The following is a 576,716-nucleotide window of genomic DNA, read 5'->3' as shown; positions in this document are numbered from 1 at the left end:
TCAGAGATATTTTGCAATTCATGGCTGACCCATGCTGACCCTTTCTTTAATTAAACCTTCCACTTGTGAATGAATCATTTCTTCCATTAATTAAAGTAGGATACACTTATGTCTCTGTAAAGTACGTGTCAAAAGAAAGCATTCCACCTAAAATATATACAGGAGGCGCTGACCACCGTGGAGAGTCATCCATCATAATCTGCTAAAAAGATCAGCTCTGGAATTAGAACTAGCACAATCATCTTTTATGCCCTCCAAAATACAAGTTGCAGCTTCTCACCCAATCTGTCAGCTCCTGTGTTAATATAGGGAGTAAAGCATAGTGTGAAGCCGTAAGAGGACCGTTTATTTTGGAGGGCAGGGCAGGCGGCCCCAGCGCTCCGCTAATGCCATCATCTCTAATAACTGCTTGGAGCCTGTGCTCTCTGGAGACTTGTCTTTTGATTGTTAGAGCTGGAAGGCAGCGGAATCTCACTGTTGTGAGGCTCAACAATTGCTCCTGCAATTCCTCCGAAAGCCAAGAGGATGACTGAGAAATCTGACGGCGCTGTTTAGGTGGACAAAGCAAGTTCGTGTTCCCACTCACCCCCGCCGTCTCCTTCTGGAAGAAGTGGGCTGCAGAAATCGATTTGCAGTCTTTAGCTCCAGGAAACAGTGAGCCCATGCAGCCAAGCCACTGTTCAAAATATTTTGCCTCAGAGGAAACTCTGCACTCTCCAAACTCCAAAGACGTCGATGAGGTACACAACCATGTTTAAAAATCACCACTGGGGATTCTCCAGGCAAGATAAAAGGAAAGAGGGATAAAGCACTGAGTAACTCAAAGTGCCTCAGGTCCTCTAAAAACAAGTTTTAAATATCCCGCAGGATTTCAAATGCAGCAATTTTTGAGAAAGCGCGACATTGTAAAGCCTGTTCTCTCGGTGAAGTGTCAGGCTCCATAGGAGTAGGAATGATAAACACTCTTCCTGCATATTTAGGAGGCTGTTTCAGAAGACGCCAAGTGATTGCTAAAACAGTCGTGCAATTCAGTTTGTTTTAGTACCACAGTTTTCTGTCCAATACTAATTGCTCTTTTATTTTTCCTTCAATTAATCCTGTAAGGCGGGTGCAAAAATGTAGGAATGGTAAGTACACTTGCCATCATTGGGGCTATTTCCAATGGTGAAAGGAAGGCCTGGCAAGGTGAAGTGACTTGTCCAAGGCCAAGGGCAGGTTCATGGCAGAGCCAGGGCTCCCAACTATGTCTCCTCTGTCATAGTCCTGGGCTCTTTCCCCTGTGTTTCTATTGAGGACTGAGTCAAGGGTGATTTATTCCTCAGCACAGTGCTAGGTACAGTGCCTGTGGATTGATTTATGTGTTGATTTTCATAGAGTAAGAGATTTGAGATTACTTGACAAATCTCTCAAGTACTCAGGAAAAAAGAAATCAATAGTTTTTCTTTGACTTCAAGTCCAAGTTATTTGGAGTGTTTCTGAGGTACTTTCCTCCTGCCTTCACTACTTCTCTGATACCCACTGGCTTGTCTCCTGGGTCAAGATATATCAGACTGAAAAGAGGAGGTATATGAGAGATTTAACAATTAGTGGAAATGGACCATAACACTGGAGAATTAATTGTTCACATGGTATAGAGTAGTGATTAAGAACATTGACTCTGGGGGGCTTCTCTCGTGGCGCAGTGGTTGAGAGTCCGCCTGCCGATGCAGGGGACACAGGTTCGTGCCCCGGTCCGGGAAGATCCCACATGCCACGGAGTGGCTGGGCCTGTGAGCCATGGCCACTGAACCTGCGCATCCGGAGCCTGTGCTCCGCAACGGGAGAGGCTACAACGGTGAGAGGCCCGCATACCACAAAAAAAAAAAAAAAAAAAGAACATTGACTCTGGAGTCAAGTTGCCCTGGGTTCAAATGCTAGCTTTGACATTTAGAAGATGTGTAGTCTAAGATCACTGATTGTGGGCTTTTTAAATCCCAGGGCCTCAGTTTTCTCCTCTGTAAAATGGAAATTTAGTACCTACTTTACAGGATTGACTCAAGGATAAATTTTAAAATCTGGCTCCCTTTATATGTGTGATTTAATGACATATTCAAACAGTAACATTAGAACAAGAGCTATGAAAAAGACCATTAAATTTGCTTTATATTGATTGAATCCTAATACTAGGTCATTTTTGAGAGAAGAGCATCCTTGTGCTATTTGATGATGTTATTTCCTCTCTCTCGGCCCCCACTCCACACCACCCTAGTTTAAATGCCCAGGTCCCTTGTCTGCATAATTGCAATAGCCTCCTCTCTGCTGCTTGCCTCTTTCTCTTTTTATCTCCAATCTAGTTCTTCTTGAGTAACCATTTAAAGACACATATTTGGCCATATCATGCTCTAACTTAAAAGCCTTCAGGGATCCCTATGGCTTACACAGTAAAGCAGTACAGACTGGTCCCAATCCCCTATTGTAACTCATTCCTACCAGCATCATCCCCACACCCCATGTTCTAACCAAACAGGACTACTCACTGTTCCCTCAACACCCCATGTACTAATACACCTCTGTGCCTTTGCTCATGATGTGCTCTTGGCCTGAAATCATCTTTTCCCGCTTCATCACCTACTAAATTCCTGGTCATCCACCAAACCCCAGCTACAATTTCACCTCTTCAACTAAGCCTTTCCTTACTCCACTCCCCTCCTGGCAAAATTAATTACTCCTTGCTTTGTGTTCGATGCCACTTTGTTCTTATCTCACAAATAGCATTTACTGCATTAAATTATATTTTGTTGTATATGTGTCTGTTCCCAGCGAAACCTGGATTAGCAAACATTCAAAACCATTCCCTCCTTCCAAACCCATGACTCTTTTCCCCACTAAGACCAAGTGCTGCCTAGAATTTTTTTTAACTAGTGCTCTGAGCAGCCCCTCTAAATCCCTGAGTTGACACCAGAGTGAAACATATTTGCAACCTGTAGCTAAAGTATGATGGACATGAGTACAGGACCATGTCTGTTTATCTCTCTACCTCTAGTACCTAGTGCAATGCCTAGTACTTAATAAATGTTTGTTAAGTACATGAAGGCAAGGAACCACAACAATGTACTATTTATTAGATGTGAACTCTTAGGAACAATTCTGGGTGCTGAGAGTGTACAGTCAGACCTAGATTGTTAATACTTGACACCACACTTCATATCCTAGACTCGGGGACATGGAAATGTAAATTCTGTCTGTAAAAGGAGCTCAGATTTGGGAAATTGTTACAAAGTAATTCAAAACTCTTTTATACACACAGATACGCTTGCTTGGTAGACAATGTACCTTTTTAATATCATATGAACTTATCAGCCATGAGGTAGAATACTTATCTTCTTCATCCTTCTTCACCAAATATTCCAAATAAGTCTTTATATGTAGTTTTATAATGTAAGTTAACAGGAAAGTAAGATTTATTTTATAGAAATTATAATAATTATTATTGTTAATAATAGCAAACATTTACTGGCTCCTCAGTATGTACCAGGCACTGTCTTAGCTGCTTGATATGTATTAGGTCATCTGATCTACACAACAGGGCTATGAGTTTGGTGATTATCTTCATTTTGCAGATGAGAAAATAGAGTCTCAGAGAGGTTAAGTCAATTGCCTGACATTTCACATCTAGTAAATAACAGAAGTGAGGTTCAAAACAAGATGTGCCAAATTTCAGAAACCATACCTTAACCGTCATGTTATATCTCATGAGAACCCACACTGCATCTTGTATTAGTCAGCTTTTTCACAATAATGCTGACTAACAATCACCTCAAAACTCAGTGGCTTAAAACAACAAGCATTTATTCTCATGCTCAAAGGTCTGCAAATCAACTGTGATTCAGCTGAGTTAGGCTGAGCTCAGGTGGAAGGGTCTGTGAATTTAGCTTATATCTGCTCCATATTTTTTATTTTGGACTCCAGAAAGTAGTTACCCAGGGTATCTCACGGCAGGTGACCAGTGCACAAGATTGAAGCTAAATTGAGGAAAGCACAATGTTTTTCATGTCCACAAACATTTCAGTGGCCACAGCAACCCAACGGCAATGGGGGAGGAAAGTGAAGGCCCATGATGGAATGTTGAAGGGAGTAAATATTTACTACTAATAATACCAAGTATCACACGGTATCTTTGTTTTTTAAAAAGGTCTTGGCTACTTAATCTTTTGCAGTTAGGCAGGTATTTCATTTTTGCCTCTGAGCAATGACACAAAATTCAAAAGCTGCTGCTGAAGGCTTCAGCCCTTCTAGTCCTTATGTAGTTGCATGTGAGTACTAAAATGCTGACTATTGAACTCTTTAGAATGGCACCATTGTTGGCAGATTGAAAATCCACACTTTTCTTCACCTGAGTCTTTGCCAAGTTCTTAAAGGTGTTTATATATTTTTTAAAACCTTCCAATAAATCTTTGATTTCCTCAAGAGCAATGTATTTTCAGAAACTTAGAAGTTCTTGTGAACAGCTCTTATAAAGGCTCAGAATAAGGTCACAGAGTTTCAGAGTAGCCTTAGAGGGCACTCAGTTCAACTTTCTCATTTTACAGATGAGGAAACAGTTTCAGTTTCAAACTTCCAATTATTGCATACTGTGAGCTGCATTTTTTTTCTCATGTAAGGAAAGCAATGAGAAAAAACTCTGGGGCAACCTTTACACGTCATGCTGCAATTGTAATTCTGTAACGGGGACCTCCATTCAGTTTATTTTATGAGAACCCTCATGAGTTTGCTCACTATATCACTACAACCAACTTCCCTGATTGCCTATGAAAAACAAAAATCCAGTCTTTCCCTTTCTCTTTATAATCTTGGGGACCTTCTGCTTTGAGAGCCAGCAGAATAAGCTGAAAGACCCCTGGTCACCTGCTCCAGTGTCCTGAAGACGAGAGCTGTTTTCCACAAGGGAGAGAGACAGAGAGGCACCACGCCCAGTTTTCCAGGAAGGGAATTATGACTATCTTTCCAGGCCAAACACTTTCAATATTTAACTAATATTCTCTGCTATTAAACCAGTACATTTAGAAGGGAGAGTATGCTGGGGTGAGGATGGGAGTGAAGATTAGAAAACTCTAAGGTGAAAAGTACAATTGATTAAATAAGTATTGATGGAATGAATACATGCTATGGGCCAGATCTGGTGCTAGGGACTAGGGTGATGATGTAAACAAGACAGAAAAAAATCCTGTGTTCAGGATGCTTCCAGTCTAGCTTGGACATGTGACTAAAGTGCTATCAAAGCAAAAGTATAGGGTATCATGGGAGGGTATAATGCAGGATTTAGCTGAGTGCATGTAAGGAGGGGCTGAGACACAGTCAGATAAGGTGTCCCTGGGTAAATGATGTTTCCCCAACAGAGTCTTTAGGGGGCTGAGGTCAAGAGCCTTCCAGAAAGAGTATAGAGCATGTGCAAAGGCCTAACAGAACTGAGAAATAGCTAAGGAAGCCACAGCTTAGCTGGGGAGGGGAGACTAATATGAGATTAATATAAGCCCCCCAAGCTGTTGGGTGGGGACTTATATGACAAAAATAGAGTACAGAACTTTATTCTAAGGGTAAAGAGAAGACATTAAAAGTAATGTAAAGATATTAAAGTAGGGGAATGACATGACAATAGGATATTCATTTTAAAAAGGAACACTTTGGCTGTAGTGTCAAGAATAAATTGGAGACTGGGGGAAAGAGAGAATTGGGGAATGTAAGAAAATTACATGGAGAATAAAATAAGAATCTGGAGCTGATTCCAAATACTCAGCCCAGGTTGGCTCTAGATGACCTAGACTGAAGAGTTGGGCTGAATGTGTACTCGTGTGTGTACGTGTGCATGTTTGTAGATCACACAGAGCATGATGAAGCTCCTCTCTTCTCCCCAAACTCACCCACAACTTCTAGATAGCTCAGGAATTGGATCACTCATTTGGAGTTTGAAACTGTCTCCAGAACATGCTGGTGAAAGGACAAGAATGGCTTTAGAGTTAAAGCTGGCAAACTGGACACATATACTTAGCTCCCTTTCTTCCTGAAACCCACCAACACACAGCAATGAAGATGGAAAAGGCAAAAACAGCAAAACCTATGAAGGACTGGTGACTGAGCTAGCAGACAAGGTGGACAAAGCCGCCTGCAAAGCCTCTTGTGGGGAGACCCCCAGAGGGACTTGGGGACAGAGAGCAAGGGCAGGAACTGGTGCTCCTGGGATCTCTGGAAGTGAGAGTAAAGGTGGGGCTGGAGCAGGAGGGTTGGCAGAAAGGGTGTAGAAGCAGGTAGTTTCCCTTGCCTCCATTCCCACTCTCCCCATGTCATGCAGTCACTTGACTCTTCCTCAGCAGTAAATGACAGCAGAGATTTATTTCCCAGAGACAGTAAACAGGGGGTTTCTGAACTGGGGATTCAGGGAGAGTCGAGGTATGGGAGATCACTGTGCTGAAAACAGAGGGATTCAAGGAATATCGATGGGCTGACTGAATATTTGGACTCCAGCCTTCTTCCCCCACTCCACTTCCAGAGCACAGCAGCCAGACATATATTCTGTAAGAAGGGGATTGAAGAGTCTTCTCTGGACACCTGACCAGTCCAGGAGAAAAGGCCCACATGGAGGGTTCCCTAGGAAACAGTCTAGTCATATAACCCCCCAGTGCCAAGTTGGGGAAGCTCTGGGAGAGATCTCAAGAAAATGTAGTCAATAATTACTAATGTGTTTTTACACAACTGGGGCAGAATTTGGATTTGATTAGGGATAAGGTCATTAAAACCCAAGCAAGGGAAAAAACAAGTCAATTATTCACTCTAGGTGGAAAAAATGTGCAGGAAAGGAAAAATATTTTTGATATCCTACACAAATTAGTTGCCTACAGCATTTACACAGTCATGGTGATGGAAACATTAGATATTGATCTAACTGAGTTACAACATCACTATATTGGTCAGATGGAACACTACGTACGTGTGTGTGTGTGTGTGTGTGTGTGTGTGTGTGTGTGACCTATAGAGAGCTAAGTCCCCATCTTGTATGTCGGGAAGCCAATAGATAACATCTATAATTAAAATATTATGTAGCAACATAAATCTGTTATTTGGAAGCTTATAGTTAAATATTAACAGAATCAGAAAAGTTGAAAGAGATTGTCTTTGGAGAGTGCAATGGAGGTGGGAAGCATTGCATGGCTTCTTAACTCCTATTTTTCATAATAAGCCATATAAAAATAGTTGACTCCTTCATATATGTATATGTATAATGTTAATGAAAATAAACATTAAATTTAAAGAGGAAGGCTTCCCTGGTGGCACAGTTGTTAAGAATCTGCCTGCCAATGCAGGGGACATGGGTTCAAGCCCCGGTCCGGGAAGATCCCACATGCCGCAGAGCAACTAAGCCCGTGTGCCACAACTACTGAGCCTGTGCTCTAGAGCCCGTGAGCCACAACTACTGAAGCCCATGTGCCTAGAGCCCGTGCTCCGCAACAAGAGAAGCCACCGCAGTGAGAAGCCCGTGCACCTCAACGAAGAGTAGCCCTTGCTCGCTGCAACTAGAGAAAGCCTGCACGCAGCAATGAAAACCCAACACAGCCAAAAATAAAATTAATTAATTAAGTAAATTTAAAATATAAAATAAAGAGGAAAAGAAAAAAGTAGTTATGCTAATATATCCCATTATTGGCTTTTGTTTTTTTTTGGTACTCCCTTCTGGTTTTGACCACAGTACCAAGTACACATAGCTGTTGCTTTACCTTGTGTTATGGGTTGAACTGGGTCCCCCAAATGATGCAGAAGACCTAACGTAAACTACTTCAGAATGAGCCCTTATTTGGAGATAGGGTCTTAACAGAGGTAACAAAGTTAAAGTAAGGTCATTAGGGTAGCCCTAATCTAAAATGACTGGTGTTCCTATAAAATGAGGAAATTTGGACACAGAGACAGACGCACACACAGGGAGAATGCCATGTGAAGTTGAAGGTGGAGATCTGGGTGATGTATCTACAAGCCAAGGAACACCAAAGGTTGCCCTCAGAAGCTAGAGAAGAGGCATGGAACAGAGTTTCCCTCACAGCCCTCTGCAGGAGCCAACCCTGCTGACACCTTGATATTGTACTTCTAGCCTCCAGAACTGTGAGACAACACAGCTCTGTTGTCTAAGCCACCCAATCTGTGGTACTGTGTTATGGGAGCCCTAGGAACTAACACACATAGCATGCTATAACTCATTTCTGTGGACTCAATAAAGGGAGGGACTATGCTTCTGAATCTTCCACTGAAAGGAGGAGAAAAGGAAGGGAGGAAAGAAAAGAGGGAGGAAAGGAAGAAGAAGAGATGGGCCAAAATGTGCCTAGATCAGCCTTGACTCCAGCCAGAAAATCTGCATTTGAGCAAGAGAGGTTATACTTCTGTCTCTAACATTTTTGTAACTGGAACATACATATGTATAATATTTGTAGCTGAAAAATAAATAAATACAAACATACACACATACCAAAGAAAAATGGAAAAGAAAATGTTTCTCCTCAATTCTTCAAAATCTCCAAATGGGAGAATAACTAACTGGTAATGTTGAGATGAATAAAGTACATTGAGGTCAATAAAGGGTTAATAGATTGTATTTTAATTTGTTGATTTTTCCTAACAAAGTAAGATAATTGCATTGGGGTAGACTGGGCTCTGCCTTACTTCTCCCTTGGAACTCACAGAGCCAGGGAGACATGGACCCAGGGCCGTTCTTCCTGTACATACTTGGGAACATTGAGAAAACTTTTCAAAGATTGGCCCTTGATGGATGTAGGTAAGAAGGTAACAGCTACCACTTCCACCTAGCTGTCCAGCTCCAATACGCGATATGTAAACCGCATGCAGCCTCTCTGTGGTTTACAAGGTTCAAAGTTATTAACTAAAATCAATTGAAATAAAAAGGGTCACATTTGCCGTGGTACACAATTTACTCCTCCAGACGACTTTGGCTTGCACTGCCGGACACACACACACACACACACACACACACACACACACACTCAGTAACCCTGGGGGAGAGCAGAGGCAGCTGCAGAAGCCCAAAACCTCCCCAGTCCTAATTAAACCCTCCAAGTTTCCAGGCAACACAGCCAAGGAAAAAATCATTTCCAAGCTGAAGACCCTCAGCCCCCGCCCCAGCAAAGGAAACGGTCGTTTGGTTTAATCAGCCCACATGCACATTCTCTCTCCACAGGTTGCCAAGACTGGGCCTGTACTTAGCAGAGGTATTTGTGTAATCAAAGCTTCTGGAACTTTCCCTGCCAAGGCTACCAATGTGAATAGGCTCCTGAGGTAAAAATGTTCCCCCTGCTGGGGACGGTGCCCTTGAAGTCTACATCAAAATCAAGCCAGGGTCACAGCTGTTGCGGCACCCCACAGTGGAAAACTTGCAAGAAATCCTAGCCTGCACTACTGCTTTGCCTCATGTCTAGCGGAAACAGGCCCCAGTTGCAGGGGAGGGAAGGAGGGAGAGGAGAAAGGGAATACGTTTTCAAAAAGCCAACCCCTCTAAGTAGTACCCGGGGGTGGGAAGACAAAGCCGCTGTGGAACCTTGTCCCTTCACCAAGGCAACCTCACCCCACTACCCTCGCCCCTCCTCTTCTGTGAGCTGGGGGTCCCGCAGGTTGGCCGAGAGCCACTAGGTGGCAACAGATTAACTCTTCAAATGCCAGAGTGGGCTCAGAGAAGTCAGGAGTTGGGTGGAAAACTTTGCACCTGGTCACTTTTCAGAGGAAAGGAAAAACAAATGGCTTTTTTCTGTCCTTAAAGACCCTTGGCTTGCAGTGTTGATATCGGAGGAAATCCTGTGAGAAGAAGACTGCTTCCGGGTCACCCATTCATAGGGTGGCTTGAGACATGGGGAGATACCATCGTGTGTGCTCCAGGTTTCACGTCAGTGAGAACAGACTAAAAGACCCTTTGAGAAACTTATGCTCACGTTCGATCCACTTCAACAAATACTAACTACAGTAAGAAATGGGTGCATGGCATTTTCCACGGACAGCGCTAATGGACGAGGCCCCTGCCCTTGGGGTTTGTGGGGATGACAAGCGCTACATGAATGGTGTCTTTTTTAACTGAAGTTGATGTACAATATTATATAAGTTACAGGTGTACAATATAGTGATTCACAATTTTTAAAGGTTATATTCCATTTATAGTTATTATAAAAGATTGGCTATGCTCCTTGTATTGTACAATATATCCTTGTAGCTTATTTTATTTTTTATTTTTTAAATAAATTTATTTATTTATTTATTTATTGCTGCGTTGGGTCTTCGTTGCTGTGCACGGGCTTTCTCTAGTTGCAGTGAGCGGGGGCTACTCTACGTTGCCGTGCGCGGGCTTCTCATTGCGGTGGCTTCTCTTGTGGAGCACAGGCTCTCGGTGCGTGGCCTTCACTAGTTGCAGCTTGCGGGCTCAGTAGTTGCGGCTCACGGGCTCTAGAGCGCAGGTTCAGTAGTTGTGGCGACGGGCTTAGTTGCTCTGCGGCATGTGGGATCTTCCCGGACCAGGGCTCGAACCCATGTCCCCTGTGTTGGCAGGCGTATTCTTAACCACTGCGCCACCAGGGAAGCCCTGTAGCTTATTTTATACCTAATAATTTGTACCTCTTACTCCCCTACCCCTATATAGCACCCCCTTTCCCTCTCCCCACTGGTAACCACTAGTTTGTTCTCTATATGTGTGTCTGCTTCTTTTTTTGTTGTATCATGAATAATATTCTTTTTTTTTATATAGCTTTAAGTTTTACTCATTTTTTTTTATTATTAGTTTCTGCTTTATAACAAAGTGAATCAGTCATACATATACATCTGTTCCTTCCCTCTTGCGTCTCCCATGAATAACATTCTTATAGTTAGCCACCTTTGAGGAGTAAAGGAGAGGAGACTCAAATTTTCTATGAGTAAAAAGGAAAGACAAGTAAGTTCCAGAAAATAGGCTCATGGAGATCATTTTACATCAAGCTTCTCTGATATGGGAAGGCTTACGTTTCTAGGGTGAGCGAGGCCTAAAATATGGGAGCCACCACAGAGAAACTTTGCCAGCAGAGGCTAAAAATGCTTGCTGTTCAGATGACAAGAAAAACAAATCATTCCCCTGGGTATTCTAGCCTCTGCAAAGCATCCCCCCATTCTGCCTATTAAACTTCTGCCACAAATATAAAAATACTGTGGTGTTGATTGGAGTATAGGGCCAGAAAGGTGAAATTGATTTACTTTAGAAAAGGGAGAGGGAGCTACCAGCCTCGGGAGGAATAAATTCAGAAAGGCGGGACGGGAGCTGGGGGAGAGAAGACAAGTGCTCTTGTCGCTGGGTTTAAGAGAGTTTGGAGGGATACCGGGCGAAGGAGGAAAGAATTGGGAGGAGGGAGCCATAAATGTGTGATATATACGACAAGAGAGAGATGGTAAAGGCAATTTTAAGATGTTTTGCTGTACATTGGGGATTCTCTTTGATATGTTTCAACAGAACCCAGTAAAGATTAAAATTACCTTGCGATTATTTTTATTTCTTGGGCTGGAAGGCCATCGATGACAGAGCAAGCAACTTTGGTGGCAACACTCCCTTCCCTTCCCGCCTGTCTAGGTGGTAGGACAGTGTCCAGATTGTAAATTCTTTCAGGAAAAGCCATTCCAGGATCTCTGATAGGTTATACAAAGCATAAGTATTTGTTATGCTAATTCTAATATGCAATTTCTCATTCTTGAATGGGCAGCCTCAGAGTTTCACTTTTGCTCTACACGTTCACCAGAAAGACAGGAAGCACCACAGTAAGACAACTCTCTGATTATCAAGTGACTTTGGATGATGATGTCATGTGGTTTTCTTTAATCATCACCATACTTATACTGAGTACACGGCAGGACTAATAGGTGTTGGGTGGAATAGGGGCTCAGAATGGCCCACTAGCCTCAGTTCTTATTTGGGACAAGAGCTGTTGTGTGTTGGAGAATTTTAAATGAGTTTGTCCCGAGGTCCTGATCCTACTTTCATTTTTTCTCTCTGCCAGATTCCCTGTATCTCTAACCACTCCTTTACCACCCAACCATGTCTAGTCTGCTAAGCAAATTCCTATCCTAAAAGGAAGCTTTTGGAAATGTCCTGGGCTCTGTGAAACCTGCCCTGAGCACTCACCACACCCTCTGTACATAAGTCACCCCCTGGTACTGCAATATTGCTTTCATATCTACCTTCCTAGCTAGAGTGAAGCCATGAATGATCTCTATATCTCCAGTGCCCAGAGCACTGCCCAGCACACAGCTGATGCTTGACAAACATTGGACCAAGACCTGTCCCATATCCTATCATTCCACGCTGAGAAAGCCCAGCTTTTGAAAAGCCATCATTTTCCAAGCACTTCACCTAGAACTCAAATGGCAGTAAGTGCTAGGAAATTCGACCGATTATTCATCCCTCTAATTATAATGTGTATTTCTCAATCTTCAATTGGAAGTCCCAGAACAAAGTTTACTCAGATGTACAGAAAGTGGAGGAAAATGCCCCAATAAGTCGACCTTCTGATCATCAGAGCTCTAGGAATATGGTTCTCAAAGTCTTTAGCGATAGAAATTTTTGTGTCTATACTTCTGTTTCTGACATGAAACTCTTACTCTTTTTAAAAATACAAAAGTATTCCAGGCTCATGAAAGAACAATTGCCAAATAGAGAAAAGCAGAAAACAACAAAACAGTTTTCAATCAATTTCACTATGTAAATAGTAAGTCTGTAACATTTTGGAGTATGAATTACTCTCTTACTTATGGATTTTAATAAAAACCAGAGGACAGCTCATGCTGTCTGCTAAAATTAGAGCCAGATTCTACAGAACATACATAGGTGGATTTCATAGTTGGTTCCTGTGTGCACAGGTGAGGAAGCGCCTGCCTATAGGCACACCCTGGTAAGCAGCTCTGGGTAGGGGGAGATGAGTTAATGGAAAGAGAGAATTAGCACGGTTGGGTGCCTTTGCTTGATCTTATGGAGTTTGTCTGTTGCCAACCACTTTTCTGTTCTCTTCAAATCCCCTGGAGTCATGACAAGCCTCAGGCTTCCGGCTCCCATCTGTGCAATTACTGGTCAGCCCTCTCAGGCTGCAGTGATGGACATGAGGTCCTTAGTAAAACTCCGAGGGCCTCACCAACAGCCCCATGACCTTCACCACTGGTTTCCTTGACTGAACTTGCCTTGAGCTGTCCTACTTGAACTCTAGCCTCCCTTATGACACTCTTCCTTGGACTCTTAGTGGCAACCTCAGCACCATCACTTGTTACTGTAATGGGACAAACAACTCCCTAGAATGGAAAGATCATGGCAGCAAGATGACACCTCGTTGAAGTTAATAAAGAGATAGAGGCAGCTTTCAGGCTGAGCAGAGCGGACCATCAGGATGTCCTTATTTGTATGGAATGACCAGCCCCGAGAAAAGCGTACCCTGACTTCTCAGCATTGGAATGGATCTTTACATGTGTATATATATATATATATATATATATATATATATTTGTTTTATTTAATGTAAAAAGTATTTCTGGTCCCAGAGGGATGAATCACTGCTGTAACTGAACAAGGCTTACCTGGACTCTGCCAGGCACTGTGCTAATTGCTGAAGACATAAAGACACATACGACAGTCCAGCTAGGGAGAGAACCATGCAGCTGTGTAGAGGGAAAGGATTTTAATATTTATGGAATGCTTCCTCTGTGCTGGCCATTGTGCTAGGTGTTTTGTAAAATTAACACATTTAATATCAGCAAAGTGTAAATTAGATGGTCTTTTCATTTTATGGAAGGAGAGGAACCGAGGCTCAGGGAGCTATTTACTGCCCTAACTCACACAGCTGGAACTTTTCATAAAAACTCAAAATCGACCTCCCAGTCAATTTGATGGAGCAGAGGGGAGCAGCATTTCAGCGTGCATGGGTGGGGATTGGGAGCATGACCTCTGTGCCATCTGCCTTGCCTTGCTTTCTGCATCAGCCAGGGCCAGGAGCCACACCATCCCAGGCTTACCTCCTCCTTCCCTGAAGATGCAAAGGACAGAACGGTGGAATGAACTGGATGTGTAGATTCAGTGGGTCTTGTGTTCCTACCAGTGGTGTGGCCTCAGGTTCGTGTCTTGATATTTTTGAGCTCTGGTTCCTCACTCATATAATGGCACAACGGCAACCTTACAGGGTTAAGATTATGAGTCTTGAGTTATGAAAAGTGGCTCACACTGCACATGGAGCATTTCAACGCTCAGTAAACATTAGCTCTTGTGCCTTCACAGCTTTACCAGCATAGACCTATATGGTCAGCTCCTGTACTCTGTCCTAAAATACTCTCTATCTGTTCCGTGTGTGTTAATCTTTGTCCCCCCAACCCATTCTCCTCCCCTACTAGTTGGCCTTAAATTCTTTGAGGGAAAATACCATGTCACATGTAAACAATTATCATAGTGTGTGACCAATAGCAAACATGAAAAAACAAAAAACAATACCCAATATTTGATTGATCGAATCTGTCTTGCTGACACCACATTCTGACCACCAGGTGATGGGTTAGTAGCAGATAACTAGAGCCAGCTCATACTGACTGTGAAAGCCATGTTAAACTTTCAGGAAATTTGTGAGCCAGTTGTTAAACTGTGGGTAGCTTAAAATTTGCTGCGGTAGGAGTATTTACACCACAGAAATTGGTAAATCCTATAAAGCAGGGCTTTGCTTCATCCCCACACCCAAACATACACAGAGAGCCAGAACGCACAAGGTTTTCTGACAGTCTAATTTCTGGTGCCTCATCATTTTCAAGAAACTTCCAGATGATACTTAGCTTGATCTCACCAAAGCAGAAATGTGCAGAGTATTTAAAGACTCCCTATATTAATAGGATTTCTGATTTTAGAATTGGAAATTTAAAGAACTCACTTATTTTGATATCCCTCCAGTGTAGAAGTATCTTCTTTAACATTCCTGATGAATGCCATAGGAACCCAGTCTCTCCCCATGGAGAGCTCCAAAAATTCTTCACAATGGTCTGTTCCTACCTTTCCTGTAACTTCCACTAATTGTTCTGGGATCTACCTGTGTTTTGTAGCAAAGCAGAATGTCCACACTCTCCAAGTGATAGCAATGAACACAGCTCTCATGTCACAGCCACCATGATTCCTCTTTGTCAGTCTTCATGTAGGGCCTTCATTTTCTCATTGTTAAGACTGTCCATCCCCCACCATTGTAGTTATCCAAGAACTGAACAAAATATTCTGGATTTAGCCAATTAAGTACAATAAAGTGAGACTACTACTTCCTGTGATATTTTTCCAAAAGTATAGTTCACATTTAGTTAAAAAAATTAATTCTTATCATTAATTAATTATTTTCAAGCCAGGCCACCTTAGTGCTGTATCTACACAATTCATTTTATGAGCTAAGCACTTTACATTTATGGTGGTTGTATGCCATATTCCCATTACTGACGCATTCTCTTTTGAGTATTGATTTTGTTAACCATCATATTAATTCAATTAATTTTTAGTTTTGTGACCTCCCCTATAGACCTTCCTATAGGTAAATTTTAAAGACTAAATACAAATATTCAACCAGTTGTGGTTTTACCCAATTACTATTATCCAACACAACTGTCTGAAATTTGTCTGCAGGGATGTCATGAGAAGTTTTGTCTAACAGTTTGCTGAAATCAGGCATGTTTATATAATTCCCTAGATTTGTCAGTGCAACCATTTCATCAAAAATGGTAGTGAATTTGATGTGGTATGCCTTGTTTTTAGTGAACTCAGCTGGTTTCTTGTACTCATCTACTTGTTTTCTAATTCGCTTGTAAATGTTGTATTTAATAATTGATTCTAGAATTTTGTACTGAGAAAAAGCTTACCAGTCAGTAGTTTCCAATAGCCACCTTTCCCTCTTTGTTGAGATTCAGGATGACATTTTCTTAATACTTCTTTTGACATCTCTCCTGTTCACTTTGATGTCACATGGATTCCAAGTCATGGGACTCTTTTTTTTTTTTTGCGGTACGTGGGCCTCTCACTGTTGTGGCCTCTCCTGTTGCGGAGCACAGGCTCCGGACGCGCAGGCTCAGCAGCCATGGCTCACGGGTCTAGCTGCTCCGCAGCATGTGGGATCTTCCTGGACCGGGGCACGAACCCGTGTCCCCTGCATCGGCAGGCGGACTCTCAACCACTGCACCACCAGGGAAGACCCAGTCATGGGACTCTTGCAAGTCCAGAGTCATACCCTGTTAAATCATTTGTCTGGTCCTTCAGTGCACTGTTGTCTAATAGAAACATGATGCAAAACACACAGATGAACCATTTGCGTAATTAAAAAATTTCTAATAGCCACATTAAATAACTAACAAGAAACAGGTAAAATTAATTTTAACCTTATATCTCCAAATTATTATCATTTCAAAAGATAATCTATGTAAAAATTATTGAGATATTTTACATTTTTTATGCTAAGTCTTCCAAATCTAGAGTGTGGTTTATACTTACAGTAAACCTTAATACATATATACCAGCCACATTTCAAGAGCTTAAAAGGCACATGTAGGCACATGAATCGGGCAGGGATAGACTTCTACTCATTTCAAGTGTCTGGACATTATTGTTGTTATTATTAGTCTTATGATGAATTATTCTTATTATTCTTATGATTCTTATTCTTTTTATCTTGTACATCATTCCCATTTTCGTGATATTTATTCTTTCTTTTTCAGCAAGAAGGGCTCACGCACAGTCAAGAAGGCAAGAGCTAAATAGAGGTGGAACAGCCTCACTTTCTCTTTGTCTGTTGATATTAATGAGGGTACCTTTTACAGTTAAACACCATAAAGAAAGCTCGTTAACGGCAGCAACATGCCCTAGCACACAATTCTCCCTAGAACCACAAAATGGGTATGTTACAGAGGCCTGGGAGCTAATTCTCTCCAGATGTGTGCAAAGCAAGCCAGACCAAAAGGTGGAAACTGGAATTACTAAACACTTAATAAGGAGCTGATGGAACCAAGGCCCCAGGGTTGGCTCAGCAATAGTGAAACACAGAGACCCTGTTTGTTCAGAGGAACTTCAAAGCCCCCTATAAACTCCCAGGAAAGGTGAGAGGCAAAAACACTACAGAGGATTCTACAGCATTCTTGCAAAGTCAAACTGGAGTCTAACTTGAGATTCTTCCCCTGGTGCTTAAGAAGAAGACTTAGGGGCAGGTCTGGTGAGCAGATGTTTGACTTCGGTTGATGCCCATTCTTACAGTATGTGCATGGAGGATATAGACCTTTCTCCAGTGAGGCCAAAGGGGACAAAACAATTAAACATTTAGTTTAAAAAATAAATCAGAAAGAGCAAATGCCTTCTCTGGACTAAGTATTACTCTATACCCAAACCATAAGATTGCTAATGAGACATAGCAGATCCAAATAAAGTTGGTTATATTTATCTTTGTTTTTTCTTCCTTCCCTCACTTTAATAGTGGGACAAAGAACATGGAGTTTTGGCTAAGATCATAATTAAAAAGGAGGAAAAAAGATCAAATAATCCAGTGTGATATGAGTTGAAAATCTGATCACTTTGGTCACCAGTTACCTGGCAGGAGAAAGGCTTCTAGGATCCAATCCTGTAGCTGTTTTGGTTTGTTTGTTTGTCTGTTGTTTCCATTGCTAATCGCCGTGACCTGTCAGGTATGTGCTGTTTGCCTTTCATATCTTTCTTTGGGATTCAAAGAAATAATGAAACAATGCCAGCTTAAAAACAAGACAAGAAAAGTGATCAAAAGTGACCCCAATGCCTCAGCAAAATAGGTGCCATAGAGGAAGGAAGAGAAAAACCCTCATTAAAATGTTACTAAAAGAGAGAAAAACAGACAGTTCTGGTGTTGTTAGAAACTGAGGCAAAATCCCATCTTCTCCTTGGAGAATCAGAACAAAAAGTGTCCCCAACCCCCTTTTTTTTTCATATGATAGAATTATGTCCATTGCACTCACAACATAATGATGAGTCAAATGCATAGTCTCTTTGGACTGAGACCTAGGTTGGATTCCCAGGTCAGCCACTTACTAGATGTATAACATTTTCAGTTTCTTAACCTGTCTTGGGTTTCAGTTTCCTCATCTATAAACAGGGCAGGAAAATAGTACCTCCTTCTTAGGATAGTTCTGAGGATTAGCAGAGGCAGTGTATGTACAATGCTGACGTTTTATAACCCACTCCTTGGCACAAGGTGAGAGATAACTAATGATACCCAAGATGATAGTCTGTTTATTATTTACCATCCCATCTTCCATTCACCTCTCTTCCTGCAGGAATATGTCCTTTTGGTATTCACAGCCTTTGGTAGATTGCATTATTTTCAGGGAGATCCTTCTGCTTCTTACCTCCAAAGGGTGGTTCATCAGGGTTGTTCCTTGTGCTAATTCTCTTCATAAAGAAAAGGAGCAGTCTCAACTGAGTCACATACTTGGTGAATTCCTTAACTCTGAGCATTTGCTGGAAGTGTGGCTCTCAGAAATGGTTTTCCGAGATGGATCATTGGCTAAGGAGCTATGTGTCACCCCGTGCCCAGGCTGCCCTCAGTTTCCCTTCCTAGGACTTCTGTGTATATGACCAATCACCATAATAAAGCATTTCATAAAGTCATGATTTGACAAGAAAAAGATAAATGCAAACACTACACAAACACTGGGAGGAGAAACATCTGGATGTCCACTGCTTGTTTCCTGTTGCGAGAGTTTGGGAACTTGGGGATTTTAACCGTTGGACAGGGCTAATTTTGGAAATGACTTCACATTTCTACAAAAAGGAAAAGCATACATTTATTACACTTTACTCATCAGATGAGGGAAGTTGGTGGTCAACATCCCAGGCCTCTCTGAGAACAAAGGGGATTGAATTGGAAACGGAGAGAGGGTTTTCCTTCCCTTCTCACCCTCTCACTTCTAGTGTACCCCTTCTCCTTGTCATGACTTTGGGCTCCTTACTTTCTAACTTTCCTTCTTATATTCAGTTTCCTCTTAGGCTCCAGAAGTCTTAACTTTGAATTCTGGCTTTACCACTGAGAGATCTCTTACTCTAAGCCTCAGTTTCCTCTTTTGAAAATAAAATGAATCATAATAGTAATAGTAATCATAGCAGTAATAAGTATTTACCCTCCAATTTCACAGGATTGTGTAGATCAAGTCCCTTCCTCCTCCACCCAGTTCCCAAAACATTTGATGTTCTTTCTTGATTCTATATCTTTTAATAGAGGTTTCCCTTTTCTCTCCCTAGAAAACTATGACTCACCCTTTTAGACCCAGCCTGAATACTACTGATGCTGTGAGAGATTGTCTCCCTCTCACAGGTATTAAAAATAACATTTCAGGGGCTTCCCTGGTGGCGCAGTGGTTGAGAGTCCGCCTGCCGATGCAGGGGACACGGGTTCATGCCCCGGTCCGGGAAGATCCCACATGCCATAGAGCGGCTGGGCCCGTGAGCCATGGCCGCTGAGCCTGCGCATCTGGATCCTGTGCTCCGCAACGGGAGAGGCCACAACAGTGAGAGGCCCACGTACCGCAAAAAACAAGAACAAAAACAAAAAACATTTCAGAGCACATTTCGTAACAAGGGAAATTTTGCAATGCATCTTTAAGTAAGAAAAAGGAAGTTATAAAATATATGATCCAAATTTGGTAAAATATTATATTATATATATTTAAATTTATTTAACAGGATGTTAAATGGGGCTCCTCTTGTCATGGACTTTGGGCTACAGCTGCAAAGCTGAAAGAACCCTCACATTCTAAAATGGAGATGCTAGGTACATATGCAGACGTTATTAAAAGGTATACCGGAGGGCTTCCCTGGTGGCGCAGTGGTTGGGAGTCTGCCTGCCGATGCAGGGGACGCGGGTGCGTGCCCCGCTCTGGGGGGATCCCACGTGCCGCAGAGCGGCTGGGCCCGTGAGCCATGGCCACTGGGCCTGCGCGTCCGGAGCCTGTGCTCCGCAGTGGGAGAGGCCACAGCGGTGAGAGGCCTGCGTATCGCAAAAAAAAAAAAAAAAAAGGTAGACCGGATAGCCTTGCAATACCCCACCACCTATATAAGAAAGGGGAAGAAACTCAAATTCAGTTTGCTTAAGTAGGAACTTCTTACTAATGAGTTGTTGGTTGCATATGAACTGTTGTGTCATCACTCCTCCGTTCCCCATGAGTTACTCACTTCTCAGGTCAGATGAGACTAGCTCTAAGAGAACCACTCCAAGAAATCAGGGATGCCTACAAGAAGGGGAACCTGGCTTCTCACTCCTCTCTGGATGCTGGCTGAGTTATAGACAGTCTCAGGCCCATGAAGGTACTGCCTCCCAAGCAGAGGAGAGTGAGAAAATTCTTGGGATTTTGACACATGATCCCTCCCCTATAGGTGGGGGCGTATGTGAGCCCAGCATGGCTTGTCTGAGCACCCTGAAGGTGTGAGCCAGAGGAGCAGTTGGCAACAGCAGGGTAAGGAGAAAAAGCCACAGAGGAGCAGCGACGCCACTATTCAACATGGGAAGGATGTCTGAGTTTTCCACAGGCCCAGAGAATGTTTTGAAGGTAACTGGATTTAAAGTTCCTTGAAGGTCATCCCAGCAGAAAATGGCAGTAAGGTGATTGCAAAAGCTGAGAGTGGAGGAGGGCAAGATATCAGCTGGATTGTGTGTCACTCACATGAATGTCAGGGGCTGCACAGTGTGTAGGTCCTCAGGGTGCCTCCAAGTAATCCACAGGCAACTGGCCAAAGACCAGGGTATGGAAGCCTCTAGAGACAGGCAGGAGTAGCTGAGGGAGACATAAAACATTAACATCAGCACTAGGAAAGGATGTTTCTCTCTCTTCTTCCTCTTCCCCTCTCTTTTACCCCAAATCTGGAGATCCAGTATAAGTGAGGAGAATACACCCAGACATACACTTCTCATTTGCCGCTGAAGATTCCTGCCCATGACTCAGGCCTATGTTGAGGGTTGCAAATCAGGGGATGTTGGGAAAAACAGAAATTTTAAATTGGGAGTGAGACTGAAACTTTGGTTGAGGCTCAATGAAACTTGATGTTATAACTGAAAGTGACATTTTCCTTCTGGATCCATTTTGCTCTCAAGATCCCATGCTTGTTGATGGGTGAAGAAAACTTCAGACTTGCCAGTGAAAGGTAATACAGCCTTTCCTCAACTACCCAGAGAGGAGTCTGTACAGCATTGTCTTGGGTCCTCATTGTAACTTAAAGGGAAACATTCACAAAGTTTAGAACGCTTGATGTCCCACAAATGAAGGAAGAGGATATCCTCAAATTCCAAGCAGCAGGAACCCACTTAGGTGGTACCAACCTTGACTTCCAAATGGAACAATACATCTCTTAAAGGAAAAGTGATGGCATCTACATTATAGATCTGAAGGAGACCTGGGAGAAGCTTCTGCAGATGGCTTGTGCCATTGTTACCATTTAAAAACTGACTGATCAGTGTCATATCTTCCAGGAACACTGGCCAGAGGGCTGTGCTGAAGTTTGCTGCTGTCACTGGAGCCACTCCTATTGCCGTCCGCTTCACTCCTGGAACCTTCACTAACCAGATCCAGGCAGCCTTCCAGGGGCCGCGTCTTCTGGGGGTTACTGATCCCAGGGCTGACTACCAGCCTCTCACAGAGGTGTTGTATGTTAACCCACCTACCACTGCTCCCTGTAACACAGACTCTCCTCTGCGCCCTGTGGACACTGCCATCCTTGCAGCAACAAGGGAGTTCACTCAGTGGGTCTGAGGTGGTGGATCCTGGCCCAGGAAGTTCTGCACATGCGTGGTACCATCCTGTGTGCACACCCTGGGGGGGTCACGCCTGATCTCTGCTTCTACAGAGGTGCTGGAGAGACTGAAAGGAAGAGCAGGCCATGCTGAGAAGGCCATGGCCAAGGAGGAGCATCAGGGTGAATGGACTGCTGCAGCTCCCAAGTTCACTGTATTCTACCCGTGGTTGCAGACGGGTCTGAAGGCGCAGGTGCCTCTTTGTGCCTGCCCAGAAGTTCCTGCACAAGACGGGAGCCCTCAGCCCGCCACTGAGGACTGGTCTGCAGCTCCCACTGCTCAGGCCACTGAAAGAGTAGGAACAACCACTGAGTGGTCTTAAGCTGTTCTTCTCCAGGCTTTAAACAGAATGGAAATAAGATTAGCAGAAAACAGTTTGTTAAAAAAGAAAAGAAAAGATAAAAGAAAGGTAATGTAGTCTCTGAGTTTAAAACTGTCCCAGGTAAATATTCTGTGGATTCTGCTATTAAAACTATCGGGGGCTTCCCTGGTGGCGCAGTGGTTGAGAGTCCGCCTGCCAAGGCAGGGGACACGGGTTCGTGCCCCGGTCCGGGAGGATCCCACATGCCGCGGAGCGGCTAGGCCCATGAGCCATGGCCGCTGAGCCTGCGCGTCCGGAGCCTGTGCTCCGCAACGGAGAGGCCACAACAGTGAGAGGCCCGCGTACCACAAAAGAAAAAAAAAAAAAAGACTATCGGGACCACATTTTCCTTCTCAAGGTGTTTCCCCTCTTCCTCTTTATTTCTGTGATGGTGTCTAAGTTTAGGCAGAAGTTTACACATCCTCTTCACAGTGGGAAGGGAAATCTCTAATCTATGTACCAGGTCCTCATTTTACAGATAAGAAAAGGAAGGTCAAGTAGCCAGTTAAGGGCACATAGCTGGTGAGGGGCACAGCTCCCTCTGTAGGTAAGCAGAGGTTGACATACACAAGTGCAAGAGCACCTGGTGGATGGATTAGGCAACTGACATGTCGTATTAGAAAAATGAGAAGCGTGCTAGCCAGGTTGGGTGGCCATGGTGCCAGATCTTGGCACACTTATCAGGACACTCTCAGACTCATCAAAAACACATCAGCCTAACACATTGGAGTCATTTCTATTTTTCTGAAAGATAGACATGGTCTAGTAAAGGACATAGGACTTCACATGGTTCAAACTATGGTTGGTACTATTTGTTCCATGCACTTATTCCTCATTCCTCTGTTAATATGTATTTTGTGTGTTTTACATATAAGGTAAAATTCTAGGCACTGAGCATAAAGGAAAACAAGACAGATAGCCCCTGCACTTACAGAGCTTTTATTCTAAAAAGGAAGGAAGAGCATAAAAACTAATTGCACAACATATGCCTTATTACAATTTTTGATAAGTGCTCTGATAGAGAAATTTAGCATCCCATGAGACCATAAAATAGGATATGACCTATTTGGTGGGTCAGGGAGTCTTTTCTTTTTTTTTTTTTTTTTTTTTTTTTTTTTTTGTGGTACGCGGGCCTCTCACTGTTGTGGCCTCTCCCGTTGCGGAGCACAGGCTCCGGATGCGCAGGCTCAGCAGCCATGGCTCACGGGCCCAGCCGCTCCGCGGCATATGGGATCCTCCCAGACCGGGGCACGAACCCGTATCCCCTGCATCGGCAGGCGGACTCTCAACCACTGCGCCACCAGGGAGGCCCGGGAGTCTTTTCTTGAGGGAATGACCTTTGAGCTAAGCCAGAAAAGATGAATAGAAGGTAGCCAAGGGGAAGGAAACTGTTCTAAGAATGTTCCAGACTACATGTGTGCTATTCATATTGGGACAGAGTGTGGCTCAGCCACAGACTTGAGAAAGAGCTGGGGTCACTGGACAGTGATAAGGTCAGTTGTAAAGATTGTAGATTAAGTAGGTATTGGATCCTGTCCATGGCCCACCAGGCAGTGCATGCAGGAATAATCTTACTGGGAGTTTACTGGGAGGACCCGGGGAATGGAAGAAATAGCCAAAATATAGCTGTATCATTTCCACCATGCTTTCAATATGATGTGACAGAAAATTCACCTAATAGTACTTAAAACTGAGGTTAGCAAGCTTTTTCTGTTAAGGGCCAGCTAGTAAATAGTTTAGGCTTTGCAGGCCATGCTGTCTCTGTTGTAACCACTCAACTCTGCAGGTACAGCACGAAAGTAGCCAAAGACAATACATGAACTCTGGAGCATGGCTGTGTTCCAATAAAGCTTTATTTATTGGCTCATGGGCTGTAATTTGTGAATATCTGGCATGATATAGGATACTTAAGTTTCACTTAGCAAGAGGTCTAGTAGTGGTGGGAGGTTTTAGGGTCGATTCAGCAACATCACGAGGTAACAGAGCTGGAGAATCATGTGCTTCCCTATGCTCATGTAAAGAATAAAACCAGACTGTAGGTTTTTTTGTTTGTTTGTTTGTTTTTAAATGCCAGTTTATTAAATTAATAGTCAAGGGGTCACAGATCCTTGAAGAAATTCACTGAGACGTGTCTTTTTCTTTTTTTTTTTTTTTTTGCGGTACGCGGGCCTCTCACTGTTGTGGCCTCTCCCGTTGCAGAGCACAGGCTCCGGACGCGCAGGCCCAGCAGCCATGACTCACGGGCCCAGCCGCTCCGCGGTATGTGGGATCTTCCCGGACCGGAGCACGAACCCGTGTCCCCTGCATCGGCAGGCGGACTCTCAACCACTGCGCCACCAGGGAAGCCCACTGAGACCTTTCTTGAAAGAGAGAAGTCAGGGGTTTTTAAGAGCTAAATGATAAGGAGCGGTTCATGGTGGTTAGGCTAACTAAGGATAGAAGCTAGTGCTCTGGACAGAGCAGAGTAAATCCATTAGCTGTCCAGGATTCGTCAATATCAGTGGCGATATTCATTGGTCAGCAAAGGGTCTTCAGTTTTGTCCAGTAGGGATCTGATTCCTGGGGTCCTTCAAAGTTCACTGTCCTTTATCAGGTTCTGCTGTTTAGAAAAATTTGTGATAAAAACACATCAGTTTTGATCTCTCCTAGGCAAATGTTGCTTTAAGTGGGAATTTTACCTTTTACATTAGTTTCCAGATGGCTGCTGAAATTCCAAGCATCACTTGTTTAAAGGACAGCATCTCATCAGCAGGGAGAGCAGGGTCAGAGGAGCTCTTGCTCACAGCACTCCCTCTTACATCAGGGAAGAAATCTTTCCCAGAAGCCTCCTACTCACTACTGCAGTCTTACTCCTATGTCTCATTGTCTAAAACTAGGTCCCATGTGCACCTCTATACCTATCACTGACAAAGAGACCCTGGGCTTCCTGTCTGATACCTGAGCAGTGCTGGGCATCTGTTCACAGGGAGAAAGGACTTAGATAGTTATTGGGAAGGCCACCAACTCTGTCCCTCAACAACCATTTCTGGCCTTCCTTCTTGTTAACAGAAAATGCAGAGACAATGGGAGACCGTTGGTACTGAAGAAGCTGTCTAATAGAGAAATCTAAAACAGTTCCACAAGAAAATTTAGGAGGCTCTTTAGAGTACAGTCCCTAGTAAGAGGTTGAGTGTTCTGAACGACCTTCAATAACCTTGGCTGCTAAAGAGAATTATGATATCTTATCTGTTTGGAGATTAGGATTTTGCTCCTAGATACACACAGAACCAATCTAAGGAAAAAGCTTGAGGACAGGAAACTCCAGTTTACCTATAAGGCAAGCATACTTACAGTTTAAATAATCAGCCATAGGTTATTGGATTTCTTCTCTCTGTTTATACTCTACTTTTATGAGAAACTGGCAAAGTATATATACACATGCCAACATTAGGGATTTAGTAAGAAAAGCCATTTCCAGGGTATGTTATAATTAAAGTCATACTAATTCAGTCCAATCCTTAAACACCTACTCCACCCCGCTCTGTACTGTGGGATAATGATATAATTATAACCCTGAGGCATTGCAGGACATGGGAGAAAGAATGAACCCTTCAAGTCTTTATGTTAATTGTATGTTACTGTTGTCTAATTATTTGTCAGGAGAAGGCGAGGAAGAGTGATGATAAAAGCATAAAAGTTTTTGCAGCTCACAGACTCCGGCTCCCAGCTCTGCCACTTAGTAACTGCCTGCCACAGTTTCCTCATCTCTATTGCTAGGAGTTTTTTTGGCATCCTCAAGGGAAGTTTTAGTGCATAGAATGATTAATCAGAGGCTTAGTTTGGTTTTTTAAATTAATTTTTTAAATTAAAGTTACAAATTGAAAACTCGAATTCTTCTTTAAGCTTTTAAGTTCGGCTTCAAATCTTATTAATCCATTTATAAGGCTAGTAAACTTTTTTTTTGAATTTTATCTTATTTATTTATTTAGAATTTTATTTATTTTTTATACAGCAGGGTTTTTTAGTTATCTATTTGATACATATTGATGTATACATGTCAATCCCAGTCTCCCAATTCATCCCACCACCACCCTCCCCCCACTTTCCCGCCTTTGTGCCCATACGTTCGTTCTCTACATTTGTGTCTCTATTTCTGCCTTGCAAACCAGTACATCTATACCATTTTTCTAGAGTCCACATATATGCGTTAATATATGATATTTGTTTCTCTCTTTCTGACTTACTTCACTCTGTATGACAGACTCAAGGTCCATGCACGTCTCCACAAATGATCCGATTTAATTCCTTTTTATGGCTGAGTAATATTCCATTGTATACATGTGCCACATCTTCTTTATCCATTCATCTGTCGATGGGCATTTAAGCTGCTTCCATGACCTGACTATTGTAAATAGTGCTGCAATGAACATTGGGGTGCATGTGTCTTTTTGAATTATGGTTTTTTCTAGGTATATGCCTAGTAGTGGGATTGCTGGGTCATATGGTAATTCTATTTTTAGTTTTTTAAGGAACCTCCATACTTTTCTCCAGAGTGACTGTATCAATTTACATTCCCACCAACACTGCAAGAGGGTTCCCTTTTCTCCACACCCTCTCCAGCATTTGTTATTTGAAGATTTTCTGATGCTGCCCATTCTGACCCATGTGAGGTGATACCTTATTGTAGTTTTGATCTGCATTTCTCTAATAATTAGTGATGTTGAGCAGCTTTTCATGTGCCTCTTGGCCATCTGTATATCTTCTTTGAAGAAATGTCTATTTAGGTTTTCTGCCCATTTTTTGATTGGGTTGTTTGTTTTTTTAATACTGAGCTGCATGAGCTGTTTATATATTTTGGAGATTAATCTTTTGTCCACTGATTCATAGGCAAGCATTTTCTCCCATTCCGAGGGTTGTGTTTTCGTCTTGTTTATAGCTTCCTTTGATGTGCAAAAGCCTTTAAGTTTCATTAGGTCCCATTTGTTTATTTTTGTTTTTATTTCCATTTCTCTAGGAGGCGGGTCAAAAAAGACCTTGCTGTGATTTATGTCAAGGAGTGTTCTTCCTATGTTTTCCTCTAAGAGTTTTATAGTGTCCAGTCTTACATTTAGGTCTTTAATCCATTTTGAGTTTATTTTTGTGTATGGTGTTAGGGAGTGTTTTAATTTCATTCTTTTACATGCAGCTGTCCAGTTTTCCCAGCACCACTTATTGAAGATGCTGTCTTTTCTCCATTGTATATGCTTGCCTCCTTTGTCATAGATTAGTTGACCATATGTGCGTGGGTTTATCTCTAGGCTTTCTATCCTGTTCCATTGATCTATATTTCTGTTTTTGTGCCAGTGCCATATTGTCTTGATTACTGTAGCTTTGTAGTATAGTCTGAAGTCAGGGAGTCTGATTCCTCCAGCTTCGTTTTTTTCCCTCAAGACTGCTTTGGTTATTTGGGATCTTTTGTGTCTCCATACAAATTTTAAGATTTTTTGTTCTGGTTCTATAAAAAATGCCATTGGTAATTTGATAGGGATTGCATTGAATCTGTAGATTGCTTTGGGTGGTATAGTCATTTTCACAGTATTGATTCTTCCAATCCAAGAACATGGTATACCTCTCCATCTGTTTGTATCATCTTTGATTTCTTTCATCAGTGCCTTATAGTTTTCTGAGTACAGGTCTTTTACCTTCTTATGTAGGTTTATTCCTAGGTATTTTATTCTTTTTGTTGCAATGGTGAATGGGGTTGTTTCCTTAATTTCTCTTTCTGATCTTTCGTTGTTAATGTATAGGAGTGCAAGAGATTTCTGTGCAATAATTTTGTATCCTGCAACTTTACCAAATTCATTGATTAGCACAGTAGTTTTCTGGTGGCATCTTTAGGATTATCTATGTATAGTATCATGTCATCTGCAGACAGTCACAGTTTTACTTCTACTTTTCCAATTTGTTTTCCTATTATTTCTTTTTCTTCTCTGATTGCTGTGGCTAGGACTTCCAAAACTATGTTGAATAATAGTGGCGAGAGTGGACATCCTTGTCTTGTTCCTGATCTAAGAGGAAATGCTTTCAGTTTTTCACCATTGAGAATGATGTTTGCTGTGGGTTTGTCATATATGGCCTTTATTATGTTGAGGTAGATTCCCTCTATGCCCACTTTCTGGAGAGTTTTTCTCATAAATGGGTGTTAACTTTTGTCAGGAGATTTTCTGCATCTATTGAGGTGATCATTTGGTTTTTATTCTCAGTTTGTTAATATGGTATATCACAATGATTGATAGGCATAATTTGAAGAATCCTTGCATCTCTGGGATAATTCCCACTTGATCATGGTGTATGATCTTTTTAATGTGTTGTTGGATTCTGTTTGCTAGTATTTGGTTGAGGGTTTTTGCGTGTATAGTCATCAGTGATATTGGTCTGTAATTTTGTGTGTGTGTGTGATATCTTTGTCTGGTTTTGGTATCAGGGTGATGGTGGCCTTGTAGAATGAGTTTGGGAGTGTTCCTTCCTCTGCAATTTTTTGGAATAGTTTGAGAAGGATGGGTGTTAGCTCTTCTCTAAATGTTTGATAGAATTCACCTCTGAAGCCATCTGGTCCTGGACTTTTGTTTGTTGGAAGATTTTTTTTTTAAAGGAATTTTGCCCTTTTTTTTTTATGGCTGTGTTGACTCTTCGTTTCTGTGCGAGGGCTTTCTCTAGTTGTGGCAAGTGGGGGCCACTCCTCATCGCGGTGTGAGGGCCTCTCACTATCGTGTCCTCTCTTGTTGCGGAGCACAGGCTCCAGACACGCAGGCTCAGTAATTGTGGCTCACGGGGCTAGCTGCTCCGCGGCATGTGGGATCCTCCCAGACCAGGGCTCGAACCCGTGTCCCCTGCATTAGCAGGCAGACTCTCAACCACTGCACCACCAGGGAAGCCCATTGTTTGTTGAAAGGTTTTTAACCACAGTTTCAATTTCATTACTTGTGATTGGTCTGTTCATAGTTTCTATTTCTTCCTGGTTCAGTCTTGGAAGTTTATACCTTTCCAAGAAGTTGTCCATTTCTTCCAGGTTGTCCATTTTATTGGAATAGAGTTGCTTGTAGTGGTCTCTTATGATGCTTTGTATTTCTGTGGTGTCCATTGTAACATCTCCTTTTTCATTTCTAATTTTATTGATGTGAATCCTCTCCCTCTTTTTCTTGATGAGTCTGGCTAAATGTTTATCAATTTTGTTTATCGTCTCAAAGAACCGGCTTTTAGTTTTCTTGATCTTTGGTATTGTCTTCTTTGTTTCTATTTCATTTATTTCTGCTTTGATCTGTATGATTTCTTTCCTTCTACTAACTTCGGATTTTGTTTGTTCTTTTTTCTGTAGTTCCTTTAGGTGTAAGGTTGGATTGTTTATTTGAGATTTTTCTTGTTTCTTGAGGTAAGATTGTATTGCTATAAACTTCCCTCTTAGAAATGCTTTTGCTGCATCCCATAGGTTTTGGGTTGTTAGGTTTTTATTGTCATTTGTTTCTAGGTATTTTTTGATTTCCTCTTTGATTTCTTCAGTGATCTCTTGGTTATTTCATAACATGGTGTTTAGCCTCATATGTTTGTGTTTTTACATTTTTTTCCCTGTAGTTTATTTCTAATCTCATAACGTTGTGATTGGAAAAGATGCTTGATATGATTTCAATTTCCTTAAATTTATGAAGGCTTGATTTGTGACCCAAGATGTGATCTATCCTGGTGAATGTTCCTTGTGCACTTGAGAAGAAAGTGTAATCTGCTGTTTTCAGATGGAATGACCTATAAATATCCATTAAATCTGTCTGGTCTCTTGTGTCATTTAAAGCTTGTGTTTCCTGACTAATTTTCTATCTGGATGATCTGTCCATTGGTGTAAGTGAGGTGTTAAAGTCCCCCACTATTATTAGGTTACTGTCAATTTCCTCTTTAACAGCTGTTAGCATTTGCCTTATGTATTGAGGTGCTCCTGTGTTGGGTGCAAATATATTTATAATTGTTATATCTTCTTCTTGGATTGGTCCCTTCATCATTATGTGTGTCCTTCTTTGTCTCCTGTACCACTCTTTATTTTAACGTCTATTTTATCTGATATGTGTATTGCTAATCCAGCTTTCTTTTGATTTCCATTTGCATGGAGTATCTTTTTCCATCCCCTCACTTTCAGTTTGTATGTGTCCCTAGGTCTGAAGTGGGTCTCTTGTAGACAGCATATGTATGGGTCTTATTTTTATATCCATTCAGTGAGCCTGTGTCTTTTGGTTGGAGCATTAATCCATTCACATTGAAGGTATTATCAATATGTATGTTCCTATTACCATTTCCTTAATTGTCTTGACTTTGTTTTTGTAGGTCATTTTCCTCTCTTGTGTTTCCCACTTAGTAGGTCCTTTTCTTCTCTTGTGTTTCCCACTTAGAGAAGTTCCTTTAGCATTTATTGTAGAGCTGGTCTGGTGGTGCTGAATTCTCTTAGCTTTTGCTTGTCTGTAAAGCTTTTGATTTCTCCATCAAATCTGAATGAGATCCTTGCCGGGTAGAGTAATCTTGGTTGTAGGGTCTTCCCTTTCATGACTTTAAATATTTTGTGCCACTCCCTTCTGGCTTACAGAGCTTCTGCTGAGAAATCAGCTGTTAACGTATGGGAGTTACCTTGTATGTTATTTGTCATTTTTTCCTTGTTGCTTTTAATAATTTTTCTTTGTCTTTAATTTTTGTCAATTTGATTACTATATGTAATCAAACATGTAAACATGTAAACCCATGTTTCTCCTTGGGTTTATCCTGCCTGGGATTCTCTGTGCTTCCTGGACTTGGGTGGCTATTTCCATGTTAGGGAAGTTTTTGATGATAATCTCTTCGAATATTTTCTTGGGTCCTTTCTCTCTCTCTTCTCCTCCTGGGACCCCTATAACGCAAATGTTGGTGTGTTTAATGTTTTCCCAGAGGTCTCTTAGGCTGTGTTCACTTCTTTACACTCTTTTTTCTTTATTCTGTTCTGTGGCAGTGAATTCCACCATTCTTTTTTCCAGGTCACTTATCCCTTCTTCTGCTTAAGTTATTCTGCTGTTGATTGCTTCTAGTGTATTTTTCATTTCAGTTATTGTATTGTTCACCTCTGTTTGTTTGTTCTTTAATTCTTCTGGGTGTTTGTTCTTTAATTCTTCTAGGTCTTTGTTAAACATTTCTTGCATCTTCTCGATCTTTGCCTCCATTCTTTTTCCGAGGTCCTGGATCATCTTCACTATCATTATTCTGAATTCTTTTCCTGGAAGATATCCTATCTCCACTTCATTTAGTTGTTTTTCTGGGGTTTTATCTTGTTCCTTCTTCTGGTACATAGTCCTCTGCCTTTTCATTTTGTCTATCTTTCTGTGAATCTAGTTTTCATTCCACAGGCTTCAGGATTGTAGTTCTTTTTGCTTCTGCTGCCTGCTCTCTGGTGGATGAGGATTTCTAAGAGGCTTGTGCAAGCTTCCTGATGGGAGGGACTGTTGGTGGGTAGAGCTGGGTGTTGCTCTGGTGGGCAGAGCTCAGTAAAGCTTTAATCCACTTGTCTGCTGATGTGTGAGACTAGGTTCCCTCCCTGTTGGTTGTTTGGCCTGAGGCAACCCAGCACTGGAGCCTACAGGCTCTTTGGTGGGGTTTATGGTGGACTCTGGGAGGGCTCACACCAAGTAGTACTTCCGAGAACTTCTGCTGCCAGTGTCTTTGTCCCCGTGGTGAGCCACAGCCACCCCTCCGCCTCTGTAGGAGACCCTCCAACACTAGCAGTTGTGCCTGGTTCAGCCTCCTATGGGGTCACTGCTCCTTCCCCCTGGGTTCTGATGCACACACTACTTTGTGTGTGCCTTCCAAGAGTGCAGTCTCTGTTTCCCCCAGTCCTGTTGCAGTCCTGCAATCAAATCCCGCTAGCCTTCACAGTCTGATTCTCTGTGAATTCTTCCTCCCATTGCAGGGCCCCAGGTTGGGAAGCCTGATGTGGGGCTCAGAACCTTCATTCCAGTGAGTGGACTTCTGTGGTATAATTGTTCTTCAGTTTGCGAGTCACCCAACCAGTCACCCAACATGTCTTTGGATGTGGGGTATCTTTTTTGGTGAGTTCCAGTGTATTACTGTCAATGATTGTTCAGCAGTTAGTTGTGATTCTGGTGCTCTACCAAGAGGGAGTGAGACAAGGCTGGTAAGTTTTAACAATCACCTTTGAGGAAGCCTATGACTAGCATTTGACTTTCATTTAGAAACTTGGTTAATTAAATGTCTTCAAATATTTTAAAGTTCATTTATAGGTTTAATGTATTTCATCCCTTTCTTAAGGATTTCAATTGTCTGACAACAAATAAAATTTCCTTAATTTAAAAAAAAACTTAAGTCTAATAAATTAAACTTAGAAATGTGGGTAACTGTAGCTCTCAGATATTCTAATACAGTACATAAACTTAGTGAGGCTTCAAATGAAAATTGCAAGTTTAATCAGGTATTCAATTACATAATGCAAGTTGGATTCACAAGTCTGTCACTCTGTTTGGCCAAAGTCATGTAAACATTAGAAATATGTAAAACTTGCATAGATTCCTCAGACTTAAAGATTAATATTTAACAATTCTCTATTTGTTTAGACAAATATCATCAAAAGTCACTGAGGTTACTTTCAACCGAGAGACCTGGAGCTTCAGCTACCTGGACTGACTCCTCCCACATCTCACTTAGAAAACCAGTGTATCTCCCCGTGTCATACGTGGGTTGCCTTTCTGAGTTTGCTTGTTTGTCACCAAAGACTCCAGAGTTCAGCCAGGATGCTGACTAGATTCCTGTTGACTCTGCTTGGATGTGCTGAACTTTATTCATAGTTGCAGATCAATTTCAAGAAGTGGCTATTTGTGTCGCTCTTGTTCCTACAGTCAATTTATACACATTTCTATGTGTATGCTCTAGGAAGCCTGTAACTCTTGCCCAGGTCAGTCTCTTGGTTCGATTTTGCATTTCTTTGGCACAACCTTAATATCTGTAAGTACCTTCCTGTTTCTTCCAGGTTCCTAGAGTCACATAACCCTTGTTATTGATATTGAATATATGCATTGTGTATTGGATATTGAAATGATAACTGATTGAGTTTCAACTATCTCTTATTGCTTCACTTGTGGTCACAATATGTGAGGTCAGCCTATTAACAATCTATACATTTGGAATTATAAAATCCACCTTACAGGGTTGTTGTAAATTAACATTAATTAATGTTAAGCACCTACTCCAGTGATGGTACATTGTAGGCATTCAGTCAGCCATGGCCACTACTACTGTTTTCACAATTCATTGATCCTAATGTATTTTCTAATAACTAACCCTGCTCATTTCCTCAACGGCCAACTTAAATTCCATCATTAATTATGACACCATTGCACCCTTGCATAAATCCTCAGCTGTCTTGCCCCTTTGTTTCCTCATCAGACTGCTATGGCAAACCACCACCCTGTGTAAACCCATCTCTTTACCTACCCACACAGCTGAAAGTGACCCAAGAAAACCACACTAACATGTTCATTGGTCTCCCTTGAATTCTTGTTTACTCACTTTAATGCTGCCTGGCAGTCACAGTCTATTTTCTGAATCCATTCACTTTTTCACTCTCCTCAACCACCATTTTATACCTTCTCATTTCTCCTTAAATTGCCACCCTTACTCTGAGCTCATGAGCTTGTTTCCAATGTCACTAAGAAAACACAGGCACTCAGAGGATAACTTCCACATGCTCTCATCTCCATATGCAACCACCTCTCTGCATCTGTGGATATTTCTCCCAGATGAACTCCTAGCAAAAGCCATCCCCTCTGTGCACTAGATCTCATCTCCTCTTGTCTATGTGGGAACACTGCTCCTGCAATCTCCCCTCTCTCTCTAGCATTATCAATCTTTTCCTCTATAGTAGATCTTTTTCATTTGCCTACACAATTGCTGTTAGCTCTCTCATCTGTTTCCCAATCTTCTTTTGACTCCACTTCTTGTCCAGTAAAGTTCCATTTTTTTTTTTTTTACTTCCTTTTCAAAATTCCTTGAAGGAGTTGTCTCCATTCCTTTCCTTCCATTATCTCTTGAGCATAGTCCAATCAGGCACATCACTCCAGGCAAACTGTTTTTATCAAGGTTACAAATGACCACTATTTTCTAAATCCCATGCTCAATTCTCAGACCTCATCTCATTTGACCTATCTGTAGAATTTGACATGCTGAACGTCTTTCTTCAACACACTTTCTTGTTGCTGTTTTTCTTACCCATTAGCAGCTCCTTCTCAGCCTGCTTTGCTGTTTCTCCTCATCTCCCTGATCTCTTAGCATTCAGTTAAGAAGCTCAATCCTTGGACTTGCCTTTCTCTCCACTCTTTTCCCCTTGGTGCTATCATCCAGCCTCATGATTTTAAATACTATCTATACACCAGTGGACCCCAGATTTATGTTTCCATCATGGACCTGTCTACTCAACATCTCTACTTGGGAGTCTAAAGAGCATCCCAAACTTAACATTGTCCAAAATTGAGGTCCTGTGCTTTCCCCAACAAACTTACCACAGTCTTCTCCATTTCAGGAAATAGCAATCTAGCCTTCCATTTACTTATGGCAAAGACCTTGGAGTCATCCTTGACTCCATTCTTTTTCTTCCAACCTGTATCTGATCCACCAGCAAATTATATCAGCTTTATATAAAAAATATATCCAGAATCCAACCATTTCTTACCACCTTCACAGTTACTACAGTGAGTCAAGCAACTCTCTTCTCTCACCTAGATTTAAAGCAAAAGCCTCCTTACTGTTCTCCCTGCTGCTATCTTACTCCCACTTCAATTTATCCCCAACAACCAAGTAGAATGTTTTAAAAAATTTTAAGTCAGATCATGTTATTCCTTTTCTAATGACTGACATTTCACTTATAGAAAAAATTAAAGTCTTTACAATGGTACACAAGACCCAACATGATCTGGAGGTCCATCATTTCTCAGATTGCATCTTCTATTGCTGTATTTCCACACTCATTTGACTCTAAAATGCTAAGCGTATTCCTACTTTGAGGCATTTGCACTATTACCCATGCTGGGAGTGCTCCTCCCTAAATATTCACACTTCTTACTCCCCAACTTCCTTCAGGTCTTTAATCAATTGTCATTGTATCAGATAGGTTGGGCTAGGTTATGCTTCAGTAACAAGCACCCCTGAAACTCAGCAGCTTAAAACAAGTCATAATGCATGTCCCTTTTGGGGTGGCTGGGCTCTGCCCCATGTTATCCTCACTCCAGGTCCCAAGATGAGGGAACAGCACTTTTGGACCATTGCTGTGGCCCAGAGAAAGGAAACACATGAAGAATCATATACTAGCTCTTAAAGCTTATATGCCAACATAGCACAAATCTCTTCTACTCATATTTTATCAGCCAAAGCAAGTGACTGGGCATCTCTAATTCCAAAGTAGCAAGGAAATATAATCTATCATGTGCCCAGAAGAAGAACCAGAAATATTGATCAACAGGACTATGATATTAATGGTTATCAGTCATCATCTAACTGAGACCTTCCCTGGCCACATATGAAAAGTTGCAATTCTTCCTGACCTCCTCCCAATTTCCCTAGTCCCCTTAATTACTTTATTTATCTCTTTAGCATCTATCACTACCTACACATAAGATATATATTACATGATTATCTTGTTTGTTTTATATCATCCTCCATCAGAATGTAAACTCCAAGGGAAAAGAGAGTTTTGCTGTTTTATTCAATGTTGTGTTCCCAGTGCCTACAATAGTAACTGCATATAGAGGCTTTAAATTAAAAGCCTCTATACATAACAAGAAGGATACAATTAGCGATCCATGTAAAATATACTCTTATTTTTCAGTTGCTAAGCCTTGGAATTTGGCTTACACCAGGGTTGGTAATATTCATTTATTCAACAAATTCAAGTATATACTTAACTTATTCAAGGTTCTGTGCATCAAGAAGAATATCCCCATTTTCATACATACCAGATCCATGGGAAGCACTTATTACCTTTCTCATTGTACACTACTTCTGCCAATGGAGGAGAAGGGGCAGCTTGACTTTCATGGAGACAAAAATCATAAGCTTCCTTTTTTCAGCTAAGATCTGGCTGATATCACATTTTCTTGTTCAGAAATACAAGAAAGTCTCATAAGTGACAAGCATACTTACTAATTTCTCCTTCCTGACCCATTTGCGTTTCATCATATGTGCAGGCCCTCCAGCAAGCAACACTTATTCCAATAATGAAGCTCCCAGCATCTTAATTTGAAAAGCCTTCATCAGCTTGAGTTTAGCCTCTGTGCCTGATGGTCTTCTTTAATGAATCAAATAATGCATTGCTCACTTGTAATTAAATAATACCTTAAAAGACTCTGTCTTCTTCAAAAGGCTCATGTGGAATTCATCTTCATAGGGATGATTACACTCAGCACCTAGGGTAGACACTGGGGTGAGGGCTATGGATATTCACCAGGTCCTTGAAGGCAAATCATGAAAGAACTTAGTAGAGAAGCAAAAAAAAAAAAGGTCTTAGTAGAAAATGAAGTTAAGACGTAAATATCAAATCCAAGGCTAGCTTGCTTCCCCACTTAGAGATATTACTGCTGAGTCCACTAGTCCATTATTTCCACCAAGTTTTAGTTTGTTTGTTTTTGTTTTTATGTTTTTGCAAAGACCATATCTAGTTATGCAAAATATTTGAGGGAGTAATAAGTGCATTTGCATATGATGTACATAGAATTTGCATAGAATTACACACCATCTTCAGGAAAATTCAGAGTTAAAATAAAGTTAGTAATATTTTTCCTTATTGTGCTTTCCTTAGTTTCTGTGCCTCAGTCTTCCTGGCTCTCCACTCCCTATAGGAAAAAAATGCAGTGTTTCCTGCCTGGCACCCAATCTATCACCTGCCATCACCTGACATCTCTTTTCCTGTTCTCTACATTATCTTAGGCACCAGGCCCACAAAACTACTCACTGTTTCCTAACATGGCATGAGAAATTACTATCTGTTGACTGTCCATTAGCCACTTTTTCACTTTCTTCCTTCCTAACAGAGCCATGGTTTTCTTCCTTCTGGCATTTGTGTACCGTATACTACAGGGGCCCTCACAAAGCTCCAGGGTATAAGTTTTTGATTAGTTTAAGCTGACCTGGCAGATCCATCCCTTGGCAAGTGACTCGTTTAGGCATGCGTACATGATGCAATCCTGGCCAGTGAGGTGTACAGTAAAGGGAAGCCTGTTAGGGGATTTCTTGGAAAGTTTCCTGAGTCTTAAAAGAGGACACCAAAAAAGAGCCTCACCTCTCTTTTGCTTCTAGACATGGCGACAGAAGGAGGTGATGCCTAGAACAGCTTCAGCATCATATAACCATGAAAGCAGGTAACACACATGAGATGGCAGAGTAGAAAGATGGAAACTGAGATCTTGAAGAGGTCATTGTGCCCCTGGTTTAAGCAATCATAATACAATCATAATTATGACTTAAGTCTCGGACACTATTATGAGCAATTTACACATGTTCACTCATTTAATCCACACAACTATCTTATGCAGTGGGTGTTTTTATTGTTTCTATTTTACAATTGAGCAAACAGAACCAGGGAGGGGTTAATTTGCCAAGGTCACTTTCCTTATTTATTTGTTTGCTTTTTCATTTTTTTATTATACAAAATTTAAAGAGTATATTAAAGTAGAGAACAGCATAATGAATCCCCAGGTACCCATCCATCACCCAGTTTAAACAATTAGCAACTCATGACCAGTCTTGACTCATCTATGCCCCTGTCCACTTTTCCTCTGCCCCACATTATTTTGAAGCAAATCCCAGACCTCATATCATTTCATTCTGGATTACATCATGTGTGACAGAAACTAAAAGCTGCTTTTATTGGGTCTTCTGTTACAGCTAAAACTAGTCTCTAACTATTAATAACTTTCTTATCATAAAATTTGAAAATATAGATAAGCTGAAGGCAAAATATAAAAAATCATCTACAATATGATCACCTGGTAATAACAACTAGTAATTTAGTATACTTCCTTTCAGTACTTTGTATAAGTTTGTTTTGAAAGTGAAATTGTATTTTTTCTATTTATTATCACCTAAGCATTTTCCATCCTCATCTCAGCCCCCATGATCTTTGGGTGCTGGGCTCCCTCTATCCTTCTTTCTTCTAGGAACTTGAAAAAGTGTTTCCTTTGCTCTTTGTACAACACCTCCACCATGGTACTTTAACAACATGAGGGAATTGTCTATTTACCTGTGTTCCTGACTAGTCCAGGGCACGCTGAGCACAGGGACCATTTATAAGATTTTTTTTAAGTATCTGATGCCTATATTGTTATCAGACAAAAGTAATTATTGGAAGGATGTTGTTGAACATGGTGGTGCCTGTATTATGCAGTGTCTACTCCATAAGGATCCAGTGGAGAAGCTTTCCTCTCATCCCAGGGGTAGGTAAAACCATGTTGCTTCTGAAAAACAGATGTGCTTTCTTTAGTGGATGCCATGAACAGTTGCAATATTAGTTTGTGTCTTCATTTTTGCTTTGGTCACTAGATAGCTCAGAGCTGACGTTGTGGCTTTCAAAGCACTAGCTCTGTCACTAATTTTATTTTATTTTATTTTCCCTTCACCAAGAATTACTTATATGTGAAATAATCACATGATATCATGACAGGACCATTTTTGACACATTAATTCATGACTTTTCTTTTCTTCCTTCTTCTCTGAAAGTAGCATGCAAGTTCTGTGCTTTCTTGCTTTACAGGTGGTAAAATTATGGTTGACTTCCCTTTCTGGATTCATTTAGAAAAGTCTAAAATCTTTAAGGAGGATGAGCTAAGTGTCCTGCAGGAAGAGAAAGGGCTTTTGAGGGAAACTTGGAAAGAGGAGGATTTCGTCCAGAAGCCAAAGTGATTCTCATAGTCTTTGGATCTGTGGCCTTAGAGAGAGCAGAGGGAAGCAGAGCTCACAAAAGTGGCAAGGCGCCAGGTGGGAAGGGTGGCCGGCCCACCTACCCAGTAGGAGTGGGCTTGGATTAGATATTAAGTTTGACATATAGAAAACAAAGAAATACAATACTTTTTATATACCTGACTTTGCAGACTGGGATTCATATTCACTAACTGTACTTGTGAATTTGTGAAAGTCATCCCATATCCTTTGTGGAATGAGACATTGTACAAACAAACAAATAGAGAAGAAAACCAACATTATCGTGGAAAGAATGTGAGCTTTGGAGGCAGACCTGTCATTATTCTACTTCAGGCTGTTAATTTTTTCCCTTGGATTTCTCTAATCACCTCCCAACTGTTCTAGCAGCACCCAATCTTGCCTGCTACAATACCTCCTTCACCCAGCCATCAGAGTTGTCTTTTGCAAATGCAGATCCATTTGGGTCACTCCGCTCCTTAAAGCTCTACATTAGATCCCATTTGTCTTCAGGATAAAGTTGGAGTCTACAGGGCCTTCATCATTTGCTTCTTGCCTACCTCCATAGCCTCATCTTCTAAAAACACCCCCCATTCTGACCCAAACTTGACTCTCATGCAATAGTGTCCTACTTGCTATTCTGCAAATGCACTATCTCCCTTTCTTTCCTGGTTTTTGCACACGCTCTTCTTGTTGCTCATAATGCCTTTGCATTGATGAACACCTGCTCTTTCAGAACTCTTCCCAGGCATTGCTGTCAGCCTTCTCCAGCTCTGCCCTCTCCACATGAGTTAGATGTGTCTCTGCTATGTGTTCCCAGAACATCTTAAGGTTACACCTATGTCACTTACCACAGTGATTTTGAACTACATGTGTCACACTAAGAATGTGGAAACTTGTCTACAATTGGGGTTCCAGTATCTACAGATATGTTTGATGCATGGTAAAATGAGACCAGGAAGACATTGCAGGGAGGGGTGTTGGGAGTCTAGAGGAAATGAGGAAGAAGTCTGGTGCCATGGTCCACATTTGGCAATAGAACCTGAAGGCAGTGGTTTGGAGTACAACATGAGGATGTACTCATACATGCCTGAGGCAAAGACTGCTAAACTCTGCCCTGACATCCATTCTCTTTGGGTTTTTTTTAGTAATAAAAAACCCTCCAAAGTTTCAGGTGGTCACATGGCTACCCAGCCAAAGATTACATTCTCCCAGCCTCCCTTGCAACTAGATATGGTCATGTGACTAAAGTCAGGCCAATAGTTTGGAAGTGTAAATGATGTATGGAAACTACCAGTCATCACTTTAAGGACAAAGTTGCTTAGTCTGATTTCCTCTTTCCCCCTCCTGCACGCTGAAATGTAGATATAGATGAAGAAACCTGGATTCCTGAATGACTCAGTGGGGCGAACAGCCCACCCAGGCTAGAGAGCTCACCTAGCTAAATTTTGTTTTATGAGAATATAACAAACTTCTGCTGAGTTTAGTTAAGGTGACCATATAAGTCTTAAGCTGTCTTCCAGGTATTCCATCCAGAAAAATGTGGGATTTACCAATGAGAAGGGGAACTCAGGGTGGAGGGAGGATTATAAGAAATGATACCAGGGTGCATCTCCCACAGGAGGCACTGTGCAGTGTGAGGCCCTTGCAGGATCCCATTAAGAACTTAAAGTGTTGAGTCCAATGGGAGACCCAGCATTTAGGCTTCTGCTGTGCCTGGGTGTTGACTGCCAAGGGAAGAAGGATCAAAGAGCACCACTTAAATAGAAGAATTTTGCTTCCCTCTTCCCCACTCTTCTTTAAGGGCTAAAAACACTAGAGAAGACAGCAGAGAAAGGAAGAAACGTGAAAGAGAAAAGCACACTCCCGTCCATGGTAGACAATGAGTCTCCTGAGTTGGGAGGAAGATGATTAAGTTGGATATGATTTTGAAGGTTTAAGTTGGATCAATTGTATTATATTGTATTTTTTTAAATATCTGAAAATGAGCATAAAGTTTTTCCTAAAATGTCATTTAGGGAAGAGAGAGTGAGATTCAACAGCTCCTTTTAGGGGCAGTCACTGGAACAAATAGTATTTTTCATGTTTGTGCTCTACTGAGTTTAGAACATTCAACACACTGGTTATAAAATGGAAAACAAAACAAAAATAGGTAGAATTATGACTCTAGCCATCCTCCCACCCTGATTTGGCTGTGGCATTCCTCCTTATGAAAAGAACAGTATATGAAAAGGGGAAGGAGAGAGGGGTGAAGTGGTCAGAGAGAGAGATGAATCCCTGGGATCTAGACCTAGGAGCCCCAGTGACATTAGAGGCCAAGGGCAGATCAGCATTACCATGTTGAGGGCACTCAGCAAAACACTGCAGGGCATTAGGGGGTAAATGCTTCTCCATCGTTCCTGAAGTTTTCTTCTTTGTGGAATGAACTCAGTGAAAGTCACACTCTCAGCCGCTCACTGTCCCTTTTTCACTCCCTCCCAGGACAGTTGGAAAAGCTTAACTGATTAGTAAGAAAAAAGTGGCCTAGGCAGATGAACTCTTCCCTTACTCCTTCTAAGAGTAAGCTGCCCCAAGGGCCATAATTCTAGTCTACCTCTCCATGCCCCAAATGGCATAGGCAACTTACCCACCATGGGGAAAGAATTAGCATTTGGGGCCCTCTCAATTCAACCCCTAGGGCATCAATATGCTTGAGCAGAAAAACGGCACACTCTAGACAACAGAAACAACAGCCAGAAGACAGGGAAGGGAGAGATGACCAGAAAGCAGCTCAGACTGTACGTGAGACATTCCAACCCCATGTTGGAACTCCCAGAGAGATGCAAAAGAAAAAAAAAAAAAAAGGCTATGAATAAGCCATATGGCAGATGAAGACTGGTAATAGAGCAGATTTAGGGGCAAACCTTTAAAGTGACTTAACCCTGGTTCCATCAGCTATGACAATGAAGGGGAGATTTGGGCTGCAATAATCTACTAATACTTGAAGACCCCTTGATAAGTAAGTAATACTATTTCAAGTGTTTTATAGAACTTAGGGGATAAGCAATCTAACACCTAATAAGTTTATAGTCTAATACAATTTACTGAAATGTCAACTTTTCTTCCTGCCACAGAAGGAGACAAACCCACATTTTCCTCAGAGGCTTCCACTCAAATTCTTTCCAGTTTTACCCCTCCTTGTTTTATTGATTCTGCAGGTTGGTGGAGAAGGTGTGAGATTAGACTAGTTTAAAGGAACCAACCAATAAGATCCAACTGACCCACTCAAATCCCATTGAAGGACTAAGATCTTTAGGATGCAGGGTTGTGAAGATGCTCAAATCAAATCAATTAAAAAAAAAAACAAAAACCAGAGATGTAGATACGCTTCACCATTCCTAACTGATTTTTTTTTTTTTTTTTTTTTGCTGTAGGAGAAAATTCTGAATTCAGCAAAATTCTTGTCCTAAATAAGTGTTTCATAATGATATTCATACAAGTTCTTGTTACAACTCAGCTGACGAGGCCCCGAGTGGTTGTGGTTGAGTTATATTTGCCATTTTGTGGGCTACATGTTTGTAAATCAGCCAGATCATTTTCTTATTGGGGTTATTTGGGGGTTTTGGGGTGGTGCAACGAGGTCCCTCCTTTTTACTCCTTTGGTTCTTCATTAGTCATTTTGTGTGCAATAAGTATGAAGAGGCCAGATCATGTATTTGCTTGGGGAACATCAGCAGACTTTCAAAGCATGTGCTGTTGTAGATGACTCAAGGTGTTGAAAACCATTTTTCTTAAACTTGCTGTAGTTCTGAGAGAAGCTCTCAGAAGTAAAAAATCAGGGTAGGTTGGCATGAAGGAAAGACAACTGCTTTTGGTGGCAGGAAGCTCTATGCTCTGCAATTACTTGCTATAACACTAGGTGAGTCCCTTTAGCTGTCTGAGTCTCAGCTTTCCCATCTGCAAAATAGGATAGGAATACTTCAACTATGAGATTAATGCTAGCCTTGGTGGCACTGCATATGTAAAGACCTAATCCACATTAGGTACTCAAAGATGGTGACACAGTGACTTTGGTATCAGTGACAAATAATAGAAAATCCAGAATGATTTGCTAAATAAAGGCAAGAGGAAATGAGCATTTCAGAAAAATGTATAGTTTTGAAAATGTGCTGTTAGTCAAGTAGGGACATCAGGAAGGAATGAATTGAACAAAAGCAGAGACTTTTCACTTTGTGCTGCCTACCACAGTGATTTACAAAGACCAAATAGACATGGCCCTTTCCTTGAGGCTCACTCCCCCTTGTTAGAGATCTGAGTGCTAGACATGTGTAAACCTCTGAAACAGTAAGTTAATAGAGGTCAGCCAGTACCAAAATCATTGCCTGCCATATAGTTGATACTCCATAAATATTTGTCAAGTGAATGAATAGAGTCTCTCTCTCTCTAACCAAATAATAGATTGTGTGGCTTCAAAACTTTCAGAATAGAGGAGTAAGGAAAACAAATCACTGGTGAAAATGATAAAAGAAGCATGTAAAGTCTCTGAAAATTGTCCTAAGGGCATACAGCAAAGGGAGAAAGATTCATTCAAAAAATCTACTAAATCTTGGTAAGAACAGTGAGAGTCTATGACATCTGAGCCAGAAGCCACTTTTTTACCCCTCTCTATAGCTGCTTCATGTTATAGAAGCTCTGCTCCAGCCATGTGCAGCCACAAAGACAGGGGTCCCCTCTCCCTCCAGCCCCCAGTTTGGAGCTAGTTTCCCACAGGGAAGGGCAGGCTGCCGTTTCTTATCTTCTGTGGCCCCATGTTCCAGAAGATCTATTCTGGGCAAGCATGGCTAAAAGGATGGCGTTTCCCTTCCTCACCCAGCTCTAATGTGTAGGATGGAAGCTCTCCTCCAGTGCAGAGGCTGAGAACACTGGAGCCCTATCACCCCCATCCCAACTCGTTTGGAGGGTGGAGGTTCCATGCCAGGAGGAGAAAGCCAAGAAGATCAGGGGCTACCACCTCATCCAGTGCTCACTCATAGAGCGAGGGTGTCACTTTAATATAAATAAGTATCTGTCCCCAGCTCTGCTGCAGTGGCATAGGGGTTCTGCTCAGGGCAAAGGCGGGTCATAAGGACTGAAGAATGCCACAGCTCTGCCTGAGGGATTGACTTCATTTGGAACAGTGTGGAGCACCCCATACCTAAAGCAGTGGTAAAACCAATGGGGATCTTGGTGGAGAGCAATAAAAAGGAGGCTGGTAGCTCCACTGTACAAGAACAATGGCAGAACAGAAGTGTAGTAGAAGCAAGCAGAGAAAGACAGCTAAGAGGAGCGGCTCCTGGGATCACAGTCAATTGTGTAGTCAGGACGGATGCATGCATGTACTAGGCTGCACCGTCCAGAAACAATCAGAGTGGGATGTGGGGTGGACTTGAAAGTATCTCTCAAGTTGTACGCAGAGCTATTAACCTAGGGCAGAAGCTGCACTAGTACAAAGGGCTTAAACACAGCCTCTGACCCAGTGGTGACTGAGCAATAAGCTACTCTGACTCAGGGGTAACTCCTAAAAAGCCAGGTTTAAAAATAAAAATCACATGTATCCGTGGCCATCTGGAAGCCTGTGTGAACGCCCAAGGCTGTACCTCTCAGAAGGGATAAGAGAGGGAGCATCCACACTACAGTGCCTCACAGGATATGGGGCAAAAAAAGAGAAAACTCCCTGAATTGTGATAGAAACCTCCAAACTACATACACATTCATTGTTAAAGGGTAAACATCTACCTACTTACAGGGGTTAAGCACAACCTTTCACCAACAAGTGGTTCATGCCAACCCAAGGGTGACCCCTAGGAAGTCAAGATAAAAGAAAAAAATGGAGAAAGGTCTGAGCAGGGGTTTCAGAGGCTGCATATGGCAGTAGAATTAGACTTTGTCAAGTTTGTGCAGCCAAGTCATGAAACAAACAAACAGGCAAACAACAACAACCAGGGTGGGGGAGGGGTTAATATTGAGTTGTTACAACATATTATCTAAAATGTCTAGTCTCCAATAAAAATTACGTAACATGCAAAGGAACAGGGGAAAAAACAGGCAATAGAAACTGCCTTTGTATGAGCCCATACGGTAGGCCTAGCTGACAAAGTCTTCAAAGCTGCTATTATGAAAACTCTTAGAAGAAAATATAGAGGCAAATCTTCATGGAACTGGGTTGGGCAATAGTTTCTTAAATATGACATGAAAAGCACAAGCAACAAAAGAATAAATAGATAAATTGGATTACATCAAACTTAGAAAATTTTGGCTGCAAACAGCACTCACAAAAGTGAAAAGATGGTGCTCAGAATGGGAGAAAATATTTGCATATCATATATCTGATAAGGGGCCTGTATCTAGAAAGTACAAAGAACTCTTTCAACTCAGTAATAAAAAGACAAATAACCCAATCTTAAAATGGACACAGGATTTGACTAGACATTTCTCCAAAGAAAACATTCAGATGGCCAAAAAGCACATGAAAAGATGCTCAGTGTCATTAATTATGAGAGAAATGCAAATCAAAACTACAATGATTATCACCTCACACCGGTCAGAATGGCCATCATCAAAACAATCTACAAACAATAAATGCTGGAGAGGGTGTGGAGAAAAGGGAACCCTCCCACACTGTTGGTGGGAATGTCAATTGGTACAAACATTATGGAGAACTCTATGGAGGTTCCTTAAACAAACTAAATATAGAACTACCATATGATCCAGCAATCCCACTCCTAGGCATATATCTAGAGAAAACCATAATTCGAAAAGATACATGCACCCCAATGTTCATTGCAGCACTATTTACAATAGCCAAGACAAGGAAGCAACCTAAATGTTCATCAACAAAGGATTGGATAAAGAAGATGTGGTACATATATACAATGGAATATTACTCAGCCATAAAAATGAATGAAATAATGCCATTTGCAGTGACATGGATGGACTTAGAGATTGTCATACTGAGCGAAGTAAGTCAGACAGAGAAAGACAAATATATGATATTGCTTATATGTGGAATCTAAAAATTGGTACAAATGAACTTATTTACAAAACAGAAATAGAGTCACAGATGTTGAAAACAAACTTATGGTTACCAGGGGAGAAAGGATGGGAGGGATAAATTGGGAGGTTAAGATGGTTATATACACACAACTATATATGAAATAGATAACTAATAAGGACCTACTGTATAGCACAAAGAACTCTACTCAATACTCTGTAATGACCTACATGGGAAAAGAGGGAAAAGAATCTGAAAACGAGTGGATATATGTATATGTATAACTGATTCACTTTGCTGTACACCTGAAACTAACACAACATTGCAAATCAACTCCAATAAAAATCATGCTCCAACAAAAATTATTTTAAAAAAAAAGAATAATAGATTGTGTGTTACTACATAAATTTCTTCATTGCCCAGGGAAGAAATAATAGAGACCAAGGGTAGTATGGAATAACTCAGAGAAGAAATCAGTGCTGAGTTAAGTCTTACAGATGTATATTTTTATCTGTGTTGAGGAGTCAAGCTATATAAACGTGAATCTTCATGTAGAGAAGTGTTCCCTCTTAGGATGAAGAGTGAGTTTTATCTGATAAGCAATGGACAGCTATAGGATATCTGTATACAAAGGAGTGAGGTGGCTGCATTGTTTTTAGGAATGCTATTCTGGCAAGATGAATTGGAGAGAGAAGCTGGAAGTCAGGGATCAGATAGAAGCCTGCTAAAGGTGATGAAGCCTGAATTAGGCTGGTTGATGTTGGAAAGGAGAGGAAAATATGGACAGGAGATAAGATGTTAATACCTAGTGAACTATAAAGTGAGCCACATGAAAACATATATATATATATATATTTTTTTTTTAATTTCTTCTTGGACATAGACTATCATGGGTTTTGGTAGTTTTGGGTTCCCTGATCTCAAAAAAATCATGAGATTTCCACTGTCAGTCATATGACAGGCTAGATGGTTTTCCTGATGAAAACAACTAAATCTTCTAGATTAAAAAAATCTTTTAAATCTACTTGAAAGCTTCTAAGGGCTGGTAGAGTAGGAGGAAATTATACAGCCACATTCTGAGAGGATCCCAGAACTGAAAGTGATGCTCAGAGAAAGCTTTTGTCCTGAGGGCATTTGCTGAATATTTTGCGCTTGAGCTTTGTTTTCCCCTCTATGTGTGGCACAGAGAATAGAAGACAAAGCCCAGGGTCTTCTCTAGGTGGGGATTCTAAGAGAAGATACTTCCCACAAAAATTGGACCCTTCAAATTGCCAAACCCTCAGTGTAAGTGTGACCCAGAACTAAACTTTCACACCCTCTGACTCCTGGTGACTGCATGGGGTATTGCCTGTGTTCTGACAGAATAGTGGGGAGAAGTCCCTGAGGGCATTGTGACCACAAGCTAGTTCATGCTTGGGTTCACGTTTGTATTCACATTGTGAGAGATCTAAAAATGTCAAGCTGTGAATTAACTTTAAAGTTGTACCAGATGGTAGTTGTTTCCAGCTCCCTGGTAGAAAGAGACACAAATTCTCTCTGAGGAATGTACTTCTGTCCTAGGTTTCAAGGAATCCCCACAAATAGTATTCCAAGGAAAATGAGCAGTTCAAAGTAAAATCAATAAGCACAAAAAGAAGGCACCAAAACCAAGAACTAGCAGGAACAACTGACAGTAGAGACAGACAAGCAAAGACCTCAGGTATTATATTATCAGACATGGAAGAACCAATCTTCTGTTTAAAAGAATAAAAGATAAACTTTCAAATGTCTATAAGAAAGAGGTAATTGTAAAAATAACTTATTATATTTGGAAAATAATGAAGTACAACTTCCAGAATTAAAAAATAATTACAATTTAAAAATTCACAGGTTAAACAACAGATCAGACATAGCTGAAGAGAAAATTAGTAATACGAAAAATAGAATTTTTCCAGGATTGGTTCAAGATGGCAGAGTAGAAGGACGTGTGAGAGCACTGGAATCACAACTGACTGCTGAACAATCATCAACAGGAAGACACTGGAACTCATCAAAAAAGATACCCCACATCCAAAGACAAAGGAGAAGCCTCAATGAGATGGTAGGAGGGGCGCAATCACAATAAAATCAAATCCCATAACGGCTGGGTGGGTGACTCACAAACTGGAGAACACTTATACCACAGAAGTCCACCCACTGGAGTGAAGGTTCTGAGCTCTATGTCAAGCTTCCCAACATGGGGGTCCAGAAACGGGAGCAGGAGATCTTAGAAAATCAGACTTTGAAATCTACCGGGACTTGATTGCAGGACTTTGACAGGACTAGGGGAAACAGAGACTACACTCTTGGAGGGCACACACAAAATAGTGTGCACATCAGGACACAGGGGAAGGAGCAGTGACCCCATAGGAGACTGAACCAGACACAACTGCTAGTGTTGGAGGGTCTCCTGCATAGGCAGGGGGTGGCTGTGGCTCACCGTGAGGACAAGGACACTGGCAGCAGAAGTTCTCGGACATACTCCATGGCGTGAGCCCTCCCAGAGTCCACCATTAGCCCCACCATAGAGCCGGGTAGGCTCCAGTGCTGGGTCACCTCAGGCCAAACAACCAACAGGGAGGGAACCTAGCCCTACCCATCAGCAGACAAGTGGATTAAAGTTTTACTGAGCACTTCCCACCAGAGCAACACCCAGCTCTACCCACCAACAGTCCCTCCCACCAGGAAGCTTGCACAAGCCTCTTAGAAAGCCTCATGCACCGGCGGGCAGACAGCAGAAGCAAGAACTACAATCATGAAGCCTGTGGAACAAAAACCACAATCACAGAAAGATAGACAAGATGAAAAGGCAGAGGGCTATGTACCAGAAGAAGGAACAAGATAAAACCCCAGAAAAACAACTAAATGAAGTGGAGATAGGAAACCTTCCAGGAAAAGAATTCAGAATAATGATAGTGAAGATGATCCAGGACCTTGGAAAAAGAATGGAGGCAAAGATCGAGAAGATGTAAGAAATGTTTAACAAAGACCTAGAAGAATTAAAGGACAAACACCTAGAAGAATTAAAGAGCAAACAAACAGAGATGAACAATACAAAAACTGAGGTGAGAAATACACTAGAAGGAATCAATAGCAGAATAACTTAGGCAGAAGAACGGATAAGTGACTTGGAAGACAGAATGGTGGAATTTACTGCCACAGAACAGAATAAAGAAAAAACAATGAAAAGAAATGAAGACAACATAAGAGGCCACTGGGACAACATTAAATGCAACAACATTCACACTATAGGGGTCCCAGAAGGAGAAGAGAGAGAGAAAGAACCAGAGAAAATATTTGAAGAGATTATAGTTGAAAACTACCCTAACATGGGAAAGGGAATAGTCACCCAAGTCCAGGGAGTGCAGAGAGTCCCAGGCCGGATAAACGCAAGGAGAAACGCACCGAGACACATGGTAATCAAATTGACAAAAATTAAAGACAAAGAAAAATTATTAAAAGCAACAAGGAAAAAATGACAAATAACATACAAGGGAACTCCCATAACGTTAACAGCTGATTTCTCAGCAGAAAATCTACAAGCCAGAAGGGGGTGGCATGATATACTTAAAGCTGATGAAAGGGAAGAACTTAAAACCAAGATTACTCTACCCAGCAAGGATCTCATTCAGATTCTATGGAGAAATCAAAAGCTTTGCAGACAAGCAAAAGCTAAGAGAATTCAGCACCACCAAACCATCTCTACAACAAATGCTAAAGGAACTTCTCTAAGTAGGAAACACAAGAGAAGAAAATGACCTACAAAAAACCCCATAACGATTAACAAAATGGTAATAGGAACATACATATCAATAATTACCTTAAACGTGAATGGATTAAATGCTCCAACCAAAAGACACAGGGTTGCTGAATGGATACAAAAACAAGACCTATATATATTCTGTCTACAAGAGACCCACTTCAGACCTATGGACACATACAAACTGAAAGTGAGGGGATGGAAAAAGATATTCCATGCAAATGGAAATCAAAAGAAAGCTGGAGTAGCAATACTCATATCAGATAAAATAGACTTTAAAATAAAGAATGTTACAGGAGACAAGGAAGGACACTACATAATGATCAAGGGATTAATCCAAGAAGAAGATATAACAATTATAAATATATATGCACCCAACATAGGTGCAACTCAATACATAAGGCAGCTGCTAACAGCTATAAAAGAAGAAATTGACAGTAACACAAAAATACTGGGGGACTTTAACACCTCACTTATGCCAGTGGACAGATCATCCAGACAGAAAATTAATAAGGAAACACAAGCTTTAAATGACACAATAAACCAGATAGATTTAATTGATATTTATAGGACATTCCATCTCAAAAACAGCAGATTACACTTTCTTCTCAAGTGTGCAAGGAACATTCTCCAGAACAGATCACATCTTGTGTCACAAATCAAGCCTCAGTGAATTTAAGAAAATTGAAATCATATCAAGCATCTTTTCTGACCACAACACTATGAGATTAGATATCAATTACAGGGAAAAAACGTAAAAACACAAACACATGGAGGCTAAACAATATGTTACTAAATAACCAAGAGATCACTGAAGAAATCAAAGTGGACATCAAAAAATACCTAGAGACAAATGACAATGAAAACACAATGATCCAAAGCCTATGGGATGCAGCAAAAGCAGTTCTAGGAGGGAAGTTTATAACAATACAAGCCTACCTCAAGAAACAAGAAAAATCTCAAATAAACAATCTAACTTTACACCTAAAGGAACTAGAGAAAGAAGAACAAACAAAACCCAAAGTTAGTAGAAGGAAAGGAATCATAAAGATCAGAGCAGAAATAAATGAAATAGAAACAAAAAAAAAACAATAACAAAGTTCAATGAAACTAAAAGTTGGTTCTTTGAGAAGATAAGCAAAATTGATAAACCATTAGCCAGACTCATCAAGAAAAAGAGGGAGAGGACTCAAATCAATAAAATTAGAAATGAAAAAGGAGAAGTTACAATGGACACTGCAGAAATACAAAGCATCCTAAGAGAATACTACAAGCAGCTCTATGCCAATAAAATGGACAACCTGGAAGAAATGGACAAATTATTAGAAAGGTATAATCTTCCAGGAGTGAACCAGGAAGAAACAGAAAATATGAACAGACCAATCACAACTAACGAAATTGAAACTGTGATTTAAAATCTTCCAACAAACAAAAGTCCAGAACCAGATTGCTTCAGAGGTGAATTCTATCAAACATTTAGAGAAGAGCTAACACCTATCCTTCTCAAACTCTTCCAAACAATTGCAGAGGAAGGAACACTCCCAAACTCATTCTACAAGGCCACCATCACCCTGATACCAAAACCAGACAAAGAGACTGCAAAAAAAGAAAATTACAGACCAATATCACTGGTGAATATAGATGCAAAAATCCTCAACAAAATACTAGCAAGCGGAATCCAACAACATATTAAAAGGATCATACACCATGATCCAGTGGGATTTAGCCCAGAAATGCAAGGATTCTTCAATATACACAAATCAATGAATGTGATACACCATATTAACAAATTGAAGAATAAAAACCATATCATAATCTCAAAAGATGCAGAAAAATTGTTTGACAAAATTCAACACCCATTTATGATAAAAACTCTCCAGAAAGTGGGCATAGAGGGAATCTACCTCAACATAATAAAGGCCATATATGACAAACACACAGCAAACATCATTCTTAATGGTGAAAAACTGAAAGCATTTCCTCTAAGATCAGGAACAAGGCAAGGATGTCCACTCTCACCACATTTATTCAACATAGTTTTGGAAGTCCTAGCCACAGCAATCAGAGAAGAAAAATAAATAAAAGGAATACAAATTGGAAAAGAAGAAGTAACACTGTCACTGCTTGCAGATGACATGATACTATACGTAGGTAATCCTAAAGATGCCACCAGAAAAGTACTAGAGCTCATCAATGAATTTGGTAAAGTTGTAGGATACAAAATTAGTGCACAGAAATCTCTTGCATTCCTATACACTAATGATGAAAAATCTGAAAGAGAAATTAAGAAAACACTCCCATTTACCATTGCAACAAAAAGAATAAAATACCTAGGAATAAATCTACCTATGGAGACAAAAACCTGTATGCAGAAAACTATAAGACACTAATGAAGGTAATTAAAGTTGATACAAACAGTTGGAGAGATATACCATGTTCTTGGATTAGAAGAATCAACATTGTGATTACTACCCAAAGCAATCTACATATTCAATGGAATCCCTATCAAACTACCAATGGCATTTTTTACAGAACTAGAACAAAAAATCTTAAAATGTGTATGGAGAGACAAAAGACCCCGAATAGCCAAAGCAGTCTGGAGGGAAAAAAACGGACCTGGAGGAATCAGACTCCCTGATTTCAGACTATACTACAAAGCTACAGTAATCAAGACAATATGGTACTGGCACAAAAACAAAAATATAGATCAATGGAACAGGATAGAAAGCCCAGGGATAAACCCATGCACCTATGGTCAACTAATCTATGACAAAGGAGGCAAGCATATACAATGGAGAAAAGACAGTCTCTTCAATAAGTGGTGCTGGGAAAACTGGACAGCTACATGTAAAAGAATGAAATTAGAACACTCCCTAACACCATACACAAAAATAAACTCAAAATGGATTAGAGACCTAAATGTAAGACTGGGCACTATAAAACTCTTAGAGGAAAACATTGGAAGAACACTCTTTGACATAAATCACAGCAAGATCTCTTTTGATCCACCTCCTAGAGTAATGGAAATAAAAACAAAAATAAAGAAATGGAACCTAATGAAACTTAAAAGTTTTTGCAAAGCAAAGGAAACTACAAACAAGCCAAAAAGACAACCTTCAGAATGGGAGAAAATATTTGCAAATGAATCAATGGACAAAGGATTAATGTCCAAATATATAAACAGCTCATGCAGTTCAATATTAAAAAAACAAACAACCCAATCAAAAAATGCGCAGAAAATCTAAATAGACATTTCTCCAAAGAGGACATACAGGTGGCCAAGAAGCACATGAAAAGCTGCTTAACATCACTAATTATTAGAGAAATGCAAATCAAAACTGCAATGAGGTATCACCTTACACCAGTTAGAATGGGCATCACCAGAAAATCTACAAACAACAAATACTGGAGAGGGTGTGGAGAAATGGGAACCCTCTTGCACTGTTGGTGGGAATGTAAATTGATACAGCCACTCTGGAGAAAAGTATGGAGCTTCCTTAAAAAACTAAAAATAGAATTACCATATGACCCAGCAATCCCACTACTGGGCATGTACCCCGAGAAAACCATAATTCAAAATAAGCCATGTTGCACAATGTTCATTGCAGCACTATTTACAATAACCAGGACATGGAAGCAACCTAAATGTCCATCGACAGATGAATGGATAAAGAAGTTGTGGTACATATATACAATGGGATATTACTCAGCCATAAAAAGGAACGAAATTTGGTTATTGGTAGAGATGTGGATGGATCTAGAGACTGTCATACAGAGTGAAGTAAGTCAGAAAGAGAAAAGCAATTATCATATATTAACACATATATGTGGAACCTAGAAAAATGGTACAGATGAACCAGTTTGCATGGCAGAAATAGAGACACAGATGTAGAGAACGAACATATGGACACCAAGTGAGCAATGTGGTGGAGGTGGGAGTGATGGTGGGATGAATTGGGAGATTGGGATTGACATGTATACACTGATGTGTATAAAATGGATGACTAATAAGAACCTGCTGTATAAAAAAATAAATAAAATTCAAAAAAATAGAATATTTCCAGAATAACATCCAGAGAGTCATAGAAGAGGAACGTTAGATTGGATTTACTATGTAAGAACTGGGAATCTACCACCTGTAGATCCTCAAGAGGGCCTAAAGGGCACTCCTTTCCCTAAGGTTATTAGATATTCAATGGAGAAGGGGGCTCTGGCATCTTTGAGAATTTGCAGTTCAGGGTTGACACAGGTGGGTGGGGAAGATTTACCATGGAACTGGGCTGCTGAGTCTCAGGGGAGATGACAGAATTCAAAAATGAACAAGGCCAAGTGCCAGCTCTTAAGGATCAGAGGAAAGGTGCAGTTAAATTTCTATAACAGGCAGCAAGACCAAAGTAGTAATCAGGTTCCTTGACCCACAGAGATCTGTGGTGATGGTGTATAGCTCATGCTGTTCCTAGCAGAAAAACAAATGGACAAACGTCAAGGTCTTTCTTGTTTTGTAAAATTTAAATTAAGTAAGTAAATAAATAACATGAGAGTTGATAAGCAGAAGGCTAATGTTAGTTGTGATAATGGAAAATCATGTTTCTTCATCCAGTTTTCAATCTCAATTCATAGGCCTGGAGCCCCTTAATTAGAGAGATTGGATCTGCTTGAGGCAGGACTTACAAAGCCGTTGTAAGCATATACGATAAATATCGTCCAATCCTTCCCCAAAGTTACATGCATCATTTGCCAGGAAGTGCTGGCATTATGTAGTGGGAGTTGGAACTTCCCTGGTGGTGCAGTTGTTAAGAATCTGCCTGCCAATGCAGGAGACACCGGTTCAACCCCTGGTCCGCGAAGATGCCACATGCTGCAGGGCAACTAAGCCTGTGCGCCACAACTACTGAGCCTGCACTCTAGAACCCCCATGCCACAACTACTGAAGGCCGTGCGCCTAGAGCCCATGCTCCACAGAAAGAGAAGCCACCGCAATGAGAAGCCCGTGCACCACATGGAAGGGTAGCCCCTGCTTGCTGCAACTAGAGAAAGCCCATGAGCAGCAATGAAAACCCAACGCAGCCAAAAATAAAAATAACTTTATAAAAAAAAGAAGTAGTGGGAGTGGGAGGTGGGGGATAGACAGATTTTTGAGGACTGTAAGATATGGAGCCTGAGCTGATACTGATACTAGAGTACCCCAGATGTCATCATGGCTCTCTGTATAGAGTGAGACTTATGGAAGCCAGGAGGTAAATGGAGTACTACCAAGGCTGCCTCATTTTGGGTCCAATGCACTTGAGGATCCACCCTTCAGTTATTTATCTGGTCCCTGAGTGTATAATTGAGATAGACGTGCTTAACAGCTGCAGATCCTTCATTGGTTTCATTGGTTCATTTCCACTGAAATATAGAATAAGGCCATACGGCAGGACGTACCAAGTAGAAGCCCTTTAACTCGCCTCCTCACCTTATGGTATTGCAGAAATTAGTTCTATCCTCAAAGGACTTAAATGTTGCAAGGATGATGGTCTCCATCACATCCCTGTTTAAGTTACCTGTCTCATCTTTGAAAAAAAACAAAAAGATGGATCCAGGTAGGTGATAATGAATTACTGTAAGTTTAACCAGGTATTAGCCCCAATTGCAGCTTCTTTGTTGAATTTGTATGTTTACTGGAGTAGATCATCACTGTTTCTGCACTTGGTATATGGTTATTGATCTGGCAAATGTCCTCTTCCAGATTCCCATCAGTAGAAAGTTTCCAAAGCAACCGGCCGTCACATGGCAACCCTGCAGCACACATGCACATCACCCAAGGGCCATGGTGACTCTCCTGATCTCTCTGTCATAATATTTTCTGCAGGGACATCATTCTAATTGGACCTGGTAAGCGAGTTTCCTAGATGCTCTAGTAAGGCATGTGAAGGGTAGAGGGTGAGCATATGGTCTCTAATCACTCTCTCTCTATATATATATGTCTTCTTTGTTCTTCTCCATCTTTACAAGTTGGCATCCTCTGCTTCTACATGCACATATAGCCAACTATGGCTACTTCCCAGCATCACAGTTACATGTCCTTGTTCAAGTGGCCAGTACAGGCTAATTAGATTCTCTAAGACCCAGTTACAAATCCTTGGGAGAGAGAACTAGCTTGGCTGAGTTGTTTGATGGCATGCTGCTGGCCATAGCTGATTGGACCAGGAATTAACAATTGACTCGTGTTGGACAAAGAAGAGTCTCTCTTCTGGAAATCTGGAACTCAGACTTAGCCCATCCATTTCTGTTGATCGCTGTTGGTCACTTTGAATGAAGATGTGTAACTTAGGACTGTGGGAAGGTGAGGTCATGCGGTAGAAACAGGGCTTTTCAGACGTCATCTAGAGAACAGGCAAGCAATTATTATCCCAGCCAGAGCAAATACCTCAGCAATTGTTCATCTACTTAAAATACATTACATTTGTTGTGAGGATTTAAAGTTACATATATAACATAAATGCTGGAACACTCTCACTACAAATTATTTCCTTTAGTCCTCTTGATTTTATTAAGATACCCACAGACTTTGCAGTCAGACAAAATTCGGTTCAAATCCTGACTGCCACAGAATAGTTGTTTTGAAGTTTAAATGCTAAAATATGTTTGGAAGTGCCACTATATTTTCTAACACATAGTAGGCACTCATGTGTGTAGTAGGTTGAATCTTAGGCTACAGATTAAGGAAGCAAGAAATAACACACATCTTTATTTTATTAAGTCAACTTAAATAAAACTCTGAGCTCCCATCCCTTTTATGTTGGAAGGAAATTCAGACTCAGTCATGAACCTTCCGGTCTGTGGACAAGTTCTTGGAGTTTTCTGTGAGGCCAGAGACTCCTCTGGTCACTGCTGAGATGGTCATTGTTCCCTCCCAGGGGTTCAGGTTCAGGTGCTCTGCTTGGAACAGAGGAAACCCAGGTGAAACGGGGTCACTGCCCCCAACCTCCAGGTTCCCCAAAAGCTCCACACAGCAGCTTTAATCCCCTCTCTGGCCACAGTAAGACAGCTGGGAATTTGCTAATCTTTTATGCCTTTTCCCATCTCTGCACACCCTCTTCTCTTGCCTTCCAAGTCTCTTCCTTCCTCCTCCAGATTGCCCCCTCCCCAAATAATAAGACCAAAGAGTCAAATGCTAACAACAACAGATGCAACTTTTGCTTTTTGCCCTATAAAACTCCAAATATCCACAGCAACACAAAAATTAACATCTCAAGGAAGTATCCTATCAGGGATGTTAGTTTTCTTTCTGCCTCCCCAATGTAGGAAGAAGAGATTTAACTCCTAGCTAACTGGACTTTTTGACTGACCAATGCCCCATGACACTGTAATGTGCCAGGTGACACAATTTTTACCATACAATGGAATTTGTTACACAAGGCATGGCAGGGGCCTTGGTGGTACAAAAAACCGTGCTACCTGGGAAAGCAGCAAGCTTTCCAGGGCCTGCTTGTAGGAATCACGCAGAGGGATGGAGTGCTAGACCTGGAGGGTTGCCACTCAGTGTGTCTGAGGAGGGGTGCTGGATGAGAGGTCCAAGGTCGCATGTGGATGGAGCTAAATATCAGGCCTGAAAGATGAAGTAGGCGAGGCTGCAAAAAATTAAGGCAGATGCGAAGAGGACAACTTATTTATTATTTGTGCCAAGGGTTGTGTGGGGCGTATGCATGGCTAAAGCCTGGAAGTAGGCCAGGAGCAGTTCAGTGTGGTGGTTTTGAGCATGCAGCCTGGGTTCAAAACTCATCTCCACTATTTACTAGCTGTGTGACTTTACACGTTATTAAATTCCTCTGTGCCTTACTTTTCTCATCTGTCAAAAATGGTGGCACCTATTTCATAGAGTTGACATGCTTAAATGAGAAAATGTACATAAACATGTATTACACTGAGCACATATGCTCAATATAATAACAGTAATTAACATTTATGGGCATGCACAATATTCCAGGAGATACACTATATACAAGAAACTCAAGAATTACATACTAACGGGACTTCCCTGGTGGCACAGTGGTTAAGAATCTGCCTGCCAATGCAGGGGACATGGGTTCGAGCCCTGGTCCGGGAAGATCCCACATACCATGGAGCAACTAAGCCCGTGCGCCACAACTACTGAGCCTGCACTCTAGAGCCCACAAGCCACAACTACTGAAGTCCACATGCCTAGAGCCCGTGCTCTGCAACAAGAGAAGCCACCGCAATGAGGAGCCCGTGCACCACAACGAAGAGTAGCCCCTGCTCGCCGCAACTAGAGAAAGCCCATGCGTAGCAATGAAGACCCAACCAGCCAAAAATAAATAAATTAATTAATTAAAAAAAAAAGAAAAAAAAGAATTACATACTATTATTAATTCCCCCATTTTATAGAAGAGGAAAATGAGGATCAGAGAAGTTAAGTAACTTGCCCAAGGTCACATAGCTAGTAAGTGCCTGAGCCAGGAGTCAAATCCAGGCTGTTTGACTGCAGAGTTAGCACTCTTAACCACCGTTTTCTGGTGGCTGTTGTTGTTACTGTAATTTGGTAGTGACTTCTTACTTAGTGTACAGGCAAACCTAAGGGTTGATGTGGCCTCTAGAGGGCCACATATAAAACGGCACCAGATTTACCCTCCATCCAAGCTGTGGCGTCACAGAAGAGGCCAGTAAGCCTGGCATTCATTGCAAGGCACTCTGCACCAGGTGGGTGTTGACAAATTTTGAGTGATCTCTCTTTGATCTAAAGGCCATTCTTATTTATTATTGGATTTCCAGTTGCTCCTAATAGGCCCTCCCTTAATTCCTAAGGCCCAACCTTAGGAAGAGTTGCAGACTTTTCCAAGAGGCCCATGTGGCCGTGCTTTAGCATCTCAGAACGTAGAGGCTCAAGAGTGCATTGTTAAGGGCATGGACTTTGCAGCAGACAACCTGGTTTTGAGCCTGATTCTCCCATGCTATGGTGTGAGGATTAAGTGAGATCATACAGGTAAAACTAGTAGTAGGTACTAAAGATGAGAGCTATTACTATTCTTAACAATTCCAGCTTCATCTCCTGCCCATCAAACTTGGTTATTCTAGCATTTTGATTTTCTATTCCAGTGCATTGTGCCCTGTTGTCGCCTCTCTGGTCAACCCCTGTGGACTGAAGTTTTATTGGGATTTTGCCCTTGGATGCTGTCCTTAGGGTGTCCCTGGGCTTCACACTCAGTAAGCAATGGGCCAGTTCCAACCTCCCCATGGCCTCGGACAGTGAGGGTGAGCCACGCGTTACCTCCTAGTGGTGGCGGCAGGTCTGAAATGAGATCTGCATGAGGGAAACTCCTTCTTCTCTCCAAAAAGCACTCCCTTGTGAAAAGAGAGGGAGCTCCTCTTTGAGGTCCCTGGGGCTGTGATGGCATCAACCATCTCAGTTTGAGGTTTGCATCAACAAAGAATGGGTGGTGGGAATGGAAGCAAATCAGGAGACAGGCCAAAGCAAAACAGGACCAACAGGATGCCCAGCCCTTCTTGGGAACGTCTCTGAGGGCAGTGATCTCTCAGGGCCAGACCACCAGGAACAAAACATAGAGGAAACTGGTGAGCGGCAGGTCTCTGACGTTGTGTGATTCTGTCAGTTCAGATGTGGTGATAAGCTCAGGGAGAAACACCTGGCTTCCCTGTGGGCAGAGGTTGTACCTTAGGAGGGGATAGACAGGCATGGGGATTGACAAGTGGAAATGGACAGGGATGGGGGGCATTAGTTAGGCTGAAAGACAATTCTAATGAGTTTGGCTATTTTTGCTTTTCAGGTAATAGCAGACTAGAAGTAAAAGAAGCAAAAGAAAGAAAATAAGAGAGAGGAAGGAAGGAAGAAAGGAAGGAAGGAAGGAAGGAAGGTAGGAAGGAAGGAAGGAAAGGGGGAGGGGAGGGAGGGGAAGGAGGGAGGGAGGAAGGAAGGAAGGAGAGAGCTGAAGGACAGAGGTAGAAACCCTGAAAGTAACACAAATAACATCTTACATCTAAATAGTGAGGAACTTAGAAAAACAAAAGTTCATTCATTCAACAAATGTTTCTGAGCACCTATTATGTGCCAGCCTCTACTCTAGGTTTCTAGGAAATATCAGTGAATAAATCAGTTACAGACCTCTGTCCTCTGGGGCTTCCCTGGTGGAGCAGTAGATAAGAATCTGCCTGCCAATGCAGGGGACACATGTTCGTTCCCTGGTCCGGGAAGATCCCACATGCCACGGAGCAATTAAGCCCGTGCACCACAACTACTGAGCCTGCGCTCTAGAGCCTGCGAGCCACAACTGCTGAGCCCACGTGCCTAGACCCCATGCGCTGCAACAAGAGAAGCCACCACAATGAGAAGCCCGCTCACCACAACGAAGAATAGCCCCCACTCGCCACAACCAGAGAAAGCCCATGTGCAGCAACGAAGACCCAACGCAGCCAAAAATAAATAAATAAATAACAAGTTAAAAAAATTTTTTTAAACTATATAAAAAAAAAGATCTCTGTCCTCAAAAAGCTTATATTCAAGCAATTTTCTAGTTCCTGCAGAAAATCTATGGGTGCATTTAGAATACTGGCATAAACCTTAGAGGTTTTGGTAGTTACTTCAGCCTTGATTATATCATAGCTCATTCACCAAAGTAATAATGATAATAATGAATAACTATTCTGTGTATCCCACGTGCCAGGCTCTGCACAATTGCTTTCTGTACTTTAGCTTTTTCAACCCTCACCGAAACCCGAGTATTCTTTTTTTCCTTGAGTCTGCCACTGTGGCCAAGTAGCATGGTGTGCTCTGATTGGTCAGGTCTGCTGCCTCTGATTGCTCACCGTCCCCCTGCTCTTACCTCAGTCTCCTCACCTCCTTCGGGCTGAAACATATGTCATCTCATCGGTCCCATCAGAGTCATTTGGATTGGGCAGGAAAATGAATGGGATGAGGATTGGTTCACCAAGGGAATGACACTGGACAAACAAACATCTACCTACCAACTTAAGTAATAGGCCACTCTAGAAAGGCAATGGCTTTAGCATTCAAAGTCCAAAATGCAGGAATGGTGTGGCAGGACAAAGCAGAAATAGTACTATTATTAACCCTATTTTAAATGAGAAAGCCAAGGCACAGAGAAAGGAGGTAACTTGCTCCGATTCACACACCTAATAAATAGTTTGACTCCAGAGCCCATGCCTTAATCTCTGCACTCTCTGGCAAAGCCACAAAGGCAATTCTAGTTATCATAATTCACATATTCTAAGAAGCCCATCTTTCCCATTTTAACATGTCTGCAATTTGGATGTGTCATATAATAGATGTGATAAGAATATGTAGTATCCGTTTAATTGGCAGCATTTTCTCTTCCTTAGTGGAACATAAAATAATAGTGCATCTCACAAAAATGTCATGTTAGAGTTGAGGAAGCACTGTATTCTTTCAACAAATATTGATACTGTTCCCACTCTGTGCCTAACAGCTGTGCTAGGCTCACCATGCAGTGCAGTAAGAAAGAGTGATTCAGAGAACTAATGATTACCCACAATGCAACGTGATGTGTGCTGTGAAAGAGTCATGCACAGGAGGGCATGGGATTGCAGAAGGGGGCACTGGCCAGAAGGAGGGGTCAAGGAAGCCTTCCCAGAGGGATGGAATACAAGTGGTTGGGGAAGGAGTTGAGTACAGTGGGGACAAAAGTGGCTCCATCTTGATAGAATATAAAATATGAGGCAGAGAGTAGTTCAAGATGAGGTTTGGGGGCTTCCCTGGTGGCGCAGTGGTTGAGAGTCTGCCTGCCGACGCAGGGGACACGGGTTTGTGCCCTGGTCCGGGAAGATCCCACATACTGCGGAGCGGCTGGGCCCGTGAGCCATGGCCGCTGAGCCTGCGCGTCCAGAGCCTGTGCTCCACAACGGGAGAGGCCACAACAGTGAGAGACCCGCGTACCGCAAAAAAAAAATAAAGATGAGGTTTGGGGTGTTCAGCACCGTTTGATATAATGGTATGTGACTCAGCTGGACCATGAATGTCCACGCGTGTCATGAGGTATACACTGCGGGCAATGAGGATCCACTTGAGGGACTGTGAGTAGGCCACGGCCAGATTCCACTTTGGAAAGTTCTTCTGAGAGCTGGGTGCCTGATGGTCTAACCAGAAGGCCGATTCAGGGGCCATGGCAGTCATAACAGAAGGGCAGTGTTGAGGGCTTGAACTCCGGGAGTCAGTGTTGGAATGCAGATGAGGAGGTAGCGTTGAAAAAGTGTTTAGAGATAAAACTGGAAAGGCTTGGTGATAGGATTTGGGGGGTGAGGGAGAGAGAAGAGTCAGGGATAATGTCTCAGTTCTGGGCTTGGACAACTGGCTGGGTGGTGATGCTACTAATTATGGCTAGGAGTAAAGGAGAAAGAATGGGTTTAGGGAGAAAGAGATGTGTATGATCATGCACCTGCTGAGCGTGAGGGTTCTGTTAGATAAGGAGGTGGCATTTGTGACTCGGTGGAGTGTTCATGTTTGAAGACAGAGTTAGCAGTCAGTAACATTGTGATTTAAAACTGTGGGTTCTGGGCTTCCCTGGTGGTGCAGTGGTTGAGAGTCCGCCTGCCGATGCAGGAGACACGGGTTCATGCCCCAGTCCGGGAAGATCCCACATACCGCAGAGCGGCTGGGCCCGTGAGCCATGGCCGCTGAGCCTGCACATCCAGAGCCTGTGCTCCGCAATGGGAGAGGCCACAGCAGTGAGAGGCCCGAGCACCGCAAAAAAACCCCAAAAAGAAACAAAAAAAAAACTGTGGGTTCCAATGAACTTATTTATGAAACAAAAATAGACCCACAGACATAGAAAACAAACTTATGGTTACCAAAGGGGAAGGGGGTATAAATTAGGAGTTTGGGATTAACATATACACAGTACTATATATAAAATAGATAACCAACAAGGACCTACCGTGGAGCACAGGGAACTCTACTCAGTAGTTTGTAATAACCTATAAGGGAAAAGAATCTGAAAAAGAATATATATATATATATATGACAATCACTTAGCTGTACACCTGAAACTAACATAACATTATAAATCAACTATAATTCAATAAAAAAAAAACCTGCGAGCTCCTTAGGGGCAGGGACTCTTTTTCTGTTTTCCACCTATTTTTAGTGCCTAGCATGGGAACTGGCACATAATCAATGTTCAATAAACATTTGTTATCAAGTAAGTATAATAATTATAATAATCTATGTGTTGTCTATGAGAGTGTGTGTGAATGTGGGTCTGTCTGTTAATGTGTGGTTACAGTGCTCTTTACATGTTAGCCACTGTTCTAAGATCTTTACAGGCATTAACTCTCATTTACTTCTTAAAATAATATATGAGGTATGGACTATTGTTACCCCCACTTTAAAGATTAGGAAACTGAGGCACAGAGAGGCTAACCAACCTGCCCAAATTTCCAGTGCTAGGAAGTGGTAGAGCTGGAAGTTAAAGCTAGATAGTCTGGCTTCTCTATGCTTTTGGTACAGTGTTTTTGTTTTTGTTTTTAGATAAGATTTCTCTTCTTTTAGCAATTGGTAAAGAGAAAAGTTTCAGCACACAAAATGTTAAGTTCCATTTATTTGGAAATTTTATCTATTTACTTGGCAAACGCACATTCATATGACAAGATTCAGCCTAAACATCACTATATGAAACTTTTCTTGGCCCCCACGACTTTTCCCAAAGTTAAGCTTGCCTTCCTCTGGACCCCTGGTATTCTCAGGATGCAGCTATTAAAGTATTTACCACATTGTGTTGAATCTATTTTATTTTAACTTGAATCCTTCCTGAGGATGGAGACTTCGCATTAAGTGCTTCTATTTTTTCAGATAGCTAACATCATGCACGGCACGTGGTTAAGTACACAATGGATGTTGGCTAATTGGAGGAATAAATGAATGAATGAAGAATACAAATTGTCCTTCCTTTACTAACATTTGACAAAAAGATGTTACTGTAGACAACAGACTTTCTGTTCTCTCTGAGCTTCTTCCAGTACAGCTGCAAGAACACTCACATAAGGTACATCTTCCTACAAGGAAGAACCTTGTATTAAGATGTGTTGGCCACAGGTCATTCTGTCAAATCCCCCTCCTCTAGCAGAAGCAGGGCCTAGTGTCTCAATGCCTCCTGAGCACAGCAGATTCTGGAGAGAAATCCTGAGGGTACCCTCCTGTGACTCCTGTAGAGGAACATTCCACGTGACTCTCCAAAAGTTGGAGCACAACGCGGATACCAGATTCAGGCTTCCTGCACCCATGCCAATGTTGGAAATCCCCTGGGAATTCCTTTAATGTTCAGGATTTCAGTTCCTTCTTTCTGACGTAATGGGATCTAGGCATGCTCAGAACATCCCCTTCAACCCCTGTTTTCTAAAGACCTATTTATATTAGTCCTTGCTATGTATTTATTTAGGAATAAAATCAACATTTGGAATCATCGCAGCACATGGTTAACATTTGCCATAAGGGGTGCGGTATCCATTTCTCCATCATGTGGCAAAAGTGCAGCAGCTGTAATATCTCATTACAGGGCTTCATTTTATTTAATGACAAAAAATAGTATTGCTCTACTTAACAAAATTATCCTCATCCCCCCACCACCACCCAAAACCTGATCTGTGGTTTCAATGCCTCTTGCCGTAATAGCTTTAGATGGTTTGCATGTGATATTAGTTAGCTCCAGAATCTGCTTTCAATTCAGTTGCTTCAGATTGTATTTTCACTGTGAGCCATTAGTCACCAAATGTTGACAAGCATTTGTAAGGATGCCATCTCCCCCTTTGTTTATATGCAAGTGCAGCAACCAAAATGATTTATTTATGCTTTAATTAAAATTTGTGGAGAGACCAGTGATTTTTAGCAGTAACTTTTCTAATTTGTGGGTTCCAGAAAGAAAAACAATCAATAATCTGATACCATTTGTGCTTTTATAGTTACCCCAAGCATTTATAATGCAGACCTGCCACTCACCTGCAGTCTTACTCTGAGGCAAGTGATCCTCGCCACATAAATCTTCCCTAGAGGCCAAGAGGGTCTATATTTCAGAGTCACTTCCCCTCTGTGTCAGCTCTAAGTGAGATGTTACAGGCTTTCCATTCTCATGGCTTTCATGGCAAGGCACAGGGCTAAAATTAATACTGAAATAAATTGATAGACTGTAAGTTTTAAAATACCTGGCCTGATCTGTAGCCAGTCCTTAGAAGTTTAATAATTTAAGACCATTGATTTTGGTTCCTGCATATCACTCTCCACATTGAAAAGGTACCCCACAGGGTCTTTGAAAAGAACACACCCCAAAAGCCAAGCTTTTGTGGGAACTTAATATATTTGACTTTGCAGGTGCATAAATCTCCACGAAATTGCACCAAGTTAATGTATTTACTGATGCACACAATTTAATAACTACTTTGTAAAAGTCTGAATAAAGATAGATAAGACAGGTAGATACGGGGAAATAATGAGCAAATGTTCCAATGTATATTAACAAGGTGAGTTCATTGTCTTCACAAGGCGATAAGCCTAACTGGAAAAGAGTTAATTAATTTTCAAGGTGTTTGGGATGGTTTTAATTGCTATTTTTCAAAGTCTGGGAAAATGAACTGTTTTCACGTTTTCTGCCAAACTCAAATTATCCTCTCCTTTGCAGGCAGGGCTGGGGATGTGGGGAGAGTGATGACAAGTTTGGTGGGAAGAGAGATGCTCGGTTTTGCTCACCATTTTGGCCCCTGAGATAAAGGCAGAAGTAACAAGGAGAAGCTTGTTTTAGCTCAGAAAGTCCTCCTAAGAAGGATACCACCTGAGTTTCTGCAGCTTCCCTTGTTTCAGAATAAGTGTTTGCCAAGGTCCCTACAAACACACACACTCACGTGTTTGACTTTTCCCCTTTCTCTCATCCCCACCCCATTCTCTAATTTTTGCAATTCAGCTCCAGGAACATTGAAGTCAAGTTTTCCTTGCAGCATGTTGGAAACATCTGGCCATGCTATCAAGGAGACCCCCACCCCTGCTCACCTTTGGAGGACAGAGTTTGTGTCCTTTGCTAGAGGCAGATTTCTTCATTCCTGAAGATAATAGTTCATTTCGTGGGAACTATCTAATTCATATATACATATACATCATTTTAAGCAGCAGAACCCTGCCTTTGGATGAAATATTACACAGAAATCCATTTTATAAATCAGGTAAGTGTGAAATGACTGCTGTAGTTGAAATGGAGGTTTAAAAATAGATGATAAGGGAGAGGAGGCTGTGCTGCCACCCACCTTACCTCCCAACGTGGTCCATGGGCATCTCTACAGAACTCCTGAGACTACTTAGCACAGAGGGGGGAAAAATCACTGAACTAACACTACCTCTGTATCAGTCACAGTATCAATATCTGTTAATGAAAGGGAGCAACAAATGAAAAAGCCAACCAGACACATCTTCATATGGCCAGCCTCCTTCATAACAGGGCTCCCCTGCTCTCTGGGCCACCCCTCCCTTCTATTTGAGATACACTAAATGTCTTTCAATTCCTGGAGCACAAATAATTCTCTCCACCGCTAGGCCTTTGAACATATTCTTTACTCCGCTTGGAATACATCATATGTATCACCTACACATCTTACCATCAACTGCTTACTCTGACTAACCCTTAACTTAGAGCTCTTGTCCAATATGAAGCCTTTTCTGACTCTCTTATACTAGGTTGAGTATCCTAGGGTATGCTCTCCTATAATATCAAGTCCTTTCCCAGTCAGCACATCACACTCTGGATTTATAGTCTTGTCTATTTTCTCTCTTGTCCGCAAACACAGATGCAAAATCCCCAAATGAAATATAGCAAAACCAAGATGAGTTCATTCCAGTAAATATGTTAATAAAACCCTATACTCATTTATGATAACAAATGAACAAAAAACTTAGCATATTAGAAGTCAGAACATCCTCAGTCCATCAAAGTTTTTTTTAAAAAACCTAAAACAACCTAAAGGAGGTATACTTACAGGTGAAATATTAACAGCGTCTTCCTGAAAATCAGAATAAAATGCCTGCTATCAGCAACTTTATTCAACATCATACAGAAAGTCCTCCTAAGTGCATTAAAACAAGAGGATAAGAGGATAAGTATTGTGAAGGAAAAAAACTGTCATTATTCACAGACAACCTGATTGTGTCCATAGAAAGTCCAAAAGAATCTAAGATAAAACTAATTACGAAATTAATTTAGTAGTTCTCTGGATACAAAGTCAATATACAAATATTCGTAGGCATTTTATATAGCAGCAACAACAAATCAAAAAGCCATATTTCTAAAAGATAACGTGTATACTATTTATGAACACATATAAAGAAAGAAATGCAACACCACTATACCATAAAACAAATTTAGAGAAATCAAAGAAGAAAAAATATATATAGGGGTATACCACGTTCCTGGATTGAAAGAATCAGTATCACATTTATATGTCAATTCTCTCCAACATGATCCAGAAATCCAATGCAACCTTATTCAGGACCCCAGAAAGGTGTTTTTGAAAATTGACAGCTGATTCTAAAATTTATACAAAAATGTAAATGACCAAAAATAGTTAAAACAATTTTGAAGAACAAAGTTTGAGGACTTATACTACTATATATCAAAACTTACAATCACTTGTTTAAAGTGCACTTGAAAAGAATGTGTTTTCTGTAATTGTTGATTGTAATGTTCTATATATATCCATTGGATTAACTTTTTCACTCATGTAATTTATTTCTTTTTTATCTTTTTTGATTTTTAAAAATATTTATTTATTTATTTATTTTTGGCTGCCTTGAGTCTTCATGGCTGCGCGTGGGCTTTCTTTAGTTGTGGCGAGCGGGGGCTACTCTTCCTTGGGGTGCACAGGCTTCTCATTGTGGTGGCTTCTCTTGTTGCAGAGCACGGGCTGTAGGGTGTGCAGGCTTCAGTAGTTGTGGCACATGGGCTCAGTAGTTGTGGTGCACGGGCTTAGTTGCTCCACAGCATGTGGGATCTTTCCGGACCAGGGCTCGAGCCCATGTCCCCTACATTGGCAGGCAGATTTTTAACCACTGTGCCACCAGGGAAGCCCTATCTTTTTAAAATTTTATTTATGGTCTGCCTATTCTATCATTACTCAGACTGTTAAAATCTCCCACTATGAAAACAGTATGGAGGTTTCTCAAAAAACTAAAAATAAAACTACCTTATGACCCAGCAATTCCACTCCTGGATATATATCTTAGAGAAACAAAAACACTAATTTGAAAAGATACATGCACCCCAGTGTTCATAGCATTATTTATAACTGCCAAGATATGGAAGCAACCTAAGTGTCCATCAACAGATGAATGGATAAAGAAGATGTGGCATATGTGTATATATATATATATATATATATATATATATATATACACACATACATACATATATATATATCTTTGTATATATGTATAATACTACTCAGCCATAAAAAAGAAGGAAATTTTGCCATTTGCAACAACATGGGTGGACTTGGAGTGTATTATGCTAAGTGAACAAGTCAGACAGAGAAAGACAAATACTGTATGATATCACTTAAATGTGGAATCGAAAAATTCAACCAACTAGTGAATATAACAAACAAGAAACAGATTCACAGATATAGAGAACAAATGAGTGGTTACCAGAGAGAAGGATGGAGGAAGGGGCAATATTGGGGTAGGGGATTAAGAGGTACAAACTATTATAAAATAAACTTCAAGGTTATATTGCACAGCACAGGGGAACATTATGCTAAGTGAAAGAAGCCAGACACAAAAGGCCACGTATTCTATGATTCTTTTTATATAAAGAAATATCCAGAAACGGCAACTCCATAGAAAGCAGAAGTTGCCAGGGGCTTGGCAGGGAGGGGATGGGGGAGTGAATGCTAATGAGTCTTTGTTTCTATTGCGGGAGATAAAAATGTTCTAAAATTAGGTAGTGGTGATGGTTGTACAATTCTGTGAATATACCTAAAACCACTGAAATGTATACTTTATAAGAATGAATTTTATGATATGCAAATTATATCTCAATAAATCTTTTATTTAAAATATATCCCTCTATGATTCTACATTTGTCTATTTCTTCTTTTTTGGTCAAGCTTTGCTTTGTATATGCTGAACTTAAGTTATTAGGAATAAAAACTCTGTCTTCATGGCAGAATGACCCTTTTATTATTATGAAATATCACTCTTCATCTCCAGTAATATTTCTTGCCTTAAAACCTATGTTGTTTGATACATATCTACACCCTGATGTATGATGTACATCTACACCCTATTTATTTATTTATTTAAATTTTTATTTATTTTCTTAATTTATTTTTGGCTGTGTTGGGTCTTTGTTGCTGCATGGAGGCTTTCTCTAGTTGTGGCGAGCAGAGAATACTCTTCGTTGCAGTGCACGGGCTTCTCATTGTGGTGACTTCTCTTGTTGAGTGGCACAGGCTCTATAGTGCAGGCTCAGTAGTTGTGGCACACAGGCTTAGTTGTTCCATGGTATGTGGATCTTCCCGGACCAGGGCTTGAATTCATGTGCCCTGCATTGGCAGACGGATTTTTAACCACTGCACCACCAGGGAAGCCCCTATTTTTGTTAGCTTTGTGCTGTATTTCTTTTTTCACACTTTCATTTTCAATTCTTCTATATGCTTATATTTACGATGTACCTCTTGTAAGCACCATACAGTATTTTCTTTGTTTGTTTTACTTTGTCTTTTAATTGGGATTTTGTTTGATTTATCCAGTCTTTGTATTTTAGTTAGAATTTTTAGTCCATTTAAATTTAATAAATTACTAATTTATTTGGGTTGAAATCTACCATCATCCTATTTGGTCTTGATTCGTTCCACCTTTTCTATGTTCCTTTTTCTCTCCTGTCTTTTCTTCTTTGGGTTAAGATTTTTTTATTGTTTTATTCTCCCCTCTATTAACTTGTTTTTTATACATTCCTTTACTATTATTTTAATGTTTATCCTAGGGATTACAACATGCATACTTGACTTTTTAAATCTAACAGCATATCTGTAATACTGTGATAAAATATATTATATATTATATATTGTTACATATAACATTATATATAATACAAGAAATGCAAGAAACTTAGAACACCTTCACTCCATTTAATACCCTCCCAAATTTGTGCTTTGTTGTCATGTATTTTAACTCTCTGAGTGTTTTATACATTGTTTCTCTAAAATTTACCTTTTTTATTCCTTTTCTTTCCTTCCTGCCTCTCCATGCTTCTGTGAGGGATCATTTTCCTTCTGCTAAGAGCGTCTTTAGCATTTTCTTTAGTGTGCATCTGCTGTCTAAAAATGTCTTTATTTTGCCTTCATTTTTGAAATACATTTTTGATTCTAGATTACCAATTATAGTTTCTATTCTAATATATTTTATTTTAAAAAGCTGTATGTAACTTATTACATTGATTTAACAAACTACTGCATTGAAGTGGTTTAAAGGTCACCACAAACCATTGCAAACCTGTAAATGGAAAAACTCTGCTACAGAATGTGCCCCCTGACCATCCAGCTATTTCAAGCCATCCTGAGAAGTAAAGTGGTTCCCATAGTGAAGAATCTCCAACAAGCTTGCCAAAACACTAACCACTTTTACAGAGAAGACCTTTGGAAGAGTCATTCAGCCTTCAGCTTCCCAGACTCCACGGCTGGATCTGAGCCAACCTTGAGAATTACAAGAAAGTTTCTACCCTTATCGGGAACCAGAAATCAGATTGCTCATGCTGCCACTCTAAGCACAGAATCGAAAAGATGCATACTTAGGAAATAACTTGTAAAGTCATTGACCAACCTTTGCGCTCAGAACTTGAGTAGAACCAGCTAGAGGCAGGCTGAGGCGACCATAAAATTCTAGGATTCACTCACACTTTAAGCATTTGTTGAGTGTCTACTCTGTGCCAGGCGCTCAGGATAAAAAGATAAGGTATTAATCTCCATAACTGATGGGGCGCCCATCAAAGCACCTGGGATGACCCTATCAGACCTTTTTTTCCTCCCTAAGCACTTTAGGTGAACACTACCCACTTTGCCTCCACACCTCTCCTGTTCTGCCAAAGTCCACCAATAACCCAGGTCACCTTCTGCGTGAACCCATGTGTTTTAGTCACTATAATGCTCTCAGTCAGGTCATAGTCAAGCCTTGGAGTATTAGGAGCCATTCTTCCAGTCATTCCCTAAATACTAATTGTGTGTCTATTACATGTCAGGTACTGTTCTAGGTTCAGGAGATGCAGACCCTACAGTTATAGAACCTTGTGGAGTAAGGATGACAAATAACAAATAAACAAGCAGATATGTCAGATAGTGGTAAGGCTATGAGTAAGGGCAACAGGAAAGAAATCAAATATGATGGGGATATCTTAGAGAGTGTGGTCAGTGGAGTCTTCTCCAAGGAGGTGAGATCTGGGCAAAGCTCTCAGTGAAGTGAAAAAATGAGTCATGAAAAAACTTAATGGATAAGCACTTCCTGACAGAGGAATAGCTAATAAAAGATCTCTCAGTTGGAGCATGCTTGGCCCATTCAGGGAAGAGCAAAGAGGCCAGCATGGCTGGAGCACAGAGAGCAGGGGGAGGGCTAATAGGAGATGAGGTCAGGCAGGTGATCAGGAGCCAAGCATGGTGTCAGGTGTCAATTCCAGTTCTTTTTTTTTTTCGGTACGCGGGCCTCTCACTGTTGTGGCCTCTCCTGTTGCGGAGCACAGGCTCCAGATGCGCAGGCTCAGCGGCCATGGCTCACGAGCCCAGCCGCTCTGCGGCATGTGGGATCTTCCCAGACCGGGGCACGAACCCGTGTCCCCTGCATTGGCAGGCGGACTCTCAACCACTGCGCCACCAGGGAAGCCCTCAATTCCAGGTCTTTAAGGGGACTTGAGTATATGGATTATTCATTTAATGATTGCGAATAAATGCTTTTCTTTTAATATGACTAACATATAGTTTTATTTCTCCAGTTTTTAAATCATTAGTTTAAAAGTCTGAACCTAAATTTAGTTCAAACTACAGCCCTAGGAAGAGCATGACTGTGGGGTTGGCTTCCCTTTTAGACCTATCTGTAAAATGAGGATAAATGACATCATATACAAAACAAAATCATTCAGCGCAGTGCCTGACACTCAGATGACACTCACATTTTTGTGTCCTTAGAGCACAAGACAGGGGAAGGGTGGGAGAGAAGACTCCTTGGAGGGAGCAGGATTAGTTCACACAGGACACTGGCTACCACTAAACAGAGTAGGTTTCATCCTGTTGGGGAGGCCTCTTTAAAGGGTTTTGGGAAGCGGGGTGAGAATGAGATTACTCAGAAGAGGGTGGATTTGGGAGGATGGAGGCTGTGGTAGGGGAGGTTATAGGAGGGCAGGAGACAGCAGAACCAGTAAGAAGGCGGCTGCTGTAATCAAGGTGAGAGACGGGGAGAGTCTGAACTTGCTCACTGCAGGAAGGGCGGGGTAGGAGGTAGGGGGAAATGAATTTAAGAGATTCCCACAGCTCCCAAAGCTGTTCATGCATCGGTGCCATTGAGAGAGCGTCCTCCTCTGTCTAAATTGCTCGGCTTCTTCTGCACCTTCTCTCCTCATCCTCATCTTAAGAATCTTCAGCTCAGGGAAGCCCTCCCTTGCCCCAAGGCTGGCTTTAGACACCCTTCCTTATGTTCCTTCTATAGCTCTCTGACCCCCCTGGAAAGATGCTTTTCTTGTTTCGCTCCCCACCTCCCTTCCTGGGAGAACAGCAAGGACCCCCTTTCCTTTGTACCTTCAGCACCCTTAGGGATGCTCAGTCAATCTTTGTTTTTCACATTCAGCCTGGCATTGTGATTTCCAAACAGAAGTTGGTGAAGCCTGGGAATGCTCCTGTTTTCATTAAGAACCAAGTCACCCCTTATAATTACAAGGTCCCAGATTTTAAGGCCAACCTACGTTCTTTTCATTTCAGAACAGCGTGTGCCCTATAACAAGAATATGTCCCACTGCTCAGACTTCTTATTACAGGATTAAGGTTTCTAAGGAGAAGTTGGCTTTGGTACCCAGTAACCAGGTTACTGTTGTTTGGCCTCCATCCTTGAAAACTTGTAATTTATTGATTCTGATATTTATTTTGTATCCCATCACAAGATGTGCAGATAACAGAGGCAGGCCTGAGATTAAGAATTAAGACTGGAGAATGATCCTAATAATTAAACCAGCTCCTTGGGTAGCACACTGCCCATTTACTCTGGGAGTCTATTGTATATAAATATTCTTTAACAAATTACATCCCTGTCAGGCCAGGACTCCCCAAACAGGAGTGCCTCTCAGGTTGTTCCAAGAAGACAATTACTTACAGCAAAGCCAGTGAGCGGGAAGGAGACAGTATATCAAACCTGCAACAAAGAAAAATGTGAAGGCCAGCAAAGAGGAGCCCCGTCAGCAGAGCTGGCGTGGCTGTTCCCTTTCATTAGAGATGCATGGCTCTCTGCTCGAGTTCCGGCATTCTGGGAGCAAGATGGACTGGGGAAGTGGCAAAAAGAGGATTCTCACGTGGGAGAGATAGTAGACACAACACCCACAGGCCTTGGAATCAGAAAGATCAGTATTAATACCATTGCCACTGATGATACTAACATCGACAATAGCAATAATAATAGCAAACACTTACGCAAGGCTTACTGTTTGTTAGGCACTGTTCTAAACATTTTACGTATATTAACTCAAGTAATCCTCACAGCAGCCCAATGAGACAGGTACAATTATTACCCTCATTTTACAGAGGGGGAAAATGAGGCATAAAGAGATCAAGGAACTTGCCCAAGGTGACGTAAGTCTTAGTCAGTGGTGGCGGTGGAAATCATACCCAGGCAGCCTGGCTCCAAAGTCAAGTTTCTTACCTACTCTGCTTTATCAGCTCTTCACCTTGGGTGATTCATGTAGAACAGCGGTCCTCAACATTTTTGCCCCCAGGGACCAGTTTCGTGGAAGACGATTTGTCCACGGACAGCAGTGGGGTGGGTGGGGAATGCTTCAGGTGGTAACGTGAGCGATGGGGAGCGGCAGATGAAGCTTTGCTGGCTCGCCCCTGCTCACCTCCTGCTGAGGTGCAGCCCAGTTCCTAATGCGTTGCGGACCAGTAGCGGTCTGCAGCCTGGGGGTTGGGGACCCCCGACATAGGGCCCGTGAGTTAAAGTTATCTCTGCTGTTAACTGGTACTCACATGGCAGGGTTATTTTGAGAGATCGGATAGTAGGCACTCAATTAATAGTAAATAAGAATTAGAAAATAGTGTAGTGAAAAGAATCCTGGACTGAAATATCTTAAAACAGTTTTGGATTGTAAGTAACAGACTCTGACTGACTCGCCTAGGCCAAAATGGAATTTATTGAAGGGATACAGGATATCTTACATTGAGCCTCCAGGAAACAGTCTGTTGGAGATTTCTCTACAGTGTTCGCAGTAACAAAACCCATGAGGGAGTGAGGAAGGCAGGTTTGGGCAGAGGGAGAAGTTAACTGTGATCCCACAGGGATGGCCTTTCAGAATTGTCACAAGGGAGGCCCTGCCAGGGAGGGAGCATAACCTTGGGTGAGGTGACAGAGCAGAGGGCAATTCTTGGGATGCGACTTATCCGTGGCCATCAGCAAGCCACACTTCCAGTCCTGGGAGGAGATCTGGGCAGTGCACCAAAGCATCCCCTACAGGCAGTAATGTACAGAATTGAAGTAAAACTAACAGCCAGGCTTGAGAAAGGAAGTGGGTAGACTGCACTGGGCAAGCAAGGCAGCAGGAACAAATGGAGAGTCTTTCTGTAGTCACAACGTCACTTTCCTTGTTCCTTTCTTTCTTTCTTTCTTTTTTGAATAATTTTACTGGATCTTTTTTTTTAATTTCAGTGAGGCATAGTTGATTTACAATGTTGTGTTAATTTCTGCTGTACAGCAAAGTGACTCGGTTATACATATATATTCTTTTTCATATTCTTTTCCATTATGGTTTAACACAGGATAGTTTTTTAACTATTTTATTTTGGAGTATAGTTGATTAACAATGTTGTGATAGTTTCAGGTGTACAGCAAAGTGATTCAGTTATACATATACATGTATCTATTCTTTTTCAAATTCTTCTCCCATTTAGGTTGTTACATAATACTGAGCAGCGTTCCCTGTGCTATACAGTAGATCCTTGTTTATCACAAGATATTGACTATAGTTCCCTGTGCTATACAGTAAGACCTTGTTGTTTATGCATCCTATATATAGTAGCTTGCATCTGCTAATCCCAAGATCCCAGCTAGTTCCTTTCACTTAATGTTCAAATTCCAGGCAGAGAGTACCCAGATGGGTCTACTGGGTTGCACGACACGTGTTGGCTAGGAAGGGTAGAGACTTTGATCAAAAGTTCTATCAGGTTCCTCCCATCAAGAGATGGGGACTGTTTTTCTACCCCTTGAATCTGTGCTGACTTTGTCACTTGCTTTGACGAATAAGATGCATTGGAAGTGATGATGTCTCACCAGTTCTGAACCTAACAGGTCTTGAGGACTTCTACTCTCTCATAGAATCCTGCTCAGCTGCCATGTGAATAGGCTTGGACTAGTCTGCTGGAGGATGACACTCCATGTGGAGCAGGGATGAGCCATCTCAACTAAAGCCCATATAGGCCTGCTAGTTCCTAGCTGACTTTGCATCCAACTGTGCGTGTGTGAGTGACCCCAGTCAAGACCACAGGAGCCCAGCCCCCAATTCTGATCCACAGAACAATGAGCTAAATATGTGGTCATTGCCACTAAGTTTTGGAGTGGTTGGTTACTTAGCAAATGCTAATTGATACATACTTCTAATATACTATGTGTCCATCACCCAATTACCAGATTATGAGCGCTTGCCCATGGGGATTATGTGAGCTTTCTTCCAGCTCAGGTTTGGTCATTCAGATTGGTACCTCCCTTCCTGTACATCGGCTTTTCCTTCACTGAAGGCAAGGGTGCAGAAGTGTGGAGGCAGTTAGTCTCAGGTTCCTTTTGCCACATTCAAATCCAAACCAGCAGTTCACTCCTCAAATGAGGCCTGTGATCCTAAATGAGCTGGTATGTATGTGTGCATGTGGTTTTTTAGTTAGTTAACTTGTTAGTTGACTTTTTTTAGTTTTTCAGGTTTAGTAACAATATTTCAGGTCTCGCAACTTTTATTGAAATCACATTATGTACCATGCATTTGTTCTATCAGCTGCTTCATGCATATAATCTTATGATTACCCCCATGTTCCAAAGGCTCATAGAAGGTATATAACTTTCCCAAGGCCATAGAGCTGGTGGCAGAACCAGAACCAGCACCAAGGGTTTCAAAGTTTAATTTATATATTCTTTGTCCTGTTATGGTCAACCAACCAAGCCAGGGGTCTCTGCCTGGGCTGTGTGACCACTCCTATAGAAAGATGTGCTTTTTGAGTCCACCAGGTAGAATCAACAGATACCTAAAATGAAACAGAATTGATCTTCATCCCAAATTTGGGATATACATTGTTATGTAACAGTAACACCATAACTTGTGTTTAATACTGTGTGTAGTTGAGTAGTTTCATTGTTTTTGTGGAGACCTATGCTTTGTATTTTAGCATGTCCCCAAATGTTATACATACTGTTTTATTTGGATAATACAGCCCTGAAGGGATACAGGTTTCCTGAACCCTGCTCCTGAATTCAGGGGTAATATTTAGCTGGCATGAACCAGAATAGCTGTACTGATTGTCAAACACTGGAATAATTCCATAGTTGACAGAACACGCTTACCCTGAGCCTTCAGAATATCTACCTACCCCTCCCTGACTCAGCTATCCTGTACCCTCACCTGAGACCTCCCCCACCCCACCTCCCCAAGATCCAGCAACTAAAGGATGCACATGTGGCCCCGTGCGGCCTCCAGTACTCAGCCCGAGCAATGCTGTGGGGCACCCAGTGCTGGGCCTCAACCCCAAGTACTGATATTTCCCTAACATTACTCATGTCCACTCAATAAACTTGGCACTTTAGAAAGATGTCTGATAGGACTACATCTGAGGATGCACTGGAGATGGCAAAGACTGATGGAATGGAAATTCTGTATTCTGGAACTTTCTCCATCCTTTACCAGGACGCTCCAAATCTAACTGACTCATGTCCTATCCACTTAGGGCTCATGCTCTGCTTGCCATGGGGATAGGACCCATCCCCTGCAGAACACTAGTGTCCTGAAATGTTCCTTTCTGAATAAAAAGGTTCTGTGATCATCTGAGCTGGTGAATGCCACCTGCTATATCCTCGTTTTGGAGCTTCACATACTACATAGTAAAGGCTCTGAGAAGACTTGTGATAAAGAAAGCTACTTTGTTTAATCCAGCCTTTCCTAACCATGAAACCCCCTTTACCCCCCATTAGACCTATTAAATTTCTACTTTCCCACATGAGAGACTGGGCATGTACAAAAGCCTCAGTGAGGGAGGATGAGGATGAGGGATGAGGGGAAGGAAGGGAAGATGGAAAATGCTGCTGACTGTGTACTTGTAAACCAGATAGGGTCAGAGGTAATGCAGGGAGGTGGAGATAGGAGAGCAGAGAGTGCAGGCGAGCACACCACTGGCCCTGCTGCTCCATGGCCACCACGCCCTCTGAATCCTGGGCAAGCGCAGAGAAGGGGGCTACAGCAACTGGGACTCCGCCCAGGATATCTGGAAAACCGCTGGGCTGATTCCAATCTGCTGGTTGAGAGCTGGGTTCTCTTTCCAGCTTTGTAATTTTCCAGCTGTGTAACTTTGAGCGTGTTATTTAAATTCCCTGGACCTCTCTTTCTTCAGTTCTAAAGATGAAATTAGACTAATGCATGTAAATGATTTCCAACCTGAAGGTGCATGGGAGTCACCTGGAGGACTTGTTAAAACACAGAGTGCTGGCTCCCACCCCCAGGGTTTGACTCAGTAGGTCTGGAGTGGGCTTATGGATTCAGGCTCCTGACTAATTTCCAGGTAAGGCTGCTGCTGCAAAGTGTGGTGGGGACCACACTTTGAGTAGCAATGGATATAAGTTAAAAGTGCTACGTAATTTGTAAAGTATATCTTTATTAGTTTAAATAAATGTATCCATTCTGTGTAATTTAAGTTAACTCATCCGTTCTGTGTAAAGTAAGGATGTGTTTGGGATAAGGTTGATCTATTACCACCTTTGTGTTCTTGGGAGCAAATGTTTTTGTGTCTGTGCCAGAGGGTGATTTCCATGATAGAAGTCTCAGGAAAGCATCTGGGGACCCAGCAGCCTCTGTCACATTGCATGGGCAGGCATCTGCTCTGGATACAGGGTGTCAGTCCCACAGACATCTCCCTGAGGGTGCAGAGTCATTTGTCACCTCCAGGGGAGTCACTGACTAGTACACCTCCTTGGTTACTCACTGTATTCTGTAGAACTCTTGTCCCTTAAGACACCCTGTGGTAAAATCTTTTCTGTGATTATATCCCCTTGGGTGTGTTCTATTTCCTCTTTAAGCTTCACAGTACTCATTAATGCTTAAAGGCTCTGAGAAGTACTGCAGGAAAGAAGCCTGTTCAACTATGATTGTGTAGTCTAAACCTGCACAGTCCAATACAGTTGCCACTGGCACATGCAGGTATTTAAATTTAAATTAATTAAATTTACATAAAATTTAAAATTCAGTTCCTCGGTCCCAACAGCTACAATTCAAGTATTCGCTGGCCACATGTGGCTGGGTTCTACCATATAAACAACGCAGACATAGCATATTTCCTTTGCTGTAGAAAGTTCTATTAGACCCATACACAGGACTTCAAAACCCAGATTCATCCTTTACCAGCTGTGTGAATTTACACAAGTTCCTTAAACTTTTAGTGCCTTAGTTTCCTCATTTATAAAATGGGCCAAATAAATGGTATATACCTCAAAGGGTTGTTGTGAGAATTAAACAAGTTAATATATGTAAAGCACCTAGAACAGTGTCTAGCACATAGCAAGCCCTCAATAAATAGTGCCTATTATAATTTGTTTAACTGATTGTTCTTAAATGGATTTTTACTTGGAACCCATTATCTATGTAATACTATTCACTTCATGGAACACATTGGAAATGTGTATATTATGGAACATACTGGAAAACACTGGAGAATATTGTCTCATATTTCAAAGCAGGTTTCAAGAAATCAGGGAGGTTCTTTACACTGTAGTTCTGAATATAGTCACGAGAAATCCCTAGGAGGATGAACAGGGCTGTCTAAGAGCTAGCTGAAACTCTTTAGACTGCAAGAAACTGAGCTCACTTGAAACTGACTTCAAATAAAAAAGGCATTTTTGGAAGGATTTACTGGGATCTCTTGGAATTCAAAGCAAAGCTGAACAACTAGGTCTTAGGCTGTGGGGGAACCATGGCAACTCCAGGATTGTAACAGCAGGACTTGAAAGCCTTCTGTTCTAGAGTTCTTCCAATGACCGTTCTTAGTCCAATTCCAGGTTCTGTCTTCCAGGCATATTTTCTGTAGAGAGAGAATCTTACAGGCCCAGCTAGGGTCAGTCACCAGCTCTGGCCCAGTCAACGATGGCTGAGGAGGCTCACATGATAGAAACGTGACTCCTTCTATGTGATGGGGAGGAGGGCAGTTCTCAGAGAAAGGATGTCATCAAGCAACTCAGAGACGTGACTTGCCCAAGGTCTCCCAGCTATCCCTGACACTAAAAGCCCTCACTCTTTCTTGCTAGGCAACACTCCCTACACTTCCACACTTCCATTGTGGAAGACTCACAACTGGATTTCATCTTGGTCTTCAGGCAGCATAATCCACAATCAGCCGGTCTTTTATTGCTTGACAAAATGCTCATCCCCCTTTGGCATATGAAGCAAAGCCACAGAGATCGGAAAGAGCATAAGCAGACCAGAAAGATAATAATAACCTTACACAATGTTTCATGATTTATAGACCTTCAAAGTACGACATACGCATTATCAGAACCTCACATGGACTCAGAAGGGGAGTGGGAGGGGAGTTGTGACTCCCATTTTACAGATGGAGAAGTTAAGGCTCGGAAAGGATAAGTTCATTGGTAGAGAGACCCAAGTGTACTAATGTGCCTCATCTCTCGCTCCCCTCCCCCTCTCAAGGAACATCTCAATGATCCTGTGATGTAGGCATGATGGAAATGATTATCCCCTTTCCTGCTGTGATGGCATTTTTGAGCAGGATAGCCCAACCTCCTTATTTCATAGATGAGAAATAGAAGATTAGAGAGAAGGTGCTCTCCGAGTCACCATTGACCTACTTCTGTTCCTCCTTTGGGAGAAAAAGTTTGCTAGAAGATGTATGTCTAAAGCTGTCATGGGCAGTTGGGTAAGTTCACTTGGATATTTATTGGATAACAGCTCTGTGCTGGGCACAGGGGACATAATACCACCCACCCTCTCCTCTCCACTAGTCTCCCCTTGCTCACACCATTAGCCTCCGCTGTACCTCAGACAGCATGGGCACAAGTACACAGTAAGGCCTTTGCTTGAGTTCTTCTCTCTGTCTGGAAGGCTTTCCCCACATACGTGCTGGGCTCACTCCCTCAACTTCTGTGTCTCTGCTCAGATTACTTTTTCCCAGTGAGACCTACTCTGAACCTACTCAGACCACCTTATTTCTTATAGCAACCTGGACCCCCTCCCCTTAGCTCTCCTGAACCCCCTATCCTGCCTGACTGTCCAACTGAACCCTCTTAGCATATCTCCTGTGCTCTATGATGCTAAGAGAGACTGTTCTTTCTGAATCTTTACTTGAATTACTACCCTTTCTCATCTTAACTTAGATAAGAGCCAGTCATGGAGAAAGGGGTGAGCATGTGGCAGCCCCCAAGAAAGGAGGCAGCAGTGGAAAATAAAATGGAGCATCCTGTCGCATACGCTGCTCCTTGAGGCTATAGGAAGCCTGGCATATTGGAAGAGTTCCACATGGCCAGAGCATGGAGCACAAAGGACAAAGGGGAAGGGACAGGCTTAGAGTGGGGAGCTCATCAAGTACCTTATAAACCTTGCTAGGAAACGTAGACTCATCCTGAGAAGACCGAGTGTCACTGAAGGGTGTTAGCTGCAGAAGGGAATGATTAGATCTGTGCTATGGAGAATATGTTTAGATACAGGAACGTCTGCAAAATAGGGGCTCAGGGAGACCCATTAGGAGACTGGTGAGAAATGATGGTGGGTGGCAGTGGATTCATAGAGAAATAGACAGATTCAAGAGCTACAAGATAGATAGAACAGACAAGACTGGGGCTGATTGGTTGTTGATGGTGAAGGAGTGAACGAATAAGGATGACACTCAGAATAAGAATGGGCAACTGATACATGGTGGTGACATTAACAGAGGCAGGGAACACAGAAGGACAAGCATGTGAGCCAGGAGAGGGTGATGAGCTAGGTTTTAGGACTGAGGGTCAGAGGGACATTCAAATGGAAATGTCCAGGAGGCAACTGGATAGGCTCGAAGTCCCAAGGGATTGGCTTCTCCACACTTTGTCATGGAGGGGCAGGGAAGAGTCAGAGGGGTTACAGTGGTTCTCAACTGGGGGAGGCATTGCCCCCCACCCCCTGGGAGATGTGACAACATCTGGAGACATTTTTATTGTGGGGAGGGTCCAGTGGCTCCAGTGGATAAAGGACAGGGATGCTACTAAACGCCTACAATGCACAGGACAGTTTTCCACAATAAGGAATTATCTGGCCCAAAATGTCAGTGGTGATGAGGTTGAGAAACCCTGGATCAGGAGTAGCTGAGCACCGTGTTGGAAGCAGCATAGTTGTTACCAAGGGTACAAGCTGGAGTCTGAGAGTCAAGGTTTAAGCCCTGGCTCATACTACTCACTAGCCACATAACCATTGGAGTGTTACTTAAACTTCCGAAGCCTCAGTTTCCTCATTTATAAAATGAGCCTGGTAATATCTCAGGTGAAAAGGAGCACGATGCTTGGCTCATGGAGAGCACTTAATTCATAGCAACTGTACTGCTTGCGGGCAGGACCAGGATCCATCTATTCAATGAATGAATGTTGAGCGCCTGTTATGTGCTGGACATTGTGCCCAGAGCAGGGGTACAATGACGATAAAGTGCAGTCCTTGCCTTCATGGTTTCGACACCAAACACCACACACACACGCACACACACACACACCCATCCCAACTTCTATCAGAAAAAACAGTAGCCCCTCCCCGAATCCTTCTCATGGATCCAGTTGGCAAACAGCATTGTCCAAAAGTATCTCCTCATCTCTCTCTGCCAGTCGAGCGTTTTTCTTCAGGAAAGAGAGGATGTTGTTGGTGTTTGAGCCACAGACTTAGCCCAGAGAAGGAAGAAGGGATTTCCTTCTGTGCTCTCACCTTTGTCCCATCCTCAGAGCTCCCATGAGTATCCCAAGTTGGCACCCATATTCTCTCCTGCGGGCTCTGCTGGTTTGGGGGCGCTTGCTCAGTTTTGAGCCTTCATGTGTGAAACTCAAAGGGGAAAGGAGCCTCTGACTTCTCCCTGCTAGAGGGAGACAGAGCTTTCCTTTCCACATGTGATCCCATGGCCACAGAGCCCATAAACCCTAGAAGAGCCAGATCTCAGGACCCACTGCAACTTTTAGTGAGAGCAGGAGAAGAGGGACTAGAAACTGACATTAACTGAGCATCTACTAGCTGGGTGACATCGGGAAAATTACTTAACCTCTCAGAGTCTGAGAGACTTTATCTCAAAAAATGATAATACCTGCCTTCTAGGGTTCTCATAAGATTAAATGGACACCTATGCCAGTGTCTGGAACATGGAATGTGCTCATTTATTCATTCAACAAATATTTATTGAATTTCTTCTCTGTATCAGGCACTGTTCTAGTCAATGGGGATTAACAGTGAATAAACCGGACTAAAACCTCTCCCCTCATGAAGTTTATGTTTTATTGCTTAAGAATTGTGGCTATTTATTATTATTTGTTAGGCATTATACTACACTTTATCTAACCACCTATCTTTCTATACACATATATGTATATACATGAATATATTTATATTTATATCCAGCTAGTTATAATTGTTCCCTTTTATTTATTTTATTAAAAAGTTTATTGAAGTATAATTGATTTACAATGTTGTGTTAGTTTCAGGTGTACAGCAAAGTGATATACATATGTATGTATATATTCTTTTTCAGATTCTTTTCCCTTATAAGTTATTACAAAATACTGAGTAGAGTTCCCTGTGCTACACAGTTGGTTATCTATTTTATATATAGTAGTGTGTATATGATAATCCCAAACTTCTAATTTATCCCTCTCCCATTCTCTTTTATTTAAATAAAGAAACTGAGATTCAGAGGAATAAAGTAAATTGTTCACTTTCAAAGAATTGGAAAGCAAGAGACCTAGAACTGAAATCCAGGTGAGTCTGCCTCTAAAAAGTTGCTCTTTCAACTATGCTATAGTCAAAGATGCAATCAGACGCACCAAAACCTCAGAAAGTGGCAGCAACCATTTCAGGAGGGCATGTTCCTTTTCCTTTTCATGTCAACAGCTCTTGCTGCATAAACCCCCTTTAAAAGTAATAATAGAGACCCTGATTTTGAGCGCTACGATGAGCACTACAGACCCTACCGTGTACGCCATAATTAATGGAGATGCCAACGGCCAACTAACCAGAAAAACTCCAGCATCGTAAATCTGTCCCCTGGCTTCTCACGAGAACTGATGGATGAGGAATTCAGCTTAAATACTTAACAATCAATAATTCAAATACCTATCCAACCATTTGCAAGTTGGCATGTTTATAAATATAAGGGTTACACTTGCATCTTACATGAAACGTACCTCGGGTTGAATGGAGGGGCTAAAAAAGCCCCGTGTTTTATGGGGAAGAATCTGGGGGAGGAGATAGAATTATCCTCCCAGTCTTGGCTCCACTTGAATCTATGAAACTTCCAGCTACTATCATGTACCTTTGTGTCATGCCCTCACCTTGCTGGTAAGCAAATCAACCACAGATAATGTGTTGGAAGGCCCAGTGGTGCAGCTGGAATGAGATGCCAGAGCCTGATCTCCTTTCCATCAGCAGCTCAGGGATGAAACCTAACACACAGCCGACAGGACAATGAATTATTCACTTTGAGCTTCCGCAATCTCTCTGTCAGTCGAATGGGTCATCTCTGTGGCTGTAATTCAACCTGCTTCCTCCTTCCCCACTTCCCAACAGACAACCAGGAATGAGGCCCAGCTCTGGGAAGACATTCTAGCCCAGTGGCCAGGGGCTGTGAGCTGTGTGTATCTGGATGCTGGATAGAAGTATTGCTATTTGAATTTAACTGTTTTGAACGAATAAAGCCGAAGTCAGCATTGACAGCTGTGATTTATCTGTACTTCACAATTATTGAATTTAGATGCTGCATCCACTTGGTGATTTATTAAACTGCTCTCCCCTCCAAGGGAGAATCAAAGCGCCTCCTTTGGCCCTAATGGATAGACACTTTGTAGGCGCTTAGGGAAGCCATTGCTGATGAGACTTACTACCTAAAAGAGAACCCTGGCTCATGGTGTCTCTGCACGGAAATAAGCTCCATTATTTGCGTTTCCTTCACAGTCGATAGCTTATCCTTTCCAGAGAGGGGTGGGACTATTGGCAAACGCCTCTGATGCTGTAGGGGTGGAAGTGTCAGGTCTGAACAATGAGCTGCATCATCCCGCCTGTGTGGGACCTCCCACTGAGTTTCCTCAGGCTGAAGAGAGACCCACAGCTCTGGTCACTGGCTGCCTACATCCCTTGTTCACAGGTTCTACCTCCCCGTGGCTGTCCCTCAAAACAATTCCAGTCAGGACCTTGACCGTTATCCCCTTCTCAAAACAATGCAGATTCTGAAACCCACCCGTGGGAATGGAGAGGAGAGAGGAGCCATGAAATGAATCTAGGCCTGGAACGCCCACCGCCCTCATGATTGGGAAGGGCTGTGGCATCTCTGTGCCACCTGTCATGGACAATTCCAAGTGGCGGATGGCCTGTTAGTGAAATGAATCCCGGGCAGCAGCATATCCAGTGTGGAATTTTGCCTTTAGTCTGGAAAAACAAAACTAGCCGACGGGGAAGAAAAAGACAGAGCAATGAAAGCCAAGTTCTCCCTTCCAGAGCCACCAGTTATATAGGCGTGTCTTAGATTCAGGCTTCCAGGGCTACAGGGGAATGGATGAGGTAGAGGCCAGTTATATTTGAAAGAAGACAAAGGAAAAGCAAAGCTGATCTAAGACAATGATTCATGAATGTCAGAAAGCATGATACATATAATTACTGGAAACTTCTATAAAAGACACAGGAATAGGGCTTCCCTGGTGGCACAGTGGTTGAGAATCTGCCTGCTAATGCAGGGGACACGGGTTCGGGCCCTGGTCTGGGAGGATCCCACATGCCGCGGAGCAACTAGACCTGTGAGTCACAACTACTGAGCCTGCGCTCCACAACAAGAGAGGCCACGATAGTGATAGGCCCGTGCACCGCGATGAAGAGTGGCCCCCACTTGCCACAACTAGAGAAAGCCCTCGCACAGAAACGAAGACCCAACACAGCAAAAAAATAAATAAATCAATAAACTCCTACCCCCAACATCTAAAAAAAAAAAAAGACAGGAATAGTAACGCACATGTGAACAGTTTGTGATCATTGTAAAGCATATTCACAATCATGTTTATGGAGTGGGGCAGTACTGATCAGAAAGAGAATCAGGAGAAGGACTCCATTACAGGAGGAGGGAAAGACATAAAACTGAGTTATTAGAATCAAAGTAGGGAATTCCCTGGCGGTCCAGTGGTTAGGACCCCTCGCTTCCCCTCCTGGGGCCCGGGTTTGATCCCTGGTTGAGGAACTAAGATCCTGCAAGCCGCACAGCACGGCCAAAAAAAAAAAAAGAAACAGTAAGTTATGAATACATTTAGGAGAAAGTGGACTAGTCAGGAAAACCTTATGGAGAACATCTGGGGTACCGCAGACCTGTGGTTTCTCTCCCTGACAGAAGGAGTCAGTATGGATCATAAATCTTACCGCGGCATAACCAAGTTTTCGGTCTTTTCTTTTTTACCCATCGGTGTTGATGCCTAGAAGGAGCCTCAGGCAGAATTTCCTTCTCACCTGTGTACCTTGGCTTGGGTTGAGAGCAATTGTAATGGCTGCCCTTATTCTTGCTCAGGAAACTTGGGCCTGCTTGGAACAGAGTGACTGAAGTAAAGCAAGAAGCCAAGCTTTTCATCTGAGGCTCATAATCATTCCGGTAAGTAAATATTATTGGTTCTATCTTTAAAACAAGCCAACAAAGACAAAGAGTGGTTAGTACCCATCTCAAAGTCACACATTCACATTGTTTTGTACAGAGCAGAGATTTTAGTCCATGTGTTTCAATCTCTCCCCCGCCCCCAGCTCTTTTCCTGTTTTCTACAAAGAAGAGAATCAGAAGCTGGGGGGAAGAGAAGGCCATGTAGGTGGGACCTGGGGCTCCTGCTTCTAAATTAACCAGAATATTCTCCTCTCTTTCACACACGATGGTTCCAAGTACAGTCTTAGAGAAAAGTCCTTGTGCTTCCCAAATACATTTAAAGACCACTGTAATAGACAAGGTAATTTTCCTTTTGCTGATGACTGGCTATGAAGATGAAACAAAAAATCTGCATGCTGTCTGAAGACCTAGTTCTTATATATTAGCCATTTGTCACATAAATAATGCCTTTCTCTAACCCAATAGTAACATAAACTGGAACATCAGATTCAAACAGACTACTGAACCTCGTATATAGTAAGGTTTCAGAAATATTGATTAAACTGAATTGAAAGTCTCAAATACACTGGCAGCTGTCATTCATGGGTGAAGCCCCTACTTGCTTTTCTTGGGGTCAGCAAAGGCCAGACACTTCTCTGGAATTCAGTATGAGGCGAGAGGAGGCCAGATGTAGCTTGTTCCTTCTTGAAGGATAGAAACTTTTCAGCATTTTGGCAATTATTATTGAGAAACCACCCAGAGAGAAGGTAGTTTTAAACACAATTAGGATTCTGTCTTAAGGAGAAATCAGAAACTGCCCATTTAACGCTAACGTTTGACCTACTGTGAAACAGAAGAGGGAGAAGCTATTACAAATTTGCTAATACCATCAAAACTTATAAAGTGATAAAACGAGGCTACATGAAGAAAAGGCAGTCACCCCAAGCATGAGGCAGGCTAATAGCTGTGAATATATAAAAGAGCAGAGAATTATTCTGAAAACCAGTGAAATAGATAGGGCTGTTTGATGGCCACTCTGCACAATGACCCAAGGACACTCCTGATTCTTGACCGGTTGGAATGATCTCCAAAGCGGGACACATACCCCAGGAAACTAGCACGATGATTGGAACTGCTATTTGCATTTATTTTTGTTTCATCTATTAAAAATGACTATTTTTGTGTGATTTTTATGATATCCACGCATTAGTACAGAAGTACACAAATAATAATAATAATAATCTTAAATAAACATATAGCTATCTCTACTACCCAAACTCTTGCTATCAGAATGCTAGAGCCAAATCAATTCAGATGAATTTTAGGATAAATTTTTTGCTATCCAAACTCTTACTACGTGCTATTGGAAACTCAGCGGCCAAATTGATTTGGATAAACTGGTATTCCTCACTATTCAAATACTGTATTCCAACTTAAGAACTGATATATTTGGATCGTTGAAGGATGGTTCACTCTCCTTGGAGGATAGTGAATCATGGAGGTGCCAAGGGTGTTTTGGGTTTTTATTTATTTTTTTATTATATTCTATTTTTTGGCCACGTCACATGGCATGTGGGATCTTAGTTCCTCAACCAGGGATCAAACCCACGCCCCCTGCAGTGGAAGCGTGGAGTGTTAACCACCGGACCACCAGGGAAGACCCTTGTTTTTTAACTAAGATGCACTGTGAATGGAATTTAGGAGACCGGCACTGCAGGCGGCCACATTGATAGGTCTGACGTTGAGTCACAGCCAGGAGGGGCTTGCAAGACCCTGGGTCATCTAACGGCCCCGGACCAAACAAAATGCTTCTTTCGTGCTCCCGTCTAGAGCGAAGTTGCATCTTTCTTGAGAATTAAATTCTGATATGTGTATAAGGTGGAAATTTCATGTCATCAAAATTTCCTTTGAAAATCCCTTAGGAAAATAGTATTTTGGAGGTTGACGTACCATCTCTTAGTAAGTCCACGGTGGTCAGTTTTTTATTCCATTTGGGGAAAAAAAATCACCATTTCATAACTGAACCCTCATGAAGATATTGGGTTGCACTTTGAGGCCATGTGGTGCCAGAAATTCATATCTTTAAATATTTGAATCAAACTCAGTGCAGCAACACATTTTATGAGAGGCCATGGGGAAGACAGATCCCCTGAGAAAAAGCCAATTCCAGTGTCCCCTTTTTATGCTCCCCCCGGCCAAACATGTTGAGTGGGATGAGAGTAGATTCCCCCTTGACTACTGAAGCAGAAGTCACGTGAGTGGGGTGATGGTTGCCTAACTCTGTGTATATACTTGAAACAATTGAATTGTACACTTTAAGTGGGTGAATTGCATGGTGTGTAACATGTCTCAGTAATGCTGTTATCAAAACAAAAAAAGCAATCAAAAGCATATAGCCCTAGGCACTCATTTCTAAAAAAATAAATTTCCAAAAGATGAAACCAGTACCATTCCCAGATCCAGGTTCTTCTGGGCCCTACACTTTAGAGATCCCTGTCTTTGGCTCTCCTATAGCTGTGCCCTCCCCACAGACGGAATGTCCATGGGGCTAAGAGAACACACCCACCAAGATTCCTCCCTACCCCTTATAGGCTATGCTACTGGTACTAGGCGCCCTGGAATTCCTGCCCAAATGGTCCAATCTGCTTTCATGGCTCGTAGAGGCTCTTCACCTGTCCATCTCCCAATGGTGATGGCAGGCTTTGTCACAGGTATACATACTCCTAATTTTGAGAGGGTAAACTAGGGGCTGCTGTTTGCATTTGGGTGGGCATGTAGACAGAGCTTGGACATTCAGGTTGGGCTTTCCAGGCACATGCACAAGACTCCTCACAGCACAGCACTGAAGTGGGGGTAAGAAAAGAAAAGGGTTAGCCTTGATTCAGGGACCCTTTCTCTTACTCCTGGACCCTCATATGTTGGAACATACCAGCCATGATGGAACAAGGCCCAAAATCAGAATAAGCATCAACCTACCTTACTTTTTCCAATATAAGTACATTTCCTCTTTCTCAGAAATCCCCAAACAGTGATGGCTAACATGTATTAAATGTTAGGCTCTTTTTTCATGCATTTAACATGCATTATCTCACTTATTTCTTAACAATGAGGTGGGTGCTGTTATCACCCCAACTTCCCTAATGAGAATGCTGAAGGCTTGCAAGAGGTTAAGAAAATAGTTGAGTCAGAATTTCGTAACAGGACAATCTGACAAAATCCCACCGAGCCATTCTGCCTCCCTAGGAATGCCTGGCTCATAGATAAGAGTGTGTGAGCAAGAAGCAGTCCTTTTTTTTTTAGCTTCTAACAATTCTGAGAATGATACAAAAGGAAAAAAATATGTATATCTTCCAACAGAATAGTTGACCAAGTTCCTTTCATTTGAACAAGATCGGATAGCACAGAACACACATAAGTATTGTAATACGAATCACATTTGCAGAGGACATTTTCATTTTTCTCTGCAGTATGAAGCCATGGGTTGCCAGTTATTCCTTCTAAGATTAATCTTTCTGCATCAGAGATATGGAGATTAATGGTTCAGGGCATGATGACTTATGCACACATGAATATGATTTTCTACATGTTACTAAGAAATTGGTTCACAAAGCATTGCTTCCCTCTGAAATCTCAGTGCCATAATTACTTGAAACTTATTGGTCTGTTCGGGGGTGGTTTTCTCAAGGTTGCAAACAGGACCGCCACATTTACCAGCCCAAACTGGTTTTAGAAGAGCTGACTCAATTCCAGCATGGACACAATTAAAAACAGTTTATAATAAATGAATATTTGTGAGCATGTCCCATTATTAGGTGGCACCCCCATTCTACAGATGGGGAAACTAAGTCTCAGAGAAGTTGCATAAATTGTCTAAAGTGGTAGGTAAGGATCAGAAATCAAATTGGTCCCCTGATGGCACTTGGCTTGTTGGAGTCTGGCCTTTCTACAAGTACAAGGGACTGTCATTTTCACAGTGATGTGACTCTTGTATTAACCTAGAGAGTGGTATAAGAATAGGGCCATTTTGGCAGATGCTTCCCCAGCCTCAATTTCTCCATCTTCTCCTGGAAATAGCACACAGATCTTGGTGCAGAGAGCAGTTCTTTCTTGGGCTGAGCTCCCCTCTCTGGAGGGAATGACTTCCACCTCATTTTCAGAGGGGGCTCTGATTGGCTTAAATAGTTTGGCTCCTCTCACTCTGATCCACGAGGATCTTCAGGATGGGCATGGGACCAAGTTTGCCTGGTGAGACGTGAGGAGACAGCTGCTGGGACTTCCAGGAAGGAAGTTTCCTTTTCCATCCACAGTAACAACTGGAAGAGACCAGTCTTCCTCCTTTGGGGCATGCAGTGTATGAAGGAGAGGCCTGAAAACACGGCTGTCATTCTTGCTACCACAGGAGAGGCAACCAGGGGAAGCGGGGGAGGGAAGGGGAGCTGACGCAGAGAAGAGGGCAAAGTGGAGGAACAGCAGAGAAATGGAGACAGAGCCATGATAGTGTGACTTTTAGATCATCTCACACCTTGACGTGTCAGTTGTGCTTAAGTTTGATTGAGCTGATATAGTGGGGACTAGCTTCACTTTGTATATGAGAAACTGAGGCTCAGAGAGGTTGAATAACTTCTCAGGTCCCCATAGCTAGAAAGAGCTGTGTCTAGGACTGAAATACATGTTCCTTTACCTCAAGTCCTTTACCTCAAGAAGTTGTAACTTCTTCAGTGTTTTAAAAGATGTTCTCCCCAAACTTGGGTCAAGCTATACTTTTTCCTCTTTACCCGGGAAAAATAAGCAGACACCCACTCCATAGAAGATTTACGGAGAAAAGGCCAGAAGACACTGAAAAGAACAATAAAGCCATTGTAACAGAAAGAGCTGTACCAAAGCCAACAGAACCAACAGAATTGGAAATAGCCAATCTTGGGCATTCAGAACAAGGTCTATTAAAAATGTTGATTGATTTATTAGAAACCAGGGAGGCCATTTTAAGTTTTTATAATTAGTAGGGACCTCAAAATAGTCCCATTAGAGATGCAAGAGGGAAGAGATATGGGGACATATGTATATGTATAACTGATTCACTTTGTTATAAAGCAGAAATGAACACACCATTGTAAAGCAATTATACTCCAATAAAGATGTTAAAAAAAAATAGTCCCATTAAGATGCCAAAATGATGAACCTAGGGGCAGGACAGGAGTAAAGACACAGATGTAGAGAATGGACTTGAGGATACGGGGAGGGGGAAGGGTAAGCTGGAATGAAGTGAGAGAGTGGCATGGACATATATACACTACCAAATGTAAAATAGATAGCTAGTGGGAAGCAGCCGCATAGCACAGGGAGATCAGCTCAGTGCCTTGTGTCCACCTAGGGGGGTGGGATAGGGAGGGTGGGAAGGAGACGCAAGAGGGAGGGGATATGGGGATATATGTGTACGTATAGCTGATTCACTTTGTTATAAAGCAGAAACTTACACAATGTAAAGCAATTATACTCCAATAAAGATGTTAAAAGAAAAGATGCCAAAATCCATAGAATAAATGTAAAAATAAATTAAAGCATAAAATACTAACTTTAGAAAAGACCTTAGACATCATTTTATCCTACCTCCCACTAAACTAATGGAGAAGTTCCTTTTACTACATTCCTAACAGATGGTCATCCTACCTCTGTTTGAATACCTCCATTGATGGAGAGCTCACTATTTCATAAGGCAACCAATCTGATTTTAAATTACAGTGTACTCTGATTTAATTAATGAAAAAATCAAAAATACAGATAGGCAAAACCAGTACGGTTGCAGGATAGTTTATATTAAGTTATTTATTATATTTTAACTTTTTGTTTGTTTGTTTTTGTTTCTCAGTATTTCCTGTTATCTTATAAATCTTACCTTGATTTGGCAAACAGCTTGTGTGTTCTGTGTTTTCTGCCTTGGAAGAGGGATGGTCAAGCCGAGAACAAAGGAAAGTCAGGGCATAAGTAAAAGATTTAAGGATTTAGATGTAAAGCCAGACTATCCCACCTTCAGAACAAAACAACATCAACAACAAAAACAAAATTCTCCAGACTGGAGAAGGTAAGAAATTCACAGGAGAAACACAGAGAAGTTAGACAGAGGGGGTGTTGCATCCCACCCTCCACCTTAGGTCAAGCTCAGAGTGAGAGGAGACAGCAGAAATTCCAGACAGGATTGAGGAAGTCAAGAGCCCTCTTTCCTTCTCTGAGGAGAGTCTGTGAAAGGGGAAAATACCCCAGAGGAGAAACAGCCACGTGGGTTGTCTAGAGAAATAGCTCTGCTATGGTCCCACAGACTTCCCCATAGCACAGCATGGTAAGGGGTGGAGGGAGGTTTCCCAAGCACAGAGAGAGATGCTGCCCAGAACTCTTGCCAGTGGAAGGAGGAGGGTTCCATGGTGACCTCTGTGGGCTCATGACACAAGACCACATAGAAGTGGCAACATCTCACTGAGCAGATGGAGGTGAATAATGACCAAGGGTCAGGCTCCCCATACCCCTCTGCCAACATTATGAGCTATATAACACCCTTGAAAAGAAACACCATCCCGTGATACCGGTCATTTGTCTTTTTTTTTTTTTTTTTTTTTGGCTTCTCAAAACCAAACCCCTATCTGGGTTTTGGTGAACACTTCCTTAACGGGAAGCGTTCCCTCTCTCTACCACCCCCTCCCCTGCTAGAGTGAGGGCATGTGACCTATGGTCACTAATTTAATGCTTCTACCCAAAAGTTTGACTCTTGAGTGAGTGAAGCAAAGACAAAGGGATGATGAGACCAGCCACAGGATGGCTCTGTTTGTTACTGGTTGTAGCTGCATCCTGGCCAGTTTTTCCTGCTGCCTAGCCTTGCTTGGTTCCTGACAATTTTCCAAACCCATGAGCTACCCAATACCTTCCAATGAATTTTGTTATGAAAGTTAGTCAGACTCTGTTTCTGTTCTTGCAGTTTCCCAGCACAGAGATTTATACAGAGGAGTATGCAGCAGGCTCTTCAAATCAGAAGGGCTTTAAGGTAGAAATCTGGGATTGATTTTATTGTCTCAGTGGGGAGTTGATGACCATGATCATCTTTTTAGGATTCAGAGATAAGAACCTGGAAGCCCATGGTTCATGGCAGCAAAACATCTTAATTATCACCTGTGGTCATTTGTACAAAGGGTTCATGAGAAGCAAGGTTTCAAGACCATTATTCCAGGACAGTATACAAGAAAGGAGGAGTTCAAGGACTGCAGGATAGAGTGGCTGCTTCTGCTGGCCGTGGTTAGTTTATTAAGAGAGAACAAGTTTAAATACCCCAAATTCTCCATTTAAAACATTTATTAACATGCAGCAACTTACTATGGCAGTGCTATTGATAAATGAATGTCCAACCTCTAAAAGCCACATAGCTGAGAGACTGGAAAACAAATTAAAACATGGGATCTGAGGTTTGTCAAATTACATCAGCTGAGTTCTCAGCCTTGTCTTGCCTCTCAGGAGAAAGTTAAGGCATGGATAGGATAAGACTTGGAATGAGGGTATATGAACAACTCAGAGAACTCACTGACTCTCCCATGCTATCCAAAGCGGCCCTTCTCCTTTGACTGTTGACTCTTTTTCATTTTTGCTCAAAGATACTAGAACTTCCTTACTGCAAAGAGTTACACTGATGGAAGGACTATTTTTATGATCTGCCTTACAGCAACCCTCCCTTGTCTTGAGGATCAGAGCTTGAATACCCATGGGGAAGGTGGGGAGTAAAAAGTCAAACCTGAAAGTAGAAGGCATATAACAAGTAACTTGCCAAACTTTGCTAATTTACACCTTCAAGGATCTGGGGAATATGTGTGGGAATGAATTCTGTAGGCTCTTGACTAAGGACAGAAGAACATAATTTTAGACCAAATTGAAGTCATTGACGTGGATGCACTTAGCAGAGACTCCAGATTTTGTGGCAAGTTCGAACAGCTGGGAGTAGATACCGTTGTTTGTTCAGTTGGTTGACAGAAATCTGGACTCAATGGTGGCCAACACTAAACAGAGTTGAGATGTCATAAATTCCTTGATATCAAGTAAAGGAAAGAATCCAAAGACTTTGAGAGATAGAAATGCTGGAGTGAATTTATCCTGTGTAACTTATCCTTTCACTCCCTAACTATGTCTCCCAGGAGAACACAGAGGACATCCCCTTTGCCAAAGTCTTGAGAAATACCTCAATGAGGGGAACACCAGCGTCTTTGCTGTAGCCACTGCTATCCGGAGGCTGGGGCTACTGATGGGAGCCACAGTTCGCATGGGGTCCCAGGATTCAGCGGGGGTGGAAGGAAGCCAGGGCAGCAGAGGCTGCATAGTAGCTTTTCAATAGCAGAGGTGGAAGCTGAAGGGAGAATCCTTCCTGTCCCCTCCCTGGGGATATGTGACTTTAATGAAGCCAATGAGATTTGGCTCTGAATCTTTTATCAGACGTTTCTTTTGCAAATATTTTCTCCCAGTCTGTGCCCTGCTTTCTCATTCTTTTGACATTGTCTTTTGCAGAGCAGAAGCTTTTCATTTTAATGAAGTCCAGCTTATCAATTATTTCTTTCATGGATCGTGCTTTTGGTGTTATATCTAAAATGTCATCACCAATGTCAAGGTCATCTAGGTTTTCTCCTACGTTATCTTCTAGAAGTTTTACAGTTTTTTTTTTTTTTTTTTTTTTTTTTTCTGTGGTATGTGGGCCTCTAACTGTTGTGGCCTTTCCCGTTGCGGAGCACAGGCTCCGGACGCGCAGGCTCAGCGGCCATAGCTCACGGGCCCAGCAGCTCCGCGGCACGTGGGATCCTCCCAGACCGGGGCACGAACCCGCGTCCCCTGCATCGGCAGGCGGACTCTCAACCTCTGCGCCACCAGGGAAGCCCGAGAAGTTTTACAGTTTTGCGTTTTACATTTAGGTTTATGATTCACTTTGTGTTAATTTTTGTGAAGTGTGAAAGGTCTGTGTAGAGATTCACTTTTTTTGCATGTGGATATCCAGCTGTTCCAACACCATTTGCTGAAAAAAACAATCTTTGCTCCATTGTCTTGCCTTTGCTCCTTTGTCAAATGTCAGTTGACTACATTTATGTGGGTCTATGTCTAGGCTCTCTTTTCTGTTCCATTGATCTATTTGTCTGTTCTTTCACCAGTATCACACTGTCTCGATTACTGTAACTTTGTAGGAAGTCTTGAAGTCCAGTAGTATCAATCCTTCAACTTTGTTCTTCTCCTTCAATACACAGAGCTCAAAATCTCAAGCAAGTAAAACAAAAATGACAGATGGTGAGACGGTATTGGGGGACCTTAGCATAAACACCCAACTACTCAACCCCACTTAATGTGACTTTTGATATTTCACAAAGCTCAATATGATCAAACCCTTAGTTATCCCTCCAGTTTCATCTTGCTCTTCTCCCTACCCATCCACTAGGCTTCCACCACATTGGCCTTGTTCAAGTTCCTTAAACTTATCTAGATTTCCCTCTCCTCACAGCTTTCACACACAGTGTTTCCTCTGCTTAAAATAGTCTTCCAGGGCTTCCCTGGTGGCGCAGTGGTTGAGAGCCCACCTGCCGATGCAGGGGACACGGGTTCGTGACCCGGTCCGGGAAGATCCCACGTGCCGCGGAGCGGCTGGGCCCGTGAGCCATGGCCGCTGAGCCTGCGCGTCCGGAGCCTGTGCTTCGCAAAGGGAGAGGCCACAACAGCGAGAGGCTCGCGTACCGCAAAAAAAAAAAAAAAAAAAAAAAAAAAGTCTTCCAGCTCTGGCCTGGCTAATCCCACGCATCCTTCAGGTTTCAGGTAAATTAGCCCTTTATTATTAGGTCTTTCCTATATTATACTCTTCTCTTTATTTTCCTCTATAGCTCTTATCAGAATGTTAGTTACATGTTAGTTTGTGTATATTTTCTGTGATGTCTCTCTGTTCATGATCCTCTAGGTTTCATGAGGGGAGGAGTCATTTCGGCTTCGTTCCTTGCTGTGTTTACAGCTGCTGACTTCTGGACAGTGGGCCTAACAGAGAGATGGTGCTCAAAAATTATTTGCGAAATGGATGCTGTATGCTGTTCTGATTATTTTTCCTCACTTGTATAATGGGAAGATCTTTTCACGTCAATAAACACCAATCTACAAGATCATTTGCAATGGCACCATAGTATTCTACAATAAGGGTGGTGATGATGATGATGATGATGATAATAGCGATCTTTATTTGATCACTACTATCTGCCAGACCCTGTTGTAAGGGTTGCACATATTTTAACTCCTTTAATCTTCCCCAAACCCTACGGTAGACATTTGTATTATTCTTATTTTACAAATGTGGAAACTGAAGCACAGAATATTTAAGTAACCTTCCTCAGCATCTCATAGTATCCTGTGCAGCCTGGATTTGAACCCAAGTATTTTGACTCCAGACCCCCCTGTGCTCTTAATCTCCCCCCCCAACCCCGTACCGCACAGCATGTGGGATCTTAGTTTCCTAACCAGGGATAGAAACCACACTCCCTGCAGTGGAAGCCCAGAGTCTTAACCACTGGTCCCCTTGTGCTCTTAATCTTGATGTTATATTGCACAGAAAATTCTATTTCATTTTACCAAAGACTTTACTGTGGTCCATTTAAGTTTTTTCAAACTTTGGGTCATTGAAAATACTGGAATTAATTCCCAGTATCTTTGTACAATTATCCAATCATATTTGAAAATATTTTGCCAAATTCCCCACCAGACTGAACATTTTTCCATCAACAGAGTAAGAACGCTCTTGCTCACATCCTTTGATCTTTTTAGAAACTTAATGGGAGAAATATGTCTACCCAGTTCAGCAAATAAAAACACAGGATGACCAGTTAAATTTGAATTTCAGATAAATAACAAATACATTTTTAGTATAAGTTGTCCCAGGAAATACTTGAGACACATGCTACTTAGTATAAGTATATCCCATGTAACATCTGGGACATAACTTGCAGTAAAAAATTATTCATTGCTTATCTGAAACTGAAATTTTACTACAAATTCCAGTTTAACTGGGTGACCTGTGGCACCACGTATTTATGAAGCAATAGCTAACTGCTGGATACTTTGACAATAAAAAGAAACATATAGTTCCCAATATCAGCTAGTGCACTGTCCAGTGAGGGAGAAACACATAGTTAAATCTAACACAAGGTAGGGAAGACAGTGACAGAGACAGGGGTGTCCACGAGGGACATTTAATACCAGACAGGGGAGGTAGAGAAGTAGTCCTAAGAGACTCTTAAAGGATGAATAGAATTTAGTTGCCCTCAGAGGTGGTGGAGTATTTCAGGCAAACGGGAGTGTATAATCAAAAGCAAAAAGCAGTCTGGCTATGTCGGTGACCACAAGCAATTGATGTAGCTGTAGACCAAGTGGGAAGTACGGCATGAGGAGAAATGAGCTTGGGGATTGAAGTAGGAGCTGAATCATGAATGTGGCTCGTCATATAAGCCATGTTACTGATTAGAACAAGATTTGAAGCAGGACAATGATGGGGACATCCTCTCTGCTGTCCAGATAAGCTGCCATTGTTTTGAAGTCCCATTTCTGGTCCTAGCTCCTCCAGGAACCAACTGCCACTTGATGGCCTGGGGGCCTCTCCTCGGGGCTTCTCTGGGAACAAACATTGACCACATTGTGTCATAAATGCCTGTTCACTGTCTTCCCCCAAGGGACTTCCTGAGGGTAGGAATCATTTCTTTGGTACTCTGTACTGCAGCTTCCAATTACACATTGCTTTTCCTGAATCCTAAATATTTGCACCTGTGGGTACTGCATCCATGATCTCCCACTGGACCATATTTTCTCTGCTTCAAGATTGTACTCGACCTCCAGATGGACTTCCAGGCCCTAACCATACTGTCAGGAGCTTCCTTAGTGCTGAGAGCCCTCAGTTAGTCCCAAGGCCTGGAAATGAACTTCCTTTTCCAGATCGTTATCACGGTCCCCCACCAGTCTTCCAGCAGCTGGATGACTTCCACTTTAGGAAACTTTCAATGAGAATGACCTCTGTCAATGACTTCCTTCAGCAGAGTCTCAGGTAGCAGACAGTGCCCTTCTGGTCACCCCAAGGATACACTCTTTGGGATGTCCCATGGTCACAACTTCGGCTCTCTATCATCCCCTCATCTTCCTTCCAGAGGCTCCTCTTCTCGCAGACCGTGAGGTTTCTCAGTTTCTTGGGGGGTACTCTTCTGTCATTCCCATGTGACAGGTATATACTGGTCCATATGCTTGGATGCTGACTTTGTTATGGCCCCCACCCCCAGCAAGGATAACCCTGCTCTAGCTTCGTCCCTCAGCAGATCCAAGCCCTACATGGCACTTGAGTGGGTTCCACTCTCAGTGCCCTGCTTGCCTCCTGGATAGCTCTGGCAGTGACATCCTGCCTTGGCTTCTGTGTCTCTCCAAGGTTGTGAGTTTCTATGGTTTAATTACAAGAACTTTGAGTCTGAAAAGCCTGGCTTGGAATCCCAGCCTGGTTGACTTTCATTTTATTATTTAATTTAACCTGCTCAAGAATCCCATGAGGACTGTGTTATTATCTTTTGTTGACAGGCAAAAGAATAAGAAAACCAAAAAACCTGTGGGCACAGAAATGTTAAATGATTTTCTCAAGATTACCAATCTAGCAAGTGGGGTACCTGGGATTCAAACTTGGCTTCTGTGATGTCAAAACTCACGTTCTGCCTGTCGCATGGTCTCCAGGCAAGCACAATGCACAGGCTCAGGGCAAGTCACTTCAGTTTTGTGAGTTCCAACTTCCTTCTGTCTAAAACAGAGTTAATAATAGGTTAATAAGAGCCACCTCTCAAGATGGTTGTAGAGATTAAATGGAATTATGTAAATTAGGCACCTAGCCCAGAGCCTGACAACAAATGTGCAAGAAATATCTCCTTCCCGCCTTGCTATGTCCGTCTGGGTAGATTTTCCCATTGTCTTAGCAAGGGGCAGCTCTGAGGAAATAACAGTTGTGTCAGCCGCATCAGCCTGGGAGGAGCTGCTTTGCAGAAGCGCAGGTGCATGAAAGCTCTTTTCCCCAGTTATCAGGATGAAATTGGCAGAGTCAGAACAAGCACCCAGGAAACACCTCCTCACAGATCAGGAAGCATCTCATCCAGCAGGATGGCCTGAGATCTCCCCTGGGACCTGCCCCTGGCACCTGGGAAGCCAAGTATCTACCAATCTGTGACATCCCAAAAGAAGGTATCAGCTAACGGGCTCAGTAAGGATTTGGGAGAAATACTCTCTTGGATAAAGCTACTTTTTGGTATTTCTTATCTCCCCACCCCATCTGAGCATGTCCATGGCCCTGCTCTGAGTTACAAGGACATAAATTTCCATCACAAATTTATTGCCATCATTTATCAGCTCCTGTTGCTCAATGGACAAGTAGTTAATTTTAAAATGAAGTGGGGCTGTTTTCATTAATCCCCTTGCACGAACTACCCATCAAAACACTCAGAGACAATTAATACCATGTTGCTGAATACTGAGCAGATAAATATCTCTAGTCTTGGCTTGTCTCTGGGAGATAGAAGACATTAGACTCATCTTCTGTTGTAATAATATTCTCTCATTCTCTTCCTCTCCATAGCATCAGAAACATTTACATCTAACAATGAGATTAAATAGCCATACCAGCCCATAACCTGAATTTAAAGGGCTGTTGGTTCACAACATCTAAGTAATGCCTTCAGGATATAGTGGTAATGACAATAGACCTAAAAAGAAGATGGAACATTTCTGAGGACGATGCATCTCCAATATCAAAGCCTTCTGTCCTCAAAGGATTTCTGGATGGCAAATGCCTTGCCTCTGATGGGGGCTGAAGTCCAGGTTGGTTAGCAGCCTGAGCAGCGGGTGGAAGTTGGAGCCCACATTCCCACAGGCTCAAAACCTACATAGAAAGAATAGTCTAGATTTTGACAACTCTGGAGCCACATCCGGGCTTCATGGCTTGTGGTCGTTTGTTATTTTACTAAGGCATGATTTTACACCTCACATGGAGGCTGCTGTCAGAGTGATTTTCTCACTTTGGAGGAAGCCTACTAACCCTCCCTGCCCCCAGCACCACATCCAACCGTTTTTGTCCTTAACCATTCACTTGCAGGTCTACTGTGTGCTAAACGCTGTCTTAGGCCCCGGGGACGCAGCACAGGATCTCGATCTGCAGGGAGCGTGTTCATATCAGCTTTACTATTTTCTACCTGCCAGCGTCATTTACACAACTCTTAAGAGGTAATAAAAAATTCGTTTCTTTGTGGAAAATAGCCCTGAAAAGAAATCCAGGTGCTGCATTAAAAAAACTTTTTTTGTTGTTTTTCCCCCCATCTTGCTTAAATAAAACGTTCACTGTGGCAAAAATTAGAAACTATAAGTAAGAAAAAGAGAATAATTAGCCCCCTGAATCCCGCCACCCAGAGATCACCACAGTTAAGCTCTGCCTCCTGCACACATGGGCTCTCGTTTCTTTTTTAAATATATCCATCGCTTTTTAAAAAAAAGCGTGATCATTCTTTGTGTGATTGCCCCTCATCCCATGTTAATAAACACACTTCTATAACTAATGGCTGCATACACTCTCAAGGTTATTTTTTTTTTTTTTTTTTTTTTTTTGTGGTACGCGGGCCTCTCACTGTTGTGGCCTCTCCCGTTGCGGAGCACAGGCTCCGGACGCGCAGGCTCAGCGGCCATGGCTCACGGGCCCAGCCGCTCCGCAGCATGTGGGATCTTCCCGGACCGGGTCACGAACCCGTGTCCCCTGCATCGGCAGGCGGACTCTCAACCACTGAGCTACTAGGGAAGCCCTCAAGGTTACATTTTAAGAGCATACACCAGATTGCTTACCTAGCCCTCCGTGTTTGGATACTGAGGTTGTTTTCTGCCCTTTTAAAATGATAAACAACACTGTAGTTTCTTTTGTCTACCCATTAGTATTACTAGATTCTGGTGCACATCCCTAATTATTTCCTGAAGATAAATGCGTTGAAGTGGAATTTCTAGGTCAATTCACATGCACATTTTTGAAGTTCTTGACATATGTGGCCAAACTGTCCACAAAATGGCTCCAGTTTAAGCTCCCAGACATTTGCTTCCTCTGTCAGGTGAAGACTCACCAGCTTCTCACAGTCAGATTATAGAGACACAGATTGCACCTGCTCCACCCTCTTGCTTCCCTCTGTTTACTGGGGCAGGTCCTCCCTTCTCCTGCCCAGGGCTCCCTTTCCCCTGAGCTCTACATCCCAGCCCTCCCCTGGCCTCAGCACTTTTCCTCTCCCAACTGTCCTTTCTTCCTCTGTGAGCTCTTTCCACATGAAAAATGTTGTCACTTGCATAGTAAAAGAAAAACATTTCCTTGAACCAGATCTGCTACCACTGAATTGTGCCCACCCACATTCCTATGTTGAAGACGCAACCCTCAGTACCTGACTGCATATGCAGACAAGGCCTTTGAAGAGGTGATTGAGTTAGCACAAGGCCTTTGAGGTGGACCATAAGCCAGTCTGACAGGTGTCCTTCTAAGAAGAGAAAATTTGAATGCACAATGAGATGTGTGTGTGCAGAGGGAAGGCCACGTGAGGATCCAGTGAGAAGGCAGCCAGGAGAGAGGCGTCCAAAGAAACCAAACCTGCTGACACCTTGATCTTGGACTTCGAGCCTCCAGAACTATGAGAAAATAAATTTCCGTTGTTTAAGCCCCCCAGTCTGTGGTGTTTGTTAATAGCAGCCAGAGCAAAGCCATGCAACCTCCTTACAGAAAACCTTTTCTACGGCTGTCCTTAAACAGACTTACCCTTCATTCTCTTGCTCTATCTCGCCACACAGCCCATGGCAATCTGGCTTCTGTCCGCACTTCAAGAGACAGCCGCCACCAAGGTTACAAACAACCTCCACAGTACCAACCCAGCCGACGCCCTGCCTAGCACAGACAGGCACTGGGTTTGTGTAGAAGGAGTTGCTGTTTCTGTTGTAATCACTTGAGTAAGAGGTGCAGCTCAGTCTGGCAATTTAGAGAACAGGGTAATAAATATGCCCATATTAGTTCTCCACAAAATGCATATTGGCATTTTTCAAGATATAGGTGGAAGAGACATACATACACACAATAGACTTACTTGGAAAATAGAATAGTTGTGCCCTCTATAGACTTTTTGGAAGATACCTTGATCAATTTCTTCCAGGTCCTTTTTTTTTTTTTTTCTTTTCTCTATACAGAGGTTGTTTGATTGCTATAGTCTGTGACATATTCTTGGTAGGCTTATTTTTATCCATCCTTCTCCCGTTTAGGGAACATTATAACTGTGCCTCCTCCAGCTATATTCAGGTTATTTAAAAGGAGGATGTAGCTCACTGATCTTCCTGATTCTCCCTTCAGTTTCAAAAAGTCAGGTTTGGGGCTGTTTCTTGTGGTGCTGTGGCCACCATGAGGATTAAAAGTAAGTAGGTTAAGAAGCAGTCCCCTGGACTGGGAGCCTGGTGTGTCCCTGCCACTGCCGCCCCCAGATGTCCAGGTGTGTGACCGAAGGCTCTTCAGGAGTTGGCAATGATGCCAAATGCCACTGAGAAAGAAGGGTGAGTCAGGCAACAGCTCTTGCAGCAAGCACCTGGCATGCGCGAGGGCTTTGGTTGCAGTGGGGATGTTTCTGTCATCAGCTGAATGGCTGTTTTCCTCTGGAAGGGGGGACTTTAGGGTATCTTTCACAGATCCAGAGAGACACAGCTTTGGGCATTTGAAAGCAGATTTATGGTCTCAGGCACCAAGACTGTCTGACTTGCTCCAGCAGATGAAGCTGTTGATAATGAAAGAGGCGGGAATTTCGATCATACTTTAGGGCGTGGGTTATTCATATCACATCCCCATGGGCACGCAGGGCCAGCGCAGGAGGGTGGGTGGTAGGAGGTGCAGGGACTATCCTAACCAGTCCATCAACAAAACCTCCAGAGAATCAGACCCCAGAAGGAAGAGGCAGTCTGGACCCAGATGGCACCAACCTCCTCTTCTCTGAAGCCCAACATCACTCCTTCCTCTGAGGCTTCCCAGGTGGCTCCTTAGAGGCCCAGCTCTCCCTTTTCCAACACATCCTGCCCACTGTGCAGGCTCACCTGCTCTTCCATGGTGTCTGGAGCCTGACCAAATTCCTCCCTTGGCTTCCTGCCATTTGACAGCCAATAGTTCAACAGCTTGTTTGTGCAGTAGCTTTTCTGTATCCGGCACTGAGGACCCAGAAACGTTTCCCACCCTGAGTCTAGAGGGAAAGACAGATACACAAAGTGGAAAAATGCCAATATTAATGGGGGGAGAAAAAACACAGAGTGCTGTGGGGTTCAAGGCCACAAAGACAGTCTTTAAACCCAACAAATATGCCAGATTCTCAAATTTCAATCCTACCTTTTTTTAATCCTGTGCTTCAAACATTTAACAACCTACCTCCTTCTTGACATCAATGTTTCACGTGCATATGTGGCTTAAAATTGAGCTCTTAGGGCTTCCCTGGTGGTGCAGTGGTTGAGAGTCTGCCTGCTGATGCAGGGGACATGAGTCTGTGCCCCGGTCTGGGAAGAATCCACAGGCCGCGGAGCGGCTAGGCCCGTGAGCCATGGCCGCTGAGCCTGCGCATCCGGAGCCTGTGCTCCGCAATGGGAGAGGTCACAACAGTGAGAGGCCCGCGTATCGCAAAAAAAAAAAAAAAAAAAAAAAAAAAAATTGAGCTCTTAATCTTTCACACACCCTGAACTAGCACCGACACTGGTACTGGCATTGAGGCCCCCGATGCCTACCAGCAGGCTACCTGAGGTTCATTAGGTGCTGCCACTTTGTTCTCAGTTTCTGCTGTCTTTCTAGAACCTGAAGATTTCTCTTTCTTCCTTGCAAGCTCAGCCATACAATGAACTTTTAAAAATTGCATATTGTCCAGTATCTTTAGTTGTAAGGTAATTTAATTGTAAAGTAAGTTGTAATTTCAAGGTAGCCTGGTCTGCCTGAAATGTCTTCATTATGGTAATTTTTTTTAAATTGTGAAATATAACACAAATACAGTTAAGTGCACAAAATAAAAATCTATAGCTCAATGATTTATCATAAACAAACCTTCTCCTTTATTCTGTTGATATGATGAATTACTTTTATTTTTGAATGCTAAGTTAACCTTGCATTACTGAAATAAAACTAAACCCATTGTGTTATAGGTCTTTTTACTATAAAGCTGGATTCAGTGTTAACATTTTGTTTAGGAATTTTGCATCTATGTTCGTGAAAGAGATTGGTCTGTAATTTTTCATTCCCTTAATATCCTTGTCAAGTTTTGGTATCAAGGTAAAATAGAGGGGTCTCTCTTTTTCTCTTCTCTAAAAGAATTATGAACTATTAACATCATTTCTTCCTTTTAAGAGTTTGGTAGAAGTCACTGTTGGGAGATTTAGGTCCTGGAGTTTTCTTCTTGGTGGGTAGGTTTTTAATTTCTTTCATCTTCATAGGACAGCTTAGATTTTCTATTTTGTCTAGTGTCAGGATTTTAAAGAAATTTGTCCAATTATCCATTTGGCCCATATTTTCTAGTCTGTTGGGATAAAACTATTTCACAAACTTCTCTTACTATATTATTTTTAATAATTACCTTATCTATAGTTATATCCCCCTTTTCATTCCTGACATTGCTTATTTGTGCATTTAAACTCCTCTTTTATGGGTCATTTTCCTAGAATATTCACTCTTATTGTTTGTTTCAAAGTACCAATTTATGGCTTTGTTGACCTCTGTTGTATGTTTCCTTCATCTTTCATTATTTTTTTCCTATTTATCTTTCCCTTCTTTCTACTTTCTTTGGGCATAATTTAGTGATCTTTTAAAAAATTATTGGGACTTCCTTGGCAGTCCAGTGGTGAAGACACCATGCTTCCACTTAATGGGGCACAGATTCCATCTCTGGTCAGGGAACAATGATCCCACATGCCATGTGGTGAGGCCAAAAAATAAATACATAAGTAAATAAAATAAAATTAAAAATTAAAAAACAAATAATTCTTAAGTTGGATCCTTAGTGCATTGATTTCATCCTTTTTTTATTTGCTAAGATATGCATCCAAAGGTATAAAATGTTATATAAGTATGATTTAGCTAAATCTCTTACATTTTAAGAAGTGTATTTTTATTTACATATAGTAAAATTTACTGTTCTTTGTTGATGAAGTGCCTGTTCAAATCTTTGGCCTATTTCTAGTTGGATTGTTTTATTACTATTTGAAAGTTCTTTATATATACTGGACTCAAGTTCCTTATTAGACCATATGCTTTGAAAATATTTCCCCCAGTCTGTGGCTTTTCTTTTCTTTCTCTTAACAGTATATTTTGACAAGCAAAAGATTTTAATTTTTTTTTTTTTGTGGAAAAGAAAACCTTTAATTTCAATGCCATGAAATCAAATAGTTTTTATTTTTAACTCCAAAGCATTTTCAAGAAAGTTCCTGCAATAAGTTTCTGGCATTTTTGAGAAATTGATACACAGACTTCTGTTTTGCTAGTATTGTATGTGTGTGCATGTGTGTATAGGTGTGTTTTGCATTACAAATTTTCCTCCAGCACATCAAGAAGACTAATATATTATTTTTTAATGGATTATGCTTTTGCTGTTGTACCTAAGAACTCTTGCAAAATTCAAGGTCACAAAGATTTTCTAGTCTATTTTTTTCTAGAGGTTTTATAAATTTACATTATACATTTAGTTTTATGCTTCATTCTCAGTTAAATTTTGTACAAAGTGTGAAGTATACATCGAGGTTCTCCCTCCTCCCCTTTTTTTCGCATGTGGATGTCCAATTTTCTAGCACCATGTGTTGAAAAACACTATACTTTCTTCATTGGGTTGCCTTTGCCTTTGTCAAGAATCAGTTCACTACATTCGTGTGAATCTACTTCTGGACTCTGTTCGGTTCCATTGATCTATGTATCTATTCTTTTGCCACTACTGTGCTGTCTTGATTACTGCAGCTTTATAGTAAGTTTTGAAATCAGTGTGAAACCTCCTATTTGGACCTCCCTCTCTTTCAGAATTGTTTTGCCTATTCTAGTCATTTTGCCTTCCCATAAAACATTTGAAATCAGACAGTTGATATCTACCAAAAAATTGTGCTGGGATTTTTATTGAGGTTGCATTCACTCTACAGATCAATTTGGAGAGAATTGGCATTTTAACACTGAGTCTTCCAAGCCAAGAACGTGGTGAATTCATTTACTTAGGTCTTATCTAATTTCTTTCATCAGTGTTTTATAGTTTTCAGCATACAGATCCTGAACATATTTTATTAGATTTGTACCTAAGTACTTTGGAGGGAATGCTGTTGTAAATGATGCTTTAAAAACTGAATGCCAATTGTTCATTACTATCATATAAAAATATAATTGATTTTTGCATATTGATTTTTGCATATTTTTTTTCAATAGCAACAGTGAGTTTATACATGAAGAACAAGTGAGGCAGAGGTAAAGGCAAAAGCAGTGTCAGTCTGTCTGAGTGTAGGCAATGGTGCTTTGATTATGCCCATACAAACACTTCAGTCCCTTTTAGTTATCCCCAACTCAGCTCTTAAACCGTAGATTTTTGCTGCAGAGAACTCAGATGTGATGCAGTTGCTCCAGTAACTGTTTTGACAGTACTGCATGTCAATACTGGGAATGGTTTCTAATCAATTTAATCTGCACACGGAACTTTAGTAGAACAAGAAATTTATTACTCCCACTCAGTAGTTCCTGGGGGCTTTGATGTTAAGTCATAAACAATTCGAGAAATTCCATTCCATAATTCGAGTATTCCATTGTATCCATTCCTCTGTTGATGGACACTTACATTGCTTCTGTACCTTGGCAATTATAAGTAATGCTGCTATGTACATTGGGGTGCATGTATCTTTTTAAATTAGAGTTATTGGTTTGTTTTTTTTTTTGAAATATACTAGGAGTGGAATTGTTGGGTTGTATGGTAGTTCTCTTTTTAGTTTTTTTGAGAAACCTCCATACTGTTTTCCACAGTGGCTGCTTCAATTTACATTGCCACCAACAGTGCACAAGGGTTCCTTTTTCTCCACATCCTCACCAACACTTGTTATTTGTGTTCTTTTGTGTGTGTGTGTGTGTGTGTGTTATGCGGGCTTCTCACTGTTGTGGCCTCTCCCGTTGTGGAGCACAGGCTCCGGACATGCAGGCCCAGCGGCCATGGCTCACAGGCCCAGCCACTCTGCGGCATGTGGGATCATCCCGGACCGGGGCATGAACTCGTGTCCCCTGCATCGGCAGGCAGACTCTCAACCACTGTGCCACCAGGGAAGCCCCGTGTGTTCTTTTTGATGATAGCCATTCTGACAGATGTGTGGTGATATCTCATTTTGGGTATGATTTGCTTTTCCCTGATGATTAGTGACGTTGAGCATCTTTTCTTCTTTTTGGACACCTTCTTAAATTTTGCACCCTAGCAAGTGCCTGACTTGCCATGTCCAAGCCCTGGCCCTTGGTTCACTCTACCTCATCTGGGAGCCAGAGTTCTGGAGTCCTGTTTGTCAGAAGAGCAGAATAAGGAGATGAGGCAGTACCCATGTCAGGAATCTTATACCTCCACACACCTGGTCTCCAGTCATGACCTTTTCTCCTCACCTTAGCTGACAGGGACTCTGAGCTACAGGGCTTAGTAGGAAAGAACAATTGGATGGCTGGTCCTTCCTGCCACCTAAATCATGTGGAACCACATCTCTATGGCAATGCCGGCAGTATTTTCATTGGTCTAAACAAAATAACATTGGTAAATGCCTGGCCCACAGCTCTCAATTTTGGTAGCAGTTGTTATTATCTTTATTATTTTGGGGGACAATTTACTCAGATATTGTTTGTAATTTGTCCTTGCTGCTACAGGAAAATCAAAACAATTAGATTATTTTTCTTCTCCCATCCCAAGAAGGGAGTCAGCCTCCATGTTCCAGGTCAAGGCTCCCTTGATTCATGGTGACTAACAGCTGTGGAGGGTCTGCAGTTTCCCAGTCCTCATTTGGGTGTGTAAAAAAGAAATGTAACTCTGTTTCCTTTGTGATTCTTGGCTTCTAAGCTGTTTTTTGGCCAGCAACTCAATCTAGACACTTTGGGGTAAATTCAGGCCAATCAGCGATTTCTGTCAAGTTTAGAATGATTAGGTCCACTTCCAGTTCAAAACCATTTCCAGTTTCTCCCCTCTCCCTCTCTGGAGTTGGCTCCAATGTCAGGGGCACTGAGGCGACCACAGCTGGGCAGCAGTGGGTAAAGGGAGGCATAACACTCCAGTCTCTCCTGCATCTTGTTCTCATGTTGCCAGAGATGCTACTGTCCCCATGGTCTCCTCTCTTGTCACAGACAATGCCTGGGGGTTGCTCTGTCTAGGGGCACCTTTAGCTGTTGGGAAGTCCCCAGTGTGAGCGATTCACATGGAGGATGCCTCTTCCTCTCTCACTCCCGGGAGCCTGTTCGCAGGCATTTCTGTTGTGCATCCTTTGGCCTCACCAGGTGGCCTCTTGTGGATGGCACCCAGGCCCACACTCCCAATGTCCATGTCTTCATCAGGGCAACATAGGGTTGCCACTCTCAAACTGTGCCCCCCCTTCACTCAGGACTTTCTTGTATTTATTTCCCAGCCTCCCCTCCCCACCTTTCAAAACAAATGGGGACGCCAAATGGGCAAACTCTCAATGCTACTTCTCTTTCTTCTAAAACTCTTTCTACCTTTCCCTTTCTAGAGCTTATATATCATTTTCTCCCTGGACAAGGGAAGAAAACGGTTGATCTCTTCAGAAAATTCATGAATTTGGGCAAGGGCAGCTGTACTCCTTGAGTTTTATGTGTAAGAGACCAGGTCTTGGCTTCAGTCATGGGCTCTGTTCATAGCAATCAATTCACTTCCAGCTTAATTTACGGCTGTCTCTTTTTGAGGGGGAGGGGTGACAAACAACGGGTGGCCCCAGGGAGCAGAATGGAGCGTGTGTCATGAATATTTCTGTGGCATCTATGTTCAGATGCAGAGATTTTATTTTATTATCTTTCATTCAAATGAGATGATACTTTCAAAAGAACCCCTTAGCACAGTTATTGGCTCTTGGTTGCCATGAATGCAGACCAACTTATAGAGATACCAGCCTGAGGTTTGCTCTCATGATTATAGTAGATCCAGAAATAAGGATGGTATTTTTGCTTCTTCCATCCCAAGAGGCTAGCAGAGACTCCATGTTCTGAGTTCCCTTGCCTCAGAGAGACATTACCATTTTTTATGTTTCAAGGTCAAGGAACAGGTACCCAGGAAAAAACCCTCCACTGAACTAATTTACTGGGAATACAGCCTCAATAAGATGGTTTAAGGCAGGAAGTTGAGGAAGTAGAAGACGCCAAAGTGACCTTTGTATAGAACCTGAGAAAGCAGGAGTAGAGAATGTTCTGTGACACTTGGGTCATGTGGGCAGAACCATTCAGAGGGAGGAATGTTGCCTGCGGTGCAGAGGGGGTTGGACTCTGAGCATCACAGCCTGAAGCCTCAGCTCAAGAGTCCCAGGCCCAGTGTGGCCTGGAGGCACCATTTTCTGAAGGGAAAACCGGGGCTTGGCCAATTAATCTCGGGAGAAGCGAGCCAGATACCTCTCGGGGCAGGAGACACTTTCTTGTATTTTCTGGGTCATTAGATGGCAGGGAGTGGGGGTGAGGATCCTGATGACTTCTTTCCCCTGGGCAGAGGCAAATTCAGGCACACCATCTCTGCTCCATTTCTCTCAGCCCTTAAAATCCAACTGTCAACCTTTAATATGATCTTCCTTTGTTTAAAAAGGACTTTTATCACCCTGTGAGAACCACTCCCCCTTTTACAAATAAGGAGTACTGAGATTCAGAGATGCGATGGTTCAGATGAATCAGGGTGTCAAAGTGTCAGAGGAGAAACTCAAACCCAGGCCTGCTGCACCAGGCATCAATGCATTACCTCTCAGCTCCGGACTCCACCCTGAGTCCAGATCCTGTGTATTTTCCATCCCTGGAGACCATGAGGCTCAGGTCCCCCACGGGGGCAGTGAGCCACAGAGTGTGACTCTCTGACTTCCTCTTGCTGTGCCATTGGCAGATACCTGGATTTCTGTGCCATGCTTGAGGAATCACCCAGACCTAACTTCACGGGAGCTTTTGTAGGACTGATCCATTGAGAGGACAAGACTGCTCTCACCTTGTGTAATGGATGTGGTTGTGTGTCCTCACGAGTGACACCTGAGTGGGGGTCACACTCCCCACTCAGCCCACTGTAAATGGTGCTCGGGGTAACCAATCGTTCCCTTGACAAGGTTTGTACTGACCACCCACTCTCAAAGGACAAGAATTGTTTAAAAACTTAGCACGCTCAAGTGGTGCTAAAATTATTCATATTTCTCTTTGATTATTTTGAAAGAGCTTAAGGGTTGTAAGGCACCTACAAGTCCTAATTATGAGCACCTTTCAGGTATACATATTCCACAGTATTAGTTGCTGGCACTTCTCTTCGTCTAAATAGACTTCACACCCCTTTTAGGGTTCAGAGGTGAGGCTTGTGGTTCACAATTGCTAGCTGGGTGATTTTCCTCTTTCTGTGACATAATTTCTTCACTTTTTAAGTGGACTAATAGCATCTACTTTGTCGGGTTACTGGGAGGATTAGTGATTAAGTGGGATGACCCAGTGACACAAGCCAAGCCCCTACTCTCCTGCTGACTCAGGTTCCAGGCTGGGCATCTAACTGATGTAGGAATGAGTAAGGGCCCATATATCCATCATTTATGCTTTTGTGGGAATGAGACAAAGGCCCTGTGTACGTATGTTCACCAGTCTAGGAATGAGAGTAAACACAATGTGCTGGACTGGAGAACACTTTAAAGATCTAGATAAATGGTTTAAAATATGTAATTGGGATTTTAAAAATCAGGTTTTTGGGAAGAACATTTTGAAAACTTTATTTTTTTTTAGTTATTTATTTTTTTTTTGCGGTACACAGGCCTCTCACTGTTGTGGCCTCTCCCGTTGTGGAGCACAGGCTCCGGACGCGCAGGCTCAGCGGCCGTGGCTCACGGGCCCAGCCGCTCCGCGGCATGTGGGATCTTCCTGGACCAGGGCACGAACCCATGTCCCCTGCATCGGCAGGCGGACTCTCAACCACTGCGCCGCCAGGGAAGCCCTTGAAAACTTTTGAAATAAATTTTGAAAAAAAATTCATTTGCAATCAGTGGTTTGTGGGCATTGAGGTTTATCAGATCCTGGTTGTATTGTTGCTCCTGGTTCCTGCCTGGCTCAGTTCAAGCCCAGTTCAAGCCCAGTTGGGTGGAGATTGTAGGGAAGAAGCAGAGGCCTGAAGAACTGTCTATACAGCAGCGCCTGTTGTCAGGGATGGTAACTACCCACAAACCAGCACCCTCCAGAATTCAGGGTGAGGAAAACATGTAGAGGATAAATGGCCAAGGAGACAAGTAAATCAAAGGAGAAGAATTCCCCATCTCTCCTGTCAGGAACCCAGTCAGCCATCTTCAGTGGAGGTTTGGGCTCCATCTTTCCCGCTGTCCCCTGACAAACCTTTTAGAACTCATTATTCTAAGTGGTCGTTACAGCGTAGCGTTCTCTTAGAACGACTTGAGACCAGCATGGGCAGCATATCTGCTTTCATTGATCTGCACTTCAGAGTTACAGGAAGGGAAAGATGATTTAGTGCCTATTTTCAAAGCATGAAGGATCTTTTGTTCAGCTCTTGCCAAGGAGCAGACAAAGGAAGCGGGCTTCACCTGTAACAGGAGGGGTTCGTGTCAGACAGAAGGGAGATTTATCAGGCCGGGAGGATGGAGACACTCGAGTGAGTTATGGTATCTCCTTACCTGGAGATCTTCAAAGTAAGATATACTTCTCTCTGACAGGAGCAGTCGGGGTTGATGGTGGGGGGCAGGATTCCTTGCTGGAGGCAGGGAAATGGTCTTTAGTGACCTTTGAAGGTTGAGTCCAGCCTTCTGAGGCTAGGATAAACTAAGATGGGAAAATTTATGGTTTTGACATCCATCTTGTGAATAAATCTGAGCCTCTGCTGGAGTTTAGGAGAAAGAAGACTCCGGAAGCCTGCTCTGGCTTGACCACTCTATCAGTCCGGATTCCAGCAAGAAGCAGACGGCATATTCAACGCAAGATCATTTGAGAGAGGTTAATAAAGAAGCTATTGACAAAGGTTTGGGTAATAAGTAGAGAAATTACAAAGGACAGAGCAGTGCCCTCTTACCACCTCCTGCCGAAAGGGGTGAGGAGAGGAAGCCGTTATCAGAGCCCAAAAGGAGAAATGAGGGCCATTTTGAGAAGGACTGTGACCTTCTGTTAAGGAATGCCACTGGCCAGCGGGGACCTGGGGAGAGAGCCAGGGAAATAAATGCCCTGACATCACTGTCCTCCCCCCACCCCATCCATCTGCTCTCTGGGCTTCCAACTGGCTGATCCCTGAAGACCTGAGGTTGAGGAGGCCCACTGATGAGGTCGCACAGTCTGCCTCCTGAGCAGACAGTACTTGGAGAGGGGTGAAGGGTAGACCAGGAGGGGCAAGGACAGCTGCCCCTTGCACATCCATTGCTGGTCCTGTCACACAACAAAGTGTCTTTTACGTGCCAAGCAGTGTTTTAGACACTAGGAAGAGGGCAGTGGACCAGACATATCTGGAACTAACTGCGATTTAGAAGTGTACCCCACCCCTAAGTCCCTGTATGCACTTTAAGGTCACACCCAGGCAGCTGTTAATATAAGGAAAGTTACTGAAACTCTGTGCCTCAACATCCTCATCTGTAAAATGGGAATAACAGTTGCGTCCCCTTCATGGGGTTGGGTTATATGTGTGAGCGCATGTAAAGCCCTTGGAAAGATGTATGATATGAAGTAAGGGCTCACCCGGTACCTGTTGCTGTTCTTACTATTGTTATGCTATTGCTGTTTATACCTTTTACCCAGTGTCTTGAACTCCTTCTCATCCTTGAATTCCTTCATTGTGCATCTCCTCCCTGGGCTCCCTCTCCATTCTCCCTCTCCGTTCTCCCTCTCCCTTGGGCATACCTGACCCCAGATTACCTGGCACATGATGCCTCCCTGGTTCTTACAAGGCCAAGGTGCAATTATTTGGTTTGCATGTCTATTTCCTCTGCTAGACTCTGTGTTCCTCTGGGATGAACTCAGATACATGTCCTTCTCCAGCCCCAATTTCTGGCACAGGAGAGGAACTCAATAATGGTGGTCGAGTTTGTTTTGAATGACTTTGCACAACGAGATTTTTGTAGTTTTAGGAACCAGAGTGTGGCCCAGGCCAGTGTTCAGAATCCAGGATGGTAGAAGTGAAGGTAGCAGATGAGCTAGATGAAGCGATCTCAGGGCTCTAAGAATCCAGCTCCACTGCCCCATAGAACCTGATTGGAAGCCCCTTCTCCCTGCCCTGGGACTGACTTCTATCCCAGGGCCATACATTCACAAGGGAAGAGGATGCCCACTGAACAGGGCGGTAAGACAGAAAGAGTTTTATCTGAGTTTTCAACCAGAATTATTCACTTTGTTCTTAAGGTGGCAAGCTGGCTTTTTTTTTTTTTTTCTTTCTTTTTTGTCAGCAGTGGGTAGCAAATGAGACCGAATTCTTTGCCATTGAGGTAGACTCTCCTTTGCCTTCACTGTCCCTGTCAGAGAAAAAAATCAGTTAGGGATGAAGTTGGTGGAGAACAGTTCCTGGGGCACCTTTTACTTTGCCCCAGTTATTTTGGCCACAGCTTCCAGAGTCAAGGCACAAACACAAGGAGAGTTCCTTGATCCATCCCATAACAGTGTATGAGGCAGCCTTGGGATTGAATCTCATTGGGTCAACTTCCAAGATCAAGAATATGCTTCCAATTTAGTGGTGAAACATGTTTATGCCACCGGGATGCAATCCACAAAATGGAGACTGTGAAAAACTCTTTAGGACAAATGGCCCAGTTTCTTCAGTAAATAATTGCAAGGAAAAGAAAAGAGAAGAAGGGGACCTTTCTCTTTAAATATTTAAGATACATACAACCACTTAGTGTAGGGACTTTATTTGGATCCTTATTTGGACAAATTATTTTAAAAATCATAAGACAGGGCTTCCCTGGTGGTGCAGTGGTTGAGAGTCCGCCTGCCGTTGCAGGGGACATGGGTTCGTGCCCCGGTCTGGGAAGATCCCACATGCCGCAGAGTGGCTGGGTCCATGAGCCATGGCCGCTGAGCCTGCATGTCCGGAGCCTGTGCTCCATAACGGGAGAGGCCACAAGAGTGAGAGGCCCACGTACCGCAAAAAAAAATAAAATAAAAAAATAAATAATAAAAAATCATAAGACACTTGGGAGTATTTGAACACTGGTTATTTGATATTAAGGAATTATTATTAATATTTTGAGGTGTGAAAATTGTATTGTGAATACCTTTTATAGAAGTCTGTTTTATTAGAGGTGTATTCTGAAATATTTATGGATGAAATATATGATACATGAGATTTGCTTCAAAATAATCTGGGGGTGGTCAAGAAGTGGATGGAGTATAGAGGGCATAGGAATTAATTGTAAGAGATGAATAGCAGGTACATGGGAGTTCATTAATCAATTCTGTCTATGTTGTACATAATGGTATTCTTCCATAATAGAAGAAATTTTATATGTGATAGAAATAAATGTACTGTTTGCTGTTTACCAGGCTCCCTGAAATGAACTTGAAATTCAAACTGAATGTGCCAGATTGCAGCACTATTTACAATAGCCAGGACATGGTAACAACCTAAATGTCCAACAGCAGATGAATGGATAAAGAAGATGTGGCATATATATGCAATGGAATATTACTCAGCCATAAAAATAAATGAAATAGAGTTATTTGTAGTGAGGTGGATGGACCTAGAGTCTGTCATACAGAGTGAAGTAAGCCAGAAAGAGAAAAACAAATATCGTATATTAATGCATATGTGTGGAATCAAGAAAAATAGTACAGATGAACCTATTTGTAGGACAGGAATAGAGACATAGACGTAGAGAATGGACATGTGGACATAGGGTTGGGGGGAAGAGGAGGGTGAGATCAACTGGGAGATTAGGATGGACATATATACACTACCATGTGTAAAATAGGTAGCTAGTGGGAATATGCTATAAAGCACAGGAAGTTCAGCTCGGTGCTCTGTGATGACCTAGATGGGTGGGATGGCTGGGGGCATGGTGGTGGGAGGGAGGTCCAAGAGGGAGGGGATATAGGTATACACATAGCTGATTCACTTCACTGTACAGCAGAAGCTAACACAACATTGTAAAGCAATGTTACCCCAATTAAAAAAAAAAAAAAGAAAGTGAATATAGAATGGCCTTATATGTTTCAGAGATAAATGGAAGATTGTTCATTCCTCATAGGTCAAGGGAAGCACTATTTCTCCCCAGAAGCCGGTAAGACCGCTACACGTTAGCCATTTTTTAAAAACAAAGAACCAGAACTTGAAGGGTTAAAAAGATGCCTAGCACCACTTCTCCAGACCAACTCCCCCGCCTGATGAGAATGGATTTCCCTGGCCATTCACACTGTTGAGGGAAATAGAAACCAGAGCCAGGTGGGCCTAGACTCTAGCTGGGTTCTATTCAATGTAGCCTAGTGCCTGATGCTTGGAACTGTGCTTCTCCACACCTTCTCATCCATAGTCATTGACCCATTTGGGCCTTTCTCTCAACTGAGACTCAGGGAGAGGTGTAGTCACTTGTTTAATATCATATGGCCCACAAATGATGAAAGTGGGACTCACACCAAAGTCCTCTAGTTTCAAGCCCAGGCTTCTAGACACTACACAATATTGCCCTCCCAGTGTCAGGGTTCCTCTCCTTAGGATGCACCAACCCCAGGCTTCAAATAATAATAGTTGTTATGTGGTCGGTACTGTACTGGATGCTCTTATGTATTAATTCATTTAAGCCTCTTAAATGATCTCATAAGGTAGATACTATCCTTATGCCCATTTTACAGGCAGGAAAACAGAGGGCCTTAGTGTTGCAGAACTAATAAAATGAGAAACTGAGATTTAAACCTAAGTGTGTCTGTCCTCAAACCTTCAATGATACTTTCTATGCTACTTCTTCCTACTTAGTGGAGGCAGATGTTAGATGAAAGTTTTTTCAGAATTTTCACCCAAATAGAGACCTGGAAATGACAAGGAAGAAGACTTATGCCATCAGTGCGCTGAAAGAATGCCTTAGGCCTACATTTTGCAATCACTTATTTTTTTAGTTACAGCATTCACATAGCATTTACAATGGGCCAGGCCACTTCTGGCCATTTTACAAATGTTAACTCATCAGATACAGCAGTCTTGTGAGGTGGTCAGGTATTGTTATTCTTCCCATCTTACCAATGGGGAAACTGAGGCACTCGCCAACACCACAGAGCTAACAAAATACTGAGCCAAGATTCAACCCAGGCAGTCTTGTGCCTGACCCTGTATTTGATCTCGACATTGCCTTCACCCCAAACCCGGTACCTACAAACAATCTGTCCTAGAGTATGTCAGTGAGGGAGCAGTGTTAATGACTTTAACTCCAAGTCTTAACTCCAGATAATAGAGACCAAAGTTCTGCTACTGGCCAGAGTAATAACCGAAAGGTAATAACTGATTCTGTCTAACCTAGACTCTAAGGCATGTATGGGAGAAATTGATCTATTCACCTGAGTCAGAAATATGTTTTGAGGACGGACTATACCTTTTTGAAAGCTGCAATAATGAGAGAAAATATTAAATTTAATGGGATAAATCACGTATAGCACTTAGCACATAAAAGAGGTCAATACACAGTAGCTATTAATACCCTTATTAACCTCTCTGATCTGTTCATTTGTCTTCCATTCCATCACAGGAGCCACAGCCCAGGCGTCCTTTCTCTGGTTGCTGCAGTATGTTCTCGCTGGCCTTCTCCACTCAGCCCACTCCCCACACTGCACCCCCACCCCCCACGCCAACTAATCAGCAGTGGTGTTCTCCAGCTTTCCCTGAGAATGGATTATCCTTCCTGGTCCTGTTGAACCATGTGACTTGCTCTGGCTGATGAAATGTGAGTGCAAGTGGGGTGTGTCAATTCCAGACGGAATTGTTAAAAGCCAGTGTGTGTCCTGCCATGCTCCTTCTCCCCCATGCTGACATCCAGCAACGGTCCAGATGGTAGCCGCTTTTCACCTTGGGTCCTGGAATGAGGAGATCCTATACAGAAGTCCCAGCAACCCTTGACAGACAAGCAAAATAAGATGTAAACCTTTATTGTTTGTGGTAAGCTGTGGCATTTTTGGACATGTTTGTGTCACAGCATAGATCTAGCCTAATCTGACTGATACGTGTTTTATGATGCTCTTAGGGGGTAGGACAAAGATCTCTAATATGCTGGCAAGGCCCTGCAATATTAAGCTTCATCTTGTACCATACTTCCTCTCTTTTTCTCCTCTTCATCCAAACAGGCCTTCTTTCAATCCCCTCCTAGGGCTACTACGGGCTCTTTGTACATGCTGTTGCCTCTGCCCAGAACATTCTCCCTGCTGCCCACCCCTTTGCTTGGTTAATTTCTGTCTTACCAGTCTCAATCGGCTTTCAGAGCAATGTGTACATATCCTTTATAGCACTTAACACAACTACATGCTTACCTTTGCTGCTGTTTGTTTGAATAGTGCTTATTTTGCCTCCTAGGCTGTACACCTCCTAAGAATAGTTGCCCAGTCTTTACTTACTTACTATCCCTAGCCCTTTGCATAGTCTCTGGTACACGATAGGTACTCAAAAAATATTTGTTGAATAAACAATTGAGTCAATATATTGTAGTGATTACAGGATGGAAGTTGGAGCCAGACTTCTTGGATTCAGATCCTACCCTGCCATGTATTTGTTGAATGACTTTGGGTAAATTATTGAATCTCTCTCTGCCTCAATTTCTTCATCTGTAAAACAGGGATTAGAAATAGTAGCGATCCCAGTGTGCTTGTGAGGATTAAATGGATTAAGATATGTATTTATTTACTTATTGTCTTTGGTCTCCAAGCCCACCCTTCCGTATGCTGTTCTGTGGGGCTGGTAGTTTTCTCATGACATTTTCCAGACTCCTTTGCCAGATGGCTCCGGTTAGATCTAGCCAGTGAGAGACCCTGGCAGGAGCCTAGGAGTAGGAAGGAAAGCAAGAAGGGACTTCCTTCTGGGTTCAGTTCCTTCCCACAATGTGACAGCTGCCAAGGATGGAGGCATGATCAGCCCCAGCTCCTTTCAACTCTCCCAGCACCAGTCAGGCTTTACTGCCTCAGAAGTGCTGATACCCTTGGCTGTGAACCCCTCGGCGGTCCCAGCACCAGCTGCCCACGTCCTCTGAGAGGTCTGAGTACGAGCCATGTGGTGCCCCCCACCTTCATGGTGACTGCTCTCAATAAAGATCCAAACATCATCTGTGGGAGGTCCCTCCTTGGAGCTCCTAGGTTCTGGTAACCCGACCTTTCACTTTTGTTTCCCTAACTTCAGGGGTGGTGGCTATACTTGTGTTGGAAAACCTATTAGACCCTTTTCCTGGTTCCTGCCCGGGGACCTAACTGATGCAATATCTAAAGCACTTAGAGCAGTATCAGGCACATAGTAAGCACTATGTGAGTGTGAAGTTTTGCATTTGCCTAAGTAGGTAAAAAAGCCAATATGGCCCATGAGAACCCTGTGAAGGGCACAAGGTGCCTGACATCCATCAAGGATAATGCAAACGCCATGGTGCAGAAAGACCGTCTGTCTTCCGGGGAAGCTCCAATCCACACCCATAACTGTCACTCAAACACTATCACCCAGGTATGATTTAAAGCAAATGATGACACAGCTTCCATAGCATTAGCAATTTTTTATTTTCCTTTTTTGTTGCATAGGAAATGCAGTACTTGCTTCCAGTAATTGTATTGTAATGTGAGAAGGTGGTAGCACTAATGGTTGAATACAAGAGTTAAACTAATCCACACCAGCTCAAAAAACCTGTGGAGATTTAGTTGAATAAGAATGGACGCCCACAGTGATTCTCAACCAATTACAAATTTTCACAGAACACAGTCAAACTAAAAGGGTAACTATGAGAGTCAATACAAGTATACTAGAGGCACAGGGGGCCCGGCTCATAAAAAACAAATGTCAAGCCAACTTATTAACACGGGGGTGTTTAGTGTCACAGCAGCTCTCTCATCACTGGAAGTGTTTAATCCCCTCCCCGCACAATTTGAAATGAAAAAAACCCGAGGTATCTTGAGCAGACAGATTTCTAAGGGTGGTGGGAAAAGTCCCTGGTGAACTTTGTTCTGGTAAAAGGTCAGGGCACTGGGGGAGGGGGTCGTGTATTTGCCTTTGAAAGTCTTCCTAAGGACCTCCTAGAATCTGATAAAGCTCCAGCTCTGGGTCTAGCTAGTACCTCAGTGGTGATGCTACCAAATGCCTTTGCAGTGCAGAAAGGCAGTCGGAGACCAGGGAGAAAGAAAGGGCAGCTCTCTCGAGCCTCTATCCCAACGTAGCCAGTGGCCTTGTGGCCTTCGGTTGAGATGTTTGAAAAAAAAAAGTGCTAAATTATAGACTATTACTAAAAAAAATTAAAAATTAAAAAAAAAGAGTAACACAAATAGAATCAAAAAGGGAAGAAAGCTTGTGTTATTTTAAGAAGCTGAGCATAAAAACAGCAGGAAAAATAGCCCCATTCATTGGACACCATTTGTCCTTGAAACCACCGTGGAGAGACACAAGTTCACAGCGGACACCCTGGGGAGTATTTTCCACCCTGAAGGTGCTCTGGTTGGATTAGAGGTGGCACTTCCACCATATATGCTTGTGGTCCAGACATACTTTGGAAATTGTGTTTTTTTAATTAAATAGCATCAGGAGTCCACAAGTGGAAATTCATGATGCCTGGCACACAGGCAAGGTCCTGACCCCCACATGCTGCTGCCTCCCCGGTTACCATGCTCAAGGGCAGGTGGTCCCCCTTATCTTTCTGAGCATTTCTGGTATCTGCTCCCCATTTCCCCGGCCGCCTAATTTGATTATGTAACCCTTTGGGGCATAAAAGGCAGATCGGTGCTGGCTTAGGAAAAAAAAAATGAGATGAAACATTTCATTTGGGAAGCAAGTCATTTCAAATTTAGACCAAAAAAAAAATTGTTATATTTTAAAAATCCCGTGTTAATAGCCAATTTCTTTTTTTTATGAATCGGGCCCAAAGTTTGTACAGAGTTTTATTTTTGAAGAAAATATTGCAACTGTGCATGAAAGAAACTAAATAGCCACGTGATCTCATAAAGATTTTTTTTTCTTTTTTCTTTTTTTTCTTTTAATATGAGGAAGTCTGGTGTGAAGACGGATCAAGCATGGGTACCTGGCTGAACACTGTCCATTAAGAAAACGCTTCAGGATCAGCAAAGCTTCAGTCGAGGGTGAAGGAAAATGTCCCTCATTTGGAAATGTCCTCAGTGTCTTCAGAGCAGAGTTCTTGAAATTCAAATGGTCGTTTTGAGACAGAAGTCTTGCCAGGGACTGATTTCTGAAATCAAACACCCATGCTTGTCCCCTAGGAAAAAGAAAACAAAAAACAAAAACGAAAACAAAAACACAAGTAATACTGAATTAAGTAAATGTATACCTCCAAAATACTGAAAACAGCCGAAATCAAGAAAAGACAGAATTTGCATTCTCAGTGAAATACCTTTAAACCTAGCTGACAAGAACCAAGTCAGAAAAAAAGACTAACATAATTTTGAGTAATATTCATACAGTTCACTAAGCATTATGGAATAGCATGCATTAATATTGTACGGTTATTTTACATCACCTATACCAGAAGGTCCTGACTGACAGACAGCGAAGGCTACCGGTGTAGAAAAATCTTACTTCAGAAGAGCAATATAATACAGATTTCACAGGCACTACATTTTAATATATCAGGTATTATGCTGGTTTTCTTATAATTCTTTCTGTCCTAAAGCTGGCATTATAACAATGACCAAAAAGGCAAGGATTGAAGTAAACGGAAAGTAGATACCAAAGTTGATATAGTTTTTCTTCAGATAGATTAGTGCATAGTTCTCATGCAGATAAACACTGCTATGCATTTACACTGTTGGAAAGCAGAGTGAATTGAGCCCAAGTTGTCACATTTGTGTAAATCATTTTGTCAGCCTGTAATAGCACCATGTAATGGATTTGCATTAAACATTAAATTGATTTCAGAATTGGTGACACAGTATTCACTACAGTTAAGTGCTATGGAATAGCTTCAATGTTACCTGCTATATATCAAAGCAATTTTCATCCCACTGCTTTTTTATTGGAAAAAATAAAAGGAAAACATACACGACACTAATTAGACGAATGCACAGCCTTGGACGTGGAGAAGGCAGAGCGGGTTTACTGTCAAACAGTAAATACATGCATTGACTTCAGGACGAAATTGGCCTTGGAAGCTGATTTGAATGAAAGCTGTGCTGGGGGGCAGTGCAGCTTTCTGAGACTGTCTTATGTCTTAGGACAGGTCTCGGAGCATGGGTGGTGAGGTGCCACTGAAGCTCTCCGTACATTACCATGCCAGTTGTGTTTTAAATTTGTTCTATGGAGGCCTGCTACCAGGAAAAAAAGAAAGAAAGAAAGAAAGAGAGAAAGAGAATGAGAGAGAGAGAGATCACCACCACTAGGGACAAACAGATATGATGCCAAGTACATTAAATGACATTCTTAGAAACTCCCTCCCCCCAAAAAAAAACAATCACAAGGGAAAAAAATTTTTCTTAATCCAGATTTCATAAATACTTTATGACACTGTAACTACAGAGTTCAAAGCCTATGAGGATAAGGGTTCGAAAAGTGAAAGACAAAGTTTTTGAGATGGGTTTTGCATCTTCTGATGGGCTGCCTGAATACTGTGACTCTGGGAAGTCTGGGTTCCTTTACACTTCACCGGTCAGAGTATGAAGAATATAAGCTTTGGGAAGTGTGCCTTGGCTTGCCTGTAGCCCACGCCTGACTGTGGGGCAGGGAGGAGCTGTCATGCCAGGGTGTGAAGAAACAGAAAAGTTAGTTCAAACCTCAAAGGAAAGAAAAAGACTGTGGGATGGATAGAGTGGCATTGGAAAGAGGTCCTCTGCCCATGAATAATCAGACAAGGAGCGTTTTAGTGGCAAGGGGACGGGCCAGAAAAAAAAAAAGTATACAGAAAAATGATATGATTTAATGTTTGTGCCTCTGACTTCAGTTCCCAAAGAAGAAAATGGAGAGTTATTTGAGGGACTTATCTTTGCCAATATTGTTAATGCCATTTGACGGGAGAGAAAAAATTCAAATGGGTCTCAGAATCAAGGGCTGGGCCTCCAAACACAGATGGCCCTCGGTCTGTCAGTCTACACACCCCAGGTAGCAAAGTCTTCCTCAAAAATCTTCGCTTGACTTTGAGTCTAAAAAGGTTAAACACTCATATTGTTGGTGTTTCTTTTTTCCTGCTTGATCACAACTGAACTACAGTTTCCTGCTGCTTTCTGGACAATGAAACATGAACAAAAATATAACTTAGTGTGTTTAATACTTAACCCCTGTTCGTTATCACCCTAGACTGCCTCCCTAATGTTTTAAAGCCTTTAAAACATTTTTTCCTGCAAATCTGTTCAGAGTTCCCTAATTTTAGCTTCATCAAACTTAATACAACAAAATACCTTCAAAAATACAGCATACCTGTAACGTCCATTTACAATGGTTTTTCAGTAGACCTATACTTCTCAAGCATAGGAATATGCTATACCATTGAGAGAGAAAAAAAATAACTGTATTTAAATACTTACAAAAAAAAATAAAAGGAAACAGGAAAGTTTTAAACTTAAATCCAGTTCCCAAAGGGAAGGGGGGCAGGAAAGAAAGAAAAGCCATTCTATGAACGCTGCCTTTATAATGAACAATCAGAAATTTCACTAGGCTAATTTGACAGAAATTTTTCCTCATTTAAACAACATTACAAAAGTCCTGCATTATAAAATAGGGTAGAATAAATCAGTGTAATCAATAAAACTATACAACAATACAAATTACATATCTTCTGAGTGGGCAGTTAATCTCTCTCTTTGCAGTCATGACTACAACATGCTCACTAAAAACAACTAAAACTGCCCAAACTATTGCTTAGTTTGTTTTGTTTTTAAAAAAGGGTGCAATTTTATTGTATATACAACCAATTTACTGGTAATACCTTGGCTTATCGCAAGGTTCTGACAAAATGTTTGTCTAGGCTTTTTTCCCTTCACTGTGAAGCACTGAAAGCTGCTATTTTTTTTCTTTTTTTTTTTTCTTTTTTCTTTTTTTAGTGCACATATGTCATAATAAAGTAATGCCCAGCTAAGTGCTATAGGGGAAGGCAAAGTATGCTGGCTGGCTAGAGGAAGTGACACCATATACTGACAATCACACCATACAACAGCGCCAAACGACTATTCAACCACTTATCAGACACATATGAAAATCCAAAATGTTTTATTTTATTTTTTTTTCCTTAAATAGAGATAACCAGTAAACAATTTTCAGAACTTGGAAGTTTAAAAACGTGCATATAAAAATGGGCATTATATACTTTGTATTGAATGTGGATTGACTGCAGTCTGCTAAGAAAAATGGGGTGTGGGAGCTGAAGAAAAGGGAAGTTGTCTTTTTTTTTTTTTTAAGGCTTGCTTGTGAAAGGAACAGTTGTAAAAACAAAATTGCTTGAAGCAGGGTCAGCTTAGTGCTTCACAGTTTGACTGCTTCTCTAAGAGGAGCCCTTCCTGCGCACGTGCATTCAAAAATCACAAATAAAGTACAAAGACAGACACCTAAAACACACTGCGTCAAGTGCAGCACCGACTTTGGTCAAATAAAAAAAATAAAAGAAAAATTAATCATAGCTAAGCTTTTCTACACGATATAAGCAGGTATTGCATATTTTCATATATCTGGGGGCGGGGAGGGGAATAAAGGAAGACTCCAAATAAATTGTAAAATGCAGCAACATCCAAAATACTGATATTCTAAGCATCTACAGATCTCAGAATAGCACTGCCACTGACCACAGAGGACAATAAAGACTACTCCTATCTGCGGAACAACTAACTCTCTATTTAGTTCTAGATGTTGAAACTGACAATGGCTGACATAAAAGTCACATTTACAAAAAGTGTCTCCAAATGCTTGACTAGGGAAAAACCCCTTTCAATAGAGGAGCATGTGCAACAATTCCACAAATAATCGCTATCCAGGGCAAGGCACATTGATATGGAATTTTTGTTTTCGTGCAAATTAAGGAAAAAAAACAAAACAAAACAACATTGTTTCGGGGGGGAAAGATGAGGAGCAAAGTGTCTTCCCAAGAATTTCAGTTACTTGATTGTATAGGACAGTAGTAGAACCCTTCTGAAGGGCTGAAAAACATAGTTTAAAGGCAAGTGCCTAGAGTAGGGATTACAATATTGTGTCTTAATGCACTCTACTTTATCCTACATTAGCTATATAAAAATTAGTTACTAACACTAGAACATGCAGAGACTTTCTCTGATCAGCAGGGCTTGCCAACCAGAACGTATATATATGTATAGTATAGGAAACCTTCTTGAAGTTGCATGGGAAGCAAAGGGGTGCTTCGCTGTCTGGTAGAAAAATCACTTGCACTTTTTTTTGTTATTTTTTTGTTTGTTTTTTGTGGTTTTTTTTTTTACATAAGATACAGGACATTTGGGGGGTGCAAACTTTTTTTTTTTCCCTAACAAGTACCCTTGATCTGAATGGGCACCAGCATTTGTGTCAGTATTGGTTTCATTATTATTATTAATATTATTTTCCCATAGCCCAGTTCAGGGGCGCAAAGGTCTTTAAAATTTCTGGACAATCTCTGGAACAATGAAGTGTCTGATAACTGATAAATCCTATGTTGCCTGATACATGTAAAATTTTTCAGAATTGGCATAATCCATTATAGTGACTTCTAGCTTATAAAATTAACAGATACCATGATTTCATTTTAGTTATGTGCTTTGATAACAGAAAATAATTAGCATTTAATGTAGTTAACATATTGTGGTAAAAGCACCATTAGATTTGTTTTTTTGTTTTTTTTTTAAATTTTCCTTCAGTTTTTAAAGGGATACAAGTTTAACAATAAAAAACATAAAAAGCAAAAATAGCTCCCCTTTTTCTTGCAAGGCTGTTTTTTACCCCAATAATTTAGAGTCCTGGGGTGGAAGGACTTGAAAAACAAAAATAGAATTTTCAACAATCTCTATCTTACAAAGATATTTAGCTATCCAATGAAATTGCACTTTACTCAATTCAAAATTCGATTGTTTTGATTGATTCCTGTCAGTTTCTGTCAAAACAGACCATCTTCCCCATTTCCATGTGAATTTGTGTGTCATTGTTGAAATTGTTGAAAAAATGTTTTTTTTTTTTTAATGTTAAGTGCAGCATTTCAAAACTTTTAAAAAACTGAATAGTAGTAGTAGTAGTTTGCCATTTTCGGAATTATTCTGCAACGTGAGTGGATTCACTGTCCTTCCGGGCCACGTTATCTAGTTTACTGCTGACTGCTGAACCAAACCGAACTAAAAGAAAAAATAAAAAAGGAACATAACTGCGTTTTCTTTTTCCAATATGTTACAGAAAAACATTGCCCTTTGACTGTCCCGTAAGTTATATATTGCAGATCTCAGCTACTACAAAAGACTTAGTTCTCCATGTGTCTCCTGACTGCTCAAGGAGGCTCACACCTGTGTGGGTAAATTCATGAAATACTGTGAAACAGCCGGGCTCCGTAAAGAAAGTGTGTCACAACGGGAAGTCAGTGAGCAAGGGTAGACCTTCTCCAGCCACACTGCCTAATGCTCACGCTACCACGGAAAACACTTCAAATGTTACAAAGCCCAACCATTTCCAGCACCATATGAGAAAATTACAACAGTCCCTAAAGTATTAAAAAAAAAAATCCCAAAAGGTTATGGCCTTTGCTGTTGGACCATAATGCTCGCTGTTTCCATGTACAAGTTGATTTGATTCTCCCCTTCCAGTGACAGTGAAGTTGTAACTGCGCTGGGTTGAGGATGCGTCCATGTTACAGAGTTGAGAAGGGGTCAGGTGGTCTGTCTGGTGGATGGTGGGACGCTGCGACTTTTATCCCAGGTACCAGGACTGGAAGACAAAAGGAAAAGTGCAATTAGAGGCACAATTTGGAAAATAACACATTTTAAAAGTCGCCCTTCCAATGGTGAAATCAAGATCTACGTTAGGGACGAAGAGGAGATTCACTGGGAAAAGTAAAGGAATGACAAACAGTAAATCTTGAGACACTGAAACTGATCTCACTCTTCCGAAATTGAAATTCAATGCCTTTGCTGGGGTTTGCCAATGCTTTGAGTGTATCTTACAAAATAAAGTATTTATGTCCACTTGAAATACATATATGGGTTTTGCAGTCTGGAGAGGGCAGCTATAGGATGGCAGGAAGCTTCATCATCTGGTTTTTGATTGAACCCTCCTAGCACAGTGCCTGGAATAGAAGCTTCTCAACAAAGAAGTTGAATGAGTGGAGAATGGGCTAGGGGAGAGGTTTTGCGTCATGATGAGTGTCTTCTCTGATGAATTTCACAACGTCTCCTTTTCAACGAGATGTTATTGCCACATTCTTGTAACAGGCACAGATGATCAGCAGTGATATAAGAGTAAATGGAGGGGCTTCCCTGGTGGCGCAGTGGTTGAGAGTCCGCCTGCCGATGCAGGGGACACGGGTTCGTGCCCCGGTCCGGGAAGATCCCACATGCCGCGGAGCGGCTGGGCCCGTGAGCCATGGCCGTTGAGCCTGCACATCCGGAGCCTGTGCTCCACAACGGGAGAGGCCCGCGTATCGCAAAAAAAAAAAAAAAAAGAGTAAATGGAGCTATAGTAGAAAAAGTGCTGTACCAAGAATCCTGGGTGATTTTGGACAAGTCACAGCATCTCTCTTCTACTCAATTTCCTTAGATGTACATGAGGTAGATTTTATGATGTAAAATGCTCCTCTCAAGCTCAATCTTTCTAAAATGTTTTCAAAAATGACATAAAATAATCAGGTGGTATCAAGATTTCATCCTATTAGCTACCGTGATGTCCAAAGGAAAAAAATGAGGTCACCTGCATAGCCCTCGTTCATGCTTTCGTTCCCTCGACATTTATTTAGACCCTTCCATATACCTGCTGGGCCCAGTTACCTTTTCCTTTCATAAATCCTTAGGTGATTAGCTTTGGGCAATAGTCTGGTGATGCGTCACTCTATATGCTGGCACTTCTTCTATGTTAGCTAAACAAAGTGACCAATTATGGTCTAATATCAGAGTCAGTTTCACAAGTGAAATAAAGTATACAGCTTTTGACAACTTTTCTCCAGAAATACCCTACCAAATTCACCACATTTATCATTATTCACAGAAAAATCATCAACCTCTAGCAAAAGTGAATGCTTCCGAAATCTCTGAGTTGACAGCATCAGAAAGGGTTACATTTGGGTTGATTCAGTCAGATGAAGGCTCATCCATGTCCAAGAGATTCAATTAGGTAAAGGAGGGACTCGTTTGATCCCAGGATAAATGGTGAAGTGATAGCTACATGGAGGTTGGGATAAGATTTCCTGGTCACACAAGCTACCTTTGATCTCCAGAGGACTTGAAAAAAAACCTAAGCCTAAACCGAAAAACTACTCATCCTGTATACTTTTAGATGTTATTCTTTGACCACATGCTTTGAGGAACACAATAAAGCCTCTTGTGTACTGAAAGGAAATCATCCTGGCAAATACACACGGCCTAAATCGAACTGGACAAAAGAAAGAAGGGGGAAGAGAGGCGCGGGGAGGCGGACTCCAAACTGTTATTTCTAGTGGGCCTCCCGGTTAGCTGACGTGGATCCTAGTTAGAGCTGAGTCCCTCTCTAACAAAAGTCTCAAACTTTGGGTGCGGCGAGTAATGCTTACAATTTCTGTTCTCACACTTTCTAAGTCAGTTGTGAAATTCCAGACTTCTTAAATCTGACGCTGTGTCGTAGTTCTTCAAGCAAGCACCTGGGACCCAGTGAGTCAGCAGAGGGAGCAGTTTTCCATACCACAGTTTCTGGACACAACCTTGGTGCACTACAAAAATCTGCAGTGCCTCTACGCTTCTCTTAAAAAGCAAAGCAAAGGAAAAAAAAAGTTTCTTCACACATCTTACTATTCAGTGTGTGCCTTGCCGACAAGGTTACCCCAGAGCAGCTCTGTAATCCTTCACTGAAATAGGCTTTATTGATTGCTCTGGTCTATTGTTCTCTTTTCAAGTCCCCCAAGTTCAAGTTCATCCTGGTGTTACATCATGTCTGGTTGCTAAGAGCAACCAGACAGACCCAGACGTGACTATCATTAGCAAGAAACCCTCCGCTCTCCTCCCACCAACCTTCCAGTGGCTCTGACGTAGCAGGCTCACTGCAAACACATTGAAGTATTTATTCTGCCTAATTTATGACCTACACAGCAAGCAAGACCCCCACTCCAAAAACCAACACTGTTGTATATTTAATTAATCTGTCTTTCTCTGGCACTTGGGAAAGTTAGACAAAGGACTAATTATTGTGTTTCACTCTCCACACTTTTCTTTTGGGGGGTGAATATTTGCATGGGAAAGAAAACTACAGGCCCAGCCTTGGCCACCCACCCCCCCTTTTTCTTTTTGCCCTATTGACATTTCATGAAATACTTTAGCTGCTTAAGGGAATTATAAAAAAAAATGCGATGTGAATGTTACTCCTTCTGAGTTGGTATTCAGTAACACAAATCAACTCATGACATGTTTAAATTTAAATGCTAACCACACACTCTCAGAGTTACTTTAAAGGTTAGTTTTTAATCAATAGAAGTTGCTGACTCCTAGTTTTTGAGCCGCGCACTGCAGCTCTTGGGCTTTTGTCTAACGTTAAAGCTTTCAAACTTTTTTTTTTCCTTGGGATGATTTTAGCAATGATTTGCAGACACAGAAGGCTATTGTGCTCTGACCAGCAACATGTCACCAGAGGAGCGAGTTGCCCTGGGGTGGGGTGTCAATATGGCTCCTGAAGGCCTGGGTTAGGGGTCTTTAAGAACCCGTGAAAAACACTTAATTAACCCTTTCAGGCCCAAACCAAAACCTATTCTCAAACTTTTTCACTCCTATAATTTGACCATTAGTCCTTATTTCAACATTACACTAATCTTCATGATAATTAACCCGGCTACTTGACCAAAGCTTTCCAGAATGGGAAGTCAGCCGGTTAGGGGAACCACACAGGGATTTTTTTTTTTTTTTTTTCTGAATGAGGGCTCTTTGATTAAATAATTTATTTGTAGAGATGGCAGATAAACCATTATAATGCTAAAAAAAATCCATCCATTTCATCGAATGTTCTCATGAGCAGTTTGTAGCTGAAGACCCTCCTAAGTCCATTACGGACGAGCGTGATAGTCGCACGTGTGTAAGCCACTCGACTTCTAAAAACTTCCATGAACTACGAATGACGTCCAATGAACAAGATAATGTTTGGAAAAGCCCATTTTTCTCTTGTGATGTTTTATTATAAAATCTATTATTCAAGCAGTGCAAGTTTCAAAACATCACTTGACGAATAATTCTGGGCATTTTCTTCTTGGAACGTACAAGAAAAATATTAAAGAAATCTGAGATTGTTAAATTGGTGGGGTTGAGGAGAAAATCACTGGGAAAATGTTGCCACATTAAACAAAATTCATTTATGGAGAGTCAAAAAATTGTCTTCAGATATTTACTGACATAAGCTTAGGTTTCATATGGTTTCTGCCTTCATATTTTATAGCCCTTCAATCTAACCTCCTGTATCCAGATGGACTACAAAGGAATCTCTGTCCCTTATCTGCAGTGAGTTCCAATATTACAATACAATATCGGACGATGTTATCTTGATACATTTACATTAAGGAAGTAAACACAGAGCTTTGATCTGTTTTTTTTTTTTTCCTTGCGAACTCTCAGCTATAGTAGTTTTGGAGGTCCATAAATCCACACTCCCACGGGGGCTCGAGTTAAGTAAAATTACTCTGTTACATTCACAATTTCTACAGTTTGGGATGTGCTAAAGGAGGAGGGCAGGGGGCTGGAAGGGGGGAGGTAATTGTCCTCTCTCAGTGTTCAAGGTGAAACATCAAAAGAAATCTGCAGTCCAGGACCAGAGCTCAGCTTTCCTCTTCTCCAGTCAAATGAAGAAGTAATCTCATCAGGTTGGAAAGTGCTGACTAAGGATTTAATAAAGTGCCTGCAGATGTGGCGTCTCTAAGGTATTCAACTCATGTAATGCAAAACAGCTCCACACTGAATGTGCTTATAAAATTTCATTTAACCATTGCAGCGCGACTTTTTTTTTTTTCACCTTTCTCTAAGGAGTTTTATCACACTTCCCGCCCCTTAATTTACAGCTCCATGAAAGTTCGAATCCCATTCTGCCAGGATTCTGGAATACTCACAGTAGTCAGGTTTTATGAACCATAAACAACATCTATCCGGCTGCATCGTAAGCAGGAAGCCTGAAATGGCTCTTGGTAGCTTTGAAAGCAGTCTCTTTCCTTTCCTATGTTGTAGGGAGAGCAATTAGGAAACTGAGGTTACTTTCCAAAATTTGGTCAGGAGGGTGCCTAAGACATGGTTGATGAAGACTCAACTTCTTAGTTAACACCAAACATTCTAATGCAAATAACGACTTTTAAAAAGGCTTTTAATGACACTTTTCATTAAGAGGGCAGGATGTATATTTTAGAAACAAAAGGAAACTGCAAGTCTGTTTGAGATAGCTATATTTCACTTGAACCAAACAAAGGGAGAGGGTGCTAGGGGTGGGGGTGGGGAGGGCGGAACAGACTCTGACGCAGCAGAATCTGTTTTTCAAATTAAAAAGTTAAACAAAAGGCCTCAAGGGCAAAGTTGAACGCTGCGGAAGGAGGTTGTTAATGTGGAATCCAGAACTGGGTGTGACACTTTGCTTTCTTCTCCAGGCAAGGTGGGTTATTTCAGGACATTCACACACAGAAAACAGAAACACACAAATACAGGGAGGCCTCGGCCCCCAGTCCCCACTCCTTCCTACTCCATCAGCCTGGAAGAGGATGCCACCAACCAGTACTGCATGAGTTGCAGTCAACATTTTGACTTCTCTCTTGAGGAGAAGATGCTATCTCTGCCGGGTCACACTAATCCAGTTAGTCATTTTTGGCTTCCTGCTCTTGTTCGATGAGCTCAAGCCCACCGTTTAGCCCAAATGAGTTGTCCTTGGCAAATCAGCCAGAGGTCTGGTAGCCTCCCGTGCCCGCTTCTAATCCAATGGAAATGGACAGGGCCTCGGAGTGCACTCCTGGTTTATCACGTTAGTATACATCATTTGGGAGTACTTCATCACTTACGTAACAAGTACTAGCATCTACTGTGTGCTTGGTATGCTAGGCTCTGGGGATATAATGAGTACCACAATTACGGTACCTGCTCTTAAGGAGTTGCCCTGCAGAAAGAAAGCGCTGGATTTTAGACTTCTATATCCTTCAAGAGACCAGCTACCCTGATCTTCTCACAGTTGGATCTTTAAAAACTTATGTCAGCTGAGAAGGCTGAGTATCCAATATCCGAGGGACCCAGGACCTAGTCCCACTTTTTCCATTGATGAGTTGTGTGACTTCAAGTAAGCAGGACTCTGTCCTCTGGCCCCCAGAGGACTACTGTGGGGCCATTCTGCATTCCATGAGGGGAAAGCAGTTTCTAACACGGGCTCCTTCTGACAAAGGTGACACGCTGTACCCAGGTGTCAGTTATTGGTCTTGCCAGCCACGAGCTTTGATCTCTGCAGCCATTTCTCTTGTGTGATTTTGTTAATTAAAGAAAGCCTGTTTTCAATAACACTAAACCAAGACTTGTTTATTGTACAGGAAACTACTAAAATGTTAATGGGCAGTGACTGGCCCTGCTTACCTTTGCGGCCTTATCTTTTCACTGCTTGTACTCAACCCTTGTGCGGTGTTAACCTTCTTGCAGATCCCCCAAAGCCAAATACTTTCTCTCTGCTGGGCCTTGGCGCAGGGGTCCCCCTCTCCTTGGCTTTGCTAATGCTTGGTAGTCTTTGCTGTCTCAGATTATCAGTCCCTTCTTCCAAGGGGTCTTTCTCCAGGCCTTTAGTCCCGGGGTTTTACCTCTGTCCCAGTCACTGAACTGTCATTACCTATTTTTTTTCCCTCAAGAAAATGAACTGTCTTCTTGCATGTGGCATCTCCAGCGGCTTAATAAATACTGTTGAATAAAGGAAGAAAGGAAGAAATGAGGTATCTCCAAGGCTCCCAAAGCCTGGTGCCGGTTATTCCAACAAGGCATTTAGATGGGTGACTCCTAGCATGGCTGTGCCACATCCATGCTCATGCCTCATGTCCACATCTCCCTAGGTGAAGGTGCTCTCCCCAGGGAGACACAGGTCTCCAGTTCTGATGGAAAAGCTCTTGGGACGGGGCCAACTGCAGCCAACTGCGGCCGGAGCATGTGCACTAGTTTTGTAACATGGACCGCGGCCTACTCACTACGAGCGCAGAGGAGTTGTCCAAACCACCACTCCCTGGAGAGTGACCGTGCTGCTCCTGGCCAAGACCTCCGTTTGGTTCAAACCTCAAGACGGGAAAACACTAATCTTTTTACCCAATAAGCCATCCAGCACCTCCAAACCTTGAGAGTACATACACAATCCAATTATCCCAACGGTCGTTCCAAAGTCTGACTCTTCCACCGTACTCCAACTTGTCCTAGTGTCTGCCTCACCATCAAAGTAAAGTTCTTTTTTCTGGTTTCCCTTTACGTTTTTAATCAAGTAATCTTTTACCTTGTGAAACCAAAGACTTCCGAATTAAAAACTGCACCCTGGCCCACTCACATTTGCTCTGCCGACTTACTGGAGGGCTGAGTGCACAGTGGTGAGAGGTGGGGCACTGGAGTCAGAGTTAACAGAATCCCATCATTTAACTAGTACACCATTAGATGCTAGTTAAGTGATCTTAAGTAAGTTAGTTAGCACCCCTGCGTCTCAGTTTTAGACTCTGTGAAATGGAGATAACAACTTTATCCGTTTTTGTGGGGACCGAATGAGCTAATGCCTGGAAAGAGACAAGTACAGAAAAGCCGAAAGCCAGGGTAGATGGGTTCTCTAACTATAAAGTGTGTACAGGCCTTAAGGTCCACAGGAGACCTACGGGGGACCAGTTCCCTTGGAAAGGCATTGATCAACAAGGTGGCTTTCTCTCATTTAATGATATAATTTCTTAGTTAAAGGTAGCAGTTGCGTCAGTTCCATTTCCCCAGTTGCAGAAGAAAGTTCTTGAGAAAATAAAAATCTGTCTTTAATTGCGGTATTAAAATCAGAGCAGCGAAACCAACTGCACAAAAGGAATTGGCTCAAGTTTATGAAAGGCATTTGGGCCCTTGCCTTGCAAGGCTGAACTGCATGCCTTGGAAGTTGGGGATGAGGGGGAGAAGGGATCCGGGGTCGGGTGGGGGGGGAAGGGGGGAAGCGGGGGAGGGTGTGGAGGGAGGGAGTAGTCAGGCAACCAAGTGGGACAGAAACAATCCTATTTTGGTTTTTGTTAGCGAATGGCATACTACATAGATCAGAGACTTCTTATAAAATACAAACCCCCAGTGTACACAAAGCACAGGAAAATGTGAGGAAAAAAGGGAAAAACGAAAAGCAGCTTAGGGTGTGTTAACGCTGCTATTCTGTCAGCTTAAAGAGTATTTTATGCTTGATCAACAGCTCTTTTTTATTGTGCTTTTCTTTCATTCATTCAGGACATCAAAGCCAGGCACCACCAGTGTACCTGCCCTTCTGGAGCCGCTTGAGAGGGGGTCCTAATGAAGCACGACTCTGGGAGCAGAGACCCCCGTGGACACGGCAGTTCAAAGGGAATATTTCAACAATGATTACATTTTGTAAATCTTTTTATGAAAGAGACAGCTTATTTCCTGCTTTTTCATGAAAAATAGATTATCCATTAAAGTGAGCCCACGCCACGGAAGCTGCTTGAGATCTGAGGTGCAGCGTGGAGATTAGGGGGACAAGGACCCAATGAAATCGTCCAGAGTTCCTATCTATTTGCCTACGATGGCACCGCGTCTGCTCTGGGAGGAGCCCGGACGGTGCGCTGGATGGCTCTGCTGCGGAAAAGGCGGTGACCAGGGTGTTCTGAGGTTGATTTTTCAGCTTGGGCCTTGTGTCTATTATTTGTGCTTTAAGATGTTTTTTTGATTCCACAAAGTCCAGCCAAATATCAGAAGGCATCAGGCAACCCCTTTTATTGCATAAAAGTAAGATGAAAGATTTTAGCTACAGATTCATTAAATGCTGTATTTTAATGCTCTGAAAAGGGACGACCCCTTTTCCGTATGGGAAGTTAGCCATAAAAAAAAAAAGCTGGCTCTGGGCTGAAGATACAATACAGGCTTTATTATTGGCTAATGTCAGGCCCAAAGGCAAAAATAAAGAAGGCAGCCTGGCCCTTTGTAATTTCTGATTTTCAACATTAAATAATCTTTCCCCTAGTCTGTCTTTCTTTTTTCTTTTTTGGCGGCAGGGAGAGTTGAGGGGAACAGGGCAGGAAGAGAGTATGATTTCCTGGGGAGCTATGAAATGAAAAAAATGTATGTTTTCTACACATCAGATTCCAATTTTAATTAAATGCCTGCTGTCTAACAAGTGCAGACGGTCACACTTGGGGCTGGCCCAATGGTGGCCCAGGGAGGTAACCTTTCTGGTTTAAAAAGAGAGGCGTGGGAGTGGAGGTCGGCGCTCAGCCAAGCGTGGCCACATTACAATAATCATGCCACTGGGTGCTTCCCCACTCCTGCTCTTCCCCCAGAGCTGAAAAGCTCTTCCCAAACATGACTCAGGTTCACAGTAAATCTATCATGTAGATTTACTGTTCCGATTGTGCAGGTAGATAAAATCTGGTAAGGAAAAAAAATAACATTGAAGTGAAAAGTTCAGTAATTTCAAAAATTCTCCCAGAGACCTCCTGCAAGAGAACGACAGAAGACCTGCTACTTTGCCAGAAACGAATTCCCAAATGAACCTTTCCAGTCAAGGAGCCCTTTAGGCACTGGATGGAACTTGCCCCCGTGCCCATTCCCACCCCCACGGGTAACCTCTTTGCCAGGCCCCGAGCACAGGTCTTTGCTTCGGACCTTCTCTGTTCCCTGTCCAGGGTCCTTCCTTCTGGCCTTTCCAGTCCCGTTTCCTGCCTCCCTCCACCCACCCCTCCAGCCAGTCTCTCTCTCTCTCTCTCTCTCCCTCTCCACCTGTGTTCGATCCCCCACAAGAATGAGGGCAGACCCCCACTCTCTCAAAGGCTATGCAAAGCAGCAGCCCTCCCCACTCCATTCACTGGATTAAGAGGAAGGAAGAGGGCACACTCAACTGCAACCGCAACTACCCGCCTGGCAGTGGGGACGGAAGCTTGTGTATTGAGCCCAACAAGTGAGGCGCAGAGACGGGATCAGGACAGAGCGCAGAGGAGGTTGTAGCGTCTCGGTTCTCAGATTCTTGAGAGGAGAGGGCGAGAGTACAGTAAGATGCAACTCAGCACCGGACTCTGAGGCAGGGGCCTGGGTTCAAGTCTCAGCTCAGTCACTGGCTGCCCTGGGATTTTGGCTGCTCTGATTACACTACGAAGATCCCGTTCCTACACTTTTACCTTCTGGGAACACCTGCTTTTCAATTGTATTGGTCCAGGAGTCATCTTTTCCTTGTTCGCTGTGTAGATGTGATAGTGGCAGGGATAAAACTGTTCATATCCCTCACTGAGGTTAGAAGGAGCTTGACCATGGAAAAAGTCAGAGACCTAAATTCTAGTCTGTGTGACATCAGGGGTCACAACTTTACTTATCTGCAGAACAGGCCTCAGTATACCAGTTGTTATAATATTATTATATTATGGGGGGGGGGAAATAACAAACATAGAGACAGATCTTTGAAATACTGGCCTAAAATGTAAGCAGCATCATTAAGGGAGGCATTGGTGTGCTCTAGATGTCACCCGATGGGGTGAGGGTTTCATCGGAGCCAACTGCCTTGGATAAAAATGGAATGATTTCCCCAAGTCCAGTCAAAGCTCTTACGTGACATCCCTGAAAGCACAAACTAGGGATCAGTGAACAATGCTTTCCTCCTCCTTCTGAAAATGTGGTAGGATTTAGGGTTTTATGGCAACAAAACTTGTCTTTGTTAAGACGTGACTTGCAAAACAAACCCACATGGGGGAGTTGGCAGTTTCAAATGACAGTACTTTTTTTTTAATGCTGAAACAGCAAATGCTTTTTATGTTCAGATTTTTTTCCTTCTATATTTGTAGATTAAATTTACAACTAAGCAATATTCACTACTACAAACAATTAGACTCTTCCTGAATATTCTTCCAGGGGAGGTGAGTTGGAAGCGTCTCGGTAGGGCCGGGTTGGGGGATTGTGCAAAGGTGAAATCCCACAGCATTAAGGGTCTCTGTCAAAGGTCTTATCAATGATTTGGACATGAACATAACATATGGGATCAGCAGAGCTACTAAGCTTCCCTGTCAGGAATCTATGCTTCTGGGAGAGAGGCAGTATCATTCCAACACAGAAAATTTAATTCATTTTTACCTTTTAGTAATGACTTTAAAGACGGTGATTTCATAAGCAAAGATTCCTGAAGACATATTTAAGAATGTGTCATAAAATCAAGCACGCAAACAAAATCACTTACTTTGTTTTCAGATGAATTCTACTTGGTAGTGCTCTCCTAGTAATTGAGATTTAAGAACAAACTCAGAACTCGTACACACAGTGCCGATTTGGAACAGTTCCATACCTATCACTTTATTATATTTTAATGAAACCAGTTACAGATTGGATGATGGTTATGTGTTCTTTGGCTTTTTAAATACCCTTTTCTCTTGTTAAATCACTCTACGGCTAGGAGATCCCATTGTTCACTTTGCAAGAATGGTGGCCAATTCAAATGACACATATTAACTTTCTTTCTGATTCTGCAATCACAAAAATCTTGCAAAGATGCCACCTTGTGCTATCCTAAAGGCAGTTCAGTTAAAAAAAATTACTCAAAGACTTTCTTTTCTTTTAATGAAGTGAATTGTCTGAGCTGAGATATGGCTTCCTGTTCTACTGCATCAGCTTTCTGTGTTGTTCTCCAGGAACAGGTTTACAAGTTCAAGTTCAGGTTTAAACTAAATAAAACACTCCTCAGGAGTTTATAACTGAGCCTCATTTACATGTGCTCCCTCTGAACTCTACCGGCCTCTGTACACTAGTTTCCAAGGCTTGGGGGAGGAATGTTTTACAGTTGGAATCTGTACTGCTTTCTCAGGCATTTTAGACTCAGAGGCCAGGCAACAGTAAGCTTTAGTTAGTATTAAAAGTTTCCTCAGATCTACTATAAAGTCAAAGAAAGAGGGGAAGAAAGACAAGGCCAGGCCTGGAGAACGGAATCTTCTTAATTTTCCCGATAAGGCTCTCTTGGTAACATTCCATTTAAAAAGATGGATGCATATTCTAGAATTCCATAGTCGTGACTTTAGATTTCTCTGAAATCATTTTCAACTCTTTGTGGAAAGTGGTCAATACATATTTATTCTCTCCAAATTTAAGACTTAGGGTTTGTGTAAACTGGTTTTCTGACTTGAAAAATGCAGTTAAAAAGTGTTATGAAGATAAATGTCCCCAACTCAGAAGGGACTCCTTATTATGTTTATGAAAAAACCTAAGGGATTTTTGAGGTCAAAAAGATCTCAGAGATTTTCCAGCCAACAAAGTTACACTAGAGAGGAAGAAACGGCTATTTTTGGTTTAGAAGCTTGAAGGGTTGAAGTAGGACTTCTGAAATGCTCATAGAAACCAATCTGGAGAGAACTGGTTTCCTGGCTGACTGAGATTAAGACTCAGTCTCCTTGCTAAGCAAGGGTCCTGGAGTTCAGAGAAAGCAGTGATGGTCTTTGTGGACAGAAATGGAAGGAGAGCCGGACAAACAATACCAAGAACTCTTGCCACTCAACTTCTCTGTGAATTTGAGTTTAGCAAGAAAGTGGGTACAGCAATAAGAAACCAATGCTTCAACACCTGAGTGTTACTCTATAGCATCTCGGCCCTGGAGCAGTTTCCTGATAGGTGAGCATACCCGGCATTGCAGGGTGTGGCATTCCCAGTACTCCAGCTTCAGCAGCTGCATCCCTGCACAGTGACAGGTGATAAGTCAGATAAATAGCTCAAAAGAAAGCACTGCTGTGGGGATTCAGAGAAGAAACTACCTGGCTCAGGGAAGATGGACTGAGTCCATTGTGAATCTGGTCTCAGTTTGTGCCTCTGATTAAGAACACCTTCCTAGGCTTCCCTGGCGGCGCAGTGGTTGAGAGTCCGCCAGCCGATGCAGGGGAGACGGGCTCGTGCCCCGGTCCGGGAAGATCCCTACATGCCGCGGAGCGGCTGGGCCCGTGAGCCATGGCTGCTGAGCCTGCGCGTCCAGAGCCTGTGCTCCGCAACGGGAGAGGCCACAACAGTGAGAGGCCCACATACCGCAAAAAAAAAAAAAAAAAAAGAACACCTTCCTAGCACCGTGGTTGTGAGGATGAAGTGAAACATGAAAATATGGAAGTGTTTTGTCTTTTAACTTAAGCTAAACTAAGCTGTTAAACAAAGGTGATGCTTTTTTTATGTATGTGTCTTCCTTTCTGACATGGGGAAGACAGAAACCTCATCTCTATATGCTAGCCCATATAGCTTCTTGGCCTAGTACATAATGGGCAGTCACTTTTCTTGGATAAATACAATAACAGCCTGAGTGTGCTGGCTATATCCTCTTTTCTCTCAATCTCTTGAACTTAGCCTAGCTCAAATGCTAGACACATTAAGGATTTTTAAAAACCAAATTAAATGTGAATATGCGTCCAAATAAAACCCTTTGCTATGAACATAGTAAGTTTCTTCTATTGGATAAAGACATGAATAAAAGTAGAATCCACATAGATGACATTCTGTAGAAATGAACGATAAAATTAGTTTCTTTGGGGGCGGCAGTTAACTTACGACGACTGAATGAAATCAGGACTCACAACCCTAAGAGTTTCTCTGCCTTTGGCCAGGAACGATTGGCCAAGCTGCAGAAAGATAATAATTTGCATATGTGATAGTCTCTACTATACCATTGGTCACTCATTCCCAAATTACTGAGCATCACATGTTCTTTTCTTTGTCTAGTTTTTGCTTCTCTTCTTTCTTACTCATAAATATCTATCCAATTTTGACTCATTCTCCACTATCATTTGAACTTCTGCCTTAAGGGTTGTTGCAGGAAACAAAGTAAACATAACTGCCAATGTCAATTTTTTTTTTTTTTTATTTAAGTAACTGGCAAAATGGTGGATGGGAGGAATTCGATACTCAAATGCTTTGCAGATTTTCCTTAGGATTTAATCTATCCATGCAGATCTTAATTCTTCTGAAGACAAAATAATTTGATAGTTGACCTGATAGTTCAAAAAGTTTTACATTCATCAGTGTGTTGGTAGACTGATGCAGATCTACTGTTATTTCATTCATGCTGAATCTTAGGGCAAAACAGTAGTCTCATCCTTCAGCAATTTTCTTTTAGAAACAGAGGCCACCAATTTGGAAACATGCTCGTTGGATGGAGTTACATGGAAGGCACAGGATGAAGAGGGCAAGCTATTGCCTGGACACAAATTAGGCACTTGGAGAAGCTGCCTTCTCTCTCCTGCTCCGTTAGAGTTATTCAGTGGGTACCATCCCTCATCTTACTATGGAGCTTAATTCTGTGCCTGGTTCTTATTCAAAGCAAGCAGCCAGGAAGGGGTGCAGAGGGACGGTCCAGATTTGACATCACTGTCCCCAGAACTGAGGAACACTAGTGAATTCCATAAGGAGTGTCATTCTGCAGTTCTTGTTTTACAAAGGTCTTTGTGATGCAAGGCCGAGGGGAAGAGCCAAGCAAATAGCGTTCCTGGAAGATGGTGGGGGTGGGTTAAGGGAAAGGATCATGTTTTTAGGAGGCGGGGGTGAAGAGAATTTGGTACATCTTTAGACTTTGACAGGAAAAAATATTTGGGAAGAAGCCAGCAGAGAGATACAGCCTGGCCCTAGCTGAATGGTAATGACGGAACTAATAGCAACATTGAGAGCTATCCAGATACCAGAGAGAACAACTGGCAGATATTAAAATCATTATAAGATGTGAAATTATACCTCTTGCTGCGTCATTATCACTACATTTCATAATATTTGTCTAGAAAAGCACACAAAGCCTATCAGGTTAAATTAATCCTAATGATCAATTTCAGTTTTATTCTAATTAAACAATTTCAATTTAATTAACGTGAGCACAGAAATTAGGCAAAATTACAAATGTAAATGTTGAACTTTAAATCAAAGGTCCTCCCTGCTGCCTGCCTCCTATAGAAGTACCTTAAAATATTTGCCTGTGAAAGTAGATGGGAGTTTTAACCTTTGTCTGCACTGTGAAGGACAGAAGTTAGAAAAATACGCCACCGAAAGCTTCCCCAGAGCACAGACAGAAGCACAGGTTTAAAAACCACCCACGCACACCCACACCCACATGCACACAATACTAGGTGGTAGTGTGTGAGGATAAATTCTGCACGGTGAACTCTGGAAGTATATGCTTTTGTTCCTCAGGATTCCAATGCACTTGGGTCAGTCTAATGGATATTGAACTTCTGTAAAACACCTCTGTAAAACAGAAACTGTGCACCCATATCCTAAGCCACATATTAAACTACCAGTGCCTTCCCTCCCTGGTGTCAGAAACCCTGCCTCTCAGACCTGCTTTGCCTCTGATTGGCTGTGTGGCTTCACAAGTCGTTTCAACTCCCTGAGCTTGGGCCCTTCTTGTTTGGAGGGGCTGTTTGATCAGAAGTATACATACTTTATTCCAAAATGCACTTAAAGTCATATCTGAAAAATGATGGGGTGTGGAGGTGACATTCTTTAAGAAAACTATCGGCTTCAGGATTCTGAATTTCTGTAACTTCCCCAAATACCAGCATCTTAAAATGGATTTGAAAATGGCAAGGGGTACCATGTGTCTGAGTCATCCTATAAACACCTTTAAATAACCTTTCTTCTCCCTTAATAAAAATCCAAAGGAGATGGGATCCAGAGCTCTACAAGTTTGAAGAAGAAAAGGACCTGTAAATGGATTCTTTTCCTACAAAGAAAAGAAAAAGATGGCAAAAATAGGAAACAGAAAAAAAGATAATGAAAAGAAATGCATGTTCATTTTTTTTTTTTTGTATTTAAAAAACTTGTCCTGGTGAATCATACTTAATAACAGGTCTGTAGTGTCACAGCGTCTTGGTCTTAGAAGAATGTTATATGCAGCGTAAGGTTCTATGTTATTTCTCTTATCCATAACATAGCCACAACTTCTTTTCCCACAAATAAGCCTTCGTCCACGAGCCCTCATCATGACTTGTTCACAATTGTATATGAGAATTATGTGACAGCAATCAATCCACTATTATTGTTTGGGGACATTAAAGGAGAACAGCAGGGTAATTTAACCGTATAGTTGATTAGTGTAATAATCATCATTAAATTTAGTAATAATAGTGGGATTTCTCCTTAACTTGGTTAATGATCATGGACAATTCATGTCTTGACTGCCAGTGGTAGAAACGGCTTTTAAAATATTAACTTCTGCCCCTTGGGAATGACACTTAGCCCATCACATTTAATTTTTGACCTTCACTGAACAGCATGATCCTAATCTCTTGATTTTATAATCTTAACTAGGAAACATTAAAATATGGATTGACTCCAGTTGGCAGGAATCTTTATGTTCTTTTCACTAAAAAAGCTATAAATCCAATGGTTGACCTTTCATTTCCAGGTCACAAATGACAACCACTCACTTTTGTCCATTCACATAGGATTTATGTTAGGGTCTACAGGTATAAGCCATAAAAGTTGAACTTTAATGAAATGTCTTTCAAAGATGTGCACTTAACCAAAAACGTCCCACAAAAAATTAGTGGATGGCCTTTTAAAAACATCTATTATATCTTCAGGTTCACTGCTGGCTTCAACTAAATGTATTTTTCACTTGTAGTAAGTTTCTTTTAATAGGAGCATTTTTCTGAGGATATACATTAGGCTTGTGTTTGGGATGATAATAGTACCTTAGTTCCCAATTTAAGTTTCTAAACTGAAAGAAGATTTCTGAAATGTTCTCTTTACCATCACCATGATTCATCTATCTCCAGCTGAAAAATGTTCCTTGTCCTTTTTCACAGAATCAATTGTATTGATGGGAGGTGTTCTGTGTTGTCAATCAGGGAAATGTGATTTGATGGGACCCCAAAGCAGTGAGATGGGGGAAGGAATACCAAACCTGCTCAGGACCACGCCATCTGAGTGAGATCAATGTTTCCCATAATACTTTTCCTGTCATGTAGCACCCTGTCACAATTAAAAATGTAGAAGGAGCTGATTAACTTAAGTAAAGTGCTCTCTGCTGTGTAAACACATAAAGATCTATGAGGCAAAAGTTGGGGGCAGGAAAGAACAAAACGTCATTTTTATTTTTCACGTGGAAACGTTCTCACTTTCCATTCTTCTCTTGTAACAATTACTGTACCAGCCATTCTGATGGAGTCGATAAATTGATTTGGGTCTTGATGCTGCAGCAAAGCAGACTGATCTGAGACACCATTATCTGTATTGAAGAGTGTGTGTGTGTGTGGTGGGGCTGCACTTTGGTGGCAGAGGGCAAAGGGGCAAAGTCAGGAAAGGCACATTGGCATTGTTCTAGATGGGAAATTAAGGCTCTACACGGAGTTTCTGGAATGGAGAGATGCATGCATGTGTGTGCGCATGTGTGTGCATGTTACGTGTGTGCATGCGTGTGTTGGGAATGGATGGAGAAAAAGAAGCCTTCCACTTGGCTAAAGGATGCAGCCTAAGTAATACAGTATGCACCACTTATTTAAGTCCCGGTGGTATTTCAATCACTCACAGCCATCTGCAATTCAATGAGGATCACCACCCCATTAGAGCCAGTCATGTCAGCTGCGTATCTGACAAAATAAACATTCAGAAACTGTGCTCCTAGGTTCATAACTTGTTCTTGCACTGGGATTTTTTTCTTCTCTCCCTCATCCAGCATAAAGTTTAATAGTTTTTTAATATGAAATTATACCATACATAGAAACTCTCCATATACATTCCTCAGTGTATTTTTCCTCACAACCAGAAACTGAAGCTGTTAGCTGAGCTTTAACTTGCTCCTTGGGAGTATGCTAAGTATGTTCTTAATAAATAAATATCATTCCACTAGCTAGTGAGAGAATTAATGGCACAGTTTATGGAAAATGGACATGGGAGGATGGAGGGAGAGACTAGGCAGCCCAGGGGAAAAATTACCAGATTACCTCTGTGGTTCTCACCATATTAACATTTCTATGTCTCTACCGGCAATCACGGGTCCCTGGTCCCAAAGATGAAGGAGATGCATCCTGCCTCACTTCTGGTGCTGACGGAGGTTCCATTCTAAGGAGTGAAAAGGCAGCAGCACACGTCAGCTTTCCCCGTGCCAGCGTGGGGTGCTGGGGGCTTTACATTCTAACCATATTGAATTTTGACAAAACTCTAAGTGGAATGCAGGAATTAATTTATAATTTTATAAATGTGACATCTAAGGGCCAGAAAGGCTAAAAATTACCCCCAAGGTCACTGTAGAAGTCTGCTCAGGCTGCCATAACAAAATACCATAGACTAGGTGGCTTAAAGAACAGAAATTTATCTTCTCACAGTTCTGGAGGCTGGAAGTCCAAGACCAAAGTTCTAACTGATTTGGTACCTGGGGAAGGTCATCTCCCTGGCTTGCAAATGGCTGCCTTCTTGCTGAATCCTCACATGACAGAGAGCATGCTCTCTGGTGTCTTTTCTTTTCTTTTTGTTAGCTGCACTGTGTGTCTTATGGGATCTTAGTTCCCCGACCAGGGATTGAACCTGGGGCCACAGCAGTGAAAGCACTGAGTCCTAACCACTGGACCACCAGGGAATTCCTTGTCTTTTCTTAAAAGACCACTAATCCCATCATAAGGGTCTCACCCTCATCTAAACCTAACTACCTCTCAAAGGCCCCATCTTCAAATACTATCACATTGGGGGTTAGGGCTTCAACATATGAAATTGGGGGGGGTGTTACAATTTAATCCATATGAGTCGTGTACTGAGATAAATCAAAATCAAGTCCATCTGGCTCCAAAGCTTCTATTTTCTCTACTATGTTATACTGCCTTGGAGAGGAGAGTACCTCATGACCATAGGTCTTAATGCTGCTACTACCTGTAAAATCTCAGACCTCATGCATGTTAAACCAAGCTAAGTTAAGGTTTCTTCACATACAGAGATCCCACTGTGCCCTTCACCTGCTTCCCATCTCCCTCAGAATAAAGTCCAAGTGTCTTATCATTGTATAAAGGCATGTATGTATTCAAGACTGGACCCCGTTTAACTTGCCAGCCTCATTACTCAACATTCTCTGTCATTTACCTTACATTAACCAACATATGAAACAGAATTCTCTGAACACACACCACTGTTTCTCTGCATGTGTTGTTCCCCTTGCCTGGAATGGAATTATTTCTGCCTCCTTCCAAACTAGCTCATGTGAAATCTCCTCTAGAATATCTTCCATGAATTCCCTGCTTCTCCCCCGGGTTAATTATCTACTCTCTGCACTACCTGTAGATTATACATCAACTGTTTCCCTTACCATATCTTACTATAATTTGTTTACTTTTCTCCTTAAAAGTCTGTAAGCAATGGATGGCAGGGATTGGATCATATATATCAGTAGTACCCTGGTGTGGTAGGTACCAGGGATATAGTATGTGCTCAGTAAATTCTGGTTTCTTTTTTCTCCTTAAGGACAATCACATGGCTGGTGAGTGGGACAGATGAGCTAGGAATCCAGATATTTTGACCCCCAGTCCAGTGCTCATTTTACTCTACTAAGATGCACTATGGTCAGTTCCCTTACTAGACCTTTCCATTGTATTGTCCTACCATTCCCACCACCCCTGACCCCTGGTGCTACTGCTTCCCCAATACACATACATACACACTTGGCCATAGATCCACGGAAGGGAGATTGTATTTGAGAGGGGCAGAACCTGTGTTCCACGAAGGCTGCCTTAAATTTCCTTGAAGATGCAGCATATCCAGCCTTGGAAGGCAGTGCTGGGCACTTCCCACATCGTTAAGGCAGAGCCGTGTGGGACCAAGGCTGCCCTGTGCTGAGGATGTTTGTGCCTGGGCTGCAGCTCCATTTAGCCCAACACATTCCGATTCTGGGGGTGGGGGGTAGGGGGGTGGGACGGGTGGCAGCATGTGCGGGGAAGGGAGAGTGTGAGGGCGAGGAACACCAGGCCAGGACAGCCTGTCCTAACCGTGTCCCAGCTCCAACCCAGGGATCCAGCTTATCACAAGATCATGTGGTTCATTAGTTAATGTGTAAAGCATTTGGAAAGTGAAAAGCCAATTAGAAGTGCTACGTTACTTTGTCTCTGCTATAAAGGAAGCGATGTGAAGCCTAAGGAAAAATTCTCAGGCAAATATTTTGGGGGAAGCCTGCACTTAATGAACAGGCTCCAATGAAAGGCTATACCCCCAAAACATAGGCCACTGATAAAAGAATGTGTCTTCGTCCTCAGTAAACAAACAGGAAGGTAAACAAGTGGGTGTGGGAAAAGTGGCCAGGAAGAATCATTGAGAACTCACGTGAGATCTTTGAGAATCTCACGTTAGACAATAGGCTCTGGCCTTGGAACTATGTGTATCTGTGGAACCTTCAAGGTCTTAGACTCATTAGAAGGCCTGGGAAAGCCTGTGTCCTAAAGGAACCTCTCCTAATGTGAACAGTCATTATTTATAGTGCAGAAACATTTGGTAAAGCAAATTCTTCCCCGGTATGGGATTTTCACATGCAGGGGCTTTGTGGAAACTGGGAACCCCACCTGTACTGCCTTCTCTCCTCAGAGCATGTAGCAGGGCCAATGCACTCATTTTCCTGTTCTCTGAACTCTGTTGACTCAAGCTCAGCAAAACCAGGCTCTTTTCTTTTGCAAAGGAAGCATCTGGTTCCAAGTCATAAAAGAGAAACCCAGAACCTATTGCTGACTGTTTGATAAGCACCTGGGAGGGCACGTGGAGGGCACTGTTTCCCAGAGTTCCCCTGCAATTACAAAGGCATGTCCTTCAACGCAGCCTTTTCAGAGTCCTCGTTTACCAGAAGAACCTTGACCCGGCCCTATGGGAGCTGGTCTGCAGAAAACTCCAGTACTTCTGCCCAAATCCTGGACTCCAACAGAGGGCTGAAATGAGATGATCACTGTACACTCATACATGCACACAGCATACCTGTCTCCTAGACGCACAGGGAGTGAGTGTGGAGGAAAGGCACTGGAAGGAGACAAGCAGCAAGAGAGGAAAGGAGTCAAGTGCAAGAACAGGAGTTGAAAACAGCATGGAACCTACCAGGGAATGGGAAAAAGGCAGATGGCAGATACTGTTAACAGTCTACCCACTAGCTATTGCCCCTTCTTTCTGCAATTTTGTTTAGGGAGGACAATGTGACCAACCCTGGGTAATGAGTCATGATCATAGCCAATCAAGATAGTTTTGTGTTGGCTTTCCTGGCATCCTTTGCAACTAAAGATTAAAATGTGACCAGTTTTAGTCAATGAGAAATTTGTTAACAGGAAACAGGGAAGGAATAAGGCAGGATCTTTGTTCCCTGATATAAGAGGAATAATGGGGAAGGATATGGGTATGATGCCTGGAGCTGCAGCAGTCATTTTGCAGTCAGAGGCACCTGCTTGTGGATGCTAAGAATGGTAGAGCAGAATGTTAGAAAGAGCAAGGTTCCTGCTGGCAACATGTAGCAGCTGAAACAATGCCAACAACCACTCACTGACAGATCTCTTGCTATGTGAGAAAAGAAAACCTGATTGGCTGAAGCCACACTTAATTGGGTTTTCTTCTATGAGGTAGATACTTTATCACCTTCATTTCACAGATAAGGAAACAGAATTTTAAAGGGTAACATGTCCAAGATCACTCAGATAAATGGCACAGCCAGGACGTGAAACCAAGTCTATTGTACTCTCCGATTCATGAATTTTTCCTTGTTCCCCTAAAGAAATCAGACCATGAGTGTCAAGAGCATTTCCCTAAGAACCCTCCTACGCTGCTGGTGGGAATTAAGTTGGTGCAGCCACTATGGAGAACAGTATGGATGGTGCTCAAAAAACTAAAAATAGAGTTGCCATATGATCCAGCAATCCCATTCCTGGGCATATATCCAGACAAAAATATAATTCAAAAAGATACACACACCTCCTATGTTCATAGCAGCACTATTCACAATAGCCAAGACATGGAAACAACCTAAATGTCCATCGACAGATGAATGGATAAAGAAGATGTACACATATAGAATGGAATACTACTCAGCCATAAAAAAGCATGAAGTAATGCCATTTGCAGCAACATGGATGCAACTAGAGATTATCATACTAAGTGAAGTAAGTCAGAAAGAGAAAGACAAATACCATATGATATCACTTATATGTGGAATCTAAAATATGACACAAAAATGAACTTTTATGAAACAGAAACAGACTCACAGACATAGAGAACAGACTTGGGTTGACAAGGGGGAGGGGAGAGTGAGAAAGAGATGAAGTGGGAGTTTGGGGTTAGCAGATGCAAACTAATATATAGAATGGATAAACAACAAGGTCCTCCTGCATAGCACAGGGAACTATATTCAATATTCTGTGGTAAACCATAATGGAAAAGAATATATATAAAAAAAGAATGCATATATATGTATAAATGAATCACTTTTTGTACAGCAAAAATAAATACAACATTGTAAATCAACTATATTTCAGCTTAAAAACAAAGCGCATTTCCCTCAGTATCCTGAAACTTCCACTGACTGGAAACATCATTATCAAGACACATTTCAGGGCTTCCCTGGTGGCGCAGTGGTTGAGAGTCCACCTGCCGATGCAGGGGACACGGGTTTGTGCCCCCGTCCGGGAAGATCCCACATGCCGCGGAGCGGCTGGGCCCGTGAGCCATGGCCGCTGAGCCTGTGTGTCCGGAGCCTGTGCTCCACAACGGGAGAGGCCACAACAGTGAGAGGCCCGCGTACCGCAAAAAAAAAAAAACATTTCAGGGTTGGAAATTTTGACGGCAGTTCTGCATTTGATACCATGGTTTTCTGACTTCACTGTAAGGCTATCATCAAATTCTGATCTAACTCCTCTCAGCTCTTTACACCCATTCACAGCTTCTTGTTTCAATCTTTCCCCCCGCTTCATTTTCTATCCCACTTTTCCCACAATCCCAAGGGCTAATTAAATAAATACCAGACGTTTGGTCCTTTCTCTTCTTCCACGAAATCTAAAATTTCCTGTGAACTCCCCCTTTTCTCTTCCCCTTCTCCATTGCCACTGATCTCATTTAAATACTGGAAAAGAAGTAAGCATGAAAAGAACCACTATTTATTGTGCACCTACTGTGTGCCAGATCCCATGTAAGCACCTTAATTCTTTCAACGATCATCAATTTGCTTCAACTAAGAAGTTTCCCCAAATCTTTTTGGAGCAAGGCAACAAACAAACAGAAAGGCTAAAACCAAACCAAAATATGCCATTAAACATGATGGGATCTCCGAAGTATTAAAAACTGAGTGAGAAAAAGGAGACCAGTACCTAGAACTGAGGCTCTCACTTGGCTCAGAAGTGAAATTTGTGGCTGAGGACAACTAAAACGCACTGCCCAATTAAAAAAACTTGAAAGACAACGGTTCTGTTTATTGAAAAATGTATTTTAAGCGTGTCTCATAGGCTGTCCGTGAGTCAGCTGCCAAGTGTTTGTGAAGAGAACGTGGTAAGAACTTACAGGCTGGGGTGAGGGCTGGGAAGCTGGGGGAGTCGCTCCTGCCCACAGTAAGAGGGAGCAGATGGCAGGGGTAACATCTCCGTGAGGCGGTGCTGACTATTCAACACCTACGGCTGGAGCAGAGAACATAAGAGAAAAGAATGACCAGGCACTGCCTTTCCCCGCAGATTCTGAGGGGTACACTCATTTGCCACAGTCCTTGCCACCCTCAGAGACATGATTTCCCCTTGGGAAGTCTCCTCTTCCTTGGGGCACAATTTGGCTTAAGAGAAGAAATGGGGTGCAGGGCAAGGATAGATGTACCCAGTTGAATGAGGCTTTTGGAGTACCTTTAGGGCAGATGCTCAGTGGAAGAATCCACGAGATTCTGATCTTGTGGAGGTGTTGTCCTAATTTTGTCCTAACTGGATGGTTACTTTAGATCCAGCGTTTGGTGGGCAGGTTCTGCCCATATCTACACAGTAGCACATGAGGACGCATACAAGTCCTTCCCTGATGGGGCATGCTGAAGGGAGTGTGGGCTCTGGAATCAGAAGCGGGTTTGTGTCCTGGCTCTACGAGCCCCCGGCTATGTGGTTCTGGGGAATTCACTTCCCTCTCTTTAAACCTCAGTTTTAAAATCTGTATAATGGGGATAATAATAACGGCTCTGCCTACTTCAAAGGGTTGCTCTGAAGATCAAATGAGAAAATACTTTGTAATCCAGAAAATACTGTTTAAATATGAGTTTAGTTATCAACTGAACAACAAATGCTATTATTTGTTGAGCATTTAACAGGTGTCAAGCACTTACTTTCTCTACACTAACAGAATTTAAGACTCAAAACAACTGTAGAAGGTAGACAAATACAGTTATCACCATTTTACAGTTAATAAACCAGGCTAGAAAGATTGAATTACAAAGAAAAAAATTTTAAACCTACAAAAAATGAGGTACACATACTACTGCTAAGTGATGAAATAAAGCTCCAACCAAGATCTGAAAGGAAAGCTCACAATCTCAGCTGCTCTGCTATCTGGGCTCTGGGCAGAGGCTGGCTGTTCTCACAGATGCAGACTAATGTCATTAGTAAAGGTCTTTTTCCCAGGCAGGATGAGAGAATGAACTCAGTCTTGATTTCACAGATGCAGGCTAATAGGAAACTGGGGCAGGTCTTCAGAAGAACCAAGTGCAGCGTCGGTCCTATTCCTTGATGTAAGAGGATGAGTCAATCTTAGACCATAAAGAGAAAATGGTCAGTAACCTTTCATTATAAATGGTTAAGGATGAAGATAGTATTCAGGAAAGAGAGCAGTTCTGGAGACAGACTGGTTCAAACCCTGGCTACCTCGTTTGCCATGGGGCAAGTATACTCTTTGAAACTTCAGTTTCCTCATCTGTAAAATAGGGATAACAGCACCAATCTTAGAGGGCTCTGAGGCCTGTAGGGAGTGCAGGCACAGAACCTGGCACGCACTGGAGCTTAATACAGAATGCCCATTTGGCCAATTAACTTTTTTCAAAGTTAGGAGTAAATGGAATTTTATCTGCCATTCCTCTCCAATCCTGGGAGTTTTCAGTTGTATGGGCTTGTAACAAAAATGCTCAGATCCAATGCTAACTAGAAGGGGGAGGATATTTTTTACTTTCCTTTCTCTAACGAAATCTGAGTTTCCTGCCTTTGCAACTATCCAGGCTGCTCCTTGAACTTCTGTGTGGTACCTAACCTCCTACAGACAGACAGCTGGAGTCGGAGCAGGGAATGGCTTCAGCTAACTGCAGTGCAATCTCAAGTGAGCTTGGTGTCCTGGGTGAGAACATTACGCAAGAAGGGCTGTTTCTTGGAAATGAGGGATTGGGCGGGGTAGGGGGGTGGGTCTGGCTGATATGCCAGCAGTGGGAAAGGATTCTAATTTTATCTGCTTGGTCCAGAGAAGACAGAGCTCAGCGTGTCTCTCTACCTAAGATGGGATAAAGCCTTATCGACCAGCTCACGGAAAAAATTAAAAGTACAGAAAAAAGGTAAAATGTATAAGAACCAGAGCCATATCATCAGCCCGAAGTTAGACAAGGAGAGAAAAGCTATCTAGCCTTTTCTGTCCCTTCCACTCTTTGGAAAGTTCTTCTACTCAGCTCTCTGGTCTCAAAGCCTCTTAGGCAAATCCTTGTTGTAACTGGTATCACACTGCATTATTAATGTTGTCATTACTATTATTTTTTACATGTTTCCTCTATTAGAGTTTGAACAACTTGAGGAGAATTGTTATTCCCTGCCTTCTGTAGGTCTTGGGAATATAGTCAGAAATGATGAGTGACGGATGAAAGGGACTTAGGAAGTTTTGCATTTTGCAGATTGCCTGAGCTTTGGTTTCTTAGGCAGAGTTTCAGGAATATGACACACAGAATGGCAACAGATCCAAACGCTCTCCATATCCACCACCTCCCTATGTTCCCTGTGCATCCCCACCAAAGGCAGACAACGGGTGCTGTGCCCATAATTTAGCTCTGCAGGGACCTCTCCAGATCAGCAGGTTTCCAGCACAGTGAAGTGTGTGGTTTGTGCATACATTTGTAAATTTCATGAGGCAGAGGCAGCCACACTACTTGCGAGTCAGGCAACTAAATGATTTATTAAGCAAAGGTTACAGCACCTGTGCCTTTTTGTCAACAAATCAGGCCCATGCCATGCCAAGCGATTCTTCTAATAACCCAAATGGTAATTTGGTTTTAAATAGCATTTCAGATACCACAATTCTGTTGAGGTAGAACAGTGATAGATTTGGGTGGCAGGGAAGAAATGCCTGGTTTTTAGTATGGTTTGCACTGATTTTTCATTTTAAAGAATTAGTCCTCATTGGTGTTCTGCAGGTTAAGCATTTTATTTGAACATTCTGATTAAACTAGAACCTGAAAAAAAATGAGTTCTTTGCTCAGTCCTTCTGTGTGGGAATTGGTATTTCTATTTATTACCTCATGATGAAATATTAACTTTTTTTCTCTAAATAAATGCCTCCTCTTAATGGCTCTCGTTTTCAGGGATCAGATTAAATTATGAGATGCAACTGAAATGGCCATTGGCTTTCTGCTGTTTGAGACGATGCCATGCTCTCTTATATCATTCAGTGGGCGTGCAGGGGACATTAATAGTGTCCAAAGTGAAGTAAATACTCTATGCTCCAGAGACTTTGCTATATGTTAGTATCAACTGTCATGGTGGACAATACTGAAAAATAAGAGATTCGGGGTGGTCACGGTTTCTTAGAACAGATGGGTGTTCTAAAGGCTGTCAGGAGGTGGCTACCCCCCCCCGCCATGTTAATGATGAGCTACAAAATGGAGGAGTATAAGGAAAACAAAAGGCAAATCATGATAGTAGCAGAGGTAGCAGACAAGTGATTCAGAAGAATGGGACAGATAACTTGGCAGGAATGTTCCAACAGAGCCAAAAGCTGGGGTGAGACAGACAATGCAATTGGAAGGCAGTATGAAAGAAAACTAGCTCAAGGCAAGGCTAAAGAGAAGGCAATTCTGTCTCAGTGAAGGGAGGAATTCTCTGGAGGAAAAAAGATAGACTGGAAGGGAAGGAGGAGAAAAAATGGCTTTCAATTATCCATGTTATCTTTCCCTACCAATCATTACAGATGATGAATAGGTGCAATAAAAGCCAATATTCAATTTTTCCAATTTACATGGAAAGAAGGCCATAATATATTGTTACGGGGAAGAAACAGCACGTTACCAAACAGTGTATATAATATGATCTCATTTTTGCAATATATTTGTATGCAGAGAAGCAGTCTGGATGGATTTAGACAGAAATGTTAACAGTAGGACTACAAGTGATTTTTATTATTTTTCCCATCTGTATTTTCCACAATTAACATGTATCACGACTGTAATAAGAAAAAGTCATTATTTTTAAACTTCCTTATGAATCATTTAGATTCAACCCGTATCTGCTGGCTACCCACTATGTGTTGGACATGAGAGCACAAAATGACAGTGGGTTTTTTGATAAACAATTCACTCTTCCTGGCTGTTTTACAGAATTTTAGACTCTCAAGTGGAGAAAGGACCATGAAGAGTTTATCTAATGATTACATTTAAAAAATTGCGGTGAAATACACACAACATAAAATTTACCATCTTAACTATTTTTTTTTTTTTTTTTTTTTTTTTGTGGTACGCGGGCCTCTCACTGCCGTGGCCTCTCCCACCGCGGAGCACAAGCCCCGGACGCGCAGGCCCAGTGGCCATGGCTCATGGGCCCAGCCGCTCTGCAGCATGCAGGACCCTCCCGGACCGGGGCATGAACCCGCGTCCCCCGCATCAGCAGACAGACTCTCAACAACTGCGCCACCAGGGAAGCCCCATTTTAACCATTTTTAAGTGGACAGTTTAGTGATATTCAGGACATTCACACTGTTGTGCAACCATCACTACCACACATCTTCAGAGCTTTTTTCATCTTATAAAACTAACACTCTATACCACCAAACAATAACTCTCTATTCTGCCCTCTCCCCAGCTCTTGGCAACCACCATTCTACTTTTTGTCTCTATGAATCTGACTACACTAGGTACCTCACATAAGTGGAATCGTATAGTATTCGTCCTTTTGGGACTGGCCTATTTCACTTTGCATAATGTCTTCAAAGTTCATCTATATTGTAACATACTGCAGAATTCCCTTTCTTTTTAATTCTGAATAATATGTATGACACCACATTAAAATGGTATATATACAATAAAATGTAGATACCATATTTTGTTTATCCATTTATCTGTCAATGGACATTTGGATTGCTTTTACCTTTTGGCTATTGTGAATAATGCTGCTAAGAACATGGGTGTACAAGTATCTCTTGGAGACCCGGCTTTCGATTCTTTGGGGTATACACTCATGATTAGATTTTAGTGCAATCTCAGATTTAAAACCAGGGAATACGTCAGTGGTATTCCTGAGAGTTGAGCATCAGTCTCTGTTTGAATATCTGCAGGGAAAGGTGCTCACCGACCCATGAGGCAGTACAGCACAGTGGTTTGAGAGCATAGGCCTTGGAGTCAGACAAAACTGGGGATGCATTCTTGCTCTGCTCCTCATCATGTGTGGTCTTGGGAAACTCAACAATCTCTTCAGACCTCAGGTTTCAAATCTATAAAGTGGAGATAATTATACATATCCTATTGGGTAGCTGTCAAGATTCGTTGGATAATGTTCCTAAGGTACTTAGTACATAGAAAATGCTCAATAAATAGAGGCTATGTATAATCAAAGAACTCTTTTTTTTTTTTTTTTTTAAAGAAAGGTCTTATGATAAACTGAAAGCTGCCTACTTCAAATGTCTATTCATTAGTTGGAATTCTATCTGCTGGAAAAAACAGGGACCATATCTAATCTGTCTTCTATAGGTTGATGTTTCAAGTATTTTAAGAGGTTTCTTTGGGGAAAAGGGAGACCATTTTATTTTGTATTTGTTTATGGATTTCTGTGCAGGATACCTCTCCTGCATTTATAAAGCTTAGCTATCTGCTTGGGTGACACTTCAATTTTTACTTCTTTAAAGGCAGAAAAGAAAATATTGTTTTCCCAGAAAACTTTTCCCATAATTCAACTAATACAAATTTCATGCCTTATTAACAAAAATATTTATATAGAAAAATGCAAGTTTGCCTAGGAAATTACTAATCTGCAGGCCATGTTCAAATTATGTCTTAAAAAATTCCTGTAAAAATTCCTCTTCTGATGTCCTCTCAAAAAGATTACCTAAAAATATTATTTTTATGATCTATATCTATATATGCCTACCACTTTAAATGGTTCCAGAAAGTAGTTCCTCCAAAAAAAAAAAAAAAGAGTTAATATATATACCTAAATATTTAAAATACTTAGAGCACATAATTTTTATCTCAGGATATTTTTTTGGGGAAAAAGAGTAACTCCATTAGTGCGGTTTCTCATAAGACAATTGGGGATGGCTTTCTTCTAGCCAAAAGTGGCAGGTGTCACTGTGATAAAAAACATTTAAGCTGTTGTCTCTATGATGCCAAATATTTAACAGAAACCCAAAAAATTCAGTTCCAGATGCCAACACTGGGTCTACATGACATCATTCATACAGATGTGTAGAAAATCTGGATTTTTAAGAATTGAATTTTTGTGGTCAACATCATGAAGACTCAGTTTCTGGGTTAAATAAGGCATTTGTGAAACAAAGCCATGTTGGAATAGAATACGTTTTGATTATAGAGAAACAAATTGAATGGAATGCAGGGTACAGTTTCAGTTCAGTGAATCACAGCTTATATAAAAATACTATATAAAATACAAAACAGGACATTTCCAAACTGCATTTTTGAGGTTCTTAATGAAGTAACCTGAGCCCACTGGTGCTTTGAGAAAAGCAATCATCCAATGTAAAGCTACTGTCTCCAGTTCTCCCCTTCTCATTGACCTTGATCATGTGAGCCAAAAGTACAATAAGAAATGTTCTTCTACTGTAATGCCTTTGAGGTAATTATTCAACTTCAAATTCACCAGTTAAATATTTGAAGGTATGAGAAAATAAGCAATAAACTTGAACAATTTTATGGGGAGTACTGAATAGGCGATGTTAATCCCAGATGCCATGTACCTGCCAGTTTCAGAAGAAACAGCAGAAGTGGGAAATTCAAGAGTTAACCTTCTCCCTCCCCTCCCTCCTTCCCCTCTCCCTCTCCTCCCAGCTGCCTCCTCTGAGGCTGTACTTTCTGTGACCCTGTTTCAGTGTAAGGAAGGCTTCGGATGCAATGCTGTTTAACCCACGCTGTTGACACAGCAATAAACTAAAACCCTTCGCAGAGAAAGCAAACGGACCCAGGAAAGCAAATCTATCTCATTCATAAGCACCTGCTCATAGTGTTACAAACAAAGATGAATAGTTATAAATTAGGCATCTGGAGATTACATACCGAGGCGCATGCACAAAATATCTTGGAGAATTTTTCAAACCCTGTGATGAGAACCTCAAAGAGAAAATTCTTTATGTCAATTCTGATAATATACAGTCATATTCTAATTAGGAGATCAGAGAGTAGATTCTTCCAAAACTTGCATCTAATTCTTTTCCACAAGTCTCTAAGTATCTTTATATATGCTACCTTTGAATTCCGAAAGTCTTTCACTGTTTCTCAATTAACAGCAGCTATTTCAAAACTTTTAAAAGAGATTCTTTCTCCTTGGCCTGTACTAGCACAAAACACAACTATCTATTGAAAAACAAACTCTAGATGTCCTGGCATACTTTTTCAATCACCTACCTCAAAATATGACATTATATTCACATAATCCCCTCCCACCCCACTGGGGCCAGCGAAGCCAGTAACAAACACCTCCTATTTCAGTACCAACACCAGCAACTTAACAGAGCTCAGGAACCCTTTCTTTTCCTTTCTCTTAGGAAGTCTGCCAGGTTCCTGGGGACCCTATAATGAGTACATAAGAGTGACTGGCCCCCCATGCCCAGCATGCACTCTGATGTCGCCGGCAGCCAGAGTATACTTTCCAGGTTCAATAGGGGCCTACTTCTGTCTGCTTGCACGTAGAGAGGCACAGATTCCTAAAAGAGGGAGCACACGCTATCCAGCCTGGGAAAATTTTCTTCCCATAGCAAAAGCAGTTCTGGCACAGAAGCCCTCCTCTCCTACCCCCTCAATACAAGAAGCAAAAATTGCAGGCACTGTTTTCCATGATTTCTAAGAACACATGGAAATGTGGCTGAAGGGCCAGGATGGGTAGGGGTCGGGAGGAAAGGGGACTGAACAGGGGCTGGGAAATGCAGCCTGTTGTGCCGAAAGACGAGTTACAATGCACCTGATGAATAAAACAAGCTGCACCACATACAGAAAAGATGAGAGCGGCCCACCTGTGTCTGTTGAGGGATATTTACAAAGCTTGGATCCCGTGGTCCAACACTGACGAATCGGTTTGCGGGGGAGGTGCTGGGTGTCGAGTAGGCTGTGAAGGGAAGGGACACATGCGTTCAGGAAGCAGCACGAGATTGCACACAGAAACAACACCAAAACACACAGTCTCCGAGCCTACGCGGCTGATTAACAAGGAAATGTGCAAACACTGTAGCTAGCAGAGGGACCTGGCTAGCAAGGGCATTTTAGACAGTCAAAAAGGGAAGGGGTGTTGGCTTCCAAAGACTGTTGGAATAAAACGATGTCAAATTGGTGCTCAGATGAGCTCTTTTCTCCTTCCATCATACGAATTAGAACATGCAGGACATTTGTAAAGTATACTTTCTGAGTTAAACATGAGCTCTGGGGTCAGAAAGAGATATCCTAGTCTTTAAAAGCACAGGAGAAAGAAATTAGGTAGAAAGGGGAGGAAAGTAGTTCATTTTACCACCTTACTTTTCACACTATCACCCTCCTAAAGATCATGAAATGTTCCGGTGCCTCTATCTCTAAATATGGAAGAGGAGTCTTTATAGAAGGGACTGGGTTCTCCAGAAAAGTGGTGGAAAACCATTTAGAGCACACTGTCTTTACAGGCTCAGTGGGGAGTCTAGAATTTTATGATGCACAAAATGCTCTTACAGTACTAACATTTGTAGTCTTCCCACGCTAGAACCCTTCTGTTCAGGCACAAACCATCAAGATCCCGTGTAAACCTGGAACCTCAGGTACCACACTTCAGCCAACTGTCCTTTTCACAGTATATGAACGTTTTGTTGTTGGTTTTTATACTTATATTTAAGAGCTTCACTATAGTTTAGAGAGAAAAAATTCTGTGGTTCTGGTGTTTCATTGGTTCATATATCCAAATGAACATTTTGTTTTCTGGTGTCCTTCAATTCACTTCTTTACCACAAACTCCAAGGATTTATTCACATTCTTTCTTTACTAAAATTTTTAGATAGACTATTACTTAATTTCAAATTTCTTAACAATACTTGTAAAAGGCATAAGTTTTCAGGACTAACACGAGACATGCACCATCTAAAAGATGAAAAGGATTTGCATTTCTTAAAAAACACAGATAATTGAGGGAATAATACCAAATTCCTTTGCCAGATTTTTCCCCCTTGTTGACATCATCTGCTTCTCTTCCTTTGATTTTCTGTTTCACAGAAAACTGCTCAGACTTCTTGTTTCCCTTGTTAAGCACACCTAGAGATAAAATTTCCACCAATCTGGGCCAAGTCCTATTGGTCATTAGAGCTAAGTCACCCACGCAGAGCTGTGATGGTCACGTGGGTATGGTTGTGTTAAATCAGCATGGAACAGAGGAGGAACATAAGCTTCCCCTGATGTCTATTATTAAGAAACTTTTTGTTGTTGTAGTATTTTTGTTTTAGAAGAATTCGTCCAATAACAGCTTTATATAAAATGATCTAAATATATGATACACTGTACTGTCTAGCAACGTGAATCCATTGATTTCTTCCCCAGCCTATCCTATGTCAGATTAACCTGAACAGATTTGAGAAATACCTCTGCATTTAGCCATTCTGTATGTGCCTCTCACTCACTGGTATGGGGGAAATTTGCTTTTTTTAAAAAGCTCAGTAAAATACTCTTTATTAATTGTTTCATTCAGCCTATTGCTCTACTTTGATATGCTTTCAGAAGTCTCAACAGAAAGTTATGTATTGAAAATGATGTACTATAATTAGCTGGTAGTGAATTTACCTGCTTCTAGGGCACAAAGAGGATGTGGGAGAGATAAGGAGGAAGCTAGTAGATAAAATAACCTGTTAAACCTGTTAGCCATTAGGAGGAAAAAAAGTGTTTTTTCACATGTGAATAGGTAGGTAGGTTGAGAAGGAACAAAAAGGCATGAAGAGTAAGCTAAGGTTCTAAGACTAGATGACTGATGACAGATGCTGAACCACGAGGGCTTGGTTTGATGGTCCTAGCGGAGCAGTGTGGGCATGTCAGCCCTGGTCACTGCAGACACACAGCAGGATTTCCTATGACGTTTTTACCATACTGGTGACGTCAGAAACATGCATGCTGATTGATCCTAGGATACATGGTACTTTTTTTTTCTTTTTCTTTTTGGTCTGTGAATATAGTTCTTCGTTGACCATACATAGCACTAAATCTGGAAAAGTCTGTATTACATCCCATTCTCTATTTTGCCATTTTGAAAGTAGGGTTAGCATCCAAATAATTGAGCCACTCAACGTTACCATGAGGCTAACAATTGGCTATTGTCCCTTCTTCAATCATGAGACAAAACATCCCAGAAGGCCTTTAATGCTCTCACAGGCTATTAAAACTTCTCCAAACTTTATTCTGGTTTTTAAAAAAGAGAGCAATGCTGAGAGAGGTGGTAATGTGTTTGCCTTTTTAAGAAAAGGATATTACAACTACAAAAATCTGAGAGTCTCTGAGTTCCATCGAATGGAACAAAAAGTGCCCAGGGAAATTTATTCTATAGAAAGTTGATTCTGGGAAAAATCAAGGACACAGGAAAAACAAGGGAAGGAAGAAAGTCTGACTCATCTTCCATTATTGTAGCTAAAATAGGCAGTGTTCACCTATAACAGGATGTAGTTCCAGAGATGATATGACATAAGTTGAATTTGATTTTCCTAAAGAAACAGTGGAATGAGGGAGTTATCCTGTTAAACAAAAGCCTCAGTTGAAACTTTTTATTAAAACAACCACATATACCATGGTGAATCAATTACACATGCCCAGTTAAGAGCTTTCAACATGAATATAAAATCAAGTAAAGGGGGAGATGTGGTAATGAATTATATACAACTGTGTGTACTATGCTATTATATCACATTCATTATCTTTCTTAATTATAATTTTTGCCTATTTACAGCAGCAATAATCAAATGCTGCTGGAAGAGCTTCAGGACATCATGAAATCCAGAAAATAATTTTCTAGGAAGATTATTGTAGGCATTTTTGAGAATTCTGGAGGGAAGATTCAGGGGCATTTTACGATTTTCTGAAAAAGTCAAAAGGGAAATCAATTTGCTTATATAACCTCATTGTAAAAGTCCTCATGGCAAACATGACTATTAGAAATCAAATTATGATTGCTTGCCTGTTTCTGAAAAAGAAAGCGTTTGCTTTTTTTTTAGTAGCCATTTTACCTACATGAGCAGTATCACCATGGACCATTTTCTTAACATTTTGGAAAAAAACATTCCTATAAGAAGCTTCCACCAGCTCTTACTTGGGCTAATCTGATTGTACTTTTTCTCTTTCTAACATATTTCTTCAGATTACCCAAGACTCTTAGTCTTAGCCACAGGGGTAAATACCAAAATCCCAAATCAGAACTTGATCCCATATCCTTCTGTGTTGCCCACTTACCATATGCATTGCTAATTCTATAATCCTTCACTTAGGCAGTACAAGTTGGGCCTCAGGATGATCAACTAGAAAAACGGTTCATGCAGTTGGGCCTCTGCGGATGCTGGAATCTATCTCTAGGGAGATTGTGGGATGGGCAGGGAGAGTGGCAGAGATCACCCATTAGCCCTGCTCTTTACAACCCTGCAGGTGTTCCCTGGGAGAACAGCCTCTATGTCCTCAGAAATCGATGTAACTGACTGCCTGCAAGCCAAAGAGAATTCCAACTTTTGTTGTTCCCAGGTTGTCTGGTTTTTTGTTTGTTTGTTAGTTTTGTGTTTTTCTGAATAAGAAGGAATAAGGAATGTGTCTGGATAGAGGAATCACGGCATTTCTAGATGAATCAGTTTTGAGTCTGTGACAGCCTTCACCCAACAATCATACCTGACCATGGTGCTAAGAAAGTGGTCAAATTGTTTTGAATAAAAGATGCTTGGAGTTTTCCTGTTTTGGGGAAAAATATGACTGAAAAACAAGATATTAAGATAATAAAATATTTGTATCAATGTCAGTTGATGTTTCTTTAAGATAAAAATGATATCAATAAAACCACTCCAATCTGACAAACTAGAAAATGTGAGTGCATCAGCTTGTTTTGAAAGTAGGCAGCCAGATTCAAGATCTAGTTCAAATTTAGCGACCCTGAAATGCGTGTAATCACTGAAAAACAGAAGAGCGAGAAAATTTAGATAGATTTCTGTGTAGAGCTTGGGTGTGAAAGGAGAGCTGACCTTTGGACGAAGCCCCCTCCAGTGTCCACAGAGCGGCCACCAGGAGGTTGAGTGGCCAGGTGGCCTGGGGCTGAATGGCCTGAGGATAGTGATGGCCAGCTCCTCTGCTGGGGAGAGGGAGGGGGAGGAGGGATGACCTGGTGAGGCACCTTGGCAGGAAAGACAATGTAAGACAGCTAGTGAGCTTTGACATTCTTTGTGTGTGTGAGTGTGTGTGTGTGTATGTGTTAGATATTTGTCTTCTTCTTTTTTTTTTAGTATATGTGCTGCCGAAGCAAGCACAGACATTTGTCTTAAAAAAATTTTTTTTTGAAATATAGTCGACTTACAATGTTGTGTTAGTTTCAAGTTTACAGCAACGTGATTCAGTTATATATATACATATGTACGTGCCTATTCTTTTTAAAATACAGTTCCATTATAGGTTATTACAAGTTATTGAGTAAAATTCCCTGTGCTATGCAGTAGGTCCTTCTTAGTTCTGACATTCTGAATTTACTTCCAGACACAGGAAGCAACAAAGTTCCCCAAACCCTGGCAGACACAAAGTTTGAAGAGAAGTTTGTGATCTGTTTCATCAGAGATTCCAACTATGTAAAAGGAGGGAATACCAATTCTTCATTCCTTTAAACTCTACCAAGTCTAACCACTGTGGTGCATCAAGGAAAGATAGTTTAATATATTCATGTCCTCTCCCTCTCTCTCTTACTCTTTCTCTGTCTCTGTCTCTCTCTCTCATGTGAACACTTCCTCTGTGCCAGGCTCTATGCTAAGTTTTATGGGAGATAAAAAGATAAGCCAGACACATGGTTATCCATGAAATGTTAGAGTCTAGTGGGGAGAGATGAGTACAGAAAGTGAAAATATGAGTGCCTAAAAGTAATATAAATAAAAATCTTTAGGGTGTTAAAGGACAGAAAAGTGACACCTGGCAGGGGAACAGGAAAAGATTTGTAGAGGAGATGGAGATGGCTGTGATGACGGGCTGTAAAAGATGTGTTGGTTGACAAGTTCAGATGGATTGGGGATCACAGAGGAAGCTGCATGAGCAAAGAAACAAGAGTTGGGTAATGGGGATGTCAATCGCCGAGGGGAAGGAGAAAAGATGGGACGTTGTGAATCTCTCTGCCATAAGGTCAGGGAAAATAAACATTTAAGGATCAGAGACTTGAATGTTTGAAAATGGAGGAGAAAAAGTCTATTGAATTTTTCCTTCAAGAGGAAGAAATAATTTATAAAATTATCAAAGATACCAGATTTCCATTCTAAACACCATTAAGACCATTAGGCATCCTAACACTTTAAACCTTTCCCCTCCTATCCCAAAATCAGTATACACTTCACATGTTCCCTTGTGTTCAGAAGCTCCGACATATTCACATGTGCAGATATCCCTTTAAAAATGCTAGTCAAAAATTCAATTTCATTCAGCTAGACTTACTGCCTGCCCAGGAATGTGCTGGTTACTGGACAGGAGCCATCCAAACAAGCTTAGGAATGCAGACTTGAACACATCACTGTGTCTTCAGACTGCAATTTTCTAAATGTTTATCAGTGACACCTGACGGTGCACGAGAACGCATTCAGTTGCAAACTGAAGCAGTGAGATGACTAAATACCTGATTGAAACAGTTTCTGCAATCTTAACGGCACTATCACATGTTACTAGTTTTTAAAAAAAGCCCTGTGAGAAAACTTTCATTTCTAGAAAAAAATGTGGAAACTATTAGAAAATAGATTGGCTAATTTCTAAATGAAGTCCATTACAATTGAACTCATTTGAGAACTTGAACAGCACTATTTCTTGCCAGGTCACAAAAGAAATGCTGGAGGATATTGGAGTTTTTTCCTTCGAAGAAATCTATGAGTATCGACAAGTTTACAGGGCCTGGGTTAGCATTATTAACGTAATTATACAGCCAAGGAAACACAGCCTTTGTTGACACATGAATCCCCAGTATTCAGAGGTTTAGAAATTCCCACGTGAATGAATGGATATTGTAGTTTTCATCCAGATGTTTGGAATCTAGAAGATAACCACACTGAATTTCCATTACTTTGATCACATCTGTGCAGTCAGTTACCTCATTCTATTATCTCTGCAGATCTTTTGTCTCTACAAACAAGCTACCAACAACACAAAAAGACACAGCCCTCAGGGCATGAAATTAAAGCCTACTTATCACTAGTAAATTATTACAGAATAACATACCCACAAGCCTTCTTCCTGAAAAGCTAATGAATTCGAACTTTAATATATTAGCATTACTTAACATGTATGGTAACAATTTGCATGAAATGTTTAATGTGCCAATAGTTCTCAAAAAATCATGAAAAGAATCAATTTAAGCAGATGGCTTTGCTCTGCTGGTCTCTCTACTTGTATTAGAGATCTTCATAGGGGGCAGGGGCTCAAGTGACATCATGATTTGGGGTAAAACGTACAGAAAGGAAGGTATAAGACAATTCATGTGTGCACACAGAGAGAAGGGGATCAGAGCAACTTGTAAACTGGAGGTGCTCTGACGTTATGTTACCAAAATCTGTGTGATAAAGAGGTACTTTACAGTGAGTGTTTCCTGTAAACAACCTATTTATACTGCCTATAATATTCTTTTTCATAATAACTTAAAGGATAGGAATACAGCCTTGTTTCAGTTCATTTAAATTTATTTCTAATGACTAATCCACATTCTATGTCATGTATTTTTACGTGTATGCCCACGTGTTGTGCAACTGATAGAACATATTTATTGATCAGAAGCAACCACGTAGATGGGTAGGCACAGGTGAAAGTAATATTAAAGAGCCACAGGGAATAAACCCTGGATTCAGCTGGGGTTTACTAAGAAAAGAAACGCAGATCAATAGATTAGATCGCTCCCTCTTGAAAGGCTTCTGCAGCCTCTCCAAAGGCAGTGTAACTTTGGAAAACCACTTCTGGGACTATACCCTCAACAAATACTTAAGAGTACATATAAAGATTTATGCTCCAAGATGTTCATTACAGCATTACTTATAAGTGCAACAAACTGGAACCAACTGATGGACTATTGCAGCCATTAAAAATGTTTTAAAATAATAACGACACCATGACATGTTTATAATATGAAATAAAATTAGTTTACAAAACTGTATATATGTGTATATATATATATATATACGCACACACACACATATCATGATCAATTATGTTTAAAATATGCACAGAAAATGACTGGAAAATATGCACAGAAAGTGATTATCTCTAAAGACTGGGATTATGAGTGATTTTAAAACACCTTCCAGTAAGTCTTAATCTTAAATAAAATGAAGACAAACAGAACCTGAAAGCCCCAAATAATATTTTTATTTTTACAGCAGTGCAAGGTAGTTAATAGAAAATGAATTTTAGAATCAGAAAATCCTGGATTGAATCCATTCAGTCTCTTACTAGAAATGTGACCTTGGCAAGCCAGTAACCTCTCTGAGTGTCTCTATATAAAAAGTTCAGCATAGTAAATATTATTTACTCTAATACTCCCAGCTCTTTAAGGCTTCACCCCCTCTGTGAATGTCTAATAGGCGACCGTCTCCACAGGAGCAATCCAGAGAGTGATCCCTAAGGAGAGGCTTAGCCAACAAGATGGGAAATCTCCAGAATCCCAATGTACTTTATATTAAAACAGTTGAAGAAAACTGCTAAACTCATCCAATCAGGGACTACTGATTCCAAAATCTGATTAAGGGCATTACACCCTGAGATATCTGCCTTCCACCAATTAAAAAAAAATACTCAAACCTCTCAAGGGTTAATGTTATATCAGACTCAAATATAATTTGTAAGGGTGTAAGATGGCACAACTTTTCTGAAAAGCAATTTGGAAATGTGTATCAAGAGGAATATTCATACTGTTTGCACTAGTAATTCCAATTCTAGAAATCTAGCCTAATAAAATTATTCAAGTTGGGGACAAAAATATATGTTCGACAATATGCTGGAGTGGAGCATATTCCATAGGTTGGAACAAAAGTTAACGGTCTATGGTAGGAGAATAAGTAAAAATATTTAAAATCACATTTCCTAGCTTTTTATTTTTTTATGAAGTAAGAAAAGGTGTAAAATATTCTTTAAGAAAATAACATAAAAAATATTATATTCAGTAGGCCACAATCATCTTATATAAATATACACATAGACATGCGCTGAAAAATGGGGGAAACCAGACCAAAATGTTAATAGTAGTTGGTTATAGGAGAATATGATTTTTAAAATACTTTTCTGTATTTTTCAAGTTTCCTACATTGCCATTGTTATCTTTATGAAGAAAATCTTAAAACTCATCTGTCATTTCTGTCATATGAAAAAGTAAAAAACTGAGGCAAAAATAAGACCTGAATGGGTTATGATAACCTAAATGAATGTAATCATCTATTGTCTGTTCTCTTTTGTAACTCACTCCTTCTTTACAAAGTTCATTTTTCTCTCTTTTTTCCTGCTCTCATTCCTGTTTTTCATCCAATTCAATGTACCCAAGAGTTTTTATTGGAATAATTTAAAAGTTCTTTGGGACTTCCCTGGCGGTCCACTGGTTGAGACTCCCCGCTTCCAGTGCAGGGGGCACAGGTGTGATCCCTGGTTGGGGAACTAAGACCCCACATGCCACGCAGTGAGGCCAAAAAAGAAAAAAATGTTCTTTATGGCATGTCTTAGGATTTTCAGAGGAAAGGTGTATGATATTATATCTTGAAACACAGTAAGTGTCCTGGTAGAGTAGAAAGCACGGGGCTTTAGAGTCCAACAGACCCCGATTTGAATTCTGGTTCAGTCTCAGTTTTCTCTTTTTAAAAAGAGGGCTAATGAGTCCAATTCTGCAGATTAAAATAACAATCAAGTGCAACTAAGGTAATGCATATGAAAATACCTATCGAAGTGCCTGATTTCCAATAAGTATTTTTCTCTTTCCTTTTCAAATTTAGACATTAAAAACTTGGGTTGTACAAAAAGTAGAAATACTCTGCAAAAAGTATTTATGAAAAATTATGACTTAAGATAGCATGTGTGCATCTGTATCCAATGGGTTCCTAAAGCAGAACTTGTGACCAAATAATAGCTACTGAGAGTGAAAATGCTATCCTTGTACTCAGTTCCATGTTCTCTGTGAGGGAAAAAGAATAGTATTCTTTACCAGAAAGAGCACATATTTTTGCTATCACACTCGAAGTTCAGGTTAGTGCAACTAAAAACTAGATGTATAAAATTTGCCAAGGATTTTATGAACCACCCCCCTTCCCTGCCTCCACTGTGTGAGTTTTGGTCACTACAGTTAGTGGTTGGGGTATAAAGAAGAATTTTAGTTCATTGGACAAATACTTTAAAAATTAAATAAAGCATTATATTTGACATAAAAGGGGATTTAAAACTCAATAATATCTTTCATTTTCGTTGGGCAAGGCACTAAAGAACTACCCCCCAATGAACCAGTTTCCATCCTTCGACACACAGTCAAGTGTGTATATACATCCTCCACTCTATGGTAGTAGGTATTTTATACATACTTTTTCTTAGTGCTCTCCTTTGCTTACTTAATATAACTCAAAGATTATTCCATGAATTCATACAGACCTATCCTTACTTTTAAAAAAAAGATTTATTTATTTACTTATTTTTGGCTGCGTCGGGGTCTTAGTTGCGGCACGCAGGATCTTTGTTGAAGCACGCGGGATCTTTCGTTGCGGCGTGTGGGCTTCTCTCTAGCTGTGGCGTGCGGGTTTCCTCTCTCTAGTCGTGGCGCACAGGCTCCAGGGCGTGTAGGCTCTTTAGTTTGCGGCACGTGGGCTCTCTAGTTGGGATGCGCGAGCTCAGTAGTTGTGGCGCAAGGGCTTAGTTGCCCCGCGGCATGTGGGATCTTAGTTCCCTGACCAGGGATCGAACCGCGTTTCCTACATTGTAAGACGGATTCTTTACCACTGGACCACAAGGGAAGTCCCCCTACCTTTTCTTTTTTTCTTTTTGCGGTACGCGGGCCTCTCACTGCTGTGGCCTCTCCCGTTGCGGAGCACAGGCTCCGGACGCGCAGGCTCAGCGGCCATGGCTCACGGGCCCCGTCGCTCCACGGCATGTGGGATGCTCCCGGACCGGGGCACGAATCAGTGTCCCCTGCATCGGCAGGCGGACTCTCAACCACTGCGCCACCAGGGAAGCCCTCCCTACCCTTATTTTTAAAGGGTTTCTAATGTATATCATATTGGTGGATATGATTGGTGTTACCAATCTTTTATTATAATCACTTGCAATGAACACTTGATGTATATCTTTGCTCATATGTCCAACACAATGCATGGCTTACATTTAAAATTTATACACACACACACACACACACACACATACATATAAAACGAAATTGTCCTCTGAAGAGGTTGAACCAATTTACAGTCCTCTAACAGTATAGGAGAGTGCCTGTTTTCCACACACTTACCAAGATTGTGTCAAGATCCTTTTTGATCTTTGCTAATCTGATAGGTAAAAATACCATTCGAGTTTTAATTTGTATTGCTTTTATGCTACATGAATGAGACATCTTTCAAATGTTTTCCATTTCTCTATGTTTATGTCATTTTGTTGTCTTTCTGTTGGATTGTTGGTCTTTCTCTTACTGACTTTAAAAAACTATTTATATATTACATAATTTAGCCCTCTGCCACAGGTGTTGCAAATATTTTTCCCACTTTATCATTGTCTTTTGACTTTGTCTATGGTGTTTTTTTCCAATGCATACATTTTTAATACCTTTTAGAGTAGAATTTATCAGTTTTCTTTTCATGGATTCTGGTGTTTTTTTTTTTTTTTTGTATTATTTGAAAGGCCTTTCTCACTCCAATATTCCACAAAAAGTTTCTCCTATTTTTTTCTTGGTATTTTAAGGCTTAATATTTCTATGTTATATTTTTTGCACCACCTGGAATTTATTTTGGTGTAAGGAATTTTATTTTTTCTGAACAGCTACTCAGTCATCCCAATATACTTTACTGAATAATCCCTTTCCCTCTTCCAATAAGAAATGTCACTATTATCATATACTAAAGTACTGTAGTTATGTAGGTCTCTTTCTAATTCAGAAGAATATAAAAAATTAAAATATAATGGGGATAGTAGCAGTACTGACAGAAGAATAAAAATCAATGTGGAAATAGATCAAAGTAAAGTAAGTTCCCTGGCACTAAGTGACGTCAGACAATAACTTAAGAGTAGATAAGAAAGAGTAGATAAGAAAGAGGAGGGAGTTCTTTAGAATTGTTCTGTATCCTGTCTGGTGTTGGCTGGAAGAATCTATGATGTTATAAAACTCTTAGAACTGTACACTGAAGAGTGAATTTCATTGAATGTAAATTAAAAAAAAAATTTAAAGACTAAAGGAATAGTGCAGGCATCAGTAATGAAAAACTGTTTTGTGAAAGGAAGCCGCTAACTTTTTTTTTTTTTTTTGTGGTACGCGGGCCTCTCACTGTTGTGGCCTCTCCCGTTGTGGAGCACAGGCTGCGGACGCGCAGGCTCAGCGGCCATGGCTCACGGGCTCCGCGGCATGTGGGATCTTCCCAGACCGGGGCACAAACCCGCGTCCCCTGCATCGGCAGGCGGACTCTCAACCACTGTGCCACCAGGGAAGTCCCCCACCCCTTTTTTTTTTTTTTTAATTCTCTCTTGTCCTTATCCACTGGCTCTTCTCTGAAAGAGGAAATACAGTCCTTAGTCATTTAAAAATTGTGTAAATATGACATATCATTCACTGACTTGCTCTAAATTCAATTACTGATTAAAATTGTGTGTTTTACACATAAAAAAGTGTTGGTGAAAAAGAGAGCTGTCATTATTTGGGTGAAAACTCAGAAAGTAATTCTAAGCATTCAGCAACAGTTCAAGCTCTGGAGAGCACTGGGGAATAAAGAAAATCTGCCTTTAGCAATAGCTCCTGTTTGTCTACCTTTTTTGCTATTTTTGTCTTATCTCCCTCCAGATCTTCTACTCTCCTCCTTTCCCTGCTAACAAAAGTTACTCTCAGCAACAGAAACCAATCTACACTAAAGTATAAATGACCACTAATATCTTCCTCTGTACTATTCCCACAGGGTCTTCACTGCAAACATGGAAACTTTGGGCTCTGGATGCTCAGGCCAAGTGCATGAACTACAGGTTCAAAGTGGCTGGGTGTGAGTCATGATGCTGCTACCCTTGGCTGAGTGACCCTGAGAAAGTTACCTATATCTTCGTGCCTTGTCTTTCTCAATTAGGGTATTTACTTTTTAAAGTACGTACTTCATAGCATTAATGTGAGGATAAAAACAAGATAATACATAAAAAACATTTTTTAAAGTGCTTGACACATTAATAAAAGCTGAATAGTTTGTTCTGTTATTAATTTCAGATGAGAGCAGACAGTTGTGGCTGCTCGGTAACCAAAAATCAAGTCCCATTGCTTTGTAATTTGGCTACAGTAGGAGCTAGTACCAAGCTACCATGGGATTATATAATCTTGGGAAGGTAACCTCCACTCTCGAATCTCAGTTTCCTTGTCTATAAAATCCTGGCCTCACAGGAGTCTTAGGAAGACGGAACGAGATAACATACATGTGTAAAGAGCTTTGCTAACCAAAAAGCATTGAACATATGTTAATTATTACACTAGGAAATTTCAGTCCCCGTCAGATTATTTTCTTTCTGGTTAACAGGTTCAAATTCATTCATATAATGAATATATACAAGATTCATCAGAGATATAAAAATAAAAAAGGGAATTTGTTATTACATGCTTCTAATTTAACAGAATTCTAGTTTTAAAAAATCAAAAGTTCATGGCTAAGGTGTCATGGAGAAAATTGTTTATAAGTCTTTTATGCATTTTTATATTGAGTTTTTGTGTTCGTAATTAATTTAAAAAAGGAAAATATGCATGTTTTATCTTCCATCATAATTCAAAAGTGTTTCTTTCTTTTCATTATAATTCTAGGCTATGATGCCAATCTTCAGTTTCTTTTCTGGAAAAGCCCATTTTTATAGTATGTTCTTGGTGCCAACCTATTATAAAAAAATGGAATCTTACAATGCAATTAAGAAAATGAATAGTGGATTTTGAATTATCATACCACAAACGGACCCAAATGTAGTGAGAGATTTCTCCTATTCTGGAGCTGTTGTCCTCAGGACTCAGGAATATCCATTTGTTTTATTACATGTTTGAAAAGGAGTCCCTCCGCAATTAATGAGATGGTGCATGTGGAAAAACTGAGTACACTGCAAAGAACTGCAGTAGGTAGGATGTTATTATAATTGGTCTCACCAGTAAGATACCTACTAGGCATCTCCAAATATAACTTGGTCAAACCAAACTTCTGATCCCCACCCCTTGCCCGGAACTGCTCTTCCTGCAATTTTTCCCGTCTCAGTTTATGGCAACTCCATCCTTCCAACTGCTCAGGTCAAAAACCTAGGAGTCATTGCTGTTTCTCTAGTGTTTTTTTTTTTTTTTTTTCTTCTCAACCCACATCTAATGTGTCAGTAAATCCTATCAGCTTTACCTTTCAAATACTTCTCACCACCCCTACTGCCCGGATGCTGGTACAGGTCATTAGCAACTCTTGCCTGCATTATTGCAATGGTGTGCCACCTCCCCTCCCCGTGTTAGTTTTCTCCATTGTATTTACTGGTCCCTAAATTACTAGTTTACTTATTCTTTAATTATTGTTTGTCCCCTCCCTCCAGAATGTACGCTCCACAAGGGAAGGGGATTGTCTGCTTTGCTCACTTTTGGATCCCTTGCACCTAGAATAGTGGCTGGCATGTAGAAGACACTCATCATATGAACTGATTTTTAAAAAAAGCCTCTTAACTGGTCTTCCTGCTTGAATTCTTGCCCCCTGAAACCTATTTTCAACAAAGCCTTCAAAGAGTTTCTGTTAAAACCTAGGTAGTATCACTCCTCTGCCCCCCGTCTCACTCAGAGAAAATGCCGAAGTCCTAACAATGGCCTATAAGAACCTCCAACATTTGTAGCCTTCCTCCACCCCCTCTCACCACCCCCATCTCCCAGTCACATCCACATTCATCCACATCACCCCTCAGACCTGGCCTACCCCTACTTTCACTCATTCACTCACTCTGCTCTCACCACACTGGCCTCCAGGTTGTTCCTTAAACATGCGGGCTGGACTGGCTGATCCTCCTGCTCGGAAAGCTCTTCCCTCTACAGTCTCATGGCTCACCCTCTCACCTCTGTCAGACCTTTGTTCAAATCTCCCCTTCTCAGACAGGCCTTCTCCGACCACCCTATTTAAGTTGTATCCCACCCCCACTAATCCCAACCCCTCTGTGCTTCATTTTCCTACGTAGCACTTATGTATCACCACCTTACATCACTCCTACCGATTATACTTATTGTTTTATTTATCGCCTTTCTTCCTTCTGTAAAATGAAAGCTCTGCAAGATCAGGGATTTTTATCTCTTTCATTTCCTGCAGAATCCTAGCATCTAGAACACTGCTGGCACATAGTGGATGGTCAATAACTATTTATTGAATGAAGGAAGGAAGTGATATTCTCTCACTGGGTATCTAAACCCAGTTAATCAGCGGGAATGGAACCCATCCATTGTGAATTACTCTTACCAGTTGTTCTTTCTATTTGTCATGGTATCCTAAAGAGATCAGGCATAGTATATGAATCCTTCTCCAAACGAATCAACAGTATGAATGTTCTCCTTGAGAGACAGCAGAACTTTTATTTCCACCCTCACTACTCTGTTTTTTAAGGCACTGGTAAAGATTTTTCCCATTAAAATATATTTATTTTATAGGCAAACATTTCCCTCCCCAAATCTGCCTTACCCTGTTTTCCTGACCACAGCTGCAAAGTTGCATATTGGTGCCAGAGGCAACTGATTAGTTTAAAAATATATACTCTGCTTTAGGCTGGCATCCATTTGTATTTCATTATTATAAGAGCATATTAAAAATGATGTCTTGGACTTTTAACTGTCTATAGCACAGCACATCTGTCACCCCAGTTCATCCTGACAATCTACCTATGAGAGTGTGTAGAGCAAAGTATTATTCCAACAGACACGGGAGTCCAGGCCCAGAAAGGCTGGTAATATAGGTGATCCTGGGTATGATTTCCTACTTTTATTTTTTAAATCTTTTTTTTATTGCAAGTCACCTTAAACCCCTCAATAGGAAAGGCTGTCCTAGGTTATACAGTTAGTGTTTTTGAAAATGCCTCAGTTTCAGACATACTGTTGGGATACTGAACATCTGTACTTAATACTCTGTTGTGATGTTTCTCCTCGCTAAAGTTGAGCTCTAATAAACTGACAAAGATAAACAGGATCCAACCATCCTGTGGTTTTAATTTCTAAGAAAGCACAGAATTTATGAAATGATACTTTTGCTCTAAATTTTTATCCAGTGGTAATCCAATTTTAGACACCCCCTCCTTCCACCCACAAGCTGGTTTCTGAAGAGAAGTTCTACCTTCTCGCTCAGACTTAAAACACCAGAATGATATTCCTACTAAACAGCTTAGAAGTCACTCACTCCAAAAAAATCTTACCTGAGGCTCCGCATCTGGACCCAAATCCCTCCCAAGTCTCTGTGGCACCTATGTGCGCCTCTGTCCCAGTGTTGTCAGTGTGAGCTACCCGTTTCCCAGCTGTCTCCTGCAATAAATCCCACATTTCTTTAGAGCAGGGATGAATCATCTTTGTATCCCCAGGGGCTAACACAGTCCTTGGCACATGACAGATACTCAATATATGAAGGATGAATAAATGAATGAAAGAAAGTAGTTATCAAAGATGAATGTTAAGGAAGAGGGGCTACATCACTCTCGGTACCTTTTCCCTCCCATACACCTGGGCCTCTCCACTCCCTCACTTATTGTAGTGATTGGAGGTAGACACCGGACGTGACTCGTCCCACCCCTTCCTCTCCTCTTTCCCTTAGGGAGACAGGTGCTGGCAGGAAGCACACAGCCACCTGGACCTCCATCAGCTCTACACAGGAGGGCAGCCCCCTCCCATGGGAAGGCCTGTGGTGGTCCTGCACTGCCAGCGACTGGGTGGGTTTGTTTGTGTTCCAGCATTAGGAAGCACATTCGCCTGTAGCTAAAAAATAAATTTTCTAATAGTAGAGGTTATAGTCTAGTCTTCCATCTGATTTTTTTCCTTGTATTTTATTTATCAGTTAGTTCAGAAATTGGGGCATGGAAGAGGATTTGTTTTGCAGGGGTTCTTAAATCTCTTCCCAATGTGGACTGGTAGGCTTTGAGATTTTTAACTTGAGAGGCTTCTCTTATGCTATAAATTTCCCAGAATATCACTGTCTTAATAATAAAGTAGAAGATGGTCAGGTGATAATTGCTGTGAAACAACATATGACTGTGAATTCAGCAAACCCCAGAAAAGACCAAAAAGGCTAAGATTTATGATGATAAAAACCTTTCTATGCCATCAGTAGAACACTTTGTTTTGTCTACATTCCTAGAATCCTAGGATTCAAAAAGTAAGTTTCAAATTATTATGTAAATATCAAACTTTGGGTCCCCTTTCCTGATATTCTCTTTCCAAAAATCTCTAAACACTGTGCTAATGAACATGCAACCATAACCGTGTCTGCCCAGACCTCCTCCACACTTCTTCCCATCATGTTGAAAGAATGCTTGAGGCTGGGCACAAGAGGACCATGGGTATCTTTGTATACAAGGCATTAGGTCCAATCCATGGAGTGGAGTCCAGGGAATGGACCCAAAGGTATCAACCTGACTGAGGGATTGAGTAGCTTCTACATGTCCTACAGGCATATTTTTTCATTAGCCAAGCCTAGAGGCTTCCACTAGGTAAGAGTTTTGGCAGATAATAAAATGCTCCAATTTATTTGGTGGTAGTGCTTATCGTGGCTGATTTCACATAACCCTGCCAGCTAGGTATTATCACCCACGTTCTACAGATGAGGAAACAAACTGGGGTTGGAAGAGAAACAGAGCTAGCAATGTGAAAGGTGAGGGTTTGAGCCCCTATCCTTTAGACTTCAATAGCTAGCTTCCCAGGGTATTTCCACTCATCCACAGTGCCTCAGAAAAGCCCCATCCCCATTACTAGAAAATGCACTACAGATGCATGAGACATTGATGGTGGAGGTGAGGATATGTCTACACAGAATAAAAAGAACATTAAACAAAGCTTTTTGAGGGTTCTGCCAGTGTCCTGAACATACAGAGAGAAGACGAACAGAAAAGTGGTACCCAGAGGCATGTACAGAGCACAGTTTAAGCACATGGCTGCCAATGTGTAAGTCAACATCCCTAGTGACTAGATCTAAATAGAGTTTGGAGATGATTATTTCTCTGACTCCTTTGAAGATGTTACATGAATACACAATAAGCAGGACAGGCCTATGAGCTTCTGCTTCTCAGAGGCTTCTTTTCTAAGCTGAGCTTCCAAGATGCTTAGAGCAAGCCTAGTTCGCTTCCTATGTCACTGGACACTCAAGAGTTTTCTCCTTTGTTGAAAAGTGTTGAACCACCTCTTACCAAGAGAGGTAAGCCTCCCCAAAACTGGCCCTGGGTTCTCAATCTTTTTGCTATAAAATCAGAATCCACGCACAGGGCCACTCACTACTACATGTGTTATCAAAGTGAATACGTACTGGATAGGCCAAAGCTCATCCATGCCCATGAGAGACTCTAGACATTTTGGATTCAGTGTCACCAAAACTAAATCCAATGAACACAGTGTCAAAAGAGGCTCATTTTTTCTCTTTGGCTCCTTCCCTCCTGTACTCAATACCATTACGTCCCCAGTGCTGAGAAGTCTGAATCATCCTTCACTATATTCATCCAAGTGGCTGTCCAATCTCAAAGCTTATGTCGATAAGACGTTTCTTCTTTTGCTCTCCTCCATTCAACTTCTATAACTGCTGCTCAAGTTCTTGATCTTAACACTTCTTTCGTGGTCTATGCTCATCTTTTCCTCAGTAGATTCCTTGCATTCAGCCTCACCTCCTTGAAGACCTCCTCTCCTTAGGGGCACTGTCACAGCGCCCATTCTTTCCTGTGCTTTGATCTCTCTGTAAAGCTTTAGAGAAGGTGCTCATCACACCCCCGTCAAGGTCAGGTAGTCCATCCATCACTTGGGAACTCTGCCTCCAGCTGTCACTCTTTTGGTCATTGTTTCAGGTACTAAGAGAAGCCAAATTTATGTGTTTAAGCTACTTCTATTCCCTGTCATCTTTAAAATATCAGGAGAGCTGTTCTCCCTCTAATTCATCAAGTAATGAGTCCCATTATTCCAAAAGGTTTTGAAATTCTATATTGTCTGATCACGTGTTTCCATACTGTCCAGAGACAAGCCAAGATTTCTTTTCTCTTTCCTTCCAGTTTCATCTTCCATCTCCTTCCTCTGCCAAGCCTAGCCATGCAACTGCCATGGCTACTGGCTCTGACCTTCTGCCAGGCTCTTATTCTTCACGAACGTTCAATGTACACACCTTTGAATTGGTTACTTTGATCTAAACTTTTTTTCTATTTGATGGATGAGTTGCATTAACCTGGGTACCTCATCAAATGCTTTTCTCTTGGATTGTAAGTTACTGGAAGGCAGGGCTCTACAGAAGCATGAGGAAATTTTTGCTAATAAGAATCCATAAAAGTAGATGCTGTTTGATGATCATGAGGATAGCATTCAAAGCCACTCAAATAATAGGCAAAATTTAATACTTCATATCTTGACTTCAGTCCTTGGCATGTAGTTACACCATTTCATCCACCCAAACACCCAGTCATTTCCACACCTGATGTGGTTGGTAGCACCCTAGAGTGCTATTTGCTCTGATCTGGTCTTGGTTCTGCAAACTCATGCTACAGCCATCGCTGGGGATCGTGCCTTTCACTGAAGCCTATGCAGTGAGGGGCCAGGCATAGGTGTGCATTCATATGTGCAGAGCCTGACCGGCAACCGGCGCCGCATCTCAGCCATACTTACTTGGTGAGGTGGGGGACGCTGCACCTCCTTCCGCTGACGTGGTCGGAGGCTTTGTGTCTGGCACCGGCAGAGGCACAGGCCTGGCCATCGGTGGTGGCGGCGGCGGTGGCAACATGGGGGTGGGGAGGAATGGGTTGTGCACTTTGCCTTGGCTACTCCCGTTGGGCTGTCACGGTGGGAACCAAACAAAACACGCACAGGAGAAAGAAGACACAGATAGAACCATTAGCTGCTTCGGAAAACAAAAGATTCCTTAGGCACCTTTCATGTAAATTACTAAGTATTCTAGCTACTTGAATTCTTCCATAAGAGCATATGGATGAAGAGCTGTGGGTTGTTCTCAAGGCATTCCACAAAAGTACAGTCTTAGGCACACATGCTCCATGCATCCTAAACTTACCTCTTGAACTACTTTGACCTTCTTTGCATCTGATTCTAGAAAATGACCTGCCAACTTTTGCTTGGTATGTTTTGATTCTGTATTAACTGTGACTTTTGTCCTCATTCTCATGATTATTAAATATTGATTTAATATATAAGTGTTTTATAGATTGTGGAATTATTCCATCACGTCTATTTATACAGATATAACAAAGTTTCCTAAACATGCATTTGAGATTTAAAAAATATTTTATTTTCACTCTTCAAAGTTGATATTACATAACATTTAATAAATATGTTAAGTGAACATAAAAAATTTCTTTCACATATTGTATAACATCAGGCACAGAAACTTTAGAATTCAGCTGTCAAAATTCTGCTAAGGAAAAATATCACTTCTAATTTTGATTTAAATTATATAAGCATATGCCATAAGAGTCATATTTATCTGGCTGCCTGATGTTAGAACAACCAAGTAACAGCTCTTTAACAAAAGAAAAGTTTCCTTCTGAAAAAAGCAATAAAATCCATTTATTTTTGAGTTTTTTGAAACAGGCCCGTGAAGGACCTGCCTTAAACCCTATAAAATTTTGATCAAAATGCAAAACTGGTCATTTGACAGTTATATGGGATGATGTCAGGACTATTAAAAAAAAGTCAGACATTTTAAAAGTCAGATGCTTGATGCTGGTGATCACTTCAGTTTTCCATGGCTTCCCAAGTGGCCTTTCTGCCTCTGGTCTTCAGTGACACTATTCAACCAACAGTAACAGCTCCTATTTAGGCTCTAGTCCTGAATCAAAATTCAGTTGCTGTCCCAGGCTTTTAAGTTTAAGCTTAGTAATTCTGCAGAGGAAGTCTCACTGCCTCATCAACATTCACTTATATATTTAGTATTGTTCCTCAAAGACAATCTCATCTGACAGTCAGAATGCTGTGCTTTCTTGCCAACACACTTGCCTGTGTGTCATTTCTGAGTGGGCTAAAAGTCCATAAGTGAATGCTTTAGAATAAGCCAAGCAAATGAATACACAAGCAAAAAGAAAAAAGGGTCCATATTGATTTGTTGTCTAGACAGAAATGTATCTGCTAACACATCACCAGACATTAGTCAAAGCTGCCTGTTCTATCTCAGATATGCAGAATCAGGTATTCTTCGAGGGAAGAAAATCGGTGATAGGGTGGTGTGATATAATATTCTAAATTAGGCAATAATAATTATGGCTCATCTGTGGCTTCATTACAGTTATTAGGAGAAAAGGAAAATCGCATTTGGCTTTATGCTGGTCATTATTTCCAATTCATTGTTATTATTATTGGCCTTGGGATATAGCTATCCATTGCAAACATTTGGTTCTATATTTGAAATAAAATTTGTGATTTAAAAAAATCACTTTTACATTAGGAATACTGTTTCAAATTGTGATTTGGTTTATTTGAGAAACAATGAAAACCTCCATTCGAAACTACTGAATACTATTTAGCTTTATACAAAGATAAGTGGGAAAGATAACTACTTGCAGAAATAACAAACTATAATAAACTACTTCTAGAATCTTGAGTTCAAGTACTGGTCAACTTGATGTAAAGTGTTAGAGGACTATTTTTTTAAAATATCAACTTAGTTGATCTGAAACATCTGTGCCCCCTCCTCCCCCTACCTCTCCCTACCACCCAAAATCATTATTTAAAATTATTTGGTCTTTCTATTTTGTTAACTGCGTGAGCCCTTGGGTTAGTATGCATGAGGTGGAATTATCTGCCCACAGACCTTAGAAGGTTACACAGTTCACCCTTGAGATGATTTATATCCATAAACTTGACAGTTGCGAAGTTAACACAAACACTGTTTTTAAACCCTGGCCAATCCCTCTTAGAGTAAGTTAACTTTCCCACAATCTAGAATAAATATGACATTTGCCTGCAGTCAGTCAACACGACATCAGAGCACAACGTCACATGGTCATAAGGTCTTCCCTTGTTATTTTTATATTCGGTTAATATTTCTAAAGAAATCGAAAAAAAAAAAAAAAAGAAGTTTCCTTACATTGAGGAACCCCACCTGTCCAGCCTGCTGACCAGCATCAGGGCAGACAAGTTGGACAAACTCTTTCAGCGTCTCCTGAGGGTGATAGCGGATGGCTGGGTGGGAGAAGTAAGGCCCAGGCTGCTGGATGATGGGTGATGTTGGAAAATGAAGAGTTGATGGTGTCGCATGTGGACTTGCTGTAGGAAAAGAAAACATCAGAGTTAATAAGAGAAAGACTTGTTTTGCCACAGCTTTTAAACTGGATTCAACTTCCTTTTAATATTTCTTCTCCTGACCCAATTCCTAGTAACTGCTCGGGTGACAGCATTTAACACTGGAGAGGTCTGAAAGATTTTCTTCCTTAAAGCTCTAAGACAAACATGGAGGCTAGATTAGGGTAAAGTTTCAAGCTGTCTTTCTATTTTCAGTGGACATGAGTTATAAAGGCATTAATAATCCTTGGTGAAGCTGAAGATTATTCATTACCTTAAGAGCCTTTTTAATGAAGCAGGCAATAAAAAATGTATTTGGTAGATTAGACCTGATTTAACTGACATTACATATGACAAATTCTAGTTTGCACATATGGATCCCCTTTCATGCTGAGATTTCCATAGACAATAATTCATTGTTAAAGCTCTTATACTCCTTTCAAGGAAATTTCTAGGGACTAATTCAGGATGAAATTTTTTGAAGTCTGTAGTAAATGATCACTTAATGAACCCATGCAATTTGGGTGCCTCACTTTACACAGAAGGTTTATGTTGCCTTTTTCTTGGCCATTTCAAAGCCAAACTCAGAAACGCATAGATGTTAGTTATAGCAGGAGAACCCACAGGCTGAGTAGGTAGGCAGTGACCCCTGCTAAATTGTTGGCCCTCTGCTCATACAAACTGATGAAAGGCTCAGACAACCATCACTCCCTTATATTTGAACCCTGCTGAGTTTCACTGATACAAGAAGAAGATTACATTAGATTTAAAAAACGTATGTGAGGTGCTTAATAATTTTTCCTGGGAAGACTTCTGCCCTTGAAGCGGAAGGGTGATTCGTGAAGCCTGCTGAAGGGTAAGAACAGCACACGGGAAGGGCTGAAGACACTCAAACCAAGTAACGCCAAGATGGCGGCTCTCACTCCCCAGTGAGGGCCAGAAAAACAACTGCCAAGTAAAAGCAGATGAGAGTATTTATTTTTCCTTTACTTTTTGCAGTTTAAATCTTTAAACTCAAGGAGGCCCTGCAAAGAGAAAACAAAGGAATACCCAAATATTTGGAAAGTAAGACTTTCCTAATATTGAGGGTGACTCATAAAATGAAGAGCAACTAAGCGAGACTGGCCACACTTTCTACCACCATCCCATCTGTCAAAAAAGGATGCATCTCTATGGATCCCCGGACACGGGATTTTTGTTCCCTACTGTATCTGTAGGACTGGGGCATTTTCTGACTAATGATTAGAGTGGCTAGGACTCTGAGGTTCAGAATGGCATGTGTAGTTTTTAAAGAGTAGAAATAGGGGTTTGGAGTGGAAACAAGAGTCCAGTCCATACGTTGCAGATGACCTGATGGGATCCTTTCATTCATGCAACCTTTAATCTATCCAAAAATATTCCAAGGCTCCTACTATGGGCTTGGGATACAACACTGAGAAAATACAAAGTTTTGTCTTCAATCATATAATTGAGGGCATCTTGAACATAACCCATTCGAACTAGAATTCTTGTCAGCTTCCACCCCTCATACTGGCTCTTCTCTCTTCTCCATATTAGTAAATAGCTTTTCCATCCATTTAATGATTCACTGTCATATCCCCCGAACAGTGTCTGGCACTCAGTAAATATTTGTTGATGGTACAATGAATGATTGAATATATGAGTGGTACAGAAATTAATAAAGTAACCATACAAATAAATATAAACTTAAAAAAATATTTTTAACCTGGCAAACAGCCAGGGACCTTGTAGAAAAACTGGTAAAACTTAGGGCTTCATACACTGAATGGTAAATCTTGGAATCCATTACCGTCTGAGTTAAAACCTGCAGCTAAAAAGTTAAATGGCTCTGGTCATCTCTTACTTTGCAAATTGTGCTTTAAAGAACCCAAGGAATTTTTTCATCTAATATGGTACGGTCGTCTTTGCTGGTAGCAAGAAACTTTGACCCAGTGCCCTGCATTTGACTGAACAGTTTCTAGTTAGAGATGGAATGTGGCATTTCCCAAATGAGTCTGGGAATGTACTGAGCACAACAAAATGATACACTCAACTTTTACAGCATGTCAAACACAAAGGTGGCAATTCCATTGTCAAGAGCCCCCAGGAAGCAGACCTTAATGATAAAGTGGCAATGCTTCAGGTGCTCAATGGAAAGTGATGAATGATTGTGAGATTATGAAATTGTGGTGGCCAGCAGAGAATGCTGCCCAAGGGGAAAAATTCACTTGAGCAAAGACTAGACAGATAAAAGTTAGAGAAACCTGACAGAGGAAATAATTCAACGGGACCATGGAATCCCTCCCTTAATTGTTAATAAGCATCCTTGCCCTCTTGTTGCTGTTGTTAAATATGTAAAAGAAAATCATTAACAACTTAAATGTAGACCTTAGTTTCTTTATTACATTTTACTAAAAACAATTTATTCACCTTTTTCTTGTGTCATAGAGTTTATTTTAACATAGACCTAAGAACACATGGTACTATATGGAGTTAATTCCACAATGGTTGATTTATAAGGATCAATTAATTCTTAATTAATACCAGGAAATCATTTAGTCTGTAGATTCACATTAGACAACTGCTGAGTTGGCACTGTGAAGGGTCATCCTTCACAACCCCTACTTTCTCATGCCTTGGACATTCTGGTTCAGCCATTAGTCTACTGTGGAACTGGATATAAATCATTCAAGATCCTGAGCTTTAATTTCTTCAAACAGAAAACAGTTGTGTTACAGACATTACAAAGTACTATTAAATACTATTAAATACCCACTATTTCTCCGGATAGCCTGCTAGCAGCACTATTTTCCTGAACAATGAGACTGCATTGGGTTCTTCCATTGCTCTCAAGCTCAGACTTAAGATTTCAGCCATGTCTAAATTTGGTTTTCCTCCTTCCCTATTTCTTGTTTGCTCCCTTTTATCTTGGATTAGATGTTTTTAGTGTGCCTAAGTTTTTGTCCAAGTGGTTGCAAATTATTTTAGAAAGTGTCACTGGGGTTAAATCAGTCAACAAATCATTCAATCAGTAAAATTCATTAAATGTATTTTGAGATGGTCAGCTCAGGCCCTAGAGAAGAGAAAATACCATTGTGAATCTGGCATGGTGCTAATGCAATGCAGAAAAAATGGTATGAGTCCAAATTTTTTTTTTTTTTTTTTTTTGCGGTATGTGGGCCTCTCACTGTTGTGGCCTCTCCCGTTGCGGAGCACAGGCTCCGGACACGCAGGCTCAATGGCCATGGCTCACGGGCCAAGCCGCTCCGCGGCATGTGGGATCCTCCCAGACCGGGGCACGAACCCGTGTCCCCTGCATCGGCAGGCGGACTCTCAACCACTGCGCCACCAGGGAAGCCCGAGTCCAAATTTTTGACTGAGAAAAACATCTCTTATGGATGTGTGTGTGTGAATAGTTGACACAATAAAAAATTATAGCACATTATGTAAATGCATATTTAGATCCTTTAAAATGTGCATTATTTACTTGAGAGTCAATAAAGGCTTTTCTCAAGTGGTTACAGTTTATTGCAATGCATCCATCTGTATCCAGGCTGATGTTAATACAATTTTGTGTATTAAAAGGCACTACAAAATTGGCTGCTTCTGGGGTCGAATACTCTTAGTACCCTAGGCCAGGAGCAGCAGAAAGTGTCAGAAACACTCCATTCTGGATGGATCTCACTACTAGTTTAAACTTTAACCAGAGGCCAAACTAGTTTCAAACAACCGCTTGGGCTTTTCACAAAGAATACCAGTAGGATGGGAAGGAAGGAAATTTGATCAGGTTTCTTTGGCTGGAATGGCCCTGCCTACACATTCTGAACAAAGTAGCCACAATTAAAGAAGCAGAGACCCAGAATTTCCCAAAGCTGTAGGCTCAGTTATTTATTGCAAAATGATCATATTACTGGATACTTAAAAACAAGAAAGCACGTCAGTCAGGTTGGTTTACCTGTTTTCACACCACCCACCCACCACCCCACACAGTGGCCCCGATTATTTAAAGAACTCTCCTGGTTTTAGCTTGAAAGAGAAAAAGTTTACAATTCAATGTGATTGAGTATATATATTTTTAACTTAAAAAAATTCTTCCTTCTTTAAGGCAGAATTGATTAAGACTGGGAAGGAGAAGGTCAAGGTCATTACTATATTACTGTGTATGTTGAGAGACTTATGTGGTCCAACAATTGATTCTTGATCTGAGAGTCTACATAGGGAGGAGGCTTTATGGACACATTTCTAGCTCAAAGAAGATGATACCAGGGAGGCAGGGCCAGACAGGTTTGGAATCTTATATTTCATTTTAAGTCTTAGGAAAGAAAAAGAGATAGAAGAAAGTCACCTCTCTTTACCATTTCCAGCAGTTTTGCCCAAACTCAACCTCCAAGAATTCTAATAACCCTCCTGCATTTTTTCCTCAAACCAAGATTTCACAGTTGAAATATGCTCTTCTATTTAGCCCTGACATTGCCTTAACTCCTTTATTTCTTGTCCATGAACCACTGCAGACTCTCACGGACTGGACAGAGACTTGAATTCTTTTCATCTTAGCTTTTGCTTTCCGGCACCAGCCCTTAGATCCTAGTCTCTCTTTTATAGGAGGCTCCAAAGATAAGCTTTCAAGAGAGCAGTGCAAACAATAAAATCTAATCCTCCTTCAGGTGCAGCGTGCTCTTAAGACAGTGTTACACACAGCCTTCTTCCCTCACAGAATGAATGACCACTCCCAAGCCCTGGCACTTGCGAAACTTCAGTCTTACTGTTAATTGACACTGTCGGTGGCAACAGGTGAGATTCCAAAATGTTCGTTTCACTCTGTTAGCACCATTAGAAGAAAAAGCTACTCATCTGTCTTCAGCAGTAGGATGTTTAGACAAAAATAACCATTTCCATAAAGTACAAGGTGGCATTAAGAACTCCTGAATACTCGTATTTAAAAGTAAAGATTTTAATAAGGCAGGGCTCTAAAAGGAGCAGAAAGTGGAAGAAAAAAATTGTGCTTAAAAAAAAAGCCTTCTATAAGGGCAAATGGAACCTGAGTTGTTTGGGTTGTCAACTACTATGCAGTTTGCTTCTTCAGAAATTCAAAACCACAATATATAACACCATGATAGCCTACCTAAAGCTGAGAAATCTATCTTAAGGGTCCATGGCTATAATGTATAAATCATGCATGAGTCAGACCTGCCATTTATGAAAGCCTAGAAGTTTGGAGTTATGGGATTTATTTCAACAGAGACACAAGGAACGAGGAATTGGCAATGGTTTTCAAGCCTTTGGGAGGTGGAACCTTTTCTAAATAACAAACCTGTGACTCAAGCCAAGGTTTTCAAAACATATAGTACGCATCTTTAACATCACTGAGAGGCATGCAAAAGAACCTGGGTATGTCAAATAAGAGAAATATATGACATTACATGATGACTTGCAAAACACCAGTATTTTTATATTATTGCTACCAAACAAAGTAACTTGCTGTTACAGTAGATTTCCAAGATAAGTGATATATTCTATTCCATTTGAGTTAAGGTACAGGTTCAGGGTAGAGATCAAATTCCAATATCTTTTGGTCTGTTTTTAACCAAAAAAAAAAAAAAAAAAAAAATAGAGAGGGGTGAGGGGCAGGCCAGGGTCTTTTAAAATTTTAATTTAGATCAATTTTAGCTATTGAAAGACCTTTCTTGCTCAAATGCCCTGGTTTACAGTCTAGACCAGGGGTTGGCAAACATTTTGTGTAAAGGCCATAGAGGACACACTTTAGGCTTTGAAGGCCTCATGGATTTTGTTGCAATTACTTGACTCTGCCACTAAACGCAGGAGCAGCCATAGATATTACATAAACAAATCAGTGTAGCCATGTTCCAATACAATTTTATTTTAAAAAACAGGAAGAGGGCTAGATTTGACTGGTGGGCCGTAGTTTGATGGCCCCTGGTATAGACCCACATAATTCCTGTTCACCCTCCAAACACCTGCAACGCTCTGCTTGTGAGTTGTGCACCAGACAATCACTGTTCCTTCCACCTCTTCCCTACCAAACTGCATCCTTGTCCCAGCTGGCCTTTCTGCTGGAGCCTCACCTTTTTTGAAGGCTTCCAAAGCAACCTGCTTGCCATCTGTAACTCCAAGAACTATCCACTGTCCCTCTTTGATTGTCCCTTTTCACCATTATTTAACATGCCTTGTGTATGTGCTGGTTTCCCACATCCATGTGTATATCATGTCAAATTAAACATATGAGTCAGAAAAGTAGTAGATAACCAACAAGGACCTACTGTGTAGCACAGGGAACTATATACTCAATATTTTGTAATAACCTATAAGGGAAAAGAATCTGAAAAAGAATGTATTTATATATATAAATTTTTATATATATGTGTATATATATGTATAACTGAACCACTGTGCTGTATACCTGAAACTAACAGGACACTGTAAATCAACTATACTTTAATAAAAAGAAAAGAAAGGAAAGAGAAGAGAAGACAAGTAGAGTGATATAATATAAGGACCATGGACTTTGGAGTCAGATAGACATGGATTTAAATTTTAGCTCTATCATTCGCCAGCTGTGATTCAAGTTCCCAAGCTTCTCTCAGTTTGCCATCTGTATAATGGGGCTTATACCTCATAGATTTGTTTTGAGGGTTCAATGAGACAATGTATATATAAGGCATATGGAGCAGCTCCTGACCATACGGTTAAGGGATCATCAATAAACAGCTTCTTTTACTTGTAATACTATTATAGGTAAAGATGGGTATGGGGATGAGAAATGACTAAACTGGAATTTGCTCCTATGTGCTAGGCACCTGTTCAAATCGTAGAATACACAGGGGGAAGGGAACAGTGGAGTAAGAGGCACCTGTTGCCTATCTATCTGTCTCTTGGACAAATGAGTGCATACATATTGATAAAAGAGTATGAGCTATCAATATGGATATGACATGAGGGTCTTGAAAAAAGTTCCATCAACAACAAAATGCAAAACCAAAGCAACAGAAACGACCTTGATGTAGAAGTCATAGATTCCATAGAAACAATGATGGTAAAGGCTCTTTCTGGATGAAATACACCTTGAATCCCTAACTTTGCTTAAATCTTAGACTCTGAGACTTAACCTAGAAACTTAGAACTATGGGGCTATCTCCCTCTAGACTCTATTTTTTACTTAGACCTATAATCCTTAAGTGTCCATCCCGACCTCCCCCTTTACCATGTAGACCCCTGCTACCTAAGTACACTTCTGACCTAATCAGATTCTGAGCATGGCCTCGTCATAGCCTCATACAATGGAGATCTCTACCATTGCCCTTAAATGTCCCACTGTGTTAGTTATTGCGAGTTGCTTATCAGAGAGCCAATATATGTTAACTGCTTAAAAAGTTTTTTAGAAGCTCTGGGGTACTTTTTAGGAAAATTTTCTAGTTAGATAAAGAGACTTGGGTTTTAATTGTGTTGCTGTCTCTACCTGGCTTTAAATGTGGGCAACTTCTCTCTCCTCTGGTTCTTTCGTCTGCAAAATGAGGAGTTTGAACTAAACAGCCACTGAAGCTCATCTAGCTTTAAATTTCAATGAAATTCAGTCTCTGGGATTACATTTACAAATAACAATACAATTGATCCATATGTAACAACACTGAAATCTAAAAAATGTGAAACAAGGGAGTATGTGGGGTTTAAAATTTTTTTATTTATTTTAATTTATTTATTTTTGGCTGCGTTGGGTCTTCGTAGCTGCGCACAGGCTTTCTCTAGTTGTGGTGAGCGGGGGCTAGTCTTCGTTGTGGTGCACGGGCTTCTTACTGTGGTGGCTTCTCTTGTTGCAGAGCACGGGCTCTAGGCGCAAGGGCTTCAGTAGTTGTGGCTTGCAGGCTCTAGAGCGCAGGCTCAGTAGTTGTGGCGCACGGGCTTAGTTGCTCCGTGGCACGTGGGATCTTCCCGGACCAGGGATCGAACCCGTGTCCCCTGCATTGGCAGGCGGATTCTTAACCACGGCGCCACTAGAGAAGTCCCGGGAGTATGTGGTTTTTAAAAGAAATTATTTTTTTAAACGTTTCTGGGATATTAGGTTCTAGGGTATATTTGGACTCAGTCTCTAGGAGCCTGTGCCTTTGGGAAGGCTGTGATATTTAGAGTTTTTAAAACCCTGAGGGAGGGCTTCCCTGGTGGCGCAGTGGTTGAGAGTCCGCCTGCCGATGCAGGGGACACAGATTCGTGCCCCGGTCCGGGAAGATCCCACATGCCGCGGAGCGGCTGGGCCCGTGAGCCATGGCCAGTGAGCCTGCGCATCTGGAGCCTGTGCTCCGCAATGGGAGAGGCCACAACGGTGAGAGGCCCTCGTACTGCAAAAAAAACCCCCAAAAAACTCCTGAGGGAATGTGCCAGTTCAAGCTCTGTGAGATAGAGCCTCAGCCTTTGGGTCCTGACAGGACCTCTTCTCTGAATAGATCATACTTGTGCACGAATCCCCTAAGCCGCCATGACGGCTAATGTGCAATGCATTCAAACGCCACAGAACAGCTGTGATTATTAGAGATATGAAGAGTGACTGGTTATTACGCAAAGTTGACAAGACTTCAGTTCCACGAAGGGAGCTTCTACGTAATGTGCAAGCAATACTGCGAGTCAAGAGATGAATGAAAGAAAAACATTTAAGGAAAAAACCACCACCATAGATTGGATGATCACAGAGGTTAACAGAAACAGGCAGAGAATGAATTCTCAAATGACCTGTTGGAAGGGCAGTCCCGAAAAAGAGAATTTCAAAAGTAAGCTCCGTGGAGGTTCTCTAGCCTATGCGAGGCCTACCAAGTCCTGGGACTGGCGCTGTTTGGGAGTCTTTGCTGGCTGACATTTAAAATAAAAAAGGCAAGACCAAGCAGATAAACAAACAAACCCCACAACAAAGCTATGATTGATTCACAGCCTTCCCCCCACTACCCCCGCCCAACCGGCAGGTATACACTGCAGTTCAAGCCCCTGTTTCTGAGCAACATGATTACTAAAGCACAGGTTTCAAAGTATCCTCCTGAATTCACCCTACAGGATTTAGGGATTTATCCTACTGCTGGTAGATTTCTCACAAGGGGAGGAAGTAGGAGAAGAATCGGTCCAGTGTTTGAAGTCAGGGTACCGAAGATTTACCCCAGGCTGGGTATCAACTAGCTCTGTGTCAGCTTCCTATGCACCTTAGTTTCCTCTGCTGCAAAATGGAAATTATATATCTGTATGGTTTTTAGAGCTCAACTATTTTGGGTTTGAAATCATTCACTCCCTATGCGAGTCTAGGAAAAGTTATGTAATTTTTTCAAGCCTGCATTTCCTTGTCTGTGAATTGGATAAAATAGCACTAATTTAAGAGATTTTCCCAAAAATTAGAATTATTTCTAAGTCTAGGTGCCTAGTACATAGTGGGCTCACACCTTTAAAATCAATGTGTTGAGAATATATTTTGTGCCAGACAGCGTGCTTGATTCTGGGCTATTTATTATTCTTAGAGTTGTGTTTTTAGGATAAATTCAGATGTACGAAAAGTAATCAGGATCATGCAGTGCCATGTGGCAACCTGAGATAATTGGGAATCAAGAGTTGAACTGTTCTCAACTGTTTTCATGGCCCTGGAAGTCCCCGGCATGGACTAAGTGTCACTCTTCTAAGACCGGGGTTTGACCTGTCCTCTGTAAGCTCCACCTGCAGCAGGAAGTCACTTGGCTGGTAGGAGAGCCAAGCTCACTGCCCAGCACACAGGACAGCTCTGCTCTTATCTCCAGTACTGGACAGCTCTCAGTTTTGGCTGCCCAGCAGTCTTTCACCCTTTCTTCTGGAAACAGAGCTCTAATGTTTCTTTGGGTAACTATCCTTCCCTCTACCTCAGTCTGTCCTTAGCCTAGACTTTACCCTCCCCCCAGCTCTGTGGGTGGGCATGTAACCCAGGCCACACCAATGAGAAACCCCATTATCTTTTTTTTTTTTAATGTCTGGGAAGACACCTCTGGGCCAGAGGCATGGGGAGCCCCACTCATGGCACCAGGCCTGGCTGCAGGGCCCCCCAGTATTGCTGTTGCTATGAGGGCGGGGGGCAGCGATTGTCCTGTGGAGCCACTGTTCACTTGCGTGGGGGACCCTTCCTTTCTTCCGGGGTGTGCTCAGCTTCTGCAGGTCCTGGATCTTGTCCAGCAGGCCAGAGATGGAGGCCTCAGTGGGTTTGTAACAGTCCACCAGCAGCTCCTTGACCCTGGCAGCTGGGTCTCATCACTCTCCACATCCAGGAGTTCATCCACAGCAATCTCCAGCTCCAGGATCCCCTCTTCCTGGTAGTTCTGGAGGCCAGGGAGCTGCTCCAGGATCCACTCTTCCAGGTTGAGGCGCTTCTGTAGCTCCTCGAGGTCATACTTAGCCGTGACCTTCCGTTGGCACCTTACTGGGCCCTCACCTGCAGCCCCAGGGGGCTCTGAAAGCAGACACTGCCACTGCCCAGCTTGGGGGCCAGGACTGCCAATGCTGTGCCCCCTGCGGGGCGGCTGTCCACCAGGGCAGCTCCCCCCACCCCATTATTTTTTAAACATAAAGATTATTTTAAAAGTGAGCAAATGACCCAAACCAGGCCAATCAGAGCCATAAGCATCCTACTCTTGGGAGTCGGACCGTCCCTAGATCTCTTGTGGAAGAGTTGTTCTCTTTCCCTTGGGATTGTTACATTGGGGATTAAGTCTGGAGCTGCTCATATCATCAGTGCCATGATCTGAGGAGATTTAGTCTAAGAATCAAGTTCACACAGAGGACAGCAGAGCTGAGAAAGATAAAGATATAGATTTCTGAAGGTATTGCCTGAGCATCTGGATCCAGCTCTACCTGAAGCCACAAACCCTCTGACTTTTCGGTTACATGAACCAATCCATTATCTCCTTTTGGGGAGACTGGAGGGGTGATTAAGCAATCTGGCTGGGTTCTTTCACTTGTATGAATATTTCACTTGAAAGGGTGCTTATTAACATGTCTTCTGTTCATTACCGGGTATGCAACAATTCAACAACTCTTATTACAGTATTCAGGAATTTGAGGTTTCAGGAAGATCTAGAGATGTCCCTCAGCAATACCAAGGTTTTCTTAATCTGTATAGTATGCCAATAGAAGGGACCCATACAACCTGACACAAATAAATCCAAATCCCCACAATTACTTTAAATACCTGTGCTATATTATCCCTGCTAATTCCCCTCTCATGAATCTCATCCGAGCAATAATTATTTGTTCTTCTGTTCTACTATGTTGGAGGGGCAGGACTGGCTTGTCTGGTTTGCTCATTAGGGCCTAGCACAGTGCTTGGCAGATGATACATTCTCAAAAATTATTTGCTGAATTGACTCTTGTAAATAACAATGGTGCTTACCTCCCTTTTTTTTTTAAAGATTTTTTTTTGATGTGGACCATTTTTAAAGTCTTTATTGAATTTGTTACAATATTGCTTCTGTTTTATGATTTTTGGTTTTTTGGCCACAAGGCATGTGGGATCTTAGCTCCCTGACCAGGGATCAAACCTGCACCCCTTACATTGGAAGGCAAAGTCCTAGCCACTGGATCACCAGGGAAGTCCCGGTGCTTATCCCTTTAGCAAGAGCCATGCCTGAATGAAGACAAGCCAAAGCAAAGTCTTCACCATGGCTACAGGCTAATCATCATGGAAGGGGGTTCACCTGCCTGATTGGGGAGAACCCCCCCACCCCGTTCTTCTAACCACACAAGAATAATGGGATGGAGTAACCAGGCTGTCTCACTTCCCTGAGGCCCCATCTCTTCTAGGCTATGAGGCTCCTCCCAGTGAAGGGAAACACACACTCCTTCTGGACCCACAGGAGCAGATAAAAGAGAGAACTGGGGATGGGGAGTGAGGAACGAGGGAACTGAGAATCCTTTCAAGAGAACCACACAGAAAGACAGCAAAAAATGATATGGGGATGGGGGGAATCTGAGACAGTTAACATTAAAAAAAAAAATATATATATATATATATATATATTTTTGGCTGCATTGGGTCTTCGTTGCTGTTTTCTCAAGTTGGGGTGAGCAGGGGCTACTCTTCATTGTAGCACAAGGGCTTCTCCTTGCGGTGGCTTCACTTGTTGCAGAGCACGGGCTCGAGGCACGCGGGGTGGCTTCTCTTGTTGCAGAGCATGGGCTCTAGGTGTGTGGGCTTCAGCAGTTGTGGCACACGGGCTCAGTAGTTGTGGTGCACGGGCTTAGTTGCTCCACGGCATGTGGGATCTTCCCGGACCGGGGCTTGAACCCATGTCCCCTGCATTGGCAGGCGGATTCTTAACCACTGCACCACCAGGGAAGTCCCTGAGACAGTTAACATTTAGTAACATACTAATAACATATGTGGCCCTTTCCATATGTCATTTCACTTCCTCCTCCTATTAACACCTTATAGTTTTGTACAGGTGGGAAATTAAGAGACCAGCAGAGGAAGGGTGACTGGCACAAGCTTATGCAGATCCCAAGTGGCTGGCCAGGATTTGCATTCTATTCTGGCTGACTCTACAGCCCATGCTCTTTTCACTGCACTCTGCTGCTCCCATCTGAATTATTTTTCAGAGGTCAAATGGCTTATTTCCTTTCATGATATTTGCCTCATAGGTCCCTTATTACCGTAATACAACCTGGCAACTCTGATGTTCCTCACATGTGTTTTGTGCATAAGAAGAATGAATTGTTTGGGGTTGGGGGAAGCAACTGCCATTTAATACTAAGAAATGGCAAATGTAAGTTTACTGTGGAAATATACATTTAAAAAAACATTCCATACACGTGAGTGGTTAAATACACTAGTTTCAACAATACAAAGGATGCAGCATGAAATGGGTAACTCTCCATGATCCTGCAGCTACATTAACAGGACTGTACATTCCCATTTCGAATATCAGTGCTCACCCCCCTTTGCCTACATGGATGATAAGCTGATACTACATAAACATTGTTAAAGCTACAGTTCCATGCTACAGTAATTCACTTAAATTTAACATGATTTATGGTTCTGTCAATCGGTGAGGTTGAAAACCCTGTGCTGAAGCTTAAATGTGAGCTTCATATTTAAAACAGCAAGTGTGTGTGTGTGTGAGACAGAAGAAAACATTTCATATAGAGAGGATACACAAGTCCAATACTGACTTTTTATTCTACTCTGAAAAAAGAAAAATAAACAATGAATCTAAGCATGGAATCAACATTATATTAAGCTAAACCAGAAAGACCTGCTTGGGATTTATCTGATTATGTGATTTATAGTATAAGTGATACCCACAAGTCTTATCAGTGACATAATTTCAAAGAAACCTTGCTCAGAACCCGCGCCTTCACTGTGGCTGCATGTGTGGATTTGTGGTTGGGGGGCGGGTAGGGGGGTGGAAGAGAGGGAGGGAGAGATGGAGAGATGGAGAGCAGCTTCTTTTGTCCAGATGAGTTTAAATCTGGGTCCACGTGGTTAATCACCAATCACCCTATTCTTCTCTCCGGTGCTCACCCGGGAGGCATTTTGCCTCTTTAAGAGATAAGGAGCCAATTGGTCTTACTGCTCTAACCTGTCCTCCTTGGGACCACATATTAACAGAGTCCACTGCAGAAGAGCTCTCTTTAGAAGTTTGCTGCGGGGATGACAAATTAACCCAGCAGGGTGTCCCACACATCTACCTCAGTACAAATTATTAGTGTAATAGAGCTTTTAGTTATGCATTTATCTAGTAATTATTGAACGGTTACACAAAACCAAGCTGAGCAGCCACGGCCCTTTATGAGGCTCGCTCGGTGGGTGGCCTTACAGTTCATTTAGGATACCAGTTCACTTGCAGACAAATTAGCTAAACAGCCTTCTTTAAATATTTTCCATGTCACAGTGAAACTCTTTACAGTACAATAAAGGTACAGTTTTAATTACATGCTTCCTGACTTTTGTTTAGTTGTAGTTTTAAAACATTTGCTGGCACTGGTCTTTCCTTTGGCTGGGCAGTAATAGTTGGTTGTAAGTATCTGGCTAATGAATTTAATAATTTCCTGAACTGGGACTTAAAGGGCCTTTGCTAAAAAGCTGCTTCTCCTCTTTACCATCCAGTTCCTCCAAAGCCCATCGGCAACGTCTCCCATTAGGCTGGGCGACAGCACTTGAGCTAACCTTGCCCAGTGTTCACAAGCCCTCTTATTCTCTTTTTAGTGCTCCTCAAAGGTGGTACTTGTTAGGTCTGTGATGCCTGCATTTGGAAGTCAATTCTGATTGTTAGAAAGACAATGCAATGTCTTCTCAAATGACATACTCCAGTAATAAATAAACACCTTGCATCTGTTGGCAGATTATTTCAGCGCCTTGTTAGCAACAGGTACTTAATTGCTTCTCATTTTCCTGAGATGATTCAATTGCACTAAAACCAGGAGAGACAAATTAGATTCAGCTCCATTGAAAGGAGCACCAGCGTGTTCCACAACTGAGTTAAGAAGTTTTCCTAAGAGGCAAAGAAGTTTGCCAATATGATACGAGAATGCTAAACGAAACTACCACTTAGGTAGAGGGCCTATGTCAAGGAAGGTGCCATGGTTATGAGAGTGACGAGGCGCCAGGGACTATTCCTTCTTCAGGATCCTTAGTTTGGGCAGACACATTTATAATACCATAGAAAATATTCCATAAAAAGGGGATCTGGGCTTCCCTGGTGGTGCAGTGGTTGAGAGTCCGCCTGCCCATGCAGGGGACACGGGTTCGTGCCCCGGTCTGGGAAGATCCCACATGCCGCGGAGCGGCTGGGCCTGTGAGCCATGGCCACTGAGCCTGCGCGTCCGGAGCCTGTGCTCCGCAACGGGAGAGGCCACAGCAGTGAGAGGCCTGTGTACCGCCAAAAAAAAAAAAAAAGGGGATCAAATCATTTTGAGCTCAGCATTTCTCTTAATGCCCATGGAAGTAGAAGTTCTTAATTAAAACCAAGCAAATGTGTATCGAGCATTTATTCGCCATGCTAGGCATCTCCCTAAATGTTGCCAAATACGCGCACTTGCATATTGTATTATTATCACACGTGGGGGATAGAAAGAACTCCCTGTTATTCCCAAACTTTCTGTTTGCTTTCAATGAAATCCATGTGCTCATTCATTTATTCAACAAATATTTATTGAGTGCTTTCCTAATGCCAGGCACAAGGCTGAGGGATACAGGATATCGGGAGGAAGACTAAAGAATGGTCCCCGTTCTAATGGGCCCTGCCATCTAGTGATAACTGCTGCCTTCCTATGTACCTCTCTTTCCTTCCTCCTCTATTATTGTCTATGAGTCTCTGCTCTTCCAACCTTTCCTGGTGACCTGAACTTCCTGGAAAGTTATCTTAATTCTCATAATTCTCTGCAGTATATTTTTCTTGGCCAAACTGGGAGATGTTAACTTCAGACCCTCAGACGTTTCATCACTAAGAGCAAGATCCCTGTTTGGGCCACGAGGATCATGGACTTAGAGAGGTTTACAGAGCATGTAAACGTCTGAACAGAAACTGGCAGGATTCTTTGAAAGCTGCACAATAAATCTTTGGTTTATATGGCTATTGTTTTAATACATCTTGTGCATGTTTTCAGAATCAGGGCAATTTGATTTCTAAACTCCCTTCACGTGTATGTGTGTGTGTGTGTGTGTATATATATATATATAGATATAGATATATAGATAGATAGATAGATAGATATGTATGTTTTGACCCATAAAGAAGTGGGGCTTTAGCCTTGTGCTCACATTTTGTATGTCTGGATTTCTCAGTACTTAGCTACAGCATGACTGCTGTTGCCTTGCACGCTTACAACTAGGAGGTACTCTGTTTGAGAACAGGGGTAAATCACGCTTGTTTGGACTCGCCCAGTGCCGAATGCCATGGTAGTTCTCTATCAGGTTGCCCCCGACCCTGACAGCACCCGGGAGTCCCCATCACAATAATACAACGGCTGGCTTTCTTGTCTGCCCTCCACCAGGAAGTAAGCATGCTGAGGCCAGAATCCAAGCTTCTCTTTTTCACTCTATTAAGCAAGTAGCAGAGCACCTTGTACACTGTAAGTGCTTGATAAACACTTGCAGAAAAATGAACGGGTCCCCAGACAGTAATGAGAGTCTGCAAGCTAATTTCAATATTAAAAAAAAAAAATGCCAAACTGACCTCAAAAGTTGTCTTTGAAGTGACTCGCACCTACCAGAAACCCTGTGTTTACCAGTAGCAAGGATTCAGGGGCTCATAAAAAATGTCAAGTGATCTGTTTACGGTTGTTATTTAAAAAAAACTCAGTGTGATAACACGGTTATGTCATGCTTATCGAAAGATCTAAATGGCTATGTCATGTTTTTGACTAATAAAAATTGTGAAAACAAACCAATTGTTTAAATAAATGCAGTTGATTTCTCCCAGTGGTAGAGAAAAAGGTAGGAACTGCTGATATGGTGAAAAAGGCACAGCACTGGAGACTAGATTTCTAGTCTTGGCTCTGGCCAGCTCAGATTTCACATTTCTATGAGTAATGGGAACTATGCTGTTGACTGCTAGCCAGCTTATTTCTCCCCTATTTACCTACTTATAAAGCCCCAATTTTATACAGAGCAGCAATATGCTCAGCTAAAAAACCTAGATTTTCCAGCCTCCCTTGCAGCTAGAGGAGATTGTGTGGCATAGTTCTGATCATGCTGTGTAACATTCTATAAAAGGTGGCAGAATGAGCTGGCAGGCACTTTTTGCCCTTGTCGGTTCCCTTCTTTCTGCTTGGAATGCAGATGCATGGAAAGAGGGTAGTGGCTATGCTGTGACCATGAGGTCACAGCATGAGGATGAAAACGACCCATTAAAGCATGGGTAAAAGAAGAAATCTCAGTCTTTTTTTTTTTTTTTTTTTTTTTTTTTTTGTGGTACGCGGGCCTCTCACTGTTGTGGCCTCTCCCGTTGCGGAGCACAGGCTCCGGATGCACAGGCTCAGCAGCCATGGCTCACGGGCCCAGCCGCTCCGCGGTATATGGGATCCTCCCAGACCGGGGCACGAACCCGTATCCCCTGCATCGGCAGGCGGACTCTCAACCACTGCGCCACCAGGGAGGCCCGAAATCTCAGTCTTTGATGGTGCTTTGATGACACCATGACAGTCCTGAATCATGTATTTGTTTCTATATGAGAAAAATACAACCTGCTTAGTCCGACTTTCAGTTACTTACAGCCAAACACATTCTTAGTGGATACAGGGAAAGGATTAAACCAGAAGATTCTCAGAGCACTATTCTGAAATTCTATGGCTCTAGATGAAGCTCAATCAGTGCTTATTTGCGATTACGCTCAACCTCTGCCTCACAACGTGTATAGTGCAGGCCCCTCCCTGCTTCTCAATCCCGAAAGCGCAGAGTTGCCTTACCCAGTGCTAAGCATTTAAATTAAGTATCATTCATTATCTTGTTTTGGAAAATAGCAGACTTTAGGCAGAAACATAAGTTTCAAGAAGACAAACTTTCAAGAAGTTCGAAAATATCTCTGATGAGTACTCCAAATAATTATCCAAAAGAGTTAGGCTCTTTTAAATCATCAGGCAAACCTACAACTCTTAAAAAGGCAAAAGGAAGGGGCTTCCCTGGTGGCGCAATGGTTGAGAGTCCGCCTGCCGATGCAGGGGACGTGGGTTCGTGCCCCGGTCTGGGAAGATCCCACATGCCGCAGAGCGGCTGGGCCCGTGAGCCATGGCCGCTGAGCCTGCGCTTCCGGAGCCTGTGCTCCACAACGGGAGAGGCCACGACAGTGAGAGGCCCGCATACCATTAAAAAAAAAAAAAAAAGGCAAAAGGAAGAAAAAGGATTTTTTTTCTCCATTATCATGAATAAGATAAATTGTCATGATTAAATACTTTATTATGGTTGAAATTTTAAGTACTGGTAAAAGAAAGTCTCTGAAAGCCCAATCGTTCAGCTTGAAGTGCACAATAATTGTAATAATGTATAACAAAACACAAATGACCTTACTGAAACTTAATCTCTTCCCCACTCCCTAGGACACTGCATAACTTTTAACCCCTTCACCTAATTTTAACTACATAGGTGGCAAAGTATTACCCCCATGATACAGATGGCCAAACTGAGGCCACAAGGTTAAATGATTTATCAAAGCCATAAAGAAAGCCAATATCAGAGAAGGGATTCGTTTTAAGAAACCACATGTCTCTACCTTCACAAGGTAAATAGGAAAGTGATTAGAATAGCATAAACTAAGAAAAAACATAGCTTTTAATAGCAAAGCCTTACTTCATAATCTTGCAAAAGCTTTCTTTGGATGAAGGGCCATGGTTCTTCCTCATCTTTAACATTCCTCATAAAGAAGTACTATATAAACTATTATCCTTTGTCACCCTTTGTTCTTCTGAAGCAATGACAATCCGTCAGTGTCAGGGAGGGGATGAATGTCTCTTGTGTACCTTTATGTGCAACTTGAGTACTTTTTATTCATTCAAGCAATATTTGAGCATTGTGTATGAGACACAATGGAGATACCAAAAAGCACACATTAGAGATCCTTCCTTTCAGAGGTTTTGCTCTGGAGGAGGGACAAGACGTGTACATTAACTAACAAAGCAAGACCATGTCGGTGGAGGAAATGTGCAGGCGTGAAAGTCTCCCGGAGTCTGTGGAGTGTGAGATGATGGCGGCCTGGGTGGAGCTGAGCAGGTTTCCGGTAGAAGGTGGTACCCAAGCTGGTCTTAGGATGGGCAATATGTGGACAGGCAAAGGCAGGAGGACAGCCTGAGATTTTCAAACCCTGGATGAAACCGGGTGATTTAATTGTTTGTATGACCTGAGTACACATTCTACTTCCGGGCACTGTGCTATGGACTGCAAATACATGATTTCATCTACTCCTTAGATAATACAATTCTCTTGAGGTTGAGATTAGGATCTTCAATTTATAGATGAGGAGTCCATGGCTCTAAGAAGGAAAGCTATCTGCTAGGTTCTCACAGTTGGTGAAAGTGGTAGAGACAGGATTCAAGTACCAGTCCATTCGACCCCCGAATTTTTGCACTTACCCACTCCCTTCCAGGCTCTATTTTTCTGCCTCAGCTTTACAATCATCAAAGAGAGGTTTCCTTTTTCAAAGGTGGCCACCAAATTTCCAAACATAGATAATTTTTGCAGTGAAAAATGGGGTCATTGTTTTTTCAGTGAGGAGACCTTGCTTTTCTGTAGCTCTGCTAAAATACCACCCTTGGCCTGGGCACTGAGGTACGTTACAAAGCTACTGCTTACTAACTGGTGTTTGTCTAGTCAAGGTAGTCCCCTGAGAAATTTTAAGGAAGGCAGCAGAAGTCTTGCAATCTAGGTGCTATCCAGAGGTGACTATACCATGTAACTCTGAACAAGAGTGTAGTAAACAACCTCCCCAGTGCCCCAGGATCCTGATAAAGGACACACCTTTCTCTTCTTCCTTTTGAAGCTGGATCATCTGTCTGGATTTTCTAATGATTTATCATTTCAGACTGTGGTAACTCCTTATAATAAAAAGAACATGTCCGGTTGAATTCTCCTTTATGTCCAATGTCTCATTTATTCCACACTGGCTCCCTCGGTCAGACTCTCCTCCTTTAAATCCGGCCTCATCTTCCTAAAATATCAACTCTTACTCCCAGATGTGATGTCATTCTAAGCATTAGCTTTCTAACTAGTTCAGAGAAGAATAACCAGGATTATGATACCTGTAGCAAGTATGTCTTAAATAATAAGCACCTGAATACCAACCTTTAAAAAGGTCTTAGCCCAAGAGTGTCTCATGTTAGTCTATCTCAATTCTGTGATGCTGACCACAAAGATGCTGCTGAAGTATTTCATCTCAACTACCCCACTTCCCTTCACCAGACCACTAAGTGGGGCAGGATGCAATAAGAATGGGTACCTGAGTAGATTTCCCAGAAAGGAGAACTGAGGATGCTGGGAACCATCTTGAATTCTGGTGAAAAAAAAAGAATCTTTGGAATTCCATAATTCTTAAATTGAGCATCTTTCTCTTTGCCACATAAACAATTTCATGAGTATGAATAGATCAAAACTCACTGTCCTGTAGGCTAAGACGGTCCCCTCTGGTTCGACCCAGTGTGGGTCATTTTAGCAAATGTGATTGTTTAGCATGAAGAAAGCACCCAATCATGGCACCCACAGTAACTGCTAGAATCATTTCAGTGATTTCTAGAACTATGGTTTTAAGGCAAGACACACAGAAGGCATTCAGTATTTACTGAATAAATGATAACATAGGCACATTGCTTTATGCTCCTCAAAGAGTCTCTAAAAATATTGTTTTATTGTAGTTTCTGTATAAGAATATGAGGTTGGGAGAAAATATTCATTCAGCAGTAGTATTGTTCCCATTTTATTGACGAGGATATTAAAAAATTCAGAAGGTAAGTGGAAAGGGAAAGAGGCAGCTTAACCAACTAACCTGATTGCTGACATTGCTGCTTCCCAATCCTTATCGCCCTGCTGCGCCCATGAGTCTTTTCTTTGCTTGGAATGCCCTCCATTCGTGTAAGCAACTTTTAAGATTTGACTTCAATGTTATGTACACTTTGAAGTCTCTTTATTTGATATAAAGTGATAAGTAACAGTGCATTCCACATCATCTTCTAAATGCTTATTTTCCTGCACTAGATGATATGCTCTATGAGGACAGAAACCACTGATTTCCCAGTGCCTGTATAGTGACAGGTACTCATTAAATTCTTGTTTAATGGATGAAGGAAGCTCCATAGTTCCCTCCCCTGAGGTCCTACAGAACTGTCTGCTTTTTACATTAATTTACCATTTAGAATGTTAACCTGACCATAATAAAGATGAGAAACGTCACATGCCTTATCTCCCTGAGACCAAAAATCTTCTGACTAAAAGGGCTTTGTATTTCTTACTTCGCACCACAGTTTCAATGCTTAAGGAATGTTGACAACGAGGAAAATATCATACTGCCCCATTTAAAGAGACTCATTCTGGGACCACATAATCCCATTCAGATGCAAGGTTTTCAAATTAGGAAAAAATACATATTTAGCTTTTCTGATTGTATCACACACACTCTCACACACAAATGGAATAATTAGGGATCTTGAGAAAGTTCCATCAATGATCACAAGATGTTCAAAGATGGGGCAAGTGAGCATCCATAATTGTGGATAGAGAAACTGCTTCACACAATAGTCAGAATACTTATTTTCTTCAGTGTGATTTCTGCACGTGTGCACTGGCCAGCCCTCTCAACTGCCATATTTCCCTGAGATGCACACAGAGTATTCATAAAGGGATTCAGATTTGTGGCACTCACATTGAGATTAATGCAAGAAACATCAGTTTCCCCAGGCGTATGTCAAAGTAGACAAGAGACCATAACTTTCTAGGATGTTTTATGATACCAGCTGGTAGATCACAAACCTACCTAAACGAAAATCTGATGGGAGAAAGCAAACGTGGTTACAATTATTCGTACTCCTACTGTGGGAGTTTCATAAACAAACTAATAAATATTTTCATCTTGCAATAAGATCAAGTTAAGTGATTTGCTGACATTCTCTTGAGGTTTAAAGCTTGTCTTTAATGTGAAATACAAATCATATTTCTTGTGGACACATTTTAATAATAAACTTAAAAGCACATGAGACAAAAATAATGAAAACATTGCAATGAAAACCAGACAAACTATCTACCACTTCAAAAGAAGGGAATGAAGATGGCTCGTCAACACAGTGATTGCAGACAACCTCAACGTAAAATGCCACATATTGAAATCAGGTTTCAAGGAAAGGGAATCAGCAGGGGTGAGAGAATGAAAATAAGCTATTGCTTGAAAAGAGGTAATTGACTACACAAAAATAAACTACCTAACACACGCACACAAATACACACACATTCGCGTGCATGTGCCCCTTGTACAATTTGTAGGACAGATTTGATTTTGGTTTAATTCAAATTACCTCCCACCTCTTTTCAACATCCCACCAGCAAAGAAACAGGTAAGGATCAGGGTTTGATGCCAAATCTCTTGGGTCCCTACAATTCCAAAGCAGCCCCCGAGGATAAGAAATTGGAACACTTGCTGCCTTTAGGACCACTCTGGGGGAGCCCTCATTGTCTCTCATTTTGCTACTCGGGTCTCATGTCTCTCATTTTGCCACTCTGGTCCCAAGGTCATGATCTAAGCACAATCAAGGGTGTCTGTGGAGCAGCTCACCTCTGGGTCCTGTAATGACAGGTCGGTGATGCTGTGTGAATGCCGTTCCCAGGGAGGAGGTCTGCGAAGGGGAGGGGCTGCTGAAACCAGACTTCTCCGACTTCTTCAGTGTGGTTGGAGATGGCATTCCTGGCAGGAAGGATGGATTGACAAGCACACTTAAATCACGGAACAACAGTTTATGCAACCTAAAAGATTAAACTTAAAAGAATTTAAAAAAGAAATCTACCTGTGAAGGGAAAATTTGTTTTGAATTGGTTTGAATTTGTCATAGGAACAAACAGGTGACAGAACGGTCCCCTGATATCAGCATAGAGTTGATTTCAACTTACTCTCCTAAATCACAGTCCATTTTGGGGTTACTGATCTTCTCTAATTATGGAGCACCACTTCCCCAGTGCTTCCTGAAGTTGTTGTCTGAGCCAGTGGCCTTTCGGACCCTTTGTAAAGAAGGTTATAGAAGCATATGAGGACCTCATATGCAATCATCTTATCTTGCCAGTTACTTTACTTCAGTGTCAAGGCACTCTCTCCACATTTTATACAATTTAGCTGTTTTAACATTTAAAAAACCCTCATCAGTGGTAACTCAGTTGCTCATCCAATGAATAATTTATAATAGAAAAAAAAGAAAAGGTAAAAGTTAAAAAATAAAAGTTAAATGGTTAAATAAGGTATAACAAATGCAAATAACACTGTAAAAGAATAATGACAATGGAAAGATATTTAATGACATGAAATAAAGACATGGAAAGCAATTACAAAATAAGATATTATACAATGATGCCATTTTAAAATGTATTTTTATGTACAGAGAAAGAACTGGAAAGAAATATGCATAAACTATAACAGTAGTTCTCTCTGCATGTTGGATTTGAGTGATTTTCACTGCTTCTTTTTGCTGACTTGTTTTTTCTACGACGAACATATTTTATTTTAAGAAAATAAAGCTTGTTTTTAAAAAAATAGTATTTTTACTATAGTCTAAACTTTTCATAGCATTTCCAGCATAGGAAACGCTTTGGGAAGAAAGTAATGGGAAAATGGTCCCTTGTAATTACTGCATCTGTAATGTTCTCGGCAACTACGCTGACACACACAACTAGAGGCATCTATCAGTTTGGTAGGGTGCCAATTAAAACAATGAAAGCTTGGATATAAAAATAAAGGAAATGACTCCTAGTCTCCACATCACAGGAAAAATTTGGGCTCTTTTAAATTTGCAGCACAAAATTGGTCTGATTTCATGTTTAAAGAACCAAATCTCATTTTACTTATACATATCTACATGTATTATGTTCTGCCTATGACCAGAGAATTATTTGGGTGAACTAGAAAAATAAGTAATAAAAATAATAATGATATTGGCATGTAAATGTTACCGAGTACTTGCTAAGTTCCATGTACTATTCTAAGCACTTTATAGGTATAGATCTGTTTAGAAATTTAGTTAGTTTGTCTAAACATGTCCTTGTTATTTCTAATCACAGATTTCCTTAATGAAATTCTACAAGACAACCTTCAAGTGTGACCACAGATTCTATAAGGAGAGACACGAGGTCTGCTTTGCCTGCCTCTATTTTCAGGCTATCTAACAAAGAGTCTAGAACATATCAAGTGGTCTGAAAAGATATGTAAACTACCTGTACAGGTAGTTTGTGGCTTTACTAAGAGATCTGTGGCTTTACTAATAGATGCCTGGACAGAGCAAAACTTGGGGTTTTGACCCTAAGAAAGAAACAAATTGCAAATCGGCAAGCACATTTGCATAGTCAGACATAAGGACAACATGAAGTGGCGTGTGATTTCACACGAGCTAGACAAATCCAGATCAGATCCATTCTACAGATCAATATGTGTGTGATTTGAATTAGAAACAAGTCACTAAGTGACTTTAGCTATATTTGTTTGCTCGATGAATCAGTAACCAAAGTCATGGCATGCCAATGTCCTAACGTCGTTAGGACGAATTGAGATTTTGGATCAACATTCATTACAAGTAACCTAACCTAAGGTATCATCATGTAATTACATCACAGAGGAGATCAAATTAAAAAATGAAAGGAAAGAAATAAAAAGCTCCCAAATGTAAAGAAATCTCCCAATTCATTCAAAACTCTTCTGTGCAAGGCAATTTTTAGGCTTCCAACCAGTCCACTGATTTAAACTCAGTCAAATGCCTGAATTATGTGTCATGGAACAGAAATAGAATAGAAAATGAAAATGTTAAAACTTTTGAGATGGCAGAATTTTTTTCAGATGATGGAATTGATGATGAAGTGCAGTATCTGAACTAATCTTATTAAAGAAAGCAAATGGCTAGACTCAAGGAAAAGTCATTTCTTTGAAAAGTTCATGTTTTCCAACCCATGCAATTCTAAATACGTCAGAAATGTTGACATGATTTAAACCCACCACTTAACGCTTTTAAAAGGGGAAGTGGAAGTCAAATATAGACAATAAGCATGAAAATGCTTATCAAGTTAGTAAATGGATTCAAAATGATCAAAATTTAAATCCCCTTTGAAAGGGTTAAAGAGAGAAGAAATACTTTCTGCATATAGGAAGAACAAGCCAAACTCTGTATAACCTTCTAAATTTATCACGGTCAAGTAATATGAACCCCAAGGCTGTCATGAATCTCAAAATTACTTTGTGTTTTCAATTTTTAAAGGCTCATATTGAGCATGTTTCCTTATTATTTACTTATATTTTCTCCATATGCATAATGTATGTTTTCGTTAATTTGCTTTGTATACTTAATTGACCAAATGAAGTTTTAAAATGCTAGTCAACTGCTTTATGCTTAAAGCTAGACAACATTAATCCTGGCTTTTATTTTTGAAATCAAATTTGGTTTCTGTACATTACTTTAAAAATAAGCTCTTTGTTAAAATTTCTTTTACCAAATAGCTATGCACAACTGTTACACAATTACTGCAAAGATTGACTGATTGGCTTTCTCTTAATGAGTCAAAATTTTGATTTAAAACTATTTTTTATAAGTATCAGATTTAAAAAAAAAGATTATAAAGTAATGCTACACATTTTTCTGGAACAAACAAAATATTACTTCAAAGTTCCTTTCAATATGTAAAAATAAAGAATTACATAGAATTGGAAGCAGAAATTTACCATAATGTTTTGTTTCAATGGGACATTCCCAGAGACCTTCAAGATGGCGGAAGAGTAATACATGGAGATCACCTTCCTCCCCACAAATACATCAGAAATACATCTACATGTGGAACAACTCCTACAGAACACCTACTGAACGCTGGCAGAAGACCTCAGACTTCCCAAAAGGCAAGAAACTCCCCACATACCTGGGTAGGGCAAAAGAAAAAACAGAGACAAAAGAATAGGGATAGGACCTGCACCAGTGGGAGGGCTGTGAAGGATGAAAGGTTTCCACACATTAGGAAGCCCCTTCACTGGCGGAGATGGGGGGTGGTGGACGGGGGAGCTTCCAAACCACGGAGGAGAGCGCAGCAACAGGGTTGCGGAGGGCAAAGCGGAGAGATTCCCGCACAGAGGGTCAGTGCCGACCAGCACTCACCAGCCCGAGAGGCTTGTCTGCTCACCGGCCGGGATGGGTGGGGGCTGGGAGCTGAGGCTCCGGCTTCTTCAGAGGTCAGATCCCAGGGAGAGGACTGGGGTTGGCTGCGTGAACACACCCTGAAGGGGGCTAGTGCACCACAGCTAGCCGGGAGGGTGTCCAGGAAAAAGTGTGGACCCACCTAAGAGGCAAGAGACCATTGTTTCGGGGTACAGAAGGAGAGGGGATTCAGAGTACCACCTAAACGAGATCCAGAGACGGGCGCGAGCCATGGCTATCAGCGCGGACCCCAGAGACGGGCATGGGATGCTAAGGCTGCTGCTGCAGCCACCAAGAAGCCTCTGTGCAAGCACAGGTCAGTATACACACCTCCCATCCCAGGAGCCTGTGCAGCCCGCCACTGCCAGGGTCCCATGATCCAGGCACAACTTCCCCAGCAGAACACACGGTGCGCCTCAGGCTGGTGCAACGTCACACCGGCCTCTGCTGCCACAGGCTCACCCCGCATCCATACCCCTCCCTCCCCCCGGCCTGAGTGAGCCAGAGCCCCCAAATCAGCTGTTCCTTTAACCCCGTCCTTTCTGGGCGAAGAACAGATGCCCTCAGGCAACCTACATGCAGAGGCAAGTCCAAATCCAAAGCTGAACCCTGGGAGCTGTGCAAACAAAGAAGAGAAAGGGAATCTATCCCAGCAGCCTCAGGAGCAGCGGATTAAAGCTCCTCAATCAACTTGATGTACCCTGCATCTGTGGAATACCTGAATAGACAATCAATCATCCCAAAATTGAGGCGATGGACTTTGGGAGCAATTATAGACTTGGGGTTTGCTTTCAGTATCTAATTTGTTTCTGGTTTTATGTTTATCTTTCTTTAGTATTTAGAGTTTATCATCATTGGCAGATTTGTTTATTGATTTGGTTGCTCTCTTCCATTTTTTTAATATATAGATATATATATTTTTTTCCTTTTTCATTTTTTGCAAGCATGTATGCATATGCTTATTTGTGTGATTTTGTCTGTATAGCTTTGCTTTTACCATTTGCCCTAGGGTTCTGTCTGTCCGGATTTTTTGTTGTTTTTTGTTTTTAGTATAGCTTTTAGTGCTTGTTATCATTGGTGGATTTGTTTTCTGGTTTGGTTGCCCTCTTCTTTCTTTCTTTTTTTATTACTTTAAAATTTTTTATAATTATTTTTTATTTTAATAACTATTTTATTTTATTTTATTTCTTTCTTTTTTTCTCCCTTTTCTTCTGAGCCATATGGCTGACAGGGTCTTGGTGCTCTGGCCGGATGTCAGGCCTCTGCCTCTGAGGTGGGAGAGCCGAGTTTAGGACACTGATCCACCAAAGACCTCCCAGCTCCATGTAATATCAAATGCTGAAAGCTCTCCCAGAGATCTCCATCTCAACACTAAGACCCAGCTCCACTCAATGACCAGCAAGCTACAATGCTGGACATCCTATGCCAAACAACTAGGAAGACAGGAACAAAACCCACCCATTAGCAGAGAGGCTGCCTAAAATCATAATGAGGTCACAGACACCCCAAAACACACCACTAGACATGGTCCTTCCCACCAGAAAGACAAGATCCAGCCTCATCCACCAGAACACAGGCACTAGTCCCCTCCACCAGGAAGCCTACACAACCCACTGAAACAACCTTAGCCACTGGGGGCAGACACTAAAAACAACAGGAATTACGAACCGGCAGCCTGTGAAAGGGAGACCCCAAACACAGTAAGTTAAGAAAAAAGAGAAGACAGAGAAACACACAGCAGATGAAGGAGCAAGGTAAAAACCCATCAGACCAAACAAATAAAGAGGAAATAGGCAGTCTACCTGAAAAAGAATTCAGAGTAATGATAGTAAAGATGATCCAAAATCTTGGAAATAGGATGAAGAAAATACAAGAAACGTTTAACAAGGACCTAGAAGTACTAAAAAGGAAAAAAAAATGATGAACAACACAATAAATGAAATTAAAAATTCTCTGGAAGGAATCAATAGCAGAATAACTGAGGCAGAAGAACAGATAAGTGACCTGGAAGATAAAATACTGGAAATAACTACTGCAGAGCAGAATAAAGAAAAAAGAATGAAGAGAATTGAGGATAGTCTCAGAAGCCTCTGGGACAACATCAAACACACCAACATTCGAATTATAGGGGTCCCCGAAGAAGAAGAGAAAAAGAAAGGGACTGAGAAAATATCTGAAGAGATTATAGTTGAAAACATCCCTAATATGGGAAAGGAAATAGTTAATCAAGTCCAGGAAGCACAGGGAGTCCCATACAGGATAAATCCAAGGAGAAACACGCCAAGACACATATTAATCAAACTATCAAAAATAAAACACAAAGAAAAAATATTAAAAGCAGCTAGGGAAAAACAACAAATAACATAAAAGGGAATCCCCATAAGGTCAACAGCTGATCTTTCAGCACAAACTCTGCAAGCCAGAAGGGAGTGGCAGGACATATTTAAAGTCATGAAAGGGAAGAATCAACAACCAAGATTACTCTACCCAGCAAGGATCTCATTCAGATTCGATGGAGAAATTAAAACCTTTACAGACAAGCAAAAGTTAAGAGAATTCAGCACCAGTAAACCAGATTTACAACAAATGCTAAAGGAACTTCTCTAGGCAGGAAAAACAGAGAAGGAAAAGACCTACAATAACAAACCCAAAACAATTAAGAAAATGGGAATAGGAACATACATATCAATAATTACCTTAAACGTGAGTGGATTAAATGCTCCAACCAAAAGACACAGACTAGCTGAGTGGATACAAAAACAAGACCCGCATATATGTTGCCTACAAGAAACCCACTTCAGACCTAGGGACACATACAGACTGAAAGTGAGGGGATGGAAAAAGATATTCTATGCAAACGGAAATCAGAAGACAGCTGGAGTAACAATGCGCATATCAGACAATACAAACATTAAAATAAAGACTATTACAAGAGACAAAGAGGGACACTACATAATGATCAAGGGATCGATCCATGAAGAAGATATAACAATTGTAAATATTTATGCACCCAACAGAGGAGCACCTCAATACATAAGGCAAATGCTAACAGCCATAAAAGGGGAAATCGACAGTAACACAATCATAGTAGGGGACTTTAACACCCCACTTTCAACAACGGACAGATCATCCAAAATGAAAATAAATAAGGGAACACAAGCTTTAAATGATACATTAAACAAGATGGACTTAATTGATATTTATAGGACATTCCATCCAAAAACAACAGAATACACTTTCTTCTCAAGTGCTCTTGGAACATTCTCCAGTATAGATCATACCTTGGGTCACAAATCAAGCCTTGGTAAATTTAAGAAAGTTGATATCATATCAAGTAGCTTTTCTGACCACAACACTATCAGACTAGATATAAATTATAGGAAAAAATCTGTAAAGAATACAAACACATGGAGGCTAAACAATACACTACTTAATAACGAAGAGATCACTGAAGAAATCAAAGAGGAAATAAAAAAATACCTAGAAACAAATGACAATGAAAACACGACGACCCACAACCTATGGGATGGAGCAAAATCAGTTCTAAGAGGAAAGTTTATAGCAATACAATCCTACCTCAAGAAAAAAGAAACATCTCAAATAAACAACCTAACCTTACACCTAAAGCAATTTGAGAAAGAAAAACAAAAAATCCCTAAGTTAGCAGAAGAAATCATAAAGATCAGATCAGAAATAAATGAAAAAGAAATGAAGGAAACAATAGCAAAGATCAATAAAACTAAAAGCTGGTTCTTTGAGAAGGTAAACAAAATTGATAAACCATTAGCCAGACTCATCAAGAAAAAAAGGGAGAAGACTCAAATCAATAGAGTTAGAAATGAAAAAGGAGAAGTAACAACTGACACTGCAGAAATACAAAGGATCATGAGAGATTACTACAAGCAACTCTATGCTTATTGGACAACCAGGAAGAAATGGACAAAGTCTTAGGAAAGCACAACCTTCTGAGACTGAACCAGGAAGAAATAGAAAATATAAACAGACCAATCACAAGCACTGAAATTGAGACTGTGATTAAAAATATTCCAACAAACAAAAGCCCAGGACCAGATGGCTTCAAAGCCAAATCCTATCAAACATTTAGAGAAGAGCTAACAACTATCCTTCTCAAACTCTTCTAAAATATAGCAGAGGGAGGAACACTCCCAAACTCATTCTACAAGACCACCATCACCCTGATACCAAAACCAGACAAAGATGTCACAAAGAAAGAAAACTACAGGCCAATATCACTGATGAACATAGATGCAAAAATCCTCAACAAAATACTAGCAAACAGAATCCAACAGCACATTAAAAGGATCATACACCATGATCAAGTGGGGTTTATCCCAGGAATGCAAGGATTCTTCAATATATGCAAATCAATCAATGTGATACACCATATTAACAAATTGAAGGATAAAAACCATATGATCATCTCAATAATGCAGAAAAAGCTTTTGACAAAATTTAACACCCATTTATGATAAAAATCCTGCAGAAAGTAGGCATAGAGGGAACTTACCTCAACATAATAAAGGCCATATATGACAAACTCACAGCCAACATCATTCTCAATGGTGAAAAACTGAAACCATTTCCATTAAGGTCAGGAACAAGACAAGGTTGCCCTCTTTCACCAGTATTACTCAACATAGTTTTGGAAGTTTTAGCCACAGCAATCAGAGAAGAAAAACAAATAAAAGGAATCCAAATTGGAAAAGAAGAAGTAAAGCTGTCACTGTTTGCAGATGACATGATACTATATAGAGAGAATCCTAAAGACTCTACCAGAAAACTACTAGAGCTAATCAATGAATTTGGTAAAGTAGCAGGATAGAAAATTAATGCACAGAAATCTCTTGCATTCCTATACACTAATGATGAAAAATGTGAAAGAGAAATTAAGGAAACACTTCCATTTACCACTACAACCAAAAGAATAAAATTCCTAGGAATAAACCTACCTAAGGAGACAAAAGACCTGTATGCAGAAAATTATGACACTGATGAAAGAAATTAAAGATGATACAAACAGATGGAGAGATATACCACGTTCTTGGATTGGAAGAATCAACATTGTGAAAATGACTCTACTACCCAAAGCAATCTACACATTCAATGCAATCCCTGTCAAAATACCAATGGCACTTTTCACAGAGCTAGAACAAAACATTTCATAATTTGTATGGAAACACAAAAGAGCCTGAATAGCCAAAGCAATCTTGAGAAAGAAAAACGGAGCTGGTGGAATCAGGCTCCCTGACTTCAGACTATACTACAAAGCTACAGTAATCAAGACAGTATGGTACTGGCACAAAAACAGAAATATAGATCAGTGGAACAGGATAGAAAGCCCAGAGATAAACCAACATAGCTAGGGTCACCTTATTTTTGATAAAGGAGGCAAGAATATACAATGGAGAAAAGACAGTCTTTTCAATAAGTGGTCCTGGGAAAACTGGACAGCTACATGTAAAAGAATGAAATTAGAACACTCCCTAACACCATACAGAAAAATAAACTCAAGATGGATTAAAGACCTAAATGTAAGGCCAGACACTATAAAACTCTTAGAGGAAAACATAGGCAGAACACTGTGACATAAATCACAGCAAGATCCTTTTTGACCCATGTCCTAGAAAAATGGGAATAAAAACAAAAATAAACAAATGGGACCTCATGAACCTTATAAGCTTTTGCACAGCAAAGGAAACCATAAACAAGATGAAAAGACAACCCTCAGAATGGGAGAAAATATTTGCAAATGAAGCAACTGACAAAGGATTAATCTCCCAAATTTACAAGCAGCTTATTCAGCTCAATATCAAAAAACAAACATCCCAGTCTAAAAATGGGCAGAATGGGCTTCCCTGGTGGCGCAGTGGTTGAGAGTCCGCCTGCCGATGCAGGGGATAGGGGTTCATGCCCCGGTCCGGGAAGATCCCACATGCCGCGGAGCGGCTGGGCCTGTGAGCCATGGCCGCTGAGCCTGCGCGTCCAGAGCCTGTGCTCCGCAACGGGAGAAGCCACAACAGTGAGAGGCCCGCATACCACAAAATAAATAAATAAATAAATAAATAAATAAATAAATAAAAATGGGCAGAAGACCTAAATAGACATTTCTCCAAAGAAGATATACAGATTGCCAACAAACATATGAAAGGATGCTCAACATCACTAATTATTAGAGAAATGCAAATCAAAACTGCAAAGAAGTATCACCGCACAGCAGTCACAATGGCCATCATCAAAAAATCTACAAACAATAAATGCTGGATAGCGTGTGGAGAAAAGGGAACCCTCTTGCACTGCTGGTGGGAATATAAATTGATTCAGCCACTATGAAGAACAGTATGGAGGTTCCTTAAAAAACTAGAAATAGAACTACCATACGATGCAGCAATCCTACTACTGGGCATATACCCAGAGTAAAACATAATTTTAAAAAAGTCATGTACCACTATGTTCATTGCAGCTCTATTTACAATAGCCAGGACATGGAAGCAACCTAAGTGTCCATTGACAGATGAATGGATAAAGAAGATGTGGCACATATATACAATGCAATACTACTCAGCCATAAAAAGAAACGAAATTGAGTTATTTGTAGTGAGGTGGATGGACCCAGAGTCTGTCATACAGAGTGAAGTAAGTCAGAATGAGAAAAACAAACACTGTATGCTACCAGATATATATGGAATCTAAAAAAAAAAAAGGAAAAAAAAATGGTTCTGAAGAAACTAGGGGCAGGACAGGAATGAAGACACAGATGTAGAGAATGGACTTGAGGACACGGCGAGGGGGAAGGGTAAGGTGGGATGAAGTGAGAGGGTGGCATGGACTTATATATACTACCAAATGTAAAATAGATAGCTAGTGGGAAGCAGCCACATAGCACAGGGAGATCAGCTCAGTGCTTTTTGACCACCTAGAGGGGTGGGATAGGGAGGGTGGGAGGGAGACACAAGAGGGAGGAGATATGGGGATGTATGTATATGTGTAGCTGATTCACTTTGTTATAAAGCAGAAACTAACACACCATGGTAAAGAAATTATACTCCAAGAAAGATGTTAAAAAAAAAAGGGACATTCTCTCCTATTGATTGCTATAAAAACCCAATGGTGGTAAATAGAATAGGAGATGAATTTCAAGAAGCTTTTTGGCTAGCCATTGGCTTTCTAACAACTAGACTTTCTGAATTTCTCTCCAATTAGCCATTTTTCTAAGCTATCTGAGTCATTTCAAATAGTGTTCAATGGACAAAGGCAACAAACGTACATGAAATTCTAGTCTTTCAGTTATTCTGTTCCCTGGAGGCAGTTGTGAGTGAAAGTATTGGCCAAATACAGTATTCAAAAAGATTCTGTTAGCTTCATCATTGATATTTGTGGTAGTCAGATTTCTAAGAAGATCCCAAAGTTCGTGGCCCCTTGGTTGCAGACTTTATATAATCCCTTCCCCTTGAATGTGGGTGGTACCTGTGAATAAAATGGATGTCATTCTTGTGATTAGGTTGTTATATTGCCAAGGGGAAAGAACTTTTGTGAATGTAATTAAGGTCCCTAACCAGGTGACTTTGAGTTAGTAAAGGATTATTATGCTGGGTGGGCCTGACTTCATCAGATGAGTCCTTCAAAAGAAGCATCAGGGACTTTCCTGGTGGCACAGTGGTTAAGAATCTGCATGCCAATGCAGGGGACATGGGTTCGAGCCCTGGTCCGGGAAGATCCCACATGCCACGGAGCAACTAAGCCCATGCACCACAACTACTGAGACTGTGCTCTAGAGCCTGTGAACCACAACCACTGAAGCCCGCACTCCTAGAGCCCGTGCTCCGCAACAACAGAAGCCACCGCAATAAGAAGCACACACGCTGCAACAAAGAGTAGCCCCCGCTCACCACAACTAGAGAAAGCCCGTGCACAGCAATGAAGATCAAATACAGCCAAAAATAAATAAATAAATTTATAAAGAAATAAAATTAGACAAAAAAGAGAAGAATTAGAAGTCAGAGAGGGGCTTCCCTGGTGGCACAGTGGTTGAGAGTCCGCCTGCTGATGCAGGGGACATGGGTTCATGCCCCGGTCCGGGAGGATCCCACATGCCGCGGAGCAGCTGGGCCCGTGAGCCGTGGCTGCTGGGCCTGCGCTCCGCAACAGGAGAGGCCACAGCAGTGAGGTGCCCGTGTACCGCAAAAAAAAAAAAAAAAAAAAAAGAAGTCAGAGAGATTCTCTTGCTGGCTTTGAAGTAGTAAGCTGCCGTGTGATAAAAAGGCCTGTGAGAAGGTCACATGGCAAAGAACTATAGGGACCTCGAGGGACTAAGTGGGGCTGTGGCTGACAGACAGCTTTTAAGAAAGCTGGGCTCTATTTACAATAGCCCAGAGATGGAAACAACCTAAGTGTCCATCATCAGATGAATGGATAAAGAAGATGTGGCACATATATACAACGGAATATTACTCAGCCATAAAAAGAAACGAAATTGAGCTATATGTAATGAGGTGGATAGACCTAGAGTCTGTCATACAGAGTGAAGTAAGTCAGAAAGAGAAAGACAAATACTGTATGCTAAGACATATATATGGAATTTAAGAAAAAAAAATGTCATGAAGAACCTAGTGGTAAAACAGGAATAAAGACACAGACCTACTTGAGAATGGACTTGAGGATATGGGGAGGGGGAAGGGTAAGCTAAAAAAAAAAAAAAAAAAAAAGAAAGCTGGGGCCTTAGTCTTAAAGCTACAAGGAACAGAATTCTACCGACAATCGCGAGCATGTGCAAGAAAACACTAAGCTCCAGAAAAGAATGCAACCTGGACAAAATTTTAATTGCAGCCTTGTGAGTCCCTGAGCAAAGAGACCAGTTAAGCTGTGCCCAGACTCTTGACCCATGGAAACCATGAGATAATAAATGTGTGTTGTTTTGTTTTAAGCTAAGTTTGTGGTAATTTGCTATACAGCAATAGCAGACTAACATGATATTCAAATATAAGACTATTGTTCATGCTAGGAATGGGTGTATTAGAGATGCCTACTATACACGAATTAATCTCTAGACATCCAGAAGTTTCCATTATTTTTAGCAAGTCTGTCCTAGCAGTGAGGTATTCCATTAGCCTACACTCACCCAGAGAAAATGGTAAGACACCTTCTTAGGAAAGAGGCTAATAAATAGTGATTTCCAATGGTGTAAACACTTTCTATTTCTTCCTGATTCTTTCAAGAAACATCAATAATAAAATGAGATCAAATGATATGAAAAAATTCAAAATAATTCTTGAGGTCTCCTATAACAAATCAAGGGTTTTTTTTGTGTGGGGGGGTACTTTTTGCTGCAACCTGATGTAACAAAAAGAATATACAGGGGAAAAAATCATAATCAATTTCAACTCGCCCTCTCACCCAAATCATGAGATTTACGAAACACTTTGATCAAGAACTTTACAGTGACAATTGTGAAGCAAACCTTACAGGAATGATAAGAAAGTACAATGCTGTTCTTTGCTTGAGAAAGCTTCTAAAAGGGGATATTTTTTAGGAGTCAAAGGAGCTACAGTATTAATGGGAAGGGGGGAAGAAGGGAGAGATCACAATAAACTATAATTATTCCAGTGACAATGGAACAACATGCTGGATTTTTAAAGAGGAGGTGACAAGTCAGGGTTAGTATTTATTTTGTTAGAGGACTTAGTCAAAAATCCACTGTCCTGTGAAAATGATCCCTGGTTAATGCTACTCAGGACAGCAGGACCTTATCTTCTCTGTTGTAGGAGTTTGCGTGATGCAATTTCAGTTGTCAGAGAAGATTTAACTGGTATATGTTTCTTTCTTCAAAGTATCAAAGTCCAGAACAGAAAGGTTAGGGGACTTCCCTGGCGGTCCAGTGGTTGAGACTCTGTGCTCCCACTGCAGGGGGCATGGGTTTGATCCCTGGTCGGGGAACTAAGATCTCACACGCCTCGCGGCACGGCCAAAAAAAAAAAAAAGAAAGGTTAGTTTCAATACTGTTCATTTATAGTCACAATCTGTTTGGGAGAAACCAGCAAACTCTGCACTTTCATTTTAAAATCCAATATATAAGATGGTTAGAGAGGACCACAAAATGCTGTTTAAGTTCATCTGTTCATGTTTGACTTCAGACATTCTTCTGTTTGCTGTCATGATCGAATTCCCAATGACCTATCTTTATCGCTTTACCAGAACAACTATTATACTAAACCTAAAGGCTGTTGGAAGCCTTCATCCACCTAGGAGCCTCAAGAGAGCCAGGAGGCAGCTAAAGAGATGGTCATCAAATTCCTACATATTGATCATTTCCAAAAAACAGACTGAGAATAATAAAAGCCACAAGTGATGGAGTACCATCATGTAAGTACATGTAAGTACCATGTACTTACAAATCCTTACATTTTCATCTCAGAATGGTAGGTATTACTATCCTCCCTACCTATAACTTTTTAAAGAGGAGAAATGTCACAGAAAGTAGATATCAAGGATGTCAAGCAACTTGCTCGAGATCATACAGCCATTCTTTGCTGTACACCTGTAACTAGCACATCATTGTTAATCAACTATACTCCAAAAAAAAAAAAAGATCATACAGCCATTAAGTGATAATTCCAACCCAGGTCTCTCTGGTTCTAAAGCTTGGATATTTTGTAAAATATCACACTCCCTCATGTAGTTTCCCTTGTATACTATAAAAAGTGTCCTATTTAAGTCAACAAAATATATTCATAGTTGAAGTTTCTAACATGGTTATCCAAAGAAAAAAATCAAAGAAAGTTTATATCAGCTGCAAACGAATATGCGAAAAATAAAAACAACTCTGAAGTACAGTACTAAGGATCACCTTGTCTTACATACCAAAGGTTTTTCTTGGCCTTATTAGTAGGAATCACTATTTTATTAACTATACTCAATGTATTACCAGTAATTCTAACACAGAATCTCCAAAAGAAAAATATCACACAGACTTAGAAGAAGTCTTCTAATAGATAATGACCCAAAGATGTTAAATTGTAGAAGAGTAAATACATTTAATATGTACAATAGGCCGCTTGCCTGTTCAACGAGCGGCTTTCTCTACAGCCTCCTGCGAATGACAGCAGAAGGGATCACAATTTTTCTTTTAAGAATCATTGACATCTTCCAAGCCTAGTCTATATGATAATGCAGAAATACCTCATGTAACCAGGGGTAAAGTCTAACACACAACTACTAAGAATTCAGTAAGTCTTGACATTAAGGGAGGCCTCTGAGCTACTAACATCAGTGTCAAAGTAGGCAACTAAGTGGAGGCATTTTACTCAGAGGAAAGTGCAGTTGTACAGAAACTAAGGGAAGTGTTTCAAGGAAACGGCTGTGATGGATTGCAGTGAAGGCTGTTGAGAGGTCAAGTACAGTGAGAATAAATGAGCACCAGGGGAGTGAGGCACATGGAAGATGGGTTAGAATGGCTTGCAAAAATCAACAGGAAGGGAAGAAGCAGGGACAATGGTTGTAGTCAACTCTCTCATAAAACTAGTCTGTAGAGGGGAGCAGAAAATTAGGGGAGTAGCTTTAGGGAGCTGGAGGGAAGCAAAGCAGACCTTTCTGAAGATGGGAGCCAATAAGGCATGCTGGCCTTCTGATGGGCATGTCTAGCAGATGGGCAGAAGGCTATGCTTTGGCGGGAGGATAATTGAGGGAGCCAAGTCCCGGAGAAGGTGAGAGGTCACAAGATTAGTAGGTGGAGGAGCCAGGATTTGAACCCAGCCAGCCAACACTCTTCCTCCTTTCAGTGTACTGCTCCAGCCAGATGCCTACTTCTGAAGAAAGTTCCCATTATCTATCTATCTTACTGGTATAAACAAGCTGGTTTAAAATAGAGCTTATTAAGGGTATGGAAACATTTTTCTCCAGCCTAAATGACATGCTAACTGCTGTTGTACTGTTCTCTGTACATTTGGGCCTTCAGATTCCCCTATACCTCCAGGTCTAAGTGTGGGGAATGGATACGCCAGTCAGGTCTGTAAGACTAATTTTGCCGGCATAAACTGCAGTGCCATTTCTCAAGCACAGGATGAAAACTGAGGACCAGTACCGTATTTTGCAAGTCACCTACCACCAGCAAATTTACACTCAGACTCATGGCTTCCAGACGCAGAGCACTGCCCCACTCTCTAGCAGCTGCCCCCCAGGCAAGAACTGGACATTCCTAGGACCATTTCAGCTATACCTTATGATGAGATCATCTCCAACCATGATGCTAAACAAAGGCTGTGCTTGGATAGATTAATCCCACAGTTAAAGGACCATTCTGTTGCTGTGGGTATCAACACATGCTGTGTGACAGGAGGAAGTAATTCAAGATACTGTATTCATCTTAGATTTGCGTCCTAATGATAAAATCCATTAGGGTTCATCCTAATGTAATTTATTATGATTAACACACTCAATAATAAAAAAGTAAAACATTCAGACTATTTTGACTTCTAACCTTTTTCAGTGAATAAAAAATGTTTTAAAATCATTTTTATGATGGAGACAATAAAATGAAAGTTACTACAGCTTCTGAGGTTTATCCTTCTTGCTCTATATGCAACTATTTAAAATGAGCTAAAAGGACCCCCCCAAAGAATTACCACATCATAAAGAAGTTCAGGTAATTTAAAAGGCTTGGACACAAGTGATATCTTCAATTTTTAAAAAATGGGAAAATGGAGTAAAAATTATATGGATTATTCAGGAGAAAAGAAATGATGAGTTCTCTAATGTATTCAAATGTTCACTTGTAAGTGAAAATTTAGAACCAGAGAGAGTAAAAAGAATAGACACAAGGAAAATGTCATACAAAAAATCTAGTTCCTATAAACAGAGCTACCATACGACCCAGCAACCCCACTACTGGGCATATACCCTGAGAAAACCATAATTCAAAAAGAGTCATGTACCACAATGTTCATTGCAGCTCTATTTACAATAGTCAGGACATGGAAGCAACCTAAGTGTCCATCAACAAATGAATGGATAAAGAAATGTGGCACATATATACAATGGAATACTACTCAGCTATAAAAGAAATGAAATTGAGTTATTTGTAGTGAGGTGGATGGACCTAGAGACTGTCATACAGAGTGAAGTAAGTCAGAAAGAGAAAAACAAATACCGTATGCTAACAATATATATGGAATCTAAAAAAAAAGGTTCTGAAGAACCTAGGGGCAGGACAGGAATAAAGATGCAGACGTAGAGAATGGACTTGAGGACACGGGGGGGGGGAAGGGTAAGCTGGGACGAAGTGAGAGAGTGGCATAGACATATATACACTACCAAATGTAAAATAGATAGCTAGTGGGAAGCATACGCATAGCACAGGGAGATCAGCTTGGTGCTTTGTGTCCACCTAGAGGGGTGGGATAGGGAGGGTGGGAGGGAGATGCAAGAGGGAGGAGATATGGGGATATATGTATATGTATAGCTGATTCACTTTGTTATAAAGCAGAAACTAACACACCATTGTAAAGCAATTATACTCCAATAAAGATATTTTTTAAAAAATCTAGTTCCTGGGCCAACAATAAAGTCTCATGACTTTTTAGGGGATTTCCTCTCCTTTCAGGGTAAGTACAGACACCCCAGTGTCAGGGCTAAAATTTAAAAATTGCATTTCATGCTCCATATACTTACGAGTTGGAGATTCCCTACCCATCCCATCTTCCCCCTAACCATCTCATCCTTCCGTGTGTTCAGGGAAGGATTGATTTTGGCTCAACATAGCAATCACACACATTCACAGAGGACTGAGAATGAAGAAGAAATTACTGAGAAAACCAAACTATTTTCTTTGCATGAAAAATATAGTACAATATAACATAATGTTTTATTCATTCTGCCTAGATACCCAGATGAAAAGTAAAAAACTCAATCATACATATGTTTGGTTTATATCTGCCCTGTCTGATATGGTAGCTACTAGCCACATGTGTTACTTAAATTTAAATTAATTAAAATTAAATGAATTTTAAAATTCAGTTGCTCAGCATAGCCACATTTCAAGTGCTCAATGGCCATATTTGGCTAGTTGTTACAGTTTTGGACAGTGCATATTTAGAACATTTGCATCATTGCGGAAAGTTCTATTCAACAGCTTTGGTCTATATGCCACCAAATAACATTTTTACCTTTTTGGTCCTGCTGTAGAACAGTAGATAAATCTTACTTTTATATATTTTTTCAGCATGTTTAACCCTCTTTTTTTTTTTTTTTTGCGTTACGCGGGCCTCCCACTGTTGTAGCCTCTCCCGTTGCGGAGCACAGGCTCCGGACGCACAGGCTCAGCGGCCAAGGCTCACAGGCCTAGCCGCTCCACGGCATGTGGGATCCTCCCGGACCGGGGCACGAACCCACGTCCCCTGCATCGGCAGGCGGACTCTCAACCACTGCGCCACCAGGGAAGCCCAACCCTCTTTTAAGTTGCAAAAGCAAAATATATGCACTATACAAATACAGAATTGTATAAAGGGGAAAAAAACAAAAGCTCTTTCCTCTTTATCTTCAACAAGCTGGGGGTAACCCAGTGCTCAAGCTTGGTAAATATCCTTCTAGATACTTTTCTTCACCTACAATATTCATTTAGATGATGTGAAGTTACATGTTCATTAAAATATGTTCACTCTGTCTGTTAAAACATGATTGAAATCTTGGAGTTTAAGGTTCCTACTGGTAGAATTTAATTTGTAAGAGATGCAGTCTGCGATGTTCCATGCTTGGGATATGCCTGCACTGGGAATCTATTAAGTCCTAATGTTCCTTGGATACAAGTAGAGCACCCATCACCTTATTTAAAGTAAAATTTGAAACTGATGGGAACATTTCATAGGGGAAAAAAGCAATATAATTTTAGGTCTCTTCAAATTGCTTGAACTGTGAAATCAAGTAATGAACACTAGAAAAGGTTCTGTCAGCTAGAATCTCAGCTTAGTGTAGTCAGCATTTTGTTGCTAAACCTTATTACGGCAAAGTATTTGATTTTTCATCTCTGCACTCTGTTCATCCCCACAAATAAACTACTTTGACCTCCACCTGTTACTTAGTGAAATCTGCCTCCCATCCTTCAATAACCCTATTCTTTGCCTTCAAAGGCCTTTGAGTCGTTGAGAAAGTGGGGAGGTAGAGTCGTGCAATGAACGGAGCGGATACCACTTTATAACTATGCGGTAGTTCATAGTTCAGGCTAGAAGCCCACAGAGCAAAAGGAAATGGATTTTTTAAAAAGGCAGTGCCTGTGGATGCTGAAAGGGGGCAACACATTTCATCATTTTAACATTAAATTTTTCACTGAGACACGTTCTCTCTCGAGCTCTTGTTTAATGCAGAAAACCTCTGGCTTCTTCCTTATAAGAAAACCTCTCTCTAAAAAAGTCACGCCTTCATTTCAGTGAGATGAGCCAACAGGTCATTTCAAAGCTTCAAAATACTTCAAGTCGGTTTGTTATTCTGACAGTTGGCAAAACAAAATGAACTGCTAACCTCAAATGCAGCTTTGTGGATGCAAAAGGCCCACACTATTATTAAACACTACTAAAACAAACAAAATCAAAAGGAAATAGCTGTGCACAACTACGTGAGTCATTTTTGGAAGTAAAATGACATATTAGAAAAGGGTATTCTTTGTAAAGTTGCACTTCTGATTAATGCTACATTCAACAGAAGAGATGGTGTCTGTCTAATTACGTTGAACACTTAAGAGACGGTGTCTATCTAATTACGTTGAACACTTATCAGAGAGGGATTAGCAGGATGTTTCTTCTCACTGTCATTCTTTGTGACAATGTAATGATAGATCCGTTTACTTAGGAGTGCAATTATTAAAAACTGCACTGTTTTCTTAACTGCCTTCTTATCTTGGAAATATTTTATTAAAAATTACTTATCTGACGTGAAGGATAAATGCTTGGCAAAGCTTTTCATATCAATTAAGTAGATGAGTTAGTTCCATTCAGTCACAGCCTTTGTTGAGTGTCTTATGCAAGTTTGCTGAAACTTGATCACCATAACACTTTTATATGGGAGTTAATGATTCACCCTTTTTTCTCCTTGTCTTATTTGTCCAAATCCTAAAGTTTGGTTTTCACTTAAACTAAAAACTGCTCATGGCCGACATTTTCTCTGGAGTCATGATTTAGCACTTCTCCTTCATATTCACACCTTTTTTTGGAACCCAGCACAAGCATCCAATTTTATACAGACAACTCCCCACGGGCCAGTCAGAATGGGATGCTAGCAACGTACCATCTTTTGCATCTTTTTCTACTAGGATAATTAACTCTATAGAGTGTTTATTAGGAAAAGGTCTTTATGCACTATGAAAACAAAAAAGCAAACCACATTGGACTCTTTAAGTAGGCTGGCTACACCCAAGCCAAAGGACTATCTTCATATGTATCTAAACAGACAAAACTAGGTTCCTCTCCTATTTTTCATCTACTTACCAACCCTCAAATGACAACTGTCACCAACTGAATGTGAAAAACAACGAAATATTCATACTGAATGTAAGTTGCTGAACCTCTCCCACAAGGGAGAGTTTATTTCTCTGGCTTTGGTCAACTTAAGACAACTATCAATTAGTCCAAGGGGCAGATAACGACATTTATAACAAATATATCTCTGCAAAAGTCTCTAAATGTGTGGCTAGGATATAAATTTATGCGACCCAATATAATAATTATGTGTTATAAAGACTTTTTTTAAAACTAAAGGCATGTTAAGGCTTCAGTGCCAATGGACAAACTCATAAAAATATCAAGCACATCAAAAGGAGAAGAGTTACCAGTTAAGTCTTTTGAGGATACGATTTCTTTTCTGAAGAAAAAAAGAAATCACCCACTGGCAAAAAGAACTCTTAAAATTAGAAGCAGGTGTCATTGCTATGAAGTGATAAATATCAAAGAATAGCTGGCCCTGAAAAGTATTCTTATGCATCCTATACTACTTTTAATCCTCGCACATGTATTTTGACATCAGAACATGAAGCGCTGCTTATGTAAGTCCCTAAAGAGTGCTAAAACATGAGAGGTGCTGCACAGCCATTTTGAAAACCATCTCTTTGCTCAGGTTCACGAAATGGCTGAAAGGCAGATGGCGAATTCTAACTGGCATTAAGTCACAAGCAATCATGATATCCTAGAATTCATTCATCTTAGAAGCTAATCACAGTGAAGTAATTTCTGGGTTGGGATAGCTAAAGCTGCAGAATAATCTGGTACTGCAGAGGACACTTCAGATTAGAAATGGATATTGGGTTGCCATTCCTTGAATTCCTAATGACTTGAGTGCAAGGATGCAAATGAAAACTTTACCTCTCATTAGATACAAAGTGGAAAATCCCTAGAGGTTGGCATGTTTCTTCAAAATGAAGGACAATAAGGTGCTTGGACCACAGTAAAATCCGGAAGAGCTGGAGCATCATCTGAATGAACACTCACAGCTGTCTGTGAAGCCCTTCTCCACAGTGGCTGGAGACACTGGACCACAGCACAGAGTCCCTCACTCCAAACAGACCAGAGAACGAGGAACCAAAGTAACCCAGTATTTAAAAATCAAAAGCTTCAGAGGGGGATTTTTAATTGTTACAAAACGGAGATCAGTAATACTTTACTCTGAAGAGGCAAGCTGCATAATTGTATTTAAATTGGTTCAGTTATTTTATCAGGGTTTAATATTTCATCACTTAGAAATAAAGTGACTTTTTTATTCCTGAAGTTTTCTCCTATTTGAGAGACATACTTTGTGATTCAGTGCAGGAAAGAACCCTCTCCATTTTAGTATTTGGTGGGTTGTTCAGGAATCCATCAGGAAACAGTCCCTGATTTACTATGTTGATGTGAGCGTTTCTCGTAATCTTCTAGGATGTAATTCACCCATCATCTCAATATGGGTGCCATGTCTTTGATTAATTGATGAGTTTATGATGTATTTGAAATCCTTGGATGGATAGAGTTGGATAAATAGGCATTATTGTAATCCTCCGCCGAGCAGGAAAGTGACTGGGGTGTGCACAGCCACATGAGAAACTGCTGCACAGCACGGGCGGAAAAGCTATTCCCTCCTGAGACCTGCGTGCACCTGAGGACTTCTTTCCTCCTTTTCTCCCCCATCCCCATAGAAAGCCCCTTAATTCTAGAGTATGAAAAACTGATTTTATTAAAAACACTGGTGGCCAAAATAGAGAGAACTTTATTCCCATATAAACTGACAGTGTCATACTTGATTATTTAACATTTAAATAGAATCATCAGTATGTAGGACCGAGAGAGGGAAGTAAGTCTGCAAATAGTATTATCAGTGATCTGTATCATTTTTACAAATTGAACATATATGTACATATACACATTATATCTATACATATATGCACATATTTGTCACATATATACATATAAATATATAGCTACATATATAAGAATATATACATATAGCTTAGAACAATGTATGGCCCATGGTAAGTGCTCAATAAACACTAGCCCTTTCTAATAAAACACTTATATATTTAAATTTTCAGCAGCATTCCAATGACAAAATACAAGTAAATTTATCTTTTATTGTTAATCAGATTGTGGTATTACTCATGTCTATGAAATATCTACATTGTGTTCATAGAATAGACCAGAGGAATTAGGAACACTTCTTTAAGAAGTATTTTTTCTCTTTATATCAGAGGTTAAAACTACATTCTGTTTGAGTTCTACAAATATTTATTAGTAGTTATTAGATAAATAAAATCTGTTAGACAAAGGAAAATCAACACAGGACATTCTTAGGTAAGTCTGATTATCTGCCTATCTATCTATCTATCTATCTATCTATCTATCTATCTATATCTTTTGTTTCTTCTCTTCCAACTATACTTTCTGGTTACTTTTCCCTTTGGTGAATTTAATCTCAATTCAGAATAATTTTGTTTCCTCTAAGTCAATATTTGCTTAGATTCTGCCCATTTTCACTATCTACAAGTCAGAACACTGCTTTAGGAAGGGGTTGAGTCCATGGGTGCAGAAAGCTGTATCTTTTGCTGGAGTAGGATGGCATTGCCTTGTGCGCTTCCAGAGTGTTTCCTAGCACATCAGCATTCTACCTGCTTCTCAGAGATAAAGAAAGATAAGACTCTGATAGTATGAAAGGGAGGAAGCAGGGACCAGCATTCACTGATGCTCCTTTAATAATGGAATGGCTGATGCATCTGCTTTTTCAGTTACAGCAGAGGATGGTGGTCTAAGCCAACGAATCAACTCCTAACCTATGTGACACTTAGCATACTCGATACCTTGCAGAACTGGGTATTGGTTTAACCAATTACCTATCCTTCCTTCACTGGGCTAGAAGATTTGTCTTACCTATTTTTATATGCCCTCTACCATCTTGCACAGTGCTTTATATATAACAGACGCAGACATGTATACTAGGGTTTCAATTTAATTTCATAGTATCTTAAACTCACATAGCACTTCAGCATTTTGAAAAAGGGATAGCTAATATCTGTATAAAGCTTTATGTTTATAAGTATACTTTACGTTTATTAAAAATACTCCTATGTCCAGTGTCATGCACAGTACCTTTCACACAGCTGGTGCTTAATAAATGGTAGTTCCTGTTTTTATTATAATCTCATCTGATCTTTTCAAAACTGTGAGTTAGGAAGGCCAAGGTGTTTTATAGAACCCAATGTTACATATGAAGAAATGAAAATTCAGAGAAGTCGTTTGCTAAAAATTCCAGGCTTGTTCATGACAGAAGCCAAGAATTGGAGGCTTTTGAATCTTAATTGTACTTTTCTCCTCTTTATAATACATGCTACTTTTCTCTTATTTTCTCCCTCCCCAACAAGCCTATGAAGATTGTTGTGGGGCTTCCCTGGTGGTGCAGTGGTTGAGAGTCCGCCTGCCGATGCAGGGGACACGGGTTCATGCCCTGGTCCGGGAAGATCCCATATGCCACGGAGCGGCTAGGCCCGTGAGCCATGGCCGCTGAGTCTGCACGTCTGGAGCCTGTGCTCCGCAACAGGCAAGGCCACAACAGTGAGAGGCCCGCGTACTGCCAAAAAAAAAAAAAAAAAGATTGTTGTGGCCAGAATAAAATTTGCTTTTTTTTTTTTTTTTTGGCTGCATTGTGTCTTTGTTGCTGTGCACGGGCTTCCTCTAGTTGCAGCGAGCAGGGACTACTCTTCATTGAGGTGCATGTGCTTCTCATTGCGGTGGCTTCTCTTGTTGAGAAGCATGGGCTCCAGGCGTGTGGGCTTCAGTAGTTGTTGCATGTGGGCTCAGTGCTTGTGGCACACAGGCTCTAGAGCACAGGCTCAGTAGTTGTGGCACACGGGCTTAGTTGCTCCGCAGTATGTGGGATCTTCCTGGGTCAGGGATCAAACCCCTGTCCCTGCATTGTCAGGCGGATTCTTAACCACTGCACCATCAGGGAAGTCCCTGAAATTTACTTTAAAGCTCCTCCTTACAATGTGCTAAATAAGGCCACTCAATGAGCCAGCTCTTTGCTACCTAAGACTCAGGGGCTGTACTAAAGACGGTGATAGAACAGGGGAGGGAGGAAGATTTCCCGTGTAAACCTAAGGTATAAGATACATTTTTCCTTCCTTCTTTCTAGCATACTTACACAGCTTCATTTTCAAATATGAAATAAAAAATTTGGCGACTTGGGTAATTTATTTACTCAGATAAGACCAGCTGAAATGCTGCATCTGTTTTCCTGGGAGCTTCTGTATTCACTAAATCGTGCATCTGAGTTCTCTGACGCAAGTCTAACTGTACTCATTCACTCAACAGATGTATGCAGCACTCTGCTTCCTGAGCACTTTGCCCTCCTCAGAGGACAAGATAAGACATGTGCGGTTCCCATCTTATTCTTTATTTAGTTATCCAACAAATCTTGGTTGAATGGTTACCATGTGCCAGGTACTATAACAGGCTTCAGGTATACAATGGTCATTTTTTGGACCATGTTCTACCATATCTACGTATTTGACAAACACACACCCACATATTAGTGTACGTGCACATATGTGAGAAGAGTATTTCTTTTTTTCTAATAGGTAACGTTTTAGACTCCAATTAGAATAGGTTGTTTTAGCGCCCCTTTTTTGGCTTTAAAAAATAGCCTTGATAAAGAAAATTCGGATATTTTTGAAGGGTAGTTAAGGAATGCTCATTTTGTAATATAGCTTTCCTTTCATAACACCGTATTTGGATGAAATTTCTCTGCTAAAAGAGGCTCACTGAAGAGCAGGAACCCTTGTTACTGTAGCGGTGCTCCCTGGTGCACCAGCCTCTAAGAGCAAGTGCCAATACTAAAGAGATAATGGGAGACAACGTTGTCACATAATGATGATTTCCCACTGCTCTATAAATGTAGAAGAAAAGCCAAGACATTGATCCTATGGCAGCGTTCTGTAACAGTGACTCTTCCTATTACAGCAGGAGATTGTGGAAGATTTAATCATTTCCCCTAATACATGCCAGTACAGCTGAGCGTCCATGATCAATGTATTACTGTTACTAGTCTGCTGCCTTTTTATTGGCATCGATAATGGGGCTCTGCCTATGCTTCTCAGCTACAAGTTTATGTTGGCAAACTTCCCCCGCTCCTACAACCAGTGAATGACTGTTGATAGTCAAATTAGGACTAGCAGGGTTGGGAATCCAAGTGAACTTATTATGGAGTACTGAAAACTACAATGAACCAACATAAGTCTGCAAAATCCAATTGTGCTCCTAGCAGTTGTGACACTGAACTCTGGTTCTAAATGTCCTGGGCTGCTGGTTCATGAGATGTTTACCAAATATTCTTCTGCAAATGCCTTTAAAAATGTATTTCCTGACTTAATAATTGTGATAAGAATAGACAGTATGCTATCACAGTGCTTAATTTTAACCTTCAAAAATGAGGACTGCTAAGCCTTTGGGAAGAAATCTATCTCTGAAAGAAGTTTATCTCTGAAAGTTTTTAAGAAAAGGACTACAGCTAAACTTACTACTTACCAAATTTGACTTTAAAACTTTTCACTGAACTGTTTCGAACTTCCAGCATCTTGGCTAAAGTAATGGTGTCTGTTAATAAGGTTTTACAATCACAAAATAATTGAAGGCATGCTAGAGTTCTGAATATCTTCCTACAAGAGAAAAATTAAGGAGTAAGAGGCTCCTGTTTTCAAACACAGAACTAAATTTCACTGAAAAAGTCCTATAACTTCATGTTTTTTCACAATAAAAAATATCTTTAACTGTGCTGAAATTGACTGGTATGTATATCTCAAATGCGGAAAGGGGTGCAACTCAGTAATCCATGAAGCCCACTGAACCCTCGGATGAGTCAATTCTGGGGACACAGACAACCTGAGAAGTTTCACAGGACAGCCACAAAGCTGGCTTGCAAGATATATGTATCTTAGAAAGAAAGGTATATGAAGAACACTTAAATTTATATATATACCAATGATTGAAAGGCTAAGAGACATCATGTCTCACTTTCAAGTGTGTAAGCGTTTCTCATTTGGGTTCCAATGGAAACCCAGTTTCGTTGCCTCCTTTTGAGGACAGTGTCCCTAATTCTAAAGTCAGCTGTCTCCTTTTACTCCAATAGCATTTAATCCAACCACCATGAGCTGGGTAGGGTTTGTCTCTCTCAATAATTCTAATGATACTTCACATGATTAAAGGACATTAATTTTAACAAAGGACTTTGGCATTTGGAACAGAAGTTCAAGTTCATCATTTGATTGCTGTAACTTTGCAACAGAGATGGGGCAGAAACAACAGTGCCCATCTTACAGATGGTGACTGACAATGGAGGAAATCTGGTTTGCCCTTGAAGACAGGGACTTGACGGGGTCATCTTGTAACTACTCAGTACTGTACACAGTCAGCACTTAATAAAGATTCAGTGACTTGGCTCGACTTGAACTATACTGATTAGATGACCAGCTCTTCTTCTCCATGCACTTCAACTGGAGGAAGATGAGGGACGCAGAAGAGAGAAGTTTCTTTCTTGTACTGAGGTACGAATCACTGTGTGAGGGTACCATCTTCTCTGATCTGTCTGAAAATAGGCTAGATTTCTATCTATCTAGAAGAGTGTTAAAGGCATTCCTACTTAAAGTAGGGAGAAAGCTTGGGGGAGCACAACACTGAAAGTTCAGGGTGCCGCTAGACAAGGCAATGGTTGAGTGGTGAGAGCCTACATAAAGGAACAATCAGAGGAGGAGCCTAGATCAGGGCTTTTCAATCCCTAACATGTATAAGTATCACCCAGAGATCTTGCTAAAATTCTGTGGGCCTGGCTAGAGCCTGAGATTCTGTATTTCTAATAAGCTCCCAGGTGATGCTATGTTGCTGGTCCTCAGACCACACTTTGAATAGCAAGATTAGACCCCACGTGATACAGATCTCATAGTGTCTCATATGGGTGTTACTTATGCTTGTATAAAAGAAAATTTCACGTGGAAATCTTAAAATTTTCAGACATAAATCAGGAAGGTTACATAAAACATTCTATAAAGATTCACTGTTGGGATTCTTTTTTTTTTTTTTTTTTTTTTGCGGTACGCGGGCCTCTCACCGCTGTGGCCTCTCCCGTTGCGGAGCACAGGCTCCGGATGCGCAGGCTCAGTGGCCATGGCTCACGGGCCCAGCCGCTCCGCGGCATGTGGGATCTTCCTGGACCGGGGCACGAACCCGTGTCCCCTGCATTGGCAGGCGGACTCTCAACCCCTGCGCCACCAGGGAAGCCCTATTGGGATTCTTGATATAGAGCTTCTGGTAATGAATTATCTTTTTTTTTTAAAAAAAGTATTATCTTAGAAGACAATAAAGTATTATCTTTTAAAGGAATACCCTTTAACGTGAGGGATACTTGTAATAAAATTTGATAACCCTACCACTTGTCAACAGGGCCCATGGTTGAGCCTTAGCAATTGTTTTGCTTACTACTTGCTAATAATTGGATTTGACTGAATAACAGCCTACAGATTGAGAATATAGTAAACATCAATTCTGAGAGAATTACGGGTGGCAAAATCTGCTTTCAGATTTATGGAAAGCACCCAAATTCCCTGCTTTATAGGCTTCATTCATTCACTCAATCAACATTTATTGAGTACCTATTATGTGGCAGACTGTCACGGATGCTGGGGGGTACAGCAGTGGAAAAGACAGACTCAGCCCCACTGCTCAGAGTGTATATTCTAGAGGGAGAACATATGATAACAGGAGATAGTGGTATGAAGAAAGGAAAGCAAGCAGGGTTATGAATTATAGGATGATGCAAGAGAAACAGCAGCTATTTCAGATCACCAGAAGCCTCTCTGATAATGTATTATTTGAACAAAGATCTGAATGCTGAGGATTGTTTGATTTTATGGGCAAAAAATGATAGATATTTCACTTTGTTAACAGTTAATACCGTTTGCTCATATATTATATCCTATGTGTATTTAATAAACCCACATTCCTCCTCTGGCCTGGGTGCATGACAAGGGTTTGGGATAAGGAAAGTGGGGGATTTTTCAGGTCTTTCTGATGAGTAATTTTTAAAATTTTTTATTGTTATGCTTTATATTTAAATACAAGCTCAGGACATGAGACCTTAAAATACAAGCATAAATGTTTAGGTAAAAGAGGTTATTTTGTCTTCTGGGTACAGAAGACAAAACTTATACTCCGAAAACAGATTTAGGTTGAAATTTGGATTCAGGATCCATAGGTTTACTATCTCTGTGGCGCTGGGCAAGTCACCTAATTTTTTATAATTCTCAGTTTCATCTCTACAGAGGCAAGCTCATTCTACTTGCATGATTTAGGGCAATTAAAAAAAAAAACAAAAAACCTGGTACACAGGAGGTACTTAAACAATTTATAACTATAATCATTACCATATATATGAAAGCACCATGTGCAGCGTCTGACCCAGTGTAGGCGCCTGCCTGTTGGTTTCCTTCCTATTTATTTGCATTATCAGTCCCTCTGCAATTTTTCATTTGTACAGATAAACAAGAGTTGATGGTATGTGCACTTTTGCTTGATAGAATTTCATAGGACTCATTTCATCAGTGCATGATTAGCTTCAAAGCTTCAAATCTAACCCAGTTTTGAGATAACTGGGAAATGAAACTAAGTGGAAAGAACAAATGCAGCATTGTAAGAGAAGCACAAGTCAGCTTGAGGTTGTCTGATGTTTTTAAACTAACATCATCTTTAATCTCCTATGCCCCTCTTCCCAGATAATAAGAGCTGTGCACTAAAAGTGCTGAGATAAACTAATGGGGAACAGGATACTACAAAAGACATTTGAAAGAGCCCATGTAATTTACTGCATGTCTGGTTTGTTTTACTTTCCAAAGCCTTCCTGTTGCTCCAGGAAATTTGTCTCTTCTGGCAACCTTCGGCCCTCTTTTGGCCGGGGAGCACTGAAAAAGCATTTGAGGGCAGGTAAACAAGATGCAAAGCTCTCTGAGTGAGGAATAAGTACAGGCCTTGCTTCCTGGGTCACATCTGAGGCATAAACAAAGTATCCTTTAGTACTTGCTTGAGAGAATTATCCCACATGTAGGCAACCACGAGGCTGCTGGTGCCTTCAGATATACATAACGCCAAACACGTTCTGAAGGTAATTTACATGCGTGAATCACTAAAAGCCTCCTACTCAATGAACTGTACCCCTGGGGAAAAGCTATGCAGGCCCGGATCAGTGTGGGAACAACATAAGGGTGTCCTCTGTGCCAAAAAGGGGATTGGGCTGGATGGAAAACCCCCAAAAAAGACCATCTGGCAGCATAAATTATCCATTTAAAATGGCTGGTGTGAGTTAATGACACCAAAGTCACCACGAACATGTACAACATCCTTCAGCTGAGTTTTAATGTCCCATCAGGCCATGTTTCAATTATGACTTTCTATGCTGAATATGGCCAAATGTAAATTTATTCACTGTCTTCCCCCACCCCCTGCACATATACCATGAAACTGCATTTTTCTGTAAAGAAATAGGGATAGAGAATGGAGCATCAGTGCAGGAATACAGTATAATTGTGGGGGATTTCCCTAAAAATATAAATTTTTTTCTTAGAGAACCCCCCTACAAATATACACTCTCTCTCTCTCTCTCTCTCTCTCTCTCTCTCTATATATATATATATATATATATATATACACACACATATATATGTATAGTATATACAGTATATTATACTATATGTACATATATGCTATATACATATAGTATAATATGTAGTATTATTATCATATATCTATATCTGTATCTATATCTATATCTATATATATCTCCTCCCAAAAAGGATTTAGCCATTAAATTTTAGTTATTTAATGACCACAAAGGATATAGGTATTGAGATGTTAAAATTTATGGTCATTTGAATCATGACATGCAGACAAGAATAGAATTACTCTGAATAAAAGAGTCACTAGGTCAAGGCACTCTACATTCAACGTACTCCCACTGCCCCCAGATATGCCCCAAAGGAATCTACCTTGACAGGACAGGCTTATGGTGGAGGAGCTTCATGTACATCGACACAATGAAGCACCTCAGTCTGTATAAAACCACATCAGTATGACCCTCAAGCACAATGTCCCAAACTTATATATTTTGATTCTGATTTTCAGCAAAGCAGGTAAACGGGCCAGGACTTTAATTGACCTTTTAAAAAGAGTTCAAAGAACATTTAGATCTGCAAATTTTTTAATAGCACATAACCTTCTCATTGGCACTATCCTGAGGTCGCGCTGATGATGCATTTGGCAGCCTGGGTGGTCAGCATGTTCATTTAGGCCTGGGTGTATTTCTTAGTTGCTTTCAGCAAATGGGCATGATATCAGTGTGGAGTGAAGCTGATGTGTGGCCTTTGTAGAAGACCCACCACACCTTGAATGTTGTGTTGATAACACTTAGAAAACGGCAGCACCAGAGGCTAATTCCCCATCCTTGCGCCTCCCATGTCACCACATAATGATCTTCTTTTTTTTTCTTTTAAATAAGCTTTATTTTTTTAAAACTCTAGATTTACAGAAAAAATGTGACGACAGTACAGAGAGTTCTCACGTACCCACACCCAGTTTCCCCTGCTACAGACGCTTTGCATTACTATGGTATGTTTATTACAATTAGTGAATCAATATGGATACATTATTTAAGTTCACACCTGATTCCCATCCTTTCAGTTTTTAACCACTGTCCTTTTCCTGTTCCAGGATCCCATCCAGCACCACACACTACATTTTGGGGTCATGCATCTTTGGCCTCTCGAGGCTGTGGTAGTTAGTCAGACGTTCCTTATATTTGATGACCTTGACAGTTTGCAGAGTAGTGGTCAAATATATTGTACAGTGAGTCTCAACTAGTACTTGTCTGATGTCCTTCTCATGGTTAGTCTGGGGTTATACTTTTTTTTTTTTTAATACAGCAGGTTCTTATTAGTTATCTATTTTATACATATTAGTGTATACATGTCAATCCCAATCTGCCAATTCATCCCACCACCACCCCCGCACTGCTTTCCCCCCTTGGTGTCCCTACGTTTGTTCTCTATGTCTGTGTCTCTATTTCTGCCTTGCAAACTGGTTCTTCTATACCATTTTTCTAGATTCCACATATATGCGTTAATATATGATATTTGTTTTTCTCTTTCTGACTTACTTCACTCTGTATGACAGTCTCTAGGCCCATCCACATCTCTACAAATGACCCAATTTCGTTCCTTTTTATGTCTGAGTAATATTCCATTGTATATATGTACCACTTCTTCTTTATCCATTCATCTGTCGATGGGCATTTCTATGACCTGGCTATCATAAATATTGCTGCAATGAACACTGGGGTGCATGTGTCTTTTTGAATTATGGTTTTCTCTGGGTATATGCCCAGTAGTGGGATTGCTGGGTCATACGGTAATTTTATTTTTAGTTTTTTAAGGAACTTCCATACTGTTCTCCATAGTGGCTGTATCAATTTACATTCCCACCAACAGTGCAAGAGGGTTCCCTTTTCTCCACATCCTCTCCAGCATTTGTCGTTTGTAGATTTTCTGATGATGCCCATTCTAACTGGTATGAGGTAAGACCTCACTGTAGTTTTTTTTGTTTTGTTTTAATTAATTAATTTTATTTTTTTAAATTTTGGCTGTGTTGGGTCTTTGTTGCTGTGCATGGGGGTTTCTCTAGTTGCAGTGAGCGGGGGCTACTCTTCATTGCAGTGCATGGGCTTCTCATTGCGGTGGCTTCTCTTGTTGCAGAGCACGGGTTCTAGGCATGCAGGCTCAGTAATTGTGGCACATGGGCTTAGCTGCTCCACAGCATGTGGGATCTTCCTGGACCAGGGCTTGAACCCATGTCCCTTGCATTGGCAGGCAAATTCTTAACAGTTGTGCCACCAGCGAAGCCCCCTCACTGTAGTTTTGATTTATATTTCTCTAATAACCCATGATGTTGAGCAGCTTTTCATGTGCCTTTTGGCCATCTGTATGTCTTATTTGGAGAAATGTCTATTTAGGTCATCTGCCCATTTTTTGATTGGGTTGTTTGTTTTCTTAATATTGAGTTGCATGAGCTGTTTATAGATTTTGGAGATTAATCCTTTGCCCATTGATTCGTTTGCAAATATTTTCTCCCATTCTGAGGGTTGTCTTTTCATCTTGTTTATAGTTTCCTTTGCTATGCAAAAGCTTTTTAAGCTTCATTAGGTCCCATTTGTCTATTTTTGTTTTTATTTCCATTACTCTAGGAGGTGGGTCAAAAAAGATCTTGCTGTGATTTATGTCAAAGAGTGCTCTTCCTATGTTTTCCTCTAAGAGTTTTATAGTCTCTGGTCTTACATTAGGGTCTTTAATCCATTTTGAGTTTATTTTTGTGTATGGTGTTACGGAGTGTTCTAATTTCATTATTTTACATGTAGCTGTCCAGTTTTTCCAGCACCACTTATTGAAGATGCTGTCTTTTCTCCATTGTATATCCTTGCCTCCTTTGTCATAGACTAGTTGACCATATGTGTGTGGGTTTATCTCTGGGTTTTCTCTCCTGTTCCATTGATCTATATTTCTGTTTTTGTGCCAGGACCATATTGCCTTGATTACTGTAGCTTTGTACTATAGCCTGAAGTCAGGGATTTTGATTCCTCCAGCTCCGGTTTTTTTCCCTCAAGATTGCTTTGGCTATTCGGGGTCCTCTGTGTCTCCATACAAATTTTAAGATTTTTTGTTCTAGTTCTGTAAAAATGCCATTAGTAATTTGATAGGAATTGCACTGAATCAGTAGATTGCTTTGGGTAGTATAGTCATTTCCACAATATTGATTCTTCCAATCCAAGAACATGGTATACCTCTGTGTCTGTCTGTGTCATCTTTGATTTCTTTCATCAGTGTCTTATAGTTTTCTGAGCACAGGTCTTTTACCTCCTTAGGTAGGTTTATTCTTTTTGTTGCAATGGTGAATGGGATTGTTTCCTTAATTTCTCTTTCTGACCTTTTGTTGTTAGTGTATAGGAATGCAAGAGATTTCTGTGCATTAATTTTGTATCCTGCAACTTTACCAAATTCATTGATTAGCTCTAGTAGTTTTCTGGTGGCATCTTTAGGATTCTTTATGTATAGTATCATGTCATCTGCAACAGTGACAGTTTTACTTCTTCTTTTCCAATTTGTATTCCTTTTATTTCTTTTCCTTCTCTGATTGCTGTGGCTAGGACTTCCAAAACTACGTTGAATAATAGTGGCGAGAGTGGACATCTTGTCTTGTCCCTGATCTTAGAGGAAATGCTTTCAGTTTTTCACCATTGAGAATGATGTTGGCTCTAGGTTTCTCATATATGGCCTTTACTATGTTGAGGTAGGTACCCACTATGCCCACTTTCTGGAGAGTTTTTATAATAAATGCGTGTTGAATTCTGTCAAAAGCTTTTTCTGCATCTATTGAGATGATCATATCGTTTTTATTCTTCAATTTGTTAATATGGTGTGTCACACTGATTGATTTGCATGTACTGAAGAATCCTTGCATCCCTGGGATAAATCCCACTGGATCATGGTGTATGATCCTTTTAATGTGTTGTTGGATTCTGTTTGCTAGTATTTGGTTGAGGATTTTTGCATCTATATTCATCAGTGGTATTGGTCTGTAATTTTCTTTTTTTGTAGTATCTTTGTTTGGTTTTGGTATCAGGGTGATGGTGGCCTCATGGAAAGAGTTAAGGAGTTTTCTTTCCTCTACATTTTTTTGAAGAGTTTGAGAAGGATGGGTGTTAGCTCTTCTCTAAATGTTTGATAGAATTCACCTGTGAAGCCATCTGGTCCTGGACTTTTGTTTGTTGGAAGATTTTTAATCACAGTTTCAATTTCATTACTTATGATTGGTCTGTTCATGTTTTCTACTTCTTCCTCTTTCAGTCTTGGAAGGTTATAACTTTCTAAGAATTTGTCCATTTCTTCCAGGTTGTTCATTTTATTGGCATAGAGTTGCTTGTAGTAGTCTCTTAGGATGCTTTGTATTTCTGCGGTGTCTGTTGCAACTTCTCCGTTTTCATTTCTAATTTTATTGATGTGAGTCCTCTCCCTCTTTTTCTTGATGAGTCTGGCTTATGGTTTATCAATTTTATTTATCTTCTCAAAGAACCAGCTTTTAGTTTTATTGATCTTTGCTATTTTTTTTGTTTCTATTTCATTTATTTCTCCTCTGATCTTTATGATTTCTTTCCGTCTACTAACTTTGGGTTTTGTTTGTTCTTCTTTTTCTAGTTCCTTTAGGTGTAAGGTTAGATTGTTTATTTGAGATTTTTCTTGTTTCTTGAGGTAGGCTTGTATTGCTATAAACTTCCCTCTTAGAACTGCTTTTGCTACATCCCATAGGTTTTGGATCATCATGTTTTCATTGTCATTTGTCTCTAGGTATTTTTTTATTTCCTCTTTGATTTCTTCAGTGATCTCTTGGTTATTTAGTAACATAGTGTTTAGCCTCCATGTGTTTGTGTTTTTTACATTTTTTCCCCTGTAATTTATTTATTTATTCATTTATTTATTTATTTTTGCGGTATGTGGGCCTCTCACTGTTGGGGCCTCTCCCGTTGTGCAGCACAGGCTCCGGACGTGCAGGCTCAGCGGCCATGGCTCACGGGCCCAGCCGCTCCGCGGCATGTGGGATCCTCCCAGACTGGGGCATGAACCCGTGTCCCCTGCATTGGCAGGCGGACTCTTAACCACTGCACCACCAGGGAAGCACCCCCTGTAATTTATTTTTAATCTCATAGCATTGTGATCAGAAAAGATGCTTGATATGATTTCAATATCCTTAAATTTTCCGAGGCTTGATTTGTGACCCAAAATGTGATCTATCCTAGAGAATGTTCCGTGTGCACTAGAGAAGAAAGTGTAATATGCTGGTTTTGGATGAAATGTCCTATAAATATCAATTAAATCTATCTTGTCTATGTGTCATTTAAAGCTTTTGTTTGCTTATTAATTTTTGTCTGGATGATCTGTCCATTGGCGTAAGTGAGGTGTTAAGAGTCCCCCACTATTATTGTGTTACTGTCAATTTCCTCTGTTATAGCTGTTAGCATTTGCCTTATATAGTGAGGTGCTCCTATGTTGGGTGCATACATATTTATAATTGTTATATCTTCTTCTTGGATTGATCCCTTGATCATTATGTAGCATCCTTCCTTGTGTCTTGTAACATTCTTTATTTTAAAATCTATTTTACCTGCTATGAGTATTGCTACTTCAGCTTTCTTTTGATTTCCATTTGCATGGAGTATCTTTTTCCTTCCCCTCACTTTCAGTCTGTATGTGTCCCTAGGTCTGAAGTGGGTCTCTTGTAGACAGCACATATATGGGTCTTATTTTTGTATCCATTCAGTGAGCCTGGGTCTTTTTGTTGGAGCATTTAATCCATTCACATTTAAGGTAATTATCAATATGTATGTTCCTATTACCATTTTCTTAATTGTTTTGAGTTTGTTTTTGTAGGTCCTTTTCTTCTCTTGTGTTTTCCACTTAGAGAAGTTCCTTTAGCATTTGTTATACAGCTGGTTTGGTGGTGCTGAATTCTTTTAGCTCTTGCTTGTCTGTAAAGCTTTTGATTTCTCTGTCAAATCTGAATGAGATCCTTGCCGGGTAGAGTAATCTTGGTTGTAGGTTCTTCCCTTTCATGCCTTTAAATATATGGTGCCACTCCCTTCTGGCTTGCAGAGTTTCTGCTGAGAAATCAGCTGTTAACCTTATGGGAGTTCCGTTGTATGTTATTTGTCATTTTTTCCTTGTTGCTTTTAATAATTTTTCTTTGTCTTTAATTTTTGTGAATTTGATTACTACATGTCTCAGCGTGTTTCTCCTTGGGTTTATCCTGCCTGGGACTCTCTGCGCTTCCTGGACTTGGGTGGCTATTTTCTTTCCCATGTTAGGGAATTTTCAGTGATAATCTCCTCAAATATTTTCTCGGGTCCTTTCTCTCTCTCTTCTTTTGGGACCCCTATAATGCAAATGTTGGTGTGTTTAATGTTTTCCCAGAGGTGTCTCAGGCTGTGTTCACTTCTTTTCACTCTTTTTACTTTATTCTGTTCTGCAGCAGTGAATTCCACCATTCTGTCTTTCAGGTCACTTATCCTTTCTTCTGCCTCAGTTATTCTGCTATTGATTCCTTCTAGTGTATATTTCATTTCAGTTATTGTATTATTCATCTCTGTTTGTTTGTTCTTTAATTCTTCTAGGTGTTTGTTCCTTAATTCTTTTAGGTCTTGGTTAAATATTTCTTGCGTCTTCTCGATCTTTGCCTCCATTCTTTTTCCAAGGTCCTGGATCATCTTCACTATCATTATTCTGAATTCTTTTTCTGGAAGGTTGCCTATCTCCACTTCATTTAATTGTTTTTCTGGAGTTTTATCTTGTTCTCTGGTACACAGCCCTCTCCCTTTTCATTTTGTCTGTCTTTCTGTGAATGTGGTTTTTGTTCCACAGGCTGCAGGACTGTAGTTCTTCTTGCTTTTGCTGTCTGCCCTCTGATGGATGAGGCTAGCTAAGAGGCTTGTGCAAGCTTCCTGATGGGAGGGGCTGGTGGTGGGTAGAGCTGGGTGTTGCTCTGGTGGGCAGAGCTCAGTAAAACTTTAATCCACTTGACTGCTGATGGGTGGGGCTGGGTTCCCTCCCTGTTGGTTGTTTGGCCTGAGGCAACCCAACACTGGAGCCTACCTGGGCTCTTTGGTGGGCCTAATGACAGACTCTGGGAGGGCTAATACCAAGGAGTACTTCCCAGAACTTCTGCTGCCAATGTCCTTGTCCCCACGGTGAGCCACAGCCACCCCCCACCTCTGCAGGAGACCATCCAACATTAGCAGGTAGGTCCGGTTCAGTCTCCTATAGGGTCACTGCTCCTTCCCCCTGGGTCCTGATGTACACACTACTTTGTGTGTACCCTCCAAGAGTGGAGTCTCTGTTCCCCCCAGTCCTGTCAAAGTCCTGCAGTCAAATCCCGCTAGTCTTCAATGTCTGATTCTCTGGGAATTCCTTCTCCCATTGCCAAACCCCCAGGTTGGGAAGCCTTACGTGGGGCTCAGAACCTTCACTCCAGTGGGTGGACTTCTGTGGCACAACTGTTCTCCAGTTTGTGAGTCATCCACCCAGCGGTTATGGGATTTGATTTTATTGTGATTGCGCCCCTCTGACCATCTCATTGCAGCTTCTCCTTTGTCTTTGGATGTGGGGTATCTTTTTTGGTGAGTTCCAGTGTCTTCCTGTTCATGACTGTTCAGCAGTTAGTTGTGAATCTGCTACTCTCACAAGAGGGAGTGAGTGCACATTCTTTTACTCCGCCATCTTGAACCAATCTCCCCTAAAAATCTTCTTATGTGTCTCTTCCCCACCCCCACTGTGAATTCCTTGAAAGCAGGAGCCATAGCCTTCCCATTCATCCTTGAGTTCCCAGAACCAGGCATAGTTCCTCATTATGAGAAAAGTTCCCAGTGAAGGTGTGAGCGAATGAATGAATGAGTTGGGTGAAAAGATTAGGTAGAAGTAAGGCAAAGTGAAATTTCTGCATTTTAGTAAAGTGAACAAGATAAAGGACTCAGACAGTGGGGCCTGAGGTTTTGTTTTGTTTTTAATTATCATATAGCAAAACTGCCTGAGGGTTCAGGAGTGGAAGGCATACTTTTCTATGAATGTTAACACATGTATAGATTCCTGTCCATCACCACCACAAACAGGATACAGCACAGTTCCATCATCCCCCAAATCTCCCTTGTGCTATTTCCTTTATAGTCACACCCTCTGAGGATTCTCTTTTGATATGTTAGAGAGGAGAGAAAAAATTTAAGATTTGAAGATGAAGGGGTTCAGAGATTTTCTTGGCACTTGTCTGTTTTTGCAGGGAATTACTCTGAGGCACGGGTTGGGGAAATTTTTTCAAACTTACGTACTAGGTGTGATTCATAGACAGGTTATGTATATTACCTCATTTAATTCTCAAGAGCACTGACATAGCTATTATTATTGACAGATTATAAAAATGGGGACAATCAGTTTCAGAGAGGTTAGGTAATTTGCCCATAATCACACAGCCAGCAGGAGCTGGAGTCAGGATTACACTCTGCCTGTCTTTTTCCAAAGCCCACTCTATTCTCTACAGCATTTGACTTTGCATATCGAGGAAGCCAAGAGAAGATTTTCCCTTGACAATGTGGAGGTTAGACACTGAGAAAAGTTTCAAAAAGCTTCTGCTATCAGAATTAGTCACATTACTCAAGACTCCAGAGCCAAGACTGAACTACCCCAGGAGGTTAAACTAGCAGTCATCATTTGCTTAGTCCATGAAAGAGGGACATAAAGATAGCTGTTCCTTTTAAATAAAAAAGAATCATGATGAAATCCAGTAACAGGAAAACATATTTAAAAGTCTCATTTTATAAAGATCCAAGATACAAGCTACCACACAGGGAACCCATTCTACCTTTCTAATGTTATCAACGCAGTTGAAAAAGTTGATAGATTTTTATTTTGATTATTAAAAGATAAAACCAGACCCAAAAGGCAATTAGTATAAAATGAAAGCAAAGGCAAATGGAACGCTGGATTGCAGTGTAGGTGAAAAGATGTAAGAGTAGAAAACCCTACACACCATTCTCAGTCTCTCTTCTCAGTTAAATGGCATCCTTTCACTACCACCCTTTCATAAAAGCAGCAGTCAGGTACAAACACGTGTTCACGTGGAAAAAGTCCACTGCTCTGAGCTTGCTGCGTTCTCTTTATGCCTGGCGTGGGCTCCCACATATCCTGGACTTTACAGGGGTGGCTGCAAGCCCACTGCCCAGCCCACTTACCTGGCTCCACTTCATGCCACCCGCTGGACTGACTTCCGCTCCCCGGGGAGCGCCCTTGGCCTGTGTAAAATGGCTCTTCACCAGGACTGTCCATTTCATCCTCCACAGACTTGAGGCGCTTTGTGGAGCTGAAATAACAAACGGGGACATGTTTAAAAGTCATCCAAAGCACCTTTCTCCTGGACATGGCATCTCTGGTGGAAAGAAAGCCAAGGGAGGAAGCAGTTGGGCAACTCAGTGTAGTTCATGGTGTCTCTTTCGGCTCTTGTTCAGTTTAGTGAGTCACTGGATGTGGAACAAAGTCTTGGGTCTGTGTTGTTCCAAGCGTCTGGGTTTGATTTTTATTGTCACTCGAGTTTCTGCTGCCCCCCACCTCCAGTTCCTTTTTCCTTTGAGGAACGGGTGGCTGGCTCCCGCTCCTGTCTCCACCTGGAAGAGTCAGTAATAAGCTCACATTTGCATCTCCTAGAGCAGTGGCTGGGGCATAGCCATCAGCAATGTCCCTAGACATCAATTCAATCCCTTCTGCCACCCCAGAAAGGAGAAAAATCAGGGCGCATGACCCTTGAAGAAAAGCTCGGATTGCTGTTTGGTTTTTTGCTATGTTTTCTCATCTTCCATTTAGATCTGTTCATTTAAAAAATACTTATTGCACAGTGACAGCAGTCCAGGTACTGATCTAGGCACTAGAGATAAAACAGTGAATAAACAAGATAAAAATAGAAGGAAGGAGTACACTTCCTTGTGTGAATAGGGACATGGAAAAAAGCATGACCCAGTGACTTTTATGCACTTTCTCTACAACAAAATTACCAAAATGAAATTCTATGCCACCAGGGTGGGGATTTTTTAGTTTTGCATAGGTATGGTTGGGGCATTTCCAGAATATATTCCATTTTCTACCAGTTAAAGGACTGAATTTTTTTTCCTCTCAATTTGAGACTTCAGGAGTTAAAAGGTAGTGAAATGCTACATGTTGCTGATGTTGTTCTCATTGTGTTAACTGATTATGTCACTAACATACCAGAATTGGTAGATTTTATACTTGGTGCAAGTGCTTGTTGGGAAATCTCTTCCTCCTGTGTCAGGGTACAGAATTTTTAATATGTGTTCATTCATCAGACACTTATTGTGCACCTCCTGCATGCCAGGTGTTGTGCTAAATGCTGCTATATTGAAATAAATCAGACATAACCCCTGTCTCCATGGGGTTTAGAATCTCGTGGATGAAGACAGAGAGGTAAACAAAATTGTGCAAAGAGAAATACAGGTATGATGATGGAACCACACAGAGGTTATAGTGGGTTCTTTGAAGGAGTTAGGAAAAGTGATACACAGGGAAGGTCGGGAAAGGCTTCCCATAGGAGATGCTTCCTGAACTGTCTGTAAGAGAGTGTCAGGAGATGGGGTAGAAAGGACAGGGCAGAGACAGGCTGTTATTCAGCTGATGCACCCCTCAGGCAGCCATTCTCGATTTTAAAATACTGAAATACTTCTTTACCAGTTGGCAAAGTGCCACTGTCCCATGCCCCATACATTTCCCCCAACCCTGTCATCCCATCTTTGCACTAGAACAGACTCATGATCCCAAACCTAAAGGGTTAAGGTTTGACACATCAGGGGGGCATTCCAGGACTTCACACTGTGGCAGGGCAGGTCTGTCCTAAGTGGTATGCTTGAGTCACACAGGTTATCTGCTATTTTGAACATCACTCCAGGAGGGAGGTGTATATCAGGCAGTAACAACACCATGAGCAGAGTGTGACACATGCAGAGAACTGGCAGGTGTTTGCTATGGCTGAAGTAGCAGGAGGGGCAGAGCAAAAGAAGGGGATAGGGGTGATTGATAGAAGATATTGTATGTCTGGACTTTATCCTATAAGCAATGGAGACTCCCTGAAAAAGTCTAAACAGGGAGTGACATCAGAGTCATCTGTTAGAAAGGTCACTCTGGTAGTTGCACAGATGATGGCTTCTGAAAAGCAAAGGGAAAAGAAGGGGATGGAACCTTCCCCCAGGGAGAGAGTTAAGAGGCTACTGCAGCAACCTGAGTAAAAAAATGCAGAAGGCCCAGTTCAAGGCACGAATTTCTAGTTATTCAATTTGGCATTCCAGGATTCTTAGTCTTTAAGCTCTATTTTCATTAAAGCCAGACCACAGGAAAGCAACATATCTGTAGCATGCTAGCTTAGTACCCAAAGGAAAAACCTTTAATAGCTTATTTAATGTTCTTTGCTTGGCTTTCCTTGAAGTTCAATGAAAAAGAGCCACTCAAAGAACTTTTCTGTATTTTATGTAAAACTGCATCTAATAGAAGTCTTTTATAAAGGATATACACACAAAAATTCCTCCTAATACACAAAACCAGAAAAAAAAATATGGTCTCTTTAAATGAATTTCTACTGTTTCCTTTTATTAGCAAATGCACATTATATAGCCTAGTGTTTCCCCTTCTTGCCTTGGCAACCAGGAATTTCAGGGCTAAACGTAAGGCATAATTCTGGGTTCACGTTCCTGATATAATAATCTCTCCTATCTTTCCACATGGTTTCTGTCCTCTCTATATTTAATACTATCTGTTGTGTTTTTAAATTGAAAGCCACTTGAAATAATTTTGGAAGTTGGAAGAATACAAATTGGAAACAAAATAAATATTTTCCTTATGTTCCTTGGCAAATAAAAGGTAAGACATGCATATTCTGATAAAACTGTGAGATCTGTGGGGAAGGAGACTATCAGGTTTTTTGTTTTTTGTTATCGCTAGTGCCTATCACAGTATCTGACTAATAACAGATGCTCAAAAACTGCTGAATTGGGCTACAGATTTATTTATTTATTTATTTATTTTTGGGCTACAGATTTAGAAACAGTCATATGAGTACTTGTGACAAGGATTCGCCCAAGTGTCATGACTCAGTGAGATCCCACCCAAAAGGCCAACTTCACTGCCCGTCATTCTCCCATTATTAATACTTCTCTGAGTTTCTAAAGCTTTTGATTTCCTTGGTGTCCTCTAATGAAACACAAATACTCATGCAGTTATTAAATCCTAAAGGTGAAAGAATGTGTAGATATTAGCTGACCCCGTAGTTTGAAAGCAAGGACTGTCAAGGGTTGATACAGGATAAATGTTTGGAAGTGGCGACACAGGTTGGAGGAGAGAACAGGATGCAGGAGGGAAGGAAATTAGAAGTGCCAGGAAGGACGAGTGGAGGGCTTCCAAGACAAAGTTTACTGACTTCACAAACTTGACAGTTGATTTATCTCGATGAAGTTCTTTGGGATTAAAAAAGTATACACTATCCCAATTTTTACACTACCCTTCTGTGATTCTGCAGATGTTTACTATGAAGGGGTACAGAACCTACAGTTAATGCTTATCAGTCTTCTTTGTTTTTTAAAATTTAGAAATGAATCAGTCATTAATTTTGGTTTCTTGCTCTTGACTTTCTAACACACTGATTCTACTCTCCCAGAAACATCTGAGGAGCACTGGAAAGGACCAGTAAGATCTCTATATAAGAGGGAGGATAAATACTCTTCCAAGCAGTCTCTCTTGTGTGTGGAATTTGTTTTGTTCCTATCAATTCTACCTAGAAATTAAGGTAAGACTACTACCTTCATTCCAAATATTTGCTTAATTCCTACTACGTACAAAGCCTAGAAGCTTTACCCTGTCCCCACAAAACAGCAAAACACATCTTTCCTGAGTGTTCCTAGTGCCCTGAACTGACAATCTCCATTCATTTGTTAGTCTCTACCTCGAGATTGCAAAGCTCCTGTACTTGACTTTATATCCACAGTGCCTAGGACAATATCCTTGGGACCTAATAAATGTTTGTTGCTGATTTAGAAGACTTAGACACTGTTCTCTAAGGGATTTACAGTCCAGATGGGGAAGCAGGACCTGTACATACCTCAAAGATGATAATAATAATTCAAAATAGTAAATGCTAAGTGTCCAGGAAAAGTAGAGATGCTGGGTATTCCTTTCTGGGGGCTTCCCATTCTACTGTTCCTTACTAAAAGAGTGAGCCTCATTCCTAAGAGGATTCAGTGTGAAAAGAGCATGGTTTTAAATTTTCAACAGACCTGAGTTTGAAGGTAGACTCTGCCATTTACTTGGTCTGTCACCTTGGGCAAGTTACTTAACTTCTCTGAGCTCTAGGCTGACCCACTGTTAAATGGCAACACTGTCTATATTGTAAAATTACTGTGAAAATTAACTCATATCAGGGATGTAAAGCACCTAATACAGTGCCTGCCACAGAGCAGGTGACCGATTAATAGTGGCACAGCATCAACAAATATTGATTGGTTGATGAACTTTTCTATATGTAAATCTGGGGCATTCTTCTGGGCACATTTTCTCACCTGTACACAGATAATTCTGCTGAGTCTATATACTTAAAGAATAATTTTAAAAGAATCATCTTAGGAGAGTCTAATGTGAGCAAAACAAACATATTACCAAGTTATTAACTACTGATGCTGTTTGTAATTAGCACCTTATCAGGGTTAGTTATTTGCAGATTATAGGAACGACACTAGCCTTTTAAACAACATTAATAACCAGGTTTCCACACAGAGAATCACAACAAAAGGCAACAAAACAGCTGGAGAAGTTGAAAGGGTATTTGGGATGTCCATGGTACATACGCAGCACACATATGAAAAACAAATAGCCCATCAACTTTTAAATTAATCACTGACCACAAGTATTTGCAAAGCTCTTTCATGTTCACTGAGTGTAGTTACACCCAGTGTCTCTTCCATCAGCAAACATTCAAAATCCTCAAAATGTATTAACATCCAAATGTGTTCACAATCTCATTCTTTTATTATAAGTGTTTTTTTCGGATTGGAGACTTTTTTTTTCCTGAGGAGCTGATACCCCAGTGAACTGAGGGGGACATTTAAACAGCAAGAAAGATGATGGTAGAATCTGGTGGTTATATTTAAGGAATAACTCTTTCTTTAAGTGTCTTCAAGGTATCAGTAATGACTAAGCTGATTTTTTTTTAAAGTCATGATTAAATATACGGTTAAAATATGGTTAAAAGTCAAGGTAAGAATGAATCTCTACCATGGAAAATTTCTATCATCTGGCTATTGTTTTAAATCCTAAAACTCTGGTACTTGCTTTAGGAGGAATATACCTTTGTCAAACGTTTTTCTGCGAAGTACACAAACATTAAAGATTGTTCTGCACCATTCTTTTCTTTGTTGTCACAGTCCAGTGCTAAAGCCAATTTGTAAAAGAATACTGTGGGTTTAATGCCTAATCCCTTTCCCTCTGGTACAGGTTATCTAGAGACAACAGGATCTTGCAAAATGCTTCATTTTGATTTTGGCTTTGTGACCTCAAGGGGATCAAGAACCCCAGAATTGTTATCTGGTTATGTTTTTTTAGCTTTGCTCTTTTAAAGGTCTCCCGGTGTAACAGTGTTTATGATCTGGCCTCACACTGCTGGGGGACTGCATTTGCTTTTACATCCTCACACCAGGATATCAAATAGGTTGCATCTCACAGGGCAACTCCAGTAGACTGGATTTTGAGACCTGTCGGGGGCTCAGTAGGAAAAGAGCTGGGACTGAGCTGTAATGTCTGTTGTGGGCATGGAGACTGGGACTGATGTCACCAGTGTCAGCTTTCTGCCAAACAAGCCAAAACACACCCCCTTTTCCCTAGTCAAGTCTTGTCCTTAATTTCCTGAGAACCTGCTATGTTCATCATCCATCCTTCCTCCATGCCTTTGCTCATGTCTTCACCCCACCCAGAACACCATTCCTTTACTTTCCATCTCACCAACCCCGACGAGTGCTTACAGTTTATAGCTGAGCACAAGTCACTCCTTTCGGATAAAGCTGTCTTTAACTATTTTCAGCCTATGCCACACAATTTTTCACTGACTTGTGTGTGTGTGTGTCTGTGTGTGTGTGTGTGTGTATACACCTATATGCATGCTGCATACGCATTTGCTTTCTCTCCCCAGTGAGACTGAAAATCCACTGGGGCTGAACCCATTTCTAGTATCTTCTACTACTACAGACACACTGCTAAGTGTCTAGCAGGCCCAGAGTTAAAATCAAGGTATGTAACTATGAATTATGACCTCTTTATGAGCCATCAATCAAATTACCTGGTAGAGGATGTGCTGGGTAAAGACCTCCTCATTGCTCCCGGACTCATGCTGTAGTATGAAGAACTTTCTAAATCTGAGAGAGAAAAATTTGGGCCAGTTCCTGCAGCTATTGGTGCTAGAATTAAAAAAAAAAAAAAAAAAAAAAAAGAAAGAAACATCAGGTAAGTTCTGTAAATAAAAGACCAATGAGAGCATATTTCAGTGTCGCATTTAACACATTTTATTTTTGAATTTATATGGTAAGATCATAAAAAATAATCAGTAATAAACTTGGACCTTAAAAGAATATTGACAATAAAAATCATCTACATCGGAAGCACATTTTTTAAAAATTTTTTTTATAACATACCTTTCATTTTTTCTCTTTTTGTAATGGTAAATTGTCACCAAGGTTGCAACATTCCTGTATGCTTTTAACAAAAATACCTCCACGTTTTGGTCTGAAACTTTTCTTGAATGACCAGACAAAATACTCTCTGGGCTTTTCTAACTTTGTCTGATCCTGATAGCTTCCACTCACCTGTATTTTGGAATTAGTTCTGAACTGCAAATTCATCTTTCTAGGCCACTCATTACCAATTTCTTGCCCTGAGAAATCTGTGATTTCTCCTTACTCCGAATCACCTCAGCACCCTGCATACATCTTTACTTTACTATTTGTCCCACCTTCTAATGTAAGGCAGTGTCCTCAAACTATGGTCCCTGAGCCATAATTTTTGTAGATAAAGTTGTACTGGAATAGCCACACCCCTTCATTTACATACTGTCTCTGCTTCCACACTACAACAGCAGAGACAAGTAGCTGTGACAGAGACCATATGGTTCACACAGCAGAAAATATTTATATAGAAGAATTTGCCGACCTCTGATTTAAGGGACTGTTAAAAATAACTTTGACAACACATGATTTTCAGAGCTGACCCTTGTGGGAGATGTGATTCTCCGTACTTTTTTATGTCCTGGATATCCTGTTTACAGGAGTAGCTTAATAAATATTTTCAAATGAATAAATAACATCTATCAATCTTGGAAAACAATTCTGTGTAAAATCAGTGATGTAACTATATAAGTGCAAATAATCTGTTCTTTTGAAAGATTACACAAGGTGGGAGCAATAGATGCATATATTTCTGTATTGAGGCATTAGTTTGAGAGTTTTAAGCCCATAGAAGTGGATATATAAATAAATTAAATAGAGGCTCATATCCATAAGAAGAAAGGGTAATTAGGAAAATCATGAACCAGGGACTTTCATTCTTTCAGCAAATGATTACTGAGAGTTTGCTATTGCTAAGAATTGTGCTGGGTAAGGAAGGCACTTAAATGAATGACGTGGTCCCTACCCTGAAACAGCTCTAGAGAGTGAGGCTGACAGATTAATTTCGATACAGTCTGATAAGTCCTTTGCTAGAGTTATTCCTAAATTGACATGCCTGCACAGAAGTGCGTATGTAACCCAGCTGAGGGATAAGAGGTTCAAGGGAGTAAAAGGGCCTCAGTAAATGTGATGCCTGGAAAGAATGTTAAAAGGACAAGTAGGATTTACCCAACTGAGAGGAATGGAGGTATTCTAGGCAGAGGGAACAGCATTTATAAAGGTAAGAGAACGGGGCTTCCCTGGTGGCGCAGTGGTTGAGAGTCCGCCTGCAGATGCAGGGGACAGGGGTTCGTGCCCGGGTCTGGGAAGATCCCACATGCCGCGGAGTGGCTGCGCCCCTGAGCCATGGCCGCTGAGCCTGTGCTCCGCAACGGGAGAGGCCGCAACAGTGAGAGGCCCGCGTACCGCGGAAAAAAAAAAAAAGGTAAGAGAACATAAAATGTGACTGGATTTCTGATAACTTGATATGATGTAGTATATAATACATGGGGAAAAGAGGAGAGATTTAAGGTCAGGTCATGAAGGTAGGTAGGTTTCTTTAAGGAACATGAATTTGAGTTCAGTCGATTCCCAAGTTTATAAGCTATTAAAGGACTTATCACACTCCACTATCATTGGGGACTTTTGGGTTTATATTGCTAGTATCTAATACAATCCCGGACACCAGGAGGCAGTCAGTAAGCATTGGTCAAATGGAATTGATTGTTAGTCAAAGGAGAACCAACAAAGTATGCTGTCATCAAATTTGCACTTATAAGCTAGACACACCACCTGTCAGGAGGGTAAGCTTGGAGTGGGGAGGGGTGGCAGTTAAAGAATATAATCAGTAAAACCGTGTAGGCCAGTGGAGTTCATTTAAATAAAAGAAGATGGGGGTGTGGTCTAAATTCAAGGGATAGAAAGGAGCCTGGTGACAGCTGTTTAGGAGTTAGAATTGAGAAAATGTATTGACTTCTTGAGTGTGGTAATAAGGGAAAAGGAGGAGTATGGGATAATTCCCAGGACGGCAGCTTGGGAAACTGGGTGAATTGTGAAGCCATAATAAAACTGTGGAATCAAGAAAAGGCATGAGAGGACACAGCAATTTCTAAAATAAACATTTAGTTGTTTGATTAATAGCAATGGCTAAACCTTAATCGCAACTATCGTTCTATAAAAATAGTCACTGCTAAGAAATAGAAAGCTCTGAAATTCACACATACTTTCTGAAATTCAGACACATTTCTCAATGACAGGCTCTATGGAGGAAGGCCTTTACTTCAAAAACAAATGGTTAGGCTTGACAATAAGTGTAAAGGGAGTTCTAATTAATAATTTTGCTAGTCGTTCCCAAATTTGCTTTTTATATTAAATTTATTTACATAATCTCCTCTTTGATTTCATAATATTTTATGTCTGAAATAGGCCATGGGGTGTGGAGGGGATTGCTCTAATATGGGCATGGTCCACCCATTATCCCTTTTAGCAACATGGCATATAATAGGTGCTTAATGTTTGTGCCTTCATGGAGCTTAGAGATTGGCATCTCTCGTTAACTAAAAAAGAGGATAAGGCTGATCAGTATCATGGGTCTGGATTTAGATTTTCCTCACAAGTTTCAAGATGGGGTTGAGGCTTCCGCCGGATGGAGCGCCGTGGAAACTGCATTACCCCACTCGCTTCCTCTTGGAAGGAAAGACAGAGCAAGATGTGAGTGAGATGGACGTGACTCCACTGAGAGAAGTCTGAGGCCCTCCACCTACTGGTGAACATCAAGCTGCTCTTCCATTTAACACTTTATCTTTTTTTTTTTTTTTTGTGGTACGCAGGCCTCTCACTGTTGTGGCCTCTCCCGTTGCGGAGCGCAGGCTCTGCACGCGCAGGCTCAGCGGCCATGGCTCACAGGTCCAGCCGCCCCGCAGCATGTGGAATCTTCCCGGACCGGGGCACGAACCCATGTCCCCTGCATCGTCAGGTGGACTCTCAACCACTGCGCCACCAGGGAACCCTAACACTTTATCTTGTTCTACCCTGGAAAATATCTTTTACCTTGCATATACTTTTACAATGTCAAGGGAGCCAGAACAGGTAAAGGAAGAAAAATACATGCGTGCATGTGGTGTGTCTACTTCTCAGAGAGAATAAAAAAATAATTAAGCCCACAGAAATGTTCCTTAACTTGCCTGTATATTTACTTCCTGTGATCCATTTAGTACACTGTAGCTATAATCTAAAAAAGAGCATCCAAATTCTGCCTTCTTGAAAAGAGTCTTGTAAGGAAACATCACCCGGTGCTGTCTGTATGTATGTCTGGTATGAATGTCAGCTTATTGGCGTGGATTCTGATTCAGTGATACTGTGACAGCCAAAGAGAAAACCTTATATCTGAGTGTAGAGGTCGCAGTCAAAGTATCCTTTTAGTGGGTTGGGTATTCTCAGTGCCTCTAATCTGAAGAACAGGAAGAGCCTTGACAAGTAACTAAGAACTCAAAAGGTGTACTTTCAGCAGGCTTTTCTGAGTACCTAGGGGGCCATGTTTTGAGAAGCACTTTATTATATCTAACTTAAGCCTCAAAACAATCTTTTCAGGAAAGGTACATTTTCTAGCTGAGGAGAACTAAGCCCTGGAGTGAGGTTAAATCATTTGTCCTGGATCATAGAAAGGCAAGAAAGAGAGAGCCAGGATTAAAATTCAAGGATGTCTGACCTCGAAACCTGTGCTTTTCCTGCTGCACCACCCTGACTTTCATGTACAATATTGGCCTTAAACTTGAGATGCTAAAAGGGTATGTAGTATCTCTGTCCCCACGGGGTTTACAACCTAGCAGAATAATAAAATAATACCTGAATATCTAAGGCAAGGCTGAATGTGTTCAATCTCATAGGGAAAATGAAAAGAATGTGTTAGGAAAGTTCAAAGGAGTAATAGATCCCACTGGCTTGTGGGATCAGAAAAAGGGTTAATTCCAGGAAGGGTGGGTGCTTAAGCTGAGCCTTCAAGGATGGTTGGGATGTAAAGAGGCCCAGAAGGAGATAGGAGAGGGTTTCTAAGCAAAAGAGTGCATACGTTAAGTTTGGAGGTAGGAGGTAAGTGAGTGATCTGTGGAAACCATGACATTTTCTGAGTAGCGGGGTGATAAAATAATTGTTGAATCTGAGGAATGTTAATATAACGACAGCATACAAAATGCACATAAGGGGACCAAGACTCCAGAGGTGGGGAAGTCAGTTGGTAGGTTGATTCGGGAGTCCCAGTGAAAGGGGATGGAGACCTAAACTACAGTGTCAAGGAAGAAAATAGAATTTTCACAATTGGTATCTGTCACCTCTTTCTGGATAGTAAACAGGTATAAAAGACATGTTTCTCATTATACACTATGGAAGGGCATAAACGAGCAAATGATTATACTAGTCTAATAAATATAAAATATCAAAAAGATGTATATAACAAAATGTGCTTCTTAGCTAATGATGGTATTACATCCTTTTTGCAAATTAGGGAAGTAAGTTGTCGAGAGAGGGTTAAATGATTTGTCAGGTGTCTGTCCAGGATGTCATGCTGGGCTTCTGAAGCTAATGACTAACTGCCTGCTGGTGTGGTGCAGAGATTATAGCCACTGCCAATCAAACGTGGGGATGTCAAGGAAGGACTGGACCAACAACAACATTTCCTGTCTGCTCTGTATATTGTGAAACCTGATTTTGCTCCATGTGTACTTGACCATAGGCTTCATCATTCTTTAGTGAACTCATACATAAGATTTTCTACCCAACTAGATTGAGTGCAATTTGAGCTCTGTAAAGATAGACATCCCAGGGCATAGAAAAAGTGCTGGTCAGGGCCTGGGAGAGATCGTTTCGAGTCCAGCTCTGCCAATAACCACCTGCAGAACTTGGTTAAGTCACTTAAACTCTTTGGACCTCATCATTCTAATATTCATTATGATAAAAGTGAAAATTCACCACCACTACCACCAGCACCACCCATCACTGCTACAGCTATCACCATCACAACAAGGACTAACATTTACTAAGCATCACTTTTGGGCAGATACTGGGCTAAGAGTTTTCAGCACCTCATCCTATTGAATCCTTACAACACCACTAGGAAGGACTGAGGTACAAGGAGGTTTAGTAACTTTCCTAGGTCATGAAGTCAGAGGCCTTACACCAGATGGCCTTTGATCCTACAGATCCCACAGCCTCTTTTACGTTTCCAAACAGCTGATGATCAGTAAATACACTTTGAATTAAGAAGAGTAAATAACTACCCTCCCTCTCCATTAGCACCCCCTCTCCCAAACTTTTAGTGCAAAATGACACTTAGAAATCCGTAAATACACATAAATAGTGAGAACTGGCTCCCCAAATCTCTTAAGCGGCACTGCGATTACTCCAGCCTGAAGTACTTGTGGATTTTGTTCCACCGAGGAGTTTTCCCCAAAGGTTAAGGTTGGGCATAGAGTTGCTTGTAGTAATCTCTCATGATCTTTTGTATTTCTGCAGTGTCAGTTGTTACTTCTTCTTTTTCATTTCTAATTCTATTGATTTGAGTCTTCTCCCTTTTTTTCTTGATGAGTTTGGCTAATGGTTTATCAATTTTGTTTATCTTCTCAAAGAACCAGCTTTTAGTTTTATTGATCTTTGCTATCGTTTCCTTCATTTCTTTTTCATTTATTTCTGATCTGATCTGTATGATTTCTTTCCTTCTGCTAACTTTGGGGTTTTTTTGTTCTTCTTTCTCTAATTGCTTTAGGCGCAAAGTTAGGTTGTTTATTCGAGATGTTTCCTGTTTCTTAAGGTAGGATTTTATTGCTATAAACTTCCCTCTTAGAACGGCTTTTGCTGCGTCCCATAGGTTTTGGGTTGTCGTGTCTCCACTGTCATTTGTTTCTCGGTATTTTTTGATTTCCTCTTTGATTTCTTCAGTGATCTCTTGGTTATTTAGTAGTGTATTGTTTAGCCTCCATGTGTTCGTATTTTTTACAGATCTTTTCCTGTAATTGATATCTAGTCTCATAGCGTTGTGGTTGGAAAAGATACTTGATACAATTTCAATTTTCTTAAATATACCAAGGCTTGATTTGTGACCCAAGATATGATCTATCCTGGAGAATGTTCCATGAGCACTTGAGAAAAATGTGTATTCTGTTGTTTTTGGAGGGAATGTTCTATAAATATCAATTAAGTCCATCTTGTTTAATGTATCATTTAAAGCTTTTGTTTCCTTATTTATGGACAACCTGGAAGAAATGGACAAATTCTTAGAAATGCACAACCTGCCAAGATTGAATCAGGAAGAAGTAGAAAATATAAACAGACCAATCACAAGCACTTAAATTGAAACTGTGATTAAAAATCTTCCAACAAACAAAAGCCCAGGACCAGATGGCTTCACAGGTGAATTCTATCAAACATTTAGAGAAGAGCTAACACCTATCCTTCTCAAACTCTTCCAAAATATAGCAGAGAGAGGAACACTCCCAAACTCATTCTACGAGGCCACCATCACCCTGATACCAAAACCAGACAAAAATGTCACAAAGAAAGAAAACTACAGGCCAATATCACTGATGAACATAGATGCAAAAATCCTCAACAAAATACTAGCAAACAGAATTCAACAACACATTAAAAGGATCATACACCATGATCAAGTGGGGTTTATTCCAGGAATGCAAGCATTCTTCAATATATGAAAATCAATCAATGTGATACACCATATTAACAAATTGAAGGATAAAAACCATATGATCAACTCAAAAGATGCAGAGACAGCTTTCGACAAAATTCAACACCCATTTATGATAAAAACCCTGCAGAAAGTAGGCATAGAGGGAACTTACCTCAACATAATAAAGGCCATATATGACAAACCCACAGCCAACATCATCCTAAATGGTGAAAAACTGAAACCAGTTCCACTAAGATCAGGAACAAGACAAGGTTGCCCACTCTCACCACTCTTATTCAACATACTTTTGGAAGTTTTAGCCACAGCAATCAGAGAAGAAAAGGAAATAAAAGGAATCCAAATCGGAAAAGAAGAAGTAAAGCTGTCACTGTTTGCAGATGACATGATACTATAAATAGAGATTCCTAAAGATGCTACCAGAAAACTACTAGAGCTAATCAATGAATTTGGTAAAGTAGCAGGATACAGAATTAATGCACAGAAATCTCTGGCAGTCCTACACACTAATGATGCAAAATCTGAAAATGAAATTAAGAAAACACTCCCATTTACCATTGCAACAAAAAGAATAAAATATCTAGGAATAAACCTACCTGAGGAGACAAAAGACCTGTATGCAGAAAATTATAAGACACTGATGAAAGAAATTAAAGATGATACCAATAGATGGAGAGATATACCATGTTCTTGGATTGGAAGAATCAACATTGTGAAAATGACTATACTACCCAAAGCAATCCACAGATTCAATGCAGTCCCTATCAAACTACCACTGGCATTTTTCACAGAACTAGAACAAAAAAATTTCACAATTTGTATGGAAACACAAAAGACCCCGAATAGCCAAAGCAATCTTGAGAAAGAAAAACAGAGCTGGAGGAATCAGTCTCCCTGACTTCAGACTATACTACAAAGCTACAGTAATCAAGACAGTATGGTACTGGCACAAAAACAGAAAGATAGATCAATGGAACAGGATAGAAAGCCCAGAGATAAACCCATGCACATATGGTCACCATATCTTTGATAAAGGAGGCAGGAATGTACAGTGGAGAAAGGACAGACTCTTCAATAAGTGGTGCTGGGAAAACTGGACAGGGACATGTAAAAGTATGAGATTAGAACAGTCCCTAACACCATACACAAAAATAAGCTCAAAATGGATTAAAGACGTAAATGTAAGGCCAGAAACTATCATACTCTTAGAGGAAAACATAGGCAGAACACTCTTTGACATAAATCACAGCAAGATCCTTTTTGACCCACCTCCTAGAGAAATGGAAATAAAAACAAAAATAAACAAATGGGACCTAATGAAACTTCAAAGCTTTTGCACAGCAAAGGAAACCATAAACAAGACCAAAAGACAACCCTCGGAATGGGAGAAAATATTTGCAAATGAAGCAACTGACAAAGGATCAATCTCCAAAATTTATAAGCAGCTCATGCAGCTCAATAACAAAAAAACAAACATCCCAATCCAAAAATGGGCTGAAGACCTAAATAAACATTTCTCCAAAGAAGATATACAGATGGCCAACAAACACATGAAAGAATGCTCAACATCATTAATCATTAGAGAAATGCAAATGAAAACTACAATGAGATATCATCTCACACTGGTCAGAATGGCCATCATCAAAAAAATCTAGAAACAATAAATGCTGGAGAGGGTGTGGAGAAAAGGGAACACTCTTGCACTGCTGGTGGGAATGTGAACTGGTACAGCCACTATGGAGAACAGTATGGAGGTTCCTTAAAAAAGTACAAATAGAACTACCATATGACCCAGCAATCCCACTACTTGGGCATATACCCTGAGAAAACCATAATTCAAAAAGAGTCATGTACTAAAATGTTCATTGCAGCTCTATTTACAATAGCCAGGAGATGGAAGAAACCTAAGTGTCCATCATCGGATGAATGGATAAAGAGGATGTGGCACATATATACAATGGAATATTACTCAGCCATAAACAGAAATGAAATTGAGTTATTTGTAGTGAGGTGGATGGACCTAGAGTCTGTCATACAGAGTGAAGTAAGTCAGAAAGAGAAAGACAAATACCGTACGCTAACACATATATATGGAATTTAAGAAAAAAAAATGTCATGAAGAACCTAGGGATAAGATGGGAATAAAGACACAGACCTACTAGAGAATGGGCTTGAGGATATGGGGAGGGGGAAGGGTAAGCTATGACAAAGTGAGAGTGGCATGGACATATATACACTACCAAACGTAAAATAGATAGCTAGTTGGAAGCAGCTACATAGCACAGGGAGATCAGCTCGGTGCTTTGTGACCACCTAGAGAGGTGGGATAGGGAGGGTGGAAGGGAGGGAGACGCAAGAGGGAAGGGATATGGGAACATATGTATATGTATAACTGATTCCCTTTGATATAAAGCAGAAACTAACACACCATTGTAAAGCAAGTATACTCCAATAAAGATGTCAACAACAACAACAACAACAACAAAGGTTAATGTTGGGGAATTGTCTTTTAAGATGTTATTCCTAAGTCATTCATCCTCCTCCCCCCGCTCTTCTTTCCTGTCATGAATAGAACGTAGTCTTTGTGTCATTTCTTAATAAACGGTTTGCTATTAAGGAATCATTACAGTAATATGGGCTATTGGAAGAAAGGGGTTACTTTAGTAGCCAACCCTCTTAATGACCTGCTCTTCTGTACACATTAGTAGTTGGATAAGGTTGTGGTTATCGAACTTCTGCCATCCACCAGAGACAATCTGCTCAGGCTTGCATTGCTGGAAAGAGAAGATGATGGAAAAAAAAAAAAAACTCTATCCAAAATTTCAAGCTACTCTGCCTGGGAGATGACAGAGCACTGAGTTCACAACTTGTTCAATGGGAATCAGCGGGGAGCATTAACTAAATGACTAGTGCGGCCAGCCTATGGCTAATGGCACATGTTCTCTGAGAGGCTGCATTCAGTTGAATTCACCAAATATTTATGGAGCACCTTTAATATGCCAGGCTCTGCTCCAGATGCTTGAGATCCATCAGTGGACAAGATATATAAAAACCCTTGCCCTCGTGGGGTTTACATTTTAAAGATTAACCATCATAGCTGGTCTTTCCTCAAATTTGCACGGCAACTAAAGAAGATGGAATATTGGCTAATAGGTATCCCCCCAAAAAGACTATCAGGATTTAGTACTGGATTTCCAACTTGTAAAATAACTATTGAAAAAAAAAAAGAGAGAGAGGTTTATTTCTCTCTAGATTACATACTCTAATGTACTCACTGAGACTTTGGGAACTTGTACTTTAAGACTGTGGGGGGGAAAAAGTCCAACAACAGCACACAGTTCTATGGGCCCAGCACAATTTAGTGTTGTTTTGCATTCTAGGGGCACAGATCTTGTTAAGAAAGTCCATGTCACTGGCACAAAAGGAGTGAACATGGGAAAATACTTGTTCTTTTTTCTATCAAAGGCACAGTTGTAAACGCACAATGCTATGAAAACTCAAGCAAATCTGGAATCATCGTTAAAGGGAATTAACTTGGAAAGTAATTTGTGGCAAGAAAATTCAACTCCTTTGTTATCTTCCTTTTACCGTAATATGCTTCCTGAACACTGCTTATGAGAGAGGGCTCTTAGAAAGAAAAAAGTAAGTATAGTAAAATTAACTCATTTTATCAATTTGTGCTCTCGGCCAGAGTTTCCTGACTGGCTTCGAAGGGCTGTAAAACTGATGAATTTGCATGGAAAAAGAAACCAGTGTAAGTAATTTGTATAAGAGGGAACACGGACATAGCCTGCTATAATTCAGACACCCTGCAGATAGCAGACTGCTGCAGTGTGAGCAGTTATGAGTTAGAAAAATGACCACACGGCAGTCAGTCTGACTTGAATGCAAATCAATCATAAAGGTACTTTCTCTGCAGCTTCTATGCCATGGTCTTCAGCAACTCCTTTGCCAAGCAGATTTCTAGTCTGTAAACCGTGTGCTGATCTCCTTTCCCCACTCTTCCAATTCTGAAAGGTCTGACCCAATGCAGGCTTGGAGTATGTTTTTCCAGAATGGAACATAAAAGAAAGGCACTGAACCAAAGCAAGGGTTTCCCTCTAGGTGAAAATGAACTTCCCTGCTATTATAAGATTGAAGCAATGTTTCATTATGAAATGTAGCATTAGGTGCCAAAAGCAGCTAATACAGAGCACTGTTTTCACACATTCACGTTTTGAGGACACAGGGTAAGGATTATGTAAATCTGTGGTGGCAAAGAAGGTAAATAGAGGAATTTTTATTTCTAAAACAATATTTTCCTTTTACGAAAATAGGAACCATTCACTGATACCCTCTTCCTCCCCACTGTGAGCCATGAAGATGGTGTATCTTTGATAGATAATTACTGTGAGTTCAATTTGTAAATAAAGCATATTCAGGCACTTTATCGCCATAAAGTCCAGTCTTGGATCTCAGTAAACTTACATATCTACTCTATAAAGGAAAGAACTGTCTCCTACTTATTTCTGTATTCTCAGCACACAGTGAAGGATGCTTCATATATTCACATGCAACAAATGTTTACTGAGTTGAACTAAAATTATATGAGCTTGTTAATGAAAAATGGTGAAGAACTAATACTTATCAAGTATTTATTAAGAGCCAGGCAATGGGATAGGTGTTTTACCTGAATTATCTCATTTCATCCCTGCATGGGGACATGGAATATGCACTTGTATTCTTCTCATTTAGAAGTAAAAAGGGAGCTGTGAGGTTAAGTAACATGATCAAGTTCACACAGCGAAACATGTGGCAGAGCAGGGATTTGAACCCAGATATCTCTAGACACCTGTCCAAAGAAACAGAGGGGAAACCCACATTTCTCGTCTCCTTGTCCTTCCTTCACCATTGGTTACTGGGAAGATGAATTCAGTAAGATTTAAATAGAGAAATATTTATCAACTACCACTTAACAGGCAAAACAACTATCTCCTCTTCCTCCTCCTCCCTTCTTTGTTTTTACAGGTCTTTAGAGTGGCAGGCAGTGCTTCACTGGGTGAAGGGCCTGACACCTGGACCTGCAGAGCAACCCACAGCGGGGTGAGCGATGCTGACAGATCTCTTGCATTAGTGGCTTCTGCCTTTGGGACTGAAATTGATTTTCTGCATTTTAGAGTATCATCTCTTCTTAGCTTTTTGGTTGAGGTCAAATGTGGTACCCGTTTAGTATATGATACAGCTTCAGCCATGGGATTAAGTCTTCTCTGACAGGGAATAGATATGATAGCCTAAGAGGTCTTTTCACCACAATGATCTATAAACCAAGGACAGGCTTCTAAACATAAGCCCCTTAACCAAGAGTGCACTGGGACTATCTGACCATTAGCAATTAGGAAACCAAACTATGTCAACAGAGTCCCATCTCAACAACCTACAAATCCAGCTGTCTGCAATACTTCTCAATATTTTCACCAAGAACTGTTTAATTTTTTCTCTCCTCCATCTATTGAAAAATTTTGGGTGCTAATATGTCCTCACACCAATCACATACTGGATTAACTCAATTTCCAGTATTTGACCTAATATGTTGCTTTTCTGAGTCTGAACCCCCTCAATCTCATCCTAGACATGCCTATAGGGTCATCAGCAACAGTCTTTGTAGTCAGTAAGAGTTATACTGAGGGGCTTCCCTGGTGGTGCAGTGGTTGAGAGTCCGCCTGCCAATGCAGGGGACACGGGTTCGTGCCCCAATCCGGGAAGGTCCCACGTGCCGCGGAGCGGCTAGGCCCGTGAGCCATGGCCGCTGAGTCTGCGCCTCCTGAGCCTGTGCTCCGCAAAGGGAGAGGCCACAGCAGTGAAAGGCCCGCGCAAAAAATAAAAAATAAATAAATAAAAATAGAGTTATAGTGAGGACAATATATTCCAGCCAAAATCTCAATAATATTTGCAGTCTTCTTGTGTCAGGGTTTTGGAAAGCCCCCAAATGCCTTTTAGTTCCCCAATGTTACCTACTGGATATGAATATCTACTCTTTAAAAATTGAGGCTTATGAATGCATAAATGAAGATTTACTAAAAACCAACTGGCAGTAATGACCTCCAGCATACTGGAATTTTTACATCCATAATGTAAGAGAGAGCAAAATTTTCAAATACTATAGAACCAAATACTTTGAAAAACTCTGATAAAAATAACCATGGTGTGGCTGGCCACTTAAAAAGTTGTTAACGTGTCAACGTTAGACCGAGAATTTTTAAACATCTTGTTATCCATTCTATACCCTGGAAGAGAAATTCCAAGAATAATGCAGAAACATAGGCTTTGGCTGAAAACGTGTGGAATAAGAATTTTCTGGCTTCCTAAAGCAGATGAATTAGATCTAGTATTGGCATGCTCTTTTTCTATTGGAATTACTAACTCTGAAAGGGTCACTAGAATGGTCCTTGTAATAAATTGATTTTTAGAACATGAATTCTAAAATCAGTGCTTCTTAATTTATACACACACACACTCAGCACATATAGACACACACACACATTTTTAATAAATTTGCTGATAGTGTGGTCAGCTCAAGGATCCACTCTGAGTGAAAGATCGAGGACAGAGGCTTTGTTCAATAATAATCATAGTAGTTACCATTGAGCATCTACTATGTACTAGACTCTTGACACTTTCTCACTTCATCCTTGAAACACTCCTGAAAGTGTTTCTTTTTTCTTTCTTTTTTTTTTTAAACATCTTTATTGGAGTATAGTTTCTCTACAATGGTGTGTTAGTTTCTGCTTTATAACAGAGTGAATCAGCCATACATATACATATATCCCCAGATCTCCTCCCTCTTGCATCTCCCTCCCACCCTCCCTATCCCACCCCTCTAGGTGGTCACAAAGCACCAAGCTGATCTTCCTGTGCTATGGGGCTGCTTCCCACTAGCTATCGATTCTGAAAGGTGTTTCTATTTCCAGCACTCAGACTTAGACCCAGCACACAATTGGTACTTAATAAATCTTTGCTGATTGAATAAATGATGGTGACCTATCAGGAGAACACATCTGAGAGGGGTTAAATGTTGCCCAAAGTCACTTGGTAAGGCCAGATCCCCAAATCTATTATCCTGGACTATTTTATGATAACCATTATGCCATCTTGCATATAGATTTTATATAATATATTATCCAAAGAAAAAATTACCTAGAAAAGATGAGAAATACATGAATATATGAAAAGAGATCTTGATAACAAAATAGTATGTACATCAAGGTGTTATGTGTTTTGCTTCTCCCTGAGTCAAACCTTTACAATAAAAACGTTCATAGTCTGGTAAATTTAGTAGGAGCTTCAGCTAAGAAAAGAAAACAAGAGGCCCTCTAAATCTTGCTATGAGAACTCACTGCCAGCTCTAAGCAGGAAGGCTGTAGGGGTATGAATGTAACAGAAAGGACAAGACCTTCATGCACAGCATTGGCTGATGGGTCTGCTGATGTCATAAGCTTGTTCTTATCATAGCTCTATTTCAGCTGACATGGTGGTCATAACACAGCTGCCAGAGCCCACACCAAACACAAGGTATATGCACATTTCAATTTGTAGGTAAGGGTGGGAACACCTTTTACTTTATGTGGCTCTTTCTCTAGTGGGTGAGGAGAGTAGGACAGAAAAAAAATACCATGTTTGGCCACACATACTGTGAGCCGGGATTCAGAAGAAAGAGTAGTTGACGAAAATTTCTGCTACTGCCAGTTCATTCCATTTGTTGCCAGCTTTACTGTCCAAATATTCACCCCAAATATGTCAAGAAAATTAAAAGAAAAAAAATGATACAACAAAACATCCTTTTGAAGTAATTCAATTTCAGTATTTATTTTGAAAATTTATTGAATTATAGCAGAGGAAACCCACTAAATTAAGCCAGCCAGACTGGTATTTTTCTTCCTAAGAGTATGGCAATATTTATTATTTTATCTCTCCATGAGGGGTTGATTAAAACTAGAAAATAAAACATTTGCAATGTCATAATATATTCAGAATAAGGTGGCTTAGACAGGCCAATGAAAAAATATATAGGGCCAATCAGTATTTTCTATTCCATAATGTAACAGGTTTTCTTGAAAAACTGCATTCTGGAGATAGGCATTATGATTTTTTTAAAGGGACTCCTACTCTTTTGTCTGCTGCACACGATCCCCTTACTCTGGAAGACGTGCCATTGACTTCTGCAGATAGAAAATGTGTGATGTTCATTTTAAAATTACTAGTAGAGCCTGCTATTGACCATCTAATTATGCCGAGTTCCATTTATAAACATAGCTAAACACTAAGTTTATGGAGACTTTTTGTGCTGCTTTAATAGGATATTGATCGAGAGCATAGTTTGAGTGGACTGCCATTGAATTGTGTAATGGCAAACAAGAGGCAAGGTCACAGCCACTGTTCATGCTAGGGCTGCAGTGTATCTTTTATTATAATCTTTTTGTTTCTTCCTTTAATGCTCAAGTCCAAATGGTTTCTTTCGAAAGAAGAGCTTGCATAAGAATATAACCTTATTTTTAAAAATAATTTCCAATGCCATGATCAAAGGTGAACCAACAGGCCACCTATTCAGAAAAGAAAGTTTCAAATCTATTCCACTTTAACAAAGACCTAAAATTTGGCAAATAAATGGCACCCCAGAGGACTGGGACATCCGGAATCCCTTATCCTACACCAATTTCCTCATGAGTCCTTCTTTGCAGGAACGTTTCGTAATTCTCAAGTTTGGGCTTGTCCCTACCAAAGATCTTCGTTTCCTTATTGTACCTGGGAGCCGAGTTAATTCTGTTGTAGTAGCGCCATCACGGCAGGTTAGACTATTGCCAATAGTTCCTACTAAATTGCTGGTCAGAAAATCCAAGGGTGTGGATATGGGCCCCCAGAGACACACAAAGGACCTAGAGATTTAAGAAAGAATTTTACAAATGAACTGCAATTGGGATCTTAATGACAATTCTCGTGTAAGAATACAGAAAGAGTGCACACTTCTAAGGCAGAAAACAGCCACTAGGGTGCCACCTCATGCCAGGCTGAGGCATATGCCTTGCTCCATTCACTCCCACTCTCCATTGACAAACAACTCGGGAATCCTGTAGCCACCCAGCAGCCCAGCTTTGTGGCAGAGCCAGGACGATTCAGCTGCTGGATTTTAATAGATTCTGCAGCAATGCAACAGGAACCCAAAATGAGTCTGGGTAACTGAGAGTGGTTTTCACACCCAAAGACTCTAAGGCTGGCCACAGTGTACTGAGAACCCTGGCTTTTCAAAATTCCAGGGCCATGAAATCATACCCAGCCACGAAGTTTACTTAACCCTTGCAGCCAGCTCGGGTGTACAAACCACTGCTAGAAAATTAGAACCCGTCAGGCCAGAGTCACAATGGCCTGTGTGTATTTGCGGTTTTCCTCTTTCCCAGTGAAGTATTTAAGGTTTCAGAGTCACTCCACCAACTTCAAATAAAAGAGTCAGCACTTTAGAAGGATATGGGCAGAAGTAGTGGATTTTTTTGGGAGGATTTTCTGGGTGCATACCAGGAAGGATATTTGACAGCCTCAAAGCACACACTTTGAGGAAAACACTGGTGCAAAATAAACAAGAGAGGGTGCTGACAGAGAGCTATCTAAGCAGCATCAATTTAGCCACCAGTAGAGTGGGCTCTCTTTGTAGCAACTTCATGGGAAAGAGACCCATCTGAAAATGCTTCTAGAAGGCTTTGTTTGAAAATGCAGCATCATGTAAGAGCCATTTCAACAGATGGTTCCTGTCTCTTTCCTCACAGTCTTATGCTAAAACAACTTTAATGATTCTGAACCTCATCGTTAGCACTTATAAACCCCCTCCCCCAGAGCAGAGAAGACTTCTCTCTCTCTCTGGCAACGTGTCTAGTGGTCTGTATGTCGCCCTCCTTCCCCCGGAACAAAGTAATAAATAACCAGAACTACTTTCAGATGGTCCTAGCACATGGGGGAAAAGGTAGGAGGAGAATGAATATACATTTACTTTTATGCTACAGTACTCTCTTCGCTGCTAAGAGAAACAGAACTCTCCTTTCTTGCCTTTCACAGAGTCTGGATGATGCAAAAAAATGAAAAGGTAGGCAGGCAGGAGGCAAGGGTAAGAGGGGAATTGGTGGGAGACTGCAGCAGGAGGCCCTGATTCCAACAGCCCCGTGCATTTGAGCAGGATGATTTCATGTCAAGCAACTTTGTCGCCTGACCCTCACCTCTGAATGTGCAAGGCTAAGCCAGCAGTTTTCTCTTGAGTTTCTCGGCCATGGCCACCCTGTAGTAACACAATTATAATCAACAAACTTAGCACAGTTATTTCAGTGAATCCTCATGAGGAAATACTGAAATAGCATCTCCCTCCTCTATTAAATTTGAAAGGAGGAAAACTAAAAACAGAAACGAACTGGAAACCTCGGGAATGTCAATATTTGTATTAGCAAATTTAAAAACTGAATTCGAAAGATCCAGAAAGAGGGAAAATTTTCAAGCTAAGGCCACCATTAGTGTGAAATTTCTGGGCCACGTATGTGGTCCCAGGTGTGACTGGGGGGACTGGGTGGGTCTGGGATAGACAGGAGGAAGTTAAGAAGAAATGTGCAGCATAGTGGAAGAAATTCTAAGACACTGAGGCCATTAGAAACATCCAGGTGAAAGGCTAAACTATTAGAAAGAGTAAAAAGATCACTTGTTGGGGGAGTGGGAAAATGAGTAGTTGGAGCACACGTGATTTGTAAGGAAGTGAGACTATCCTGTATGGCACTGTAATAGTGTAATAATATGATACTGTAATAGACTATTCTGTATGATACTGTAAAACATTTGTCAAAACACATAGAATGTACAACACAAAGGATGAACCCTAATGTAAACTACAGACTTGAGTTAATAATAATGTATCAATATCAGCTCACCAATTATAATAAATGTACCACAGTAACGAAAGATGTTAATCATAGAGGAAACTGGGGAGGAAGCGATATTGAAAGTCTATTCATTAAAAAAAATCAAACCTGAAAACAAACCCAGGAAAAAAAATTGTAATTAAGTATTTTACTTGTTTTGGTTTACCTGAAAATCATTTAAACTTTTTTTTTTTGATGCACATATTAACAATTGAAAAGTTTATCAACTCTAATAAGAAATGATAATTTAATAAAAGCACAGAATCTTTGGATTGTTTAGTTCTAGAATGCAGTTATAGGAGAGGTCATGACAAAAATGTCTACAGGCAGCTAGCTGAGTACAGTAAAGTGAAAAGAGCAAGTTTCTTAACTTTGAGCATCACCGACTCCTTCATCTATAAAAAGGGACAATAACAGCAACCATGGGAGGACTGAATGGTGCCTAGCACAATGCCTGGTACTTGGTGTATGCTTGATAAATGCTGGCTACTGTAATTTTTCATATGTTACATTATGCTCCTACCAGGGCTAACATTACGCATTTAATCAACTTACATGCCAGTTAGCTTATTTCTATCTCAAGGTTACAGAATGCACCCCAGCCCCACTTATCTGGAAAAAGTGTCCACTGCACCTCTAGAATGGATGCTCAGCTCTTCTAATGTGGGGAGGTGGGCAGCGCCATAAGGAATGGTTAAGGATTTTGACTCCATCATGTGGTCTGAGTGTTACATCTTTCAGAAAGGTGTGTGGGTGAGGAAACATGAGCTGGGGGGCCCTTCCCTCATCAGACAAGGCAATCTTGAGACACAGACCCTGAACAAACCTGGATTAAAGATCTGCAGGAGGGGGCTGCCCTGGTGGCGCAGTGGTTGAGAGTCCGCCTGCCGATGCAGGGGACGCGGGTTCGTGCCCCGGTCCGGGAAGATCCCACATGCCGCGGAGCGGCTGGGCCCGTGAGTCATGGCCGTTGAGCCTGCGCTCCGTGGCGGGAGGGGCCACAACAGTGAGAGGCCCGCGTTAAAAAAAAAAAAAAAAAAAAAAATATCTGCAGGAGGGAGGGGGCTCTGGATGGCGGTTTGGCCAGAAGCCATGGTTTAGCTGACACAGCCCAGTCCCACTCTTGCCAAACAGTTTCAGTCATGAGGGCATGTGTGAGTGAGTCCTAGAGCAATTACACAGCAGTGTACAGAATCGAAAGGCATTCAAGAGCCAAAGGATGCTCACTACGCCAGGCCGCAGCAACACAGCCCTCTAAACAGGGACAGGAAACAAACCAGGTCCCTCTGTAGATTCAGTGTGTGGTCTGGCCATATCCCCTGGCAATCTTGAAGGCAGGTTGAGAATTCCCTTGGCAACCACATGTGGTAGACTGAATGGAAATCTAGTCAAGTTTGGAACTGATAAGGCTTGGGATAGAAGACCTTAAAGGGACATAGAGACAGTGGAAGAAGGATGAGATTCTGGGGATGGTTCTGAGCAGTGTGGGCCTTCACATACAAACCCCCAGGCCTCAGGACACTGACAGTAATGAAGACTAAATGTACGTATTACAGTAGCAAGGGTAGAATAAAAAAGGTCTTGTGCACCAATCTTAAAAGGGTTTTCTTTTCACTCATTAAGGCTATGATTAGATCCCAGTAAGGGCTCTATGAATGAATGTATGCCCCAGTAATGCCATTAGGACAGTTATACTTTAATACATATACTCTATATTACTATTATTATTAAAATTGCAAGAAAAATGTACGATGATGATCACCTTTTTAAAATCTTAAAAACGTAAAAAAATATACATACAAATGCATTTTTATTTGTCTATGGCAAATAACTGGGTCATCAGCTATGCTAGGGCAGTATATATCCTCCAAGTGAACAAGGCAATCTTCTCTCCAGCTCGCTGGTTGGTACTCTAAGCACACTTCATCATATGGCAGCAACTTCGCCATTCCAAGTCATAACTTGCTGCTCATAATGCTTCATTCTTTAGGGTTCTGACCCCCTACACCAGAACATCCCAGCATTAACCAAGGGTTCCCGACTGTAGAATTCTAACACCCATGGTTACCTTCCTGCTGTTTTCCCTGTCTAGTCTCAGGTTGTAGATTTCTTCAAGATCCTCTGGGCTAGTCTAAGAGTACAGATTCTAGTGCTACACAGACTTAGCTTAACCTTTTACCCACTTGTTTGACTTTGGAAAAATGACTTAACTAGACCCTCGATTTAACTCATTTGTAAAAATGAGAGTAATTTCTTAAGCTCACATGTTTATCGCAAGGATTAATTTTATGTAACATACATGAAAACCTAGCACAGTGCTTGGCGGATAGACTCTCCCTCCACCCTCAGATCCCCTGCCCACACCTTGTATCCCACTTTCTGGATTTTTAAGAAATAAGAACAGACAGAACCTGAGCCTGTGAGATCAGGATGGCTTGGCTTGCTTGACCTGACATCTTGTCATGAGATTGACTTGCTTCCTTGGTCAAGCTTGCAAGACTGTAATACAGTGAATGGAGGGTATGAACTTGAAATAAAAATATTTATTTTTACTCCACCTCATTCCACAAAGAAGTTGATGCAGCCTGAAACCAATTTCAACAATGTAAATTTTATCCACCAGTGGTATTTTGAAGTTGAAGGGGGATAAAAAATAAAATTTTAATATTTAGTATATTTTTCCTTGGTATTGGGACCTAGAACACCATAGTCATTGTAGATACGCTTTTTTTAATGTTAGCCAGAAACTTTTATTTTAATCCATTAAGCACAATAGGCACAATGCCTAAGGCCTATGATCTTTTCAAGGCCTGCAGAGTTGTCTGAAGCGTGATGAAAATTATTATTATTAGTTTTTTGAAGTATAATTGATGTATGACATTATGTTAGTTTCAGGGGTAATATAGGTATGGTTTTAAATAAAAACAAAGAGATGTTTCTGTGGGAAGGCAACAGTGTGTGTGTGTGGGGTGTGTGTGTTTACATGGGGTGGAGGGAGGGAGAGGGAGAATCCTATACTTTCTCCTTGGACTGTCTGGATTATGTCATAGCAAAAATACAATCAATGACCCTTTGATCAATGGAACAGGGTGGTGACAGGTACTCTTAATTCACTGTTGTTGGTGATTATTGACAAGCTGGTAATGATCATGCTGCACGGTGTCACTCATGCTAAGGGCATTAGCATTCTTTAAAGGTCAAAAACAAATTCTTTTAAAACTTAGAATTTCTTAGAAATCCAGGAAGCCTCAATTTTTTTAAAACAGGTTCACACTATAGACTAGGGACTATGTGAGACACTCAGGATTTCAGTTCTTTCCCTTTGTCTCACATTAAAATGATATTAATTTTTCCTGACTTAAATTCTTGGCTGTCAAACAAACTACGTGGCAAAATTCTTCCAGTGGGAGTATGAAAAGGAGATTCTGAAAGGTATTTATGTCTTTAGGAGGCCTAGGCAAAAGGTAAGCACAAACCCAAGGCAAATCTATACCAAATCAAAGCAAAATTATACTTACTCTGTGACACTCTTACTAGCTCAGTCACACTAAAAACCCCTGATGTGACAAAACTGTCCTGGAAGCCCAAATGTCCTGGGGAAACAAAAACAAAAGAAGCGAAGTGTCATAAATAGAAGACATCTGACAAGAGAATTTCAAATATTAGTTTCATTGTGATTAAAAAATGTGAAGTCTAATTTCATATTCTGCTCTAGTTAGAGTCACGTAGGAGGGTATAGTCATTTAGTTACATAGATGGTTTTTTGGTTTGAATCTTTGAATCTGGAGGTTATGGAAAGCTACGACACAACAACTGGGTGATTTTTGAAATGGTTAAAAAAAAAAGTTCAACAGGAAATCTGAAACAAAAGATGATTTAAAATAAATGGTTACCTTGGCTGACCTCTGAGACCTCCACAACTGGGATGAAAACAGCCTACCTAAGAATCAGGTAGGATAGCTAAATTCCCAAACAGTTTTTAAACATTGTTCTCTAAAGAAACATCTGATAGGGATTAGCTATCCATTCCTTCAAACCAAACAAGATTTAAAGATGTTCCCCCTTCATTTCTACAGGCACCATAGCGTGAATCCTCAAGAAGTCAGACTGCAAAAGACAAGCTCCAAATCTTGAAACATAAACACAAATTCTTTTGAGCACAAATAAAACTTTATATTTGTTTTGAGACAAGGGTTTTTTGTGGAGGGGTGGGTTGAACCTTATTTTTTGAGAAAAGATAATAAATTAATTGTTCAAAATGACTTACTCTTTGATTTCTGTATCTGCTTTATTTTTGCTGGATATAATTAATTTCCTTTAAGATATCTGATATTACATCTAATTGTCAACTGCTTATTTTTTATGGAATATACAGGAACATATTTATAAATGGCAAGGAATACATAATTTATGAATGTCATTTCCCTCTCTGCCTCTAAAGTTTTCTGATTCTGAGTCTCACAGGTAGAATCTAGTTGAGGGATCTGTTTATAGGGCTAGTGTAATCTGCTTTAAAATTAGGGTCGAGGAGCCGGAGGAAGATGGCGGAAGAGTAAGACGCGGAGATCACCTTCCTCCCCACAGATACATCAGAAATTCATCTACACGTGGAACAACTCCAACAGAACACCTACTGAACGCTGACAGAAGACCTCAGACCCCCCAAAAGGCAAGAAACTCCCCACATACCTGGGTAGGTCAAAAGAAAAAAAAGAATAAACAGAGACAATAGGATATGGACGGGACCTGCACCAGTGGGAGGGAGCCGTGAAGGAGGGAAGGTTTCTACACACTACAAGCCCCTTCGAGGGCGGAGACTGCAGGTGGCGGAGGGGGAAAGCTTCGGAGTAGCGGAGGAGAGCACAGCAACAGGGGTGTGGAGGGCAAAGCAGAGAGATTTTGGCACAGAGGATCGGTGCCCTCAGGCACACACCAGCCCGAGAGACTTGTCTGCTCGGCCGCCAGGGCGGGCGGGGCTGGGAGCTGAGGCTCGGGTATCGGCTTTCAGTCGGAGCGCAGGGAGAGGTCTGGGGCTGGCGGCAGGAAGAGACCCTGAAGGGGTTAGTGCTAGCCCGGAGGGAGTCCGGGGAAAGGGTCTGGAGCTACCGGAGAGGCAAGAGACTTTTTTCCCTTTTGTTGCCTGGTGCGCGAGGAGAGGGCATTCCCCTCCCTCCCCTCTGCCTGAGTGAGCCAGAGCCCCCGAATCAGCGGCTCCTTTAAACCCGTCCTGTCTGAGCGAAGAACGGACGCCCTCCGGCGACCTACGCGCAGAGGCGGGGCCAGGTCCAAGGCTGAGACCCGGGAGCTGTGAGAGCAGAGACAGGGAAATCTCTCTGTGCAGCCTCCGAGGCAGCGGATTAAAGCTCCACGGTCCATTTGATGTGCCCTGCGTCTGTGGAGTGCATGAATGGACAGCGAATCATCCCAAATTGAGGAAGTGGACCTTGAGGACAAGATTTAAGACTTCCCCCCCCCCTTTTTTTTTTCCTCTTTTTACAACGAATTATCTCAAATTAAGGAGGTGGACTTAGCAAGATTTCAGACTTTTCGCCCTTTTCCTCTTTTTACAACGAATTATCCCAAATCGAGGAGGTGGACTTGGAGAGCAAGATTTTTGATTTTTCCCCCTGCTCTCTTTTTGTGAATGTGTATGTGTAATCTTCTGTGTAAGATTCTCTCTGTATAGCTTTGCTTCCACCATATGTCCCAGGGTTCTTTCGGTCCGTGTTTTTTTTCAATAATTACTTTTTAATTTTAATAACGCTACTATATTTCATACTTTATTCTATTTTACTTTACCTGCTCTTTCTTTTTTTCCTCCCTTCCCTTCCTCCCTCCCTCCCTCCGCTCCTCCTTTCCTTCTTTCTTTTTCTTTCCTCCATCCCTCCCTCCCTCCCTTCTTCTTTCCACTTTCTTTTTCTTTCCTTCCTCCCTCCCTCCCTCCCTCCTGTCTTTCTTTCTTTCTTTCCTTCCTCCCTCCCTCCCTCTCTTCTTCCATTCACTCTTCCTTTTGCTTTCATTCCTCCCTCCCTCCCTCCTTTCTTTCCTTTCTTTCCATCCTTCCCCCCTCCCTCCTTTCTTTCTTTCTTCCTTCCTTCCTTCCTTACTTCCCTTCTTCCTTTCTTTCAATCTCTCTTTCTTTCTTCTACTAATTATTTCTTTCTACTTTTTCTCCCTGTTATTCTGAGCCGGGTGGATGAAAGGCTCTTGGTGCTGCAGCCAGGAGTTAGTGCTGTGCCTCTGAAGTGGGAGAGCCAACTTCAGGACACGGGTCCACAAGAGACCTCCCAGCTCCACATAATATCAAGCAGCAAAAATCTCCCAGGGATCTCCATCTCAACACCAGCACCCAGCTTCAGTCAACGACCAGCAAGCTACAGTGCTGGTCACCCTATGCCAAGCAACTAGCAAGGCAGGAACACAACCCCACCCATTAGCAGAGAGGATACCTAAAAACATAATAAGGCCACAGGCACCCCAAAACACACCACCAGACGTGGACCTGTCCACCAGAAAGACAAGATCGAGCTTCAACCACCAGAACACAGGCATTAGTCCCCCCCACCAGGAAGCCTACACAACCTACTGAAACAACCTTAGCCACGGGGGACAGACACCAAAAACAACGGGAACTACGAATCTGCAGCCTGCAAAAAGGAGACCCCAAACACAGTAACATAAGCAAAATGAGAAAGCAGAAAAACACACAGCAGGTGAAGGAGCAAGATAAAAACCTACCAGACCTAACAAATGAAGAGGTAATAGGCAGTCTACCTGAAAAAGAATTCAGAATAATGATAGTAAAGCTGATCCAAGATTCTATTTCCCAGATCCAAAATCTTGGAAATAGAATAGACAATATGCAAGAAACAGTTAACAAGGACCTAGAAGAACTAAAGATGAATCAAGCATCGATTAAAAACACAATAAATGAAATGAAAAATACTCTAGATGGGATCAATAGCAGAATAACTGAGGCAGAAGAACGGATAAGTGAGGTGGAAGATAAAATAGTGGAAATAACTGATGCAGAGAAAAATAAAGAAAAAAGAATGAAAAGAACAGAGGACAGTCTCAGAGACCTCTGGGACAACATTAAACGCACCAACATTCGAATTATAGGGGTTCCAGAAGAAGAAGAGAAAAAGAAAGGGACTGAGAAAATATTTGAAGAGATTATAGTTGAAAACTTCCCTAATATGGGAAAGGAAATAGTTAATCAAGTCCAGGAGGCACAGAGAGTCCCATACAGAATAAATCCAAGAAGAAATACGCCAAGACACATATTAATCAAACTGTCAAAAATTAAACACAAAGAAATCATATTAAAAGCAGCAAGGGAAAAACAACAAATAACACACAAGGGAATCCCCATCAGGTTAACAGCTGATCTCTCAGCAGAAACTCTACAAGCCAGAAGGGAGTGGCAGGACATAATTAAAGTGATGAAGGAGAGAAACCTGCAACCAAGATTACTCTTCCCAGCAAGGATCTCATTCAGATTTGATGGAGAAATTAAAACGTTTACAGACAAGTGAAAGCTGAGAGAGTTCAGCACCACCAAACCAGCTTTACAACAAATGCTAAAGGAACTTCTCTAGGCAAGAAACACAACAGAAGGACTATACCTACAATAACGAACCCAAAGCCATTAAGGAAATGGGAATAGGAACATACATATCGATAATTACCTTAAATGTAAATGGACTAAATGCTCCCACCAAAAGACACAGAGTGGCTGAATGGATACAAAAACAAGACCCATATATATGCTGTCTACAAGAGACCCACTTCAGACCTAGAGACACATACAGATTGAAAGTAAGGGGATGGAAAAAGATATTCCATGCAAATGGAAATCAAAAGAAAGCTGGAGTAGCAATTCTTATATCAGACAAAATAGACTTTAAAATAAAGACTATTAGAAGAGACAAAGAAGGACACTACATAACGATAAAGGGATCGATCCAAGAAGAAGATATAACAATTGTAAATATTTATGCACCCAACATAGGAGCACCTCAATACATAAGGCAAATACTAACAGCCATAAAAGGGGAAATCGACAGTAACACAATCATAGTAGGGGACTTTAACACCCCACTTTCACCAATGGACAGATCATCCAAAATGAAAATAAATAAGGAAACACAAGCTTTAAATGAAACATTAAACAAGATGGACTTAATTGATATTTATAGGACATTCCACCCAAAAACAACAGAATACACATTTTTCTCAAGTGCTCATGGAACATTCTCCAGGATAGATCATATCTTGGGTCACAAATCAAGCCTTGGTAAATTTAAGAAAATTGAAATTGTATCAAGTATCTTTTCTGACCACAATGCTATGAGACTAGACATCAATTACAGGAAAAGATCGGTAAAAAATACAAACACATGGAGGCTAAACAATACACTACTCAATAATGAAGTGATCACTGAAGAAATCAAAGAGGAAATTAAGAAATACTTAGAAACAAATGACAATGGAGACACGACGACCCAAAACCTATGGGACGCAGCAAAAGCAGTTCTAAGGGGGAAGTTTATAGCAATACAATCCCACCTTAAGAAACAGGAAACATTTCGAGTAAACAACCTGACCCTGCACCTAAAGCAATTAGAGAAAGAAGAACAAAAAACCCCCAAAGTTAGCAGAAGGAAAGAAATCATAAAGATCAGATCAGAAATAAATGAAAAAGAAATGAAGGAAACGATAGCAAAGATCAACCAAACTAAAAGCTGGTTCTTTGAGAAGATAAACAAAATTGACAAACCATTAGCCAGACTCATCAAGAAAAGAAGGGAGAAGACTCAAATCAGTAGAATTAGAAATGAAAAAGGAGAAGTAACAACTGACACTGCAGAAATACAAAAGATCATGAGAGATTACTATAAGCAACTCTATGCCAATAAAATGGACAACCTGGAAGAAATGGACAAATTCTTAGAAATGCACAACCTACCAAGACTGACTCAGGAAGAAATAGAAAATATGAATAGACCAATCACAAGCACTGAAATTGAAACTGTGATTAAAAATCTTCCATCAAACAAAAGCCCAGGACCAGATGGCTTCACAGGCGAATTCTATCAAACATTTAGAGAAGAGCTAACACCCATCCTTCTCAAACTCTTCCAAACAATATCAGAGGAAGGAACACTCCCAAACTCATTCTACGAGGCCACCATCACCTTGATACCAAAACCAGGCAAGGATGTCACAAAGAAAGAAAACTACAGGCCAATATCACTGATGAACATAGATGCAAAAATCCTCAACAAAATACTAGCAAACAGAATCCAACAGCACATTAAAAGGATCATACACCATGATCAAGTGGGGTTTATTCCAGGAATGCAAGGATTCTTCAATATACGCAAATCAATCAATGTGATACACCATATTAACAAGTTGAAGGAGAAAAACCATATGATCATCTCAATAGATGCAGAGAAAGCTTTCGACAAAATTCAACACCCATTTATGATAAAAACCCTGCAGAAAGTAGGCATAGAGGGAACTTTCCTCAACATAATAAAGGCCATATATGACAAACCCACAGCCAACATTGTCCTCAATGGTGAAAAACTGAAACCATTTCCACTAAGATCAGGAACAAGACAAGGCTGCCCACTCTCACCACTCTTATTCAACATAGTTTTGGAAGTTTTAGCCACAGCAATCAGAGAAGAAAAGGAAATAAAAGGAATCCAAATTGGAAAAGAAGAAGTAAAGCTGTCACTGTTTGCAGATGACATGATACTATACATAGAGAATCCTAAAGATGCTACCGAAAAACTACTAGAGCTAATCAATGAATTTGGTAAAGTAGCAGGATACAAAATTAATGCACAGAAATCTCTGGCATTCCTGTACACTAATGATGAAAAATCTGAAAATGAAATCAAGAAAACACTCCCATTTACCATTGCAACAAAAAGAATAAAATATCTAGGAATAAACCTACCTAAGGAGACAAAAGACCTGTATGCAGAAAATTATAAGACACTGATGAAAGAAATTAAAGATGATATAAATAGATGGAGAGATATACCATGCTCCTGGATTGGAAGAATCAATATTGTGAAAATGACTCTACTACCCAAAGCAATCTACAGATTCAATGCAATCCCTATCAAACTACCACTGGCATTTTTCACAGAAGTAGAACAAAAAATTTCAAAATTTGTTTGGAAAAACAAAAGACCCCGAATAGCCAAAGCAATCTTGAGAACGAAAAACGGAGCTGGAGGAATCAGGCTGCCTGACTTCAGACTATACTACAAAGCTACAGTAATTAAGACAGTGTGGTACTGGCATAAAAACAGAAAGATAGATCAGTGGATCAGGATAGAAAGCCCAGAGATAAACCCACGCACATATGGCCAACTTATCTTTGATAAAGGAGGCAGGAATGTACAGTGGAGAAAGGACAGCCTCTTCAATAAGTGGTGCTGGGAAAACTGGACAGGGACATGTAAAAGTATGAGATTAGATCATTCCCTAACACCATACACAAAAATAAGCTCAAAATGGATTAAAGACCTAAATGTAAGGCCAGAAACTATCAAACTCTTAGAGGAAAACATAGGTAGAACACTCTATGACATAAATCACAGCAAGATCCTTTTGGACCCACCTCCTAGAGAAATGGAAATAAAAACAAAGATAAACAAATGGGACCTAATGAAACTTCAAAGCTTTTGCACAGCAAAGGAAACCATAAACAAGACCAAAAGACAACCCTCAGAATGGGAGAAAATATTTGCAAATGAAGCAACTGACAAAGGATTAATCTCCAAAATTTATAAACAGCTCATGCAGCTCAATAGCAAAAAAACAAACAACCCAATCCAAAAATGGGCAGAAGACTTAAATAGGCATTTCTCCAAAGAAGATATACAGACTGCCAGCAAACACATGAAAGAATGCTCAACATCATTAATCATTAGAGAAATGCAAATCAAAACTACAATGAGATATCATCTCACACCAGTCAGAATGGCCATCATCAAGAAATCTAGAAACAATAAATGCTGGAGAGGGTGTGGAGAAAATGGAACACTCTTGCACTGCTGGTGGGAATGTGAATTGGTACAGCCACTATGGAGAACAGTATGGAGGTTCCTTAAAAAACTAAAAATAGAACTACCATATGACCCAGCAATCCCACTACTAGGCATATACCCTGAGAAAACCATAATTCAAAAAGAGACATGTACCAAAATGTTCATTGCAGCTCTATTCACAATAGCCCAGAGCTGGAAACAACCTAAGTGTCCATCATCGGATGAATGGATAAAGAAGATGTGGCACATATATACAATGGAATATTACTCAGCCATAAAAAGAAACGAAACTGAGCTATTTGTAATGAGGTGGATAGACCTAGAGTCTGTCATACAGAGTGAAGTAAGTCAGAAAGAGAAAGACAAATACCGTATGCTAACACATATATATGGAATTTAAAAAAAAAAAAAAATGTCATGAAGAACCTAGGGGTAAAACGGGAATAAAGACAGAGACCTACTTGAGAATGGACTTGAGGATATGGGGAAGGGGAAGGGTAAGCTGTGACAAAGGGAAAGAGAGGCATGGACATATATACACTACCAAACGTAAGGTAGATAGATAGTGGGAAGCAGCCGCAGAGCACAGGGAGATCAGCTCGGTGCTTTGTGACCGCCTGGAGGGTTGGGATGGGGAGGGTGGGAGGGAGGGAGATGCATGAGGGAGGGGATGTGGGAACAGATGTATATGTATGACTGATTCACTTTGTTATAAAGCAGAAATTAATAAAAAAAAAAAGTTACTAAAAAAAAATAAAAAAAAAATAAAATTAGGGTCAAGGAAAAGTAGTTGGCTGAAGGGATTTTTTTTTTAAATAAGTGTTCTTTGAAATAAGAAACATACCTTTAAGAAATGCAATGTAAGAAATTGGACTAGTCTGAATGTACAACAAACAATCCATAAATAAGATTTATGTCATTGATAAAAGCAAGATTTTGCCCACTACTAAAAGGAAGCAAGTTTACCTGTGGCATAGTTTATGCACCAATAAATCTGTTAAATATCATGCACATAAACACATGCAAAAAAAATCACCATGCTTTGTAGAATAATAAATGGACCTACAAATTATTCTTTTTCTTTTGGTTACATTGGGCTTTTGTATAAGAAAGATGTTTTGGCTGAGAATTAAAAGACAATTTTCAGTCAATTTTTATATCAAACAAACAATCTATGATATTTTAGATGAAGCAGCTCTAATTTTTAGAATATGCAATAATCATAACTTGCTTTTTTAAAATAAAATGGCACGATGTGTGGTGATGGATGTTAACTGGACTTTATTGTGGTGATCATTTTGCAATACATACAAATTGAATCATTGTGTTGTACACTTGACACTCATAGAATGTTTATGCCAATTATATCTTAATAAAAAAAGAATCATGTATATGCACCACAATTTTTTTAAAAAGGCAAAATTCATTTGAAGAAGTGCCTAAGAAATTTCACCTCTTAAAACAACCCACACCCAGGTACGTAGTTGACTTCTACTTGGTAAGTGCCTGAGGTGTTGCCTCTTGGGTTAAAAGAACTGAGAAGTAAAAATAAACAAACAAACAAACAAATAAAAAAATATCTCTAACAAAGTCTTGGCAAAACAGCATAATGTCTCTTTCTACTGTGACAACGTTAACATCACATTTATCCCACGGACTATAACAAAGGAAATCCAACCACAACATATGTTAAGTTTGAGTTAAGACCCATATAACAATAGCAAGGAAATTCAGAGCTGAGTGGGAAAATCTGGGTTGATCTCCAGCTCTTGCTCATCTCTGTCTGCGTCACTTGCTTGCGGGCTGATACTTGTTTCAGTTCCAACCTGTGAAATTCCTTATTTTAAGGATGACTTAAAATGAATTTCTGAACAGAGCGAATGTGAACGTACTTTAATCCTGCCACCGGAAAAAGCAACCAATCTATTTTGAAAACTTAGTTTAGTTTAGCATAAGGACTTGGGAGGGGGAAACCTGAGTGTTCATCCATTCAAACCATCATCCTCTCCTGATTGTTCCTTTTCTTTTGTCCACCTCTTAAATGTTGGTGTTCTCCAGCATTTGTACTCATCTCTCCTTACATATATATTCCCTATGTTATTTTCTTTAGTTCCATGATATCAGCTACCAGGCTTGACTGTGATATTTGTGAAACTAGAAAAATGTTTGCTTGCTTCACCACTGTATTTAATACTTGGGACACAGCAGTTAGTAAGTGCATATTTGTTGAATCAGTGCATGAATGAATCTATAGGCCAATGACTCTCAAATCCTTATCTTTTGCCAAGATCTCTCTCCTGGGCTCCAAACCCATAAATCAAAATGTTTATTAGATATTTCTCTCCAGATAGCTCACGGGTATCCTCAGACCCAACATGTCCAAAGCCGAGTTCCTTTTCTTCTCTCCAAAAACCTGTTCTTATTCTTTTGAATTCCCTACTTCAATGAACCGTCCACTGTTCATCTCATTTTCTGTGTTTGGTGTCATCCCTGAATCTTGCCTCTTAAAAATACCCACATCCAACGAATCTCCACTGATTCCATTTCATACTGTTTCTTCACTCCATGTATATCTCCATCTCTCCCTTCCAACTGTGGCCCTGGCTTTTCCTACTTCTCACCAGCATGATGGGAAACAAATAAGAAAAGCTTTAGAAACAGTGGTCAGGGAAGGTCTCTCTTAAGAGCTGACATCTGAAAGATACTAAGGAGGCAGCCCAGAAAAGGAGGAAGAGCTCTTAAGGCAGAGGGACTGGCATGTTCAAAGGCCCTGAGGTAGAAAAGAACAAGGTGTTGAGGAATCTGAGATAAACGCAATGTGTTCAGAGCTCACTGTCCTGTCAGAAATCTTGCAAGAGCCCCACAGAGTGTTCAGGGTTTAGTACAAACTCCTTCATGTGGCGTAAGACCTCCACACCCCCTCTGTTTCCCTCTTCAGGCTCATTTTCTATCTCTGTCTTTCTCTTCCAGCCCTACCTCTTGGCCTGAGGGAATACATGCTCCTCCCTGAAATGCCTTGTCCTTCATACCCTTTGTTTGTCTACCTCCTACTTGTCCTTTAAATCTCAGCTTTGTTGTCATCTCTATCAAAAACCTTCTCTGGTTACCCCCACTGCTGGCGAAGACTTCTTTTCTCTTTTCTCAATATTCTCCTGGTGTACTAAGCTCTAACCTAGGACTTAGCACACTGAATTGTAACTTTGTCTTTTTCTCACATTAGACTGTGAGCCCTCTGCGGGGAGAGAGAGCATCTTCTGCGTCTCCAGCCCTTCAGGTCCTAACGCAGTGTCTGGTATGCAGTTCGCACTCCAGACATGCCTCTGAATGAATGCAACTCAAATTGGGTTCAATATGCTTTCTTTCCTTTTTTATAAAAACGTTAACAGAACTTCTTATTTCTGTCTCTTTTTCTCTCTCACCTCTGGCAATGAAATCAAGCCAACGTGCACCTAAAAACTATTAAAATGAACTATCCAAATAGTTCCTCCCAACTAAACAGGACAAGGACAGGATGGGCAATCCACTTAGACAAAGCTTCCAATTGAGATGGTGCTATCAGTTTCCCTGATGAGAAATGTCTGGGGTTGTCCTATTGTTGTGATTATGGTTAATATTTTTGGGAGACCAAATAAAAACAGAGATAAAGGGCAGCATTATATAATGGACACAACGGGCTAAAAAACATCTAGTCCCACACTAAAGCTAGGATTTTGTGTCACCCTGAAAGTCACTGCAAAAATAACAATTGGATCCTCCTTCCCCTTCCAGCAACCTGCCTCCTAAAGCCATTTTATTTTTATTTTATTTTATTTATTTATTTATTTATTTTTGCGGTATGCAGGCCTCTCACTGTTGTGGCCTCTCCCATTGGGGAGCACAGGCTCCGGATGCGCAGGCTCAGCAGCCATGGCTCACGGGCCCAGCCGCTCCACGGCATGTGGGATCTTCCCAGACTGGGACACGAACCTGTGTCCCCTGGATCGGCAGGCGGACTCTCAACCACTGCACCACCAGGGAAGCCCCTAAAGCCATTTTAATAGAATATATGTAATTTAGAAGAGGAAATATATGTCAATGTACAATAACCAGAAAAATAACAATAAAGAGTAGAATTACTTCACAAATTCTGAAGCAACCATCCCTTTACAGTATCATGAGATTATCAGATTGCCTTGACTACTTCATGTTTATAATACGTCCCCAAGGAAAGGCCAGTGTAAACACTCCATGTAACTTTAAATGACTATGAAACTGGTTTTGTTCCTTCACCAATTATTTGGAAACCCAGTGATGAACTCTAGAAGAAGATAGCAACGAGAAATGAAACCTGAGAAATGATGGAAAAAATGACACAGCTAGCATAATTACTAAGCAAACCTGAGCAGATTAGTATTTCCTTCTTACTAACACAAACCAAATCACAAAAATGACTTTCAGGGAAATAACACCAATCTTGGTGTTCTACTTTATTGCAAGATGAGAGAAAAATAGAAAAGACAATAAAAAGGCAAATTCAAGTACGTTATTCAGAATTCAGATGTTAGCATTAAAAGATCTTCAAATAGAAAGCTGATTAAACATTCCCAAAAGGTCCCAAGATTTATGTTTTGAACAGGGCCTCTCAGAAATGAGTGCAAAACATATACTTCCGTTAAGTATGTCTTAGGTGAAAAGCCAGACTGCACACTGATCTGACTCTCTCCAGTTCTGAACTACTGTTCAGGAGCAATTGTATAGGACACTGAAATAAGGAGCAGATTCTTTCTCATTTTAGATAAAATGGCTAAAATAGTTCCCTCACTGAAGTCTTGTTCAATGAATTTCCAATTAGAGTACAGGTTTCAATACCTGGAGTCAGTCATACTCACAGCGGGGAGAGATTAGGCTTTCTAGAGAGGCAGAAATATAAAAAGCTAAATTCTGTTATGGGTGGTTAGGAGAAGCATCTCTCTTTACCTTGATGATATCAGCAGTTATTATGGAAAATGCCATTATATGGGAACCAAATCATATCTCATGAAGGGACTGCACATCTATCTACCTCTTAAAGGAAAAAAGTTCGATTTGCAGAGACACAGGTAACCTTGCAGAACCTTCAGAGGTTGGGGAAGGAATAGACAAACCATCTGGAGGGCTGGTCTTTAAAGAAAGTTGAAATGTCCATGAAACAGAGGTAATGTATCTGAGGAGGAAAGTTTATACATGAGGTGGTATGTTTGTTTGTCCTGTTGGAAGAGCAAAGGCACTCAGCTCTAAATATCAAACCTCATCTGGCCAGTAGATGTAGGCCAACTGCAATACACAGGTCATTTCACCACAAAGAATGTACAGCCCGCCTTCCGTATAGGGGGTGCAGAACCTGTGGATACTGAGGGCCAACTGTGCCATTTTACACAAGGAACTTGAGCATCTGAGCATTCTGGTATCCATGGAGGTCCTGGAACCAACATCCACGCATATGGATGCGTGGGGATGGGTGTATCTCTAGTCTATTCTCCCACGGTAAACATGGTCCTGTCACTGGTAAGCCAGGCCAATGTCTGGGACTTTTCATGCTTGGGTCTGGGCTCCTCAAAGAGAAAAGAGCTCCTTCATGGTCAGGCCATCTACAATTCCATAAGTACTTGGGACTGTCGGTGACATGAAGACCCTGAGCTAAATCCTGAAGACACTGCTCTCACAGAACTCACAGAATTCTCCTGCTCCTAAAGAAAAGGTGACCTCATCAACTGTTCCTCCCTGGAATTTTCATTCCTCCTTCGGTGAATTCCCCATTGGCTTATGAGCCATGTGAGGGGAGGGAACGTGGCTCCTTCCTCTTCCCCGTCCCCCCAGTTCAGTCCATACTTAGCTGTGCTCGGTCAATACTGTTGAGTAGAGCTTCAGCTTGACTTGCCTTCTGTCATAGGCTCTTTCTCTTTATTTGACAGTGATTTGTTTTCCTGTTGCCCTTCAGCACTCCTACAACAAACCAGGTAAGAGCAGGCTGTGTCTCCTGATCTGACAATGCCCACAGGGCCCAGCACAATCTCTGGTTCTAGGCGTGTAATGAATATTGATTCAGTGATTCAGATGAGCGCCTTGAGATACCCTTATTTAGTAGCCCTCTAAAGCACAATGTAAATTATTTTAGCTTACGTCCAGTCACATTTTCCTTCTCTACTTGTATTTTGGAATATCTTAGAAAACAGGGTTTTTTTTTTTTTTTAAGGTGGGGTGGAGGTATATTTCTACCGATCCATTAAGCCCGAATTTTAAAATTTTGGTCTGCAGACAAAGACAGAGCCCATGGGATGGGAAAGCAATAAGACAGAGGAAGCTGGGACCCTGAATGACGGTGTGAAGTGGAACCCCCCCTGCCAACTTAGCCTGTCATCTGGAACAATTACAAAAAGAAAAGTAGATTTTAATGTACTTTAACCACCTTATTTTTTTGGTCTCTGTTATAGCAGCCTAGTACTTAACCTAACCAACATAAGTGCCAGTCTTTCCCTTTAGAATTGAAAGTGCCACAATTTAGCAGCCCAAGGGCCAATTTCAGTCTGCAAACACATTTTGCTTGGCTAGCAGAGTACTAATTTTTTTTTTTTTGCATACAAAAGTTTTTAAACTCAGCGTGAGCTTACAAATATACCACACTCCCCAATACTCTTTATTGTATTTTATTTGTTTAAATGTTCTGTAAGGCCCTTATAGGCAAAGAAATTTGTGATGCTGGCTAGGTATCTTCTCTCCACTTTAATCTACTAGCACAATAGGGAGAGAACGCATGGATGGTTGGTGTGTTTTGTCTGATAATAAAGCCATCAGTATTTCATGATTTCTTTGAGAATTAAGTTTAGATTTCTTAGCTAGGTATTTAAAGCCCTTCAAAATCTGGCCTCTAATACACCTTCTCAGCATTTCAGGTAGTAGTTCCAATACCACCCAAATACATACTCTCTGTGTTGCAGCCAAGATGTCCCACCTGCTCTTCTCCAAATACTGATATGTTTCATCCTCCATATCAGGGTTCATATCAGCACTTCCCAAACCGTGCTAGGTAGAATAGTCCCCCAAAATGCTCTACCACAAACGAATTAAAAACAAAGACACAAATACATATTAAATAAAGATTTCCATAGTAAAATAAGTTCAGAAAACATTATCACACCCACCCTTGGAGAATGATGAGGAAAAATTACATATTAAAGCCTCTGAAAGTTCCTGCAATAAACAAACTTTCTTAATATCATTTAACTCACGATTTCCTAAATAATTTGACAAGGATACCATTTGTTTTTGGCAAATGTTGTTCTGTTAATGCACTATTCTGCTCCTTTTCCTATTTTCCCCATTTGGTTTATGTACCAATGTGCCAAGGGGAAAGCAGAATCTGAACTCTCTGAGCTAATTAACACATTTAAGGCAAGGCTCAAGGATATTCCACGTCTTAACTTGCAATCACTTTAAAATTAGGGAAATGGATCAAGCTGGTAACAGGTATTATAAAGTTAAGCTACCTAGCTGAAAAATTTTTCCATAGAACAACTCTAGGTAGCATTAATTTTCATCAAGACCATAGCTTTCATTTATTCAGTATTTACTACGTGTTTGGCACTCTGCTAAGCACTTTAGTCATATTAGCTCTAATTCTTCCTGCAACTCTGTGTAGTTGGCAATATTCTGATTTTACAGAAAAGGAAGCTTAAGCTCAATGAAGTTGACTTGCCTAAGGTCACACAGCTAGTGGCAGAATTAGGATTAGAACACAGGTTTGTTTAGTAATCTTTATATAATGAATTTTATTGCATTTTAATCCAACAAATATAATGCTAGAGACTTGATTATCCAATCTAGCCCAGAGGCCTTATCACATCTTTTTACCAATTCCTGCAGTTAAGAAGGGAAGAGTAGTATTTCATTAAATTAAATTTCATGGTTCGACTTTACATAAAGAGGGTTTATGAATTTGAGTTACAAGTGATTAAGCATTTAATTAAAGGACTATGTCTAATAGATATCAAAATGCCTAAATAAAAAGTGAAAAAAGATTTTTACCTATTTGTATGTTTAGAAATACTGGATGCATGACATCACAGAATGAACTGGAAATGAAGGGATCTTAAAGATCATCTAGTAATGGAGTCATCATTGTGTCATAAAGAATTTTAGACTAATAAAATAATGAAGTTTGATTTTTAAAAAATAATTCATTAATATGTTTGCCTTCCTATAACTTCACCTCATTAGCCCCTGGAACAGGCAGAATAAATGTAATCTCCCTTACATTTTGCTACCCTTCAAATATATGAAGACAGTCCCTCAGCCCCAGTCTCTCCCCCAGGCTAAATATTCTTCCTTTCATTCTTCTGTCATGTCAGCAAATTAATTTCCCCGTTGCCCCTAAACATTTAGAATTATACATATATTATACCTATAATAAGCAGAAATAGATATTTTGCAAGTGGACCCAACTACAAATTAGCTTTGTACAAGAACAGAGAAACACTTGCTTTAGGGAATTATTTTTCAAAGCACCGTAAAAAAAAAAAAAAAAATTTAAAGAAAGAAAATTTTGCTTCATGTTAGAAAAAGTAAGTTCCAGTATATTAGCACAATAAGATTAGTATTTTATAAATATTTGAAAATTAATGTTGTTATTTTTTAATGCATCATAAACTTAAAAGTATTTCTTAATTAACCTGGTTTTGAACTAAAAGGGGTTTTTAAGCAACCTTATTGTTTCTATGTTCTGTATCAAATTTTTCTCTAAACTTGGACAGTAACAACGGTTAATCTGCAAACAGATCAAGCTATTAGTAATAGCTTCAGTTTCTCCTTATAAACTCTTACATATACTAGAGAAAAAAAAATAAGGAAATGCATTCTCTGAGTACATCAGAAACTGATTATCTTAAATGAAACAGACATGAAACTGTATCACCTGAGGGCTACCCTGGTTTATGGATGTAAAACAGAAAAAAAAAAAATTAATTCCCATCATTCTGTTCTTCCTTTTTAGGTTTAATTCGCATTGCTGTGAAAACATTCACAGAGAGCCCTGCTTGCTAAACCACCTGAGGACACATGCAATGACAAGGAAAGAAAATGACCAGGGGCCATGTGCTAATTTTAAGACACTTAACACTGATTTTGGTTCACCAAGCATGGAAAGAAAAATCATTGATGAACTGAAGCAATATATTTTAAAAGAATTCTTGCAATGACTTGTCCAAGACTACAAAAAGAAAAAAAAAATTACAAATAGGTAGGTGCCATTTTCTAAATATATAATAAAATTACTTAATGTTGAGAACCACAAAATACAAAGAGCTTCCATCCTTTTTAAAGTCATTTTTTTGTGCAATTCCTACTCACCCAGCAATTACTTAGCTACTGATACCATAATTCACAGCATTTATTAAATTATAGGATCTATATTATACATTTCTGCAGATACCACGCCATGCCACAAATTGTGCAGGCCACTAGACTTTGAAGTTCGCTGGCTCAGCACAAACACAAAGTATTTTAGAAGTAGCAGAAAATTCTTTGTGAAATATAACAGAATGAATTAGACTGTTCAGGCCATGTCGTGTTAGCACAATGGGGGAACACTTTTAAGACTTTAAAGTCATGTAATACAATTCTAGCCTGGATTTTTCTTGTTAGAAAAAGTAGAATGGGAGTGATTGGAAGAGAAAAGGGCCAATATTTGACAACAGAAATCAGCATAACCTTTTAACTGCAGCAGCCATGGGTGACTGCCCTTTGACCTTGAAAGATTATGTGGGATTTCAATGACAACAGCTGGAAGTGAGCATGTGTGAATGGAGAACACAGATCTGAGGCCTGGTACAAAAGGCTGCACAATCTCTGCCCAGATCAGAGTGCTGATTAGAAATTGTTTCCTGGTCCTGGCTTAATAGAGTGTGATAATGAAAGTTTTTTTTTTTTTTAATTCTTCCAGCAAGAAATCATTGGTAGATTTCTTCCATACCTACTCTCCCCCTTCAGCCCCTCAAATCTTCTGGGCTTGCATTTATAACATCCCCATCTTTCTTAAGGACATAGTTAAAAACAAAACTTTGTTTCACAAGCTACCTCTCACAGACAAAATTTCTTTAAGTTCCTGACTTCTTCTTCTGAATTTTAAAATAACCTCTGGCATTTCACACAGGGTATCATTATTTTTTGTTTAAGGATCTGTTGTACACACACACACACACACACACACACACACCACATGCACACACAGACACAACTTAAATGAGAGTTCAATGAAAGCAGGAACTGTATCTATCTCATCTTTTTAATGCCACCATTTATACAGTGATTAGCATATGGTGGGTCCTCACTATATGTATGACAATGGAACACAGAAATGAAGTATTTATTCTTATTCATTTATTCTTTGTATTCTTCTTGGGATATAAAGGTAGGTTCCTACACAAACATTTAATAATATCACCTTTTTCTTCAACCATTTTCACAAATAAATTAGCAATTTTTTGTTACATCTTTAGGTATGTTTACCCAACAAGAATTTATGAAAAAGATGAGTTAATTACTTCCTTTCAAAGATAAGGTAACTTAACTTAGTAGATATAGAGATTTGACTGCTTGGAGAATGTGGTTATTTTGATCCATAAGACCCTCAATGAATGACATTCATTGAGCTGAAATGTACATAACCTGATGCAGGTGCAATCTCAAATTCCTATGCGGGATCCCCATACTTGCTGACATTGTTCTGAAACCACCCGAATGATGCCACATGACTACTGAAAGGACACTGAGTTATGACTCATTTATGTTGTTTTGGTTTTACCATACACTCTATCTTACCTTCCACTGCTCTGGATTTTGTTAATTTCTCTAGTTCTGGATTTTGCTAATGACTCTAGTTTCTATATCAAATGAGCAACTCCTTAGCTTCAGTAGAAGGTAGCCTTTCCTTTATGCAAATAATACCCTGAGTTGGGCAAAAACCAGCCTGGCTGTGCGGTGTGAGACAAGCAGAGGCTGGTGAAATTGACTTCCAAAGCAGACATGGGTTGTCTGCCTACATCCTTCTATAGCAACTCTAGATGTTATTCCAAACAAGCCACGGGACAGATTGTTTTTCAGAACAGACCGAATCCATTTGCTGTTTCAAAATTCTATAAACAGAGTATTAAGGAATTCAATTCCCACAGCAACTATATGGGCGTTGGCTTCAGTTTTATGGGAGTTTCTGCCAAGCTCACATACTTGTAGAACTATTGGTTTAGAGTGTCCTTTGCAACCCAGAGCAGGAGGGATCATTGCTTGTGATCTCAGTTCACTTTAAGGACTGGGTCTTGCTGGTGACAGGTACACATGATAAATGTTCCAGAAGCCTGACCTAATTTCCCTTGAAGTGAGTGTTTTGCTAAGAACATTCCCTCAAAGTGTCAGCTTGCAACCAAGGATTCAAACCTGCCAGTGTCCATTCTTCTTAGCGAGTTATTACCATTGCTTTGAAAGTTCACTCAAAAGGAAGCTAATTCTGCCTCACTTATCAAGCTTCTTCGAACTTACTTTTGCTTTTAAATAAGTTATATATCTAATGTAAAATAAGTAATTATCAAACATACTCAGTTTCATAGTTTTTAGTTATTGGTGATCAGAAAAACAAAACACTCTAGGCTAAGTATAAACCAAGGTGAACTTGCAATGTGTCTTTTCTCTTGTAAAGGGATCAATATGGCAACATGTTCATTCATCTTGTCTTTCAAAAATTGTATTTGCAAGGTATTATTTACATATCATATAGTAGTAGGGAAAATATTACAGAAATCAGAATCCCAAATGTCCTAAGCCTCAGTTTCTGTAGCTGTAAAATGGCACTAATGGTTGCACTTACTTTAAATTTGCTGCTAGGAATAATGAGATAATGTATTTAAAATATTTGGCCAAGAACCTAGAACACAGAATGTGTTCAAAAAATGATAGCTATTATTATAATAATAAATCTATTCTTTATATCTTAGATGTTGATCAGATAGAAAAATTTTAAAAGAAACAGGTAGAAATAACTATGTTCTTTTGATGTGGAATAGTAAATAATGTAATATCCATATAAAAGTTGTGTATACAAATAAAAATGACGATATAATTTTATTTATAATGAATTTTTGAGTGGAAATGAAATTAGTTTCTAAAGCAAGCAGCAAAAAACTTATTAAAAACAAATCCTCTAGTATTTCTCAGGTCTTTCTAAAGTAAGAAAAAAGCAGTACTTAGCCTCCCAATTGTTCTAAATAAACTGAGTGCAATTTTAGGAATCTGATTCCTATATTTACTTATAAATATATTTATTCAGAGTATTTGTAAAAATATAATTATTTATAATTCCTAAAGTAATTTTAAATATAGATTTATTCTTTAAATGCACCTTAACTATCTACATGGGCCGAGCATTATCCTAGGTGTGGGGATACAAATTTTGGTTTCATATCTTGGGGGTGATAACTATAGAGACTCAACCAAGAAATGGACCCTAGGTCAATTTTTTTCCAGTAGATCAAGTTTTACCTAATTTTTCAATAAACAATATTTAGGAGTATTTAGAGAAAGAGAGAATGAAAAATGGTACACTTATTTTGCCAGTTACATTTTATTTTTTTAAAGAATTTTGGTTTACTAATAATTCTTATTGGTAACTAAATGCAAGCTGCATGTTCTAGAAAACAGGTATTTAAAAATCTAATTTTGTTTTTCAGTATTTTTCAGATGAAAACTATTTAAACTTTTTTAAACGTTAAAATCCTTCGGATGGCATAAAAATGCCTACAAAATAAGCAATATTAACATCGAATGTAGAAATACCTTTTTGAAATGAACTACCCTCAATCCAGGGCCTCCATACTTCAGATCCTTACTTCAACATAGACAGAGAGCCATCAGAAAGCATCATTTGAGGAAGGGTCTTAATTCCTTATAGCTTTAAATCAATGCTAAAAGAATCGTCCTTTTAGGCAGAAGAATGGTGAACATGTTTCCCTTTACTGACCTTGATCACTGAAGCCCTTCATGATGCAGGCCATTTCCTTGATTTTAGGGAAAACAGAACCTTTGTATGACTCACAGACTAACCAGGTACGTCTTAGACCTGGCTTCAGCTAAGCCAGAGCACTGAGTTCTTCTTCGAATTTCTGCAGTGTTTCTCCTCAGGGTTATCAGCATTTTGAGAGGGATTCCTTCCAACGTCCAGAACTACCTTGTATGCTGTGTAGGACACTTAGCATCCCTGGCCTCCACCACTGAATGCCAGCCACATCCCCTCCTTGTGAGAACCAAAAATGCCCTCACACGTTTTGAACTCCCCTCAAGGGGGGACATTTGGTCCTTTGGTGAAAAATATTCTCTAGTGTATAAACACTGTCTTACAAATCTCATTAGGTATTTGATACGACATAATTTTGCCCACTACTGAGCTGACTTATTTGTCTCTATAATTAGAATGCAAACTCTTGTAAGCCAGGGACTGATTCTTACAATTCTTTTGAAATTTCACTTCCTCCTCAGTCCTGCCCTCTACCCCTCACCCTTATCCAAGTATCTACTTCAGATATTACAGTTAGAATTTGATTTTTTAAAATTATATCAGAAATACTGTAAGTTTTGTTTTGTTTGGGGGGCTCTCATATGTATGGTCCATAAATGTAAAACATATTTTGGCCTTTCTGGAAGAGTCTTGATTTCAAATGACATATTGGCCAAGCCTCTCTGATCTCCTCTTGTTGCCGAGAAGATACGTTCACTGTTAATAAACTCCCAGGAACCCCACAAATAGTTTGTTTGTTCACAACAGTGTCACTGTACCTCAAGTCCACAGACTCTACAGAAATATGAAGTAACATGTAAAGCTTGAAAATAAACATTCATTATGCTCTCTGCTCTCAGCAAAAGGATGTAGGTGAAATAAAGAGACAAAGGGCCAAAATGACCCAAGTCCCTATTGCTAGCACCAAACCAACTACACTATGAAAATAAACCAAACTAAGCAACAACAGGCTACATGCTGTCAACCAACCAGGAATTGCAATGAGTGCCTTTGTCTCAGATGTTTCTTTTGAAGGAGGGCAGCTCCTCCAGCTCTCTCATTTTCTTCTTTAATCATTCTGATACTTTATTGAATTTTTCCAAAAGTGAGAGACAAGGGCAGCTACCCAGTACCTGTGGCATGGAAGTCCTTCTGCTTTGTGATCACCAAGGTGCACTCCATTAGCTCCTTTCCTACCCCTAACACTAGGGGAGCTACAAAATCTTCCCAGGTTGCAGAACAGTCACAAGGCAGGTGGGAGCCCTGTGTGCATCCATGCATACCTGTACATATACGTCCGTGTGTTTAATTTCGTTTCCTCCCTCAAAAACCAACACAGAGAAAAGCACTTTCTTTTCAGATGTAAACTGTCAGGGGCACCAAATAATATATTTTTCACTAATGTAGGCATTTCAGGTCTTCAATGTCACCATTAGCAACAATACCATGAGGGGCATGATTTGTGGCTAATTTGAACATGGAGCTCTTCTGGACACAGCTGGCGAAGCCAACAGCATTCTGCTCTGTTATATAGTAAATCATTTGACAAAATCAGTAAGCTCAATGGCCGAGTTCTGAGGTTCCAGCTACTATCAAAAGGGTTAGGGAGAAGTTAAACGTAGTTGTTGTTGTTATTTTAAGGTGCTTTAATTATAAACCTAAAGTTTTCTCTACAGCCTGATTCATTCATTCAACAAATCTGTTGATGCCAATCCATGAGCTAAGTCTAGGTGATGAACTTGGAACAAATATTAACAAATTCCCTGTCTTCAGTTTAGCAAAAATACCTTTCAAAGAAGAACTAGTAAGAAGACTGGATTCACCTCTGCAAGACCCAATTCAAATGTCATCACCTTCTGATTTCATTTCTGTATCCACAGAACACCACAGGCCTCTACATTGTAGGCTCAATAAATATTGACAACTGTCTGAGAGAAGACGAGAGTGTAAGTGATCAAACTTATGGGGATCAACAAGGATAACCCTATGGCTAGGCAGCCAAGTGTATATGTTGGCAGCAGGGGAGATGGCAAGTATTACTGTAGATAAAGGTTGTCTTTTTAAATTAAATTAAATTTATTTTTTATACAGCAGGTTCTTGTTATCTATTTTATACATATTAATGTATATATGTCAATCCCAATCTCGCAATTCATCCCCCCACCCCCCTCTATCCCCCGCGCTTTCCCTCCTTGGTGTCCATACGTTTGTTCTCTATATCTGTGTCTCTATTTCTGCTCTGCAAACCAGTTCATCTGTACCATTTTTCTAGGTTCCACATATATGCGTTCATATACGATATTTGTTTTTCTCTTTCTGACTTACTTCACTCTGTATGACGGTCTCTAGATCCATCCACGTCTCTACAAATGACCCAATTTCGTTCCTTTTTATGGCTGAGTAATATTCCATTGCATATATGTACCACATCTTCTTTATCCATTCGTCTGCTGATGGGCATTTAGTTTGCTTCCATCACCTGCCTATCGTAAATAGTGCTGCAATGAACATTGGGGTGCATGTGTCTTTTTGAATTATGGTTTCCTCTGGGTATATATGCCCAGTAGATAAAGGTCTGAAAGGATGATAGGACCAAAATTTGTAGAGCTTCAATAAATTTGGACAATATTCTGTAATGGTCAGTCTTGAATCATAATTTAATGTTTTATTATTATTATTATTATTATTATTATTATTATTATGGGAATATTGTCCATAGCTTATTATTTATAAGACATGGTTCTCATTCAGTTACCAGCTTTGTGACCTTGAATAAGCTAATTAAACTTTCATTAATTTATCCAGACAACATATGTTGAATACCTATTTGTTCCAGGCACTATGGGAGTCATTGGGGTGTATATCTTTGACCTTTAGGTACTTGCAGTCTAGTCGGGGAGGCAGGCCAATATTGGGACAATTACAATACAACCTGATAAAGGCCCTGGTAGTAGAAGCAGACTCTGAGAGCACAGAGGAGGGTCCTAGACTAGTCTGGGAGGGTTAAAAAAGGTTTCATGGAAGGGAAGTGATGTCCTGTACTGTCCCCAAAGACCAGCAGGATTAACACTGTGAAGTGGAGGAAAGTGGCACAGTTTCTTTGTGGGTAGGAGAATAACAATGGAGTGACGCTAGTGAATGTTTACTGAGTGCTCACTACGTGCCAGCTATTCTTCTCAGCTTTTCATGTGTTATTTTCTTACAATCTTCAAAGTGCTATGAGGTAGGTACTCTTCTGTCCTCATTTTATAGATGAGGCAATCGAAGCACAGAACATCATCTAAGCCAAAGGTCACACAGATAGTAATTGACAGAGCTGGGATTTCAACTCAAGCACTCTAACTGAAGAACCCATGCTCTCAACCATGGCACTGTCAGTAATTGCATGGATAAGAATATCTACTCCACAGGCCCAGGCACTGAGAAAGGGCTCAGCAGATGATGACATGATTATAAGCATCACTGTCATCAGTGTATACCTACAAACCCCTGACCTGCAGATCTGACTACAGTAGATTTCCTTCCCACCAGATGATGGACTCAGTGGATTCTACCCAAACTGAAACTCCAGCTTTATAGTCAAAGGGAAGTGTCCTTCACCAAACAACCCCGTGGGAAGGTTAATTCTTCCATATCAGTACCACTAAAACCACGAGTTCTGAAAACAATTTGTATCCTTTAACACCACTTCCCTCTGACATCTTCACCATACATATGATTTTGATCCATCCTTGACTACTACTTAATTTACTGTATTTTTGTTCATATGTGCAAGCTTAAAGCAGGGCCAACTTAACAGTGGAAGCTGTGAGTTAGCTGTCACTCGAGGGACAGAATTATTCTAAAAGTTACAAGTTGTTTTTTTTTTCTATCAGTTGACACTTTGAATAAACTTTATTGTAAAGAAATTCCAATTAAAAATTTTTTCAAGTAAAAATGTTGGGGAGGGGACCAACAGTGAATTACAGAATGCCACTAAGAACCACAATTTCAGAACTCATGTGGCTTTGCCATTCAAGTTGGGTAATAAAGAATTCTAATAAAGAACAAGCTTGGAGCAATGCTGATATCTATGTTTTCACCTGAGAGCCCGTTAAGGGACGTGGACACTGCATTTACAAAGCTCTGATGTAGACAAAAGATGAAGGAGATTATAAATTTCTTGCTTGGCCATGGTTCACCTCCATGAACTCTGTGGCCCAACACTCAAAGCACAGGCCAATTGTGTACCCACAAGTTTACGTAGCCAGGCTTATCATTATCAGATATTTACTGGGTTGCCAGTGATATAAAGAAGGCAGGAGTTACTGTGCAGAAGAGGTAACATATGGCTCTCCACACCTGGATGGCAGCCAACCTCTAGACAGAAGTGGGCCGCCTCTCTTCCTCAGGGAGGCAGCATAGGACAGAGCCTAGGCCTTGCTGCCAGGCAGACGTGCACTCAGATCCCAGCCCTTCTCCACGTGCGCAAGCTATGCAAACACGTTGAGCCCCAGCTTCTTATTCTATTGCTAGAGCAAGGATTGAATGAAATAATGCAGAGACCCCAGCATAGTAACTGTAGACATGGAAGACCAATGCAGTGGGTACCATTTCCTAATATTAAGCTGATGCTATGCCTAGGCACCTAATATTTCAAAGGCAATTCCAAAGGGATGAGACTGAACAGTCTGGCAGGAGCTTTCTTTTTTTTTTTCTCTCTCTTTTTGCGCGGGCCTCTCACCGTTGCGGCCTCTCCCGCTGCGGAGCACAGGCTCCAGACGCGCAAGCTCAGCGGCCATGGCTCACGGGCCCAGCCGCTCCGCGGCATGTGCGATCTTCCCAGACCGGGGCACGAACCCACGTCCCCTGCATCGGCAGGCGGATTCCCAACCACTGCGCCACCAGGGAAGCCCCAGGCCCTTTCTTAATAGGGACACTACTGGCATTTTAGGAAAATTCGTTCTTCATTAGATGGGAGTATCCAGAGCATTATAAGATATTTAGCATCCCTAACTCCCCCCTTTATTATTCCCCATACACTAAAGGGCAGTAAGATGCTTCTTCCCCAGGCATCTTCCCCTCTACTTGTCACCAGTACCCCCCAAAGCATGAGCACTACCTGCTCCGTTGAGCTTGGTTAAAGTACTGAAGTGCTCCTTAAGAGTATTAAGCTTGCAGTAATATGATCAAAGAGAATGTGAAAATGGCAGTTCTAACTGGAAGGAGGTTGAGCCCCTCCACTTCCAGGGGTCTTTCCCCTACTTCAGTACCGTGGTCTCATCCTTGTTAAGGTCTGACTTGTTAATAAAGTCTGATACCACACCTGTACTACAGAAAATGTGGCCGCCAGCCCAGCACACTAAAGAGGTTTCCAAAACACAAAGAAACACTGAATGGATTAACATTTCACCTGAGACACATCTTGACTGAGCAACTCCAACTGGGTCTTACTTTGTAAACCATCTCTGTCACAGGAAAACTCCAGGCATTCTTCTGTGTTCAAAGCAAATGGACTTAAAAACAGACTTCCATTGTATTAAAAAGTAAAAAGGAAGCAATTGCTTCTATCCATGCAATCATTCTAAGAAATAGAAAAGAAGGAGGGCTTCCCTGGTGGCGCAGTGGTTGAGAATCTGCCTGCCAATGCAGGGGACAGGGGTTCAAGCCCTGGTCTGGGAAGATCCCACATGCCGCGGAGCAACTGGGCCCGTGAGCCACAACTACTGAGCCTGTGCGTCTGGAGCCTGTGCTCCGCAGCAAGAGAGGCTGCGATAGTGAGAGGCCCGCGCACCGCGAGGAAGAGTGGCTCCCGCTTGCCCCAGCTAGAGAAAGCCCTCGCACAGAAACGAAGACCCAACACAGCAAAAATAAATAAATAAATAAATTTATTAAAATAAAAAAAAAAAAGAAAAGAAGGAAACATCCACCTAAATTTCCTAAAGAAAACCGTTGAGGTTTTCTTTCACTCCTTGAACTGAGGAGAACTTGGACCCAAGTCTTTACATACACAAACCCTCCTGTGAATTTTCCTGGCTTTCTGTCTCACAGCTGAAAGCAAGATTAAAAAAAAAAAAAAAGATTTAAATCACGAAAAGATTTCAGTAAGGAAGAATCATGTATAGATTTGTGGGTCAGGGAGCTTTTTCAGCCAGTGAGTGGGGGCACTCACATTTTGCCCAAAATAGAAGATAATGGATACTGATATTGAAGAAAGAGCTCAAGACTCTGAGATTCGTAGGAGTGAAGCCAGGGAACACGAATTAGCCATCTCTTCACATTCAAGCCGGATGAAGCCCCCCTGTAAGGACTGCCTGGCCCTGGGCTCCACATAATTAACATAATGTACAGTGTCAGAGCTCAGATGAAAGCAGTAAAGGCCTTGTAAGGAAAATCAGAGGGAAGAGGAGGAAGATGGGGAAACTCTATAGAGAATTCACAAAGAGATAATGAACATTTGGTCTCTCTTCTGATGATCATGCAAATGGAAAATGGTTTGAGAGCCGGGCCCTGCAGTATAGATTACTAAAGAAGAGTGGGATGGGTTTCTCATGGCTTCTGTAGAAATGCAGGGTTTGAGGACCTTTACATCAACATTGATTCTCATTCACAATAATTAAGTGTGGGTCCTACTTGGAATACAGCATGGAGTGTCACCACCAGGGCTCCTGAGTCAAGACAATCACAACAATAACAATAGCAGGAACACCAACCATGATCGTTTATTGAAGACTTACTAGGTACTTGACACTACAGCATAAAAAAAATTTGAGAGTCAGGCGTTGACTTCTTTGCTTCCTCTTAGAAAACTAAGACAGAAAATTTGATTTGCTTGAGGTCATATGGTAAGTAAAAGACAAAGCCAGGATGTCAACCTATATGATTCCAAGCCCATCTTCTTCCCACAGGGACACCCCCCTCATTACACCACAGCTCGCCTTTATGCAGAACTAAAACTTACTACACCCAGCTCACTAACATAAGACAGTCCCATGTTACATATAGCCTTGAAATCATGAACTCGAATTATACACACCTGGGAAGGAAATCTCATTCATTTTAAAAATAAATATTTGCTCTTTCCTGTAGTGTAAGACTGAGACCTCAAGTACTTATTATCAATGATGATGATGTCCTATGGATTTTTTCCCATTCATTTAATCCCTTGACTCAAGCAATAAGATGGCAAAGCATATGAAAAACTGCATTCATTGTTTTGTTAAAGATTGTCACTACCACCTGCTTTCTACCATTACCAGAAAGAAAATGTGACTTCCTTCTTCTCTGTCCCCCTCTGCAACATTCATATAGAGATAACCTGGCGGTTGCTGCATTTTTCCAGCTTAAAAATTTAAAGCCAATAAATCCCAAGTACCACCAGGTTATTCTGCTAGACTTGTCCTTCATCTGGTTCAGCTACAGAAGGGGATAATGATCTGTCATAAAGGTAAATTCATTACCACGAGATAATATCATCAGACTCCTACTGCCATTTTCACAGCCAGCCACACTCTCTCTGCGATGCTGTATCTCAGTTCTCCAGGGAGCAGTTTACCGCTGGCATAATAATAATAATAACAACAACAACTTACATTTATAGGGAAGACAAGACTGCCTATATTTTCTAACTCTTGACAAAGAATAGCTCCCAGTTCTACTTCAGATGCGTCGGAAAATCTGGAGTCTTTAAAAGATGCCTATAAATGGATCTGCTAAAGGTTCATAAAAGTTTCGCTATCACAGACAGGTGACTCAATTGCCAACTTCCCTGTGCCAGGGAAATACTCACAGTGGTATTACTCCAGAGTAGCTTAAAACAAACACAAAAAGGAAACACGATCATATGTGGGTCCTGGAAATGATTCTTTATAGACTACTGGCTGATTCACTTGGGCATTTGGCGCACTTATCCAGGTGACTGATTTTCATTGCGGTTTAGAAAAATCACATTTTCTGGTGTTGGATTGTGGTATGGTTATTGTAGAATGCCTAGATCCTTCCATATTCATGCCACCCCACTGGATTTTTTTTTTCCTAAAGACACTGAGGTAGGCTAAAATGGGTAATCTACTCTCCATTAATGAACCCAGTGCTTTCTGGATGCCTCCTGTGTGCACAGTACTGTGCCTGATATGGTAGAAGAAGGCAAGATGAACTGGACAAGATCGGCCCTGAGGAAGACACACCAGGGCAGGGTCGTTCCCCAACTTTGGCATGGGGCAACTCTTCTTATATCCTGAGAGTTTTGCATTCCTGGGTGTGCAGGACAGGCAGTGCCTGGCTGTGCATACCTGGATGTGGCAGAACAGATAATACTTGCTGATGCTAGGGAACAACTCCTCAGGACTCCCAGGCCAAAATCTGGGCACTGCATGTGTGTGAGGGGGGACTGGTGCTAGTGAAGAACCTCCATGAACTAGGTGATTCGGGCCAACATCATCTTGTGGGTAACCTAGTAATCAATCATGGTAAGTGGTAAAGAAGAGGTGCGTGTGAAAGAGAAAGCATTCTAGAAACAAAAGCCAAGAAAACAAAGAAACTCTACACCAAATCCTACAGAACTCTATACCAGATCCCTATCCAAGAGCGATCCCGGGGTTTGAGGGTGAGAGGTGAATGGCCAAAAGGCAGGCAGAGCTCCACGGAAGTGAGAAAAGCAAAGAGGCCAACTAATGAGTCCCTGAAAACACTCAGAAGACAGTGTCTTGCTAACAGAAAGGCAGTCCTTTGGAGCCAGGAGCCAGGTTTGAATTCCAGCCGTACCCCTTCACAACCTAACCTAAGCCTCAGAGTCTGCATCTGCTAAATGGAACTAATTCTGCCCATAGGAAGATAAAATAAGAGGGAGGGTCCTGAAGAGATGATGGTTATCCTTTTCATTTCTACCCCATTGGAGGAGCAGGTCACTCCGGGTTTGGCCCCAGGATGTGCAGAGAAGGATTCCTCAGACGCTTCCATGGGGACTTGTAACAACTGTCTGGGTTCTCAGATTATCCGCCTAAAAGGTCTGCATGGATATCAGATTTCAGGAGTCTTCTTGCCACAGACACCGCGGCTAAGTAGAGTCTCTGAGGTCTAACTTGTGATTTCTCTGGTACTTCTTTTGTTGTTTTATGCTGCCCCTCAAAAGCACAGAGATGTCCACCGGGCCAGCCAATGGCCATCTTGTGAGTAATGGAGGCTCGGTAAGGCACACTCGGCCTGTCGGGCCATGGAAGCAAGCTGCCTCAATGTTATCCTCTGCCCCAACAGCCGGTTTCAGGAACTTCTGGTTCCTTCCACGTTGCCACTCTTTCTCATGCCCTCCTTCCCCTTTTCACGTTGCCTCTGCTCTCCATCTCAATCTCCCTCCTCTGGTTCTCCATCCTATCTCCATTTTCTGCCTGCCTGCTCCCCTCTTCTCTCCTTCAAAGGGGTTACCGCTCCCCCCCTCCCACGTCCACCATGCATTTTAACATCCACAGCATTTCCACCATTTCCCCTTTGCCCTGACTTTACACTCTGCTATTTTCCTTTGCAGTGGAAATTTGGACAAGGGACCAGGAAGTGTCAGACTTGAAAAGCCCAGAAATCTACTTAAATTTCATTGTGACAATCATGGCAGTTACAACTAACATTTGATTTACAGCCTCACCTGAACCCTGCCGTGAGACAAACACTATTATTATTATTATTCCCATTTTCAGATGACATTAAGAGATCTGGGCAAAGATGCAGTTATTCATTGGAGACTGGTGACTCCAAGTTTGACTTTCTCCTCGCAGCTTCCCGCATGCTGCCTATCAGGAAGGAAGCAAAAGGCTGTGCCACGTTTCAGTTCTCTCTTTCCTTATTTATTCCTCATAGATTTGAGCATCTCAGGAAACAATGGTATCCACTACCAACAATATTTCTTGGGATGCTAGGCACTTTCACCTCTCCAGTCCTCCCAACGATCAGCTTGTAGATAGAGGGTCAGTTGAAGGTCAGCTCTGGGTGCTCTCCGACCCACCATCCTAGATGCCTCCCCAAGGGTCACTCCCCCAAGTCCTGTGTTCCTGAGCAGATCCTTGTAAGCTCTATTAGAAAAATCTCTCAACTCAGAACTCCCCATATTTTCTGTCTTTTTCACAAACTTCTAGACCAGCAGCGTTTGAAAAGGAATTCATACACTCATTCTAGCTAGAGATTTAACCAAAGGAATTTTAGGTTAAACCTAAGGCTTAGTACACTTTTACTTTAGAGGTCAAGCTCAAATAAACTCAGAATAGAGATAACAGAGCTTAATGCTGTCACCATGATCTCTTATCTGGATTACTGTAGTAGTGCCCTAATTGGTTTCCCTTCTTCTGCCCTTGACTCCTACAGCCTACTCTCCAGGGCACAGAGATCCTATCTCTCCCATGCTCAAATCCTGCCCATGGCATCCATGCATCGAGAGTAAAAAGCCAAAGTCTGACAACAGCCTCAGTGCATCTCAGAGTGGGATCCCTGGACCACAGGGATGGTGCACCAGCAGCATCACATGGAACCTTGTTAGAAATGCAAACTTCTGAATTAGATGCTTTAGGGGGAGTGCCCCTCGATGTGTGTTTTAACAATAGTCTTCCAAGTGATGGTGATGCTGCTAAAGTTTGACAACCACTGTCCTGCATGAGCTGCCCTCATCCCCAGCCCTTTACCTGAGTCCCTCTCCTTCTACTCTCCTCCTCACTCCCTTCATTTCATCTTCACGAGTCGTCCCCCAGATAGGTGCCTGTCCCACTCCCTCACCTCCTTCTCGTCTTTGTTCAAATGTCAACTTCTCAGTAATGCATCTGTGGCCATCTTCTTTAAAACCCAAATTACTCTTGACTCCCCACCCCACTTCCTTTCTTAATTTTTCTCCACTTCTAACCAGATGACACACTCTACATTTTTCTGATTTATGTTTGAATTCTCTGTCTCCATCAACTAGAATATGGTTGGGGGGGGCAGGGTTTTAGGTGCTTTATTCACTGATATATCCTGTGCCACTAGAAAGGTGTCTGGCACAAAGTAGGTACTCAATACATATTTATTGAATGTTGAAGGAAGAATGATTGTTCTATCACTTAGTAGCCACATGACCTGAGCAATGTGTTTAAGCTCTCTGAGCCTCAGTTTCCTCATCGATAAAAAAGAGGATTAAGTAAGACGAAAAGCTTACAGTGCTCAGCTCATTTTAGTCACTCAATTAAAAGTAGCAATTCTGATCATCAGAATAGGAAAAAAAATGTACTTCAATCAATATCTTTAGAACCAAGTGAAAAGTAATAGTTTGAACTTTTAAAAGCATTTTTACAGTCTGGAGAACATTTGGAGGGGTAGTGGTGGGGCTAAAGATACATTTCCCTTTCTAGAAACAGGTTGTTGGGAAAAGGAATAATCTTCCTGTGTTGAAACTGCTTTCCCAAAAGGCAGCATTTTGATGCATTAAGAACAAAGGAATTATAAACATACAATTTAATTATCTCTCAAAAACAAAATACATATTGAATAGGAAACACATTGAAAACTTAGATTTGTTTGTGGCTGTTTTTTCCAAAATATTGCAATAAAATGTTTGGGAACATCTAATAAAACTAATATGCAGCTGGATTATCCTGCCCCCAAACTAATTTATGCTGATTGCAAGATAGGTCGCAAGGTCTGCATGCTTTATTTTTGATGCATTCATTATAATTGTTACTATGGACGAAGACTAAACACAAAAAATAAAACATCCTGTTAGGGAATGATCTACCAAACACACACCACATGTTTTCTCTTCCATCATTAGTCTAAGGGGGATTTCCACAAAACCGAGGTTCTTAGAAACTAAGCTTTCACTCGTCATTGCTGCATATTCCCACTTAGTCACCGTCTTGGGACCTCCCAGTTGTTCTCTGATGAAATAAATCTGAAGTTACACATTAAAAAATGACTGTAGCCAGGAATTAGGGGAACAAAATCCTCTTTCTGTACTGTGATGCTTAACAGTATAATATCAGGCTATACGGCTCAGCAAGTTGTTAACATGACCACACTCCATGTGGTTTCTACTCTGAGCAAAGACTTTTCTAGAATCCCCATCCCAAGTATCTAGGTGAGGATACGGGTACCAGCCCACACCTTTCTGCCATGAATGAACAGGGTCAAAAGAAAATCTGATCACCGCATGAGGAAACGGCAGTTGTCAAAATACACACCTTTGCACTACCACTTTATCCCTTGTGTAAATAACCCTTTTAGTCCTAAGCAACAGTAGTGTGTGCATGTAATATTGTAAGTGGAAAAGTTCTCTCTCAGAGAGTGCTCTGGATGAAACTCAACGGAAAGGTCACCAGGCCAGAGGTGACTGCGTACTGCCAACAAGCACCTTATGAAGCAGCAGTGGCATTTGCTTTTGTAGGTGACCTCGCTTGGACAGAACCTACCCTGTCACTCCCCTTGAAGAACCCAGAGTTCTTTCCACTCGGGAAAAGTGCTTTCAGACAAGAATCTGATATCAATCATTTCTATTTGGAGAAGAATTAAATCAGCGTGTGCTCACTCTCTCTCTCAAAAGGCTCTGCATTGAGTCCTGTTTCCCTTTAACCAACAATAGACTTGATCTACTGCTAAATGAATCTTCAAGCAATTGGGGAGAGACTTGAGTGAGATTTTCTTTTCTTTTTTTTTTTTTGGCTACACTGGGTCTTCGTTGCTGCGCATGGGCTTTCTCTAGTTGTGGCGAGTGGGGCCTACTCTTCGTTGTGGAGCGCGGGCTCTAGGCACGTGGGCTTCAGCACTTGTGGCGCATGGGCTCTAGAGGGCAGGCTCAGTAGTTGTGGCACACGGGCTTAGTTGCTCCGCGGCATGTGGGATCTTCCCAGACCAGGGCTTGAACCTGTGTCCCCTGCATTGGCAGGCCGATTCTTAACTACTGCGACACCAGGGAAGCCCGAGAGAGAATATTTTTAAATACTTTAAAAATAACCATAAGGGCAAATACCTGTTTCCCCTACATCCGGGCAAGAATCATCTTTGAGGAGCCAGTTTCGATCCTGAAATGCAAGCTCTGCTTTTTTTACTCTGTGACATATAAAGATCCAGTCTGTAAGCAAATATCAGTTCTTAAAACACATCAATGGTAACTTTAATCAAAAGCTTAGTTGTGAGAAACATTTAAAACCATGTGAAGACATTGAGATCTACCTACTTCCATAGATTTTTGTGAGGATCAGAATGTCAATTTCTCTAGCTTTTGTAAATTTTCTGATGGATTAGAAGCAAGTTCTGTCATTGATCATCCCGAATAATTTTCATTAAGTTAGACATTTGCATTAGTTTCTCAGTTTCTAGTTAGTGGACCCCAAAAGAAGCTATCTTACCAAATCCTCTATTGCATCCATGTCCTGAATGCCGCTCTATCCCTCAGAGTCCTACTGCTGAAGTTCCACATGAAAAAACATTACAACTAAGTGCCATGAAAATCTTTCTTCCCTTGAGGAACTGGTATGTATCATCTCATAGGTAATGAGAAGCACATAATTAATCATGTGTATTTCTCTTTTTCCTTTGGCTGCAAGGAAGCTCAGAACCAAGCTTATGGCTCAATGCTATTAACTATGTAGAACAGTATAGTAGGATCTTTGCTCAAATTTAATTATCTTTCTACTTTGATTTATATATTTTCCAATCCTCATTTTTTACTTGACTATATTTTCCATTTTATTGTACTTTTTCTTTGTAAGTAAGTCTTCCAATCTTTATAAAATGGAAGTTCATATATATATACAATCTATACACACACACTCATCTGTAAAGATTACAATTTTACTACTATATTTTCATGAGAAAGAACTATTACATGAAACAGAAATAAAATTGGCTGTACTGGATTATTCATTGTAGAGAATTATTTTAACAAGTTCAACAAATCTCTGTGGGCTATCTACCAATATAAAGAAATAGCTATATCATACTTTAATGGCATTTTCTGTAATATTATTTTACCTAATACAAATGTGGATTTAGAGTTCTTGGAGTCTAATTTCTAAAATGCTTTATTCTCAAAAATTTCAGATGGGTGTCAATTTTTTAAAATTCAATATGCTTATTACTCAGACTCTACTGAAATGGGTTTAGATCATTTGAATATCATATAATTATACTTAGAAGAAGATGTGCAAGATATCCCATGAGATGATGCATAGGAAAGTGTTTCGTAAAACTCCAGGGTATAATACAAATGTTAGGTATCATTGCTGTTACCCATAGCATATAAAATATGAACATAAGAGCTGGACCATATTTTACTGCTAAGAATGGTGGTAACTGCGAGACAGACATAAAAAATAAGAAAAATAGGGCTTCCCTGGTGGCGCAGTGGTTGAGAGTCCGCCTGCCGATGCAGGGGACATGGGTTCGTGCCCCAGTCCGGGAAGATCCCACATGCCGCGGAGTGGCTAGGCCCGTGAGCCATGGCCACTGAGCCTGCACGTCCAGAGCCTGTGCTCCGCAACGGGAGAGGCCACAACAGTGAGAGGCCCGCGTACCACAAAAAAAAAAAAAAAGAAAGAAAAATAATTATATTAAGTCATCCTTAGTTCATTTGCTCATTGAGAGGACCTTTAATGGGACTCTACAAAATAAGAGTATACACAAGAACCCTCAGATATTTGAAAACTCTTTGATCTCATGAGAGTGGGACTCAATATCTAATGGGAAAATAGTCTTCATATGAAACTGAAGGAAAAAACCTAAGTAATGAGACAGAAATATAATCTTAGTGAAGTTATTTGCCTGTTTGTTCCTTTCTTTCTGGTTATTAAATACAACTGAGCTATTCACTAATAATCCAGGAAGCAAAGAACTAAGACATTAACCAGCTTGTGTTCCAAACTAAAAGGAGGTTAAAAACACAGCATTGTAATACAAACACAGCTTATAAGTACAGCCTGTGTACCTACTGTTCTGCCATTTAAACTTTGAGTAGCTGTACAAACAAGTCTATCTTGAGGAAACAGACTGGGTAATTTTCCATTCCGACTATTTGAGATTTCACCAAGAGCTTCAAACTTGCAGAAGTCTGTGTTGCCAGACATTTTCTTCAAATTCGTTATCTATAGTTCTCTCCATTAAGATTTCCCTTTAACAAAAATGCTTTTCTTAAAGGTCATGCTTTAAGTGAAAACTTTTCTTGTACAGACATAGAGATTAAATTAAAAAGAAAAATTAAAGAGGTAGTTGCCTGATTTGGGGAACGTAAGTTAAAACTCTCTCCTCCATAGCCTAAGACAGACCAAGATCGAGCTTTCAAACACTTGTGTCTTTTCAAAGTTCAGAGGAAAGTTCAAAAGATTGAAAAGGAAGGGAAAATACTAGTCAATGAAAAGATCAAGATGCAAAATTGCTGTAACAGCAGTAAATGCTAACAGTGATTTGAGTGATCTTTAGAGCCCTTTGATACAGGATGGGAATCTGTAAGAGAAGGAAAACTTCAGCACTTGGTATGTAACTAGAGAAGACCATCTTCTCTTAGCTTCTATAAACGCACTGGGACACTCAGGAACAAATGTCAAGCAATGGGAAAAGCTCTATTATATGATTATTTTAGATATGCATTAAAGTATAATTTCATAACCTTCAGATCTCAAAATTTTCAAAATACCTGTTCTACAAATACAAGTGAGTACTTTCTTAGTGTGATTTTTATTGTGAAGAATATAAACTGGATCTTGTTTCCAAATTAATGCAGCCACGTTGAACAGAGGGCTTTTTCCCACTGTATTGTAAGTTATCAATAACTAAAATAAAGTCCAGTTCACTTAAGATAGGCAATGAGGTATCAAAATATCATTTTAAATTAGTGGTTCCCATTTTTTGAGCACTAGCTACATACTGAGCACTATGCTAAGCACCTTTTATGCATTATTTCATTTAAGACTGTTTTAATAACCATGGAGTAGGTACTATTACTATCTCCAATCTACAGAAGAGTAAATCAAGGCTCAGAGAGGAACAGTTACTTATCCAAGAGCATAGCTAATTAATGGCTGAACCAGGAATGGAACACAGTTTTCTGGGTTCCTAATTCAAGTCATCCTCTAACACTCTGACTGGTTGAGTGATGGAGTGGGGTTAAGTGAAATTCTGAAGATAGTGAGTCCACCAACATGTGTGGACTGATAGAATCTTTGATTTACACTGCAGGGAGAACCTCAAAGGGGAGGCTAAAACATGAATGTCATCCCTGTAGATGCTATGCCTTCTGTCACCCCTCATTTTACTTTGTACAAGTCATACCAGACTACGGCTATTTTCAAAGTTCACCACAAACTTTCAGACCACACAGGGACTCTGGTGGCTATTTCACTGATTTGAACATGCCTCTTCCTCTTTCCTCCTTACTTTTCTTCTCTGCTGGGTGAAATGTAACTTTCTACTCCCTGTCTCTAAAGTCTGAATTAAAGCATTCTCTCTTCTACATCCTCAGAGCACTTTGTCTGCTTCACTCTTAGAACACGTAGCATATTTACCCTGCATTATTATTAGGAGCATACATGTCTATCACCTGCAAGAAAAAAGTATGTCTCTTAAAGGACTGCATCCAAAAATCATGGCATGATCTGTGTACCTTAAACAGCACCCTGAACACAGCAGGTACTCAATAAGTGTTTCATGTGTAGTTAAAATAGGAAACTCAGGTTCCACTACTACAAACACTTCTATCAAAGAAAGGACTATTCCCAAAGGAACTAGGGAGTATTTTTGCTCACTCTTCTTTTTGAAAGGCTTTTTCAGACAGCCAATCACCATTCCAAGGAAGGTAATGGGGCTATTTTTCTGTTTAGGAACCAGTGGTTTAAGTAATGTAAGCTATGGATCAGTGGTTTGCAATGATGGGGCTGATCGAAAGACAATCACACTCAGCACTGCTAAGGTTAATGGCATTGCCTCTTATGGAGGAAATACAAAAGTGGAAGATAGGGAAGAAACCAATAAAAACATTTACACACACCTTTAATGGTATGCAGAGTAGAACCCACTTAATGAATACCAACTAATGAAAACATCTTGAAAAGTGAGTGATTTTTACAGAAACCTTTTATCTACAGGTCCTATATTTATAGAGCAAACCTTTTAGATGAATACAGGGTAAAAAAGGAATTAAACTAGTAATTGTTGTGCTTCACTGTGGTTCATATAACTTACATCAGGCCAGTGAAATGAATGAACCATTTAACGAAAGAGGCTCTTCTCCACCAATTTATGTCATATATGTCAGAGTATAAGTAAGAGCTTCCTCAGCAGATACCACACAGCAAAAAAAAAAATGGTCTTGGCAATGGCTGAACCTTGTTTGTTCTGCTGCACCTCTATATGGGCAGGGTCGAAGACTTTTCTGAGAAGGGGAGGTGAGAGAATTTGGTTCAACCAGAAAAATGCATGAAAAGGCAAATGTATCATAGCCCTCCAATACATACTGGATGTTTTCTTTCGATGAAACATTATTTTCTTTTTAAAAATAAACTTTGATGTCGTGAAGACACAAATATTTTGTGGTCAGGAATTAACAGTGGGTAGAAATGGAGGCTCAAGAGCAGAGATAAAAGTTGGAATCAGAAAATGCTCAAAACTTCTTTCCGAACCTTGGAGATAATTTGTCAGGGAATTTAAAGTCTATGCTTGATAGATCTTTCAGACCAGTGGCTTAAGAATGAGGACACTAATACTTCCTTTTAAGACCACTAAATACACATAAGAATTATTAGAAACAACTATATCCCTATAACTCTCACCACCTAGTGAAATCTATCTATTTGCCAAAACAACAAATACACAGGGTTAGAGCCTATTTTGTCTCTGAGCTGATTGTCCCAGAAAAAAAAAAAAGTTTAAATAAAAGCCAACTAAAAGTGGATTTAAATGCCACTGGGGTGAATATATTCAATGCAAATAAGAAAAAAAGTCTGGGGATTCAAGGGAGTTTAAGATCGAATAAACCTGAGTCAGTTTGAAGTCAAACACTGATACACTAACATAGTCTAAAGATTCCTTAGATGCATTCTGGACCAGATGGAGTCTCATTAGAAACTGTGGGTTTCACTTATCTATTTGCTTAGGCTATTTGACGTAATTTTGGATGCCTAACTTTAAAAAAAATTATCTTTGAAAATTTTAAAATTCCAGCTTAGTTCAGAATAGAGGGTAAAAGTGGTGCCATGGTAAATGCAGAAAGAATACCTTTCTGTAGGCATGGGGGTGAAGCCCTGTGCCAAATGGTAAAATACGCTGCCCATGGAAAGGAGCATTCACTTCCCATGCAGCTTTGGAACCATATGCACTTGACAATGAGTACTGTTGGGGTGGAAGGAAAGAACTGTGGAATATACTCAGTGGCCTCCCAGCATTTTTCAGAGAACCAGGGATGGAAATGAAGGAATTCCTGATGACCTGAAATTATTACAATAGCTCATTTTATATATGGCTTGATTGCTTATAAAGTGCTTTCAGATACATTATCTCATTATATCCTTACTAAATCCTTGGGAGGGAAGGGCAAGAATCACCTAGTTCCATTTCACAGATGAGGAAGATGCGACACGAAGAGGTTAGTTCTTTCCCAGGGTCAGTTACAGTTCGTAAGTGGGGAAGTCCAGGTCTGAATGTTTCAAAAACATTTCGCAGCCAGGCAGGGGACAAAGTCAAGGGTGTCCCATCCCTCTTCCACCCATGCACCTGTTAAAGCTCAAATCACAGGACTTCATTCTTCCTTCCCAAAACCAACTTCCTCCAATAAAAGTGACTATCAAGCTCATTATTTCTTCAAATTTTATGCCTGTTCTTTACCCTAAAAGATCGTGAAAAAGAAAAGTGAACTAAGAGACCATGTCTAATATTTATGCTTTTCCATATTAAGATGCTTGTTAAAATCATATGAGCTGGCCTTTCTTGTCACACATGCTCACACAGAATCCGCTTCTATCTTATTCTTGCTTTCCTTTGCTCTGCTCAACCTCTCATTGCAAAGATCCCTTCATGTCAAAGTCAGCTTTGCCAGGTAACATGCCTTTATCTCACACTGTGACTAGCTACAGCCAGCTCGGCCTCTTACAAGATTTTCCTTCAGAGCGTGGAAAGCTGACAGCTGTGGGCAGAGGAGGATGGCAGTGATGGGGAGCAGAGAGAACCAGCAAATGTGGAGCCTGCAATGCTGCCAGCCCCAGCCAAGTCCCAGGGAAAACCTTCCCTCCCTGACCGGCAGCAAACTTTTCATGCCTCACCGCAAAAGCACCTTGCTGTGTCTGCTGTGTCCCGGGTATCAGAGGCTCCTACCACAATCCAGCAAGCAACACTCTAAGCTGCTCGATGGCCATCTAAGCACTGAAACAGGAGGATATGGGCTGGGAACTACACGTCCTCAGCAGAGGCCCACCGAATATGGATCACGTCACGTGTAATCTTCCTAGCAGCAGACTTCTCTGGAGAGCTTGTGCTGCATGCATACTACACCAGACAAGAGCAGTACCGTAAGGCATCAGAGTCATTCAGTTCTGTATCTACAACAGATATTTATCCACACACGCTATGTGGTAGGCACTGTGCTAAGGAGAAAATGGCGAGTAGGAAGGGATAAATACTCCTTGCCTTCATGGAGTTTACAATCCACTTTATAATGATGTTGGCCTTGCAGACGTTATTCCCACAAATAAATGTAATATTAAAATTGCCATAATTTGATTCAAAATACTAAATGAGTGACTTTCAAATAAACTTTACAACTTGTTGCCAGATTAAAAGAATGGTTTCAATAGCCTTTCAAGTAACCATTTGATTTCATTCTATCTGTGGGGAAAAGTGTAAGCCTAAGAAAAGCAGAGTAATAAATATAGTAGAAAGAATGCTGGACAGGGGACTGGGATATTCAGGGTCTCAGGTCTATGGCTAAACTGTGTGTTACCTGAGGCGCATCTCTTTACTTCTCTGGGTTTCCAGAGAAGTAACTCAGGGGTCCCCAACCTCCAGGCCACAGACTGGTACTGGCAGCATTAGATTCTCATCGGAGAGCAAACCCTACTGTGAACTGCGCATTCGGGGGATCTAGGTTGTGGCTCCTTATGAGAATCTAATGCCTGATGATCTGAGGGGGAACTGAGGCGGTGATGCTAGCGCTGGAGAGCAGCTGCAAATACAGATTATCACAAGCAGAGAGGTTTGACTGCACAGAGACCATAGTAAATCAATTGCTTGCAGACTCATATCAAAACCCTATCAGTAGGGCTTCCCTGGTGGCGCAGTGGTTGAGAGTCCACCTGCCGATGCAGGGGACACGGGTTCGTGCCCCAGTCCAGGAAGATCCCACATGCCGCGGAGCGGCTGGGCCTGTGAGCCATGGCCGCTGAGCCTGCGCGTCCGGAGCCTGTGCTCTGCAACGGGAGAGGCCACAACAGTGAGAGGCCCGCGTACCACAAAAAAAAAAAAAAAAAAAAAAAAAAAGACCCTATCAGTGAGTGGTAAATGACAATGAAGCTGCATCTTACAGAGTAGACTGGACATAAGCAACACACTTCGGGTGTCACTGTCGCCCATCACCTCCAGATGGGACTATCTAGTTTCAGGAAAACAAGCTCAGGGCTCCCACTGATTCTGCATTATGGTGAGCTGTATAATTATTTCATTATACATTACAATGTAATAATAATAGAAATAAAGTGCAGATTAAATGTAATACTCTTGAATCATCCCAAAACCATCCTCCCCCCTGTCCCGGTCCATGGAAAAAATGTCTTCCACGAAACCAGTCCCTGGTGCCAAGAAGGTTGGGGACCACTGCTATAACTAATGCCTGGAACAGTGTCAGGCATCCAGCAGATGTTCAATAAATAAATGTTGCTTGAATGGATGAACATAATATGTGAAGATTTAGTGTGACTATCTCTGTGGTTCTCTGTAAACATCAAGAATTTGGAAATAAGAACAGTCAAGCAACATATATTTATTCAATTTTTTGTCTGTTTGTTTGTTTTTTGCGGTACGTGGGCCTCTCACTGTTGTGGCCTCTCCCGTTGCGGAGCACAGGCTCTGGACGCGCAGGCTCAGCGGCCATGGCTCACGGGCCCAGCTGCTCCGCGGCATGTGGGATCTTCCCGGACCGGGGCACGGACCCGTGTACCCTGCATCAGCAGGCGGACTCTCAACCACTGCGCCACCAGGGAAGCCCCATTCAATTTTTTTACACCCCCAAATGATGCACTAGTAAATACTGTCAAAGGGGCTAAATAGCCGGCAGGAAAATGTGGGGCTATGACTGCTTGTAATATTTTCTCACTGCATCATTCAAGCTTGAATTTTGTGACAATTTAAACTCAACAAATAGCCTTTTTCTGATTCCAACCCAGTAGGCTAGTTCCTTGGCTAGCAAATTCACAAGTGCCATGCGAAGCCCTTTCTTCAATATTTACAGAATAAAAGGCAATTTCGATTTTAGCTTTGGGTGCATCAGATTTTGACAGCTTGGAAATGTCATTCTCAGAGCAAGGACTTTTCACACGCACAGAATTCTACCTCTAACTGTTCTATAAATGCAAATGCAAATATCCTTGACCAGAAAACCTTGAGCATCATATTCTAAGAATGTTAGTGAGATTACATGAAGTTCTTTTTAACTGTATTAGTTTCCATCCAACATCTACTAAATTGAATTAAAGTGGGGAAAGGCCTAAGTTCTAAAGGTGGATGCCAAAGAAGTCACAGTTTAATTTCGACTCTGTCTCTCATTTATGGATGCTTTCTATCTGTCAGCCAGGCAGCCTGCAAGCTTCACTCCAAGGGAAACATAGCGGATGACTGGCCATCCAAGAATTAAACATGATATGACTATGCTGTATTAGAAACTGTTCAGAAACACAATGCCTTAGCCAAACTGAGTCTAATGTGATGGGTCGAATGTTCTTTTTGCTTAATAAGGATGCTACATCTTCCCTCCCACACATACAGAAGCTGTGAATCCCATTTATTGTATTATCAAGAGCACCAGCATTCACTGATTAGGAAAATGTATTGGTGGTACATTTCTTATTAATAAAGGAGACCCACCCCAGAACATCAGTTTTCAAAATTCAAGGAAATAAGATATAGTGAAACTCCTCTGCATTAAGAACTAAACAAGAACAAGAAGAAGCTCAGAGAGGAGGGGGAAGGGAGAAAAGAGAGGGCAATGGTAACAGGGCACAGGCGCCTAAGGGTTTCTAGGGACAGAGTTGTGTAAAATCAGTGTGAAGTGGTTTGTGTGTTCTGAGACATGACCTAAGTGCTCCCTCCCCAACCCCGTTACCACGCAACTTACCAACCTCAGTGACTCACATATGTTCTGTGTGTGCACAGAACAGAAATATGGAGAAGGGGCTGATCCCAACATCTGGAGCACAGTCCATGGAAGAGAGTGTTGTATGGCTTGAGAGAAGATCTATCACTTAAACTAACTCAGCAAGTGTAGGAACCAAGAGCCAGAAGGGAACTTTAGCCTGAAATCCCTCCCAGAAACATGCAGAAATCCTGGGGTGATGTTTAGATTTCTTCAGAGTGTGGAATGGGGGTTTTGAGCTCATTCTAAGAGGCAGGGAAGCCATAGAATAGCATAGCCATAGCATAGCATATCACACATATGCTTCAATATTTAGGTCAAATGTTTAATAAAGCTCTTCTATAAACACCTATAACTTAACTATTGCTGCCTCTTGCATAGCTTTAATCATTTGTACCTTCCTCCACCATCGGCCCCAAACACTATCTAAATACCTTCAGGAGATCACAGTCACAATTTATGGAAAATGTCTATTTAAATATCCATCTCCCAGGTTTCCCTGGTGGCGCAGTGGTTGGGAGTCCGCCTGCCGATGCAGGGGACACAGGTTCGTGCCCCGGTCCGGGAAGATCCCACATGCCACGGAGCGGCTGGGCCCGTGAGCCATGGCCACTGGGCCTGCAAGTCCGGGGCCTGTGCTCCGCAACGGGGGAAGCCACAGCAGTGAGAGGCCCGCGTACTGCAAAAAAAAAATAAAAATAAAAAATATCCATCTCCCATGCTAGAATATATATCTGATGAGCATCTCATTTATCTTTATATTACCATTGCCTAATGCAAGGATTAGCAATATATGTATAATTAAGGAAGAATGAATTGGAAGAGGGTAGAATTACTTTATTCCCCTTAAAAGACTTTAAACTCTTAAAATGGTGGTTATCAGAAGCTGGGGGTGAAAGAATGGGAAAGATGTTATTTCAGGGTGCATACTTGAAACTAGTAGGTAAGTAAGTCCAGGAAACCTAATACATAGTATGGTGATTATAGACTACAAAACTATACTATAAACATTAAACTTGCTAAGAGACTAGATCTTAATTGTTCCCAACCCTAGAAAATGATAATTATGTGATGCCATAGAGGTGTCAGCTAATGCTACAATGGCAATCATATTTCTGCAATGGAAATGTATCGAATCAATACGTTTTATACTTTAAACATACACAATGTTATATGTCAAATGTAGCTAAGTTTTAGAAAAAGACTTTTTCACGGATACAGAGAACAAACTAGTGGTTACCAGTGAGGAGAGGAATGGGGGGAGGGGCAAGATAGAGATGGGGGCGGGAAAGACTTCAAACTCCTGAGGGCAAGAGTCATTCATTCACTCATTTGCTCACTCATTCATTCTCTCCAAAAATATTTACTGATTGTCAGATACTATGTTTGGAATACAACCCAAACATTAATTTTTTCCCCCAAGGGCAGTCTATTCTACATTATCTAGAATAGTGGTCTCCTCAAAACACATATTAGGGGACCCAAAGAAAACAGTGGGGTTTCTACTTATTTTTATGTTGCATCTTCTAAAAAATAATGGTGAATTTGTTATTAACAGTGCCATCTCCCTCACTCGGTACCTATGTCAGATGGTCACGTGTCACCCACGGTACATAACGGTATCCCTAGGGAAATGTGGAATTCTGCAGACCCTCTCTTATTGGTTTAATTTTCATCCCATTATGACGTATTACTCTATTCATTTGTTGGTGTTCACTTAAAACAATTGATGGATTATCTAGTTTTAACTAATTCACCACCACTCTCCCCACCATTGTCATTCTCCAACCACATGTTTATGATTTCCCTGGGAAGAAAGGACAGGACATAGAGAAAATACATTGAAATAGTACAATTATTGTACTAATAATACACATTATTTGAGATTATTACAGTTGCTGAATGTCAAGCATTCCAAAACATTTCAAAGCACCTCACTATCCATTATCTGTTTAATGGTAGAGCCTTCCCCAGGAAGACAAAGCAGCATTTCCGCCGCCACTCACTAGCTGTTGACCATCGATCTGTGCCTCAGTTTCCATGAACCTCGTTTTCCTTACCGTCTACCTCATAGATTAGGACAAATTAAGACAACATAGCCAAACAATTTAAAGTGCCTAGTGGGGCTTCCCTGGTGGCACAGTGGTTGAGAGTCCGCCTGCCGATGCGGGGGACACGCGTTCGTGCCCCGGTCCGGGAAGATCCCACATGCCGCGGAGCGGCTGGGCCCGTGAGCCATGGCCGCTGAGCCTGCACGTCCGGAGCCTGTGCTCCGCAACGGGAGAGGCCACGGCAGTGAGAGGCCCGCGTACTGCAAAAAAAATAAAAAAATAAAAATAAAGTGCCTAGTGCCAAGGTCAGTTTTCTCACCTCTCCTAGTGATGTACAGAATCCACATAGAAAGAGCTCTGAACCCAGAACTCAAATGTTCTACACAATTATGAATGATTAGGCTACCCATACTTTGTTAAAATCTTATATTCTAAAAGTAGCATTTCCTGGGTCAATTTATGCACAGAAGTGCATACCTGAGTCTCCTACTTCGAGCTGCTTTTCTCATTGGCCCTCACTATCAATTCCGCTCAGAAAGAAGTGAGTTCAACAATATCTGCTGAAAGAATGAATGGAGGGATGCATTGTGGAGACGATGAGCAGCCCCCGGGCACAACTCATCTTTATTGGCTCTTACTGGTACCTGCTTTTCTCTTCTTCCCTCTCCTGCCAAAAGAGAAAGTTAAAGGCTATTATCAACCACTGGTCTATAGCAGGGGCTTCTGTGTCTTTTCACCATTAAGGACATCTCGTAATATTTTCCTCTCATGGTGCCTATTTCTCAAAGTATTTAATTTACCATTTTTACTAAATTATGGATAATTCATCTCTCCCCCACCTTTAACTAAATGAATCCAAACTATAACTGCCAAACAGAGTCTCTGTAAGTATAAGACAGCCAGTGAGTTCACAAAGTCAAAAGCAAAAATCATCAGCTTATGCACCTTATTATCTAGGGAAAAATGCATAATTTCTTAAAAAAAATTTTTTTTTCTTTGGCCACCTTCAAGAACTGCCAGTTGGCAACCACTGGTCAGGAGCATGTGTTAGCATGTGTTGAGTTTTACTTATATATATTTCATGATATCAATTTGCAAATCCATTAGAACTCAAGGGACATGCATGTCCTGGGCACTGCTACCTTTAGAACTGGCCGATGCTCTGACAACAAGGTGCCTCATTGTCCCCTCTCTACTGTTAAAGATCTTACTTATAGTCCAAAGCTGTAAGAATGCATTAAATTGAAAAGCTTTCAGTTTGGACAGCATTTGCAATTTTAAAAGAAGATAAACCTCTCTAAGGAGTTAACATGATCTGTGAATGGGGGACATGCTAGGAATCAGATATCCTAATGAACTTTGTCTAACTCACTTGAAATGGAGAATTAACCAATTCTTTTAAATAATTCAGAAATCTAAAATCAAACGGATGAGGTGCAAATTTCTATTGTACTGCACAAAAAATGGGGAGTGGAAATAAATGTTTTATATGTTTTCAATAAAACTACACTCCTACATCTTTTGCAAGTGAAATACTTTCAGATTTATTGGCAATCATAATTGTTTTATGCCAGCCAACAAACACAATGGCATCTGGTATAAATACCTTACAACTAATCTCTTTTTATACACTCCACCTCCAGCAGAAAAATCAAATGAAAATTTAGTCCATTGTTTCAAAGTACCCATTGTGGAGCTATAGACTAAGGATGCTTGAAACTGTAGAAAAAAAGAGTAAAGAATGTTTATATGAAAAATAAGAACGTAATTTTTCCAAAAGAATGGAATTTTGCCCCCAAAATTGAAAACAAGAAAAAGACATGTTCTAGATTGCCCTCTAGCACAGGGTGCGTGTCCCTGAGGCAATGAAGTGGATGAAAGAGAAGGTGGGCTACACTTTATTGTGTATCTCCTATGGATCACTGCAAGTTCTGGGCACTTTATACATACACACATCCATAGAGATATATTCATATACATAATCTGCATAGAAACAGTCCTGTTAGTTCTGAGGACGTAATTAAGCCTGTGGGTGCCTGAGCAAGGCTGAGGCAGATACCTGAGAGAATGAGATGGGGAATAAAGGAAGACATGACCATCCTAGATGAGGGAACAACACGAGGAAGGAAAGGAATGAACATTGTTTAAGCTCAAAACGAAACAGCAACTAAAACACATTTCCTGGGAAGGTGACAACATTCCACCTTATAAATGAGGAAACACAAGTCCAAGAGTCTAAATTACTTGCCCAAATTTACATCATCAGTAAGTTACAGAACCAGAGTTTGAATACTATTCTTGCTATAATGCAAGGTCATTGTTAAGCAATTAGACTCTGGAGTTTAAGTTTGAAAACTCTGTCCTTTCTGCTTCTTGACTGTGGGCAAGCTACCTAAATTCTTTGCATCTCAGTTTCCTCATCTGTAAAATGGGTAAACTAAGAATACTTATCTCCATAGGGGTGTATCAGAGTGAAACAAGATCATGAATCTAGAACCCTTAGCACAGTGCCTTGCTGTGGTGGCCATAAAAAATGAGACACTCATATCGCATGTTACAAGAAGCATGACTGCCTGACAACCCCTTGCGACAAGGTATACTTCCTTTGAAGAAGTGACTCACGCACTGCCCCAATGCCTTACTCAATTACTATCCCACGAATTAAACTTACACACTGACTTGGATAGGGAGTGCCTCTCAACTGCAGTATTGTACCCACTGACTGTGCCATACAAGTGGCTTATTGTATAACTACTGGGCTAGGTACCGGCAGATGCAGGAGGAATGGAATTTAAGCAGTCAAGTCATTAGAACTTCGTGGTACTCTTCCCAGGTCTCATTTTCAGCGGGTTAAATTCCAGTGGTTTGACCCTTTGTGATCAATGAAATCATCACAGACTAATCAAACCTTTTCCTATACTGCTGTTACTATTGCCCATGTAACCTCCATGGGAGTGTGTAGAGAATTAGGACTGGTGGCCAGATAAAATACAGGACTTAGTTTAGATAAACAACAAATCCTTTTTTGTAATAAGTAGAGTCCATGTAATACTAAAAAAAATGTATTTATGTGGATCTGCAATGCAAATTTAACTTGGCATCCTGTATTTTTATTTGCTAAATCTGGCAACTATTAGGGAGAAAAATCAAGCTTCAGGGTTGTGGACTAGAGACCTGGGGATTTACAATCTAAATGGAGTCCTGAGATAAGGGTTAAATTGCAGCTCCACAGATTTAGACCTCCATTAAATGAAAAAAGAATCGTCTGCATGAGAGGGTATGTGAAGCCAACTATCCCATGCAAGTGACTCTGCTTTCAGTGATACACACATAAGGGAAAACCTTTGGGGATACTAAAAGATATTGCCATGGCAGACGAGAGAGTCTCCTTCTTTGACAATGCTATGAATTAGGCCTTTTGCTTTATTCACCACTTAACTTTAAGTATCTAACACAGTGTCGGGGCTCAAGGCATATTCTCCACATCAAGAAATGAATGGGGGCTTCGCTGGTGGCGCAGTGGTTGAGAGTCCGCCTGCCGATGCAGGGGACACGGGTTCGTGCCCCGGTCCGGGAGGATCCCACATCCTGCGGAACGGCTGAGCCCGTGAGCCATGGTCGCTGGGCCTGTGCGTCCGGAGCCTGTGCTCCGCAACGGGAGAGGCCACAACAGTGAGAGGCCCACATACAGAAAAAAAAAAAAAAGAAATGAATGGATTTGGTATGTGCATACCCTTGTAGAGGATATCATAGTTTATCAAGCATGTGCCAAGTCCTTTCCTTGGTCTACAAGGTCCAGTATAATTTGGCTTCCTGCTACCCCTATCTCCAACTGCTCCTCTTTCATTTGTGCCCTGCAGGCCACACTGACCCTCTGAGTGTTCCTCCAACATGCCTCAGGGTCTTTACACTTACTGTTCCCTCTTTCTAGAACAAAAGTCCCAAGTATCTGCATAATTCTCTTCTTCACCTTCCTCAAGTCTTAGCTCAAAAGTCAACAGATCAAAAAGGCCTTCCCTGACCACCCTCAGTAAAATAGCACCCATATCCTCCACTGTTTATCCCTTACCTTGCTTTATTTTTCTTCATAATATTTCACACTATTTGGTATATTATATATATTAGTTAGTTCATTGTCTGTTTCCTCTCACCAGAAGGAATAAGAGAGATTTTATCTGTTTTGCTCAGTGCAGTATCTGATGCTTGGAATGCACTTGATAAACATTTGTTGAATGAATGAATGAATGAATGAATGAAGCCTCTTTCCCCTTACTAGACTATCAGGTCCTTTAGAACAGGATGTCTGATCCATCACTGTATTCCCTCAATGCATCCAGTACATAGTCCAAATGTACCCAGCGGATTCTTAATAACTATCTGCTAAATTACTTATGAGAAAATTGAGGTACAGGTCTTTAAGTGACTTGGACAACTGATTTCCCCTTAACAGATGCTCAGTGTCAGGCTTATAACGGCAGCTCTCCTTTGCTAATCTGACCTATTCGGAAGCTGTGATTTGGCTTCTACTTGTTCATCTCTTGAGTTTACAAATGCTGCTTGCTGAGAAGCTCTCTGGTTGCAAAATACCTACAGAGATCTAAGAAAACACTGACTTTCCTTCATGAAGAGATTGTTGGAAGCCTATTACTATTTTGCTGGGCCTTACCATAACATCCTTTATACTTCTCTCTTTGGATATTTGCCATACGATGCCTGTGGATAAGGCATATGAGACTCCCCTGTTCCCTTTGGGATAAAATCAACCAAGTATAGAAATTAACAACTGAGATGGGGCAGAGTAATCTGCAGTAAATATTACCCCTCCACCACCTCGATTTGAGCTATCCCAGTAGATTTCCTTAACGACAAGGTAATGCCAAGGGAACAGAGTTGCCTGGAGCTGAGTGAAACCTGAAGAAGAGAAAAAGAATGAGGAAGCTGTAGGGAGAAAAGGTGCCAAAAATCCTTGTGGTCACATGAATTTTTCTAGCAGACAACTAATCAATCTGGATTAGCTACTCCAAATCCCTGAATAAATTATTTATATCACATTCAGTTTACTAATATGATCCACAAATGTATCATTCTTTCCCCAAAATAATGTACAGGATTTAAATCAACAAATTCATAGTCAAATGTCAAATCAGACCCTGTTATTTGTGGCAAGGAAAGCTCATACACTATTCCTGATCCAAACTAGCCTCCCTGAAAATTCATCATGCGGATTTTTTCAGTGATGGAGAGGTATGTGAAAGTGACCGTTAGGAGTACACTGCAGGCCCTTCTAAGGAGATCTGTCAAAGGGTCCTATCAGAGCCCATCCAGGCTTCGACCCCAGGGAACAGAGAACAAGGGCAGATGGCACTGCAGCCAAACACCAGGTGTACCTTCCACCACACCTTCTCCATGCAACTGTGATGTGATGACGGCACCTCATTTGATTTCTTTTCTGAGCCCGATTCAAATACTATGTGAACTGTTTTGCTTCATATTTTGAGAATCGAGATCTATGGATAAATTTACACAATCCCATATAAGTTATACACAAACACTTAAAAACACTTTTCTATTTGCAATGTTACATCCAAATGGTTGTCTCTCCTGGAACAAGAGTCACAGGCATGAAGTAATTTGAGGACCAAAAAGATACCTCTTTATTTCTTCTTTCCTCTATAACTATTTGTGTGTGAGGCATTGGCAGAGGGGAGGAGGTGGGGCTTGTGTCTGAAATAGACCACCCAGCCAGTCCGTTTTAGAATTTGGAAATCGGGGGAATAGGGGTCTAAAACATTCCCTATTTTGGCTACTAGCCAACTACTTAAAGTCTGTTCAGCTAGTTATCCTCTGTATGTAGACAATAAAACACCCATAATGTGAGAGGTAAAACTACTTCTTTAAAATGACTACAAATTTCATCCTTCTTTTTCAGTTGAAAAGGCTCCTTAACTACCCTGAATCCTGTGGTAAAGCTCATCATACTCTACACTGCAGCATGCATATGGGGGAAGCCTCAGCTGGTACCTCATCTTTCAAAAGGCAAGATCCAAGAATTTCCTTTGGCTGCAGGCATTTCTCAAGAGCCCCTGTAAACAATGATGGGTCACATCTGCTAACAATATTTAAGAAAGCACAACTCACCTGGTCTCAGACTGACATTTTAGATTAAACCAAATTCTAGTTCCCCAGTCTCTAAAAGAAGGTAGGCTAGCTCCACTGCATTGCTGAAAATTCATCAGTCAAAATTTAATTTCACAGATCTGGAAACCAGAAGGCATTTAGTTTTAATGTCTCCCTGAGTTGGGACCTTTACAATATTTAGAATATTGATCATTACTGTTACCGCTGTTATTTTGGTGGTCACTCTACTGTGTCTGTCCCTGCAGGGATTTTGGAAAAAACATGGCTGAGAATAACTGTTGCTAGGTAATTGCAAAAGAAAGTCATGCAAATTATGAAATACTGACAAGTTGCATTTACAAGTCAATGGTGCTAGAATGCTCCTGCTTTCCCAATAAAAACGCTAACTGTTCGGCTGCACGTTGCCTCCAAAATTCCTAAAATGACCCAACTATAATGACCCAGTAATCAAAATAGTTCCTAAAACAGCAGTCCATCCAGTAGTAAGAAACAATTCTTAGCGTTTGGAATTATGAATTTTATTTTGCCTTCCAACTATGTACTCATATTATAACATAATATTGCAAATATCTACTACATATTTGAGGAGGTAGTGAAACAAGTTAAAGCAAAGGGTCTGCACTTTCTTATGAGAATATTATCAGAGAAAAGAATGTTTGTCCAAAAAAGAAACAAATTTATAGTTCTCTTATCTCACCTCCAAGTTACAAAGTGAATCCTACATATAAATCTTAAGTCGGGAAGTCAGTAGCCTTGGAATTTATTTCGTAAGTACTAAAATATTCAAAATACTCACAGAAGTGAGTTAACTGATAACCAATGAGATAGTGACAATTGAGACTGAAGAAAAGTACATTCCTTGCTCCTCCAGCAACTTTTAGCAACGATCCCTAGTTTGGTGATACAGGATGGGAATGACATAAATAAAGATGTTGAACATGAAAGCTAGATTCAACCAGTACTCCAGGGTGATTTTCACATTGGCAGGTAGAGCTGGAAATTTTCAAAATCTGGGGCAAGCATCATGATTCATGGCCTTCCACTGATTGCAAAGGCCCATCTGAGGGATGATGTCTCCAACATACGTGCAACTACCAGATAAATGAGGCAGAGCAAACATGATTAACACTAAAGAAAATTATCTAAATACCAACTCTGATTTCCTGTTATAAATATCACATTTTAAAAACCACTAAGATGAGGTTATTATTATTATTAGCAGCCTGTGCAGGCGATGAGAGACAGTAAATAGGAAAAACAAAAACAAAAAAAGCAAAACACATGTGAACACAACTTTTCTTTTTCCAGCAAGGGAACACCACATTTTCTTTCCTTTTTTAGTTAAGGGTGCGTCTACAGGGAGTCCCAGTGGGGAGTGTACTTTTTAGAGTGCCAGTGTTGGACTGTGCTATTCCCTCAGCGTGGTCACACAGAAGTGTGCCTTGAATTAAGTAGGAGGGCTATCACACGAGCTTTTCCCTCAGTAATGCCTGACCTGATGCACCACAGGACACAAGCTTTGGGGGACTGTTCACAGGCCCTGTAAATATCGAGAAAGCATTGCAAATATAAAGCATTCCAATATCCACAAATACTCTTGACAGTAGCCAAAGTACCTTCTGGGAATTCACAAAGGTGGTTTGAGTAGGTGTTCTAAGTCAAAGTCTAACAAATAAGGCTTAAAGCCTTCAGGAGCTCTTGAAAAGCCAGAAAGGGGGTTTCAGTAATATGCAAAATGATTAAATGAACGATACCAGTCAGAGCTGAGAACTTTGTTGGGATTCCATTCCCTATGGTTATCAACCATAAAGGAACATGACGATATTGCATATCTTTTTTTTTTTTTTTTTTTACTTTTTGACATTGTAATAACTTTAAAAGTATTGTTTGATTTTTTCTTATTTTGCTTCAGGTTTAACATTTTAACAATAGTAATTGGAGTTCTGGGGAAAAATCAAAGCTGTTCTCAACACATGAAACCACTGCTCGAATGTAACTTTTCTAAGTTAATGCTGCTCAATTATATACATTCTCTAGTTTTTTTTCTTCTCAACAGAGTCTTAATTTTTCAGGTGCATTCTTGTGGAAATATTAGTAATAAGCATAATTATAATTTTAGGAAGAGTCTTTAATTTTTAAAATTCTTTATTATCCCAATAAAATTTCACTTTCTTTCTGGTATAGAAGACAAGTTTTAAACTTAGGTCACATAAAGTGAATTCTTTATTATAAGCTGTCTAGTTTTTTTGTTTGTTTGTTTGTTTGTTTGTTTTGCGGTACATGGGCCTCTCACTGTTGTGGCCTCTCCCGTTGCAGAGCACAGGCTCCGGACGCGCAGGCTCAGCAGCCATGGCTCACGGGCCTAGCCGCTCTGCGGCATATGGGATCTTCCTGGACCGGGGCACGAACCCGCATCCCCTGCATCGGCAGGCGGACCCTCAACCACTGTGTCACCAGGGAAGTCCCTAGCTGTCTACTTTGATATGTCTCTAGGTGACCAAGGCAAGTACTAAGAGAATCATCATTTTTGGAACAAATATTTTTTGGGGTTTTCTTGGAATTTTTACTTCTCCTTTTATTTATTTATTATTTTTTTAACATCTTTATTGGAGTATAATTGCTTTACATTGTGTATGTTTCTGCTGTATAACAAAGTGAATCAGCTATACGTATACATATATCCCCATATCCTCTCCCTTTTGCGTCTCCCTCCCACTCTCCCTATCCCACCCCTCTAGGTGGTCACAAAACACCGAGCTGGTCTCCCTGTGCTATGAGGCTGCTTCCCACTAGCTATCTATTTTACATTTGGTAGTGTATATATGTCCATGCCACTCTCTCACTTCGTCCCAGCTTACCCTTCCTCCTCCCCATGTCCTCAAGTCCATTCTCTACTTCTGTGTCTTTATTCCTGTCCTGCCCCTACGTTCTTCAGAACCTTTTTTTTTTTTTTTTTTAGATTCCATATGTATGTGTTAGCGTACGGTTATTTGTTTTTCTCTTTCTGACTTACTTCACTTGTATGACAGACTCTAGGTCCATCCACCTCACTAAAAATAACTCAATTTCATTTCTTTTTATGGTTGAGTAATATTCCATTGTATATATGTGCCACATTTTCTTTATCCATTCATCTGTTGATGGACACTTAGGTTGCTTCCATGTCCTGGCTATTGTAAACAGTGCTGTAATGAACATTGTGGTACATGTCTCTTTTTGAATTATGGTTTTCTCAGGGTATATGCCCAGTAGTGGGATTGTTGGGTTGTATGGTAGTTCTATTTTTAGTTTTTTAAGGAACCTCCATACTGTTCTCCATAGTGGCTGTATTAATTTACATTCCCATCAATGGTGCAAGAGGGTTCCCTTTTCTCCACATCCTCTCCAGCATTTATTGTTTGTAGATTTTTTGATGATAGCCATTCTGACCGGTGTAAGGTGATACCTCATTGTAGTTTTGATTTGCATTTCTCTAATGATCAGTGATGTTGAGCATCCTATCATGTGTTTGTTGGCCATCTGTATATCTTCTTTGGAGAAATGTCTATTCAGGTCTTCTACCCATTTTGGATTGGGTTGTTTGTTGGTACTGCATATCTTTGATCACACCTCCTTCTCATCTACTATGGCCATTAGTATAGCCCTTAGCTTTGGTTTCCCAGCAGTATTAGTCATATCTGTGTATGTATGCCCATGTGTCATACACATACAGCTGTACAACTTATATCCACATCCAAATTAGATTTCAACTTCTCCAAGGTTTCTTTTTTTTTCCTTAAACACTTCTTGGTAAATCAATAGTGAGCAAATACTCAAAAACTATTTGGGGATAATGACAGTATATTTATCTACTTATTAATTTTAATAAATACTAGGTATCTGTCATGTTCAAGTCATATGGAATTGGTCATGAATCCTATCTTTCATCAGCTTATAGTTTTAATAAGCCAGATTCTATTTGGTTTGTGCCAAGGAAAAACTCAGACAAAATTAAAGACATCTAAGTGGAGTCCCTTCTGTCCAGAATAACTTTCTTGAGTATTCATTCTGAAGGTTCTAGCAACTCTGAATCACTTTTGTAGCTCTCAACTCCTGGGAGGTAAACAGAATGTGGAGAAGAGAACTAAACAGCAAAATAGATGTGCCACTGTGGGGATTATGGACAGATTTAAGAGACTTAAGCCTGACATTTCTGAACAGAGTAGGTATCTACAAAAGCTGTCTCTAAAGAGTCTTGCTTTATTTCTGATATTATCTCTCCTTCCACTCCAAGGCTCCCAGCTTTTGACCTCTTGAATATGTGTATCTCATTGCAGGTATGAGCTTTAACTGGGGAGTGGTGGTAGTTACCTTTCTTTGAGTCCTTACTATGAACCCGGCATTATGCTGTTTCACAGGCATATTCTCATTTTAATACTCATGAGGAAGGATCTTTTAGTGTTCCTATTTTACTGATAAGAATACTGAGACTGGGGCAATACCTTATTCAGAGTTGCCCAGCCATTATTTAATCAGGCCTGTTTGACTCTAGAGGTGGAATTTTTAATCATTATATTATACCAATTTTGAGTTTCAGAGATTCTGATATTTTATCTCTGGGCTTCAGATAATTCCTTCAAAATTCCCATCTAATACTGTAATTGGACAAAGATTTGTTTTCTTTTACAGTTGAGTCTTAAGGGAGTACAAGAAAAGAAAGCAAAAATTCCACAGAAAAAAAACAGACTAGTTGGGCAGGGAAGAAACAGCTGCATCCACTTTAGGTAAAGTTACATGGCCTAGTTTATGGTTTTGGATGAAACAGCATGTTACCATTTGTCTACTCATTTTCCATGGTTTACTAGGAAAATACCATTCGTTTCCCATTACCTTTCTCCTCAAGAGCTAGCATAAAAAGAATATTATTTCCCCTCGAATATATACATAAATAAGGAATAATGAGTTCCCACTTTGTTTGAAGACCAGAGTCTGTCACTTCTTCATCCACCAACATTTCGAAAGTTCTTGAGTTTTGTTGATATACTTATGAGAGTTCTCTTCTTAAAAACAAAAATGAAACAAATAAACAAACAAACAAGAACTTTTCAGGAACTCATCTTCCATAACCTGGGGTAATGAAAATGAAAGAATACTCTTTATCAAAGCAACCCCAGAAAGTCATCTAATGCATGTAAATACCTAGTCCTGAAATCTTCATTTATTTTCCTTTAGGGATTATATGACTTTAAGGAAGAGGAAATATTTCCTCAAATAACTTCATCTGAGATTGACAAAAGGCAGAAAGAGGAAACTGAAGAGGCTGATATTCCTCTAGTCTGAGCTCCAGTTGGAATTGTCTAAGATGAACCAACTTCAACTTTTCTCTGAAATAAATAGAAATTTGAAACATAGGAATTTATTAGTCTCTCCTGGATATTAATACTTTCTTTCTTTGAACTCACACGATCCTTCCCAAATGGTACTGTGAATCCTTGAGGTAGCACCAAGTGATCTGGGGTTAACAGTGAACTTGGCTAGTCTCTCTGTGCCTTTGGCCGAAAAATCCAGGCTCAATCCTCGTTTCTTTTTGGAATGGGAAACGCACAATATCGGTATTACAGCAGCTCCAGAAAGGCATGCCAGGCCTCTCATGCTCTCAATTTATATTTGCATGTGAACAGCTTGTCGGCCATTTTATGAAGACAGATGAATCGCAGGCCTGTGAGAGGGGCGGCCAGACCCAAACACGTGAACCACATACCTCGGCAGCCCACCAGCTCTTAAAGGTGAAAATAAAACGAATATCTCTGGACACAACTTCAGGCAGATTATATAGAGATATAATATATGAAAAAAATGAAACTAACGAAACTATAAGGCATCATCTATAAGTCAAGTGGGAAATAAAGAATGAAACTAGTCTATAAATATCGCTCTTTAAAATGTCAACAAAAAATAAGATGTAGCTGTTTATGACACTAAAAACAAGCCTTCAGAGGTCTCTCTCTCTTTAATGCCTGCTGTGAAAAGATGACTTTGATAAGGAAAATACCACCAAAATACCAGGGTGAGGAGAGGAATAGTCAGATAGTGTATATTTAATATGGGAGCCCAACAATGTTATAGAGAATTTCCCAGGCTTGAGAAATGAAACGAATCCTGAGAAATCAGTGATAGGATATTCAGTGTGGTAAACTCAATCCTCTACCCCACAAAACTGACATAATTCAGTTTACCTATCTATTCCAAAAGATCAGATGGAGATCAAAATGGAAAAATAGATAGAAAAACAAAAAGAAGAGAGTCAGGAGGAATGAGGTCATTCTAAGTAAGTGAAAAACAATGTATGGTAGAACTATACTGACTAGAAAAATAATACGAGGAATACTGAACAACAGCCAACTTTTTTAGTATAAAGTCTATGAAAGATACTATGGAAAGTATGTTATACACATTATCTTATTTACTTCTTCAACATATCAATACAATTATTACCATACCACTTCAAAGATGAGGAATAAATCAATACTCTGGGAGGGTAAATAACCTATTCAACATTACAAAGGCAGGAAGTAGTAGAGGCAGACTTTGAACACAGGTCTGACACCACAGCCTGAGCTTTTAGCCTCGGTGCCATATTCCCCTCAAAGGTCCCTCAAGGTCAAGTTCCCATTAGAGTCTTCAGCTCTCTCAACAGGGAAGATCACTTCGGAATTTTATGAGATGATATCTATGAAAGTGTATAATACAATGTTTAGTATGTCAGGGATATCAAGAGTTTACTTCTTGATTTTTATTGAAACTGATGGTTTTACTCAATCTTAAATTCTAACCTATGACAATCTTTTTCGTCCTTGGAGTGCATATACCACACAGTGAGTATTTTAGTGGATACTATTATATTCATATATAAAGTGTGTATTCTAGGTTAGTCAAGTTTCTGCAACGGAAAGTTTATATATTTATGCAACTGGTGAGTTTAATTCTGTCACGTATCCTTAGTGTTTTATTTTAGACAATTTGAAGTGAAAAGTCCTTCAAAGGCAGAGATGATTTTCTTAAGGCAATTAGCAAAGGCTTTGAAAAGGCCTCAAAAATACTTGTCAGTCAATAAACTTAAATCACTAGTGAAGAAGACTGTGGGTCACTTGCCACCTTAAAAGGAACTGAAATGAAAAGGCGTTGGCGCCTCACTTACGCTGTAAAAGATCCTGATCTGGTAAATCAACACCGCCTCTCACAGTAATCAACTTTCTTGGGAACTAAGGTTCTTATGAGTACCCTGATAGGGTCTGTGGCTGAGGGGAAGGGTTTGGGGAGGCTAGAGTGGCCCAGAAAACTCCTGGAGTCCTCAAGATTGTCCCTACCGTGGGCCGCCCATAGGGGCAGACCTCAAAATCCTTGTACTTGGTTGGCTGCTGGCTACCATGGACTCTCAGAGCAGCAGTCAAGAGTCCCAAAGTAGACTTACCATTTTCTGGCTGGTCCTTAATGTCAGCATCACTTGGCTGGCTGGGACTTTCAGATTGACTTGAATCTGAAAAACATAAAAATACAGCCAAAAATTACAGGGTTTGTGAAGGAAAGTGGATCAGAGGTGCCAGACTTTCTCAAAAGGTTCAGCATGGAAACTAGGAATGAGAATGTTACAGAAGAGACATGATGATCGAAAAAAGAAGAGAGAAAAGACAGGGGGTGAAAAGCAGCAGAGGCCGCAGCCCGTGCCTTCAGAGAGGACTCTCGGTTCTGTTGACACCTCCAGTGGCGCTTGGCTTGTGCCAGATCATAACTTGAAACTCTTCAGAAACCATCCTCTTACAGAGACCATTTCCAAACTGCTCTTCTCCATTATTTATACACTAGCGTCTGATAAAGACTTCATCCTTCATTACACACATCTGAAGCTTGATTCAGAACATAATAAAGTGTCAAAACATATTTTGAAGCTGGTATATAAAAGCGACCCAAACAACAGAAACAAGTTCTGTTGATATTTAGCTCTGTATTACAGCAACAGACTATGCAGACTAACACCATTAAATACTAGAATCCTAATATTCTAGTGCATTTACTTAAAATAACAGGATCACTCAAAGATATCTTTCTCCCCCACTTTATAAGTATTATTTTCCTCTTGTACTGATGATGCATTTGGGAGATCCTAACAGGCCTTGTGAGCAAAAACAGGTTCCTGCACACCTTTATTGGATCCCATTTATTTTTTATTTTAAAAACACAATCATTTTCAAATGAAAAAATGTGATTCAATCAAATTAACTTCTAAATGAGATAATTTAAAATAAAGTAATATTTAATTTTAAGATGAGATAAAATTAAGTAAGATCAAAAAATTCACAGAATTAGGAGTAAGAATACTTATGATACATTTTGGGGGGAAAGGAGAAAAAAGGCAAAATATTTCAAGGAGAGAGTTTTTTATGTAAAGCATTTTCTGAGACTTGAAACAATATATAATGTTATCAAAAAACAAGCAAAAAAAAAGTTTCAGAAAAATCTCTGTATCTGTGGAAAGCCTGGATCTGAACTTTACCTTGACTTCACAGGGTTAGAATGGGCTGCCTGAAATTTGACCACATTTCAGCAAGAAGTTCAATGCAAGATCCAAAAGGTCATGACACTTAACTGTGATTAAACTGAAAATATTAATTCTATTTCAAAAGAGTTAACAGTTTTAGCATTCTCTTTCTTGGAGATACTGCAAAAAGTAGCAGCACTACTAGTGACCCTAGGTCGAGAGAAGCGCTAATTTATTACTTTAAGAAAGGCTCCCTGCTTTTAGGCAAATGAAGATTTTAATTATTGGGAAGCACTTTTTTTTAAATGTCTATTTAAAAATTTTCAGATGCTCTTAACCTGGTAACTAGAGAAAAAATTCTAGATTGATTCAAAGGTTCAGATAGCAAATGATGTGAAAATTTGAATTTTTATTTGTCTGGCAAAGTGATAGCTTTTATCATAACGTAACAATAGCCATAGTGAAGACACAAACAAAAAGCATTACAGGTCAAAAAACTTTAGACAAATTCTTCAAAATGAACCACTAAATACAAAGTCTGCACTGAAAATTGGAATGCAATTTATATCGGATTACATTTGAAATTTTAACTCCATAAATTAACATTATTTTTATAGTAAATGATTTAAAAACACGGCATGACTACCTTCTCTTTTTCTAAGGGAATATCCTGTAATTTCACCATTAAAAATTACAAATTCAACATTCTTAGAAGTAATTCAACATGTTTTAGGAGAAAGGCATACGTTCATTATTTTTGAACTAGAAAATTTTAAACCATTAATATCCAACTATTAAAATTAAAGAAAATATCTAAGTTTGTCTTAGGGAAAGTTAAAATTCTTCCTGATCATGTCCCAGAATAGATACATAAAATTTTGCCAAATAGAACATTTTCTTTGGGATAAGACTAGCAAACCTAACTTTCTATATGATAGCTTAGCCAATATTCTTTTTCTTGATGTAATATCTTTAAGATTAATCACTTTACAAAAAGAAAAATATTTTTTATCTCAATTAATTTAAATATACCATAGCCAATTACTTTTCTGATATTTAACTATTAATACTAAGCTAAGGTAAAAAAATAATGGGTGATCCAAACAATTGTTTTAATCATCTAAAAGTGGACTCCTTTGTCCTTTTAAATTTTCTTTTACATTTGTCACCCTATATTTATAGAAAGGTAGTATAATTATAGAAAACATGAACAGCAACAAAAGATGGCAATAGGTATGTTCAAAGAAAGTTTAAAATTCCAAGCCACAGAAAAAGAAGCAAACAAACAGCAAATGACTGAGCGGCAGGAAAACAGCTCAGAGTTGGTCTGAAAGGGGCCGCAGCACTCTTGTGAAAGCTCAGATACAAACACTGGAGAAGGCATCTAGCCAAACTGAAAACGGAATTTAATTTCTCCACTTTTATTCAAAAGCTGGGAATACTGTTCTCCACCGGAGGACTGCATACTAAAATACACCATCTTGGTAATGGACAGGGAAAGCCAAAGATCTACAAGAAAAGTTAAATGATCTAAAGACTTAGGTAATTATTTTCTACCATGGGCTATTGAATGCCGTTTCTATTTTGAACCAACAAGGAACAAAATTACCCAGTGCTGGTGCAATTCTATGCTGAGAACGCATGGATACTTTCTCTGGTATTGCAAAAGGTCACCAATGCTGTTAAGTATGGAGCCGACCAGATGACCAAAATTATAAATTAATTTCTACCCATACATAATTGATACAAATGAAAGATCTCTTTCTTAAGCATTTGCATTAAAACACTATCACGAAGGTTAGCAACTAATTTACTTTTGTTTTAAATACTTGGTAGAGACTTGTCAGAAGCCAAGGTAACTTTATGTCTTACTTTTGGGGACAATTATCAATGGTCTTTTGATTCCCACCACCTGAAATAATTAGAGGCCCCAGAAAAAAAAGAACCACCTGCATAGAACTGGGTGCCCTTCCTGTATCTGAGTCTCCCACAGCCGTGACTTTCTCTGGTTGAAAGCCAGAAAATTTGTATATTACAATGAAGAGAATATTATTTAAAATGTGTTTAAATGATGGAGTTGGAAATGCTATTGTGAGGAAGTATATTAGGATTATCAGTTTTTTTTCCATCTAGGGATTTGTTTTTTGTTTAAGGAACCTTAGACTTCAACCTAACCTAAAAGAAAAGCAATTTTTCTTTTGGTTTGCAAAAAATTTATGAGCAGAAATTTAAACCTAAAATTGACAGGGTTTTCATATAGGAGGCTGGATTGAGACCTCTTAATTGAACCGGTAGTCATCTACCTATGCATTTTTATGGCGCCTACAGCTATATTGCTGGAGTACTCAGACAAAGATATTTCACTATCAATATAATCACTAGGGAAAGGAATAAAATAAATCCTAATGCCTACACACTAGCCTCTGCTTCCAAAAGCATGTGCACTGCAGGAACAGAAACCTTGTACTGGATTTGCTACTTATGCATGGCTCCAGTCCCCCTAACCTCAATTCTGCTCCTCTTCAACTTGGAACCTCAGAGAATACTCCTTTTGGTACGGTGAAGAGTGACAAAAACATGTCAATATGGTAAAACTGGTCAGGCAAAAATATAGACATCACTTCCATGTATTTTCTGTTCTCTAGGCATGGTGCAAAGATGGAATACTGTTAAATCTTCCTTGTGCTCGACCCAGAATTAAACTTTTCCTCTCTGATTCCTCTTTTATTGGCCATACATCTCTTACAATGTGACTTACATCATGTTGCACTAAGGTACTCTTCAATGATCTCCTATGAGAATTTGAGCTCTATAAGAAAAGAATTCCTTTCTTCCTCTAGTCTTACCCCCAGTACCTTCCAAGGGTACCTGGCCCAGCTAAGGATTTGATAACCGCTGAACGAAAGAGATGAATTTTCACTTGTTGTTCAGCTTTCTAATGCTGAACCACTGCCAGTGACTGAAAATATACTAAATTCACACCTAAAAGCAGACTGGGACTTACGAAATGAAAAAGGAGGGTAGAAAAGGTCTCTATTTCTGCTTCATGTCCCCCTTCGCGGGACCTGGCAAGAAAGAGAGAGGCACATCCCTCTGGCTCGTGAGTAGGAAGTCTTGCACAGCGTTTAGAAGTTGCAGACAATCACCTCCTCTGATCCCCTGGCCGACACACCCACAAGAGGCTCCTTAGAATAGTAAGAGCTGAGAGTGGTGTCTGACACATAAAAGGCCCCCCAGAAATGTGTGCAGGCTAAAAGGATGGATCGCAGAAATATTTCACACATTCAAAAAACACAAAGATAAGAGAAAGCTGCCATATTCTGATGCCCGAAGAGGGACTCAAAATCCTAACAACTGCTGTTGTGAACAGCTGATAAAAGAAGAGCAGCCACGCAGTGGTGGGGAACCCTTCCCACCCCGAAACAAACCAATGTAATTCCTATTCAGTCAACATGATATCAACAAAAGTCTATGGACCATGAAAGCACAAATTCAGGTTCCAGGGGAAAAATAATTTCACCTAAGTTCAACCTCCCTACAAGCATATTGATTTGGTTAAGGATGAAGCTTGAAAAGTCTTTGTTAGAATTTTGTGTCCAGTTTTAAATCTCCCAAATTAAAAGGTGATACGAAGAAATCAGAAGGCATCCAGAAACAAAAATGAGTTAGTCAAGTGAAAGAAAGTGCAAATGCCGCCAAAAAGAGATGAAGTTGTTTTTCATAGTGTGAAAAAGAAAAGGCAAAGTTAGGAATGAATACTTTCCTGCAAATAAATGAAGAGTTAGGAACATTCCTGAGGTAAAAGACAATAAGGAATAGGGTGATTATACTCTGAATATAATAAATACCCTCTAGGATTGTAGCACTTAAAGATTTTAAAAATTTAGGTAGATTCTTTTTTTTCTTACAGAGGTTTGGGAAGATGAGTAGTTTGCAAAAGAGTCAAGCCAAAGAATCCAAGATTCATTTTTCTACATCCATGATGTTATAGAAATCTATTTCTGATTGGTAGTATAAGGCTTAGAATTACTCTAATTTTGATCATTTAGTACCATAAGATGTTTATTACAGTAAGGAGATCTAGAAAAATGGCTATCATAGTCACATTTTGCTTATTAGTCTCTCTCATAGCTGCAGTTATAAAAGAAATATTATTGTAATACTTTACAAACTTTAGGAACATTGTCTATTTTTTCCAGTATCACCATGACCTTAAAGACTGAGGTGTGAGGAAATATTTTAAAAACCTTTGAGATGTAGAATGTCACTGCACAGGTACACACATGTATATACAATCTGGGGCTTACGAGTAAAACTGATGAATACAATACCATCCACTACATATAACAGTATCCATCGTGGTCTGGCAAAGAACAAACAGAATTTTGTAATACTATCATTAAATCTGGACCACCAAAAATCTTCAGTTATCATCAGCATTTTCAGAGAGTGGACAAATCCTTTAAGCTCAGTAAACAACCAAACCAGTATTTAATGGTAATTAATGTATACAACTGTGGCCTACTTAATGAAAAACAAATAAACAATAACCTGGTTTTTAAAACAAATTATGAGGTGAGTCACACCATAGAAGTTTTCTTATCTTTGAAAATGGAAACACTCCATGGTTCTTTAAATGGGAAGTCTTATCTTTATTGTATTTAAAATACAAAATTTGATCTGTGTAACTTTCCCAGTAAGCTAGAATTGCGTGTGTCATGATAACCGCAGTAATCAAGGTATGCACAGCAAATCCTTCTTCACCAGAAGGGAGGTGGGGAGACCGGGCAGAAGGAAAACTCTTAATTCCAAAAGGACCAGGCTAGTTTGTACACGTTGGCCCTTGAATCCTCTAATCCGAATCTGAGCGGGAAGGCTGTGTTCACGCAGCAGAGACTTGGAAGGGCTCCACCAGACCACCCCGGGGGCTGCCAGCTGCTCGGGAGATCCACCCCTTAGCCACTCCCGGGTATGGCATTTTCGGGGTCGGATCTTAAAAGCGTTATATAATCTAGATGACGACCATTTTCTTTCTTAAAACTTTTTTTTTACATGCCTTTCGGAAGAAGAATTTGTGAAATATTAAATTTGCAGGAATTAGATTTTTTGGCATTAATGCTGGTATTCAAGGCCCATCTGTTTAGTCAGGGCTGTGTATGATGATGAGACTGTTTAGGTTGAAGAGTGATTCAACTGTCTTATCACCTACTCATAAACGTGTTATTTGGCTACATGCACAGGGAGGTTGTGGAATGATACACAGTTTTAACACGTTGAGAAAAAAGTAAAATGGTCTCACCATTGTTGTGTTATGACACTGAGGGGGAATCATTTCTAAGCTTTGAAAATTACAAATTCAGTCACTCTGAAAGTAAAGACCAAATGACTCAATCTTTAAACCTTCAATCTTCGCATGAGGCTGATTTCCAGTCATCATTGGCTTTTTCAGCAAAGTTATAAGTGAAGTCAATGGCAAGAATGTGGTGATTATAAAAGATATGTAAGCACGATACTCTGACTAAATTTATAATTTCTCGTATTTTCTTTGACAAGGGTCTCTGACTAAAATAAACTAAAATTGATGTAACCACTTTGAATTTTGTTTTTCTCATAACAGGGGCTGTGTTAACATGTGATGGTGATCTGTTGATCAATTCAGAACTCACATTAGTGAGTCAACCTGGTTACCTACCCACTCATGTGTAAACAAAGACCTGCCTAAAAAGCCATGAGTATAACATTATTGCATATCAGAATTGTGCTCAATTTCCCCTTTTGAGTCACTTTTTTCACAAACAAAATTAATTATAACAGTAAGTTCTTGGGGTTCTTAGAAGAAAATATACTTGAAGATTACTTATGTAGTCAATCTATACAACTGGAAGTAGAAAAACTCCCTGTATACTTTCATACTATAAAAACAAATGTGTCAAATGAAAATGATGCATAATTTAGTTATAGTCTATACGCATTATTTTCATGTGTCTGGATATCTGTAAAAAATTTCATTAAAATAATAAAATGATCTCTGTTGAGGATAATCATGGCTATTTAAGTTCAGTTAGTATTCTAAGGATTAACTTTTTTTGCATCCATATTTCACTATTGAAAGAAGTATGAAAAGGTACAAAGATGGAATCCTAAAAAAATCTGAGCTATATAATTTAACTCTGGATCTCGGTTTTTTTCACCTGTAAAATGAGAACACTAATGACTATTTTGCCTAATTTAATAGAGTTGTTGTGTGGATCAAATAAAATAATGCAAGAAGACCTGATTTTGAAACTATAAGGTCCCCCAAAAAGAAATGTACTTTTACCTCTGCAATATAAATCTTCCCATCCACATACATTTTTGTTTCTTTTAAAAAAATCAACCCCAGCCCACACGTGACATGATTCTGGTATAGAACATCAGCATCACAGCCCTGGTTTTAAAGTAAAGGTTCTTAATTCCAATATACTAGGAAAGAGATTATCTCTGATAATGGAAATTTAAATCTCAGCTTGCTGTTGTTTATTCCAGACAGACATTTGTGTGTTAAGTCTGTTTATCAGGCAACACTTTGTCTAAGCCAGGAAGTAGTCAGTCTTTGTAACAAGATGTATGCAAATGAATTTCCCATGAGTCTCCACAGCAAATTGTAGTAAGAAAAAAAAAAATTCCTTGTTACTTTACCAGCAAGAAGCTACCTCAAAAGTAGACTAGAGACAGAGAACTATGAGCTAGACTATGCTGATGAGTTTAAATGAATCCTAAATATCTGCTCACAGTCTGTTGCTCTTTATTTTAAGCAGACTTGGTGCCTTACATCTGTTTATCAGACAACACTCTGTCTGGCTTTGTAACCTGTGTGAAAATCAACGGTGACCATAATCCCATGAAATAACCTGTCGGAGGCAAAACTCCAAACCTCCCATCACTTTAAGGACCCCCACCAATAGACGTTCCTATGAAACCTTTGAAACTTTGAAAAAATACATCCAACTCTAACTTTTGCTCACCTTCTATCTTAACTTTTCTACACTCATTGAATTCCCTAAAGGCACGATAGCCTCAGGAGAGAATGGTGAATTTTATCATGCAATTTGGACTGATAAGTAAAAAGTTTGCTAACATGCCCTATCTAATGATCAAGACCAGGGAGGTTTTTTTTTTCAATACTTTTTTCTATCGTAATAGTAAAACGTTTATTCTTTTATTCTATTACTAAAGTATCTATCCCGGGATCCTCTTTTTTTTTTAATCCTAATATAACTGACTCTTTTTAAAAAATCTAAACATGAAGAGTTGAAAAGTATATTTTTTAAAATTTTTCTTGTTGGTTTTCTATAGGGTTTGAAAATCTTACCAAAGGCATCAAATTGGTTGAGCTTGTCTTTCTAGACAAAATAAACACTTTAGGACTCTACTTGTTTGTATTCTCCTCAGTGGTGCTGTATGCATCAGCAGCTAAAAACAAAGAAACTTTTTAGCTGCTCAGACAAAATGCAGAAGCTTCCCAAACAAGGAGGCAAGGGAGGGGGCACGGGTTGAGGGGACGGTAGGGGTGGAGAAGTGTGCAGAAAGTCTAACAGTCCATTCAATATAGGGATGATGGCTATAATGCATCCAGGGTCCCCTTGCTAATTAAATATGCATTGGCACAGTTTTGATCGATGCAAGCCATGGATCAGATGACACACCTGCAAAATCTTGAGCCCAGAGCTCCCAGGAAAAGGGAAAATACAGTCTTGTCTCCTTATCTTTGTTTTCAAAGGCTCTCAATTTCTGTGCTTAGATATCTAATTTAATTCTCTCACCCCTCAGCAAACTGGATTAGGGAAGTCAATACTGCCTTTGTGCATCGACAGGAAAACACAGCTTGCCTTTTATTCAATTTAGCTATGACCTTTATACAAAGATAATGACAACTGTCTAAAAGTAAGGTGAAGGCCTCAAGAAGAGGACCCACTGAGCGAAGGCTCCCATGGAATTTTGGATGACAAGGTAGTGAGGTTTACTGTGACATTTTCCTGCTTGGAAAGGAAAAAAGGAGGAAAGGGAATTAAGAATTGGTGGGGGGCGGGAAGGGGAGGGTTGGGACACAGGGAGAGAGCATGGTGGAAGAGATTTCAATCCACTGACTAAACGACCAAACTCTCACAAATCAAATCACTGGACCGTGTCATATCCATAACCAGAGAATAATGCTGTCAAAGAAGATGATGAGAATGGCACAGTAACAATTTGCCTAAAAAATGCAGACGCCTTAATGAGAAGGCTGAAGATTCTGTGGTTGGGTAAATCAGGAAGTTTGGGGTTTTTTGTTTCTTTCTTTCTTTCCTTCCCCCCCCCACCTTGAAGCTTTTGAGAAAACAGGACTATCAGTGTGTTTGTGAGTCCCAACACCAGTGATAGCTAGAGATTTTTGGAGAAGCCTGGGATTCTGCAGGGCTCCAATGTTCAGACCACGACTCCTAACCAAAGGGGAAAATGATACTGGAAGAGTCTCCTGAAAAAGCACTGCTTCCTTTTAACTTCCTTGTCTTTGGGCTTACTTGTTCCATTCGTTAATTCAGGCATTCATCAATGCATCTACTATGAGCCTTTCTCCCTGTGTCTGTGGTGATAAAAATTTAAAAAAGCGGGCCTCCCTGGTGGCGCAGTGGTTGAGAGTCCGCCTGCCGATGCAGGGGATACGGGTTCGTGCCCCGGTCTGGGAGGATCCCATATGCCGCGGAGCGGCTGGGCCCGTGAGCCATGGCTGCTGAGCCTGCGCATCCGGAGCCTGTGCTCCGCAACGGGAGAGGCCACAACAGTGAGAGGCCCGCGTACCACAAAAAAAAAAAAAAAAAAAAAAAAATTTAAAAAAGCAAGGTCTCTGCTCTCAAGATCTCTCAGTCAATCAGAATAACAATAATAAAATCAAGGTTCTGTGGTATCCCCCTTGATTAAGTCCTGTCCTCTGGTGAAATTAATGTACAGCGACATGTTATTGTGCACATTTGTAATGGCTTTTATTCTCTTACCATTCGCAATCAGTACTGTACCACTAAGTGTAGCCTTGTAACAGAATTTACAGTAGCCTGGATGCTAACTGTTGGTGGGAATGGATGGTTGGGATTAACTTTTCTAGTAAGATATAGAGAGGTTTAGGCAGAGTCCTTTCAAGTGAAAGATGAAGGTATATTACTGCATAGTTAGCATTGTTGGGAATGGTGTAAAATATCAAAATGGTTTTTAAAAATCAGGTTTTTTCCCCCTTAGAAACAATTTCATAGACAATATTCCTAATCAGGCCTGGTGTACTCCCTTTAACAGAAATGACTGTTTAACAAAGGTAGCTGTGGTACACTGAAAAAGGTAGAGAACTTGGTATTAGAAAACCTGAGTTTGAGTCCCTTCTTGGCCATTTATATTCGCTTTGTGGAACTGGGCAAGCCCCTTTACTTCTCTGAATTTCAATTTACTCATCTTCCAAATGCCTGACTTTCAAGATTATGAGAAGTGAATGGCATGGTTTAAAAGGCCTTGTAAATTATAGTGGCTATAACTCTAACTGTACACTGCATACATTTGCTAATGTACAGAAACTGGTTAAAGAATCACATTGACTACTTACTTTTATTTCTTGTCTCATTATTTTTACTGCACAGAGCATGGTATCTAGAACATATACGTACTAACAGATATTTGTTGAAACAGAATTGAAGAGGGTGAAAGAATTGCTCTTTCAGGGCCATGAAATACAATAGGGCCTATCTTGGGCGATGTCAACAGATGTTTGGGGGTAAATTTTCTGGCTTTGGGGAGACTGCATGACTGGATGGTGGTATATCCCATGTGGTGAGAACAGACCTTATGGGATTCATAGGCTTGGCTTTCTGGTCCTAGATTCAGGACCAGAATGAGGGGGGTTAGGCACCCGTAAAGGTTCTTTCCAGCCCTAGAGTTCTAATTTGAAACAGATCATTAGCAATCCAGTTGTTGGTCTTCTGGCTGCATTCAAGGCTGGGACCCACATCTCATCAAAAGGGGCTGGGTGATATTAGCTGCTGATCATAAGTACAATTAGAAATAACATGAGTTCAATAATCATTATAAGTCAGACTCTCTCTTCTTTACCTTATAAGTGATGACAAATACCCTACTATGAATTGTAAATGTTTATCTTCAGTGACTTGGCCAGTCCTGACTACAGGAGCCAATAAACAGTGTTTTCTTTTTACTTCTTAACCCATTATGTAATTCAGAACACCAGGAAACTTTTTGTTTCAGGAGCTACTGTATAAGGTATCCTTAAAGAATTTAGCCTAGGTCCTAGGTCTTAGACTAGCATTGAGGACAATACTTTCTCAAAAACAACCACTGACAACACAGGTTTGAATTGTGCAGGTTCACTGTATAAGCAGATTTTTTTCTATAGTAAATACTATAGTACTACACAATCCACGGTTGGTTGAATCTGCCGATGTGGAACCGCAAATACAGAAGAACGGCATACACTGAGCAATGACTATAAGTTATATGAGGATTTTTGACTGTGTCGAGGGTTGGCACCCCTAATCCTTGTGTTGTTATAATACGTAATGTAAAATATATATATTTTTAATAATGTGTTTTCAGTTTCCACATTGACAATAACTTTTCCCTAACAACTTGGTTTCTGGACTTTTAACAAATATGCATGAAAACAGGGAGCTATCATTTGGTCAACCAAAAAATGGTCCTCAGGCTCCCACAGCATCATAACAAAGTTCAAGTGATAGCTGATTCTCTAGAAATTCACCCAAGCATTTTGCAAGAGAAATAATCATATATGTTTTGCTTCTATGTCTTTATGATAGATAAAATGACTTAAATGTACTGAATCATTTCACTTTTAGGAGTTTCCATTTGGATTCTATCATGGCTTTCTCCCTGACATATGCAGTGCTAAGTTATTTAAAATTAATTGCAGTACAATATTTTAAAATTTCTTCACATGGTGCTAATCTCAAGTGCTTTGGATGTTTGAACCACACTTGGAAGCCATCAAGTTCTGTGTATCTTTATACCATGGAGCAGTTAAACATGCTAAAAAGATTAGTCAGTGAACTTTAATCTATAACCAAAACTATACTAAATTATAAAATTTCAAAAATGTGTGAGTTGATACAAATGAGAAAACTGCAAACACCCTACATAAAAAGAAAAAAACAAACCTAGATAATTAAAACACATGAATTTACTTACATAGCTTTGAATCCAGAAAAGCTTTCAGAAATTCACCACAGATCTTGAGGTCCTACCCACATAAACCCAATTAGGTGCCAGTTGAGCTTATGTACTTTCACCTTCATCTGAAGTTCATTTTATCTGTCATTTTTATTTTCATTTTAGGATGCAATCGACCTTCTTTTCTGTGGTTATGTTGAAGGGGGGATAAGTATTTTCCATTTCAGTAACTCAGGATGGATGAGTAATTTGCTTAGTAATAATCCTAAAATTAAACTGTCTTCCATACAATGTCTAGTAATAGTTTACATAGGATTAGGCAAATGAACTATCTTCGGGATGTGCTTTAAAAAAAAAGTTTCTTATTTGCCACCTGGATTTATTTTGATTTAAAAAAAAATCATGTTTTCTGGAAAGTTTCTAATAGAGGTGCTATCTTCAATACCTGCTCCTCATCAAAAAGTCTAAGTGGGTGACTGGAACTTCATTCTGATTCACTTTTCAAGAACCATTATCACTCTAAAGAATGACTAATAATTAGTGATTCCTAGGGGAAGAAGCTTATTTCAGTTCATCAAACATTTATCACCTACTGTGTGCAAGGCATTGTGAGCTTTTATTCAGTTCTGAGGTAGCTCATAATGTTGACTAACAATTCCACTCATTCAACTCTGGATCGTTTATTAAAGCGTATATTACTTGTTTTTTAAGAGTAGCTATTCCCCCCAACCCCCCAATCTCCACCAGTGGTGGTAACATCGAGTGTTTCTGAGAACACTATCCTAAGTCTATTAGGGGAGGAGAGAGGAGGTGGAGATTTCTACAAATAGGAAATGGTTTATCTGTTTGTTCTCTATTTAACAAAAATGATGAATCTCTGGGTTCCATGGTTTTTTCAATTTTTTGGTCACGGCGGAAGCCTACAGACAAGGGAAATCTGAGAGGGAAGCTGGAGCACCAGCGTATAGAACAAAATCGAGCAGTTCTACCTGCCAATCATACCCCATTATTACCCCAACTCACCCCTACACCCTTATCCCTGCTGAGCTTCCTGAAGCAATGTTTAACCCCCTGCAGCATTCACACAGACAAGGCCCAAACCTCGGGTTCAGAGTGATTTCAATATCACCTCTGTCTTTTCAGATTTACAATATTAAGATAAGCAAAGAATGGGACTTCCCTGGTGGTTAAGAAGACACCTGCCAATGCAGGGGACATGGGTTCCAGTCCTGGTCCGGGAAGATCCCACATGTCGTGGAGCAACTAAGCCCGTGCACCACAACTACTGAGCCTGTGCTCCCAGAGTCCATGCTCTGCAACAAGAGAAGCCACTACAATGAGAAGCACACACACTGCAACGAAGAGTAGCCCCTGCTTGCCACAACTAGAGAAAGTCCACATGCAGCAACAAAGACCCAACACAGTCGTGAATAATAAATAAATAAATAAATAAATAAATAAGATAAGATAAGATAAGATAAGCAAAGAATAAAAGGTGACTAAATCATTTTTGGTTGAAATGGCTCAGTGGCCCTTCTAAACTGTCCTATTTTATTTTTTGGTTACTAGAAAAAAAGATTAAAAACAAATTATAAGTGGGGAAAACAAAGAAAAAGAAGAAATAGTAAAAAGAAAAAAAATCGCAGTAACAAAACAAGTGGCATCTTTGAACAGGGGTCAGAAATAGCAGCTCTTCAAATGAGACAGGAAATCTTATTTGCAACGGATCTGGGGAAAGTTACAAGAAAAAAAATCAGAGTTTATTCAGGAATTAAAGGTGACATAATACCTGCATGGTGTCTCTCAATTATCAGGTTTGTATTGGGGGATGGTTGGAACAATAGCAGAGCTTAACATGGGAATGCTGTAAAAGAAGGGATGAAGGTCTCCGTTATTTCCTTTAAGTCCGGCTACCACCTCCAAAAACAGCACGGAATTTCATAATTCTTTTCCATTTAGTAACTTTGGGGCAATAATTTCTTGTTATATTTATCCAAATGATCTCCAAAAAAAAAAAGATTACTGGGCTGGTTTTCATTTTCCATCTTTATTCTATACTTTAGCAACTCATCTAACAATTTAATGATTTCCTTTTCTCCTCTAAATGGATGTCCTGTAGAAAGGGGAAATATTTTAAAGTCTTAGTCAACAGAGTCTTAAGTGTTTATCATACAAAACCGCCTCACATCACACTATTGTAGTCACGTTCTCCCACCTGGTCTTAAAATCAGAAAGCACTTTGTTTTAATGCCGCCATGTTGGTATTGTCCTGACATGCTTAGACTTCAAAGGGGAAGACTTTGAACAAACCTATTTGGAAGGAATTTCATAAAAAACATTAGGCAAAAAGACTATTTTAAATTAACAGGAAGAGTGTAACATCTCACCGGCAGTAGATAGGGAAATGAATTATTCAAAATTGTATACAAACCCTGATGTCATCATGAATAGAGGCAGGCTCTAAGGAACCTTACTGAGAAAAGCTGGTATTTACACAGTGATTGGAAGCAAAAAACAAAAAACCAAAATAAGAAAAAAGAAAATAGAAAATCTTTTTTTTCTTCTGCCACATAAAGAAAATCTCCTACACTGCTTTTCATAACCCCACCTAAACTCCCTACTGCGGCGCTCTCAAAGCACGACCTCTGGATTTCCGTAAGGAAAGTATAGCACAACATTAAAAAGTCCCAAGACTCTTCGAGAAGAAATTCATGCAGAACATCAAATGTTACTCAACATTTTCAAGGAACCATGATATGTCAAACAGACCACATGATGCAAGTACATTTAAATATAAGTTTCTATTTCTGTTTAAAAATAAAAAAGATCAGAAATCTGAATCTGGAAAAGCAAAATCTCTTGCAGGTTTAGAAAGCATATACAAAACCTGGCAAAAGAAAACACTGTTCACTGCCACCATCTGCTTTCTGGCACAGAGGAAACTTTTACTAACAGCAACATTTTCTTACATTAGAAAATCCACTAATTAGTTTTGTTGTAATAAGAAAAATAACCTTTGCATGGAAGGCAGATTGCCAGCTCGCTTTTTTTTGTTGGCTGCACCTTGCAGCAGGCCTGTAACATTTCCATGTGAAGTTCACCTCTGAGTTCCCCTCTCCTGGAGTACTTTATTATTCCCTGTTTGGTCTAAAGAAAGTATTCACAAATGAGAGATCAAAAGTGAGAGCAACAGAGAGGAAAAGCTTTAAGGTATTTGGGTTAATATCCAAAAAAAGAACACCAGGTTCAGAATCAGGAAATCTGGGATCCAGAATCGACTGTTAAAAGCTCCGTAAACCTGGGTCTCATTTTTCTCATCTTTAGGGCTATTAAAGTAAATGAGCTCTAGCTTTCCCCTAAAATTCCTAAATTCTTGTAGTCTAAATCATTTTTTCCTAAGAATTGTACGTCCCAAGAAACTAGTGATTGCAAAAGAGTAAGTGGAACTTCAGATGTCACTGATAAATCTGAAATAATTTTAGAAATGTTGACATATGCTGATTAAAATATTACAAATCTAGCAACCGAGGAAATGGAAACTCAACTGAAATTCCTTACTAATATACTCTCATCATTTAGTCAGCATATCATTCCACAGATAAAACCAACAAATATGGATCAAGCAACTACTGTGTGCCCAGCACTCTTGTGAGCCCTGGAGACAGAGCCATGAACAGGAGGCTCACAAGCTCTGGGCTCCCAACGCCTAGGTTCCAGGAAGCCTGCAGGCCCGGGAGCTGCCGGGCATCCTCTGCAGAATCACCCACCGCAAGTCCGCGCGCTGCCCTGGACAGGACGGCACCAACGGGGAGAGAAAATGTGTGTGTGCTCACCACACTGCAAGATCTGCTTGCAAGTTCCTTGAGAAAAGAAAATAAATGGGTACAAATACTTTCCGAGAAATTTTACGGAAAACAGACATCATGTCTTTAGAAGCAAAGCAAAGTAGAACACTGAAAGGGCACAGAGCCCCCTGTGAAAGATGTCTCAGGCTTACATTGTTCAAACTGGCCCTCTGCCTTGACTGAACGAATTTCCTTAGTTAAAAAAAACTCACCACTTCCATTTTCTTGATTTTTTTTCTGTAGGCTCAAACTTAGCTACATTTAAAACACAAAACTGCAACGCAGGATGACCTATTGCAAACTCAAATGTCCCCCTGCCTGAGGAATGAGTGACAGACTATCGCAAAATTGATTAACCCACTGGTATTGCACAGCCCAGCCCACACTACTATTCTCAACTGTACGGCAACCACACATTGATGACCAGGCCAAGTGCCCATTGGGCTTATTAACCCTCAGCTGCCATTAAAATACAGTAATTAAAACTCTAACATTTTACCCAAAGCTTCCTGTCAAATATTTGAAAAAATTTCAGTCAATTTATAGAGTTCTGTCTTTGCTTTTACCCTCTGTTTTTGTCAACACCCACTTAGGCACAGAAAGTAATTGCCTTCTTTTCCGATGCCGGTTAGTCACATTTATACAGCACAGATCCCTGTCCTGAATTTAGAAGATAATTCAGTGTAGAAGAGGATGAAGGCAGGATCCTTTCCCTTCCTCCTGGCAGAATTAATCCCTCCTTCCTCTGGCTTCCTACAGCCTGGTTACTAAGAACAGGGCTCAGCTTCTATTTCATTTCTCCCAGTGTATAATCCCCACCTGCCCTACCAACAAGTTGCAAGCCCTTGAGGGCACACGTTTAAAGAAAGGCTTGCACATAGTAAATGCTCAATAATAAGTGACCTTGAATAGAGGAATAGAGGGGAGAGGCTAGTCTGGGCAAGACTTTTAAGCAGGGGTTATCCCAGAGACGGCCTATATATTTTTCTATCTCCTAGCAGAAACGAAGTACAGTTAGAAAACATGCAGGGTTTTTCAATTAAGGCTAAAATTCCTGAAATGGCTACATATAAGGGAAAGACTTCCCCCTCTCTATCAGAGATGGGCAAATGGCTTGTCTAGTGCCCACGACAATCTTATCAGATAATTTAATATTTGAAACATAAACAAAAAGTTAGAATTTAAAAGGGAAGCAGATTACTCAAATCATGAGACAATTCTGACAATTATTTGCAAATATACTGGGACCAGAGTCTTTAAAAACATTTCCTATTATCTGTAGTAGGAAGAGTAAGGCTAAGCTTACAAATTTTGTTTAATGTAAATCTTTTAGGTCCCTACTATAGAAAATTCCTGCAGTATGTGACGATAGGCTTCTGCATTTCTGATTTCATAATTACTGAAGACTCCTTGATATGCATCACAGAGCAAGAACACTTTACTAAGTATGTAAAGGAGTGACATAATCATGTTTGGACTGGTGTATCAGTAAAGCTTCTCTCAGTAAGAGAAGAATAACTACAGTTAATTAAAAAAAAGACATCGAAAGTTTCATTTAGATAATCGAAAATAAGATGTTAAAATTCCTTTTTGGTTTTCATTCTAGCATGCATTTCAGAAGACCAATATTGAAACTGTGTTGAAAATGTTAGGCTGAAGACCAATTCTGATAGGAATTATGGCCAGTTTGACACACCCTATTTATCTTTGGCTTGATGTAGACATAAGATCAGATACTCTTAAATTCTTTTTTTAAAACCTGGCCTAAAGTTGAGAATGCGGTTTCTAAAATTAGCCAAAAGTTCTGAAAATGGCTTATTTTCTATATATTCACCTTTTATCAGGCACTATGTATTAACAGACTATATTTAGAATATCCATAAAGTGATGTGATTTTGTACAGATAATAAAACAATATAATGCAGACTTTCAAGGCAGGTAAGGACATATGATAAAGGATGATAAACTAAGAATAGAGATTAAGGAAGTAGTATTCACATAACACAATGAGAGAAAAAAAATTAAAAGCTTCACTTAGAAGCTAAGTAAAAAATGGAAAATTCACGACCTGGGACAGTCTTTTTTAACCTCCACGCTCTACGCTTATATTGCTACAGAAATTGATGATTAGTTAGCTAATCTTAGGCAGCACAGACAGACAAATTTCTGTCACATTCCACGTCCAATCTATTCTCATCTCATCTCTCTGGGAAACTGAGGTAAAAATCTGCTAAGGATATTGGATTTCTCTCTGGCTGAATAAAGGAACTGACCTTGAAAAATATAAATACAAAGAAATTAATTCTTTGCAAATTTGCTAAAATAGGTGTATTATAATTTAAAAAATAACTGGTACTCCCTTAATTACAGTACTTGAATGCAGCTCTAAAGTTGGAAGGTTTTATTTTATTTACCAAATTTATAAAAACGGCGCATCTTTTTTTCTCAAGCCTTGAGGTTCTCTTCCCAGGCTAGCATAAGATCACACACACAGTCACACGCATGCTTAAAAACAGCGACTTGTTAACCTTTCTTTCTTGACCAAAAAATAAAACACACAAAAAAAGTGGAGTCTGGGTTCACAGAGTTCTTCTTTTCTGGTTTAAATTTAATAACACTTAGGGATTAAAAGGTATGCTTGGTATCTATAGGGCCAGCAATACTTCCTGCTGGGCTTAAACCTGGCTTTCCTGAGGGCAGAGAAGCCACAGCCCATCAGTTCATGTAGGAAGCTTGAGTCCCAAATGAAAAATCAACTTCCAAAAGATCTGGGTTACCAAAACTAAGCAACAAAGTACCATAGTTTCCATTTTTGTGCTATGGAAACTCCGTGACAGTAAGAAGCCTGCCATCCAACGTGAGGTGAAAAAAGAGACACCTTTTTGCTCACTCCAGCAACTGTCAGTCAGGTCCCAAGATGACTCAAGACCAAAAGCTTCCAGCAGAACCAAAACCTTAGTGGGGGTCTGTACCCACTATGGAATACCATAAAAATCTACTTTTAGAAGGATCCGAGCCTCCTAAAGTAGCACTTCTTTCATGTGACCACATTTCAAATGGTTTACTCATCACAGTAAGAACTGAAATACATATGGCATGTCTCCTTGGTCTGTTTCCTTTATTATTCGTGCGGTTTCATCTTTCTAAATTCGGACTTCTGCCCCATCCTAGAAGGTGAGGAGAATGTAATGCATAATGCAAAAGTATTTAAAGCAAATCATATGATATCTGTACTTGATAATTTTTCATGGCTTTATACCAAAAGAGTCACCGCATATGGAAGCTTAAACATTTTTTAAATGCTAGAACACGGAGCCTTCCTTTCAAACAATTCAAAGCAAGGGGTATATTGCTGACACAGCAACACTGTGGTCTCCGAGAGACTGTGGGAAATGTCAAATCTATGGTCCTGGGGGTGATTGGTGGATGGTTTTGTGGTGTGTATGGTGTTTTGTTTTGTTTTGTGTGTGCTTTTGCTTTTCTCTTTTGAGTCTCTGACAGAAACAGAGCTCCACAAACTTTCTGGCGACCTCCCAGGAAAACAGAAGGAAGCTGTATCCTGCACTTCCCCTGGGATCTAATGAAATATACAGCCTCTGGGCTTCTTTCAATTTGGACTTTCAGATTGCTAAGCCAGTGGAAAGGGGATCCTAGCTGTCACAAACGTCACATGCTCGGGGTCACCTGCTGCTCGGGGGTTCTCATGCCAGTTGTTGACATAATAAGCACCCCTTACACTTTAATTACAATTCACAGTGTGCAAACTATGCAATCTGCTTTAAGACAGCCTGTCTTTTAAACCAACACTAAAATTCTATTACTAATATGGCGATGAAATGTAGCAGGGGAAGGGTGTGTCCAGATGACTAACTATATGCAGATATCTGCCATTTGAGGATGATACGGGCAACATTTGCCAAGAGATAAAATGGTGTTGCTGCCCTTAATTCTGGGACATGGGACTTTATTCTAATTCTGCTCTGAGATTCCTATGAGTGGACCACAAAAATGAAATACAATATGTTTCACGTGTAGCATTTTTACATTTGTGTACTATGTATTTTTTTTCCACATGGGGGCTTAGCTATTCTGTGTAATATCTTGCCTATCCAACAGGGCTGATCAACTGTTAAAGGACAAGGAATTTCTACTCGCCGCCCCCCCCGCCATATCTTCCCCTCTAAACCTAGGGCAGTGCTAGAAACATTTAACACATGCTTCTACTGTTGTGTTGACTCTCTCTGATTTGCTAGATCCTTGTATTTTGCTAACTACAGACCCATGTAAGCTGTATTCTTGAAATCAAAGCATGAAAGGTTATTTTAAAACAGAGCCCATTTAAAATAATATGACAATGCAGGGAGCTGTTTAAAAAGTGCTAACACATAATTATAGTCTACAGTTTTCTCCAAAAACAACAGTGGAAATTAGTTATAATTATATTACAGAGAATACTATAAACATAGGTGGGCTAACCTTTGAATGAACTGTCCCAGCGCTCTGGGAATTACAATCTCACTTTCAGTGCCACAAATGACGTAATTGAAACACTTGAAATAAAACCATGCAAAGTACTTTTATGCTTAAAAAGTCTGACTCAAACACCTTAGTTGAGCTACAAGTAGGCCCCACTGTAGAACATCACCAAACCACCACCAGCAACAACAAACTAGTAAAAAAAAAAAACCCAAAAAACAAACTTACAAAAATAGTAAGTAGATATTTTAAAAAATAGTAATAATGCCTGTACTTGCTTTAATAAAGGATGAATCTCAATTACAAATGCCATCCAGATAGGTCAAATTAGCCAACAATTATTCCTTGCTTTTTTCGGTGCCAGGCAATACTAGATGACAGGACAGACAACAGCAACAACAATGAAAGAAAAAGAGTTTACCTTACTTAGGTATGGTTAATCTAACACTGGAAGCAGATGCATCTTCCACCGTTCTTTCAAAAACAGCAGTTTCTTTGGTAAAACTCTCAGTCCTTTGGCTATTGGGTTTTGTCTTCAAGAAGACAGACACAGAACTATTTTATTTTCTTCCTTATTTGAACACTTGAAGTTGTCACCTGGCTCTCTGCCACCCCTAGGTAAGCTATTTGATGTCCAATTGTGTAACAGTCCCCATCTGTAAGCACATCCAGCCTCCGGAGACAGGAGGGGCTCTGAGAAACACAACTTCCCCAGGGGCCTCAGCATTAAGCCACCCCCTAGCCTCTGACTTCACGCTCCAACTCTGGTACCAGCGATCTGTGCCATGTTCTCCAACAGTTAAACTCCACCTTAAGTGTTCAGTCAAGTACCCTGGCTCATCTGGAACTGGAGATACTGATGTGCTTTTCCTTACCTGCTTCCCGAGAATGAAATTCTGGCCCTGAAATCCAGGTTAGCACCTGGAACCTTGCTACCTGCTGACAGACTTCTCTGATGCTAACCACCTGCCTGGATTAGTGTCACCTGTCCATGGACTCTATTTCTTGTTTCTGCCCAATTTTGGGGACTCTCACCTTCTGCCAGTTAGACCTCCATGTTGTCCACTACTCCACTAAGCTACCACCCAAAATCAGGCCATCTGGAACATTTTCTGGCTGGATTGATTTTTTTTTTATGGAGCTGACCGACCTCAGCATATCAACTTCCACATCATAATTTCAGGTCTTGGCCCTTTACAAGTCTCATAGCCCAACATAGAAACCCTATCTGCCAATTCCCTCTAATTTCCCTTGTTAGGAAAACAAAACAAAACAAAACACCAGAACATCTCTAAAGCTCTGAAAAGTATATGAACCAGAAATAGAGTAGAGGCATTCCTATCCAATACTCTTGGGGCTAGTAGTTGGTCGGTTAGTTTAAAAAAAATGGATAATTTTTTATGAAACATATACACCTTAAGTATTTTAACTGTAAATACATGTACATTTGTTGGCCAGTCTTTTTATACAGAGATAAGACCTTAACTTTAATGTTTGTTAACTGCAGCATCTTTCTTACATAAACCACGCCTATAAAGCATCATATAAGATTTCCAGGTTTTGTGGTTTTTTTCAGTACAGGGAGAATCTAAACATACTTCTAAAATAATCTGAGCACAGGATCCTTTCATATTTTTACAAATTTCCCTTTACAGTTGAGACAGCTCACCCACACTTAATCTGACAGAAATTTTTTGTAACTCACCTTTAATAAGACTTTTCAAAGCACTGGCTTATTTTCACAGAAATAAAACTTTCTTTTTTATTTTGAGGTTGTATGTCATCAGATCACATGAATTTAATTAAATTACATTACAACAATACCAATAATACTAGTATAAACAGGTCTGAGAATAACACAACTTTTGGTAAGCACACAACTAGTAAAAATAAAATTGCTAGCTTGTGCTAGCAGGTAACTATTGGCCATTAGTATTCAGCATACTCCAGGCATCAGTTAGTATGTTACAAAGAAGAGAAAAAGTCTTAGTCAGTCTTGAAAGCTGGTTAATACAGAGCTTCTAAGGTGAGGGTCTGCCCAATGAAAATAAAATTCAAATAGTCATCAAGTGGATATTATGAGAAGCCATTGATGCTTGATGCATAATGCTTGATGGTGGGACACAAGATTGAAAAAGATATCTTTTCCAGCATTCATACCAGAATTTAATTTCTAATAACGTAAGAAATAACTAGAACTTCTCAGAGTTACTGTATTTAAAATGGTAGCTGAATTGATATCTCTATCTACCTGCTATAGAAAACAATATTTAAATTCATCTGACTGTATTTAAAGAACAAGATAAATAATTACACAGCTTAGCTCCTGATACAGTATTTTCAAATTCTAAACTTTATTTACATTTTTGTTATGTTGTACAACTATCAGTATATCATTACTTCTGTTGATTTAAATTTGTAATTGGTGAAACATTTTTTAAAAAATTATAGACACTATGCTAATGGAAATTTTAATTTCCATTTTAACATAAGTTGGCTTGACAATTAAAAATCACATAGATAATACTATCATTTTTAAAAATGTTTTACTATTTTCAGGTTAATGTAACTATCACTTTTCATGTGACTGTACTTAAGATCAATTGTTCAGGAACAAAAAGCCTTAATTTCAACCTTCTGCTTATTATCAGTTAACTTATTATCAGCTTCAAGATCAATATATTACTTAATTATATTCATATATGATGATGATGATGGTGATGGAAACAGCAAGCATTTACCAACTGCCTGAAAATAACAAGAATGGCCAACACTGTGAGCTAAGTTATTTACATTCATGTAACTTTCCCAGCCGCTTTTGCAAAGTAAATATTATTGTCCTTATTTCAGGTTGAGGAAACTGAGAGAGCATTAAGAGAAAAATCTGGATCTCAAAAATAGATTGACTCTAAGCTTAGGCTTTATCACTTCAACAAGGTGTGTGTGTGTGTGTGTGTGTGTGTGTGTGTGTGTGTGTGTGTGTGTGTATTCAAAGTAAACCAGAGATCATAGACTTTCCTTTCCAGTGAAATTTTTATTTGTACAGATGTGTGTGTACACGTTGGAGTGCACACATGTGCACGCATGCACACACACACACATACTCTTTAGTTAAATCAATTTCATATGCAAAAGAAAGTGAGCCAGGGTTAAGTTATTAAAAGAAGCCTTTGAAGCAAGGAGCGATGATGTGTGAAAGACATACCACAAAAGTTTATTTGAACAAAGGACAAGCACAGAGGGATGAAACAAAAGTGAAAATAAGGGAAATGAAAGCTCTCCATCTTTTCCATCCTTTCTCTGTTGTGTATGGATTTCTCATACATAGAAAAGACATTAAGAGATGTCTGGAATTTATGGAATATCCAAAAGTAAAATAGGTTTCATCAATCTACAGTTCAGATAAACCAAATCCACACAGATTTTCAATGAGTTTTTCTATATTAAACACAATTATATTATTCTCTAGCAGGGTCCATAATTTTAAAGATAATTCCTTACTTGCATGAAAAAATTTCAAGGTAAGATTTTATAAAATATTTGTAAAGTATGTTTTTCAATGGCATGTTATGAAAGCAAAAGTTTTGACTCGCTTTAGAAAAGAGATAAAGAGAACCCTTTCATTTTATACTCATAATGGTTTATAGAACATTTCAATATCCCAAAGTACATTTCTAAAGGCACCTAACTGGCCCATAGTTTTCTTATAATTTCAAATTTTGTCTTGTCATGTAAACAACATTGTAAAATTTAAATTCAAATCATGAAAAGAAACATATTATATGGTATAGGTATAGGCCATTTAATTTCTCAGTCTGTTTCACGTATATACCTACATACAGATGATGCAACATTATAATTGAGCTGTTATATCTATATTATCAGAGGTACTCTTAAAAGTAAGTTAATAAATTCTAAATTATCTCTCAACACAAACATTCCCAAGTATTGTGCTACAGCAGACATCTTAGCTAAAAGTGAAAAATTTGACCAATCATATAAAAATTATATTTATGACACACACCATCCAGGTCATATAGAACTGACATGGTACTTGTAGAAATAAATACTCCTTTTTTAGAAAAACAAAAAGTGACTTTTAAATTGCTCTTGGGAGCAGAATTAGAAAGAGTGGCCAAAAAATTGCAAAGGAGAAAGATGGAGTTGGTCCTCTAATCTAAAGTTAAAAATAATTTTTGTCTGCTTGCATTTAAATAGACAATATTATAAAAGTCTTACAGAGACTCTATGCTTATAGAAGGCATTATTGCCTTTGCATATAATGGAAGCACATTTCTAGCACTTACATTATTACAAATATTGAAAATGGCTTCCAGAAGCTTTTAGCAATATGCTCTTTGTCTTCTTTCCAAAGAAGCAATCCAATTAAAACAATAATTTTCAACATACCGGACAAGGACCTGTACACTTTACCCAGCATCTTACAAATTCAATGAAAATAGACTGAAAACTTCTATATGCTTTCTATGTACTTGCACTAACCAAACACAATTTACAAATATTTTCCTAGAAAAGGAAGTGTATTTTTATGCCTCTTCTATCCATGATAATTTCAACCTATGTTTCAATTCATTCTTCCTTGAATTCACTGTTTCACTAGTATACCTGTGTACTCGAACTTGTCAACAGGAACATGATAATGAATATTATTCATTTCTGATAAATTTCCTCCACCTCTCTCTGTCACATGCCCCATAATAAGCATAGAGAAAACACTAAAATGTGTTGGCTGAATTAATTTTCTTCAAGTGGGATTATTTCATTGTTCTCCCTAACTATAATATTTGGCTTCCTTCTAAAGAGAATTTATTCATTAATTTATCATTTCTTATGTTCTAGCTTTTTTCTCACTTAATTTCATAAATTTAATTCTTGTGGCTATTTTTTTTCAATCAAAAGTACTTATTGAGCAACTTGTATAAGTTGTGATTTAAATCGTTCGCACTATAAAGAATATTGATGAAATTACTAAATAAAAATATTTTGGTTTATATATTTCAGCATGTCTGCCATATAAAAGATGGATACCTTCCTTTGAAGATATCTGAATGGATCACCAAATTATTACCTACTTCTCTCTCACAGCTCAGATAATTAAAAGGAGATGTACACAGATTGGTTGCATACTTAAGAGTTAGAATCAATTAAAACAAAATTGTATGAATGCTCTTCCAATAATATATCACTTCAGGGACCATGAAATGCTACCTTTATATTTGCAAAATCACTAAGGTCAGATTAGAGCCTTAATGCTATCTCTCCATGAGCATTTAGAGTGGGTGTGCACAGAGGGATGTGGAAATGGAGGGGAGAGGGTTCTAATTGGCGATCGTTTAGTGACTAATATCTTTATAAAGTGGTTAGGAGTGTCTTATAACACCCCAGAAATGATCACAGAATACTTATGGAGCACACCTAAAGTCAAGTTTCTTATTTAAGTTGGTATTTAAGTTAGGACTGCAATATGGGCATCTCCCACAAAGAAAAACTTTGTGACTGGTTTTAAATTCACATTTAAATCCGTTTCATTAATTGTCTCGGAGCTTTCCTAAACAACTTAACAACATACTACAGCTCTGCTCCAACCAAAAGAATACGGCCTCAGGAAGATGCCACTATTGCAGAAACAAAAGGTCATAAGGAGAAGTAGCTACTTGTAATTCAGTTCTGTGGGCAAACTCTAGTTTGCGGATTCCAGACAGCCTGAAATCCTCCCTCACGAGTGTCTTCATATTCAGGGGCCTGTCTATAATTCGTGCATTGAGAAGTTTTGTGCATGAAGTTTTCTCAAATCCATCTCACCCAAGTGTCTAGTTAAAAGCACGATACACAAATCTAACTGTACCCATGCTGTTACACACTTTTACTTCATTTTCACTTTAATCACTCTGCCCGATGTTATGGTTAGCTGTGTATAGGTTTGTCTGTCTTACTGGAGAGAGAGCGAGTTGAAGTCAGGCCTTTATTTTCCCTGTACCTCGTTCAGTAGCTGACAGATAAGGGGCTTGGTAAATGCTGGCTGAATGAGATTTTTCAGAACTTCCTCAGATCAATGTTTACTTATCACCCTGCATACATAAAAGAAATATGTGAAACTCTTGAAGAGGAAATTTAATCCTTTATGCGTTCAGAAATAATGATGAAAGATAACATTCTCGCAAAAAAACAAAAAGTTCAAAACCAGGAAACACTTACTTAATAAAGGAGGTCATGAGGATACTTATTCTCTCATTTAATAAACATAAGAAAGTTCTCAGGGTCATGCTGGCAGTGGACTGTTTCTGGCCCTGAGATGAATAATCCTTTTCCAAGCTAAAATCATTGCCCAGCTGTGGAATAATGATAGCTGCAAGGAATCCAATGGTGGCAGCAAACTCAACTGAATGGTCCAATATTTGTAGGCACCAAGCAGACACTGCAGTGAAACAGCAGTGGTGACCAGATGTCAGTAACGGCCTGAGGGCATCCTCTCACCTCCCCTCACCCACCCATTAAGGGTGGCATCAAGAGCAATTACAGCACGCCCCCAATGGATTGTGCCAGGCTGGCAGCTGTAACACCTGTCACAAGGTCTGCATGACATGAACAAAGACCCAGAAAGTAGCTTTAATGAGCAGACCCTACAACAGACAGAGCCTAGCGCATGCAGTGACTGCTTCAAAGATACTGCTCATGGTTGATGGAAGACTATTTCAGCTGCTATTTACTGTCTTTAGCACCTAGAACTAAGCTAAGCATATATGTTCCAAAAGCCCATTCTTCAGAGTGCCATGTCTTACCCGGAAATGAAACATGAAAGTTTGTAAAGCACACACTTCACTCAATGTCAGCTCAATATTTGCTTATCTGAAAATATTTACCAGGGCCATTTAGGTAACGAACTTAAGGTGCACCTTGACGCTCTTTTCATGGTGAATCTGTAACTTTGGAAGTTGCAAGCTCTTGAAGACAAGGAGCATATCTTATTCACCTAGGTTTCTCCAGTGCGCAAAAGCCTGTGTGTACACAAGAGGATAGCTGGATGGTTGGAAGAATGTACAGAAAAATATATGAAAATTACTTAATCCTTACGAAACTCATCATAAGACTGATAGTCAAAAAAGCAAAAATGGTTAGGAGAGTGAAAGAAAGTCCTCATTTTGGTTAGCTGTCAAAATTTACGGGCAAAGGGAATGATTTCAGGATTCTTGAATACTCAAGGACATTGGCCTGTAAAAATAGTCATACAAAATGTGTAGTCAACTTAATAAAATCACTGATACACTCAGACACTAAGGCTACTAATGAAAAACTACAGAAAGACCAGTGAGCTAATTGACAGAAAGAGCTCAGCACACGATATCCAAGGTAGAGTAAGTACTTGATGCATGATAACTATGATTGTACTTCTGATTATGGTGATTAATAAGGGAAATCAGGCCAGTGATTTATCATGTGTCCTCTATGGATCAGTCACCTCATCTACAAAAGGGATAAAATGAACAATGACACAAAGACTGTTATTTCTGGGGATATACTTTCTAAACCGACAGCAATAGCATTTGCAGATTTTTTTTAAGAGTTGAAAGGAATCTAAGAAGTCATTTTTCAGAAGAGGAGATCAATGCCCCCAAAGGTCAATCTACCCGTATCTGAAGACATGCAACTAGTTGGAAGCCAAGTGACTTAACTGATCAGCGATTCTGTTTCCTTTTTTCATAAAAGGACCAATAATACTTAGCTTCCATCAACTCACACTATAGTAACAAAGGATAGATTGAGTCTTGTTTTAAGTATTTGGCACAAAGGTTCAGGATAAATTCAAGGCAACATAACTCTTTCAAAATACTGTTGATGAGGATCTCTACTATTAATACCATTACTAGGATGACAACCATTACTACTGCTCTATTTATGTCTTGCTGACTTTTGAGAGATCCTGGGACTATTAAGACCTGTAAGGAGGCGCCTGTTCCTCTTCTGAAACAGCATTATTATTAGACCTTCACAATAGGATAACTATATCTAAGGACTAAGTAGCTTATGATTCATACTTTCTAAAATAAAACAGCTCACTTCCAAATGCAAAGTTTGTCTTCAAATTTGGGGCACATTTAAGCAGCGAGTAGAAAACAGTGGGTTTTAATGAAATGCACCAGGTTTAGTTATTTTGATTCTTTGGGGTTCACACAGGGTTTACCATACTTCACTCAGTTTATGGGGTTCAGACAAGGCTTAAAGAGAACTTCACCTGGAACTTTTCACATGGTTTGAGCATTAACCAGGGATTGAGTGGTTTATAGATCATCCAAAAGAATTTCTGTCTTGGAATCTTGCCGTGAACTCTAAGTATTTAAATTCTGAGTAAATTTATATCACAAACTGACTACAGGTTTTTAGTAACTGTTTGTTTACTTATTTTTGCTATTTTAAATGAAAATGAAATGTAAAGAAGATACATGGAGAAAAGAGTTTGATAATCCAAAGTTTAAGAAAACAGAAAAGAAATAAAAACTTCATGTTTTGATATTTATATAATATTTTACAGTTTAAAGGGCTTTCACATACATTAACTTGTCTGAATGTTAACCACTAACCTTTGTAGGATACAATTAGATCAATTTATCCTAATATTATCTCAGACTCCTCACCTATGTAATTATACATTTTCTAACTGAAATATTTATAAGGAATAATAATCAATTATTAATAGTATTTATTTTGTAAACAAAGTGTTAAAGTCACTTTATGGCATTTTTATTTCCTGAGGAACAAAAGCTTGGACCATAATATATGGAAAATACTTTGATATCCCACAGTTAGGACTCTGAAGTTTGAAAAGTATAGTTTATGCTTATGAAAATGTTTTCAGGGGATATTATAATGTAGACCATGTTTAAAGATCTAACACAATGAATGGGTACTTAACAAAGCGAAAACTACGTCCCTCAGTTTAATTTTGCATATACAGTTTATTAGCTTTTAGAATGGTGTCATAACGTTAGTTAAGAAAAAGCCATCTGAATTTATGGGGCCAAAGTCATCAAAGGTCCAATTAAGTCCTCCTCATATTAATGTACGAAATGCCATTTTTGCTTGCATGTTGAAGATTTAAATTTATCCCAGTCATCTTTCTATACGCATAATGTATTTGAGTTGGAAGAATCTAGCAAGAAGATATTTAGTCCAACTTATTTCAATCTATTCGAAGAATTTAATGAAGACAAAACTATTTAAATCTCTAATATATCGTAGACAACAGACTAGCAGTTCATATCTGAGTCCACTTACCAGTGACAATTTAAATCTAGACAAGTCGAAATAAAATTTTTAGGATTAGTCCTTGAAAACTATTAGGTGTGTGTATAAAACAGTTTATCTGAAGCAAAATATTATGGCATTTAAAAGGAAGGGGATGGTAGCCTTTTGTTTGAGGAAAAATTCATGATTTGGGCCTACAGCCAAAACTCATGAATAATCTAAGGTTTTTCAACAATCAATGATGAAAAGCACTAAAACGCTGTCACATTATTTGGATGTTACTTTAAAGTAAATAATAACTACTCTTCTGAGAATTTCTAACCCAAATCCAGGTGACGAGAGTGAACCAGATTATCCATCATTTTATTTAGAATTCATAACTATATAATTAAACTCACATTCATTCAAGAAGCACAACAGCTAACCCCCCATCCCTCCAGCTCCACTGCACACTGGTGTTTAGTGAAGAGCAGCCAGCTTCTCTCACCTATCCTGGCAGACCCAGGCCTCTGGCTGTGAAGAAAACCACAATGTGGGGAGGAAAGCCTACAAAAGAATGAAAACAGAAAGTGTCTAAGGCCTTGGCAGAAGGACACTAAATAAAATAGAGAGCGGTGACTCATTCTGGCAATGAATCCCCCTCAACCCCTTCAAAGCCTTTGGCAAGAGTCCTCAGAGGAGACCCCAGCCTTTTGCCAAGCCACAAAACACCACAATTATTATCGCAGCAGTCATCAACAAAACAGATTTTGTAAACTGACTTGTTGGCACATAGATTAAAGAAGCTATAAAAAGGAGTAACAGCTGTTTGGGTTGCCCTATGCAGAAAGCTACTCTATAGAAAGTAAATTTTATATCTCTATACATACTTGGGTAGAACAGGCATACACATACAACCCATGTACTAATTATACATGCATACTATGTAGAAAAGGGTAAAATGCCAAACACACAACGTAAATTTAAAAGACAAACAATTCTTTTAAATTAAAATACTCACTTTGGAAGGACTAATAGAAAAATTTCCTGAAGAAATGATCTTGTACTTCACTAACAGAAAATATGGACTATGTCTAACAATGGTAAAATGAATAAAGTTTTTCTTAAAAATATTGAAAAGTACTGTGTTTTTCATATAAGCAAGAATGTTGAATTCTTTGTGAATCTGCAAAACTCTCCTTTATTCTACCTCCCTAAACATTGCCTGATTGGCATTTTATACTATAAAATTTAGAATTATCTCAGGTTCCAGGCCATCTGAAAAAGTTCTACTTGCTTACATATTCATGGATACACTACATCATGAACAAAGTAAAAATAGCATATTTTTAGGGATCTAATTTTTATCTTTGCTACAACAACATTATTCACTTAAATAAACTGCCAATGAATAATATATGATAGAAAAGAATGGGAAAAATTGACAGGTAATAATCAGTACTACTTACACATTCTTAATTTGAAGATTAAAAATGTACTGTGGGGCTTCCCTGGTGGCGCAGTGGTTAAGAATCTGCCTGCCAATGCAGGGGACATGGGTTCGAGCCCTGGTCCAGGAAGATCCCACATGCCGCGGAGCAACTAAGCCCATGAGCCACAACTACTGAGCCCGTGCTCTAGAGCCTGCAAGACACGACTACTGAGCCCACGAGCCACAACTACTGAAGCCCACGTGCCTAGAGCCTGTGCTCCACAACAAGAGAAGCCACCGCAATGAGAAGCCCGCACACCGCAACGAAGAGTAGCCCCTGCTCATGGCAACTAGAGCAAGCCCACGTGCAGCAACGAAGACTCAACACAGCCATAAAAAAATAAACAGATAGATAGATAGATAGATAGATAAATTTTTTAATTAAAAAAAGTACTGTGATTTATTGTGAAGAGGTATGAACTCCTGATTTTTAATTTAAAAAGAAAGGTTTTATTCAAGTTCCTTGTCACTAACGCACAGTAAAATACATAAGAATTAGCAAGAAATGCTTTTAATTAAACTACTTTACATTCGTAATATCATATAACATTACAAATGTACTCTGTAAATATGTATTAAGGGATCTGCCATGTAACTTTCATATTACACATTTGCCCAGCTAACCTCTAAGAGCCTATGTAGCTCTATGTTGAAACTTCCAGAGCTGAAGCATCTTAATGGGCATTGATCTTTTACACTGAAGGATGCAGAGTTCAAATTTCAGCACTGTCAATAACATTTGGCTTCACCTATTGAATGACTGGGGCTTGGTTGACAATTGCCTACCAAGAGAGAAAAGACTGGAAAAGAACTTACAAGAGTCTTAGCTACAGTCATTGTTGACTAAACGGAGAAAGAATATCAGTAAAAAAGAACTGAGAAGTCACATTTCTTGGCTACCTCTTACAATAGAGTATACACCAAGTGTACATCTCCCCCACCTAAGGGCTCCATGACTTAACAAATACTAAAACTGCAGATTGCCAAAAGCTCAAACTATATAAACCATCCTACTGTAATATTATCACTAGCCGATTCCACCACTGATTGACACAAAACAAAACACCACCACCTCCGTGACAACCAGCTTTTTTGTATAGCTACTTAAGTATTAAATAAAATGCTCTATCAATTAAAAATTCTCTTCAGGAATTCAGGTTTTCATCAGTATATAAAACCTAGCCCATAGCTGATATTAAACAGAAGACCAATTTAAGGAATTCCCTGAGTAAACTGACTGCCTGGAGAAGTTAATTCACCAAGTATATTTTTTAAAGTGTCACACAGGAAACTTTTAACAAGTTGTAGAAATATATTCACTATTAGGTCATTGTTCAAAATATCACAAACCTGACAGTTCTTTAATTTAGTTTACTATTAGTTATTTATATCTAATAACCAAAACACACAGTAAAAACTTCACAGGGTCTAATTAAAATCCATTTTTTTCCAAGTTTTGTTTTTTAAATTCCAACTACTTTCCCTTATTATGATTTCCCCAGCTTCTCTGTCTACCTTGGAACCCAAGCACATTATGCAGGCAGCACAATGAACTAACATGCCAGCAGAAGTAGTATGCTCCACCTATCCAAGAATTTTAAAAGCATCCAAATACACACACACTGTCTCCTGTGTAGCCTGGAGATCCCTATTGAGCTCATGCCAAGTGTCTGAGAAGTTGGACCCTGCATCCGGTATTTACACTAAGCTAAAATTCTAATCAGCACTAACAGCAGTATGTTTTAATTCACCCTTATGATTTTATTTCAATCTGCTAAGTAGCACAACTGCCAGAAAGCAATTGCTATAAACTTAAGTAAACAAATGCAAAACTAAAATAAATCTTAAACCTGTTGTATATAAAGTTTGTGCCACTTTAGGCAGGCAGTACAAAAAGGCACAGCCCAAAGTCTTGGTTCACGCTCTTGGATCTCCGTTAGAAAGCTCTTTGAAAGCACTGCTTCATCTAGTCTCCCCCCTCCCCACCCCTTTCTAAAGAATGATTTGGTGCATGTTAGATCAGGTGGAGAAAATGGCCATGTTATTTTACGGTGGTGTTTTCACCTCACGTATTCCCCTGAATAGTCTTCTGCCAAGCATGGGAAACAAGGAGTACACGGTAACTACTTGAATCTCTGGATGACACTACTACCACTCGTGCCAAGGAGCTGGTGCCAAGTCTTGCATCTTCGGGGTTTTTTTCTCCCTTCCTTTTTCGGTGGTAGTTGTGTGTTGGGGGGGTTGAGGATGGCAGTGGGAGAATCTGACCAACAAATCCTGTGAAGTTGGTCACCATTTTGAACCTGTTCAGTGTGCTCAGACCTTGGCAGCCATCTTACAGCTTGGCAACCATTTTGAGAATGTGTTTGGCAAGCTCTCAGAATTCGCTGACACTGTTTAAATAGAAGGCTAGTTAAAAATAGTCCACATTCAACAATACAGTGTGATATCAGGTAGAATAACCCTCAATAAATCTTGCCAACCAATTTATAACATCTTCACCAAGCTAAATGACATCCCAATTTTCTTAACTTAAATACATCACGCTGAAGCGCCTCAAAATCTGACTCCTTAACCCTTTAGCAGACAAGTTCTTAAAAATCAATCCTGGAGGGACATCAGTGAGCAGGAAAATGGAAGGTATAAAGAAGGAAACCGATGGCCAAAAACATAGACAGAAGTTATATCAAAACATTCACAAGCCCATTCAAATTCAAGATATAAAATAGAAGGGAGAAGGGCTGTCATCACACCCCGCGGAATACAATTCTAGAAAATGATCCCAAAATGTCAGACTGTGCCCCACTTAATGTTCTGTGAGTTCATGGAAACTATCTTAAGGAGCTTTAAGGAAATTACCCCAAAACAAGAACAAATCTTACCTTAAGAACTAGTCTAAAAGAAAACAAAAAGAAAAAACTTGTACATAATACCATTTTTCGAAAACTAAGAGTTATAAATGTTTTCTTACAATTGTGTTATATTCAACCTCACTATTTCTCCATAAGTTTCAATGTTTCTAACTCAACCAAAAAATAAGTTATATCTTTAAAAACATTTCTTGATGGCTACAAATCTGAAATAAAAATGATAATTTTGCATTGGTGTGACTCTTGGCATCCTTACCAGATTTATATCATTTTGTAGAAGGTTGAATTAACTACATGACACTGGATGATAATTTTACCACCAAATGGAAAAGGAAAATGACAATCTAATAATCTGAAATATCTTTTCCATATTAAAAAAATAACATTAATATACAATTTAGTATCTTCCCTTCAATTCTGTGAATATTTAATACCATATTATATGAGGGGATGGTTAATGGTAAAAAGACCATATTGCTTATGGTTTTATGAAAAAAAATCTAAATGAACTAAATATTCTATGTGTCTACAATTACGGTTAAATCATAAATATGAGGATAAAGCCTAAAGAATTTTGAATCTTGTGATGTTAAAAAACAAAAATTTAGAGTCATTAAATCATATCCCCAGCCAAATAGTTGTTATTTAAATTTCAATGTATCTTGGGGCATGATGGATACCTAGCTTGTATTTTGGTTTCAACTGTGCTATAATTCAATACAGCACCTAAAAGCCTATATCAATGCACTATTTACACTGTTTATAATATAGCAGTGCTTTTTAAACTTGAAGACTAAATTTTAAAATGTCTACTGAAATTCAATTCAAGAACTATTTTACTTCACATAATATCATACAAAGTGAAACAATTAATTAAACCATGATCCAAATTAGAACATAACATAGGAAAACATTATGCTGAAATGGATCAGTCTAAAGTCTTGATACTATTAGATGTCTCTTTATTGAATGACAGTATCTGCAGTAGATGACGTAAACGGTGCTAGAATAGTTTGGAATGCATTGATAAATTGCTCTATCGATTCCATTCTGCTTCACTTACCATAATTATAGCACGGTAATGGAAGACATAAATGATATATTTTTACTAGAGCGGAAAGCCCAGAGTTTGCCTGTTTCTTTATGAGATTATACTCAATCCTTTCAATTAATACAGCATGATGGATATCTAACACTCAGAGAATAAGAGGCCTGACTCTAGTGTTCTTGCTTAAATATCATTGTTCAAATATTTGGCCATTATTTCAAATAAATGTATTTAGTATTTTAAAGACACAGCATTTGCACCTCTGTAGGATTCTGTTTCAACATAATTTTACAAAAACATTTTCATTCCATTTAGAAATTTATCTTTCAAAATTTGAAGCCATCTTACAAACACAACTTTATCATCCCGTGTCCATTTAACACACTAGTGGTTACCTTACAGCTTTTCAAGGATCATTCTGATAAGACTTATTATGCTGAAGGAGAATAAATATTAGAATGAAAGAAAAAATAGGTAAGCAACTTAAACTATTGTTTGTAGAAGAGAACATGTAATGTTTGCAAATCCAGACAGCAAGAGATTTAATAGAAAGGACTCAAATGAAAATTAAAACTTTTTAATAGAAATGTATAGTGACTATTAATTATCTATAATTATTCAATATCCATAAGTGCCACCATAGAGTTTCAAAGAAACCAAAAGCTGAATTAAAAACCACACAAGCACTATATTTGACATTGTGCCATTTTCTTCCTGATATCATCACCATTCCAGAGGATTGCTAAGGAAGGACACCAGGTTTTCCCAAATGGATACATTTAAAATTAAAAGTGTCATTCCAAGTCATGCAAAAGGAATTTGAGAAATTCTGAACAGGATACGACCGGGTCTTAACAACTCAGAGCAAGGCTTGAATTGCTTTTTATTTGAAAATATTCTTTAACGAAAAGGCCTCATTCTATTAGTTTCTGCTGTTTAGAATAAACAGGGTAAATTTTTAAAAGAACAATCAATTCACAGAAAAAAAAGTTTCCCCCAACAACTAAATGGTGTAAAAATTGATCTGTACTTCCCCTCTCGCATTACAAAGGCTGTCACAGGGAACAAAATGTAACCCAGGAGGGCCCGTGGCAGCTATCAAACTTTCCCTGACACATTATAATGTCTGAAGCCCAGACACCAAAGGTTTACATCAGAAAAACTCCAACATGTAGTGAACAACTCAAAACCAACTATCGACCACGCTATTGATTTTTCATGAGGGAACCAAGAGGGGAAAAGCACCAGAAAAGATAGAGTTTCCCTTTTCCTTTCTCATCCCCAACTTAGTGGGCTGCCAGCCTTAGGTCTTCTTAGGCTTGAGCCCTCTGAGTTTTGCATTGCACCTAGCCAGGATGTCTGCCTGAGATAATTCAAGCTACAGGCATACGATCTCAGTGGAAGCTGATTCTCCACCAACTTGCAACACAACCTAACTCAGACCCAAAAGCATTTCTTGACAGAAGGGTAGAGGAAGAGACCAGGGAACAAGTAGAAAAATAAGACATATGATTCATATGATTATCTTTTCAGAGGGTGTTTGAAGATCTCTGACTTCTAAAGTTCACAAATTAAACTTGGCTCAATAACTGACAGGAAGTTAAGACAAACATATTTAGAACAACTTATATGTATAGTATGGACAAGGTGTCACAGATAGATGTATTTGGAACACATCTTAGGAGGTGACCCACCCACTCCCCAGTTCCCAACTAATTACACAGAAAAGTCCAAGTTAATAAAAAAAAAAGTTTATTTTTTTCCCTTTCACATAAATTAACACAAAATGGGTCATTCGAGAAGCTGAAAGGTAACAAAGCAAAGTGCTTGCTTTAGCGCCTTGGGGTCTTAATCACATAATTTTGAATTGGTTGAGGATCATTTACTTGGATCATTATAATCATATCCTACAAGTATTCTACCATTTAATTTGTGAAATGCATCACCACCTATCATGTACCTGGGAAGAATTATTAGATGCATTCATTTTACTACTAAATTGAGAGATGGCTCTGAGCCATTTAAAAATAATAATAATAATAATGATTAATAACAATGCACTTCCATTCTGACTCACAGAGCTATCTCAAGGGGTTTTCCAGCTGTTTGCTAATTAAGTCTCATACCTCCCGCCCCTTGCTAGTAGATGAGCACTGTTAGGCCAATTTTACACCTGGGAAAGCTGAGGCACAGCTGACTGGGAAGGATAAACCAAGATACCAGAGCATACACAAGAACGAAAATAAGAATGTGGGAAACTTACAGAATATTCCACCTTTTGACAGTTATATCTGAAGACAGTGATAGAAAAGAAAAGAAAAAAACTTGCAGAACTAATGAAAAAGCAATATGACTTCTGTTGACTTTATTGCTTAAAAAAAAAAAAATCAAACAATGAGTCTTGTTTGTGTGTGTGTTTGTTTTTACCTATTCTGCTCATGAGGAGAAAAACTAGTTTGTGAATTTTCTGAATTTCATTTCTAATATACTTAAGCACAATATTTTGCCCACCATAGAGACTTAGGTATTAATCAGTTAATTGTCAAAATAATTAACCCTTCTATTGTTAACATAACCCAACAAAGATGAGGTTCTCTTATTATCTTTGGTTTAATAATACCACTTGGATATTTTAAAAGTAAGTGTATATTTTGCAGAATTAGAAGAATGCTTTTACTTTAAACATGGCTATGTTAGTCTGAGGTTCTTGATACTATGAATTAAAAATTACCATATCACTGACTCTTTCGAAGGCTAAGAATGCTTTGAACTCATTCATTCGTTCATTCAACACTGGAAATGGAGAGGAGAGACACACGTACTAGGTACCATGCAGCGTTCTGGGCACCATGAATATAGCAGTGAACACAAGAGACAAAAACTCCCTGCCCTCTGGGAGCTTACATTAGACTGGAGTTGAGAATAAAGGTTCTAGATACATATTAATTCATCCAGGCAACAATGATTAAACACCTTAGGCACTGGGATAAAAACATGAAAAAGTCGTTGGCTATGGCTTCATAGAGTTATCTGTATTGTTTTCTTTTTTCAAAGGTTAATATTCGCAAAGTTTTCTCACTGATGAAAAGCAAAAGAGTGATTGCCAGTGCTCCTTGGCCGGACATAATTAGAGAAATGGGCTATATCTGCCAATGGACTAAAAAGCACACAGTCCTTTGGTTGTGCCCTTCACACATTAATACAACAGATGAATCCACTGAGTCATTTTAAACTACTTGACAACAGGAAAAAGAAAGAAGTCACAAAATAAAGACATTGATCAGAAACAAGTAAGAGGTCCTTTCTAGGAAAACTCTTTTCCAATAACAGGTTAAAATGCATCCACGTTAGGCTCTTAGACCAGGTGCAGTTTGGAAGGTGTCTGTTAGTCCTAGAACTTGGTTTTTTTCTATTTCTTTATGTCTTAAAATGTTTATATAACATTTTTGTAGGTGAGGATCACGATTTCAGGCTTGGACATGATAAAGTACATTGTGACAGCTCACAACAAAGACACCATGTAAAAAGTATATATAGCGCCTGTGCCTTAAAAGCACAGAGCACACATTGTCTGTTATTTTGTTCAAGGATATCTTGGGCCATATGTTTTGGGACCCTAACTAGCAGTACACTCAAGATACACCCTCCTCTTCACACCTATTTAGCTGAAGAACTCTCTCCAGCAACGATTATGCTTGCCAGTTCTAAATAGAATAGCTGTTCCTACGTCGACACTGATCTAGAAAGAATTACTTCTCTCTACCCCCTTTCCCCACCTTTTTAAAAAGATGGATATTTTCTGAAATGTTAAGTATATCCTGAACTGGATGCAGATTAATTGACCATTTGGGGATGTTTTTAATGTGTTCTGAATCAGAGTTAGAATGCAAAAGCAGCCTCAGTGTTCTGTGACAGGTGGGGCTCAGGGAGGGAAGGGAAGTTCAGAAACCATATGACTAAGACATCCTTCCCAGTGTAGATCTATCATCTACACCGTCAGACACTAACCTAAGAAAACAGTGAGTCTACATAACAGCAAAGCAATCTTCGACTGAGTTGGGGTAGGGGGGACTCAGTCCCCTTACTGTCTTACAAATGAAATGACAAGCTGATAAATCTACTTTTTTTCACTTTTTAAAATTGCTCGTGGGGCTTCCCTGGTGGCACAGTGGTTGAGAGTCCGCCTGCCGATGCGGGGGATGCGGGTTCGTGCCCCGGTCCGGGAAGATCCCACATGCCGAGGGGCGGCTGGGCCCGTGAGCCATGGCCGCTGAGCCTGCGCGTCCGGAGCCTGTGCTCCGCGGAGGGAGGGGCCGCAACAGTGAGAGGCCCGCGTACCACACACACACACACACAAAAAAAATTGCTCGTGATGTAGTAGTTTCCTTCCTTTATTCACTCGACAGACCCTGCTCCTGCTGCCTACCATGCCTTGTATCGCATGTTGTAACTTCCTTTTGTAGGAATAGCTTCTTTCTTGAGAGTGGAGTATAAGGGGTAGAAAGGCTTGACTTGGTTCAAGATAGGACCCACCAGGGAGAGAGAGGGGCTGAAATATGAAGTGGGGAAACCACAGACAAATGTCACAGTGGTCACAAGCGTGTGGAAAGCTAGTATGGACGTCACAACTACAGTTGAATTTCCAGGAAATAACCCAGTTGTGGTCATCCTTAAAAACAAATTAAAAAAGCAAAAATATTGTAAACAAAATGTGTTTCTTCTTGTCTTTTAATAAAAATCCCATTCTGGAAGTGCCACAACTCAAAATATATACTCGTTCTTCTTGAAAAACTTGTAAGTCATCGGATCTCTGACCAGTATAACAGTACAGCTAGAAAGGCAGGGATATGGTCAGTTTTACGATAATATGAAAAGCACAAACTTTTTTGCCAAAATAGTTAGATAGTTAGATACCGCATCTATTGCTGGGGCTCGAGCTAGCTGCTGGGGTCTCTCTGAGGGATTCGTTTCATTCACATGCCAGTATTTTTGAAAGGATTACTAAGGGCGAAGTAGCCTGATAGGTGTGTAGAAAGACTAAGAAGAGAGCAGACATTCCAGCTCACAGAAGAGCTGACAGAGACCAGGGGAGGCAGACATGTACCCACATAATGCAAGGATGGATCAACATCAAGCATTCAAAACTGCAAAACTAGGGTTACGGTCTGAGGAACTGCTTTTTATATTAGGTCCCTGTGAAACAGGCCCTTAGAAGCCCTGGGTACCAGGGCAGACTCTCTTTCTGCACACGTTATTTAAAATGGAAAAAAAAAAGAGGTAAGAGTTCAAAGATCACTTCACAGCTCTCACCTATGGATTCTCAGTAGAAAATAATAAAGTATGCCAAGTGGCTACTGAAACCAATTTAATGGAACCAGCATTGAGGATACCCCAACTCATGGTCACTCTACTCAAGCTCAGAGAAATTAAAGAACTTGCTTAGGGTCATAGAGCCCCAGGATTTCCACCACATCAGTACAATTCTAAATTCAAATATTCATTCATTTATTCATAGAGCAAGTATTAAGCATCAATGATGACATTACTCCTCTGACTTCTCCAGTTTCAGTAGGTGCCCCTCCACTGGGCTCCTTGAACATCTGGAGCATGTTGCTATCAATAGGACTTTTAAAATAGCACAGCAGTATGATGATCAGCTTATAGTATGTTCTCTCCTAACCTATAACTAGGATTTCTCAAAGTCAGTGGGTGCTCAGCATCAGAATCACCTGGTGTTTAGAAGTATAGATCTTTGGCTCCCAGCCCTTAATCTCCGGGTATAAGGCTTAGGAGTAGACTTCCTTAACAATTCTCCTTAAGGTATTGTTAGGTACACCATAGTTTGAGAATCATTTCTATAAGCTCTTCTCTAGGCAGCCTTTCTTCTTCAATATCCAATGCATTCTAAGGCATGAAAATAAATAATAGGCACTCTATCAATATCTGTGGAAGGAAAGGAGGGAAGGAAAAAAGAAAGGACATTAAAACCAAAGAAACAAAAATACTGTCCTGGAGGCCAGGAACAACATAAAGCACTGAATACACTCTCTAGGAGCTTAGAATTTATTTGGGAAAGACAGTATACACTCAATTAAAAGCTTAATAATGATAAACTTTAAGAGTTTAACAATAAACTACAACTGAAAGAGTGGTTTAAAAGCAATAAAAACATTTGCTAATGAATTTATGGGCAATAAGTAAAAGTAAGTGTTCAGAAAAATGAGATTAAACTTAGGGGTGATGTGAAGGACCCATGGAGAGCTCCTTGGAGATGGGGTTTGAAGTAGCTTTTGAAAAGAGAAAAAGATTTACATAGAAAGGGAAGAGAGAAGATAGTATTTATACTTAGAGCTGAAAAAACAGAACTAAACTAGAAAGAAATATGTTTTAAGAAAAGACCTGTATCATGAGTGTTTTTTTTTTAAACTCTCTGTTCACTAATTTTTACCACAATTAATGGAACTAATATTTACAGGCCAGCAAGTTTGAAATATAGTGCCAATAAAAACTTTTATAACTCTGGATATTTCTAAAATTGGTTCTCTTTTAAATTTGCAGCATAGGCAGAATACTGGATGATGTGGTACAGGAAAAACATTTTATTGGCATTTAGTTGAGATGACCTGCATAACTCACTTGCAGCTTTGCCACTTATGTCATCTCAAACTCACAGCAATAAAATTTTGATGCAATATTGTTCTACTATGCTTTACATAAATATGTACATATATAATATGGCTTAATTTCCCTTTTAGTTAAAATGGCCTAGTCCAATCACTCAGAGGAATGTTTGTGACCTTAGATTAATTAGTATTTCTGGAATGCCTACAAAATATCAGAGCCACCCAAATGCCATGCTTTATTATTTAGATATAACCTACTCAATATTTACTTCTATATATTCATAAGTAAAATAGAGCGAAACAATTAGAAAACTCTTTGTGGACTTGCTTTACATTTTTCGAATTCATCAAATTCCTCTTTAGCATATTAAACTCTGTTCTGAGCCCTTCATCACAGACTGAAAATCTAGGTCCCAGCCTCAAACCCATCATTAATAGCTGGGTTTGTAATGCTGGTAAAGCCACCAAACTTCTTTGAAACTCTGTTTCCTTATCTATAAAATGATGATGATGATACTCGGTTTCTCAGGATGAAATATTCTTTTGTTTTTATCTGGTCTGGTTGTTATGTAAGCAAGTCTTTTCTTTTATACAACCTTCTTAAAGACTGAGCTGTTTTATACCTTTCTAAAATGTAATAGCACCAAGTTCAGCCCTAAGCATATAAAAGCATCTGAATAATTATTTTGAATGGATCTGAATTTTACATATCTATGATCTTGTATCATTTATTAGTTTAAATAAAACATGTTATATGATTGCAGATGTCAGCAAATAAGCTAATGACCTTAACCTAGGCATCTAATAAAAAAATGATTAGCACTAAAAACATAAACACAAATTATATCCTAATTCATAAAACTTTATTATAATTTATTTCTGAAAAAACAAAAAAAAATTAAATATTTGTCAAACTTTAGCTGTGACATAAGAAAATGTGTGTACTTATGTTTTATGTCCAGTCATTGTTTAGTTCCAAAATGCCACAAAACTAAGAAATTTTAAAGCAATTGTCCCAGAAAACAATTATATAGCTCAGAAACATAAAACTTCATGAATTTCAAACTTAAAGAAATTTTTTTTTTATATTCATTTCAACAAATAATATTGAGCATCTATTATGTTCTAGCCACTGTGCTGGATGTTAGAGATGCAATGAGTTCCTACTCTATTGGGGGTTTACCAATGGCTACAGTCTAGTGTGATACGTAAAATGAAAGAAGTATACCAAGACCGTAAGGGAAAAGGGAGACTCAGTAACTTTGCAAGACTGTGTCTGCAATGGTCTTCCAAATGACACAAAACTTACATTGAGTGTTGCAAGAGGACCTGGAGTTTTCCAGGCTGTGGAGCTATTTGGATGAGAGTATTCTCAGCAGAGGAACTAGAACATGCAATGGAGCCACACTGATATTGCAGTACTGAGGCACTGATAAGGCACAGTATCTTGGTAAATGGCAAGCATTTCAGCAGAGCCAGATCAGAGGGCTGGAGCGCAATGTATCCAAGTGTGAAAGATGGGGGTGGGTGGTAATGACACCAGAGGTGTGAGGAGGGACCAGATGATAAAGAATCTTGCATGGATTGCTGGGAAATGCAGAATTTCTATAGCAGGTGATGGGAGCCATTGGAGGGATGTTAGTAAAGGAATGATAATTCTCTTTTTGGAAAGATCACTCTGGCAGTAAGTATATGGATGATAGAGAAAGAATGAGAGCAAAAAGAGGAGGCAACAGAGACAGTCTAGGTTAGAAATAGTAAGGGTGTAAAACTAAAGGAAGCATGGGGTAAGATGCAAATTGACTTGCATGCTAATAAGAAGGCAGACTTGGCAGAAGTTGGTGGCTGATTAGATAGGAGGAACATGAAAGAGGACTAAGGTATAACTTCCAGGTTGCAATTTGACAGAAATGTATAAGGGACGATCCCTTTAGATGCCATCCTTTCCCGTTCCTATAACCCTCATGATTCAGAACACAAACTTCAGAGCAGCCTTTTTCTTCAAATCACTGCCAAGTTATTTTAAGGTTATTCCTAGATATTTTGTGCTTTTTATTATTCTCCTGAATGAGATCATTTTTCCATCATAGGCTCTTATTGGAGATGACTGTATATGAAAATTTATTGCTTGGGGGTATTGATCTTTTAATCAGATATTCTGCTAAATTTTCTTATTAATTCCACATGGTTTTGGTGGAACCCTTTGTTTGTCTTAGTAGATGATTATATCATTTGCAAAGAGTGATAATTCTCTCCTCTTTTCTTAATTCTGATTCATATATTATTACATTGGCCATAACTTCTAGGAGAACATTAAATAATAATGGTGATAATGCTCATCTTTGTTTTGTTCCTAATTTTAGTGAGGATGACTCCAATATTTCACAATTCAGTATGATTTCTTCTGTTGCTATGACATAGACAACTTTAATCGTGTTAAGGATACTGTTCTCCTTTGTTACTGGTTATCAAAAAAAGGTTTTAAAGGTTTGAAATCGTTGTTGAATTTTATCAAATTCTTTTGCCCAAAATGACTTTTAATAATGTTTTTGCACCTGTATCCTAGGTTTTAATTGAAAATTCAACACTTAAGCATTTTCCAAGGGTAATAAATGAATGTTGGGGAGGAAGGAAAGACACAGGGCTCCTGACTCAAAATCATACTTTAATCTTCCATAGGGCAAGGATGGGGTTTTTAGCACCAAGTGCAGTAGGCACTCAATAAATAAATCCATAAATGATTTCTCATTGAGGTGACGTCCGATTTAACACTTCATTTTTGCTTGATAAGTTCATCTAGTTGAGTGAAATCAAATAAAGGGAATTTTTAAAAACACTGTCTAAGGATCCTCTCTGAGGCATCAGTGATGTTTGGGGGGACCTGAGTATAGGAAAATATGTAAGAGATGGGATATAAATTTCACTGCACTATAAACATGTAACAAATTTTCAAGCATAAACACAAAAGATATTTCTTTTCTTCAATATATGGTTGGTTAATTGGTTGGGGGGTGATACTGAGGGAAGCAGCAGAGTAGTTTAGTTTTCCAAGAATACCTTTTAAGTAATATGCTCTTTAACTAAATCTAATTGACACTGAGGTACATATATATATATATATGAAATATATACATACCATATATATGGTATATACACATATGAAATTTTTTTTTTTTTTTTTTGCAGTACATGGGCCTCTCACTGTTGTGGCCTCTTCCGTTGCAGAGCACAGGCTCCGGACGCGCAGACTCAGCGGCCATGGCTCACGGGCCCAGCCGCTCCGCGGCATGTGGGACCTTCCCGGACCGGGGTGCGAACCCGTGTCCCCTGCATCGGCAGGCGGACTCTCAACCACTGCGCCACCAGGGAAGCCCCATATGAAATTTCTGATCCAATAAAGGAAAGAATCTTGTTTGTTTTTTTTTTTGACACCATGAATGACTTATTTTAGATGATTTGGATGAAATGTATTCATTTGCCTATATCAAACATATACATAAATATCATAAATATAAATGATACACATCATTTTCCTATATCAAAAAGAGGGAGAGAGTTTTTGTATTATTTTGGGGGATATTTGCATTCTTGGTTATTAGTGGGTCCTTATAAGGTTCTTTTATCGTTCTTATAAAGAACCTTAAAAGGTGCAAATAATTAACAGCCTTTTCTTTGTCCAGAATTACTGAGCTTCCTGTTGCTCACAAATGTTTTCAAAAGAAAAACTTGTATTTCAAAATGAATGAGGGGATGATAAATGCTCAGGAGCCAAGATATGAAAGATGGCTACCTACTACAAAAAGCGTAACTCATAAGATAAAAGCATGAATCAAGGAAGACACTATGAATATGATTGTCAAGATTCTTTTGGATTTAACGTTATGCTGAAAATCTTCATGTACCCTTAAAAAAATAAACTGAAAGCCCAGTATTTCTTTCAAGCAGGATCCAGAAAAACAAGCAATGTAATGAACATTACAGAAATTTTAGAAATTTAGAAATGTCACAAGGCTAAATCTTACAGTTTGTGGAATATAATAGTTCTCGTCTTCAAACATTAGCCCTATGATATTTTGGTCATTATTATTGGAACCATACCATCCATTCCTTTCGAACATCTTTCTTCAGGGTACGTGCTCAATACTGAAGCCCAGTCCAAGCCAAGGATGCACAGATGGGTGGTTACAGCTGCAGCTCCTCTGACAGACTGCAAAGCCCGCTGGGACACTTCCCCCAGCTCTGTCTATCCATCTTGTGAGCTGGTGCAGCTCCACCTTCTCAGGCCTTTGTTGAGTGTGTCCGAGGACTTTGGCCAAAATGTTACGATCCGAATGGGTCTTATTAGTGGAATGAAAAATGGGCCCCCAAAATACATACACACACACAGATCACGTTTTTCCTGAAATGACTGACAATTCTAATCAAAAAGAACATTATAATAGTTTTTTTTTAAACCCTCAGAAATAGTGTATTCAGACTCTCTTCAGCAGGGTGAATGAGTCAAGTTACTCAATAGAATCCATTCAGACTGATTAAATTGGAGCCAAGCCAAAACAGATCTTCAAGATCTGAGAGATAGTGGTCATTGAGCCAGGAAGAGGGAAATGGCATCCACTAAGAATGTACAGACCACAATACTGATGGGAAATAATAAATTGGCCAGTCCAAGGCTAGTGCAGAAATTTATAACAATGAACATTCTAGGCCTAAATCATCACAGTTCCCTTTAGTTAAAACATGGGATGATTAATCTGAGACACCTGCAATTATACCAGAAAAGTCCATTTAAAGATTTTAATTAATTCTAAAGTTTCTGAATTTATATTTACTTATCACACCTACACTCCCAAAATGATTTGAGATGGTTCACAAACATATATCAAATGCACAAATACATACACACATAAATGAAAATTTAAGGCCATGAAAGAGAAAAATACAAACAAAAACTACGGGGTTAAAGAAGAGAAGTTATGTGGGCAGAAACCTGGGCTGAACTATTTACTGAGGCTAAGAATTAAATTTACCTCTGAGTTTCTTGGGAGCCAAGTCCAAAAAGGAAACAAGACATATTACATAATTCTTAAGATCAGATGAAAGAAAGAATACTACCTTTTAGTAGTAAGACCTTTCCTATTGTGACTTTTGAAAAGAACAAAATCAGTCTTCGAGATTCCATCCACAATTTTAAGGTTGCCTGTCCCACACAATTCCTGACCTAGATTGCCAAAGACTATGAAATCAGGCTTGATACATAAATTATGCAACAGCACAACCAATGTCTAAACTAAACAAAAAGGGAAAAACCAAATGAACAAACGTTTCCAAACATTTAAAAGTTAGAAGCACCCAAAATAAAAATTGAAACCGGTGGCAAATAGAGTCAACCCAAACCTCAGCAAACCAGAATCACAAAACCCTATCGCTGCAGGCTTGGGAATAAAATGCTGCTTGTCAGTCAAAGTGTCTACGGCATATGGGTAAAGGTTTCAGGCTGCTATCTCCAGACTCATCTTATGGCAATGGTTCAACACCAGTGAATGGTGTTTTAAACAAAAGGAGAGCTCATTCAAAATGGGTGTTTGTGAGTTACCGGTCAGTGTAGCTGTGCCGTTTGTCTGAGTGAAAACTATTGGCATGGGAGAAATGAAGTGCAGCTCCCAGGCCTTTGGAGTTTCCTAAGCACTGAAAAGCAGCCGGGAGGTTAAAGCTGGCTGGTCGGAATGGCATACTTGGCTGAATGCACAGCCAGGTGGCTTGGGCATATTGGCAAACAACTGGCAACCTGCCCAATACATATGGCTTAGATTGCTTTGCTCTTCCCATGAAGCCTTCTTCGACTCTTGAGCAAGCATTCATTTGAGAACAAAATGCATCTGAGTGTTAAATAAAATCTTTTAATAATATCTGACATAAAATCCTTTTACCAAAAATAAAAATAAAAAGAGGGGAGGGGTGGTTGCCAAATGCATAAACTAAAGCATTTCTTTTTTTGCGGGGGGCGTGGTGGAGAGAAACTTTGCAGATCCCTTCTCGAGCGTCTTTGGACTCAATTATCTGGAACTTTCAGTTTCACGGGGGTTAAAATGACCCCTGCAATACCTAGGAAGCAGGGTTAATGTGAAGTTTACAGAAGGCTGCCAAGAGGTTAGGCAACCATGGATTCTTAATGAATACGTAAAAATACAAAATATGTAGGGTAACTTAATGGAAATGAACACCAGATACATTTTATCAAGGAACAGTATTAAATCTTGATTGACAGATAACACTAAAAGGTGTTAGTATGGTCTATCATGTAGATACATATCTGGAGACTTGTTAAAACACAATCTCTAAGTGCTAACTGTTGAGGCACATGTTACTTTACAGGCTTTACCAAGTGGCTGCCTAATGTCAATAGCATGATGCAAACTTAAGGCTTACTAACCCCAGCTGGTCACTGATCTCTTATAATGCTACCATAGCACCACATTACATATTCCACAAATACTATTTTCCTGCTGGAGTTGGATTTTCTCCTATCACACATGTTTGCTGGGTGCCCAACATTTTATTTTAGTTTACAGGATATCTTAAAAGTACTAACAACTGATATATTAGCTAATTAGATTATATGAATTATTATCAAGATCCTGTTTCACTTATAATAATTTTTAAATGTATGTTCATGGTCTCTTAAAATTGCAAGTCATTTATCTAATAAACTGTGTTAAATCCTCTGGAATTACTATAGTCTACTTGGTAAGAAGATTATAGAGTTGGTATTGTATTATGTGGTTGTTTTTTTTTTTTTTCTTTTTTTTAAGATATTTAGCTCGGTAACAGCTCAAACACTAAAACAGATTCACCTCTCATACTAATGAGGGCTCAGACACTAACAAATCTAATATCTCTTAGATAGCTGCAAACATACATGTTATGATAGAAAAATAATCCTTTATGCTTATTCAGCAAACACTGAAGATGTCAACGGGATGAGAACAGCAAACTTCTTTTTTGGTAATAAAAAATAAAATTTCCTGCCACACTTGTTCCATCTCTTTCCCATGCAAAAAGATACTAAGAACGTATAAATTCATATGATGGTTTTAGATTGAATATTTACTGAGTTTTAGGTTAAAATCTTCACATCAATTTCCCTTCTGATGGATTTTATTTTCTTTCCAAAAAAAACTGGAACTGATAAAAAACCTTTTTTAAGGCATGGGGCAAATTTAAAGCAGAAGTGTACAGTGGATTCTTATGTCAGGAATCTTGATAATAATTCTTTTTAAAAGTCTGTTTCGTAGGAGGCATAACATAATAAAAGTGAGCTTCATCAACAAATCTTTCCAATGCTTAAAATTATGGGGTGAAAGGAAAGGAGACCTTTTAAAAATGGACTTTAGAGTCATATGAAATGACCTTTGTAGCATCACACTGTCACCACCCTTCCCCTCTCCTCTTGATCAGCAAGTAGTACCACTTAGAGCTTTATTAGAACATCCCTTTGGCAACTTGGAATAGCTCCAGGCAAAGCTGTCTTCCAAGGACACAGTCAAAAGTACTTAAAGTAAATTGCAATGGACTGGATGGATGAGTAGTGGGGGTGAAACAGACAAATCAAGCAGCATTGCTTCTGAGATAAAGTCCCCCTCCAAGGGGCACTTGGTACCCACATAGAGACCAGAACATATTCATTTTTAAGGGCTCTCCCTGAGCAGAAGGGTCAATAGGAAAATGATTTTTTGCACCAAAAGGGACCAAAATCCTAAATTTCTTCACTTAAAAGCAGAAAAAAAAGACTGAGGGCATAATTTCGCAAAGTGTGTTTTGGGGGGATTCATAAGGGTTACAAGCAGAAAGCTTCCACTGACAAACAATTTCGGAACTACTAGGTTAAACAAAGTTCTCAGACCCCTTTAATATATTAATGTGCCCTGTGACTCTTCAAGAGGGACAACAGTATGCATTTATATTTTAAATATATTTCACAAAAAAAACCCAAATCCTTTTTCCATGGAGCGTAAGATGCAAATATTGGAAACTGTACTTCGGTTAGTTTATGTTAGTCAAATGTTAGATTTAAGTAGAATTGTTTAAAATTAAATTGAATAGCTAAATTCAAGACAATAAACTAACACAAAATCTTTTTAAAAAACTAACTGAAATTCTTTAATAATTACCCTATTTTAAGCACATTGTTTGGCCTTACTGTTTTATACCTCAGTAAATAAAATGTAATTCTATCAGCGGTAAAAATCTCTCCTCCTCTCCACAAAAGCTCTACCTCAACCTTTTCTCTTCATATTAGGCAAGAACCATCTGGTAATTTGTAAGCGGAGAGGTCAGTTTTCAAACAGGCTGATTTCTGAATATTGGCTTTAAATTATTTATAACAAAATTTAAGGTTAATTTTCCTGGAAGGTTCCTCTGATGAAGGTTTAGTTGATATCCTCAGAAAACCTCAAAGTAAATGTTAATAGAGTTTAGCACCGCTGATTTCCTTGATTATGGCCATAGAGTTGTCTGATAAAAGAATGTGAATTTGAATAAACAGAAATACAGAGGATAGAGTGGGGGGATAATAACTATCATTCTAAATAAAATTACTGCTTAATATCAAATGAGAAAGCTACATTTTCAGACAAAAAAGAAATTTAGGACAAACAATCCTGGAATTATGTGGAATCTAAGAAAAAGTCAAAAATTGATTACAAAAACATTTTTCAAAATACAATTTGAAATGTTTATCTTCTATTATAAAAATAAGTGAAATTTTATGGAGCTTCCAAGTAAATAACAATCTCATTTTATATTCTCAATTCCCGCTCTCAAACTTGAAAAACTGTAAATTGGTACAGGTAGAGTGTCAAAATTTAAATTATGTTTCCGTGCAGAAGTACAGGGATAGTCTCTTCTGCCCATAGTTGCATGGAGTACCTTTCATAAAAGCTACTTTAGAAAAGTGATACAAGAATCTCCTTGGGTCACAGTTAATTTTCCTGGTAAACATTTGTTCTGTTTTATTTTTGCTTTTGGACTCTGCCTATTTCCTGCCCAAAGACTAGTCTCATCTAATGGTAATAAAGGACTCATTTCTTGGTTCAAACTCCTGAAGAAAATGTCCTTGAGATGGTGTAATTTTATTTAACTTAATTTTAAAAGAGCTGCTGTTTAAAAATTCCAGTTAAAAAGAAAAATTAAACAGTTCTAAAAATAAACAATATTTGGTTAAACAAATACACAGATTTAAAGCATATGGGTAAAAATGAATGTTAGTGTAAACATACGGCAACAGTTTTTCCCCTTCAAACAATCTCAGAGAATAAACCAAAAAAAAAAAAAAAGTTATTTTGGTTTAAGTTGTGAAGCCATTTTAATAAGTAACCTTATTTACTCAACAAAAAACATTTGTATAGCCTCAGAAATCTGTTTCATTTCAGTCTTTGTGTAAAACTGCACATGAAAAGTATATTTATAAAAGAAATACCAGACTTGGAATTATTTATGTCATTGTAACATATATATAATAAATGAGAGCTCACTGGAGATATACATATCTTACACACGTAAAGGTTGAATTCTGTCCTAAAACTTACACTAAAAAAGTTCTCTTTTCTAACTGAATCAGATTTTAAAGTTTTAAAAAGCATTATTTCAGTAAGGCTTTCCATAATGCTTTTTAAAGTATAGGTAATAGTGTGTTACCTACACTTTAGCAAAACAGGATCTAGCTTTTTCCCAGATGTGCTACCAACCCTAAAAACACACCATTAAAGTTAGTAAGTATTGAAATATACTGCTCTTGGCTCGGGGTTCAGTTCTCTTCCCGTTCTAAGTTAAAGGATGGCTATGAGGACTCAAATCTTAAGCTTCTGGTAACATTCACCTCAAAATGGGAAACCAGAGCTGTATAAATCTGTATTTAACAGATGTTTCCAGAACACAAACAAACAGGTTGGAAATATATTAACGAGGAGAAAAGACAAGGTACATAGAAACCCAGCCGCAAAACTCTTAAGGGTGTATTGGGAACCTCAGAAACAAAATACAAATCACTTCACTTTCTTTGCAGCCTGACACTCCTGGTTTTATATTCAGTATTTTACATCATTGCTATGAGAATTGTTCTTTGAAGGTATTGCTTCTGCCTGCAAAGTTTAGAAGACATAGAAGAAACACATGGAACTTTTAAACTTCTCTGTAACAAAAAAAGAGCCCATACTATCAATTTCTAGAGTAAAAATTAAACAAGTAGATCATTTTAAAACTTCTTATAGTGATGGTGTTTGATATAACTTTCAAAAAAGTGTCTTGTTTTAGGAAAAATTTTGAATAAAAATGTTGTACTGAGTTCAGAGCGCTTTTGAAGCCCAGGGACCAACTGTTCAGTTTTAACAAACCAACAATGTCTGTTCATTTTGCCCAAATCTTTTCAGCTTAAATATTCACAATGTGCCATTATTACCGAATCATTATCTGCCTTTAGCTCTGACAACAGCATCATACGGGCTATGAAAGGCTCCTTTCTTCTCATGATTAGTCCCTAAAACATTTCCTCATCTTACAGTGCTTTTCAACTTCCCAGAATGCATTGCTCAATTACAGTGCTGAAATTAACTGTATGCCACTCTTATTTATTGAGGAAAGAATAATCAAGTACTCCAAACCATGTCATGGGTTGCCCACAATTTTATATCAAATTTCAAGTAATAAAAATATTAACCCTTTCCAGATGTCAATTTTTTAAATCTACTATTGTTTATCTTTACTTTCTGGGCTGCGTCTTACCAAAAAATCAACAGTTTGGATTTCTGATGTTCTTTATAATGTATAGCTTTTACAATGAATTCTACATGTTTATGGAAGGGCTGTTTATTCTTAAAATAAAGACTCATCTGAGTTTTTAAAAGTAAGTTTTTATCAGAGCCCTCTTTAAACTTAAATTCCTTCTTTCTTTGCTTAGGAAAGTAGGATTTCCTTCCACTTCTACAAATGCACAGTGTGGAACTGCTGCAAATTATCTTTCTGAAAGCAGGAAGCAGAAATAAATAAAAGCCCTGAGATTAAAGTGTAGAAATGTTCCAATTCCACAGTAATTTTGTTTATACCACGAGATAGCACCTCTTCCTCCATGATAATAGTACGTAATCTTATTAAACAGAAAATGTGAGTAATCTTTTTACATATGCTCTTCTAGAAATAAGTGTGACTCTAATAGGTATTATTTTGAACACATTATCAATTAAATTTGCCAATCTTCAAATATTATTCAATTGATTATTTCTATATTGGGGAGAAAGCTATATTCAAAGCACTTAGCAAATTTAAAAATGGATTACATATCAAACACCACAGTTGAAATATAATTAAAGGATATGCGCTGAGTAAACAAACACAAAAAGCACAGAAAACAATGAAAACACTATGATGGTACTCAACGCTGCAAATACTTGTATTTCTGAAAAGGGATGGGAAGATTTAACACATGTGGATTTGTATTTGTTTGTTTTATACCTTCAGCCAATGGAAGAACGTAAATAAAAACACTTTTTAAACCTCAAAGATACTTACTAACCCATGCATACATTAATCATTCATACCACATGATTATTGTTCAGTATTTTCTGCAATAACAAATTGGGGGGTGTGGGGGTTATTGTGGGTTTCAGCAAACCACATTCTATTTAGGCAAAGCCAAGTATTAAAGAAAGGCCTAACTTGCCAAACCAAGATAAATACATGCCATTATTATGATTACATAAAAGCCACTGTTCTCAGCGTTACAATTTCTCTTATAATTGGCACTATTATAATTAAATGGATTCATATGTTTACAATTCTTCTTTGAATTGTAAAGTGATTTAGCAATGATAGTGTCTCTAATTTCTTTTAACTATACTGACAGACTTCACTTAATCAGTGGTCTAAATACCACATTGCCACAATAAATTAGGTAAATACCCAGTAAGGCCTGAATTGCTATTGAGTTTAAGTATGTTATAATAAGGTAGCAAGTAACTTCTCCAAAGTCTGCTGCTGGACTAGCCCGCAAACCCACAAATTGGAGGGGACAGGGTAAAGTATTCCAATGGCATTTGAGATATTCTATGATGGATACAGAGGCATAAAGGCAGGGGAACACACACACACACACACACACACACACACACACAGAGTTAAAACCCCAGGAAGAAAAGATTATTTTAAAAAATATAAACATTAATATTGTGGATTTTGTGGTCCCTCTTCTTCCTTAAGACCCAAGAAATTCTTCACTTCCCATCACCAGGGAGACAGTGGCATAAAACATACCCCCATATTATTGGTGGAAAATGCCAATGGAATATGCCCTATTTACCTTCCTTCCCCCAAGTGGAAGCTATTTTATGTTGTTCTATTAGTGAAAATAATGTGAGATAATTGGTATGTCCTTAAACATAAGATAACTAAAAGTTTAATAACTAAATTACTCATGTTACATGTCAAAACTATACAGCTAATAAATGTTTAAAAGCAGTTTTTAAGTAATTGAGGTGAGTAGTTGGATAAATAATTCTTTTACAAAGTGTACAGACAATAAAGTATACAAGGGAGGAATTGATCAATTCCATATCACTTAGTTTTGTCTAAAAAATGTTTTAAAATCACAATATTGCTTTTTAAAAAGATGATCTATAAATCACAACTAATATATGGATATTAATTTACATATTAATTATAATAGCAAAAACTTGCAAACAAACTCAGTATCCAATGCAGAACTGATTTTACAAATAATAGTCCATTCATTATGCTCCATATATTATGGACTTAATAATAGTCCATATATCATGGACTAAATAATAGTCCATATATCATGGACTAAATAATAGTCCATATATTATGGAATATAAGACAGCCATTAAAATGATGCTGGAGGAGAATATATGACAGAAAAAGGTGTTTTTGATAATGAACTAAATTTTTAGACAGGATTTTTAAAATACATACATATATTCAAAAGGCTGAATCCCAGAATGGCAAAATTTTAATAATGGTTTTCCCTAGGTGATTTTTTTCCCCTAGGTGATTTTATTTTCTTCTTTTTACCAGGGTGTATAATGCAAATTACAATGATGGCATATAAATCCTATAGAAATAAACAGAAGTAAGCTTTTGTTGTTTTTTATAAAGATATTATAACACAAAGCACTTGTGCTCTGGGCATTTAAATCACTCCTATGAATTTCAATCCTCATAGTAAATGTATTTTAGAAATGTTAGCAACTTTTTTGTGTGGTAGTACTAATCACTACTTGTTAAACTCTGCTAAATTCCCAAATGCTACAGGGAAGAAAATTTCAGACACACAGTAGATATAGACTGCTATTAGATTACTACCATGAAATTCTCTTAGAGAAAAATTAGGTAGAAGGAAAACTCTTAAAATTTAAAAACTGTCAAGAAGTAGAACAGGAGCCAGAAAGATTATGCGACTTTGACCAAAGATACACAGTTTAGTTAACACTCCTAGTTGAAAAGTTTATGATCATTAGGCTCAGGTTTACCTTTCCTCAACGGTTTTCTAAGTAACTTATTTGAAACAGAGTTCATAAGAAGCAAGTAAAGTCAGTCACATTCAGTAGAAATTTAAAACAAAATATAATGAATATATAGAATTAGGACAAAATTGGCTTTTTCACTTTTATGTTCTCTGACATTCTAAATGAAAGAGAACCCATAACTGTCTGGTTTGGTTTCCAAGTTTCAATGGAGACACCATATTTCCTGTCCAAATGAAGCAAAATCCTCTAACTCCCCTAAAAATTCAAAATCCTTTGAAAAATCTTCTAAAGATGGCTTTAGAAAAACAGCAATTCTATCATGAACATTTTGTAATGCATGCTGGATGTAAAACTGTAGAGGATCATGTGGTCAGGAAAAAGAGTACCCAGGCATGTAATTCTATTTGATATTCATCATTTTTGATGCTATCACTGTATTATTTTAAACACAACAGATATGTTTAAAAGACAATAGACATGAACAAACCCCAGGTACAAAAGGGCTACTTCAGGAGATGTCTGGTGAGGCTGGACAACAATTCTAATCAAGGCAAATACAACCCTACCTCTAACTCACAAGTTTTGATAATTTCAAGCTATGTACATATCATAATAGGTCAATTCAACAACACACTAAGAATTTGCTAAGACCCCATATTGAAGATTTCCTCAAACCGGCCAGTGTCCAGCTATTTGGCAGTATGTGTTATCCCTAATTTTCCCAGCTGTAACCGGGACACTTCAAGGCACAAGGCTTCCTGCCATGGGTTTTTTAACCAATCTGAATCTTCCGTAGATTTCCCCCTCTCCGCACTCCCATAGAGGGGATAAAGAACAGACGGAGCTAATCTTTCTGACAATGGTAGACTTTACATACCTACATAGAAAATAAATAAATAAAATCCCCCCCAAACTGAGGTTCATGGTCTAAGGTATATTCCACACACCATGATTTATGAAATGATCATCTTAATATCACCTTAATTTTTCAATGCTTTAAAAAACCTCTAATACCTTCAATACATGGTATAGAAACACAATACTATTACTGAATCACAATTTTCACATTTGGGGTAAAACTATGTACAAAGTGAACAGTGGAATGAATTGTCCATCCCTGGTTTTGGCCTTCTACCATGCTAAGGCAAGCTGTGCCTGGACTTTCTATTCCTGATGGCTCTAAAATATCTCTGTGGGCTTTAGGTTCATAAAGGCCCAGGTTCCACTGGGATAACACATATAATGAACTTAGCCCAGCATACAATAAACTTCAACACATATCAGTAGCAACATTTATATTCTTGGACCAAAAAATACAAGCATAAAGTCATCATTAAGATCAATATTAAACTTTTGGGGGCCCCTAACTCTTCAGATATGATGAAAGCCACACACCCCCTTCCCAAGAAAATATATATACTCAGAACATACACCACTTTGTCAATTCAGGGGATTCTCAAATATCTTAAAGCCAGTACATGAATGGAGTTGAAGAACCCCCATTTCAATCAGAAGACCCCCAAAAGAACTTATAAATATATTTTAAAATTATAAGATTTTCAGAGACACAGAGGTAAAATAAGAATCCACAATGCATTACAAAAAAGGAGAAGTAGCTAAATTGTAAAATATCTCTGCATATTTAGATATGTGTCTCTCTGTTTTAATTACTTAGCAACAATGAGGTAAATACGTTTGGCAAATGCTACTGAAGTAATGAAATATATAAACATCCCCCCCCACCAGCTTTCCTCCTTAAGCTTTTGCTGAACACGAAGGAAACCAACATTTATGAAGTATCTTCAATGTGCCAGTGACTGTGTGAAACACTTTTTAACATTACCTCATTTCTTCTTAATAACGATGCCACAATATAGACATTGTCATTACCCTTTGCAGAGGCAAAGAAATTGAGGCTAATAGATAAATAAGCAGTGTGCCTGAAGTCCCAAAGTTCTTAAGTGGCAGAGCTCAGACTGAATACAATGTCAGATCTTAAGCCTTTTTTTCTGTTACATTTATGACTTTCTAAACCACTGAAGTCAGGTTTATTCTAATTCTAATTCTCATTGAGTAAGTCTGAGAAACCTTTCCTCTCCAAAGTAAAGGTTAATCATGTACAGGGTTGTGGGGCAAATATTTCATATCCTCCTTTGCCCTATGCCTCCAAAGTTCTATTTCTCAATCCTGAGCTTTTCCCAACACGAGCCAGCTCAGGTCCTCTGGGACCATCCCCTCCTGATTTTAGCTCTGTCATGGGTTATTAACCTAAACTTGTACTCCTGAATACCTCCTAAAACACAGCTAAAGGAAAACTAGAAGAAAATAATGTATAGATCACTTAACCATAAATTTTGTAATTACTTATAGTTCTCTTCCAGGCATAATTATGTACATTAATATAGTTCATACAATAGACTCAAGCTATCTCCAAGTTTAATCAACCACCTTTCTAGAGTATATATACACAGACAATTAAACAAAATAGGACAGTAAAGATTATTGCTACACACTGATACCAAAGATCGTCCATGAATAATTACTCTAAACATTTGCCTCAGAGGCAATTAATTTGCCTGTGCCATCAGCCCTGTCTTGTTGAATCGATCAGTTTTTAAAAAACCAAGATGACGATTCAGTTTGGCTGAAACAGTGAAACTTTTTCAAGTTCCAGGAGCCAACTGGAACAACGTTTATGTTCCACCATAACACTCCATCTATGTGTCAACAGAACAAGAAGAAGGAGAGGCCTTTCTTTGAAAGTCCTACACTCACCTTAATATTTTTCATATATATATATATATATATATATATATATATATATACACACACACACACATGTATACATTTTTGTATACATATATACACACACACACACACAATTTAGGGCTTGTAGGGCTGGTAGGCAAAAACTGAAACCCATGATACTGCACTGGGCATCCCAAGGAGTTAAAAGCTATTGAAGACGCACCTTCCAGGAAAAGATGATATGATGACGGCACAGGGTTATTACTCAAACCTCACAGCCCTTCCAGAAACGTGAACTATATATCACCATGAACTGCATACAGTGACGGTCCATTAAGGGCCAAACTCTCTGATGGAGTGAATGGAAAATGAACCAGGAAGCTACTAACACAAGGTTTAATTGTGCCAAATATCACTATGCGAGTATATCAGCACCACGCAAAGTTCATAACCATCTACATTTCTCCCTGCACTTGGTAGCATCAGCAATTGGGGGGAACTGTCAAGTTCTTGGCAAATAAACCATCAAGTACATCAAGGGTTTATTTAACCAAAGCAACGTACATGACTGATGACCACAGGTACCTAAGTTTGCGTCCTTGTGGCCTCTTGTTCAATTTACCTGTTTCAGTCAGAACGACCTTAGCAGAGCAGAGTGCAGAATCTGATTCTGAGTCACATGGAAAAGGGATGAACAAGTCTTGAAATACTTTAGACCATCATGTTACGGAAATAAGTTCATAAAACAGTGATTTCGTAGTGACCTGATTTGAACAGGCAATATAAAAAAAAGAAGTCATTTATAGGTCAGATACTATCATCCTTGTTCAGTTGCAGCTGGATAGATGGGGAGCTGGTTTATCTCACCTACTTGAATAAGTTACACTTGTACAATGACGAGGTGCACTTTAAAAGCCTTTTATGTTCGGTGGTCATCACTGGAAAGCTCCCAAGGAACTGAATTTTTATCAATAGGGTTAGTCTTCTGATTTTTGCTCTGGTCTTTTGATTTCCCACCTAGTTCTAAATGTATCTAATGATGCTAATTCCTAAAAAAAAAAGTGACAGTCTTCTGTCTCCAATGGTGGGTGACTTTAATGTTTGTGTTCAGAACAGAGAAACCTGGAACATGCTTATCAAAAACTGACAGCATTACACAATCAGTAATTGCATGGACATGACCCCATCAGAATTTTCCAGCTGTGTTACATATAATGGAATTATTCATATAAGTGATATAAAAGAGTTTATACCTCAAATTACAGTGTAATCATTTTTAACAATTTGTCAATGTTGAATAATCCATAAAACGTACTTTTTAATTCTCATTAAAGACACATTTTAATGCAATGATACAAATTCTGTTTAAATACCATTGTTTTCAGTTTTAAAAGAAATATACTCATGAAGAAAGACCTAAATTTCAATAAATATTTCACCGCAGGCCCATATCTTCTGTTGAAGTCTCCAGACATGTCATAGTGCTATCTGGTGTTAGGGAGGGTAAAAGTGTGTCTCAATCTTTGCAGTCCTTTGCAAACTTCATTATAATAATATAGTAGTTAAGTGTTTGGGAGCTAACGGAGTTTAAGAGAGGTAAGGCCTTTTCACAAATTGTGCTGATTTTAGCAGGCAAAGTCTATAACTTCAATGCCATTTCCTATATTGGCTATGGAAGTATTATAAAATATGCATTTATAAAACATCCTTAATTCTGCTAGAATGCCAACTGTAAGATAATAAAAGACAGTGAAGTCCTCAGAAAGCTAGGCTTAGCAACAGTACACTTCAGAGGCAAAACACAGGATCCAGAGACAGAGATCTTGGCACATACTCAGATTCAGAAGTAACAGTTTAGTAATTTGGGAAAAATCTCTTAAAATTCTCACAGCCTCAATTTTATCACTTATGAAATGGAAGGTGATGTTGATAATAACGGTAATAGTAATATTAATAGATGTTTTCCCTCAGTGAACAATTATAAAGCTCAAATAATATAGTATATGTGAGGCAGTTTGCAAGCTGTTAACTGATATGCAAATGAAATTTATTATGAGCTCAACTTTTAACTTCCATCAGCCAAACACGATTCCCTGGCTTTTCGTCCCAATTCCCATCATTGAGAGCCTACGTAAGATATTAGCAAAACTCTTACTTTCCAGGATTTTCTGTTTTTACTTGCAAGGCTGAAGGTGAAGTTCCATTTAACTTAAGTGGTTCAATCCAAACTGGACAAGCAACTTCCAGCAAGGAATATCCTGAAAAACCCTAGCAGAACACAAGAGTAGACCCCTTCTGACCACAAATTAGAATCCTCTCTCTCTGATATGATCCATGAATCTGTATCTTTTAATTGACTGTCCACTCAGGCCTAGGGGAGTCATGAAATGATGCCCTCCACACACCTGTAAGAAAATAGCAACCCAATCACCTACAGTTTTAGGTTGATTGGGGGACACCTCCAAACTCCCATACTTCCAACAAAATGCAGTGGTGCTTTTTTTAAGTCAGGCAGGTCAACAGCCTGATTCTTACTTTCCTGGCATCCATCCTTCCCTACTAGAGTCATGAAAGGTATAACCAGGTCCCTACATGTGCCTGATGCGTCAGCAGGTCTCATGCTGTTTGACTGGCAGGGGGTGGGGGGCATCATCTGTGTGCAGCGTGAGAGAGCAGGAGCCGCCAGGAGAAGTTGAGTAACATGAACTCTGACCATATTTCAGGCCACCCGAATTGCAAGGTTGCTGGTAAATGCTAAAGGGAAAAGTGGATTTTACTACCCCTTTATGAAACCCCTGATATCCTTTCCAAGAAACTGTACTCAAGCAATAATAAATATTCAACATACAGTTATTTGGTATCAACGGCATTTTATCCTCTGGATAAAATAGTAAAGTAAGATCACCAAGACCTGAGGTTCTTCTAATTGAGGTTCAACATGGGTAGGAAACTAGGCCCAGGTGTTGGTGCAAATTTAAATGATATATCAAAACTTGAGATGAAAATGGAAAAAGAAAAAAATGCAGGTTAAAAGAAACAGGAAAAAGAAAATGAACAAGGCTATGTACACTGAGTAGCTCATCCTGGGAGATGTGGGTTTGCAGTCTGTCTGTCCCTCATGAACACGTGTCTTCATAACCTCCCTCTCCTACAGACACTGAGACACTCACATATCATCTGTAGCCAGCACACCATGCCTCTAACTAAAATGGTATCCAAGCCTGGAGCATCAAGATGGATATACTGATGGACTCAAATATCAACTGCCCACCAGAAACTTCTAAGGGTCTGAATCAAAGCACGTGAAACAGTTGGAGGAGCCAGGAACATTTCCACATGCTGTAAATATTTATATCCAGCCAAACTCAGGCCATGTTAAATTTAACATTTCATTATTATTATCAAGACTTTCTTGATTTTTGTCTTTTTTTCTTTTGCACTCACTGCAATTGATCCAACTGCCTGAGACCTCAGAGCATGGCCAACTCAGGGAAAACACTGGAACACGCAAAGGAACTGTCAGAGGGGAGCCATGGTGAGCTTCCTCAGATGCCTCTGCCAGGTCACCAATGGTGAGCAAGCCACAGAGTGAAGACAGCCAGGGAAAACTGCACACTTGAGGAAGAAGCTAATGCAGCTGCCAAATTGAAAATAAGTATGGTTGACTTTCGATTATCCCAAGTGGTTTAACCACAGGGCTTCCTTCTTCCCGCTGCCCAACCTCAGTCTGGGCTGCAGCCCAGACGCTGAGCAGGGTGGGGGTCTGCAAGTCTGAACAGAGTGTCTGTGTCTGAAGGTGTGGTCCCAGCTCTACTGAATTGTGAATTTTCTTTTATAAACCAAGCTACAAAGTTCTCTTTTATCAATAAGTCCAATTACAATATATATGAATGAATACTGAATGAATATTGTCAAAAAACAAGGTTATTAGCCTCTTTTTATTGTTATTAAAAGGAGGTTCTTTAAAATCATAGGCAGATGCTTAGTTGATGATAGAAGGAAGCTCTATAAGTTTTGTTCATTCATTCCTTCGCTCATTCATTTATTCAAAAAGGTTTATGAAGTCCTTACCATGTTATCTGTCAGACCCTGTCCAAGGCACTCTAGACGTAAAGATGAAGATAATTCAATACCTACTCATGGGCTCACAGTCCCTACTGGATAATAAAAACTTAGAATGCAAATCTAAGTGTTTCTAAATCTGAAATATTTCTCTAGATTCATATTTTACATCCTCGAAGTAAATGTACTTTACTTGGTAGCTCTATAGAACAATAAGCTTTGGTACGTGTCTCAAAGGTGACGTATAAGAAAAGTTTTATTGGAGTAAAAGGTGAAACTTTAGCAGTAGATGGAATCTGTCTTTGATGTTTTGCCCCATCCTGTGCCCTTGAGCACAGAAAGCCAGCTTGCTTGCTTGTCCCTTTTGTTAAAAAAAACTTTTTAAACCATCACCCCTCCTTTTTAAAAAAAAAAAAAAAAGTATTTATTTATCTGGCAGCCCCAGGTCTTAGTTGCAGCATGTGTGATCTTTAGTTGCAGCATGCGGGATGCAGGATCTAGTTCTCTGACCAGGGATCAAACCCAGGCCCCCTGCATTGGGAGCAAGGAGTCTTAACCACTGGACCACCAGGGAAGTCCCCTTCACCTCTCCTTTAAATCTCTCACAAACAACCCCATTATCCTACAGCTACAAATCCAACAACTGGTTTGCGCACTCAAATTCACACCATAACTCTGTATGATTAATGAACACTAAAACCTCTACCAAGGTTTTCTCTTTTTTAAAAAACAGGCCCCTTTTCCAAAAATCTCTAATTAATGGACTACATGGGAGAAAGCATATTTAGTGGAAGGGAATATTTCCCGATATCACTTATTTACTCTAGATATTTAAGACCTATATTCAAAAAGAAGTTATTTAAGCTCTCAAAAAATTCAGTTTCCTCATTTATAAAATGGGAATGATAATATTATAAGATTTACAAGATTGTTGTGAGAATTAAATGAGATAATTCATGAAAGCATTTAGCCTGGTATCTATCTTTTAAAAAAATAAGGTGTTACTATTTATCATCATCTTCATCATTTAAATATTGTTATTAAATAAATAGCAATTGGGCAATTCATTTCTGAACTGTAACCCACCACTGATTCAAAAAACAAGACAATCATGGAACCAAAATTTTCTCAATATTGGTAAAGCTTCATAAGATCTCAATGACTGGGAAACACAATTTTATCGTAACCTTATTTAAAAATTGGGCACTCTTTGTTTTTTAAGTTAACATATGCAATTCATCATAAAACCCTAGAACTTAGCAGCTATGGGGGCAGCAGTCATGAGAGGGTATCTTCAGGTTCTTAGAATGAGAGAGAGAGAGAAAGAAAGTCACAACCAAGCAATAATTCTGGGAACTCAATTTAGTTTTTTTTTTTTTTTTTTTTTTAAAAAGCCTATCCTTTAACTGGCCAGACACATGAAGAACAACTAAAAAGCCTCTGAACTTATCCGTTTCAGTTCACTCAACCAGCGAAGTGGGAAGAAGGTTACACTAAGATACCAATAAGCCACAAAAGTATCAAACTTCCTTCCTAATACAGCATACTCCTTGCAATCTATTTCCTTGCTTAAAATTTATTGCTATAAATACAGAGCATGAAAAATGTGAAATGATGCCAGTTCAGCCATCACTTTGGCCCCGATCCTTTGCTAAATTTATGCATCTCTCTAGCTTGTTTAAATGCCAAAGAGCTAGGCAAATTTGAAGAATATTATGCTCTTCTCTTTGGTAAAGAAGTCCACCTGAGCATTGCACACAGATGGAGACAAGAGTGCCAAGGGAAAAGGGATAAAAACGTTCACTTTGCAGATGAGAATAACAGGTTTGAGATGTCCAATCAGGAAGGATTACAGTGAAATCATCTCTCAGTACAAGTGATCTCTGGATATATTGCACATTTCCAAATGCCATATCCATTCTTCCAGTCTTTGTCCAATAATGGAGATATACACATGTATACATATGTATACATATGTATGTATATATGTATGTGTGTAGATATATACATATATGTATTACATAAAAAAACAGAATAAAGTATGACTCAGCATGAGAAAAGTCAGAGATGCATGGGCCAGACTGGAAAGCAACTATAAAGAAAGATATAACTCAATAGAAGATAGTCAGGATTGAGGACAGTCATGCTGCAAAAATTTGTATGTGCTAACTATTCTCAATTCTCGTATGTTTATGTCTCCCCCTCCACATTTGAAGTGAATGACAATAATTTAATTCCTAATGGGAAATGTTCAAGGGAATAAAGTTACCTTCAAAACTTGGACATGTTGGAACTAATGATTTTTTTCTGAATACAGGAAAACCAAAGCACAGCAAAATTTTTTTTTTTTTTGATTGCCCTTGTTATCTACCACAGGGACAATCTGAAGATCTCTTCTGAGTTTGCCTATCCTCCCTTTACAGTCTTTTTTCACTTGAGGAAAACCACACTTGCCACGGCAGAGATGCGTGCACCCTGGGCTGAGGAATCCAAGGGCACTCCACCCTCCCCTGTGATTCTGTCATCATTATGATTATGTTCACACACTTTGCCTGGATACCATCAGTTTCTGTCCAACAACACCTGGCCTCAGCATGAGAAGATCTTTGAGGATCCTACATATATATCCATAATAATGAATATCTACCATAGTGCTCCGTACAAATAGAAAAATATCCAGAAGGAAATGCACCAAGATTGAATGATAATTATTTTTAGATGGTGGAACTGTGTATGGTTTCTCTTCCTTCTATTTTTCTGCATTTTCCAAATGATCTATAATAAGCTTATATTACTTTTATAATAAAAGTCTTTAAAAATAAAGATGTGAATATTAATTTTCAGCGTCGGTGCGCACTGTGATGTGTACTTTGAAGGCTATCTGATCCTGCCCTCAAAGAGATTATATGGGAAAGTGAATCTTTAAAAAATAATCTACAAAAACCATTTAGGGGAGGGAAAATTATTTGACCCTAAAGGGTTAATGATGGCTTCCAGGAGAGCAAATCTAGACACAAATAACTGCTTTTACAGAAAAAACAGGTTTCAGTTTCTCCAAAGAGAAATATGTAAATCTGACAGACAATTCAATTCTCTCAAGTATTTCTTTTCCTCTGAAAAATCAACTTCTACTTAATATCATTAGGATGCAATAGATCAATTTCTGAGAGAGAAAAAAAAAACCTGCATGTTTTAGTTTCCAAGCTCCTTTAATTCAGGAATTCTTTAGGGTCCTTTACCCAGGGCTTCTCGGATGCAGCAGGAAATCCACCCTTTTCCCAGCAGCACTGGGAATGACTTCTCTATTTGGTCCTCTAATTAAAGGGGCTGTTACCATTACAAGCTTCATTCAGTACTTTCTCTTAAACATGTCATAAGATGAGTATCTTATGACTGCCCACTACTTAATCACCAAGAAACCAATCCTGTGTGAACCCTTTTTAAAGTCTTAAATCTTAAACTCTAGACATGTTTATTAAAAGTTTTAAATCATATTCAATCATAGAGCTTAATATGTACTTTATGGAAATTACTAATGGGAAGAAATACCAGGACATCTTTATTAATACAAGAATAATAACAAGCCACTTGCTACGTGCAAAGCCCTGTGCTATAGACCTTATATGAAGTGTCTTATCTAATCCTCATAACAACTCTATGATATACTGTTATTCCTATTTTACACACAGCAAACTGGACCTTGGAAAGATTAAGTAGTTTGTCTAAGGTCACAAAGCACAGCTCCAAACTTGGGTCTTCTGGACTCCAAAGCCCATGCTTCTATATCTCAAGTTGCTTCCCTTTGAATAAAAGAAAAAAAAGTGGGAGCTTGCGTCTTCTCAAGACTAAAAAACAAAACAAACACAAACACAGAAGGACCACCAGAATACTCTTTTTCTCTTCATGCTCTTAAACCACTGTATATTTCTCCTTCCTCTGCTGAGCTCATCCTCAGCCTGGCGTGAACCAAGATGCACTCCGGCAGAGAATGGCAGCAAAAATGATGAATTGATCAGAACTTGCTTGTAGCAGGATTTTCAGATGCAAGATCTCACTGGCGTACAAGAACAAGAGTTTAATCATAATGCTAAGAACAGAAAAAAAGAAAGAGATGATCTGTTATAGGGAAGGCTTCGGCGGAGCTAAGTCGTCTCTCTCTCTTGGCTAAATATTAAAGAAAGGAAGCACTTGACCTACTCCTGCTATACCATGCCTCCACTGGGAGTTCTCACTTTTTAAGAAGTATTTCACACATTGCAGATAGTGCCTTACTTTACCACTCCTGAGAAGCTGAGTCAAAAAAAAAAAAAAGCCCAGTACATTACAAGGCATACCATCATCTAGCTACACGGGGTGAAACTTCATTCAATTCTGTTTGTTTTCCTCAGCAAAACCCCACACAAACACCAAGATGAAATGTGCATATCTCCCCCCAAAAGGATAACTCAGGATGTTATTAACATGGATGTATGTTCTAATCTTGTAAAAATGTGTGTGTGAATAAATAAAAACCCCTTGCCAAACAAAAGCGAAGGGAGGCAAGAAATAGTGAACATCAGCAACGGTGACGCCAGAGAAGGCTTTCTGTTCATGAATTGCTTTGCTGTTAATGCCACAAAAGTCCCACTTCACAGAAGAGAGACTCGCGGGAATTCCATCTGGGCACATCTTAACAGTGCTTCTCTGGTCAAAGATGAATGCTCACAGCTACATATTTCCCGGGACTCCTCCCACACTTCCGACCATCAGCTGAACTCTACATGCCCCATGAGCACCCAAGTTTCTTTTTCATGGCAGCTACCAAGCTGGGGAGGGAGGTACATGTAAGTGGAATTTGTAAATTTTCTAGGACAAAATGATGAAGTTGAAAAGAAAGGAAAAGAAAAGAATACGAAAGGAAAGATGATCATATACAACACAGTTTCTGGCTAGACAGTTTAACATTGCCTTATAGTCTTGTTTTAAAATTTTTAAAAATATAGGGAAAGAACAAATATGGGTATATGTGAAATGGGTCTACTGTTATTACTCAGGAATAATTTCCCAGTGAGTGAGTGTTTACTTAAATTTGAGAAAAATAAAGTGGAAGAAAAACACCAGTTGCTCCCCCAACCAACAATTCACTAAATTTCATTTCAAAATCTTAAAAAATTGTACAAAATTTTGAAGGTTGTCTCATGCAATTTTCCAATCCACCTCAGCTACAAAATCCCTGAACCACTTCAGCAGAACCATTCCCTCCCAGATGTGGGATCCCTAGCCTCTCTACAAGTCCAGTCCACTGTTGGACATCTTCAATGATTATAATGACCTTCCTCATACTGACTTGACTTCTGTCTACCTCCAAGTCCCACATATTAAACCCAGCTATCAGAAATTCACTTATTCTTTCATAGGACAGCTCTTCAGAACAATAGGGATGTTGATGCCAAAGCAAAGGTTTGAAAACTACAGTTCAATGGTGTGCGTGTGTGTGTGTGTGTGTTTGCGTGTGCTGCAACCAGGTCGGTTCAGGAGTGCAATGATGGGCAGGAAATAACAGTTCTGAAAGACAAAGAAGGAAAGGATGGTTCCGTGACTATCTTTGGTTCTACTCAAGCGTTAGAACCCAATTAATTTATATTTATCTAGGACACACCTTGCATCTTTAAAATGCTTTTTGGTAACATCCAAAGTAGGAGAAATTCCATTTGGTCAAAGGATTCAGAGAAAAAGGAGGCAATATGTGTCTCTGAGGTCACATTGACAAGAATTATCAAAACTGGGGGAAGAACATCTTCAGATTGACTTCTAATCATGCTTATGACTGAGAGAAAGAACATGCCAGTCACTGGTTTCAGTTTAAAGCCCACCGAAGTTCAAAGTTTTCTGTCCCATCAACACAGTGAACTTGGTCTGATCTGAAGCCTTGTTGGCTGCCAAGGCAGTATCTGTAGCTCTTCTTCCTAGCAATGGCTGATACCAAACCTTGAAAGCTTCTCAGCAAGAAACTGGGCATCAAATTGGATAAGATTTAGTGTGTTGACCAAAAGATTGGTGCCAACACTGAAACATGGAATAAACTCCAGATCACTGGAGTTCTCATCAGTTCACTTCAACCAACTTCTTGGTCCTGCCTCTTTTGATAAACAAGTGTTTGAATGCTGCCCAGTCTCACAACTTTCTGACCTCTACTTTCAAAATTTTAAAATGAAAAATCCAGTGACTAGATCATCTTCAGGGGCTGTAAATTTGCATAATTCTAGAAATTTCTATATTTTTATATCATTACTACAATATCTATGAGGAAGCCTCACTTCTGAGAACTAACTTTTAAGAAAATCTGTTAAATAAACCTTCAGAGAAACTGAAATGACGTACACCATTTAGGCTAAGTCTTGCTAAAAGTCCTGGACAACTTAGTGTGGTATTAAGAGAACAGACTCAGAGATTAAGACTAGCTAGGTTCACGGTTTGCAAGGCAGAAGTAGAGACACAGATGTAGAGAACAAATGTATGGATACCAAGGGGGGAAAGTGGGGGGTGGGGGTTTTAGTTATCTATCTGAAACAGATAACTAATAAGAACCTGCTGTATAGCACAGGGAACTCCGCTTTGCTATACACTAGAAACTAACACAACATTGTAAAACAACTATACTCCAATTAAAAAAAAAAAAACTAGCTAGGTTCAAATCCCAGTTTTATAACATATGCTAGCAGTATGACCTTGGGTAAATTGATTTGCCTCTTTGTGCCTCGGTTTCCTCATCTATAAAATGGGGATAATAATAGTATTCATTCATTGCTGTAGATGCTTCCATTGTTTGAATATACCACGGCTTTCTTTTAAAAAGTAAACAGAGGGGCTTCCCTGGTGGTGCAGTGGTTGGGAGTCTGCCTGCCGATGCAGGGGACACGGGTTCGTGCCCCGGTCCGGGAAGATCCCACATGCCGCGGAGCGGCTGGGCCCGTGAGCCATGGCCACTGAGCCTGCACTCCGCAACAGGAGAGGCCACAACAGTGAGAGGCCCGCGTACCGCAAAAATTACAGCCACATGAAACAACACAGTTAACCTCACAACACGGAGTTGAGCAAATGAAGACAAACTATGAGTAACTATGAAGAGGCAAGCAAGGAAGTGATTACCATAAGGGTCAAGAAAGCGATCATCTTTAGAAGGGAGCTGTGAGCCAGAAAAGCACACGCTGGCTTCTGGGCTTCTGGCAGTGTTGCTTCTTGACTGAGTGGTGGCTGCAATAAGTGGTTCTCATGATAAAATTCCTGAACCTGCCCACTTAAGTTGTATGCCCTTTTCCTAAATGTTTGATTCCACAACAAAAGGGTTTAAAATAAAAAATAATCTGAAATTTGAAAAACAGTGTTCCTTCATAGGGTAGCCTTTAGGACATATCTGAATAGACAGCAAAATCAATTTATAATTGGCTATGGCCTTTAAATCAATCAACATGTCCTAGCACTATGGTAAGCTCTCCCAGAAAATTATGTCGGAGCTAATAGAACACAAGCCCAGGGCCTAGAAGAGTGGGTACTATGTAAATAGTGGTTGGGTGAATGAATGAGTAAGCTCTGAGACAAAAAAGCTCTACCTAAATGTTTTTCCATATCACCCAGGATACTTCAGGAATGCTCACATAATAACAGAATCACAGGATAGAGTTTTCCTCAACTCAACCTACTATCCCTGGTAGGTAAGAAGAGCAGCCGAGTTTATTCTACTAAAATGAAGGTCAACGTCCAATCTCCACTGGAGAGCTTCATTATCTTCAGCATCCACCCTTTGGGGCCATAAGGCAGACTAAGGCAGATACAGTCAAACATCCACAGCTAGAAATTAAATCAAATTTTAGTGCATTTTTGCTTCTTTGTCTTTTCAAGGAATGAAGATGGATACAAACAAAAGGCAACCCACTTAACAAACCATCTAGGATTACACAGGAAAGGCTTTTTTTTTTTTTTTTTTTTTTTTTTGCGGTACGTGGGCCTCTCACTGTTGGGGCCTCTCCCATTGCGGAGCACAGGCTCCGGACGCGCAGGCTCAGTGGCCATGGCTCACGGGCCCAGCCGCTCCGTGGCATGTGGGATCTTCCTGGACCGGGGCATGAACCCAAATCCCCTGCATCGGCAGGCGGACTCTCAACCACTGCACCACCAGGGAAGCCGAAGGCTTTTTAAAAAAAAAAAAAAAAAGATCGGTCCTCCTGCTATGTCTTATACCAGGTACTACCTTTAGGGTCATTTACATGCATGCTCTAAATCCAAACAGATGCATGGATCAGACTGACTATAGGAAGTTCTGTGGCCCAGGACAACCTCTTAGGAACGAGGTGTGAATCAATTCAAGCCTGAGTAACTTCCAGTCCACAGCTAACTGGCTCCAGTTCACTAATCACAACCTCAGCTTAGTTTTGGTCCTCTGAGCGTATACCTAAGTAGGTAAGAATCTTAAGACAATAAACTAATCAGAGGTTCTTCTAGACTAGATCCACTTCAAGGAGGCCACAGGAAAAGGGGAGGTCACTTTGATGAGAACAATCCAGCTGGAGACAGACCTCTGTTCCACTTTGTCATTTCATAAATTGCTAGGCAGTTAGTAACTAAAAAAAAAAAAACCTTCAGAATTTACAGAAGAGTGATTTATAGGAATACCTGTAAAGAAACAGCTTCTTTGGTCAAAAATGAGTATTCACAGACCACAACACACACATATACCTTAAAATCTACCCTAAAACATGGGGTCAGACTGTCACAGAATCCAACTGGAGCCTGGCAACCAGCCTTGATCCTGGAGAGATACAGATTTCCCTCAATGTATCCTCACCACTTTATGGCCTGGCTCCTACTGAAGTAGACTTCTCTCATTTTTTCCTTTAATTCAGTCCCAACAATAGTTGTTGAGTATCCACTGTTACAAAGAACTATCTCAAGCAGTAAGAAAACAGAGCCTCATGAGGAAGACCAACTGTCATACAACTAAGTACAAATGCAAACCGGGCTTAACCATAAAGCAACCTAAACCACGTGCAATGGGTGAAAGGATAAGGAAGAAGGCTAATCAAGGGGGGCTGGGCAGAAGAAGAAACATGTATTCCCTGCCCTCATCCTCCAAAGACTGGAGGCAGCTTGAAGGATGAGCAGGGTTCCAGCAAGCAGAGGAAGAACTGGGCACCCGAGACAGAAAAACAGGCATAGACAGAGGGGACCAGGGCAAGTTATGTGCAAAGGATATATCTTGTTTTATGAATAAGGGAGGATGGTGAGTAGTCTCCTGTAACTTTACGCTTTAATTTTGACATGTACACTTGAGCACTTGAAGTGTTAGCATTTACACTTTCTCTCTATTAATAATGTTACTGATAGGTTCAAAGTATTCTTGAACTCATTCCAGTATAAAACTCGCCTGCCTACAAGGTCTTTTATACCACTTGACTCCTTCATTTAGTCAGGGCAGGCTTTAACATGTGGTTCACGGAGAAAAGTGAAACCATAGGCACCAATGGAACTCAGAATAAAAAACACATTTTGAAATAAAATAAAGGTTAAGCTCTCATACCAACAGACCTTGCTAGATCAGCAAAAATGTAGGTGTTACAGGAAATCGCTATATTGTGCAATCCCCATTTCACCCTCCACAAAATTGCGCTATAACTCAAAATAAGTGAAGCAACAATTGGATGGATGACCAGTTTTTGTTGTTTACATAGTTTAATGCACAAATGTGCAGTTTCCATGACTTTCAGAATGACGTGATTTACATGAGGCTTTAACAATAAATAAACTTGAAGTGCTGCGTAGAGTTAGCATATGGTGAAATTCTGAAGCAGAACTCTTTCTTCCACTCCCTGCAAGACATTTAAAATATTCTTCCCTATTGGGGGCTTTTTGTCTTTAATTTACACCCTGCTAATTCCCCTCTTCTGCAAATGTAAAATTTTGGTTTTATAAATAAAATCTAAGGGTGGAAAATAAAACAAAAAAACATGTTCCTTACACATTAGTGCCACAGTAATCAGTAACAACTGTGCATAGACTTTACAGATATTTATAACTTTGCCATTTTAAAAGTTAGTCATGGATACCACAAATACTTATATTACTATGTAATAATTTATGGCATTTCCATAGTCCTGTTAAGTATCGTCCTTCTTTAGCCACCCGGCCTGTTGGGAAATCTAGGAAAAGATTAACAGGATTATTTGTAATAAATCCCAAAAACATACCTTCTGAGGAACAGACACAAATAAATCCTTATACAACGAATTATTCTCTTGCCAATTTTTTTAAAACCCTCCGTACAAGTCTTACATATATGAGATTTCCCAGAGTCTTAAGGAACATATTTTGACCAAGGTTAAGGTCATGCCTTTATTGCATCCTCCTTCCCCCAGTTTCACCATAGTGTTTTCTTTCCCTTTCACCAACTTGGACTTTATTTAAAAGAATGCTGATAAAGTTTATGACCACAATTACATTATAGGGAGATAACGCCCTAATTCCCTCTGACCAGAAACAGGAGACAAACCATAAAGGCAAAATCTCAATCTAAAGTCACCGTTGGCACCTATCCTTCTGGAATATCAGGACAGTCAATGAGTATGCAAAGCTAAATGAGGTGTGATCTAACACGAGTGCAAGACAGGAGTCAAGTGAGGCCAGGACTACACTTAGATGTTCATTGACCAACTAAAGAATGCATTGGAATCTGATTTTTTAAAAAGAGAAAAGGATTATCTTGCTGGTGATAGCTGTTCACTGAAATCATCATTAAGCAATACCAGTATCCATGTAGTTTACTGAATACTCTTAATTCAGAAATTGCCACTGGGGCCACTTGACAGGTTTTGTTTAGAGCTACATTTCTATGCCCACCTGCTACAAATCTTTTACCTGAAGTATTTTGTGTGGAAACATTAAAATGCTCTTGTGAAAAGAGAGCACATCACTACTGCCTTCCCTTTGTCTAATGGCACAGGACCTCTCCCTCATAAATTCATTCTAATTAAATTATGCTTCTCAAGGTGCTCCCTCTCACACAATCCTTATGTAATTGTACCTACTATTTTCTCCACAATTGATGTTACATTAAACAGGCTTTTACTACCTGCTATCCTCCTATCGGACCTTACTCTTTTTCTTTCTTTTCTTTCTCTTTCTTTTTCTTTCTCTCTCTTTCTTTCTTTCTCTTATTTTTTTAGCTCAAGGGAGACAGGAATTTGACATGACAAACTCTATTTTAAGAAATTTGCCTCAAGCTTTCGTCAAGTTCTTCATCATTTTCTTAATGACACGTAATATACACAAAGGCTTAAACAAATATATCTCTTTGAACACCAGGGAGAGCGTTACATTTTAAAGCTCAATGAAAGAAGGAAAACAGGTCGGTTCATGGGTCATTAGCCAGTTTTATCTCAAGGCTGTGATGCTATAGGTGAGACGATGTGTTGATTAAAATGAGTACAATGAATCTCACAAAAATTATCAACAGTCGTTACCTTTTCACAGATGTAGTAAAAGATATTGATTCTTTAAGCTATCAGAATGTATTTTCATATGATACTTGGGGTTGAAAAAAAGCCAAATCTGAGAAAGTATGTGAAATCTTAATACATATCTTGGCTTGTGTCTCAGATTCTCATCAGAATTTTCTATTTTTAAACAAAATGTAGAGGGCGTAGTTGTTTTCTCTTTCACACTTTGCTGTGTTTCAGCAACCCTGTGGAATACATGGGAGTTTTACAAGAAATGAATAATTTGTGGTGGGAAAGATTTGAGCTGATAGAATTTCATAACTTTGCTAAGTATGTAAATAGCTTGTCTAGAGCCATAAGAGTAGCTGCTTACATGTGCACTGCTGGCTTCTACTTCTGTTATAATCACTGTTAGAAATACTACTATTAGCATTATATATGTTATTAAAATTTATGGGCATTTTTTTTGGTTTGTTTGTTTAGCTTTTCTTCATCCTTTCTGTCATTACTTAGGATTGAGTACACATTCTATTATGTAGTTGTGACAATTCACTGTACTACATTTGTAAACACTCCAGAGCACTTGTTGAAACATAAGTAAGAGGATATCTTTTCTACCCAACATGACAGGAACCCTTTAAGGTTTATGATAATACTTTTTATTTTGGAGATTCCATATACCACTTCACACCAGAAGCGCCATCAATGATTGTTGACTGGCAGATCCAATCAAGAGGGTGACTCATTTTATTTAGTCAGTCATTTTATTTATGCTTTCAAAAGGTCATTGTGTTAATATTAGAATTTTCTGTAAAACGCAGCAATTACTCTCCTCGAAAATAACTTCTTTTTCTGTGTAAAGTGTTAAATGTGATGATTAATTTTTAGCTAACATTGATTACTTCCAGTGTTCCAGGAGCCACATTCTAAAGTGTTTTACATGGATTAATTCATAATATTATCATCCCTCTTACACAGATGAGGAAACTGAGGCACAGAGAGGTCAGGTGGCTTGCACGAGATGATAATGTTAGTCAAAGGGGAAGCTGGGGGCTTCCCTGGTGGTGCAGTGGTTGAGAGTCCACCTGCCGATGCAGGGGACACGGGTTCGTGCCCCGGTCTGGGAAGATCCCACATGCCGCTGAGCGGCTGGGCCCGTGAGGCATGGCCACTGAGCCTGCGCGTCCGGAGCCTGTGCTCTGCAACGGGAGAGGCCACAACAGTGAGAGGCCCGCGTACCGCAAAAAAAAAAAAAAAGGGGAAGCTGGGATCTGAACCTGGAGCAGTCAGGCTCCAGTGTCCACACTAATGACCATGCTGCCTCCTCACCTGGTCACCAGTCTCCTAGTTATTGAGAAAGAAAACCACATGCATTCCTGCTTCTGCAGATGAGTGGCCTTATCATTAATCACAAGTTAGTAAGTAAATAAATAATTGAGATAAATTCCATGACACGTGTTTGATCAGCCACGTAGGCCTGAGCAGTGACATCTTTGGCAACAACGTCCTCACAGAGCTCAATACTGGAGTTTGTCAGAGATTTAAATAGACCACAGGCATATTTCACCACGAGGCACTATGATCCCAACCTGGCTGTAGATGAAACTACCCCTGGCTTGTCAACACTGCAAATGGTGACAAGGGGTTGATATGAAATGAATTGTATGAAGCCTAGCTCAGCTTTCTGAACACATCAGCAAAACTTACTAAGACTACACACAAGAAGCTCGGATTAGGGCTTCCCTGGTGGCACAGTGGTTGAGGGTCTGCCTTCCGATGCAGGGGACACGGGTTCGTGCCCCGGTCTGGGAAGATCCCACATGCCGTGGAGCGGGTGGGCCCGTGAGCCATGGCAGCTGGGCCTGCGCGTCCGGAGCCTGTGCTCTGCAGTGGGAGGGGCCACAACGGTGGGAGGCCCGCGTATCGCAAAAAAGCTAGGATTAGAATGAACCAGAAAAAAAACTTGCCTTTTCTTCCCAGAGAGGAAGCAGTATAATATGCATAGTCTCCTGTCAGACAGATCTGGGTTCAAATCTCATTTCCATAACACGTTGGGTGTGTTACCTTGGAAAAGCTTCAAGAGTAAGCCGTAACATACACATCTCTGAAATGAGGATGCTAGCAGCTGCCGCGTAGTAGGGGTGGTGTGAGAATTAAATGAGGTGACAGAGGTGCACCAATTTGCATTTTCCTTAGCCTTTTGTAATTGATCAATAAAGGGCAGCTATTAATAGATGATATTCCCAAGCAGCAGTTAAGTCTCGGCTGCTTTGAATAGAGGGACTTACTTCCATAGAATTTCTTTGTTACTGTTTTACAGGACGGATCAATCTAATCCTTTTCAAAAAATTTCAAATGTAAACATACAAAGAGCTATATCTATGCACAAAGAGAGGACAGCACAAATGAAATACGTGTACTTATTAACACCACCTCACGGTGTCTAATTTTAAAGTATAAATATGTACCATAATAAACAAGCTTCATTAAAAAAATTTATACTATGTTTAAGGGATAGTAATATTCACTTTCTTTCAAATGAGAAGAGAGAGAAAGACTGAAGAGTACTCTGTGCAAGCCACTGGTAAAAACAGGGACCTCACTTCTGGCCTTCAGAGATATAGTCGAGGGCACCAGACACAATTTTCTCACAGCCCTCCTTCTCCCTTAAAATAGGGAGTATTCTTCCTTCAAACTGGGAGGTGAGAGAACAAGAGAGAGATGGTTTTTTCGTGAGGAAAGGCCGTTCTCCAACCCGCACCTACGGATGGCAAACATAATACCTCAGAGCCGTGGAGGAGGAGAGCAGGCTGGGGTGGTGAGGTCTCTGCCTTTTAAGCAAGTCAGCCAGCAAACACAAATGCATGCGATTTGAAATTTTAATTAGGGTGCCATGTGCTGGTGACATATGGCGACACACTGACAGCTGGGCGTCCAGGTTCAGGAACAGACCTGGGTTCTGAAGTCACAGTTGGCAGAAGCAAAGTTCTCCGCTTGTGCGCTAGGTGCTAGCATGCCTGGAAAGTGCTCGGCCAGCGTCACCCCGCTACCAGCACTGCCTTCCTGCCGCTTACAGGCCTGCCTGCCAGGGGCCACTGCTGCAACTCGATGGAGTGGAGAGCAGGGCAAAGAAACGCAAAAGGTTAAAACCCCACCTCCCATGCTCTGCTTCCAGCCGGAAACTATTCACAACAGCCTAGCCAGATTTCTTGTGACTTCTCACTTGATCCCCCCTGCAGGGGGCACTCTCCCTGTGACTGTGACAGGACACCCAACAGGACACAGCAATCACAAACTCTGTGTTACCTGCTCCGAAGTCCACTGCATTAAGCCCTTACATAAAACCCAATATGATGTAAAAGTCACATTTACATAGATTAGAAGGTGAATCATGTTAGCAAAGTATCTAGATTGAAAAAAACACTTTAAGACAACTTGTTATGTATTAAAGGTCAAGATGGCTAACTTTGTGCTTCTACCAGAATTTTTTCCCGTGATGAATTCAATGTCGGTCACTTTGACCTTTGAAGCTTAACAAGTTGCTTGAAAATGTCTTCAAATGGGTTAATGAATTGCCTTGTGGCTTCTTCATTGGCTTTTCCGGGCCCCGCTCTGCTTATTTATTCTACTTGAAGCGGGAATAGTCTAAGTCTGCTGTTTCTAGGCAAGTCTAGGACGCACAGCGAACAGAATAATAAAAAGGTTTCTTAGCCAAACGACGCAATATTAAGAGAACCATTCTTTAGAGCCTTCTCTACCTACAAGACTCCTTCTGAGTTATAAATCTTTGTAAACAATAAGGGTAAGTAAAAGTACATGCCAAATCGCACCATCTACAACTCTGTGGGAAACCTGAGTTTCTAGCCAATAAGAAAGGAAATTCTTCTGCGATATTATAAATACGGGGTCCAAATCCTTATCTCTTCCTTGCATTCCAAATACTGCTATCAAATCAGCCAAATGAATTTAAGGTAGAACCATCACTGAAGTGGAAATTCAAAATTCATCAATTTGATTAAAAGCCAGAAATTTACTGCTTCCCCTATTCAATTAAACACACACACACACACACACACACACACTCTCTCTCTCTCTCTCTCTCTCCTTTAAAGTTTTTAAACACTATGACATATAGGAAATTTCACTTTATATCTCACTATTAGTATTGTTATTATCATGCAGGGAAGTTGATTTACATCACATTTTCTTTTACTTCAACTTAATTTTTGGAAAACAACGAAACAAACCGAAGATTAACATCAGCTGTTTCAGGCTTCAGACAACACTGCTGCAAGCTGGAAAATACAGATACTAGAACTTACACCCTCCAGTTGTAAGCCCATTAACTCGTTTGGACAGCAAATATGCATTCTGCATACAGCTACGCTTAGAAAAATAAAGCATGCTGATAAAACAAACAAACAACAAATACCACAGTCTCTTATATATTAGCATGAGCTTTTTGAAATAAAATACCACTGGCCAGTCATATTGCCTATAAAATTTGCTCTACACTAAGAATGCACTAAAATGTACCTTCATGAGCAACAGAGAAAACCAAAGGCATATGTAGTCTCAATTTTAGATATTTTCCAACTGTATCTTAAACTAGCTTTTAACTGGTTCAAGTAAAGATTCCTTTAACTTGAGGAAGAGCTCCACAGACCTAGGAGTTTACTAATACATAGTGCTGAATACTGCCTTGGGGATGTACTTTTTTTTACCCTGCTAAAATCCTCTATAAAGTTTATACAAATTTTTTGTCCAAATCAAGTGTTAGATATTGATTCCCAACCCTAGGCTTTCAGAAGCACATTACAGCTACAATTTTCTCAAAAGATATGACTAAATTTCATTTAAAACCCACCTATAGCACCTACACAAAAGAAGAGTAAACACACCCCCAAAAGCAAATTTACCTTTAATTTTCTTTATAAAATTGAAACCTTGTAAACATTTCTTTATAAAGTTGAAAACTTATAGGGTTTAAAATACACTGTCCAAGTCAGAAAGAGAAAGACAAATATCATATGATATTACTTATAGGTGGAATCTAAAATATGATACAAATGAACTTAGTTACAAAACAGAAACAGATTCACAGACATAGAAAACAAACTTACGTTTACCAAAGGGGAAAAGGGGTGGGGGAGGGTTAAATTAGGAGTTTGGGGTTAGCAGATACAAACTACTATATATAAAACAGATAAACAACAAGGTCCTACTGTATAGCACAGGGAACTATATTCAATATCCTGTAATAAACCATAATGGAAAAGAATATGAAAAAGAATATATATATGTATAACTGAATCACTTGCTGTACACCAGAAACTAACACAGCATTGTAAATCAACTATACTTCAATAAAAAAAAAAAAGCTTTCCAATCAATATTAGCAGAATTAGAATTCACATGTGGACAAACAAAGCAAAATCTATCCCAAAAGATCGAGTCTCTGTTATGAAAAATCCAGTTACTCTGTAAGAAAAAAACAGGCTCATTAAAAACTGTTAGAATATTTTACTCTGCTTTATTTATACATGTATTTTTTTCTGATACCATAAAACTAGGTTAATAAAAGTTGCAATTGAATTCCTAGTCTCTGAAATAATATTATAAAGAGGTAGCATTTAAAAGAGATATTTCTTATGGTTCTAAAATATATCTGCTGTTAATCTGATGTAAATTTTTACTAGTCTTTCATAGAATGGCAAATTACAGAACATTTACAGAAAATAAGCATCACCTTTGAATAGGCTAAAACTGTCAGGAGTTAAAAGAATTCATAAATCTAATACAAAACTAAAATGTTTAAATATAGATAAGGCAATAAATTATATATTTAAATTTCTTAACTTTGAATGACACAATGTAAGCAAAAATAAGAAAAAGGCAAATGAACGGAGGAGGGTATGGAAGAAAGGTCAGGAGAACAATATTGTTTATGGGAGTAAATTACAGATTAGAATTGAAATACAAAGAATTCAAGAAAATTAAGATGTAGGTGAAAAACCTATAGCCCCTCGGGTTGCATTTCACATACAAGTTGGTTATGTTCTTACGTGGCTAAGATAATATTAACTAACGGGTAATATTCACGATTGCGTAAGACCCAGTGATCAGAGCAGTTCTGACAAAGGAATCTCAGTTGAACAAAGTTAACATTCCATAAAATAGAATAGGCAAAGGAAAATCTGTTAAATGCATACCTAGAAGCCCTGTAATGGCCATATTGCAGAAATAAGAATTAATTGAAAGTATTTCGGTACTGATTCCTAGCTATCATTCTTTTAAATGTGGCAGCTACAGTCAGAGGAGCACATGTGACAAGAGGTGGTGACAGAAAGCAGCAGAGGTCTACAGAATTGATTTCTCAGAGGGCTACAGAAAAAGAGCCAAGATTTTAAAAAGGGGAAATTGACAGGAAACTGTTATGGATTCTATGCTGTACTTACATAGGGATCTTTGAAACTGAAAGGAGCACCATATCCTCAGAGTATCTGGATTTAATCCAGATATACTCATTAAACAGTTTTGAGAACCCTAGAAATTAAGAGCTATGAGCAACTTGTCAATAAGAGGCCAGGAATAGGGCATTTTGAATTAAAAAGAGAAGTGATCAGCATGGTGTGGTGGAAAAGGCACTGAACTCAGATCTGCTTTGCCAGCTTTGCCACCTACTACACAGAACTTGAACACAGTGCTTCTGCACCAACCAAATGATGGGGTAGAATCCAGGCCACCACATTTCCTGCCACCTCTAAAATTCTGTATCTCTATGACCTAACCTCTACCTTGACCACCTTATAGGGTTTTGAGAAAATGAAATAAGATAAGCTTGTAGAGAAATTATTAAAAAATTTTAAATATAGGGACTGTTATTATGATCTGAAGTTGATGTGAATAAGAAAGGGAGGAATGTCTCAACTGCAAAAAGGTGGAGAAAATTCAGAGACCATATGATGCTTGTGCTACTGATGTCTTCAGAAAAAGAAGTGACTCTGTTCACTCGGAAAGAAATCTGACGGCAATCTGAGACGTGGTGTCCTTCCGAGGACACATATCTAAAAATCCTAGAACATAACAAAAGGTACTTTTGTCCACCAGCGACTTTGAGCCAAGTGCTGTGCTGAGCACTTTACATGACTGATTTCACCAATTCTCACTGCACCCTTATGAGGTATGTGCTATCATGCCATTCCAATAGGTGGGGGGAAACACACTTAAAACATTTAAGACAAGGTCACCTAGCTAAAATGGATTGGAACCCAGGTCTCTGACTGACACTAAATTATCTTGTTAATCAAATTATCAAATTAATTATCAAATCAAATCAGTCTTGTTAATCTTAACTACCACATTATACTAATGCTGGTCCTCTCTGCACAAGCACTTCCCCTCTTTTAATTAACTTCATCAGGCCAATCAGTTAATTGGGTCAAAAAGTTAAGCTGACTTTGGATGCATGTAGACAAAGCCCTGAATAAAAATGTAAGGATAAGGAGACATATTCCTAAGAATCTGTCCTATAATTATCAGTCCTATGAAATTAGGATATTTGCCTTCTGGCAACAAGGACATCAATGGGGAAATTTTTAAAGGGAAACGTGGGCAGATTATAACATAAATGCATTAACCATCAGAACTCATCTGGGATACAGCAAATTTGTAGCTTGTCCAGGAAATATATCTTACTGGTGTACTGTCTTTGGTAGAAGCAAAATACAACTGACTACAGATGATGATCCTTCATCATCTCTCTTCTACCACATTAGTAGAGACAACATTTGCAGAATAACATTGAAAAGCTCCTACTGCACCTTTGTAAATAGAGAAAGAACTATTAACTTTGACTACCTGTTAGAACCCACTTATTTCTGTTACACCTCATTCAGAAGCTACTCTCTCTCTGCATGGGGAGAGGCAGGGGCAACATAGGAAGCATAGTAAGTTCCACTTCTCACTAGATGTAATTCTACCAAAGAGACTTCTAAGAGTGGAAATGAAAAAGACCCTTCTCATAGCACTCAGTGACTAAAAGAGAGATACTGGGAGTCACAGAAAAGCTTCTTTTCTTATACTTTTCTGTTCAATTTTATACTCAACTATTCTGAATAGCAGAGATTTAGATTTTCACAAGCATGTGAACATTTTATAAATTGGTCCAAACCAAACACATGGCCAACGCTGGTAGGTCTGGGGGGGGACATTCGATGGTAACAGCCATGGTTTTTCCCATGTCATAGGAATCTGACAGCGCCTGCCAGTTTTGAACAGTATATTAGGCTCTGAAAAATATTTAACAGAACATCTTAAGAATATGAGTATTAACATTTTCAAGAGTGAGCAACAGAAATGTTCAAATTTTGAAATCCAGGTTAGGGCCAGGTATAAGGTCAAAGGCCAGGATGCATGACAGAAATTGCCTACACCTCCCCAGAATACCAAATGAGACATTACCATGGATGATTTATGGAACTTCCTCTTTAGATCAGAAATACTTCCAAAACCACCTCCCCCTTGGTGCTTCAGCACTTCCAGTAAATGAAGTCAAAAGTGAAAATATACACAAATCTCTCCTTATTTTGACATTTCAAACCTCAATAAAAGCTTAGTTCCACACGGTGGGCTAAAATTAGACGAAGTTTAGTAGACTAAAGAAAGAGAAGGAAGTTTTTTGTTGGGTTATTTTTAATATGCTTCAAAGCTTGTTCAGTCCTTTTCTGTAAATTTTAAGACACGGTTTAGAAAAAGGAAACAGGTCCCTGCAGGGGCAAACTAAATTCTAAACTTCAGGGCTCAGAAAAAGGCTATCATCACTTAGCATCTGAAAGAAAAGTAATGGCTTCCAAATGATTTACCAATATTTGTGAAGAAAGGCAGGGCTTGGATTTGATCAGAGCAATCATCCCCATTTTGCGTCATGGAAGAGAGAAAGGAAAGAGAAGGGGGAGGGAAGGGGGAGGGGAAAGGAGAGAAAAGAGAAACTGATTTGAAAGTCTTGAGTTGAGAAGGGATCAGAATCCAGAAAGATGCACATCACAACACCGTCACAAAGTTCTTCTAAACAGAGCTACTGTCTGCACACCAGAAGCTGATGGCATCAAAAAACCTTCAGCACTATCTCCTTCCTAATTGAATTGGTGCATGTAATGGGAGGAAGCTGTTTCTCAGAACCGAAATAAGTGGTGCTGGGAAAAGGAGGAGGCCAAAAAGGCAGGCTGCAGACAAACAGAATTGGTGGAACAGGCACCCAGATTGTCCAGAAAGCAAATCCTGTTTAGCCCTTATCCATCCAGGTCACGGTGAAGCCTGTATCGTAGCAACTTGCGACTTTAAATACTACTATTCATTTGGTCATTAGTTTCTCTTGGTTCCTTTCACTTACCCCTACTATTTTTGATAGCCAAATCCTTAAATGAAAGCAGAGACTATGAGAATGTTGTCAAATTTCAATAATGCTCAAAGGGAAAAAAAAAAATCGCCAATCTCCTAATGGTTTGGTCTAACATTCTTTCTGGAGTTACCCAGTAACAGATTAATGTAGCTAAGCATTGTAACATTGAGCTGAAGTACTAAGAAAACATGCCTGAAATTTACAAGTAGGGCTCACTTGCTAGTTTAAAAAACAAAAAAACAAAAAACATTAAAGAAACTTCCCACATTTTCACTGCCATGTTTCTTTATTTATTTATCTTTAATTTATTGTGGTGTCAAAGCCCATGTCTGGTCTTGGAAAAATTCTGGCACAAAATTGGCTTTTTATAGTACCAGACCATTAAAACTACAAAACCTCAATTAAAAAACTGCCAGGAGAGTTTGGTGCTCAGTACCAAAAATGATATAAAGCCTGCCATGGGGAAGGAAAAGAAAGGACTTACTCGTGCAAGAAATCCAACTCTAAGTCATATAACTAAAATCCTTGATACAAGGGCAATCAGATATAGTCTACATTTTAAGTATATCATCCAACTCATATCCCTGGGTCCTAATTTCACACATATTCTGATTCCAAACTTTGTACCTAAAGGTCAGAAAGCATTTTTTTTATTTGTTTCAGTAGATGCCTCAAATCAGACCCAGTCAGTTACACCGCAAGATGTGTAAATGATAAAATCTGCAACAAATCCTGAGACACATTAGCTTCCACTCTGCCCTATTTGTGTCTGAATAAATGCAAATCATTCCTGTGAGGTAACCATAAAAATAGGATATATAGTATGTGTGTCTGTTTTACAAGCACAAGACTGCAAGCCATGAACTTGGAACTTTAAATTACAATTCTGACAGCAGCCCTACTTAGGAAAATGACTTAGCCTCCAGAAATAATTCCATATCCCATCCCATGCCTAGCCCAATTCTGGTAGCACAGAAGTAAGAACTATCCAGCAAATGAAGGAATTCACCAACCTCATGGTGCTGGGGTGAGGATTAATTAGTCCAAAGTACCATGAAGATGGAACTATTCTGACTGGAGACACGTGGGGTGATTAAGACGGTGGCTTTGGAGTCACCTGATTGGTGCCAATTTTCCACTCAGAATATAGGAGGAATAAAAGTACCTCACTCAGAGGGTATTGTGAGGATTAAATGAAATAACTGACATAGAGGCTTAGAACACTGCCTGCCTGCCACACAGCAGCATTCAATAAACGCTATCAATAATATTAAAACTCAACAGCACCATAATCAGAAATAGCCATATATGACATTTTCCCTTATCCTAAAACTGTAGATGTGCACGAGAGTTTCCCCAATTCCAGATATGATCCAAACAAATCAATCCATCAGCAAGTATTTAATGAGTGCCTATGATCCAACATTCCTAGCACTCCTATTGACCAGCTCTCCTTACATTTAAGACAAGGAAGTCTTTTTTCATACAGGCAAATGGCTCCTATAAAATAAAACATTAGTGGTGAACTTACTGATTTAGAAATACAGTATTTATTGGAAAAGAGGGGAAGCGACCTGCGGCTTATTTTTGAACCACATTTAGAACTTTCTCTCCCTTGACTGGGATTCACATATATACACTAATATGTATAAAACAGATAACAATAAGAACCTACTGTGTAAAAATAAATAAATAAAACTAAATTAAAAAAAAAAAAGAACCTTCTCTCCATACCTGTAACCTGTACTCTAGGTTCTGAAGCCATGTGCTACCCAGACAGAGAGCAGAGAGGAAAGAACTCCAGGAGTTGTGGCCCAAAGATCAGGTCCAACTTCACACCTAATCTTCAGGACTCCTGCTCTGTCTGCCTTGGCTTCCGAATCCCCCTCCTCTTCACCTTGCCTTCTCTTTACCTGCTTTCTCCTGGCCACAGAAGACCACCCACCTCCTTGACACCCCCACCTTGTCTACACCCTCTGACTCAAGGACTTTGAATTGATCACAGGTTATCTGTTGGTTCCTCATGAGCCCGAATGCCTGACTAGCCATGATGCCCTCAAATTTGTAAAAGGCACCCAACTGGCCGTTTTTTACAGGTATCACGTATCATCTTCACGAAGAGCCTGTTACGTAGGTATTGCTATCTTTGTTTTACAGGCGAGGAAACACTTCCTGTACTTAAGTTAAATAATTTATCTCCAGATGGAATCAGACATACAGGACTTTGCATATCAACTCAAGCACCAATTATTATGACCTTAAGTAATTTATTTAACTTGGAAAAGATACAAATTAGGTATGGCCTGGTAAGCAACCGTTAATAGTAAAATAATGACTAAAACTGGCCCTGTTAAGGAAGGAAATTTTTAGGTACGCTGAATGACTGATTACTAACTTAGAAGAACGGGTTTCCATCCATCATAAATGCCCTAGAAGATTAATTACAAAATTCACCTAAATAGCATCAACAGCAACAGCAGCACAGAGTTAAATAATCTGCCTAAAATCAAACAGTGCCAAGTGGCACGGCCAGGATTAGAACCCACATCATTAAATTATTCTGTTTTAAGACCCAAGACTGAATGCATAATTCATATGGGGAAAACAAATTTTTCAGGCTAAAATAAAAAAAGAAAAGAAATCTCCAGTATCTTGTTCTGAGTTCCCAGTATACATCTTGCTTTGCAGTACACCACACAATAGGTGCTTTTGTTCAACTCAGCAGAGCTATTTATATGTTGTAACTCCCGGTGCTTTGGGGGACTGTGTTCCTCCCTCTCTGAACTCTGAAGATGGTCACGTAAGAAAACTTCAAGAATAAGCCCATTCCGTTTCGGTTACACGACCAACCACACCAGCCCCCCCACCTCACCCCCACGTCTGGAGCTCAGAGCCCACCTGCACCAGGACAGCAGAGTCAGAGGTGGCTGCAGCACTGCCTTGTCCAGGCACAGAGCAGGCACCGTCCCCTCTCGCAGAGACCCACTTCCACAAGAGAAAAAGGGAAATTGGGCTATCGTGAGCCTTGCCCTGGTTTTTAGCGGGCACGGAACCCTGGCTGTGGGAAACAGGGGCGTCTATCCAGTTCTGAAGTCTTGGAGACAGGGAAACATGGGAGGCACCAAAGGAACAAGAAACAGAGGCAAGTAGGGGGCCATCAGTGCTTCCCTACTCCTGCAGATAAGCAGAGTCCGGGAGGATGGGCCGGTCTGTGGTACCCAGTGTGTGAGGGGAAGGAACAGATCTTTCCGAGGCTGTTCTCTGACACTGCAGAGCGAGTGGGTGGCAATATTGAGTCTAAACGCAGCGCGTCTCCATACCACCACCAGGGCTCCTTACACTTCCCCAGGAAAACAAACTGCCTCACAGATGCATCGATTTCTGAGCTGAAATATAAAACGGGAAGAGTAATTTTTAAATTACGAAGGCAGCTATGGCAGTTGGAGAGGCAGCTGAGGGACGACGCTAGCAACCTGGGTGGTGTGCCATTTCAGCTCCAGCAACTTGCTCTCTTTGGAGGTGGCTGTCCCACCGCGGGGGTTACCAAGAGAAGGAGGGCTCAGGCCGGTCCCAGGGGATCACAGAGCTCATTTTAATGTGGCTAAACATACAACGATACTAGTTATGGCGAACATTTGTTCAGTGCTTACCATATGCTGAGCAATATGCTAAGCCCTTTACCTGAATTACCTCATTTAATTCTCATAATCACCCTATAAGGTAGGTGGAGACGGCTACAGTTGACATTTTACCAGTAAGGCAACAAGGGCTAACAGAGTGAAACCAGCTCTTCACAGAATCCTTTTAGGGCTTCCATGCATTATGAAAGCAAAATGGAACACCACAGGATGCCAAAGTGACTGAGCAGGGGTAGCCCTTGTGTTCTAACAGCAAAAACGTATGCAATCCCAGGAATGACAATGGATAGCTGTGCCACCTTGGGCATGCCACTTAACCCTTCTTTGGCTCCATTTCCTCCTCTGTAAAATGGGGATAATCGTACTGCTTCGCAGGGTTGCTGAGAGGATTAAATGAGATAATATAGGTAAAGCGCTTAGAGTCTTGCACATTAGTAGAAGAATTACATAGGTATTAGCTGCCATTATTTTATTACTATCTCGAAGGAACATATTTTACCTGAAGGGCAACTTAATCTGGCCCAGTGCTCCTTCGCTGTCTACTGAGAGGCAGACGTTCCCCTTTCTGTGTTCATTAATGCTCTGTTCACATATCCTTATAGCTCTTGGCACAACGTACTGTAGGTAATTCACCTACAGCAGGTCATTGACACAGATGTCTCTTCCACAGACTGAATGGACAGGGATGTTTCTTAGCACAGTTGCACTCCTGCCGCCAGGACTGAGCCTGTCACACTGTTCTTAATTAACAGGAGTGGTAGTTAACAATAGCAGTAATAGTTAATATTTTTGTGATGCGAGTTTTACATGTGATATCACATTTAATCTTTACAATAGCCCTATGATGAAGGAACTATTTTGAACTCTACTTTATAGATGAGGAAACTGAGGTGAAGGGTAGCTGAGTCACCTGCTTCAGTTCCCACAGCTGGTCGATGGCAGAGCCAAGATCCAAGGACAGTCGCACTGAGGGTTCCCAGCTTTGTTCTCTCTGAGCCAATGTGTTCTACTGACTCTCCATAGACAACTGAAAGCATTAGTCTAAGGAGGCATTTTATAATAAAAGTTTTCCGAGTATAAGTAATAAAATATAGGACTCTACAGTGAAATGAAAGGTAAATGAAGTATATATTTTGGCGTACTCTAATTTGCCCATTTCATTCCCAATGTGTTTAAGTATGGTACAAAAAAAAGAAAACAGAACAGTAAAGATCATTGTGGGACTGAAAATGGGTCTAAAATGAGTAATCAGATAAATCAACAAGACCACTTCAGATTGCTAAAAGTGCTATGAAAAATATCAATATGAAGGCTGATTTTAGATAGAATGCTCCTCTACAGAGATATCACTTGAAATGAGAGCTGAAAGGTGAGAATAAGCCAGCCACAGGAAGAGCCAGGAAAAAATGCATTCTAAGCAGACAAGGAGCAAAGAGGTTGACACCTTCCAAAAATCAAAAGGAGGCCAGTGTGGCATCCAAGGAATCCGTGGTATAATGTGAGGTTGGAGAAGGAGACTATGCAGTGTCTGTAGACCATGGCAAGAAGTTTGGATTTTATTCTAAATCCATGGGAAACCATGAGAGGTTTTTAAGCAGAGGGATGATAAAAAAAAAAAAAAAAAAAAAAAAAACTAACTGAATTTTTTAAAGGCCATTCCGGCTGCCGTGTGAAGAAGCAAGAATTAAAGAAGGCAGAACACCCAGAATTATAGTAGTCTGAGGAAGGATGACGGTGGTTTGAACTAGAGATATTCCCCTTTTCCCCTTTTGACTGACAACTTTCCACACAAAAACTGAAGATGTGTTTCATACTTATGCCTGCTGTTCATTCAAATTCAACTTCTGGTGTCCTGAGAGCTCAAAAGGATCTTAACTACCTTCTTTAATGTCTTCATTGTACATATGTGGAAACTGAGGTACAGAGAGCTTACTTACTCCACGCACGTAATTAACAGCAGACTTCACTCAAGATCAGACGTCAGGGGGCAAAAGCATCATAAAACATGTAAACGTACGAAGTTTTCTGTTGTTCCTAAGAAGCCTGCCAAGAGTCCATATTTGGCATTTGCAGCTATCCTTAGATTTAAGTCTTTTTAAAGTGCTTAAATCTCACGTTAATTCTTATTTGCATATTAAGTAACCCACCACTCAGCCGAGACACACAGATGGAGCCTACAGGGTTAAAAGAATGCAAGCGGAGTCAAGTCAGGCTACTGTGTCTTACGTCTGGGAAAAGTTCATAAAAGCAATTTTTAACTCCTCTGTTTTCTTTCAGTTCCTTCCTTCGTGTTTATGTGCAAATTACACCTTACTGTCTAGGTTGCATTTTGCCACTTTCCTTTCATTTCCCAAAGAACGCTCCCCAAAGTGACAATGCTTTGGGGGGGCACAGAGGGGGCAGTATGAAGTTCCTCTGAGTTACTGCTCTCTTCAAGCACGGCTTCTATCACACAATAACGTGTTATTTTGTTGAATTTTGGCATCCATCGAGCTTGTTTGGTCAGAAGCCAAAAAATTAGAGTGTGTCGGTCCACCAGTTTCTCAGCAGAGAAGCTCTCTTCTCACCCAGCGAGTGTGCTGTACCCTTGGCCTCTGGCCAAGAAGGGAAATCCATTTTACATAAAGAATGTACAAAGCTCAAGTGCTCGGAGACTTTTTACCTACTAAAATAACTTTATGGACAAATGCCAGTCTGCTAGACACATTCTGCAGGAACATTTGGCATGCAAAACAAGGTAAAGTGCTCTGTGTAGGTAGCAAGTTTTTCAGCAGCGAGGAAATGGCTGAGCGTGCCCTCGTGGCGTGTCACGTGCCCGGCCCGGCTGGCGTGATTGGCTGCGGCCAAGTAAATACAGCCGCCATGTAAGGAGCCCAGCGTCGCCCGGCGCTGGCTTCTTAAAATGGCGGCCGAGCCCGCACCACGAGAAGCCGGCCCGGCTCCCGGCTTCTCCCCTGAAGTTTTCTGTTTTTGTTTTTGTTTTTCACGAAACCTTACGGATTTGAGTAGAAACAGATTTCTCACAACTTGCTTCTCCGGCTCGATTTCACAGTTCGGCATACACTCGGGCTCTGTCAAAAGCTTGACAATGTTCCAGGGAAAATATTAACTGTAAACCTTCCAAGAGGAATTAAAGGAGCAGGCAGAAATGTCAGGACACCCTCCCTTCGGAAAGCACACCCTCAGGTTGCGCCTGGATACGTTTGGGAAAGAAGCACATGCAGTCTGAGCTCCAGCGACCTCCAGGATGGTCCCACTTCACCAAGTCACTCTGTGGAAGGGGAAGCAGGGGGGTGGCGGGAGGACACATCCTCTTTGGCGAAAAGGCACGGAGGTCTCTCATTTTCCCTCTCAGGCCTGACCAGTTGAACACTGCACACTCTGATGTATAAATATTTGCCTCTGGCTAAAGTTCAAGCAGCCCTGTGTGGCTGCCAGACACAACAGAAAACCAACATCCAAGGGAAAGTGTTTACTGCCGTGGTGGCCAAAGGAGCAACTGCCAGCAGAAGAGCGCATCTGATTGGCCAGGCCTGCCTGCGGTGTTATCCTAAAGCACCTGGCCACTGGCCACTGGGCTGTTCCCACCCTTTTGGTGATGGTTATGTTCTTTAATGCACAGCCTTGCCACAGTTAATAAAAGACCGATAGACATGCTGATGGTTTTACACGTGTTCCTCCAGAGAGAGGAGCCTGAATGAGCCAAACCACCCATATACCTGCTACCATTGCTGCAAAACAAGTGTCCGCTCCTTGAAGCTACCTCAGCAGGGCCTGTGACCTCTTCACACAGTCCCACCTCACCAAACCACGGGCATTTCTCGGGTCCAGTGACTCCTGCACACCTCCCAATTCTCATCCCTACCTATTCTATCATTAAATTCCTCAATCACCATCATTTGATGAATTTAAGCATCGTTGAAATTCCCGCAAGAAAATAAATTAGGAGAGACCTCTGACAGATAGCTGCAATAGGATATTTTAAATAAACCCATGCGTCCTTCAAATTCTCTCTCCGAAAACCAAAACATACGTTAGTTACGCTATTTTACCAGTACCATAGTTCTGAAACAGGTAGAAATAATGGCAGCTGCCCATCAGAAGATTAAGATCTCTAATTGGGATAAAGGAACTGAATGAGAAAAGGATCTTGAAGAAAATCTTTTCAGAAAAGTTATGAATTCATAGTTTACGCTAAGCAAGCAGCTAGCAGGGCAAAGTCTTTTCATGGTTTTCGGTTTTCAGTAAAGGCAGCCTGAATACAACCAAGTTAAGTCGCCATATTTTTAAATCACTGTCATCCATATAACATTTCTATTTCATAAACAATAATGCATGATCAAACTTTTCCTCAGTGCTGCAAACGAAATGTTTGTTTCGTTGAACTGAAAAGTTACACAGAAAATGGGATAAAAAAAATCAGAATATGAGCATAAGAGATTCTTTTAAGTAAAATTTTTGATATTATAGAATAATTTAGGTAAAGCAAGCCAAGCTGTTACGATTTCATCTGTTTCAAATAAAATACACATTTGCTTAATTGAAACATTTGCTGTTTGTTGAAAATAAAGAAAATTTTACATCCATGCACAATTTAGAGTTCTAACTTTGAAAATTTTTCAAGGTCCTGAATCTTGATCGATCTTGGGCTTAAAGAAATTTCTAAATTTGAATTTGTTGCAAAACTAAGATAGTGTAAAAAAAAAAAAAAAAAAAAAAAAAAACCTAAGATAATGTACCAAATAATTCCATTTTCAATTGTTTGTGAAACTTTAACAACTACCTAGGTCTTGTCTAATCTAATTCTTAACCAAATGTGTCAGTATGGTTGATCTGTGCTCAACCTCAGAAGCCCAGGACTTATGGTATCAAGTTTGACTTCCAAGAGATCCCAGCGAATCATGGGCAAGAGGATCACAGAGGAATGTTCTGTTCCCAGCTGTGAACAAGACAGAATTAACTCTGAGACGCTTCCTCCTGCTGCCCTGGTGGACAGAAAAGGTCAAGATGGTTAGCTCTTATAGTTTCAGTACCACCCGTCAAAACAACATGCATGTTAAAAATAGATTGTCTGTAGGCAACAAATGCAGAAAGAATTTAAAATAAAAATAGTTTTAATATATCTAAATTTCAGCTTTAAGTATTTTAAAGACTGTAAGATGAAACCAAGGAGAAAAAGGACAGAACGATAATTTTCCCAAGTGCATTAACTTCACAAACTTTGAGTCTTAATATTTTAAAAACAACCATTCTGACCCATGGATGACATTTTTCTTAGGAAATTCCTTGGATTCACAAGTAATTCATTGGGAATTAAAGCACAAGAGACAAATTTACCACTTTTATTTGTTTATATTTTGATAACTGCATTTTTCTCAGCTCAATTTCTATGGAAATAAAAATACTGTTTACTGTCAGAGGAATTTCTTTATCTATCAGTGGGGAATAGAGTTGAACTATTATGAGGGTTTTTTTTCTTTAATGCAGTGGAATAATCAAGGCATTCCAAGGTGCTATGATACATCAATTCTATCATAACCATGTAGAAAAACAGGGGCAACTGCTGTTTTATGTAAGTAGGTACTTAAGACTTATCAGCAAGCAGCATGTTTAATAAAGTCTGTGGCATCTGTATGATAAAATGTTAAAACATTAATAAAGCTGAACTGGTGATAAAAGTAATTCCATCTTATAGACTTTCACAATGAACAAAAAAGTACCTTCTAAATAAAAATAATGTTACAAATGTAATATTCCTTTTAAAGCTGCTGAATGCATCACTTTACTAGGAAAGGCTTAGCTATGTTATTTGCAATTCCCTCATTGCACAACAATGTACATTACTGTCTGTAAGCTCTAATTTGGCATGGCGCATCATTAATGACCTGAATGGTGGCTGTTTCACACATACATATTTAATTACAACAGCTGAACAAATTACATATTTATGCTTTATAAAGGGGATTGCCAGTCTAATTCATTTGCTATGCATGCAGGTACAGGACTCCATCTGCAACAGCATCTGCATAACAAGAGCTAACAATTATCCATTGTACACCAAGTAAGCATATCTGGGGAAACCTGTAAGAGAGGCAGTCATGTTAACCATTTCACTACCACAGGCTCTGCATTTTTTCCAGGGGTTGAAATCTTTTACAACAAAAATTGTAGCCCTAATATGCCTGACCAGTCATTTAACAGAATCATCCAATCCTCTCATCCATTCTCATTTCCACTGGGTTTAAGATGAGAGAGAAATAAATACTCTAAATCCCAAACTATCCAGTAAGGTTGTACTTCATGTGGCTTCTTATAGAAAGCGGACATTTTCTTCTGAGACGTGCAGCCCCAGAACTCAAGCACTGGTCCTTAACAGCCCAATAACAGCCTTCGCGGAGATGTCAACAGGGCTTATCTTCAGCCAGGATAGAAGTTAAGTCTTTGTTACCACACCCTCCATCACACCATAGCCCTGGGTGTTTATAGAGGATGGGCCTGAAGAACTTTCTTAAAAAGAAACACACTCTGAGCCCCTTTTGAGAGTCCCAAGCCCTCTGCTGAGCCATTCTTATCATCAATATACTTTCCAGATAAGCCACAACTAAAAGCTACTATTCCCTCTTTTGGTAATAAAGTCCTGTTCACCAGTGCTGCAACCTCATCTTAAATGGCTTCAGGACTTTCGTATGTTTAATTTAATATATCCAATGAGTAATATAAATATTCTGGACCATCACTTCTACTTCGAAACCCAAAGAGGAAGAATTAAGAGTCAGCCAATCAATAGTGAGGTTTCCCATTATCATTTAAGGCTCTTGCTAGGCAATAAAGAGGCTCCATGGTGATGGCCCCTAAAAGCTCCTTACGGCGTCTTTGCCTCTTTAGGCCGCAAAATCAAAGCATGAGTCAGAGGTGCGGGTTTTTTAACGTTCCCTCTTGAGTGATGGAGTTCAAGCCAGGGGCTGACTGGGTGGGTGGGGTGAAGGCACGGAGTCCTGGGCATGGCGCTGGATGTGAGGGGGTACAGCCAGGGCCATGTGTTCTCCTCCTGGAAATGCGACTCCCGAGGAGCCAGGGGGTACTAAAGGGTGGATACCAAGGTGGGCTCCCAGCCATCCACGCGGTTCTTGGCTATATTAGGGCCAAAATCACATGTGGAGAGAGTCCTGATTCACTTGACATCAGTCACCCATGGAAGAGTCAGCCTCTGGTCAGAAACCAAAAACAAACTGAGAGTGTGAGAGATGAACGCCTTGCTGACATCTTCTAAAAAGGCTGATGGACCTTTAGAAGAACCAGTGCTTGATCTACAGGGCTGCAAATCCAAATCAACTCTCACCAGAAAAGAAATCGGCACTTCATAGGGAGCTACTGCAAATATAGTCTCACTCTGGTGCAGAATTGGGGTTACCAGTTCTCAGTTGGTCAGAAACCACACTGAGAAGGAGGGGCCTAGACAAGGTTTGAATTCACTGACCTTTGACTTCCAAAGTGTCAGGATATTTGAGGATAGGCTTCCGGGGGGTATTAGGATGGTACTCACTCTTCAGGAGCATCACATAAGGCAAACAGCTGCGCTCGAAGTTCCACTAGCACCTAGCACTCCATCAGATGCCTCGATCAGGGGCATCAATGTTGCATATTGCTTTATAATTTACAAAGGCTTTTATGGACCCTGTAAGGCAGCTATGTCCACTTTACAGATAATAAAACTGAGGCTCAGAGAAATTAAGTGATTTGCTAACACACATTTAATAAGTGGCAGAAACTGGGACCAAAGCCTGAGACTGCCTGACTCCAATTCCTGAGTTCCTCCCTTGGGACTAATCCCAGCTTCACTGCCTTCCCTGCTGCCTTGCTTGGCTCATAAGAAGTGTCAACCCTCTAGTCCGGGTGACCAGTCCAGATGCACCTTTATCAGCACAAGTGTTGGCTTCAAAAGCAAATGTAGGAGAAACTATTGGTGCCTTTCACATGCTGCCCGTCTCACCCTGGCGGTCACCTACTGCTGGGGTGGACAAGCTTTCCCGTCTCAAATTCAAACACCTGAGTCCCTCTGCCTGGGGGCTTTCTCTGTCCACAGGGCAGAAAGGGACAGGCTGGAAATGCAGGAGAATTAATGTAACCAGGGACAACCTCAACCAATGAAGGACAAGAGGTGGCCCTTGGTGAAACAAGTATGAGGCATGTGCTCCGGACTCTCAGTGGGGGACCCCCAGCACTTGAGGCCCAACTGTTCACAGGGATAATCTGCTCATTAAGGTGCCTTTTATTGGACTTACTTCCTCCCCACACTTCCTGGGATCACCTCCCAAATAAACTACTTACACCCAAAACTTTGTCTCAGGGTCTGCTTGTGAGGAAACCCAAACTATAAAAACAAGCATTAGCACTATTAGCAATGTAAGCTTGGCCTCAGCGTCCACTGCTAACTGTAACCTCATACCAGTATTCTGCCTCGATTAATTTGTTAGCAGAATGTTATGTACAGTCTGCAGCATCCTTCAAACAGTGGGTGATGCCAATAAAGCTGCAGCCTTGCCAGAGGATGGTCACAGAGGCAAATGTTGGAGATGCTTGGTTTTGAATCCTGATTCTGCCCTTCTGGTTATGTATTCTTCAGCAAGTTATTTAATCTCAGTAGTGATCAACTCGTCATATGAGAAATGAGGATAATGACTCCTCTATCATGGTAGAATTGTAAGAAAAATATAGAGCATTTGTAAAAGCACCTAGAATATAGCCTAGGTACATAAAGGTTCATCATTCTCATCAGCATAGAATTAATTATGAAGCCAAAAGGATGCCAATGTAATTTGGACAAATGTTAAAGAGGGAAAAAAATGTCTGATGGTAGGATACAGTAACCACCGTTTTCTCCTACTGTTTTGTCTATCCTCTAGCCACCTTTAATTAACCAAGCATAATTCGAATGCTTAGCAAATTAACTCCTTTGCTGGTGTGGGTGATATCCCCCTAAAAGTTATGGGTGATACTCAGTACCAGCTCTCTGTAAGTCAATGCCGCAGGCACCTCAGCTGACCTTGGCAACTTTTAAAGTACAAAGCCATCCTCTACTTCACTTCTGCCTTGATCCCTGGCGATCTAGGGGAAGTGGGCAGAGGGAATAACTAGGAACCCACGTAAGATAAATGAGCTCTTGCAAGGTGCCATATACCAATTCATGCGCTCAAAGGAAGAGATGAATGGTGCCTTGAAAGAGCTGATTTACGGTCTAAGGAGAAAGTCTCCTATAGATCTTCATTAAGAATGCTAACTTCCCAAGGTTGATTTGCAAGAGTGGCTACTGTGTGGGACAAAAGACAGAAAATAAAGTTTGCAAATGTCAAGGTCTTATAGAACCAATAATAGAGATGGTTTATTAAAGCTCCTCTTTATTCAGGATGGCTTAAATTCAAGGAGGGGGATTATGGAAAGGGAAGTCTGACTAGTTTAAAAATCAAGAGACTTGTATACAATGCATGACGTTCCAAAACACACACACAGAGGATACAAAACATTCTTACTATAAACACTATACTACATATAATATAACCCTCTTTAATGATTCAGAACATACCTGAGGATCACGGCACAGGGTTATTTTCTCCATGCTTCAATATTCTGGTCTTTAGAATTAGTGGTAACAATAGTGAGTTGTAAGAATTAAATGAGATAATGTACATGACATCACTAGGTAAATGGTGTTATATGGATATTACTTTTTAAAAATCAGGGTTATTATTACCGTCATCATGAATTCACTAAATACTGTTTAAGGTACATATAGAAAGTATAGGAGGTTGGAATAACTTGACCCTATAACATGCATTTGAAGTTATTTTTGAACTAACTCCTCTTAAGCTTCTTTTGAACTTTCTCATAAATAGAGAACTAAATATAGATGGGGAGAAATACAGTTACTTCTGCTTTTCCAGTTTTGGCATGCCCAATAATTGTCAAAGTTCCCTACAGAGGATTTAAAAGGTTTGTTTTGCTATGGAAATGTAATAATACAACTATCACTTGAATAAATGGATTTTTAAAAATTATTTCATTGCAGTGTGATCCTGCTTTTATTTTTAAATGCATAGAAGGAAAGAATGCAAGAAAAAATGAAAAAAGGCAGAGTTAATTCTAATATTCACCTATGTATTTTTTTCTAGATTTTCTATACTGCAGATATTACGTATTTACAAGTACAGATAAGTTATTTTTAATATCAACACATTTTATATGAAAAAAAGCTTTAAATGAAAGTAAGCAATTAGAAGGGAGAAAAATCCATGATTTTATGTCTATCCTATTAAGTATCTATTGAGATGAAAAGAGGAACTCATTAGGACTACTTTTTTTTTTTTTTTTTTTGTGGTACGCGGGCCTCTCACTGTTGTGGCCTCTCCCGTTGCTGAGCACAGGCTCCGGACGCACAGGCTCAGCAGCCATGGCTCACGGGCCCAGCCACTCCGCGGCATGTGGGATCTTCCCGGACCGGGGCACGAACCCGTGTCCCCTGCATCGGCAGGCGGACTCTCAACCACTGCACCACCAGGGAAGCCCGGTACGGCTACTTTTAAAGGGAGATTTAAAGGCCTCTGCCATTCACTAATTCATGCCTGCCCCCCTCATCCTGCAAAGTTTATGACCCAACTTAAAACAGTAACATTTACAGTAAAAACTATGGCAAAACTTACAAAGGGGAAAAAATTATTAGCACCTGGGAAGGTGTCACTATGGCCCTTGTGGTGGTACTACACCAGCCTCCACGCAGCTTTCCACTCTGAGGCCACGGCAGTTAGCCATGGCCTTAGAAAGTTGCATACAGCTTCACACGCCTCAGGAGGAACCGGGCACCACTGCTGGAACATACCCTGCTCTCTCCAAGCTCTCCACTTCTCTTCACACACACTACCCTTCCTATCTCCTCCCCAAAACAACCCTCTGCCTCTTAATTTCCACTCACTCATCCTCTAAAACTCAGCTTAGAGGAAACCTCTCTCAGAAAGATAGCCTGAAATATACTCTGCGTTTAAGTCTATCACAGATCAAACTTTACTATATTCGCTTTTCTGTCTCTTCATTGGGCAGTGAGCTCCTTGAAGACAGAAACATGCCTCATACGTGCATGGCACATAGTAAGTGTCATAGACTGTTGAATGAATAAGTGAGAAAATGACTGAATATATAACTGGAACCTAAGAAGGAAACAGTCACTTGACAGAAGGTAATCGCATAAAGATGTAATTACCTATGAAATAACTGACTTACAATGTCATGTAGCAATAAGTAAACGTGAGAATCCTCTGTATAAATACTGACCTACTGAACAAGGCTTTCTGTCACACGGGTTTTTAATACCGTCTTTTTTTAGGGGGAGGCAGGGGAGGAGATAAGGTACCAGAAGGATTCCGAAAAACCATGACTAAATACTACCTGGTGCCCTCCTCTAACAGTTATAATGGCGGGGGGAAATGCAGTAAGAGTTCTTCGCATCTGTAGTTGTACGACATTTCTCGGAATCTTGAAATAATGATAAATATCAACACAGAAAGGCTTAGTTTAAAAGTCAACAATCAATAATGTCTTGGGGACTTGTCTGTTAATACCCAACATATTCCAAGTCTTGAGATATATTTTTTGAAACCCTTTACACCCACAACGGGGAGGAGGCCACACTTTCGAGAATACCAATCCTCAAACACGTTCCAGCTACAGAGGGTGCTTCTCACTGCATGCCAGGGTGCCCCTCAAAAGAACAAGCTATTCCTCGTCAGTCCCGTATCCAAAGTTCATCCCCAAATCCTAACTTTTATAATTCAAAGCATAACTTCAGCTCCATCACAGTGGCTCAAACGAACCTTCTCAAAGACGACATCTGTATCTGTCTTCCTCATACCCTAGGCACCTACCACAGTGCCTGGCATATTGCAGGCACTCAAAGGTTATGGAATAGAACCAAACCAATTTGCCCTTCCACGTGGGATCAAAGGCAGAAACACGCTCCTTCCCTTCTTCTCAGTTTTCAATGCAAATGGCAGATGCCAGGCTACCCACTCGTTTTGGACCACAAGGTAGCAGCTTCATTCACTCACTTCCTTCTCCTCATTCCCCCACCCCACTGCCAGACGAAACTAGGAGTACAAATTCTTCTACAAGCTGTGGGTATACCATATCTCTGTCCTTGCACCAGAGTCACAACAGAGTGTGGAATCCCCCAACCCACTCTGTTAAAGGTCCATTTCATTTTCGACCACATGGAAAACAAAAGAAGCCATCTGCTTCGTGAAGTGCGTAGGTATGTGTGTCACACTCTGAGCACGTGGCACTGCCTGGGTGAAGCCTTCTCACAGCTTTGCAAACTACCCTGGCCTGCTGAGAGGGCATGTGTTTCAAAATTGAGGAAGGCTGGGAAGAGGGGCTTCTGCAAGTACCGTTAGCCATGGACCTCTCCATCTGCATAACGCCCTCACCTCCTAGGTTGTCTTTTCCTTGAAGACACCTCACATTTGAGAGGGAAAAAAATGAGAGACAAAATGAAGTCTGATAGATAATACAGCAAACAGTGTTTCCAGTGGAGAAAACGGCCAAATCCCAAAGCCATCCCTCTCTCCATCGACTTCTCTCATCAGCTCTACCCTAATCATCAATGTCTAACACAGAATAATATTTATTGAGAGCATACTGAGTGCCGGTCCCTCTGCATCCATTACCTCACTTCATGCTAATCCCCCTAGGCATCACCCTTATCTCTGCTTGACAGAACAGAAACTGAGGCCAAGAGAAGTCAAGTCTCATGTCCAAGGTCACCCAGCTGGAAAGTGGTGGCGCTGGGCTATCTGGCTGTAAATCTGATATTCCTTCCATGGCAGGCCAACCTCGCATAGGAAATGCTTAGGGATATCTTCACAGTCCCACCCAGAGAGGTGAGAGAAAGGAAATAAAGGAAGAGTAAGAAATTGACTGAGGGCAAATAAAGCAATCCCTTACTCTTCCCTGGAGGGTAGATTTGAGGCCCCTATAAATGGAAAATGACTGCTTTTCCACCTCACACCTCAAACTCAAATACTAAAAACATGTGTAGTGATACCACCTGTCTGATGTATAATGTGTATCATCCAAGGACCCCGCACAGAAATAACTTCTCTATCATCTTCACCATAGACCTGCAGGATGGCTACGGGAGATGAGAGATGATCGTCCTTGGCGAGATTAAAAGCGAGTTCTCAGGCATGGAGAAGTTAAGTGACCTGCCCATGATCACACAGGGAGTGAACCAGGGCAGGTGGCCAAGGCCCCTGACCCCCTTGGTCTTTTCTCATTTTACTCTTGAGCCAGTACAGCTCTCTCGGATCTGTTTCTCCCAGCAGATTTCCGTGTTCTCCAGCAAGAGCTGCCAATTTTTCTTTCCTAGATGAGCAATGAACCTTCCAAGGGTATCAAAACAAACAGTGGAAAGAGCACTGGCCTTTGAGCCAGAATAAAATCTAGGGGGCTCACGTCCCAGTCATTTACTAGTTGTGAAACCCTGGGCAGGACTTAGAAGCACTTGAGTTTCAGTGCTTCATCACCAGCCTCATCTGTGACTTGCAGGTGATAACACCTGCCCTCTCTACCTCATGGCGTTGTCGGAAAAAATCAAATGAGAGAATGGATGTGAAGTTCCTTATAAAACTGCAAATACTAGACAAATAGAAAGGATTATTATTTTTGGATTCAATAGACTTTCTCAATTGAACGAAGCCCTGTGTAGCTGGGTGGTCAAGTTATGTTAAAAATAACCAAGAAAAATGTTCTGGTTCCTGAAACAATTTTACCAGCCTGCTTGCTCCCATGAAAGGACACTGGTTGTAAAATGAATTAAATCAGCACTCTTTGCTGTCTTCAGGACATAAGTTGTAACTGGCTGAGGATAGGTAGGGGAATGGCCATTTTCAAAGGCATACATACCTCTGACTATAAAAAGCTGACCTTCTCTAGTCTAGAACACAGGGCATGGGGCAAGATGGAAAAACAAAGGGGATGTCTGCTGGTTTTACAGCAGGAATTATCCAATACCGGCTGCCTTATCTCCAACAATGGTTGAAAGAGCTCATATGCTAAACTCAGCTTCTTGTTAAATATTTCAAAGATGCTAATGGAACCAAAAGATCAACTCCGTTATGCATCAACAGGCTGGCTTTATCCTAAAACCAATTATAAATAAACTTCTAAATACAGCCTGCTTTAAATATGTATTTAAAAAAACATACCCCACCTTCATGCCATCCGTCCCCAGCACACATCTGACTCATCTAAAACCCTCTGTCTTCGGTGACCCAGTCCTGTGCTTCTGTGACCATTCGCCTTCAGAATCATGGCTAGTCCAGCATTATTTCTAATAACTTCTAAAGGTTCCTTTCTCTTCAGGAAGCAGAAATTCACTGTCAAACACACTGCTTCCATTCACAAGATTATTTATGGCACTGATAATTGAATTCCGGTCACATGACTAAGGAAGACTGGGTTCAGAGGGAAAAGAACCCAACCATAATTTCTAGAGAGATCCATAAATTACTGCTTTTCTCCCCTGGAGGTTGAAGTCCTTGGAGCTCTATGGATTCTTCCCTAGCATTTATTGTAAGTTTGGAATCATCACAGAAATTCCTCTCTCCGCACTCAGAGACAAAGCTGCTAAGGTAAATCCTTTGAAATTACCCTTTGCACCAAGCCCTGAAATCCCCTACGGGGTGCATAGGAAGTCCTCCCTTTTGCAAGGATCAAATACTGCTGTCTCCACTAGGACACACAGTTCCGAAGGGGGACAGCAACTTAGAATGAAGGGTCTAACCCTTTTCCAGTGTTGTCCTTTCCCAGCAAAAGCACAGAGCCACACCAGCACAGGACCACGGCATGCTGGCCACAGTGAGGTGCAGTTTCTTATTGCTTCTCAAAATAGATCAGCAGGGCATTTCCCTCATTTCTGTAAAGAAGACCTACCAAAAACCTTTCCTAAAAAGGAACTCCTGGGACTTCCCTGGTGGCGCAGTAGTTGAGAGTCCGCCTGCCGATGCAGGGGACACGGGTTTGTGCCCCGGTCCGGGAGGATCCCACATGCCGCGGAGCGGCTGGGCCCGTGAGCCATGGCCGCTGAGCCTGCGCGTCCGGAGCCTGTGCTCCGCAACGGGAGAGGCCACAGCGGTGAGAGGCCCGCATACCGCAAGCAAAAAAAAAAAAAAAAAAAAAGGAACTCCTCCTCCTCCTCCTCCCAAATCATATATTCAGTGTTTTATAACAAAGATGGGGCTTTTAATGATTCAATGTAGCCTGCATTACAGATAACATTTATCTCTTATTATCCTTTGGTTCAACCAGACAAGAAATGTCACTATAGTTACTTTAAACACACTTTCAAGTTATGTTTAAATTAAAAATACAATGAATTGTGTCAGTCTGGAAGGAACATCAAACATTTTTTTCCCCTCTAAGAAACGCCCTCTTAAATATATCACATTTCCATTTGCTTGGCTTCTTACTTCAAGTAGACGGGCTAAACACCATCATCCTATTGTAATACCTTTAGCCTGGAATAAATTTACTATTTTGAAATTTTTTTCCACAGTCCCTTTTATTTAACAATTTCAGAGAATATAATAAACAGTGTTTGATAAAAGATTGGGAATTGAGAGAGCAAATAAATCTTCCAAGGTTACAGAGCCAATCTGGTATCCATTCAAAGGCCTTATACTAAGTACACAAACTAGCAGCCGTGCGTGCTTGCACACACAAACACAATCGCAGGGCAAGGGTAAACAGTGGGTTAGCAACTTAGCATTATTTTCTATAAACTTTCTGTCTTTTCTATTTAGGAAAGAATACCTCTTCTCTGTCTTTTTCTCTCTATTATGAAGCTGAAACAGAGTCCAATAGCTATTTTTTAAAAAAACAACAACAACAAAGTCTGCTTCTTTACAAGCTTATCAAGACCAAACACCTTTGTGGCATACCGTCACTGATGTTGACACGGCTTGATGATAAGGGTCCAGCCGTTAAAGAGGCAGTGACACTAATTTTTGCTCTGCTCAGACCATCATCTAAATTGCCAAAGTAAAGAAATACTTCCTGGAGCACTCAATGAAGAACACAATTTTGCAGGGAAGTTCAAAATATTACTGATAGTTATCCTTGTCATTTAGACGGCAATGTGGGGGTGAGGGGATACTCTTAGGCAAGAGTACAGGTTAGGTTACGGTCTTAAACATCCAGAAATCCTACGCTGGCTAGAGTACAGGGAAAATGCCAAATGCTATGACCAGGGCCATCCTCTGGCAAGCTGGGTTTCTAGGCCTGTCCTAATAATGTAGCACTTCGCCATCATTTGCCCAGAAGCCCTACAGCTTCTTGGAGGTCATCTCAAGTTTTACTCTAGGTTCACATTTACAGATGTTCCTCCTCCCCCATCTAGGTAAAAGGAAATTCTGTGACACTACTATGGATCGGAGCAGCTGTGAACCTGTCCAAATGCCACCTACATTTTAGATCCTTCAGGGAGACAAGTGTGAACTTACTCATTCACTTAAGCTCTCTGGGGTCATGAATGCCTTTGGAAACTTGATGAAAACTACAGCTGACAGGGCCCAAAAGTTGCAGTCAGTCAGCTACCTATGCAGGAGGATCCCTAGGGTAGCTTAATGGGGTAGGATGAGGAAGCCAACATGGTATCCGCCAGTACTCAATAAAATTCTGATTGCCTGACCCATGCCGTCACCATGCCTTCCAAGAAAAATAGCAAATGCCCAAAGAGTACATGGCAGAGGTAGTGGGAACATCTTCCTTTATATACCACAAAAAAATCACAGTGTAATTGCAAATGGCGTAAATAACACTGCTTTCATTTGGATCCCGAAGACAAAAGCTAATCCTTCTTGTTCAAATTCAATCAGAAGAAAACTGATTTACTCAACCAATTTGACGCCATGAAGATTAACTGAGCAGCTACTATGTGCAAGAAGCCAGGATTTTCAGAGGATACCCAAGAATCCTAAGACTGCTTCTATCCATCGGGAATTCAGAGCCAACTTGGGAAAAGAAAAGACCAAGAGGTATGGACATCACAGGCCATGTTTCAAACTTCTGGTTTCTCCAGTAAATAATACACATCTGGCAAAAGCAGGCATTTAGTAAATGTCTGTTGACCCCCGAACACTACTAAATATGCAAATACCTAAAAGGCAAGGCAGAAAAACAATATACGGGGCCCAACCACAAGGTAGGTAAGGGAATTGTATTGGAAAGCGTGGATCCCTTTCCAGAATAACCACGTCCTGTTGGGGAGTCCATGAAGACTTCAAGGAAGAATTGGCACTTAAAATGCAGATTGAGGATAGACAAGATTCCTTTGGACAGAGATGTGAGGGTAGAAAGAAGAGCATTCCTGGAGGGATGAACCAAGAGAGCACAGCGTGAAAAGTGTCCTAGAAACACACAGCAAGTAATCACATTTGACTGGAACACAGAATCGTTTGGGGGGGTGGGGAGATAAATATTTGGAATCCTCTATTCTGTGCTTCTTACACAGCTGGAAAAACCAGGCTTCAGACTATCTATGTTGCTTTTTAAGCTTGGGGAAAAAAACTTGGGAGTATTTATCTAAAAACTTTAAAGAGCCACTAAAATTACCATTTTCCCCCCCTTTAGGGAGGAATCAACTCAATTTTGTAAATAAAAAGATCTCCTTAAACAGAATCGGGGCTAAGTTTAACAAGTTGCCATTTTATTCATTTAGGCTTCCCCCAAACAGAGGCCTGATATGAGGAGCGAAAGAGTCACAGGTTTGTTCTTTGTTTTTTGTAGCCACATCTTGTCACCAACAAAATTAGGATAAGACGGACTTTGTTTTCTAAACAAACGTGGGGCCTTCCATAAGCAAAGGAAGCTAGTCTTGCTGCAAAAAAAGAAAATGCTGATAAGTGGGTAAAAAAAAAACATGTTTAGCAGCCATTAATAATTAAGCTTTCAAAACCTGTGATCAAAGCTTTGGGCTTAGAGAAAACACCAAAACTGCTATAAGCCAGGGCTTAATTTTTCAACCTCTAAAAAAAGAGATATGTAACCTCCATCCCAGAGGCTTGCACTAGTCCTAGGATATCACAAATTTAATGTCATTTTACAGAACTATAACAAGAGAAGTTTTCCCTGACTATCTTCAAGAATCATGGCCACAGAAAATGTTGGGTCCATAATCTCTACATATCTCCAGTTTGGGAAACTAAAACTATTCCTTAAAGGGATCTCAAAAAATTATTTTCTTAAAGGCTCACCCAGCTGTGTATTTAGTTTGAATTTGTTACAAATAGTGCTCTTTTATTTTTATTTAATCTTTAAAACTAAAAAAGTGCAATTTACTTCAGTATTTTTTGTGTCAAACACTATTATCTTTCCAACTATATCTCTCAATATATACCTATAATAGACATGTACACACAGTAAACATCTACTTAGGCAGAAGTAAATGTACCTGAAATTAGCTGCTGTAGAAAAATATATAAATATAAGTCAATTCTTTTTTTTAAATAAATTTATTTATTTACTTTTGGCTGCATTGGGTCTTCGTTACTGTGCGCGGCTCTCTCTAGTTGCGGCGAGCGGAGGCTACTCTTCATTATGTTGCGTGGGCTTCTCATAGCAGTGGGTTCTCTTGCTGTGGAGCACAGGCTCTAGACACATGGGCTTCAGTAGTTGTGGCTTGCAGACTCTAGAGAGCAGACTCAGTAGTTGTGGCGCACGGGCTTAGTTGCTCCACGGCATGTGGAATCTTCCCGGACCAGGGCTCGAACCCGTGTCCCCTGCATTGGCAGACGGATTCTTAACCACTGCGCCACCAGGGAAATCCTAAGTTAATTCTTATACTTCCACAAAAGCACCAGCTGTTAAAAGTCTTACAATTTTGGTCTTTGTATTGGTTAAGACCTCACATATATCAATATGAGTTAATTCCACAAGCTTGTATGACTGTTAACGCCTTAATATTTAACAGAAATGTGTTTGTCAAACTTGGCTGATACATAAAGAAACACAGGAATCTTTTAGTAAAAATCCCTGACAATGTCCCCACAACCTCCAATCACTCTCCCATTAGCCCTTCCATAGTCCTTTGATCCATCATGTAAATGCAAGGTATCAATTGGCATGAAATCTTCATCATCTTATTTCTACATCAAAATCTGTATATATGGAGAGCATCCAACATTGGAATTTAACCTTAGGATTTGAGCTGGGGGGGTTTCCAGGCACACCCAGAAATCTACTGGAGATAAGGATAAGCTGTGACACGCTTCTGAAAGACTGGAGACAGAGGAAATGAAATTAAAAGAAAACTAAAAGGATCATAACACCTAAAACCTGCAAATGTTTTAATGGGAAATAACACCCTGGAAATAACACTGAAATAACTCTGGCTCACAGAAATAACAGGATTAATAGTTGTAGATTTGTCCCTTCTACTAAGATCCTTTTTCAAACTATTTCAAATGAATACATAAAGGACTGATTTTTAAACCCATGTAAATTCTCAGAGACAATGGAGACTGACTTAATTATAATCAATAAAATTTACAGATGTCGATGCAACCCAGCAGAAACGTTGCTACCAAAAAGCATGGCATAAAAATCACTCCGTGGCTCCCTTTGTATGCAACAGTGATATGACCTTAATAAATATTTCATTTCTTTCAGTGAATAACCAAGCATCAAGATGGCAAATTTTAATAGCTAGGAAATAATATCATAATGACTCTACTAAGAAAATACCTCCTTTAGATCAAAGTAAACTTATTCTAACTTCTAGTCTTCATTTCCAAAACACACTCCAAATCAGTACATGGCACTGAAGGAGGGTACCCTTATCTCTCCTTTCCATATACAGACCACTGTGTCGTTTAGAGAGCTTTTACAGGGAACTTTTCTCACTACAGCAACATGAGAAAAGTCTTATGAGAAAAGATGTAAGTTTTTCAAGTGCAAAAACAGTTTCTTTCTATCTCCACACAAAGTAAGTGCTCAACAAATGTTCCTGGATCGACTGCCTTTAGGGGATGGGCAGCTGTCAGCTTGAGTGACAGCCTACACAGTGGCCCCAGGTTTCCTTCATGACGTGTAATTTGTAGCTAAGAGCCCAGATCCTATAAGTAGTGTGGATTGTTCCTTTGCTAAGTACATTAACCCACATTTAAGTCCATCTGCTATTTGTCTCCTCACTCGCCCAATGTAGGTGGAACTTCTGATGAAGGGGGACGAGGATGAGTGTGGACCACAGAGCTGGGTTCAAAGCTCAACTCCAGAATGTTCTGTGTACCTCAAGCAACTGAGTCACTTGGAGGACTCAGAGCTTTGGTATCTTCATCAAGGAAACACAGGTCACAAGACCCAATCTATGATTGATCTGAGGAGTAGATAATAAGTTTAATGCACCTGGCACAGAATCTCTCACATGATAGGTATATACTAAACAGAAGTGCACTATATTTTCCCATACAAAGAAGTCTCCTATTCTTTTCCTTGTCTCTAAAATAGTCCCTCATTGGGAACTCCCTGGCGGTCCAGTGGTTAGGACTCTGTGCTTTCACTGCCGAGGGCCAGGGTTCAATCCCTGGTGGGGGAACTAAGATCCCGCAAGCCACGCAGTATGGCCGAAAAAAAGAAAAGAAAATCCATTCTAAAAATAAAATAAAATAGTCCCTCACTACAACTTCACTCTAAAGTAGATTTTGATACAGCATCTGGGCAATATTTTTAATCTTAAACATATTATTTATAGTGGACTGGTTCACCTATCTATTGACCCCCTTAAATCATTCTAAAAGGTTGTCTCAGCATAAGTTTCCCTAATAAAAAACAGTTTTGCCTTTTATCTTAGAGCTTATGGTTACTGAAGTATTTAATTATCCTAGTATTATTAGAGATTTCTCTGACTTGCTGGGTCTGACAAAGTGATTAGACACTGGAATTATATGAAAGCTGTAAAGTGTGGTTTCCATGCTTCTAGTTACTCAGTAGGTGGCCAATTCACAGTCCCTAGACTCTACAATACCCTCCTACAATGACAAGTAACCCTTTAGACTATCAGGGGTTGCTTTGTTTGGGTTTTTTCTTTTCTTTTCTTTTTTAATTAACATTGGGGTCATGAAAACCCAAATTTTATAACCCTGAGAAGAAACGATCAGGATTGAATTGGCAGAAATATTTTCTCTCAATTTATGTACACACGGTGGCTTCCCAAATTTGTCAGGGACATTAGAGAACAGCTAACTCAGCAGTAAAGCTGCAGAAAAGTGTAAGCAAAAATATTACAAAAGAGTCGATTGACTGGAGTCAAGCGGATTTGATTTTCCTTACTGTATGCATACCTGTGATTAAGAGTTCTTAATCTTAAACTTCCATAATTCTTGAGTTTAATTATCTAAATATATACTTGGTTTGGTAGCATTTCAACTACATCCATACATATCAAACATGCTGTTAATCAGCTTAAAATGGCTGCTTTTATAAAGCATTTTGGAAGAGCTCCCCGGTGTTTAAGTTAAATATATAGATAAATAAAAAGGCAGAAAAGATTTCTTTCTGAAAAAGGTTATCAAAATCAGATTAGAATGATTTATAAAGCATATACTTGTTTTAGAATAAAAACAATTAAAGACAAATATAGTTTATCCATAAATTAAAAAAAAATATGTATAGGGAAATTTACATATTTTATTGTAATGTAGTAGTCATCCAGAAATAACATTAAATGGTATGTTCTTTTCTAAGTCCTCTACTAAAACTCCAGATAAACTTTTCTAAAAATTAAATAAATTTTTGTTCCCTCAGCAGTTTCCTCATTGCTAGCAACGACCTATCTCATACAATGCAAAACCACTAAATTAAAAAATAAAGCCCTGGCCTTTCCCCAAATGATACTTTCCCTTCACAATGCTCAAATCTGGAGATTTCTGATACACGCTGGAGGCCGAGGGGTCTCCAGGCCCTGCAGCTGGGTTTCCTGCTGAGCTGGGTGCTGGGGCAGGCACTGTGCCCTGGCAAACACCACAGCCATTTACAACCTCCTCCTCGCTGCCCACTGCAGGGACCGGCAAGCTGCACACTAGCTTCCCCGAATTTCCTTGCAGCTAGTGATCCAGTTGTAACCAGTGAATAAGGAGACGCCACCTGTGTCGCTTCTGGGGCAGTTTCTCCTTCCCTGATAAATGGAACACATTAGGCTAGCATGACCCATCTCCTCATCATCCGCCCTCGAACATACATATGGCGACTGTAACATGACAGGAATTACAAAATAAGTCAACAAATAAAGCATGTCAGAGCATAAAAATGGGGAGTGCCAGGGGGGGCTTCCCTGGGGGCGCAGTGGTTGGGAGTCTGCCTGCCGATGCAGAGAACACGGGTTCGTGCCCCAGTCCGGGAGGATCCCACATGCCGCGGAGCGGCTGGGCCCGTGAGCCATGGCCACTGAGCCTGCGTGTCCGGAGCCTGTGCTCCGCAACGGGAGAGGCCACAGCAGTGAGAGGCCCGCGTACTGCAAAAACAACAAAAAAAAGGAAAGTGCCGGGACTCTTGTTGGCATTAGTGAACAAATAAACCCACATTAGCTACTGCCTCTGAACTTATCGCTCTGTAAGAAAAATAAATCTGTGTTGAGACCACTGTTTTTTGTTTCTTGCAGCCAACAGCATTCTCAAAGACACAGTTGCCAGTATTTAAAACATCCTTTGATTCACATGAAAATGTGGATTTCCATGGATTCTTAAAATAATAATAATAATAATTGGGACACTGCATCCAGGTTTTCACCCAACACCAATTGACTCAAGCTAAGGGGTCTTTCAATGGGACTCACTGGCTTTCAGTGGGACTTGGGTGCTCTCTGCCCACAGCCTACTTCATTCCTCCTGCTGCTTCAGGAGTCTGAATGTGAGACCCTAGCACAGAGCATACAACAATATATACTGTGCACCACAGAAACAAAGTTCCATTATAACAAAATGGTTCTTTTTTGCTGCCTAGCATCCGGATATCTGGCATAGACCATCATGGTCTCACTTAGGAAAATACATTTTCTTTTTCCAGCTACTAACTTTTTCAACAGGCACACCAATTTTGGTTTTGCTTTCAAAGCACACCTACACAGAGGGGAGAAAAACACCGTGTCACCAGAGAGCAATATACTATTAGTTAGGGCTAAAGACAATATGATGGTGATAATAATGATATTAATTATTTACTGGGACTTTACTGAGTCTAGGCAATGGGCTAAGTGCTGTACAAATACAATGCCATTTAATCCTGAAAAAAAAAAAACCACACATATTAGGTAGCACTATTAACTTTATTTATTTATTTATTTATTTTTTTGCGGTACGCGGGCCTCTCACTGTTGTGGCCTCTCCTGTTGCGGAGCACAGGCTCCGGATGCGCAGGCCCAGTGGCCATGGCTCACGGGCCCAGCCGCTCCATGGCATGTGGGATCTTCCCAGACCGGGGCACGAAACCGTGTCCCCTGCATCGGCAGGCGGACTCTCAACCACTGCGCCACCAGGGAAGCCCTTACCTTTATTTTTAAAGTAAGTCTCAGAGAAACCAACTGATCCAAAAATCATATAGCTAACAAACAGTGGATAGAGAATTTGAATCTAAGTCTCCCCGACTCTAAGACACATACTATTAACCACAGGTTACATTGCTTCACAAAGATGAAACCAAAACTACCTGATTTTTTTTGAGAAACGTTCCATAAACTTTCTCAGATTCTACATCTCATTCCTATGTAAGTACATTCTAACAGGAATATTATGTCAAATATTTGATTTTTAATACCCATTAGTGTCAGTTTTGATTCTGGTATAGAATTCTTTTTCAAAAGGCATTTCCTTCTTAAGTATAACTGCCCTGGTACAGTAAATTCTCAAGATTCAAAAGTGACTCATTTCCAAAGCTCCACACATTAGCAGCTGGTATTATTCAATCTGAGATTTAAATTTATAATGTACTCTTGATAATGTACTCCCAATACATTTTTCACTTCTCTATCTCTTGAATGACACAAGATAAAAGATCTTTAAGGTATAAATATTTTATATAAACTTTCACTCTGTTTTTCCTCAGCCATTTCCATTTGCAAACACTAGACATCATGCAAAAAAAAAGGGGGGGGAGTTTGAAAGAGTTTTATGGATTGTGTTGGGGGGGGGCTGAGAACTGCTTATCCATTCTGCTGTGGCAGCAGACACCACGGCAACTGGCCTAACGGCCCTTGCTGGCTAATCAGAATGTTCCACCCTAAATGGGGTCTGATTCAAAGTACTGCTTTTCCATGGGCCAGAGAGTGGACTGGAAGAGAATGCATTCCCAGTATCGTCTATAGTGATGGTAAGTTTGTGCAGGGCCCTGGTAGAGCCAATGGAACCCTGGTACTGGGCTACCCCATTCAGCCAGAAGGGGTAGGACACAGCCATTCCTTCCAGGCAGGATACAGAACAGAGGACCTACCAGAAATCAGAAGACCCTCACTAGGCATGTGGCTTTTGGCAACGCATTATTAAGTCCAAGTCTTTCTTTTCACATGTATAAAATGAAGAGGTTGAAGGATTTCAAACTGGCTACATAGATCCCCCAGGGACTTGCTACTCAAATTGCGGTCAGTGTATGTTTAACACCTCCGGAGTTAATTTAAAAATGCAGAGTCTCAAGCCCTACCCTTGACTTACAGAATCATAATATGCATATAACAAGTTTCCCAGGTGATTCCTTGCCCTAGGGGTCAATTCCAACAGAAGCTGCTTCTGGAAGAAAGAACAGAAAGGCCAAAGCCAAGAGAGACCCAGTACCCACACACTTTTTCAATTATATATATATATATACACATATATATGTGTATATGTATGTGTATATATATATATATATATATATACACACATATATATATACACATATATATGTGTATATGTATGTGTGTGTATATATATATATATATATATATATATATATATATATATATGGGGAGAGAGAGCGAGAGAGCACACACTTCCCCGTGAATTTAGTTCTGAATAAAAGATCTCTGTTTAAAGAAAATCTGAAACCACTGGATAAAATGATCAATAAGGTTCTTCATAACTGCAGATGTCCATGATTTTATGAACTGGCAAAGGGCTCACATTTATCTCCTTAACGACTATTTGTTTTCTACAATAACTTATTTTAAAGAGAAACCTTCTGTAATTGGTAACTGATATTCTTACATACAGAAACATAAGTTCCTGAAGATATTAAGAACGTGAGTTACATGAGTATTCCATTACAGTAAATACCCAAAGAACTATTTGGGAATATTAGTATATAGAATATATGTGTGTATGCATATATAAAAATAAAAATGCAACTATTGGGTTGGCCAGAAAGTTCGTTCAGGTTTTTTGTAAGATGTAATGGAAAAACCTGAACAAACTTTTTGGCCAATACAATATTTATACGCATATATACATTTGTATACCATATAGATTTATTTATATATATACGCACACAGGTAGATTCATATGCACTATATATATACTTATCATATTGCACACAGAAATACATATATGTATACATATGTATATCTATATACACATAGAGAGAGGGGCTCAAGCTACTATCTATCTTGCCCTCCTACCTGTTCTACTTTTGACAGTATCTCCAAGTCTTTCCTCACTGCTCAGCTGCCAGCTAACACCTCTTGTTTGTCTCTACTCTCCAGACTCAAGCAACTGCCCATTATGGCTTTATTTGCTGCTGTGGAGTAAAAAAAAATCAGACTTGTGTAGACATTGCTAGGCTTCACTGAGGGTCTCTTCTGAGCGTAAAGATCATGAGCTTTAGTGCTTGAACTTGATAAAATCTACTTTGGACAACTGGAGGCCAGTTAATGCTTTTGTTGTAATTTTCAGATGTATTTCCAAACGTAAAAACAAACAAAAAACCCAAAACTGCAGGTATGTGAAGTCTAACTGTAAATGAATTTAAGAAAATCATGTATTTTACTCTCAGCTCTCATCTCACGCCAAGCTACCCTACACAAATAGACGGCAATCATCTTTGTGAAAGTGCTCGAAAAGTCTGAAAAATATAAGATGGTGCTGGGTTAGGCTGACAACCATCAGGGGAGCAGGAGAGGAAAGAGGAGGATGGACGAGAGCCTCCTGGGTCTGCACGTTCTGCTCTGTCTCAATCAGCTTTCATGGGCCACTGAAGCAGCCCCAAAGCTGGGATTAGCGAGAAAGGTATCAGTCAATGCAGTAATAATCTATTCTGACCTCCAGGGAGGTGAGGCTTAAACCCCCGGCTGTTCATCCCTCCTTTCCAGATGCTCAGTGAACACCTTGGGGAACTCCCAATTCTTCTCCGCCTGTGAGACAGGAGATGACACAAAATTTAGACTGGAAATCTGCATTTCTAGAGAGTTTCCAAGTGATGCTGACGCTGCTGGTCTTGCGACCACACTTTGAGATCCACTAATCCAGGCCGAGCCCTTACTTTAAAGATGAGACAATGAGAGGCCAGAAGGCTGAACTGATATGGCCAAAGGCAGCACAGAGTAGATGATAGGAAAGGAAGGATTCCAGTCTCTCTCACAATTCAGGGCGCTTCCCATCACAGAGCAGCTCACAGTGATTCCAGGAAAGGTATTCAAAGAATGTCTTTATCTATAAACAAAGATCCTTGGTGTCTTATACTTGTGTAGCCTTTTAAAATTTCATCTACATTATCTCATTTGATTCTCATAACAACCTGATGAGGTAGGGAGAGCAAAGATTAACCTCCCTATTTTAGAAATTAGGAAGCAGAGATGCAGAGTCGTTAGGTGTATCCAAAACCACGAAGTTAGTTAAGCACTCTCACGGATACTTGGCATTTGGGGTGTGGTCTGGGGTCCGACAGCATGGACATCCCGGGAAGCTTGTCAGAATCTTGCAGAATCTCAGGGAGCACCACAGGCCCACTGAGTCTGAATCTGCAGTTTAACAATCTCCCCAGTTGATTCATACGCACATTAAAGTTTGAAAAGCCCTGGGATAGACAGGCCTAGAAACCAGGTCATCTAATTCCAAGATCGATGTCTTTTCGTCCCTCTTTTCTCTCCCTCTCCGAAAGTACTGGTCAGTGTCCTATTTTGACTTGTTTTCCAACAGAGCCTAATTAAGAAGCTAACTCTCACCAGGGAAAGGACAATTAAGAGTGTTTTGCCTTAAAAACAAATATTATACCAGGTTAAATTACCTTTATTACCAGTCTTGGTAATTCCTCTATAGTCATTTTCTTGACTGATGTATAGACACCTATGAAATGAATCCTCTGAGAAGAAGATGGAAAAAAAACAAGACAGTGATCAATGGATTCAATTAGTTACAGTAGAATTCTACCCAGATGAAAGAAGATCAAGATGCAACTACTCCAGGGTGGCTAAAATATTTTACCCAGAAAGTATGCCATTTCTTTCCCACATTCTTCAACTATTAAGTTCAGGAAAGCACAAAACAGCTGCTTCTAAGACACCTGGGAAAATAACCACAATAAACGTAAGGCTCCTCACAACTGGAAGTATTTAAATACTGTTCTAATGGTCTAGGCAAGATGACAACTGCATTTCTTCACACACAGGAAGTGTTACACAGACCAATTTCTCTAATGACAGCAAAGAAACCCCTCTCGCGACACTCCGTCAACCAAGGATTAACTCGGTGGTTACTGTAAGACCACAGTCCTGAAACATGTATGCCGGTTTTTCCCTGCAACTTTTCAAATCAATTCTTTTGATTGAGATTCTTTGTTGAACAGAAACCAGACTGCTGATACAGTGCACCTGTGAAAAGCTGTTTACTTCAGCATGGCAAAAGGTACATGCAAATGACTTCTTTTAAAATATATCAATCCTAGGAATTGGGAGGACTGAACAGAAATACACACACACAAGGGTTTTCTTGTTTTGTTTTTGTTTGTTTGGTCATTTCACAGTGACTTTGTGCAAACACATGATTAGTTAATCAGGGTGGTGAGATTCCAACCATTAAAATGAACACTCAGGACACAGAAACAGCCATTTATAATCCCTGGGCAGGTCAGCATATTAAATAACACCTCTGCAACACACCAATTATTTTAGAAAGATGCACATCTATTAAAAGGAAGCTTTCTCACCTAGATGAAAAATAATGTGATGACTTAATAAAGCTGATCAAGTGACTTAACAGAATCCACAATCTTAATCTTATTATTTTCAAAGATTAAAAGGCTTTTCCACCAAGAGCCAACTGTCTCCATTTGCCCAGGAACGATAAAATCTGATTGACTGTGATCTACCTACGCTGAGATAATTTGGCATAGGTCTGTCTTTAATTCTCCTTGTATTTCTTTCTCAAGATACACAAAGCTGTTAGTGGTTTATCCCTCTGAAACCTGGGGACTCATGTAAATAACTTTTAACAGTGAGATCGCACAGAACAATTTACAGAACACTGTGGCATAATGCAATTCAAAGTTGCTCTTGATTTAAAATGCTTCAAGTCCAACTACAGTGTCAGCCTGCCCAGAGAAATCTCTTATAAAAGTTTTCACACTCTGTTGGGTTAAGAGACAGTGGGTATTAATCCTATGGCTTCTACGCAAAGCTTCCTTTTTGTGGTCAGCAGAGAAGCTATGTGGTTGGTCTGAAGGAGTCCAAAGTCTTTTTTCTGTGTTAAAACAAGGGAAAGTGGGCCGGTTACAGAGTAAAAGAAAAACCACAGCCAGCTCACTCTGCTGTAGCTTTTCCCTTAAATGTGGCCTAGAGCAATTCTGCTTTCCAAAAAAAGGTTTAATTTAAACCATACACAGTGCTGCAGGCTGCCACGTTTCCAAACTCAACATTCCTTTCTAATCTGTGCACTTCAGAACCAACGTACTCTGTTTCCAATGGTACTCCGACGAGCTTTAATAAATAAAATATCACTGCCCATCCATTACTTAATTTGATAATAATACGCCCTTTTTTCCCCTTCCTCTATTGACATTATTCTAAGTGCTTATTCGAGTGTGTTGAACTGTTGTAAACATCACCTCTGAAAAATCGGCTCTGTTCTCTTTTGGGGAGTGAAGGGAAGGAAAAGGGAAGTACTAAGTGAGGGAAACTTCAAAATGTTAGCAAGTGGGCCAGAGCTCCAGAAAACCATCACTCCGTGAGGAGGTATATGCCAAAAATAGCCTGTAAGTTAAAAAAAAAAAAAAAAGAACAAAAAATATATACTTATTCCTTAGATATGACACTAGGATCTGTGCTGTTATTCAAAATGTCACTAGGAAAGACCACAGTCACCCTAGCTCACAGCTACCAAACAGCCGCATGACCAAGACGGGTCTCTCTGGCCATCGGTGTGGCTGGTGCTAATCACCACATTGGCCAGGATGAACAGAATGAATGGCCCACAGTTGGGGCGCTTTAATTTTTTGCCTCAGTGTATTCAGTTGTATGTTCATTAAGAACTCCAACCCCAGCAGGAAGCCCGGCCCATGGTTTTCTATGTGAGTTGCCATGCTCTATTACACATGACACTTGTCAATTAAAGAGGAAGCCCTTTTAAAGCAAACTGAAGTTAAGCTGGTACTTTCTTCAACATCTGACTTACCGCTGCTGTTATCGTCCAAAAGGAAGTTTGTTTTAGAACAATGATAGCAGTAGTAATCCTCCTATTTCAGTAGTGAGGGATTTAAACACATTCAGGGCACTGGGGACCGGTGAAAAGGTTTCTTTCAACAAAACTATGTATTTTCAGTAGTAAAAGGAAGGTCTTACTGATGGGATAGCTGCTAAGACTGGACAATTTTTTCAGCTTCCCAGTTTAGAGAATATCATTTTAGACTACCTGGTATAATACAAATGTGGTGCAATGGATCAACGCAACGAATTCTCTCTAGTCAGTAAAATGCTCTCCCAAATAATGGAATCCATTACTAATGATGACTACCCCCATGCCTTTGCCACAGAAGTAATGCCCAGTGCTACATCTCAGTGGCCTCTAATAAATACATACAATCCCCACAATAAGAACATAATCATAACATGGCAAATTAGTGCAGATTCCAGGGAGAGTACAAATTAAAAAGCCATTAGGTAGGATAGTCCCTGTTCAAAACCTATTTTACCTTGTAGAATACACATTCCTTATCTGTAAAATGGGGCTTAGAGGAGAGGGTCGCTTAGGTCCCTTCCAGCTCTCTGTCCGTGAGGGTTTAAAGTTTTCTCAAGGGCTTTACATCTTAATGCACTAACTTTAGGACTCTCACCAGCACACCGACAATTAATGCTAATAAGGGTCTATGAAACTTGTGCAATGAAACTTTAATTTGGATTGATCTGGAGGGAAAAGAAAATGTAACGGAGAAGATTTCAGCTTTAGATTTTTAAGGTCGAACGTCATGAAAAAACTGAAAGCGGCACATTTGGACTGCTGAAGCATATGATTTCCTGGAAATGTAGGTAGGTGATCCAGCGTGTATGAACACTCTTAAGAAAGCATATCTTTAACCTCTTAAAGAGAACAACTCAAAGCTGAGAAATATATTTCAATTATACCTTAGCTAATAATGATAATTAGTATTGATTATTCTGTGACGAACAGCATAAATCCTTCGTGTGAATTACTCTCATTTACTCCTCACAACAAGCTATTATTATCCCCATTTTACACATGAGGAAACTGAGGCTTATGGAGCTTTAAGTAACCTCTCCAAAGTGAGAATTGATAAGGAACCAAGACAGAACTAAACCTAAATTAGTGGAACCCCAGAGACTAAGCTCTTAGCCACAATGCAGACACTGCCTCTTCTCGTTAATAGTATCCATGTGGTGATCTGCTTAAACCAGGTTGCTATCTTCCAAAGCCCCTTACTTTGGCGTGATGTTGACCACTTTAAGTGCCAAAGGTCACGCCTCAAGATTGGTTTGCATGCAGGTTACTTCTATGCTATGGATCTTTAACTTGCTCTATTTAAATGTGTGCTTTTAAATTCTCAACCTTCAATATTCAACAACAGCCTCAGCTGAGATGAAAGAAAGGATTCTCCTTAGCTTGGGAGTCAAGTATCAAACTGTCTCCCTCTCCTTCTGACAAATCTTCTAAAATGCTCTTGACTAAAGGGAGAAAATGGAAACGAGGGCCTTTGGGTAAACTCATATGAGGAAGCTCTTTTCCCCTTATGGAATATAAAAGACAGGTTTTATAGAGACTTCTCTAGGCTTACCCGTAATGAGACAATTAAGACGTGGACTGCATACAGAAACAAACAAGTTACTTGAAGCTCTGAGGACAAGGGTAGCCCAGAACTCACAAAAGAATAATAAGCTAAGCATTCAGCTAGAGTCCTTGGACCCTCATGTGTCTAAAAAGGCAGGAAGATCTAGGAGCTATTTTTAGTATATCAAAACCTCAAATAGAAACTATATACTTATCCACAAAACAACGGCACAAGCTTGCTAAAACATCACCCAACTCATCACACAAAAACTATTTCATACTCTCAGCTCGTGTGTATCTGCGTGCTCAGTTACAGGTGACCGTTTGCTTTAAAAATGGGAAAGCAAATTAATTATTAACCAATGAAGTTTGTCTGGAAAACAAAAGTTTTCCAAAATGAAATAAAAAATAACAGTTGAGGTTCTTGTTGATAAAGGAAATTAGAGAATTAAAATTACAGTCAAAGGCATCCCTGAATCTCAGATTTCGACCCTTACTGTAACAACAAAACAGAAGACCCCATTATAAATCGGTAACTACAAGGGATCATAAACACAGGCCATGCAGGCAAATGGTTAAAGCAGGCTGCTGATACAATATAATACAACAGGGGACGGCGGGGATTATGGCAGACTAGAAAGCCCAGATTCCATCTAAAGGCATTCAGATTCAAATGTCTGAAAACTGGGCTGGCAGCATTCAACTCACAGAATACCGATTCACCAGCTCTGAACGCAATACACCCATTTCATTGATCAGGAAACTTGTTTTCAGAGAAGCCAAGTGACTTGCCTAAATTCACTGCCTGAATCTACTCCCCACCTTAAACGACAGTGTCAGGACTGGAAAGGAAGCTTCCCAATTCCCATCCTTAAACGCAGTTACTGAACAAACCCAGCTCACCCAGTTCGGCTCTCCAATAAAAGGGCTAGAAAGACAAATGATTTAAGATCCCTGCCCTCACTCTCCTTAGAGTAGGAGACACAGGCCAGGAAACGAACATTACAATACGGCACAAACAGGACAACAATGCTCTGTTCTCAAAAACTGCAATGAGAACACAGAGAAGGGGAACAGAAGCCACTTTAGGGGAGGCCGTGCTCAAATTTTAAAGTGTCCAACCTTGGTCGGTATGGACTACTACAGCATAATGTTTCTGGGCTTTATTACTGATATCTTTAAAGAAACATATTCCACAAAAAGGGAAAGAAAAAAAAAAGGTCTCAGATCATGACACTCGTGGAAAGTCTTAGCCCAAGAAAACTTTAATGGTCCAGTTATAAATCTTCCAGAACGAGAATTTCCAATAGAAATACTGACAGACCTTTAATTATGGCATTACTATGGGGCTTTGTATAATAGAGCCCACATATTTTCAGCTTAGGTCATTACTTATAGGATGTGAGGATTTTATTTACAAGGGCCTGACTGAATCAATGAGGTGAAGTTTTACACAGGAAAGGAAGTGCAAAGTACACGGTTTGAAAAAGAAGGGATTTACCTCCTGGGGTTGAGGAGGCCCAGGGACCAGGGGCTTCAGGCAGTGAATGATGATTTTGACTCCTCCAGTTTGTATAAAAGGTTGAAGTTCAGTCTGGCGCAGTGCAGCATTCCACAAGACCTGCTGCCTCTTTGAGCAGGCGATTAATCTCATGATCGATAGACCATATGATTAGGCACTAATAGCTGATAGGAGGAGAGAATAAACAACCATAAATTTGCTTTGTACCGAGTAATCCAAGTGTAAGCAGGGTCATTTAATGGCCACATTGGGTCATGTTACCTAAGGAGCCATATGGAATAAAAATGGAAGATCCTTACACTTTTTAAGGTCTTCTATTGTTATCTCGGGATGGGACCAGGGTAGGGGCTCTCTGAGCAACACCTTATCAGTTTAGTATTCTTGGTGACAGATGCGAAGGTTTCCATGTGCTGAGTGCAGAGGGCTGATTACAGAAAGAATAATGGGAAAGTCCCATTGTTGAAGTAATTCCTCTCTAAGCACCTCTTCAACCATCCTCCGTATAACGTGAGTGGCCCTGGGTGGTCTGTCTCATAACTCCATGAAACACCAGAATGCGTGCTGAGGGGCAAACTAAAGAGAAGCAGCACTCGGGATCTAGAACAGGACTGTATGTGACTCTCAATCAAAGCAGTTGCTGGACTGTTTAATTTCACCTTTGCATGCAGATCACTGCTCCGAGTTCCAGGGCTGTTTCTCAGGGTGTCATGAACTTCCAGTATTGGGAATGGTTACGTGACATAAAAGCTGGGATCCAGAAGGTCATAAATCTCATTCTTTCTTTTCTCCTTTCCCTGGCTTCTTCCCCTTTCTGAGACACTGACCTCCTCCATCAGCCCCTTGAAAGAAAGAAATCAATCACCCCCCAGACCGAAATGAAAACCTGAGCCTTCCCTGTGCACTGGATGGTTTTTCCTTGCCTGTGACAAAATTCACGAAATTTTGCAAAATGTCGTTTCCCTCTTATGTGTGTCCTTCTCTCTACCCTACCCTGAGCCCTGGGAAGCAAAAAACCCTTAAGCTCTTGCTATCAATGACCATGAAAAAGGAAGGAAGACACTTTGTTAGCCTAAAAAGAAATGTGCCAGAGAAAAGTAATTGTTGGACAAAAAAGAACATCAACTGGTTTTGCACTGCATTCTCAGCCCCACAGCAAACTACACAAATCTCTTTTCTTTGAAAACTATCTGGGAAACAAACCCCTCCAATCACCCTCTCCACTTCTGAATTGTTCCTCCCAGCCCCCATTCTCTTCATCCCCCTCCTCCCGGGACTGACTAATATGGCCTTTGTTAATTTCCAAGCCTTTAGGGAACGACTGTTCACAACCCTTCCTTCCAGTCTAATTGTTCAATACTGCTGATAGCTCTTGAGCCCACAGAAGGGTATTCGATCGGCTCTTCGAGAAGAGAGCAGGCGCTTCAGACACCCTGGGGTTTGTTGGGGGAACGGTTGTTGTTGTTGCTCCTAGGAAGCTGGGAAATTCATGCCCCCTTCAAAGACAAGCGTTGTCAATACCCCGAAGAAGTCCAGTGGTCTGAGTAGTTGCTACAGCCGAGACAGATGAGAATTTTTTAATTTACCCTGACGATCCCTTCCTGGTTGCCATTTATTCGAAGCGTTTCAACGCACAGAATTTCTCAGCTGGAAGACTTTTTGGCCAGGTACACTGTACCATTAAAGGGTTCCCCAAAATGTCAAATCACAAAGGACACTCCAATGTCCAGCCATTTCTCTGCTGACACTTTTTGGAACGATAAAACCAGCCCAAACACCATACACAAAAATAAGCTCAAAATGGATTAAAGACCTAAATGTAAGGCCAGACACTATCAAACTCTTAGAGGAAAACATAGGCAGAACACTCTATGACATAAATCACAGCAAGATCCTTTTGGACCCACCTCCTAGAGAAATGGAAATAAAGACAAAAATAAACACATGGGACCTAATGAAACTTAAAAGCTTTTGCACAGCAAAGGAAACCATAAACAAGACCAAAAGACAACCCTCAGAATGGGAGAAAATATTTGCAAATGAAGCAACTGACAAAGGATTAATCTCCAAAATTTATAAGCAGCTCATGCAGCTCAATAACAAAAAAACAAACAACCCAATCCAAAAATGGGCAGAAGACCTAAATAGACATTTCTCCACAGAAGATATACAGACTGCCAACAAACACATGAAAGGATGCTCAACATCTTTACTCATTAGAGAAATGCAAATCAAAACTACAATGGGATATCATCTCACACCAGTCAGAATGGCCATCATCAAAAAATCTAGAAACAATAAATGCTGGAGAGGGTGTGGAAAAAAGGGAACACTCTTGCACTGCTGGTGGGAATGTGAATTGGTACAGCCACTATGGAGAACGGTATGGAGGTTCCTTAAAAAACTACAAATAGAACTACCATATGACCCAGCAATCCCACTACTAGGCATATACCCTGAGAAAACCATAATTCAAAAAGAGACATGTACCAAAATGTTCATAGCAGCCCTATTTACAATAGCCCGGAGATGGAAACAACCTAAGTGTCCATCATCGGATGAATGGGTAAAGAAGACGTGGCACATATATACAATGGAATAACTCAGCCATAAAAAGAAATGAAATTGAGCTATTTGTAATGAGGTGGATGGACCTAGAGTCTGTCATACAGAGTGAAGTAAGTCAGAAAGAGAAAGACAAATACTGTATGCTGACACATATATATGGAATTTAAGAAAAAAAAATGTCATGAAGAACATAGGGGTAAGACAGAAATAAAGACAGAGACCTACTTGAGAATGGACTTGAGGATATGTGGAGGCAGAAGGGTAAGCTGTGACAAAGCGAAAGAGAGGCATGGACATATATACACTACCAAACGTAAGGTAGATAGATAGTGGGAAGCAGCCGCAGAGCACAGGGAGATCAGCTGGGTGCTTTGTGACTGCCTGGAGGGGTGGGATGGGGAGGGTGGGAGGGAGGGAGATGCATGAGGGAAGGGATGTGGGAACAGATGTATATGTATGACTGATTCACTTTGTTATAAAGCAGAAACTAAAATAAATAAATAAATAGATAAATAAATAAATAAATAAATAAATAAATAAATAAATAAAAGAGCACAGATATTTTCCAGGATGCATTATCTCAAAGTGTTGGGAAAAAAAAAAACCAGCCTAGCTGGGGCCACCCATACTAACTCCCAGTCAGGAAGAAGCACCTGCCTGGGCCAGGATAATTGTCTGGTCCAGTGTGCTCACTCCCAGGGAAGAGAGGAAGAGCACAACGAGAGAAAGGGACTCGGCAGAGAGCGCAGAGCTGGGCCCCAGGGAACACGGGTCAGTGCTCTTGCCTCGACACCACCTTGTCTCCTCACATCTATATTTTTTAAAGTTCTTCCTTAGCAACTAGTACCAATTTCTAGCCATCTTTGAAACATCCAGAACATAAAGAAGACACTGTCAGTTCCCTTCTTAAACCAACCTGAATTCTCCCCAGAGGAAAATAAGAAAATCTCCGTTGCACACACAGAGAGACTGTTTAAATGTTAACTCAGCTGTCCCACCCTGATCCCGGTGGTTGCCGCTAACCTTGTCCTCATGAAGCTCTGGAGGGCCTGTAGCCAACCTGGTTCATAGCAGTAATAGTAGTCTTAATATCTACCATTTACTGAACATCGAATATAGACTAGGACACTTACAAAATCATTTCTAATTGTCAAACAACCCTGTGAGTTAATAGGGTCCCCCCACCCCGCCCATTTTACAAAACAGAAAAAACAGAGATGAAGAATCTCAGAGAGGTTAAACAGCTTGCCCAAAGTCACACAGCCTGTCAGCAGCAGGCACAAGATTTGAATCACATCTATCTGTCACAAAAGCTGATTAGTTTCCCAAGAGATTACGCTATTTTCCACACTGGCTTAAGAATGTAAGAATGAGATTGCCCTATAGCTCTCGGGAACTAGTTGGTACCGGTACCAACAGCTGGCCCTTCTGGTTTACATTTTTCTAAGCATGAAAGCAATACAGACTTATACCATTCCCATGGATACCAGAGTCTCATATCACGAAGGCAATCAGAAACAAGATGAGTCAGTTTCAGCAAAAGCACTAAGTATAGACTGAGGTTAGGGCTATGTGTGCAAAAAGGAGCGGAGTGGAAGAGACTATCTAAGGATTTATTTTTTTAATCTTAACATAATGCCCAAAAAAGGAAAAAAGTAACTTGATTTATTTATTCTTCCATCCTCAGCAAATGTTGGCTGAGCACCTACTATGTACGCAACTTTCTAAATTTCATTAGAAAGGGAATGGTTCCATTTCTCAACTTCTTCTTGCCTACTTGGTCCCTTTGGTATCAGTCACACTACAGGTAATTCATCAATGGTTCTCCATCGTCCGCTGTACCCTGATACTGATGCTCTGTAAACACAATAGAACCTGCCGCTAACTTGACGACTTCTGTTCCTGTTATTACAGAGTCATGTTTTGCCCATTCCAAAATGGAAAGTACCAATAAAGTAGAGTTTGGGAGATGTAATCCAAACGATTCCACACCTGACAGTGTTCCACATGCTCCCGAAAAGAAGGCCCAGATGCAGATTTCAACAGTTCCACTAGTCAGTGTCCTCCTGTTGTTATTCAAAGGTTCACCTAGATACCCGCAATGATGCCTTCTAAAAGTCTTCTAGGAGACGCCAAGTCATAAAGTTCTTGCAGGAACTAGCCAAACTAAGGGGAGAGGGAGGGTGGGGTTAGAGGCAGAGGGAATGACAGGTACAGAGGTCCAAAGGCAAGAAAGAATGTGGAATATTTAACAAGCTATCAATACAAATAATATACTGAAGGTAGGCGGTAGTAACAGGGCTAGAGAGATAAGCAGAGGCCAGTTTTTTTTTTTTTTTTTTTTGGCGGTACGCGGGCCTCTCACTGTTGTGGCCTCTCCCGTTGCGGAGCACAGGCTCTGGACGCGCAGGCTCAGAGGCCATGGCTCACCGGCCCAGCCGCTCCGCGGCATGTGGGATCTTCCCGGACCGAGGCACGAACCTGTGTCCCCTGCATCGGCAGGCGGACTCTCAACCACTGCGCCACCAGGGAAGCCCGAGGCCAGTATTTTTAAGGGGCCTTGCCTCAGCGACCATTCCTTCATTCTTCTATTCATTTCACAGACACTAATGAGCGCCTACTGTGTACCAGGCATGATGCTAGATCCTTGAGATATCGAGATGGGTTAGCAACGTCTCAGGATATCTGTTACCACCACTCAGTGATGAGCTGTACCTCATGCAGCTGGTGAACGTTCAACGTGTAATGTAAACTGGCACACAAGAAAACACCCCTTGTTTTTCCTAATCCACCTACTAAATTAAACTATTCACACCTGCAGGGGAAGGACTCCCTTGCACTGGTTTACAATGAACATTAGCCAAGCCCCCTAAGATAATGTTGGACTTTTGCCCACTCATCAATATTAATTGCAACATATAGATCCAACCCTGTGTTCTCCCATTTCTCCAATTTCAGCCCTCACATCAAGGTATGTTCTTAATCCAACTGAAATTTCAGGGCACACACTTCGGTGCAGCTGGGACCATAAAAATTCACATGGTATCATTAAGCACCACTATGTGAAAAATAAAATGAAAATTACATGCTTTCCAGCCATACAGAAAGTCCAAGGTCCACTTACAGAGAAGAAAAAAATCAGCCTGGATAATGTAAAAGAAGGCAAAATGATTTTCCAACAACAACTGTATAGGACTCACAGATTTTCCCACACAGGAAGATGTTACTTTTGAAAACTGAAATAAAGTAAAATATCTCAATTACCAGAAACCTGACTCCAATGAGAGTAACCCTAAAAGTGATCAGGCCACAGAATCTGTTCTTTGGTGACAGAAACTAATTTTAGATTTAAAGATTCACTCAGTCTTTCACCTTGATTTACATAATTATTTCCAAATATTCAGAACCTACCTGGTTTATGGTAAGATTTCTGGTGACACAGAGAAAAGAATGGTGCATAACTTCAGGATTACATTCACCTGGAAAGAAGCATCCCTAAGATCCATGAACTCACAGTCAGGTGTCCTAAAACCGTGACATACAATTTAGACAAGCCACATGATGCCAGTCCTTCCACAACCCAGGCTGGCTGCACTCCACTTTCAACTTCTAGTGAATACCTCGTTAAATGAAATTAAGTGAAACACACACAAAACAATTTTTTTTTAACATATGAGAGAAGAGAATCTCCATTCATCAAAAGAGAAACTTTTATCAAATATCTTCTATGTGCCCAGGACACACAGTACCTTCCTGTAAAGAGCACACCATTTAGGGGAAGGAGAGAGGATAGGGGGGCAGTGGGCTGCAAGTAAATCCACACAATCACAACAGGGGAGGTGTGGTCCTGTAGTCACTTACACACAACACAGGGCACCACAGAATCACAAATGAAGAGTGTCAAACAAGCCCAGGAAGGCTTCCTGGGGGAGGGTTTTTTGAGCTGAGTCTTATAGAAGAAACTGGAATGATTTAAGGAGGTTTTCAGGTAGTGAAGCAAGTATAACTAGCTCTGCATAGTTAGCAACATTTGCATTTTAGAGTGTACTCTGCTGGGTTGGGTTTCATAGACCAGAAGAGACTACTCAACAAAACTGGCTTATTTGCTAATGAACCCAGGGATACTGGACTCTGACAGGGTGTGGGTGGCTGAATAATGATGACCCCCCGACCCACACCCCCAAATGGCTACATCCTAATTCCATGTCCTGTGAATGTGGCAAAAGGTGATCAAGTTAAGGATCTTGAGGTAGAGAGATTATCCTGCATTATTCAGGTAGGCCCAATGATGTAATCGCAAGGTTCCTTGTACGAGACAGGCAGGAGGACAAAGACCCGGGAGAAGGAAGCAGAGATTGGAGTCATGCAGCTGTGAGTCAAGGAACACCAACCCAGCGTCTAGAAGCTGGAAGAAGCAAGGAACAGGGTCTCCCCTGGAGCCTCCTGGATGGACCAGTCCTGCTGACACCAGACAGGTTTTCAGACTTCCGACCACCAGAATCGCTAAGAAAATAAATTTGTGTTGTTTTAAACCATTAGTTTGTGGTAATTTGTTACAGCAGCAATGGGAAACTTAAACACAGGGCTTGCAGTAATAGGAAGAAGAGTTGAATTAAATCAGCACTGACCTGACCCCATAAATCCAAGCACCACGATGTGCCTGAGCAGAGAAACGATGACAGTGACTGACCATAACTTCACACATAAAACTTAAAACAGGTGCAAAATACTACAAGTGGTTCGACTTGCTTATAGGTGAGCAGTCACCTAATGACTCAAGGGGAGCAGTCACCTAATATCCAGGGAATTAATATCTGACTGCCTCTGCCATGGCCAGCCCACCCACAGGCTCAGATTCTGCATACAAATCACTACTCCCAAGGCACCTACACGCAGTCCCTTGTGTGAAAAAGAAAGAAGCCAAGAAGCTGGAGGGCAGGGATTTTTGTCCTGTTCAGCGCTGTATCCCCAGCATTAGAACAATGCCTGGCACATAGTAGGTGCTCAGTAATATTTAGTGAACTAATCAAAGTCTGGAGTTAAAAGATAATCTATTTGTGAATAACAACTAAGTCTCCGGTGGATAATGTTTCTACTGAAATGTTATCTGATTGGCCAGACTCTGCAGATTTCGAGAAAACATCTTCCTCATAATTGCACTTCTGGTTTTAGCCACACAATGTGACATGTAATAAAAAGGGCAAAACAGAAGTTCGGAAAGTCAGTGAAACCGGGTTATGTGGCAGTGTGTTAGCTCCGTATTCCTACCAAGCTTGAGCGAAGCATTAATTTCCTTGAGAGTTTTTCTCCTTGGCTTAGTGCTGAAATGGCACAAAACAGGCAGAGGTTTGATTCTCTTAGATTTACTATTAATGCCACCAGCATTTCAAGAAAAAAATATCTACAAGCAGATATGGAAGCCCCTTAGTTAAATGAAATTTTATAGGCATTTGAAATATCCCAAAGCTAAGGGCCAGAGGGGAAGAAGGCAATGTGACACTTAAACTGGTGAGGATTAAGTAACAGCAGCAGCTAAACTGAGGCAGGCAACACACATTTCCAAAAGGACCTTGTATGTCAGGTATGTTCTGATGCCAGGTCTCATTATCCTGGTTTCTTCCACTAAAGGTGGACAAAGGGTAGGAATTAAACAGCTACAGGCCTGCACTAATGGCTAACACAAAGGAAAAATAAACGTCCATCTATTTTCCCCAAGACCGTTTCCTGAGCACCTATCCTGTGCCAAGCCAAGTGCTAGATCCTAGAGACAGAAAAACATTCTAATTAGTTCTTGGGCATGTTCTCTGTATCAAGCAGCTGTGCTAGGTGTGGTCCCATTACTATCACCCGCATTGTCACAATGAGAAAACTAAGGCTTAGCAGTTCCGTGAGTTCATGGGGCTAGTGTCTGGCAAAGAAAGAATCTGAATCCAGCTACGTGTGAATTCCAGGGCTCAAATTCTCGTGGACAAGTGTCCCCATGCCTCTGCCCAGCAAGGGCCCATCACTGAATGGGTGAGTTAAGACCTCAACACACACACACATACACACACACTGATCAGGATAAATCTAGAGACAAAAGTTTTCCACAGAGCTGCCTGTCACAGGAACACAAAAGCGTTGTTTTAAGCCTTCTAGACCAGTGGTTTGCTTAAAAACAGATTACTGGGCCTTAACTCCTGAGTTTTTGATTCAGTGGGTCTAGAATTCAGATCAAGGATATGAATTTCTAACAAGTCCCCATGTGAGGCTTATGATGCTGATTTGGGGACCATACTGTGAGAACCAGCGATGTATAAACCTGCAAATGTGATCTCTAAGGGCAAGAATTCTGTCTTTTTTGTTCTCTGTATCTAGAAGAATACATGGCACATGTTTGGCATTCAGGAAATAATTACTAAATAAATAAATCTGCTGTGTACTTGAAAAATAGATAACCAACCTTATTAAAATTGTGTGTGAACAGGTTCTGACTGGGGCCTGGGAAATCTTCTCGTGATTAAGGGCGTGAGCATCTTAATGAATGCTGTGACAAAGCCTTTGGCCTCTCAGAGGTTTGGTGTCAATGCATGGGTCCTGTTATCACAGCCTTTCTCAATCATGGTGAAATGGCATATTGAACAGAATATGGAATCAGTGCTAATTCTGTACTTAGTAAGTGCAGATTCTACACAGCTAATTCTAGACAGCTCAATGTCCTCTGGCAACTTCCTAACTTAGTAAAGCTTAGTTTTCCCTTCTGTACAATGGGTTCTTAGGAAGATCAGAAACAACATACATGAAGTGTTCAGATATGTGTCTAGCACATGGTAAGAATTTTTCAACGGTAGCTACGATCAACCGAATCACAAACATACCTCTGTCAGAGCCATCACAGAAATCTTGATCTTCAGTAAACAGTCGTTCACCCAACAATATTTAGCAAATATTTACTAAGCATGCCATTCACTCTGTGGGGAGGGTTTGATTCTCTGATGCCACATTGAGCAATAGATTAAAAAAAATCCCCTCCCTAGATTTCCTGTCACCCCAAAGGGCTTGCTCTAAAAACCTTAGGAGGAAAGGCCCAGAAGTGCCCTCTGGAAGAGCTCAGGGGCAAGAATCGACAAGAGTCATGTAGAGAGATGAAGCCAGGTGTTCCTCCTCCCTCAGGAGGCATGAAGAGGGTTGAGTCAACAAGCCTACTTGCTCTTGGGCCAAACAGTCACCACAGGAGCGGTTCTCAGGGCAGGTGTGAGCAGATCAGAAGAGAAGCTGCACTGTCCGGTGGCCGCAGCTGGGAGGTTCTCTCCCAGGTGCTCTCTTAGGCTCCTGGCACCCACGCAGACACCTGCTGCACGCCAAAGAGCCTCTCTGTCTTCAGCCTCCATACCTGAAACACTAGCGCCGAAACAAAACGCCCCTCCCTTTGTGAAAGACTTCGTGCAAGTTAGCGTGTTTGCATCGAGTTAAACTGTTAAGAAAACTAAAATCACAAGTAAGGAACCAGATAGCAGGAAGTAACCTTTACAATTTCATATTCCTGTGTTCATTCATAATGTAAAAGACTTAGAAAGGTACCCATTTGGACTCTTGGGAATAGGAAAATCCCAAAACCATAGTTTACTATTTTCAAAGGAGTTTCAATATGGGCTGGAATCAAGAATACCGTTCTTCAGGCTAAGTTTATATCCTGAAATATGCTTCTTGTAAGAAATAATTTTAAAATGTGGAATCTAAAATTAAGCAAAAATAACATACAGTATGTTCAGCTTTGAAATTTGCCGGGACTAAGCCAAGTTTACCATAAACAGAAGGCAGAATTGTCTATTTTTAACTTTACAGCCCTTGGGTGATTAAAATTTTGAGCCATAATAAACAACTTTTTTCTTCTTTGCAACATAATTTCTCATTTGAAATTGCAGTCTTTTTAGTTGTTTAGGAGATATGGATTGAGCACTTCATGTTTTAAAATTCTTTCTTAAACGGAAATTTCTTGCAGAGACTAAGTGCGTGCATTAGCATGCCAAAAGCACAGATTTTAAAAAAAAGAAGAAAAGACCTCACCAAGGCCCCAAACTAAACTGCCTTCTCCTCTTCTGTGCTGTTGAACAATTAGCACCTTCAGCCAGCTGCATTTTGGGAGAACAGAGTAAATGATCCCACCATTCTGTCTGTATAAATGTAATCACCACAAACACCTCACCATCACCCAGCAGATTATTTGGCAATTGGGTATCTTTGCAGATATATTATGTCAGCAGAAAGTGTACCTTCCCACCAGGAAAGACAGTTGCATATGCAATAAACCAATAGCCTTTGACACACCAGTTAATTACATCAGTTAGCTACTATCTCCTGTGCATGATCTCAGTGTTAATGAAACTACTTTGGTGTAGAAGTGTAACAGGTCAAGACAAGCAGATCAGGAAACAGAAGGGATTTAGGGTCACACAGAATGTCAGTTTGCTGAGTCACAGAAAACTTAAGCTTGGCCCCCAAAAAGGATATAGAATTTTTCCCTCTGCTGCAAGTACCTAGTATTCTTTTCCTTTGGCATCACTTAGAGCAAAATAGCTCAAAACTCTTTAGAAATTATCAAGTTTAGTGGTATTGCCTCCCTATCAAGAGCTATTAGCAATTGAGTTACTGGAGATAAACTGAAGCCTAGTACCATGGGTGCTGACTTTACAAGCAATAGTTTTTCTCCCTGAGGGAAAGGGATGAGTGAAAGATGATGCCTGATTTCTGGTTTGGATGACAGGGTGAAAAATGGTGACAGACACTGATTCTGAAACACAGGAAGATGAGCAGATTTGTTGGAAAAATGGGTCAGGCAGTGCAAGATGTTAACCCAGGTTTTTGTCTCCGTCTTTTCTTGTGGAGTGTGTGTGTGTAAGGCTCCAGAGAAAGCCCCAAACTCCTACTCCTGTCTTCCAGAGCAACAGAGAATATCCTACAGGATACTTAATATTGAAGCGTGTTCTTAAGGTCATTCTAAGGAATCTCTCCTCCAGACTTGATAGCCACGCTTTCCTCACCTGCACCTCCTATGATATGATTTCCTGATCCATGAGCATCCGGATCTCCATTCTGTTGGCGTTCCTCTTAAACATTTTATGCCCAAAACTGGGCAAAAAATTCCAGCTGTGGTCAGACCACAGCCCAACACAGCATCAGCTTTGGGAATGACACTGTCACGCTGCTGGCCCCTATTAATCTTGCGGTCAACTTACACTCTTAGGCTGTTTTCACATGGACTGCTGTCAAATTATGTTTCCTCCTTTGTACAAGGAAATTTCTCATTCTAAATTCAGGATGCCCCATTCCTAGCCTGTCTATATTTAACAGAAAATGAGAAATTTCATCCATTTTCACTTCATTCTTACTAATTTTGTTCCCAACTTTGCCAAGATGCCCAGAGGCCTATTGGAATGAGCTTTCCCACGCTACCTTCCAAGAAGCAGTCTGAAAATGTTCTTATCCCTTTTATCACTGGATTCTCCTTATCCCAGGTTACTTTATAAATAGCATTTTTCCTTACAGAAAATATATAAAGCTACGGGGGGAGGGGAGGCACCTGCATATTAAGAACAAGATAATTTGTCATTAGCCTTGGAACAGTGCAGGTCTACTATAAATGATTTCTTATTCTGGAGAACAAAATTTGTATTTTTATAATGTAAATTTAGATACTGTACACTGGGTTCCTCCACCCACCCACCCCAAAAGAAACCCCCAAACAAACAAAAAATACCAGCCAGATATGTACCAACAGCCTGGAGGTCAGTAAATAATTTAGGCCTTTTCTGTAGGCAGTAGTAAGGAATGCTGATTGCTTTTACTTAGCTATCAGTATGTAACAGGCTGCGTAGCCTTCAGGGCAGAGGTACAGAAAGGTGCAAAGGAGGGAGCTATGTTTAAAAAAAAAAAAAAGAAGTACCCTGGCCAGTTTTCAGTACTTATCTCAGCCTTGCAGCCCCACTGCCTGGCTGTCTCAGGGTCATATAAGGATTTGAAGCTTAGGGAGTAAATGGTCTCAAGCCTTCTACCTCTCTGGATATTCCTATCACTATTTATTGGTTATCATTCAGTTTGGTCAAGCCTAACATCCGGCTTTTCACCAGGTCATGGAAGTGCAGGGAGAGCTACTCTTCTACTGAGTTCTCAAAACATCCTGCAAATTCAACCCATTAGCAGACAGCAAAATTTTCTTTGTAAAGATCCTTAAGTAAGAGGTATACAAACAATTTTATACCTCTAAGGAAGATGGCAGGAGTAGAAATATATTTAACCTGATGCTTATCAATGTTAGAAATTAGAATGAGCTTCTTAATAGCGAAGCTCATTACATAGTCTTTTAAAGAAGAATGGAATACATCTGTTTGGGGTAATTTCAATGTAGTTGTGCCTGAAGGCAAAAGGAACGACAAGATCACTTCCCAGTAACCGCCTGAGTTCATTAACAATGCCACCAGAGCAGGCACCAATGACTCAGAATTAAAACGAGAGAGAATATCATGAAATCTCAAGTTAGGGAGTCACTGATTCCTATCAGCTACCAACTCCCAGACCGGCTTTCAGGGAAGTACCCTAACTTCTTACTTTCTGTCTGTAAAAGAGATACCCAGCATCCCTTAGGTGAAAGAAAAAGATCTTTTTGAATAGAAGCATCCTCAGTTAGAGTCAGCTGCAGGCCTCACTGCTCTGCAGAACCCACCAGCCCTACAGAGTCTTCTCTGGAAACCCCCAACCTGACCAGTATCCAAAGACACTCGTGTCTCCTAACAACAGAAGCTACCCAGGTCAGGCTCTGGGCCAGCCTCTGCTAATTGTTTTTCTTCATTTCATCCTCGCAGTAACTAAATGAGTTAAGAATTATTTCTCTTTTACAGATTAGGACACCAAGACTCTGAGAGTTTAAAATGACTAATTCTATATTAGAAAGTGAGAGCCCGGGTTTGACCACAGATCAGTCTGGCCACAAAGACTCTTCCCACCTCAAGGGAGTAGGGGTAAAGGTCAGTGTATTTTGTAAATAATTTTTGTTTTACTAAAAATAAAGAAAAGGATGGTCTTACTCTCTCATTCTTGAGGGAAAAAGTTGCCATGATCACTTTTTTCTTTTTTTTTTTTTTTTTTGCTGTAATCTTCACTCCATTTAATTCAGCCTTTTTCAACCAGAAAAAAAGAGAAAATGAGCTAACAGTAAGAATAGGGAATATTTAATTTTTATGTGCTAATTAATTAATGCATAAGCAACATCTATCACAACTAGAAAAGATTTTAGGCCTTCTATATAGCTTCCTCTAAACCAGCAGGAGGATCATAACTGACTCTGACAAATCACTGCTGACACTCAGGCTTAAAACTGGGGACAACCAAAACACCCATGCCTGAGGTAGACATATCCGAATGCCTTGGTTGCACACCAGGAATCACCAGGGAAGCTTTAGAAAATACTCATGCCCGACCCCATGCCAGGTGATGCTCAAAGGGCAGTCAAGGCTGAGAACCACAGTCCCAAAGCAATGGAACTGAGGGTTAAACACAACACAGAATAAGTGCATTGAGAAGTTATCCAAGGATGAAGAGAAAGAGAGCAAGCACTCTCAGCCAAGCCAACCCTGAGTTCCACCCTGGTAACACACAGCTCACGCAGTCCTTCTCAATCTCTTTTTCCTTGTCCGTAAACTTAGGTGAATAATACCTACCTTGCAGAGTTGTCTTCAATAAGGTATACAAGACACTTAGCATGCAGCACTTAATAAGTGTTTCAACTTTCTGAAGTGTCTCTCCATTTGGCTACTCTAGGCTCCAAACAATTCACTTATTAAGTCTGAGTCACCATTCTTTCCAAAATCTATGAGCTTCTCTCCTCTAGCACTTTCCCTTAAAATGACCTTGATCCATAAAACTATGTGTAGAATATTTACATTCATAATCCAATTCTCACATATTTATAGGATAGTTCACTTGAAACCACCCTTAACTAAGTGGAAGTTTCTTTTAAATATGGACACCTATTTTTGAGCACCTATTATGTGCCAGGCATTGTGCCAAGCATTCTATACATATAATCTAATTGAATTTCTCTTAATTCTTATAAAGCCTCTCCAGGAAAAGAAACATTTCACTCATTTTATAAATGATGAAATTGGATTTCACAGAGGTGAAGTAACTTGCACACACATACACACACACACACACAAAGAGCAAATGGGGTAACTTTCTAGAATTTGAACCTAGGTCTCTCAAAAACTCCTAAGTCAGACCATAATTGTGTCTCCCAGTGTATACAATATTTCATATACAAAGTGCATATGTATGTATACTTAATGTATACAGTCATAAAATACTTTGTGCATATGTGTGCACATGACAAACTTTAAGAGATTTAAGCATAAACTGCATTTTTGCACTTAGAACAGCATCATAAAATTAATTTCTAAATCAATATTTAAATTCATCTAGTTTGTATGTTTAGCGATTGGTGTTAATTTATCTCTCATAAGTGTTAGAAAGGGTCTACAGCCCCTCCCCCCAGCCCTTTTATACTATTCAAGCTTTTTATTAGCCCTAATGTTGATTCCCTTCCCAGGGCATCTACTGGTTTGCGTATAATTTGTCTAATTAAATTTAAAGAAGAGATGTTTCAGTGAGCACCATTTCATCATTTCCTCTTATACTCCATGCTGTGGACTTTAATGAGGACCTAAACCCCATCTTAACTCAGCCTTAGTTTCAGCACAGATGAGCTGTGCTTGTTAAGACAGTCTTCAGTTGTCAGGAAAAATAGCTTTATTAAGGTCATGGAATGTGGAGAGTTTGATTAAAGCTAATCAAGGAAGAAAGCCAGGCGGCAGCACAGTGAATCAAGCCTCGGTACAACATGTTTAACATAACTTAACCTAGCCTATCTGTTAAAAGCAGACATAAATAAGATCAGGTTTCCAAAAAGAATGCATGGACAAATGCAGGCATATTACACGGTGTAATATATCTCCTGAGTTTAAGTTGAACAACTCTTTCAATAAGCAGCATATATTTTAAGCCACATGGATGCAAGTGACAGTGGAGGGTTTTCAATAGCCCCCGTCATTTAAACGAGTGCGGGGGTGGTGGTGGGGTGAGGGGGAGATTACTTATATTCTCTCAGATTTAAAATGTGTGATCTATGGATATGTCTGGCCAGTGATGGCACATTCGATATCACTTATTAATCTGAAAGTGAGGCTTCCAGCTCAGTAAACCTAAGTGACTGCTGTTAGCACATGTAATGCCAAGGCATTCAACCTTTACAATATTTTGGAAGGTATTTCTAAGGGGGGTTTATATGATTGTTTTAGTTTTATGAAAGTTAAGTAGTTGAGTAACAGGAAGGAATAGTTGGAATCTGGAAATCTGAAGACCTAGGCTACAGTCCTGATGCTAAAGTAACTGGTCACATGACCTTCCAAAGGATTCCTGTCCTGGGCCATGTGGGTCTCAGTTCTTCAAAGACCCAAATGAGAGTAGCTGGACTAAATGGTCTCTTAAAATCTAAAACTTCTATGAATCTCTTACAGTCTACTTCCAAATCTGAAGTTCTACCATGCTATTAAAGTCTACTGCAGGGACTTCCCTGGTGGCGCAGTGGTTAAGAATCCGCCTGCCAGTGCAGGGGACACGGGTTCAAACCCTGGTCCGGGAAGATCCCACATGCCGTGGAGCAATTAAGCCCATGTGCCACAACTACTGAGCCTGCGCTCTAGAGCCCACGAGCCACAACTACTGAGCCTGAGTGCCACAACTACTGAAGCCGGCGCGCTTAGAGCCCATGCTCTGCAACAAGAGAAGCCACCCAATAAGAAGCCCGTGAACCACAACGAAGAGTAGCCCCTGCTCACTGCAACTAGAGAAAAGCCTGCACGTAGCAACAAAGACCCAAGGCAGCCAAAAATTTAAAAAAAAAATTAAAAAAAAAAGTCTACTGCAGCCTTCACACCATTTTCTTCCTAATTTAAGGCAATATGTTAAGATGAATGGCCACCCTAAATTGTTACTCGACATTGAAATTTAAGAATCTTAATTCAAAAAGTAACTGTAGAGAATGAATGAAGCCTTGAAGAGTTTTGAAAATGAAGAACAATTGTCCGGATGATGATGATCTCTTTTCTCTTTGTTAATACCACTCTACTTACTTTTTACTTTCTATTCTTTTCCCTCCCTTCCAGGTATGCAGCTTCAGGACATATTATTTTTAACACACACACACACACTTTTTTAAAAAATATCTTTATAGCTAATTCCATGATACTCATTATCTAGGCAGACTCCGTGTTAAATTCATGATTATCAATCTAGTATTAACAACTAATAAATATTTTAACTTGGTCATCAAAGAATCTTGAAGTGGTCTTATCTAAGCTATTCCACATCCTATGCTATATCTTATAAAGCTGAAACAGGTAAGAAACTTCATGAGATACGTGCACTCAAGATTTTAGAGTTCCACAGAGTAAAATGGACATCAGAAAACGCAGACCTTGTTTTCCACTCTAGCCTGACTCACCACCTTTTTCTGATTTACTGGAGGTAATGGAATACAGAGGCTTAGGAAGAACAGAGGAGAGCTGTGCATAATAGGATTTAAATAATCTGATTTTCCTAAGAAAAGAAATTGAGAAGCAAGAGATAAAGGATTTTCTGTACCTGTATACACACACACACACACACACACACACACACACACACACACAGAGACATCTTTAAATCACCCTGTAGTTTCCAAAGCGCTTTTGTATCTCTTAGATATCATTTAATCTTTTTTTTTTTTTTTTTTTTTTTGCGGTACGCGGGCCTCTCATTGTTGTGGCCTCTCCCGTTGCGGAGCGCAGGCTCCGGACGTGCAGGCTCAGTGGCCATGGCCCACGGGCCCAGCCGCTCCGCAGCATGTGGGATCCTTCTGGACCGGGGCACAAACCCGTGTTGGGTCCGCATTGGCAGGCAGACTCTCAACCACTGCGCCACCAGGGAAGCCCTTAATCATTATTTTTAAAAAAACCTCAAAGGCAAAGAGGGCAGGTACTATTATTTCCAACTTTTAAGAAATGGAGGAGCAAAGAAATTAAGTGACTCCGTTAAGAAATTAAGCAACTTCACATAGTTTGTTAATGGCAGTGTCAGAAGCAGACTCCAGGTCTTCTGAATTCTTATCTAATGCTATCCTACTATACGATGCTGCCTATTTACATTCATTTTTGAAAAAATCAACAGATATTTATTGAGTGCCAGTTATGTGTCAAGCACTATTCTAGACTAGGAAAACAACAGTGAACAAGACCAATCATGTCCTCTCCCTCCTAAAACATTCTAGTGTACATATGCACGTATTTACAATATGTATAGTTTAATATATATGGCTTTTCATACATTTTTCTATACCAGCCAGTTCCTGAGACTCATTAAAAATTAAGATCACATATAAATATTTATTATTTTTTAAGAACTGCACTCATTAGGTCAGCACAGAACAAATAAATCCCAGCCACTCCCGCCTCCCTTCCTTCCTCATTCCTCCACACAGCTAGCCTTTTAAAACAATCTAAGTAAATAGCAAAGTAACATCTATTCCAGTTACATATTTGTTCACATGATGGGAAGAAAAAAAGGGCTATAAAAGTCTTTAGAAAAAGGAGAGGTTCAAAATTACGGAGAGGGCTTTTTCTAAGGATCATTTTAAGCACACACACAGGATCTTAAAGAAAGCACATGGACATCTTGTTTGGAAAAAGTTTGTTCTTTTTTTCTTTCTTCTTTTTAATCTACACAAAGCTCAGTCTTAAAAAGCCTGGGGTGGGGGGTGTCTGCTCCCCATCTCTAGTTCTTTGCTGAATGAAAGATCGACAGGAAATTAACGCAGTGGTAGGGAGATTCTTGCCAAGAGTGAATTCTGAAACAAAAGACTCACTATTGTGTTAAGAAAATCTGACATCTATACCCTCAGCCATGTTCTAAACTTCAGTAATCCTTTAGTATGATCTATGATTTGTTGTAAGTTTTTAACATACATATCTATAGTGTTGTATTACTCCTCATCTTCCAACTCCTAAAAGAGGAACAGATTTGTTTCTTTGTTCCTCCCTTCTCTGCTTGTTTGTCTTTTTAGCCAGCGACAGTTAGTCAATGGATTCAACTAGCTTCCTCCTTTTACCGTCCAGGCCAAAAGCATACCACTTTTGAGGTTTACAGGATTTCAATTACCACTAAGTTACCTGTGATGATGGTATTGACCTCTGTTGTTTTGAGCTGATGTTACAGAAAAGGCTCATTTCTTGATTCCACATGTAAGTGATATTATATGGTATTTGTTTTTCTCTTTCTGATTTACTTCACTCTGTATGACAATCTCTAGGGGGGAAGGGGGTTGGGACGAATTGGGAGATTGGGATTGACATATATACACTATTGATACTATGTATAAAACAGAAAACTAATGAGAACCTACTATATAGCACAGGGAATTCTACTCAGTCCTCTGTGGTGACCTAAATGGGAAGGAAATCTAATAAAGAGTGGATATATTTTTACGTATCACTGATTCACCCTGCTATAGCAAGAAACTAACACAACGCTGCAAAGTAACTATACTCCAATAAAAATTAATTTTAAAAAAGGCTCATTTCTTGACAAATTTTGTGAACTTGACATTGTTGCTATTTCCCCATTTCTAACAGCCTTTACAACATTAATACCACGGAAAGAATACCAGACCATGATAGTGGAAGCGAGTAATCTAAGAATTTAAAATCAAACCAAGTGTTACTCAGGTAGATCCACTGAGCATGAGCCATATATGAGATTAAAAGTTGAGATTCTTTTAGTAATCGTAGTGGATCGCCTTATTTGACATTCAGTGCTAATCTCTCAGAGAACTTTTTAGACAGATTTTCTTGATTTTTTGGTAATGACATAACCAAAGCTGGTCATATCTTCACTGCTCTTCTCGAAAAACAAACTGGGTTCACTTTGTTTCTATCACTTGGCTTACCTATAGTTAACTGCTTCTAAAGACATGTATAAAATTGTGACCTACCAACATGAAATCGTGTTCCTCTGCTATTGAAATAGGTGCCAGTAAAGCCAGAAGTAGGAACAAGTCACCAGTGTATCAGCTGTAGAAGTTTTCTGGGCACGTTCCAAAAGTCTACATCTGCTTGGCAACAACTCAGAAAAGAGATACGGTTACTCTTTCTACAGTAACATAGCTTTCCCAGGCTTCAATATATGAAAAACAGCTTGCTCCATATCAGAAAAAAATCCAACTAGATTTGTGAAAATCACAAACTCACCATTCTGGCCCATCAACTTAAAAATCACTGCCATAGGTGGAACCAAAATCATCAATGACATAGTTGTCCTCTATTGTCCTGTTCATGTGATCTAAGAGTCCAAGTGGGAATCTTTTTTTCCTTTTCTTTTTGCAACATAAACACTTAAGCATTTAGTGATAAAATATTAAAAGCGTGAGGCTCCAGACCCAGTGAGTACAAGTTGCTGATAGAGCACCAGGCACCAAGAAAAGGTGTCAAGTATGTTAAAATATGGCTCTAGCTTAGACATTAGGGGCCCTATTCTTTCCCTAATATGCTTGCCTTATTCCTACTGTCCACAGTTAAATGTGCACATCAGCACTAAAATGCATCCATCCCCCTTAAAATCTAGGGAGGAAATTCAACACATCGATGTCAATGAACAAAGCAATTGTCACATTTGTTCACCACAAACAACAGATCTAGACACTGTTTTTAATTATAACATTAATTGATCTTTTGTCACCACTAATTAGAGCGATAACATCACATTTAGTTACTTCACTAGCAGGCGTTGACTTTGAGTTCCTGGAAAGTGCATCAGTGGGGAAGAGAGTGAAGTGGGCAGAAAAAGGAGAATTTAGGGGGGAAAAAGTCATAGTATTTTTTAAAAGAAATGTTTATCACTGTTGAGAGCATTTTCATAATTTAATTAATCTTGTTTCTCATGAAAACTTCACTTGGTCTGTTTTTGCAGTTAGGGTTCATACTGCTATTATATAAAATGTTCCCTCATTGTTGGGAAATTACGGACAAGGAAGACTAGGTTGATGACCGGAAAAGCTACCTTTGTACTTTGAAAAAAAAAGTTGCATGAACCCGTCATAGCCCTAGTCTATGAGAAATGTAAGGAACTTTAATGGGAATTTTAGTAGAACCACTTAAAATTAAGTGATGAATTGGAATGGGAAAAGTTATCCCAATAAAAGCAAATAAATTAACTCACCTGACCTTGGTCCACATAAAAGATTCATTTTCTTAATGGAAACAAACTCTGAGTCTAGCTCAGGTTTAACCACTGAAGTGTATGTGGAACCTAAATTAAGCTATAGAAACGTATGCCTGAAGAAACTCAGGTGTACGTGCACAAGTAGGTAAGCGTTCTTATAGCTGCGGGATATGCCACTGTCGTGGTCTAGTATGACCCACTTCTGCAATGATTACCACATGAGTCAGAAACCTGTTAAGACCCAATTAACAAAAATGTTATGCATCACTGATGCATGCTTTGTCCAGAGCTTAATTCCACTGTTTTCCTAAGTAAATTCTGTCTTTTCTATTCATTAACTTTCTCTTCCCTTGGGTACAAGAAGCAACTTCTTCCATTTTGTTTAAAAAGGTTACAGAAGATCTGAAAGTTACTGGGCAATGGGCATGTCTTTTTATCCATTACTCTAAAAAAGTAAGGTAACATTTGTCTTCATCATACATCTGGCAACTCTGATGCTGTAAAAACCACGAACCTTTCTTATTTCACTAGCAGTCTGAAAGATAACTTTAACACAGCCCAAGAGAACTGGAAATGGGTTGGTCTTTCCTCTTCTTCCTACCTCAACAACCAAAACTGTTTTAAAACAAAGTAGAATTACTGAGTAAGTCATTCTGGGAGCGTAAGAAAAGCTTAGAGTCTAGGCTGTATGCTTGAAGTGAAGACAATGACTTTGACTTTTTGGAGAAGAGTCAAGGAAGGTTCATCATAACATTGTAAGAGCCATTACATTGGGTCAGCTCCCTTGTCTATCAAGCAAGGATTCTAATTCTAATGGGGCCCCCAAGAGACAGTTTGTAAGAACGTATGGCTAGGCTCTGAATGTCTCTCAACATTCCTAGCTTTATTAGATGTCTTTAACACAGTCAGTATTTCTAAACTCCCCTTGGAAAGTATCCCTAATGGGAAATACCGCAAAGAACTCACAACTTCAGATGAGAAAATGTGACTGTGGTCTTTCCGTGGGTATATTTCACTTGCACAGAAACTGTCCTTTAAAACCAAGTTGTGTGGATTTTTGCTCTTATGCCACTAGATAACGGTGGATAGACATATAATAAACTACTCCTGGGGCAACTGGGCTACTTCATATGGTCTAGAAATGATCTTTACTTAATCTTATACCTTTGACATTTAGAAGATAAAAAAAAAGAAAACAAAGCATGAGGTAGGTAGGCACCACTGTTTATAGGAAAAAGTCCTACTGTTTTTAGTGTGTGACCTTAGGAAAGTCACTTTAGTATCAGCACCTGAGTTTCCTTATCTAAAAAGTGCAGGGGATTGTATTAACTAACCTCTCTAAAGTCTAGATGTCTAAAACTCTCTTTTTATGTATGTAAAATTGTCAATTTCCATTTCATGCAGGCCAATGCCCATCTTAAACAACAACATATGAGGGGGGTTATGTTCATCAACACTTTCGCTTCAGCCACATATTTTTTATTTCACACATAATAAAGCTCATCATTTTTAACTGGGCTCTTCACTTCCCTGTAGCTCACAACTCATTATGGTCCATTATTCTTCCTCTTCATTGTTTATTAAATTAATTAGGCACTCAGTACAACTGCATTTTTACACCATTCACCCAAAATAAAGGCACATGAAATAAGGTTGACTAAAATAAACAACCCACAACACTAAATAACAGGCAGTTTCATCTCAATCACTCCATTCAGTTCAGAAACCTTCAGAGTTTAAAATCTGCCACACACTGGGCTTAGTGCTAGGGAGTCAAGGCCTTGCCAAGGCCCCTGCCCTTGAGGATCTCCCAGGCTACTGAGGACACCAAACATCTACTCAACAGCAGGTAAGTGCCAGGTGTAGACAGGATATTTTTCAATATCCCACCTGTTATCAAGGTTCCTGCAGAGTAAAGGGTAAAGTTTTGGTGAATAATACTTAGGCTTACAATTAAAAACAAAGAAAAATGGAAAATAAATGCAAACTCTTTAACATTTATATTTTTTACCTTTTAAAGGACACTTTTTTAAAAAAGGCTCACTTCCTATAAGACTATTACAGTCTCTTTTCCATTTTTAAGGGCATAATTATCCTTTTACAATGTCCAGGAGTATCAAGAGAATGCAGAAAACACAGCAAACTTTAATTTTAACCAGGCATCTTATGAGACTATTTCACCTGTCTGCTGGACAAAGTAAATGGTCTAGATGGTGGTTATGTGAATTCATGGTCACTTGGGAAGCCCTCCTCGAAGAGGTTAGTTAACTCAACCTAGAGGAAGTTCTCGACTTTGAGTAGTTCTTAACTTTTTAAGATAATGGGTTCCTTTAAAAACTTGACAATCGTTACCAACCCTCTTCCCAGAAAAATTCACAGGCAGTGTAAATTCTGCATGCAATTTCAGGAACTAATACACAGACCACAAGTTAACCTAGCCTGTTTGTCCTGTTCACTATTTTTATTAATGGCCTGAATGATGGCATACTAACAATTGGCTGATGAATCAGGCAGGGTGGAATGAAACTAAGGTATCTGCTAACACCCATCTTCTCTGAGACTAGACCCCTAGGATTCAAAAAGAATCCTGCCATGTGTTGGAAGGTGAATCGCAGTCAGAAAGAGGATGGTTGAGAGTGTGTGTGTGTGTGTGTGTGTGTGTGTTCGTTCAAAAAAAAAAAATCAACTATGTACAAGATGGCAGAGACCATATGGGCAGCAGTGGTTCTTAACACACCTGAATGAGGAAAGAAAATTCCATCAACTCTGTGATGTTCCTGAGGTGGAATGGAGACCAAGGAGAGATTTTAATGAGAGGCAGATTTCTGCTAAATAAAAGAAAGCATTTTCAAACAATATGCATTAGGACGGAAGAGGCTGCCCTGTGAGGAAGGGAGCTCTTCTTCAACCTGGGAGGCAGGTTAGTGCCCTCCAAGAAGATGGAACTTCGTTCTAATTTCGGTTTTGCCTTAAGCTAGATACATGAGCTGAGGCAAGACGCCTTAGGTTTGTATAACTTAGTTTCCTCATCTGTAAACCGGAGGTTATAAAACCCACACGTAAGTCAGATGAGACAGTGAGAAAGTGTCTACTAGAGTATCTTGCAGATATGAGGTATTTAACAGGAGGGCCTGCAACCTTCTTCTCCACTCCCTCACTTTTCTCTGGAAGTATTTAAGCAAAGGCTCTTGGGGGCATCACACAGGAGCTTCTTACAGAGGAAGGCTGTTAGGCAGGATGGCCTCTAATATCCCTTTAAGTCTAGGGTTTGATTAGCAAAACCGTTCTTAGGTGATACCTCTTCCACAGTATGTGTATGATGTTGAAAATGATTTACTTTCGTCCTTCTCCCTTCCTTGAGCAGCCACCTGGAAATCAGAATGAATGCTCCTATTTTTCTCCTCAGGTATTATATGCTTGCTGGCTCATTCCACTTTATTTCAAAGAATTTTCCATAAGCTCTTAAATGTTTCCATATGACACCATATTCTGCAGGTAACCTGAGTTCATACCATTCCCCAAACGAGAGTCCCTATAAAACGTTCCAGGATCTCTTTGTGTGCCCTGAATAGAATTTGTTAGGCTGCCAAATCATTCGGTCTTCTCCAGATACCCTTGTCGTTCCTAACTTGGGTTATCAAATTCTTTTATCAGCATATTTTAATCAAAGCCTTTCAAAACAGTCTGAGGGTTAGGAAACACCATAAGGTCTAAACGAAAAAAGGCAAGAGGGTAAAACAGAACTACCAACGGGGACAAAAGCAAAGGGCTGTTCTGACTCTGCTTTAGGGTACAACCACAGCGGAAGCTACTGTTATCTTAGGAGGAAAAAAAGACGCCAGCTCAAATGTCACATGTGAATAAATTATTGGCCATTCATAAACAACAACAAAAAGGAAGGTATTCTAGTTTTCTTCCTAACCCATGAGTTTACACAAGAGCCTTCGTTAGCACAGTTTAAAAAGAGGGAATCGTTCTTTTGTCAAGAAATCATCATCCACCACTCAAAAAATATAAAAATAAGACGAAAAATTAAAAAAGGAAGAAAAGTCGCAGGCTCCACGCCTCCTAAGGCATCAGAGATTCACTCCTCTCGCAGTGAGAAGCAGAGATGGTGGGCGCGATCCAGAGTCGCAGCTGCTTTGGAAGCCGCCGGGCTCCGCTGTCATTTCAGAAGCCTCGCTGCACACACACATCTGAACACGGCCACCTGGACTCCCTCCTCCCATGGAGGGAGGCCAGGCTACAGCGGTTCCATCCCTGCCACTCTCTGCGAGGAAGGAGGAAGGCCTCTGTGCAGAGCGCTTGCCACCCCCATGCAGGATGCTTTGTCAAATAGGGCGGCGATTGAAATGAGGAAAAACAACCCAAAAACTGGCTGCCTCCTCCCATCCAGCACAATTTCAAAACTAAAGGAAATCATTGTTTCTTTCATTATTACTTTCTTTCAGCCACGACAATAAACACTCTTGGGCAAGTAACTCATCAGTGGAAAGCTATTCAAAGAATTTTACATTGATAACACTACACATGTGGAACTGGAGAGAACTTTGTTGATAATTTGTTCTGAACCTCTCACCATTTAGATACCTGGAATGTCTAGAGCTCCTTGGCCTGTCAAAATAGAAAAGCCCTAGGAAGGATTCATAACACAAATCTTCCTGTCTGTTCCGGAGAGAAGGAATCTTCCCTTCCTCTGTGAGCCCGTATCTCATTTATGCAACACTCACTCCACTGTTCAGTTGTAAGGTCTATCTCCACTGCAAGACCTGAAGGCTCTTTTTTTTTTTTTTTTTTTTTTTGCGGTACACGGGCCTCCCACTGTTGTGGCCTCTCCCGTTGCGGAGCACAGGCTCCGGACGCGCAGGCCCAGCGGCCATGGCTCACGGGCCCAGCCGCTCCGCGGCATGTGGGATCTTCCCGGACCGGGGCACGAACTTGTGTCCCCTGCATCGGCAGGCAGACTCTCAACCACTGCGCCACCAGGGAAGCCCCTGAAGCCTCTTGAGTAGGACCCAGGCTTATTCCTCTATGGATCCATAATGCCTCACAGAATGGTTGGCTCAGAGAAAATTCTCACAGTTGCCCCAATAAGCGGTTGCTGAATTAAGTGGGATCAAAGGACACTGAAGGTCAAGAAGCTAAAATGACTGGCCAAGGATCACAGGGCTAGAACCAGAACTAAATCCCCCAGCGGGGCTCCCTCTCCTCTTCCACATGGCTCTCTCGCGCTAAAAAAGGTGATAGGAATGGCTTAGGATTTTATTGTCTCTTGAATCCCAACTGTCCTTCTTTCAACATTGAAGCAACTCTTCTTCCAGTAAGACACTCAGATTCAAGAAAAAGGAATCTGTTTTGCCAAGTATTAAATAATTTGATAAAAAGCTGGTAAAACAGAAAGGTTTTGCACATGCAAATCTGCCCTTGCACCCAATTTCAATTCTCTTATTTTCCTGATCTATATTCCTGCTCTCCAGATGGACCATCAGCTTTATACCAATGCCAGCAACAGCTTGCGTATTGTTTGTTTAAAACAAAGATGATGGATTAAATATCATATGCAATGTGAGGAAAGAGGTTAAGGCTAATATTCCTGTTCTGAAATATAGCATAAACCCAGTCCATGTAGCTTTTTTCCCCAGTGGATTCATATAAATAAAAATTTAATTTTATTTTTCAGACTCATAAGAGGAAGCATGCATTCCTCTAAGAATATGGAGCCTTTCCATCGCTCCAGATTTATTCTTGTTCTAAGGCATCATTACCCTCCAAATTATACAGACTTATGTCATTTCATTGAAACACTCATTCACCCATCACATGCCCAGATCCAACAGTAACACTTTTGTTTTAAAATTATGCCAAAATGAGCAAACTTGAAATTCTTTCACCTATATTTGAGTACTCTGCAAAATATCTTTAATCATCTCAAATAAATTCCAACCAAAAAAAATCTGCAATTTCAATGCAAAATATATAAACCAAAGAAATCACAGCAGAGGTCTCTTTTTGTACCCTATGCATTATTATATGAAGCATCCTACAAAGTAGTTGCCAACAGGGTGGACTGTGTATCAAAACCAGCCCTACTATGTAGGTTTTCTGCCATGACTATGGATTCTGTCCTGCATATTTATATGTAATTTCCATTAGAAAAATGACTTAAGGGGGGAAAAAAAACACTTTTAGAAGCCAGGATGAAAGAATTGTGCAAAATGCAAAGATAATTCCATCAAGGGATTCTGATGATAAGATATCATTTAAGTAGATTATCATCAACAAAAGAATACTGATTAGTGTCTAGGAGTCCGAAGAGGAATATCTCTAGAAAGAGAAACCAAAGGTGGAACTCTCCACTTCCTCCTGGCTACAAGCATGGGTGTACTGAATAGAAACAAGGAGCCAATCGGGAATAGTCGCAAACGCACAGTCTAACCCTAGATACAGTCCAGGCATCAGCTTCTTGACCGAAAGTTTCATTACTCTGCCATTTCTGTCACTCAGTCAGGTTGAAACTTTATTTAAGGCTGGAATTTGGCCGTCCCCAGTTGTACCATGAAGAGATAATATTTAAAGAAAGGTGTTTTGCAATTCCTGTGTTTGGAATGAGTGATAAAATCTGTAGTGCTACCGATGCTTTCTAGATGCCAGTTCAGTGACATCCATTTTATATGTCAGGACAGAACAGCAGGCAGATTGTACGTCTAATGAGACACTCAACAACCCCGTACGAACTCTGGGATACATGCGGGGTAGTCTAAAACTTTAAAATATGACCTTTATGGCAACTTGACTGCCAAAAGCACAATTAATCCAGTCTCTTTGCATTATATAACTCTCCATTTTACAATACTGGATTGCCATTTTCTCTTTTATGTTTGCACATGTGAGATGAGTAGACTAACAAGCATATACAAGCATCCAGACAAATAAATAGAAGCAATAATACAGAATGTTCCCATTAGCGAGATAAAAAAAATAGCCACAAATATATCATGGTAAACAAGTGGACACATTAATTAAGTTAACTTTTAAAAACAGAAAAGTCCCATTCACAACACAGAATATAAATTTTATCTAGGACCTTGAAGCTTAAATTTGGGTTAAATGAAACCTCAGGTCCCTTACAGCTATAACGTTCTATAATTCTTTGAGTCTATTTTTATTTGTTCACTTGAATTTCTTCTTGTCAGGGAAGGTAGCTTTAGCCTCCCTTTAGAATATCTTTCCACCTACACATCTTCCTACTGCAATAACACAAGTTGAGCTGAATGCACAGTTATGTAACTTTAAGATCAAAAGAAAATGGAAAAGAGAGTCCTACCCCAGCCCCACATGCTATCACCACCAAGAGCCAGCTAGGGAACATTTCATTTTACCAATATACTAAAGACTGCACTAAAATACTTCCCAACAGGTTAAAAATTCTTTCTTTGGATTTACGGGGGTCGGAGGGGGGGGAATCACACCATTGAAAGTTACCTGAATGATGGTATCTACTGCTATAATTTCCTTCACAATGCTATTTAACAACAGCAGAAAGAGTCTTTTATTGTACACATCTACTTATGAAGTGCAAATTCTTTGCCTCTTAAAGCAAACTCTATTTGTGTTGAATGTATATTCACCATTTCCTGCTAATAGGGTAAAAACTGATTCCAGATGAGTAGAAAAATGTCTTCGTTTTCACAGAAAATTAATTCCAGGGAAAAAAATGTTTAAAAGTTTTTAAAAAATTTATAACTTTGTAGATCAATTTCTGGTTTCTTGTTTCTATATTTTACTCCCTGGAATTTTTTTTTGGAGGAGGGTCCGTTTGTGATAACACAGTGTACATTTACACTCTGTGCCTAAGGTTGCTAATTTCCATCCAGGATCCAAGAGAGCTTTAATGTTTTCTTGCCTCAAAGAGAACACTTTTTTAAAAGAACAACAGAATACAGCATAGACTATCACCTGAAAAACAAGAGTCCAAAAGCCCCGGGAACAGCAGAGTTAAAGATGATCATTTAATCAACCTTAACTCACACTAGAATATTTAGCAATTGCATCATTCCTAGTACACAAGTCACACGCTGTCCTCAGTGCACTGCATTGAGTAACAGACAATGCAACGCTTTAAATTTGATTTCCTAATGTCCTGGAGGTCAATGTAAGACCTTGCAATTTGTTAATACATTTATTGTAAATTTATTCAAGATTTTAAAAACTGGACCTGGTACTACAGCTAATGGATACTATGAACAAAATACCTTACAAGGCACTAATTCGCCATCACAAAATGCAAAGCATTGCCATGTTCAAGTTTTAAATCTGATCTGGGCAGTTACAAACCTAAAAGCATCTTCTGCCCAAGAACTTTCTTTGACTATTAATTTCTGATGTTTTCATTTTCCTTAAATTTAGAACCAGCTACGTGTTTAAAAAAGAGCTGGTACCACAGCCACTTTTCAGTCTGAAATGGAGTTAAGTGCAGATTGTTAGTGACTTCAAAAACCTGAACTGTACAGGGCCTAGTAGGTGCTACCTTAATCACTTTTTAAAGACATTTTCAATACTGTCCTTTGAGATGGGGCCAGAAATGACTTTATTACTTTCCCAAAGGCTTCACTTACAAGCTTATCACTCTTGATGGCAGCTCTGTGTTACTGAAAACTGTCACTGTCATGGCAGATGTGGAATGAGTGGACATGAGAGTAACACCGTTAAAAACGACCGGAGTTTGCCTGGAATGCCCAACCCTGTGTAGCAACAAATGTTGATTTTGATTCTAACAATATTTCCAAACAATCCTTAAATCTGGCAGACAGAAAGAATACTAATCACCTAGATAAATGTGTTTCTTCTACATTTTGGAGAAGCGCCATAAGAATATATCACGTTTACGAAGCTTATGTGAGTGGAGCACTGTCCCACTTGGCATTACTTACTGAATTTCATATTACTTTATTAGGAAGTTGGTAAGGACACTGTGTAAAACTCTACAACTAAGTTAATTTAATCCTCTCATCTCACATAATTACAAATATTACAGGGCCCAAACCAAACCTATGGCCACCTGATTTAGCCCAGAGGATCCTGGTTTGATCTGTATGAACCAAAAAATTAAAGTGGAGGGGGAAATTCCTTTTCCTTGGCCTTGAAGATCCAAATATGCTATCTCTAAAGATCAGGTTCCCTCTGAGATATGAGTATACCCTACCAACCCTCTAAACATGCAAACTTTCTCCTTCAAACATTTATTTTTATTTTTTCAAACATTTATTTTTAAAACAATATCGAAATTAACAAGTTCACAGAGAGGGTGAGCAGAGGCAAAGTTGTTAAAATTCAAAGACATTAAGTACAAATATCTACTTACCAGCTATAAATTTGCTGTAAGAGAATTAGTTTTTCATTGAAATTATATATACTCTCATAATATACATTTCTTCCCCAACAATGAGGCAAGCAAATATTATAGTGGATATATTTCCACAATAAACGTTTTCAGTTACAATAAATGGCTCAAACCTTCAAACCTAAAGATTGAATTTTTTTCCCTTTCCAGAGTTTTAGTCTGAATAGATGCAAAAATTTAGCAAGAAATATCACAAGAGTTATTCCAGCCAAATTATTTAATGAGCACCCATGCAATCTATGCCAAATAAAATGAAGAACACAGTGCAATGCCAACTTCTCTGATTAATGCATCCTTAGCTTACATTTCCATACAGTTTCTCTTAATTAAAGACAAACAGAAATTTCCTCTCGCTAAACACTTTTAGGTTCAAGTTTACTTTCTAGAGCTATTTCTAAAAGTGTATATCATTTGTTTTGCTGAGTAACTGAATTGCCTCATATGATAAAACCATTAATTGTGTGGACCTGGTAACAAAGGAAGAATGCTTGGCCCAGGAACAGAGGCTGGAGAGTATACTAGTGGTGTGGACTTTGGGAGTTGTGTAAGCAAGATTTTGTAAGTGTCACTAGGGGGAAAAATACCTAAATAAAAGACAAAATCACCAAATTACAGGCACAAATATTTAAGATTTCATGGGAAAAGGTTAGCTAATAAAAAAAAAGGTTTATGTACATTATTTCTTTCAGCTAGAGATCATAATAATTTATTGGAACGTTAGCCTGAATAATTTTCTGATTATATCATAGGAGGAAAAGTCCTACAATATCTTTCACATTCTGTACTTTTTTTTTTTTGCAGTACGTGGGCCTCTCACCGCTGTGGCCTCTCCCGTTGCGGAGCACAGGCTCCGGACGCGCAGGCTCAGCGGCCATGGCTCACGGGCCCAGCCGCTCCCCGGGATGTGGGATCCTCTCGGACCGGGGCACGAACCCACGTCCCCTGCATCGGCAGGCGGACTCTCAACAACTGCGCCACCAGGAAAGCCCCAACATTTTTGCAAAGAGAATCCTGAGCTATCTTCCAGATCAAAGTGATTTTCCTCTCGTCTGAATGCCTGTAGCGATTATCTCTTCTACTACTCTTTGGCACTTACTCCCTGGTGCTTACAACATGTGGTAGAACACCAGCATAGTCTGGAGTCAGACAGACCTGAGTTAAATGCTACTTCCACCTCCACTAACTCGCTATGTGATCTTGTGGCAAGCTGCTCTTCCTCTCTGGAGGAACTTCATTATCCCTCTCTAGACCACTCTCCCCTAACACACCACTATCCACAATGGCCTTCCTGGCTTCAGTCCCTAGGAGATACACACACACACACACACATACACACATAATCACTCCATCCCCCACCTGGTTCTTTGCACTTGATCATCTCTCTACTCAGAAGCTCAGGTGCCCATGGTCTGATCCTCCACATCCCCATCTAAAGCAGGCCCTTCATTTTTTCTCTACCGCCATGTGTTTCCTTTAGAGATTTACCACATGTGTTTACCCACCCCAAACTGTAAACTCCATGAGAGCAGGGCTCTATCTGCCTCGGCCATTGGTGCACTCCCAGTACCTAGCACAGTGCCTGGTACACAGTGGGCAGACAATAGTAGTTAGCTGAAAAGATGAACTACCTAAAACAATACTGACTGAAAACATCATTACATATAGAATTATTTTCTCTAACCAGATCCCCCGAAGTGATATTACTGATTCTGAATTTCTTTCCCTTTCTTGAATCAGGGCAAGTTTCATAGTTTGTGTCCCATGGGAAAGTGCCTTAGGGACTGGGGTCTACTTTTATCACCAGATCATAGGCAATCTGAGATAAGGGTTATGCCATAAGCATTAAGCTCAGAGCCTTATACACAGTAGGTAGTCAATAAACATATTTGAGAGCTTTAATACCTAAATGATAAACTGCAGTCTGTCAGGATAATGAATTATTAAGCAATGCTTATTAGCGAAGAATATTAGACCTCTTAAAACATTCAAGTTATGTCTACCAAATAATATTAAATAAAACACAAAATTATATATATACACTATATCATTACATAACACAAAAATTATGTCTATCCATGAATCCCTATTTTTTTTTTCTGTTCTTAACACTATTGTAGACTTGACGACAAAGGATTAGGATGGAGAGAGGCTAGTCCCTAAATGTAAGACCTTAAAATTTTAGGAGGGGAAAAAAAAGTGGTATTAGGGAGAACAAGTGAATCCTGTATCACAACCCAATAATTCATTACTAGCATTCTTTCCTCTGGGGCTCATTCTTCCATCACTATCGAGGGATTTATATCCATACCTCCATTAACATTAATGGAAGGTATCCACATAATTTCACCAGAAGTCTACTAGAAAATCAGGCCTGTAGGAGAAAACCTTTTCATTTATTAAGTTTATAAAGAATTCCTAATATAACAAAAATAGCGGTGCCTCTGTGAACAGTTAAACTAACTCTGCTATATTCATAGAACATCCAGTTCCTAAAGCTATATGCCTCTAACACCTTCCACCCCTCTTCACTCTCAACAAAAAGACTATCCTTTGCTACTCTACAGTAATTCCAAAAGCAAATAGTATTTTTAAAGTATTTCTTGTATGAAACTTAAAACCTTTTGCACAGCAAAGGAAAACATAAACAAGACGAAAAGACAACCTTCAGAATGGGAGAAAATATTTGCAAATGAAGCAACTGACAAAGGATTAATCTCCAAAATTTACAAGCAGCTCATGCAACTCAATATCAAAAAAACAAACAACCCAATCCAAAAATGGGCAGAAGACCTAAACAGACATTTCTCCAAAGAAGATATACAGATGGTCAACAAACACATGAAAAGATGCTCAACATCACTAATCATTAGAGAAATGCAAATCAAAACTACAATGAGGTATCACCTCACAGCAGTCACAATGGCCATCATCAAAAAATCTACAAACAATAAATGCTGGAGAGGGTGTGGAGAAAAGGGAACCCTCTTGCACTGCTGGTGGGAATGTAAATTGATACAGCCACTATGGAGAAGAGTATGGAGGTTCCTTAAAAAACTACAAATAGAACTACCATACGACCCAGCAATCCCACTACTGGGAATATACCCTGAGAAAACCATAATTCAAAAAGAGTCACGTACCACAATATTCATTGCAGCATTATTTACAATAGCCAGGACATGAAAGCAACCTAAGTGTCCATCGACAGATGAATGGATAAAGAAGATGTGGCATATGTATACAATGCAATATTACTCAGCCATAAAAAGAAACGAAATTGAGTTATTTGTAGTGAGGTGGATGGACCTAGAATCTGTCATACAGAGTGAAGTAAGTCAGAAAGAGAAAAACAAATACCGTATGCTAACACATATATATGGAATCTAAAAAAAAAAAAAAAAAAAAGTGGTTCTGAGGAACCTATGGGCAGGACAGGAATAAAGACACAAAAGTAGAGAATGGACTTGAGGACACGGGGAGTGGGAAGGGTAAGCTGGGACGAAGTGAGAGAGTGGCATGGACATATATACACTACCAAATGTAAAATAGATAGCTAGTGGGGAGCAGCCACATAGCACAGGGAGATCAGCTTAGTGCTTTGTGACCACCTAGAGAGGTGGGATAGGGAGGGTGGGAGGGAGATGCAAGAGGGAGGGGATATGGGGATATATGTATATGTATAGCTGATGCACTTCGTTATAAAGCAGAAACTAACACACCATTGTAAAGCAATTATACTCCAATAAAGATGTTAAAAAATATAATAAAGTATTTCTTGTCATTTAAAAAAAGCATATTTTAAAACGGAATGTTCTAACAAAATACATTCACATATTCAGGAAATAAGGAATTTACAAGCCAACACAAGGTCATTATTTAATTTTTAATTAGGTTTCACCTAACAATGGAAAACTAAGTCTTCCTTCATCCATTTAACAAAATGTTCATTTAGAATACTCCATGGCTTAGAAAGCTTCCGAACAGATGTCTAAAATGAGAATTCAAGACTCAGGAAAATATGAAACTCACTTTACTCTGTTCTCAAGTGATCTGATAAACAAACAGCCTCACCCACGGCAGTCATGGTTGATAATTTATTTCTAGAGTCTGATGACTACATGGCAATTCACTTTGCTGATGAAACATTCTTTATTTGGGTGGGAGGCACACAGATACCAACTTAACGAATGTCATTCCCCCAAGATAACAGACCATAGAGAAGATGCATGCCAGGCTGTACTGCATCAAAAAACCACTTTTCACCTATCAGAAGATGCCTTAACAACTGACAGTGTTCATCAAATACATAAAACCTCATTCTTGCTAGGCAAAGTTCCAAAGCCGACTTTATTTCTTCATTAAAGTCGTCTAAACTTTCTAATATACATGTTTTCTTCATATTTGCAGTTACCAAAACTCCTTAACTTTGCAAATATTTGCAGACGCACTGGCAATGGTAGATATGTACTGTGAAGTTATTTTAATTAACTCAGGGTCTCACTTTCACTGTATACAAAACTTCCTCAAATCCAAAAGACAATTCTACTGATAAGTGAAGAGTTCTCCAACATTATTTTGGGATCTCTAACTTGGGCCTTGCATTTATACCACTGACCTCTCTTATAACTGGGCAGCCTTGGAATGAGAGGCAATCAGCATCAGACTCTCTTAGGGGAGACCAAAAAGGGGACTCCTTAAAGCAAGGGAAAGACAGAAGATATGGCAGATGTTCCTCAGGTCACGCTTGGAGGCAAGGCAGAATCTGGCTGCAGGTGAAGGAAGGGAAAGAACAGGGAGAACAATGGTCTCCACCATCGTTTTTATAGGTTCAAAATTTTCACACTTTGGCTAAGGGAATTTTTATAGGTTCAAAATTTTCACACTTGAACCAAACTCTTAACTATGCCAAGGGATAATACATGAAAGGCACCATGCATGGAACTTCTCCCCCTTTGAGGCAGAGGCAACTGGACAAACTCTTTCCATTCTGTCCAGGAAGAAGCTGGTGAGTTCCTCACGAGCAGCCTCGCTCCACAGTTGGCACAAGGGAAGCAATGGGTGCTTGCTGAATAACTGAGGACAGGAGTGAAGACACCACATACCCTACGCACCCTGAGCTCCATCTCAGCCACCTGCCGTTTCCAGAACACAAGCCCCATGCTCCGTCCCTTCACGTCCCTTGCCAGCCTTCAAGGCCCCGCTTTAATGCCACCTCCTTCACAGAAGTCTTCCTCATTCTCCCCAACTCAGAATCAATATAAACACACCTTGTTTCACTGCTCTTCATTTCATTCTGCTTCACAGATACTGCACGTTTTACAAGCTGAAGGTTTGTGGCCACCCTGCTTGTTAGATGATGGTTAGCATTTTTTTTAGCAATAAAGGATTTTTTAATTAAAATAGGTGCATTGTTTTTTAAGACATAATGCTTCTGCATTCTTAACAGACTACAGCATAGTGCAAACATAACTTCTATATGTACTGGGAAACCAAAAAATTCATGTGACCTGCTTTATTGTGATATTCGCTTTATTTCTGTGGCCTGAGACTGAACCCGCCATATCTCTGAGGTGTGCCTGTGCTGTCCTCTCTCGGGCCATGTGGGTCCTTTTTATTCTACACTTAACATAGCACTCAACATGTTTGCCTCTTTCCCTACCAATCTCTGAGCATCTGGAAGGGAAGGACAGCTTCTCGATTTTCTCTATTATTCTTCTATCAACATACACCACATTACCTTATTTCTAGTAAATGATTAATATATATTTGTTGAATGCTTAAGATGAGTACTTCTACCAATGCCAATGCATTCTACCCTCCTGTTGGAATATAATACCTTAGTTTCTCCTGATTACATTAAAATACCCAAAATGTGGCGTCTGAGGTCAAGTCTCTTCTAGTCTCTTGAAGGCACTCTCAGATTACATACTAAGAACAAGGTAAATATAGAAAAGTGACAAGAAGAAAGATAAAAATCACCATGTACACATCATGTCCAGCCTTATCAAAGATAAGCCTTTAAAAGATAAGAAGAAAAGTCCAGAACATTCTCCTGAGTAACTCTGACATGCCCTCAACTTCCAAGAAAGATCAAATATTGACAATGAAACAATTTGGCCATACTCCAAGAAACAGAATTTTGTTCTTTTAAAATCAACTTTTTAAAAAATAGATGGGAAAATAATCTGGAAATAATTTTCCTTTGAAAGGAGAATGGAAATAATGTTCATTTTTTCCATACCTATCTTTCTAAACATATAGAGAGAATTAATATTAAAAATAAAAAGAGGATTTCCCTGGTGGCGCAGTGGTTAAGAATCCCCCTGCCAATGCAGGCGACATGGGTTCAAGCCCTAGTCCAGGAAGATCCCACACGCCGCGGAGCAACCAAGCCCGTGCGCCACAACTACTGAGCTTGCACTACAGAGCCCACAAGCCACAACTACTAAGCCCACGTGCCACAACTACTGAAGCCCGCTTGCCTAGAGCCTGTGCTCCACAACAAGAGAAGCCACCACAATGAGAAGCCTGTGTGCCGCAACAAAGAGTAGCCCCCACTCGCGGCAACTAGAGAAAGCCTGCAGCAACGAAGACCCAACACAGCCATAAATAAATAAATAAATAAATAAATAAATAAATAAATAAATATTAAAAAGAAATAAAATAATAAAAATAAATAAAATGTTTTATTATACAGAAATATATCTTTTTAGTTTTAAGTACCACCCAGAATCAGAAATTATTTATTTTTTCTAAAGCACCCTTGCCATTTTATTTATTTAGTTCATTATATTACTCAGGGAATAGGAAATTAAAAATATTATGATTTATAATTTTGTGCTGGGACAACTACATAAGCTCACTGTCCACAACTTCACTCCATCCTCTTTTTCAAGGCTCCCTGTATTGAGCCTCACGATTAATTTTGCCAAAACACTTCTTAAAACATGTCCCTGTTCAAAAACCCTACTAGATTTTCTATTGCCTCAATCTCTAATTGATCTCTCAGTGCCCTCCCCAAACTTGTCCACTTACTTGACCTGGAAAAGATCTTGCATATTTCTGCTTCTGCACTTGTACTCATGCCTTTCCCTTGCTCTCCAGGTCTTCTCTCTACTAATTCCTACCATCACCCCTCCTCACCAACTCATTTCCAAACAATTCTTCAATCCACAAGTCAAATTTAGTTTTATACAAAAGCCTTCTATACTGTCTCAATTCTTCATGAATTTTCTTCTACATTTCTACAAAACATGTTCTCATTTGGTATTTATTTATTTACGTATCCCCAAGAAGAATGTATGTTTCATACAAGCAAAGACTACATTATATATGTATATATAAGATTACATCCCTCACCAAACCCAGCACAATGGCTCACATGCAGTTGACACTCAATACATATTTGTAAATTAACTATTTCTAAGATAGTAATTTATAAACTTTACCTTATAAGATCAAATTAAAGAATATATTTAAAGTACCTATAACTAAATTAGGATAAACTATGTATTATAAACAAAATGTTTTCAAGACATACAGTTTTAAAGTGAAACTTTCATTCTAATGTTATTCCTGAGCTCGTCGCATTTTTAGGGTTAGTAAAGCATTGGAAATACTAATTACGCAGCCTAATTTTTAATTCCTCAACCCAAAATTACTATAAAAATTAACAAAAAAATCCTAAACCTTGCTGGTGACATTTTATTTCCATATATGCACAATGTAATTAATGCAGACTCAATGGCAACAATAATTGCATATGAAATAAATGAATGTTAGGCCTACAAAGGAGAGTACAGCAGAGTTTTGTGGGTTAGTATGAAAACTTCATTAATCCACTATATGCAAACATGTCCCTAATTTTAAATGAATCGTAGAGAAGAAGAGAGTTTACTGTACTAAGTCACCCCCCAGGAAGCTAACTGCATTTGGGTGGCCATTAAAAAATAAGTTTTCGGACTAGAGGTGTGAGCTATCACACATGTAGAAGACCTGGGTAAAAACTACCTTTAACATATCCTTAATCTACAACAATAAAAAGGCAAATACAAGACACTGAAAACACCTGGACAGATCTGAACGAGACCAGCCAAGACTTAAAAACTTTAACTGACCATTGATAATCTACAGGGACACTTAAATTCCTAACACACACACACACTCTTCATCATACATCTAACGAGTCATGTAATTCTACACTATTACATATAAATGATACTGTACCTTGACTTTAATCTCGTTATCACTGATTTAGGAACCAGAGTGTACTGGGCTTTTTTTTTTTTAATTTTCAAAGCATACTAAAAATGAAATATTCTAAAAAGGATAGAGAAATATATTCTTAAACAAATAAAGCATTTATTTTTTAAACGGCACAGCTCAACATACTAAAGACATACTCAAGCTGCCAGTTTTTAGAGCATGGCTTTTTAAGAAAAAAAATCTTTCTATTTTGGACAAATAGGATTAAGCTTCTTAGACAATTCTTTGTTGTTTTGACTTCAACAATTTATGCAAATGAGATGTTAATTAGTATAATTGTAACTTAAATTATGCTTGTGTAAACCTCTCCATTGGTAGAAAAGTGTGGGAATCTACACAACTGGTATTTAAAGTAGCTGTACTAACCCCCTTCTGAAAGCCCAGCATAGCAAGATCACTTTCATGTCTTTACAATTTGTTTTTATGAGGTGATAACATTTTTACAAATACCATCATTTTTGGTTTTTTATATTGTAAGTGACAGTCTGACATTTTACAACTGGCTTATTGAAAACAAGAATTGAGCACTCTAGCAGTAACGGACATTAACTGCTGAATAGAGATTCAGATGCTAATGAGGTGAGAGGGGCTCCAGAAAGTTTTGATAAATGCTACACACACTCTAACTAGCTGTGAATGTGGGTTGACAAAGAACATCTACACCAGGGTTCAATAAAATGTAACCCTTTAAATTAATCATACTGGCAGTATTTAATAGAATGCACAACAATCTCCTTTTCTGTTGGCCATAAAGCTGGAGAAATGCAAAGTCTTCACAAATGAATGCTCCCACATTTCCCACTCCACATTGCTACTTTCATTTGAACATCTACAGCTGTTTCAAAAGTACTTACTGTAAATAGCAAAGTATAAGCAGATTTCAGAGTCTGACTCTTTCACAACAGAGGATATCATTTTTTTCTCCATTTTTATGCCTACACTGAAACAAAAACTCCTAAGTAAGAAAAAAACATGGAAGATTTGAGTGTCTGGTACAGAACCCAGCACATAGTAGGTTCTCAATAGATGGGATTTCTTGTTATAGGGAAGATCTGGCAGCTTATAAAAAGAAAAACCATCTGGTCATACAGGAAAAAAAATCAAAGAATTCTGGAAGTAAGGCCTTCTGTCTTCAAATTCACAAACTTAAAGTAGGCCTTTGTTCTCCAGGGGCTGTTGGGAAACCCATCTTACAGTTTTTGTGAAGAATTCTTACACAGAAGAAAAATTAAAATGTCCTAGTAAGTGGAAATATAATGAGCCGTATTATCACAAATGTCAGAGAACCTCAACTATTTTATTTAATTTTTGATGCTCACACTAATCAAACTTTTCTATTGATTGCAAACTCATAGAATTCAACAGACTACGGTTCAAGAGATCACCCTTATATTTCTTAAGCAAATGCAGAACATTAACATGTTACTTTTTCTTAAAGTGACAATCCCTAATATCCTCTCTGGTTTTTGCCAATTTCAATCTTGGCAGGAAGTGGAAATCTGTGCACTCAGCAACATTGCAATCTTGCTGGCTGTCAAAATTATGTGTCAGCCAATGCCGGAGTGGTATTCTTGTCATTTCACCATGGTAAGAAACTTATCAGTCTGACATATAAAGCCTCTAAAAGTAGTGATTTATGCCAAAATGTAGATACATTTACCCACCTCCTAAATTTCATTTTATAATTTCCACAATTATTATAACATCCCCTAATTATATATCTCAATTGTAGTTATAATCAAGTTTATAAATCTAGGATGCTTTTAAAAATTCAAGGAATAATTATGAGTCAAATAGGTTTAGATTAAAAGACAGCTAAATTTTAAAACACATACATGCGTCTATATTAACACGTTATACATGTTAGTACGCGTGCCTGAGGATACTGCATACTTTTTAAAAAGCCATTTTCTCCCAAAGAGTCTCCGTGTGAACCACACATTTCCAAGTCAACAAACTACTCGTTTCTCAACAGACTGCATAAAAATGATACCTTTACCCTTCAGCAAGCACTGGTTACTCTTTGACTTTTTAAGAGTAAAAACTCTCACTTAAAAAAAAAAAAAGAGTGAACAAGTAGAGAATGTCTGCTATGGTTTAGAAATGGCCATTTAGCCAAATTGCATACCTGTGCTGTGTCAGCGTCCTGGCAGAGCCATCTCATTCCACTGGTCTAATGGATGGCAATTGAATTTAATTAACAAAACTCCTTTGACTTAGTTTCATACTGCGCTGAATGTAATGGAATCCTCCCTCTCTCTCTCTCCTCTCTCTCTTTCTCCCTCCCTCTCTCTCTCTCTCTTTCTTTTGCATTCAACTACAAATGTCCTTAACTGCCATCCACTTTAAGAATATTAAAGGCTATACATTATACTTAAAAGATGTAATATAGTCATCTCCTTCCCCATGACTTCAATTTAGTTACTGAATTATATAACATAAAATAATTAAAAAGATACTTTGATAGTGATACACAGTACAGATTCAATTACCACAATGTATCCATTAAAGGTACTTTTATAGTATGAATAAAATGCAAATCCTCTTTATGGATCAATACCAGAACATAATTCTATTCTTCCTCCTAAAAAAAAGGAAGTTAACCATTATAAATCATCTTCACATGAAAATGGAAAAAAGGTATTCCTCTGAAAGTTTTCTGTTAATCTCAATGTATTAAGAATGTTACATTCTCTATTCTATTCATTTTTAAACAGTAGACCTAAATTCCAGCAATATTTGATAATCAGTAAACATAAAACTTCTTTACCATCCTTTTTCATATTTCTCACATTTATTTAAATCCCTGACACTAAATTCAGAGAGACATTCCTATTAATTAAATAATCTTTTCTAAATAAAATCAAGAACACACCAAAAAAAAAAAAATGCTCCTAAGGGATTCTGAGTAAATATTACTGCTCTGCCTAACTTTTGCCTGGCTGGGCACTCTGAGACAAGTTCCTATGATTGATTATTGTGTTATCTCTGAATCTTTGACTTTGAACCATAACCTTTTTTGCGAACAATGACAGTTGGGACTTACCATTTGCCATCTGTAGAGATGGAGGGGGGAAAAGGACTTCATGTACATTAATCAACCAATTAAGAACAGACTTAAACAAAACACTAAAGCATAATAAACCCCTGACTGCTTAATAGCCTTCTACTTTTAATAGTTGTCTTCCTGCAGTCTGCTCACAAGATGAGGAGTAATCTGTTCAAGTCTTAACAAAAATTGCATGAGGAAACAAGGAAAAAGTAAACCCATCCAAATCAGGCATTTTAAATTGTAAAAAATTATCCTTAAGGATTTTATAGTTCAAATTCAAACTTAAGAAGCTGATCCACACACCCCAGTATCAAAGAATCTCAAGTCAATACAAAATATGGTACTTGTCTTCACTGAAATATCTAGAATGATACGTATATACAAGTTGGTCTATCATTTTGAAATTTTAGATGAGTGCATTCTTCAAAACACCACTCACCTAATAATTTATACTACTTCATTTGACAAGAAGTAATTTGCCAGGAGAATCTGAGGTTTCAATTACTGATAACAGAGCAAACCTAGTAAGAAAAACTGGGGAAAAATGAACAAAACTAGGTAAGGTCTTGCTTGACCTTTCTCTAATTAAAATGTGATCAGCAAATGTAATATTTAAATAGTAAGGCATTAACTCAGTCTTATTCATGAATAAAAAATAAATAGGAAACCAAGGAAAAAGTCAAGGATGCCCACACTCACAGGTTAGTTCAACAATGCATTGGAGGTACTAGCCTGTGTAGTGAGAAGGGTTAGGAAAATAAAAGCATAACGTTAGAATAGCAGAAATGAAAATGTATGATTATGTACACAGTAAACACAAACTAATTTACAAATTATTGGCTGAAAAATATGTAAATATAGCTATACATAAGATCACTATACAAAAATAAACTGCATTTCTATACTAGAAACACAGAAATATATATATTTTTAAAAACACAATGTACAAAATCAGCTTCACAAAAATGTCCAAGACCTGGGTGAAAAACATCCAATTTATTGAAAGATAAGATGTAAATAAATGGAGAAACATACCATGTTCATAGATGTAGTAAGATTTGACAGTAAAAAGATGCCAATTCCCCTCAAATTCATCTGTAAATTCAATACATTTCTAAACAAAATCCCAACAGGACTTTTCATGAAACTTGACAAGATGATTCCAAAATATATATGAAACAGTGACTGGTCAAGAATAACTAAAAACACTCCTTAAAATAAAGCATAAAGGATTTGCCTTACCAGATATCAAAGCTAAGTATAAGGGCTCAGCAACTGAAACAACATGCTTTTGACACAGAGTAGACAAACTGATCACTGGAATAGAACAGAGTCTAGAAACAGGACCACACAAATATGAAAACTTAATAAATGACAGAGATGGCACTGAAGATCACTTGAGAATAGAGAAACTATTGAATAAACAATATAGTGAAAACTATTATTCATAGAAAAAAAATGAAATTGGATCCCTACCTCATGCCATACACAAAAATAAATTCCAAATGGAATACAACCTTAAATGTGAGATGAATATTTAAAGATGTATAAGAAATACCATGTATTTCTAAACTCAGAGTAAAGAAGATCTTAAACAAGACACAAAAGCACTAACTGTAAAATAAAGTGTTAATAAAATTTATATTAAAATTAAGAATTTCTGTTCATCAAAGATACCTTAAAGAAAACAAGACAAGCTACAAACTATGAAAAGATATTTGTAAACAGATAACACAAGGAAGAGAATTGAGAATATATGAAGAACTCCTACAAACGAAAAAGATAAGCCACAAAATAGAAAAAATGAGTAAAAGGAATGAGCATTTATTTCACAGAAAAGAAAAGATAGTGGCTCACAGATATACAAAAAGATACTTAATCTCACTAGCAAACAAATTAGAAATGAAAATTAAGACCACAATGAGGTATCATTTTATAGCCACTAGAATGGCAAAAAATAAAAATTCGACAATGCCAAATGTTGGAGAGGATGTACATCAACAGAATCTTTTGTACACTGCTACTATTAGTGAGAGTGTATATAGGTACAACTATTTAATAAAATAACATTGTCTTTTTTAAAAATGTAACATTTACATGCCCTATGATTCAACAATCCTACTTTTAGACGTATACCCTAAAGAAACTCTTACACACATGGTCCAGAAGACATGCTACTGTTCATAAAACTTGCTAATAATAAGAAACTGAAAACACCACATCGATCCATTACACAATGGCATGTTATATAAGAAGAAATGAAGAAATTCCAGTACAGTTAATCTTTGAACAACACGGGGGTAGGGGCACTGACCTCCATACAGCTGAAAATCTGCGTAAAACTTTACAGTCAGCCCTCCATGTCCACAGTTCCACATGCTTGGATTCAACCAACCTTGGATCCTGTAGTACTGTAGTACTTATTTATTTTAAAAAATCTGCATATAAGTGGACCTGGAGTAGTTCAACTCATGTTATTCAAGGGTCAACTGTACATGTAGTTATATTAGAAACATGATGTTGAGTGAAAATGCAATTTCCAGAAGCACATATGTATGTATGTACATATATATATATATACACATATATATATATGTGTATATATATATATATACACAACTTTTATAAAATTTAATAACACGCAAAACTGAACATATATTTAGTACACATATGTGATAAAAAATTTCTATTATTGAAGGGGATTGATAAACACAATCCTCATGATAATGGGGGGAATTTCAGTGTGATATTTTTAGAGAACATGGAAGTAAATACAAGGTATTGGTAATGTACTCTTTCTTGGGTCGGGTGGTAGGTACATAGGTCTTCATTATTATGTGTCATAAATTACATATATTCTCACACTGAAAAATAAAGTGAAAATCAATAAGAAATCAAACCAGTAATGTTTATTAAAACAAAACTTTTTCACAATATCCTAGAACCTTTCAGCAACAGGTTTGAAAAGATTTAAAAGAAATAGATTTGAACTTCTATTTTGAATTATTTTAATAATGCTTCTTCCTCCAAGAAAATATATGAATAATCAAATTAGAAAAAAAATCTTCATTCCTTTTTACTTGACTGGTGTGAATAATTTGTATTTTAAATGTAATTTCCACTTCCCATGCTAAAGGGGAGGACACAGTGATATAGGAGGTTAACTCCAGTATGGACAAATCCGAACAGCAGATAATCCACATTTCTGTTCAACTTAAAATGCATCATTCAGTCTTTTAGCATTCTATTTCATTTCCTGATTATGCCTGGTTTCAAAGAAATTTCTATTCCTGGGAAGGGAAGGGGCTAAGAAAGGATGATGATACAGGTTTGCTGTAAATAGCTAGGCAGTGTCTTTGTCTCTCTCCCTCTCCCTCTCCCTCTCCCTCTCTCTCTCTCTCTCTCTCTCTCTCTCTCTCTCTCTCTCTCTCACACACACACACACACACACACACATATACACGTCATATATCATATATATAAGAAGAAATCAACAAGGTGGGATTTTTGTGGCTTGGCAGAGAGGAAATGATAGATGAGTACAAAGCCTCCTTCCAATGATAACATTCAATACCTGGTTATAGATCTGAGTTTCTATAAATACTCTCCAAAAGAAATTTTTTAGAAACCTGACCGAACATGAGTGGCATGCAGAACTCAAAGATGAACTGAACTGAACTGGAGGGTTCCCTATTTCATCACAAGCCCAGTCAGAATTTCACCACAACCATTTTGTAGGTACACAGACATACTATTCTTTAAAAAGGTGTTCTACCTCAAAACGCCTTTCCAGGTGTAGTGAATTAAGAAATTGCAATAGCAACATCTGTCCATCCATACTTTCCCAGAATGAAGGCGATCATCTTCTCTCAGATACAAAAAAATAATCAGAGAATTAAGTAATAATTAAATGAGTTAGAATTTCACTGATAAGAATTATAGTGGCTGATATAAAGTTACTCACTACCAGTCAAGATATCTCTACTCTATGCCATCTAAACATATACTCCTCACCGCCTGAGAGGTGTTCAAGCAGCCACACGGGAAAAAGATGAACGCTACAAGAAAGGCCAGGAAGGCATTGCTATATAGCATCAGCTACCTTATGAAATTAGAAAATAACCAATTTTTTCCAAGATGCTGTAATTTCACTAATTAATTATCTCCTTTAGAGATCAATAATACTCTAAGGAATAGAAAACTTAGAGCACTTCTTAATTCAAGTGCTTAATATTAAACATAATTTTAGTATAATTTTAAGGAAGGAAAAGTAGATATATTTACCTCTCCAACACCTTATTTTTTTGTCATTTAAAGATAATTTTTGAGTTACTGTATGAATACAACATCGAACAGATATTTCTCCTTCCCAAGATTCTTACCTCCCTATAAGCCCTACATTGACCTTGATCTGAATCTTACACTTCAGGAATAAAGTGGAATTGCAGGAACATATATAAGTAAATGCCAGTTTTCTCATTAGTTTAAACATTTATAAGATGCCCCAATCATATGAAGCGCACTGGGAAAATCCCATACTTTATATCACTTTGCAAAGTGTGGGCTGGTACACTATCCTCTCTGCAACTCTGAGATCCAATTAGACTGTAAGGGGAAAAATTACATTCTAGTTTCCATCCCCCACTGGAATATTGCTGGTGATTGCTCACCAAAGAAGACAGCCAGAATTCGGTCCCCTTTAGCAGTCTATGAAAACACAAAAGAAGACTTATTCTCGGTCTCCTTAAAGCAAATTATTTTCATATGATTTTATAAGTTTTTCTTTTTCCTTATTATTAAAGTTTTGGTTAAAAAAAAAAGAAAGAAATGTATATTCTGTCAAAATCCTCCCATTATCCTTTGCTGAAACAAGTAGGAGCTTTTAGATATGAAAACAGGGCCAGGCAGAAACACTTTCTGGGAAAGTCTGCAGTGGAATGGTTTTGATAATGAACATGCCTAGAGAAATAAAATCGTGAATGCTGTATGTGTTGAGGGAAGAAACTCTTATCTTCAGTTGGGTTCTGTTTCCCTTAGAGAGGCTTATGTTACCTACAATCAATAGGTCTCCAATTAAACAAAGAAGATTTACATATGCTGGTGCATTTTGGAGCTAATGAAATTGGTGTAACAGCTTTAATGAGAGTGAAGCATTGGATAGGAGGGGGAAACATATGAGTTCATCACATATAACTGGACCCAGCTCCTTAATTCTGATCTTTACCTTTTCTACCACTACTGCCCTTGGCCTCTCCCAACTTAGGATAAGTAACCATGCCGAAATCTATCCTATTTAGCGAGGACAGACAAACAAACCTGCAAATGCTCACTAGAGATAAGGCTATGATTGACAGACACTTTCCCTGCAGAGCAGGACAGTATGTGATTCAAAACGAAATGTGTGTCCATCCTGAGGAGAGGGTTTCCTTTTTTTTTTTTTTTTGCGGTACGCGGGCCTCTCACTGTTGTGGCCTCTCCCGCTGCGGAGCACAGGCTCCGGACGCACAGGCTCAGCGGCCATGGCTCACGGGCCCAGCCGCTCCGTGGCATATGGGATCCTCCCAGACCGGGGCACGAACCCGTATCCCCTGCATCAGCAGGGGGACTCTCAACCACTGCGCCACCAGGGAGGCCCGAGGGTTTCCTTTTTAATCAAGCTTGTGCTCTTCACAAATTCAACAGCATGAGATTAAAATCTTTTCTTTCCCCTCCTAGCAGGGTAGCTAGCACATAGTAGGTACTTGATAAATGGCTATTGGTATAAAGATGGATTTCCTCACACATAAGCTGGAGCAATGACTATATTACTCTATCACCCCCAAATCATCTTTTCTAGGTAAACAGTCTGGATAAAAGTCAAGACCAGGATCTCAGATGGAAACAGAAATAGCCTATATAATTTTATATAAATGTCCAGCATCACCAAAGCTTTATTTTCAGAATTATAATTATTCACATGTCATAACTTTTAGGTTAACATGAAGCTTTGGATTTTGGTGAAAAATCAGAATCAGTTAACATGATAGAGTGAAAAGGGAAAATTATTCTGACCAAAAAAATTTAGGCTTAAATTCAGTCCTGAAGTGAACACCTAAACACTGTATTATGTGTTACCTAGTTTTAAAATTCACGTTATAAGCTTCTCACATTTTTTGGTTTTGTTCAACCCAGATTCTCCATTAATTTATACATATATATATATATGTATGTATATATACACATATATATATACATACACACACACCCCCCCACACACACACCATATATATATGGTGTGTGTGTGTGTGGGTAGAGACTTGGCAAGGAGACAGGTTGCCCCTATATGTTCCATGCACCAAAATTCTCATTTATGTCTTTGCATGTGCTCTCTCCAGTTTCAAGGTTAGTTATGTCCACTGGTTCACTCAATCCAGAAAGGTAATTTACTCGTGTTAATTATCCCACATTTGTCTCATACACCTTGCCCTTATTTAAACATTGCATTTATTATCTTGATAACAAATAAGACCCTTCAATAACGCACAGCATTGTGAAAGGAGCCTTGTCAGAAGCACAAGTCACCCCATAATAGGAAGTTCCTTAAGTCCTGAAATCCCTTCTTAGAGTTCAGCCCCTACCTCCAAAAGTTCAAGAGTCTAAGGCTAAGACATCAGAGTTTATTGAAACATCACCCTGGTGGGAATCTGCGATTGGGGATTCATTCCAAATTTAAAGATGGGCAATCCTTTTTCCAGATGTTGGACTTAGACAATGAGTATCCCCTCAGACAATTTCCCTCTAAGTAACCAATTAAAAAACAGAAAACGGTGTTATATTGACTCATAATTATAGACTCATAATTCTACCTGAATATATATAATTAAAAATATATAACATTAATGAAAGTGGTTTATCATTAATGTGTTCAGTTTTATTCATATTTCATGAAAAAAAATGGAAGACCAAAGAAAACAGAATTAAGGCCAGATGTGTAAAAATACCATGCAGGATTACAAGTGGGTAAAGTGTGGTCAAGGAAGGAGGAAAGAGACAGGGTGATTCTAAAGATTAGTAGTAAAAACAGAGAGATTTTCAAACTGGTTAAACTTTCATTATTTGGAAATAAGACATTCCTAAAGTAAAGGAAACATCAGATATTGTAAAACTCATCAGGTAAATTCTGATATTTGTATCCAAGTGGTTTACTTAATCTGAAGTCAACTGGGTTTTCCCTGGAAGAAATGAACTGCTAGTATCCCATGAACCCTATGAAGTTTGCCTCACTCCTCATACTGTCAAACAAAGAAAAATGTCTTGTGTTCCATGATGTCCCCCATGTCACTGTGACTAATCCCCAACCATTTTTATTTACAGCGTTCAGAACGAGTTTCTATGACAATCCCATGCCACTCTCAATGTTACACACAAATTTTCTGCCTTTTGAAAATAATTACAGAACAAATCATTTGTTCTGCACTCTATACAAAGAAAAGCACATATATTAATGGTTGCAGAAACAGATTTCACTTTCAGATTAAACAACAAGCAGATATAACAGAGAACAAAAAATTTCCAATATTTGGGACCACCAGATTGCTGTTGGTGCTGTCGCTGTTTGTATTTCACTTATCAGACATGCAGTAGTTCTTCTCCTTTCTATCACCATCTGTACACACTTTCCCAAAGGACCCTCACAGCTGCCCCATTACCACACTAACACACACTTGTACACAGAGGACCCCTTAATACATTATCTGTTTTCTTCTCACAAGAGAAAGAAAAGCAGAGCAGCTTGAGAACTCGGACAACTTAAAATCCACTTCCACGTCAAAGTCTCAAGATTGCTACCTTTCTTCGGAGATGGAGCAAAATAGAGAATTTAAGTGGTTATGCTACTGGGACTTGGCTGTGTTTTAGGAACTACCAACTGCCAAATGAAATCACCATAGCTTGCTCTCAAGGCCTTCCCTTCCTTTCTGTTTGCTACTCCCTCATTCTCCTGCTGTTTAGTTTGCCTATAACTGTTTTATACCTCAGCATTACTCAAAGGATGTCCTTAAAAAAAAAAGTAGAACTTTTTTTTTGTGCACCAGCTTTCTCTAGAGAAGACGTGCTATGGTGAACTATTAAATAATAGAAACCACCTGTACCCTGTTCTGTGTCTGCTTAGGTTTTCTTTCCATTTACATAGATATTTCTGACATAAGACAACCAAAAAGTTAACACTTAGTAGTAATATCACCAAATGATACAATTCCTCAATGTACACCAATTGTACAGGAAAAAGGCAGTATCAACAACCGGTTCTGCAAATGTCTAAAACTTCTAATGGGCTATTAGTTGGGAGAATCCTAATTTTAAGACATTGAAAGCCTTAAAATCTTAGCTTCTGAGGAAAATTCATCTAAGATAGCAACAACGCATCTCCCAGTATTTTCTTCAGTTGTGTATTTTGGGCACCTAACACAGTGTCTAACAGGTAGTGAGCGCTCAAAACACGTTTGCTGAACTGAGTTGCCAAGGACATGGTGGAAACTGTCAATAAAGGCAACCAAAATACATCTTCTATGTCAACACCAACCCAAGAGCATCCACCTTGATGCAAATGACAACAACAGGCCACAACTGCTCCTCAACTTATACAAGAATTTTCTATCTCCAGAGCTCCTGGGATGCACAGACTCAGTTTCTTCACCGGCAAAATGAAGGTTTCCTCTAAGTTTCCTTCAAGGTATAAAATTCTGAATCTATTAACAAACCAGGACAAGGTCTAGCTGCTCACCACTTTTTGAACTTTAGAGAAAACAATGGCTTTCAGCACTATAATGTACTCCCAGAGAACAGTTTTAGCCCCATCCATAAATTCCAAGGCAGAGCTTAGGGAGTATGATATACTGGGAAACACTTGGGAGAGAAAAACAGGCCATAAAAGGGTCAGACCTACTTACCAGCCCTAACCACTTACTAACCATGTACCACAGACACATTACTCAGCCTCTCTGTTTCTCAGCAGCATAAAGGCAATTATAAAAGCTCTCCTACCAAAAAGGTAAGGTTTATAGGAAGAGCTAATAAAATAATGTATAAGAACCAACTTAAATATCATGGAGGTTAACAAGACTAGTCTGGGGTCTGACAGATTTGGCTTTCATCCTGGCTCTGCCACTACCATTGGCGTGACCTTGAGCGAGCTACGAGCACTCTCTGAACCTCTGTTTCCTGAATAACAGGAGTAAACCACAACAAAAGCCATCTACCAGCTCCAATCGCCCCTACCACCCAACATGAAAAATTCTCCAAAACTTGGAGAAGTCCAAAAGGAAAACAAAACAGAAACAAAGAAACCCACATAAAACCAAAGAAACCCATATCCACAATTCAGAAAACCAACAAAGCCAATCCTAAAAAATGGCACCCAGCTATGTAAACTCCTTCAAGTGCCCAAAGTATTTAAGAGTCTGTCACAGAATGCTCTAGCACAAAGCAAAACGTACTGTTGCAGCTGCTCTGTTCTCACTTTTTAAAAGGTGTCAGTAATAAAGGGCCAAACATGCAAATCCCTAAATGTGCATCTACGTTCCTCTCCAATCTAGCTGTCTCCCTCCAGTTCCGCTGTCTCATGACCCGGCCTCACTTACTCAGCATCACCCCCATCCCATCACCTCTGAGGCTCAACTGCAAATAAAGTTAAAAGCTATGCATAATCAGTCATTAGATAGCGAAATTGAAAATGTCTCTCTTTGAAGAATCACAAAGCTTTCTGTCTGAAACCTCTGACCTTTCTGGAGAAATCACAGTCATTGTAGTTTAAAAATGTAGGTGGTAAAAGTACAAAGGATTACATTTATCCATTTCGCATGTTTGCCGTCTTTTCTGAGATGAGGGGCAAATATCTTCAGAACAATTAGTTCTTCAACCCTAAAATTTCAGGCTGCAATATTCTCATTCTCCAAGAACTGTATACATCCTGGGCCCAATGAGACGGCACTTTTCTGTTAATTTCTATTCCTACTTTATTTTACAGAAAATCTCAAATACATGATTCCAGAGCCTTTAAAAAAAAAAAAATAAGACTTTTGTCTGTACAGTAAATGAGCCAAGAAAATAATAAAAATTCATTTGAATCTTCTTAAAAACCACTGTAATCCCTGATTGGGTCAGGAGGGTAAGGGACTTCTAAAAGTACATTTAAAAGAAAAAAGAATTCTTAATAAAAGTCCTTGTCACATATTAAGAGGCCATACAATAAAAGTATTGCAATGACTATCTTTCCCTGACAGGAACATACAACAATAGTTATGCTGTTGAACAGCATCAAGTTACAAAGACCTCATTCTCAGAAGTTACTTGAAACTACTCTCCCAAAGAGAACCTCCACCATTTAAAAGAAGGGGAGAAAAAGCCAACTAAATGAATCAATCAGAAACTTTAGTAACTCAGTAATTTTTATATAAAAGACACCCATGCAAAAATCATGCCACAGTCCTACAGAGATGCAGACAAGCTTTTGCCGAATTCTTATCCAGAATCCTTACTTCATCTTAAGTGTTTGTAAACCAACTTATCTTTAACTTCCAATTACTTAATGCTAAAAATATATTCTCAGGTATACACTGTTTTCCATCAACACTTTTTATATCTAATATTATTTATGAATTATACTCAGTATAAAACATGTTTACGATTTTCATTGTTAATCTATTATATCTGAGCCCATACAGCTCTGCTGAATAGTATACTATGAAGGTTTACATGCAGATGCACAGTATCTTAATTACTTATTCTACAGTAAGCTCTGTAAGCATCTCCATTCCTCATTCATTTGGAATGTTTAAAAATGCCACAAGAAGGGCTTGATGTCATCTTAACACTGAAATCCATCTGTCTATGGCCCTCTTTTGACTTTACTCCTTCTGCAGCCAAAATTTTCACAAAAGTTGATGAGAATTTGTCAACCTAAGGACTTGTAATGTCAGCTCCTTTGAAAGGCAATGGAATATTTGAAAGTGACAATGATGGGATCCCGTACATACAATATTCACTTTATGTGGGACCTGAAACTTAAATAACTAATCCCTTTAAAATTAAAATACATAGAATTCTAAACGCTTCCAATAGGGGAAGAGGAAAGAGGAAGGCAAATAACACAGAAGAGACAGTTCTGAGTTTCCCATATTAATATGTCCCTAATTTTAAAAATCCAATTAAAATTGATACAGCACCACAGTTCCTATTATCCACTGACAAATACCTTTCCCTACCAAAAATTACCCCTCGGATAAAGCTATATGACTCACCACAGATACATCTTCCCCAACAGTGTGAACATGTTGCATTAGCCAATCACGGGCTGGCAAAATTACAAAAGGAAATAAAATCACCCAAACCATAGCAACAAAGACAACAGCCTGACAATGGCAGATGCTACACAGACATACATACAAGTTGTTAAATCTTATTCATTTTTAAAATATGTTTTATTGCTACTTTTATTTCATCTGGCTTTTATAACCCATAGGATATTTCAAAAATAGCCATTAAAATATTTACATCAATATATATGCTCTGAAAATTGTTTCTGTTTGGAAACTCATAAGCTATTGGGACCACCAGAAACACTCACCAGAGACATCAAAGGTAGGCAGTATGGAACCTGATGGAGAGGACAATGGGGTGTGAGTCCTATTTTTTTTTATTGCAATCCTCTTTTGTTTCCAATTTAATCACTTTTATCACACACCTCAGTTTTCCCTTTCTGGGGTGACTGACACTCCACACCCTAACTTTTAGATTTATTAGCATTTCTAAAAAAAAGAAACTTAAAAAGAAAGTCACATTTCTATTTTATTCAATATAAGTTCAGTTCAGCAGCTTTTTAAAAAAATAAACACTAGAAGAACTCATACATAAAATGAATAGAGGTAGTATGTTATAATTATAATCTTTTTTTCTATTTACAATTATAAAATTCATGTTGAGTGAGGCTTTGAACTTCTGCACTGAAGTCATTAAGAACTAATCTTGCCGAAGTTTAAAGAAGTGAAAATAAGGGCATTAAATAAATCCATCAATAAATCAGTCAGTCATTTAAGGGCATTAAAATGAAACTTTTCCCTATTTTCAATTTTCTTCCTTTGTCTTTTAAGTTAAAAAACAATTTTTTAACAATAAAATTCCATTTTTGCTTTCTTTTAAATAATTACACACAGCCATAATCACGGGAACTTTTGGAAACAAAGTAAATTTAAAACTTTTAAATCTAATCATCAAAGGACATTAGAAATACATATTTCTTATGCATATTTTAAAATGCATAAAAATTTACCTAGTAAAATATTACATGCAATTCTGATTTTTAAAATAATGCTTGCTTTAATTCTCAATGGCTTACCAAAGCATCTAGAACCAATTCATCTAACTTCATCTTACAAAAAAAAAAATTCTTAAACCTGTGTTATAATGCTTCTATTCACTAAACTTCTACATTCTAAAAACAAGAAAGAACAAGTCATTCCAGATTTTTGACCCCAACAGTAACAAGCATGAGACCATTTCTCCCTCTTCTAACCAAGTGTGGCTTCATTCTGCGGCTAAAACCAAACTCCACAGTAAAATATCTCCGTGGGAAAGGTTTGGATTTTGACTTTTTATTTCCCCTTTGACTCAAGGTGGGTGTGTGATACCATTTAAGTGACATCCAACGCCAGACAACAGGATATAAAGAGGGATATAGAATGGGTCTGAATTTTGTTTTTAAAAGCATAGGATATGGAATCAGGAGGCCTGGGTTTAATCTTGCTCTGCACAAATCCCCTGGCACCTCTGAGATTGGTGATTTTCACCTGTCCAAATGGACAGTGCATTACTTATTTACAATACTCCTGTGAAGTTAAAGAAAAAAATAAAAGAAAGCTACAACGTATGGCAAAACTTAGGACTGTACTTGCTGCAAAATAGACACTCAATAAAAGTTATTTGTCTGGCTGCCTGCCTGCCTTCCTTCCTTTCTTCTATCCATCTCCTTCTCTCTACTCTCAATCGATTTAGGTCCAAAATTTACCACTAGGAAAATATGTGTAAGACATGAAGACAAAGAGTTTAAGACAAATAGTTTAAAGTTCTCAAAAAACATTAAAGCTATTCCACTTCAAACTCCAGTTATTATGATCATCCTGATCATTTCTGAGATTGAGATTAGCAATATATCACAGAACAACGCTCGCCAAAATACATAACACAAATGAACTTATTTCTCTCAATCTTATCTCATTTAGTGTCTCTTACAAACAGAAAGGCAAAAATATCCTCTGCTACAAAGTAGCAGCAATTTGTCATTTGTGGACTTACTCCTTTGGCTCATAAGCCATGTTTATTTCACTAAAGTATTAATAAGAAGACTAATTCCATTAGATAAAATATACTTTCACCCTGTGGAATTATCATAGCAAAACATGAAGCACTGTTTTCTAATATTTTAGGAAATGCCTAGGGAAAAAGCCATTTCTATCTTAGCAGCAGGTAGAGAATTCTGATAAGTTCAGGGACACCAAAGTTTGGAGCAATCATTTCTATCTTACAGTTGCCTTGGTGGGAGACAGCTAAAATGTTGACAACACTGTAGGTTACCCCTTAAAAAGCAAAATGGTAATAATAATGAATATCTCAATAGCCCCTTTTCCAAGTTTATGCATGCCACAGTGTCCCTAACTAGACCCCTAAATGCTACAAAGAATTTTTGCAAAACTTTTCTAACAATCTGAATAGAAACTCCAAAGCCCCCAGTAGGTCTCTTAGTCTGAAGCATACTATGCAAAAAAATGATGGTGAGATGGATTATAAAATTCTCCACTAGATATCTTGCTGCTTGGGATCCTTTTACAGTCATTACTTAAACCAAAACACTTTTTAGAGCATCTCCATTTTCAATTAAGTTCACGGTTTTATGTTTCTCTTAACAAAGCATGCCAGTTTATTCATTCTCTTCCTCCTCCACCTGACTTCTTCCTTCCCCTGACATCACCTTCCAAGGATTTACAATTTATAATATATTTAAAAGCAAGATCTAACCTCTAAACGACCATGGGGAAATAATTGCTGAAATGACAACAAACTGGTGTTTAGCACATTCAATGAATGCAATCTGTATTTTATGTTTTTTCTTCTATTCTAACCTCAAAATTGTTTTCAATAATCTATATTAACATTTGTGAGCAATTAGAATTGTTGCTGCTTCTGTGCAAGTTTTAAAAAACCGACAGGCTGTTCTGCATCCTCTGGAAGCAGCTTGAGGCCTTAACCAAGTAAAACAACCAGTCCTACTGTGTATAGCAGTGACCACAACAAAGGCTGTGGTTTCTCCCACACTAGCCCTAAATAGGTTCAAATTAATGCTATCCATCACTGGGTGGAAAAGCAGACAAGGCAAATCCAAGCCAGCAGCATTGGGAAATTTCTTACCAACACTCAAACCTCTGAGCCATAAATGAGCTGACCTCCCTTCTACTCAAGAACACCCTTTCTCCCTATACCTCTACACTCTCTACCCTTCAACTTCCATCTTCCTCACTACATTCTAGATACGTTCTAAATAGAGGATATTGTTACAATCTTCAAGTTATGCAGAAAATACTCAAGGATATAAAAGCCATATTTAATCTCAAGTTTGTTGATTGTGCTATCTCCCTTAAAGAATTAAAAGATAAATAGAAAGATAAATGACATTTTCTGTAACTGTGTGCATATACCAATAAGTTACAGTAGATCAATCAGCCACAAAATCCACCTTTAGTTTAAGGTTAGAGTTTGAGATAGGGTGGTACTTACTGTCTTCATTAAATATCGCTGTATATTAATCTTACCCCTTTTTTCTTCCAAATAGGGTTTATTATTATAAACCACAGAAACTAACTACACAACTTTCTACTAAGGAGTTTATTAAGGTAGTGAAGAAGTTTAATTCAATAATGTATAGTCTTAAGATTTGAGTGTAAACACACATACACACAAACCCCTGTTAATAGAATACATTGAATATATTTCAGATATACAATCCTGCCACAAACTAACATGGTAAGTTACCTAAAACTTTAAAAATTATCATAATTAATTTGGCATAAAATTATAAACTATAACAATCTAACATTATCAATTTAAATTTTTTTACAATTATTATTCTGTATGCACTGATAACCTTACACAGATAGTTACACTGTATTTAAGGTACCAGCTTTTTTAAAAAAGAAATCATTCCCCCTACTCTAACCAGCACTCTGTGTGCAGCCTGGTTGTGCACACACATGCACACGAAGCGCACACACGTTCCTACACAGACACTCCTAATCTTACACCTGCTCTGAAGCAGCAGGAAGTGAATTCTCAATCTGTCAACATGACCATCTGGTCTATCTGCATATCACGGCTTTCTCTATTACTATATGAAGGAATGGCAATCACGAAGCCAAAATACAACTAGAACGCACCTGAATGGGAGTCTCTCTCTCTTTGCTGAAATGGAATAATACGTGGCCTATCAGAGTAGAACTAGTAGTAATGTAAATAATTTGAAATGAGCGTCCAGGACAGCATAATTAAGTGAACAATATGGTACAGGTAATGTGGGCATCAGTAACACCACCGTCAGGTTTCCAGGACAGGCACCAGGCTTCGCAGACACCGCAACTCTTTCAGTAAGCGACGGGACCTTTACTATTCCTGCCGAGCAACACTAAGTAAAGGTAGTAAAGAGAGACCATGGAAGCAATCTGTAACTATTAAACTAAAACACTACTGTGCAAACGGGTTCACTTTCTACCCTGAAACTAACAAGTACTCCTGCTACCATTAGGACAAGTTCAATTCGCTCCGTCCCTGGCTAATTAGCAATTACAGCAACTACCTGACAAATTCTGGTTATGTATTAGTCTTTCAGAGTGAATTTTAAGGTAACTAAAAATACTTCCAATCTTAAAAAATCCCTCATCTGCAAAAAGTGAAGATGCTCATTGTGATTTATCTTTGAGGCCTAATGCCATTCAAAAATTAGCAAAGGCCTTCGTTGAATTAAACACAATTCTATTTGTTTAATTTTAGTTTTTAAACATCTCCACACAGCTACCTCAGCTTTCATTCTACCCGCAGCAGGTAATAACTATAAAAAGTCATTTTATGGCCTAGATACAGCAACCTACCTCTATCCAAGAGATGAGTCCTTAAAAAGTCTAACCTCTTACAAAATTTAACTAACTCAACTGAAAATCTTTCTAGAATCTGATTACATTACCAGAAGTTATACAGAAGCAGTTAAAAAAAAAAAAAAACTCTCCAGAAAGTTCTCGGTTGAGTGCTTACTAATGAACAAAGGTTAACTTTATCTAAAAGGTCAAATGCCTGGTGGCTAAGGTTATGACCTTAACAACTTAAATTGTGACCTTGCCACGTGCCGGGTATATTGTAGATTCTGATACAGATCATCTGGTAAAGACTGGTCATAAATTAGCTTTACTGTTACACGCCCACAAAGAACACCATTTACCACAATACCATAATATCTCAAAGTTGTCATATGATCCATGGGAAGAACGACTCAAAGAGAGACCAAATTAAAGGCATAAAATGGTTTTACTCTTTTATACTTTTAATGAGATGAAATTCTCAGGCTTATGGAATCACTCCGATTTCATTACACTTGTTACTGGTTATCAGCCACAGAATTCACACAGTTCTAATACCCCTGGATTTAGAGAAGAAAAAGGAATGCAGTTTATGTATTGTATTTTAGCGTCTCAATCAGTCTTAGAAAAATCACCTCCGCTTTTAAAAAACAATTGATTCTGCAGTAGCTTCCAGTATTTACATGTGCGTTCTAAGATTTCAACTTCCTTCCCAAGAAGAGGCCGAGGCATGAAGCAATAATTATTATATGCATTTTTAGAAAGAAAAAAAAGGATCTTCCTGTGGTCATCAAGGGGGAAAAATGGCATTTTGGAAGAAAAAAAAATACATGTAAAAGAAAGAGAGGGAAAAAAAAGACTATAGGTGAAAAGGCCACAATGGTTTTGGCATGTTTCTTGAAGCACATTTCAGAGTCTCTGCCTCCTGCCAATACTGGCAAGTTCTCAAAACTTTTAAGGAGGTAAAAACATTGTTTAGTGTTTACAAATCTTCAGCATTATAACAGATGCTTGTCAAATCAGTTGTATGTGAGTTGACCGATCTACCTCCTATTTGTATTGGCAGCTTCCCTTCCACAAATAACAGGTCTCTAAATCTCTTAAATCACATTTGAGATATTTTCAGACAAAAGGCCTTGAGCATCCCTCAGACCCATCCTGGTGCGCACAGAGGCACCACGGCTGCGCAGGGAGAGCCAATGGCCTGTACTTGGCCACCGTTCAGGTGACCGAGGGATTCTGGGAGGCGCAGGAAAACCGAACCGAAAGGTAGTCTGATCCACAGTGCTGGCAATAAATCTTTCATAAGCAATAAGGATGCTAACTCTCCTAAGCAACAGTCTACCTGCCATTTTACCAACATCACCCTTCAGGTCATTGAAACCACCAGCAACTATGATGGCTCAAGGGATCTGGAGCCACAGCACAGGCACAAACTGTCAACAGCGAGAGAGAATCCAACGTGAAACGGCGAGAGCGAGGAAGGCCGCATCTCTGTGAATCTAAGGGAAACGTTCACATCTAAAAATGAGAAGGGATGCTGCTCACACCAATAAATGCATAACAGGTATTTCGCTTTGATGTTACCTTGTAAGGAAGCACCTACCATGATGGGCATCACCCACTGACACCTGCAACTTCTTATATTGATCCGTTAGAGCATTTATTGTAAGTTATTTACTTCTCCAAATATCCAAGAGATGAAACACTAGATTTTTAGAGAGTGCTCCCCCAAAGCATATAATACCCACAACTTTTTTTTGCACCTTGTCCTAGTAGATTCTCCACTTATATATGCAAATAAATTTTTAAAAAATTTTAACTCTGCTTTTTCAATGGACAAAATAAAGTAACAACAATAGGGTTAACAAGCCACTTGTTCCTGTTTAGAGGTCATCTGAAAGGTGCTGCCTTTTCGTTTTCGCTACCCAGAACTGGCTAAAGCAACAGGCACTTCTTATAATTAAGTATACATTTTCAAAAACCCAAATATTTGAAACACTTACAGATCACATCCTCTAAAATACTCATTTATCCCCTGCCAACAGAATGCAAATGATGATGTGACATGCTTGCAAAGTAAATTTCTCCAGTTTCTTATGTTAGGACAGAGGGATAACAAAAGTTCTCTTTCTAAAACATATATTGAGAAAAATAATACAGAATAGGATATCAGATGACTTCTAAGAGCTCATATTTTTAGAATTGAAAATGTTTTGCAAAACAATGGAGTATCGCTTTTACAGGTAACATCTTCTCTGTTCTTTATGAAAAAAAATACATGAACCCCAAAACAACCTACTGGTAGGATTCCACAACCTTCTTTCTTCCATCTGGCTCAAGTAACTGCCATGAAGGTAATCTAGCAAGACCGATATGTACGTATAAAAAGTCAACGAGTTTCACAAGACCTGAGCTTTCACGTAACACAATGAGGCTTTTGTCTAAAACAAGATGAGAGGAACAAAGTAAAAATGCATTATTTTATCCAGTCCTCAATAGTTTTATCCTGAATGCTACTCTACATGCTGTAATATGCACAGGTAAAGCATGCCTTGAAAACAGCCTTGGGACAATAAAGAATTTTATTACAAATCACGCAACTCACCAAATCAATTATCAATATCTATTTCTCAATGTGCTCATGCACTATACAGGTTTGGTTACTTTCCAGATTAATCTTTCCATCAGTTACTTAAAGAATTGGTTTGTTTTTTCCTTTAGCTATTGTAAACAACACTAAGTATTCCTAATACAAAGCTACTAAGTTTGTACTAGTGTGATTTCTTTTTCCTTCATAAATGATCAGCGATTTGATAGCAATCTTACCTCCAACCTCTTCTTAATTAGCAGGGGGTTCAAGAGACCCCAGTAGATAAAAACACTCCCAGAAGAAAAGCAACTAAAAATATTGCCTCACAACCAAACTAAACGCTTTTTAACTAGATCACTTGCCAGTTAAAATAGACTCTTTCTTACAAGGGTTTTTATGAGGCTTCTCTCACCCCTCATCAAAAAACGTGATTTACACATATCCCATAACTGACGACCAACACCTCTGATAACACTACTTGACAAAAGAACTAAACTTAGCGAGAATGCTCTCCAAGCTATGCTTCTCCACCTGAATGAAGGTGGAACCTCAAACAATGGAGGATCTGGCTACTCCGATGTTGGTCTACCTTGGACACCACACCATCCATGTGGACATGGCCTGCCGTAGGGAGCTCGGGAATGGCCCAGCACATACAGAGGTCATCAGGAAAAAAAGCACACGCGAGAAAGTGGACCGACTTTTCACCATTGCACTTACCTGCTGCATGCACAAAGTATGCCAAATATAAATCGAGTTCCTTAACAGAAACCCCTATGTGATGGGGCTGGACACAGAGCCCTGGATTAGAGCACTGCGGGGACTTTACAAGGCGCTCGCCATCAGTACTTTCAAGCGGAATACCTTTAAATAAAATCACCATAACAAGGTCCAACCTCCAGACTTTATCTGCCTGGCGGAGGCAGTCAATTCTTCGCATCTTGCCTTTCTGGTCTGGGTTGGAAAGAACACAACACGGAGGCTTTTTCCCTGTGACTGTAAGAACAAAATCCTCTCGGTACTCAGGTCGGATATCTTTCCGCAACTTGGCCAGAAGTCGAGATGCCCATTTCTGCTTGACCTCTGGTTTTTCACTTAGCAACTCATCCTTCACGGCTCTCTCTTCTTCTTTTGACATACGCTTTTCATGTTTTTTGAAGTATTTTCGTTTTCGGGCCTGCAGGTTGAACCATGTGTAGGCGAAGGCTCGGACGTGGGGCAGAAGTGCTTCGATGAAAGGATGAAATTCATCCTGAGGAAATGAATGAAAACAAAAAGATAACTATAATGAAAACAAAAGGCAACAGCACTTCTTCAGGTGTTCACCTTTAAAAAAATATATCCTTATTTTCACTTGAAATTTGATTCAAGCATTACGTTACCAAAATCATACATGGGATCCCTATGGGAAGTCCAAGAGGGGGGAAAAAAAAACATCGGTATCATGTCTCACAATCTTAAAGAAGAAAACCGTTAAAAAGTAAAAAATGTTTTGTTATGTTCACGGAAGTGTACCAGGTTCTACTGTCGGGCCTAGGTCCCAGATTCTTTAGACAGTAAGTGAAGTTTATCGAAATGTTTATAACAACATATAATCTTAACCCTATTTCAAGGAAGGCATATCTAATTTTGCTCCAGCCTTGACCTCACTACTTGTAGTACAGCCAGGGCTCGGCGGCCAGATTGGCAAATCCTAAACATTTAGATGCCAGTCAATGTTTATGGAAGTCTAGGAGCAAAAATCATCTCCACGATCAATGGAAACAAAGACTTTCCCCTATAAAAGTAGACTCTGATGTAGACTCTGATCTGTTTCTTAGTCATTTTGGTAACATCTAATTCCTTTCTAAGTATTAGTTACACACAATTTTTTTTAGTCAAAAACTTAGAAAAATTTGGCAGGTCCATATACAAAAGAAGAGATGGATTTGATACTGATCGGACTAAAATAAAAGATCTATGTTCAAGACATAATTGCTGATATTATAGAAATGAAACAAAACAGGGAAAAAAGGAAAAAAAAAACAAAGAAAAGCATACAAGCCAGATAGTAAACAGAATGCGTCACTGTGACAACACGGCTGCAACTAAACACATTCAATTTACTGATCTGATTGTGAAATACCTTCAGTAATAATCATTCCGAAAAAACAGAATACTCATTTAAAATTTGAAAATAATATTTCAGGCTTTTTCTCACAGGGAAACAGGGAACCTGGTATATTCAATGTTTACGAGACTCCCGGAAAACCCTCATGGTTGCCTCTTAAAATCCAAGTAATTTGAAAATAAAATTGAATTTAAAACATTTAAATTTTTCTTACTGTTTTATGGAAAATGCTTGATTCTTTTACTTGACATTTTCTTAGGAAATAGAAATATAAAATTAAAGAAAAATTAAACAGTAACTCCACAAAGCTTTCTGAGTACATCTAACTTTTGATTAACCAACCCCACACTAATCTTACTAATCTTAACTTCTCTCCACCGCACAACCCTCCCCCCAAAAGATAAATTATTTACTTTCAAATAAATGAGGATAAGAAAACCAAAGGGATATTTGATGACTTTTTTTAAAAGGGTGTAGGACAGACAAATATAAAATGCATTCTTTTTTGGTTTGTAATATCCATCTAAATATATTTTGGAGGCACAAGTAACTGTAATGTCCAAAATATTATTACTATTAAAGCAATTATTAATTTTTAAACATTCAAATATAAACTGAGTGCTTAAAATTGGTGAAATACTTTAACAATCAAGCCTGTTAAAATATTGTAAGCTATAATCAATCACTTAAACACTACATATGACTTTTTTTTAAAGTAAGGTTATATTAATATAATACACACTAAATCATTTCAATAATCAACATTTTTTTCCCTCTCTCAACAAATTTCAGGCTCCGTATTTCAAGTTTAGGTTTGAAAACTGCTCTTTTTCAATAAAAGAATCCAAAAGAGAAGTCAGCTTTCACAACACATGTGCATTCTTTAAGTGGAGAAAAAAAACAGAGAAAAATACAAGAATTCTATTATTCTTCCCCATACACCATTAGCACTTTAAAATTTCTGATGTTTGAGAATCTTTCCTATTGCCGTACTTTAGAAGAGAGAAATGGGGTGGGGGGAGCATTCTTCAAGTCACAGTTTATCTATAAGGTATACGCCAAACTGCAAAGCATTTAAACATTACTAAATTCTGAGCTCATCCTTGAAATGCTCTAAAATACATAAATTTGGGGTTTGAAACAGTCCTTCACATTGACTGATTTTCTTATATACACAAGACATGCTAGGGACCAAGGCTCTGTGGAATTATGCAAAGAACGCCCGGAGTCTACCTTAACTACAAAGTGAGCTTTCACCAAAATGAGGATTTCATTTTAAAGTCTCAGCCCCATTTTAAAATGCAAAGAATAACTTAGCTCCAAACAATTCATATTTATGTCAAAACCTTGTCTTATTAAAGAGCTTTATTAATGATGATAAACATTTAAAATAAACCTTCTAATGTGACATTTAAGTGTTCAAAGATACTCCCAATATGCTTCTCAGAGAACTGCGAACTGCGTGCATTCGTGTTCAAAAGGATTTTGTTTACCTGCCAACCAACTGCCCATATATCTCATCATAAAAATCCTTAAATAAGGCCAACTATCTCAACTAATCATTAAGAATAATCTAAGTCCCCAGTTTTACATCAAAAGTATTTACAAGTTATTACTCCCCAAAGGTTTTAAGAATGTGCCAATAAAAGTGCACAATATTTTGTATGACTCTTACTCACATACACAAGGAAAGTGCTAGTTATATTTCTCAATGCACAATTAGAAATATTCCAGAACATCAAAACTAAAGAACATCATTCACTTGCAGGAAATGCCCAGGCACAGCATAAATTAGTTTAAAAACAAAACAGTATGCCCTTATAAAGCATGTTGTTGCACATACCGCCATAAGCTATACAATATTTCAAAATATTCAAGAGAAAACAAAGAATATTTTACATATGTACTCAGTGAGAAAGTTATGGGCCACCAATAAAAACAAACCTGAAAACCTGTTTCAAAAGTGGTAGGACTTTGAATCAGCATCTTCAACGTTCATCTGTTTGTAAGTAAGCCAAGTTTCGGAACCACAGAATGCTGATATTTTTGGAACTACCTCTTTCAAAGGTTCACCTATAAATTTCTACTGTTGCCATTCTATGACCAGGTACATGATTTGGTTAAGATGTGTCCACATGGATTAAAATACGATGTCTGGAATTTTCCTGATAAAGTTTTTAAAAATTGCACACGTATATGGATTTTATTCTTTCATTTAGAGTAATTTTTATCACTGCGCTTTACTGGACTTTCTTTAACGACCAATAAACTACCTAAGTTTTTCTTTTTAAAACTGGCTCTAAAGCTTTATACATATTCCGGCAAGTTAAATAAATTGTGAATCAATTTCTAAAAGAAGAACTCATAAAATATATGGCCCTCATTCACTATTTAGTGTACATTTTCTTTACAAACTGTTACACTAAGTAAGCGTTTCTCTTAGTGGTGTTTCCAGAAGAAGGCCTACTAAATGTCACTGCCAAATAGGTTTAAAAAAAAAAACTTTCTTAATGTGATAATAGTTCATGAACCAAGAGAATCCAACTTTGTTAAATACCTGACTATGCCCTGGGCCTGCAAAGGTACACAGGTATCCTCATGTATGCACCATCCCAAAACACAAATTTATCTATTGAGAGCTCACTGGCGAAGACGCTAATGTGTCTGCTAAGGTCCTTCCCCACTAGGGCAGCACACTGGTATTATCTACCAGTTCTACGTGTTGCAAACTTTTGCCAGCTAGAACTTCAGCCTTTGAATCTCAGCATTTTCACTGTAGTCATAACTCATTCAAATTATCTTACACTTTGCATCTTATCCATATGCAATTGTGAACCTTGCCAAAACTGGTTGGAAAAGTTTCATTCCATGCTTCCACGAGTTACTAAAATAGGAACTTTGGAAGTTTGTTAGGGAAAAATAAAAAACTTTTACAATAACTAAAAGCAACTGCTATCCATTATTAATGCTAGGCCTAAATCCCAAACAGACCATTTCAACATAGAAGATGCATTTAAGAGTCTTCTGAGATCAAATAGCCGGTAGATGACTGTTAGATATTGCAATAAGAAGGCATGTCATGTGGGAAATAAATCCAGAAACTAGAGAAGAGAGAAGAAACTATGGATACTTTTTAGTCTTCCAGAAAGTATTCCGGTTAAACCGTTATCTCCTGCTAAATGAAAGCAAGAGGTGGTAGCAGGTTTTTGAAGGGAGTGGTGAATAAACATTTTATATGAAGCATACAAACTTCATCTAGGTGATTAATGGTCAGATCGCAATGTACCAAAACAGTATGAAGGCTCACACTTTCCTTCAAAAAAATTTTAGCGCAAAATCACTTTACCTTCACGCCTTTTACTCAAAGAAAATAAATAATATATTCAAAAGGGACCAAACTTGGGGCCGTGAAGTAGCAATATTTTGCTTGGGGGTGGTGCAGACAAGGGAGGGATGGAAAGGGAGGGCATGGAAAGGAGAGGCGCTGGGGCGAGAGAGACCCACGCTCCGAGTTAGGTCGGAGGGAAAACTTGCCCCCGTCCTGTGCGCGGGGCGGCCCGAGTCGCGCGGCAGCAGCGGGAGGCGGCGGCGGCGGCGGCGGCGGCGGCGGCGACGGGGCGGGGGGAGTCGCGTCCGGCCCGGCCGCCGCTCAGGCTCGCGGCCGGTAGCCCAACTCCGCCCGGCGCGCCCCGGCCCGCGGCTCGCGGCTCGCGGCCTCCGTCGCTCGCCGACCCGCGCAGCGTGGGTTCTTCCCGGCACCGAAACTTTCGCTCGGGAAAGCGAGCGGGCGACGGGCGGCGAGGACGCAGGCTCCACCCGGCCGGCGCGGGGGGACGCGGGGCCACGCAGCTCCGCTCCGCCGAGCCCCGGGACCGGCTCGCCGCCGCCCGCCCGTGCCCAAGGGGCGCTGTCCCGGCGGGGGCCCGGGGCCCCGGCCCGCGTCCCTCCAGCGGCCGGACCCCAAAGGCTGACAAACAATAAACAAAAGTAAGAGTTTGGGGAGGCTGCTGCGGCGCGGGCTCAGCGGGCGGGCAGCGGGAGCGGGGACCCGAGTTCTCCCGCAGCCAGGGGTGCAGCGGCCCCGAGAGTGCGGGGCGTGCTGGGGGCTCCGTCAGCGCCCCCCTCCCCGGGCGCCGCGTTAACTACAGAAACCGGCCTCGCGCCTGCAGAAACGCTGAGTCCAGATTTCAGCGTGTCATGGGCTGCAACCCCGCCGAAACACGTGCGGGGCGTCCGAAAACACCGCCGTTCCGCAGTCAATCGCCCCGATATTAATTAACGCATTAATAAGAGGGCGCCATTAGCCATGTGCCCACACAAATGGCCGTGCAAGAGGAATGCACCCGCATGGAAACAAAGTTACTTTCTTAAAGCTGTATTTCTCCACCACCCCCCCCTCCACGAGCATACGCGCGCACACACACACACACACACACCGAAACACGCGCAGACACGGGCACACCCCGAGACACATGTCCCGGGCCCTGCTGGTGCGGGGGTCCCCGGCACCCCCGGCCCGGCCCCAGGTCGGCCCCCTCCACTCCGACCCCCACAGCCCCTCCGCATCCAAACAGCTGCTTACCTGGGTGAGACAGAGCGGAGAATACATCACTGCCCGGCGGTGGGGTGTGCGTGTGCGTCTGGGTGTGCGGTTTGGAGGTGTGCGTGAGTGCGGGTGAGAAAGGAGAAAGAGGGAGAGAGGAGGAGAGAGAGAGAAGGGGGGAGAAAAAAAAATCAAGCCTGCTTCTTGCGTTCACATTTCCAACTCGGCTCAACTGCAGCCAGCCAGCGCTATTGCCGCTCCATGAGCTGAACTTTAACCCCGCCTAGAGTTTCCCTACACTCCACTATACATGTCTACTGTACGCGGGCATTAAAGGCATAGCGCACCCTTTCCAGCTCCCGCGCCTGCCGGCCGGGTGCCCGCGAGCTGCCCGCGCGCCCGCCTCCGCCTCCGCTCTGCACCGCACCGCACGGCCGCCGCCCGCTCGCGCCGCCGCGGGGGGGTGGGGGGGGGCGGTGTGGGGGAGGGGGCGGCTGCGGCGCCGCGCGGCCAGCCGGGTCCCGAGCCTCCGCGGCCGCTCGCGCTCGCTCCTCTCTCGCTCCCTCGCTCGCTCCCTGGCTCTCTCGCTCGCTCGCTCGGCACCCCCCTCCGCCCCCCCAGTCCCCGCTCAGCGCATTACTGGGTAACGCAGTGAGGAGCAGTTACAGTCTGTACTCCCGGGCAGCTATAGGCTGCCACAGGATGTGCTTAAGCAAACAAAACTACTTTTCCTCGTTCCCATCCCCCAACCCCCGCCGCAGACCTTCGCGGACCTCGGTGGAGGACTTGGGCAACTTTGCCAGGTTGCCCTGCACCCCTCGGTTCGCTGCGTGGGCACGTAGAGAACCGCGGAGGAGGCGGGGGGGGGCAAATTTGCATGTATGCAAATATTTTTTAAAAATCAGACCTCCTAGGTAACTTTTGTTCCCTTCTGAAATGCGGTACGGCTCAAAGCATTGTAGTCTCTCCAACGACGCTTTTTGTGGAATAGATCGTCGGCAGAGGTAATTATGCACAAAATCCTGCAAACTTTGTGCAGCTTCAGTCCTATGGCCTCCAGAAGCGGGGGTGGTGGGGGAAATTTTCACAAGGAAGATTCACCGGATTTGGGGGCTGGGGGGGGTGGTGTCTGGAGAAAGGGAGGCGGAGATTAACTAGCATTCTCCCTCCCAGGACTGTGAAACTAGTGGGTTTGAACACAGACGCCATAGAAAAAGTTCTATCACGTTCAGAAACAACAGTGGTTTAGCTATGACATCTTTCTCTTTTTAGGAAGAAAAAAAAATGTGAAAGGGATGTCCCCTTAGGGAAGGGAGATATTCTGGTCCAAAAACACGTGCCCAGAACTGGACGCATGCTATCATTACTGTCCCTGTTCCTGAGACACCTCTGGAAGGGTGCCTTTTAAGAATCCCCTCTTTTTCCCTCCCCCAGGTAATAGTTCTTAAAATGGAAAAGAGCTTCCTGCAATTATTTTAGGTTTGCTAAAGTATTGTTTTGGCAAAAAAGGGGGTGGTTTTTAGGGTTTGGCAAGTTGCCAATAAGCCTGCTTTTCCAGTTTTTTTTTAACCTCATATTTTCTCTCTAGACTCTCTTCACTGATGGGAAAGAAAAAAAAAAAAAGTATACCTCCTTCCTCCAAACCCCTATCCCATTTCTTCCTCCTCATCTCCCTCACTCTAGTTTGCAGCCTGCTGCATTTTCTCATCCTTCTCAAGATTCCAAAAGGAAAGACGACTGTATCACGTTGAAACGCTCTGGCACACAGACAGGGGAATCTGCACCTTGGTAGAGGTTACACAGCTAGAGAGCCTCTGAAAAGAGGAAATTCCTGTAGGAATGCCCACTCAGCATGTGAGGGTGAGGTGACATGTTAAGGCCACTCTCATTCAGACTCTCCCCCACCCCACCCCCTTTTTAAAAGTAAGGAGCAAGAAATATGCTACTGGAGAAAACAAAGTTCTCTGAAATATTCTGCATCTTTCTAACGTGATTTTATGCTTGTTCTCCAGTTACTTTATTGCCAGAATAATTCCTGAATTCTCAAGAGACCATTTTCACACGCCCCCCCCCCCGCTTCTAAATCTCCTTGGAAAGCTCTCTGATTATTTATTAAGGGGTGAGGGGAAATAATGACTTAAACCTTTAATGAGAGAGCCCCGTCTTCCCAAACTACACAACTGCTTTTCCTTGGTTCCTTTTGGATTATCAGTAGGGGAGAAACGTCCTAAAAGGCAAGCCGAATAACAGAGACAACACCCCTGGCCACGAAAACCCTTGCTGGGATCTATAACTTCAACGCGCTCCAAGTTTCCTCGATAGAAGTTTCTGGCTGACGGTTCCAACATGTAACTGAGGCACAGTGAGAAGTTATTGTTCCGAGTGTGTACTCTTGGGAAGCTTTCTTCCAGAGCAGATTAAAATCTTTCTTTTGGTGTGTTAAAAGATAGACTTCACATCTGCCTCTTCCCAAAACAGCAAAGATGCTGACTTTTAATTGAATCTCAAGAAAAAGGAAAATAATTTTTTAGAAAGGGCTGGCATGTCGCCCTGGTTTTTAAAAAAAATGGGGAAAAGTAATTTAATGCTGCTATTTCTACTTTGAAAACTTCTTTTGTTGCAGCAGTGGATGTGCCCGCGATTTCCAGCTTTCTGCGGTTAGCAATATTATCTTAAGTAACTTTTGGCGCCCTTCGTAAGACTTTTGGATATGGGACGATTGTTTGCGCCCTCTAGGCAAAGGCTGGATCCAAGTTCAGCACCAAAGCCCTGCACATCCGCTCCTGCTTTCTCTCCTACCTCCGCCAGCTCCCGCTCCCTCCCCCGCGGGAGGTGTGGGGGGGTGGTGGGCCGGCGGGGGAAACACTACAAAGCACAGTTCCAACTACAGCCTTTGGAAACAGGACTGCGAAAAATACAGTAGAAGAGTTACAGTTACAGAGAGGCTTCTGGTAACTTTCTCTCCAACAGGCATAAATTTAAACACACAAAGAAACAGATGTTCCTCAAAGGGCAGACTGGGGGTAGAAAACCTTTCCAACCCTCTCCCCTACGTCCCAAGTTGCAAAAGTAAATCCTTGTCCAGGGTTCACAAAGATACTAAGACCCTTGAAAGAGAACAGGGATGGAGGGCGAAGAAAAGAAAGAAAGGATAGTAAAGAGAACAGTATAGGAAACACAGGTGAAGTACAAAAACTAGTTTACTGCAATCATATAAGTGATCCATTGTTAGGAAGGATAAATCCCTTATTGGAAATAACCACTCCAGTCATTTATTTTGCAAGTGCTAGGCGGCTGCCTTGAAATGGGATTGTCTCTGCGCAAAGGAGGCTCCTGTCATGCTCTCTGCTATCCATATTCTCCCTGGCAGAGAGCCCAGCCTTGCATTTGCTGTGTTTTATTTGCAGAAATGTTACCTTGCCAGTTTTAGTGAAATCCTCTTAGATATATAAATTATGTCAATAAGATTTCACTTATATGTACACCTCAAATACCTCTCATTTTGGAGGTTACTTAATAGGAAGATCTTATTAATATGATTTAGATTTTAATGTACAAAGCAATGAAGGTAAAATTGGGGTTCATAAGTGACAACGCCATTTACTATAGTTCCTACCAAGACTAACTTTATTACTAGCATCTTCCAACATTTTTCTTCTCTAGTTTTTGACCTACAGTCACTTGTGTGCAGATTTTTCTTATATGCATATATTCCTAAATTGAATCATGTTGCTGAACTGAGCATCCAAGTGGATTCTTACATCAGATTTCCAGGCCAGATTTGATTAGAAGGCCTAAAGCCTTGGGAAATAGCTCAATGGGAATTTAAGCCAAAGATGGGAAAGAGCCTATATTATTTTCCATTCACTTCCCAACAGAATTAGGTGTCTACACAGCTCAGAGGGAAGGAAGAGATGGATATATTTTAGTCAGAGGCTGCCAGTTACTGTCTCCAAGACAAGCTACCGCAGTTGGTTTCCACTGGATTGGTGTCAAAGACTTGTCCAAGAGGCCAGACTCCAGCTAAGAGTTAGCGAGTCAGCAATCTTCCACACACACCCTCCACAGGAGTTGTTGTGGTAACAAGAAGAAACGTGAACTTGGCCAGTCTCAAGATCCTATTCGCTATTGACCATATATTTAAACAGAATTCAAGAAAAGTCAAGAACAACACTCTCTTTCTCCCCATCTTCCTTTCAAATGTATAAAACAGCTGTCAGTCCACCTGTGAAACAGTCCCTCTCCCTTAAAACTGTTGTTTAGAGTTCAAGAGAGGCTTGCCTATTCCTTCAAAGTACCTGAAAAGCCAAAGCTTCTAAGATAATCAGAGTAAGACGTTTTGCAAGGCTAATTGTGCAATATATTACTTCCCAAAGCTCACTACAGTCCCAGTTTTCAAGCCACACATTTTTAAAAGTTGAACCTCACCTTCCACAACCATAAACAACTTCCCTGAATTTACAAATAACAACTCATGCAAAGTTAAAGATTTCTCTAGCAGAATTTTTTAAAACTTTTCCCAAAAGGCAATGAAGAAGGCATACAATTCACGCAAAACAAGACAAAACAAAACCCACGCTGTTTTTTGTTTTGTTTTTTTCTTAAGCTCGAAAACTCTTTCCTATTGTGCTTGCTAAATCCGGAAGAGCTTGTAGCTTTGACAGCTTGAACCGCACCATCCCCTTCAGAGCCGCAGAGAACTTCAGATCTTCTCTGCCCGGCCCCCTCTGGCTGTTGCGAGCCATTGTACACCCAAGCTTGGATATGATTGGATAAAGCTTTTGTCAATCTCCCATGTTGTCCCATTGATTAGAGGATCGAATCGTCAATTACTCTCCGGGTCCAGACATTTCTTTTCGGGTTAGGTTGACTGCTGAGGCCAGACGTCTTTTTACAGAACAGAGCACGTACAGGATTTTTTCCCCCCTTCTGGAACCGAGCAAGCGCTAGGAGGAAAAAAATCTGTCAAGCTCAGCAATTTTTTCAAATCTCGGGGAGGAAAAAAAAAAAGGAAACCCGGTCCCTGATGCACATAGCAAAAAAGAAAAAAAAAAAGCCATCCACAAAGCTACATTTTTAAAACAAAACCATTACAACAGACATTTACCCAGCAGTCACTTCAATGCATATGCAAGCTAGAGAAATTTTAAAGTCTTAGCCATTAAACAAAATCATTCTACCATTGTTGTTATAAAACGCCTATCGTATAAACGCAAAATAAAAAGTTTAAAGATGTACCACGTACCACTGCAATGTAAAAAGAGTACGTGAGAAACTTTAAAATGTTCGGACGAATTGCTTCATTTGTTTTTCCCTTTTTTTTTTTTTTTTTGCATGAGAAAAGATATCTAAATAAACTTGGAACCGTTGAAAACCCGGAAGAGATTTTTTTTAAAGCTGTTGGCCAATTGCAGGCTTCTTGGAGATTTTTTTTTTTTTTTTTTTTTTTTACTCCAAATCAGAAGGCTTTTGCAATTGCAACGCGCGCTCTCTGCCTCTCTCACTGTCTCTCTCTCCTCTTTTGAAAGCGATCCAACCCCGGCTGGCTGGTTCTCAGATTCTGGTTTTGCCTTGTGTGCTTTGGATTGTACGAGACTTTGCAGAAGTTGCCATCGATTCGCAGTCCCTCTCTCCCGTCCCTACTCCCTTGTTTATTTCCGCAATCGCTGCAATTTGCATAGTAACCACGCAAGAGGCGCCGGCGGCTGCCTGCGGAGGGGGCCGGGAGGGGGCAGGGAAAAGGCCTTGCCCCCTTCTCCCTTCCTCCTGTCGCTCTCCCCGCCAGTCTCCTCCTCCCCCACGGCGTGTGGCCAATAGGAGCCCCGGCATTCAGCGCAAGCTCCGGTCGGGACACCGTTCGGAAGAAAAGCCCCTGTGTTACTAGGCCCCGCTCGCAGGATGGTGTTTTTGGCGCAGTAGTAGATCCCTGGCTTGCGGACCTCGCAGCCGGTACTAGGGAGATGTGAGGATATAGTACCTTTGCCTGCGGTTGTGCGGGTTTTGCACGTTTTAATCAAGTCTGCACACCTGCTTTCTCGGTTTCTTTTTCCACAACCTCTCGTGAGTTATTAGGCTAGTTCATGATGGTTAGTGAGAGATTTAACCTTTATTTGCACTGGTGTAGACCAAGAGTTAAAGATCCTCTTTGGTTCATTAAATCAAGAGAGTGCAAAATGTCACAGAGAACTCGCAGTGAAATAAAGCTTCTGCTCCAGGTTCAGAAAGGAAAAAGCATTGACTCTGCTCTCTGCAGATGGCTGACAAAATTGTTAGGTGCGCTCCCTCAAGAATAAAGCTCTTCCTTTAAAGCAGGAGATGCAGTGAAATTCTAACTTAATTGCAATTGTCTGATTTGTCAATATCCTTACAAAACCTGGGTTCCACAAAGTTTAATGCACCCCTCTACCTCCCATCCCCCCAAAAGAAGAGCTGTAAGAATTTCGACATTTAAAGGGGGAGGGGGGTTAAAACACAATTATTGGAATATTAAGTCCTTCATCTCACTGATTCATCTTATTAATCCAGACTCTTTAAGATCATGTAATCAGGATATTTCAATGTCAACCTTTCATGTGTTTGTTTTAATCAACAAACTAGCTATTGATGCAGTGGTGGTGGTGGGAGAGTGTCCCTTTAATTGGAAAGCTTCACAACCGGGCTATTGCGTTTTTTTAAAATGCGTTTGCTTTACATCAGTTAAGTAGCTTAGGACGTTTTGCTGAATAACTGAGTTACGTGAAAATGTGTACTTAGCTCACTTGATAAAAATTATCCAATAAGAAGTCAAGAGGAATAGGAAGCAACCTGGCAGTTGTCTGATTTTCTTAACTGTCCTTGGTGAAGGTACCTAATTAATTAATAACAGGACCTTGCACAGTTAAATTCGAGGTTAGAGAAACCTCCTATTTTATTTTGAACCACATTTTTGGCTGTAGGCTTGCACTTTACAACTAGCTAACTGATGCAGCACTGCTGGGAGGTTTAGTACTGTGGCTGCCCTTGGTGTTAAGCAAGCTTGGCTGTTCTGGTCTGCCGCTGATAGATTCAGATATTGTCTGGCTCTAGAAAGTCTGTGGCATTTAATCCTGGCCTCCTCCACTGAGCATACATTTCCACTTGGCATACTACTTTCACCCTAGAAATACACTTGATGAGATGTAGTGGCTTAAGTAAAAAGAAAAAATAATTTTTTAAGTAATCAGAAAAGTTCTAAGCCTAGTTCAGCTGGTGCTAGGGCTGTGTGATCTTGAGATGGTTACATAACACCTGTAAAATAGGACATCGACCTATTGTGAGAATGGAGGTCTGTTTTGTCAAGAGCTAAGAGCCTTTGAAATGCACAAGAGGTATCACCTTGTATTGCATTGCTCTGTAGAGGCCATGGTCTGAATAATTCCCAATGCTAAGCAAGCCAGGCCTTGTCAGTAAGTGGTAACAGTGAGTTTTGTGTACAGTGTCTGTAGTTCATTAACTTAGTCTAATGTGGTAGGTTAGTACAATTTCCAAAGTGAACTTTTATATCTCCATCTAGTTAACAACATAGTATAGGCTTTAGAGTCCAACTTAGGTGTTAATGTGGTCCTACTATGTGACTCCAGGCAAATTATTTAACCTCTGTAAGCTTTAGATTCCTCATCTGAAAAATGGGACATATTAAGAACATTTGTAAATTACCTAGTACATTATGTGTGGTCAATATACGGTAGCTATAATAATAATATTATTACTGTTTAATATGTACCATGTTCTAGGTACATTGAATGTGCTAGCTGGGATACAGAGAATAAGATATTATCCCTGCCTCTAAGACGCTTTCAGTCCAATGGCAGAGACAAGACATAAAGGTAAATAACAATGTAATGTAATAAGTGCTATGTCCAACTTAGATATACATAAAGGGCAGTGGGAACACAGATGACTGATTTTGCCTGGATGTACAGATAAAAAGCTAAAAAAAGGAAATGACATTTGTGTTGGGCCAAAAGTATGAATTTGCCACGTGAACAATCGAGGGGCAGGGCACTCCTGTCCAGGAAAGCACGGAGATGTCAGTGTATGCAATGGGCCAGTGAATGGGGATGGGTTCGATTGTGGCTCATTGCTCTAGCTAGTATTAGCTTACAGTAACTACAGATGTAGTTAGAAAGGCAGACTGAGGCAAGATGGTGGAGAACCTTGCGAGCCATTTAAACTTTTGCTTGAGGGACCGGGGAGGCATGAAAGGTATTTAATCAAAAGATAGACAAGGTAAGATTTGCAAATTAGAAAGATCATGCTAGCAATGGAGGCAAAGAGACCAGTTAGAAAAAGGTGAGAGAAGATAAAGTCTTGAACTATATAGCATAGCAGGAATGAATGAGCAAGAGAGAGAAAGGAAGGGAAGAGTAGAGGGTAGGAGAGAGGTGAGGAAGCAAGGGAGACGCGCCATTGACATTCACTTTAGGGACCTTGATCAACAGGAACAACTTAACAGTGCAATTTTTCCAGACTCTCCCCGAAGTCCAAATATCCACCCGATGTATAATAAGACCTATTAGTGAAAGAGGCTCTCCTTACCCCACAAATTGCCACTTCTATATCCTTAAACCTACCAATATTAAATAATTTTAAAATGAAACAGTAACCATAACGATAGATCACATAGATTGACTGTTTACTCTCTATTAGCTCTTCCCACACCCTGAATTTGTGTTCCAGTAACTTCAGCCCCACTGAAAATCAGCTGCACATGGAATAGGGTGATTTTGAGTCGTCAACCCCATTGAGAGCCTCATGTTTCCACATAGTCCTGTTTTATGCCTTGAAAATAGTAGGCTCTTCCAGGAATTCTGCTTTGTTGACCCAAATAAAAACCTAATCCTCTTTCAGGGCATTGATATGGAGACTAGAACATCAGAGTCTTACAGAATTAGAAACATAATTCAGAATTGCAATATTTTTCTCATAATAAATTTAAATTTCCAAACTAAGTTGAATGTTGAACACACAGATATATTTCACATTTTCTTGATTTGCTTGGTAAATCCTAGATCATCCAAAGTACTTTTTAGGCTAAGTAATCAACACTGGCATTTAGAGATCTAACATGGCAATATAAAGGATAAATACTAGAAGCAAATTTAAATCTAGGATTTGATGAGGCTTCCAAATAAGCAAGTTGTGGCAGACTATTGTCTCCCCTAAATCTGTTCTCTATTTTTGGAAACATAGATGAACAGTTTAGAGCCTATATTTCCCAGCCTTCCTTGAAGATAGGCATGACACATGATTAAGTTCTTCTCAATAGAATGGGAGCAGAATTTCTGAGTCCAAGCTCCATGTCACTTGCTTAAAAGAAATTTGTTGTCAATTTTTGACCTAAGGACTGCGGTGAGGCTATGTTAGAGACTGAACTTCAGTGAAAAAGACCAGGACAATGCCCTAGGAGACAAGAGAGCAGCAAGGTAGGAGAACCTGTGTCCCTAAACAACCTCATGGAGCAAAGCTGCTCCTCCAGCCTAGATCATATTTAAACTGTTGTGTTCTGAGGCCTCTGATATAGCAGCCTCGCCTTTAGTATAACTAATAGTCAAGATTATAAAATAGTCTCATGATACCTTTGGATTTCTCTCTAAAATGTTATGGTTTTTCCCCAACTTGGTACAGATCACATTTGGTTTTATTATCACCCTCCTTTTCCAGACTCTCCTTCTGCCTCAATTCTCTCTGATATCCCCTCGTCCCATCCACACTAAATAACTCACTTTTCTCATCACTTTCTGAACACACCATACATGTTAATTCGTCTCTTCCCTTGTTTGTGTGCTTTTTTTCTGTCCAGAAATCCCTAAAAAATGGGTTCCACTCATTTTTTTTCGAGAACCAAATGCTACTTCCCAACTCCCCTGGCAGAATCCATCAGTCCCTCCTGCATGTTCGATAATGTCTTATACTCACCTCTAGGACAGCTCTCTACACATTGTATATTAGTTATTTATTTGTCCATTTGTCTGCTAGACTATGAGCTCCTTGAAAGTGTGATGACTTCATTCATCCTTGTATAACTACAAGCAAAGTGCCATAGTAGATCCTCAGTAAATGTTGGGCAAATTCACATGTGAATGAATAGATGAACAAATTGTTAGCTTTCCAGCCTTGTAGTCTGAGGAAATACAGGGTCAGGAGTGTGGCTCGTGCAAGATGTGGCATTATTACCAAGTGGAAATTTTAAGTATCAAAATAGTAGGACATTGAGTTTGTCACAGGCCTTCCACATATGTTCTCACCTTTACCTTTCCTTATGGATAAGTCAGCCATTGTCATTCTCACCACACAATCAAGGAAACTAAGGCTCAGGAAACTGTAGGGGTTACTCAAGGTCATTCACATAGTGAGTGGTTGAATAGAATTCAATTTGTTTAGCATTCCTTCCCAGAGCTCTAGCTATGATGTGTCTGACTTGGGAAAAAGTTCAGGCTTCAATTTTTTTAAGTACTGTTTTAACAGTTAGTGGGCTCTAATCATAATCAAAGGCAAACACATGGACCCATCCTTTTTTAAAAAACAAACAAACAGCTTTATTGAGGTATAATTGATATACAAAGAACTGCACATATTTAATGTATACAGTTTGATGAGTTTGGACATATACCAACACCCACGGTACCATCACCACAATCAAGGTAATAGGTATATCCAGCACCTCCCAGAGTTTCCTTGTCCCCCACCCCAATTTTTGTTTGTGGTAAGAACATTTAACTTGAGTTCTCTCCTCTTAAATCTTGAAGGGCACAGTACTGTATTGCTAACTCTAGGCACTAAATTGTACAGCAGATTTCTAGAACTTATTCATCAAGCAGAGCTGATGAATAACGTTGAATAACAACTCCCCATTTTCCCCACCCCCAGACCCATCCTTCTTATCTTAGACACACACCATAATAAACTAGAAATTCCTCAAGACCAAAGACGATGGTGCACAACTGAGCTGCTAGGACAACCAGAGAGAGGAAATCTGTATCATGACTAAAGTGAAGGTAGCAAAGTACGAGTTCCCAATTCACAGAAGAAGAGCTGAAAGGGACCTCAGAAGTCTCCAACCACCACATTTTACAGATGATAAAACTGAAACTAGCAGAGTGAAGTAGCTAGCTCACGGCCACACAGCTGGTAAAGAATTAATCCCCAGTTCAGTGCCAGTTTCATTACATCATGCAAGGGATATTTTGCAGGAATGGGAAAGGAGTGAATAACTATCTCTGCTATCAAAGTTGAAAAGAGGCCTGGGAAAGTGAAGAAATACTGTTTGTGAATCTGATAAGAGAAAGAAAACGGTTAATTATCTAAATTGAAGGGACAGCTATAAAATCCAGACAGGTACCTGAAAGATTTACCTCTACGTGCTCAGACAGTTCAAGGATAATTCTGAGGAAAAATAAATGAGGATGGGGGTGAGAGCAGCAACTGCAACTTGGTGTGAAGAGCTGTGAGGGATCTGGTTCTCTATTCTCTGCTCTTTGTGGCCCCTGGCAGTTCAACCTCTCCCTCTGGCTTCCTTCTCTGTAAAATGTGAATATCATCAGCCTCGCTTACATCATGAAGTTTTGTGAGGATTCAATGAAATCATGAATGCAAAACTGTACAACAATTTAGGTTTCTATTCTGTGAAGGCCTGTACCACCAACAGTTGTTTATCATCCAGCACAGAATCAAGAACATGGATATTTAGTTGGTCGTATTTATCCTGCCTCTACTCAAAAATGTTTTGGAGTGGGGATGTGTGTGTTTGTATATATGTATCTGTGTCTATTTATCTCTATCTGTCTAATTATAGCTATACACATACAGACACATACCGGTCATATATATGTCATATAGTCACATATATATCATGTATACACATATATGTGTGTATACATATACACATATGTATATATACATACACATATATATATATGAGAGAGAGAGAGAGACTATTAAGATAGAAATAAGATAAAATCAAAGCCAAGGTTAGTGTCCAAAATACACGCAGTGAGATCCTATATACTTTTCTAGAGTTGGCTTGCCATTTTGACTTTGGGTTTCCTTCTAATCAACTTTAAAAAGGAAAGGTAGGGACTTCTCTGGTAGTGCAGTGGTTAAGAATCCTCCTGCCAATGCAGGGGACACGGGTTCAAGCCCTAGTCAGGGAGGAGCCCACATGCCGCGGAGCAACTAAGCCCATGTGCCACAGCTACTGAGCCTGCACTCTAGAGCCCGCGAGCCACAACTACTGAGCCCGTGTGCTGCAACTACTGAAACCCACACGCCTGGAGCCTGTGCTCCACAACAAGAGAAGCCACCGCAATGAGAAGCCCGCGCACCACAATGAAGAGTAGCCCTGGCTCGCTGCAAATAGAGAAGCCCGCACGCAGGAACGAAGACCCAACACTGCCAAAAATAAATAAATAAATTTATTTTTTTTTAAAAAAAGGAAAGGTAAAAACCTATGAAATATACAATATTCCTATGATTATAAAATGCAAATTGAAGAAGGGTTGTTCAAAAGCAACACAGACATTCTGAGGTCTGCAAAGTTGTAATACATAACCTTTCACCACCACCATCACTACTGCTGCCATACATACACTCAGACACGGGTTGTCCTGAAGAGGACAAGCTTCACTATGCGGCATGGAACCATGTACTCAATCACTGGATGAGATTCCAGCCAGCATAAGGACAGAGGAAGTAGGAAGGATGGCATCTTCTAAAATGACTAATTTAGGAACTCCTCAACTGTAGCTTGAGTGCCCTGGGCTAGTGGTACTAGTGCTCCAGATACCACTAAATTAGAATGTACCTGGTATTGGTTTGACAGCAGTGACTATAGGGCCCAGAACATCAGCAACAAAGAAAGGAGAGAACCAGTTGACGTTGACCCCTATGGCCCTGGGGTTTTTCATACTCTAATTTTTTTTTTTTTTGGCTGCATCCCACGCAGTTTGTGGGATCTTAGTTCCCCGACCAGGGATTGAACCTGTGCCCTCAGCAGTGAAAGTGCAGAGTCCTAACCACTAGACTGCCAGGGAATTCCCCACACTTACTCTAATATTCATAAGATCATATCCCACTCCCCCCAAACTAGTATGGATAGGAAGGAAACAGGAACTGGACAACCCAGTTGGCATGGGCAGCAAGTTCAGACTCTCTTTTCCATCCTCAATCCTTCAGCTCTCCAGCCTCCCCTTCTCTTTCATAAGGTGACTCAAAATGGGATCAGCAAAGGGAACACCAGCAGATGAATTTATAGAATTGGGGTTGTTGTTATTGTGTTGGATACACTAGCAGTAACAAGTGTGTAGCTTGCTTCAAAGCCCAGTTAATAGGCTAAGAATCACGATTATGAGCCAACCAAAAACATTACAGAAAAAAAAATGCCTATGTGGGTCAGGGTAGGGAGATAGGGCACAATCTGACACTGTACTGGTAGAACCCTTAGGAAAATGGCAATCTTTTTTTTTAAATTGTGGTAAAATATACGTAACATTTACCATTTTAATCATTTTTAAATGTACAGTTCTGTGGCATTAAGTATATTCACATTGCTGTGCAATCCTTAACACTATTCACCTCTAGGATTTTTTCTTCATCCCAAACTGAAACTCTGTATCTATTAAAGAGTAACTTCCCATTCCCTCTCCCCCTAGCCCCTAGCAACCAGCGTTTTACTTTCTGCCTCTATGAACTTGATTACTCTAGGTACCTTATATAAGTAGAATGATTCAGTATTTGCCCTTTTGTGAGTAGCTTATTTCACTTAGCATAATGTCTTCAAAATTCATGTATGTTATTGCATGTGCCAGATTTTCCTCCCTGTTTCAGGCTGAATAATATTCCACTGGAAGTATATACCACATTTTGTTAATCCATTCATCCATTGATGGAAACTTGGGTTGTTTCCAACTTTTGGCTATTGCGAATAATGCTACTATGAACATGGGGTATAAATATCTGTTTGAGTCCCTGCTTTCCATGCTTTTGGGTATATAATCAGAAGTAGAATTGCTGAATCATATAGTAATTCTATTTTTAATTTTTTGAGAGGAAATGGCAATTTTAGTTTGGCTTTGGGAAAAAATTGAACAATTTATTATTATTATTATTATTATTTTTTTTTTTTTTTTTGCGGTACGCGGGCCTCTCACTATTGTGGCCTCTCCCGTTGCGGAGCACAGGCTCCGGACGCGCAGGCTCAGCAGCCATGGCTCAAGGGCCAGCCGCTCCACGGCATGTGGGATCTTCCCGGACCGGGGCACGAACCCGTGTCCCCTGAATCGGCAGGCGGACCCTCAACCACTGCGCCACCAGGGAAGCCCTCAACAAATTATTTAATGACATTTCATTTACAGAGTTGCTTTCATGAGCATCAGGAATCTTGGATTCTATTCTCAGTTATTCTATTAACTGTGTGATCTTTAAAGCCACCTGAATTTTCAGGACCACTCTCAGTTTGCTCATCTGAAAAATGATATCTTTGAACTAGTTGATATCCAAAGTCCTTTGAAATTCTAAAGGTCTCTAATTCTGCATATTCTCTTTGGTATATGAGTTCATCCTCTCATTTCTTCATTCATTCATTTTGGAAATGCTGTTTGAATGTCAGAACAGGTTTTTTTTCCCTCAAAGATAAGTAAGAATTATCCGAGGGGAATGGGAATGGGAATGGGGAGAAGGAAGGCTGGGGTAACAGTTGAAAGAAAAAATAAAATGAACTGCAAGCTAGTTGAAGGGCAGGTACCAAGAGGAGGCTGAAGGGGTAAGTATGGGTCAGAACACTCCAGGCCTAGTGACCAAATTTTAAGATTTTAGACTTTATCCTGACATTAATGGGGAGCCATTGAAGGGCGTAAAGAAGGTGGTAACAAGATCAGTTTTTGTTTAGAAAAATCACTCTGACAACAATGTGGAGAACAGATTGCAGGGGTTCAAAACAAGTTAACCTATTCTTTCTCTGCTCCCTTGCCTCATTTTTTCCTTTTGCTTTGAAAGTGGGAAAATTAGTCAAGATGTCCCAGAGCCTAACTTGGAACGAAAGACATTTAGATCAAATTTATTTCATCTTGGTAAATAATACTGTACTGTACTTCTCCTTACACTGAAAAATATTTGGCCACCATTTTTCCTAAACTGTGAAAACTATTCACCATGGTTGGGAATGTATTATTGTCTTCAGGTCATTAGTTTGCCAATTAATACTTTAGGACTATGACGTTAAAGCAATTTTTAAAGAAGTTCTGATAGGAAATTATTATCCCTTTATCTGTAATGCTAGAAAATTAAATATCACATATTAATATAACACCTTATATTTTATGAGAAAACTTAAGAAAATTCATATTTAATTAAGTGGAGTTTTTCTTTAATTGGGATGCAAATAGTCTAGTTCTAGCTTTATATAATGTTCTTTATATAAATAATGTAGTATTCTAAAATCATAAAAATACACAGTGATGCTGTTTTCCTTTTTTATATACCTCTTATTTTCTTTACTAAGAAAGTTATGAGTTGTGCTGCATCAGCAGATTGTATACCTATGAAAACAACAAATGATCCTTGAAGACCATTATTTTTAATGGGTGAAGAAAAAGAGTTGGTTTCTATCTTAGATCACACGAATGCAGAACCAAGTTGTTTGGAAAAATACTCTGAGTTTTAGTATGCAAGAATAATGCCTTGCTTTACTGCAGATATTAAGATTCATTTAATCATTCATGCCTTGTTTGGTAAAATAATGCCGAAAAGGGTGGCATTTGCCTTCAATAAATTTTGGCAGTTTGGCATAGTTTTTACTTTGTGTTTACCAAGGAAAGAAAACCAAAATGAGAGCAAGGAGAACCAATTATAAAGAGTGCTTTAGTCTGGCGAGGATGCTTGAAATGGCCAGCTTGTAGCAAGAAGGTCCAGGCTGAGAGCCGAACAATTAAAGTTTGTATGGTATGTGGTATGTTTTTAGTATATTCAAAAAAGAAGTGCTTCTTCAAGAATGAAGCCAAAGAATGGTAAGTGTTTCTGGTTTTAACATTATTCCTATTAGTTTGCTAGTCCTCCCAAGAGCTATAAAGTTGACAGTAAATCAAATATATTTTAATTTGTCATGAGATAGTAGATAGAAACAAAAATTTCCCAACTGGTTTCCTGCCAAAGTATTTCTACTAGCCCTATCCACTTGCAAAATTTACACTCACTGTCAAAAATTAAGAAAAAATTGAACTATCAAACAAATTCAAGGCTGGGAAACATTTACTGGATGCTGCAGTAGCCTGGCACTACATTATGTTCTGGGGACGCAGGGCAAGTAAGTGGTGATCTGGTCTTCAAAGAGGCAAGTGACTCTAGGCAAGGCTGGGTTATCTTATTTGCCAGAAGGCTAGCGTAGAATACCTTCTTCAGGTGAGTTAAAACATATGACACGTGACATTGTACCAAATAATAAGGCACATCCTACCTCACTGCTCTCCCTGCAAATCTAGTGCCTTACAGTAGTAGGACTAACTTTTGAAAGTCTCTATCTGAACATCAGATTGTAGTAAATCCTACATTCTTATGTGGAGGTATAATATTTGAGTAAATCCTGAAAATATAATATGTATGATACTTGTTTCAAAGTGTGTTAAAACTATAATGATTCATGTTCAGTTTAGTTTCTCAAAGTCAAAATTTGAGAATACAATTGAATTTTATATTACAGATAATTGAAAGAAAGACTCATTGCAATATCAATATCGGTACTAGTTAAAATACTACTTGAATTTTGGTGGGGGGCATGTAGCATGACCAGGAAAGAGTTTTTCTCAGTGGATAATTACAGTGATACAGACACCTGTTATTTCCCAAGCTAAGTGTTAATTGGAAAGGCTTATAAAGCTCATCTTCCTTGTTCTTTTTCTTTTGTAAATTTGAATGTAAATAATGACTCAAACACATAATTTTACAAGTGTCTGTATTGTTTTGATATTGTTACTTGATCACTCTAGTTGTCTCAATTTGCTCACGTCCTTTGCTTTAATTTTTCTAAAAAATGTATTATATAACATTACTTACTATTAGTCTTAATGAATTGCTAGGTACAGTAGTAATAGACTCCCATGGACTGTAGATAAAATAATTGAATTAACTTTGAAATCAAAAAACAAAAAGAAACAAAAAACCTTTCTGTTTTCACAATTTATTATATGAAAGTTTAACACAACAATCCTAAATTGAAAGCTAAAAAGCACCTCACTGATAGAGCAATCCCACAATCCCAATATGAGATAATTTGAAGTTTTTCACTATCAGAAATAGTTACTTTGAAAATAAAAAACATGATCAATTAACTAAGAAAATACCATAACTAATGCTAATAGTGTTCAGATATTTACTATTATCATCAAAGGAAATGCCTGTTCACATTAGTTCTAAAGCAGCAACACATTAAGAATTTTACTAAACTTTTCCTATAACAAGAAAGTTTAGTTTGTGAGTTTTTTCCCCTTTAAAAAAAAAAACTTTGATACCACAAAATTTTTAAAAAGCTAACTCTCTTGCCTGAATAGGGTCTCTGTAAATGACAAATCACGGTTATACAGAAGATATCACAAAAAAGTATTAGTTCAGATAAACTTTAGGGAAGCATTTCCTAAGTTTACAGCCCTGCCTAATGGCCAACAAAGAGTTCTTTATTTTTTAGTTTTCATATGTCCATGTGTGAACTAATACATTTCGGTATATCACTTTTATAGTTACACATCAGATTCATGCCCAACTCTGAGGTCCTGGAATCTGGTCTCTAAGAAAAAATGACAGTGGAAGTGTTGCTGCCTGGGAGAGTGTGGGCTTCCTCTGAGTTGCTAGGCCGCCTTTCTGTGGACCTAGATGTATAACTTACTTTCATTTGTCTCTAACGACTGAATTAAAACACTCATTTATCTCCAAGTCATTATAACATGTAAATTGTGCACTGTCTACACATCATGGGCTGTGAAACAGCAGCCTGAACACATGACAGACTCAGTATGTCTGAAATGGTGGAGCAAAACGGGGGTTGGTTTTGAATTCATTTGCACTCATTTTTACTACTTGAGACACGCTCATTAAAAAGCTGTATTTCAGCTCCCATTTAACTGAGCTGGATTTTCACAGCACTGCTGCCTCTGGCATTTTAGTTTGCCTTGAACAGGAGTATTCTTCCAAGTCATGGACAATTCAGGCAGACTTTTTCAGGTAAAGCCAAGTCATTAGCTTGGCCTTTTCCTTCCACCCTGCTCCTGGGACCTACAGGTTGGGATTGCAGCTAAAGATGGGAACTGCAGATCCCAGGTGGGAGGGCTGAATCACGCTCACTTTCTTCAGGGCAGCTGCTCACTGGCAAGCTGCTCTGCACTTAAACCCTTTAAAGCTACCAACAAACTTTGGGAAAGTTACATCACAGTAAACAAAAACAGTTGCTTAAATTATTATTATGCAACACTGTGTCATTACACATAGACACTGCAATTATCTTCCCAATTTGGCAAATACCATCGTAGCTTTGCAGGCAGCTTCGGGAGAAGTAAAAATCTGGGATAAATAATGTCAGTGCCACCTTCACGAAGGGAAAAGGTTTCCTGCCCTCTGGAAAGATACTCAGGTTTTCTCCTGCAAACAAAGTGGGACGCCGAAGCCGCCTCCCAAGTCTTTGGAATCCCACATTTTAAATGTAAATGATTAGTCTGGTAGGATCCATATGCTCGGCTGTAGAGAAGAGCAATACAATCACGAACACGTGAAAATGAAATTCTCAATGTGCTTTTTAAAAACTCGCAGGCATCAATACACATCTGGTAACTAATTTGTTAATTAGACAACACCCCCCCCCCCCCCAAAGGTATAGGTAACCACTGGGCTGTGTCTGCCCCAAGGGATCTCTACAGATCGGGTCCGGAGATTGCCCTCACCCCACCCCCGCTGCTGTTCAACCGCTGCAATGTTGGGTGTTTAAGCAGAAGACAAATCAGATATGTTCCGGACACGTTTTTATTAAAAATTTGAAACCAGGTGAAAAGGATCAGTTTGTAAAAAGAAAGAAAGAAAGAAAAAAAGGTAACTACTTGTCGAAACAAAAGAGCGAGAGTGAGGACAGATGACCCGCACAAGTGCCTAGGACCATTTTTTCTCCCTGGGCTGTCGCAGAGCAGACAGGAGGATGGGGGCGAAGGAGGGAGGAAGAGAGGAAAGAAAGAGGATTTCAAGCATCATCTCCCTGTCTGCAAAGGTCTGGCCTCCCCTGTGCTCGGGAAGCGGTGGTAGCCATTTTCATTTTTTTCCCCAGACGTAAAAGGAAAATAGAACAGAAAAGGTATATCTCCCTTCCTGCACTAACAGCTGGGCTCCTCCTTCCAAAGAAAAAAAGTATTTTAACAATCTCAGGTACAAAACCCAATCCGCTTGCATCCATCGAGGCTTCTGGAATCAACGGATTCGATTTGGCGACCCGCACCGAAGGAGACGTGATCTTGAAAAATCAATCCGCGCTCGCGCCCCCGCGCCGCCACCGCCCCGGCCGCGGCCGTGGCCACAGAATTAGCGGCTCCGAGGGCGTTTTTGCCGCAGTGCACGTCCGCCGTAACAGCCGAGCACTCGGGTGAATAATGCCAGTACAGTGAGCAGACGATCAGGCTGATTTATCACGCAAAATAATTCACGGCTACAGTCCGGCTCTTGGTTCTGCCACTTTAAATCACAAACGCGCGTCTACACAGTTCCACAGGCGCCCACCCATGCATGGTACACGTGTGTGCGTGTGTGTGCGCGTGTGTGTCCGCGCGCAGGGCCAAGTGGAATGATTCCAGATTGCTTCATATATAGGAAGGGGGAAAAAAGAGCAAAAGAGCAAAAGAGCCAGTCACCCCAACCCCTACCCCCCACCTTTTGCAGCGTGGACAAGTGGCTTGTAAGGCAGCTTGGAGCAAAATAAAGTCTGAACAAAACTAGACTGTGAGACTAGCACGTCGCAGAGTGAAAGTGAGTGACGTTAACGCAGACTCTGTAAAGACTCGGATCACTTGCAGGCAAAACTAAAATTCTCCCCCCCCCTTTTATAATAAAACAAAGAAAAGAAAATCATTAATTGGGTTCAGATCTAAAATGCTGCTTTGAAAATACACGCACATGTTGAAGACTCTGCGACTGTAATTTCTTGGGTAAACATCTGGTGAAGATATTCCAGGAACACATCTGAAAGGAAGAAAGGGGTAAGACAGCCCCTTCTTTATATATCTTGGGTCAAAAAAGTGTTGTTAAAACTTTTTTAAAAGAGTGTGCTCTCAATGTAAATACCTTTATGAACTCTAAGGATGAATTCAGGTTGGGAGAAGAACTGAACTGGGAGTGGAGTCCTGGGTCCCACACATTGGGATGGTCTGTAAGCTTGGGCAGGTCTCTTTCTATAGCCCTCTTTTGTCATCTGTAAAAATCGCAGAGGGTAAATGATATGCTTTCTAAGGTCTTTTTTTGCACTGACAGCATGATTCTAGCTAGGAGGGAATGATGATGGGGGGCCAGGAGGAGGTCTTAATGTAGAGAGAAAAAGAGGTCACATTCTTCAGGTGGCATCTGTTTAAACTGGTGGTGATAAAAGTGATGAATCCAGTATGCCTGCGTCCTTAACAATAAAGATTGTGTCTATATTAAGAGCTGCTATTGTCCCAGCTCTGAAGTATGTATAGCATACAATGAATGCTCTTTGAGAATGACAATGTAATCTTGTAATTATATTTTGGGGGGTAGAGACTCTTTTCAAGGATCAGCCAAAAGGATTTTGGGATTGGAACAATCTTCAATATTCTTGTTTATAATCTGTTTCTGAAATGCATTAAATTACTTGGATAATTCAGAGAAAATAAGTTTTTAGTAGGTAAGAGTTCTTCTGTGCCAGATTGGCTGTCAAGATTGACTGAATTAAGGGGATTAATTACTCCCTGTCTACTTTTTTCAGAAAACAACTCCAAAGGTCGCAGGCAGAGACCACTCTTTGACACTCCTCTTATCTGTATAGTAACTGGTCAAGAGTGTGGGCACTAGAACCAAACCACTAACTAATTTTGACATGCACTAGCTGAGTAATCGTAGCCAAATTATTTAGTTTAGTTGTGCCTCAGTTTCCCACATTTATAAAATAGGGATTGTAATAGCAACTAATTCGTAGCGCTGTTGTCAGGATAAATGAGTTATCATATTAAAGTGCTTGGAACAGAGCATGGCACATGTAACCAACAGCTCAATAAATGTTAGAGGTTATTTTTACTCCAGTGTAAACACAGGGAAAGCAAGGTCAGATATAATAGAGGGATCTTTGATCTGCTCCTGGATTTCAACTAAGGCCTCTAAGCACTTTATTTTATCGGGCTTTTATGATGTCAGCTTAAAGCAAGGAGCTCAGCAGTCTTTATTATTATTAAGAATAGGCCAGAACATTATCTACCAGAACTCCATTCCCATACATTCGATAGTTGTGAAGCTGGAGAATTCTCCCCCTGACCAGATCAATGCAAATGTGTAGTATTGGGTCTGTATGTTGAGTGCATACTTATTAATGTGTGTCTTGACTGTCCAGGTGGTAGGAAGCCAAGGTTTTCTTTGGAGAGAAGTTTCCAAGCCATCAGTTCCTGCCTGTTCCTGTTGTGATACTTTCTTTCCTACACAATGTGTTACCTCAGGCCTAATCTCTGTCATTGAATTATGGAGTCAAAACAATCACAAATCTCTGGCGTGCTCCCTTTGTGTCATTTATTAGTTTAAAGGGGAAAAGCAACATCCTGACTCTTTCTCCTCTCTTAATGACCCCCAGAGTGCAGACTTGAACCAGGCTTTAGGAAGGGTCACAGGCAAGGAATGCTTAAGGGAGCAATCCCGATAGTGTTTGCAATTTGGGATTGGAGGCGAGCTGCAGTTAAGCTTTATAGAGGAAGTGGAGATTAGGTGTTTCCAGAACTGGCAGGCTTAGGTCACTGCAGGTTGGAAAGTAAGGTCCCACTTCTTTCCTCCTACGGCACCTGAAGCCCCAGGTGCACTAACTGTTCTACCAGGGGCTGGTGAAGAGACCGCCCCATCCAGGGCTGGCAGACCTGGGGCGCCCGGGGTGACGTCCAACCCCAAGTTGAGGGGGCTGCAGGCACCAGGTTAAGTTCTCCGTTAGCCAGACAACGTCTTGCTGAAAGCGCAGGAAGAAAAGTTGTGTTCCAAGCGCTAGCGTGAGCGCTCGACTCCACTTTGTCAATCTGATTAACACAATCTCCTAAATAAGTAAATCAATAGAAGAGGGTGAGCTGCCTTTCACAACACCTGCTTGCCTTCCTCCCTTTCGCTCGTGGGGACTCCCACCCTCTCCATCATGCACACACTCCCTCTAAAGAGGCGCTGTAAGGTGCCGAAAGGAAACCGAAGGTACCTATATACTTTAAAAAATTTCCGGAGCCAAAGGTGGGAACCCCGGCGAGTTTCATTCCTCCGCGCCCGCAGCAACCGGGCACCCAGAAACCGCGGGCACCTGGCCTCTCAGAGCTTTCGGAGACCTCCAAGGAGTCTCCGCGGGGACGGTCCCCAGTGGCCCGCAGACTTTCCAAGTTGCAGAGGTACTGGGGGAATTTGAGAATAAATAAATTCAGTTCTACCCTCCATCATCACCGACCCGGACGATAGGTCGCGGATCCTCCGCTCCAGGCCCCGAGAGGGGGTGGGGGCGAGGGCGGTTGGAGGAACCAAGCGGGACTCGCAGAAGCTGCCCGACAAGGTCACGACCGCGAGGCTGCCGACCGAGGCGCGCAGTGGCCGGGCGCCGCCCTCTGGCCCCGGGGCTGACCCCGCGCTGCTCGGGTCTCGGCCACCGTCCCGACACATCCCTAGGGGAAGGGGGGGGGCGACGCCGCAGAACCAACCCTTACTTTTGAGGTGGAAGTTGAAACCCGCGGGGCTCCCTGGCGAGGTGTCCTGGAAGGCAGATCGGATGCCCAGCACAACCGAACTTTAGAAGGGGCTCTCTGCTCTGCCACCCCCTTCCTAGTAGCGACCTGTGAGAGACTTTCGTCCCCTCCCCTCCGCGTCTTCATACCCGGGGAACTTGGCCCAGACAACCTAGTTTTCCATATTAATTGGTGGTTCTACCAACTCAGCAGCCTCTTCTCTCAGATGGACTTCTAGGATGTCTTGTAAAGAAGGAAACCAGTTCAGTGCTTTCCCCCCACCCCTTTCCGAGGGAGTATTGTGTGAATTTAAAATCTTCTAGGTGTTAAAAACCAGACCAAACAAAAAAAACAAAAACAAAACATGCTGCCTTCACGTGAGTGGATATGAAGTCAATTCAAGACTTCCTTGAGCCAGCCTTTGCTCAGATAGTAAAGTTCCTGAATCCTTCAGGAAAACAGAGCCCCTTTCACGCACTTCTGGAGGGGGACTTAGTAAGACTGCAATATATTACCATGTTTAAAACGTTCTGCGGAGGCAAGGTTTCCTAAAAGTGACTTGCCAGCGATGCATGGAAAAGCAAATCCGCTTACAGAGAGGGGCCGCTGAAGAGGAAGGGTGGGAGGCAGGACCCAGCCTCAATTAAAAACCGCAGTTTCCAAAGCTTGAACCACAGTACTGATACTGTGGGACTGGTGGGATGCCGTGACTGCCCCTGGAGCTGACAGGTTGCAGATCTCTGGGGTTCTTTTTCACTGCTTGCTGGAAGTCCCCAGCTTCTTCAAGATAGCCCTTCCTAACACCCAGAATTAAGCTCCCCTTTTGTGTTTTGTGGGCATGTATTTGGACTCTGCATTAAGCCTTGCTCCTTACACACCTGGGGTGGATAAGCTCTTGTTCTTTAGGCTGGCAGTGTGTGCACCCAGGTTGGGAATGAGGGTGCCAGTGCAGATGAAGATGTGTGTTTGTGCCAGTTTGTTGTCTGCCCCCCTGACCCACTGCTAAGGAGTAGGCTCTAACACAGCCCTCATCTCCAGAGACTCTCCCTGCAGTTTCTTTCTGGGAGAAAACACCCCCTAAATTATTTAGCCATCAAGGTTTGTGTGTTTTGTATAATGAACTCAAGAGAAAAGTTTCAGAGTTTGCTAGTTGTGTGATTTCTCAGGTCAAGAGTGCTTGCAAAGGTCTTAGATCCCATAACTCTGAGGGTGAAATCACCAAGAGTGTTTTGCCCAGAAAGTATAGCCTTCCAGCTTCATGAGAATAGGACTGCTTTCTGTAAACCTCAAATCATTCAAACAACAGCATAACAAGTCTCAATTACCCCCCTTCACAAACACAAATGCACACCCAAGTATTTCTGGTCCTCTGTGGTTACCGCATTATTTTGTAGCACCTATTGTAGTAATCTATCTCTTTGAATGGTGATTCCAACTTTTACAAAGTTTCTTTCTCTTTACCCTGATAAGTTGCACTTGCCCTGTGTGGAATGCAGGCTTGCCTTTGAGCCCTTGACCATGCTTTCAACCTGTTTTAAACGTTACATTTTAGTCTTAAGGGATAAAAATGTTGCTTTCACCCTGTATACGGGAGAATGCTGGGCGCAAAGTGGGCGAGTCTATAAGAAACCCGATCGCTTAGCTTTTGTCCATCAGATGGACAGCTTCAACATGCCAGTTCTTGTCTGCTAAAACGCCAGGGCAAGGTACTCAGGACACTGCTGGCGGGTCATCTGTTTCTCTGTCTCACCAGGTCCCGGCTCTAGCGCCGTGGATGCTGCACACACCTGCCGATTTTGCAGCAGCGAAATCGGCTCAGGCCACCGAGAGCAGGAGGACCACTTTTACCATTGGGGGCAACTTCATTGAGCAAGTGCTAGACCTTCACAAAAGGGAACACATTTTGCTTAAGCCTGTTCTTTCTTAGGAAGCGCTTAGAGACAAGGCCCACCAATATTCCGGGTAAAGTTAACGCTACCAGAAATGTGCACTGCATTAGGATGCCGACTTGGGACTCATTGAAGACCAGGCTGTTACAATTAATCTCGTCTCTCTCTTTGTTTCCATTGCTTTGTTTTTCCTTCCGTCTCTTTCCTTCCTAGTGTTCCCTACCTCCTGAAGTTAGAAGTTAATAAAAACACTGCCTTATTTAAAAAAATACATAAAGTCGACACTAAACTTGAAGAGTTAATGTTGCAACTAAACTCTCCTGGCGTCTACCGATCTGTTCGCCACATCTCTGCTGTCTGTAATGCCAGCAACTATTGTTCTTAAACTTTGCTAAAATAATTCTTTCAAGGCCTTTGAGAAAGTGTAATAAACGCTAATTGGAAAAAAACATAACTCAACTCTCACTTATTTTACTTTCTCAGATCAGGGAAAAGGACTCCAAGCAAAACAATAAACTTTACGTAGTTTATTTTTAAACGACTCTATCTTCAGCAGCTTTTTCTTCCTTAACTAAATCACGCAGCTTTGTTCGATTCCATGTCTACCTCTTCCCACGTGTCCCCACTAACCCACCCATCAATTCACACCCAGAGAGACCGCAGGAGTGGAAACCGTCCTACGAGGAGCCTCCCCGTATTTGCTCCCCAGCTAAAGCGCTCAATTTCAGAAGATCTGAGAAAAATGTCTTCTTCAGAAACTACCAGTGGAGCAAATCATTTACCTAATTCATTCAAGAGCCTCTATAGGAAGGACTTTGGGGCCTGATGATCCTCAAAATGCGGTACTAATGAAAATCCCTTTAGTTCCCTCTCTGCTCCGCGAGGGGCGGCGTCCGCTCTCTGTCTAAGAGCTGCCCTGGCCAGCGGCTGCCCCTCCCCGTGTGCCCCCAGATGGCACAACCAGGGCGCACAGCGATATCGGCGACTCCAGACGCCGCCCGCCGGGACCACTATCCGATCCGCCACTATGCGACCCTCGCCACCGTCCCCTGCCCAAGCGTGGGCCCCTCCTCCCGCTTTCCCTTCCTTCTTACCCTCCCCAGTGATTTTTATGGGGTAGAAGGTAAAATGGGAACGTTTCCTCCTTCGCGATGCCCACTTCCTCGGCCGCCTCCCACCCGGGCGGATTGGAATTAAAATCCGGGAATTCAATTTTGCTGCGAAATCTCGGGTTCCTAAGGAGGGGCCAGAGGGAAGGAAGACCCTGCGGGGAACGCGCGGCCCAAAGAGGCTCCCACCCCGCCCCGCTGCTGTCCCGCGGGGAGGATGAAAGCCAAGGTCCCGGGAGGGGCCGCGGGTTCCCGGAGGGGGCGAGGGCTTGGGACGGAGGAGGCTGAGGCCAGGTGGCGAGTGCGGGGCCGGAGCTTCAGGGCTCGCGGGTACCCAGACCCTCTTCCCAGGCAGTGCGCTCCCAGCCCTACAGGTGCACCCTCCGCCCCCTTGTAGGCCCCCCGGTGGAAACCGCCTTAGGGCCCAAGTTCAGTCCCTGGAGGCTTTGAACGTGGCCTTTCAGAAGTTTTTAAAGCTGCCCCGCCCCGCCCAGCATTCACGGGTCACACTCTCCCCCCATCCCTCCACCCCCGCTACAGCTGCGGCACCAGAGGGGGCGGGAAGGGAGCGGGGAGGGGCGGGGGCTGGCAGGCCGAGGCTCTGGGGCCGAAGCACCGCCCCGGAGCGCCAGGCTCGGCCTAGAGGGCTTGGAGATCTGCTCCCGAGTCCGACTTCGGGGGAAGCGCAGGAAGGCTCCGCTTCCGCGCCGCACCAGCCGCTGTGGGGAGAGGGGGTGGAGAGGAGGGGCCAGGCGGGGGAGGGGAGGGGCGAGGTGGGGGAGAGGAAGAGAGACCGGGCAGGGGGGCACGTCCACATTACCAGGGTTCCTGTGCTGAGCTCCAGCCAAGGGACTATTTAAAATGGACTTGAGGGGAGGCAGCTGGTGACCCGTGTCCTCGCCCTCCAAGTTCCCCGAGCGAATCAGGGCGCCACCTACAGGCGTGTTCCAGATAGCAGCAGGGAGAAGGGGAGACGGTTGGCCCAGAAAGGCGACCCAGGGGAAGCAGGGCCCTGTTGTGTCCAGGGCCATCTCTCAGGTCCTAAGTCTGAGTTCTGAGCTCCAAAGTTACGGATCTGTTGGTAGCAGCATGAGTCCTGAGGGCACTGAGAATGAACTTGTGGGGAGTGGGGAATTGGGGGAGTAAATACAGGAATTGGGGGATTTAAGGACCAAAGACGTCCCTCCTCCAGGCCGGTCTCATGGAGTGCAGCTTGTTTCACTGAGAAGAGTGGCTGTGTGGCCTTGGACAAGTTGCTTGATCTTTCTGAGTCTCGGTTTCTTCATTCTTTAAAAGGGGCATCGTGGTACCTGTCTGACACGATCCTTGCGAGAATTAAACGAGATAATGTAGATGAGAAACTATAGGTGCCTTCTAGAGTGAGCTTTCATCGATTTCTAATATGAGAAAACCATCTTTTATCCTAATAAATCTAACTTTTAAGACTTTGTCTAGCTGTTTTCTGTTTTTTTGAAGATTAGGGCCTTAGAAGAGGGCAGAGAGAGCCAGAGAGGTTTGAGTGTCTGAATAGGATAGAAGGACAGGTTAGTGGAAGTTTTGATAACTACTCTCTCTAGGTAATCCCCTCCTCACAGACAAATAATAACATATTATATTATGGATCACTTACTACTGCTATTTACTATTACCTCATTTAATTTATATCACCTTACATGTTATCCTCATTTTGAATATGAGGAAATAAAGACATGGGGCTAGAAGCCATAGTTGGTACATTTTGTTTCTTTAAAGAAATTTTCCTATGTCAGCAACCCAGATCTATATTTCAGAATCTACCTTTAACATCAATTTATCAGGCACCTACTATGTGCTTGGTTACTATATTAAAATTTTTACCTATGAGGTCTCATGTGATTCTCATAACACTTCTGTGAAGTAGGACTTCAAGTTTTCTCTTCACAGAAGAGGAAACCTTGGTTCAAGGATACCCGGGGTGGGGGCTCACTTAAAGTCCTACAGAGAAGTGGTGGAGTCAGGTCATGGAGAGCCCAGATCTTCTGATTATACATCTGGGTGCCTTCTGTTACACCACAACCTAGCATAGTCCCAACTAACTCTGGGGCACTTTTACAAGTTATTGGGAAAGGTCACCTGGAGAAGTGGGCACCTTGGTGGTTTTGCCATGTTGAAGGTGTGGTAGAAGATGGTGTTTATAGCCTTTAGTAATGGTAGAGTATTACAACGTTTCGTAAGGAAGTATTAATGGTGGAGGAAGGGGGCAAGTGTGCATTGGGAGAAGCCAAAGATTGAATTGATCTATACTTCTATAAATATGAAGAACATATTTATTTAATGACCAAACCAACCAAATCTCATTTTAGCATACTATCACACTGAAAAATTTGGTATAGTGTAGCTATTGCCAAATCCTGGCATCTGACCTATCGTGATGGTTCTTTGTTGATTTGGTTACAAAAATTATTTACAATAAGTATTGTTGCACATTAAATATTTTTGCTGGTCTATATCTATGTAATAGTAACAGTTCGTGGTGAAAGGACTGGATTATTTAGGCAGGAAAATTATAGTCCTTTCAATGTTTTTGTTTTTCCATTGTGAAACACTCATTAATTCCCCTTCTTCTTACCTTCCTAAGTACCAAATCAAACCAGCATTCCTACCCAGAACACCTCCTTTTCACTTTTGAGAATAACTCAACATATCAAAAGGAGGGTTAAAGAAGGCTTTGGGTTGGGGTATTGGATGTAAATGTGTGCATCCCACTTTCTTCTTCTTCTTCTTCTTCTTTTTCTTTTTTTTTTAACTGGGTCCAGCCTTGATGCTTCTGCTTGCCAATGCAATGTCAAGAGCTCAGACTTCAGCTGCATTTCACTTCTATACAGCTTCTGTACACTGGGAATGTGTCTAATAATGTAATAGATTTTCGTTTTGAAACAGATGCCATAGGAGATTCATTAGCAGGAAAACCTCACTGTGTAACTAACAAACACCATAAAGTTATCAAATTTAAGGTGAGATGGCTTTGGATTGTCAGCTTTTGGGGACCAGTTAGTAATTAGGTAAGAGGGCTTTGTGAAGAAAAACCAGTTGAAACCAACACATATTTGTGGAATTTATTTTATGTGTTCCACACTGTTCTGGGTGCTAGCAGAGATATGAAGAAATGCAGGAGTATCTCTCTTGGGGTTTACATTCTAAACTTTAAGGTAGAAACTTCTCCCTCTCTCCCAGTCCCTAAGTCCATGCCTTAGTTCTGCCATAATAAAGTGATGGGGTTAATGTTCAAAGAATACAGATCTCACCTCATACGTTGAGCTGACATGTTTCTCTTCTGCAATTACTACCTTTATCCTAGAATTTTAGTTACTCATTTCATCATCTTCACGCATAGTTATATAAATGAACGAATGGAGAAGACTTTAGAAAAGGTGGGCACTATAGCTTATGGCCTCATTTTATAATAAGACATTTTATAAGAGACAGCATTGTACTTTGGAGACATCTGTTTTATTCTCTGATGTGTAATTGTGCTTTTTTTTTTTTTTTTTTTGCGGTACGCGGGCCTCTCACTGTTGTGGCCTCTCCCGTTGCGGAGCACAGGCTCCGGACGCGCAGGCTCAGCGGCCATGGCTCACGGGCCTAGCCGCTCCGTGGCATGTGGGATTCTCCCGGACCAGGGCACGAACCCGTGTCCCCTGAATCGGCAGGCGGACTCTCAACCACTGCACCACCAGGGAAGTCCCCTGTAATTGTGCTTTTATGTCATGGAAACACATATTGGTTGGTGTGTGTGTGGGCATATATCTGGAGATCTTAGCTACTACTTTTCTGTACCTTTCCCCAACAATGGGCAATCCAGGGCTCTTTTTAGTAATGAAAGGGCAGAGTGGGAGCCAGTCTATATGTCATTTTGAAACTCATTAGTATTCTTCACATCACCTGTGTTGAATTAGAGCCTTGACCTTCCCAAGTCTCATTCTCAGAGCTTCTGAATGTGGGCTATCTCCCCAAGTCAATTGCAGGTCAGAGGTTGTTCTGTGTAGGCCCAGCTCTGGGAAGGCAGATACTTAATAAAAATGAAATGGCCCCATGGGAGTTGTTTGAGGAAACTGAACTGCTTGCTTCTCCTGCTCATGGAGAATTGAGTTTTCAGCCAAAGCCATTGGTGAAGGTCTAATAAACCCATGTTACTTATGATTGGCATCAGATGAACCAGTCTGATGGGATAGCTGCTCAGAAAGCTTATGGTAAATACTCAGTATTCTCAAAGAATTTGGATACTATAAAAGATAGCAGTATAGCATGGACTCTTGAGTGTCTGGACGCAACTGAGCTGACTGAATTTAAGCAAGAGGGGCATAGCCACATGTTTATTTGAATAACCTTTAAAGATGCCTTGAAGAAGCCTAGGGATCATGGGAACACTTGAAATAGTTGAAAGGGAAGAAGAGGTTATACTGATACTTAACATATTAGGACCAAGGACATTGTCTCATATAACCCTGTGTAATCATGACAGCACTAAGGCATAATTACCCCATTTCACAGAGGGGAACAGAGACTCCTAATTACAATTTGTAAGAGGCACAGATGAGAGGTGATCTAGTCTGGCTCCAAAGCACAAGCTTTTCCTACTTTATCCACTCAATCCAGGCCCCTCAGCCTTCTCAATCTGGCCTTGGTTGACTTGTCCAGCGTTCTCTTCCAGCACGAGGGATTGCCTCTTTTTCTTGGCACCATCATGTCAAACTTTATTAAGTATCTGTTTCCTGCTGACACAGAATCACCTCTGACCTGCAATTCACTTGTAGGGATGCCCAGGTACAGAAGTTCTGAGACTCTAATAGCCAATTCTAATTTTACCCACGCTTTATCTGTATATCCAGCCTGGCTGCACCATTTGAATATTTAATGAAACCAATTTATCTCTTTTTTGAATTTTACTCTCTAATCAGTTTGCAAATTCCTACTTTCTCAGTAACTGCTGGTCCCTGGTTCAGTGCTTCACACATTGTTGTCTATCTAGAAATATGTGTTGGTTGCTTGTAAGAATCCAACTCCTCACTCCCCCCTTCCCCCCAAAAAAAGGCTGGTGCAGAAGGATGACAAAGGGGGTTCGGGGTGGAGGAGGGACAGGTTCAGCCAGGTTCTTGACCCTTGGCCCCTTTGCCGTCCGTCATCCTCAGGCCCCAAATGTAAAAGGCTCCTCCACAGTCAGAGCCTCAAAACAAAAGCCTCAAGGAACTACCTTCTTGCCTGGGCCCCAACAAACCCACGCTTCCCCGTGCTCTGAAGGTTCCTTCTCTTCCCAACTCTCGGAGTGAACTTAGGCACGCGGACTGGGAAAGAGGAAACACGTGCGTGCTGTGGGGTATTTGGGGGGAGACCGGAGATAGCAGCAACGGAGGGGGCTGAACGTTTCCCAGGGAACCTGAGAGCCACATTCTTCGCGACGGGCGACTCCCAACTCTCCCAAAGAAAGCCTCGGGCCCAGCTCGTTCGTCAGTGTCACGTTTCAATGGCAGCGCGGGGCCGGCCTCGGCGAGGTGCCCGCACGCCTCTCGGGGACGGCTGGGCCCCGCGGCGATTCAGACGGAACCGAACAACAAAGGCCCCGCGGCGGTCGGCGCAGGACCACCTCCCGGGGCGGGGGTGCCGGAGCCCCTGCCGCCCCGCACCCCGCCACCGTCCAGACCAGGGGCTTCTCTTTTTCCAGCCTTCGGAGCCCAGGGCCCGCCCTGGCCCTCCACACCGAGACCGCCCGTGGGTGCCTGCACTCGGGCCGGAGCAGCGCAGGAGCCCGGCCTGGACACGGAGGCCGGGGGCGGGGTGTTGAGTCCTCGCGCGACCCGGGCGCATCCGACTGCGGCGTCCGCGCCCGACGCGTGCGCAGGGTTGCTAGCCCCTTCGGAGAGCTGGGCTTATCCGCGTGCGAACCGGCTGTAAGGTTAAGCCGGCCGCTCCAAGCCTCTCCTCTTACCCGGCGGCGGCGAGCCGACGGCAGAGGGCGCCCTTCCAATGCGCGTCGGTCGGGACCCGCGCTAGTACGGCGGGAGCCGCGGTCTGGGAACCGCCGCGCCGCCTCCGCCTGGAGCGCTCTCCCTCGGGTGGAAAGCTGGGCTAGGTGTGCGGACTCCGCCGCCCGGCCCCCCTTCCCTGCCCCCGAGAGGCAGTCTACTGGCGTGGTTCACGCCCCGGCTTTTTTCACCGAAGGAGGGTTCCTCGCAGCCCTCTGGGTGAGGAGGAGGAGGAGCGGCCCCTCACTGACGCCGTGCCCCCCTCTAACTGCTAAGGAACATGTCTGCAGGCGTAGTTCAATGGCAAACGACTAATTAATTTTCCAGCACTTGTGCAGAATACTTTAAAATGGAAAAATGAAGGTCTTCGATGAAAATGAAGCTTGATAGTGTGCACCTGCCACTAATGTACGGTGCACGGTAACTTCCCCTCATTAGAGAGATGACTTGGGTTGAGAACAAGTCATATAGTGAAAATCACTTCAGCACGTGCCTGTTCATATGCATAAACTCCTGTGTACCAGATGGCAAAATATAATGACATCTTAAACAGCTAATTGCATAAACCTTGTAATGCAGATAATTGCTGTACCAAAGTAGGAGTTAATAATTTCCCACTATCGCCTGGCTTCAGAGTAATCCTTAAGGAAAGTTGTGACAATTCTAACACACTAAAGTTCACCAAGCGGTAATTAAAACTAGCACTTAAATCATTTGACTTTCAAACCCTTAATTACGATTTGGAAGAACTGCTTTGTGGAAATCCAGAAATTATGAATAGTTATGGGATAACATTTACTGCTTGTATTTTATCAAGTTTCCTTTCATGGGTCTCCTGTGGCATAATATTATAGGGAGTCAATGGGCATACGTTCCATTCTCTAAAATTATTTCCAATAGCAGGAGCTTTGTATTTTGGAGCAGGAACAGGTAACTCCCACTCCCAGATGGATCTGTTGATTATTTTCAGCTTACATTTCTTTACAGAGCCCCTGCTATAATAACTAATTCTAAGCCTTAACATGTGCCTGGCATTTGTCTAAGCACTTTACAGGTATTACCTCATTTAATCCTCAAAAGAGCCATCTGAAATGTGCACTATTAACATCCCCATTCTCCAGATGAAAAAGCCCAGGCAGAGATGCTAAGTAGTTTGCTCAAAATTAGCTCGAAGTCACTGATCCAAACTCAGTTTGGCTCCAGAGCCCATGCTGTTTACCACTATATTATACTGCCCCACAGGCTAAGCCAGGGCTTTACTAACATAATATTTCTTACTATTTTATGTTCTACTAATATTTAGAAATAAACTAAAATAACATAATTGATTTTAACTTGTCAGCTTAAGTTATAATACATTTCAGAAACAGGTATCTGCTATTTTCCATAAGATAGTATTAGAACAGTAAATAAGCCAAGCAAAGTAAACCTTTGAAACTCAGTTTTGATTACATCGACATCTAGTTTAAAAAGCATGTGTGGCTTCCTGTTTCTATTTCTTCATCTTCAAAAAGACTTTACAACACCTTAAAGAGGATATATAATAATGAACATAGAACAAAATCCTCTTTATTAAGTATATTGTGAAACATAGTCTTTTTTCTCCATATTAATACTGCAGGGTTTCCCTTTCCTCACTTTGGGTAGACATATGTGGCATAAGATGAGAGATACTAGCTATTTCCCTAGTATGGAGGCCATAGCATCTGAAATCCCACCGGTAGAGATTCTTTTCTGAGTCAAGTACTATCTCCTCTAAGATGCTGCTCTTAAGATCCTTGATTTACTGGGAAGCATATTGGTCTAGAAATCAAAAGACTGGCATTCACATTTTAGTTTGGCCATGAACTTGCAGTATGATCTTGGACAAGTCACTCTATCTCCCTGAAATTCAGTTCCTTTGCCACAAAAATAGAGAACTTGGCTTATGACTACTTACATCCCTCCCTGTTTTATCACTCTAGAATGTTATGCACCTACATCCCACTATTACCTTAGTGGGAATGAGATTTTTAGGTTGTATTTTCTTTAATAGAAACAAAGTCCTGGATTTGGGGAATGAGTGAAAGAATATCTGTAAGGGAAGGAAAGACAATTTAAGGAGAATTTTTCAGGTGCAGACTTAATTTAAGGAGCATTTTCAGGTGCAGTGCTGAGACTATAAAGAGAAATAAGACATAGTCCCTGACATCACAAGTTCTTAACTGGTCAGGTGACTCTGACAAGTAAACAGAGGAATACAGTGTAGAGTGATAGGTGCTGTGATAGAGATGAACACAAAAGCGTACAAGATAGGAGTTACTCCTAGCCAGGATGTGGGAGTCATGGGAGAGTTCCATGAGGAGATGACATCTGAGATGAATTTTGAAGGATAAACTGGAGTTGATAGTGAATAGAAAAAGAGAATTCCATGCAAAGGACACTGTATCCATGGTATAGGGGAGAAGAAGAGAGAAAGCATGGCTCTATCTAGGAACTAAGAGGAAGTCAGTATTGTTGGCCGTTAAGGTATAAAGTTAGAAAGGAGAAAGTCTAGGCAGGAGAAGTGGGGAACAGGGCAGATCTCAAAAGATCTGTTAAGGAGTTTGGACTTCATTAGTACCGGGGAATTCAAACCAAAGCTTGTCTATTTTAGAGTGTTGCTTAGGTATTATACTAATTTCTGAGTTACCAGAAAGAAGTTTTCTACTCACTTACTTTGCTTTTTATTTTTTATTATTATTATTTTTTACGGTACGCAGGCCTCTCACTGCTGCAGCCTCTCCCATTGTGGAGCACAGGCTTCGGACGCACAGGCTCAGTGGCCATGGCTCACGCACCCAGCCGCTCCGCGGCATGTGGGATCTTCCCGGACCGGGGCACGAACCCGTGTCCCCTGCATCGGTAGGCGGACTCTCAACCACTGCGCCACCAGGGAAGCCCCTTTTATTTGTTTTAAAATGGTAAATCTCACCTATGTTGGTAAGGAAATAATTGCTCAGAAGTTCTAATCTGATTTTAGGAGTTGAACACTATTATTCTCAAACGCTGCTGGTAGAAGTGTACATTGATAATGCTCTTCTGGAGGACAACTTGGCAACCTATACAATGCCTTCTATCTTATGACCAGCAACTCCACTTTTAGGAATTTATTCTAAGAAGATAATAATGAACTGTTAGAATATTTGATGAAATAATGTTTGTGATAGTGGTTTTATAATGATGAATAATTGGAAAAATTTTGATATCTAATTCTATAGAATTGTTTAAATGAATTATGGCATATACATGTACTAGAATACCATAAAGCTATCAAGAGGTTGTGATATATTAGATGAATAAATTCTGTTGTAAAATAACTACAGTGTGATCTCATTTTTGTTAAAAATGTTTGTATATATGAGAAAAAAGACAAATAGGGAATTATAAGTGATTTTTAAAATTTTCTTCCTTCTTGTGTTTGTATTTTCTAAATTTTCGACAGTGGAAATGTACAACTTTCAGAATAAAAAAGCAATCATAATAAGAAAACATAATAAGGAAATTCCCTGGCAGTCCAGTTGTTAGGACTCTGCGCTTTCACTGCAGAGGGTGTGGGTTCAATCCCCCATCTGGGAACTGAGATCCTGCAAGCTGCGTGGCCAAAAAAAAAGGAAAGAAAGAAAGAAAGAAAGAAAGAAGAAAGAAAGAATAACAACAAAGGAACGTAAATCACTATTTACATTAAAAAATAAAATAAATGGAGAGCAGACACTTACACCTATCTAATTATGGTGTATCAGGTAATTTGGAATGATCATCTCTCTGAGGACAATAAGAAAAACTGATGAAAATATAAAATTATCAGCTTTAAGGCATTGGAGGACTAACAAGGTAGTGAAGAATGACCTAGCTAGGACCTAGAGGAGAGTGAGGCCGAACAGGTAAGCTCCTCATTTGGACCTACTTATCCACTAGGGGGATATCAGGTCTAGAGAGGGTGGCTGAGGGGTGAGGGCAAGGGGGGGAGAGATTGAAAATCAAGACCTGCCCAGGTTGGGAGTCCTGGCTGTGATCCTAGACAGGTACGAGCCCTGGGAGTGTGGGTGGACCAGAAATAGAGAGGCCCAGCAGGGACTAAGACCAGTTCTGAATCATCTTTAAATTGGATTGAAGTGATTAGGGCTTGAGGGCAGAGACAAATGTAAATCCTCTCTGGAGAAGATAACCTCATCCTAGGTCTCAAATTAATTCTATAAACACATTCTTGAACACGATGACCATGATGTAATAAGAAAAGAAAATAAGGAGGAATATAAGGAGACCAGACAACAGGAATGAAAACTAACAAAACCAATAGGCAACAGAAACAGACCCATGGGAATTCCAGATATAGGAGTTATGAGACACAAATTTTAAATTACGATGCTTAAAGTATTTATAAAAGGCATGCCTAAACATAAAAATACAAAAATTTGAAGGAAAGGAGAGTAAAAATATACATAATACAAGTACTAGCCAAACTTAACTGTTATAGTTATGCACTTTAAATCATTATAAAGTACTATTAGAGATGGAGAGAGACACTTTACACTGATAAAATATTTAATTCGCAGGAAATTTGTATGTTCCTGATAACAGGCAACAAAAATATATAAAGCGAGGATTAACAAAACAAAAAGGTGAAATAGACTAACATAATCATAGTAGGACATTTTAATAGTCACTTTTTTTGGGGTACGTGGGCCTCTCACTGTTGTGGTCTCTCCCGTTGCGGAGCACAGGCTCCGGACGCGCAGGCTCAGCGGCCATGGCTCATGGGCCCAGCCACTCCGTGGCATGTGGGATCTTCCCGGACTGGGGCACAAACCCGTGTCCCCTGCATTGGCAGGTGGACTCTCAACCACTGCACCACCAGGGAAGCCCTAAGAGTCACTTTTGATATCTAATAGAAACTGCAGACCAAAAATCAGTAAGAATATAGGGAATTTGAGCAACATACGATCACATTTGATTTAATAGACATAAATAGAATAAAACAACCAGTAATGGCAAAATACACATTTTTTTCTAAGCACATGCAAAACTTCTATACCATAAAGTATCAAAAACTTTTCAAAAAATTTCCCTCCATGCAATTAACCTAGAAATCAATAACAGAAAGATAACTGGAAAACCCCTGAATATCTGGAAATTAATAAATATAGTTATATAGTCTCATAGTTCAAAGAAGAAATGACAACAAAACTCAGAAAATAATTTAAACTGAAAAATAATGAAAAATATGTATCAAGACTTATGAGATATGGGACTTCTCTGGTGGTCCAGTGGTTAAGAATCTGCCTTCCAATGCAGGTTGGAACCTGGTCGGGGAACTAAGATCCCACATGCTGTGGGGCAACTAAGTTCAACCACCACAACTACTGAGCCTGTGTGCTTCAACAGGAGAGCCCGTGTGACATGCTTTGGAGCCCGCGTGTCACAACTAGAAAGAAGCCCACAAGCCACAACTAAGACCTGCTGCAGCCATAAATAAATAAATATTAAAAAAAAGACTAGTGAGATACAACTGAAGCTATGTATAGAGGGAAATCTATAGCTTCAAATGCATATAAGAGAAAAAAGGCTGAAAATCAGTGAGCTAATCATCTGTTTTAATAATTTAAAGAGAGCTGAACATTAAGGTCAAATAAAATATGTGGTAGGAAATAATAAAGATAAGCACAGAAACAAATGAAATAAAATAAAAGAGTAGAAAGGATGAACAAATCCAAAAGTTAACTTGAAAAAGTTAGTAAAATTGATAAATCCCTCATGAGGCTGATTAAGGGAAAAAAGAAAAAGAAAACAGTAAACACAAATAATCAATGTCACAAATGGAAAAGGGGACATGATTACAGATACTACACACATTAAAAAATTTTGACAAAAGTATAGTATGAATAACTCTATGCAAATATATTTGAAAGTTTGGATGAAATACACAAATTCTCTAAAAAATACAACTTTCAAAATAGATAAAAGTAGAAAGAGAAGGTTTGAATAATTTGATAATTATTAGAGAAATTGAATCCATACTTTAAAACATTTTTATAAAGAAAATCTTGAACTAGGTGGCTTTCCCAGTAAATTCTACCTATCTTTTAAAGAAGAGATGTTGCCAATCTTCCAAAAACTCTTCCAGAGAATAGAAAAAAGGGGAATATTACCCATTTGATTTATGATTTATCAGCATAACCTTAATACCAAAACTTGATGAGGACAGTTTATAAAATTGTATGCTACTCTCTGTTGTGAACATAGATGTAAAAATTCTAAACAAAAAATCAGCAATATGTAAAAGGGTAATAAATCATGACCAATTTGGGTTTATTCCAAGAATTTAAGGTTGGTTTGATATTCAGAACTCAACAAAAAGTCTGCATTAACTAAATAAAGGAGACAAGTCATGTGCTCATCTAAATATATGCAGAAAAAGCATCTGGTAAAATTCAATATCCATTTATGATTTTAAAAACCCTGGACAATTAGGAATTGTCAAATACTCAGGAATAAACCTCAAGAAAACAATAATATTGTATAAAACTGCCTAGATAAAAAGAGGGATAAACCATGTTCCTAATTGGACAATACAATATTATAAATATGTTACTTCTCTCCAAAATGATCTATAGATTCATGTATTCCCAATTAAAATCCCAACAAGATTTTTAAAATGGAACTTGAAAAGATTATCCTAAATGCATATGTTAATGCAAGTGGCCAAGACTAGCCAAGACACTTGATGAAGAATAGTGGGAGGATGTGCTCCACGGGATATGAAGACTGCAGAAATTGGTATAATATTGCCATCTGAATAATGATAAGATAGGGATTCCAGAAAGAGACCCATGCATATGTGGACACTTGATTCAAAACAAAGGTATTGCTTCAGAGCAGTCTTTTTCAAAACTGCATCAGTTGGTGATCCTTATGCAAAAAATGAAATGAGTACTGCTCTGCACCAGACCAAACAAACAAACAAACAAACAAATTCCAGGGTGGCTGTAGTTCGAAAAGTGAAAGATAAAATAATCAGTGTTCTAGAAGATAATACAGCATATCTTCACAACCTTGGGCTAGGGAAATTTTTCTTAAATTGGACAACGTAAAGCACAAATTTAAAGAGGAATATTGAATAATAATGAGCTACATAATATTTAGAACTTCTTTTTCTCCAAAAACACCGTTAGGAGGGTGGAAAGGAAACCACCAAATAGGAGAAGATATTTGTAACAGATATAACTGATAAAGGCTTGTGTCCAGAATAGATAAAAATAACTCCTATAATTTCTAAAAGGAAATGACAAATCTGGCACATGGGCCTGGACAGTCACTTCACAAAAGAGGGTATTCAAATGGTCAAAATATATATGAAAGATGCCCATTAGTCATCAGGGAATAAAAATTAAAACCACAATAAAATATCGCACACATATCAGAAGGACTAAAATTCTCAAACATTGATGGTGGAAGTGAAATTGATGCAACAACTATGAAAACCATATATGCACATGAAAACCATATGGCATTATCAACTAATGTTGAACATAACGAATACCTTATGACCCAACAATTACTCTCGAGGCACAACAGAAATGTGTGCTCCAAGAATTGTGTATAAAAAAGTTCATAGCAACATTATTCAAACTAATTAAAAATTGGTAATAATCTAAATATTCATCACCTGTGGATTGGATAAATAAAACTCATATATTCACACTTTTTAATACTATACAACAGTGAAAAATAAATGAGCTACAGCTATCTGCAGCAAAATCGATCAAGCTCATAAACATATTATGGATTTAAAAAATGCAAAAGAAAGTATACCATATGAATTGATTTATATTAAGTACCAAAAAGAAAAAGAAACAAAGCAAAACCAAGCTATGATGCTTAGGGATACATACTTGGCTGATAAAACTATAAAAGAGAGCAAGGATGTGATAGCCTTAAAAATCAGGACAATGGTGGGTAATGTCTGGGAAGGAGTAAAAGACAGGAGTTTGTAAGAGACCAATCTTGTTCTATTTCTTGACCTGGGTGGTGGTATCACACATGCTCACTCTGGACAGATTGTTCAGCTGTATATGTATATCTTATATATTTTTGTTTAGTAATGTGTTTTGGATCAATATGTTATTTAGATATGTTTTATTTCATAGTAAGAAGGTTAAAGAAAAGGCTAGAATCAAATGCACACCACAGTTTATAAGGTGAAGGATGATGTTGAGCATTTAGATTGTGCCCAAAATCTTTTTTTTTTTTACTTTATTTATTTTTGGCTGCCTTGGGTTTTCGTTGCTGCACGCAGGCTTTCCCTATTTGTGGCAAGCGGGGGCTACTCTTGGTTGCAGTGTGCAGGCTTCTCATTGCGGTGGCTTCTCTTTGTTGCAGAGCATGGGTTCTAGGCACGCAGGCTTCAGTAGTTGCAGCATGCAGGCTCAGTAGTTGTGGCTCACGGGCTCTAGAACACAGGCTCAGTAGTTGTGGCGCACGCGCTTAGCTGCTTTGTGGCATGTGGGATCTTCCCAGACCAGAGCTTGAACCCTTGTCCCCTGCATTGGCAGGTGGATTCTTAACCACTGTGCCACCAGGGAAGCCCCAAAAATCTTTTTTTTTTTTTTTTTTTTTTTTGCTGTATGCGGGCCTCTCACTGTTGTGGCCTCTCCCGTTGCGGAGCACAGGCTCCGGACGCGCAGGCTCAGCGGCCATGGCTCACAGGCCCAGCCGCTCCGCGGCATGTGGGATCTTCCCAGACTGGGGCACGAACCCGTGTCCCCTGCATCGGCAGGCGGACTCTCAACCACTGCGCCACCAGGGAAGCCCCCAAAAATCTTTTAAAAAGCCACATTAAAGGCAACACCTATCAGGGATGGCATATGTATAGCCCTTGTGTTTCCCAGTCACCACATCCTTCACCTGTGGCCAATAGACATGAACAATAGATTAGGCCTCATTTTCCCACAGAGCCCAGCCAGCTATTCTCAACCAACCTGACCACTGGAGAGAACGGAAGAGAGAGAACTCATGGAAGTTCCAATCTATTTTCCATCTGTTGTCTATGTACCCCGACCTACCAGGTAATGTAAAATAATCACACCGGTTTGTGTATGAGCTTGGCATACCCTCCAAAACTCACTATATCTTGACATATATAAAGAAATTGTGTATAAAATTAATGCCAGCTCACAGACTGAGGGACCTTAACAAAGGACTCCAAAGGCATATTCTGTCCTTGGAAAGTAGGACTGAACATACAAATACTAAGTATGACTTACAGTTCTTCTAAGATGGGTGGAACAGATTTTATTGGTTTATTTTATCAAGAGATAAAACCAGGCACTCCACTGGGCACGTGGCATAAAGAGAAAACATCACAAATATGATCCTTGCCGTCATGGAGTTTCTGCCTCTGTCTTCTAGGCCCCTCACTATGTGTGCCATTTTTTCTGGTTATCACCCTCCCCTCTGATCTTCCACTGCTGTTGTTTGCCAGTCATGGCTGCTGTCTCTATTCAATTCATCAAGAAATTTTTCACTACCACCTTGGTGCTTAGAACTGTGGACAGAATGAAAGTGTGAGCCATAGTTTCAGTCTTCGATGCCCTTCCACGAATTGAAGGATGAAAGATGCATGTATGTGTTAATGAGGTAAAAATATGAGTATATGGTAAAGGAGCAACCTGCCCCTGGGATGGAGAAAAACTGCTGTAACATTTTCAAGGCAGGAGGGATTGGAGAAAGTTGAAGTGTATGGGTAAGACTTCATGGACCGAGTCTTTAATGAAAATCCCTAACACTATTAATATAAAATCCAGTCTTCTAAAATGGCATAGGGGCTTTGTGACCTTAGCTCATGACAACCTCTCCACCCCCAACTCCTTGTTTGGCTAATTTACACTTGACCTTCAGATTTAACCCAGGTACCCCTTCATTTAGGGAGCCTTTCTTGATCTCTCATCATAGTAATGTGTCTCCCTCTTTTTCTCCCATATCATCTCTCCAATAAAATAGTACATTATGGTCTGTTCAGTGTAGTTACATGACAAGAATATTATTAAAAAAATCCAAAACAATGACTGAAGTTCCAGGGTCAAACATTAAGGAATTTGATTTTTTTTCCCTCAACTCGTCAAAAATGAAGCAGACTTTTGCAGAAAGAATCATCTGCAGAATCTCACAAAAGACTGAAGAAGAAACTAAAAAAACACCAGGGTATTAACCTACAGTGAAGAGAAAAATAGTAATATTGATAACTAACACATATGAACCCCGACTCAGGGCCAAGCACCATCACACACTATCTCATTTCATACGCACGACTTTGTAAGAAAGGATCACAATTCTCCCCATTTTAGAGATGAAAATTGCCAAAGCATTAGTAACTTGCCCAAAAAGGCATAATTAGAACTTTTCACACTTGGTTTAAGAGCCCAGGTGATCAACTTAATTGCTTATTTTCCTCATTTCTGTAACCTCAGCACATATGCACAGAGATTTTTACTTCATCAAGGCAGTAAATTATAAAGGGCAAGGAAGTATATGTAAAGGTACATCAGAGGTGGTGATCATGATACTAGCACGCCTGCCAGAATGTGGCATTATGGAGAAAATCAGGAGAAAGATGGAACAACACTCTTTTCAATAGTGCATCTGGGATCAATTGTAGGGACCAAATTTTCTTCCTCATGCTCAGTCCAGTATTATACTCATTTTTTTAAATCCCTCCTGTCATACTATCTGTGCAGTTCAACATTTCTGTCACTTATTTGCCTGAGGAATAGATGTTTAATTTAATAAAATCTACAGATGACAGAAAGCTGGGAGGAGTAGCTAATACCACAAATGATAGAATCAAGATTTAAAATAATCTTGACAAGCTACAACACTGGTCCAAAACCACAAGATGAAATCCCATAGGGATATATGCAAAGTTCTGTATTTAGATTGAAAAAAAATCAATGGCACAAGTATACAAGCCTAGCTTTAGACCAGTATACTGGAAAAATATTTAGGAGTTTTAGTTGGTCATTGAAGAAAGTTACAGGCATCAGCAAGGAACCCTGCCTCCAACAAAATCCAAAGACTTAAATTACAAAATCAACATATAATGGGTGGGTACAGAAGCACCTTCAAGAGGAGAAACTGGAAAAGCAAATGGAGTTTGACTGTGGCATAATCGATGGTATTGTATCTAAAAAGAGAAGATGTCAGTGAGAAGAACTGGCTGGTCAGAGTGAAACACAGAAAATAAAGAGCCTGTGCAGACAGATTGGTCTGGTTTCAGAAGAGAAGAACTTTTCACACAGTGTAGTCAGTGGATAAGTACATGGCCCTTGGGTCAGCCAGGTACCTGGGCTCTTAAACCAAGTGTGAAAAGTTCTAATTATGCCATTTTGGGCAAGTTACTAATGCTGGGCAATTCTCATCTCTAAAATGGGGAGAATCATGATGCTTCCTTACAGGGTTGTATGTATGAAATGAGATAGTGTGTGATGGCGCTTGGCCCTAAGTTGGGGTTCATACGTGTTAGTTATTACTATTTTTCTCTTCACGGTAAGTTGATACCCTGACTTTTTTAGTTTTTTCATCAGTCTTTTGTGAGATTCTGCAGATGATTCTTTCTGCAAAACTCTGTTTCATTTTTGACGAGCTGAGGAAAAAAAAATCAAATTCCTGAATGTTTGACCCTGGAACTCCAGTCATTGTTTGTTTGTTTGTTTTTTAAATAATATTCATATCATGTAACTACACTGAACAAACCAGAGTGGACTATTTCACTAATTTATAAAAATCTATACTCTAAAAATGGCGTGGACAAACTGAAATATATCTGGGTTGCCATGGCCTAAGAATGGCTAACCAGCTAGAAATGCTAAAAGGAGCTGGTATAGTTGTCTTAAATCCTTGAATACGTACCAAGAGGAAGAAGGCACAGAACGTGCTCAGGTCCATGAAAGGAAGGAGCTGCCTAAGGGCACAGCAAGCTTCTGTCCCTGAATGTGGACATTGCAGCCCCTGACAGGAAAGCCAGGGAAGAATGGCTCTTTGGGCCTGTATTTCTGTAAGTCTGGGTGTAGGCAAAGAACTTTACCTGCCATTTTGTCTTTTGAGGCCTCATGAACACCCTGCAAAATAACCAGGATCTAGAACTCAGTCTTTGGCCTCTAAATTCAGTGTTTTAAAAAAATGTGTTCTCCGGTCACCTATACCAGAATCACCCATCTGAGGTGTTTACTCAAAATCCAGATACTTGAACCACATTCTTAGAGATTCTGGTTCAGTAAATCTGAGTGGGACCCGGGAAATGGCATTGGTTCAGTTCAAAGTGCTTATTGCTCTTCTACTAAAATTTCTACTATAATACCCATTTTAAGACTTTTTCAATGGATATTTGTACTTCCAAACATGTACCAGACTTGCCTCAGAGGCTAGTGGATATGGTGGTGAATAAGACTATACAGGGGCTTCCCTGGTGGCGCAGTGGTTGAGAGTCCGCCTGCTGATGCAGGGGACACGGGTTTGTGCCCTGGTCCGGGAAGATCCCACATGCCACGGAGTGGCTGGACCCGTGAGTCATGGCCGCTGAGCCTGCGCGTCCGGAGCCTGTGCTCCGCAATGGGAGAGTCCACAGCAGTGAAAGGCCCGCGTACCGCAAAAAAAAAAAAAAAAAAGACTATATAGGATCCTTCTAATTGGAGCTTGTATCTAGTGGGAGGACACATTTGTTAAATAAGCAAACCAATAAAAATTAAGAACCATATCAGACAGTGAGAAGGGCTAATGCCGAACATAAACTCAAGTGTCGTTGTTGAGAGTGATCAGGTGGCCCTTCTGGATTGGGGTGCCTCTCTCAGAAGGGGAAGTTTATCTGAGGCCCTAAATGATGAGACACCATGCAGAAGGTCAGGGTTAGAGAGTTCCAGCCAAGGAGCTGTCTAGCGCCAAGGCCCTAAGAGGAGAATCCTCTTGTTGTGGTTGAGGAATAGAAACAAGCCATGGCTGGAGCATCCTAAGTGAGGGAAAGGTCAGGGATCAGGCCAACAGGTTGACAGTACCCAGGTCATGCATAGCTTCGATTTTACTTTAAGTGGGATGAGAAACCACTAGAGAGTTTAAGTGAGGGAGGATATAATCCGACTTACTTTTTTTTTTTTTTTTTTTTGCGGTACGCGGGCCTCTCACTGTTGTGGCCTCTCCCTCTGCCAAGCACAGGCTCCGGACGCGCAGGCTCAGCGGCCATGGCTCACGGGCCCAGCCGCTCTGCGGCACGTGGGATCTTCCCGGACCGGGGCACGAACCCATGTCCCCTGCATCGGCAGGTGGACTCTCAACCACTGCACCACCAGGGAAGCCCCGATTTACATTTTTAAAAGGTCCCTTTTGCTGTTGCTCAGATTCTATAGGTGTGTGACGCCCAGCTATTAAATATACCATCGCTACCTCTGGAGAGAATTTGCTTTTTATGGGTTTCTCTGTTAACACCTATATAGCACTTTATAGTTTATAAAGCGTTTTTATATACCTTATTTCATTTGATCTTCTGAAAAAATCCTATGAGACTCATTTTACTATAATCCTCATGTTACCGATGGAGAGAGTAAGGGTCATAAAGGATGAGATTCTTCTAAGACTGCATGTCTTCTACGGGTAGATGTTTGAAAATGGGGAAATTTTACATAAAAATCTGGATATTTTTGCTTTAAAAAAATGAAGATGTGTCCCCACCAAAGCCACATTCCTCATGGAGAAAGTAGACAGGAGCTGCTGTGGGCAGGTGCCTTAGGATGAGAGCTGCCCGCTCCTGTCCTATTATACCAGATCAGCTTCAGTCTTTGTTATCTGCTGACCCCTGGCTGTATCTGCATTCTAGACTCCTGCTCTCAGGTGACCTCAGCCTGCTCCGCTCGTTTGGTACCTCATCAACAGCCATTTTCCTCTTCCCCCATCAAGGCTGTTCCCAGAAAAAGAGAGAGAGCAAGAGCCTGGTGCATGGGGCTTCCCTGGTGGTACAGTGGTTGAGAGTCCGCCTGCCGATGCAGGGGACACAGGTTCGTGCCCCGGTCTGGGAGGATCCCACATGCCACGGAGCGGCTGGGCCCATGAGCCATGGCCGCTGAGCCTGCGCATCTGGAGCCTGTGCTCCGCAATGGGAGAGGCCACAAAATGAGAGGCCAGCGTACCGCAAAAAAAAAAAAAAAAAAAAAAAAGAGCCTGGTGCAGCCTTGTTTTCCCTAGTCAGGGGACTGTGGGTTTGTTGCCTTGAGGCTTAGCCCAGTACAGCCTGTGTAACAAACAGGTTTCTTTGATGTACGTGCTTTAGCTTAGAAGATTATGTTAAAGTTGTCTTCGCTCTATAATATGGCTTCTTGAGATTCTGATTCTCTAGGAAAATAAAAATCCATGTTTATCCTATGTTTCCACTTACTTTAGCCTCTGGATGGCTGGGAGGCCCCCTAAATTATATGCAAAAATTTGTGTTTGTGTGTTTTTTCCTAAGGAGAGTGTTCATAACTTGACTCAGACTTTCAAAAGGATCCATCATCCAGAGTGTCGTTTCTGGCATAGGAATTAAGAGTCAGACTGAGCAGAGTCAGAGCCTGGCTCTGCTACTAATTAACTCTGAAGTTCCCCAAATCTCTGACCCTAGGTTTCTTCATCTAAAAAATGGATTCATTAATCCTGGGCTTGTGGAGCACTGATCAAATGAGATAATACACAGGAAGTGCTTAACTCAGTGTCTGGCACATAGGAGACCTCAGTGGCAGGAATCAGTATTGTCATTGCTTGTGTTGGATGGGCCTTCTCCCATAATATCTAAATACTTGCTGTGGACTGAATTTTGTGTCACCCTCACATCACTGCCAGATTCATATGTTGAAGCCCTAGCCCCTCTTCGCCTCAATGTGACTGAACTTGGAAATAGGGCTTTTAGGAGGTAATTAAGGTTATATGAGATCATAAGAATGGGATCCTATCTGATAGGACTGGTGACCTTTTATTTTTATTATTTTATTTTATTTTTTTGTTTGTTTTGGCAGGCTTCAGAGCTATATCATATATCTATCTATCTATCTATCTATCTATCTATCTATCTATCTATCTATTTAACATCTTTATTGGAGTATAATTGCTTTACAATGGTATGCTAGTTTCTGCTGTATAACAAAGTGAATCAGCTATATGTATACATATATCCCCATATCCCCTCCCTCTTGCGTCTCCCTCCCACACTCCCTATCCCACCCCTCTAGGTGGTCACAAAGCACCGAGCTGATCTCCCTGTGCTATGCGGCTGCTTCCCACTAGCTAGCGATTTTACATTTGGTCGTGTATATATGTCCATGCCACTCTCTCACTTTGTCCCATGGTGATCTTTTTAAAAGAGGAAGAGAGAGCCATCTCTCTGTTCATGCACAGGCACCAAGGAAAGGCCATGTGAGCATACAGAGAGAAAGAGGCCGCCTGCAAGACAGAAAGAGAGCTCTTACCAGAACCCACCCACGCTGGCACCTTATCTCAGACTTCCCACCTCCATAACTGCAAGAAGAGATATTTCGGCTGTTCAAGCCACCTAAGGCATAGTGTTATGGCGGCCCCCAAGGTAAGGCAATGCCTAACACCCTTCTTTCTTGAGCCAGTTCCTTCTAGAGTAGGGACAACAGAAGGAGCCCCTACACCATCCCTGGGGGTGAGGTTGGTTGGAATTAGTCTGGCTGCTGTATGGTCTACGACTCATTGTGCCTGAAGTGCCCTGGTGGTCACCAAGAAGCAGCCTTTTTTTTTTTTTTTTTTAAATAACTGGTAGACTGACCTGTGCTACACCCGAGCTTCTGACTCTCTTTCCTACTGAGTGCTCCACCTCCCTGTTGACTAGAGCATCATTATCATCAGCCTTCTGAGGAAGCAGTGGGGTTTAATGATTAAAGATGCAGATTCTAGAGCTACCCTGCCCAGTTCTGAAGCCCAGTTCAGCCACTCACAATCTGTGTGACTTTGGGCAAGTTACTTAACTCCTCGGTGCTTTAGTTTCCTCACTTGTTAAAATGGTGTTAATAATACTGCCTATGTAAAAGGGCCACAATCAGGATTAAATTATTTAATACATGGGAAGTGTTTGACTTAGGTCCTCACCCAACTTTGGTTGCCCCCTCCCCTGATGGTCTTGGACTTGTTTCCTATGAGAGCAGCTACTTGCAGGAATCCTACTCCAACTAGATGTAGCAGGTGCATGATGTTGACTATAACTTTGCCTGGAACCTCCGGCCACTATAATGCACTCACTAGATTTGAGCCGTTTGGGTACTGACACCAGTGTTGAATTACTCTTCCTTATAATACAGTGCCCTACCCAACCCAGAAAATAGGATGAAGATGTGAAATTAATGTTGATAACTTGAGGCCTTTCTCTGTTCCTAAATAACAATAAAAAGGGAGGGAACTATTTATCACATCTCTCTGCTGAGAGAGCTTATGTATCATTCTGTTTATGGGATGAGGGGAGGAATAGAACTTTCATTTCTAAATGTAGTGGTTAAAGACCACAGTCTCTTGAGGAAATTATTATTAACCTGGATCCCTAGATTCCACAACCACAGCTTCTGTTTCAGTAGGTCTGGGGTGGGACCTGGAAAATTGTATTTTTAATAAGCACTTCAGGTAATTTTTTTTTTTTTTTGGCGGTACTCAGGCTTCTCACTGCTGTGGCCTCTCCCGTTGCAGAGCACAGGCTCCGGATGCGCAGGCTCAGCGGCCATGGCTCACGGGCCCAGCCGCTCCGCGGCATGTGGGATCTTCCCAGACTGGGGCACGAACCCGCGTCCCCTGCATCGGCAGGCGGACTCGCAACCACTGCGCCACCAGGGAAGCCCAACTTCAGGTAATTCTGATGCAGCTGTTTGACTTGTTTTTGAGAATTACTTGGCCAAATGTTCTTTCAAGGTCTCTTTTAGCTTTCAACATGTAAGACTCCAGAATTAATATAAAGACAGGGGAAGGTCAGGAAGTAACTTAGAGCCAGGTCTACTTCCTTAAAGCAATTCCCAGGTCAATAGCTGGCTGGCAAAACCACAGCCAGACACACTTATGTTAGTTTAATCTAGATTTTCATCTAAATGGGCCGCTGGATGTCTCTAGTTTACAGCAACCAAAGAATTGGCAGTGACCATGTCAGAAAATGGAATCACAGAGTAAGTTACCATAGCTCAATTTGCAAGTAGTCATTCTCAAAGACTTTCAGCCACACATTCTGGGAAGAGTCTCTGGACTGGTGGTCCCATCTAATTTACTATAAATTACCTTCTGGGCAAGACAGATCGCTGACACTTATGGCAACATTTATTTGTAAGAATGAACTGTCTATGGTGGCTAAGATCTTTCATGTACTAACTAGAATTTCAGAGTAGCTGGAACAAGAGGCGCCCTTTTAGGGAAGACTTAAATCTTAGAAATGACTACCTAGGAGATAAAATGCCATCCTCATGTATCCAGTGAAGACAGTCTGGGATTGGTTGGGAAAGCTAGCTGGTGTCAAGGAGGCAGCAGGCACTGCACACTGAAAGGCATCTCCCTTTTGACGGATGTTTAATTTGGCCTTGTTAGTGTATAAAGTGAAGGCATTTAATTTGTTTGACAGAAGCAAGCCCCAAGCTCCTCCTGTAATACTGTGCCGCAGGGGTTCACGAGTCTTAACCACACGTTAGGCATAACCTGGGAGCCTGTATGAAATAAGCTTCCAATAAGAACAATAGTTTGACAAAGATCTGCTTTAATTAAAAGACACAAACCTCTCTCTTCTGAGCCAGGTGGAGGGACATAAAGGATCCCACCATCCACCATCTTGTCCTAAGGAAGACTTTGCTCCTTCCTATAAGAGGTCAAAGATGGGACAGGCAGGTAGGAATCTATCAGTGGGTCCTAGGATGTCTCATGTTGCTGGCCTCCTGAAACATTCTCTTTCCTCCTACAATGCTGGTTATCTGCCACAATATCAGTTATCTCTAGCTGAGACAGTAATGATCTAGGATACCACTTTTTAAATATTATGTTTTAACAAAGCAGAACTAGGAAACTCTACAAAATCCACACACTTTGATACCCTGCGTATTAATATCCAGCTGCTCATAAATCAACCATATCCATCAAGCTTTTCTGCCTCAAGCATGTTAAATGACCGTATTTTAACCATCTATTAAATATTCACCCAATCCGAGTATTCTGCGGCTCCCTGTCATCTGCTTAAGCTTGGCTGTTTTTGTATGAAGAGCGAGTAGCTCTCTACTCCTCTTAAAGAATTCTGAGACTTCCGGGTAAGATGGCGGAAGAGTAAGACGCGGAGATCACCTCCCTCCTCACGGATACACCAGAAATACAGCTACACGTGGAACAACTCCTACAGAACACCTACTGAACGCTGGCAGAAGACCCCAGACCTCCCAAAAGGCAAGAAACTCCCCACATACCTGGGTAGGGCAAAGCGGAGAGATTCCCGCACAGAGGATCGGTGCCGAGCGGCACTCACCAGCCCGAGAGGCTTGTCTGCTCGCCCGCCGGGGCGGGCGGCGCTGGAAGCTGAGGCTCGGGCTTCGGTCAGAGCGCAGGGAGAGGACTGGGGCTGGCGGCGAGAACTCAGCCTGAAGGGGGCTAATGTGCCACAGCTAGCCGGGAGGGAGTCCGGGAAAACTCTGGAGCTGCCGAAGAGGCAAGAGACTTGTTCTTCCCTCTTGGTTTCCTGCTGCGCGAGGAGAGGGGATTAAGAGCGCTGCTTAAAGGGGCTCCACAGACGGGCGCGAGTCGCGACTGAAAGCGCGGAGCCCAGTGACGGGCGTGGGACGCTGGGGCTGCTGCTGCCGCCGCCAAGAAGCCCGTGTGCGAGCGCAGGTCACTGTCCACACCGCCCTTCCGGGAGCCTGAGCAGCCCGCCACTGCCGGGGTCCCGGGATCCAGGGGCGGCTTCCCTGGGAGAACGCACGGCGCGCCTCGGGCTGGTGCAACGTCACGCCGACCTCTGCCGCTGCAGGCTCGCCCCGCACTCCGTGCCCCTCCCTCCCGCCCGGCCTGAGTGAACCAGAGTCCCGGAAGAGGCTGCTCCTTTAACCCTTTCCTGTCTGAGCGAAGAACAGACGCCCTCCGGCGACCTACACGCAGAGGCGGGGCCAAATCCAAAGCTGAGACCCGGGAGCTGTGAGAACAAAGAAGAGAAAGGGAAACCTCTCCCAGCAGCCTCAGAAGCAGCGGATTAAAGCTCCACAATCAACTTGATGTACCCTGCATCTGTGGAATACATGAATAGACAACAAATCATCCCAAATTGAGGAGCCAGGAGTCAGTACTGTGCCTCTGAGGTGGGAGAGCCAACTTCAGGACACTGGTCCACAAGAGACCTCCCAGCTCCACATAATATCAAACGGCGAAAATCTTCCAGAGATCTCCATCTCAACACCAGCACCCAGCTTCACTCAACGACCAGCAAGCTACAGTGCTGGACACCCTATGCCAAACAACTAGCAAGACAGGAACACAACGCCACCCATTAGCAGAGAGGTGGCCTAAAATCATAAAAAGTCTGCAGACACCCCAAAACACACCACCAGACGTGGACCTGCCCACCAGAAAGACAAGATCCAGCCTCATCCACCAGAACACAGGCACTAGTCCCCTCGACCAGGAAACCTACACAACCCACTAAACCAACCTTAGCCACTGGGGACAGACACCAAAAACAACAGGAACTACGAACCTGCAGCCGGCAAAAAGGAGACCCCAAACACAGTAACATAAGCAAAATGAGAAGACAGAAAAACACACAGCAGGAGAAGGAGCAAGATAAAAACCCACCAGACCTAACAAATGAAGAGGTAATAGGCAGTCTATCTGAAAAAGAATTCAGAATAATGATAGTAAAGATGATCCAAAATCTTGGAAATAGAATAGACAAAATGCAAGAAACAGTTAACAAGGACCTAGTAGAACTAAAGATGAATCAAGCATCGATTAAAAACACAATAAATGAAATGAAAAATACTCTAGATGGGATCAATAGCAGAATAACTGAGGCAGAAGAACGGATAAGTGAGGTGGAAGATAAAATAGTGGAAATAACTAATGCAGAGCAAAATAAAGAGAAAAGAATGAAAAGAACAGAGGACAATATCAGAGACCTCTGGGACAACATTAAACGCACCAACATTCGAATTATAGGGGTTCCAGAAGAAGAAGAGAAAAAGAAAGGGACTGAGAAAATATTTGAAGAGATTATAGTTGAAAACTTCCCTAATATGGGAAAGGAAATAGTTAATCAAGTCCAAGAAGCACAGAGAGTCCCATACAGAATAAATCCAAGGAGAAATACGCCAAGACACATATTAATCAAACTGTCAAAAATTAAACACAAAGAAATCATATTAAAAGCAGCAAGGCAAAAACAACAAATAACACACAAGGGAATCCCCATCAGGATAACAGCTGATCTCTCAGCAGAAACTCTACAAGCCAGAAGGGAGTGGCAGGACATAATTAAAGTGATGAAGGAGAGAAACCTGCAACCAAGATTACTCTACCCAGCAAGGATCTCATTCAGATTTGATGGAGAAATTAAAACGTTTACAGACAAGCAAAAGCTGAGAGAGTTCAGCACCACCAAACCAGCTTTACAACAAATGCTAAAGGAACTTCTCTAGGCAAGAAACACAACAGAAGGAAAAGACCTACAATAACGAACCCAAAACAATTAAGAAAATGGGAATAGGAACATACATATCGATAATTACCTTAAATGTAAATGGACTAAACGCTCCCACCAAAAGACACAGATTGGCTGAATGGATACAAAAACAAGACCCATATATATGCTGTCTACAAGAGACCCACTTCAGACCTAGAGACACATACAGACTGAAAGTAAGGGGATGGAAAAAGATATTCCATGCAAATGGAAACCAAAAGAAAGCTGGAGTAGCAATTCTCATATCAGACAAAATAGACTTTAAAATAAAGACTACTAGAAGAGACAAAGAAGGACACTACATAATGATCAAGGGATCGATCCAAGAAGAAGATATAACAATTGTAAATATTTATGCACCCAACATAGGAGCACCTCAATACATAAGGCAAACACTAACAGCCATAAAAGGAGAAATCGACAGTAACACAATCATAGTAGGGGACTTTAACACCCCACTTTCACCAATGGACAGATCATCCAAAATGAAAATAAATAAGGAAACACAAGCTTTAAATGATACATTAAACAAGATGGACTTAATTGATATTTATAGGACATTCCATCCAAAAACAACAGAATACACATTTTTCTCAAGTGCTCATGGAACATTCTCCAGGATAGATCATATCTTGGGTCACAAATCAAGCCTTGGTAAATTTAAGAAAATTGAAATTGTATCAAGTATCTTTTCCGACCACAATGCTATGAGACTAGATATCAATTACAGGAAAAGAGCTATAAAAAATACAAACACATGGAGGCTAAACAATACACTACTCAATAACGAAGTGATCACTGAAGAAATCAAAGAGGAAATAAAAAAATACCTAGAAACAAATGACAATGGAGACACGACGACCCAAAACCTATGGGATGCAGCAAAAGCAGTTCTAAGAGGGAAGTTTATAGCAATACAATCCCACCTTAAGAAACAGGAAATATCTCGACTAAACAACCTAACCTTGCACCTAAAGCAATTAGAGAAAGAAGAACAAAAACATCCCAAAGTTAGCAGAAGGAAAGAAATCATAAAAATCAGATCAGAAATAAATGAAAAAGAAATGAAGGAAACAATAGCAAAGATCAATAAAACTAAAAGCTGGTTCTTTGAGAAGATAAACAAAATTGATAAACCATTAGCCAGACTCATCAAGAAAAAAAGGGAGAAGACTCAAATCAATAGAATTAGAAATGAAAAAGGAGAAGTAACAACTGACACTGCAGAAATACAAAAGATCGTGAGAGATTACTATAAGCAACTCTATGCCAATAAAATGGACAACCTGGAAGAAATGGACAAATTCTTAGAAATGCACAACCTGCCAAGACTGAATCAGGAAGAAATAGAACATATGAACAGACCAATCACAAGCACTGAAATTGAAACTGTGATAAAAAATCTTCCAACAAACAAAAGCCCAGGACCAGATGGCTTCACAGGCGAATTCTATCAAGCATTTAGAGAAGAGCTAACGCCTATCCTTCTCAAACTCTTCCAAAATATAGCAGAGGGAGGAACACTCCCAAACTCATTCTACGAGGCCACCATCACCTTGATACCAAAACCAGACAAGGATGTCACAAAGAAAGAAAACTACAGGCCAATATCACTGATGAACATAGATGCAAAAATCCTCAACAAAATACTAGCAAACAGAATCCAACAGCACATTAAAAGGATCATACACCATGATCAAGTGGGGTTTATCCCAGGAATGCAAGGATTCTTCAATATACGCAAATCAATCAACGTGATACACCATATTAACAAATTGAAGGAGAAAAACCATATGATCATCTCAATAGATGCAGAGAAAGCTTTCGACAAAATTCAACACCCATTCATGATAAAAACCCTGCAGAAAGTAGGCATAGAGGGAACTTTCCTCAACATAATAAAGGCCATATATGACAAACCCACAGCCAGCATCGTCCTCAATGGTGAAAAACTGAAACCATTTCCACTAAGATCAGGAACAAGACAAGGTTGCCCACTCTCACCACTCTTATTCAACATAGTTTTGGAAGTTTTAGCCACAGCAATCAGAGAAGAAAAGCAAATAAAAGGAATCCAAATTGGAAAAGAAGAAGTAAAGCTGTCACTGTTTGCAGATGACATGATACTATACATAGAGAATCCTAAAGATGCTACCAGAAAACTACTAGAGCTAATCAATGAATTTGGTAAAGTTGCAGGATACAAAATTAATGCACAGAAATCTCTGGCATTCCTATATACTAATGATGAAAAATCTGAAAGTGAAATCAAGGAAACACTCCCATTTACCACTGCAACAAAAAGAATAAAATATCTAGGAATAAACCTACCTAAGGAGACAAAAGACCTGTATGCAGAAAATTATAAGACACTGATGAAAGAAATTAAAGATGATACAAATAGATGGAGAGATGTACCATGTTCTTGGATTGGAAGAATCAACATTGTGAAAATGACTCTACTACCCAAAGCAATCTACAGATTCAATGCAATCCCTATCAAAATACCACTGGCATTTTTCACAGAACTAGAACAAAAAATTTCACAATTTGTATGGAAACACAAAAAACCACGAATAGCCAAAGCAATCTTGAGAACGAAAAATGGAGCTGGAGGAATCAGGCTCCCTGACTTCAGACTATACTACAAAGCTGCAGTAATCAAGACAGTATGGTACTGGCACAGAAACAGAAAGATAGATCAATGGAACAGGATAGAAAGCCCAGAGATAAACCCACGGACATATGGTCACCTTATCTTTGATAAAGGAGGCAGGAATGTACAGTGGAGAAAGGACAGTCTCTTCAATAAGTGGTGTTGGGAAAACTGGACAGGGACATGTAAAAGTATGAGATTCGATCACTCCCTAACACCATACACAAAAATAAGCTCAAAATGGATTAAAGACCTAAATGTAAGGCCAGACACTATCAAACTCTTAGAGGACAACATAGGCAGAACACTCTATGACATAAATCACAGCAAGATCCTTTTTGACCCACCTCCTAGAGAAATGGAAATAAAGACAAAAATAAACACATGGGACCTAATGAAACTTCAAAGCTTTTGCACAGCAAAGGAAACCATAAACAAGACCAAAAGACAACCCTCAGAATGGGAGAAAATATTTGCAAATGAAGCAACTGACAAAGGATTAATCTCCAAAATTTATAAGCAGCTCATGCAGCTCAATAACAAAAAAACAAACAACCCAATCCAAAAATGGGCAGAAGACCTAAATAGACATTTCTCCACAGAAGATATACAGACTGCCAACAAACACATGAAAGGATGCTCAACATCTTTACTAATTAGAGAAATGCAAATCAAAACTACAATGAGATATCATCTCACACCAGTCAGAATGGCCATCATCAAAAAATCTAGAAACAATAAATGCTGGAGAGGGTGTGGAAAAAAGGGAACACTCTTGCACTGCTGGTGGGAATGTGAATTGGTACAGCCACTATGGAGAACGGTATGGAGGTTCCTTAAAAAACTACAAATAGAACTACCATATGACCCTGCAATCCCACTACTGGGCATATACCCTGAGAAAACCATAATTCAAAAAGAGACATGTACCAAAATGTTCATAGCAGCCCTATTTACAATAGCCCGGAGATGGAAACAACCTAAGTGTCCATCATCGGATGAATGGGTAAAGAAGATGTGGCACATACATACAATGGAATATTACTCAGCCATAAAAAGAAATGAAATTGAACTATTTGTAATGAGGTGGATGGACCTAGAGTCTGTCATACAGAGTGAAGTAAGTCAGAAAGAGAAAGACAAATACTGTATGCTGACACATATATATGGAATTTAAGAAAAAAAAAGGTCATGAAGAACATAGGGGTAAGACAGGAATAAAGACACAGACCTACTAGAGAATGGACTTGAGGATATGGGGAGGGGGAAGGGTAAGCTGTGACAAAGTGAAAGAGCGGCATGGACATATATACACTACCAAACGTAAGGTAGATAGCTAGTGGGAAGCAGCTGCATAGCACAGGGAGATCAGCTCGGTGCTTTGTGACCGCCTGGAGGGGTGGGATAGGGAGGGTGGGAGGGAGACGCAAAAGGGAGGGGATATGGGAACATATGTATACATATAACTGATTAAATTTGTGATAAAGCAAAAAATAAAAATAAAAAAATAAAAAAATAAAAAAATAAAAAAAAAATAAAATGTGAAAAAAAAAAAAAAAAAAAAAGAATTCTGAGATGACAAGGTAGGCTAGATCTAACTTGAGATACACACATGGCTCTCTTTTTGGGGATCGTTCACTCTGAATGTCCATTTCCTCATAACATGGTCTAATCTTCCCTTTCCACCTCATTTTCTGCCACTTTCTCCCTTGCTCTACATGCCCAGTGGCGTTCTTGAGTTCCCTCAAAATCGATATGCCCTCCTACTCCAGGAACTTTGAGAGAGGGATCTCTCTACTGAGAAATCCTCCCCACCTTATTGCTGGTTCCTACATCCCCAAGCCCATTTCACTAGTTCCTTTGTTGTATTTATTAAGGGTCTACATGTGCCAAAGACTTGAGTGAATGAAACTGATTTGCAACCCTCACAGAACTTACATTCTAGTTGGGGGAGAGGGTGGTACTCAGACCAAAAAGAAACATAATAAATAAGTAAATTGAATGTTAGAAGATGATAATTGATAGGGAAGAACAGAAAGGAGTAAGGTTTATGAAAAATGCTTGTAATTATGAATAGGGTAGAAGTCTTTACCGACATGGTAAAATTTAAATTAATTCTCAATTGTTCTTAGAATTTAGTGCAAATTAACTTCCTCAGGGATGTCTTCCAGACTATATCTATCAGTGAGTCTTTGAATCCCTGACTAGGTCATCTTCTATTATATGCTCATATAATCCCCAATACTTTTCATTCAAAGCTCTTAGCACCATTTGTAATTACATATTCATGCAATTATTTATTAAAGAATGTCCTGCTCACTATATTGTAAACTCCATAAAGGCAAGGATGAGATCTATTTTGATTACTTCTTTATCTCCAAAGCTTGCTAAAGACAAGTGCTCACTCCATACAAATTTGCTGAATGAATGAAAGGACCGTACAGTGTGGATAAAAAATGTACATTCAGGTCCCTTTAAGAGAATCAATTGAGATAATGAATGGTGAATGAATGATATGAATGATAATGAATCAGTTATTTTTCTAAATCGCAGGCATCATTATTTCTGTGGCTGAAAGACCCTCTTGTATCAGTGTGATTCTGTGTTCATTGATATTATATGATCCAGAATCCCCTTTACGGAGGCAGGGAGGTTTAGTGGATAAGACCATGGGTGCTGAAACCAGACTTCCTGGGCTGACTCTTAACTCTGTCACTTACCTTGTGGTTTCATTGTGCCTCTACTTCCTCATCAATAAAATGGGATGACAATGGTACCACCCTCACATAGATGCTGTAGGATTAAAAGAGTTTATATCTCTAAGGTGCTTAGAAGAAGGCCTGGCATATAGTAAGTACTGAATAAATATTATCATGACTTTGACTGTTATTATCTGCCATGCTTTCAACTGCCACCCTGGGGCTGATCTATTGACTGAAATCTTCCTTGATTTCTTCTTAGAGACACACAAACTAGTAATTCGTAGTTCAGTGAGGTTTTCTTTAACATAAGTCAGAGAGTGAAGATGATTCTCTTTCAGGCCCCATCCTGTAGGTTTTAGCATCTGTTGTGGTTCATCAGTGACTTATGTTTTAACTTTCCAATTGTCTTAGCAGTTGGAAGTTAAGCTAGCACCACTGATGGCTGAGAAAACTGGGTCTAAATCCTAGTTCTGCCGCTTACTGGTGGAAAGAACTTTGGCAAGATATTATGCTCTCTGAGGTTCACACTCTCATCTATAAAATGGGACTCATAATTACTCGCCCACGGGGTTACAGTGGGGACTGAGTGAGATAATGTCCTTGAAGGGCCAGCTCAGAGAGGAGTTCTGCAAACATTAGTTTTGCCTCCCTTGTCCTTTGCTCAGGAGGAAATCTACATTTTAAAAGGAACCTTCTGGAGACGTGGTGACATTGGTCTATGACAAACATTCTAAATCAGGAAGCCAATTCAACACATTTAGAGCTCACTACACATGCCCTAAAATGATTCATATTACCGGCAGAGATTAGTGCAATAAGCACAGTGTTCATTTGTTATCCTATAATCAGGAGGAAAACACTCATTCAAAAATATTATTTTCAATGTCAGAAATGTATCCGTTTATAGAGAACTAGCTAACTAACCAAATAACTAGAAATGCCATACAAGTGTATCGTGGATTGCAGAAAAATTTTACAAAACAAATTATTATTGTTGATTAACAAATATTAGTTAGGGATATTTGATGGTATAATAGTCATAGAAGCTTAGAAGAATCTTTCTGAATGTTCAGAGTTATTGCTTGATCTTTGTAATTAGGCATTGTCCCAGGTCATGTGTGTGTACACATATGATCGTGACAAAAAGGAAATAAGTCCAAAACGTTCCCTTCACATGCATAAAGATTCTAGATTTTCTTTTTTCTCTTCTGAATGTTTTTGCTGACTTTAGCTGATGATTTTCTCCACTTGCTTACTTGCAAAATATGCTTTTCAATATGTCACAGTTAAACTCTTCAAATTCTGTTCCACTTCAAAAGACCTAGTTTTAGTTTCCAAATCTTCTTTTCCCCATGTTTGCGGTTTTTGATCAACAAATGTTTACTGAGGCACCACTGTCTAAGTGGCAGGCTCCCAGAAAGGCTTTTCCAGTGCCCTTGGTGTTCCAGAGGTTGGATAAATTGGAAATCTGTGAATCTGAAGTTAAAGCAGAATTAAAATTATGTGTGAACATGAACCAAGAGCTTGGAGGGCAACATGCTGCTCACCAGGGGCAGCAGCAGAATTGGGGGATTTATTTTCTGCTTATTGGCTTAAGATGTGAAATCTAGCTGTGAGGGAGCCTAGCCTACCTGTCCTGAGGGACTCTTCATACCAAAACTACTTATTCTAATTCATCTGACAGTCTTGTTTGCTTGGTGAATATTCTAAGCCATTCACTGTTGTTCCAGACAGTGTCTTTGATAGCATTTCATGGTCAAAATTTGGCATTCTAGGCTCTTCATGATGGGAATCCTGCTTACTTTTCCAGCTCTGTTTTCTTTTGCTCCTCTGCTAGCTCCCAATGGTTTAGCTGAAACCAGCTTTTTACCCCTTCCTCTTCACTTGCTGAGTACTTATTCTTGGCCAAGCACTGCTTCCTTAATTTAATTTTATTTTTAAAAATTTGTTTATTTTTAGAAATTTATTTATTTTGGGCTGTGTTGGGTCTTTGTTGCTGTGCGCAGGCTTTCTGTAGTTGCGGCAGGCGGGGGCTACTCTTCGCTGCGGTGCGCAGGCTTCTCATTGCGGTGGCTTTTCTTGTTGTGGAGCATGAGCTCTAGGCGCGTGGGCTTCAGTAGTTGTGGCACGTGGCCTCAGTAGTTGTGGCTTGCAGGCTCTAGAGCGCAGGCTCAGTAGTTGTAGCGCACGGGCTCAGCTGCTCCACGGCATGTGGGATCTTCCTGGACCAGGGCTGGAACCCGTGTCCCCTGCATTGGCAGGCTGATTCTTAACCACTGCGCCACCAGGGAAGTCCCTGCTTCCTTAATTTTTAAGAATATTTTATTCCCTCAGTTTTTCTGGGAGGTAATTATTGTTATCCCCACTTGATAGATGAAGATACTGAGGCTCAGAGGTATCAACTGACTTGTTCAAATTGATGCGTGAGCGCGTGGACCAGTTGTTAGTGTAACCCAGGTCTTTAACTTCAAAGCCACAGTGGAAAGGGCTCTTTCCATCACACTAGATGCTTTCCTCTTCAGAAACGCCTCAACACTGGCTCATTCTGTCTGCTTCTTCCATGTAGTGGCAGAATAATGGCCCCTCGGATGTCACAGTCTCTGGAACCTGTGAATACGTCACTTGACATGGCAAAGGGGAATTAAGGTTGCAGATGGAATTAAGGTTGCTAATCAGCTAACTTTAAGATGGGGGGATGATCCTGGATTATCCAGGTAGACCCAGTGTAATAATGAAAGCCCTTAAAAGTGGAAGAGGGAGGCTGAAGAGGAGAATCAGAGAAGATGTGAGGATGAAAGTACAATCAGAGACAAGCAATGCCACTGACCTTGAAGATGGAGAAAGAGACCAGGAACCAAGGGCTACAGGTAGCCTCTAGTCACCAGAATAGGCAAGGAATGGATTCTCACTGCTGGTCCATAGAAAGCTGGGAGATGAGGTGCTGGAGAGGTTTGGCTTCAGCTAGAAGCATGAAGTCTACTGTCTTGTGGTCCATTTACTTTTCTTTTTTCTAAAGGTTGCTCCACCAGAGCATGGTTATTTGTATTTGTATTTATTTATTTTTTATTTATTTGGTTGCACTGGGTCTTAGTTGCTGCAGGCGGGCTCCTTAGTTGTGGCAGGTGGGCTTCTTAGTTGCGGCATGCGTGTGGGATCTAGTTCCCTGAGCAGGGATCAAACCCAGGCCCCCTGCATTGGGAGTGTGAAGTCTTATCCACTGCGCCACCAGGGAAGTCCCTGTGGTCCATTTTCTATGCAGCTGCTAGGGTCATCTTTCTGAAGTGTCAAGTTGACTATGACCCAAATCCTCAGAAGGTCTTTTCTTCATGGTCCCCAGCTCCTTCTCTGGGGTGACTGGCTACTCCTCCACCTCAGGCACTCGGTGCCTTAGCTACTCCTTACTTCCTCTTGTGTATATATCTGCTATGGTGTGACATTGCCTGAAATGCCCTTACCCCATTTTATTTGTCCAAAGTACTCCTACCATCTTTAAAACCCAGCTCACACAGGACTCTGTGAAGCTTTCCCTGACTTCTCCCCCATGAATCACCCCATCCTCCTCTGGGCTACCTGGTATCTTATACAGATCTCTTAGTTCATTGTGTACATTATGCTAAATTAACTGTTTATTCATCAACCTCCTCCATCAGACTGGGTGTTTCTGGAGAGCAGTTTTGTGCATCATTCATTGCTGTATTTCTAGTACATAGTTGAGACTTGGTAAATGTTTGTTGAATGACTGATTGAATCAATGAATGAAAGGCAGACAGATCTTCAGGATTTTCTAGTAGCTAACTCTTGTAAAAAGGTGGATTGGGATTCCTATAAGTAATTACACTAGCACACTCTGTAACGGATTGGTGCTAGCCAGGGAATGACAGTATGTCCAAAAGGTAATGAATTAAAACCTCATTTTGGCATATGCCTTTTCAGAAATGGGGGCAGTCTTTCAAGTGACTTGAAAAATAAGCTTCAGTAAAATGTAAGAAAATATATGCAATTAGACTCAATAAAGTTGTCCTTGACTAATTTCTACATTTAAGGGAGTTTAACTAAATTATGAAAAAGCCTTTCTGATTTAACTGGCAGTCTCGTTTATCATGTATGTACATGAGCTCTGCATAGGGTTTTCTTTCAAGATTTCTAGACCCTCCACTAACACAAAGTCATAAAGAAGTTATCAACACAATACCTAAGAGGGGAGAGTCTAGTAGGTGAGCTGAAGAAAGCAAGGAAACCAAAGCAATTTTTCCAGGAAGGCTGACAGAAATATGCTTTTTCTCCCCTCATTCATTCACTTAGAAAATACTAATTCAGCACACACTATATGTCAGGGTTTGTGCTAGGTGCTGGCAATGCAGTGGAGTAGAAAAGGCAGATATCCATCACAAATATAAATAATTATAGATTATGTTTATTATGTTTATGCTCCCCCAAACCCAGAATGCCCTATCTTCTTTATTTTGTTTATTAAATTTAACATCCTTGCAATAAACAAGAAGTAAGGAATAATATAAAAATGTGTGGAGTCTACTGTATGTCAGACATTGTGCTAGGTACTGGGGACACAAAAATACCTTCAAGGAGCTTATAGCTTTAGTGGGAGAAACAGACATGTGAACAATAAAATATAATAATGTAGTGTGAAAAGTGTAGTGATAGAGGTAAGCACAGGGGCAGCCAGAGGAATACGGAGCAGGGGAACTTCCTTCCTCCCCTCCACACAGGCACAAAGGCTCGACATGGGACTGGAAGAAATTGAATAATATCACCAACAATTTTTCCTAAGGAGAGCTAGCTTTGAATGGAACTCTGCACCTCTGCCTACCTCCTGTCTTACACAAGCAGAGGAAGGGTGGGCTGCAGGCAGGGGCATGTCTCCTGGGCAGATGGGAGAGAAATAAAAACTGCTACAGTTAGGAGCTCCTGGACAGAGCAGAGGCGCTGCCCAGAGGCAGTGGTCCTGAAAGCTGCATTCAGGCGCTAAACCCTGCAGGAGAGTTCAGAACCCACCTGGACCTACTGCATCACCCAGAGTCGCTCCAAGTTGCCCCAGGCAGAAGGGACTGATGTCAGAGACAGCAGCAGAACCAGTAATGGCCAAGGAAGGCTCAGCTAAAATTTCATATTTGAAATCTATTTAATTTCACCAATTCTATTTAAAACATCCGAAATACTTCTGAGATAAAGGGCCACTAAATAAAATAAGTACTGAAATACTTGTAGCATCATTTTGCTTTGGCTGTAATCAATAGCTAGAGCTCACAACTTGCAGTCACAGTCTTCGATTGCAGACATATCTTGCTGTTCAAGCACATTTTAAAATTTTGGAATAAAAATGCCTTTATAGGTGGTGCAGGCCTTCTCTGTTCACCATGGCTCTGAACACTCCCGGTTGGCTGCTACTGTCAGCTATGTGACCTCCTTGGTCCCAGAGGGCGGTTGAGTTTCCAACCTCTCATTTAGGCTGACACCTTCCTTTTGCTGACGGGTGAAGCTAAGACTTGGAGGGAAAAGTGGCTATAATACAGCAGAGCTAGGACAAGAATCTTAGGGTCCCTACCTCACCAGGCTCTTCCTACGACAGGGGCTGCCCTCTCAGAGAAGCACTTTGTGAATATAGTGTGCCTGGGTTGCACGAAACAGCCATCCCCAGCTGCCCTCTGCAAGGGGAAGATTCCCCTTTAGTAGCAATAAATGCAGGCAGTGGGGTTCAGAGGGAAGGTTGCTGCAATCTATGCAACAGTTTGGTCTTGTACCCTGAGATAAGTGACCGGCTACTCCCCTG

The 576,716-nt window shown here is 40.3% G+C and overlaps 1 protein-coding gene and 2 pseudogenes across 4 annotated transcripts; 1 reads left to right on the top strand and 2 right to left on the bottom strand.

Moving 5' to 3' along the window:
- Positions 1 to 21,284: 21,284 nt before the first annotated feature.
- On the top strand, positions 21,285 to 22,146 carry LOC307069525 (small ribosomal subunit protein uS2-like; annotated as a pseudogene). Its single transcript has one exon. The product of its transcript is annotated as a small ribosomal subunit protein uS2-like (transcript).
- Positions 22,147 to 126,365: 104,219 nt separating this feature from the next.
- NFIA (nuclear factor I A) lies at positions 126,366 to 513,001 on the bottom strand (the record flags this gene model as incomplete). Of its 2 annotated transcripts, none has more annotated exons than XM_079728578.1 (10): positions 512,951 to 513,001; positions 506,979 to 507,510; positions 326,455 to 326,520; positions 267,896 to 267,970; positions 246,404 to 246,521; positions 240,261 to 240,388; positions 201,296 to 201,424; positions 178,855 to 179,033; positions 176,427 to 176,592; positions 126,366 to 126,442 (listed from the first exon to the last, which is right to left on the bottom strand). In XM_079728578.1, exons 1-10 carry the CDS (start codon positions 512,975 to 512,977, stop codon positions 126,366 to 126,368), a joined length of 1,497 nt encoding a protein of 498 aa, XP_079584704.1. In that variant the 5' UTR covers positions 512,978 to 513,001. The 2 variants fall into 2 exon arrangements, with proteins under 2 accessions (XP_079584704.1, XP_079584703.1); XM_079728577.1 differs by lacking the exon at positions 126,366 to 126,442 and adding an exon at positions 157,159 to 157,313.
- On the bottom strand, positions 186,519 to 197,387 carry LOC307048477 (protein phosphatase 1 regulatory subunit 14B-like; annotated as a pseudogene). The gene is made up of 3 exons: positions 197,335 to 197,387; positions 189,073 to 189,574; positions 186,519 to 186,567 (listed from the first exon to the last, which is right to left on the bottom strand). The product of its transcript is annotated as a protein phosphatase 1 regulatory subunit 14B-like (transcript).
- Positions 513,002 to 576,716: the final 63,715 nt, after the last annotated feature.

The sequence above is a fragment of the Hyperoodon ampullatus genome (genome assembly GCF_949752795.1).
Source record: "Hyperoodon ampullatus genome assembly, chromosome: 2".
Lineage (NCBI taxonomy): Eukaryota > Metazoa > Chordata > Mammalia > Artiodactyla > Ziphiidae > Hyperoodon > Hyperoodon ampullatus.
Note: the sequence above shows the minus strand (reverse complement) of the source record. Positions and strands in the feature narration are given on the sequence as shown.